Source organism: Bubalus bubalis, chromosome 2 (genome assembly GCF_019923935.1).
Source record: "Bubalus bubalis isolate 160015118507 breed Murrah chromosome 2, NDDB_SH_1, whole genome shotgun sequence".
Lineage (NCBI taxonomy): Eukaryota > Metazoa > Chordata > Mammalia > Artiodactyla > Bovidae > Bubalus > Bubalus bubalis.
Window position 1 is genome coordinate 48,813,413 of NC_059158.1, and position 576,716 is coordinate 49,390,128.

At 40.8% G+C, this 576,716-nt stretch overlaps 1 protein-coding gene, 1 long non-coding RNA gene, 1 other non-coding gene and 2 pseudogenes across 4 annotated transcripts; 4 read left to right on the top strand and 1 right to left on the bottom strand.

The window, feature by feature from the left end:
- The first annotated feature begins 1,033 nt into the window (after window positions 1–1,033).
- On the top strand, window positions 1,034–332,421 carry PRIM2 (DNA primase subunit 2). 2 transcript variants are annotated; one of them, XM_025272503.2, is made up of 14 exons: window positions 1,034–1,144; window positions 2,788–2,950; window positions 4,718–4,821; window positions 7,322–7,401; window positions 8,900–9,020; window positions 69,428–69,523; window positions 72,332–72,469; window positions 205,253–205,320; window positions 224,660–224,732; window positions 226,968–227,153; window positions 282,843–282,969; window positions 296,625–296,707; window positions 324,896–324,964; window positions 331,805–332,421. In XM_025272503.2, exons 2-14 carry the CDS (start codon window positions 2,797–2,799, stop codon window positions 332,024–332,026), a joined length of 1,521 nt encoding a protein of 506 aa, XP_025128288.1. In that variant the 5' UTR covers window positions 1,034–1,144; window positions 2,788–2,796; the 3' UTR covers window positions 332,027–332,421. The 2 variants fall into 2 exon arrangements, with proteins under 2 accessions (XP_025128288.1, XP_006072945.1); XM_006072883.3 differs by lacking the exon at window positions 1,034–1,144 and adding an exon at window positions 1,996–2,125.
- LOC102395493 lies at window positions 211,497–217,797 on the top strand (annotated as a pseudogene).
- LOC112582999 lies at window positions 299,556–299,662 on the bottom strand. The gene has a single exon (XR_003107365.1). It is a non-coding gene; the product is annotated as a U6 spliceosomal RNA (small nuclear RNA).
- A 20,944-nt stretch (window positions 332,422–353,365) lies between the features above and the next one.
- On the top strand, window positions 353,366–354,976 carry LOC102396133 (annotated as a pseudogene).
- A 42,631-nt stretch (window positions 354,977–397,607) lies between these two features.
- LOC123330423 lies at window positions 397,608–429,284 on the top strand. Its single transcript, XR_006546348.1, has 3 exons — window positions 397,608–397,922; window positions 428,792–428,856; window positions 428,954–429,284. It is a non-coding gene; the product is annotated as an uncharacterized LOC123330423 (long non-coding RNA).
- Window positions 429,285–576,716: the final 147,432 nt, after the last annotated feature.

Consider the following 576,716-nt stretch of genomic DNA (forward strand, 5'->3'; position numbering starts at 1 on the left):
ACTTTTTCAACAAAGGTCTATATAGTCAAAGCTATGGTTTTTCCAGTAGTCATGTGCAGATGTGTGAGTTGGACTATAAAGATGGCTGGGCATTGAAGAACTGATGCTTTTGACTTGTGGTGCTGAAGACGGCTTGAGAGTCCCTTGGACTACAAGGAGATCAACCCTGAATATTCATTGGAAGGACTGATGCTGAATATGGAATACTCCAATACTTTAACCACCTAATGGGAACAGTCAACTCATTGGAAAAGACCCTGATGCTGGGAAAGATTGAAAGCAGAAGGGACGACATAGGTTGAGATGGTTGGATGGCATCATTGACTCACTGGATATTAGCTTGAGCAAACTCTGGCAGATGGTGAAGAACAATGAAGCCTGGTGTGCTGCAGTCCACGGGGTCACAAAGATTCAGAAGCGACTTAGCAACTGAACAGAACAGAACCTTAAATGGGTTCAGTTCGGTCACCTAGTCGTATCCGACTCTTTGTGACCTCATGGACTGCAGCATACCAGGCCTCCCTGTCCATCACCAGCTCCCGGAGCTTGCTCAAACTCATGTCCATCAAATCGGTGATGCCACCCAACCTCTGTCCTCCCCTTCTCCTCCCGCCTTCAATCTTTCCCAGCATCAGGGTCTTTTCACATGAGCCTTTTAAATGGGTTATGGCAATACAGGGAGCTGACATATAAGTCCCCCAGAACACGTTGTGGTACAAGGTCAGGGTCAACCTGTTTGGCCCAGGCTGGGCAGATGCTCTGAAGCTTGACACTGTTTCAGCTCAGTCTGCATTTCCGAAACCTTGAACGTCTTGAAGGCTCGTCCCCTCCTACCTTGACTGGAACTCCTCGAGGCCTCTTTTGTGAGCGAGACCCGCCACCTGGCGGCCTCAGTTCTGAAACGCTGCCGCGCACAGTGGGGGCCGTCGCCTCCCGCGCCCGCCGCTTGTCACCGCCCCGCGTCCCGCGGTCTCCTTCCGCAGACGCCGAGCGTTCCCGGATGCGCATGCGCAAGGCGTGCTTCCCGGCTCGACTCCGGTCCCCCGCGGGCGCTCGCCAGGCACAGAGTGTGCGGAAGGGGCGCGCTGGACGCATACCGGTACCCGCGGGCCCGCCGACCAGTAGAAAAGCGGGCTGACCCGCGGTACGCAGGCCGCCTAGCCGCCGCCTCTGTGAGCGGTGAGCCGGTCCTCCCGCTCGCCGGGCTCTCTGAGATTATCACCCAGGGTCCCAGTCTGGAGCCGGTGCTGACCCGGCGCCGACCGCTCAGACCCACGCACACGTAGTACAGCAGTGAGAGTGAAAGTCGCTTCGTCGTGTGCGACTCTTTGCGAACCCATGGACTACACAGTCCATGGGATTCTCCAGGCCAGAACACTGGAGTGAGAAGCTTATCCCTTCTGCAGTGGACCTTCCCGACCCAGGGATCGAACCCAGGTCTCCTGCATTGCAGGCGGTTTCTTTACCAGCTGAGCCACAAGGGAAGCCCAAAATCATCTGGCAGCGGTGGGATTCGAACCCCAGACCCCTAGAATTGCTGCTGCTAAGTCGCTTCAGTAGTGTCCGACTCTGTGCGACCCCATAGGCGGCACCCCACCAGGCTCCCCCGTCCCTGGGATTCTCCAGGCAAGAACACTGGAGTGGGTTGCCATTTCCTTCTCCAATGCATGAAAGTGAAAAGTGAAAGTGAAGTCGCCCAATCGTGTCCTACTCTTAACGACCCCATGGACTGAAGCCTACCAGGCTCCTCTGTCCATGGGATTCCCCAGGCAAGAGTACTGGAGTGGGGTGCCACTGCCTTCTCCAGACCCCTAGAGACTGGAGCTTTAATCCAGCGCTTTATCACGGCCACGGTGCTGCTGCTAAGTCGCTTCAGTCATGTCCGACTCTCTGCGACCCCATAGACGGCCACGCTACGTAGTGCAATACCTGGGACCGAAATCCAGAGGCCGCCCCCCCGCCCCCAGAGCACCCCACTGAGCATGCGCGAGCCTGGGCTGGGCGGCTTGGGGGAGAGGGCGGGCTCCGTGGTGCAGCTATTTCCGCTTCCGGTCCCGTACGAACTCTCCCGCCACCGGAGAAAAACTGTTGTCGCTGTGTGTGTCTGTGTTTGGTGTAGTTGCAGGTAAGAGCAGCCGCCGGGGTTTGCGAAGAACAGTAACCCTGGCGTTCAGGCGTGCGAGCCTAGAGAAGGGGGAGAGCGGCTGGCGCGGGGGACGCGAGTCCGTCCTGGTGGCTTGTCTGGGCGGAGGCAGGTGCCGGGGCTGACAGACCGCGTTGCCTGAGGGACCGCGGAGGCGGCGTGTCACTCGGCGCCGCTGGACGCTCCGGAGACGAGCTCGACGCGCGGCGCCTGAGAGACTGCCGTCAGTTTTCAGGGGTTGTCAGGGAAGAAGCCCACCGAGTCGCGTTCCTAGCCTGAAGCTCCCGCGCTTTCCTCCGTGTTCGGGGTCGCGGCTCTCGGGCAATCTCAGCCTGACCCTGGAGAGTTCAGAGCTTTCAGTGCGGAGCGCGCAGACGCCTGGAGAGCAGCCCGCGTCTCCTGCTGTGGACATTGCGGGAAGTCAGGACCGCTGCCCGCGTCTCCGCCGCGCTCACCTCTCCCCACCGCCTGTGCACCGCGGTTCCACCGGTGTTGTCGAAGGTCTGGAAGACAGGGACACGACTCTTGACATGTTGTGCGTGCTCTTCAGCATCAGTTGCCACCTTTTGGTGGCAGAATGATTTCCTTTGTGTGTGGAGTTATTTTTTGTTTTTAACTCCACCATTTTTTGTGCTTGCTTCCAGGGTAACAAGATGGAGTTTTCTGGAGGAAAACGGAAGAAATTGAGGTTGGCAGATGACCAGAGGAATGCTTGCTACCCACATAGCCTTCAGTTTTACTTGCAGCCACCTTCTGGAAACGTATCTTTGACAGAGTTTGAAACGTTGGCTATCGATAGAGTTAAATGTGAGTGATTTGAATTTGAATTTTTGTATTCCTGAGAACCTCACTTATACCTTGTAGAGATAAATTAATTTATTTCCTTCTTTAAACTAATATTTGCTGAGGTTTTTCGTTGAGATTTTGCTGTTCATTCATTTTTTCCATGTACTGTGCATATTTATTGAGTGCCACTTTATTCTAGGCGGTAGGCATTTTGAGCTGAGTAATGAAATTGTCATCTTTGTTGAAGCTGTAGTCTAATACCTGGAGACAGATGTCCAAAGCAGTAATTATAGTTTAGTATTTTAAGTGCTCTAGTAGAGGTGTTATTGAAACAGAGATGGGAATGATTGACCTAGTCTGATTAAGTAAAACTTCTAAAGAAAAGTTGAAATGTGACCTGGATCTTGAAGCAGGAGTAGCAGTTTCTCAATAGAGAGGAAGGGAGGGGTTTTTGCAAGCTGAGCTAATGTTCTGAAGGAAGAGTTGGAAGCACCAGAGAGAGTGTCACACTGGAGGGAAAGGTGGCAAGTTCAGGGTGGATGGAGAGCTTTGGGTAACCAAGGGTGTTTTGTACCACGCTAATGCTGTGATACTGGGGTGTAAGAAGGATGTAGCGATTTTCTTGAGCCTGCTTGTCTTCTCTGTGTTGGTGGAAGAAAGAAATAAGTTCGGTGTCAACTGCAACAATAGCACTGCCTGCAGAGTTTATATTCCGAAGTGTATCGTGATGGGGAGATCAGAAGTAGAGGTGAGATACTGTTAGTCATTCTTAGAGGAGCTGGGTGAGAATTGCTAGTACAGAGTACCTGTATTATCTGTTTGCTGAATAAAAGAGTAAAGGACAGGGACAATGGGTTCTGGGAAGCTTAGCATGGGTTCTGGGATGCCTCATAGAGGTTAAGACAGTGGTTGAAAAGGGTCCTTTTGGTTTGGCCCTGGAGGTGAGATGGTAAGGCAGGGACAGGAAGGGAGAGATGGAAGGGATACCAAGGAGGTGTAAGTGACAGGGTTTGATGACTACTTGGCTGTGAGGAACAGGGGATCGGGTGGGGAGGGCTGAAGTTCCAGGATGGCTGATCTGGTGGGTAGAAATGCTGCTGTTAGAGGTGGGTGGCAGGAAGAGGAGCAGGATTGAGGGGCAGAGAATGAGTTTGGTTTGGGAGACCATAATATGGAGGTCCCTGCTGGACATGGCTTTATGTTCAGGATTCGCTTCAGAAGTTTTTCATTCTCTAATTAATCTCTCTTTTCCTGTCAATGGAAGAAGAATTCATCTGAGGAAGAGTTGACAGGGGCTTCAGAAGCCTTTGGACAGAGCGAAGCATCTAGTCAGAGTGGCTTGTTTGCTTCTTTACTGCTGTGTCTTCTTCTCTGCTTCATCAGGAAGGGGCGGGCTGTCTTCTGAAGAGTCTGTGCTGAGTTGGTGAAGCACCCGCCTCACAACCGGCTCCGCATGAGGGGTGGATGCGCACGCTGACACACTTGTGCACCCCTCAGCAGTGATGCTCAGTACATCATGATTGTCCTCATCCCTTGCTCCTTTCTGATTGAGAATCCCTGGTATGAGGTTATGCTGTGGGATGTGGTTATTTTCTGCTTATGGTTGGAGGTTATTCTCTTATAAACACATATAACTTATATAATGTGCTTGCAGAAAATGAAGCTTAAGTATTGTCATAAAAAGTAATTATGGAATTGCTATCCATAGATTTGCCTTGGATTTCATTTTTTAAGATTACCTTGCATTTATACATGTTTCCCCCCTTCTGTTTTTCAAATTTTTTCTAGTGCTAAAATCAGTTGAGAATCTTGGTCTGAGCTACATGAAGGGAACTGAACAGTATCAGAGTAAGCTGGAGGCTGAGCTTCGGAAGCTCAAATTTTCCTACAGAGTAAGTAAAAGAGGGACAGAGATGTTCCTTCAGTTTGTTTATGTACTGGTAGTAACCGTGGAAAAGGTCTTGTATTATGCACAGGGCTTTAAAAAAGACTCTTCCTGAAGGAACCTACCAACCACGAGGGATGATTGACATACAGTCAAACTCCAGTGCGGCAGGGTGTCTCCACCTTAGGAATGTGAACATTCGGGACCTGATGATTCCATGGTGCATTTAGGGGGCTCACTGGCATCTCTGGCTTCTGGGCTGTGTTTCCAGATATTGCCAGATGTGTTCTGTGCAGTCAAGGTGACAAATGCTGTTGTTTGATGTGTGCTCCAAGAACTCTGTTTTGCTCTCCTGGTGGCTCAGTGGTAAAAAATCTGCCTGCCAACGCAGGAGTTGTGGATTCTCTCCCTGAGTCGGGAAGATCCCCTGGAGATGGAAGTGGCAACCCACTCTAGTATTCTTGCCTGGGAAATCCCATGGACAGAGGAGCCTGGTGGGCTACAGTCCATGAGGTTGCAAAAGAGTGGGACATGACTTAACAACTAAATAACAACCAGCAACTCCAAAAGCACAGAGAATTAGCTCAGGTTGGGGAGGGCTTCCCAGATGCGATAGTGCTGGAACCGAATCTCAATGGATGTGATCTCATTTTTATTTTGAGAAGATGAATATCAACGGCAGATGGAAGGGGTCATTATCTTTTGGGGAACACCAATCAGGAGCTTGGAGATGACAAGTAAATTGAATGGCGTGAAGGGGACTGATTGAAGAGATAGTGAGAAGATGGAATCATGAGATTGAGTACAAGGAGGAGGGACAAAAGAGTTCTGAATGATGCTTGGGTTTCTGGTGATGACAGCTGGGTGGATGGTGGGATATACAGGAGAGGAGGCAAGTCTTACTAGAAAGAAGACTGAGTTTAGTTCTCGTTGTAACTCTGAGGTGCTTGTGGAGCTATCTCGAGGGCTGCAGGGTGTACAGCAGATCTGGGCTTGTAGACAGAGGCGGAAGGTGAAACAGTGGTGGTGTTTGGAGGAGAGAGGTGGGAGATGAGTGTGGAATGTTTCCGCTTCTAACATGTTTAGCTGAGAAGACCGGGGAGGTAGGTCTGAGTATAGGAAAATTTGAGGGGAAAAGATGCACACATACACATGACAGCATATATTTGAACATATTTATAAGCTGAGCAGAAAGATCTGGAAGAGAAGAGAGGGCGATTGTAGATACTTTGGGAGAACTTTGGATTAGTCACGGTCCTTAGGAGGCAGGAGCAGGTGGGCTGTGGAGTTTCCATGTGGGATCAGCTGTGTGTAGGAGGAGAGGGAGATCTGTCAGTAGGGATAGTGGGGAAGGCAGTACCACGCGCGGTGGCAGGAGTTTGGGCTGAGGAGTCAGCCTGAGGCCTTTGCTTTCTGTAAAGTAGGTGAGGTCCTGTGATGAGAGGAGGGGACGGTGGTGTATTGGGGAGTGCTGGCCATCTAGTGAAGATCAAAACAGCTGTCCTGAGATGGGGGAAGGAATGGTTATGGGGCCAGATCCCAGCTCTGCTGCTTACAGGCTTGTGACCTGGAACAAAGTCAGTTTCCTCATCTTTAAAATAGGGATATAGTGGTGCCCTCCTCAATAGGGGCTTTCAAAGGATTATGTGGATTAATAGATTAAAAATGCTTATAACAGTGCCTGGTACATTGGGAGTGCTCAGGACATGTTTGCTCTGACTGTGTTGAACTTGAGGAAAGATTCCTTGGTGTTACTTGTTTGACTTAGTACGACTAGAATGCTAGATTCTAGTAGATAGGCAACAAGCAACAAAGGTTTACTGTATAGCATAGGAAACTATAGTTAATATCTTATAATAACATATGATGGAAAATAATTTCAAAAATAATATGTGTATTTGTGTAATTAAATCACCTTGCTGTGCACTTGAAATGTAAATCAACTATCTTGAATAAGATATATATATTAAAAAAAAAAGATTTCTGGGTGTTGTACAGTTTACAAAGGTCCAGTTGAGGTTTGTTGTTGTTCAGTCGCTCAGTCATGTCCAACTCTTTGCGACCAGTTGACGGTAGAGGCTGTGAATTTTTAATGTTCCAAATTCCTATAATTGTATATTTTTTTCCCAGAAGTTCTCAGCATTTTGGGAACAGGACTGCAGAGTATAGCTATGGATTTGTTTAGAATCTAGGTTTTGCCAAATGGTTGAAATGAAAATAGTTGAGGGTTTATCTGGGAAGTGGTGGAAGAGGTGAGTGGCTGGGTGTAGGCTGGACGAGAAGGAAAGTTAGAGGAGGAAGAAAACAGTGGGATCCAAACCCAGGAGGTGGTGGTGTTCAGTTGTGTTTCACCCAGTTGTCCACCTAAGTAAAGTGATACTTATCCTGGGGAGCATATTATGAAATCTGTGTTATTGAACTTCTGCTTCACCATTGGCTTATGCTGACTCAGTAATTCTTTATACCTTTCAACGTTTTGCATTTATTTTCTTGCCATTGTTTTTCAGGAAAGCTTGGAAGATGAATATGAACCTCGAAGAAAAGATCACATTTCTCACTTTATTTTGCGCCTTGCTTACTGCCAGTCGTGAGTATACCTTTGTCTTCCACAGTCAAATCTGACATCTTGGGCTATAAACTGGTGCAGGAGGGCCGACAGGTATTGTACCCATCGTAGGAAACCCCAGGATAACATCAGAAACCAGTGGTTGATGGGCTGAAAGCTGTTGTAGCGAATTGTTTGAAACGAGTTCTTGCCTAAAAAAATAAAAAATTTTTGCAGATTTTGCCTATTAAAACACTTTTTACTTATGGGAGGGATTCTTCATTTAGGATTTAAAATTAGAGGTGATTTCATTAGGAAGAAAGATTTTGGAATCAAACACATACTTGAATCTGCACAGATTTTAGCAGTTGACTTGCATGGGCTGGTGTCCATTAGATTAAGATCGTTTCCTTTGGTAGTTTCTTAGAAGTCAATAGTGCCACCCAGAGGAAGGAGTTGGTTGCCTTTTTTTTTTTTTTTTTTCCTGTGTTTTTTCTTATATTTATTTTGGCTAAATTGCATACTTACTATGTTTCTTTTCTGGCAATAGGCCTATCAAATGGGAATCTTGAATTATTTACTATCCCAAGATAATGACTGAGAAATTATTGACCAGCTTTGGTCCTAGAGCTTTTCTTTTGTTAAAAAAGCATATGCAGGTTATGCAATTTATGCAATAAATGAATTGCTGACAATGTGAAAGTAATTTGAGGAAAGAAATCGTATTTTACATGGAGTAGCTTAATTATTTTATAACAACAATAATGCCCATCTGTCTTATAAATTAATGTTCTGTATCGACTTTTAGGGCTTCTCTGGTGGCTCAGTGGTAAAGAATCCTCCTGCCAGTGTAGGAGATGTGGATTTGACCCCTGGGTGGGGAAGATCCCCTGGAGAAGGAAATGGTAACCCACTCCAGTATTCTTGGCTGGAAAATCCCATGGAGAGAGGAACCTGGCGGGCCGCAGTCCATGGGGTTGCAAAAGAGTGGGACATGACTTAGTGACTAAACAGTAACAAATTTTGACTTTTAAAAAGTTGAGGTATCTTAATGCTTATTAAATTTTGTGAAGTTATAAACCCTAAAGCTGTAAGCAAAGTTTACTTTGCAGAGTTTATCTGATCATAATCTGTTCAGAGGTGAAATTACCTTTAAAAACTTGTGATGTTTATTTGGCATTAACAGGAGGGATACTCCATTTTCTGATGTAAACAAATACTTTGCAGTTAGATTAAACGAAGTGTGCTATTTTATGTTATTTGATGATAATGTAGCTAGACTCTGTATTTAATTCTTTTAATTATGTTCAAAACATCTTTCTTCCCCATGTTCTACTCAGTCCTGGGAGATTGTGGCATGTCACTTGTATTCACACTCTTACCATAGTAGAGAGCTTGATGCTGTTAATGAACTTCAGTCTGTTGGCCTGTTGCTCACATTTGAGTGTTGTTTCATAGAAATGTCTTGGATTTAATAATCAATGGGCTTTTAAAATTGTCTTTAAACTTTTCACTTACAGTTTTCTTGTCTCTGTTTTAGTGAAGATCTTAGGCGCTGGTTTATTCAGCAAGAAATGGATCTCCTTCGATTTCGATTCAGTATTTTACCCAAGGACAAAATTCAGAGTTTCTTAAAGGATAGCCATTTACAGTTTGAGGCTGTAAGTATATTTTTATAGTCTTTCCAATTGTGTCACCTCCCTTGACCTTTAGTGCTGGTGTTAATATGTGGAGTTTGTTCTCTTTACATTTTCTTCCTGAGGACTTGCCTGAAAGAATGAGACACTTTGGCTTCACACAAAGTGAACCTTTCTCTTCCATGACTAGAAGAAAAGGGGCTCCTTAGCATCAGAGCATCACATTTATTTAGTTACTGTTTTAAGTATGTGATTTATGAAAGCACAAAAAGGTTTAATTTATAAAAGTTCATCTTTAACCAGAATCTTCTAGGCCAAAAATTTAAAGCTCGTAATAATCCAAAGAAAACAGAGAAGTGGTAGTACTTATTTCCAGCAATGAGGTTTAGGGTGGGTAATACTTTATTTTAGAAGTCATTTGTCAGCAAAATCTCTGAATAGTTCTAAGGTGTAATTTTGTAGACAGATCTGAATGAGTTACATGTAGGAATTATATAAGAAAGAAGAAATATTGGGTATATTTTTAGCAAGGATAATTATTGTGGATAGAAACAGAATTTATGTCTTTTAGGTGGGCCTGTGCTGCAGTGGGAAGAAAGAAAAATTCTGTTTTGTGAAACTTAAAGCTGTCAGATGGCGGTAGGATGGTCAGGACTGTATTTGGGCATTAGAATGGGTGACTCCAGGCCAAATAAAGTAAAAAAGTAGAAATTGGGGTAGGTGAAGGAATTGTCCTGCTGAGACATGGATGTGCTCACTTGCAGCAAGAACCAGTGTGGCTTCCTGCTTTGAGGGGAAGGAGATGTGTGAAGAGAAATATATAAACCTTTGGTGGACATTTAGTGTGTCACCTGTGAGCAAGGCACTTTCCAAAGTTTGACTCACTTGGGAGAATCCTGTGAGGTTTCTTAAAACATCTGCTCAGACAGAGAAAAGTGTTGGTCCCAGTGCCGTCTCACTTTCCAAACCCCATGCGCTCTCCACTTGGCTTAGAACTCTGATCTTTAGTGAAGTCTGTTACTGCTAATATCAGTTATAGTTCATCGATCCTCTCATATTAAAAATAGTTTCTTTTTTTTTTGCTGTTGAAATTATGGTTTTAGTAGGTCATAGAGAAGTATTTTTTGAGATTGTGTTTATTCTAGATTGTTTCAATAGGTCGGGTAGAATTTTTTCTTTTTTTAAAAAACTTTTTTACTGAAGTATAACATACACAGAAAACTGCACAGCTCATAACTGTCTAGCTCCATGAAGTATCATGAAGGTTAAGGAAGAGAACCTTGCGGTCAACTGGTGTTGCCTTGTGTCTCCTTTCTTTACCACCCCATCTGTCTCTGATAATCACTGTCCTGACTTTTAATATCATGAATGATTCTGCCTGTCTTTGAACTTTGTGTAAATAGTATTACGTGGTGTGTATTTGGGCGTTACAATGGGTGATTCCAGGCCAAATAAAGTAAAAAAGAAATAGGAGTACGTGAAGGAATTATCCTACTGAGAAGTGGATGTGTCCACTGCAACAAGAATCAGTGTGGCTTCCTGCCTTATGTAAATAGTATTAATGGTGTGTCTTTTTTTCCCCAGCTTTATTGAGATATGATGATATATTAATATGTCAGTTTAAGGTACACAGTCTGATGATCTGATACATGTATATGTTGTGAAATGTTTACTGCTATAAAGATAGTTAACAGATCCTTACATAGCATGTTATGTGAGGTCAGTTCAGTTCAGTCACTCAGTTGTGTCTGACTTTGCAACCCCATGGACTGTGGCACACGAGGCTTCTCTGTCCCTCACCAGCTCCTGGAGCTTGCTCAGACTCTTGTCCATCAAGTCGGTGGTGCCATCCAACCATCTCATCCTCTGCCATCCCCTTCTCCTCCTGCTGTCAGTCTTTCCCAGCATCAGGGTCTTTTCCAGTGAGTCAGCTCTTTGCATCAGGTGGCCAAAGTATTGGAGTTTCAGCTTCAGCATCAGTCCTTCCAATGAACACCCAGGACTGATCTCCTTTAGGATGGACTGATTGGGTCTCCTTGCAGTCCAAAGGGATTCTCAGGAGTCTTCTCCAGCACCATGGTCCTCAAACGTCAGTTCTTCGGTGCTCGGCAGTCTCACACAATCACCATTCTGTTGCGGTGGTGGTGAGGCCTTTGAGGGCCGCTCACAGCCGCTCTCAGGGGCACAGTGCAGGGCCCTCAGCTGCAGCCCCAGGCTGTTATGCGATCTCTGGAGCCCACTTCTCCTGTAGCTGGATGTTTGTGCCCTTCCACCAGGGTCTCCTCTTCTCCTCTGCTGCCCAGCCCCTGGCAGCCTCGGTCCTATTCTGTTTCTGAGTTTGACTCTTAGATCCCACAGATGAGTGAGATCACAAGTATACTTTTTTATAATTGCTTTAGTGAGATAGAGTTTACATACCTTGAACTTCACTCTAAAAGTGTGCAATTTTTTGGCTTTTTAGTATGATCATAGAGTTGCACAACAATCACCATCTAATTTTAGAACATTTTCATTACCCTAAAAAAGAAACCTATGCCCACTAGTCATCATTCTCATTTTGTCACTCTGTCATCTCTTGGCAACAACTAATCTGCTATCTTTGTGAATTTGTGTATTCTGGGCATTTTGTATAAATGGACATTTCATATAGTTTATGGTCTTTTGTTACTGGCTTCTTTCACTTAGCATAATGTTTCCAGGTTTCATCTACGTTGTATATGTAGCATGTATCAGTACTTCATTCATTGTACAGTCATTTCTTTTTTCAGTAGTTGATGGACATTGGATTATTTCAGCATTTTAGCTATGATGAATAATGCTGCAGTGAATATTTGCATACACATTTTTGTGTGGATATCTTTTTATTTGTTTCAGATATACACCTAGGAGTGGGATTGTTAGGTCATAGAGTAATTCTATATTTAAACTTTCGAAGGACTCCCAGACTTTTCTGGAGGGGCTGCATCATTGTACATCTCACTAGTTTGTTAGGGTTCTAGTTTCTTTACATTCTATAGCAGTTGCTTCTGTCTTTTTTTTTGATTATAGTCATCCTGGTGGGTGTGAAATGATACGTCATTGTGGTTTTGATTTTCATTTGTGACTGATTTCATAGTGACTGATGAGGTTGCTGGGAGGGATTAGGGGCAGGAGGAGAAGGGGACGACAGAGGATGAGATGGCTGGATGGCATCACTGACTTGATGGACGTGAGTCTGAGTGAACTCCGGGAGTTGGTGATGGACAGGGAGGCTTGGCGTGCTGCAATTCATGGGGTTGCAAAGAGTTGGACACGACTGAGCGACTGAACTGAACTGAACTGAACTGATGAGGTTGAGCATCTTTTCATGTACTTATTGGTTATTTGTATATTTTGTTTGGAGAAATGTCTATTTGTATCCTTGGTCCATTTTTTATTTGAGTTGTCTTTCTATGGTTTACTGTTACATATTCTTAGCATGTTCTGAATACACAGCCACTGTAAGGTCTAATTCTATGAATTAGAAATCTTTTTCTTTCACTCTGAGGATTGTCATTTTTAAAAAAAATTATTTATTTATGGTTGCACTGGGTCTTCATGGCTGTATGTGGGCTTTCTCTAGTTGCAGCGAGCAGGGGCTGCTCTTCATTATTGCAGGGTGTGGGTTTCTTGTTACAGTGGCTTCTCTTGGTGCAGAGCAGAAGCTCCAGGCATGTGGATTTCAGTACTTGTGGCACACAGGCTCAGTAGTTGCTCGCAGACGCAGCTTGTGGACTCTCAAGTGCGGGTTTCAGTAGTTGTAGCACACGGGCTTAGCTGCTCCTTGCCGTGTAGAATCTTCTGGGATCAGGGATTGGACCCATGTCCCTGCATTGCCAGGAAAATTCTTTATCACTGAGTCACCACAGAAGTCCTTGTCATTTCATTTTCTTGTTAGGATCATTTGCAACATGAAAATTTTTAATGCAGATGAAGTGTAAGTTGTCTTTTTTCTTTTGTTATTTATGTTTTTGTTGTTGGCTTTAAGAAGGACTTGCCTAACAGATGGTCGTGAAGATTTACGCCTATTGTTTTCTCTAAGAGTTTTATAGTTTTTGTCCTTTTTAGGTCTGTTTAGTCTATTTACATTTTAAGTTGATTTCTGTGTATGGTGTAAAGTAGGGGCCCAGCTTCATTGTTTTGCATGTGGATATACAGTTGACCTAGCATCATTTGTTGAAATTGCTATTCTTTCCTCTTTAAATTGTCTTTTCACTCTTGTCAAAAGTCATTTGGCCATAAATTAGTTTATTTCTGGACTCAGTTTTATTAGTGCTGTGTGACAGGAGCCTGGCAGTCCGTGGAGTTGCAGAGTTGAACATGACTGAGTGACTTAGCACTCACGTGTTTCTCCTTATGTCAGTACTACACGACTGAGCGACTGATCTGATCTGATCTGATGTGGTCTTAAATATTGATTCCTCTAGTTTTGTAATATGATTTCAAATTCAGTAGTGTGCATTTTCTCACTTTGTTCTTCTTTTTCAAAGTTATTTTCACTATTTTGGGTTCTTTATATTTTATGAATTTTAGGATCAACTTGTTAGTTTCTACCAACCAGCTGGGGTTCAGGTTGGGATTATGAGGTCTATGAAGATCCATTTGGGCAGTATTGCCCAATACTTAATCCCCTCGTCTTAATCCCTTAGGATAGGAAATGGCAACCCATTCCAATATTCTTGCCTGGAAAATCTCATGGACAGAGGAGCCTGGTGGGGTCCATGGGGATTGCAAAGAGTCGGACACGACTGAGTGAATAAGCGTGCGTGCATGCTGTCTTAAATATTAAGTCTTCTGATCAATGAACATGGGAATTTTTTTTTTTTGTTTCTTGAGAGCTTTAATTTTTTTTAACAAAGTTATGTACTTATTTATACCTCAGTATTTTATTCTTTACTGTCATTATAGATATAGTTTCTTCATTTTTGAAATGTTCATTGCTAGCATATGGAAATCCAATTGATTTTTGTATATTGATCTGGTATCCTGTACCCTTACAAAATCATTTATTCTGACAGTTTTTAGTGGACTCCTTAGGAGATTAACTCTTATAAAGAAATAATCCTTTTTCAATCTGGATGCTTTTTATTTACTTTTGCCTTATATCGTTAGCTAGCATCTCCAGTACAGTGTTGAATAGAAGTGACAGTAGTGGAAGTACTTGTCTTGTGCCTGATTTTAGGGTGAAAGCGTTCAGTCTGTTGCCAAGATATATGATGTTGGCTCTGGGGTTTTTGTAGATAGCCTTTACAGACTGAGAAGATTTATAATTTTCATTGAGCATTTTCATTGTGAAAGGGATTTTGTTCTTTTTCTACACCTGTTGAAATGATCATAGGGCTGTGTCCTTTATTATATTAATATTGTGATAACCACAATGGTGTCATCACTCACCTTGAGCCAGACATCCTGGAGTGCGAAATCAGGTGGGCCTTTGTTCATCACTTTGAACTTTGTTCATCACTATGAACAAAGCTAGTGGAGGTGATGGAATTCCAGTTGAGATATTTCAAAGCCTAAAAGATGATGCTGTTAAAGTGTTGCACTCAATATGTCAGCAAATTTGGAAAACTCAGCAGTGGCCACAGGACTGGAAAAGGTCAGTTTTCATTCCAATCCCAAAGAAAGGCAATGCCAAAGAATGTTCAAACTACCCCACAATTGTACTCATCTCACATGCTAGTAAAGTAATGCTCAAAACTCTTCAGGCTAGGCTTCCACAGTATGTGAATTGAGAACTTCAGATATTCAAGCTGGTTTTAGAAGAGGCAGAGGAACCAGAGATCAAATTGCCAACATCTGTTGGATCATAGGAAAAGCAAGGGAGTTTCAGAAAAACATTTACTTCTGCTTTATTGACTGTGCCAAAGCCTTTGACTGTGTGGATCACAGCAAACTGAAAAATTCTTCAAGAGATGGGAATATCAGACCACCTTAGCTGCCTCCTGAGAAATTCTATGCATGTCAAGAAGTAGCAGCTAGAACTGGACATGGAACAATGGACTGGTTTCAAATTGGGAAAGGAGTATATCAAGCTGTACACCTTGCTTATTTAACTTATATGCAGAATACAGCATGTGAAATGCCAGGCTGGATGAAGCACAAGCCAGAATCAAGATTGCCGGGAGAAATACCAATAACCTCAGATACGCAGATGACACCACTCTTATGGCAGAAAGCGAAGAAGAACTTAAGAGCCGCTTGATGAAAGTGAAAGAGGAGAGTGTAAAAGTTAGGGTAATATTGGTCTCATATAGTGAATTGAGAAGTGTTTCTTCCTCTTCTATTTTTGGGAATAAGTTGTGAAAGATTGGTCTTAAATTTTAAACATTTGGTAGAATTTACCAGTGATCTTTCTAGATCTAGGCTTCTCTTTGTGGGGTGTTTTAAAATTGCTGATTCATTTTCTTACTTGCGGATTTTTTCAGATTTTCTACTTTGTGAGTCAGTTGTGGTAATTCCTGTTTTCTGGAGATTTGTCCATTGCATCTATTATGTAACTGGTGCTTATAGTTGTTCATGTGCTAAGTCCCTTCATTCGTGTCTGACTCTTTGCAACACTGTTGACCTTAGCCCACCAGAGTCCAGGCACCTCTGTCCATGGGATTCTCCGGGCAAGAATACTGGAGTGGGTTGCCATGCCCTCCTCCATGGGATCTTCCCGTTCCATGGATCAAACCTGTGTCTGTTACATCTCCTGCATTGGCAGGCAGGTTCTTTACCACTAGTGCCAACTGGGAAGCCCATTTTATTGTTACTCAGTTGCTCAGTCGTGTCCGACTGTTTGTGACCCCATGGACTGTAGCCTGCCAGGCTCCTCTATCCATAGGATTCTCTAGGCAAGAATACTGGAGAGGGTTGCCATTTCTTTCTCCAGAGGATCTTTCCAACCCAGGGATCGAACCTGCAGTGGCAGATGGATTCTTTAACCACTGAACCACCAAGGAAACCCAATGTAAAGCTACTACTGTTCAAAAGCTGTAGCCAGAAGTCCACACAAGGCCAGGTCTGATCCTACAAGCATCTTTCTGAGCTTGGGAGCTTATTGGGAGCCCAGATTTCACCAAAGTCACTGATCAAAACTTATAACACAGGACTTCCCTGGTGGTCCAATGGTTAAGAATCTGCCTGCTGATGCAGAGGACATGGGTTTGACCCCTGGTGCAGGAACTAGAATCCCACATGCTGCAGGGCAACTGTTGATGCCCATGTGCCATAACTACTGAGCCTGCATGCCCTAGCCTGTGCTCCACAACATGAGAAGCCACTGTAGTAAGCCTGTGCAGTGCAACTAGAAATAGCCCTCACATAGCAATGAAGGCCCAGTGCAGTGAAAAAACAAAACAAACTTAGAATACAGCTGTCAGACACACGCAATTCCATCAAAAGTGAGATATTCTTATTAAATTCTCATTAAACCTCTTGCAAACAATTTTATGAAATCTGGCACTTACCCATAACATGATTTCCTGTAGGAAAAAAACCCCACAAGATATATGATTAATCTATTTTTCTCTTCCAGTGTAGGGGTAGGTAGAAAGTAGGACCTTTTTCAATACCAAAGAACTCTGGAGTTACTGTTCCTTTATAATCCTTTTCATTTCTAAAGATTGGTTATGATATCTTCTCTTTCATTCCTGATTTTAGTAATTAAAAATTTTTTTTTGATCATTTAAGTACAGTTGTCAGTTTTATTGATCTTTTCAGATAACTTTTGGTTTTCTTGATTTTTCTCTTGTTTTTCTCTTCCTTATACTCTGTATTATTATCAGTTAACAATTTTTATTACTGTTTTCCTTTTGTTTCTTTAGGGTTTGGTTTGTTCTCCCCATGTAGTTTCTTAAGGCTGAAGTTTAAGTTATTGATTCAAGGTGTGTGTTCTTTTTTTTTCTTTTGAATTGTAGTATAGTTGATGTATAGTGTTAGGTTAGTTTCAGGAGTCCTACATAATGATTTGACATTTGCATGCATAATGAAATGATCACCACAATGTTAAATAACCATTTGTTACCATACAAAGTTATTACAACATTATTGACTATATTCCTTAATCATATCCCTGTGACTTATTCTTTTAAACTGGAGATTTGTACTTCTTACTCTCTTTACCTATTTCACCTACCTTCTGCTCCCTGCCTTTTGGCAAACGTATGCTTGTTCTCTGTATCTAGCTATAGGTCTGTTTTCATTTTGTTTTGTTTGTTTTGTTTTTTAGATTTCACATGTAAATAAGGTCACACCGTATTTGTTTTTCTGTTTGACTTATCTCACTTGGTATAATACCCTTTAGGTCCATCATATTGTTGCAAATGATGAGATTTCATTATTTTAATGGCTGAGTAATAATTCTATTGTGTGTGTGTGAGTACACACACATATACAAACATACCATATCTTCTTTATTCATTCCTTTATCAGTGGATACTCAGGTTGTTTTCATGTCTTGATTAAGGTAAATAACACTTCAGTAAGCATTGGAATGCATGTATCATTTTGAACTAGTGTTTTTGTTTTCTTCAGGCTAATACCCACAAGTGAAATTGCTGGATGATGGACGTTCTTGTGTTAGTTTATTGAGGAACCTCCATATTGTTTTCCATCAAGAGTGCACAAGGGCTCCCTTTTCTGCACCTCCTCACCAGCACTTGTTATTTGTTGTCTTTTTAATGGTAGTCATCCTGATAAGTGTGAGGTGACATCTCCTTTTGCTTTTGATATGCATTTCCCTGATGAGTGGTGATGCTGAGCATCTTTTCATGTGCTTATTGGCCATTTATGTCTTTAAGTCCATCTTGAGTTTATTTTTGTGTCTGCTGTGAGAGAGTAGTTCAATTTGATTCTTTTTGTACCTATCCAGTTTTCTCAACACCACTTATTGAGTAGGCTGCCTTTTCCCTATTGTATATTCTTGACACCTTTGTTTTAGATTAATTGACCACATAAGTATGGGTTTATTTCTGGGCTCTCTATTCTGTCCCATTGATATAATATATCTCCTTTTGTACCAGTATCATACTGTTTTGATTACTGTAGCCTTGTAGTATAGTTTGAAGTCAGGGAGTATGATTCCTCCGGTTTTTTCTTTCTTAAGATTGTTTTGGCTATTTGGGATCTTCAGTGTTTCCACAAGGATTTTAGAATTATTTGTTTTAGTGCTGTGAAAAATGCCATTTGTATTTTGATAGAAATTGCACTGACCTTGTAAATTGCCTTGGGTTCAGTTCAGTTCACTTGCTCAGTTGTGTCTGACTCTTTGCGACCCCATGAATCGCAGCACGCCAGGCCTCCCTGTCCATCACCAACTCCCGGAGTTCACTCAGACTCACGTCCATTGAGTCAGTGATGCCATCCAGCCATCTCATCCTCTGTCGTCCCCTTTTCCTCCTGCCCCCAATCCCTCCCAGCATCAGAGTCTTTTCCAATGAGTCAACTCTTCACATGAGGTGGCCAAAGTACTGGAGTTTCAGCTTTAGCATCATTCCTTCCAAAGCAATCCCAGGGCTGATCTCCTTCAGAATGGACTGGTTGGATCTCCTTGCAGTCCAAGGGACTCTCAAGAGTCTTCTCCAACACCACAGTTCAAAAGCATCAATTCTTCGGCGCTCAGCCTTCTACACAGTCCAACTCTCACATCCATACATGACCACAGGAAAAACTGTAGCCTTGACTAGTCGGACCTTTGTTGGCAAAGTAACGTCTCTGCTTTTGAATATGCTATCTAGGTTGGTCATAACTTTCCTTCCAAGGAGTAAGCGTCTTTTAATTTCATGGCTGCAGTCACCATCTCCAGTGATTTTGGAGACCAGAAAAATAAAGTCTGACACTGTTTCCACTGTTTCCCCATCTATTTCCCATGAAGTGATGGAACCAGATGCTATGATCTTTGTTTTCTGAATGTTGAGCTTTAAGCCAACTTTTTCTTGGGTAGTATGGTCTTGTACTACCCAAGACTGCCTTGGGTAGTACTTCGCAAGACTGCCTTGGGTCCCAAGACTGGTCTTTTACTACCCAAGACTACCTTGGGTAGTATGGTCATTTTAAAAAATATATTTATTTGGCTGCACTGGGTCTTTATTGCTGTGTGCAGGTTTTCTCTAGTTACATCAAGCAGGGGCTACTTTTTGCTGTGGTGTGCAGGCTTCTTGTGATGGCTTCTCTTGTGGAGCATGGGCTCTAGGGCACACGAGATTCAGTGGTTGCAGCACATGGGCTAAGTAGTTGCAACTCCTGGGCTCTAGAATGCTGGCTTAGTAGTTGCAGTACATGGGCTCAGCTACCCTATGCCATGTGGAGTCTTCCTGGACAAAGGAATCTGTGTCCCCTGAACCAGCAGGTGAAATCTTAATCATGGGGCCATCAAGGCAGCCCAGTGTGATCATTTTAACAATATTATTTCTTCCAATCCATCAGCATGCTTTATCTTCCCATTTGCTTATGTTGTCTTTAGTTTTTTTCATCAGTGTCTTAAAGTTTTCTGAGTAAGTCTTTTACTTCCTCGGTTAGATTTTCTCTCTTAGATATTTTGTTCTTGTGCGTGCAGTTGTAAATGAGATTGTTTTCTTAATTTCTCTTTCTGATAGTTCATAGTGTATGGAAATGCAACAGATTTCTGTATGTTAATCTTGTATCCTGCAGTTTTACAAGATTCGTTTATTAGTTTTAATAGTTTTATAGTGGCGCCTCTTCAAGATTTTCTGTGTATAGTATTATGTCATCTGTCAACAGTAACAGTTTTACTTCTTTCTTTCCAATTTGAATTCCTTTTATTTCTTTTCTTTGTCTGATTATTTTAACTAAGACTTTCAGTACTATGTTAAATGAGAGTCGAGAGTGGCACTCTTGTCTTGTTCCTGATCTTAAAGGAAATGCTTTCAGTTTTTCACTGTTGAGTTTGATGTTGGCTGTAGATTTGTCATATCTGGCCTTTATGTTGAGGGATACCCCTGTTCCCTGTTTGTTGAATGTTTTTCCCATAAGTGGTTTTTGAATTTTGTCAAAAGCTTTTTCAGCATCTAAGATGATCATATGATTTTTAGTCTCTGTTAGTTGCACATCACACCTAATAGATTTGCAGATATTGAAGCATCCTTACATGTCTGGGTAAATCCTGTATGTTCATAGTATATTTTCCTTTTAATGTATTATTGAATTTGTTTTGCTTGTGTTTTGTTGAGGATGTTTGTACCTGTTTTTATCAGTGATTTTTTTTGTGTGTGTGATGTGTTTGTCTGGTTTTGCTATCATAGTACTGTGGACTTCATAGAATGAGTTTGGAAGTGTTTCTTCTTCTTCAGTTTTTGGAGTAATTTGAGAAGGATAGATTTTAGGTCTTCTTTAAATCTTTGGTATGCTCCACCAGTGTTTCCATCAGGTCCTGGACATTTGTTTGCTGGGAGATTTTTGATTACTGTTTCAGTTTCAATGCAGATAATTGGTCTATTCACATTTTTCTATTTCTTCCTGGTTCAGTCTTGGGAGAGTGTACATTTTTAGAAATATATGCATTCTTTCTACATTGACCATTTTATTGGTATGTAATTGTAGTAATCACCTATGATCCTTTGTGTTTCTGTGACATTGTAACTTTTCCTTTTTCACTTAATATTTTATTTGAGTTCTCTCTTTCTATCTTGATGATAAAGGTTTGTCCATTTTTGTTTATCTTTTCAAAGAACCAGTTCTTAGTTTCATTGATCTTCTCTGATTTTAAGTTAGTCTCTATTTTATTTATTTTTGCTTTGATTTTTTATTTTGTGTTTCTTTCTACTAGTTGAGTTTTTTGGTTTTTTTTTTTCCTACTTCCATTAGGTATAAGATTAAATTGCTTGAGATTTTTCTTCTTTTTTTGTTCTTAATTTTTATTTATGTATTTGGCTGTGTTTGCTGTTAGTTGCAGCACGTGGGTTCTTTGTGTGCAGGCTCCTGTCTCAGTGTGGCACGTGGGCTCCAGAGTGCACAGGCTTCCTGGTGTGGTGTGTGCCTCGAGAATGTGTGCTCAGTAGTTGCAGTGCATGGGCTTCATTGTCCCACAGCGTGTGGGATCTTAGTTCCCCAGTCAGGGATCAAACCCATATCCCCTGCATTGGAAGGCAGATTCTTAACCACTGGACCACCAAGGAAGTCCCTTTTCTTATTTCTTGAGGCTTATATTATGGTAAACTTCCCTCTTAGAGCTGCTTTTGCTGCATCTCATAGATTTTTGATTGATTATTGTCTTTCCCTTTCATCTGTTGCCATGTAATTTGACGTCCTCTTGATTTCTTCAGGGGCCCATTGGTTGTTTAGTAGCATATATTTTTAATTAATTTAAAAATATTTGTTATGTATGTGTGTATTTGTTTATGGCTGCACTGGGTCTCATAGCTGTTGGTGGGTTTTTTCTAGTTGGGGTGGGTGGGGGCTGCTGTTCAGTTGCGAGCCTGGGCTCTCAGGCACGTGTGCTTCAGTGTGGGCTCAGTGGTTGTGGTGCTTGGGTTTAGTTGGCCCATGGCATGTGGAATGCTCCCAGACAGGGATCAAATCCATGTCCCCTACACTGGCAGGTGTATTCTTAACCACTGGAACCCCAGGAAAGTCCAGTAGCATGTTGTTTAGACTCCATGTATTTTTCTTTTGGTAGTTTTTTTCTTGTAGTTGATTTCTAGTCTCATAGTATTGTGGTCAGAAAAGATGCTTGATATGAGTTCAGTCTTCTTAATGTTTTTGGAACTCTTTTGTGGCTCAGCATGTGATCTGTCCTAGAGAGTGTTTTCTGTGCACTTGGAGAAGGAGATGGCAGCCTACTCCAGTGTTCTTGCTGGAGAATCCCAGGGACGGGGGAGCCTGGTGGGATGCCGTCTGTGGGGTCGCACAGAGTCGGACGCGCCTGAGCGACTTAGCAGCAGCAAAAAAGAATATATTCTGTTGCTTTTGGATTGATTGCTTTCTATATATTTGTTAAGTTCATCTGTTTATACGTGTTATTGAAGGCCAGTGTTTTCTTAATGAGTTTCTGTCTGGATGATTTGTGGAAGTGTTAGTCGCTCAGTCGTGTCCATCCTTTAATGTTAAGTGAGTGTTAAAGTTATTGTTATTAAACTTATTATTATTTTGTTAAAATTATTATTAAACTTATTTTGTTATTGTTTCTTTGTTTTCGTTTATGACTGAGATATGAAAAAGTGTATTTATGTTCAGTTTGTCACTTTTAACCAGAAGCCTCAGCAATCTCAATTATTACAGTTTTAAATTTAGGGAACAAAGTTAAACTTTTGGAATGTATTTTATTAATAGTGCCTAACAGTCCAGCATGCATCAGTGTTAGGCAAAAGCCTCCCTCCACGAATCTCTTCTGCTCCTACACACCTTGCTGGGTATGTTGGGAATGCAGGGTCCTGATCCTGGGCCATTTCTCACAGCTATGTTTTTAGCAGGCAGCCTCCAGGGATGAGGTAATGTCTTTCTGTTACATACAGTTGGGGCTTCTCAGCTGCAGTGCAAGCTTACTGTACTGAAGCATCCATCTGGGCTGTGTCATGATGCTGTTGAGGAATTTGGGGGAGGAGAACCACAGAAACATGCTGGTTCTTTTGCTGCTTCCTGTGATGTGAGTAATAAAAGTTCCGTGTCCCTAATGCAGGAGCCTGTACCTTCTGTTGGGGCTTCCCTGATGGCTCAGTTGGTAAAGAGTCCCCCTGCAATGCAAGAGACCCTGGTTCGATTCCTGGGTCAGGAATATCCCCTGGAGAAGGAATCAGCTACCCACTCCAGTATTCTTGGGCTTCCCTGGTGGTTCAGCTGGTAAAGAATCTGCCTGCAATGCGGGAAACCTGGGTTCGATCTCTGGGTTGGGAGGATCCCCTGAAGAAGGGAAAGGCTACCCACTCCAGTATTCTGGCCTGGAGAATTCCAGGCCAGACTGTATAGACAATGGGGTAGCAAAGGGTCTTCTGTCAGCCTGCATTAAGCAGTAATGGGTGAACTTGCTGGTTTATAAGTAGCATAAAGTCAGTCTAGACTTGATAGTTAGCTATGTGATTTTTGATTGTGTACTTCAGTCTCCTCATCTTCACAGTGGGAATAATCACAGTTCCCACTTCACTGATTTATGAGGTTTAAATGAGATAGAGTATATGGCGTGTTTAGTATTGTGGCTGACATGTATGTTCACTAGTGATATTAAGGAGGATTCACAGGCAGCAAATGCATATATGTTGGAGAATTTGAGGTTATTAGATTGGTGTGTTTTGCTACAATTAAATCTATTTTGGGTCTTTATTTTAGGAAACAGTAATTTATAGGAAATATATACATACTTTTAACAAGTCTGTTGCCAGTTATGATTGGTTTTTAATACTACTCTGGTTGCTTCTAGTCTCTTTGCTGTAACTATTTATTTCCTGTCATTCTCCATGCCATTTGAGGGACATCTTAATAAACATATATATTAAAGTAAGATGTAGAAATATGGATAAAAATGGAAGATTGGCTAAAGGGAGCATTATTATTTACATTTGTTCATCATGGTGAACAGGGGTCCCATACAGTTTCTAAAAAGAATAGTAGCTTTGGCTTGGGTGACTGGCTTTTCTAGTTCAGTGATTCTAGGTGGGTAGATAGGCTAGAGCTAGTCCTCTGAGGGGCAGAGGGGTAGAGCACGGTTTATCAGAACTGTGAATGGAGGTGTGCAGAAAACATGTAACACGTTTTCTTTTTGAAATAAACACTGTGGGTAAAACTTGATCAAGTATTTGTAGCTGGTGGGGATGCATGGCATGTGGAGTGAGAGTGTTTTAGGGGGCCTGGAGAAAAGTCACTCGTGGGACGGATTGTCTTCACTCTCCTTGTGAGACCTGTTCCCCCCTCCCCTGGGCCCCTCCCCGGCACCTCCTCCTGGCAGGTAAGGCACTTGAACTCCGGTGCTGTTGATGAGCTTGCCCCTCGATCCCTGTAGTCCTAATTTCCAACATTTTCCTCACTTCGATTAGCATTTTGGCTTGCTCTTTGTTAAAACAGGTGTCAGTGATGCTTTTAGGCTCAGGATCCATGTTTTTAGACTCAGGATAAAGCAAGGGGTAGGGAAAAGTTATTAGAATTCGTCACATAAATTGGTCTTGGTATATAACAGACTCTTGCCTAAGTTGAGGCAGAAGGAAACAGCAGAGGATGGAGAACACAGGCCCTCTTGGTTTTCGTGTCACAGGAGCTGGATAGCCGCTTGTGCCGCATCTTAGTATCTGCCTGGACTGCGGGTGCTTGTGTGGTGTGTTTGTGTGCATTTCTTCATCTTCTGTTTCATTAATGCTGCAGTGCCATTTTTATATTAAGAGGAGATGCAGTGTTAATTAAATTGCATTATTTTTGCTTTTGTGGAGAAATATGTATGCAAAAAATAATTTTGTTGCATCGTTTTTTATTTTAAATTTTGTTTTTGTTCATTTTGCTATGGCTGATGTAGTTTTATTGGCTAAAAATGGGAGGAGGTGAGGATGGAGCAGTTACCAGATGTGGGACTCTTGGTTCTGTTTCTGGCTCCAGCAGTCCTTTGTTATCTGACTCTTTTCTAATGTCTAGAAGATTTTGAATCTTCATGACACACAACAGAAAACTTTAATATGAAGTATTCAAAAGGAAAAGCTGATATTTTTCATTCTTACACTTAGATGTAGCTAACTTGGATTTTCAACCTGAAATTTCTAGGAAGGATAAGAAATGAATAGACATTGCTGTCTGTTGGGACTGTTTTGGGCCTCTCATTGGGGAGTTGATTGACTCAACCCCATGTCACACTGAAGGTGAATGGGGAGGCACAGCAGGTTCTCTTGGTGCTTCTTCAGCTGATCAGTTAGGCAAAGGTCAGGCTTTGACAGCTGACAGCCTCCCCAACAAAGGGTCCCTGTGCTGCTGCAGTTCAGAGTCTAATAGCAGCTTATAATTTACCTTGATGTTTTTAAAAACCTTCTCAGGACAATTACATATTTTTCATTTGATTTAAAATGCCACTGGCTAATGGCAGGATGCTTTTCATGAGAATAGTACTGAATGGCAGGGAAAGGGAGGCTGAGTATCCAAATTGGAGAGGATTTTGTGTGTCACAGATGAAAACTCCACTTCATGTTAAATAGAACATGTGTTGGTCAGTTGCCAAATATGTTCAGGGAGTGAGGGTTTTGAGAGAAAGCAAGTGTGATTGTTATCCTTACTGCCTGACTCACTGAAAACAAATATGTATATAAAACTTTGAATTACTTATTTTTACTTATTTTAAAATAGCTTTCCTTATCCTGAATCTGACTAATTTGTTTCTTATCCCCTGTAGTTTGAAATCTGAATTTTTTCTGTCATAGACGTTATTTTATTTCATTTTTGACTGATAACTTCTTTTCAATGAACATGAATTGAAATTTAATTTGTCATTTGTTACTGAAAATCTCAGTTATGCAAATTTATTAGGACTTTTGAATGCTTTTTTCCAGTTAGCATTGGAACATTGATTTTATATTGATTTAATAGTTTTATGTGTGCAGAATTTTAAGATAGTTTTTGGTGTTCCCTTCCGTATGCTTATTTCTTAGATTTTTGCAAGTTGGCCTTGAGATGGACATGGTTTTCTGATCATTTTGGCCCTTATTGTATTGTTAGTTGATCTCATTCAGGTTGCTTAAGCTCTTGTGGAATGTGCATCCATCATGTGGTCAACTATTTTTTTTTCTCTTACTTAAAATATGAAAAAGCCATTTGTGTGATGTACATGACTCTCTTCATGCCTTACCCTCTGTGACATACTTACAAGTTATTATAAACCTACCAATAAGACAAAATGACTTTAATGTGTTATCTGCAAAATGGAGAAATACGTGTACCTTTGATCTTTCCTTTTGCCACAGAATAAATTTTAGCCAATAGGGAGTGTGATGATACAGCTGAGACAGAACACACAGATGTAAGAACACAAGTGTGAAAAGCGTGGACGCCTTCCCCAGAACTTCTGATGGGGCATTGCCTGTGATGGGGGTGGAGAGGGGTCTGGAGGAGGGGGCAGCAGTGGTTAGACTCAGTACTTGGTGGGCTTTCAAACCTAATGGGGACGAGTGGGAGAAGATTAATAACCTGATGAAAGGGCACGTTGTCTTCAGGTGTGAAAGTAAGTTGTATGTTCCAAGATTGTGAAGCAGGCATGTTGGAGTTGAATTGCCTATAGGGTTACAAGCAGTCTTGAATAACTTGGGAAAGTCTTTTCTTTTTTTGTAATTTTATTTATTTATTTACTGTGCTGGGTCTTAATTGCTGCTGAGGCTTTTCTCTGGTTGTGGCCAGCGGGGGCTACTCTTTGTTGTGCTGTGTGGGTCTCTCATTGTGGTCACTTCTCTTGTCGCTGAACACGTGTTGTCTGGAACACGTGGGCTCAGTAGTTGCGGTTGCTGGGCTCCAGAGCTCTGGCTCAGCAGTTGTGGCACACGGGCTTAGTTGCTCCGCGGCATGTGGGATCTTCTTAGACAAGGGATCGAACTGCGTTCCCTGCACTGGCAGGTGGATTCTTTACCACTGGACTACCAGCGAAGTCCTGGGAAAGTCATCTTTTAAAAAAAATTTCCTGTGACTATTACAAGGAATCTAGGGTTCCTTGTACTCTCATTGTTGATGAGTCCATGCCTGTGACTTTGCCCTTGGAAAAAATGTACGACTGTAAATTAACTAGTTTCCCATATATAGAGCTTTGTCCTAATTGTCTTATAATGTTATATATATGTTAATATTAAGCTCCTAAAATAATTAAATTAATTTTACTAAATATCATTTTTAGTGTTCTAACATTTTCTGTAGTTAAACATTTACATTGTAAAGTGTTACTCATGTTTTCTGAAGGTGTTTCAAAAGAGGTAGTTTTTTAATGTTCACGTTATTTTTTTCATTCCATAATCTCTCCAGCCTTTTCCTGTTGCCCCCAAGCTCCCTGAAAGTTTAATCCTTTTCAGTTGAAGTCATGTCATGGACTAGTTTAGAGCCTAGGTCAGGTCACCTTATCTTGGTCTGTGAACGAGAACAGGAACTGGAGTGTGGAGGGCTAATGAAAGTGCAGAAAGAACCATTGTGCTCCCAGTTACCAAGTAGCTAGATCTGAGTACAGAGGCAGGAGGTGGTTGCAGTGATGACGGTTACCCCGGCAGCCCAGGCTGTGTCCGTGTGGCCCTTCTCCTGCACTCTCTCCGCTGCCCCTTGAGGCATCACTGACACATGTCACGGGTCTTAACATTCTGGGCTTCTCCCCATCTGCTCTCTGCCTGCCCCGATTGCTAATCTCCTGGCTCTCACATTCCTCCTGCCATACTTCAGCCCTGATACCCAGCAGCTGGGTGGCTTTTCCCCTGTTCCTCTCTGGTTAGAACATACTGTCCAGGTCTGAGACCCATGCAGCCTGTGGGCATGAGACTCTCTCTGTCATCTATTTGGAGCCCAGTGACCGGATGTATCCCAGCTCCCTTAGTTGACCCAAGGAGTGAGGCCTCTGCACGCATGCTGGAAAACCCGGAGGGGTGTGGACAGCTTGCACAGGTCCTTGCTCCCTGGGGAAGGGCTGCTTGTGGATGACTGGATGGACAGATACTTACTGAGGTTTGTTCTGCCCAGTGGTACAAGGAAACAGAGGGAAAGAGTCAGTCACTAAGAGCTAAGGTTTGTTATGTGTTTACTGAGTGGCAGGCACTGAGCTATACACTTCCCATGCTTTATATAATTTAATCCTCACAACAGCTCCTTGAGGAAACCAAAACTCAGAGAGGTTAGGTAACCTCCCAGAGTTGAGTGATAGAATTGGAATCCAAAAGTCAGACCTCTAGGTTTTTTGAAATGTATAAATCATGAAGCTTGTTACTAAATATGTGAGCAGATTTCTTTCCAGTTAGTCCTTCACTGGCAGTGAAATGGAATAGATGCTGACATGACCCATCAAAGACATATACAAACACAGATATGAGCTGGAGATTTATACCAAAGTGAAAATTAAAGCAGTAACATTAGTTTACTGAGATGTTTATTTTAGCTGCCAGTTTTGAGCAGAAATGGAAACCAATGTGTTATTAATAAATATACCATAAGTGGTTTTCCCTGTATAATATGTGTGCTGCCTCTTGGGAAGCATCGCTGGGGAGGGGCTCTTTATCCAGCACATGACTTTTCCATACTCTTTTTGCTTTTCTTCTCTGAAATGTTTTAAAAAACATTTCTTTTTTCACGTTGCATGTTTTAGTTCATGTTCAACAGTAGACTCATGTAATACTCAAAGATTAGTGTAAACCAAAATCCACGAGCAGATTTTACACTGGGATGGGAGTAACTGAATTGCACCAGTCAGGATAAGTTATGGAGGCCACTGGTTGTTCAGATTTTTAGGAGGATAGATTCTTTGTCCAGCCTTGGGGTTCTGGACTACAGGGGCTGTGTTCCCATCTGGATGTTCTGGACACCTCTATGGGGCTGTGGGCAGCTGTGACCGTGAGGGGTGGGTTGGGAGAAGAGTGGGCAGTCTTGACGGTGAGTGGTGTGTTGGGAGAAGTGTGAGTAGTCGTGATAGTGAGGGGTTTGTTGGGAGAAGTGTGAGTAGCTGTGACGGTGAGGGGTGTGTTGGGAGAAGTGTGGGCAGTCGTGACCATGAGGGGTGGGTTGGGAGAAGTGTGGGCAGTCGTGACTGTGAGCAGTGTGTTGGGAGAAATGTGGGCAGTCGTGACCGTGAGGGGTGTGTTGGGTTGCCTGCAGTGCTCTGGGCAGCTCTGCACAGGGACTTGTCCGTATCTTCTTGACTGTTTCGTGTTTCTTTTTTATATTCTCGTGGAGCGTGAAGACCTGTTTCTGATGACCTGAATCTAGAACCAAACATGTTTGTAGATACACACCGCATGTTGTCTCCCCATGGTGTCTGCACTCACTATTCTGAATCCCAGGCAGGAGGAGGAGGAAGCCCCTCCGTGCGGTGTCCGAGGCCCCCCACTTGCTGCTGAGGGGCTGCTGCATGGCGCTCCTGGCGGGGGACAGCCTCTGACTCCTGAGCGGGTCAGCAGCGCGCGAGGCCGCATCGGGTATCTGTGTCACAGTTATTTTCTTTTAAATTACTTTGCTTTCCTTTTTTAAAAAATCCTAGTTCCAATATTGTTGTTTAGTCGCTCAGTCATGTCTGACTCTTTTGCCCCCCATGGACCGTAGCCACCAACGCTGCTCTGTCCACAGGATTTCCCAGGCAAGAACACTGGAGCGGGTTGCCGTTCCTTCTCCAGGGGATCTTCCCGACCCAGGGATTGAACCTAGGTCTGCAGCATTGGCAGGGAGATTCTTTACCACTGTCCCACCTGCTGAACTGGTTATGGTATTACCCCACTTGAAAAAAAATACATTTTCTACCTCACTAATGCCAAAGTAGCTGTCATCCCAGGTATGTTGTTCCCATAACTAAAGTTATATCTGGATGTCTTCCTATTTTTTTTTTTTTTTTAATAATCTTAAATTAAGCCCTCAGTGTTGCCTATTTTTAGGACACGCATGACTTGTGAGCTTAGCAGGTGAAGGAAGCAGCCAAGAGCAGCACCTCAGTCTTGCTTCTCCGGAGCACCCCCCGCAGCAGTGCAGGGCTCTGCCTGTCGGGCTGTCCAGTCCCCAGGGAGGACTCAGGCTGCTCTCAGGTCCTCGGGGAGGCCCTGGGGCAGGACATTCAGTCAGGTCTGTCTGTCCCCTGGAGGCTGGTTTCATAGAACAGACAGGGAAGGTGTCTTTTCCCTGGGATTGTGCTATCCATATAGGGATTTCTGGTCTTTAGTGTAGAAATAATTCCTAGAAATTATAAACTTATGATTATGACCTAAAGTAGCCCATCTTGAGGGGCTTCCCTGGTGGCTCACACAATACAGAATTTGCCTTCCAGTGTGGGAGACTCGGGTTCAGTCCCTGGATCAGGAAGATGCCCTGAAGGAGGAAGTGGCAACCCACTCCGGTATTCTTGCCTGGGAAATCCCATGGACAGAGGAGCCTGGCGGCTGCAGTCCATGGGTTGCAAAGAGTCGGACATGACTTAGTGACTAAACAACAAAATAGTCTTGGGGAATGTTAATCATAAGAAGAATTGTATGTTTTCAAAATTTATTTATATTTTAATTCATGATGATAATGGTGGTGGGTGTAAACAGCATCAGAGAGGAATTTGAAGCATCATAAACCATTGAGAGAACGTTGCCTTTGGACCTTGGAGCTGTGAAATTCATTCAGCTTGTCAGTCTGCAGGTCCTGAAGATAGACTGGGGTGATGCTTTGGAAGGGGATGGGGGTTAGGGTGGTCTCTTCTCTCTGCTCCTGTGGAGGCTCAGTGGCTGCTGGAGTTGTGTTCTGAGCACCGGGTGGTGCAGGTCCTGGTCCCCCCTCTCTGGCGCCAGGAGCAGTTCCTCCTTCTTGTGGGGGTTGGGGGCTTCTTCCTCCTCTTTCCAGCTGGGGCACAAATATGGCTCCGTTGTTGCACTTTCCTAACCATGGCATAAACCCCGCCCCTTTGGAGGTCTAAGGGGGGACCTCCTCTCACACACTGTCTTCACTGAATGTCATTTAGATCGCCACATAATTCTGACGTGTGTCTTACAGTGAAGCTGCCTGTTAGCCACACATGAGAATTAGTATATTAAAGGCTTAGTAGGATTGATTGATTAATTAGCACTGAGACCCTTGGTGTAAAAGTGATTCCCGTCAGTGGCGGTTGTCCTGCAGATCTACAGGTGTGGCGCCGTGGTGGAGCGGTGCGCTTGGTTTGCGGAAGTCACCTGTCCTGCCTGAGGTGCCGCCTGCAGCTGACAAGATGGGTCACTGTGGGCTCCAGGCAGCAGCCTGCGGGGCCTCTCTGCTCTGCCTTTGCAATGTCTTGTGAGTCTGTAATTATTTTAAAATTAAAAGTTAAGAAGAAAAGGGATTGCCAAGTAATAGCCCATTGAGACTTCTGCTGGGGTTCTGTTAGGATATTGCCAGTTTCTTTGTTAATAAAGAGAAGAGTTTGTTGAGTGAATGACTGGCCCACCGAAGGCCTGCTGAGTGTCTGACCTGCAGCCAGGCTATGGCAATGGAGAGCAGCGGGCAGGGCTGGCAGTTACGGGAGCTGCCTGGGGGTATGAGGACTGATGGCCTCTGAGGGGAGGACGGGACCAGGCTCTGTGGGGTGGAGTGCAGGGACAGTGTCAGGTCAGTGGTGGTCGGGAGTATGGAAATAGGAGGACGTTTTGGGGAAGGATAGTATTAGTATCTCTTGATGAAAGTGAAAGAGGAGAGTGAAAAGGTTGGATTAAAGCTCAACATTCAGAAAACGAAGATCATGGCATCCGGTCCCATCACTTCATGGCAAATAGATGGGGAAACAGTGGCTGACTTTATTTTTCTGGGCTCCAAAATCACTGTGGATGGTGATTGCAGCCATGAAATTAAAAGATGCTGGCTCCTTGGAAGGAAAGTTATAACCAACCTAGACAGCATATTAAAAAGCAGAGACATTACTTTGTCAACAAAGATCTGTCTAGTCAAGGCTATGGTTTTTCCAGTGGTCATGTATGGATGTGAGTTGGACTATAAAGAACGCTGAGCGCTGAAGTATTGATGCTTTTGAACCGTGGTGTTGGAAAAGACTCTTGAGAGTCCCTTGGACTGCAAGGAGATCCAGCCAGTCCATCCTAAAGGAGATCAGTCCTGGGTGTTCATTGAAGGGACTGATGCTGAAGCTAAAACTCCAATACTTTGGCCACCTCATGTGAAGAACTGACTCATTGGAAAAGACCCTGATGCTGGGAGGGATTGAGAGCAGGAGGAGAAGGGGACGACAGAGGATGAGATGGTTGGATGGCATCACTGACACAGTGGACATGGGTTTGGGTGAACTCCGGGAGTTGGTGATGGACAGGGAGGCCTGGCGTGCTGCGGTTCATGGGGTCGCAAAGAGTCAGACATGATTGAGTGACTGAACTGAACTGAAGTATTAGTACTTTCAGTCCCGAAAATATTTCTGTGAGAGCTGGTGCACTAAGATTGGCTGTGGACAGTTAAAATGTGTTCAAGAGGTCATGGGAATCCATAATCAGAATACCATGCAACAGTAATATTGGAAATGGTGGAAAAGGAGATTGCTGAGGGAGAGAGTATGAGTGAGAAGACCTAGGAAGAGTAATCTCACTGTGGATCCATGTCCCTGGGTAAGTTGCCTAACCTTTCAGTGCCTCATTAAAACATCATAGCCCTTGGACGATTGTTGTGAAACCAAATGAAATTATCTGTGTAAGCGGCATAATTCTTGGTACATAGTAAATATTTACTAAAGGTTAGCTATCTTATCATTTATTAAGTACTTTGGTTATACATATAAAATCAAAACTAAATAATACTTCTAACTTTAGAAGTTGTATTGAATGTTTAAAACTAAGCAAGTGATCTAATTAGCTGTTACATTTGGTTTCTGAAGGTCTTCTTCTTCCTTTTTTTTTTTTTTTTAAATTTTATTTTATTTTTAAACTTTACGGTCTTCTTCTTCTAAGTCGCTCCAGTCGTGTCTGACTCTGCGCGACCCCATAGACGGCAGCCCACCAGGCTTCCCCGTCCCTGGGATTCTCCAGGCAAGAATACTGGAGTGGGTTGCCATTTCCTTCTCCAGTGCATGAAAGTGAAAAGTGAAAGTGAAGTCACTCAGTCGTGTCCGACTCAGCGACCCCATACTGCAGCCTACCAGGCTCCTCTGTCCATGGGATTTTCCAGGCAAGAGTACTGGAGTGGGGTGCCATTGCCTTCTCTGTCTGAAGGTCTAGTTGTTTATAATTGTGGAACTAATTTTTGTGATAATTATAGTTGACCCTTGAACAACATGGGGGTCAGGGGCGATGACATCTCTCCCCTTTCTTTGCACTGTTAAAATCCACGTGTAACTTTATAGTCAGCTGTAGCTCCCCATCCTCGGATTTAACAAACAGTAGATTGTGTGGAACGTAGTACACATTTATTGGGAAAAAACCCCCATGTAAGTGGAATCACATAGTTCAAACCCTGTTGTTCAAGGGTCACCTGTATATAATTCACTTTATAGGTGTGTGCTTTGTGCTTGGTTCTGTTCAACTCTTTGCGACCCACAGAGTGCAGCCCGCCAGGCTCCTTTGACCATGGGATTTTCCTGGCAAGAATACTGGAGTGGTTTGTCATTTTCTCCTCAAAGGGATCTTCTCGAGCCGGGGATTGGACCTGTGTGTCCTGCTTCTCCTGCATTGGCAGATTCTTAACCACTGAGCCACCAGGGAATCACAGATCACTTTAAGGTGTTTTTATAAAAAGCTCCCATTTTTCTTGAACATTAATACCTCTGTGACACAAACTTCAGTACAGTAGTTTCACCTTCAGTTTTCTTCTTGATATAATTCCTTCACCTTTTGAGACTTAGAGATAAAGTCTTGGTTGAATATATTTTTCTTTGATTAGGTTGATAGTGGGGTAGATGAGAGATGACAGTTCCAAAATTGAATCGAGTGCTTCATAGGTTTCTCCTAGTGCAGATGCACTGCAGGAACCCACTTTGATGTGGCATTGCTTTCTTTTCTCTGGGGCAGGAGTATTGTGCTCTGGAAGTGTCGTTTGGGGGAGCCAAAGCACTGTGCTTTAACTTCCAACAGTCCGTTTAGTGTAAAGGGGAAGCAAATAGGGAAATGAAGTCCATGCTTTGTGGTGTTTGTATGTTTCTTCTTTCTGTCTTAATTGTAAGTGGTTAGAGAGGTTTGTTAAATATTAAATGCATAAGAGTCAGGCACATATCTAGAGTTTTAACTTTTTACATTTGGATTTTAGTTGTCCTGTTGATATTTTAGAGGTTAAGAGAAATTCGTCTTTTTCAACCAGATGTGTGTCATGCCACGTCAGAGCTCTAGTTGCTCTGAATTAGGCTGTTGATTCCATGTCTAATTGAGTTGTTTAGTCATTAAGTCGTGTCTGACTCTTTGTGACCCCACGGGCTGTAGCCTGCTGGTCTCCTCTGTCTATGGCATTCTCCAAGCAAGAATACTGGAGTGGGTTGCTATTTCCTTCTCCAGCAGATCTTCCTGTTCCAGGGATCGAACTTGCATTTCCTGCATTGGCAGGTGGATTCTTTACCACCAAGCCACCAGGGAGGGAAGCCTGTCTAATTGAGATTACCATAAAATGCCTAAAAAAGCAGCCCTTGAAGTAGAGACTTGGTTTTTCCAATCAGTGAACCAACTAATATTTTCTGAGGGCCTCTAGATGCAGAGCACTGTAAATCATATTAAAAATATTGCCACTTGAATAAGTCTGTAAAGAAACAATTTTTGGTACTGTCTGGTTGATTATTGTATATCAGAGCTATTGTTTGAGTTGCGTGTTCAGAGATGCAAAGCATCTGTGTACAGATGGATTGGAATTTGGATTTGGAAAGGATAACCTCTTGTTTGTTTTATACCATGTCTTCGTTTTTTGTGTAGTTTGCTGTGTACTCTTTAATATGGATTAGAACTCATTTTAGTATCTCTTTTTAATATAACCTTGGCATGGTTTTTTTCCTCCTCTTTTTATTTACCACTGTCTCCGACACACAGGCATGTGTATACACACACATGAAAGAAGAGCTGCGGTTTGGGTAGAATTTATGGCAGGATAAAGATATGATCTATTTGAAGTTTTTAGTATGTTGTTATCTATAGTCATGAGAAAAGTCTACTTTGGAATTTCCCTGCCCCTTTTTTGTTGCGAGAGGATTAATTCTAGCACACAGGGCTGTCTCCAAGACCACATTTTCCTCCAAAGCTGGAGTTGGTGTGTCAGACATGACACATGCTTCCTCCACATCCTGTTCATGCTTGCGATTTATTACATGACTATTGTTGATCAAATTCAAGTGGCTTATTTTTGTTAGCTACTGCGGTGTTTTGGGTCAGTTAAAAGAGGAAATAATTTTTTTTAAAAGCTCACATCACTCTTTGTGTTAGAGAACATAGATGCTGTAGGTAAAAGCAATGGGCTAGTTGGGTGTGTTGTGATGGCAGCTTTGCTACTGTATTGTCCGCTAGCTTTCTTCATCTAACAAAGAAAACTGACTTTGAGTGCTTTTCTTTAAAAAACTGTGATTGACTAGTGAAATTGACTTTGGCTTCTCTAGTACTGAATGGCTAAAGTGAAAGGAAGGAAACCCCCTCCTTCCCTCTCTCCTCCTTCCTTTTTCTTAAAATAATGCTATTTGAACCTAGTTCAAGTAAAGTTGACCTCTGAGGGTGTTGACAGAGAAAACTGAAATAAAATACTTATTTTTTCTTCTTTTCTGAGCCTTGTGTTAAATTCTCCCCAAATGATAGAATTAGCCCAGATGTGAAGTGCTAGATTTAGCAAACTAAGTTGAACTTAATTTATATTTCTTTTTGAAAAAGATTCTTAAAAATTTTTTTTTAAATTTAAAATTTTTATTTATTTACTTTTTGGTTGCACTGGGTATTCGTTGGTTCATGCAGGCTCTCTCTAGTTGTGGCAGGTGGAGGCTCGTCTCTAGTCGTGGTGCATGGGCTTCTCATCGTGGTGACGTCTCCTGTTGTGGAGCAGAGACTGCAGGGTGTGTGGGCTTTAGGGATTGTGGCATACAGGCTTAGTTGCTCCACTGTGTGGGAATCCTCCTGGATCAGGCATGGAGCCTGTGTCCCTTACATTGGCAAGAAGATTCCTATCCACTGTACCACTAGGGAAGTTTTGATCTGTGTTTCTTTATTTTTACTGTTTATATGGTAAAATTAGATAATTAATAAAGATTTAAAGGAATATCTAACTAATAAACTCACCCTGTTTCACCTTCTTAAACCTAAGAAGCATAGTTTGCCTGAATTATGCAAAATACTAATTAGAGTTTAATTTGCTAATCATCTCTGTTTGATTTGAAGCAGATGCGGATTATCTGCAAAAATCTAAATGGACCTTTCAAAGATGGCTTTCATTATTTAAAATCAACTTGTCAAACTAATGCAGACATAAACTTAAGGGATAACAAATACCAGTGGTCATCTGTAAATTTCCAGTGTAGCACAGGGCAGCATAACCCAGGGCTGAAGACTTGGTGTATAATGTCATTATCAATTTCATTTTTCCCAAGGTTTAAGACTTGAACTTTGGTTTATCTTACGGAGCTCATTAGAGTCTCTAGTCATAACTTTGTTGGTCTCTTGGGTCTCTAATTTTTTTCCTGGCTCTTTTTCCTCCCACTGTGAGTCAGCACAAGGGAGCCAGTAACAATCCTTGCACATGCCTTCAAACCAAGCATGGGAACAGGCAGGTGTGTCACAGACAGGGCTGCCAGGCTCTCCTCACAGCTGACTAGATCTTCCCCAGGACAAATCTGAGAGATGTGGCCGGAGACAGTCAAAAGATATGGGCCAGCATTAATGCCAGGAGGCATGGGAGCATCTTGGTTCAGTACCTGAGCAAGAATTTGGATCCCTGCCTTTGCGTTCTTCCTAGCTTTTTTTTTTTTTTTTTTAAATCAGGAAGAACAAAGACAAGACTCTTTGTAGACTGATCAATTGTCTGTCGCTGATTTAGGGGTAAGACTAGGGAAACTAAGATAAAGAATGCATTACTCCTAGTCTGAGTAACAGTGAATGTTTGGGGTTTTTTAGTGGAGACCTAGGGTGTTGGGAAGGGGACCTGAGGTGTAGATACAGAAATCCTGCTTTGATCTGCGCCAGGGTTGAGGGTGGTATGCCGGTTCATTGGGGTCGTCTGAGGTCGCTTGGCCTGGGCCTCGGTGCTGCGCCTCCTGGGGTTGACTGTGGTGCCACCACGTTACTGGTCCTCCTCCTTCCCTGTGGGCTCCTTGCCCGCAGAACAGAAACTGTAGCAGCACTACCTCATCCGTTGGGAAGCTTCAATAAGTTACTTGTGGCAATTTCTTAGAACAGTGCCTGGCAGGTAGCAAGCACATGATAAATGTTATCCCTTCCTATTATTATTTTTAGTTGCCATGCTAGCTTTTGCATAAGGTCTCCAAAAGATGGTGAATACAGAGGATATTGGATAGTTTCCCGCAGTAGCACTTTGAACCATTTAAAAATCATGGCTACATTCGTAGTGATGTGAATGCAACTTCAAATTGTCATACTAAGTGAAGTAAATCAGAAAGAGAAAAACAAATACCATATGATATCACTTATAAGAAGAGTATAAAATACGACACAAATGAACTTATCTATGAAACAGAAACAGACACAGACATAGAGGACAGACGTGTGTTGCCAGCAGGAGGGATGGAGTGGAAGGTTGGGGTTAGCAGATGTAAGCTTTTATAAATAAACAACAAAGGTCCTACTGTATAGCATAAAGAACTATATTCAATATACTATGATAAACCATAATGGAAAAGAATATTAAAAAATAGGTGTATAATTGAGTCACTGCTGTAGAGTGGAAGTTAACACAACATTGTAAGTCAACTATGCTTCAATTAAAAAGTGATGGCTACAAGTACATGTAAAATAACAAAAATTATAAGAACTTAAGTTAGATAAGTGGAGAGAATTTGAAACATGAGTGTTTCATTAAAATAAATGGGCTTCTCTGGTGGCTCAGACCGTAAAGAATCTACTTGCAATGCAGGAGACCTGGGTTTGATCCTGGGTAGGGAAGATCTCCTGAAGAAGGGAATGGGTGCCAGCTCTTAATATTTCTGCCTGGAGAATTCAATGGATGGAGCACAGATTTTAGTCCAAACCTTGCTTTTCTGTGTGTAGTGTGAGGGGTTAGGGATACATGCAAGTATGCATTGGATAATTAGACGAACACTTTTTACATTTTAATTCAGAGGGTAAAAGGAGAGCTTACTTTAAAATTCAGTTATATTCTAGCTCCCAGAAGATTAAAAACAAGCTATTATCTAATCGGATGAAAGGGTTTGTTACCACAGGGACTTTGACCATAGAATATGGGGGTGGTGGTGCCCTGCCAGTGTCCAGGGAAGGCCCTCAAACTGGCAGCTGCTGCCTCCTGCATTCTGAGATGCCATGTAAGACGTCCAGCTAGACTTGCTGAGACCAGCTTGTGGGACAGATCTATCCTGAAACCAGCATAAAGTAGCAGCTGCCATGCTGGTTTCAGGACAGATCTCTCCCACAAGCTGGTTTGACCTTGCAGTACACAATGAAGCAGGGAAAAGGCTAACAGAGTTTTGTCAAGAGAACACCAAGACATAGCAAACACCACTTTCCAACAACCCAAGAAACAACACATGGACATCACCAGATGGTCAATACTGAAATTAGGGTGATTATGTTCTTTGCAGTGAAAGATAGAGAAGCTGTATACAGTCAGCAAAAACAGGACTTGGAGCTGACTGTGGCTCAAATCATGAGCTCTTTATTCTAAAATTCAGGCTTAAATTGAAGAAAGTAGAAAGCTCTAGGCTATTCAGGTATGACCTAAATCAAATCCCTTATCATTATACAGTGGAGGTGATGAATAGATTCAAGGGATTAGATCTGGTAGACAAAGTGCCTGAAGAACTGTAGATGAAGGTTTGTAACATTGTACAGGAGGCAGTGACCAAATCCACCCCAAAGGAAAAGAAGTACAAGTAGGCAAAGTGGTTGTCATGGGAGGCTTTACAAATAGCTGAGGAAAGAAGAGAAGTGAAAGGCAAGGGAGAAAGGGAAACATACCCAACTGAATACAGACTTCCAGAGAATAGCAAGGAGAAATAAGAAGGCCTTCTTAAAGGAACAGTGCAAATAAATAGAGTAAAACAATAGAATGGGTAGGACTAGAGATCTCTACAAGAAAATTGGAGCTATCAAGGGAACATTTTGTGCAAGGATGGGTTCAATAAAGGACAGAAACAGCAAGGACCTAACAGAAGCAGTAGAAATGAAAAGAGGTGGCAAGAATACACAGAAGTGTACAAAAAAGATCTTAATGACTTGCATAACCGTGATGGTGTGGTGACTCACACAGAACTGGGCATCCTGAAGTGCTAAGTCAAGTGGGCCTTAGGAAGCATTACTATGAATAAAGCTATTGGAGGTGATGGAATTCCAGCTGAGCTATTTCAAATCCTAAAAGATGATGCTGTTAAAGTGATGCACTCAATATGTCAGCAAACTTGGAAGACTTAGCAATGGCCACAGGACTGCAAAAGGTCAATTATCATTCCCATCTCAAAGAAAGGCAATGCCAAAGAATGTTCAAAACTACAATTGTGCTCATTTCACATGCTACCAAGGTTATGCTCAAAATCCTTTAAGCTAGGCTTCAGGAGTACATGACCTGAGAATTTCCAGATGTGCAAGCTGTATTTAGAAAAGACAGAGGAACCAGAGATCAAATTGCTGACATTTTTAATATGGAGAAAGCAAGGAGATTTCAGAAAAAACATCTACTAGTGCCTCATTGACCACACTAAAGCCTTTGACTGTGGGGGATCACAGCACTCTTGAAAATTCTTAAAGAGATGGGAGTACCAGACCGTCTTATCTGACTCCTAAGAAACTTGTATGTGGGTCAAGCTGCTGCTGCTCCTGCTAAGTCGCTTCAGTCGTGTCCGACTCTCTGCGACCCCAGAGACGGCAGCCCACCAGGCTCTGCCGTCCCTTGGATTCTCCAGGCAAGAACACTGGAGTGGGTTGCCATTTCCTTCTCCAGTGCATGGAAGTGAAAAGTGAAAGGGAATTCACTCAGTCGTGCCCGACTCTTAGCGACCCCATGGACTGCAGCCTACCAGACTTCTCCATCCCTGGGATTTTCCAGGCAAGAGTACTGGAATGGGGTGCCATTGCCTTCTCCGATGTGGGTCAAGAGGCAACAGTTAACCAGACATGAAACAACTGATGGGTTCCAAATAGGGAAAGAAGTATGAGAAGGCTGTATATTATCACCCTGCTTATTTAACTTATGTAACAAGTACATCATAGGAAAGGTGGGACTAGATCAGCACAAGCCAGAATCAAGATTACAGGGAGAAATATCAGCAACCTCAGATATGCAGGTGACACCATGCTAATGGCAGAAAGTGAAAAAGCACTAAAGAGCCTCTTGATGAGGGTGAAAGAGGAGAGTGAGAAATCTGGCTTAAAATTCAGCATTTGAAGAACAATATCAGGGCATCAGGTCCCATCATTTTATGACATATAAAAGTAGAAACAGTGGAATCAGTGACAGATTTTATTTTCTTGGGCTCCAAAATAACCGCAGATGGTGACTACAGCCATGAAATTAAAAGATACTTGCTCCTTGGAAGTCTAGACAGCATATTAAAAAACAGACACAATCACTTTGTTGAAAAAGGTCCATATAGTCAAATCTGTGGGTTTTCCCGTGGTCATGTATGGATATGAGAGTTGAACTATAAAGAAGGCAATGCCGAAGAATTGAAGCTTTCAAATTGTGGTGTTGGGAAAGACTTTTGAGAGTACCTTGGATAGCAAGGAGATCAAACCAATCAAGGCTAAAGGAAATGAGCCTGAATATTTATTGGAAGGCCTGATGGTGAAGCTATAATACTTTGGCCATCTGATGTGAAGAGCTGATTCATTGGAAATGACCCTGATTTTGAGAAAGATTCAAGTCAAAGGGGAAGTGGTTAGCAGAGGATGAGATGGTTAGATAGCATTACTGACTCATTGAACATGAATTTGAGCAAACTTTCAGAGATTGTGGAGGTCGGATACAACTTAGATACTAACAACAGCAAGAGGTAGTAAACAAGGAGATATATTTGGGGTACTGTTCAGTTTGGCCTTGGAGTACAAAATGAAATAGGGCAAAGGCTAACAGTTTTGACAAGAAAGGGTACTGGTCAGAGCAAACACTCTCTTCCAACCTATACAAGAGACAACTCTACACATGAACATCATCAGATGGTCAATACCGAAATCATATTGATTTTATTCTTTACAACCAAAGATGGAGAAGCTTGTATACAGTCAGAGAAAACAAGACTGGGAGCTGACTGTGGCTCAGATCATGAACTCCTTATTACCAAATTCAGACTTAAATTGAAGGAAGTACGGAAAATCACTAGACCATTCAGATCAGATCAGTCACTCAGTAGTGTCTGACTCTTTGCGACCCCATGAATCGCAGCACGCCAGGCCTTCCTGTCCATCACCAACTCCCGGAGTTCACTCAGACTCACGTCCATCGAGTCAGTGATGCCATCCAGCCATCTCATCCTCTGTCGTCCCCTTCTCCTCCTGCCCCCAATCCCTCCCAGCATCAGAGTCTTTTCCAATGAGTCAACTCTTCGCATGAGGTGGCCAAAGTACTGGAGTTTCAGCTTTAGCATCATTCCTTCCAAAGCAATCCCAGGGCTGATCTCCTTCAGAATGGACTGGTTGGATCTCCTTGCAGTCCAAGGGACTCTCAAGAGTCTTTTCCAACACCACAGTTCAAAAGCATCAATTCTTCGGAGCTCAGCCTTCTTCACGGTCCAACTCTCACATCCATACATGACCACTGGAAAAACCATAGCCTTGACTAGACAGACCTTTGTTGGCAAAGTAATGTCTCTGCTTTTGAATATGCTATCTAGGTTGGTCATAACTTTCCTTCCAAGGAGTAAGCGTCTTTTAATTTCATGGCTGCAGTCACCATCTGTAGTGATTTTGGAGCCCAGAAAAATAAAGTCTGACACTGTTTCTACTGTTTCCCCATCTATTTCCCATGAATAGGTGGGACCGGATGCCATGATCTTTGTTTTCTGAATGTTGAGCTTTAAGCCAACTTTTTCACTCTCCACTTTCACTTTCATCAAGAGGCTTTTGAGTTCCTCTTCACTTTTTGCCATAAGGGTGGTGTCCTCTGCATATCTGAGGTTATTGATATTTCTCCAGGCAATCTTGATTCCAGCTTGTGTTTCTTCCAGTCCAGCGTTTCTCATGATGTACTCTGCATAGAAGTTAAATAAACAGGGTGACAATATACAGCCTTGACGAACTCCTTTTCCTATTTGGAACCAGTCTGTTGTTCCATGTCCAGTTCTAACTGTTGCTTCCTGACCTGCATATAGGTTTCTCAAGAGGCAGGTCAGGTGGTCTGGTATTCCCATCTCTTGAAGAATTTTCCAGAATTTATTGTGATCCACACAGTCAAAGGCCTTGGCATAGTCAATAAAGCAGAAATTGATGTTTTTCTGAAACTCGCTTGCTTTTTCTATGATCCAGTGGATGTTGGCGATTTGATCTCTGGTTCCTCTGCCTTTTCTAAAACCAGCTTGAACATCAGGAAGTTCACGGTTCACATATTGCTGAAGCTGGCTTGGAGAATTTTGAGCATTACTTTACTAGCGTGTGAGATGAGTGCAATTGTGCGGTAGTTTAAGCATTCTTTGGCATTGCCTTTCTTTGGGATTGAAATGAAAACTGACCTTTTCCAGTCCTGTGGCCACTGCTGAGTTTTCCAAATTTGCTGGCATATTGAGTGCAGCACTTTCCCAGCATCATCTTTCAGGATTTGGAATAGCTCAAATGGAATTCCATCACCTCATCTAGCTTTGTTCGTAGTGATGCTTTCTGAGGCCCACTTGACTTCACATTCCAGGATGTCTGGCTCTAGGTCAGTGATCACACCATCGTGATTATCTGGATCGTGAAGACCATTCAGGTATGATCTAAATCAAATCCCTTATGATGATACAATGGAAGTGACAAATAGATTCAAGGGATTAGATCTGAAGGACAGAGTGCCCGAAGAACTCTGGATGGAGTTTCATAACATTGTACAGGAGGTGGTGATCAAAACCATCCCCAAGAAAAAGAAATATAAAAAGGCAGAACGGTTGTCCGAGGAGGCCTTACAAAGAGCTGAGAAAAGAGGAGAAGTGAAAAGCAAAGGAGAAAAGGAAAGATATACCCATTTGAATCCAGAGTTCCAAAGAATAGCAAGGAGAGATAAGAAAGCCTTCTGCAGTGATCAGTGCAAAGATATAGAGGAAAACAGTAGAATGGGAAAGACTAGAGATCTCTTCAAGAAAATCAGAGATATCAAGGGAACACTTCATGCAAAGATGGGCACAATAAAAGACAGAAACGATATGGACCAAACAGAAGCAGAAGATATTAAGAAGAGGTGGCAAGAATACACAGAAGAACTATACAAAAAAGATCTTCATGACCCAGATATCTATGATGGTGTCTTCACCTAGAGCCAGACATCCTAGAGTGCAAAGTCACGTGGGCTTTAGGAAGCATCACTGCAAACAAAGCTAGTGGAGGGGATGGAATTCCCATTGAGCTATATCAATTCCTAAAAGATGATGCTGGGAAAGTGCTGCACTCAACATGCCAGCAAATTTGGAAAACTCAGCAGTGGCCACAGGACTTGAAAAGGTCAGTTTTCATTCCAATCCCAAAGCAAGGCAGTGCCAAAGAATGTGCGAACTATCACAGCAGTTGCACTCATTTCTATGCTAGCAAAGTAATGCTCAAAATTCTCTGTTCAACAGTACGTGAATTGAGAACTTCCAGATGTTCAAGCTGGATTTATAAAATGCAGAGGAACCAGAGATCAAATTGCCAACATCAGTTAGATCATAGAGAAAGCAAGATAATTACAGAAAGCATGTACTTCTGCTTCATTGACTATATTAAAGCTTTTGACTATGTGGATCACAACAAACTGGAAAATTCTTCAAGAGATGGAAATACCAGAACCCTTACCTGCTTCCTGAGAAATCTTTATGCAGGACTTTAAACAATGGACTGGTTCCAAATCTGGAAAGGAGAATATCAAGGCTGTATATTGTCCCCCTACTTACTTATATGTAGAGTACATTACTTTGCCAACAAAGGTCCGTCTTGTCAAGGCTATGGTTTTTCCAGTGGTCATGTATGGATGTGAGAGTTGGACTGTGAAGAAAGCTGAGCGCCGAAGAATTGATGCTTTTGAACTGTGGTGTTGGAGAAGACTCTTGAGAGTCCCTTGGACTACAAGGAGATCCAACCAGTCCATTCTAAAGGAGATCAGCCCTGGGATTTCTTTGGAAGGACTGATGCTAAAGCTGAAACTCCAGTACTTTGGCCACCTCATGCAAAGAGTTCACTCATTGGAAAAGACTCTGATGCTGGGAGGGATTGGGGGCAGGAGGAGAAGGGGACACCAGAGGATGAGATGGCTGGATGGCATCACTGACTCGATGGACGTGAGTCTGAGTGAACTCACGGAGTTGGTGATGGACAGGAAGGCCTGGCGTGCTGCGATTCATGGGGTTGCAAAGAGTTGGACATGACTGAGCAACTGAACTGAACTGAACTGAACTTAGAGTACATCATGTGAAATGCCTGACTCAATGAAGCATAAAATGGAATCAAGATTGCCGGGAGAAATATCAAAAACTTCAGATATGCAGATGACAGCACTGTTAAGGCAGAAAGTGAAGAACTAAAGAGCCTCTTGATGAAAGTGAAAGAGGAGAGTGAAAAAAGTTGGCTTACAACTCAACATTCAAAAAACTAAAATCATGGCATCTGGTTCCATCACTTAATGGCAAATAGATGCGGAAAAAATGGAAACAATGACAGACTTTATTTTCTTGGGCTCCTAAATCACTGCAGATGGTGACTGCAGCCATGAAATTAAAAGACACTTGCTCCTTGGAAGAAAAACCATTACAAACCAAGACAGAGTATTTAAAAGCAGAGACATTACTTTGCTGACAAACATCCATCTAGTCACAGCTATGTGTTTTTCGGTAATCATGTATGTATGTGAGAGTTGTATCATTAAGAATCCTAAGTGCTGAAGAATTGATGCTTTTGAACTGTGTTGTTGGAGAAGACTCTTGAAAGTCCCTTGGACTGCAAGCAGTTCAAATCAGTCCATCCTAAAAGAGATCAACCCTGAATATTCATTGGAAGGACTGATGCTGAAGCTGAAGCTCCAGTACTTTGGCTACCTGATGTGAAGAGCTGACTCACTGGAAAAGATTCTGATGCTGGAGAAGATGAAGGCAGGAGGAGAAGGGGATGACAGAGGGTGAGATGGTTGGAAGGCATCACGGACCCCCTGGACATGAATTTGAGTAAGCTTCTGGAGTTGGTGATGGACAGGGAAGCCTGGCGTGCTGCAGTCCGTGGTGTTGCAGAGTCAGACACGACTGAGCGACTGAACTGAACTGTTCAGGTGCTGTGGGGGATTTAAAAGCACTTTGTTAAATAGAAAGGGGCATTCATAAATTATTGAAAGTTACTGTAGACAGCATACTATAACAGCTCCTTGATTTTTGTGTACCCTGTTTTGAAATGGTTGTAGATTTTTACTTTCCTGTTTCCTTGAGAATTCCTTGGATTGTAAGGAGATCAAATCAGTCAATCCTAAAGGAAATCGATCCCGAATATTCACTGGAAGGACTGATGCTGAAGCTGAAGCTCCAATACTTTGGCCACCTTATGTGAAGATCTGACTCATTAGAAAAGATCTTGATGCTGGGAAAGATTGGAGATAGGTGGAAAAGGGGATGACAGAGGATGAGATGGTTGGATGGCATCACCGACTCAATGGACATTAATTTGAGCAAACTCTGGGAGATGGTGAAGGACAGGGAAGCTTGGCAGACTGCAGCTGCAGCCATGGGATCGTAAAGAGTTGAAATAAGTGAGCGACTGAACAGCAACAACAACAACTGTTTTCCTGTTTTCTTTCAGCCTTTAATGCCTTGTCTGGCTCTTCATATTATGTAATTTGGATTACAGTATTTAAGAGAGAGCCTTTAATTTGTGTGGAAAATGTATTGAAATTATTTCGTACTGAAAAACTGAAAGTATGTTTAAAAACTATTCCATAATTCCAGGGAAGTAGGACAGTTGAGATCTAATAAAACCTCTTTCTGTATGTTGACAGACACATTTGCTGCCATTATAACACTTTGCTTAAGGAACCAGAGAATTGTAGATGAATACAAACACAAACAACTATTTAAATTTGCTGCTTAGTTCTCTGGATCCCTTAAGCTGTACCACTTTGGGGTTGTAATACTCTTACTCAATGTGAGAAAGAAAGTGAATGAAATATAGCATAAAATTCTCTTGTAAGTTTCAAAGACTGTCTTCTTTATTTCTATAAAGTTGAGTTAATAGTTAATAATTTTGCCTTTTTTGGGGGTAATTTTAAACTAACAGTAGCAAGGAAAATGCAGTTAAGGAGCCAAGGGACTGATGTTTTGAATAAAATATCAGTGTCAGGTTTATTACAGATAGCAATATAAGGTATGAATTCAGTGTGTTCTGTCTCTTCTTGCAATTTTGAGGACATATAGAATGAAAATGGCTCCATTTAGTTGAGCGAGTTCAGGCTTTGGAGGGAGACTGTTGATCAGATATGTACTTACAGTATTGCAAGAATAATGTCTGTAACACGGAGGATTATGTTAGTATCACAGGCTCCTCAGGGCTGACATGAGGTCTTTCCTCGTATTTCTGACGTGGAGGAGCAGGAGGGCTGTGAACTAACAGAGCCCAGACGAGGTCCCCGGGTGGTGTGGGCAGGGTGCTTCCTGTGTGCTGCAGCGTCGCAGCCTGGAGAACTGGAGACGGGATATTCCTGAAGATACACATGCTCTCTTAGTTGTGTCACGGCTTTTCCTGTGTTTGAATCCGTATTGCATGTACTTGAGTCCAGATGGAGTGCTTGTAGGACTGTAATGAGGAATGAACTGTGAGTTGGGAAGAGAGATACCCGGGGACGACTTGGAAGTACGATCATGGTGAGCAGCGTCTGTCTGCAGGCACGTGTGTGGAGATGCTGGGGAACACGTGTCTGTGTCTCTTTCAGCTGGTGACCTGAGAGTACTTGACTGCACAGCTCCTTTCCTACCAGGGTCCTCAGATTCACACACAGTTTATAAGAAATGTGCTTGCAAGGCAAACTTGTTTGTAAGATAATTCCCTTAGCTGCCAGAATTCACTGCTGAGTCTATCCTACCTAGAAATCCTTTATATTAGTTTGTAACCAGTATTTAATAAAGGCTTTATATATATCCAGCAGTGTGTGATGGAAGATTTGCATTAATATGTTTATAGTGGGGAGAGGAAGAAGGGACTTTTAAGGAGATAGAACAAGGTGAAATGTCTGATGCTGTCAGTAAAAGTTATGAAAAAGTAAAGAAGGTGGTGTTGTGGGCTGGATTAATCTAGGAGGGCATCACTGAGCTAATGGTATTTCATCTGAATCTTAAAAGATAAGAAGGCAGAAAGGAGATGGCAGAGAAGCTCTGATGGGGGTTTTCCATGCCCGCTGCAGCCTCAAATATCTGGTAATTTTCTGAGGAATGAAAGTTGTTGAATTGGGTCACCAATTAGAACCCCTTTTTCAAAGCCATTAAAGCTGATTTCTAAAAATTTCAGTTACAAACGTATGTATCTGAGCATCTCTTGGAATAGACACCTCCTTTTCCTTCACCCAGGCACTAAAAGTACCTACTGTTCTACACTCTGGGCTTCCCTGGTAGCTCAGCTGCTAAAGAATCCGCCTGCAATGCAAGAGACCCCAGTTTGATTCCTGGGTCGGGAAGATCCTCTGGAGAAGGGACAGGCTACCCACTCCAGTATTTTTGGTCTTCTCTGATGGCTCAGATGGTAAAAGAATCCTCCTGCAATGTGGGAGACCTGGGTTTGACTCCTGGGTTAGGAAGAACCCCTGGAGGAGGGCATGGCAACCCACTCCAGTATTCTTGCCTGGAGAATCCCTGTGGACAGAGGAGCCTTGCAGTCTACAGACCATGGGGTTGCAAAGAGTTGAACATGACCGAGCCGCTAAGCGCAGCACAGCACATTCTACTGTCTGCTTGAATTTAGAATACATGATAAACATATAAAGGTAATAACCCCTAACTTACAAAAGGGAAGCTCTAGTGGCTCAAGAGGTAAGGAATCTTCCTGAAGTGCAGGAGACTCAGGAGACATGTGTTCGATCCCTGGGTTGGGAAGATCCCTTGGAGAAGGAAATGGCAACATACTCCAGTATTCTTACCTGAGAAAACCCATGGACAGGGGAGCCTGGTGTACATGGGGTCACAAAGAGTTGGACACGACTGAGCATGCACAACTTAGTTTTTACTGAATTTCCGAGATTTGATATCCCATTGCTTATAACAACTCATTTTCTTTTTCTGACCTTATTTTCTCCTCCTTTTATTCATTCTTCATTTGCTTGAATGAACATGACTTTATTGCTAGTCTGTATGGACTGTAAGCAAGCTTCATCATTTCCTCCCCAGACAAAAGTAAAGCCTTATTTTTATAATATCTGACTGTTAGCTGGTTACATTGGAAAGCTTCCATCTTATCCTATCTTTTGTGAATGAGTTTGGCTGCCTCTCTTCCAGTGACCTTGAAAATGTCCAAAATGTTGCAGAGTTTAAAAAAAAAAAACTTAGAACTAAGTAGAGTTGAACAATTTTCTACTGGGCTACATTGTAAAAGTGGGAAGGAAAATTACTTTCCTTTGTTTTTTTTGGGAGACATTTGCCAGTTGGAGCCTCAACAAAAAGATTGAGTTTAGAGGCCTTTAATTGAGCACCAAAAGGTTATTGCAGAAAATAACATAAGGAGATGTCATAAAGTGACAAATTTGAAGCTCAGTAATAGAAAGCCATGTGAAGGTATAGGCATTCTCCCAGTTTACTGGGTTCTTGAAATAAATAGTTTGGAATTAAAGAAGCAGTTACAGATTTCATATACTTGATTAACTTAGTTCACAGGAAAACTGGAGAAGGGGAACACACTTCAGATTGCTTTAGTTGTGAAGTCTTCTTGGCATTTATTAAAATTTTGCTTTAAAATATTTATTGATTATAAAGTATAATAATGTAAAATCAGAGCAATTTTTAATCTAATATCCTGTGTCAAACCATTGAAATAAAATTCCACATATATTTGGGTGAAAATAAATTGTGATGGTAGGCATTCAGTCCTGAACTATTGACTAAGTCAGCAGCCAGTAAATATTTCTCAAACTAGGCACAGTGATTGTAAGTATGTAGGAGAGCCACCCACTGAAGCCTGTGTAAGTGGTTCCTGACCCTTGGGTCTTCTGATCTGTTGAAGAACCATGACACAATTATATAAGTAACCAGTTAATAATAATAGAAAATGTGTGATTGTATATATAAGATATATACAGGAAAGCATTAAATATTAATCTTACCATAAATGTTAAGCTGTTCTCATGTTGTACTAGTTTGAGGTAAAGTACAATTTCTTAGGTTTTATTATTATTATTCTTTTGTTTGAATGACTATGCCTATCATCCAAACAAAAACAAGAAAGGAGATTGCATTGTTTTCTGTTGAAGGATATTTTTGCTGGATGAAGAATTCTTTGTTGGCAGATACTTTTAGCACATTGAAAATATATGACTCTGCTGTCTTCTGGCTTCTTCTTTGGCCGCTGAGAAGTCAGCTGGTGGACTAACTGTTGCTCCTTTGAGGGTCAGATCACCAGCCTGCTTATTGTATGCTTTTAAAACACTGTTTGATTAACTTCTGTTTAATTTAAACTTTTTCAGTTCGACTAGGAGTGAAATTCTTTAATTTATCCTGTTAGAGTTTCTCTAGGTTTCTTGGATCTATAGATTGGGGTCTAACACTAATTCTGGACATTCTCGGCTATACTAATTTAAAATTTCCCTCCATTCATTCTTTCTCCTTTCTGTCTGGGATTCCAGTTAATGTATTGGAGACCTTCTTAGCCAGTCCTTCACATCTCATTCTCATCTCTGCCTTTTCCTTTTTTAAATCCTTACCTCTGCTGAATTACAGATTTCCCCTGAACAACTTCCCAGTTTGTTATCTCTCGGTCCTGCTTTGTCTGTTTTGCTGTCATGTGTTTGGTTTTTAATGTTTGTTTATTTGACTGCATCAGGTTTTAGTTGCAGCACGTGGGTCTGTGTGGGTCTGTTACTGCGGCAGTGACTTCCTCTGCGGCGTGTGGGCTCAGTGGTTTCAGCCCGCAGGCTTAGTTGCCCCTCAGCACGTAGGGTCTTAGCTCTGTGACTGAGGATCGAATCCTGTCCCTTGCCTTGGCAGACGGATTCCCAACCGCTGGACCATCAGGGGAGTCCCTCCGTTGTGTTTTAAATTTTGGCTATTGTAGTTTCTTGAAGTTCTTCTAAAGAAATGTTGTTAGTTTTTATAGATTCTTGTTCCTTGCTGATATTTGAAAATTTGTTGTTCTCTTTTCTAAATGTTACAGGTTGTGCTTATCTCTAACTTGTGCTGCCTTGCTTTCCATGAGCCTGGTTTTCTATGCCTGGTTGTTGCCTGTACACGATGCTGGTGTTCTGAGGGTGAGTGTGCTTTCTGAGAGGCAGTGTGTGGCCTCTGATAGTCCTGGGGTGTCACCAGTTGGCGACTCTTGTTGAGTCATCTTAGCACCATTCCTCCTGGGCCTGTGTGCGCTCTGGTTGTGTGCGTGGCATGTTGCCTGGCCTGGAGTGGCCACAGCTTCTCAAGACTGTGTTCCTGCCTTTTTCTTCTCTTCTTCGTCTGATGCCTTGAGAGCCTGCTCTTTATTCTCGAGTCGTTGGGGGAGGGATGGTTAGTCATGCTAGTTCATTCTTCCCCTGGGGTTTCGTCCTTTGGGAGGGTCAGGGTTTCCTTCAGGAGGCCATAGTCCTTGGGCGTTAATCTTGACTTTTGCTGCCTTGGTCCTTGAGGCTGTGGTTCTGAGCAGAAGCAGATGGCTAATGCCCTCAGGGCAAAAGTTGCATTGGTTCTCCTGGGTTTCAGGTGTCCTCAAATTTGGCTTGGCAGTTTCCCTTGTTCTGTCAATTTTTTAGTGCTCTTATGGCTCAGATGGTAAAGTGTCTGCCTGCAATGCGGGAGACCCGGGTTCGACCCCTGGTTGGGAGGATCCCCTGGAGAAGGAAATGGCAACCCACTCCAGTACTCTTGCCTGGAAAAGTCCATGGACAGAAGAGTCTGGTAGGCTACAGTCCATGGGGTCTCTAGGAGTTGGACACTACTGAGTGACTTCACTTTCACTTTCTTTAATTATTTTTTAATGGTTTATCCAGTATTTTTCATTGTTTTCAGTGGGAAGTAGATCTGAGTAACTTAAGAAATCAGAAACTGACTAAGGGCCCAGGGCTGGAGCCAGGAGCCTCTGTTAGCTCCCTGGCTGTTGGGAATGTACACACTGCCTCCCCCGACGGGGGCTGAGCAGCCTTTGTGCAGGCTGGGTGCAGAGAGGACCGCTCTTAAGGGTGCTGTTGCTTTAATTTGCTGAACTGTCCATGTGCTCATATGGAGCAACTGTGTCAGGAAAACCATGACTCTTGTAAGTGCCTTATTAAAAGCACTGCTCATGCTTTCACCTGGCATGATCCTGTGTCTTTCATTTCTGGGGGTTTCCTTTCCATCTTTCTTACTGCTTATCTTTTTCTTCCATTTCTATCACAATGTCCTAATTCTTAGATTACCTTACTGTTGCTCATTGGTCTACTGTAGTAACCTCTTGAGTAGTCTTTGATTACTATGAAAATTGAACATCTTTTTTGTGAATTCTTAGGACCTCTTTTGTGAGTTATCTGTTTTTATCATGTGATGAATTATTTTATTATATGCTGTCAAAAATTTTTAGTCATTTGAAATTTTACTATACAGAATATTTATTCTCTTTTTCTGTATTTCTTCATTTTGAACATCATCACCTCTTGTAGTTTGTATATTCTAGTCGGTAAACGTTTTACCAGGTTATTATGACAGAAGCTGGGAATATAAAAATAAATATAACACATTTATCTCCGCTTGTGTCGTGTCCAACTCTTTGTGACCCCATGGACCGTAGCCCAGTAGGCGCCTCTGTCCATGGGATTTTCCCAGCAAGAATACTGGAGTGCATTGCCATGCCCTCCTCCAGGGGATCTTCCCCACCCAGGGATTGAACACGCATCTCCCGCGTCTTCTGCCTTGCGGACGAATTCTTTACTGCTGAGCCACAGGGGAAGCCCCTATATCTTTGCTTGGGTTCGTGTTATGGTGAGGAAGATACACACATGCCTGTGGGACAGTGTGTAAACGCTGTAACACTGCATGTTCAAGCACAGAAAAGAGAGTAACTTGTTGATGAAATTGGGGGAAACTCTGTGTAGATAATGTTACCTGCATAGCCATTTTACTGTAGAAAAGCAGGGTATGGAAGGACATTTCAGATCTAGAAAATATGTGCAAAATCAAAGTGATGAAAGTCATGGTGCCACGGAATTGTATAGGCTGGTATCATTGGAGAACAGAGTACCTGGGGGATGAAAATGGAAACCAGGATGAGCTTCAAGACCTGGGATAAAGCAGGCTTTGATGGGCCCATGGACTGTGTGGAGTGGGCACGATGGGCCGTGAGTGGTGGGTGAAGCGTCTGGCTGGGGAGAGTGTGTGGGCTGTGGGCTGCTGAAGTGGAGGGGTGGTAGGCAGTGGGCTGGGACCATGAACCTGGAATGTTCTGGTCTTCACGTGGATATGAGAGGCACTTTGGACAGTGGCAAGAAGGGAGCTGATCCTGGGTCAACAAAGTTTGGATTTGGATTCTGTCTCTCCTGGTTTTAGCCGTGAAAATCCCACATCCTGAAAAACCCTAAGTCCTATGAGAACTGGGACGGGGTCTTCATGGGGAGGGCTGATGCTTCTGGGGCCTCGAGTGATGTGTGGAAGTGCTGGCTAGAGTCGGGGGAGAGGGGTAAGTCTGTGTTGACTTAGGTGGAGCAGGAACCCTGGGAAGGGAGTAGGCAGCTGGTTAGGATGGCACAGTGGGAGATGTTTTGGCGTGAGCTCAGACTGGATATGCCAAAAGTGGGGGGCTTGTAGAGGGCCGGGTGAAAGAGATGAGAGGGACTGGGAGAATGGTGGGGTCTCTGGAGGGCCTGAATTTGGGTACTAAGGGCAAGGACAAGGGACATATGTGAAGATAATCGTGCAAGAGATTCATTGAGAACTTTGGTCAAAGCTGTTTCAATTCTGGCTCTAGGTTTCTGACTCAGGCTTTTTTAGCCCGTTGGTTGGGGATGGCAAATAGATGGGGAAACAGTGGAAACAGTGACAGACTTTATTTTCTCAGGCTCAAAAATCACTGCAGATTGTGACTGCAGCCATGAAATTAAAAGACGTTTGCTCCTTGGAAGGAAAGCTATGATCAACCCAGACAGCATATTAAAAAGCAGAGACATTTCTTTGTCAACAAAGGTCCATCTAGTCAAGGCTATGGTTTTTCCAGTAGTCATGTATGGATGTGAGAATTGGATTATATAGAAAGCTGAGCGCTGAAGAATTGATGCTTTTGAACTGTGGTGTTGGAGAAGACTCTTGAGAGTCCCTTGGACTGCAAGGAGATAGGAAATCAGTCCTGAATATTCATTGGAAGGACTGATGCTGAAGCTGAAACTCCGATACTTTGGCTGCCTGATGCAAAGAACTGACTCATTGGAAAAGACCCCAGTGCTGGGAAAGATTGAAGGCAGGAGGAGAAGGGGACGACAGAGGATGAGATGGTTGGATGGCATCACTGACTCAATGGACATGAGTTTGAGAAAACTTCGGGAGTTGGTGATGGACAGGGAGGCCTGGCGTGCTGCAGTCTATGGGGTTGCAAAGAGTCGGACACGACTGAGTGACTGAACTGAACTGAACTGGGGTGGAATAATATAATCTGATTTTTCTCTGCCACTTATTTCACTAAGGTTCAGTACTTTTATATTTAACCCATTGTCTTTTGTAATATATTTTTACATTTGGTCTCAGGATTAGAGATGAATTTTTAAATAAATTTTCTTAGCATTGCTTTCTGTGTACTCAGCGTTATTTATTACACAATATGTTGTTTACTCATTGTTACTCTACTTTATATTTTTCTATATTTACTGGCATTTTCCTAGACCGCACCAGCCTAGGAGTGACTCAGCCCATAAAGTGGCCACTGTTGAGTCCTGCTCTTCAATTCAGATCTGGGGTGGAGTGTGTGTGTGAGAGAGAGAGCAAGCGAGATTGATCGATTAATTGAGTTTGATTAACTGGGAGTGACTTTCTTCCATCTTCTGTGCTCCATGTGACTTCCTGGGTTTCTGGCCTTTCAGTGGCATCAAGCTGTTCATAATAAACCTCATTGTTTGATGGTGAGAGCTGCCTGCCTGCCCTGTTAGTGATGATCTGTAAACCTCCGCCAAAGCCACTGCCCAATGGTGCCATTGGTGCCTTTTGGGTGTATCTGCGGCTGTTGGAGTGAGCGGTCGCTGTGCTGGTCTCTGAAGGCTGGTGCCTGGAGTTGCCTGGAGTGGACCCCCTGTCACCTGTCTTCCACGGTGGCACGTGCTTCCTTCCGTCTGCACACCTCTCGCTCCTGTGAGAGGCTGAGCCCGGGCCTTGGGCATCCTGCCCCCTGGCCATTGGGAGGTTGTTCCGCCCCTCACCGGCAGCCCTCGGGTGTGTGTCCCACGCCCGCTCCCCAGGCTAGGGGATGCGCTGGGCTTCCAGGAGCGTCTGCCCTCCTGCTGCAGTGGCGGGAGGGCACCTCACCTTCTCCTCTGAGTCACTGCTGCTTTCCAGTGTTACTGTTGGTGGAGTCAACTTGTCTTTTGTAAGCTTTTGCTGTGGTTGAGTAACACTGCTTACAAGCAGCACCTTACTTTTCTTCATGTCACCTGTTGGCACTGTCCCCTCCTGGAAGGTGCTGCAGGAGCGTTGCTGGGTGGGGTGGGGTGGGTGGAATACTTTCCTGATACTTCCTCTCAGACTGAGCTGCTTGCGTGTGTGTCTAGGCTTGTTATGCCCAACTCAGGACTGAGTGCTCTTTTATTTAGGATACTTAAAGAAGTCTTGTATAAATTACCCAGCTTTTTTTTTTTTTAAGAGGCTTGTTTTCTAGGAGAGAAGAAATGTGCTTAAGTGTAAGTGATTAATCTTTCCTTTTTGGTATAAATTTTAGTGTATTCCAAATGTACCTATGCTATTAAAAGGGCATTAATGAAATAACCAGATGATTGGTTTTTACATGGATCATGTTGGCAAAGTTACTGAGACATCAACATACTAATTAGAATGACAGGATATTAAATTATTATTCATTTTTCTAACTTTATATGTTTTGGGCAACTATAAATGAATGACAGATAATTTGTAAGTGGAGATTTCCCCTAGAGATTTACCAGTTATTAACAGTTTAATTTTTTCATACTTCCCTTTATTTGATTCTCTTCTGGATGTTTAAATGAAGGAAGTATTTTATAAGAATTAGATTGTAAGTTAAAAAAAATGTTTTAAATCAACTTTTATTTTAGGTAGATAAGTGTTCTGGTTAGTAGCTCAGTCATGTCCGACTCTTTGCGACCCCACGGACTGTAGTAGCCATGCCCCTCTGTTCGTGGGCTTTTCCAGGCGAGAATACAGGAGTGGGTAGCCATTTCCTTCTCCAAGGGATCTTCCCAACCCAGAGATCGAACCAGGGTTTCCAGCATTGCTGGCAGATTCTTTACCATCTGAGCCACCAGGGGAGCCCGGTTATTTATTACTACGTAACATTTGTCAACAAGCTTAAAACAACAATTCTGAAAACTAACATTAAAACTTAAAACCACAGCCTAACCCTACTGTTTTAATACAATTCCATTTTATTATATCTCACAATTTTGAGGGTCAGGGGTTCAGACTGAACTCAACAAGCAGATTTCTTCTGCTTCACATGGTGTCATATGGGGCTCCATGACAGTCTGGTCTAGGGTGTCCAGGACAGCTTCACATATGCCTTGTGCTGGGTGAGGACTTCTAGAAGGCTGGGCAGTGCTGGGATCCTCTCCATGGCATCCTGCAGGTGAAGAGGTGGACTTCTTTCCTGGTGGCCCAGGACTCTAGGAGATGGAAGCTATCAGTCCCTCAGAGGTGCAGCCTGGAGGGGCATGGCACCCCGTTCCATGCTCTGGTGGGCAGGCAGGCCCAGGCCAGCCCAGTCACGGGGAGGCCAATAGATTTCAGCTCTCAGTGGGAGAGTCAAGGCGTTTGCCACCATCCTCAGTCCCTACAGTAGGGGTAGTGATTAGGTCACAAGGCGTTTGGGAAATGCATGCCCTCCACAGATCACAATGTTTACTATCCGTGTAGAACCAATATTTATTAAAAACAGTGATAACTATTAACATCATGATAATTGCTTTTCCCACAAATTGTTAACTTCATTATAAATGATTCCTAATTGTTTTATTATATACTGGATACTTTAAGCAGTCTTCCCATTGTTTCAATTAGGTTTTTACTATCAATATTTTAAATTAATTTTGTAGTAAATAATACCTAAATATTAATATTTAATATTAATAAAACTAGAAGTTTTAATATTGGTGGATTATTACTTTTTACCTGCTATATAGATATGTTCCATTTTAAGAAAAATGGGTACTTGAAATCATTGACTTGTATTTATTGGTGATTGCAGCCATGAAATTAAAAAATGCTTACTCCTTGGAAGGAAAGTTATGACCAACCTAGATAGCATATTCAAAAGCAGAGACATTACTTTGCCAACAAAGGTCCGTCTAGTCAAGGCTATGGCTTTTCCAGTGGTCATGTATGGGTGTGAGAGTTGGACTGTGAGGAAAGCTGAGCGCCGAAGAATTGATGCTTTTGAATTGGTGTTGGAGAAGACTCTTGCGAGTCCCTTGGACTACAAGGAGATCCAACCAGTCCATTCTAAAGGAGATCAGCCCTGGGATTTCTTTGGAAGGAATGATGCTAAAGCTGAAACTGCAGTACTTTGGCCACCTCATGCGAAGAGTTGACTCATTGGAGAAGACTTTGATGCTGGGAGGGATTGGGGGCAGGAGAAGGGGACGACAGAGGATGAGATGGCTGGATGGCATCACCGACTCGATGGACATGAGTTTGGGTGAACTCCGGGAGTTGGTGATGGACAGGGAGGCCTGGCGTGCTGCGATTCATGGGGTCGCAAAGAGTCGGACACGATTGAGCGACTGAACTGAACTGACTGATGCCATGCCCCTTCCCTCAAAGGATTTGAGGTGACTTGCAATAAGGCACATGTGATAAGTATGTGTAGAGACAAAATATAAATGGTAGTGGAGGATGCGGATCAAGAAAAAGATGAGTCAGTAAGTGGTGTCCCCATCTGTCCCGTGGCTGAAGCCCACACCCGGGAGTCTGTCTCTCCACCCCTCTATCTGCAGCCTGTCAGCCCTGCTGCCTCCCAAACACGCCTCAGCTCTGCCCACTTGTGTTTTTCCTCTTTGAGGCCTGTGTCTTTTCCCTATTGCCGACTGCCGGTAGAGCTCTTTCTCCCTCATACAGTTCCTTACAACACAATCCCTTCTCCATTCAGCACCAGAGCAAGCTTAAAATCTCGGGGTAAATCAGATCTGAGCTTTCCTCTGCCTCAAATTTCAGCGCAGTGCACTGTTGTTAGCACAAAGGCCTGTCCTGGCCTCGGGCCCTGTCTGCCCCACTCCGGCCCCTGCTTCATGGTCTCCCGTTCCTCTCGCCCACAAGGCTTCTTTCTCTCCATCACTTCAGCACGAGCTGTTACCTCTGCTTTGGATGCTCTTGTCATTCAGGTTTCCAATTAAGTGTCACTTCTCCTGAGAGGATTTAATTGACTACACAGCTGAAGTATAAATCCATCCCATCTGGAGCACATCCCTTTGCTTTATTTTCACCATTGATCACAACCTGATAGTTTATTATTTTCTGAGTCACCCCATTAAAATATAAGCTGCATGAAAGCAGTGTTTTTTGTTTTTTTTTTTTTTGCTTATTTAATAGCTGGATTCCATCTGCTGGAAATTGTGTTTGGTACATAGTAGGTCCTCAGTGTTTCAGAATGAGTGAATTCTACACACAAAAAAATCAAGTGCTAGAATTGATGGCAGTATTTCTAGAACATGATAAATTTATTTTAGAAAAGAAGATTCCTTCCCTGGTATTTACTGTTTTAGAGGAGTGGTATGTTTCAGAGTCATTAAAGGACCTTTTAAAGAAATACACACCTCTGTGCTTCTATCTGTAGGTCTAAGTGATACGAAGGATCTGTAATTTTGAAAAGCTCCACTGTGAATCTGAGGTATAGCCATGTTTAAGGACCAGGGCTTGAGAGAGCTATGTGGATTCAAGGAGAAAACTGGCCAAACTGTTTATTAACATGAATGAATATTGATGATTGAAAGTTTATAGAATAAATCTCTGGGAAGCATTTGTTTATCTCTTTGCTTTAGCAGCCAGGATAATAGCCTAGTGGTTTCAAAGTGGCGTGCCCAAGACAGTCATTTGAGAGTGTGGGAAGGATGTAAGTAATACAACTTATACATTTTTAATATCATTTCTTTTACATTTTAGGGGGGTGGACGGACATGTTTTCAGTACCTAATGTACAGTGATATGTATATGTAATTTATAAACATACTGGAATTAAAGAAAAGAGTGTGGGTGGGATCGGATTTTAAAGGCTGTTTGTGGTTTACAGTTAAAACAGATTATTAGTCTTATTGAGACCCCTCGCCTTCTCTAAACCTGCAGTGCGAAAACACCCCTTTGAACAGGACAGAAAATAAACAGTTGTGGGAGCACAGCCATCAGGGTAGGCTCTGGTGATAACTTTCAAACTCCTCTTAGCATCCACTAAAAGATACTTTAAATGCACTCACATGCTTCTGAGTAAGAGCTGTGGGAGTTAGAGGATTTTAGCAGTTCCTCCTCTCTCAGTCAGCAAGAATTGTCTGCTAAAGATCTCCAACGTGCTCAAGATAATTTATTGATGAAAATGTGTGATTCAGAGAGGAGGGAGATGACTGGTCAGTCAAGATAGGTGGTGCTGTGTTAGCCAATGACCCCAGGCCTCAGAGACTGCTAAAAGATTTGTTTCTTGTTCCTGCTCTGTGTCTCCTGTGGGCCATTGGTGGCCCTTCCCTGTGTCATTTGCGTGCCGTGACTCAGGTGGATTAAGCAGTCTTTGGAACTTCACCAGTTGCTGTGATGGAGGGAGGAGAGAACCCTGTTAATCACATGTTTGTAAAGCATTGGCTTGGGAGTGACATGTGTCACCTCTGCTCATATTTCACTGGCAAGTCATGTGACTGCTTGTGAGTGCAGCAGGTAGCGGTTGTGTAACCCCCTCAGAGAGGGACTCTGCATGGGCGAGCAGAGGGCAGTCTACACAGCCAGCCTCCACCACCTGCTTGTTCAGTGTAGGGGCGTTTGTAGCTCCAGCAGCAAAACTCCTGAGCCTTTCAGGAGCGCTGGCAGAGGGAGCCTGGTCTCCCTATTCTGTGGTTTGATGAAGAATACCAAAAAGAAAAAGATACCACGGCCCAAATCCTTAATTCTGTTACTAAGGAGCATGTAAAACAACATGATTATAAAATAGGGAAATATAACTTTATCAAAACTATTAGAGCCCTGTGTAATTTTTTGCCTGAAAAAAGATTATACCACTACCCTGTATACCATTTGAAACATTCAAGTACTTAGTATTTGGTGGGTAGTTGTGGAAAATAGAGGTTAAGGTGGGGGATTGTGAGTAGTGGTGGAAAGAAAACTTTAGGGCTCAAATGTTCAGGGTCTTTGCTGATTGACAGTTAACCAGACTGAAAGTGGAGCACCCCTGGAATAAAAAAGTAAGTCATTCTGGAAATGCAGTTTTATTTACAGCAATTTGTTACATACTTCTTTTCAGGAAGATGTTAATTTGGGAGGCATAATACACCTTGATTGTAAGGTGCTGTAGTGATAGCCTAGCTAACTTTATTACTTATTTTGTACACTCCCCTAAAGACCAGTCCTGTGTTAGTTTAATAAAACGACAAGTTCTTAGAAACCAGTTTATTTTCAGGAAGCATTTCACTTTATTTATTTATTTACTTGAAATATAGTTGACTTACAGTGTCATGTTAGTGTCAGTTACACAACATAATGATTCATTGTTTGTGTACATTACAAAGTGATCACCCCTATGCGTCTACTTACCATCTGTCACCATACGAAGTCATTACAGTAGTATTGACTATATTCCCTGTGCGGTACATGGTATCGTCATGACTTAAGTAGAAGTTTGTTCCTTTTAATTACCTTCACCTATTTGCCCTTTGCCCTATCCTGCACCCCTCTGGCAAAAACTAGTTCATTCTCTGTATTGATGAGTCTGTTTCTGTTCTGTTTGTTCTTTTGTTTTGGTTTTTAGATTCCACATATAGGTTAGATCATATGGTATTTGTTTTTCTCTGACTTATTTCACTTAGCATAATACACTCTAGATCCATCCATGTTGTCACAGTAGAAAGATGTTGTTCATGGCTGAGTAATATTCCATTGTGTATATATGCACCACATCTTCTTTATCCTTTTGTCTGTCAGTAGGCACTTGGATTGCTTCCATATCTTGGCTGTTGTAAATAATGCTGCATTGAACATGGGGGTACATATATCTTTTGAGTTAGTGTTTTTGTTTTCTTTGGATAAATAAATACCCATGGGTAGAATTTATGTATTTTACAGAAGGTTTATTTTCAGTTTTTAAAGGAATCTCTATACTGTTTTCCATAGTGGCTGCACCAGTTTGCGTCTCCACCAACAGTGTATTATTTGTCATGTTTTTGATAATAACCTTTCTGACAGGTGTAAAGTAATATCTCTGGTTTCGATTTGCCTTTCCCTGGTGAGTAATGATGTTCAGCATCTTTTCATGTGCCTGTTGGACATCTGTTTGTCTTCTTTGGAAGAAGTATCTGTTTGGTTCGTCTGCCCATTTTTGTTTTGTTTTTCTTTTTATAAATCCGTTTATTTATTTGGCTGCTCTCAGTCTTAGTTGTGGAATGCAAACTCATAGTTATGGCGTGTGGAATCTAGTTCCCTGATGAGGGATTGAACACCAGCCCCCTGTATTGGGAGCACAGAGTCTTAGCCACTGGACCACCAGGGAAGTCCCCCCAGTTTTTAATCAAATTGTTTTTTGACATTGTTATATGAATTGTTCATATATTTTGGATATTAACCACTTATCAGTTATAATTTACAAATATCTTCTCCCATTTAATAAGCAGCCTTTTTGTTTTGTTGATAGTTTTTCTTGTTCTGTAAAAGCTTTTTGGTTTGATGTAGTCCCACGTGTTCATGTTTAACTTTTGTCTTTTTTGCCTGGGATGACAGATCCAAAAAAAATTGCCAAGACTGTCAGAGAGCATACTGCCTGTGTTCTCTTCTGGGAGGTTTTTTTTTTTAAAATTAATTTTTAAAATTGGAGGCTAATTACTTTACAATATTGTGGGTTTTGCCATACATTGACATGAATTAGCCATGGGTGTACATGTACTGAACCCTTCTCCACCTCCCTCCCCACCCCATCCCTCTGGGTTGTCCCAGTGCACCAGCTTTGAGTGCCCTGCTTCATGCATTGAACTTGCACTGATCATCTATTTCACGTATGGTAATATACATGTTTCAATGATATTCTCTCAAATCATTCCACCCTCGCCTTCTCCCACAGAGTCCAAAAGTCTGTTCTTTACTTCTGTGTCTCTTTTGCTGTCTTGCATATAGGGTCTTTCTAAATTCCAAATATATATGTTAATATACTATATTGATGTTTTTCTTTCTAACTTACTTCAGTCTATGTAATAGGCTCCAGTTTTATCCATCTCATTAGAACTGACTCAAATGTGTTCTTTTTTTTATAGCTGAGTAATATTCCATTGTGTATATGTACCACAACTTCCTTATCCATTCATCTGCTGATGGACATCTAGGTTGCTTCCATGTCCTAGCCAGTGTAAACAGTGTTGCAGTGGACATTGGGGCACACGTGTCTCTCTCAGTTCTGGTCTCCTTGGTGTGTTTGACCATCAGTGGGATTGCTGGCTCATACGGCAGTTCTGTTGTCAGTTTTTTAAGGAACCTCCACGCTCGTCTTCATAGTGGCTGTACTAGTTTGCATTCCCACCAACAATGTAAGAGGGTTCCCTTTTCTCCACACCCTCTCCAGCATTTATTGTTTGTAGACTTGATGGCAGCCATTCTGACCTGCATGAGATAGTATCTCATTGTGATTTTGATTTGAATTTCTCTTATAATGAGTGATGCTGAGCATCTTTTCATGTGTTTGTTAGCCATCTGTATGTCTTCTTTGGAGAAATACCTGTTTAGTTCTTTGGCCCACTTTTTGATTGGTTGTTTATTTTTCTGGTATTGAGCTGCATGAGCTGCTTGTGTATTTTGGAGATTAATTCTTTGTCAGTTGTTTTGTTTGCTATTTTTTTCTTCCTTGTTTATAGTTTTCTTTGTTATGCAAAAGATTTTAGGTTTAATTAGGTCCCATATGTTTATTTTTGTTTTTATTTCCATTACTCTGGGGGGTGGGTCATAGAGTATCTTGCAGTGATTTATGTCAGCTAGTGTTCTGCCTGTGTTTTCCTCTTAAGAGTTTTATAGTTTCTGGTCTTACATTTAGATCTTTAATCCACTTTGAGTTTATTTTTGTGTATGGTGTTAGAAAGTCTTTTACAGGTGATTGACCAGTTTTCCCAGCACCACTTGTTAAAGAGATTGTCTTTTCTCCATTGTATATTTTTGCCTCCTTTGTCAAAGATAAGGTGTCCATAGGTGTGTGAATTTATCTCTGGGCTTTTTATTTTGTTCCATTGATCTATATTTTGTCTTTGTGCCAGTATCATACTGTCTTGTTGATTGTAGCTTTGTAGTATAGTCTGAAGTCAGGATGGTTAATTCCTCCAGTTCTGTTCTTCTTTCTCAAGATTGTTTCGGCTATTTGAGGTTTTTTTGTATTTCCATACAAATTTTGAAATTATTTGTTCTAGTTCTGTGAAAAATACCATTGGTATCTTGACAGGGATTGCATTGAATGTATAGATTGCTTTGGGTAGTATACTCATTTTCAGTATATTGAGTCTTCCAATCCATGAACATAGTTTATTTCTCCATCTATTTGTGTAATCTTTGATTTCTTTCATCAGTGTTTTATAGTTTTCTATATATAGGTCTTTTGTTTGTTCAGGTAAATTTATTCCTAAGTATTTTATTCTTTTTCTTGCAATGGTGAATGGGGTTGTTTCCTTAATTTCTCTTTCTGTTTTTTTCATTGTCAGTGTATAGGAATGTAAGGGGTTTTATGCTTTCAGGTCTTACATTAAAGTCTTTAACCCATTTTCAGTTTATTTTTTTAATGTGGTGTTAGAAAATGGCCATTTCATTCTTTTGTATGTAGTTGTCCAGTTTTCCCAACACCATTTATTGAAGAGACTGTCTTTCCCCTGTTGTAAATTTTTGGCTCCTTTGTAGTAAATTAATTGATCAGAAAAGTGTGGGCTTATTTCTGACTCTGCATTCTGTTCCGGTTATCTGTTTGCTTTTGTGGCAGTACCATATTATTTTGATTACTGTAGCTTTGTAGTACAGTTGGAAATCAGGAGCGTGATATTTATTCCAGTTTATTTTTTTCTTTCTCAAGATTGCTTTGGCTATTTGGGGTCTTTTGTGACTCCACACAAATTTTAGGGCTTATTCTAGTTAGGACTGTTTAGGACTGCTCTAGTTCTGTGAAAAATGCTATTCTTGGCATTTTGGTATTTTTTGGTATTTTGATAGGGATTGCATTGACTGTAGATTTTTGGGAGTGTTGTGGACATTTTAATAATATTTATTCTTTCATTCCATGATCATCTAATGTATTTCCAATTGCTTATATTGTCTTCCTTTTCTTTCATCACTGTCTTACTGTTTTCAAAGTACAGGTCTTTAGCCTCCTGGGTTAAATTTATTTCCAGATATTATCTTTATTTTGATGCAAAATGGGATTTGCCTAATTTCTCTTTCTGATAGTTATTAGTGTACAGAAATGCATTAGACTCCTGTGACTCCAGTCTCAATTCAAATTATATGCCAGAGTTAAACCAAAACATCTTTGTTATTCAATCGCTAAGTCATGTCCAACTCTTTGTAACTCCACGGACTATAGCATGCAAGGCCCTTCTGTCCTTCACTACCTCCCAGAGTTTGGTCAAACTCATCTCCATGGAGTCGGTGATGCCGTCCAGCCATCTAATCCTCTTCCTTCTCCTCCTGCCTTCAGTCTTTCCCAGCAGCAGGGTCTTTTCCAATGAGTCAGCTCTTCACTTCAGGTGACCAAAGTTTTGGAGCGTCAGCATCAGTCCTTCCAGTGAATATTCAGGGTTGATTTCCTTTAGGATTGACTGGGTTGATCTCCTTTCAGTCCAAGGGACTCTCAAGAGTCTTCTCCAGCACCACAGTTCGAGAATATCAGCTCTTCGGTGCTCAGCCTTCTTTATGGTTCAACTCTCACATCTGTACATAACTACAGTAAAAACCATAGCTTTACTGTACGGACCTTTGTCAGCAAAGTGATGTCTCTGCTTTTGTTAGTACAGTGGTGAGTATCCTTGCCTGTCACTCAGGAGACTGGGGTTTGATTCCCCAACGGGGAGGCAACATGCCTTTTGTCAGACAGTAGAGAATCCGCCTGCAATGTAGGAGACCCAGGTTTGATCCCTGGATTAGGAAGATCCCCTGGAGAAGGGAATGGCAACCCATTCCAGTATTCTTGCCCAGAGAATTTCGTGGACAGAGAGAGGAGTCTTGTGGACTGCTGTCCATGGAGGTTGCAAAGAGTTGGACACGACTGAGCGACTAACACTAACTAGGTTTGTCATAGCCTTTTCTTCCAAGGAGCAAGTGTCTTAATATCATGGCTGCAGTCACCGTCCACAGTAATTTTGGACCCAAGAAAACAGAGTCTGTCACAGTTTCCATTGTTTCCCTATCTATTTGCCTTGAAGTGATGGGACCAAATGGGACTGGATGCCATGATCTTGGTTTTTTGAATGTTGAGTTTTAAGCCAGCCTTTTCACTCTCCTCTCTCACCCTCCTCTCTCACCTCCATCAAGACTCTTTAGTTCCTCTTCACTTTCTGCCATTAGGGTCGTGTCATTTGCATATCTGAGGTTATTGATGTTTTTCCTGGCAATCTTGATTTCAGCCTGGCATTTTGCATGACATACTCTGCAAATAAGTTAAATAAGAGGGTGACAATATATAGTTTTGACATACTCTTTTCCCAGTTTTGGATTAGTGGTGGTGAAGTATTGGTGCTTATATTGCTGTGGAATTTGTTCAGTTAAAATCCCAGATATTATTATGACCAACATCTATATGTTCAGAGTTCCCTAACTCTTTGCTGCTGTAATAAGTGATTGTAAAAGGGACATGATTGATTAACACATTTGGTGTCAACTTCAGTATTACCAGATCCTGTGAAAACCATTTGGCAAAAAAAAAAATCCATAGAGTCACTTATGATTATCCCCATTAATGGTGGGAAGAACAGGCATGTATATTAAATTTTTATATAATTTCAAATTAGTAAGTATTCATTGCACATATTTGATGTATTTTTATATTTAAACTGGAAATCACTTAATAAAGAAAGATTATCATGAGGATGTACAAATTTCTTGTTCCCTTTTGCCGTGTCTCCTCTGTCAGTTTCTTACTTTGTTATTTTTCTGTTTTGGCTTTCCTTGGCACTGTCTGTCCCTGTATATTCTAGAAGCAACACAGACACATAAGCTATTGTGATTTTGCTTGAGAGCATATTGAATCTTCAGGTTAATTTGAGGAGAATTGGTACAGTATTATTTCTTCTGGTGCATGTTTATATGTCTCTGTTATTTAGGTTTTCTCCAGTTAGGTTTTATAGTTTTTTTCTGGAGTCTTACATATCCTTTGTTAAATTTATTTTGTTACTAGTTTTAATCCTGTTATGAATGGTTCAGTTCAGTTCAGTTGCTTAATCATGTCCGACTCTTTGCAGTGCCATGGATGGCAGCATGCCAGGCCTCCCTGTCCATCACCAACTCCCGGAACGTACTCAAACTCATGTCCTTTGAGTTGGTGATGCCATCCAACCGTCTCATCTTCTGTCATCCCCTTCTCCTCCCAACTTCAGTCTTTCCCAGCATCAGGGTCTTTTCTAGTGAGATAGTTCTTCGCATCAGGTGGCCAAAGTATTGGAGTTTCAGCCTTAGCATCAGTCCTTCCAATGAATATTCAGGTCTGATTTTCTTTAGGATGGACTGGTTGGATCTTCTTGCAGTCCAAGGGACTCTCAAGAGTCTTCTCCAACACCACAGTTCAAAAGCATCAATTCTTTGGTGCTCTGCTTTCTTTAGTCCCAACTCTCACATCCATACGTGACTACTGGAAAAACCATACCTTTGACTAGATGGACCTTTGTTGGCAAAGTAATGTCTCTGCTTTTTAAAATGCTATGTGGGTTGATCATAGCTTTTGTTCCAAGGAGGAAGTGTCTTTTAATTTCATGGCTGCAGTCACCATCTGCAGTGATTTTGGAGCCCCCCAAAATAAAGTCATGTTTCCATTGTTTCCATCTATTTGCCATGAAGTGATGGGACCGGATGCCATGATTTTAGTTTTCTGATTGTGAGTTTTAAGCCAACGTTTTCACGCTCCTCTTTCACTTTCATCAAGAGACTCTTTAGTTCTTCTCTTTCAGCCGTAAAGGTGGTGTCATATGCTTATCTGAGGTTATTGCTATTTCTCCCGGTAATCTTGATTCCAGCTTGTTCTTCATTCAGCCCAGCATTTCACATGATGTACTCTCCATGTAAGTTAAATAAGCAGGGTGACAATATACAACCTTTTCATACTCCTTTCCCGATTTGGAACCAGTCTGTTGTTCCATATCTAGTTTTAACTGTTGCTTCTTGAGCTGCATACAGATTTCTCAGGAGGCAGGTTAGGTGATCTGGTATTCCCATCTCCTGAAGAATTTTCCAGTTTGTTGTGATCCACATAGTCAAGGGCTTTGGTGTAATCAATAAAGCAGAAGTAGATTTTTTTCTTAATCTCTCTTGCTTTTTCAGTGATCCAACGGATGTTATAAATGATAGTTTTTTTTAAAAAATCCATTTTTAAACTTAGCTGTTGGCAGATAGAAATATAATTAGTTTTTCTGTATATGACATTGTATCTAGAAACCTTGCTTAATTAGGTAAATAGGTCTAATTATTTGTGGATTCTTCTGAATTTTCTAAGGATTCTACTCATATAATCTATAAATAAAGCCAGTTTTGTTTTTTGTTTTCCAGTTCTTACACTTTTCTTTTGGTTTTACCAGTCTGGTTTCCATTCATGGAGCCTTGTTTCCTTGTGTGTTTGTTTTCTCTGTGTGCTAGAGATTGATTTGGAGGAGTGTATTGAGCCTTAGGAGAATTGTGTCTTTGTTGGGAAAGGTTTTTATTTACTCCTTTCATTAGTCTGTGGGTGCAGCTGGTCAGGATACTGTTTATTTCCATCCAGAATCTGAGATCCCTGGATGCTGGGCTGCAGATCCCTACTGAGACTGATTAGCTTCCGGTGCCCCCTCCTCACTCCTCCTGGGTTCAAGAGAGGAGAGACAGTCTACCTGTTGTGCAGAGTTGCTTTGAAGTTGCTTCACCAGAATTAGCCAAAATAAAAGCCTCTCTTTTCTCATACCTTTTTTTTTGGCCTTGCTGTGAGGTTTGTGGGATCTCAGTTCCCTGACCAGGGGTTGAACACGAGGCCATGGCAGGGAAAGCGCTGCGTCTTTACCACTAGGCCACCCGTCTGATAGTCTCTTTTTGTCTCTGCCACTTTGTCAAGTCATTTTTTACACTTTCTCATTCATGCAGATATCATTATCCTTGTCTTTTATAATCTTCACACAGTTATTATCTATGTACTTTATGAATCTTTTTGTTTTTGCTCATGAAGTGATGTTTTACTGTTTGCCTTGTTATAAAATACAGTGTGCTTGGTACAGTATTTGCAGATGTGTTAGCAGAAATCCTTTGAGGTATGCTGCGGATGTACTTTGCTCAGAGAGGATTTGAGTTTGCTTCTGTCAGATGTCTGGAGCCTTTGAATCAGGGATGACCTTTAAACAAGTTCAACGCTTGGGATTTCTCTAATGACCTGCAGCGTTAGAGCAGGAGCATCTCTTATTAATGATATCCCACTTAAAGAGGGCCCAACTCTATGTACTAATCTTCTGTGCCTTAAAGAAGATGCTTTAAAATTTTCTGTCAGTGTATTTTCTTTGATTTCTGTGAGAAGCTGATCTGAATATGATGGTTTGCTTTACTTAAACATCACATTTTACTGTACTTTAACCAAACACCTGTTCTGGACATTAGGCTTTTAAGAATTATTATAAATAGCATTGTGATGAAAGAAAATTTCCCAATTTGTGTATTTGTTCTCTTATTAAGATTAATTCTAGAAGTGAAATTGTTAGCGTCAATGTACTTTAATGCTTATTTATGTGTATTGTCAAAGTTCTATATGCAAGGATTGTTCCAACCCTGTGGATTTTAACGTTTTCCATTTTAATAGGTATAAAATAATATCACATTATTATTTTAATTTACTTTCATTATTTTCAGTTATACGAATCTTGGCTTTGTTTTACTTTTGCATTATTAGTATTTATGCCCTACTACCTTGGGGTTTATTGAGAGTAACTCAGATGTCACATGATACAAAGATTTCCCACAGTTTATCATTTATAATTCGTCTTCATCTGTAGATCTTTTCTTTTTCTGTAAAGAAGTTTATGATTTTTATCTCATCATATCTATCAGTATTTTTTTTCAAAGCCATAATTAGAGATAATAGACTGTAGTTGTTCTTACAAATACTAGTGTTTTATTTAAATTTGAAATTGTTTTCTGTGGCTAGAAAATTCCACTCTTAGTTCAAATAGGTATTTTATTTTATTTTTTTATTTTTTTTAATTTATTTATTTTTTAATTTTATTTTATTTTTAAACTTTACATAACTGTATTAGTTTTGCCAAATATCAAAATGAATCCGCCACAGGTATACATGTGTTCCCCATCCTGAACCCTCCTCCCTCCTCCCTCCTCCCTCCCCATTCCATCCCTCTGGGTCGTCCCAGTGCACCAGCCCCAAGCATCCAGTATCGTGCATTGAACCTGGACTGGCAACTCGTTTCATACATGATATTTTACATGTTTCAATGCCATTCTCCAAATAGGTATTTTAATAAATTAACATAACTCCACATTGAGGTAATGTTCATTTTTTTGTCTGTATTACCTTAATTTTTATTATAATTTCTTTTGTTTCATATTATAATACTTTCTGTTTCTCTGCTACTATTCTTTTGGTATGTGTCCTCAGAAATTGACAGAGTAGAAATTTGAAAGTAAATTGAATTTAAATTTTCTTCCATATTTTGGCTTCATTGATGATTATAAAATCACCTAGTAATTGTATTAGGAATGATTTGAGATATCAGGGTTTCGAGAGTTTTAAAACAGTATAGAATCTTCGCTAGAACAGGAAGTACTTTATTGAAACTGAATGCAGAGTTTTAATTTTTAAATGACATATGTTTCCTTCTAGATAAGTGATGAAGAAAAGACTGTCCGAGAACAGGATATTATTGCTTCATCATCCAGTTTTGGTGGGGCTCAGTTGGATCTGGAGTCAGTCTATAAGGTAGGTGCACTTTTAAAGCACTTCCGAGGTTCCATGGTGCTTAACTGATGCATTTGTGCAGCCTCTGGGGCGCAGCCTCACCCCTCCTACTTGGAGGTTGGTTTTACCTGCTGATCTGCTCAAAGCTGAGCTGCAGCAACTCCGGGCCCTGCCTGGGTACTGAACTGCTTGCAGCCAAGCTCTCCTCCCTGTGTGCAGTCTTGCCTCTCACATGCAGGGTGGTGGCGGGGGATGCATTTGTCATGGGGCAGTAGCTCTAAAGAGCCCCCAGGGTCCCCACCCCTCAGCGGTGTTCTGGACCTGGTAAGCGTCATGACATGTACTGAAGGCTCAGTCTCACGAGAAAAGAGCCTGAGCTGGAGCCACCTGTTCAGACTTCCTGTTCCGGTCCTTCTTGGGATTATGGAAATAAACCCTCTTCCCGCCTCCTTGTGTCCTGTGTCACCCACATGGAGCTGGGTCACTGCTGGTTTCTGTGGCTGCGGGACTGCCACGTGGGTCTGCCTTGTAGCCTCAACCAAGCGGTGAATGGTTTCAGGGCAGGAACTGTATGCTAGATGTAGAAATGTGTAAACTAACCAGAAACTTTCTGCAAAAACACATGATCTGATTATGATGTGGTGTCATTGAATACACTGAAGAATTATGGCCATATAATTTAACTCTTCCATAAAACTTGAGCCAATAGGTTATATGGGGATTCTTTTCTTCCTTTCTTTCTTTTTTTTTAACCTAATTTTTTACCTCATTTTTAAGAAGTAGAAAAACTATTGAAGAGTAAGGATGACTTTTTTCAACTTATTAATACTGTTATCATAATCTGCTCATCTCTTAAAATTTTATGGTAGTTTATAAGACTTTAAAGAAATGTAAGTAGAATAGGAAAACAATAGAATGGGAAAGACTAGAGATCTCTTCAAGAAAATTAAAGATACCAAGGGAACATTTCATGCAAAGATGAGCTCAATAAAGGACAGAAATGATATGGACCTGACAGAAGCAGAAGATATTAAGAAGAGGTGGCAAGAATACACAGAAGAATTGTACAAAAAAGATCTTCAAGCTGGTTTTAGAAAAGGTAGAGGAACCAGAGATTAAATTGCCAACATCTGCTAGATCATCAAAAAAGCAAGAGAGTTCCAGAAAAACATCTATTTCTGCTTTATTGACTATGCCAAAGCCTTTGACTGTGTGGATCACAATAAACTGTTGAAAATTCTTAAAGAGATGGGAATACCACACCGCCTGACCTGCCTCTTGAGAAACCTGCATGCAGGTCAAGAAGCAACAGTTAGAACTGGACATGGAACAACAGACTGGTTCCAAATAGGAAAAGGAGTACGTCAAGGCTGTATATTGTCACCCTGCTTATTTAACTCATATACAGAGTACATCATGAGAAATGCTGGGCTGGAGGAAGCACAGGCTGGAATCAAGATTGCCAGGAGAAATATCAGTAACCTCAGATATGCAGATGACACCACCCTTATGGCAGAAAGTGCAGAGGAACTAAAGAGCCTCTTGATGAAGGTGAAAGAGGAGAGTGAAAAAGTTGGCTTAAAGCTCAACATTCAGAAAACTAAGATCATGGCATCTGGTCACATCACTTCATGGCAAATAGATGGGGAAACAGTGAGAGACTTTATTTTTTGGGCTCCAAAATCACTGCAGATGGTGACTGCAGCCATGAAATTAAAAGACGCTTACTCCTTGGAAGAAAAGTAATGACCCACCTAGATAGCATATTGAAAAGCAGAGACATTACTTTGCCAACAAAGGTCATGTATGGACGTGAGAGTTGGACTGTGAAGAAAGCTGAGCGCCGAAAAATTGATGCTTTTGAACTGTGGTTTTGGAGAAGACTCTTGAGAGTCCCTTGGACTGCAAGGAGGTCCAACCAGTCCATCCTAAAGGAGATCAGCCCTGGGTGTTCGTTGGAAGGTCTGATGCTGAAGCTGAAACTCCAATAATTTGGCCACCTGGTGCGAAGTGCTGACTCACTGGAAAAGACCCTGATGCTGGGAAAGATTAAGGGCAGGAGGAGAAGGGGATGACAGAGGATGTGATGGTTGGATGGTATCACCGATTCAGTGGACATGAGTTTGGGTGGGCTCTGGGAGTTGGTGATGGACAGGGAGGCCTGGTGTGCTGTGATTCATGGGGTTGCAAAGAGTCGGATACGACTGAGCGACCGAACTGAACTGAACTGAAGTAGAATAGTATTCAGTTTTAAAAAAATGTTTACTGGCAAATATTTATTTTAAAGGCAAAGCTGGACATTTATTATTATTTCCATTTCTTAGTATTGAGATTAACTTTTCTAATATATTCCTGTGGAGAAAGCGTGGAAACATAGATGAAGAAATTTGGAACCATTTTACTTACTAGCAATTTCTAGTGCTGAGCATACTGTATATACATTGGGTTCTACTTGATGCAGAAAATATGTTGTATGAGGGCAGTGCGATGTACCTAGAGGGCTTGAGCTTAGAGTTTGAAATTCTAGTGATTATAATTTATAAATTGATAAGAATAGAAATAATCCAGTCTAACTTGGCTTATTCATTTTTGAAAGATCTACTCTGAAGCAAAACCTTTTTTGGCTTGCCACTCCTTCCTAATGCTGTTGTTTACTTATAAGGAGTGCAAATTGATCTTGCTTTTCTGTTGTTTGTTTGTTTTTGATCTGCTGGCACTGATGACTTTTTCAAAGGAGGCATTTTGTTTAGATTCCCTAGTGATGAAGTTTTAGGAGAATTTTGTAATGACAGGTACTGACTTATTTTCCATGTTTCACTCTGAATTCAGATCCCTTTTGCTGAAGCTTTGGATTTATTCCGAGGGAGGAAAGTCTATTTGGAAAATGGCTTTGCTTATGTACCACACAAGGATATTGTCGCGATCATCCTGAATGAGTTTAGAACCAAACTCTCCAAGGCTTTGGCTGTAAGTATTTAGTTTCTATATTCACTTCATTTCCATATGTTCATGTTTGCAATTACATACTCTTGATAGATTTGTTCTGTACTTCTTAAGAAGTAATATAATTATTATAATGATACTGAGATTGCTTCTGTTATTTATAGAACTCTTAGGTTTTAATTTTTTTAAGAATTTGTTTTATTGAAGTTGATTTACAGTGTTCTGTTAATTTTGCTCTTCAGCAAAGTGACTCAGTTATGCATATATATATTCTTTGTTATGTTCTTTTCCATTGTCGTTGATCACAGGATATTGACTGTAGTTCCCTGTGGTATACAGTAAGACCTTGATATTTGTCTATTCTATATGTAATAGTGTGTGTCTGATAATCCCAAGCTCCCGATCCATCCCTCCTCCTTGGCGATCACAAGTCTGTTCTCTATATCTTGTCAGTCTGTTTGTTTGGTTTGTTGTTGTTCTTCAGTTGCTCAGTAGTGTCCAACGCTTTGCAACCCTGTGGACTGCAGCATGCCAGGCTTCCCTGTCCTTTACTATCTCCCGAACTTTGCTCAAATTAATTTCCATTGAGTTGGTGATGCCATTCAACCATCTCGTCCTCCGTTGTCCCCTTCTCCTCCTGCCCTCAGTCTTTCCCAGCATCAGGGTCTTTTCCAGTGAGTCAGCTCTTTGCATCAGGTGACAAAAATTTTGGAGCTTCAGCATCAGTCCTTCCAGTGAATACTCAGGGTTGATTTCCTTTAGGATTGACTGATTTGATCTCCTTTCAGTCCAAGGGACTCTCAAGAGTCTCCTTCAGCATCACAGTTCAAAAGCATCAGTTCTTCAGTGCTCAGCCTTCTTTATGGTTCAACTCTCACATCCATACATCCCTACTGGAAAAATCATAGCTATGACTCTACAGACCTTTGTTGGCAAAGTGATGTCTCTGCTTTTTAATATGTTGTCTAAGTTTGTCATAGCTTTTCTTCCAAGGAGCAAGCGTCTTTTAATTTCATGGCTGCAGTCACTGTCTGCAGTGATTTTGGAGCCCAAGAAAATAATGTTTGTCACTGTTTCCATTGTTTCCCCATCTATTTACCATGAAATGGTAGGACTGGATGCCATGATCTTCGTTTTTTGAATGTTGAGTTTTAAGGCAGCTTTTTCACTCTCCTCTTTCTCTTTAATCAAGATGTTCTATGGATCCTCTTCACTTTCTGCCATAAGGGTGGTGTCATCTGCATATCTGAGGTTATTCATATTTCTCCTGGCAATCTTGATTCCAGTTTGTGATTCATCCAACCCAGCATTTCACTTGATATACTCTGCATAAAGGTTAAATATGCAGAGTGACAATATACAGTCTTGGTGTACTTCTTTCCCAGTTTTGAAACAGTCAGTTTTTCCATGTCTGGTTCTACCTGTTGCTTCTGCATACAGACTTTTCAGGAGGCAGGTGAGGTCACCTAGTAGTCCTATCTCTTTAAGAATTTTTCACACTTTGTTGTGATCCATACACTCAAAGGCTTTAGCATAGTCAATGAGGCAGAAGTAGATGTTTTTCTGGAATTCTCTTGCTTTTTCTGTGATTTAACAGAGGTTGGCAATTTGATCTCTTGTTCCTCTGCCTTTTCTAAATCCAGCTTGAACGTCTGGAAGTGCTCGGTTCACATACTGTTGAAGCCTAGCTTGAAGGATTTTGAGCATTACTTTACTACCATGTGAAATGAATGCAATTGTGTGGTAGTTTGAACATTCTTTGGCTTTGATCTAGATAAGTTCATTTGTGTTATATTTTATTTTATGTATTTATTTTTTTAAGTTTTATAGTTTATATTTATTTATTTTTAATTTAATTTTATTTTTCAACTTTACAATACCGTATTGGTTTTGCCACATATCGAAATGAATCCGCCACAGGTATACATGTGTTCCCCATCCCGAACCCTCCTCCCTCCTCCCTCCCCATACCATCCCTCTGGGTTGTCTCAGTGCACCAGCCCCAAGCATCCAGTATCGTGCATCGAGCCTGGACTGGCGACTCGTTTCATACATGATAGTATACATGTTTCAATGCCATTCTCCCAAATCTTCCCACCCTCTCCCTTTCCCGCAGAGTCCATAAGATGGTTCTATACATCAGTGTCTCTTTTGCTGTCTCATACACAGGGTTATTGTTACCATCTTTCTAAATTCCATATATATGCATTAGTATACTGTATTGGTGTTTTTCTTTCTGGCTTACTTCACTCTGTATAATAGGCTCCAGTTTCATCCACCTCATTAGAACTGATTCAAATGTATTCTTTTTAATGGCTGAGTAATACTCCATTGTGTATATGTACCACAGCTTTCTTATCCATTCATCTGCTGATGGACATCTAGGTTGCTTCCATGTCCTGGCTATTATAAACAGTGCTGCGATGAACATTGGGGTACACGTGTCTCTTTCTCTTCTGGTTTCCTCAGTGTGTATGCCCAGCAGTGGGATTGCTGGATCATAAGGCAGGTCTATTTCCAGTTTTTTAAGGAATCTCCACACTGTTCTCCATAGTGGCTGTACTAGTTTGCATTCCCACCAACAGTGTAAGAGGGTTCCCTTTTCTCCACACCCTCTCCAGCATTTATTGCTTGTAGACTTTTGGATCGCAGCAATTCTGACTGGCGTGAAATGGTACCTCATAGTGGTTTTGATTTGCATTTCTCTGATAATGAGTGATGTTGAGCATCTTTTCATGTGTTTGTTAGCCATCTGTATGTCTTCTTTGGAAAAATGTCTATTTAGTTCTTTGGCCCATTTTTTGATTGGGTCATTTATTTTTCTGGAGTTGAGCTGTAGGAGTTGCTTGTATATTTTTGAGATTAGTTGTTTGTCAGTTGCTTCATTTGCTATTATTTTCTCCCATTCTGAAGGCTGTCTTTTCACCTTGCTAATAGTTTCCTTTGTTGTGCAGAAGCTTTTAAGTTTAATTAGGCCCCATTTGTTTATTTTTGCTTTTATTTCCAATATTCTGGGAGGTGGGTCATAGAGGATCCTGCTGTGATGTATGTCGGAGAGTGTTTTGCCTATGTTCTCCTCTAGGAGTTTTATAGTTTCTGGTCTTACGTTTAGATCTTTAATCCATTTTGAGTTTATTTTTGTGTATGGTGTTAGAAAGTGTTCTCGTTTCATTCTTTTACAAGTAGTTGACCAGTTTTCCCAGCACCACTTGTTAAAGAGATTGTCTTTAATCCATTGTATATTCTTGCCTCCTTTGTCAAAGATAAGGTGTCCATATGTGCATGGATTAACCTCTGGGCTTTCTGTTTTGTTCCATTGATCAATATTTCTGTCTTTGTGCCAGTACCATACTGTCTTGATGACTGTGGCTTTGTAGTAGAGCCTGAAGTCAGGCAGGTTGATTCCTCCAGTTCCATTCTTCTTTCTCAAGATAGCCTTGGCTAATTGAGGTTTTTTGTGTTTCCATACAAATTGTGAAATTATTTGTTCTAGCTCTGTGAAGAATACCGTTGGTAGCTTGATAGGGATTGCATTGAATCTATAAATTGCTTTGGGTAGTATACTCATTTTCACTATATTGATTCTTCCAATCCATGAACATGGTATATTTCTCCATCTGTTAATGTCCTCTTTGATTTCTTTCACCAGTGTTTTATAGCTTTCTATATATAGGTCTTTAGTTTCTTTAGGTAGATATATTCCTAAGTATTTTATTCTTTCCGTTGCAATGGTGAATGGAATTGTTTCCTTAATTTCTCTGTTTTCTCATTATTAGTGTATAGGAGTGCAAGGGATTTCTGTGTGTTGATTTTATATCCTGCAACTTTACTATATTCATTGATTAGTTCTAGTAATTTTCTGGTGGAGTCTTTAGGGTTTTCTATGCAGAGTATCATGTCATCTGCAAATAGTGCGAGTTTTACTTCTTCTTTTCCAATTTGGATTTATTTCTTTTTCTGCTCTGATTGCTGTGGCCAAAACTTCCAAAACTATGTTGAATAGTAATGGTGAAAGTGGGCACCCTTGTCTTGTTCCTGACTTGAGAGGAAATGCTTTCAATTTTTCACCATTGAGGATACTGTTTGCTGTGGGTTTGTCATATATAGCTTTGATTATGTTGAGGTATGTTCCTTCTATTCCTGCTTTCTGGAGAGTTTTGATCATAAATGGATGTTGAATTTTGTCAAAGGCTTTCTCTGCATCTATTGAGATAATCATATGGTTTTTATTTTTCAATTTGTTAATGTGGTGTATTACATTGATTGATTTGTGGATATTGAAGAATCCTTGCATCCCTGGGATAAAGCCCACTTGGTCATGGTGTATGATCTTTTTAATGTGTTGTTGGATTCTGATTGCTAGAATTTTGTTAAGGATTTTTGCATCTGTGTTCATCAGTGATATTGGCCTGTAGTTTTCTTTTTTTGTGGCATCTTTGTCAGGTTTTGGTATTAGGGTGATGGTGGCCTCATAGAATGAGTTTGGAAGTTTACCATCCTCTGCAATTTTCTGGAAGAGTTTGAGCAGGATAGGTGTTAGCTCTTCTCTAAATTTTTGGTAGAATTCAGCTGTGAAGCCGTTTGCTGGAAGATTTTTGATTACAGTTACAATTTCCGTGCTTGTGATGGGTCTGTTAAAATTTTATATTTCTTCCTGGTCCAGTTTTGGAAAGTTGTACTTTTCTAAGAATTTGTCCATTTCTTCCACGTTGTCCATTTTATTGGCATATAATTGTTGATACTAGTCTCTTATGATCCTTTGTATTTCTGTGTTACCTGTTGTGATCTCTCCATTTTCATTTCTAATTTTATTGATTTGATTTTTCTCCCTTTGTTTCTTGATGAGTCTGGCTAATGGTTTGTCAATTTTATTTATCCTTTCAAAGAACCAGCTTTTGGCTTTGTTGATTTTTGCTATGGTCTCTTTTGTTTCTTTTGCATTTATTTCTGCCCTAATTTTTAAGATTTCTTTCCTTCTACTAACCCTGGGGTTCTTCATTTCTTCCTTTTCTAATTGCTTTAGGTGTAGAGTTAGGTTATTTATTTGACTTTTTTCTTGTTTCTTGAGGTATGCCTGTATTGCTATGAACTTTCCCCTTAGGACTGCTTTTACAGTGTCCCACAGGTTTTGGGTTGTTGTGTTTTCATTTTCATTCGTTTCTATGCAAATTTTGATTTCTTTTTTGATTTCTTCTGTGATTTGTTGGTTATTCAGCAGCGTGTTTTTCAGCCTCCATATGTTGGAATTTTTAATAGTTTTTCTCCTGTAATTGAGATCTCATCTTACTGCATTGTGGTCAGAAAAGATGCTTGGAATGATTTCTAGTTTTTTGAATTTACCAAGGCTAGATTTATGGCCCAGGATGTGATCTTTCCTGGAGAAGGTTCCATGTGCGCTTGAGAAAAAGGTGAAATTCATTGTTTTGGGATGAAATGTCCTATAGATATCAGTTAGGTCTAATTGGTCTATTGTATCGTTTAAAGTTTGTGTTTCCTTGTTAATTTTCTGTTTAGTTGATTTATCCATAGATGTGAGTGGGGTATTAAAGTCTCCCACTATTATTGTGTTATTGTTAATTTCTCCTTTCATACTTGTTAGCATTTTTCTTACATATTGTGGTGCTCCCATGTTGGATGCATATATATTTATAATTGTTATATCTTCTTCTTGGATTGATCCTTTGATCATTATGTAGTGACCATCTTTGTCTCTATTCACAGCCTTTGTTTTAAAGTATATTTTATCTGATATGAGTATTGCTACTCCTGCTTTCTTTTGGTCCCTATTTGCATGGAAAATCTTTTTCCAGCCCTTCACTTTCAGTCTGTATGTGTCCTCTATTTTGAGGTGGGTCTCTTGTAGATAACATATGTAGGGGTCTTGTTTTTGTATCCATTCAGCCAGTCTTTGTCTTTTGGTTGGGGCATTCAACCCATTTGCGTTTAAGGTAATTACTGATAAGTATGATCCCGTTGCCATTTACTTTATTGTTCTGGGTTTGAATTTATACACCGTTTTTGTGTTTCCTCTCTAGAGAATATCCTTTAGTATTTGTTGGAGAGCTGGTTTGGTGGTGCTGAATTCTCTCAGCTTTTGCTTGTCTGTAAAGCTTTTGATTTCTCCTTCATATTTGAATGAGATCCTTGCTGGGTACAATAATCTGGGTTGTAGGTTATTTTCTTGCATCATTTTAAGTATGTCTTGCCATTCCTTCCTGGCTTGAAGAGTTTCTATTGAAAGATCAGCTGTTATCCTTATGGGAATTCCCTTGTGTGTTATTTGTTTTTTCCCTTGCTGCTTTTAATATTTGTTCTTTGTGTTTGATCTTTGTTAATTTGATTAATATGTGTCTTGGGGTGTTTCGCCTTGGGTTTATCCTGTTTGGGACTCTCTGGGTTTCTTGGACTTGAGTGATTATTTCCTTCCCCATTTTAGGGAAGTTTTCAACTATTTCCTCCTCAAGTATTTTCTCATGGTCTTTCTTTTTGTCTTCTTCTTCTGGGACCCCTATGATTCGATTGTTGTAGCGTTTAATATTGTCCTGGAGGTCTCTGAGATTGTCCTCATTTCTTTTAATTCGTTTTTCTTTGTCCCTCTCTGATTCATTTATTTCTACCATTCTATCTTCTAATTCACTAATCCTATCTTCTGTCTCTGTTATTCTACTATTTGTTGCCTCCAGAGTGTTTTTAATTTCATTTATTGCATTATTCATTATATATTGACTCTTTTTTATTTCTTCTAGGTCCTTGTTAAACCTTTCTTGCATCTTCTCAATCCTTGTCTCCAGGCTATTTATCTGTGATTCCATTTTGATTTCAAGATTTTGGATCAGTTTCACTGTCATTAGTTGGAATTCTTTATCAGGTAGATTCCCTATCTCTTCCTCTTTTGTTTGGTTTGGTGGGCATTTATCATGTTCCTTTATCTGCTGGCTATTCCTCTGTCTCTTCATCTTGTTTAAATTGCTGAGTTTGGGGTGTCCTTTCTGTATTCTGGCAGTTTGTGGAGTTCTCTTTATTGTGGCGTTTCCTCACTGTGTGTGGGTTTGTACAGGTGGCTTGTCAAGGTTTCTTGGTTAGGGAAGCTTGTGTCGGTGTTCTAGTGGGTGGAGCTGGATTTCTTCTCTCTGGAGTGCAGTGAAGTGTCCAGTACTGAGTTATGAGATGTCTAAGGTTTTGGGGTGACTTTGGGCAGCCTGTATCTTGGAGTTCAGGGCTGTGTTCCTTTGTTGCTGGAAAATTTGTTTGGTATGTCTTACCCTGGAACTTGTTGGCCCTTGTGTGGTGCTTGGTTTCAGTGTAGGTATGGAGGTGTTTGATGAGCTCCTGTCAATTAATGTTCCCTGGAGTCAGGAGTTCCCTGGAGTCAGGGTTTGGACTTAAGCATCCTGCTTCCAGTTATCGGTCTTTTTTTACAGTAGTTTCAAAACTTCTCCTTCTATACAGCACCATTGATAAAATATCTACGTTAAAGATGAAAAGTTTCTCTGCTGTGAGGGTCACCCAGAGAGGTTCACAGCATTACATGGAGAAGAGAAGAGGGAGGAGGGAGTTAGAGGTGACCCGGATGAGATGAGGTGGAATCAATAAAGGAGAGAGTGGGCTAGCCAGTAATCACTCCCTTATGTGCACTCCACAGCTGGACCACTCATAGATGTTCACGGAGTTATACAGAGAAGAGAAGAAGGAGGAAGGAGGCAGAGGTGGCCAGGAGGATAAAAGGGGGGAATGAAAAGGAGGAAGACAGATCCAGCCAGTAATCAGTTCCCTAAGTGTTCTCCACCGTGTGGAACACACAAATATTCACAGAGTTGGGTAGAGTAGAGAGGGGTTAGGGAGGAGACACAGGCGACCTGGTGGAGAAAAAGAAGAGTCCAAAGGGAGAGAGAGCAGTCAAGCCAGTAATTTCGCTCCCTAGTGAAAAATGGGTCCTGAAGATTGGGTTCTTAAAGGTACAAAATTGGTAACAAATACATAAAAGCAAAAATTAAAAATCTAGAGTAGAGTTTGGAATTTCAAAAATACAATGTTAAAGAAAAGAAGAAGGAAAAGAAAGAGAGAAAAAACAAACAAACAAATAAAAACAAAGTCGCAAAACTTATAAAGAAAATATAGGTATAAAATTGATAACAAATACCAAAAACCAAAAGTTAGAAATCTAGAGTAGAGTTTGGAATTTCAAAAATACAATGTTAAAAAAAAAAGAAGAAGAAAAAGAGAGAGAGGAAAAAAACAGACAAAAACAAACAAAGTCGCAAAAATTATAAAGAAAATATAGGTACAAAATTGATAGCAAATACCAAAAAGCATAAATTAAAAATCTAGAGTTGAGTTTGGAATTTCAGGTATACAATGTTATATAAAAGAAAAGAAAGAAAGAAAAAAAAAGTCAACAAAAATTATAAAAAAATATATATATATACATAGGTACAAAATTGATAACAAATACCAAAAAGCTAAAATTAAAAATCTAGAGTAGAGTTTGGAATTTCAAAAATACAATGTTGAAGAAAGGAAAAAAAAAAAAAAAAAAACAAGGTCAAAAAATTATAAAAAAATATATATATGAAGTTTGCTTTAAAAAAATAGGGTCTTTTTTTTTTTGCAAAGTAATAGGTTATAAAAGTGAAAATTAAAGGAATAATAGAGGACTTAAAATTTTTTTAAAAAATTAAAAAAAAAGAAAGAAAGAATGATCGTAAAAATAGTAAAAATATATCTAGGACTTTCTCTGGTTTTGTTGTCGGTATTGTGGGTTCAGTTCATTTTTGGCTAGTTCCTTGGTCCGACTTCTATTTCTCATGGTCTATTGTGTCTTCCTATGTAGACGGTACTAACCACAGGGTTTTAATCTATTGCCTGTAGCTTCCAAGGCAGTTCCCTCTGTTATAGCTTCTTCTGTTTGCTGGTCTCTTCAGAGTCTGGTTTCCACCCTGACAAAAAGGGGACGGTGGAGGACACATTTTTTTTTTTTTTAGGCTCACTTGTTCAGTCACGCTGCGGGGAGGGAGGGATGCTGCAAACAGATAACACTGGCATAGGCTCGCAGTGCCTCAGCCACACTGGGTCTGCCCTGCTCACTGTGCGTGTAGCCTCCCTGCCCACACTGCTCAGGCTCTAGGTTGCTCCGCAGGGAACCATCCGTGGCTGGCCCTGGGCTGCTTGCACCTGCCAGGTCCAAGCCACTCAGGATCAGGCACTCCGGTAGTCCTCAGAGGCGCAGACTCGGTTGGGCCTGTTTTGTGCCCTTCCCAGGTCCGAGCAGCTCAGGTGATGAGGCGTTCGGCGAGCGCGATTGCTGCGACTTATCGCCTCCCCACCGCTCAGTTATCTAGGTGTACAACCGTTGCACCTTCTCAGGCGGATGTTGATCATTCAGACCCCCAAGAAGTCTTAGTTAGCAAAGAAGCCTGCTTACAGTTTTATAGATAATGTCTCTCTGGGGCTGCGATTGCCCCCTTCCGGCTCTGGCTGCCTGTTACCAGAGGGTGATGGTCTGCAGCTGGCTATCTCTGTTCAGTCCTTTTGTTCCGTGCGCGGGCCTGGTGGTGTCTTAGGTTAGGGCTGGCTTTTCGTGTGGTAGATATCCCACAGTCTGGTTTGCTAGCCCAGATTATTTCGCTTAGATAGCGCTTGGGGTATTCAGGCCAGATTCTTACTCTAAGCGATGCAGCCCGTGCTGCGCCTCCCTGCCCAGCCCCCGCTTGCTAATGGCGTGTGCAGGCGTCTGCGCTGCTTCTCCCCTGGGGGAGTTACTGTAGGGCTCGTAATCTGCCGGTTTTAATTGTTTATTTATTTTTCCTCCCTGTTATGTTGCCCTCTGTGCTTCCAAGGCTCGGCACAGATTCCGCAGTGAGAAGGTTTCCTGGTGTTTGGAAACTTCTTTCTTTTTAAGACTCCCTTCCCAGGACGGAACTCCGTCCCTCCCTCTTTTGTCTCTTTTTTTGTCTTTTATATTGTTTCCTACCTCCTTTCGAAGACTTGGGTTGCTTTTCTGGGTGCCTGATGTCCTCTGCCTGCGTTTAGAAGTTGTTTGGTGGAACTTACTCAGCGTTTAAATGTTCTTTTGATGAATTTGTGGGGGAGAAAGTGTTCTCCCCATCCTACTCCTCCGCCATCTTAGCTCCTCCCCCTGTGTTATATTGTAGATTTCACATATAAATGATGTCACATGGTATTTGTCTTTTTCTTTCTTGTTTACCTCACTTAGTATGATAATCTGTAGTAGCCATCCATGTTGTTGCAAGTGGCATTATTTCATATATATATATTTTTAATGGCTGAGTGGTATTTCATTGTATATGCATAGCACATTTTCTTTATCCATTCATCTGTCAGTAAACATTGAGGTTGTTTGTATCTCTAAGCTACTATAAATAAGTGATGCTGTGAATATAGGGGTGCATAGATCTTTTTGAATTGTGGTTTTTCTGGATATATACCTAGGAGGGGGTTTGCTGGATCATAAGGCAATGCTATTTTTAATTTTCTGAGGAAACTCCATACTGTTTTTCATAGTGGCTGTACCAACTTATATTCCCATGAACGATTCCCTTTTCTCCATACCCTCTTCAGCATTTGTTGTTTTTGTAGACTTTTAATGATGGCTATTCTGACTGATTTGAGGTAATACCTCACTTTAGTTTTGATTCACATTTCTCTAGTAATTAGTGATGCTGAGCATCTTTTCATGTGCCTCTTGGCCATCTGTATGTATTCTTTGGAGAAATGTCTGTTTGGATAGTCTGCCCACTTTTTGATTGGGTTATTTGTTTTTTGTTGTTGTTATTGAGTGGTATGAGCTGTTTATATTTTGGAAATTAAGCCCTTCTTCATTGCATCATTTGCAAATATTTTCTCCCAGCCAGTCCATTGGTTGCCTTTCTGTTTTGTTTATGGTTTCTTTTACTGTGCTAAAGCTTATAAGGGTGATTAGGTACCATTTGTTTATTTTTAGTTTTATTTCTATGGCATTGGGAGACTAACCTAAAAACTGAAAACATTGGTAAAGTTTATGTCAACGAATGTTTTGCCTCTGTTCCTTTCTAGGAGTTTCTTGTTGTCATGTCTTATATTTAAATCTTTGAGTAGATTTTCATTTGTTTCTCAGTTCAGTTCAGTTCAGTCACTCAGTCGTGTCTGACTCTCTGTGACCCCATGAATCGCAGCATGTCAGGCCTCCCTGTCCATCACCAACTCCCGGAGTTTACTTAAACTCATGTCCATCGAGTCAGTGATACCATCCAGCCATCTCATCCTCTGTCGTCCCCTTCTTCTCCTGCCCCCAATCCCTTCCAGCATCAGGGTCTTTTCCAATGAGTAAACTCTTTGCATGAGGTGGTCAAAGTATTGGAGTCTCAGCTTTAGCATCAGTCCTTCGAATGAACACCCAGGACTGACCTCCTTCAGAATGGACTGGTTGGATCTCCTTGCAGTCTAAGGGACTCGCAAGAGTCTTCTCCAACACCACAGTTCAAAAGCATCAATTCTTTGGCACTCAGCTTTTTTCACAGTCTAACTCATAGTTAATTTTGTCATTTTTTCTTTCTTTTGATAATGCTGATGGTGAGATGACTAATTTTGTGAACAACCTCTGTTTCTTCAAGGTTGTGCCTTTTTTCCCTTGGAGATGGATGTCGTGTATGACCATTAACAATTAGTGGTGCCTGTGGTAAATAAAACCCATAGATTTCTGCTCTAAAGTGGAATTTTGTGTCAGTAGAGGGCAATGTAGAAGAAAGTCTTTATATTTAAGTACTAAAAGCAGTGCTAGGTTAACACTGCTGGGTGAAATTGGAGATGGTGAGTTAAATAAGTACCATAATCAGTGCTTTTTAAGAGACTTGTTAAAAACAGACACTTAAGCGATAATATCTTAAAAATACACACATTTTTCAGTGGTATTGTCTGTTAATCTGAGTCTGGTTTCCTTTTGTACTTTTTTGGGGCACTTTTTGAGTGCTTAATGTCTAGTACATAACTTCAAATTTAAATGCTGTCACTCTTATCTCACACGCTAGCAAAGTAATGCTCAAAATTCTCCAAGCCAGACTTCAACAGTACGTGAACTGTCAAATTCCAGATGTTGAAGCTGGATTTAGAAAAGGCAGAGGAACCAGAGATCAAATTGCCAACATCCATTGGATCATTGAAAAAGCAAGAGAGTTCCAGCAAAATATACTTCTGCCTCATTGACTACGCAAAAGCCTTTGACTGTGTGGATCACAACCAACTGTGGAACATTCTTCAAGAGATGGGAATACCAGACTACCTTCCCTGTCTCTTGAGAAATTGATATGCAGGTCAAGAAGCAACAGAACTGGATTTGGAACAACCCACTGGTTCCAGATTGGGAAAGGGATATGTCAAGGCTGTATATTGTGACTTACTTATTTAACTTATATGCAGAGTACATCATGAGAAACTCTGGGCTGGATGAATCACAAGCTGGAATGAGGATTGCCAGGAGAAATAACAATAAGCTCATATATGCAGATGACACCACCCTTATGGAAGAAATCAAAGAAGAACTAAAGAGCCTCTTGATGAAAGTGAAAGAAGAGAGTGAAAAATCTGCCTTAAAACTCAACATTCAAAAACCAAAGATCATGACATCTGGTCCCATCACCTCATGGCAAATAAATGGGGAAACAATGGAAACTGTGACGAGCTTTGTTTTCTTGGGCTCCAAAATCACTGCAGGTGATAACTGCAGCCATGAAATTAAAAGATGCTTGCTTCTTGGAAGAAAAACTGTGACCAACCTAGACCAACATAGTAAAAAGCAGAGACATTACTTTACTGACAAAAGTCCGTGTAGTCAAAGCTATGGTTTTTCCAGTGGTCATGTATGGATGTGAGAGTGAGAGTTGGACTATAAAGAAAGCTGAGCACCGAGGAATTGATGCTTTTGAACTGTTGTGTTGGAAAAGACTCTTGAGAGTCCCTTGGACTGCAAGGAAATCCAACCAGTCCATCCTCAAGGAAATCAGTCCTGAATGTTCATCAGAAGGACTGATATTGAAGCTGAAACTCCAATACTTTAGTCACCTGATGTGGAGAACTGACTCACTGGAAAAGATCCTGATGCTGGGAAAGACTGAAGGCAGGAGGAGAAGGGGACGACAGGATGAGAAGGTTGGGTTGCACCACCAACTCTATGGATGTGAGTTTGAACAAGCTCCGGGAGTTGGTGATGGAGAGGGCAGCCTGGTGTGCTGCAGTCCATGGGGTGTCAAAGAGTCAGACACGAGTGAGTGACTGAACTGAACTGAATGTCTAGTACATAACTTCAAAGTTATAAGCTTTACTGATTACAATATAAGCAAATGCCAACCTTTCCTTTTGAGTTAAAACTTACATTGTTTTCTGGTATAAGTAATTTTGTTTCCTGACTCTGGGGTTACCTGCACATATACAGTTTAGCTGTATCAGCATTTGGAAACACTAAAATACTAACTTTTTATTAAATGAGGCCATTTATGAAATCACATAGCATATTGGGTGCTCTTTCTCTCTCCTTACTCCTATGTGTATCTGTGTGTGTGTTTTGTCCTCAGTAAAGTCAGTGTTCTGAAATAGTTTCTGTTTTATAAAATAATTTTATTCATTTGTTTTTGTCTGTGCTGGGTCTTCACTGCTGTGTGGACTTTTCTTTTGTTGTGGTGCCTGGGCTTCTCATTGCAGCGGCTGTCTTGTTGTGGAGCACAGGTTCTGGGTGTGCAGGCTTCAGCTCTTGGTGCGTGGGCTCAGTGGTTACGGCTCCTGACCGCTCAGGCATCAGCTCAGCAGTTGTGGTGCACCGGCTTAGTTGCTCCGGGGCATGTGAGATCTTCCTGGGTCAGGGATTGAACTGTGCCTCCTGCATTGGCAGGCAGATTCTTTACCACTAGAAGTCACCAAGGAAGCTTCTTAAGTAGTTTCTTGACAGTTTACTAGCAATTTCTACTGTGACTGACCCTGCATCATAATGTACTTACAGATAAGGGCTGTGCCTTCCACAGCTGAAAGTCTCTCTGGAGACACTGATGTCTGCCTATTGACTGGCTGCCCCCCTTCTTTTATTATGATTGGTTTTGTTCTTTCTCTCTCTCTCGCAACATTTTGGGCAGCACTTCTTTGTGTGAGGCAGGCGTATAATTTCTAGCACATTGGGCATCTCTAGCTGTCATCCACTAAATGCCAATACTGGCCTTCTAGCCCTATGACAGCCAGAAATACCACCATGAATTTCAGGAAGTTTGTGGTGCCACCTTGAACTGATCACGGCTATTTCCTTCTCCTTTCCAAATTTTGCATGTGAGATGGTGTAATTCTGACTGAAAATATGAGAAATTGTTGAGGGGAGCTTTTGAAAAATGTTTTCCTTGCTGATAAAAATGGGCTAAAAGACCATGTATATTTGCTATTCAGTTTATCTTCCTAAAATCTAAAGTACACAGAAGGGTATGTGGCAATTATTTGCAAATTTTATAAATTTTTTCTTTCTGGGTAGAATATGGAGATCTAAATGTACTGAGATTAAAGATAAAACAATGAGTTCTTAAGTTAGTAATTTTTTCAACAAATTTCACTTAAGCTTTGTATTTTCTTGGTAAGAAATATAGCATGTGAACTTTGAATTTGTTTCTCCTGCTGTCCTTCCTGCTCATTCATTCTTCTTCCAACATACTTTTTAAAAAGGTTAATAAATTTTTGGAATTTTGAAACAATGAGAAACTTACAGAAAAGATACAGGTAAAGAAACAGTAACTTTTCCCCTAAACATTTGAGAGTAAGTTCCCAGTGTAAGATCTCATTATCCCCAGTACTTTAGTATGTAATTTCTACAAATAAGGATGTCTTCACATCCTTATTTGTAGCTTAGTGTCAATACATGGCTGTCATCTCAGACCTCGTTCAGTTTTCACTACTTGTCCCAGTCATGTCCTTTATTTCAAAAAGATCTAATGTAAATCACAAGCGCTGTTTGCTGTGGTCACATTAGTTTCCTTTGGTCTGGAAGGGGTTCTTAATTTCTCCTTTACTTTTGTGACTTCGCTATTTTTGAGCATTACAGGCTAGGTATTTGTAGAATCTTTGTTGATTCAGATTTGTTGTTTCTGCATGTTTAGAGTATAGTTATAAATCTTGAGCAGGAATATTATAGAAGTGATACTGTGTTCTTTTCACTGAATCCTAGCAGGTGACACATGATTTTGATTCATCCCACTTCTGATTGTCTTTATCACAATTTATCCCAGCTGTTGATAGGCATTTGGGTTTTGTTTTCTTTCTTGTGGTTATTACTAGTACTGGTACTATGAACATCCTATGACATCTTTGACAGACACATTTCTGTTAGTTATATGCCTAGGAGTGGAACTGTAGGGTATGAGGTATGTCTGTGTTTTACGTTAGTGAATTCAGGTGTATTTTAATGAATGTGTCCTGATCACCAGTGGGTTGTGGAGAGTTCTGGCCTCAGTCTGGGTTGATCTGAGTGGAACAGTGACTAGTTCCTGCAGGCAGTGCTTGGCTTTCTCCTGGTAGGTCAAGGCTGAGTCTGGTTGCGAGGCTGTCCAGCGTCTGCCCTTTGTCTCGCTGTGCAGGGGAGTGGGTGGGGAGTTGTCCAGGAAGCTGTCCTGACAGTCTGGGGGCTGAAGGTGCTGGCAGGTGGCGAAGTTGCTGCTGTTAGGACTGTGCTGAAGGGGAAATTAAACCTATTGCGGTTACTGCCCTTTCCAGTGAGGAAGGTTTTGACCATGGAGTATGTAATTGCAAGAAATTGAAAATGTTCTTGCTGCTGCTAAGTCGCTTCAGTCGTGTCCGACTCTGTGAGACCCATAGACGGCAGCCCACCAGGCTTCCCTGTCCCTGGGATTCTCCAGGCAAGAACACTGGAGTGGGTTGCCATTTCCTTCTCCCATGCATGAAAGTAAAAAGTGAAAGTGAAGTCGCTCAGTCATGTCCGACTCTTAGCGACCCCATGGACTGCAGCCTACCAGGCTCCTCCATCCATGGGATTTTCCAGGCAAGAGTACTGGAGTGGGGTGCCGTTGCCTTCTTGAGGATGTGAAAAATTGCCCTAAAGATTTAGAAAAAGTTATTCTAAGTAGTGGAAGAGGATGAAATAAATGGTGCTGTGTTGAAGTCCTTTAATGGACCGGAACCTGGTGGTCCAAGGTCGACAATAAGAAAGTGAAAGAGAAAAAGAAGCTAGTATTCCCTGGTTTATGCAGAGAACCAATAAAACCCTAGAACAGGGCTTGCACTGCTCATGAAGGCACAGGGCGTCCTCTAGATGAGGTCTTGAAAGCCTGGGCAGGAGAGTGAGCTTGGCGGGTTTTCATGCTCCAGAGAATTAGCCGGAGGGAGGGAGTGGGGGCAGGGTGGGGAGAGAGAGAAAGACATGGGGACCCAAGTCTCTGGTGGAGCAAAGGTGCTTTAATGATCTTTCTGTGAGTATATATAGGCTGTTATACAAGGAATTTCTTTTGACAGTGATAAAGATCAGAAAAACCAAACGTACAGCAACCATTATCAAGGAAACAAGGAATTAGCAATGGTTATAAGGTCAGAAGACAATCCATATCTCAAGAAAGAGGGTCCTGACTAAGCGGTTTTGTCGTAAGGAGAATGTTTACTGAAAGAAATCCACGCATGCGTTTTCATCCCATGACCTCAGTCCTGGGAGCAGTGTGCTGCTCCACTGGTTTCCATTATCAGGAACTGATAAGGAACAGAGGATTTATGAGAGACAGAAAACAGCACACAGGAATCCTCCTGTTAAATGTTCCCTGACAGTGCTGGGGGAAGTCAAAATTGATGGGAGAGTGTTATCCCAGCTGACATCTCAAGGTGTTTAACAGCAGCTTTGACCATGTGGGCTATAATGAATCTGCCTTTTGAACGTGCTTTAAGACTGGTAGAATATGGACGTTATCTTCTTGGTAAGAACTCTTTTCTCACCCTGCTGATCCTGGGAGACTCAGTTGTGGCACTATTTCCTGCTGGAAGCCTCCCTTGAGTCCTGGAATTAAGTTGAATTGTCTCCTTTGTGTCCCCACTGCACTCTGCACCCATTGAAATTATTCTAGTTAGTGTTTTTCTTTTCAACTACAGTGTAAGCTTTTTGAAGGTGAGGTCTTGGTCTTAATTAGACTTTTCTCTCAACATAACTCGGAGAAGGCAATTGCACCCCACTCCAGTACTCTTGCCTGGAAAATCCCATGGATGGAGGAGCCTGGTGGGCTGCAGTCCATGGTGTCGCTAAGAGTCAGACATGACTGAGCGACTTCACTATCACTTTTCACTTTCATGCATTGGAGAAGGAAATGGCAGCCCACTCCAGTGTTCTTGCCTGGAGAATCCCAGGGACGGGGGAGCCTGGTGGGCTGCTGTGCATTGGGCCGCACAGAGTCGGACACGACTGAAGTGACTTAGCAGCAGCAGCAGCAGCAGCTCAACATAACTTAGGGTCCGTGCTCAATAACATTTTGTTGGAGTGACTGATGCTGAATAATGAAGATGAAGCTCACTGCCACTGGATCCTCACCACAAGCCTCTGAGGTAGATGAAGATGACAGTCTGCTCATACAGCCAGGCAGGTGCCGCTCAGAGAGGCCAAGTGGTTTGTCCAGTGTCATGTCGGCCAGTAACTGCTAGAGCCATATCTGAACCTCATATTTTCTAATTGTGATTCTTAGGATCTTTTGATGAAAACTGTGCCTTTGTGAGAAGTTGTAGTATCAGGGGAGTTAGATTTTCAAACTCTGAAGAAATATTGAAAGGCAAGTGTATTAGGGTCCAGGATTCCCTGGTGGCTCAGCCTGGTAAAGAATCCTCCTGCAATGTGGGAGACCTGGGTTAGATCCCTTGGTTGGAAAGTTCCCCTGGAGGAGGGCATGGCAACCCACTCCAGGATTCTTGCTTGGAGAATCCCCATGGACAGAGGAGCCTGGTGGGCTGCAGCCCATGGGGTTGCAAAGAGTTGGACACGACTGAGCGACTAAGCACAGCACAGAGCAGGGAAAAAAGGATGAATTGGAGCTGAGATGCAATAAATTGATGGCCAGTTAGGGAAGAGAATGAAGGAAAGATACATTTCTGTGCTTCACACAAGTTTAGAACCTTTAACCAGTTCTCTCAGCTAATGTTTGTTTGTTTGTTTTTAATAACTTTTTATTTGTTTACCGGCATGTTAGTTTAAGTACTAGGGATACAGTACTTAACAGGATATATGAAATTTCTCCTGTTATAAAACTTACATTCTAGTGGGATATAGACAGTTACCACAGAAGTAAACAGTAATACATTACATATAACATGAAGAGGAGTAGCCGGTAGAGCAGATGTAAAGATGTCCATTCCAAGCCCTAGAGGTCACTGATGCCAGGGCCCCAAGGAGAGAAAGGGGACCTTTCTGCAGAATGCTGGAGTGTAGTGAGCTGGCAGAGAGTGGTGCAGACATAGGACTCTGAACAAAGGGCCTAATGTGCTGGAAAACCATTGGATGGTTAAGAAAAGGGAGTGATGTAGTTTGATTTATATTTAAAGTAGGTTACTGTGGCTGAAAACCATTTTGGAGGGTAGAGAAAGAATGGTAGAAGGAAGACTGTGCAGAAGTTTATCTCTTGAATCTAGATGGTGCCTGGAAAGAGGCTGGTTGTAATGGTGATGACAGAGAAGTTGCTGGATTTCATTTTTTGAAGTGCTGTTGACATGACAGACTGGGCATGAGAGAAAAAGGAAATCAGGATAAAAATGGTAATGATAGCTTACACGTTATGAGCACTTAATATTTGCCAGGTACTGTTCTAAATACCTCACATGAGCTCACATTTCGTCTTCATGGAGTGCTGTTAGGCGGGTACCGTTTTCCCCGTCTGAGGCCTACAGCAGCCTCAGGTAGTGGGGAGCAGGGCAGGGTTTGCATCCGTGTAGCCTGGCTTCAGTCTGTACTCCTGACCATGGTACTGCAAAACCCAGACTCTTGGCCAGAGTAACTGATTAGAGGCTGACACCTTTTACCATGACGTGGAAGACTGTGAGAAGTCCACAGAATAAAACTGTTCTGTTCTGATCATGTTAAGTGGGAGGTGCTTGTCATCCAGCTGGAGATGAAAGTGTGAAGCTGGGTTTAAGCCTGGATTTCCGGGGAGGATAAAGTGAAGCCCTGAGGCGTGAGGGCCACGCTGGGAGGTGTGGAGAAGGCGGAGCCCACCCCCCAGTTGGGGTTCTCACCACTTCCACTCTATGTCACTGGTGGAGCATGCTAACTTGGTTTTTAGAAAATGGGCAGCTTCTTAAGTTCTAGTTGGATGTCTTTAAGGCAGATTCTCTTTTTTCTCACATACTGTTGACTAATTTCACTCTCTAAAGGTGAGATTCATTATTAGAAGGTGTTGGTAAAACTTAGAAGATTGACTTTCAGAAAATATATATTTTTGTATCTTAGAGAGAGAAAGAAGGACTTCGAGATGTGCCCTAGGAAATAACTGACAGTGATTAAGCAGCATTTTTTTTTTTTAGAGTTGAGAGGAAAGTAAAGATTTTCTTTCTCTGAAAAAGATTTTCTTTTTCATATTTTTAGAATAGTAGTTCAACTGTGACTTACCAAGTATTTGTTGCTTTGGAAAAATGTTCTTTTTGTAGCACTTGATCAAGTAATTTTTATTTCTACAGAGTTTAGAATCCTCTTAAATCTTTTATAAGCAGTGTTCAGTTTGATTTCTTAAGCTATGCTTAAATAGAGTTAATTTCCTTGAATGGTTACTTATTTTGTAATCAGATAAGAATTTTCATTGTCTCATTTGCATCCGGCTAATTGATTTACTTGGGTTTGGGGTTGATTAATAGGTCTTTTCTAGTATTACTTCCTGGTTATTTCATGTTATTTTAAAGCGATAGCAGTGGACCTGTCAGTGCAGCTGCTAATCCTTTACCTCTGCCTTTCCTCTCTGGCAGTGGCCTCTTCATTCCCCCCTGGTCCTGAGCTCTGGGAGACAAAGCAGTGCAGTTGAAAGCCATGAAACTAACAGAAAGAAATCATTCAATTTGGGGGAAAAAAATAAACATCTTTTTACTTTGAGATGCACTTGTTGACTAGGGATGCTAAGTTGAATACCATTCTGTTTGCGAGATGTTGGTTTGTTAAGCCCTTGATAATGTCCCACTTACAGTTTATTGTCTATGCAGCATTTCTTTAGCATATCAGGTTTATTGCGTGGGGCCTGGGTGACGTAGAGTTGGAAGTGGGAAGTTCATAAGACAGGATCCTGACCCTCAAGGTCCCTCGGATCCACTGGTGGGACTAGAGGGGAAAGAGAGAGGCTAAAATGAACATGAAGTACTCAGTGGCTAGGCTGAAAATGGGAAGTGTCCCGAGAGTTGTATCACCTAAGCTCAGGACATTTTGAGAAAGGATAGAGTAATGATTTGGCTCTAGGGAGTTGGAGAGTTTGCAGAGAGCAGTAGAGCTCAGTGGTTAAAATGCTAAAAAGCCTGGGTTCTGTTTGGGAATGGTCAGTGGTTTGTTTGCTTGGATTTAATGCTTATGAAGAATAGTGGAATATCAGATTGGAAAAGTTTGAGTTTGAATATAATAGTGGTTTGCAAACTTTTTGACTGTGTTACCTACATATCTCTAATGTACAGATGTGCACATTAGAATTGGGGGTTTTAAAGAAGTTTTAGGAAAAAATAGGAATAGATGTTTAGTTATTTCTTTCCCCACTTCAGTAGATCATCTTGTGTATATTCATTTTGGAAACACTTTTATTCATTTCTGGTGTTATCACTGGAGATGTGTTTTAGTGATAGGAACGTGAAACAGAGTTATTCGGGAGAGAAAGTGATTTTGTTATTTATGCGTGTTAACTGAATTAATGGAGAAGGCAATGGCACCCCACTCCAGTACTCTTGCCTGGAAAATCCCATGGATGGAGGAGCCTGGTAGGCTGCAGTCCATGGGGTTGCTAAGAGTCGGGCAGGACTGAGCGACTTCATTTTCACTTTTTGCTTTCATGCATTGGAGAAAGAAATGGCAACCCACTCCAGTGTTCTTGCCTGGAGAATCCCAGGGACGGGGGAGCCTGGTGGGCTTCCGTCTATGGGGTCGCACAGAGTTGGACACGACTGAAGTGACTTAGCAGCAGCAGTAGCAGCAGCACCTGAATTAATAGGACAGTCTGGTAAATTTGAGTTGGAACTTACAAGAGTGCTTAGAGATTTGGACACAGATTTGGGAGTCACCTATGTGATTGTGAAATTTACAGCCAAGTCAGTTGATGCCATTTCTAAGGAGTAAAGCGTAAAGGTTGAAGAAGACCTATTAACTAAACTGAGTATTTCAAGGATGAGTGTGGGATCAGGCAGGCACACTGGATCCCACAAACGAGCAAGTCCTTACGAGTGATATGTACATATCTTTTTCCATATGTATTACATTTTAGAGAATCAGGCTTTTAGCACCATCCAAAATAGGATTGAGTTGAAGTTGTTTTAGTGAAATATTCTAGGTTTTTGAGAGGATAGGTTAGATTCATTGAAAAAAGTCATATATACATATGAAAGTGCTTTAAAAATTCCAAAATGTAAATTTTTCAGGTGTTCATTTGAATGGGCTTGTTCATGTGTAGAATAGAGTTTTAAGGGATTTTGACCTTCTCTTTTATTTCTTGCATTTTGTGTTTATGGAAATTATTGGTGGCAAAGATTTTAATGATTCATTTATTTCAAGTTTTCTTTGCTTTCTGGTTGCTAGCAGATATTAGCAGCACATAGACATAGGGTTTATAGAGCAGGACAGGGTTTATAGAGCCGGACAGGGTTTTAGAGGTGTGTGGAAATCATCTGTGTGTTATCTTGTCCTTATTCCTGACAATTAGAATCCAAACTTGAGTGGACATGTCCTGTTGTGAATGGTGGTTCTTTAGCTGTCTTTTATGAGAATCTTTCAATAAAACGTACAGGCCTCTTCACTTTGCCCATGAAAGTTTAGCCCTGTAGAGGCTGAGTGGCTTACCAAAATTCCTGCAGTGGGTGGGTGAAGGACTTGGATTCTTGGCTGTGGGTGTCCCGTAACTCCTGAAAGGCACTGCCTTTCCCCTGTAGATTGTTACCTCTCCCTGGGCCCCTCTGTTGCTCTCTGATTCACCCTCAGTTAGTGTTCATGACATGTCTGACATGTAGGCTTCTCCAGGGTAGGGACTGAGCCCTATTCGACTTCATCCTCTCTGATGCCAAGCACAGTACCTTAGGAAGAGCAGGTGCTCAGGATCTGGTGAACCCTCTGAGAGCTGCATGTTTGTGTTTTCTCCAGATTTACTGAGAACAGTGAGTTAAACGAGGTGGCATTTCAGTGTTCTGTTTATAACAGGAAAGAGTGGAGCACCTCACTATGTGGGAAGGGCTGTGTGTGCAGGAATATTTCTGCAGTCTCTGTTGGGAATGTCTGTGGCCACAGTGGCCTGCTTCCCAAGAACCACTGCAGTTGGCTGCAGGAATTACAGTTGTTACTCTTTTGATAGTTTTTCTCTGGAGTATGTAAAATGTGAGGTTATATTTTGTCTAGAAATTAACGATGCAGCATCAGCCAGGGTTAAACTCTCTTCCTTGAGAACAGCAGCTTCTCTTCTCACATTGAATTCACCCTCCAGAGGCGTTCTTGGGTTACTATTTCTGTGGTCATTTTGTATTCCCTGAGCACCCTTCCCCCTGAACTTGTTTATAAATACGCCTGTCCTTTAGATCATTTATCATATTTAGCAGTTATAATTACCCCTGTTAACACTATAGCCCAGATTGGTAGAAAATAGTATTTTTATACACTGTCTGTAGTATCTTTTTCCACTGAGCTGCATTGCTTTCATTGACACCTGAGTGCATTGAAACACTGATTTTTTTTAATCCCTGTTACTCTCTTTTGATGAGGAAATACCTGAAGGTTCAGTTGCTAGGAAACAGCTGAATACAGAAATTTTTTCTTTTTTGGAGGGGGGGGTTAGTCCTTATAAATTCAATTCTTTGACAGCTCTACTCTTGCAGACCAAAAATTTATTCAGTCTCTACAAAGAAAGATACATACCTGTTAGTTTTCTAGTTTAGAAGTTTTGTACTGAGGTTGCTAAGAAGGTAAATACATTTTGTTCCAGGATTGATTAAATATTGAAATGTAATTAAGTGACTGGACATTGAGAAGTAATGATTATGTGTGTATCTTTGAGTTTCAATCTTTTTTACGTTTTCTGATTCTTCATTAATGAGAAAGAATGAGGATGAGAGAGAGAGACATACATGACACAGAAGAATTTAAACCAAAGTAAAATATTATATTAATTAAAACAACTGTCTCATAGAAATAGGATTGACTATATCCTGTATTCAATCCAGATCAGCTTTTTTATCTATGACATTTAATAGTGGTATTAAAAAGAAAAGTGGCCAGAAAAAGAATAAATATTAAAAAGAAGCATTTGGTTGTATACATTTGGCTTTATTTTATGAGTGATTAACATTTTTGTCATAATTATATTGTGTTTAGAAAAAGATTTTTATTCCGATTCAACATAGTAACTCTGCGAGTATTCACTGTATGCCAGTCAAATGCACAGGGGCACAGGTTTGATTAAGCTTTCAGGGTGCTCAGATGGTGAGGGGGCAGCAGTGGGCAGAGACGTAAACAGTCCTCCTGCGCTGTGGTCAGGAGCAGAGCAGTGTGTCCTGTAGCACAGAAAAGAGGTGATGGGCTATGAGGGGACTGCAGAGAGGGCTTCAAGGGAGAGGTCAGTTCTGAGCTGAGTTTTGCAGGACCCTTTCAATGGCACCCCACTCCAGTACTTTTGCCTAGAAGATCCCATGGACGGAGGAGCCTGGTAGGCTGCAGTCCATGGGGTCGCTAGAGTTGGACACGATTGAGCGACTTCACTTTCACTTTTCACTTTCATGCATTGGAGAAGGAAATGGCAACCCACTCCAGTGTTCTTGCCTGGAGAATGCCAGGGACGGGGAAGCCTGGTGGGCTGCCGCAGTCTATGGGGTCGCACAGAGTCGGACACGACTGAAGTGACTTAGCAGCAGCAGCAGCCTCTAGTTTAAATCTATCTAGTAATAGGGACCATGTCACTTCATGCATTTGCCTAAGTTCTTGAATGTGAACAGTCCCCTGGCTTGTCTTTTTTTTGGGATAGGAGGCATTGGGGATGAGGAATAAGACTGGCGTCTGTTGTCTTTGTTTGTAGATTTGCTCTCTGTTTCTTCTTTGTCCACACCTTTGGTTAGTTTGTCTTCCCTGCCTCTCTGTTCAGGCATACTCATTCTGAATCTTCCAAGTTTCACTGCTTGCCTATTTAATTGCACACATATATCTGAGGACTTTGGCAGGACGTGCAGAATCCATCTTCTTATTTACGTGCATTGAGAATCTTGTGCCTCAGAAATAAAAATCTTATTAAGGCTTTATGTCTTAATCCAACTGACACAGAAAGAGCTCTGTGATATCAAGTAGACAGCATATGTACTAAAATTAGAATGGTGTGGAGAATGTTGTCCGAAATATACGAGGAGAGTAATGTGTGAATTCAAAATAGAAATAAAAGCAGCAAATGAAAATTGTCCCAGACTTGTTGATACTAGGAATAATTAAGGAAAGAGGGAATTGAGAATCATTAAATGTATAGGTTTGGTTTCACCTAAATTTTTAAAAAGGCACTAAGAGTAGAAGTAAATGCTTTATGAGACTTGCTGTTTGTATAAAATCCATTTTATTTTTACTAACTCTGTACTTTTAGGATACATCTTAGAACATATTAGGTGAGTTTCAGTGTTTTCAGGCCTACATTTAAAATTACTAACCTATCATAGACTTTAGTAGTATTAATATTGAAGGCACTTAAGCGCTAGTGTAGAAAAAATTATGGATGTCCTTTGAGCACCTGTGATTTTGTCCATATATAAGACTGTATTTGTTGAGTTGCAGAGCAGTTTGGGAAACAGTGTCAGTGAGCAGCTAAATTGAGGTGTGATATTCAGAGTGATAATCTGGAAAATACAGACCTGAAAATGGAAATAGATTTCTTTCTCACAAACTTGGAAATAGAAGAATAACAAAGTTGGTAACAGGGATGTTATCTTCCATACCCAGTTTTCACATTGACTATTACAGGCTGCAATAATGGAGAGAAGATGAAATAACATGCAGTCTTTAAGAAAGAAACGAACTAATACAATTTTGGATTTTGGCAGAGTAGCTATAATCCCAAAGAAAGGGAGTAGCAATTTGCATTTATAGTCTTTTCTAACAGTTTTGTAATAAGTACATTATTGTTAATCTTTTGGGCTCCTTTTGAGCTTTGTTTAAAATATTAGGAAGGAAGTCATCTCTGCAAGGATGCTTGAAAAAAATTATGTACTGAAAGTCATAGAAATTATGGCTTTCCTTGATGGATTCAGTGTTTTGTGTATTTCTAACTCTCATTTTTTTAAACACATTGACCAAGGAATTTATCCTTTGGCAATATTTATCAGTTGCGCAGACTTGGATTACTGTGGTGTTGAATGGTTTGCCTTGAAATCAAACAGAGATCATTCTGTTGTTCTTGAGATTGCTCCCAAGTACTACATTTTGAATTCTTCTATTGACTGTGAGGGCTACTCCATTTCTTCTACTGGATTCTTGCCCACAGTAGTAGATATAATGGTCATCTGAATTAAATTCATCAATTCATCACTGATTCCTAAAATGTCAGTGTACTCTTGCCAATCTCCTGCATGACCATGTCCAATTTACTTTGATTCATGGACCTGACATTCCAGGTTCCTGTGCAGTATTGTTCTTTACAGCATCGGACTTTGTTTTCATCACCAGACACATCCACCACAGGCTGTTGTATCTGCTTTTGCCCAGCCCCTTCATTCTTTCTGGAACTATTCCTCTGTTCTTCCTCAGTAGTGTATTGGATACCTGAGGGGCCCATCTTCCAGTGTCATATCTTTTTGTCTTTTCATACTGTTCATGGGGTTCTCAAGGCAAGAATGCTGAAGTGATTTTCCAAGACAAACCATTCAATATCACAGTAATCCAAGTCTATGTCTCAACCACTAATGTTGAAGAAGTCGAGCAGTGCTATGAAGACCACCAAGACCTTCTAGAACTCATACCAAAAAAGACGTCCTTTTCATCATAGGGGATTGGAATGCAAACCTAGAAAGTCAAGAGACAACTGGGGTAACAGGCAAGTTTGGCCTTGGAGTACAAAATGAAGTAGGCAAAGGCTAACAGAGTTTTGCCAAGAGAACACACTGGTCATAGCAAACACCCTCTTCCAACAAAAGAGACAACTCTACTCATGGATATCACCAGATGGTCAGTACTGAAATCAGATTGATTGTATTCGTTGCAGCTGAAGATGGAGAAGCTGTATACAGTCAGCAAAAACAAGACCAGGAGCTGATTGTGGCTCAAATCATGAGCTACTTATTGCAAAATTCAGACTTAAATTGAAGAAAGTAGGGAGAACCACTAGACCACTCAGGTATGACCTGAATCAGATACCTTACTATGATACAGTGGAAGTGACAAAAAGATTCAAGGGATTAGATCTGATAGAGTGCCTGAAGAACTATGGACAGAGGTTCGTAACGTTGTACAGGAGGCGGTGATCAAAACCATCCCCAAGGAAAAAATGCAAGAAGGCAAAATGGTTGTCTGAGGAGGACTTACAAATAGCTGAGAAGAGAAGCAAAAGGCAAAGAAGAAAGGGAAAGATACACCCAGCTGAATGCAGAGTTCCAGATAATAGCAAGGAGAGATAAGAAAGCCTTCCTAAGTGAACAGTGCAAATAGAGGAAAACAATAGAATGGGAAAGACTAGAGATCTCTTCAAGAAAATTGGAGATGCCAAGGGAACATTTCATGCAAAGATGGGTACAATGAAGGACAGAAACTGTAAGGACCTAATAGAAACAGAAGACATTAAGAAAAGGTGGCAAGAATGCACAGAAGAACTGTGCAGAAAGGTCTTAAGTGACCCCGATACCATGATGTCTAGATCATTCACCTAGACCGAGATATCCTGGAGTGTGAAGTCAAGTGGACTTAGGAGCCATTACTACAAACAAAGGTGATGGAATTCCAGGTGAGCTCTTTCAGTTCCTAAAAAATGATGCTGTTAAAGGGCTGTACTGAATATGCCAGCAAATTTGGAAAACTCAGCAGTGGCCACAGGACTGGAAAAGCTCAGTTTTCATTCCCACCCCAAAGAAGGACAATGCCAAACTACCACACAGTTGTGCTCATTTCACACGCTAGCAAGGTAATGCTCAAAATCCGTCAAGCTAGGCTTCAGCAGTATGTGAACTGAGAACTTCCAGATGTACAAGCTGGATGTACAAGATGTACAAGAAAAGGTAGAGGAACCAGAAATCAAATTGCCAACATCCATTGGATCATAGAAAAAGCAAGGCAAACATCTACTTCACTGACTTTGGTAAAGCCTTTGAGTGTATGGATCACAGCAAACTATGGAGAATTTTTAAAGAGATGGGAATTAGACCGCCTTAGCTGCCTGCCGAGAAACTTGAATGCAGTTCAAGAAGCAACAGATACAACCGAACATGGAACAACAGTCTGGTTCACAATTGGGAAAGGAGTACGTCAGTGTTGTATATTGTCACTCTGCTTATTTAACTTATAAGTAGAGTGTGTCCTGTGAAATGCTGGGCTGGATGAAATACCAACAACCTCAGATATGCAGATGATACCACCCTAATGGCAGAAAGTAAGGAGGAACTAAAGAGCTTCTTGATGAAGGTGAGAGAAGAGAGTGATAAAGCTGACTTAAAACTCAACATTCAAATAACTAAGATCATGGCATCTGGTCCCATCACTTCATGGCAAATAGATGGGGAAAAAAAATGGAAACAGTGACAGGCTTTATTTTCTTGGGCTCCAAAATCACTGCAGATGGTGATTGCAGCCATGAAATTAAAAGCTGCTTGTTCCTTGGAAGAAAAGCTATGACCAAACTAGACAGCATATTAAAAAGCAGAGATATTACTTTACTGACACAAGTCTATATAGTCAAAGCTATGGTTTTTCCAGTGGTCATGTGACCACTGGATGTGAGAGTTGGACCATAAAGAAAGCTGAGTGCCAAAGAGTTGATGCTTTTGAAGTGTGGTGCTGGAGAAGACACTTGAGAGTCCCTTGGCCAATAAGGAGATCAAACCAGTCAATCCTAAAGGAAATGAACCCTGAATATTCATTGGAAGGACTTTTGCTGAAGTTGAAGCTCCAATACTGTGGCCATCTGGTGTGAAGAGCCAACTCACTGCTAAGAACCTGATGTTGGGAAAGATTGAGGGCAGGAGCAGAAGGGGGTGACAGAATGAGATGGTTGGATGGTATCACCAACTCAATGGACATGAGTTTGAGCAAATTCCGGGAGAGAATGAGGGGGAAACCTGGCGTGCTGCAGTCCATGGGGTTGCAAAGAGTCTGACACTGAGTGATTGAACAGCAACAATCGGTTGCATACCATGGGTTCAGCCTGAGGCGGTAAGTTATATGTGCAGGTATACACCCACCTGTGTCTTATATTTTGTGTACTCATCACTTACATATTGTATGAGCTTTCAGTAGCAGGTCTCTCATCCATACTTCTTCGCAGCGTTTTTTTTTTGTGTGTGTGTGTGTGGTAAAATACATGTAACATGACCTTTACCGTCTTGTTATGTCATGTTTGTGTGGGGCAGTTGTATGTGGTTCTGAGTGTCCTGTGAGGAGAGCTCCACGCACTGCTCTTGCTGCTGTCAAACCAGACGTTTCTCTTTCTGTTTCTGGTGATGAACTACAGTTATAGCTCTTAGTGCTTGATTGCAACCTTGTTTCTGGGGCCAAACATAGTTATGATTCTCTGTCTCACCTTGTAATTTCTACATGTGCCATTGCTGAAAGTACAAAGGACATGAATGGTTTTTAAAAAAGTCTGTGAATGTTACTTGTTATTGAACTAGCCATCAATTTGATATTTATTTTGCCTTCAATAATGTCTCAGCTTCTAAGAATATCATATATTTGAACCCATTCTTTTAATTATAAAGAAAAAAATCTGTATTAAATAGAGTTGTAAGTATTTGTTTAAAAATATGGTATGGGGCTTTAAAATTTTCATATTATAGTGTCAAACGATTCATCTATACTTTTGGTTCATTGTTTATTATGTTACTTAGAATACTTCAACACATTTCAGACTCAATTCATAATTCATTGTGGCTTGGACATGGTTCAGTGTACACACACACATACCCACACTTACATACACTCTCCAGTTTTATTTTTTAAACTTTTCCCTTCATGACTCTGCTGGTTTATCACAGTGTTATGTTAAGAAAGATTAACATTTGAATCAGTTCTAATGAGGTGGATGAAACTGGAGCCTATTATACAGAGTGAAGTAAGCCAGAAAGAAAAACACCAATACAGTATACTAATGCATATATATGGAATTTAGAAAGATGGTAACAATAACCCTGTGTACGAGACAGCAAAAGAGACACTGATGTATAGAACAGTCTTTTGGACTCTGTGGGAGAGGGAGAGGGTGGGATGATTTGGGAGAATGGCATTGAAATACGTGTAATATCATATATGGAACGAGTCGCCAGTCCAGGTTCGATGCACGATACTGGATGCTTGGGGCTGGTGCACTGGGACGACCCAGAGGGAGGGTATGGGGAGGGAGGAGGGAGGAGGGTTCAGGATGGGGAACACATGTATACCTGTGACGGATTCATGTTGATATATGGCAAAACCAATACAATATTGTAAAGTTTAAAAATAAAATAAAATTTAAAAAAAAAAAAGAAAGATTAACAGTTTTCAGGAAGATGCAACCAGGCAATAATAGGTGGTTTAATTTAGAGTAGCTTAAACCTAATGGACAAGCCCTGCCTTCCACTGAGATGATGTCTGTTGTGTTAATATGTAGTTCTTCACTAAAGAAACATCCAAATGTTGATTATATTTTACTTTTGATAGCAAACATTGTTTGAAAATTAGGAGAAATGTGAATGCTGCAGTTCAGCACAGTACAAAACTGTTCTGGCCTTTATATTCACTGAAGGCTGTTTTCTCTTTCTAGGTCATTCTCTGGAAATTGTTAGAACTGCTCTGTGTGTGTGTATACGTGTATGCACGCCTGTGTCCCTAAATGAACAGTGTTAGTGATCTTCTTTGTTCTGTATTTGCTTTAACTGTGCCCAGTGTTGCTCTTTAAGGCCATCCTTGGCATCAGAGGCATTGAAACTGACATTTTGTTAAGAAATGCCTCACAGTGGGGCCTCCTTTTCAGCAGGGGCCCAATTTACTCAAGAATCCCTTATTCCTTGTTTCACAGTCTTGTTCTTTAAAGATCAGATATACTTCTCCCATGACTATCCAACAGAAGCCATCAAACAGAATAGAAGCTATTTTAAATGAGTGTATTTTTTTTTTTCACTTGTTAAAGATTTACAGCATATTCTTGGAGAGTAAGTGTAGTGATGATTAGAATTACATATGCCTGTAGTATACCTTAGGTTAAAAATGTATGCAGGGTATATTTTAATGTTTATGAGCTCTATTTTTTTTAATAATTGTTCCTCTTTTCTATGATTGGGACTATGGTTTTTATAAGTATTATATTTAAAAATTTAAACTAGCTTTATTGAGGTATAAGTTAAATGCATAAAATTCAAGAGTTTTAAGTGTGCAGTTGGATGAGTTTTGACATGTGTGTGTGAATCATCACCACAATCAAGGCATGTAATATTTCCATCTCCCCACCCCCTCCAAATTCCTTGTCCCTTAAACATTTAATCTTCTTCTATGTGTAGCCTTGGGCAAATACCCATCTGCTTTCTGTCATGATAATTTTGTTGGTTTTAGAATTTTATAAGAGAAAAACTAACAAAATTATCTTATAATTATATATAATTATAGAGTTTTATATAATATATATTTATATATATATATAATTTTATATGAATTAAACCAAATATGTATTCTGTGTTTGGCTTGTTTTGATCTGTATTATGTTTTCAGTATTCATTTTTGTCAATTCATATTTTGGTAGTTTATTCTTTTTTTATTATTGTGTAGTATTTCCTTTATGAATGTATTACAGTTTTTTTATCCCATCCTGATTTGATGAATATTTAGATTATTTCTAGTTTTTGCCTACTATGAATGAAATTGCTGAGAACCTTTGGATAAATACCTTTGAATGGGATTGCTGGGGTGTATGGTTAGTATGTATAGATATGTTGAACTTTATGAGAAACCAGGCTGGAGTCTTTTGCGTTCCCTCCAGTAGTGTATGAGTTCCAATTATTTTGCAACCTTGGGGAAAGTTAGTATCATCAGAATTTTACATTTCAACGCTTCTAGTGGGTATGGCTTCCCTGGTAGCTCAGCTGGTACAGAATCTACCTGTAATGCAGGAGGCCCCGGTTTGATTCCTGGGTCAGGAAGATCTGCTGGAGAAGGGATAGGCTACCCACTCCAGTATTCTTGGGCATCTCTTGTGGCTCAGCTGGTGAAGAATCTGCCTGCAATGCTGGAGACCTGGGTTCAATCCCTGGGTTGGGAAGATCCCCTGGAGAAGGGAAAGGCTACTCACCCCATTATTCTGGCCTGGAGTCCATGGGCTCACAAAAAGTTGGACATAACTGAGCGACTTTTATTTTCACTCCCAGTGGGTATGTGATGATATCTCCTTTTGTTTTTAATTTTCCTAATGACTAATGATATTGACCATCTTTTCAATTCTTAACTTGTGATTTCTGTACCCCCATTGATAAAGTGTTTGTTTATATCCTTTTCTGATCATAATAATTGAGTTGTTTTCTTATTGAGTTTTATGAGTTTTATATATAGCAATATATATATATAGCAATAGAATTATATCTGTATATACACATCCATATATAAATATGTGTGTGTATGTTTGTGTATTTTATGACTATTTTAACCCAACCTACACATACCTACACATTTCTTGTTTGTTTGAACAATATCTTTTGAAGAGCAAAAGTGTTAAGATTTGATGAAGTCCATCTTATTAGTTTTTTCTTTTATGATTCATTTTCTAAGAAATATCACCACTACATCAGTTAAAAAAAAAATTATCTAACCCAAAGACACAAAATAATTTTTCTTGCATTATCTTTTAGAAATTTTATGATGTTAGTTTTTATTTAACTCTGTGATTCATTTTAGATTGATTTTAAGATATGTAGTAATGTAAAGGTCAGCATTCATTCTTTTGCATGTTCATTTCCAGTTGTATGAGCACCACTAATAGTCTTTTCTAGATTAGGCTACCTATTCTAGGTAGATTAGCTTGGCACCCTGTTGAGAATCATTTGATCATGTGAACATGGGGGTGTTTCTGTGCTTTATTTTTGTTCCACTGATGCACATGTCTGTCCTTAGAATAATAGCACCCTGTCTTGATTACCTTAGCTTTGTAATAGATTGTGAAATCATGTGGTGCAAGTGTTTCAACTTTGGTCTTTTTCAAAATTATTTTGACTCATCTAGATCTTTCTACTTCCAAATGCATTTTAGAATCAGCTTGTCAGTTTCTACAAAGAAATCTGCCAGAATTTTGATTGGGATTATATTGAATCTATAGATCAGTTGGTAGAGGATTGATACTTTAATGACATGGAGTCTTTTAATCCATGAACATTGTATATATCCAGTTATCAGTATTTTTTATTTTTAGATTTTAGTTGCATTGGGTCTTTGTTGCTGCCTGTGGGCTTCCTCTAGCTGTGGCGAGTGGGGGCTGCTCCTTGTGGGGGTGTGCGGCTGCTCATAGCAGCGTCTTCCTGGTGCAGGGCACAGGCTCTAGAGTGTGTGGGCTTCAGTAGCTGTGTCACAGAAGCTTGGTAGTTGTGGCTCATAGGCCCCAGAGCACACGGGCTTGGTAGTTGCAACTCATAGGCTCTACAGCATGGGCTCGGTTGCTCTGCAGCATGTGAAATCCTCCTGGAGCAGGGATCAAACCCTTGTCCCCTGCTTTGGCAGGCAAATTCCCATTCACTGTCCCATTCATTTCTCAGCAGTGTCTTCTAGTTTTCAGTGTAGAGATTTTTCACGTATTTTATTTCTTAAGTATTTTATGTTTCTGATGCTTTAATAAACAGCAGTATAGTTTATTTCATTATCAATTTTTTTGTTGCTAGTGTGTAGAAATAGAATTGATTTTTAAATATTTGTATCTTGTGATTTTGCTAAACTCAACTATTAATTTTGTAGCATCTTGGTAGGTTCTGTAGTATTTTCTACATAGATGCCCATGTAGTCTGTAAATAAAGACAGTTTTACTTCTTTGCTTCCAGTCTCTATGCCTTTTATTTATTTGTCTTGACTGTTAACAGTGGCTAGGACTTATAGTCGGAGAAGGAAATGGCACCCCACTCCAGTACTCTTGCCTGGAAAATCCCATGGATGGAGGACCTTGGTAGGCTGCAGTCCATGGGGTCGCTAAGAGTCGGACATGACTGAACGACTTCACTTTCACTTTTCACTTTCATGCATTGGAGAAGGAAATGGCAACCCACTCCAGTATTCTTGCCTGGAGAATCCCAGGGACGGTGGAGCCTGTTGGGCTGCCGGTCTATGGGGTTGCACAGAGTCAGACACGACTGAAGTGACTTAGCAGCAGCAGCAGCAGCAGCAGGACTTATAGTGTCAAGTAGAAGTGATGAGTTCCTTGTTCTTGATCTTAGGAGGACACATTTGGTACTATTAAGTAGGATATTAACTGCAGATTTTACATGGATGTCATTTTATCAGGTAAAGGAAGCTTCTTTCTGTTCCCAGTTTGCTAATTTTTTTGGTGGGGGGTGGTGCTGGTGGTTTTGAATGGGTGTTGAATTTTATTTAATCCTTTGAGCATCAGTTAATTTGAGATATTTTATTATTAATTTGTTTATTGAGATGTGACTTTAAAATATTTGTTTAGTATTATTGCTTGAGTATTATTTTATAAATATTAAATCCTCTTATATTCCTGGAATAAACCTACTGTGTCAAGGTATATTATACTTTTTATATATTGCTGAAATTTTGCTTAATTGCTTATAAGGGATACTGGTCTAGAGTTTTCTTGTTATATATTAATATTATATGTCTGATTTTAGTATCAGATTAACCCTGACCTTGTAAAATGAGTTGGGAAATATTTCCTCCTTTTATGTAGTTTATATAGCAGTATAATATTAAACGTACAACTTAATTATTTTATATGTTGTTGTTGTTGTTACTCAGTCATTCAATCATGTCCGACTCTTTACAACCCCATGGACTGCAGCACTCCAGGCTTCCCTGTCCTTTACCGTCTCCTGGAGTTTGCTCAGACTCATGGCCATCAAGTTGGTGATGCCATCCACTCGTCTCATCCTCTGCCATCCCCTTCTGCCTTCAGTCTTTCCCAGCATCAGGGTCTTTTCCAATGAGTTGACTCTTCGCATCAGGTGGCCAAAGTATTGGAGCTTCATCTTCATCATGAGTCCTTCCAATAAATATTCAGGGTTGATTTCCTTTAGGATTGATTGGTTTGATCTACTTGTTTTCCCAGGGACCCTCAAGAGTCTTCTCTAGTACCAGTTTGAATGCATCATTTTTTTGGTGCTCAGCCTTTTTATTGTCCACCTCTCCCATCCATACATGATTACTGGAAAAACCATAGCTTTGACTATACGAGCCTTTGTTGGCAAAGTATTGTCTCTGCAGCATATTAAAATATGCTGTCTAGGTTGGTCATAGCTTTTCTTCCAAGGAAGAAGCATCTTTTAATTTCATGGCTGCAGTGACCATCCACAGTGATTTTGGAGCCCAAGAAAATAAAGTCTGTCACTGTTTCCATTGTTTCCCCATCTATTTGCCATGAAGTGATAAGACTGGATGCCGTGATCTTCTTGAATGTTTTTTGAATGTTGAGTTTTAAGTCAGCTTTTCACTCTCTTCTTTCACCTTCATCAACAATAAAGACATCTCAGTTCAGTTCAAAAAAAAAAAAAGAGGCTCTTTAATTCCTCTTTTTTAAATAATTCCTCTTTTTTTTAATGTGGAATTATATAAATTATCCTCAACCTTTGTCCTCTTTTCCCTTAAAGACTGGAAAAAGGTCAGTTTTCATTCCAATCCCAAAGAAAGGCAATGCCAAAGAATGCTCAAACTACTGCACAATTGGACTCATTTCACACGCTAGTAAAGGAATGCTCAAAATTCTCCAAGCCAGGCTTCAGCAATACGTGAACCGTGAACTTCCTGATGTTCAAGCTGGTTTTCGAAAAGGCAGAGGAACCAGAGATCAAATTGCCAACATCCGCTGGATCATGGAAAAAGCAAGAGAGTTCCAAAAAAGCATCTATTTCTGCTTTATTGACTATGCTAAAGCCTTTGACTGTGTGGATCACAATAAACTGTGGAAATTTTGAAAGAGATGGGAATACCAGACCACCTGACCTGCCTCTTGAGAAACCTATATGCAAGTCAGGAAGCAACAGTTAGAACTGGACATGGAACAACAGACTGGTTCCAAATAGGAAAAGGAGTACGTCAAGGCTGTATATTGTCACCCTGCTTATTTAACTTCTATGCAGAGTACATCATGAGAAACACTGGGCTGGAGGAAGCACAAGCTGGAGTCAAGATTGCCGGGAGAAATATCAATAACCTCAGACATGCAGATGACACCACCCTTATGGCAGAAAGGGAAGAGGAACTAAAAAGCCTCTTGATGAAAGTGAAAGAGGAGAGTGAAAGGGTTGTCTTAAAGCTCAAAATTCAGAAAACGAAGATCGTGGCATTCAGTCTCATCACTTCATGGCAAATAGATGGGGAAACAGTGGAAACAATGTCAGACTTTTTTTTTGGGGCCCCAAAATCACTTCAGATGGTGACTGCAGCCATGAAATTAAAAGATGCTTCCTCCTTGGAAGGAAAGTTATGACCAACCTAGATAGCATATTGAAAAGCAGAGACATTACTTTGCCAACAAAGGACCGTCTAGTCAAAGCTATGGTTTTTCCAGTGGTCATGTATGGATGTGAGAGTTGGACTGTGAAGAAAGCTGAGTGCCGAAGAATTGATGCTTTTAAACTGTGGTGTTGGAGAAGACTCTTAAGAGTCCCTTGGATTGCAAGGAGATCCAACCAGTCCATTCTAAAGGAGATCAGTCCTGGGTGTTCTTTGGAAGGACTGATGCTAAAGCTGAAACTCCAGTACTTTGGCCACCTCATGCGAAGAGTTGACCCATTGGAAAAGACTCTGATGCTGGGAGGGATTGGGGGCAGGAGGAGAAGGGGACAACAGAGGATGAGATGGCTGGATGGCATCACCAACTTGATGGACGTGAGTTTGAGTGAACTCCCAGAGTTGGTGATGGACAGGGAAGCCTGGCATGCTGCAATTCATGGGGTTGCAAAGAGTCAGACATAACTGAGTGACTGAACTGAAACTTTAAGTAAGTTTGTGTTACAAGGTGTTTTAATATTTTATAATTAAAAATTAATATTTTTAGCATTAGGATTTTTTTAGAAGCAGAAGAAAAAACCTCTGTGATTTAAAAAATAGGTTTCCAAGGGCTTTGCTGGTGGTTCAGCGGTTAAGATTTTGTGCTTCCACTGCAGGGCCTGGTGTGGCATCAGTCCCTGGTCGGAGAACTGACATCCTGTATGATGCGTGTCAGAATCAAAACAACAACAAAAGCAAAGATTTCACCCACACACACATAGGTGTCCAATAATTTTAGGAGAGAAGGGCTTTTCATAAAAAATTTGGAAAGTGTAGGAATGTGTGAAGACAAAATATTTATATAGTTTTGTTCTTGATAGTATGGTACTTAGCATTTAGAATCCATTGTCTTCTAACATTATTTCACAGGCATTTTCTTAAAATATTATAATTTTTATGAACAGCATTTTCTAATGATTATATTATCTGTCATGATGTTGATAATTACCTATACCAGTGATATTAGAATTTTATTGTTTCTGATTTTTTAATGTAATTTAGATTTTTATGTGAACCTTTATTTTCTGGTATCTTTTTATTAAAAACTTTTGATATATTTTATTGGAACTGCTTTTTCATATACTACCACAGTTTGTATTTCCCCATGTAGTCAGACTTGGCTGCTCTAATAGGTAAAAGTAGTATCTTTTCTGCTTTTAATTCCATTTGTATAATTATTTGGCAAATATTTAAAAAAGTCTCTTGAAGACTTTTGAAGTAGTCACTCAGAAGAGTTATACAACAGTAGTATTAAGGGGACATATATGGAAAATGAGTTCTTGAAGTAAACATAAATAGTGTTAGTGAATTAAATAGTGTATTAAATAGTGAAGTAAACAAACACAGATAGTGTCTTGAAGTAAACCCAAAGGCATAAGGCCATTGAATTTGTATAACATAAGAAAAAGGAAAGGGGTTTTATTTTGTATTAAATGGTCTTATTAGTTTAGTAGAAAATGGATACAGTGAATAAAAGCCATGAGTCTCATATTCTCATTTCTTCAAAATACACCAACACCTCATAAACTTAGTGAAAGAATCTCAGTACTTATAAGCTCACTTTTTATGGCTTATGTCATTGCTTAAAGTTTTTCTGGGGGGGAATTAGCTACCTGTTATCTAAAAATAGGTGTCTGGAACACAGAGCGAGACCACTCAAAAGTAGCAATTTGCAAGAAATGAAAGAAAATAGCAGTGAAACTCAAAACTGTGTGAAGGGGAGGGTGGAAAATTTGTCCTTTATAAGTAAATTTGATAGACAATATAATTTAAGAATAGGGTGACTGACAGACACTGACAGAAAAATGGAGGAGAATGAATTGATGTGTGTTTTGGTCGGCAAAACAAAATATAAACTTTTAAATAGAACCTTGGTGTATATCATTTTTATAGTAGGTAGATTCATTTATAACCTCTTTGTTTCCACCAGATGTCTGAGGCAGCTTACACAAAGCATATTAATTAAAACAGTTTATACAGAGTGAAGTAAGCCAGAAAGAAAAACACCAATACAGTATACTAACGCATATATATGGAATTTAGAAAGATGGTAACAATAACCCTGTGTACGAGACAGCAAAAGAGACACTGATGTATAGAACAGTCTTATGAACTCTGAGAGAGAGGGAGAGGGTGGGAAGATTTGGGAGAATGGCATTGAAACATGTAAAATATCATGTATGAAACGAGTCGCCAGTCCAGGTTCGATGCACGATACTGGATGCTTGGGGCTGGTGCACTGGGACGACCCAGAGGGATGGAATGGGGAGGGAGGAGGGAGGAGGGTTCAGGATGGGGAACACATGTATACCTGTGGCGGATTCATTTTGATATTTGGCAAAACTAATACAATTATGTAAAGTTTAAAAATAAAATTAAAAAAAAAAACAGTTTAAAAAAGAAAAAGGAAAGAAAATTAGGATAAATGAATAAATCATAACTCGTAAGTGTCAGTATGGATGCTATGATTGGGTTTTGTATTTCAGTGTAAGCTTAGTGGGACTAAAGGCAAAAAGGAAACCAGTTGTTTTCCTAGAATGGAGGTGACTGTGCCAGTTTCTGAAATCCAAGACATGAGAACTGTGCTCTTCCAGATGAGTAAAAATTTTTTACTGATGGAGGATATATGAATTAATATAAAAAGCATAAATCACCAAAATGGTAAACCTTTCAATATTTGAGACTCTTGTCAAACACTATAGTGGACATAAATGGTTTGAAATATTTTGTTTTTAGTTTTTATTCATTTAGTTTATTAAAATATAGCTGGCTTATTATTAGTTTTAAGTACACAACAGTGATTTGATATTTTGACAGATTATACATCATCCAGAATTATTATAAAATATTCATTATATCCCCTGGGCTGTTACTTCCCACGATTATTTATTTTATAACTGGTAGTTTGTATCTCTTAATCTCTTTCACCTAGTTTGCTTCTTCTGCCACCTCTCTTTCTTCTGGTTTGTTCTCAATATCTGTGAGTCTGTTTCTGTTTTGTACATGTGTTTGTTTTGTTTTTTAGATTCTGCATATAATTGACCATATGTGGTATTTATCTTTCTCTTTCTGACTTATTTCACTGCGCATAATATGCTTCAGGTCCATCCATGTTGTTGCAAGTGGTAGAGTTTCATTATTTTTAATAGGTGAGTAACATATCACCTATATTTCACCGTATATCATTGTATATACAGTATATTCTACATTTTCTTTAACCATTCATTTGTCAGTGAGCACTTAAGTTGCTTCCAATCTTGTCTATTGTAAATAATACTTCTGTGAACATAGGGATACATATATCTTTTCTAATTACTGTTTTTGTCTTCATTGGAAAAATATCCAGAAGTGGAGTTGCTGGATCACATGGTAGTTTTATCTTTTTATTTTTTGAGGAACCTCTATACTGTTTTCCACAGTGGTTGTATCAATTTACCAATCCAACACTAGTACACGAGAGTACCCTTTTCTCTTGCCATAAATATATTGATGTGGACTATGCAATATAATTGATCCAAGTTTAGAGGTATTTGACTAAGTGGTAAATAAGGTGTGGGGTTGATTCGAGTTCTGCTGCTACAATGGTGAGGTACACCTGGACTTCATCCTTTGAGTTCAGTTCAGAGCCCAAACAACATCAGAATAGACAATCAGAGGCTACTTTCATACCTTCTCTAAAGGATGATCACAAACGATACCCATTTGAAGAGCATGATTATTTTTATTACAGTTAAGAAACATAGATTGAAAAGAATAGATGCTTCTTTTTCATCTTTGAATTCTCAGTGCTTACCATATTACTTTGCATATTGTTGTTGTTGTTCAGTCACTGTCATGTCCAACTCTCTGTGACCCCATAGACTGGCAGCTTCCCTGTCCTTAGCTATCTCCTGGAATTTGCTCAAACTCATGTCCATTGAATCGGTGATGCCATCCAACCATCTCATTCTCTGTCACCACCTTCTCCTCCTGCCTTCAGTCTTTGTTAGCATCAGGGTCTTTCCATTGAGTTGGCTCTTCACATCAGGTGGCCACAGTATTGGAGCTTCATCTTTAGCATGGGACCTTCCAATGAATATTCAGGGTTGATTTCCTTTAGGATTCACTAGTTTGATCTCCTTGTTGTCCAAGGGAATCTCAAGAGTCTTATCCCAATACCACACTTTGAAAGCATCAATTCTTTGGCGCTCAGCTTTCTTTATGGTCCAACTATCACATCTGTACATGACTACTGGAAAAACTATGTCTTTGACTATACGGACCTTTTTTGACAAAGTAATGTCTCTGCTTTTTAATATGCTGTCTAGGTTAGTCATAGTTTTTCTTCTAAGGAGTAAGTGTCTTTTAATTTTGTGACTGCAGTCACCATCTGCAGTGATTTTGGAGGCCAAGAAAATAAAGTCTGTCACTGTTTCCATCGTTTCCCCATCTATTTGTCATGAAGTGATGGGATCGGATGCCACGATCTTAGTTTTTGAATGTTGAGTTTCAAGCCACCTTTTTGACTCTCCTCTTTCATCCTCATCAAGAGGCTCTTGAGTTCCTCTTCACTTCCTGCCATTAGAGTGGTATCATCTGCCTATCTGAGGTTGTTGATATTTCTCCCAGCAGTCTTGATGCCAGCTTGTGATTCATCTAGCACAGCATTTCTCATGATGACTATATACAACCTTGATGTACTCCTTTCCCAGTTTGAAACCAGACTGTTCCATGTCTGGTTCTGTTTCTTCTTGACCTGCTTGCAGGTTTCTCAGGAGGCAGGTAAGGTGGCCTGATATTCCCATCTCTTTAAGAATTTTCCACAGTTTGTTGTGATTCACACAGTCAAAGGCTTTAGCATAGTCAATGAAGCACAAGTAAATGTTTTTCTGGATTTCCCTTGCTTTTTCTATGGTCCAGTGGAGGTTGACAATTTGATCTCTGCTTCCTCTGCCTTTTCTAAATACAGCTTGTACATCTAGAAGTTCTCAGTTCATGTACTGCTGAAACCTAGCTTGACGGATTTTGAGTATTACCTTGCTTATGTGTGAAATGCATGCAGTTGTATGGTAGTTTGAACATTCCTTGGCAGTGGTCATTTTGGGGGTTGGAATGAAAACTGACCTTTTCCATTCCTGTGACCACTGCTGAGTTTTCCAAATTTTCTGGCATATTGAATGTAGCACTTTTAACAGCATTGTCTTTTAGAATTTTTAGATAGCTTAGCTCGAATTCCATTACCTGTACTACCTTTGTTCGTAGTAATGCTTTCTAAGGCCCACCTGACTTCGCACTCTGGGATGTCTGGCTCTAGGTGAGTCTCCACACCATTGTGGTTTTCTGGGTATTAAGGCATTTTTTGTATAGTTCTGTGTATTCTTGCCACCTCTTCTTAATATCTTCTGCTTCTGTTAGGTCCATATCGTTTCTGTCCTTTATTGTGCCCATCTTTGCATGAAATCTCCAGCTTTCTTGAAGACATCTCTATAGTCTTTCCCATTCTCTTGTTTTCCTCTATTTCTTTGCATTGTTCATTTAAGAAGACTTTCTTATCTCTCCTTACTGTTATCTGGAGCTCTGAATTCAGACGGGTGTCTTTCACTTCCCCTTCACCCTTCAATTCTCTTCGTTTCTCATCTATGTGAAGTTGTTTGTAACTTTGCATATTATAAAGATCCAATAAATGTTTATTGAATGAATGACTAAAAAGAAAAATTGGAGAGATTTGTAAGATTTGTAAGAGAAATAAAATATTTAAAAAACCTTTCTAAAAATTTTTAAAGTTAGTATTAGGTGATGAGAGCTGTTAATTATTCTGATATAGTTATGGGGACAACTTGCCAGTAATGTCTTTGTTAGAATCTAGTTTCTCTTCAGAATTGAACTGAAACAGTACTAATTTATAGGATGTTGTATATACTTACAAAATAATCCCAATGTTAAGTCACTTCTCACTCACCTGGCAGAGAAACCTCAAATTTCAAATAGCTGAATGTAGTAGCAGGTGTAATAGTGCTTCTTAATTATCAAAGGTCTTTGAATACATTCTTTATTATCAGACAACTTGCTGGACTTTGATATGTTTGATATTTCTGGCATCTTATGCAGTGCCCAGCATTATATATGCAATGTGTGAACAAGTTTCATAAGTACTTTCTACATGTGGAGTAGAAGTGGTTTAAGACAGAATTCTTTTCTTTTTAATGTATTTAAGATTTTTTTATTTTTCTGAAGTGTAGTTGATTTAGTATGCTGTATTAATTTCTGCTGTACAGCAAAGTGACTCATATATATACATTATATGTACATTCTTACATATACATCCTATACATTCATATACACACATATATGTATAAATACATTATTTTTCATATTCTTTTCCAGTTTGGTTTATCACAGGATATTGAATATAGTTCCCTGTGCTATAACAGCAATAGAACCTTGTTGTGAATAGTTTCCATCTGCTCATTCCGAACTCCCAGATCATCCCTCCCTCCCCACCTTGGCAACCACAAGTCTATTCACTGTGTAAAATAGAATTCTTGATATGAGTACCTTGTTTTCTCTTCTAGTTCACATGATAACAATCAATATAGCATAATAAAAACATCATTTAATGGCTGTGTGGGTTTGGAGAAGGAAAGGGATCTCTAACTGTTAAGGAATATGAAGGCAACACTGATTAATCTTTAACACAAAGATTAATTGTGTGAAATTTACACAATGAATGAATTTACACAATGAATGTGAAATTCATTAATTTATTTAGTCGCCTCTTACTGGTTAAAGAAAGAAAAGGAACTATGCATCTTTTTGTACTTCTTTTGACAAGTATGTGTGCAGACATCTAGAGCCTTGCTAATCTGTTTGAACACAAAAATTGTAAATCATTATTTTAACAGGAATTTAGCCTTTTGCAAATAGGTGAATATTTATAGCCAGAAGGTTGCTACAAGGCAGCTCTGAGGGAAATTGTAGTGCAAAACAAATGCTAAAAAATCCTTCACCTAAGAATCAGAGGTATTTATAATTAAGAATACTTAAAAATGGACATATACAGATGCCATAGTCATAAGATTGGAGAAAAATAACTGGGCAGAAGACCACATTTACATTAGAAAAAATGTAGGGGAAATTTTAGGGGGGAAACTCAAGTAGGGAAAGTTTCTATTCGTCAAAAGGGGGTTTTAGATAAGAAGTCTAGGTCTAAATTGAAAAGGTATGAATTTAGAGGGAGGATAAGGGATAAACTTAGGAATAGTAATGGGATAAAATTGTGTTTCCTATACTTTTATGTTCTTGTTCACTGATTAATATTTCATGATTGCCTTCTCTGTCCACAGTCTGTAAAGAGAAGCTTAGGAAGTATTTTCTGTAGTTTAGTTTTGCCTTGTCAGTTAGAGTAGAGATTAGTTATTTGCTTGCCAGACTTGGTTTCTTTTTTCCCTACACACCTACTCACACCCACATGAGAAAGTGATGAGGATGGCAGGGGCGCAGTGTAGGCTCCTTGCATCTGAGGGCACCGAGAGGAATGGTCCTGGAGCACGCTTTCCACAGTTCTTTCTGTGTTTGTACACACATTTTACTTCTCTGAGGTGTCCAGTTTTCCAAAGAGTTAAGTGTTTGACATGAATTTACCTGCATGTGTGATAGTAGAGGTGGCACAAGGTGGGCTTCGCTGTGGGGGGATTTGTTAGGACACAGGTGCAGTATTCAGGTAAGAAGCTCTGAGAACTCAGAGTGGATAGGAGGAGGCGTGAGGGTGTGAGCTACGTGCCCTTGAGCTCGGCCAGTCGATGACAAAGGGCTGACCCAGGAGGATGGGCAGGGAGAGTGTGGGGAGTTGCCATCAAAGACAAATGTCCAGAGGGTGTGTAGCTCTCAGACTTCCTGCAGACTGATGTTGGCGTCCAGGTGCACGGGGCAGAGCAGCACGGCTGTCCTGTTACTGCCAGCGCTGCTGGTCTGCTGAAATTGATGTGGTTTTGGGTGGTCTCTTTGTATGGAAGGGAAGTAGCCGTGGCTGGGGCTTGGGAGTTGGTCCAGAGCAAAGGGTGGTCTCTCCGGGCCCGGTGACTGGCAGGACCCAGCCAAGGTATTTGGGCTCCAGCCAAGTGGTCTGGATTGCAGTGTGGGTCCCCTTCCAGCAGCACATTGGAGTGAGCTCACCAGCAGTCTAATGGGATCTTGGACAGACCCATAGCAGGCGTGGAGGCAGGGGCAGGAAGGATAGGCGGGGTGCAGTACAACTTGTGTTTATATTTAAGCCCAACCTTTGAATAGCCTTTTTATGTTTGGGCAAGTTTTACCAACATAAATATAGTCTTGTTAGTGTAGGAGTCAGTTTTGCCAGTATAGAGAGTTGTACTCACATTTTCATTCTCTTTTCTAGCCAGATCATAAGACTATGACTTAGACTTAACCCATTAGACCCACCTTCCATGAGACCTCGGTTAGAACCAAGGGAGCAGAGTCTGCAGAGAGCTTCCGCTTGTGTCGGTGGAGGGTGTGGGTTGCAGCCAGGGCTTCCCAGTGTCACCAGGTCAATTGCTGTGACGGCCGTTTTCTAATTACTCCTGTTTTGTAGCATGGTTGGGACCTTGTCCCTGGAAGGTTACTTTTGACCATATTTATCTTCCCAGCAGTCCTGTGAGATGCCCAGTAACCTCTTAAACTCCTTTTCTACTGATCAGCCAGGGTCAGCTTCTTCTATGTTCTGCTGAGGGCCGTAGTGTCCCCCCAGTGTACCTGGCTGCAGCTGAGCACGAGGGGTCAGCCATCAGTGCTGCTGTCGAGTAGGAGTGAGGGTGGCTGGAGACTGACCCCTGAGCCTACAGGACTCGTTTTAGATCGTTCTTTGAGGATGAGTTAGAAGAGAAATGGCAAACAGCTGTGGTGATAATTGGTCTGACTGTTGAGTGTATGAAATAGTGATTTTAGTTTTGTACATGTTTAAGGTTCCAGTAGAATTATTCATTTTTGGAGCTATATGGCATGTAATTGGAAATGCAGTTCTAACATTTGGGGAATAGAAGTGATTTATTCAACTGACAGTTATTTTAAGATTCTGTTGAAGGTGGATGAGAGCAACAGGGAATGAGGAGAAAAGGGTGGAGGGCAGGCCTCGGTGGGCGTTCATACTTGTGGGGGAGCAAGCGCCGGTGGAAGGGAGAGGCTGAGGAGGGCAGAGTGTTCCCGGGAGCAGGTGGCAGCGCCACATCCTGCAGAGGGCATAGAGACTGAGAGAGGCCGTTGGTGTTTTTGTGACTTTGGAGAACATCATGGAAAATAGAACAAAACCTACAGTAGCAGAGTGAAAGGCTGAAATCGCATCTGGAACAGTAGAGGTTAAGTGAAGATTCTGGTCAGATTTTGTTAGATTTGGAATCTAAATCATAAAATAAATTCTGAAACTAGGAAACAACCCATATCCTTAGTAGTTTTTATCAGGCTTGTTGTTAAGTTCGTCTCAATACTTGCACCGGGGTATCAAATCCTTTTGTTTTCATGAGGCAACAGCACTCTAGTGTGGAAAACTTGGGAAAATATTTTGTGTTTCAGTTTTAGTGTTCATTGAACACTATTATGTAAGCTGTAAACAAATGTTAGAGAGCTTAAATGTTTGTGAAGTTTGTGTTTTTATTGTGAGTGTGAGATATTATTTTGTATTACAATGATTATCGTTAACAATTTGACCTCATTGTATATTTCTGCCAGAGTATTCAGTGATAGCTATTTGATTTATATCTTTTCTCCCTTTTATCCTAGTTTCCCCCCATCCTCATAAACAATGATTTCAGTATTACTGAATGAGAGGCTTGACTACTGTGTTTGGTTAGAGCCTCTGTGACTCAAGGTTTTCATTTTTCTCTGCATTTTGAAGTGCTGTCTTTTTATATTTTCATTTTCTCTATTTTAAAGAGCTATCTGTTTATGTTTGATATTCTGATAGAATTATCTGCTGAAAATGAAAGTGTGTGCTCCTTGAATTCTGACTTGAAAATAATCATTTAAAATAGATACGAGATACTAGAGCAAGATGAAAGGTGCCAAGATGTCAACCTTCATTTACAAAGGTTTATTATCAATGAGACTGGATCTTGACTTGTCCCAGTGTTAAACGTATGTCTTGCATTGTGATTTGAGCTATGGGTATCTCATCAGACATGCAGTTTAAATTTATAGGGTCCTATTTTTTGATTCAAGTTGTGAGAAGACATTGAATTCAAAACGTTTCTTAAGATAAAGATTTGTTTCTATGTTCTGTCATTTTCATGCAGTGTGTTTTAAAATGAATTGCAGTCCAGTCTTGGTTTGTGGAAGATGATCTGAATATTACTACATATCATAGAACTTTAAGGGTTCTTCAGTGGTTGTCTAGTTCAGAATCTAAACCCTCCTATAAATTATTCCTTTATGTAAATGAAAGTTTCAAGTGTCTTTTTAGTTTTTGGTTTTGCTTAGGACCTGATTCCTGGCAGCACACACGGTGCTGGAGTTCCTCCTGCCCCGTCCCTGAGACGAGGCCCCCAGAGGCTGCCTTGCACCGGGGTGGCATCTGCTGCAGAATGGAAGTCTGTCAGGGAGTTTGAATTCCTAGCCCGATATTCGTCATTTGTTTTAATAAACTATGTCAACAGGTTTATAATTCATATAGTCTAAAAATTAAATATTTAAAAAATGTTTTTTGTCATTATCTGTATTGAGCAGGCTAACTACTGAAGCTTAGAATTTCACTTCGAGACCAAGTGGCTGTACCAAAAACTCCACCAAATTTTATTAGAAGTCACATGTCAGAATTTGATGGCAATAATACTATTTACATGTCTTCTTGATGGAATTTCCCCATAGTGTATTGCTGGTCTACAAATGAGAGCATCTTATGCTAAACAGGTCTTTCCCTAGGTGCAGCAGAGCTCTGTTTACAGTGTGACCTTTCAGAGTAAATTGGCAAGCATGTCATGCTCAGCGCTAAAAAGGGCTGGAAAAACAGTTTCTTGCTGATGAATCTTTGGGATGCTTCATTTACTTGAAATTTTAAAACAATGAGTTAAAGGACCATGTTGAAACATGGAATGTTTCAAAATGACGATTAATGAGGAACTTGTCACTTGGGATTCACTTCAGGTCCTGTTTAGAGTGTCAACCCAGAGTCACTGCTTGTAACACAAATGGATGATTTTTATAATGTGTACATACAAGGTTAGTGTAGGAAGATAGTAATTTAGCAACGCAGTAAAAGCCTTGTGTCCTTTGCCTTTGTTCATTTTGAAGTTGACTTGTTAGCCTATCAGAAAGCTTATTTTCATTTCTTCCTTAGCATTGTACCAAGGTATTGAGGGATTCTTCTGAAAATTTATTTTATATATGTGTGTGTGTGCTGTATACACACACATATATAAACATATAAACATATATATATATATATATATTTTTTTGTCTGAGAAGTTCTAGGTTTAGGAGCATATTTTAATAGATTTTTATGTACTTTCACCTAGTTCATCATTATTCAAATAAGCATGTGGGTAAACTTCATTTTGGCCAGAAATGTTGCAGTTGATAGTATGTAAAATTAACCAGGATCAGTATGTTGACGGTTAATGTGGAAGAGATTTAAAAGAACCCAAGGCCATGTGTGAGACAACACAAACGTTACGTTAATGTTGAGGTCCTTTAATGGACTGGAACCTGGTGGTCCAGAGTCGACCGATAAGAAAGTAAAGGAGAGAAGGAGACTGACATTCCTTGGTTTACGCAGAAAGCCAATAAGGCCCCTGGCACAGGGCGTGCTCTGTTTACGGAGGCCTCAGGTGCCCTCTCGATGGGGTGAAGGCGTAGAGCGCCTTCTCGAGAGGGTCTGAGAAGCCCAGGCAGGAAAGTGAACTCAGAGGCCCTCTGCGCTCCAAAGAAATAGCCTGAGAGAGAGAGAGAAGGAAAGAGAAAGAAAGACACGGGGACCAGAGCTCTGATGAAGCAAAGGTGTTTTATTCAACATTGTATGAGTATTTATACTGTCTTACAAGGCAGCTATTTTCAGCAGAGATAAAATCAAAACTTACATGAGGTCACCCATATGAAAGAGAGAGGGTTTTAAATAATCACTTTTACCACATGGTTCACAAGAAGGAAGAGGGTACTTATCACTGTATTGAAAAACTAAGGAAGGAATTGCCTGGATCCCTCAGCCCCGGGAGAGGCTTGCCTCTCCTCTTAATTCCTGAATATTCAGGAATTAATAAGGAACGGAGGATTCCTGACAGATCCAAAACAGCACACAGGAAGCCTCCTGTTAAATGCTTCCTGACGGTTAAACCCTGTTGCCCTGAGTGGGGTTGAGGGTAGGAACCTTGGAATTTGGAATAACATGAACGTGGTGGGTGAGGTTGTGGCACAGTTGGGAAGCCTGAGGGCCACAGAGTTGGGTCTGGTAAGAGGTCCACAGTCACTGCACCATAGGGCTTAAGGTGAAGATGCAGGGCCTAAGGTGGTCTCTGTCAAATCCTTTTGAGGTGATGAAGAAGCAAACTGAACTGGGTCAATGCACAGCCATCAGAGGCTCTGCATTGCTGGAATGAGTAGCTTAGTGCTGAAGGTCCAGGGCTGTCGTGGAGGAGCTCCTAGAGCTCTGCTGACGGTGGTAGATTAGTGGCTGGTCATCCCAGCGGTGCAGGAGCTTGGTGAGTCTGTCTGAGGGTGCACCTAGACCTTTTGGCTCTGTTGGGAGGTCCTCCTTGTGTGTGCCTGGGTCTCTGTGTGCTGCAGGTGTGCCTGTGGGTGCACATGGGGGCGCTTGTATCCCACAAGGTTTTGGCTTGACTGAAGCCCCATCAGGATATTATCATTCTATGTTCTGAGTATTTTCTTTTTAATACCTTATTTCTTAGGAGTGGCATTCTTGCATTTTGACTTTGGACTGACCAGGAATCTTTGTATATGAGGCCAGCTGTGAGTGGATGGGTATAGAAGTAGAGATGGGTGTGTTTTAGCCAGCATGGATTATAAAAAAGTGAATTTACTTCAGTGAATTATGAGAAAAACAAAAAAACAAAATGTGGATTTAATTTAAACATCAGATACTCCCAGAAATTAAGAGATTCTTTTGCTGCCTATTTAGTCAGGTTAGCTCTCTGGGGTTTAATTAAAAGACCAAGACAAATTTTTAATAAATACTTGTTTGTCACAACCACATCTTATAGTGCTTGAAGTAATGTACTTTATTAATGTAAGGGTAGTAAAAGATTTTTTAAGTTGGCATCAAAGGAGAGATTAAACCTAATTGAAAGTCTGGCCAAAGAAAAACAACCAGATTTTAAATATTCAGTTAGATGAGAACAGATGCAAAATATAGGAGCAGTTACCAGACTCCAGAAGATAACCTGAGAAAGTGCTAAAATAAAGGTATTTGAAATTGTAAAGTAATTGATAAACAGCAGATCAAGGATAGAGATCTTTGCAGTAGCTTCATTAAAAGACTATCACATTTGGGAAACTTTTATAATAAGGAGATTAAATTGCCACTAAATCAAAGAACTGCTTACACAGTAATTCTGGCCAGTAATTTAAGGGGATCTTACTTATGCAGAACAGTACATTCAAAAGACTGTCACATTGGATACTTCAAGTTGGAAGAGATTGGAAAGTGCATTTCTCACATAAGTTATTGCACCTGATGCTAAAATACCATTTCATCAGCAGTCCTTATGAAGAAATTATTATTAATCTTGATGCAGATAGTGTATAATTTGAGACAACTAGAATACATTATTAATTATTAAAGAGTCTCTTTAGATATTTTATGCATATGCAAATAAATGCTATTCAGATAACTTAAAAAACTCTTGAGTTGTGTTCCCTCAAGTGTAAGGTAGAAGAATAATGAATGAATGAACGAACAGACATACATATAAAACTTTTTTTTTCTTGGTTAGGTGGGTAACTATCTTATACTTAAGAATAGCTTTGACTTCTCAAACTTTTCTCACATAAAGTAAGTACTGTGTTTAGTATTTTTGGTCTGATTGTGTATTTTTTAAAAATATAGCTGCACTGGATCTTATTTGTGAAACGCTGGGTTTTTAGTTGTAGCATGTGGAATCTAGTTCCTCCACCAAGTATCAAACCCAGGACTCCAGAGTTGGGAACATGGACCACCAGGGAAGTCCCTGGTTGTACAGTTAAATTATATTGTTATTTCCTTTGCTTTTTGAACAAATAATATTTGTACATTTGATTTGGATTCTAAACACAATATTTTATGGGATTATTTTAATTGTTCATAGTGTGGTCTAATTTATAATAACATTAGGCATTTGACTCAAACACTGGAAATCTCTTTCATACATGTGAACCATTTGGTCAACATAAGTTTAATGGTTTCTTTAAAGACTAGATAATTCTCAGAAGCTAGACGTTGTTAATAGTCTGGGTAATGATGAGTTCATCTGGGTTCATCATTTATTGTATTTTATTCCTCTTTATTGCAGAGTATTATTCCATTATGTGAATATCTTGAAATGGGGAAGAATTCGAACAGGCATTTTACAGAGTTGTATATGTATTAATGGCCTATAAGTATGTGAAAAAGATCCTCAGTATCATGTGTCATCCAAGGAAATGGAAATTAAAGTCAAACTGGGATATAACTACATACCCTCTAGAATGGCTAAAATTAAACAACCATTCACAACAAGTGTTGGTGACCAAATTGTATTCTCATGCTTTTCTCCTGGGGGTGTAGAATGGTGCCACTACTTTGCAAAGTAACTTGGCAGTTTCTTATAAAATTAAGCATATATTTACCATAGGATGCTGCAGTCTCACTCCAAGATATTTACCCCAAAGAAAGCAAACCATATCTATACATAGTCTTGTTCATTAATATTCATAGCAGTTTTATACATAATATCTCCAAACTAGAAACAACCCAAATGCCCACCAGTAAGTGAATGGATTAATGCATTCTAATATAGATTTGATTTTGTTCTTGTACCCAAGGTTTGTCCTTGGCTAACTTAGAAATGTGTAAAATTTTTAGAAATGTGGTACTGAAAGATTCTTGAAATAAATTGCCAGATCTTTGTTAAGCTAAAGACTGTAGTAGAATTCTGTGTCATTTCATTCCTAAAATATTAAAAAACAGTGGCTCTCTGCATTGTGTATGTGACCTAGAATAAGCTGGAAAACCTGAAATTGTGGCCCAGCCATGCTCTGTCTATCTGAAAATAGTTCTCTTCTCCTGGGTTAGAACTGAATTGTCTAGAAAATGAGATGGACTTCTGTACTTCTGTATCCCCTGGCATAGATTGGCTTAAACAATGCAGTAGTTTGTCTTGTTCCTCTCAGATTCTTTCAGTCTTAGTTTTGTTACATGTTTTCTTATTTTACACATTTCATAACTATTCAAAATGATTTCGGGAATGGATGTGTCAGATTGTTTTAAACCAAAAACTTTTCTGCAGTTGTAATTTAACTATGTCATTCAATTTTCAGCGTTACTGAATTTTTATCAGTGTTGTCTGTCTATGTTGCAGTCATCTTTTTTGGGTTTATGGTTTATTTATAAATGAAATTAAGCTGTATTATATGAATTCATTAGGGATGATGCATTACGAGTTGTGAGGATTACTTACTCAGATAGTAGAAAATTGTAAGATCAGAAATCAGAATTCCTGAATCTTTTACATATGGTTTGCATGTTATAATGCTGCTTTTTCTTAAAGTAAGAATACTGTAAATTGGAGCCTTGTTCTTATAAATGAAACTTTGCACATTAACTGCAAATTTCAAGCTGTTTCAATTAATTTAAATTTGTATAGAAAACTCAGTGATTGTTTCCTAAGGGGACTCTAGGAATCCTGTGGCTACATCTAGACAGTAGAGAAGCTAAACTACAAACTGACTTTACAAAAAAGCCACTTATTAACTATGTGGCTTAATTTTAGACAATTGGAGTTGATATATATTTTTTGAATCAAAGATTATTTATACTCTGGTTTTCTTAAAAAATTATACATACAATAGATGTGTTAAACCTGTCATCATATTGCTGAAATATAATCAGTTACTCTCTGGTAACGGAATATGAATCAGTACCAATATGTTAAGTTGTTTACTTTTCCTCTTTACCTTGCTTCATTGTTTCTAAAATTAAATCTAGGGAGGATAACATTAACAAATAGAAATTGATGTGAAATTGCTCTTGAAATCCTGGACAGTGTATTTCAAGGTATATTAATCAAATCCCTATGTAAAGGTATTTTGAAGAAAGAAAGAATGACATCACTGTTGATTTTTGCCTGAAACCTTGGTTCTCGTTACTTCTGCTCAAGGTCCATGTCTGGGTTTTCTTGGCTCTGGCAGCACACCCGCACGACTGTGGGGGGACATGCATGTTTTGGGTGGGGGCGGCCTGATGCCCCAGCTGTTTCTTTGGCACATGTGGAGAGTGGGCGTGAGCTGGGCAGCACAGCCGCTCAGCATGCTTCTTCAGGCTTCCCTGGAGCTTCCAGGAGCTATGAATGTATATTATTATAAACATTTTTTAAAGAAATGATTTTAATTTTTAAAATTACTTATTTTTGGCCCTGCTGGGTCTTGGTTGCTACTTGGGCTTTTCTCTAGTTGTGGCAAGTAGGGGCAACTTTGTAGTTTCTGTGTGAGGGCTTCTCACTGCAGTGGCCCCCCCTTGTTGCAGAGCACAGACTCTAGGCCGCTAGTGGTTCGGTAGTTGTGGCCCATAGACTCAGTTTTGTCACTCCGAGGTTCTAGAGCACGGGCTTAATCGTTGCGGAGCACGGGCTTGGCTGCTGTGCGGCATGTTGATCCTCTGGGATCAGGAATTGAAACCATGTCTCCTCCTGTTGGCAGGTGGATTCTTTACCCAATGTTGAGCTACCAGAGAAGCCCTAGAGATGATTTTAGACTCACATAAAAGTTGAAAAAATAGTTCAGAGAGTTTCTACTCTACTCCTCGCTTAACTTTCCCCAAAGATAACACCTGACCTAACCACAACACTACCTTGTTATTAACTAAACTCCAGACCTTTTTTTCAGATTCCACTGCTTTTTACATGTACTCTTTGTGTGTGTTTTCTGTGAAGTTTTATCACATGCATTGAGACTTGTAACCACCACACTTGAGATACAGAACTTTTCCATCACCATGCTCTTCTTCATAGTAATGCCTTCTCTCCACCCCTGGCAGCCACTAATCTGTTCTCCATCACTATAGTTTGTCATATTGGGAATGATATATAAATGGAGCCATACCATTATAGGCTTTATTGTGTCTCCCCAAAATTCATGTGTTGAAATCCTAGCACTCAGTACCTTGGGGTGTGACTGTATTTGGGGACGAAGTCAAAGTGAAGTCACTCAGTTGTGTCCGACTCTTTGTGACCCCAGGGACTGTAGCCCACCAGGCTTCTCTGTCCATGGAATTCTCCAGGCAAGATACTGGAGTGGATTGGCATTCCCTTCTCTGGAGGATCTTCCCGACCCAGGGATTGAACCTGGGGCTCCTGCATTGCAAGCAGATTCCTAACTGTTTGAGCTACAAGGCTGTTAAAAGAGTTGATTGAATTACAATGAGAAACTGTTTGGGTGGGCCCTAATCCAGTCTGACTGGTGTCCCTATAAGCAGAGGAAATTTGGGCACACAGAGACACACCAGCGGTGTATCCACAGAGAACAGACTCTGTGAAGACATAGAGGGAAGGCGGCCAGGAGAGGCCTCGGAAGAGCACCTTGATCTTGAACTTTTAGTCTCCAGAACTGGACAGAGACTGTTTCCTGTTGTTTAAGTCACTCAGTCTGCGGTGTTTTGTTATGGCAGCCCTGGCAAACTAATACACGCATAGTCTGTAACCTTTAAAGATTTAAAAAAATTCAGTCTAATTCTGCATCCACCAGTGTATCAACAGTTCTTTCCTTTAATTGCTGAATGGAATTCCTTTGTGTGGATGTCCCGCAGCTTGTTTATCCATTCTTTCGTTCAAGGACATTTGGGGTGTTTCTACGTTTTGGCCTTTCTGAATAGAGCTGCTGTGAATACTCATGTACAGGTTTTTGTGCAAATGTACGTGTTTATTTCTCTAGGGTAAACTCGTAGGAGTAAGGTTCTTGGGTCATGTAGTAAGTATATTGTTTAATGTTGAACCATTTTGCAATTCTGCTGGTGATGTGCAACAGTATAGCCGCTCTGCATTCTTAGCAGCACTTGGTATTGGCAGTATTCTTATCATTCCCATTCTGCTAGGTGTGTGCTGGTATCTCATCATGGCTTTAATCTGCCTTTCCCTAATGGCTAATGACATTCAGCATCTTTTTAGTTGCTTGCATCCCTCTGTCCTCTTTGATGAAGTGTGTATGTGTGTGTGTTAGTCTCTCAGTCGTGTCTGACTCTTGGTGACTCCATGAACTGTAGCCCACTAGGCTCCTCTGTCCATGGAATTCTCCAGGCAAGAATTCTCCACTTTGATGAAGTAGTTGTTTCTGATTTTAGTTCAGATGTAGAGCATTGCAGTCCTGGAGTCAGGGCCAGGAAGTTGACCTTGAGGATGGGTATGGGGTCAGTTGGCATCAGGGGGTGTGGGGTGCTCTAGAGGTGGAGAGTTGTTAGTCCAGCCTCAGTGAAGTAGTCCTCTGAACTGAGCTCTGCACCTGGGGTCTGTCCTTGGTGCTGTGCTGTGTGTTGTGGTAGGACAAGGCAGTGCTTGAAGGAGAAATCCATCTCATTGGAGACTCTTAAAGTCTATTGTTCATGAAGGGTTCTGTCCCTTTCCTCATTTGCTCATGTATTCTGTGGGTTAGTTGGTAAGTAGCTGAGAAACACTGGAGTCCTAAAGACACTGGATTGAAGTCTGAATCTGTAAATAAGTAGTAGAAAAAAGAAAGCAACTTTATGTGAACTGTCAGCTTCTCACATGAGTTTCTGGTATCTTGAAAACCTCATATTGAGATAAACAAGTTAGACTAAAGGTGTAATACATGTAATTAAATCCCATAATGTAGGTTTTGAAGATTATTTGCGTAGTAAGTAATTTTAAAACGTACCCTCTATTAACTTCAGGCATTTTCTTCAAATAAGCATATCCTTGCTTTAGTGAGACTGGTTGCAGAACCAAAACAGAAAAGCTTTTGCATGTTTTGAAGATAAACTGTTTCAAATCAGACTACTTTCTCACAAAGTATTCACACTGTTGTGGATTTTGTGGACGGAAGTGTTAGGGCCAGGTTTCAGAGTGAGTGCTTCTGGGCGCACACATGCATCACCACATGCAAACACTTGCACATGTAGACGTGGACACACGTGGCTTTCCTCCTTCGGCCCCTTCCCCTGCCTGTCCTCTGGGTTGGGTGCCTCTCCTCCTTGCCCCAGCCCCCTTCTCTAACGTGTCCATGTGGAAACCGGCCAGTGACTGTGCTCAGGTCTTCATGATCTGCAGCGCCAGGCCGCGCTCAGAGACGTGTCCGTGGGGCCAGACCATCCTTCACTACATGATGCAGCGCCTGTGAGCACTCAGGTAAATTGCTCTGCCAGTTTCAGTCGTGAGTGACTCGACTGGTGACGTTCTGGAAAAGACAACTTCAGCTGCTATGAGAGTGAAGCCTGGTATTTGATCCCCGGCACCTAGTGACATTTTCATGTAAAAGCTGCTGAGTGTCTGCTGCTCCTGTGGCCCAGCATGGCTGTGATGAATGCGTGTGCTCCTCTCAGCTCTCCTTCCAAGCATAACATGGGCACGTTCTTCTAAGTCAGGATTTTAAAATATATGCACATGTCTGTAGGTTTTTATTTCTGTGTCTATTTTGGATCTGAAATAGAGAATTGAATGAGTAGTTGTGGCTGTAATGCAGCAAGACTGAAGCGTCTTTGTAGACATGGTTTACCGTAGCGTCTGGTTTTACTGTAGGAACTGTAAGATATTAAAACATTATTTTCTCCCTTAATATGGATGTGGTCTATTCCAAGTACTATGTTATCACCAACTTAGCCTTTGTAAAGTAAAAAAGATGAATGGAATACTGGCATTTGGGATTTCTTTTTTGTCTGTTCATCCACTCTTGGAGTAAGTGAACTTGGAAATATGAGAAATGAGAAAAGCTTATTACATTATGGGCAACAGATTATGCAGTTGCTTTCATGAATGAAATTTGCTTACATTCTAGAAAAACTATAGCTTTTCCTAAGTTTTTCTACCATTAAACACCTGTTGAATCAGGAGTTGGCACACTGTGGGACTATATAGAGCAAATAATATTTTTGTAAATAAAGTTTTACTGGGACAGAACTTTCTGGTGGCAGAGTTTGAATACTGAGATCATGTGGGCTTCAAAACCTAAAATATTTGCTATCAGACTGTAGACCCCCAGTGCTACATGGTAGCACAAAAAATGTTTATAAATCTTTGTTTCATTTTAAGTTGTGTTGAAAGACTGGGACTCTTTTCTAGTTAAAAAGTTAAGCTATCATTTTACACTGAAGGGAACAGGGCACTTAATGTTGGCAACCTTGGGGATCCTTTCTTTACCTCAACTAGTGATTATGTATGTAACCTTAAATAGAAACAGCCAGAAGTTTTTCATCATTGAATAAATGTGACAGACCAGTGTCTTTTTAAGAAGCTAACAGTTAAATTATACAAGACATTCAAAGCAGGTGGTTGGAACCATTTATTTTCACATTTTATTTTGTTTGCAGTTTATAGCAAATTACTTTATGTTTTATGATATGGAAATAAATGTTTAATTTTTCCCTAATGCCTGAGTGGGCTTGTTTTGTGGCATGTCTATAGAGACGTGGGTTTGAATCCTGCTTTTTCCCCTTACTAGTTATGCGGGCAGGTAACTTCACTTCTCTGTGCTGTGCTTAGTCGCTTAGTCGAGTCCAACTCTTTGTGACCCCATGGACTATAAGCCCACCAGGCTCCTCTGTCCATGGGGATTTTCCAGGCAGGAATACTGGATTGGGTTGCCATGCCCTCCTCCAGGGGATCTTTCTGAGCCAGAGATGGAACCCAGGTCTCCTGCATTGCAGACAGATTCTTTACCAGCTGAGCCCCTAGGGAAGCTCCCATGGTAAAATGGGGATGTCAGACTTGCCTTGTAGGGTTGTTGGTTTAATACATGTAGAGCACGTAATGTAAAGCATGTAGTACAGTGCCTTCATATTGTAAATGCTTACTGTATGTTGTCATCTGTATGGTTTGCTTTTATAGCACTTCATTAAAATATCTCCAGAGAAGGAAATGGCAGCCCACTCCGGTGTTCTTGCCTGGAGAATCTCAGGGACGAGGGAGCCTGGTGGGCTGCCGTCTGTGGGGTCGCACAGAGTCGGACATGACTGGAGAGACTTAGCAGTAGCAAAATATCTCCAGCCACAAGGGGGCAGCCTCTATCATTGAAAGCAGTGTGCTTGAATGAAGGTAAACGAAGTTTGTAAGAATTTGCCCTGAACCCTTAGCTCTTTCTGTAACAGCAGTAACTGTCAAGTTATGCTGTTCCTATGAGTTATCAGAGTTGAATACCAAGCAAACATCTGCGTTTCTGGAGTAACCTGAAGGTTGTCCATCAATACAGTACAATCAAATTTTATTTATTAACAGATTAATTGAAGCAAATGCTTCTTTTAAACCCTTGATTTAACTTTTCTGTTGCCTGCTTTGTGCCATTTAGATATTTTTCTCTACAGCTCGAGCTTCTGAGACTGTGGTGTGCCCTTTAATATGTCAGATTCCTGGGTCTCTGCTCTGACTTACTGAGTTGAACTCTCTTGGACCGATCCCGTGGTGATTCTCATGCACACCGAAGCCTGCAAACCAGACCAGGGGACAGAGTGATTTAAGATGCAAATGACTGCATTCTCTTTTCCAGTATTTTTGGTGAGAGGCCCCCACTGGGAGGAGAATGGATTTCTCTTCGGCCCCAGGATTTGCTGAGGTTCACACAGGGCTCGTGGAGGAAGGCCGTTCAGGAGACTGTGGGCTCTGCCTGTCCTTCCTCCTCCTTGCTGTCCTGGCTGGGTCACCTTTCTGTCCCTTGGGTTACCGCTTCCCTTTGACCGCCAGCTGAGCCGCATTTACTTGAGCTAACCCTCTTAGGGCAGCCTGATAATGCCTAGGGAACGTTGGAGACTGAGGAGAAAACATATGCTTAAAGGAAGAGACAAACGTCGTGAAGTGTGGACTTCTGTCTGCTTCTGAAGACCCATTGGATCCTGGGCTCCCTCTCTCCCAGCAGTTGCGATGATGTGCGCAGCTGGCTCTGCTTCCAGGCCCCCCAGTGTGCACCGCCTCCTCTGAGGCCACATAGAGGCCAGCTGCCTGCTCGTGTGGCTTCTCTTAAGACAGTGCCTACTGCTGGTTTACTTTAAAATGCCAGATTCCATAGATCTTCCCAATTTAGCCTCAAGAGTGTCACCAAATTCAGTATCTCTTTGTTGGTCACGGGTGGTTACTACTTAAACAATCTTCATAAATTTGCTACTCCTTTACTTTTCTGGGTCCTTCCCTGCTGGCTCAGACCGTGAAGTGTCTGCCTACAATGTGGGAAACCTGGGTTCGATTCCTGGGTTGGGAAGATCCCCTGGAGAAGGAAATGGCAACCCACTCCCATACTCTTGCCTGGAAAATCCCTGGCAATGCCTGGATGGAGGAGTGTGGTAGGTTACAGTCCATGGGGTCGAAAAGAGTTGGACAAGACTGAGCGACTTCACTTTCACTTTCTTTTTCACTTTTTACTTTTCTGGAGCCTACCATTAACTTAACTCCTGTAAAATGAATTTTCCTTTTCCTTCCCTTCATTAGGAGGGATAGTAGAGGAAGGGTGAGGTGGTTCTTCTGACATGGGACTCCCATCCCCATGATTGCAGGTATTTGAGTTATTCAGTGACGAGTGCTGTAGGATTCCCCCGGTGGGGAAGGTTATTTGCATGCTTGGAGGGGCCCTTTCCATGTCCCCTGACTCAGGAGAGGCCCACATCTAAACTGTTCTATGCTTTTTTCTTTTTCTGCCGCACTGCATGGCTTGTGGGATCTTTCTTCCCTTACCAGGGATTGAACCCTGACCCTCTCCAGTGAGGGCACTGAGTCCTCATCACTGGACTGCCAGGGAATTTCTTATATCCTGTTTTAAAGTCTCTAACAAAGACAGTTCACAGCCTGTCGTGATAATCTGTTCCAGTATTTAATCAGCATTACAGATTATAGTACAGTTCTTCTGTAACACCATCAAGCTGTTGCTTTGAAACCCATGAAGTTTCTTTTAGTTTATTAATACTGATTGATTAAACTCATGGTCTATTATGACTTTGAGATCTTTCACTGCTCCCATGTTTATGTGACTAGACATTACCCATATCATTTTTGGGGCCTTTAGTCTTTTAATCCATCAGTGGGCTTTATTATATTTCATGAGTATGGTGACTGATCATTTTTAATTTACAATTCTCTGGAGCTGCTGATTGATTCTTCTTGTCAGTAGTTGGCAAATTATATTCAGATTCTAACAAAATTATGTCATCCTCTTTTCATTAATAAAATTGGGTCTAATTTTAGCTTATAAGTCTTAAGTACTTCTTCATTTCCTCCTTTTGTTCTGTTCCCATCTTCTCTTTCCATGTTTTGTCTCTCCCTGCATTTGCCCTCTGCTTTCTCTTGTGTTAGAGTGAGGGGGCTAATATTTGATTTCAGAGCTTTTGCTGAGTTTGCCAACAGTGGTATTGACTAGGTTGTAATTTTTAAGAGCTGTAGGGACAGCTTTATTTTGGATGAAGAGGATTTGAATGAATAAAGCTGTGGAAAAACCACATCATATCTTATAAATCCTTATAAGGCCCCCAAGTCTCTTCCAGAGCATAATGTGATTTGTCAGTTGTCACCTTTGTGAGCTGCAGACGTCGTCAATCATGAGAGAGAAAAATTTCTACTTAAATGTGTGATCATTTGTCTTTAGAAAATGTGATTTTCAACTTTTCTTAGAGTCACAAAACTTATAAGCAGTAATGAGTTGGAGTCCCATCAACAGGACTGATTGCTGGGCAGTGTTCAGGGGCAAAATAGAGACTGACTTGCCTTAGATTGGATGCTGTTCCCCCAGCCCTTAGGGCCTTCGACTTGTGCCCTGGGCTTGAGTGTTGAAGGGCAGAGGACCTGTGATGGAATATATTTCGTGTAAAGTTGTAACCCTTTTTTGTTGTTGTGATAAACAGATTTGTCTTACTGTTGAGCAAGAATTTGCGTGGAAGAATGAAAATAGGACTTTTTTTTTTTTGTAGATTCTTTATTTAAGTAAGCTGTGTGAGCTCTGGGACTCTTGTTGGTGTGTACATGTTTAACAGAAATTGTGTGCCCTGGTTTTGAAACTGGAAGAAAGTGGAAGAAACTAGAAGCCACCTTAGGCTTCTCTATTTCTTGTGTTTTGAAGTTTTTATAGAAAATAGTTATGTAGACTAGGCCTTGTATTTTGGGTCTTAGGAGTGAGGTTTTGGGATGCTGTTATTTTATTCATTTATTTCATATTTATTCATATTTTATTCTTTGTCTTCTTCAGTTACCCTGTTTTCATCTGGTTGACTCCTATGTGTTCTTGTTCAGACTTCCCTGAGCAGAGGTGGAGTAACAGAGATGTGCCGGAGTCCAACTCCAGCAACCAGAGATTCAACCTGAAGAGATGGACGGTGTCAGCCAATGAGACAGCCTCTCAGTTTTCTATGGACTGCCTGTTTATTTCAAGTTTAAGATTCTCTTTTATAATTTTACAAAAAACATTAGGCCAGAGGTTTGACATTTTCAGTTCCTCCTCTCCCAGATTTATTATCTCCATAAATCATTGTTGCTCTTCAAACAGAGTTCCTGCCTCAGTGATTCTCTCAAAATCAGCCGTATCATCTATTATCTACCTCTTCTAATGTGTCCCATAGTTAACTTGTGATTACATTGTAACTCATGCTACATTCCTCAGTTTACTACTTATCTTCCTAAATCCAGTTTGCCTCTAACATCCTGAGCTCACTATCTCTTAAGAAGGCTTCTAGCTATAGTGTCTCTAAAAATTCCTAACTTTCATCAGTCAGTCAGTCAGTTCAGTTCAGTCGCTCAGTTGTGTCCAACTCTTTGCGACCCCATGAATCGCAGCACACCAGGCCTCCCTGTCCATCACCAACTCCTGGAGTTCACTCAGACTCATGTCCATCAAGTCAGTGATGCCATCCAGCCATCTCATCCTCTGTTGTCCCCTTCTCCTCCTGCCCCCAATCCCTCCCAGCATCAGAGTCTTTTCCAATGAGTCAACTCTTTGCATGAGGTGGCCAGAGTACTGGAGTTTCAGCTTTAGCATCATTCCTTCCAAAGCAATCCCAGGGCTGATCTCCTTCAGAATGGACTGGTTGGATCTCCTTGCAGTCCCAGGGACTCGCAAGAGTCTTCTCCAACACCACAGTTCAAAAGCATCAATTCTTCGGCACTCAGCCTTCTTCACAGTCCAACTCTCACATCCATACATGACCACAGGAAAAACCATAGCCTTGACTAGACAAAGCTTTGCTGGCAAAGTAATGTTTCTGCTTTTGAACATGCTATCTCATGGTCATAACTTTCCCTCCAAGGAGGAAGCGTCTTTTAATTTCATGGCTGCAGTCACCATCTGCAGTGATTTTGGAGCCCAGAAAAATAAAGTCTGACACCGTCTCCACTGTTTCCCCATCTATTTCCCATGAAGTGATGGGACCGGATGCCATGATCTTCGTTTTCTGAATGTGGAGCTTTAAGCCAACTTTTTCACTCTCCACTTTCACTTTCCTCAAGAGGCTTTTTAGTTCCTCTTCACTTTCTGCCATAAGGCTGGTGTCATCTGCATATCTGAGGTTATTGATATTTCTCCTGGCAATCCTGATTCCAGCCTGTGCTTCTTCCAGCCCAGCGTTTCTCATGATGTACTCTGCATAGAAGTTAAATAAGCAGGGTGACAATATACAGCCTTGACGTACTCCTTTTCCTATTTGGAACCAGTCTGTTGTTCCATGTCCAGTTCTAACTGTTGCTTCCTGACCTGCATACAGGTTTCTCAAGAGGCAGGTCAGGTGGTCTGGTATTTCCATCTCTTTCAGAATTTTCACAGTTTATTGTGATCCACACAGTCAAAGGCTTTGGCATAATCAATACAGCAGAAATGGATGTTTTTCTGGAACTCTCTTGCTTTTTCCATGATCCAGCAGATGTTGGCCATTTGATCTCTGGTTCCTCTGCCTTTTCTAAAACCAGCTTGAACATCAGGAAGTTCACGGTTCACGTATTGCTGAAGCCTGGCTTGGAGAATTTTGAGCATTACTTTACTAGCATGTGAAATGAGTGCAACTGTGCAGTAGTTTGAGCATTCTTTGGCATTGCCTTTCTTTGGGATTGGAATGAAAATTGACCTTTTCCAGTCCTGTGGCCACTGCTGAGTTTTCCAAACTTGCTGACATACTGAGGGCAGCACTTTCACAGCATCATCTTTCAGGATTTGAAATAGCTCAACTGGAATTCCATCACCTCCACTAGCTTTGTTCTTAGTGATGCTTTCTAAGGCCCACTTGACTTCACATTCCAGGATGTCTGGCTCTAGGTGAGTGATCGTACCATCGTGATTATCTGGGTCATGAAGATCTTTTTTGTAGTTCTTCTGTGTATTCCTGCCACCTCTTCTTAATATCTACTGCTTCTGTTAGGTCCATACCATTTCTGTCCTTTATTGAGTCCATCTTTGCATGAAATGTTCCCTTGGTATCTCTGATTTTCTTGAAGAGATCTCTAGTCTTTCCCATTCTGTTGTTTTCCTCTATGTCTTTGCATTGGTTGCTAAGGAAGGCTTTCTTATCTCTTCTTGCTATTCTTTGGAACTCTGCATTCAGATGCTTATATCTTTCTTTTTCTCCTTTGCTTTTCGCTTCTCTTCTTTTCACAGCTATTTGTAAGTCTGAGAGACAGCCATTGTGCTTTTTTGCATTTCTTTTCCATGGGGATGGTCTTGATCCCTGTCTCCTGTACAATGTCATGAACCTCCATCCATAGTTCATCAGGCACTCTATCTATCAGATCTAGTCCCTTAAATCTATTTCTCACTTCCACTGTATAATCATAAGGGATTTGATTTAGGTCATACCTTAATGGTCTAGTGGTTTTCCCTACTTTCTTCAATTTCAGTCTGAATTTGTTAATAAGGAGTTCATGATCTGAGCCACAGTCAGTTCCTGGTCTTGTTTTTGTTGACTGTATAGAGCTTCTCCATCTTTGGCTGCAAAGAATATAATCAGTCTGATTTTGGTGTTGACCATCTGATGATGTCCATGTGTAGAGTCTTCTCTTGTGTTGTTGGAAGAGGGTGTTTGCTATGACCAGTGCAATTTCTTTGCAAAACTCTATTAGTCTTTGTCCTGCTTCATTCCGTATTCCAAGGCCAAATTTGCCTGTTACTCCAGGTGTTTCTTCACTTCCTACTTTTGCATTCCAGTCCCCTATAATGAAAAGGACATCTTTTTTGGGTGTTAGTTCTAAAAGGTCTTGTAGGTCTTCATAGAACCGTTCAACTTCAGCTTCTTCAGCGTTACTGGTCGGGGCATAGACTTGCATTACTGTGATATTGAATGGTTTGCCTTGGAAATGAACAGAGATCATTCTGTCGTTTTTGAGATTGCATCCAAGTACTGCATTTCGGACTCTTTTGTTGACCATGATGACTACTCCTTTTCTTCTGTGGGATTCCTGCCTGCAGTAGTAGATATAATGGTCATCTGAGTTAAATTCACCCATTCCTAGTCCATTTTAGTTCACTGATTCCTAGAATGTCGACATTCACTCTTGCCATCTCTTGTTTGACCACTTCCAATTTGCCTTGATTCATGGACCTGACATTCCAGGTTCCTATGCAATATTGCTCTTTACAGCATCGGACCTTGCTTCTATCACCAGTCACATCCACAGCTGGGTATTGTTTTTGCTTGGCTCCATCCCTTCATTCTTTCTGGAGTTATTTCTCCACTGATCTCCAGTAGCATATGGGGCACCTACTGACCTGGGGAGTTCCTCTTTCAGTATCCTATCATTTTGCCTTTTCATACTGTTCATGGGGTTCTCAAGGCAAGAATACTGAAGTGGTTTGCCATTCCCTTCTCCAGTGGACCAACCACATTCTGTCAGACCTCTCCACCATGACCCGCCTGTTTTGGGTGGCCCCACGGGCATGGCTTAGTTTCATTGAGTTAGACAAGGCTGTGGTCCTAGTGTGATTAGATTGACTAGTTTTCTGTGAGTATGGTTTCAGTGTGTCTGCCCTCTGATGCCCTCTTGCAACACCTACCGTCTTACTTGGGTTTCTCTTACCTTGGGTGTGGGGTCTCTCTTCACGGTTGCTCCAGCAAAGCGCAGCCGCTGCTCCTTACCTTGTATGAGCGGCATCTCCTCACTGCTGCCCTTCCTGACCTTCAACGTGGGATAAGCCCTCTAGGCCCTCCTGCGCCCGTGCAGCCACTGCTCCTTAGATGTGGGGTTGGTCCTCCTGGCTGCTGCCCCTGGCCTCAGGTGTGGGGTAGCTCCTCTGGTATGCTGCCCCTGACCTTGGACACGGGTATCTCCTCTTGGCCGCTGCCCCTGGCCTCGGACTTGGGTAGCTCTTCTCGGCCGTTCCTGCACCATTGCAGCCTGGCACTCTTGGCCGCTGCCCCTGACCTTGGACGTGGGGTAACTCCTCTTGGCCGCTGCCCTTCGGGCATGGGGTCCTCCCAGCTTCTGTCCCTGACCTCGGACATGGGGTAGCTCCTCTCGGTCCCGCTTAATGTGCCGGTGGAAATCTGTGACTTCTAACTATTTTAATTATTTCTAAGCCCTAAATTCAGTAAACTCCTTTGCCGTAAACATTCTCTTCACAAATAGGCTTCAGATATCAATCCCTCCCATGGCCTCAAGCTACGACCTATGTGCTCGTCCTGGAACACTCTTTTGTAAAAGTCCTTGAACAAATGTCAGTAATTAACTTTATGAATTATTTTCTGAGCACAACTGCAGAAGTCTTTGTGCCTTCTCATGCTCTTCTCAAGAACAATAAGCACCTTAATATACCTTTTCAGTCAATTCAGCCGAGGAGAGGAAGAGACAAGTCAGAATTACAAAGCCTAACTCCTTCATCCTGGGATCCGTGCCTGTGGAATGAGGAGAGGGGGCTGGGGACCGTGCCTCCATTTTGTCAGTAATGCCTAACGCGGCTCCCGACAGAGATGCACAGTTTTTCGGAGGGAAGAGTTGAAACCTGGAATTCATTTTCAGTGTAGACTTTTGAGATAAAGTGATTGAAAGAGAGATGATTTGTACATTAGCAACTAACAAAGATCCTTGGGAAGGATTTTTAAATACAGTTGACCTCTGAACTACATGAGATTAAACTTTGTGAGTCCATTTATATGTGGATTTTTTTTCAGTAAATATGGACTATAGTAGTATGCGATCAGTGGCTGATCAAATCCTTGAATGTGAAACCCCTGATTTGGAGGGCTGACTAAAAAGTTTCAAGCGGATTTTTGAGTAGGGGTGGGTGGTTGGTGCCCCCATGTTGTTCAGGGGTCAACTCTAAACTCTTCTCCAATTCAACTCCCTTTTTAAATGGTATTCATTACTTAAAGAAGTTAAATGTTTTCCTAATAGCATTGTAAAATTGGTTTAAGAAAGTCTCTTTTTTCAGTTTTGAAATATTTTAAATGTAGTCTTTTGCTTAATAAATTAAAATCTGCTAGTTATTTTTTTCCCATGATTTGCTCTTTAAGGTTTTTTCCAAAACCCTAAAGAACTTTCTTCTTGGTAGTGTATCAGTGACCAAAGTCTTTTCCTGTAGAAACATTCAGTTTTTCAAGCTTTGTTGCTTTAACATGGAAAGTCCATCCAGGAAGGATTATTTCTGGGGCGAGGTTCACAGACTTGCATCCCAGGAACTGTGTAGAGGAAAATGAAGAGAAGGAAAATTGTTGTGGAAATTGACGTGGGCGGTCTGTTCCTGGCTCTTCCAACTCCAGTAAAGAGGTGCTGGCCGCTGGAACCACCTCCCCCACCTGGCCTGCAGCTGTGGCGCTCCTTGAGCTTGATGGATATGAGCGTGTTTTAAAATTATTTCAGAAATCATCCTAATTCTGGTTGAATATTGGTGCATCAAAGTCATATTGCTTCAAGCATGAAGGAAATAGATTTAAATGCTCCTTGAGAGATTTAGTTTAAAATGACTGGGTTCTGAAACTTGGGAGGATTTTATGAAGTCTGTCTAATAGTGTTTGTTTATAGGAGCAGAAACCTATACTGTCTCTGGGAGTTGGGGGTGGTGGTCTCTCCCTCTCTAGGTTGATTCTTTCAAGTTAATGAACCTTGCATCTTGCTTTTGAACTTTTTAAGGAAATGCTACATCTTAGGATAGGAGTCAGTCACTGTTGGTTTTTAAAAGAGAGTTCCATGGCCATATCTTGGACCTATTATGTTGTTTAGATCAGATGCTTCATTGTGGTTTTTTTTTTTTAATTTTAATTATGGTCACTTTGACTTTGAATTTGAGTTGAAGGCTTTTTGTCTTTTGAGTGGAGTTGACAGTGTTATATGGAAAAGACTTATGTGTTTAACTTTTTCTTTTAATTGAATCTAAATGAGGCAAACTCTTCTCTTAGAGAAGTCAGTCCTGGTCAGTAGTCTATGAATTTTTTTTTCGCCTTTATCTCATGTTGAGAGGATTAGATTGCCATGAACTTTGAGGACAGATACTTTTTTTTCCTTGTGAAATTTATGTAAATTCTGTTACATTGTATGCTCAGTTCAAGATTATGTAAAATATGTTTAAAGCAGATGCTAGAATTTTAGTTTTCATACATCAAACATTATAGTTGGATTTTTTTGAAGCTAATAACTAGATTATCAATTTAAAATTCAGGCTTATTTAATGTGGAAACTTGAATGGTCAGTGCTTATTTTTAAAAAATATTTTAAATTGCATATATATGCATATGTATATAAATGTATCTAGCTATAAATCTAGATCTTTCTATCTGTTTTCTGATGACTAAACTAGAATAATATATGTTCCCTTGGAAATTTCAGAAAAGAACAGCAAAATGCCAGTAGGTAAATGAAAATTACTTGCAATCCAATCACATAGAAATAACGTCAGTTTACATTCTGGTAAATATAATTTTTCTAGTTCAAATTGTATTTTATCATTAGGAGAAACTTCTCAGTCAGATTTTCAACCAAGGCTTCTGTAGATAGTATTGATTATTAGTTGACACCAAGAGAGAAATGTAAGAAAAGGAGTTAGGGATGGTACTTGGTTTCCCCTTTAGTTTTCTCTTTTGAAAAAGCAGTTGTTTTCAGACAGCTAATTTATTTTGAGGCACAGACATCCATTCCTCCATGCCCTGGATTCAAGAGCTTTCTCTAGACTGCAGGATATCCAGTCCACTGACTAATCTGTCTTGGTGAACTTTCTTGTCATTTAGGTAATACCTTTGATTTTGACTTTTGACTGACTGCGCTTTGAATGATTCCATCAACTAATAAGACCATACAGTAACTATATTTGTTGATCAAATTAAATTACTTCCCAGTAGCCATATTTATTCATTCTCTGTGAAGCTCACTGTGTCTAAATCTTTTCCCTATAGCCTTCTTGCCATTTAACAGCAAAATTTGAATAGTACTTTGGTTCAGGATAATCATCTCAGAACAGAAATGACGCTGGTTTGGCACAAGTGGCATTAGAACCCCTCTGACATCAAAAGGCATCTGCATCTCTGATGTGGCATCTCCGTGAATGTGAAGGAATTAACAGGGGCTGGTTATTTTTTGCTGAAATCAAGTGCATCTTTGACATTTACTGTGTCAATGATGTGGTACTGAATGTAGCTTGCAGAGGTCCCATTGTTCATCAGCTCACGTGTCTGTGTGGGCTTTCACGTGAAGGAGCTGTGTGCTCTTTCATTCTCAGGTGTAACTTAAGGAAAAGCTCCATCAAAGAGAACCCCCTTCCCACTGCCAGAGCAGTAGCAGTCTTGGTTATGAGTTGTTCATTCTGCCAGGCTTAATAATCAATACCTCTTTCTTTCTTTTCTGAGCTTACCAGAACAATTGCAGTTTTAACCCAATGGGAGAAAATAAACCAGTACATTAAAAAAATTGTTTTTTATTTGTTTTTGCTTTTGCACAGTGATAATAATGATTCCTATAAGGAAACTAATAACATATGTGTGTGTGTTATTTGCTCAGTTGTGTCTGAGTCTTTGCAGTCCTATGGACTGTAGCCCCACCAGGCTTTTCTGTCCATGGAATTCTCCAGGCAAGAATACTGGAGTGGGTTGCCATGCCCTTCTGCAGGGTGTCTTCCCGACTCAGGGATTGAACCCGGGTCTCCTGCATTGTAGGCAGATTCTTTACCATCTGAGCCACCAGGGAAGCCCAATAACATATGATAGTATGTAAATAGTTTTGATTTTCATCAGTGTTTTGTTTAAACAATCTAAGAAACGGTGGTTATGTAAACAGACCTATCATACTTCCCTACAGAATTATGATAGTTTTCTGGTTTTACTAGTGTTAATGGATAATTTTCAAAAAAGTAAAATCCACTCTCAGGTAAATATAAAGTGAATGTATGTCAGAGATTTTATTTAACTCATGAGATTAATGAGGGAATCAGGAAAATGTTATGGCTGGTTCAAAGAGCATTTGAGACTTTAGGTATATATAGGCAATTTAACAAAGAAATGTTTCTATCTAATGATAGAAAATTGGTTAATACCCATGGAAGACATCACCCTTTGTGGTTATCTGGTCCACAAGACACACAATTTTTGCATCTCATTTGGATAAATATTTGCAAATTCACAAACTCCTTCTCTCATCCTGGGAGCTTAATCCAAAGTAAACAGTGAGTTGCATTAGGTCCACGTGCTTGCTGTGTCTTTTCCTCTACATTTGAAGCTGAAAACATGTGCCCAGATGTTTCCCAGGTTTGGATACCTTTTTTTCTTGATATAAAGAAAAGGGAAAAAAATGGAAAAGAAGTTCTTGCCTGGAGAACTCCATGAACAGTATGAAAAGTCAAAAGAATATGACACTGGAAGATGAGCCCCACAGGTCAGAACATGTCCATTATGCTACTGGTGAAGAGTAGAGAGCAATTACAAATAGCTCCAACAAGATTGAAGTGACTGGGCCAAAGTGGAAATGACACTCTGTTGTGGATGTGTCTGATGTGAGAGTATAAAGTCCAATGCTCTGAAGAACAGTTTTTCATAGATCTGTGATCAAGGTCATACCTGAATGGTCTAGTGGTTTTCCACACTTTTTTCAATTTAAGTCTGAATTTGGCAATAAGGAGTTCATGATCTGAGCCACAGTCAGCTCCTGGTCTTGTTTTTGTTGACTGTACAGAGCTTCTCCGTCTTTGGCTGCAAAGAATATAATCAATCTGATTTCAGAATACAGTCAATCAAATCCCTTATGATCATACAGTGGAAGTGAGAAATAGATTTAAGGGACTAGATCTGATAGATAGAGTGCCTGATGAACTATGGATGGAGGTTCATGACATTGTACAGGAGACAGGGATCAAGACCATCCCCATGGAAAAGAAATGCAAAAAAGCACAATGGCTGTCTCTCAGACTTACAAATAGCTGTGAAAAGAAGAGAAGCGAAAAGCAAAGGAGAAAAAGAAAGATATAAGCATCTGAATGCAGAGTTCCAAAGAATAGCAAGAAGAGATAAGAAAGCCTTCCTTAGCAACCAATGCAAAGACATAGAGGAAAACAACAGAATGGGAAAGACTAGAGATCTCTTCAAGAAAATCAGAGATACCAAGGGAACATTTCATGCAAAGATGGACTCAATAAAGGACAGAAATGGTATGGACCTAACAGAAGCAGTAGATATTAAGAAGAGGTGGCAGGAATACACAGAAGAACTACAAAAAAGATCTTCATGACCCAGATAATCACGATGGTACGATCACTCACCTAGAGCCAGACATCCTGGAATGTGAAGTCAAGTGGGCCTTAGAAAGCATCACTAAGAACAAAGCTAGTGGAGGTGATGGAATTCCAGTTGAGCTATTTCAAATCCTGAAAGATGATGCTGTGAAAGTGCTGCCCTCAGTATGTCAGCAAGTTTGGAAAACTCAGCAGTGGCCACAGGACTGGAAAAGGTCAATTTTCATTCCAATCCCAAAGAAAGGCAATGCCAAAGAATGCTCAAACTACTGCACAGTTGCACTCATTTCACATGCTAGTAAAGTAATGCTCAAAATTCTCCAAGCCAGGCTTCAGCAATACGTGAACCGTGAACTTCCTGATGTTCAAGCTGGTTTTAGAAAAGGCAGAGGAACCAGAGATCAAATGGCCAACATCTGCTGGATCATGGAAAAAGCAAGAGAGTTCCAGAAAAACATCCATTTCTGCTGTATTGATTATGCCAAAGCCTTTGACTGTGTGGATCACAATAAACTGTGAAAATTCTGAAAGAGATGGAAATACCAGACCACCTGACCTGCCTCTTGAGAAACCTGTATGCAGGTCAGGAAGCAACAGTTAGAACTGGACATGGAACAACAGACTGGTTCCAAATAGGAAAAGGAGTACGTCAAGGCTGTATATTGTCACCCTGCTTATTTAACTTCTATGCAGAGTACATCATGAGAAACGCTGGGCTGGAAGAAGCACAGGCTGGAATCAGGATTGCCAGGAGAAATATCAATAACCTCAGATATGCAGATGACACCAGCCTTATGGCAGAAAGTGAAGAGGAACTAAAAAGCCTCTTGAGGAAAGTGAAAGTGGAGAGTGAAAAAGTTGGCTTAAAGCTCCACATTCAGAAAACGAAGATCATGGCATCCGGTCCCATCACTTCATGGGAAATAGATGGGGAAACAGTGGAGACGGTGTCAGACTTTATTTTTCTGGGCTCCAAAATCACTGCAGATGGTGACTGCAGCCATGAAATTAAAAGACGCTTCCTCCTTGGAGGGAAAGTTATGACCAACCTAGATAGCATATTGAAAAGGAGAGACATTACTTTGTCAACAGAGCTTCGTCTAGTCAAGGCTATGGTTTTTCCTGTGGTCATGTGTGGATGTGAGAGTTGGACTGTGAAGAAGGTTGAGTGCCGAAGAATTGATGCATTTGAACTGTGGTGTTGGAGAAGACTCTTGCGAGTCCCTGGGACTGCAAGGAGATCCAACCAGTCCATTCTGAAGGAGATCAGCCCTGGGATTGCTTTGGAAGGAATGATGCTAAAGCTGAAACTCCAGTACTCTGGCCACCTCATGCGAAGAGTTGACTCATTGGAAAAGACTCTGATGCTGGGAGTGATTGGGGGCAAGAGGAGAAGGGGACGACAGAGGATGAGATGGCTGGATGGCATCACTGACTTGATGGACATGAGTCTGAGTGAACTCCGGGAGTTGGTGATAGACAGGGAGGCCTGGCGTGCTGTAATTCCTGGGGTCGCAAAGAGTCGGACACGACTGAGCTACTGATTTGATCTGATCTGATCTGATCTGATGCCCCAAACACTAATGTTGAAGAAGCTGAAGTTGATTCATTCTGTGAAGACCTACAACACCTTCTAGGTGTTGTTCAGTTGGTAACTCATGTATAGCTCTTTGTGACGCCATGACTGTACCATGCCAGGCTTGCTTGTCCTTTTAATGCTGAAGAAGCTGAAATTGACCAGTTCTCTGAAGGCCTGCAAGACTTTCTAGAGCTAAAACCAAAAAACAAAAAAAAAATGTCCTTTTCAACATGGGGGGTTGGAGTACAAAAGTAGGACATCAAGAGACACCTGGAGAGGCAAGTTTGACCTTGAGGTACAAAATGGAGCAGGGCAAAGGCTAACAGAGTTTTGTCTAAAGAACACACTGGTCATCGCAAACACCCTCTTCCAACAACAAAGTAGGCAACTTTGCCCATGGACATCATCATATGGTCAATACCAGAATCTGATTGATAATGTTTGCAGCTGAAAATCCAGAAGTTCTATCCAGGCAGTAAAAATAAGACCTGGAGCTGACTGTAGCTCAAATCATGAGCGCCTTATTGCAAAATTCAGAGCAAAATTGAAGAAAGTAGGGAAAACCGCTAGGCCATTCAGATATGACCTAAATCAAATCCCTTGTGACTATACAGTGAAGATGATGAATAGATTCAAGGGATTAGATCTTGTAGACAGAGTGCCTGAAGAACTATGGATGGAGGTTTGTAACATTGTACAAGAGGCAGTGACCAAAACCATCCCAAGAAAAAGAAATGCAAGAATGCAAAGTGGTTGTCTCAGGAAGTTTTACAAATAGCTGAGGAAAGAGAAGTGAAAGGCAAGGAAGAAAGGAAAAGATATACCCAACTGAATGCAGAGTTCCAGAGAATAGCAATGAGAGATAAGAAGGCCATCTTAAATAAACAATGCAAAGATATAGAGGAAAACAATAGCATGGTAAAGACTAGAGATCTCTTCAAGAAAATCAGAGATACCAAGGGAACATACCATGGGCACAATAAAGGACAGAAACTGTAAGGAGCTAGCAGAAGCAGAAGAGATTAAGAAGAGGTGGTAGGACTACACAGAAGAACTATACCAAAAAAAGTCTTTAGGACCCACATAACCATGATGGTGTGGTGACTCACCTAGAGCTGGACATCATGGAGTGTGAAGTCAAGTGGGTCTTAGGTAACATTACTATAAGCAAAGCTAGAGGAGGTGACAGAATTCCATCCGAGCTCTTTAAAATTCTAAGAGGTAGTGCTGTTAAAGTGCTGGATTCAATATGTCAGCAAATTTGGAAAACTTTGCAGTGGCCACAGGACTGGAAAAGGTCAGTTCTCATTCCAATCCCAAAGATGGGCAAGGCCAAAAAATGTTCCAGCTACTGGACAATTGCATTCATTTCACATGCTAGCAGAGTTATACTCAAAAATCCTTCAAGCTAAGCTTCAGCAGTACATGAACCAAGAACTTCCAGATGTACTAGCTGGGTTTAGAAAAGGCAAAGGAACCAGAGGTCAAATTGACAATATTCGTTGGATCATAGAGAAAACAAGGGAATTCCAGCTACTTTGGCATCATTGACTATGCTAAAGCCTTTGGATCACACCAAACTATGGAAAATTCTGAAAGAGTTGGGAGTACCAGACCACCTTACCTGTATGCTGAGAAACCAGTATGTTACAACCGGACATGGAACAATGGACTGGTTCAAAATTGGGAAAGGAGTCCACAAGGCTATATATTGTCACCCTGCTTATTTAACTTAACATGAAAAATACGTTATGCAGAATGCCAGGCTGGATGAATCACAAGCTGGAATCAAGATTCCCAGAAGAAATAACAACAACCTCAGATATGCAGATGATAACCACTCTAATGGTAGAAAGTAAAGAGGAACTAAAGAGCCTCTTGATAAGGGTGGAAGAGAAGAGTGAAAAAGCTGGCTTGAAACTCAACACTCAAAAAACTAAGATCATGGCTTCTGGTCTCATCACTTCATGGCAAACAGAAGGGTAAAAAGTGGAAGCAGTAACAGATTTTATTTTCTTGGGCTCCATAATCACTGCAGTGATTGCAGCCATGAAATTAAAAGATGCTTGCTCCTTGGAAGGAAAGCTATGACAAATCTAGACAGTGTACTAAAAACCAGAGACATTACTTTGCCTACAAAGGTCCATATAGTCAAAGCTATGGTTTTTCCAGTAGTCATGTATGGATGTGAGAGTTGGACTGTAAAGAAGGCTGATTGCCGAAGAATTGAGGCTTTTGAACTGTGGTGTTGGAGAAGACTCTTGAGAGTCCCTTGGACTGCGGTTAGATTAACCAGTCAATCTTAAAGGAAATCAACTGACTCATTTGAAAAGACCGTGATCCTGGGAAAGATTGAAGGTGGGAGGAGAAGGGGTCGACAGAGGATGAGATGGTTGGATGGCATCACTGACTCGATGGACATGAGTTTAAGTAAACTCCGGGAGTTGGTGATGGACAGGGAGGCCTGGTGTGCTGCAGTCCATGGGGTCACAAAGAGTGGGACACGCCTGAGTGGCTGAATTGAATTGAACTGATGCTGAAGCTCCAATACTTTGGCCACCTGGTACGAAAAGCGGCCTCATTGGAAAGACCCTGATGCTGGGAAGGATTGAGAGGAGGAGGTGAAGGGGGTGACAGTAAATGAGGTGGTTGGATGGCATCACTGACTCTGTAGACAGGAGTTTGAGCAAAGTCTGGGAAACAGTGAAGGACAGGGAAGCCTGACGTCCAAGGGGTCGCAAAGAGTGGAACATGACTTAGGGATTCAACAACAACAATGGTTGATTTATAATTTTATGTTAGTTTCAAGTATACAGCACAGCAAGTCAGTTACGTGTGTGTGTGTGTGTGTGTGTGTGTGTATTCTTTTTCAAATTCTTTTCCCTTGTAGATTATTATAAAATATTGATTGTATTTCCCTGTGCTGTACAACAGGGCCTTGTTAGCTATATGTTTTATATATAGTAGTGTGTATATGTTACTCTGAACTCTTATCTTTTTTTGTTGCTCAGAATGATAAATAACATTTCTTTTTAGTGCAGATAATAGAATAGCTTGAAGAAGAAAGAAAGTGTATGTGACCATGCAGCTGATGAAATTCAGAGCTGAGTGGGCTTCAGGCCTGGTAAGCACTGGCTCTGTTTCTTTGTGATTCTCTTGGTTGTATTCTCTCTGGATCAGCTTTGACCTTCGGCCGCTTCCCTTATGGAAACTGAATGGCCCTAATGGTCCCAGGCTTCACATCAACATACCAAAAGGTCCAGGGAGAAAGAGAATAGTAGTTTGGTTTTATACTGATTGGACCAGCTCTGGTAATATGTTTATCTGTGAATCATGGATTGTAGCAAGGGGGATGATGGATTATATGCATCTTAAGCTCTTTTTTTTTTTTAAAGCAGTATTCTTCATTTTCAGTTTCAGGATTGTTTTTCTTTCATAGAGTAGTTGTGAATCATGTGAAATGGACACTAATTGTTTATGCTGGAGGATAGTTGAAATCGAGACTAACATCAGATGAAATTCTGCTCTTTCATGTAAAATATTAATACTTTCATGAAAATATGTTTAAAAGTGCAGTGTGTGAAAGGTAAGTAGTATAATATGTTAACTGTGTGGTGGATTTGGTTAGTTTCTAGGGAGATAGGAAATAGAATACAGTCTCTTATATGGGCTTATAAGGAGACTGCTTTGCTGAACACAGACAATGAGGTGGGTAGATAAGAACCATCAGAAATAACCAGTCAGTTATTAATGGAGACTCAGTCCAAGGCTGTCAGTTAAACAGCCCTTAAAGTTCACAGTTCTGCACAGGAGTTTGCTGTTTTCCTGGAGTAGGTATTTGGGAGTAGAACCTACACTCTTCCCTCAAAATGAATGCGGGCTGAACTGGCCGCCTCCACTTCTCGTGTGTTTTCCTGGCACCCACCAGACTGCTGTGCATGCTTGTTCACTGCTCTGAACCCGCGCTCTTTGGTGGAAGGCAGGCAGTCATGGTTGGTCCAGATGTGGTTCCTCCAGGGAGCAGTGAGGTCTTGGCCCTTGAACCTCACCACCGTGAACTCTTGGGAGGCCTGATCTGACCAGAGTCTCATAGCCACTATACCGTTGCAAATAACTTTTCCACCAAATTCTGTGATGTATACAAGTGTATGATATGTGACAGTTGAGAATGACTTTAGTGAGTTTTTGTAGTGGATCTGGGCCTCTCTACCTTTAGTGAGCTCTGTCGTGAAATCTGGGAATACTCAGGTGAGTCCGTGCAGATTTACAGAGGTAGTGGCTCTGCATGTGGTGTGTGGGGCTGACCCTGGTTGCAGTTGCTCTTCAAGTAGCTGATCACAGAACTGACACACGTGACAGAATTGAACAAAGTGACAGTTGATGTGACAGTGAGTTTCTCGAGAGTCAAAGGAAAGTCAGGCTCTTACGGTCCCAAACTGAGAGATGTGTTGAGCTGTGTGCTGAAGGTGGGCAGGGTCTGGGGAGCTGGAGAGGAGGAGTACAGGCTTTTCAGAGAGAATGGGTGAGGGGGAATGTGGGCGTGGGGAGAGAGTGCGATGAATAAAATCAGCACTGCAGACAGTGATCATAGCGATGTAACTGAGGGAGCACAGGCGGAAATAAAGTTGACTAGGATGAGACAGGATGAGACATTCTAATATGGGGCCAAAGAAGCAGCACAGGGAGAAGTTGCAGGTTGAAAATATGGTATTTTAGGAGACTATTAAATTAAGCTTCTCAGCAGTAGCTTCTTTACGTAGAGAAAGAATTTGTTTCAAATGATTTGTTCCAAATTGAAGAAGTGTTAGGGAATTAGGAGAACCTTCTAACTTCTCATTAAAATGGCCCATAACTCAAAAAAATGTATGTATGTTTTGATAAAATAGTTTCATATTTTCATCATTGAAGAAAAATAGTTAATGCATAACCTTTTGTTTTTTTTGGTGTTATTCGAATAGATAGCAAAACTATTCCCAGACTTCCAGGGTTACTTTTGGGAGTAGTTAAATTTTGAGGTGTTTGTATTATTTGTTTCTTTTTCTTTTGGAAAGTGAAATAAGCAAATTGTCATTCACTTTTCTGAAGTGAATTTGAAAGAATTAAAAAATATTCCTTTCAAATGTATAGCAAACATTTTGAAAGTGCAGTCCTCTAAGGCTATTTATTGGGACAATGCATTATGGAAATTTCTAAGGAAAAATCTAACACAAAATGTATTCCTGGCAAGAAATTTTAATCAAAATAGATTACTTTTAAAATCCAGTAACTTATAAGATACCTAAAATTTCAAATCAACAGGAGTCTCACAATTTCATGTAATGAAAATAGAATGTCTGCTTAATACTTATGGTTTCTTTCAGACATTAACCTTGATACTGAGAGTAAATTCTGAAATAGGGTGGGGTTTGGATGGGAAGAGGGATGCCCGTCTAACAGCAGACTGTTTTGGGGATCTGTTATAAGCCTGGGATAATGTGGAAAAAAATTTTAAACCATCTTTAAATCAAATTGAGGTTTATGTTTTCATTTTGATCAATAGGGATTAATTTGGAAAAGTAAACACTAATGAGCCAATATATATGTTAATTTCTCGGGGTTGACAGTTTAGCCTTAGGTGCTAAATTTGTATCAAAGAATTATGATCAAATAATTTCTCATTAAATTGGCAAACATTTGCTTTAAACAGTTCTCTCGAACAATTAAAATTATTCTTCTTATGTTGGACTCTAAATTTGAGAAACTAAGTCTTCTAATTGCAGGGAGAATAAAATGACAAAATGTGTCAGGACTATTCAATTATTTTATGTAAATATAAACCCATTTACTTTAAGGAGAACCATCACACCTTTTAAAATGACATCAATCAACACCTTTGTTAGGATTGCTTTCATTGAGCTGACAAGTAGATATTTTTGTTATGGAAATACTGCATTTTTAGTCTCCTTGTCTCCTTACTAATGTTTGTTCCCTCCTCCTACCCGCCACCGCTGCCCCCCCCCCCCCCCCCCCCCCCCAGCAGGCAGAGGAATAAGTCAATCGTCTGGCTGCTAGTAGCTCTAAGTGCTTTTCAAAGAGCGTTTAAATGCTTGTAATCACTAAACAAAGGGGTACTATAGATTAAATGTGTTATGAACCACACACGGAAGCAGTGTCTTTTTATTATCTGTAACTTTAATGGAAAGAAAATGTTAATTTAGGGTAATGAAATAGACCTCCAAGTATGATCAGTGAATAGACCATTAGGTTAATTAAAATGAGGATATGTATCACGGCTGTGCTAGAACTGTCACAGTGGAAGAGACAGATTCATTTAGTGTTTGAACAGTAAAATTCAGAATATGTCACTCCCAAACCAGATTTACTACACAACGGAACAAGATTGATATCAAGGGTAATTCAGTTTTGTTTCATTTTCTTTTACCTGTCACATTGCTTGTCATTCTGAAGAGCTTGTCACTAAAAGTTGAAAATTTATCCAATCTATTAAAAATCAATTAAGTGTCAGTTTTGTTACTTTTCTATCACCTAGCTGAATTAAACACAAAAACAAGACTTAAGTAATAGGCAATGTACAGATTGTGATATTTCAAAAAGTTCATTTCAGTTCAGTCACACAGTCCTGTCAGATTCTTTGCGAGCCCATGCAGCAGCACGCCAGGCTTCCCTGTCCATCACAGGGAATTGCTCAAACTCATGTCCATTGAGTCGGTGATGCCATCCAACCATCTCATCCTGTGCTGTCCCCTGCTTCTCCTGCCTTTAATCTTTCCCAGCATCAGGGTCTTTTCCACTGAATTAGTTCTTCCCATCAAATGGCCAAAGTATTGGAGCTTCAGCATCAGTCCTTCCAATGAACATGCAGGACTGAGATGGACTGGTTGGATCTCCTAGCGGTCCAACGGACTCTCAAGAGTCTTTTCCAACACCACAGTTCAAAAGCATCAATTCTTCGCTCTCACATTCATATGACTACTGGAAAAACTGTAGCTTTGACTAGACGGACTTTTGTCGGCAAAGTGATGTCTCTGCTTTTTAATATGCTGTCTAGGTTGGTCCTAGCTTTTCTTCCAAGGAGGAAGTGTCTTTTAATTTCATGGCTGCAGTCACCACCTGCAGTGATTTTGGAGCCCAAGAAAATAAAATCTGTCACTGTTTCCATTGTTTCCCCATCTATTTGCCTTGAAGTGATGGGACCGGATGCCATGATCTTAGTTTTCTGAATGTTGAGTTTTAAGCCAGCCTTTTCACTCTTCTTTTTCACTTTCATCAAGAGGCTCTTCAGTTCCTCTTCACTTTCTGCCATAAGGGTGGTGTCATCTGCTTATCTGAGGTTATTGATATTTCTCCTGGCAGTCTTGATTCCAGCTTGTGCTTCATCCAGCCTGGCATTTTCCATGATGTACTCTGCATATAAGTTAAATAAACAGGGTGACAGTATGCAGCCTTGATGTACTCCTTCCCCAATTTGGAACCAGTCCGTTTTTCCATATCTGGTTCTCTTGCTTCTTGACCTGCATACAGATTTCTGAGGAGGCAGATCAGGTGGTCTGGTATTCCCATCTCTTGAAGAATTTTCCGCAGTTTGCTGTGATCCACACAGTCAAAGGATTTGGCCTGATCAATAAAGCAGAAGTAGGTGTTTTTCTGGAACTCTCTTGCTTTTTTTTTTTTCATGTTTTAAATATATATATTTATTTCCACATCTATTTAAAAATATTGCATCCCTATTAGGTGTAGCACACCCTGAGTTTTATTTATTTATTTATTTTTAATTTTATTTTATTTTTAAACTTTACATAATTGTATTAGTTTTGCCAAATATCAAAATGAATCCGCCACTCTCTTGCTTTTTTGATGGTCCAACGGATGTTGGCAATTTGATCTCTAGTTCCTCTACCTTTTCTAAATCCAGCTTCAACATCTGGAAGTTCTAGGTTCATGTACTGTTGAATTCTGGCTTGGAGAATTTTGAGTATTACTTTGCTAGCGTATGAGATGAGCGCAATTTTGTGGTAGTTTGAGCATTCTTTGGCATTGCCTTTCTTTGGGATTGGAATGAAAACTGACCTTTTCCAGTCCTGTGGCCACTGCTGAGTTCTCCAAATTTACTGACATATTGAATGCAACACTTTCATGGAATCGTCTTTTAGGATTTGAAATAGCTCAACTGGAATTCCGTCACTTCCACTAGCTTTGTTTGTAGTGATGCTTTCTAAGGCCCACTTGACTTCTCATCCCATGTCTGGCTGTAGGTGAGTGATCATACCATCGTGATTATCTGGATCATGAAGATCTTTTTTGTATAGTTTTTCTGTGTATTCTTGCCACCTCTTCTTAATATCTTCTACTTCTGTTAGGCCCATACCATTTCTGTCCTTTATTGTGCCCATATTTCCATGAAGTGTTCCTTTGGTATCTCTAATTTTCTTGAAGAGATCTCTAGTCTTTCCCATTCTATTGTTTTCCTCTATTGTTTGCATTGATCACTGAGGAAAACTTTCTTGTCTCTCCTTGCTATTCTTTGAACTCTGCATTCAGATGCGTATATCTTTCCTTTTCTCCTTTGCCTTTAGCTTCACTTCTTTTCTTAGCTATTTGTAAGGCCTCCTCAGACAACCATTTTGTCTTTTTGCATTTCTTTTTCTTGGGGATGGTCTTGATCCCTGCCTTTTGTACAATGTCACGAACCTCCATCCATAGTTCTTCAGGCACTCTATCAGATCTAGTCCCTTGAATCTCCCTTCCGAAAGTTAGCAACTGTGAATTCATTAAATTGTAAAAAAAAAGTGTAGTTGAAACAACCGCTGCAGCTTTTTGGTTATTAGTTCTTTTGGTTGTTTGTTGTCTGAATCTGTTGGAAACATATTTTTTTTTATAGTTATCCACTTGGTCAGTTTACTATTTGAATTTACTGAAAAGACTTTTTGATGTTTTTTGTTTCTTCCTTATGGAAAGTCTTAGCATTGTGTCAACCATTGATAGGTTTTCAGTAAGTGCTTCCTGTTTTGATATAAAAGGCTTGGCTTGTGTTTAGAGCCCCATCAGATGTCTCATGTAACAGATTGATTTCTATTCAGATCTTAGATGTAGAATCACAGCATGTGGCCTAAAAGTCAACCAACATAATCACAGCGAGTAGCTTTTTGTGTGGGGCCTGAAGTATGAATGCAGGTACTAAATGTTTTATAGAGTAAATGCTTTCCCCGGAGGTTTGTATTACCAGTCAACCTAGTGTTAATTGAATTCTGCTGCTAAGTCTAGTATTGCAGTGGGTACTTTCATGTGCTTAAGGCTTTCTCCAGGCGGTGGTCCATGATCAGCATGTGCTTAGGAAGCAGTCAGCTTCCCTCCTCACCTTTAGGAAGGTGCATTCTCTTTCTCTTTTGTTTTACCATCTTGATTCTAGGAAAATCTTCTCTTATTTTAGCCTTACTTCTCTGTTTTCCTGCAAAGTACCTAGATGATATTGAGTAGAAGATATTTAATGAGTTTATGTAAGTGTATGTATATATTATTTTTGATTATTTTTGAACATTACTTTAAATAAGCTTAATATAGGGAAATTTTTTAATGATTATATTAGGAAGTGCATATTCTGTGATTAGCTTCACTATATAATTTTTCTGAATAATTTCCTTAGAACGTCTAACAGGTTTCATTTTGTCCTACTTTTTTTTTTTGAAGACTTACTTGGGCTTTTTAAGAAGAATAGGGACTTGTAATTCTTCAGTCGTCCTGAATGGGACCCAAAGGCTGTGTGGAAAGGGCAGCATTGGGGTTTGGAGACCCTTGCCAGGACATCCATGAGCCCCGTGGTCTCTCCTGGTGTGTATGTTGCTTTGTGTTGACTCCATTTTTAAAATTCTATCACTGTGTGCTATCTTCATCATCTCCTACTTTGTCTTTCCTCTTTGTCTCTCATAGCTTTTGCTTACTTACAACTCAATTTGACTTGTCCTGAAGTATCGTGGGTCCAGCTGTAGCGTTTGTCATGCGTTGCTCAGTGCCCCAGTTCTTTCTCTCTCTCGCTCTCCATTCCTCAGGGAAGGAATCTAATTGACAGGATCAGTCAAGATAGGCATGTGGTGCTAACAGAGGTTATCTACCTACTGCCATGTGGTCATTGTGGATTGATTGGGAACTCTGTCCCATATTTTCCTCATTCAGGGATCCAAAGTATGCTCATTTTTTGAGGCATTGTCAGAAATGAAGTCCCCGTGGGTGCACCAGCTTATCCAGCTTTTACCCAGAAGTAGCATCACTCTGGCTCATATTTCACTGACTGAAGCAAGTTGCCTACTCCCCATGGCATTGGTAGAGTGAAAATGCGTGGTCCCTCTCCTGTGCCCTGGAGGAGAGCTCCAGGTATCTGGGGGACAAGCACTAACGACGACTGCAGTTGGCCCCTCTAGCTGTCAGCCACTCACTTCACGTTTCTTGCCACATGGGTTCCTTTTTTCCTGGGAGATAGTCCATGTCCTCGGCCAGGTGACTTCCGCAAACTCCTCGGAGGCAAAGTGTGCTCTCTTCCCAGTGGCAGGGCTTCCATGTGACATGGAGCATGTGCAGACATGATATATGCCAGCTCCGGGCAGAAGCTGTAGATGTTGTTCGTGTGATTTGACTTGAATTCTTTCCAGATGGGAAGTTCAGGCTCCTTATGCTTTGATTCCAGAGTGAGAAGAGGTGTAATGTAGACCTGCAGCCTGGAACAGGCTTTGACTCAGCCCTTACTTTCTACTTACCGTGAACTCTGTGTGCAGTTGGTCATTGACATTTGGCTATGTTACTACCAGCAAGAGCTTACTTTACACCATGAAATTTAGAGTTAAGGAAACCTGGGCTTGAGTGTTAACTCCACTAGTTGTGTGATTTGGGGTGGAGATTTGGGGATTCCTTAGAAGGGTTTCTTAATCTATAAAATGAAGGTAATAATGCCTACCTTACAGTTTTGATGTGAGGGTTAAACTGAGTGACTTATCAAGTAATTAGTGTAGCACTCAGCCCTCAGGAAGAGTCAGTGAATGTCACTCCCTTCCCTTTACATTCTGCCCCATTAGTGGAGATGTTTCAGTGCAGGATTACTTCAAAGGAATTAGATAATTAATTGAAAAGAATCAGTTGTGAGATTAAGGATTGGATAAAATGCTGTTTTTAAGTGGGCCTTGTTAGCCCCAGTTCAAAAATTTCCTTCTGAAGAGAATCCAAAATGCTCTCATACCTGATCTTTTTCACAAATGATGGGTTCTTATTGCAGTGATAAGTCAGCTAGGTTTGTGACTAAGCTGAATGGTCCTGCTGCAGTAGGCCTGCCAGCCCCACAGACTGTCTGAGAGATCCCCTTCTGCCTGTTGAACAGTCCGTCAGGGACATTAAGAGCTCCATGGTCTCCTCCAGTGCCTCCTCCACAGAGAGGGACCCACTGCACTAGGAACAGGGCAGTTAGCCCAGTGTCTTGCCAGTGGCCTCAGGTTTGCCTGAGCTTGAGAAGGTGAGATGCTTGTGTGAGATCATGGACCGAGTGAACCCGTGCCTGCAGGAGAAGACAGAAAACAACATAGAAAGCCCATGGTGTGTGGCTTGGCTGGTTACACGAGATGAAGTGTCCCGTTCACAAACTGGCATAAAGAAACGTCTGTAGAGAGTCTACACGTTTTGAACTTTGTAAGATAGAAAGAGACAAACTAATTCTCAGTCCCAACAGTAAGGGTAAAGCTGAGAAAGAGAGGCAAAGACCAGTGAAAGCTAGACTGGCAAGGATCACAGCAAGAGTAGTTTCTTGCCTCATGATGTTCCCGAAGCTTTTTGATACTGTTTCCTTCCGAAGGTGACGTGTGCCCTGCAGATAGCAGGGGGGTGGGGGCGCTGGCATGTGGCTGCCAGTACACACTCGTGCCTGCGTGGTGCCAGATTCCTTGTTATCAGCCCCCATTGCTCATGTTGCGAGAAGCCAGCCGCCGCGTCGTGAAAACACCCACACAGTCTCTGGAAAGGTCCATGTGTGGAAGTGTGGTGCCACAAGCCAGTGTGAGAGATCTGTCTTCACACAGGTTTCCAGCCCCAGGTGGGTCCTCTGGTGACCGGGACACTCACCCCCAGCCTGACTGCAGCTAATGATGGGCCGTGAGCCTGAACCTCCCGCCGAGGCCCTCAGGAGCTGTGAGGTCACTGCACAGCAGATGAGATCTCTGGATGGATGCAGGTATCTTTTTAGTGACACCCAGTGTAACCTTTCAGTATACACTGTGTTCTTTCAACTGGACAAAATGACTCAGAAAAACAGTTATTACACTATACTTAAGTTTCATTTGTTCTGGTTTAAAATGATGATTTTAATAAAACACTGAAAGGAGGACAGGGGTTTAAAGTGTAGCCTATGTTGGGGGAAAAACTATAAGACTTTTTATTGTTGATATTTTCTTTTGTTTGATTTTCTACTTAACTGATTTTCCAAATTTTAGTATTTCCTGAGCCTAAAACTTAAAACAGGTTGTATCAGGCTGAATTTTCCAGACAAACAGGCCTGATAGAAGATAAAAGTTTAAGGCATTGGTTCACAGACTGGGAGGCTGTTTGGTCTGAAATCTGTGGGTGGATCAGTCAGCTGGCTGGCTGGAATCTCTGGTGAGAATTGAAGTTGTCATTTTGAATCTGAACTACGTAGGGCAGGCTGTCATACTGGACATTGGCAGGAGTTCTAGATTACAGTCTTGAGGCAATATACTCTGTTATCAGGAACCTTGGTTTTTGCTCTTAAGGCCTTCAACTGACTGACTGAACGAGGCCCATCCCCATTAGCAGGGGGTAACCTCTGTCAAGTGCACTGGTTGTAAACGTTGATCACATCTACAAAATACTAGCACAGCCACATCTAGATCAGTGTTTGCCCAAACAACTGGGCATCTAGCCCAACCAAGTTGACACAAAGTTAATGATCTTGCAGGTGAACAAGGCGGAGGAGGGAGAGTGGGGCATTGGAGACTTCCTCTCCCTCATGCATTTGTGTGAAGGCTGTTGCTGCCTGTTCTCTCTTCTCCTTTAGTGCATTTGATGCCATGTGGTGGTGATGGTAACATATGTCAGCAAACGGCTTTGGTGGTGGTCTTTAACCTGTCTAGGGGGCTCTGTTTCTCAAATTTATGTTTAAAGAAAAAGTAAATTTTGTTCCTGTTTAGGGGCAGTGCAGGAGGTGCAAAAGACAGGGTTTGATCCTTGGTTGGGAAGATCCCCTGGAGAAGGAAATGGCAACCCACTCCAGTATTCTTGCCTGGAGAATCCCATGGACAAAGGAGCCTGGTGGGCTACAGTCCTTGGGGTTGCAAAGAGTTGGACATGACTGAAAATGACTTAGCACGCATGCACACGCAGATAAAAGTAGCTTGTTAGATATCAGAGGGAGGATGAGTCTAGAAAAATTTTCTACTGCTGGTCACTTGCTGCCAGTAGAAAAGTTAGGAACATATTAAATTTGTTGGTGTGTTTAATTTAGTGATGGTTATGGCAGACCTTTGCAGAGCCTTCTCAGGTATTTTGGAATATACCCAAGTCTCAGTAAACTTCTCCTTTGAGAATCAAACAGTCTCTGTGATTTCACAGGCCACAATGCTTGTGGAAACCACCACAGTTTTATTCTGTAATGCTTCTTAAGTTTGTCTTCTTTAGGAGGTTAAATATTATATCTATTGGATTTTACACCTCTTGTCATTTTAAAAGGTGTCTTTTAAGAGTTAACTGATTTAGGTCTTTGATTAGGCCTGGCTTATGGCTGTCAGTTTGATTTTACTTTTTCTTTTCTTTTTTTTAAGTGCCTTTAAATTGAACTTTAAGGTTGACTTCTAGATACAATTTCTGAAATCTCTCTGTGGGTTTGATTTATTGCAAAAGTAATATTATTAATTTATGAGACTGCTTATAAGCTGTGCTTTCCTTGTTCTTGGATTTTCTCTATGAAAAATGCAGAAGGACTCCTTAGCTAAGTTTTATTGGGGTAAAATCAGTTTTATGAAGCCTAACGGCTTCCTGTTCTGAGTTTTACCTGAGCGATGCTCCAGCTCAGCTGAGGGGCTCATAATGGTGAGTGACTTCTCATCAGCGCCTTTATTGATTAATGACACAGATAAGAAAAATGTACGTCGCTGCAGCAGGATTTCATTCAAGAAAGCCTGGACTCCCTCATCTCAGGAAAGTTGAAAATCAGTGTTTAAGGATAATATGATCTGTGAAAGAGAGGGGAAAGTCAGGGCTAGCACAGCAGCATGGAGTAGTGGGAAGAGCAGAGAAGGCTCAGCTTGGGCATGGTTTTGAAGATAGCTTCTGGGAAGTAAAGCCAGTGGAACGTTACATGAAACCTGAAACCCCTGTGGGTGAGCTCTGCTGGCCTGATGGGAAGATGAGCCCTGATCCTGACGGTCTCCTTGTTCTGCTGTCAGAGGAGCTGGTGCTCTTCCTCTTTTGACTGCTTGCTCCTTCCCTGCTGGTCTCACTGAGTTGGGTAGACCCTGATCAAGGGCGCTCAGTTAGTGCCAAACTATCCTAAACCATTCTCACTTTGATAGGTTCTGACCACAGAAGCTTCTGGTAGCTATGCAGGTGCGGCTTCATTGTTTCTGAGGGCCTGAGTGGTGTCACAGAGCACCTAGCATGCCCCATAGCTGGAACCCACAGTAAGTTCAGGGGAAATCAGCCTGCAAGAGAGGAGAAATACTGGAAATCAGGATGTGCTCATGTGGTTCTCTTGCTGCTGCTGCCGTTTGGTTGCTAGTTTATGTCCAGCTCTTTGCAACCTGATGGACTGTAGGCTGCCAGGCTCCTCTGTCCTGGGATTTTCCAGGGAAGAATCCTGGAGTGGGTTGCCATTTCCTCCTCCAGGGGACCTTCCTGATCCAGGGATCAAACCCGCTTCTCCTGCTTAGCAGGCAGAATCTCTACCAGTGAGCCACAAGGGAAGCTATCTTTAGCTACCTTTGGTGAATTTTGATGGTACAGGCCTTTAAGAAGATAATAAGGAATTCATGCAAAAAGAGCTTGTGTATATAAATGCTGGTCTATGTCAAACACAGTAAATGCCCACTCTTTTCTCTTCATAGAATTGGATCACCCAGTTCTGGAGTACCCTTTTGTACATAAAAGTAATAGTATTAAAACAAATTTACATAGACTAGTACCTGAAATCAGTGATTAATGCAAAGGAATAGAGGGAAACAATAGAATGGGAAAGACCAGAGATCTCGTCAAGAAAATTAGAGATACCAAGGGAACATTTCATGCAAAGATAGGCACAATAAAGGACAGAAATGGTATGGGCATAACAGAAGCAGAAGATACTAAGAAGAAGTGGCAGGATTACACAGAAGAACTATACTAAAAAGATCTTCAGAACCCAGATAACCAAGAAGGTGTGATCACTCACATTCAGCCAGACATCCTGGAGTGCAAAGTCAAGTGGGTCTTAGGAAGCATCACTACGAACAAAGCTAGTAGAGGTAATGGAATTCCAGTTGAGCTATTTCAAATCCTAAAACATGATTCTGTGAAAGTGCTGCCCTCAGTATGTCAGCAAGTTTGGAAAACTCAGCAGTGGCCACAGGACTGGAAAAGGTCAGTTTTCATTCCAATCCCAAAGAAAGGCAATGCCGAAGAATGCTCAAACTACTGCACAATTGCACTCATCTCACATGCTAGCAAAGTAATGCTCAAAATTCTCCAAGCCAGACTTCAACAGTACGTGAACCATCACTTCATGGCAAATAGATGGGGAAACAATGAAAACAGTGACAGACATTATTTTCTTCGGCTCCAAAATCACAGCAGATGGTGACTGCAGCCATGAAATTAAAAGACACTTGCTCCTTGGAAGAAAAGCTAGGACAAACCTGGACAGCATATTAAAAAGCAGAGACATTACTTTGCAGACAAAGGTCAGTCTAGTCAAATCTATGGTTTTTCCTGTAGTCATGTATGGACATGAGAGTTGGACCATAAAGAAAGCTGAGCGCTGAAGAATTGGCTCTTTTGAACTGTGGTGTTGGAGAAGACTCTTGAGAGTCCCTTGAACTGCAAGGAGATCCAACCAGTCAATCCTGGAAATCAGTCCTGAATATTCATTGGAAGGATCGTTCCTGAAGCTGAAACCAATACTTTGGCTATCTGATGCGAAGAGCTTACTCATTTGAAAAGACCCTGAGGCTGGGAAAGATTGAAGGCTGGAGGAGAAGGGGATGACAGAGGATGAGATGGTTGGATGGCATCACTGACTCAATGGACATGAGTTTGAGTTAGCTCCGGGAGTTGGTGATGGACAGGGAGGCCTGGCGTGCTACAGTTCATGGGGTCACAAAGAGTCCGACACGACTGAGCGACTGAACTGAGTACCTGGAAAATAAGAAAAGTTACCTGAGGAATTAAAACATTAGACAGTAAAGCACCTTGACATGAAAGAGAAGCTATAGCGTAGTGTTTAAAAACTTGGGCTCTGGGTTCAAAATGGGTGGCCTCAGATCCCTCTCTTCTACTTCAAGGACTCTTTACTGTTTCTTTTTCCTCAGTGTAAGAATAGTAACAGCAAAAGAGTTTAAATGAGATATTTGTGAAAATCTGACTGACACACCTACCCATCTGCATGTTAGTGGTCTTGATGGTGGTGAAGATGATGATTCCATTGTCTGTCCCCCTAGTGAGTCAGTGGCGGAACCTCGATGTCTTGCTAGGCTTTGGCTGCCATGACAACACACCTTAGATGAGGCAACTTAAAAAACAAAGGTTAATGCTCACAGACCTGGAGGCTAGGAAGTCCAAGATCCAAGTGTTGGCCAGTTAGCTTCCTAACAAGGGCCCCCTTTCCTGGCTAGGGGTCGGGTCGGGTAGGGAGATGGACAGTCTCTCTTCTTGTACCGTCTGTCGGTCCTGTTGGGTTAGGGCTCTTTCCATAGGACTTCGCTTTAAGTACCTCTGAATATCCTGTTTCCAGATGCATTAGGTTGGGCATTACAGCTACAAAGCATGAATTTGGGGAGATAGTTCACTCTGTAGCAGTGGATAAACTTAGATTGTTTATGACCATTTGGTGAAAATAAGTGAAAATGTGGCAAAAAATGAAACTAAAGCTTCTGGAAGTATGAAAAGATGAATGTTGTAGAAATGTCTCTTTATCAAAATCAATGAAGGAAAAAGAGTTGTGGTCTTTCAGAACAACTCATTTGTTAGCATTCTTAGTTCTGTCCATTTGAAGATGATGTTGGATTCACCAAACTTTTGTTCTAAAGTCTTTGAATTAATGTTATGATTTTGCACCAATGTTTTATCCTATTTGACAGAAAATGAAAGGCCTTAATTGGTATTAGAAGCATGAAACTAGTTAGCCTCTTTGTTAGCAGTTGTCCAAACTGTAAGCGACCCTTTCGTGTGTCGGGCCCAGCCTGATGCAGAGTCATGTCAGGGGTTCACTGTCCTAGTTTTCTTTGTGACCCAGTCTTGGGCCCTCAGTGTTGGGGGGGTGTTTCCTTTGCACTTAAAAGACCCTTGCTTTCCAGTGCGACCGTCTTGCCCAGGACTTCGCCCTGTAATGGAGTTAGTGTACGAGGGTCAGCTGGCATGTGGTGCAGGTTTTTATTTCTTCTAATCATTATTTCTAACAAAAAAATCTCTGATACCCATTCTTTTCTTATAATCTGATTTCTCTTGAAAGCAGAATCCTTAACAAATCGGGGGAAATTTCAGTTAATCAAAATTAATTATTTGGGAGGACAGTGGACAGGTGTTAAACAAAGGTCGTCCAACATTGCCTGCTCTTTCGTTTCTGGTTTGTCATGTTGCACGTTAGTGTTATTTATGTCGAGGTGAGAAAGGAGCTGGCTTTCTCAGCGAGTTAATACAGTTTTGGTTCTTGGGCAGGTTAAGGACACGGTGTTTTCTGAGGTGTAGAGGAGCTGTGGGAAGAGCCGTGGATTGGAAATCTGGGCCTGGACTTTGGCCTGCTTTTGTCACTAAGGATAGCATGATTTCCTCAACCAGAAATGAGGGAGGTTATCCTGGATCCTGTCTCTTGGTCTTTTCTGTCTTTGATATATCCTTTTTAGTTTTGTGGTTCAGAACTCATTCTGGGTCGGTGGAGGACAGGACTGAAGTAGGTGGGGAGCCAGCAAGTGCCTGTACAGAATCTTGAGTCCAGACGTTCAGGCCTTTGCAGTCAGGGGTGTGACATTTTGAGTCTGAATCACCTCTTCCTCCTTGGGGTCCCCCCTTCCTCCTTGGGGTCCCCTCTTCAGTGCCGGTGGCGTCCAGCAGCGCCTGGTGTCTGAGCTGGCTCCTGAGGAGGGGTGTGGTGCTGTCGCCTCCTGCCTGCCTTGGGGTTAAATGGGCGCCCTTGACGTGGTTGGGAGCCTCTCTGCATCTGAGCCCTGCCGCTTCCCCTGGTCACACCGTCTTCTCCTCATGTGTCCCCAGCATGGCACTCTGTCAGGCTACCTCCTTGCCCGGTCACATTTCCTTACACAGTCCCAGTGCTGCGTGCTCTGCTTTGTCATGATGTCCTGGATTTGCATGATCGTTTGATGACTCAGCTGCTTCCCTGTAGACTGTAAGCCCCACGAGTATGCAGGCTACGTCTCTATTTCTGGAGCCTGGCTCAGTATGTATTTGTTGTGAATTCAGGCACCAGAGCTCCCGAGCGTCTTGACATGGGATGAGTGATGATGACAGCAGTCACCGTGGTCACAGAGGCTGTGCTGCTTCTCCAGCGCTCCACGTGCCTCTGTCCTGCTTGGGAACCTGTCCCCACATCATTAGTATTTTCACGGTCATCATCATCACCACTATTCTTGAGTCTTTTAATACAGGCATAGCCCCTGGAATCTGCATCCTCCACAGCTGTGCTCTGCACCCGCTCCAAAAGCTTCCTGTGGTGCTTTTACTCAGACCAAGTCCTGTCCTCTGCCCTGCAGTCTTTCTCTTTGCTCTGTGCACCAGCACCGTGAGAGGGTCGTCGCAGTGCTTCTCTTGGCACCGATTCTGGCCCCACATCTTGTTTCCTAGGGCTTCCCTCAAAGCTCAGTTGGTAAAGGATCGGCCTGCAATGCAGAAGACCCCGGTTCAACTCCTGTGTCGGGAAAATCCCCTGGAGAAGGGATAGGCTACCCTCTCCAGTATTCTTGGGCTTCCCTGGTGGCTTAGCTGGTAAAGAATCCGCCTGCAATGTGAGAGACCTGGGTTTGATCCCTGGGTTGGGAGGATTCCCCCTGGAGAAGGGAAAGGCTACCCACTCCAGTGTTCTGGCCTGGAGAATTCCATGGACTGTATAGCCCGTGGGGTCTTAAAGAGTCAGACACGACTGAGCGACTTCACTCTCACTCTCTGTATACAGTTTCCTAGGGAATGTCTGCACATGGAGACCCTCTCTTTCTCCTGTGAGGACAGAGCCTTCCTCTTCCTACATAAGTGGAGAATGTCAGACACCCACCTTCCCAGCTCTTCCTGAAGCTCAGGTGTGGGCATTTGATGCGTTTGTCCCCGTTGCCAAGTAGGCACCAAGGAGAGCCCGCCTGCTGAGGGTCAGGCAGGAGCAGCAGCTGGGTGCTCAGAGGATCACCAGCAGCCCCTCCAGAGCCGGGGGTGGGGAAGGTGGTCCAGGGCACACTGTGAGTCTGTGCCTGGAAACAGAGCCGTGGCTTCTCCCGGGAGCCAGTGTTGGATGTAACTGGGCCTTATTCATCATCCACGGCCAGGCTGGCTGCATTCAGAGCCTAGATCTTTTTAGCAAATTACTATTTCTACTTGAACTTGCGGTTGCAGTCTTGCTGATAACTAGTACCCTGGATGATGCTGCAGCACACACTTGTTGAATGACTACTGTGAGTCCAGTAGAACAAACCATTTCTTTTTTAACTGGGCATCTGTTGAACCATTTCCCTATGCCTGTCTAGGACCACAGTGCACTTTTTTTTTTTTTTTTTTAATTGATATGCTGAACTCACCTGCCCTCTGGTTTCTTTCCCCCAACTCGCTTTGCTCAGTCCTCAGGCTTGGACCCCAGACTTACGGCTGCATTTGTTCATAAATTGCTGCAGAGCCACCCCGATGGTGAGGCAGCTGTGGTGAGGAGGCTCTGGGGCGACATCCGGGGTGTGGGTGGGAAACTCGTTGCCGCTGCCCTCGCAGGCCTCTCTGCGCAGTCACAGGCATCACTGGACCAGTACCTGCTCCTGCCCCCCACCCCCGCAGCCCCCACTTCCCAGTAGACGCTCCTCTGGGACCCGTCGCTCTGGGCCCCTCAAGTGGACTCTCCAGAGGGAAGCTGTGGTGCCGCTGCACTGTTGGTGTTTTCACAGCAGGCAGAGTCTCTGCACCCTTCGTGTAAAAACACTCCTGAATCACATTTCTGGTTTTGTCAGCATTACAATCAGAACTGAGAGTGACATTTAAACCTGGGAACATTCAACCCCGATATTGACTATTGATGTGAAAAACTTGAAAAATCAGGTAGAACACTGTGACCTGAGCGATACTAATTCTCTAATCAGAGCTCACAGAGCAGTCGAACATTTGACTTATTGATTTTTGGTGAATTAAGCTGTTTTGTATGCAAGACATGAAAACAGATTGAGTTTTTGTCCTTGATTCAGAATGAGCACTGAGAGCCAGGGTCTGAAGCTGGAGATTTGAATTCATGTTGAATATTTTAACAAATATTAGCAGAAGAGATACTCAGTTTTCCATGTGTTTATAGCTATATGTTTAAAACATCGTACTTTGTATTTATATATGAATTTGTTTTAAAATGGTACTAATTTATTAATAAATATATTCTTTTACTAGGAACCTAGCAAAGTATCTAAATCTTAAAAAGGCTCTAGCTGCATATTGTTGTAAACTTCCTCTGCCTACATTTGGACATACTTTTTTCTGCATTCTCATCCTTTAAAATTTTGCTGTTTAGTAAAATTGCCCATTGAGAGCTTTATCTGTCAATTTCTGGTGCATTAAAAGCTAAAAATACAGTAGGTTGAGTTACCCTGACCTTCCATTTTAACTGAAGTTCACCTTTAGAAACACAGATTATCTTCTGGGCAAATAGTGTTCAGTAAGTTCTGCTTCCTAAAACAGTAATGTGGGTGGATTTTAATTTGAGCCTTGTGGCATTTTATCAGAAGTGCTTTCCATTTTCCCCTCATTGTTTCAGCCACATCTTGCAACTATTTGGAAACACTTCTGTTTCTTCACTCCATATAACCCTCTCGTCCTTGCTGTCTTCTTTTTTCTCTGGTGCTGTATTCTGAGAGCTGGGTGCCTCTTCACTTAAATTCCATCACAAGTTAGTTGGCTTAAGTTTTTAGTGGGCTAATTGCTGTAAGTAGAATATGGGGGAAGAATTATATTCTGATTGTTCAGGTAATTTTTAGCAAAGCTTAAGACTAGAGAGTTGCTGCTTTGGTAGAATAATGTGTAGAGAGTAAATATGTCAGCGTATTTCAGGATGACTTTGGGAACCTGAAATCCTAGGATTCTGCTTTACCGTTTAAATGACATTGAGAATTTATACTGGAAAATGTACTTATTAAATAAATTGTATGTAGCCCCCGGGAGCTGAGCTGAATGCTGAAGAATTGATGCTTTTGAACTGTGGTGTTGGAGAAGACCCTTGAGAGTCCCTTGGACTGCAAGGAGATCCAACCAGGCAATCCTAAAGGAGATCAGTCCTGAGTGTTCACTGGAAGGACTGATGTTGAAGCTGAAATTCCAATACATTGGCCACCTGATGCAAAGAGCTGACTCGTTTGAAAAGACCCTGATACTGGAAAAGATTGAGGGTGGGAGGAGAAGGGGACGACAGAGGATGAGATGGTTGGATGGCATCACCAACTCAATGGACATGGGTTTGGGTGGACTCGGGAGTTGGTGAATAGACAGGGAGGCCTGACGTGCTGCGGCTCATGGAGTCGCAGAGAGTTGAACACGACTGAGCGACTGAACTGAACTGAGCCTTCTTGTTAGCAGGTATTAATTCTAGTTCGGTGGAATTAATGTCTGTTGTCTTTTAAAAATCTTACTAGATTTTAGTTACAGTTAGCTTTACTTAACAGCCTGTTATCTTGTGCATTTGCTTTTATGGTCAAATAGTGCCTGGCTTCTAGGGTTTCACTGAAACCAAGCCTTCTCCTTGGTGTTGGCACTTCATGTATTCCTCCCCACTGACTCTCCCTCCTCATAGCAACTTCCCAGAACAAGTCCTGGCCATAGCTTCCAGGGTGCAGATATAGAGATGAATATACCACCTACTTCCCTGGTGGCTCAGATGGTAAAGCTTCTGCCTACAATGCAGGAGACCTGGGTTCAGTCCCTGGGTTGGGAAGATTCCCTGGAGAAGGAAATGGGAACCCACTCCAGTACTCTTGCCTGAAAAATCCCATGGACGGAGGAGCCTGGTCTAGCAGGCTCCTCCATCCATGGGATTGCAAAGAGTTGGACACAACTGAGTGACTTCACTTTCACTTTCACTTTTCATACCACATATTTAATTCTGTAAGATTGGACCTAATTCTCTCTACTCAATTTTTGTAAAAGTATCAGTGGAAATTATAGTACTGATCGAGTTGGTTCACTGTGACAGTTTTATTATTGTTGTTGTTGTTCAGTCCCTAAGTCGTGACCGACTCTGCCACCTCATGGACTGCAGCACACTAGGCTTCTCTGTCCTTCACCATCTCCTGGAGCTTGCTCAAACTCATGTCTGTTGAGTTGGTGATGTCAATCCAACCATCTCATCCTCTGTCGTCCCCTTCTCCTGCCTTCAGTCTTTCGCAGGATCAGGGTCTTTTCCAATAAGTTGGCTCCTTGCATCAGGTGGCCAAAGTATTGGAGCTTCAACTTCAGCATCAGTCCTTTCAATGAATATTTAGGGTTGATTTCCTTTAGGATGGACTTGTTTGATTTCCTTGCTCTTCAGGGGATTCTCAAGAGTCTTTCTCTAGCACCACAGTTTGAAAGTATCGATTCTTCGGTGCTCAGCTTCTTTTTGGTCCAACTCTTACAACCGTACATGACTACTGGAAAAACTGTTGGTTTGAGTATATGGATCTTTGTTGGCAAAGTAATGTCTGTTTTTTAATATGCTGTTTAGGTTTGACATAGCTTTTCTTTCAAGGAGCAAACGTCTTTTAATTTCATGGCTGCAGTCACTGTCCACAGTGATTTTGGAGCCCAAGAAAATAAAGTCACTGTTTCCATTGTTTTCCCCTCTATTTGTCATGAAGTGAAGGGACTGGATGCCATGATCTTAGTTTTTTGAATGTTGAATTTTAAGCCAGCTTTTCACTCTCCTCTTTTACCTTCATGAATCGGCTCTTTAGTTCTTCACTTTCTATCATTATGGTGGTATCATCTGCACGTCTGAGGTTGTTGTTAGTTTTATAGTTTGATATATTTGACTTTTTAAAAACAAAAGCAAAAATAAAACACAACCCGGAGCCTAGTTTTTCTAGTTCCTTGGAATTTTAGACCTTACCTTTCTCCAGGGAGTCCCTGGTTCAGGAAAGGTACTTGGATGGTCACATGAGATGTGAGCTCCTGGGAGTGACACCAGGGCAGGCCCGGAGGGGACAGTGGAGAGGATGCTGAGGCGGCGGAGGGCAAGGGAGGGGGCAGTGGGGGTGCAGGGCTGGAAGGCAGACGGGCTGGGGGGCAGGAGAGGCGCCCTGAGGACAGGGGAGAGGATGTTATCAGAGAGAAGCTAGAGGAAAGTCAGTAGTGAGAGAAAGAATGGGGGCAGACTGGTTCACAGTCAGGCAGAAACATTGCTCATAATAGCAGAGTTAGAGGAGAGGAGGAAGCACAGAGTAGGGGAGGTGAGAAAATGAAGGGTTAGCAGAGAAGGGAGGCGGGCGGGGTGGAGGGGTCGGCCCGTCTGGTGTCTGCCTGTCTGCCTGCAGGCGCAGCCCTGCCTGTGCCGCTCCATCCGCCCCTTCAGGGGGCTCCGTGGCAGGCACTGCTGGGGCCGCGCAGCTCCTGAGGAGGCTACAGAAACGGTGGTGCACATCTTCCCGTGTTATAAAGGTACACAAATCAGGTGAATCTTCAAAGTACCTTCTTTTTCTTGAAACAGATTAAGCGTAACACTTCAGTAAGAGAGCTTTGTGTATACATGAAAAGTTGAATTTTATCTGTTTTGTTCAAGATACGAGAGGAAGTAAAACTTAAGCTAAACATTTGAAAAGATGCAAATTATTATAAAGCAGACTTTGGTAATGTTTATTCAGAACACTTGTTCTGTGATATGCAGTTTTTCTGGAGAGCTGTCGCTGTTGGCCAGGTAATACTTCAAACTTATAAAAAAGGCCTACCTGTAACTGGAGTTAATTCTAGAGTCAGCCATCAGTTAGGTGACTCTGATGGATGGAGAGGACAAATAGCTGAGTAGGATGGAGGCAGAGACTTGAAGGATATACCTGGAGCTGTAAGCGTGACTTTTGCCTGAGAAGGCAGACAGTGGCCTTGACAGAAATCAAGTTCTGCCCGGAGCTGGCCTTCCCTGCCAAGTGGGAGTCAAGTGTGGAGTGGAGATCACCAACTCGCTGGCCTTTAGTCAGTTCCTACATGGGTGCTCTGCTTGTCACATCCTTAAATTGATGCCTTTCAAATCCTTAATTTGAATTTTTTTGTTGGGGCAATTTATCATTCTATTGGGGGGGAATAGAGGGATTTAATCAGTATGAAATCTTATAATGTTCAAGTCTGAGGATAACTAGTTAAATTTAATCATAGGCAAATGTGAAATTTTGACCTTACTATTAGATTAAAAAGGAAAAATTATTTTGCTTAAAATAAAAGCATACTTTTAAAAGTTTGCTTTGGAGAGCAGGAAACAACTGTAAGTGTGTGTAATTATCTGTATTCCATTCTAACCTTTTTCAGATCAAATTGGTTTTCTCTAGGAAAGGCAGTTACACGCAGAAAGCCACTCTTCGTTGAATTCCTGTGTGTGGCAGGCAGTGCAGCCCACAAACCTGAAATCATAATTACAGTTTCATATTAAAGGCTTTTGCTTTTCTGCTTCAGTGAGCCTAAATTCTCCTTTTGAAGAATTCCTTACATTATTAGGTCTTATGCTAAGTAGTGAATCCTGTCTTTCAGAATCTCATCAGGGGTGCTTGGCACAGTAAGGACTTCTCAGTTGGCTTTAAATGTACAGCTCGGAAGCCAGTCAGCTTTGTAGGGGGATGAGGTACCTGGAGGAGGGCCTGGTCTGGAGATGAGGGGCAGCCCGCACCTCAGGGAGGATGGGCAACTGCCGCACGTTAGTCACGTGTGCTTGCCCACCAGCGGCTGCCGCCCTCCGAGCACATGCAGGCTGTAGCTGTAGGGCGTCAGGCCGAGCTCGGTGGTCCTCAGCCAGCTGATCATTAGGTTCACCTGGGGCTTTAACAAAAATCTGCCATCCCCACCCAGAGCTATAGATGCCAGGCTGGGATTTTTTTTTAGAACAATTTTTATTGGAATATAATTGTTTTCCACTATTGTGTTAGTTTGTACTGTACAGCAAAGGGAATCAGCAATATGTATACACATATCCCCTCTTTTTTGGAATTCTTTCCAACTCAGGTCACCACAGAGCATTGATAGAATTCCCTGTGCTCTACAGTAGGTTCTCATTGATTATGGATATCTGTTTTATACACAGTATCAATAGTATATATATGTCAGTCACAATTTCCCAATTTATAGTACCTCCCCCATACCCGCTTGGTATTCATATGTTTGTTTTCTACATCTCCTTGTCTGTTTCTGCTTTGCAAATAGGCTCATCTGTACCATTTTTACATTCCATATAAATATCTTAATATACAATATTTGTTTTTCTCTTTCTCACTTACTTCACTATGTATGACAGTCTCTAGGTCTTTCCACATATCTGCAGATGGCACAGTTCTGTACTTTTTTCTGCCTGAGTAATATTCTGCTGTATATATGTACCACATCTTCTTTTTCTGTTCCTCTGTTGATCATTTTTTAAAAGGCTCCTTGTTGAATCTAATGTGTAGCCAAAAATGAAAACACATATCTGTTCAGACCTATTTGGTGACTTTTCTCTTGAAAAGTTAGTTTTTCTCTTTCCTTTGTTTTGGCTTCATAAAGTATAATCAAGCAGAACAAATGAACAGAATCTGGCTGCGTTCTTTCCTCTTGGGCTTCTGTGATGGTCTGATTCTTTTCAGACACAGGCATTTCCCTGGCCACTCCCTTAATTTTTTGTAACTTCACCCTTTTTTCCCCATATGAAGAATGTCTAATCCAAGATTTCTTTGCTAAATTCACCTGATTTCTAACTCTGTGAAGGACCTTTTTCTTTCTCAGTGAGGCTTTGCTGGTTTTTTCCCCTGTGAATATTTAACATTACATTTTGATCTAGAAATGTTTTAAAATAAGGGTGTGCAGTGTTTTTCTGTACATCTTTTTTTTTTTTTTTTTTTTTTTTTTGCAAATTACTAATTAAACTTCATTTTGTTTAGATTTCACATACCTGAGGAATTTATAAGTATTTTCCACCGTTTTTATAAGAGAAAGATGTAGTAAGTACAGATTCATCTTGAATTTGAAAATGGGGTTAGTGTTTGTGACCGCTGTGCCGTCTCTTGTTTGGCTGTGTGTGGTGATAACTCAGTAGTGTCCAGCGGTCCACAGTGATGCCGCAGGCAGGTCTGAGGGGAGGACACTACCAGTGTCAGGCAGCGGCGGTGGCAGCTGGTCAGAAGCCCGCTTCGCCCTCGGCGCACCCGCTGCTGAACCTCACACTGACTTCAGGGGAGCATGCTGTTCCCCTCCTTGGTTTGTAGGTGGGAGGAAGGCAGGGGGCAGGGGGGAGCCACGCCTCTGCTTCTCGCCCTGCACCTCCCAGCGTGCCCCGAGCCACAGGTGCCTTCTGCTCTGGCTTCTCTCTTCCCGTCTGCTGGACGAGGCTCTGGGGATGCAGGCTGGCTCTGGACTCGCAGAGAGGGGGAAGGGCCTCCAGGAAGGCCATGGAGGGCGGCTGTGACGGTTCCCTTATCGGCCTGAGTGCTGTGTGGTTACTGTGTTCTGCTTTTTTTCTAACACTCATTCTGAGATATACTTCACATACTACATGGTTCACCCATATGCAGTGTAAAAATCATTGATTTTTGGTAGATTCATAAAGCTGTGCGATCGTCACCTTGATCATTTCCGTTGCTCCGTCCCCGTCTCCTTTCTTCTCACCACACCAGCTCTGGGTGCTTGTGTAAACAGTCATGCCGCATGTGGGATCTGTGCTGGGCTCTCTTGTGCAGCAGTGCTCACGCTAGGTCCATTCTCGTTGCCCAGTGACATCCAAGAACACGTCTGAGTGGTTTCTGAGTGACTGTGGGGACGCAGCAGTCTGGGGCCAGGGTTCTCCGCCCCCGCCCCATCCCTGGTCCCAGCCTTGTCCAGACGTTGCAGCTGGGCTGGGCCTCTGGTTGCTCCCATGACGATGCCCACCTACGAGCTCACCCGGCTGAAACGGAGCGAGGTGTTTGCCCAGCGTTTACTGAGTGCCCAGGACTGGGCTGGGGTTTTACCTCATACACATGGAGACACATGGAAGGCATAATGTGGTGACCTGTGCAGTAAGTCACCTTCAGAGGAAGGGAGCACGGTATCCCTGTGTGGGTTGTTGGCTGCGAGTTCTGGCCTCCCGGCCTTGCCTGTCCCTACCCAGTGCTTTGGGTCCTGGGTGGGAGCTCTCTTCAACTTTATCCGCACTGCCTACCACCCCCGCCGTGAATTTAAATATTAGAATATGAGTCTGAGTTGGTTTGCAGTTTTTTTCAGTTTAAAACTAAAAATATTAAAATATTAGAATCTTGAAGGTCATGGGTCATAATGGATCTAAAAGTATCATGTTACTCAGAAATGGTACACTCTGTCATTAAAATTGCACAGTGATAATGTCCTATTTAATTCAGCTGGAATTCAGGCTAAAGGCAGGTTTAATGGATGAGAGATCTCATAGCTTCTGCGTGTTCTGATAAGCATTGCATAAATACCAGTCGTAGCACTTGAATGAACTACAGTCCACAAGAGAAAATCTCTTTAGGATGCTTTGAAGTGCATTCATTTGCTTCGGTTAGATGTCCTAGCTGCATGTCATCCTTTCTTGTTTGTTACTGTTATGTAATAGTATGTGATATAAAATATTCACCACACTACTGTCATTGTGTTTGTACTGTGGTGTCATCAGCTGTGGAAGATGAATGCACAGCTGTGTACATACACTGCTCTTTACTAAAAATTCTGTATGCCATCTTCATTCATTGATTTAAATATCGTATAGTTTAAATAGTATATGATGTAAAACTTTAAATTTATAAGAAACTGGGAAAAGATCATATTAATAATTTTGTGAATGAGTCGCATTTTAAGAATTTCGTGAAATGTAATTCCTGGTTTTTGAAGATGATAATGTTAGCTATTACGAGTAGTACTACTTATAGTTTGGATCCTATATGTTCGTTTAAAAGTAGTATAAAGACAGCTACAGAATTAACAGCATCAGATATCAAAAATGTTCTTTAGAACTTGACATCCATAGAAAATAGCTTTTCTTCCACTTTTGAAAGGAAACTAAAATGCTTTCTATTTGTATAGCATTTGTTTAAAAAACTTCAAAGTTTTTTTTATACTACAGTCTACTAACGGTAACAATAATAGTCATAGATATTTAGTTAAGCAGCAAATATCTATATCTGTCAGCTTTTAAGGGTAGAATAATAGACAGGAAGGTGTCATAGTGCAAGTAAGTGGCGACAGGGGATTGCAAGCTCAATTGAAGATAGATGTATTTGTTTAAAGACAGATAATAGCTTCTGTGGAATAAATCAGCATAAAACAATAGTTAGTGTGTATATGCATTATAAGCAATATATTTTTTTTTTTCCCAGGGAGTTAAGTAATTTTTATTTTATTTTTTTTTAATTTTATTTTATTTTTAAACTTTACATAACTGTATTAGTTTTGCCAAATATCAAAATGAATCCGCCACAGGTATACATGTGTTCCCCATCCTGAACCCTCCTCCCTCCCCATTCCATCCCTCTGGGTCGTCCCAGTGCACCAGCCCCAAGCATCCAGTATCGTGCTTCGAACCTGGACTGGCAACTCGTTTCATACATGATATTTTACATGTTTCATTGCCATTCTCCCAAATCTTCCCACCCTCTCCCTCTCTCTCAGAGTCCATAAGACTGTTCTATACATCAGTGTCTCTTTTGCTGTCTCGTACACAGGGTTATTGTTACCATCTTTCTAAATTCCATATATATGCGTTAGTATACTGTATTGGTGTTTTTCTTTCTGGCTCACTTCACTCTGTATAATAGGCTCCAGTTTCATCCACCTCATTAGAACTGATTCAAATGTATTCTTTTTAATGGCTGAGTAATACTCCATTGTGTATATGTACCACAGCTTTCTTATCCATTCATCTGCTGATGGACATCTAGGTTGCTTCCATGTCCTGGCTATTATAAACAGTGCTGCGATGAACATTGGGGTACACGTGTCTCTTTCCCTTCTGGTTTCCTCAGTGTGTATGCCCAGCAGTGGGATTGCTGGATCATAAGGCAGGTCTATTTCCAGTTTTTTAAGGAATCTCCACACTGTTCTCCATAGTGGCTGTACTAGTTTGCATTCCCACCAACAGTGTAAGAGGGTTCCCTTTTCTCCACACCCTCTCCAGCATTTATTACTTGTAGACTTTTGGATCGCAGCCATTCTGACTGGCATGAAATGGTACCTCGTAGTGGTTTTGATTTGCATTTCTCTGATAATGAGTGATGTTGAGCATCTTTTCATGTGTTTGTTAGCCATCTGTATGTCTTCTTTGGAGAAATGTCTATTTAGTTCTTTGGCCCATTTTTTGATTGGGTCATTTATTTTTCTGGAGTTGAGCTGTAGGAGTTGCTTGTATATTCTCGAGATTAGTTGTTTGTCAGTTGCTTCATTTGCTATTATCTTCTCCCATTCTGAAGGCTGTCTTTTCACCTTGCTAATAGTTTCCTTTGATGTGCAGAAGATAAGCAATATTTTTATAGTAAGTATCATACACCCCACTGAAGCTGGAAGCTATTTACATTTTACAATAGATAGCATAGTATTTGTCGCCCATGGCCATAATAAATAGATAGTGTGTGAGTTGATTATATAAAAATAACCAACAGTAAAATGACAATAATGGTTGGTGCTGGCTGTTTACTGTAAGCTAGATAATGTGCATATTTTAACATAACCACAGTCTATGAGGTATAGGGGTTTCTTACTTTACAGATTAAGAACTGAGACTCAGAGGGGAGAGAGAGATACACACACACACACACACACACACAGGTATATATGTATGTATAAAATTATGACTGATTCATATTGTTGTATGGCAGAAGACAGCACAACAGTATAAAGCAGTTATCCTGCAATTAAAAAGGAAACAGCAACAAAAAAAGAATTGAGGCGCAGAGAGGCTAAGCAACTTGCCAGAGGTCACGGCTACTTATCTGTGTTCCCCACCACCATCATACTGCTTTGTCTTGTAACTTTCCTGTTAAATTCTTTTTCTTAAATTCTGAAATACTATGTTTGTTGTTGTAACAGATTGAGCAAATAAGGGGTATATATTTGTATATTTCTTGATACACACAAAAACAGAGATTAAAATGACTCTGCTGCTGCGAAGGCGCTTCAGTTGTGTCCGACTCTGTGCGACCCCAGAGACGGCAGCCCACCAGGCTCCGCCCTCCCTGGGATTCTCCAGGCAAGAACACTGGAGTGGGTTGCCATTTCCTTCTCCAATGCTTGAAAAGTAAAAAGTGAAAGTGAAGTCGCTCAGTCATGTCCGACTCTATATGACCCCATAGACAGCAGCCTACCAGGCTCCTCTGTCCATGGGATTTTCCAGGTAAGAGTACTGGAGTGGGTTGCCATTGCTTTCTCCGAAAATGACTCTACTAATATTTAATTTTCCCATTGTGAGAATGTGTCTTTTCTTTTTTTATTTTATTTTTAAACTTTACATAATTGTATTAGTTTTGCCGAATATCAAAATGAATCCGCCACAGGTATACATGTGTTCCCTATCCTGAACCCTCCTCCCTCCTCCCTCCCCATACCATCCCTCTGGGTCGTCCCAGTGCACCAGCCCCAAGCATCCAGTATCGTGCATCGAACCTGGACTGGCAACTCGTTTCATACATGATATTTTACATGTTTCATTGCCATTCTCCCAAATCTTCCCACCCTCTCCCTCTCCCACAGAGTCCATAAGACTGTTCTATACATCAGTGTCTCTTTTGCTGTCTCGTACACAGGGTTATTGTTACCATCTTTCTAAATTCTATATACATGCGTTAGTATACTGTATTGGTGTTTTTCTTTCTGGCTTACTTCACTCTGTATAATAGGCTCCAGTTTCATCCACCTCATTAGAACTGATTCAAATGTATTCTTTTTAATGGCTGAGTAATACTCCATTGTGTATATGTACCACAGCTTTCTTATCCATTCATCTGCTGATGGACATCTAGGTTGCTTCCATGTCCTGGCTGTTATAAACAGTGCTGTGAGAATGTGTCTTTTCTTAACTGTGAATTTGTAAGTGAACTTTGGTGTGTGTGGGGGTAGGGGGGTGGGGGGGGGATGTTGGAATTGGTATTTGCCCCGAGGTTGGACAGACCTGAGTCTGAAGGTTAGTTAGCAGTGCTGTCTGACCATTCCCTTGGGTGGGCTCTCAGCTGTGATATGGTGTCACTGTTCTGTGGCTCTCTTACTGACTCTCCTGGAGAGTGAAGAGATTCAGTAAAACTGCATTCTAGGTTAAACATGTTATCTAAATTTTAGCAGCTAGGCTGAAAATAGGAAGAACGTGTATACATTAAGAACAGAGCACCCATTTTTATAATATATAGATATATACCTGTAACTATATTGTGTAACAGGAACTAGTGTTGTAGGCCAATTATACTTCAAATAAACAAACAAACTCATAGAAAAAGAAGATGAGATTTGTGGTTACCAGATGCAGGAGGTAGGGAGAAGGGGGCATTAAATAATGTGGTTAAAAGGTATGAACTGCCAGCTGTAAGATAAATAAGAACTAGGAAAATAATGTACCACATGATAAATATAAGTAACACTGCTATACCTTATATATGAAAGTTGTTAAGAGAGTAAATCTTGAGTTCCCACAGTAAGAAAAACATGTTTTTTCTTTTATTTTTGTTTCTATGTGAGATGGATGTTCACTAAACTTACTGCGGTCATCATTTCATGATGTCTGTAAGTCAGATCATTATACTGCACACTCTAAAGTTGTACTGTGCTGTATGTCAACTATGTCTCAATAAAACTGGAAGGAATGGGAAATAATAGATCATCTGATTTATTTGAGGGTTAGTTGCTAATTCTGAGCATTAAATGGTCATCTGTATAATACATATATGCGTGTGTATATATACACAGATAAATATATATATATATATATATATCAGTTCAGTTCAGTCGCTCAGTTGTGTCCGACTCTTTGCAGCCCATGGACTGAAGCACGCCAGGCCTCCCTGTCCATCACCAGCTCCCAGAGTTTACTCAAACTCATGTCCATTGAGTCAGTGATGCCATCCAACTGTCTCATCCTCTGTTGTCCCCTTCTCTTCCTGACTTCAATCTTTCCCATCATCAGGGTCTTTTCAAATGAGTCAGTTCTTTCAATCAGGTGGCCAAAGTACTGGAGTTTCGGCTTCAACATCAGTCTTTCCAATGAACACTCAGGACTGATCTCCTTTAGGATGGACTGGTTGGATCTCCTTGCAGTTTCAAGCTTGGGACTCGCAAGAGTCTTTTCCAACACCACAGTTCAAAAGCATCAGTTCTTTGGCACTCACCTTTCTTTAGGGTCCAACTCTCACATCCATACATGACTATTGGAAAAGCCATAGCTTTGACTAGAAAGACCTTTGTTGGCAAAGTAATGTCTCTGCTTTTGAATATGCTGTCTACGTTGGTTATAACTTTCCTTCCAAGGAGTAAGCGTCTTTTAATTTCATGGCTGCAGTCACCATCTGCAATGATTTTGGAGCCCCAAAAATAAAGTCTATAGCCACTATTTCCCCATCTATTTGCCATGAAGTGATGGGACCAGATGCCATGATCTTCATTTTCTGAATGTTGAGCTTTAAGCCAACTTTTTCACTCTCCTCTTTCACTTTTATCAAGAGGCTCTTTAGTTCTTCTTTGCTTTCTGCCGTAAGGCTGATGTCATCTGAGTATCCAAGGTTATTGATATTTCTCCCGGCAATCTTGATTCCAATTTGTGCTTCTTCCAGCCCAGTGTTTCTCATGATGTACTCTGCATAGAAGTTAAATAAGCAGAGTGACAATATACAGCCTTGACGTACTCCTTTCCCGATTTGGAACCAGTCTGTTGTTCCATGTCCAGTTCTAACTGTTGCTTCCTGACCTGCATACAGGTTTCTCAAGAGGCAGGTCAGGTGGTCTGGTATTCCCATCTCTTTCAGAATTTTCCACAGTTTATTGTGATCCACACAGTCAAAGGCTTTGGTATAGTCAGTAAAGCAGAAATAGATGTTTTTCTGGAACTCTCTTGCTTTTTCTGTGATCCAATGGATGTTGGCAATTTGACCTCTGGTTCCTCTGTCTTTTTTAAATCCAGCTTGAACATCTGGAAGTTCTTGGTTCATGTACCTGTTGAAGCCTGGCTTGGAGAATTTTGAGCATTTTTTATTGCTAGCGTGTGAGATGAATACAGTTGTGCAGTAGTTTGGACATTCTTCGACATTGCCTTTCTTTGAGATTGGAACGAAAACCGACCGTTTCCAGTCCTGTGGCCACTGCTGAGTTTTCCAAATTTGCTGGCATATTGAGTGCAGCACTTTCACAGCATCATCTTTCAGGATTTGAAACAGCTCAATTGGAATTCCATTACCTCTACTAGCTTTGTTTGTAGTGATGTTTCCTAAGGCTCACTTGACTTTGCATTCCATGATGTCCGGCTCTAGGTGGGTGTTCATACCATCGTGATTATCTGGGTCATGAAGATCTTTTTTATATAGTTCTTCTGTGTATTTTTGCCACCTCTTCTTAATATCTTCAGCTTCTGTTAGGTCCATACCATTTCTGTCTTTTATTGTGCCCATGTTGCATGAAATGTTCCCTTTGTAGGTCTTAATTTTCTTGAATAAATAAATAAATAAATATAATATATATATAAGAAGGAAAATGGCAGCCATCTCCAATATTCTTGCCTGGAGAATTCCATGGACAGAGGAGCCTGGTAGGCTACAGTCCTTGGGGTTGCAGAGTTGGACATTACTGAGTGACTGAGTGACTGTTACTTACTCACATGTGTGTGTGTGTGTGTATAAAACACATTTGAAATTGCTTGATTGACCATAGTTACTTGATTAATGTATTTGTGAACTGCTAAAAAAAATCAATACTTAAAATAATTATTTCAAGAAGAACAGGAATTGGAAAAGTTATACATTAACTGCTCTTATTCATACCCTTTTCATAATTCATCTTGTTTCTCAGGTCTTAACTTGAGTAAGAGAAAACTAATGATTTTGCCTGTCTGAGTAGGAGATAATTTGCAGCTCTTCTTTGGAGATTTCTAAAAGATAGACATCTTAAGCGTTAGATTAAGCATAATTTAAAATGTTTTTATTACTGTCTTGCAGGGAGAGGAACTTTTTTTTTAAAAATTATTTTGTCTGTCACAGCTAGATGTAATATTCCATATACATGTGACATTTAATGTGACATTTGGGGGCACCACAGTCCTCGTAATGGTGCTTAGATGACTACAGGAGTTGTAGGTAGAGACCTGCCAGCATATTTAAGGGTACATGTGTTTAAGATTTGCAGGACACTTTATCTATTGGAAATCTAGCCAATATGTATTGTCAACCATCTGCAAGGTCAGCAGCGAGATGCTAGGCAAGATAAAATGATGAGTAATGTAGCCATGAATATGGAGGCCATGTAGTGTGACAAGAAGCAGAACAAATGACTGTACTATCGGCTAAGAGTGGATTTCCATTCTAGAAATAGTCATTGGTGGCATTCAGCGGAAGGGGAGTTGATACCTGGTTGAGGGAGGCAGAACAGGTGTTACGCAAGAAGAGACCTTCTTAAATGCGCCTTGAGGCATGAGAAGGGTTTCCTTAGGTGCTGATAGGGTGGAAGGGGTGAGTCAGGCAGGTGATCCACGTGAAGAGAACTTGTGGGCTGAGAGTTGTCATCATAGATTCAGTCTAGCAGAGAGGGATGGTGGGAATATCTGTGTGGACATGGACCATAAAGACCATGGAGAGAAAAAGTGTAATGAAAAATTGGGTATTGGTGTTAGGTGATGAAAGTTTGGGGTACTTTTGACAAAAGTAAATTCAGAATTTTGTTTTGAGACAGTGACTAATTTGGTTTCAAATTTTAAGTGCATTTGGAGCCTTTGGGTGGAGGTGTCCAGAAGGAAGTTATAAATCTGAGTCTGCAGCTTAGAGAAAGGTTTGGGCTAGAATTGTTTGAAGATGGAATATAGAGAGATGAGACTTCACCTTTTGCTTGGAGATGGGCAGTAGCAAGCAAAAGAAACCTTGGAGGGACCAGTTTGGTAGATATTGGTGGCCAGCAGGGTCCTGTTTCACAGAAGATGGAGGAAGATGCAGCTGGAAGAAAGGTGTAGGAGCCCCTGCAGTCCACTGGGATGTGGACTTACGTGTACGTGTCAGCAGGAAGTCTGGGGATTATTTTTTTTTTAACACTGAGCTTAGCATGCATATATGAAGAGAAAAGAGGAGCCAGTAGAACCATGAATGATATAAGATCGCAGGTGAGAGCAGATCATCTCAAGGCTGCAAAGCAAAGGTGCTGGAGAGGAAGAAGCCAGGCGAGAGCACAGCCGAGGGAGAGTGGCAGGGACAGAGGAGGTGTCGTCTGCACTCAGGAGACTGAATCCCTCATTCCTGGACCCAGGAGGAAGGAACAGGACGTGAGCAGGGAGACTGAGCACCAGTGTCAGAGGCCTCCACGATCCTGTTAGGAAAGTAGGTTTTCGTTTATAAGATATTTTGGATGATTCCAAATTACTACTTTTGTAAACCGTGGCTTTGATTAAAGCTTTAGGATATGAGCACAACACAGTCTTTCATTAGAAAGTTTAAACAGCAGCAGCAGCAAAGAGAAATGTCAACAGCATAAACAGTATATCTTATAATCCTCTCTCTGGGCTGGCTTTAAAAGGGACACATGCATGTCTACCTCTGTCTTATGAAATAACTTAGAAATTATATTTAGCAAAACTATTATGGCAAACATGAAAACACACTTATCACATATGATCCAAATCTTAAAAAACCCCCACCCGAACCAAAGTTTATGATTGTTAGATAAACCAGAAGCTAGAATATCCTGGTGATGCTGAGTCGAGGACAGGATTGCTGGGGAAAGGCAGTGTTGCGAATGACAGTGAAATCAGTGCAGATGATGACATTCTGTGGGCCTGGAAAGCAAGAGAAGGAACAGACTGCAAGAAGAAATGGGAACAGTGAAGATGTTCCATTTGTGGTGTTGCATGCAGGGCTTTTGATTGGGGAGGCTCTCTGTTGCTGGTGATAACGGCATCACCTATCAGTGAGGCTTGGGGTTTCATCCAGCAGAAGTACCTTTGCTGTGAAGTGGAATATTTATTCTCTTTGAAATGGTACATAGCATGCAATGCAGTGTGAGCCAGTATTGGTCTACGTTGAGCAAAGGTACAAGAAGAAAATTTAATTGTGATGTAGAAGTAGTTTAAAAAAAAGGTAAATAAATGAAGTGGCCTGAGTTTGATGCTTAAGTGGCAAAGTAGTTCTGAATAGTACTAGGCTTTGTATTGTTTTATTTACTGATTTAACAGTACCCCATGCTATTTCAAATACTCAATCCTGTGATTGTTGATTGCTATAATAGTTAAATTTATTTACTTCATTCTACTTGGTCACAAACAATATTTTGACTTTGAGTTTTATAGGTTTAAAAGCTTTAGAATATGGAAAATTAAAATCATGTTTCTCCCTTGGATGACTGTACAAACTCTTTTTATAGCAGGTTCAAAAATCTGATGCATTATAGTATTTACACAGATGTTCAGGAAGTAAATAATGGAGGCAGGGATTGCTATAGGGATTACGGAGTGATTAACTGTTGTGGTTGTTTTGCTGTTCTTGTTATTCTAGAGTAGAAGGTGTAGGTACAAGTCTTAAGTGAAGCAGTTGGTTTGGGATGAGGACAATCATATGGCTTCTTACCACCATCAGGGTAAAGAATCCAACTCTTAACCCTGATCCAAAAGTGTGATATGGTACCTGTCTGCTGAGGGTCATTTGTGAGACCCCTGTCTCGTGCCTGCTCCTTTGCCAGTCCATACTGTCCTTGTTTCAGGGCCATCCTTTCTCTTCTTTCCTGGGACCACCCTTGTCCAGCATTCTGTTCTCATTTGACTTCAGGCATTGTTTTTCCCTCATCCTGGAGTCTCTTCCCCCAGATGCTGAGATGGTCTGGGCTTTCACTGTGTTTATGTCTCATTCTGCAGGTGTTATATTCTCAGAGAAGCTTTCCTGCCTTCAGTGGCTGGGCCCTCCTGACCTGTCCTCATCAGCCTCTTTGGCATCGTCATTACCACACTCAGTCATCTTGACCTTAAACTTGATGTTGACTGTCTCCACCACCGGGGGCAGGGGCCTTGCCTGGTTCAGTGTTCTGTCCTTAGCACCCAGAACAGTGACCGAATAGTGATGAGGGGATGGGTCCTTGCCAGTGAAGTTGTAAAGACAGTTACTATAGAGCCGGTGTTTGGAAATGTTTAACCAGTGGTGTAACTGTGTGGGGTGATGCATAGAGGGATAAAAACCCACAAATGGAGGCCCAGGTTCTATGACCCTGTCACATAGGCCAGGAAATCATAGCTTCACATTCATTTGGCCATGGTGGTTAATCCAGCAGGGTGTCTTTCCCCAGATGGAGCGGATGGGCAGAGCTGGCCTGTGTTTGTGAGGCCTGCTGTGGCCCTGTTGGCTGTAGCTCTTCCTGAGCGTCTCTGAGTTGCTCCAACCTGGACTCCTTTAACAGTTGCTGTTTTCCTCCTTGGGTGGTTAGAATTTGGCGTCTGTCCGTTGTCTCTGAGAGTTCTGCTCATGTAGGTGGTCAGAGACAGGTCCTGTGAATTAGTTCAGTGTTTGATGACCTTTAACATTAGATCTGAGTGGATATTGCTTGACAGAAAGGGCTAGTACGTATATTATTTTCTTGTTCTTTGAGTTTTAGGTCTCCAAGGCAGAGTAGAAGATAGGAAAAAATTAATCTGTATTTTGAGAACTCTTAAGTTATAGGAAGTGAGAATGTCCATAGTGCTCCACAGATGACTAGTAGCTAGAGAATTATCTACTTATTCATTTATTTGGTAGGTGTTTAATGAATGCTGACCACAGGTAGGGCATCTTCCTTACATGTCAAGGCTAGTTCATTCATTTGACAAGAGTTTTTATTGAGTGTAAACTCTCTGCTGTGAGATGAACATGCCCTGGTCTGTATCAAGTAGCCTGGACTCCAGGAGAGGGAGAGCAACAGGAAACCATACGAGTGCTGTGTGCGGGAGGTTTTGACTGGGGCGGATTGGAGATGTTTCCTGGAGGCTCACGAGAATGGGCGGGCTGAGGTATGGAATCCAGAGGGCAGAGGTGCGGAGCTCCAGGACCCCAACTACTGCTGAGAGCTGGGCTTCAGAGAGGGTGAGGGATGTGGCCGAAGAGGAGGCTAGAGAGGTGGACCAGGCTCAAGGGTGAGGATGGTATCTTGAAAACAGGGAGGGGTCACTCGAGAGTTATTTAAGGAAAAAGCAGAACAGACCTGTATTTAGCTGATTCCTGGCATGGCAGAGGGGGGCATAGGCTGGAGGTGTGTGAGATGGGGGTGGGGTAGCGGTGGGCAGGGAGCAGGAGGGCAGGTTCCTGAAGCCTCCTGTTCCTGGACTTTTCCTTCGAGGAGAAGAGAGTTTCAAGACCTGGCCTGAGCAGAGCCTTGATTCAGCTTCCAAAGGGCACTGGGCAGCGGGGACACGTTCCTGATGTTGTTGAGTGTCTGTGATGTGGCCACCTTGCCCAGGACTGGCATCATCTTCATGACTCAGCCAGTCTTAGTTCACACTGAGGGACAAGCCTGCATGTTAGAAACGAGATCTTGGAAAACACCAGAACACCAGTATCGTTTCACCAAGTGAGGTGAAGGTCATGGGAAAATACCTCAAAATTGAGAGACACTTAACAGATATTTCTGTGGTTGGTTATTCATATAACAGTTGCTGGAGCCATAATCTCCTCTCCCCTCACACAGAAGATAATTTCTTCTAGTTAGAAGCATAAGGGTTTTACTCATATTCTTAAAGCATTTCAGAAAAACTTGTTTCAGTTCAGTTCAGTCGCTCAGTAGTGTTTGATTCTCTGCGACCCCATGGACCGGAGCATGCCAGGCTTCCCTGTCCATCACCAACTCCCGGAGCTTACTCAAACTCGTCCATTGAGTCAGTGATGCCATCCAACCATCTCACTGTCTGTCATCCCTTTCTCCTCCTGCCTTCAGTCTTTCCCAGCATCAGGGTCTTTTCCAATGACTCATTGAGTGGCAAAAACGTTTAATGTTTGTTTTGTGACATTTATTTAGCTGTTGAATGTTTATTCACTGTTGCATCAGAAAAACAAAAGATCCCTAGTGAAGTTCTAACAATTCTGCTAGGAAGTGATGACAAAAAAATGTTTTCCAATCAGCTTAATGTTCAATTTTAACTGGAACAAGCATGCAATTTGGTTTTGAATCAGTGTATTCAAGTTTGTTTGCCCTCTTCTCTGAAATGTTCATATAGTAAAGATGGACAAGAAGGTGGAAACTACTATGAAAGAGACATAATCTAACATGGTTCAAGGTGTGTGTACTTGTATTAATGTATATATATTTATTTTTAAAGAATTGTCTACTTTTGGGATAATATTGTAGTAGAAATATGTATCATGCTTGGGGCTGAGTTTATTTGATCAATGAAATTTGGAACCTAAAGTAATTAATTTCATGGTACTGTAAGCACTGTATTTAGAAGTAACGAGAAGCAAATATTTTGTGGCGGTGGCATTTTACTGAAATCATATAATAATAGATTTTGGGTTTTTTTTAAGAAATAGATTGGATCCATTGGAAATTGAGATAATTTGAGAAATCCGTAAATGTATTCTTAGGATAATTGCCTCAAGAGTAAGCATATTAATTCTGAAGGAAGCTCGGACAGTATGACTGAAATAATGGAAGTAATAGTAACGGTGAGGTGGTAGTTGTAGCAGTGGTTAGCACCAGCGGCAGCTAGCGCTAGCTCTCAGCATGGACCCTGTTGCTTTGCACAGTGTGTGTTTCTGAATGTATTGTATATAGCATACTATATTATATTATAAATATATACTATGTTATAAATCTGTAAGTTTCCTTCATTTATTATTTTTAGTTCTTACAGTAGCCATGTGAAATAGGAACTAGTCCCGTCACTTTACAGATGACAAAGTTGAAGCCTTAAGGAATTAAATACCTACTCCAAGGTTGTAAGCTAGTGAGGGCTGGATGTGAATCCAGACTTGTGTAACTTGAAGCTCAGGTGGACACTGTTCACAACTGTGTTTCTCCTGCCTGATTGCCCCTTCAGCCTCCCACACGTTAAAGTCCTAGCATGTGACCCCAAGGTTGGGATGGCTAGGACAGAGGCCAGTGACATTGTGGTGCTGCTGGTGGTGATGTGTGGAATCTGGTGGCTCAGCGTTTCTGGGATTACTGTCTCAGCAGCCTTTCCTGTCTCTCTCCTCCTCCAGGGCTCGATCTCCATCATCTTCAGTGTAGTGTGAGCAGGGCCACTGGTTCCAAGTAAATGCTAGGATTTCTGCAGTAGGTTTCAGGACTGCCTTTTAAAGCAGAAACTGTGATTAACTTAAAAGTAACATGTAGGTTCAAGTCATGTGGACTTTAATGGAAAAATCTGTGATTTTGAAAATATGTTTTTACTTGAAGCAAGTGCCACTTGTCAGCATCACAGAGGAGGAGCCCCACCTTGGGAGGGGAGCACACGCGTGACCTAGGAGTGCAGCCCACTGGCCTGTAGGTGCTGAGGTCACCACAGAAGGCGCAGCTCTCACACCGGGGTGAATGGCACTCGTTCCTGGGGAGAAGAGGCAGGCCAGGGTCAGCTTCAGCAGTAGATGGGCCCCATTAGGGGGTTGCAGGGGGTGGTTGTTGACGTTCCTCTGTGCTGCGGGCTGAGGACCCATCCTCTCCCTGCCCGTGGCAGCTGTGGCAGCAAGCTTGGCCAGGTGCCACCCACAGAGCTTTATGCAGAATGAAAAAGTACATGCCAGACTTCCAGCAGGGAGAAATCCCAAGAGAAGAGTGAGCGTTCCAGGCCGGGAGAGCGTGTCTCCTCGTAAGGAGACGCTCTGGCCTGAGACTTGCTCTCCCACAGGTGCGCCAAGGGCATGGGCATCCCTGTGATGCTTGTGTTGTGCCAGAGACATCTCGGGGTGGCGTTGAGTCAGAGAGTCTGGCTCTGTTTTAAGAATTACTCTTAATTGTTGGCATTAGTCTGACAGTTGGATTAGAGGTTTGTTTGTATTTTTAAGTGAGCATGTCCTGCTTTATTTATACTCAGTGTCATCAGTTATTCTTACAGATAACCCTGTTTTCTAGTATTTTACCATTTTCCTCAACTGTAGCACAGGGATCCCATTCCTTTGCTAAGTTACTTGATACTCTGTCAGGATGGAGAGGTGATGAGGGCTGTTGGCTCCTTTTCTCAAACTAACCATGGAGACGCTGCAGACATAAGAGGAAAGCCAAATAGTTATGGAAACTCCAGGGGTGGTAAGGCTGTTGTGGGTTGGTGTGTGTGTAGGTGGTTCAGTCTTGGATATAGGCCTGAAGACTCAGGAGAAGGCACATTGTTTTAAGATTTTTCCTTTTAAGTTGTGTTTTTAACCTTTCTCCTTTGGCTTGAGATAATGATCGCCTGCCTGACTGCTCCAGAGATTGACGCAGGCAGGCCCTGTCAGGGCAGCACGGGAGTCCTGCTGGGGTGGAGAGTGGAGAAGACAGGACACTCCCTCCTCCCAGGGCCTGAGGGTTGTGTGGAGATTGCCTTCTCCCAGTGCTGCTGCTTTCAGAGCTCAAAGGCCAGGCCCATCTAGTCAACAGAAGTAAGTGCTCAAGAGTGGTTATTCGGTGCCTGTGGCTCATCCCACCACCCCCCTCCTTTTCAAATTCACAGGGAAGGCTAGGACTTGAATTTTGGCCGTTTTCCACAGGTTTCCAGATCTGTTAGCTCATATTCTTTGTGAATATGACTGCATAGGCTAAAATAATTAGACACATGAAGAGTACAACTACTAGTGAAAACATAAAAGATAAACTGAATGATATATGCCTCATGAAGTAGGGTCATTAGAAGAGAAAAATTAATAACGTATAATAAACATAACACACATACTCAGTGATAAAGGAGGACACTTAGTAGTATTAAGAAGAAATAATAAGTTGAAAAGAAAAAGATGGAAATAATAGACATGACAGATAGAATAGTTGGAGTTACAGAACTTAGTAAATCAGATAAACAAGATGGATACAAGTGAAAAGCAAATTATTGAACTTGAAGGTCATGTTAAGGAATTCTGGAGGCAGAGGAAAAACAGGGATAGAAAATAGCAAATAAGCTAAGAAATATGGAGGAGAGAGAGTGGTGCCAGCATTCAGAGAATAGGACTTCAGAGGGGAGAAGAGAAATTGGCAGAGAGAAGAATATTTGAAGAACTAATGATGGTTAGTTATTCAGAATTAAGAAAACAAAGACTTCAGATTGAAAGAACTAATAAAATACCAAGGAGGAAAAATAAGAAAAACCTACATCTTGATGGTGGTGGTGGTTGTTCAGTCCTTCAGTTGTGTCTGACTCTTTGTGACCCCATGGACTGCAGTACGCCAGGCCTCCCTGTTCCTCACCAACTCCTAGAGCTTGCTCAAACTCATGTCCATTGAGTTGGTAGCGACATCCAACCATCTCATCCTCTCTTGCCCCTTCTCCTCCTGCCTTCAGTCTTTCCCAGCATCAGGATCTTTTCCGATAAGTCGACTCTTCACTTCAGGTGGCCAGAGTATTGGAACTTTGTCTTTAGCATCAGTTTTTCCAGTGAATATTCAGGGTTGATTTCCTTTAGGATTGTCTAGTTTGATCTCCTTGCCGTCCAAGAGACTGTCAAGAGTCTTCTCCAGCACCACAGTTCGAAGGCATCAATTTTTCAGTGTTCAGCTTTCTTTATAGTCCAACTCTCACATCCATACATGACTACTGGAAAAACCATACCTTTGACTACGCAGACTTGTCAGCAAAATGTTGTCTCTGCTTTTTAATATGCTGTCTAGGTTGATCATAGCTTTTTTTCCAAGGAGCAAGTGTCTTTTAATTTCATGGCTGCAGTCATCATCTGCAGTGATTTTGGAGCCTAAGAAAATAAAGTCTGTCACTGTTCCCATTTTTTTCCCATCTATTTGCCATGATGTGATGGGACCAGATACTATGATCTTAGTTTTTTGAATGTTGAGTTTTAAGCTAGTTTTTTCTCTCTCCTCTTTCACCTTCATCAAGAGGCTCGAGGCTCTTTACTTTCTCTTTGCTTTCTGCCATAAGGGTTGTTTCATCTGCATGTATTGGTAGATGAGTGAAATTTAAGACTGTCATAGCCAAAGAAACCTAAAACCTTTGGAGCTAAAGAATAGATTATCCACAAATTAAAATGAATTAGATTAAGTTTTCTTTTCATCCCTGAGGTTCTTGGTTATTGTGAGTATTTGAGGTGAGGGAGGGAAATCATCTATATAATATATGTCAAGGCTATGGTTTTTCCAGTGGTCATGTATGGATGTGAGAGTTGGACTGTGAAGAAAGCTGAGCGCCAAAGAATTGATGCATTTGAACTGTGGTGTTGGAGAAGACCCTTGAGAGTTCCTTGGACTGCAAGGAGTTCCAACCAGTCCATTGTAAAGATCAGTCCTGGGTGTTCTTTGGAAGAACTGATGCTGAAGCTGAAACTCCAATACTTTGGCCACCTGATGCGAAGAGCTGACTTATTTGAAAAGACCCTGATGCTGGGAAAGATTGAAGGCAGGAAGAGAAGGGTACGATGGAGGATGAGATGATTCGATGGCATCACGGACTCAAAGGACATGGGTTTGGGTGGACTCTGGGAGTTGGTGATGGACAGGGAGGCCTGGCGTGCTGCGGTTCATGGGGTTGCAAAGAGTCATACATGACTGAGTGACTGAACTGAACTGAATATATAATTGAAAACTTGGAAAATAAATTTATCAATTCTTACTGCATTTGATAAAATATTTCTCAGTGTAATAAGGGACCTATTTTCTCTATAATCTTCCTACTTGAGAAAAGATGTTCTGTATATAATTTTATGAATATATAAATATTTGGGAAAGTTGCTGCTGTTTTCATTAAAAAGATGCATTTCTTCTTACCTTTTTGGGGGAGTGGGTGTAGTTCTACTTTATCTCCTGTTGGGCATAGCACTTTTTAGAAGCATGCTTTGGCAGCCACAGATATAAGATGGATGATTTTCTATTTCTGATGTTTGCATGTGACTCTAGTGATTTGCAGCTTCTCGTCTTCATGCTCCTAGATTTAAATTATTTAAATAGCATATGATTACTGCTTGTGTTGGTACCAGAAGGAAGTCATATTCACCTTTGGTTCAGAAATCCTCTGTCCAGAGGAAATAAAATGTGATTTATGTAATTTTAAAATTTCTGAAATCTATACTAAAAAAGTTTTAAAAGATTGCAATGAATTTTACTATGTTTTATTGAACCTATATATATAAAATATTCAACATGTTATCAATATACAGAATTTTTAATGAGATATTTTACATTCTTTTAATTTTTAAAAATTTGGTGGAGAGTTTGTAGTACATCTTAATTTTAACTGGCCACATTTCATGAACTTAATACTACATGTGGCTGGTAGCTGCCATCCTGTCTGTGCATTCCTAAAGAAATGATGGTTCAGTATCCTAAGAATTGTTGGGTAACTTCAGAGCTTCTTGCAAGGCTTCAGTTGTATTAAGGGATCTTAGGCCTTGGTGGTCCTATAGCAAGTGACGCTTCATCTATTAATTGTAGCTGATGATAAAAAGGAGCACTAAGTTCACAAGAAATTGATTGCTGTGGTCTTCCAGGTAGAAATTATGTTAAAACACACAATGCCTAACAGGCAGTTCAGACTTATCACGGACAAAGCTGAACTCTGACTTTCCTTCCAGATTGGCTCCTGCTGTATTAGTAACTAGCTTCTTGGTTCTCTCCTGGCACAGAGGCCAACAGCTCTTTGACTTCCATCTGGAAAGTTGGTGAAAAACCATAGTCTTCTGTCGCAAAGGTCCAAAAACCATAGTCTCCTGTCGCCTTAAGTCCTTCATTGCCCATGCTTTTACGATGATGTATCTTTAGTGAAAAAAAGGAGTTTTACATAATGTTAATGTCACGTAAATAATTAACCTCAGTGAAGATTTAAGACAAATATTTGTGGTTTTCAGTTGTTGACTTTTAAGTTTGTCAGCTCTTTGGTAGTTCACATGCCAACACTGTGGAAGCATCTTGGTAGGACCGATGTTAGCTCATACTGGTATTCATTTATGTTTGATTGAAATGATCAAACTGAGGGGAAAATGTAAGCCTGGCATAAATAGCAGAACAGAACAAAATCAAGCTTTGCATTTGGTGAACTGTGCTTTGTCTGGAGGATCTTGTGACTGTTTGTTCAGAATATTTTATTGGAAAAAGTAAACTTTAACTTAGAAATGTAAGATGCAAAACTGTCCCTCACACCAGTTTTGTTAACTGGTTTTGACTCTCTAACTGCAACAAAAATGCGTTTTTACTTAAGAATAGATTGCTTCAGGAGAATACTGCTTTGGGCCTTTCTGTGTGTAGTACGATTTTTGGGAACATTGCCTGTAGGTTTTTGTTCCTTTTCCTAAGGTATGTAATAAAGCGTGAAGATGTCAGATAAAAGGATAGCTATTGCTCAGACTTGTCCTTTGCTTGTCTGCTTATCCATCAAACACTATCAACCCGATGGTTCCAGAAAGTATGAAATAATGTCATTGTAAAGCTGTTGGTCACATGTATGTCAAAGTCTTTTAAAGTCTCAACTAGCTGTTCTGATGTCAAAGGATGTTTTACAAATACGCTCTGTGAAAATGATTGCTTTTAGGAGATGGATCTTTATACACGTTCACTTTATCGTTGTTGCCTGCTTGCTCAGTTGTGTTTGACTCTTTTGTGACCTCATGGACTATAGCCTGCCAGGCTCCTCTTGTCCATGGTATTTCCCAGGGAAGAATACTGGAGTGGGTTGCCGTTTTCTTCTCCAGTGGATCTTCCGTACCCAGGGATCAAACCCATGTCTCCTGGTTGGCAGGCTGATTCTTTACCACTGAGCCACCTGAGAAGCCCCATGCTTACTTTACCTCTTCCTGATTTCAGTCCTTGGTGCTTTGGGCTAGATTAAGGTGCAGGTTATCACAATATGTATGTCAGGGTGGTCTGGCATCCACATCCTAGACAACTTGCAGGGGGGCGTCTGTCACTTAAACGCAGCTCATAGTTTTGGGCCCTCAGAACAATAGGCACTTGTTATAATAGCCACGTTATTCTTTAAAAACCTTCTCCAGCTAAGCAAGCAGGGAAGGATTCTTTACATTTTCAGACCAGCATCTCTTCTTTACTACAGAATCTAGTTTCTGTCTCTAACTTTAAAATCATAGAAAAGATCATAGCCTGGAAGGAAATAAGGAGTAAGAAAAAATTTGACCTTTCTTAGGAAAATGGAATTTTGCTTGAAATTTCTGTTTGCTGGTGATCTAAATTAACTATGAATGACTTTATGGTTGTATTAATAAATTAAATTCATGGGTTTAGGTTGGTGTTCTTAAGGGGGTTGTATATTATTGTAAACTTCTTTGAATTTAGAAATGAGACCAGGCATCCAGTTCACTACTTGTGATAATTCTTAACTTTGGAAAAAACAGAAAAATAAAAGGAAGAAAGAAAAGAGGGTTTGGGGAACTCGGCTGTGTTGGTTGAAACACTTCAAAATACATTTATTTCATTTTCCTTCATACTTCTTCAGTTGTACTGAGTTTTGTCTCTAAATGTATAGTGAATTATTTTGAAAATCATCTTATCTGATGGTGGAGTGCTGAGGTGGAAAGTTTAGTTGGTGTTGTTTAAATGTCCTTATCACAAGTTATAGTTCTCTATTGCCTTCTCATGGGTGGTGGTTATTGGTTTTTATGTCCTAGTAAGGGAAATTTTTTTTCCTGTTCTGATTTGTTTTAAATATAGTCATCAGAAATTTTATGATCACAAGGGGAGGCAAAACATGCTTGTCTGTGCATTATTGAAAGCTGGTCAAATATTTTAAGACACTCCTTTTAGAAGGGCTTAAGTGTAGAAATTTTTAAGTAGAGTAACAAAATTCTATATAATAGTTGTACTTATTTTTAAAGGAAAACTGTAGGACTACTAAATGGATAGAGAAAATCGTTTACATCTCAGCTGAATTGAATGAAACCAACAGTAGTGCAAAGCTCTGTTCTGTCAGAATAGACTGAGGGAGATGTGGAGGCACCGACTGAGAGCACAGGCTGCGGCTGGAGGAGTGGGGGAGTTGAGGTGCAGGAGCGGGTCACAGAGGCAGGCGAGGCCGCTCAGCTGCTCGGTGCTGAGCGCCTCCTGCGTTGCGTGTCATTGCTCCTGGTCGAGGGATGCCTTCCCCGAATCAGTCATGCGCTGAAGTTCAGCCGTGGCTGGGGAGGAGTTGTTTTTACGTGACTTCGAGTGTGCGCCCAGGAACTGTGTTTTGTCATACAGCCGTACCTGTCACTGAGGCTGTGATGGCAGTCCCTGTCCACTCCTGTCGCTGCACTCCTCCGGGCCCCGTCTCCACGGCCAAGTGCTCGTGAAAGACCAAAGTAAGGGAAAATGAGTTGTAGAAAAACGAAAATACTGACACATACATATCTTTTGTGTGTCGCTACACTTGGTTAAGTGAGTGCAAGTCACTCAGTCGTGTCCGATTCTTTGCGATCCCGTGGACTACACAGTCCATGGAATTCTCCAGGCCAGAATACTGGAGTGGGTAGCCTTTCCCTTCTCCAGGGGATCTTTCCAACCCAGAGATTGAACCCAGGTCTCCCGCATTGCAGGCAGATTCTTTTACCAGCTGAGCCACAAAGGAAGCCCAAGAATACTGGAGTGGGTAGCCTATTCCTTCTCCAGTGGATCTCCCCGACCCAGGATTTGAACCGGGGTCTCCTTCACTGCAGGTGGATTCTTTACCAATTGAGCTATGAGGGAAGCCCTGTCTCTACACTTGGTAGTTAAATATAGCTGTGGATACTTTGACATTAAATTCAGTTTAATTTATTTAATAAATTTATGTAAGTGTAGGGTAGAGTAGGTTGTTTAATTTGAAGTTTTCAACATTAGAAATGGTACATTGCTTAGTAATATTTACAAAAGAGCTAAGATTGCCAGTTTAACAGGCAGCTGGAGTCTGACATTTCTAACAGGAAATAGGTTCAGCAGGAAGTTAAAGAATTTTGGACTTAAGCTAAAAACATGCACTGTGAAGGCCACTCTTCTCTCTGGACAGTCCTTCAAACCTTTACTAGAAGCCTATAGAAATGTTTGGCAACTCCAGTGCATATAGTGGAATTTGTGTGGATATTTAGGAAGCTTTATGAGAAACTTCAACATAATAAGATTCTGCTCAAGATTCATGCTTACAACAAACAGAAAAGGAATACTTTCCTTCCAGAAAACCCATATAAGTATACTTCTTACATTAAATAAGAAGTTGACAAATGTAAATTTAGGTAAATATGGTAGAAAGATTTTGGAATACAAAAATGATGCATGAAATTGTGATAATAATGAAAAAGGACCATTAGAACTTCAGTTATTGCCTCAAAAATTTATTAAGTGAATGAACAAATCTAGGTATTTCAATGATGTTTAGAGTCTTTGCATATAAAAATATATGGTGGAAACAAGTGTCTGGTCTGTCCCTCTGTAGTTGTGATATTACATGAAGTGACACTGGACCTGGCCAGTGAAATGTAGCAGGAGCCAGAATCACCGCAGCCAAACCCCCCACCTCAAATGTACCAGCGGAGACTGCTCTCAGGGGCTGTAGGAGTGAAAGTGTGGTCGTATGTTTTCTGAAGCTCTCAGATGGCCACGTCTATGGGATTGTATGTCCTATGGCATGTATAGAGAATGTATAGCACAGTGGTACTGTTTACTCGATGGTAAGTAAAATAAACATCTTTAATAGTAAATCAAGTGCAAATTCGGGATACATTTTAAAAATAAATACAGGAGACTAAAAGATTAAGGCATAAAGGTCACTGGTTCCCTGGTGCTTTTGGCTGAATAGTTCTTAAATCCTTTTGGTGCCTTGGAGGAATAACCCTTTTAGAGAACGTTGTAGGATTGGAAGCTGGGTAGGGCTCCTAGCAGAATGATCTGAGTATGAAAGACACGAGGAATGCAGCTGTGTTGCTGCTGCTCATTCCCACCCGCAAGACCAGTCAGTCCTTTACAAGGACAAACAAAAAGTCGATAGTTCAGTCTCTTAGGTGCCAATGTGAAAAACAGAATGTGTTGAATCCACTTGTCAGGTTTTCGTTTTGCTTGTGAGAAGTCCTGCTGTGAAACTGCTTGCTATAGGAGCTTAAGAACTTGGTACTCAAATTATGAGAGTATTCTAGAAGTAAAATGATTTTATGGTTGTTTTACTCTGAGGGAGAAAGTTCAGCGATCCATGTACATTTAGCACCACATGACCTGGGTTCAAACCCTGGGTTGGGAAGATGCCCTGGAGAAGGGAAAGGCTACCCACTCTAGGATTCTGGCCTGGAGAATTCCATGGGCTGTATAGTCCATGGGGTTGCAAAGAGTCGGACACGACTGAGTGACTTTCACATTCACATCTCTTTTTCACTCCTTTTTTCCTTGCTCAGGCAATTGTTTTACATTTTTAAATGATGTAGAACCTCAGTAACGTGCTTAGCTTAAGCTTTGAATGACAAGCTTCTTTTCACACCATAGGCTTCATGACCAGAAATCAGCCCTGGGATTTGCTTGTACTGGTCCTGGGTTTGCTTTCTCAGTTCTTCACATCATCCAGACTCCTGAGCTGGAAATACCTTGTTAACTCAGGAAATACCTTGTTAACTCTGCACCGTTTAATATTCTTTAGAAACTAAACTGCTTGTCATACTTAGAGCTCAAGTGGAATCTGTGCACTTTGTTTGACAAGGTTGTTGGCTGGTGTTTAGAGGCCATGTATTGGAAATCATGTTTGTGGGCAGCAGAGAGGGGAGGGTCCCTGTGTGGAAGCATTGCACAGATGAGACCAGCTCTGCTGTGCAGATCGCGTGAGGTGATGTGTCCAAGCTTGAGGAAAACCAGAAAGTGCTACAGGCGTCTGAACATGAAAGCAAGGAGCAGATTGGGTTGCAGGAGTGACAGAATGTGAATTCTCACTGTCTGGGACTTGTAGTTGGGATCTGTTGCTATTATAAGAAAATACAGTTCAGAAAGATGCAGATTTTTCCATTGTTAAAATCAATGAAGTTAAAAGAGCAGCTGCTTGTAAAAGTTAGTTTTACTTGACGACTACCTCCATCCCAGTAATGAAAGGGCGCGATCTGTGGAACATCCTGTTCTCTCTGGAGCTGGATCTCAGTTACTCTGAGGTCTCGGTTTACATAAATCGTTGCCCTTTGGTTTCAAAGATTGTTTTCTTGACTATGAATTGTGTGTCTCTCAGAATATATATGCATGACTGTAGTCTGTGTCTTCAGTTTATTGTAGAGAAGGGTTGGCATGTTTGATACTGACCTGATGCTCCCGGGAAGTTAGGAAGTGCAGGAGGAGACACCCCAGCTCCTGTGTAAAGTGGGAAGGACAAAAAGACATTTTGGAAAGTGTTCCCTGTTTGTTTTTCATTAAAAAACAAAACAAAAACAAAAACCACCTATTAGAAACCTGGCATCCACACAAAAACCTGCATCTTTATTGATAATTACCAAAGCTTGGAGCAACCAAGATGTCTTTCAGGTGGGGAATGGAAAAGTAAAGTAAGCTAGTACATGAGCTCTTAAGCTGTGAAAAACATGGAGCCAGTCTGAAAAGGCTGCGTCCTATACGTTTCCAACTATATAACATTCTAGCAAAGGCAGAACTATGGAGAGGGAAAAGATGAGTGCTTGCCCGGGATGAGGAGGGAGGAGAGGATGCGTGCGTGGAGTACAGAGTTTAGGGCCATGAGACTGTTTTGTGTGACGCTGCAGTGGTGGGTGACTGTCATCATGTGATTGTCCAAACCCATCGAACGTACAGCAGCAGAAGTGAGCCTCTGTAAGCCTCGGTGAACTCTTGGATGATGGTGATGTGTCAGTGTAGGTTCACCAGTTGTAATAAATACACCACTTTTGTGGTGGTGGTGGGGAGGCTGTGTGCGTGGGGGCAGAGAGTGTATGGGAAGTTTTGTACTTCCTCTCAATTTTGCTGTAAACCTAAAACTGCTCCAAAAAAAGTCTATTAAAAATAAAAAGTAAAAAAAAAAAAAATCTAACTTTGGTCTCGTTGTTATGTGTGAACGTGTATGAATCCTGAGTGCTAAGCAGCACTGTCAGTGATGTCCCTGCCTTGTGCACACTCCCTGGGGAACCCTGCCTGTAACCCTGCCCGTCCAAGTCGTGCCCCTGCTTGAGCCTAAATCGACGTCCTCAGCTCCACACCTTCTCATGGGTATGTGTTCACTTGCCTCTTGGATATTCAAAAGCACCTCAAATTCAGCATGCCTCTGCGTGTTCTCCTCTCCCGGGGCCCCTGTGTTGCAGTTTACAAAACTGTCCATCCCCCGACCCTGCTCTCTGACTCTCATGCTCTGGCTGTGAACTTGTGTGGAGGATCCTCCTTCTCGTTTTCTCTGTTACTGCTGCTGTGTTCTGCACCTCGGCTTCCAGATGGTCCTCCTCCAAGACATTCCTCTCTCGGAGAAGTTCCCTCAGCCTGCCCTCCCTGCCTGAACTGCTTCACACACAAATGGATGCAAAATGGTGTAACGGACGCCCTTGTTCTCACCTCCAGGATCCTTATTCCAAAGGTTACCTTTTCCATGCTGGCCTAATTTCAGTGAGACATCTCGACATTGTTTTCTCTGTTTGCCTTACTCTTGAAGAGATCTGAGAACCCAGCAGGTTCTATAGCCAGACTTTTCCATTCTTAAGTGGATTAATCTAATCGCTAATTGTGTCAGTGTTTTCAAAATGTTATGTCCCTTTGGGATGGATGTGTTTCAAGACAAATATTTTGGACTCCTTTTCAAAATTACTTATCCACCAGAAACTGCAACTTGTAATAGCTAGCATTGATTAATATCTCAAAAAGTGTTTACCCTAGCACTGTAATTCCAGCACTGTTCCATAAGTGACACGGGCTATTTCTTCACCAGACCCTGGCTTTCCGTCCTGGCCTCACGTGGGTACCGTCTGCAGGTCCTGAGGGGATTTCTTCCTCAGGAGGAGATGACAAGGTGGACCTGAGTCCTCCCGACTTGCTTTTACCCTTTGAACCTTTGAATCTGTGTGGTATTTAATGTCATTAAAAGGAGAATTATTAGTTGGCAAAACGCATTATTTCTCATACCCAAATGTATGGCAAAATGGAAGCTTTACTAAATGATAATCATCTTTGTAATGAGGTTTATGTAAGAGTTAGTAGTATATACTTGCCAAAAAACAGCATAAACCTTGTATCTTTAATGTATCTTTAATGTATCTTTAATGAGATGATGTATCTTTAATGAGAAGACATCTTAAGAGCTCACCTTTGACCTCTCAACAATAATAAGAAATAAGATATATGTTATTGCCAAATTTTATTATGATTCCCATGAAATAGCCCTGATACAGACCCTGCATTTAGGCTTTGCAGATGTAAACTCTTGATAGATCTTTGTCTTTCATCATTGGTGATTCGTGTGTCAAGGACGCCATTGTATTTTCTGTCAAAATAAAGTGCTAAGACATACATAGAAACCGAAGACTATTTAAACTAGACAAATACTCATTTCAGGTTGTAGAGGAAAGTCCTTAATGCTGAAAATCTTGTTATGATTGTGTATCGCTTTCTTGGAAGGCTGACAGTTGTGATTTATTAGTTTTTGATTTAGATTTAGTTTTGCTCAAAGTAGGAATTTGAAAAGCTTTAGCATGAAAAGTATACAGATAAAACTTTTTCTGGTTATCAATTTTTAATTAAAGTATAGTGTATTTGCAGTGTTGTATTAAATTCTGCTGTATAGCAAAATGATTCAGTTATATACATATATACATACATGCTTTTTAAAAAAAATCTTTTCCATTATGGTTTATCATAGGATATAGAATATAGTTATATGTGGAATCTAAAATATGACATAGATGAACCTAGATATTCTTTTATTTTCATCAATTAATGGGATTACACAGTTGCAAGTTTCTGACCCCTCATAGCCCAGCGGATATAGCAGTGGCTACTTGGGCTTGGAGAGGACTGTCAGAAGAAACAATGGAAACAGCAGTCTTGAAAATGAAGTTTACATTTTGTCATCAAAAGGTCAGCAGATGGCTTTCACTCTAAAGAGCTTTGGAATAGCATTATTACCTCATGTCACTAACATGCAGAGATGTGTGCTCTTTTTGTTAGTATTTACCTTATATATTGAGGTGCTCCTATGTTGGTACATATATGTTTATAACTGTTATATCTTCTTCTTGGATTGAGCCCTCGATCATTATGTAGTGTCCTTCTCTGTCTCTTGTAACAGTCTTTGTTTTAAAGTCTGTTTTGTCTGATATGAGTATTGTTACTCTAGCTTTCTAATGAATTCCGTTTGCATGGAATACCTTCTCCTAGCCCCATACTTTCAGTCTGTAAGTATCCTTAGGTCTGAGGTGGGTCTCTTGTAGACATCATGTATATAGGTCTGGTTTTTGTATCGATCCAGCTGGTCTATGTCTTTTGGCTGGTGCATTTAATCTATTTACATTTAAAGGTAATTATCGATATGAACAATGCTATTGCCATTTTCTTAATTGTTTTGGCTTTATTGTTTGTAGGTCTTTTCCTTCTCTTGTGTTTTCTGCTTAGAGTAGTTCCTTTAACATTTGTTGTAAAACTGGTTTCAGTTCAGTTCAGTTCAGTTCAGTCGCTCAGTCGTGTCTGACTCTTTGCGACCCCATGAATCTCAGCACGCCAGGCCTCCCTGTCTATCACCAACTCCCAGAGTTCACTGAGACTCATGTCCATCGAGTCAGTGATGCCATCCAGCCATCTCATCCTCTGTCGTCCCCTTCTCCTCCTGCCCCCAATCCCTCCCAGCATCAGAGTTTTTTCCAATGAGTCAGCTCTTCGCATGAGGTGGCCAAAGTACTGGAGTTTCAGCTTTAGCATCATTCCTTCCAAAGCAATCCCAGGGCTGATCTCCTTCAGAATGGACTGGTTGGATCTCCTTGCAGTCCCAGGGACTCTCAAGAGTCTTCTCCAACACCACAGTTCAAAAGCATCAGTTCTTCAGCGCTCAGCCTTCTTCACCGTCCAACTCTCACATCCATACATGACCACAGGAAAAACCATAGCCTTGACTAGACGAACCTTTTTTGGCAAAGTAATGTCTCTGTTTTTGAACATGCTATCTAGGTTGGTCATAACTTTCCTTCCAAGGAGTAAGCGTCTTTTAATTTCATGGCTGCAGTCACCATCTGCAGTGATTTTGGAGCCCCCCAAATAAAGTCTGACATTGTTTCCACTGTTTCCCCATCTATTTCCCATGAAGTGATGGGACTGGATGCCATGATCTTTGTTTTCTGAATGTTGAGCTTTAAGCCAACTTTTTCACTCTCCACTTTCACTTTCATCAAGAGGCTTTTTAGTTCCTCTTCACTTACTGAATTCTCTTAACTCTTGTTTGTCTGTAAGACTTTTGATTTCTCCATTAAATCTGATAGAGAGGTTTGCTGGGTAGAGTGTTCTAGGTTGTAGGTTCTTCCCTTTCATCAAGTGAAATATATCGTGCCATTCCTTTTGGGCTTGTAGGGTTTCTGTTGAGAAGTCAGCTGATACTCTCATGGGATTTCTCTTGTATGTTATTTGTCTTTTTGCCCTTACTGCTTTTAATATTTTATCTTTGTCTTTAATTTTTGTCAGTTTGAGTACTATGTGTCTTGGTGTGTTCCTCCTTGCGTTTATCCTGCCTGGAACTCTCTGTGCTCCCTGGACTTGCTTGACTATTTCCTTTTCCTATGGTAGGGAAGTTTTCAGCTATAGTCTTCAAATGTTTTCTCAGGTCCTTTCTTTCTTTCTTCTCCTTCTTCTTCTCCTTTCTTTCTTCTCCTATAATGTGAATATTGGTGTGTTTAATGTTGTCCCAGAGGTCTCTCAGGCTGTCTTCCTTTATTTCATACTTTTTTCCATATTATTCTGTTTTGCAGCAGTGATTTCCACCGTTCTGTCTTCTAGGTCACTTACCTGTTCTTTTGCCTCAGTTATTCTGCTATTGATTCCTTCTAGTGTGTTGGTCATCTCTGTTTGTTTGTTCTTTAGTTTTTCTAGGTCTTCGGTAAACATTTCTTGCATCTTCTCAATCCTTGCCTTCATTCTTTTTCTGAGATCCTGGGTCATCTTCACTGTCATCATTCTGAATTCTTTTTCTGGAAGGTTGCCCATCTCCAGTTCATTCACTTCTTTTTCTGGGAATTTATCTTGTCCCTTCATCTGGGACATAGTCCAATTTCTTTTCATTTTGGTTAGCTTTCTGTGATTGTGGTTTTTGAGGCTGTGGGATTATAGTTCTTGCTTCTTCTGTCTGCCCTCTGGTGGATGAGTGTAAGAGGCTAGTGCAAGCTTCCTGATGGGAAGGAAGGACTGGCTGTGGGGAAAACTGGGACTTGCCCTGGTGGGCAGGGCCATGCTCAGTAAAGAATCCAGTTGTCTGCTGATGGGTGGGACTGTGCTCCTTCCCTGTTCGTTGTTTGGCCTGAGGCGACTCAGTCATGGAGTCTGTAGGCTTTGTGTGGGTGTTAAGTTGCTTCCTGGTGGGTGTTAAGGGGCTTCCCTGGTGGCTCAGAGGGTAAAGTGTCTGGCCGGGATTCGATCCCTGGATTGGGAAGATGCCCTGGAGAAGGAAATGGCAGTCCACTCCAGTACTCTTGCCTGGAAAATTCCATGGATGGAGGAGCCTGGTAGGCTACAGTTCATGGGGTCGCAAAGAGTCGGACATGACTGAGCGACTTCACTTGCACTTTAAGTTGCTTCAGTCACGTCTGACTCTGTGACTGTATGGACTGTAGCCTGTCAGGCTCCTCTGTCCATGTGATTCTCCAGGCGAGAATACTGGAGTGGATTGCCATGCCCTCTTCGAGGGAATCTTCCCAACCCAGGGATCGAACCTGTGTCTCTTACCTCTCCTGCATTGGCAGTTGGGTTTCTACCACCGGTGCCAGCCAGCAAGCACTGTGGTGGGGCTGATGGCGACCTCCAAGAGGATTTGCCTCAATGTGTGGCCGACATGTGCCTCCCAGGACTGGTGCTGCTGGTGCCTGTCCCTGTGGCAGGCCACTGACCACCCATCCTCTGCAGGAGACCCTCAGACACTTGCAGGAAAGTCTGGCTGAGCCTCCTGTAGGGCCACTGCTCCTTTCCCCTGGGTCCTGGTGCACAGCAGGTCTGTTTGTGCCCTCCTAGAGTGGAGTTTCTGTTTCCTCCAGTCCTGTGGAGGTCCTGTAATCAAATCACATTGGCCTTCACAGTCAGGCTCACTGGGGATTCCCGGTCTTTTGCCGGATGCCTGGGCTGGGAAGCCTGATGTGGGGCCTAAAGCCTTCACAGCAGTGACAGATCTCCAGTGGGGGCGCCCACCTGGCGGGTGTGAGCTTTGCTTTTGTTGTGATTGCACCCCTCCTGCTGTCTCGTTGTGGCTTCTCCTTTGTCCTGGGAAATGGCGTGTCTTTTTTTTGGTGGGTTCCAGTGTCCTCCTGTTGATGGTTGTTGAACAGCTAATTGAGATTTTGGTGTTCTTGCAGGAGAAGATGAGCTCACATCCTTTTACTCTGCTTGAACCATTTTTGTAAGATGTATTTTTAATTCTAAAATAAATGAATAATCTTTGCTAGTTCATTTTATCATTTTGAAAACAAGACTAGGTTTATTCTTGAAGGCAGGAATTTTATTCTTATCTCTGACATTATTCCCATTCACTGTGGTTTCAGTTTCACTGACAAAACCCTTATCTGAGATGTATGCTCTTTTTGAAAATGCTATTTGTTTCACAAGTTGAAAGCAGAACCTTTGGAAAACTCAGAAATCTTCCTCGACATGATTTTACCCAGAACATTGATCCTTGTTTTAGGAATTACTGTTTGTAAGTGATTCAAACTTGGAGATAAGTTTTGGGGGTTGGGAAGAGGTGGGCAGAGGACTGTATCGTTGAGGCTGCTTTTCGGAAACTGGAGCTGGGGCCCGTCTCTGCCTGCTCTGCCCTGCTGCGTCTGGTGGAGACGCTGAGCAGTCGTCCGCTTTGTCTTAACAGTTCAGCACAAGCGGAGGTTTCTAGGAAGCTATCTGATGAGAGAGTAGGTGTGATGATGTTAGCCTGAGGGAATTTTAAGTGATTTTTAACTCAGGGAGTGGGTGACTTTCATTTTGAAAATTTCACTCTAGCCTTGGTGTAAAAGGAAAGAATTGGAGGCAGAAACATGGTGAGTGGAGATGCTGTCTCCATAGTCCAGGACAAAGGAAACTGAGGCTCAGGTGGAGATGGGAGTATGATTTAGAAATATTTCCTTACAGGGATTGAAGAGCTGTTTATAAATATTTTGCTGGTGTTTCTGTCTGCTTGCTTTCATTTAGCAAACATGGGTTGATTAGTAATCATGCTACATGGATTGACAGGAGCAACTGAAAAAGCCTAGACTGTCTGGTTCATCTGTTTTCAGAAAATTGATTTTGAAATATCTAAATAAATTATTTTAACCATTTTAGAGCATAGCTTTAGTTCTGAACCATGAAACCTCTTGAACAATGAAAATGACATTTTGTAAAGAGATTTGACATTAGCAGATATAGGGTGTAGTAAAGTGTTTTATTTATAAAACCTTGATAAAATTTTCTTGTCATGAACTAGTAGACTTATCATTTTTTGGGGGTACTAAGAGTCTTTTGGTTGCACTGAAATTGCAGCAGACTGTCTCACTTTATTAACTGTTCATATGTTTTGACTCACAGAATTAGGATTTTTCATTATTATTAGATACAATATATAAAAATGACTCCATATTTTGCATTTTGGTCAACATTTTTTCACAATATAGTATTTATTAGATGTTTTTAAAGCAATAGTTTTATTTATAAAATGTTGAAAATTAGGTTTGATGAATTAAATTAATTGATGAATTACTTTTAATTAACAAAATTATTAAAGAGACAGGTTACCCTATATATATGCTGAAGCTGAAACTCCAATACTTTGGCCACCTGATGCAAAGAGCTGACTCATTTGAAAAGACCCTGATGCTGGGAAAGATTGAAGGCGGGAGGAGAAGGGGACGACAGAGGATGAGATGGTTGGATGGCATCACCGACTCTACGGACTTGGGTTTGGGTGAACTCCGGGAGTTGGTGATGGACACAGAAGCCTGGCGTGCTGCAGTCCATGGGGTCACAGAGAGTCAGACACAACTGAGCAACTGAACTGAACTGATACCCTGTATAAAACCAGAGGATATCCTTCAGTTTCTTCTTTTGTCTTAAGAAGTTTCTCTTTTGTGAATTATCAAATGATTTATTAGTAGAATACAAGAGCTATATATTTGATACAGTTGAATCCAAAAGAAATCTTTTACTTTTGGTGTTTTATTTAGGTGACTTAAGTATCTTAATACTTTGAATGTTTTAAATTTCTTTAGTTCAAATTCTTATAGAATAAGAGGACTTCCTCAAGAAAAGAGAGAAACATAGATACAGGGACATATAATGTTAATATTATTGCACTAAAATATATCAAAGGCTCACATTTCCATGATACACTTTCAACCTGACACAATATTTAGGAATAAGGCTTTGGCTCTTAAGTTTTGTTTATAGATCAATTGGGGGTCATATTTCAGTGCTGAATACTTTGAATTGCCTTCAGATCAGTTCAGTTCAATCACTCAGTCATATCCGACTCTTTTCGAAACCATGGACTGTGGCATGCAGGCTTGCGTGTCCATCACCAACTCCCGGAGTTTACTCAAACTCATGTCCATAGAGTCGGTGATGCCATCCAGCCATCTCCTCCTCTGTCGTCTCCTTCTCTTCCTGCCTTCTATCTTTCCCAGCATCAGGATCTTTTCCAATGAGTCAGTTCTTCACATCAGGTGGCCAAAGTATTGGAGTTTCAGCTTCAGCATCAGTCCTTCCAATGAATATTCAGGACTGATTTCCTTTAGGATGGACTGGTTGGATCTCCTTGCAGTCAAAGGGACTCTCAAGAGTCTTCTCCAACACCATAGTACAAAAGCATCAGTTCTTCGGCGCTCAGCTTTCTTTATAGTCCAACTCTCATATCCATACATGACTACTGGAAAAACCATAGTTTGACTCGATGGATATTTGTTGGCAAAGTAATGTCTTTGCTTTTTAATAAGCTGTCTAGTTTGGTCATAACTATTCTTCCAAGGAGCAAGTGTCTTTTAATTTCATGGCTGCAGTCACCATCTACAGTGATTTTGGAGCCCCCCAAAATAAAGTCTTCCGCTGTTTCCATTATTTCCCCATCTATTTGCCATGAAGTGATGGGGCCGGATGCCTTGATCTTCATTTTCTGAATGTTTAGTTTTAAGCCATTGTTTTCACTCTCTTCTTTCACTTTTACCAAGAAGCTCTTTAGTTCTTGTTCACTTTCTGCCATAAAGGTGGTGTCATCTGCATATCTGAGGTTATTTCTATTTCTCCCTGTAATCTTGATTCCAACTTGTGCTTCATCCAGCCCAGCGTTTCTCATGATGTACTCTGCATATAAGTTAAATAAGCAGGATGACAATATACAGACTTGATGTACGCCTTTCCCGATTTGGAATCATGTCCAGTTCTAACTGTTGCTTCCTGACCTGCATACAGATTTCTTAGGAGGCAGGTCAGGTGGTCTGGTAGTCCCATCTCTTGAAGTATTTCCCACAGTTTGCTGTGATCAACACAGTCAAAGGCTTTGGCATAGTCAATAAAGCAGAAATAGATGTTTTTCTGGAATTCTCTTTCTTTTTTGATGATCCAGCGGATGTTGGCAATTTGATCTCTGGTTCCTCTGCCATTTTAAAATCCATCTTGAACATCTGGAAGTTCACGGTTCATGTATTGTTGAAGCCTGGCTTGGAGAATTTTGAGCATTACTTTGCAAGAGTGTGAGATATGTGAATTGCCTTAATATGGTTTCTTATAGTAACATTGTTGTCAAAATGAAGGAATCAGTGTTTGTTTGTGTGTGTATGTATGTGTATGCATACACTTCTGCATGTAACCAGTTTCACAGTGACTGAGCTATAAATGAAAGTCTCTCTCCCTAATTTCTTCATCATCCTAGGATTCAGTGCTACATGATTGGTTGTTATAGATTTAGAAGTTTTTCCATTTTTATTTTCAAAGATAATATTTTTGTGACCAGAGGCTTTTTCATGAACTCTTACTCTCTGTTTTGCCCCCTTTTTGTTTACTTCCAGACTCAGGGACATATGTAAGATTGACTCTGTAAAGCTCAGGTCATATGGTTAGCTTTAATGAAAGAATGGATCAGCTTTCTTTAGAATTCTTTGATTTAAAAATTGGAACAGTGTCCTTAAGTTTTAGGAACACCCTCTCCTTCCATTCTATTGTCCCCATTTTGCATTTATTATTCAAATAAGTTCAGTCTGAGGCCTTTGGTGTGGTTATTCACCCACTTCTCTGCTTTCAGTTAACAGCCAGGTCCTTGCCTGCCGTGCAGTCTGACGAGAGACTCCAGCCTCTGCTCAACCACCTCAGGTAACAACACAAAGGCACCCTGTCGTGTGTGTAAGTGCCCCTCCAGCACAGTGGGTAAAGCACCGCTGTGGGTGAAGCGCCTTGCAGGGCTAGAAACTTAACAAAGGTTTTCTTTTCCTCTTCTTTCTTCCCCGCTTTAATTCTGTGATTTAAGTTCTTAGTGCCATGTGCTTGTTACCCTTGACTTCAGTGTACTACAGAAAGTTCTTTTAATTGAATAAAAGTGTGTAGAACTGGTTGTTAAGTTAAAATGAGTAGCAATGACTGAGTTGAGAAAGGTTTCAAAGGGAATGAGCCAATTTCTTAACTGTGAGACTAAGGCAGACTTGAGGAACCTGCATATATTTTATTGGGAGTAGTTCAGATAAGTTTTATTTGTTTTCTAAATTGAAAAAAAAATTATCCTCATTATTTAAAAAGCAAACTTAGAAAATACAGAAAAGGAGGAAGAAAAGCATGTCATCACTATACTATTATATAATTAGCTATTTTTTTCATTTTTTCTGTTACTAAAATCTCTCGAAAAGCTTAATTTTATTTTCTTGTATGGTTATCCTCTAGTGTATTTATTGTTCATTATGGAGTATTTAGACCACTTTTCATTCTTTTCACTAGTACAAAAAATATTGTATGTAAACTTTTATCTGTATTTTTGATCGTTTCCTTAGCATAGGTTTTCAAAAGTGGAATTTGTCAAAGTTTATGAATCATTTTAAAGATTTAAGTATATTTATTTCCTTTTCAAAAACCTTATTCTACTTATGCTCTCATATTGTACAAGATTCTCCATGTTGCTGTACCATGAACAGATGGGACAGTGAAAACAGTTGCTAATTTAATAGGTTTACCATAGAGATACTATTGGTATCATGTACCTTGCATTGACTATATTAAGAGTGATTTTAAAACATTTTAATTATCCATTTTATTTTAAAGTAATTTTAATTCTCTGTATCTTTGCCTATATTGATAGCATTTCTTGGTTTTATTTGATCTTATGTACTTTAGATATAAATACCAGCTTCCCTGGTGGCTCAGCGGGTAAATAATCCCTCTGTAATGCAGGAAACACAGGAGACATGGATGGGTTTGATCCCTGGGTTGGGAAGATACCCTGGAGGAGGAAATGGCAACCTACTCCAGTATTCTTGCTTGGAGAATCCCCATGAACAGAGAAGTCTGGCGGACTACAGTACGTAGGGTCACAAAGAGTCAGACAGGACTGAGCAAATGAGCACAGATTTTAGATATAAAGGGTAGTAACTCTTCATTGTTTTTGTTACAAAGATTTTTTTCTGAAAGTTTTTTTTTATTATGCTGCATTATCTAGCATACCTAAATTTTCAGGTTTTATGTAGCTAAGCACCTTTAGTGTTTTCCTTTATGGTTTCTTTTTATTCTTCTGAAACCCAGAGTGCCACTGCTTGGTCAGAAATTGGCCTGGAGTTTATTTCCAGTATCTTTCAGTCCTCCCCTCTGCCTCCCCAGTCGGTCCCTCTTTTCCTCCTCTCCTGCCGTCTCTGCAGTGGGGAGGGTGGGGTCCAGGCGAACACCTCTTGAGGGACTGGGAGCAGCCTGAATACTGCACAGTTGTTAACCTTCCCGAGAGCTCTGTGTCCTGGAGGTATCCTCCTCCCATCCCAGCCCAACTCCAGTGTCTCCCTCTGGTGCCAGCTTTGCCCTCTCTGTACTGTTCACGTCATCGCTGCAGGGATTCTGTTACTTCTCAGTTTAAAAGGATTTTGTCTCCCCATTTTCCCATGGGATGAGGTGAGAACACCTCAGCCTGGCATACGAGGTCCTTCTGGAAGGAGCCGGCCTGACTCTGGACCTTGTCTCAGTGCTGACACCCTGACTTCTTCTGCCAGTGGGGCCCCTGGGGCTCCTCCCGAGTGCCAGGCTTGTGCTCGCCTCCTGCGGGGATTGCTCTTCCCTCTTCCTCTACTTCTGTGACCCGACTAAAGACCACTTGTCTTCGTTTGCCTCCTCTGATGCACCTGGTTCTCACCCTACTCCTGCCCAGTGTCCATTCGTGTTTTCACGTGCGTTCCCGTAATAACCAGTGGCTCCTCTGTCACAGGACTTGCACTGTCGTCATCGCTTGCTTCTTCATCTGATTTCTCCAGTAAAGTATGAGAGCTGCAAAGTGCCTTTCATGATTGGTCTTCCATATGTTTTGTTGAATAAATGAATATATATTATACCAGTGATATTTTTAAAAATAATTTTTTCATTTATTTATAACTGTGCTAGTTCTTTGTTGCTTTGTGTGGGCTTTGTCTTGGTTGAGGTGAGTAGGGTCTGCTCTTTGTTGAAGTGTGAGGGCTTCTCATTGCCGTGGCTTCTCTTGTTGCTGCGCACAGGCTCGAGGGTGCATGGGCTTCGGAAGTTGCAGCTCTCAGGCTCTCGAGTGCGGGCTCAGTAGTTGTGGTGCAGGGGCTTAGTAGCCCTGTGGCATGCAGGATCTTTCCGGACCAGTGAATGAACCCACGTCCCTGCATTGGTAGGTGGATTCTTACCCACTGTGCCACCAAAGAAGTGCTGTTTTGTTGCTTTTTTCCTGTATAAAATTCTTATAATTTATATAATTTATAAATTATATTATTACAGTTCTTTGTTCTGTAAAACCACTAATTCAGGAGACATAGACCTAAAGGATTGGATCTTACCTCCAGTCAGTGCTCAGTCTGTGCAATAATGATGGATTCCTATTCCTCTACCCCAGTCTGGTCATTGTCAACAAGAATTTAGATTAACTACTGACACTTCTTGAGTCCTTGAAACATGCAGAAACTGTACATTCATTTAGGGCTTTCAGTCTCTGTGGAATTCACTCATGGCTGGTTGCCAGGCAACCAGGGCTGGATGCTACATGTAATATGCACCAACCGATGTTGCTGTTTTTATTATTATTAAATCAAATGGTTTCTTGTTTTATTACCATGTCAGAGTCATCTGTATGTAGCTGATGTGCATAGTTTGTGGCCTCCTATTATACAAAGTAACCTTGTGAAAGTCTTTCAAGCATACTGAATTGTCTCTTTAGGCTGTTTAAATATAATGTTTTTCTCTTACCTTATTTTTGCTTAGGTCAAAATAGGAAAGAGTACTGTTTAGTTTGAAAGATGATAATGATAATCTTGTTAGAAAAAATAATCATCATTCATTTGTATGAACTGTATAGTTTAAATATAACCTAGAGGGGAAGAACATTAGGAGGTTGAAATTGAAATCATTATTAGGTCTAATTTTGTTTAGTGCCTTTAATGATCAAAGAGGAATGATGAGTAGCATTTTCATTAAGTTTGTCAATAAAACTAATATGGTGGATGACACCAATACCTGTAAAAATGAAAGTAGCTATAGGGGAATTGTCAAGTCATTTTACAGGATTTAGACATTGAAAGAGAATTATTATAACATTTTGCCAACCTAGTAATTTGGGATATTGCTTAACAATATACATAATTCTGAGAATGTAGAGGCATTGTGCCCAGATTTTCTTAGCTGAACTTATTTCTATAGTTAAAAGTTAAATTAACCACAGGAAAGCATTTTGCTTCAATCTCTTATGGAAATGCAAGCTCTTCATTAGTGGCATCCATCAGGAACTGAGTGCCTATATTGTGCTTGGAATAAAAACATGACACAATTTCTGTTCTCAAGAAATTTACATTTTGATTTCATTTAAGTGTGTTTAATTTCATTCAAGAGGTTTATGAATGTAATATGTAAGTGCCTGTGGCAGAAGGTAGTAGAACAAAATGGTGAATATGTTTTTCAATTAAATTCTTGGTGAAAATGAAAAATGTGTTTTATTTTTACTTAGAAAAACTGAAGGAAATTTTTGGCTAACCCAATAAAATTTGGAAAAATAGAAACAAATTCTGCCTCACTAATATAGTTGCTGCTAGGTTTTTGTTATAATTGTTGTGATCTCTGTGCATATTTTTATGTAATAATAATTTAAATGGTTAAACTTTAAAAACATTCATTTTCACTTAATATATCTTACCTATTATGATAAAGGAGATTACTTTTCATGGCTCTAATTTTAAGTGATTTGTAATATTTAGTTGAGGATGTATATATCTATCTTTACATCACCATTCTCATTTCACTGGGTATTTAGGCTTTCTTTGTTGCCTAAACCTGTGAAGAAAAACTGCAGACTCTGAGCAGTGCCTGTGGCCAGGTGAGGGCCTGGTGGAGAAGGGGCGCTGCGCTGATCTGTGAGGAAGAGGCGTCGCCCAGCAGCAGGCAGGGCAGGGAGCGGGGCGCCTTCCTGGGGCAGGAGAGGCGAGAGAGTGGCCATGCGCCTAGCAAGGGAAGCAGTCACTTGACGAAGACAGATTTCAGAATAATGAATTTTAAACCTTGTAGTGCATCTGGATTAGAATTTTATTGTAGCCCTAACAAATTATCAGAAATTGAATGGATCAAAACAGCACTTACTTTTTTCATACAGGTCAGAAGTGTGACTTGGGCCTCCCCAGGCTAAAATCGAGGTGTCAGCAGGGCTGTGGTTCCTGTTGGAGGCTCGGGGGCAGAATCTGCTGCTGCGCTTATGTGCGTTGTTGGCTGGGTTTGGTTCCTTGTGGAGGTGGGCCTGAGGTCCTCTGCCCTTTGCAGGCTGTCGCCAGGGCCACATTCCTGCCTCTGCCACCCTTGCCCCCGTGGCCGCTCTGTGGTCCTCACGTGTGGTCCCCTGCCTCAGCCAGCAGCGGTGCACCAGTCCTTCTCATTTGTCAAGGGTGACTTATTTGGCTGCATATCTGCCTCCTCCCAGAGAAAGCTTTCTGCTTTATAGGCTCATGTGGTTGGATAGTCCACATGGAGACCCAGGAGAATCACCCTACCTCAAGGTCCCTCATCTTAACTACATCTTCAGTGGCCTTTTTGCTATGTAACCTGTCGTGTTCATGGGTGAACGTCTTTGGAAGCCATTGATCTGCCTATTACAGTGAGGGTTTTCTCTTGGATTGAAGACAGCTTTTAATATCATTCACTTTCAGCAGTTTTACAAGTAAACCACTTCATTTATGTACAATACTGAATTACCCTGGGGTTTTATAGTTAGGTCAGTTTGTTAGCTTAACATGTTGGAAAGTTGAAAAAATGGTTAACAGTGACTTTTATAAGAATATAAAGTACTGATTTTCTTTTCAGTGATATAGAAAGAAGATAGGAAAATCTTTCCTTGCTTGTTCGACTGGCCATCCAGCCAAGGCAAATAGATACCTTTGTAAATAGTAGACCTTGTAGTGAGATCGTATGTATTGGCTGTGACTTGGGAGTAGATGCAGGGTCACAAATCTTTTAGCATCTGAAGAGTTAGTTTTGTTTATCATTGATTTAACACACATTACGGGGACTACTTGGTGCCAGATATGATGTTAGGTTCTCGGAATACGTGTTCACTTCTGATCTTACAGAACTGATTGTTGGTCAGAAAAGGGAGAATCTTGACTAAAGTAATTACAGTAAATTATGGTGGCTGTTAGCGTAGGGGTGGCCCCTGACTCTGGGCTCACGGCCCCCATGGCACTGTGTCCATGCAGCTTGTTCCCAACCAGAGGGTCAAGTGTCCATTCATCGCGAGTCCAGGGTTTCTTAGGCATTTATGCGTTGTGGATGCTGTCAGTCTTCCTGGAAAGCAAAGTTTATGATTATTTATGTTTTTCAAGTAGTTTCATTCCTGTAGTTATTAAATTTCCCATTCTTTACTCTTTGATTTTCTTTACAATATTGATTGTCCTGTAGTTGAGTAACAAAGAAAATTATTTTACACTGTGTTAGGCATAAAGCCCTAACAAAGTACAAAATGGTGATGATACTATGGGAAACAGTTTTCCTTAAAAGCTTGGGAAAACGTTGTGGTAGTTACTGTGAAATATTAGCAGCTAAAGAGCTTTGCAGTGGAACTTTTGTGATGATGGAAGTGTTCTGTACCCGCACCACTCTACCCAGTAGCCAGCAGCTGCTTAGGCTGTTGAGTGCTTGAAGTATAGCTCCTGTGTTTTCATTTAAATTCATTTTTAAATGGTCATAACTGATGCTTGTTGGATTGGACAGCATGTTTCTCTGTCATACTTGAAATGTGTTTAGATAATCATGTATTTTAAAAAGTACAATAACGGTTTTTAGATTAATGGATTTGGATTTCTCAGTCTGTGATGGCCGTGCCCGTGGTCCTGGGGCTTGGGGCTGTCTCGGGGTGTGGGGTGCTGAGCTGCCGGAGCCCTGTCCCCAGGATAGGTGGGCCCATCACCCGGAGCCGCCCCCCGTGCTGGCCTTGCTGGAGGAGCGCGGTCGGGGGTGTTCAGGCTGCCCAGGCGGTGAGCTGCCTGGTGCCACATGTGACCTGTGGGAATTTTGCAAGTCTACATGTTTGTGTCCTGGTAACTGGACACAATTCACGGTAAAAACGAAACTAAATTTGATAGATTGGGCTGAGGTAAGCCAGACGGCCCGGACTCACCAAAGGTGAATGGTGCCCTCTCAGCTGTTTGTAGCTACTGTGTAGAAAGCAGCTCTAAAAAGATAATACAAAGGGAATAAGAAGCCCATTTGTAGTTGAGCCCCTGTGGTCCTCCGTGGGCAGCAGACACACTATCCACAGGAGGCCCCTGGGGACCTGGGTCATAGGGCGCACCGGGTCCTCAGCCTCACGGGGGCTCCTCCTGGTCGCCAGCCCGCATTCCTGGGCCTCTGTGACGCTCTCAGCTCTGTTTGCTGCGCAGCAGTGTTGCTGGCCGAAATGGTTAGTTTTACGTGTTCATTTGATTTTGGTGTTTGTCTGGGGTGTATGTTCCATGAGAGCAAGGTGTCTGTCTGTCCTCTGTTTTCCTCTCTCCCTGTTATTGCAACATGGCCGCACCTCAGGGAAACTCCTGGATGAGCCGGTGCTGGGAGAAGACCCCTTCAGGTTTTAAAATTTACCTCTCACTTAGGTTTCTTACAGAGAAGGCAATGGCACCCCACTCCAGTACTCTTGCCTGGAAAATCCCATGGACGGAGGAGCCTGGTAGGCTGCAGTCCATGGGGTTGCTACGAGTCGGACACGACTGAGCGACTTCACTTTCACTTTTCACTTTCATGCATTGGAGAAGGCAATGGCACCCCACTCCAGTACTCTTGCCTGGAAAATCCCAGGGACAGAGGAGCCTGATGGGCTGCCGTCTATGGGGTCGCACAGAGTCGGACACGACTGAAGCGACTCAGCAGCAGCAGCAGTAGGTTTCTTAAGCTACTGAATGTTGAGACTGGATGAGATGGTAGTTTAGATGAAACGTTGGTGAATTTTGTCAATTCCAAGGGAAAGCTCTTGGAAACACTAAGTAAAGAAACACTCTATACTTTGTAGAAATTCAGTGCTGGTTTTGCCTTTTGTTCTGGGACTCGGGACTCTTTCTCAGAGTTGGTAGCTAACTGGGGAGAGTCCTTTCTTTCTTTTTGTCTGTGTGATTTTAGAAAGACCCCATTTTTTTCCTCCAGTGACATATACAATTGTTGAAGACTGTATTTAAAAACAGAATAAAACCAAACCTGTTATGAACCTTGCTGTTTTGATCTGTGGAATGAAAGCCTTAACATGATGAGCCATTGGTAATGCTGTGCAAGAGCAAAGGAGTGTGCAAAAAGTGTGTGATGGGGTCTCTGGATGTGACTTGTCATAATCATCCTCATTAGCTGTCCCCTTCATCTCCTCTCCTTCCGAAACCCCACCAAACCCCAATCTCATGTTCCTGGTTTTCTGTTATTAGGGAACAGCTGTGAGGGGGCATTGTAGCATGCCTCAGCCTGTGACAGCCCATCTCAGAAGCGTCCCATCTTCTGTGAATTGTAGGGAAAAGAGACAGTGACCGTCAGTTCAGTGTCTTAGTTCTTCTGGGTATTAGAGCTTTATTTCACTCCCACCCATCCTCAGCTTTTCATAACCAGTCTCTCAGGCAACCTTTTCTTTATTGTAATCATTTGACCATCCTGGGTCAAAGTCCAGTCAAAACAGCCTCTACTTAGGGAGTCATGTACTTGGCAGAATATGCTGAGAATGTAAAGGAATATAAAAAAATGTAGTCATGAAAGTAGAGATCTTTTGGAGGGGCTTTAAGTGTATATGGTGAAAACACCTATGTAGTGTTGTAGAGCTACTATCTTATAGGGATGTTATGTGTATTCTTTGTTATAAATCAATTTTATTGAAGTATAATTTACATACAATGAAATGTACTCATTTTAAGGGTGCAGTTCCATGACTTTTGACAATGTGAGGTACAGATATTTTTGATAGAAAAATGAAATGCATCTCAGCGCTTTTGCAGTTCATTGGACTGTTGCAGCTTAGAAATTGGAATAAATAGGAAAATATGGACCACATGGGAAAATACGAGGCCAGCCTGAAACAAGGAAGAGTAGTGATTGTGCTGTTTGTAGTCCTCACCTGTGTGGAAACCCATGTCAGCCTGGGTTTTTATTGGGTTTGTGTGCCTCTTGTCTCTTAGTTGTAAGGAAATATACATCATTATCCTTCTTATTGTCTGACGGTAGGTTTATGGAGAGAATTTTTTTTTTTTTTTACGCAAAATGGAGTAAACTTCATGCTTATGGAAAAATAATTTACATGCAATTTATAATAGAAGTTTATTGATTTTGTTCTCATTGGAGTAACTGCAGGCAAAATCACCTGGGCTAACATAAGTTGGATACCATTTTCAAGGGGTTTAGATGTAGCAAGAAACTCATTCAATTTCAGTGGTGACAGCTGTGGAGTGCCTTTCTCTGTGACACCCTCACAGCAGGAGATGCTACACTGCAACTGCGGCTCCCTGGTTTCCTGCCCGCTGCTGAAATGGAGCCTGACAGGACTGTGCTTTCTGAATGTCTGAACAGCCTAGCTTAAGCAGTCAGAGTATTTTTTTTAATGTCCAAAGTAGATAGAATTGTGACTGCAAAAGTGGATATATGGGTGACATACAAAACCTTTGTTTGCTCTTTCAAAATTGTTTTTCAATTTGTACTGTGATTACACCTGAGTTTCTGTGAAAAGGCTGTATTGGAACTTGGTATACTTTTATAGAATGATATAGGAAATTACAGTTCATTTTGAAAGATATATTAGCTTACTTTTTAATTTAAACAGAAATATGTTTCCTTAATGCAGAGGTCAGTTTTGATTACTTGTGATGCTTTCTTCACTGCTTTTTTATTTGATATCAGTTTTTAAATTATGATAACCTATAGCTGCCAGATAGAAAGGAGTAAACAGGAGTAAACCTCTTTCAAGACTACTGGTAGATAGTTGACACGGAAAGGATGTGTGTTTTATGTGTCACTGTTCTATGAACCTCAGAGTTTGTCTTTCGGTGAGGAGGGAGGGCATGGAGATACTTTCTGAGGTTGGAAGGTAGGTTCTGTCCAGCCTGGGCCCCGGTCCTGTGGTCATACCTACCCCAGCATAGCTTCTTACAGATGAGAGGAGAATGGAGAGTTGTGATTAAGTGTCTTTTGAGGCAGTCTGAGTGCAGGTTGGAAAAGAATTTCCAGACACAGAGAACTGCAGGAAAGAGTGAGTTTATTAAGAACAAAGAGCAGAGATCAAGTGGACACTTTGAGCGCACAACTCCTGACAGGCCAGGGAGGGTTGACAGTTTTTGTGAGTTAGTAGCCAATTTTTATAGCCACAAGACAAAGAAAATTCCTGCTGGAAGGTTGGCTTTAGGTGATTGTTTGGGATGCTATAGGGTGTGGTGATCAGGGGCTTTTGGCAATGGTAACAAAGAGGCCAAGTTAACTTCAGAGTGACCTTGGTTATGGGCTCTATTTTTGTGGACCTTAGTACAAGGCCTTGCACCTGTGGCCTCGGGCAGGACTCAGCAGTGTTGAGGTGGACCATGAAACCCAAAGACTCCCAGACAGAAATGTGCTACCCTCGACCCCTGAAGATTCAGGTTCATTCAGTTCAGTTCAGTCGCTCAATCGTGGTCGACTCTTTATGACCCCATGAATTGCAGCATGCCAGGCCTCCCTGTCCATCACCAACTCCCAGAGTCTACCCAAACCCATGTCCATTGAATTGGTGATGCTATCCAAACATCTCATCCTCTACTGTCCCCTTCTCCTCCTGCCCTCAGTCTTTCCCAGCATCAGGCTCTTTTCAAATGAGTCAGCTGTTTGCATCAGGTGGCCAAAGTATTGGAGTTTCAGCTTCAGCATCAGTCCTTCCAGTGAATATTCAGGACTGATTTCCTTTAGGATAGACTGGTTGAATCTCCTTGCCATCCAAGGGACTCTCAAGAGTCTTCTCCAACACCACAGTTCAAAAGCATCAATTCTTCAGCACTCAGCTTTCTTTATAGTCCAACTCTCCCATCCATACATGACCACTGGAAAAATCATAGCCTTGACTAGACAGACCTTTGTTGACAAAGGAATGTCTCTGCTTTTTAATATGCTATCTAGGTTGGTCATAACTTTTCTTCCAAGGAGTAAGTGTCTTTTAATTTCATGGCTGCAATCACCACCTGCAGTGATTTTGGAGCCCAGAAAAATAAAGTCAGCCACTATTTCCATTGTTTCTCCATCTATTTGCCATGAAGTGATGGTACCAAATGCCATCATCTTCGTTTTCTGAATGTTGAACTTTAAGCCAACGTTTTCGCTCTCCTCTTTGACTTTTATCAAGAGGCTCTTTAGTTCTTCTTCACTTTCTGCCCTAAGGGTGGTGTCATCTGCATATCTGAGGTTATTCATATTTTTTCTGGCAATCTTGATTCCAGCCTGTGCTTCCTCCAGCCCAGCGTTTCTCATGATGTACTCTGCATAGAAGTTAAATAAGCAGGGTGACAATATACAGCCTTGACGTACTCCTTTTCCGATTTGGAACTAGTCTGTTGTTCCATGTCCAGTTCTAACTGTTGCTTCCCGACCTGCATACAGGTTTCTCAAGATTCAAGTTACCTCCAGGCTAATCAGAATTCATGATGTTTCCCTAACGTAGAAATGGCGAACTGTGGCTCAAGTTTGGAACCTTGATTCTCAAGCACAGTGCTGGGAAAACAGGTATATTAAGAGTCAGCTGGAGTTGCAGCTTGTATTCCGAATATGACCAGCAGAGTCTGACCTAACTTGGCAGACAAGAGTCTGGACAGGTCAGCTGGTGTTTCTCCAGGTGAACCTAGTCCTCACAGGAGGACCTTGGCAGCCTTGGTCACTGTCTGCTCTCTGCGACCATGCTGCTCAGGAGAAGCAGTGAGCACCACAGACATGAGCCAGATGTGTAATTTTAAATTACTTCAGTCTCATTGATTTTAGTAATAATCTTATTTAACTCACTTCAACATGTAATTGGTATGCAAATTTATTAATGAAATGTTTTACATTATTTTTTCATAGTAAGTCTTGGAAATCCAGTGCAAACTTTACACCCATAGAATGTCTTAATTCTGACTAAGCTGCATTTCAAGTACCCAGTTGCTACAGTTGGCTGGTGGCTACCATGTTGGACATGCAGCTTGGCACAGCTGGGTCCCACTGAAACCTGCAGTGTTTGCAGTTGGAGTTTGGCACCATGAAAACTTCCTAAGAGTGTAGATATAGGTATAAGCTTCCAAATCATCAGGTTATTCAAAGACATCTAAATTCTACTTCAAGATTAAATATTATATGTGATAGTTTAAGGAAGATAGGAAAGGAGTTTGCTTTCTTCCTGATAATCAAGGGAAGAAACTGGTGAATGTTAACAGTAGAGAAAAGCAGTAGCCAAAATGTCTAGAGGCCTGGGTGATGATGAGTATTACAGTCTGACTGAGGTGTTGGCTACACCGGCAGGGCCCAGGCCGTGTCCAGGCCCAGCAGGATCGTGAAGCCCAGTGGTGAGAAGCCCCCTGAGTTTGAGTTGGGCATCTCCCGGGCCCTCCTGGAGCTGGAGATGAACTTGGACCTCAGGGCCCAGCTGCAGAAGCTGAACATCATGGCCGCCAAGGAAATTGAAGTTGGTGGTGGTCAGAAAGGTATCATAATCTTTGTTCCCGTTCCTCAACTGAAATCTCTCCAGAAAATCCAGGTCCTGCTGGTATGTGAGCTGGAGAAGTTCAGTGGGAAGCGCGTTGTCTTTATTGCTCAGATGAGAATTCTGCTTAAGCACACTCAAAAAAGCTGTACAAAAAACAAGCAAACACTTCCCAGGAGCTGCACACTGGTGGCTGTGCATGACACCATCCTGGAGGACTTGGTTTTCCCAAGTGAGATTGTGGGCACGAAAATCTGCATGAAGCCAGATGGCAGGCAGCTCGTAAAGCACAGCAGAACAGTGTGGAACCCAAGGTTTAACGTTTTCTGGTGTCTATAAGAAGCTCATGGGCAAGGATATAAATTTTGAATTGCCAGAGCTTCAATTGTAAACAAATATGACTAAGTAAAATATTATTCACAATTAAAAAAAACAACTTGAGTGAAGAATCATGCAACAAAAACATCTCCTTTGATCCTCACTGCAGCCCATGGAGGGGATACTTTCGTGACCCCTTTTATGATCCCTGTTTCCCTGTAAGGAAATTGGAAGCAGAGTCAGCAGGCAGTAAGTGTAACAGCCAGAACTTGTGGGTCTGACCCCTGAGCTCCTCACCATCCTGCTTGGCTCTCCCTTACTCTGCTGTGCTCCCTGATTGCTTTGGGCAGATTGGACTTGGGAAAATTATGAAAGTACGGAAGAATTGTGGCTGATTCTTAAGCTGTTGCAGCTGTTCCACTACTCCTGCTCCCTCCTTCAAGTTTCTTCCCAGGGCCGAGCAAGGGAAGTGATTAGAGAGCAATCACCTGTGTTGCCAGCTTGCGCCCTGGGGCCCCGTGTCTTGGGGCTTGGGGGTGGGGGCTCCCACAGACCACTGAGCAGAGGTGTGATGGCCGTCTCTGCTGAGTTCAGTGACACAGCAGAAAAGGTTTTTTTCTTTAGCCAGCTGATTTATCGTGAGACCCACAACCCACTTTCGTATAATTTTTTCCTTTTGTTTCCGGCTCTTATTTTCAGCACCCAAACCTGGCTCCCTATTGAGACCTAAAGTGCTTGTTATTGTCCTTAGTGGTTTGTTGAACCGGGCTTAGTTTTCTGTTGTTTCTACAAAGACCAGGCATGGGTCTGCCTTTCACAATCAGATGTGTGCAGTTGCGTATGTTTCAGAACTCTTTGTATAGCCACTTCATTTTTATTGTGTAAGTTCAGTGTTTGTGTGGTGGTGTTTGGAGCATTGGTTCCCTGTGGCTGTGACCGACTGTGCCTTCCTGTCTCGTGATCCTCAGCCCCCCTCCTCCCTTGATTTAATGGGACTGAAAATGGTATCATGTCAAATATGGTTACGTAAATATGTGTTATGAATATTTGAAAGTCTTTCTCCTTTCAGCTTTAATTTGTTGAAACTGTTCTTAGGTTTACAATTTTCTGTTTATTGTGATTTTTAACTCTATTGGAAACCTAACTCTATTTACATGTTACTGTTTAATGAGCAAGATAATGTGGGAGGAAAAAGTTTCTCAGATGTGACTGAGTTTTAATTAAGTTGTATGTAGGCCTGTTGAACATATAGGAAGATGCTTTTGTATATTTTGCGTACAATTAGTTTTCTTATAGTAGATGAATAACTTAGGACCATCACCTCAAAACAAAACAGAAAAAATAATCAAGGACAAACACTGAATTTCTTCCTTGTAAGCTAAGGGTTTGTTACACACAATTGCAAAATTTAGTTTTCTCAGAAAGTATTATAATGCACAAGTTTAGGGTTTTAAAGGTTTTAAACTTGACAAGACCTTCATTGTCACTTGACAAGACAAAATCATTGAAGTCATGATTTAGCCCTATGTTATTGCAAAAGGAGATAGGATTTGCCTTTTATCTTGATGGTTTTTGCTTGGAGACCTGTGTTTCATGGCCCGCCCGCTCAGTTTCAGCTCTTTTTTTCTCTCTTGCCTCTGCTTGTCTTTTTTGTGGCCTAACCCTACCTCTTCATCTATAAACTGTGAAATTTTCTTGGTTTCACTGATCTCTTTCTACTTGTCCACCTGATATGTCTAACCCTCTACTTGCTGAGAAAACAGACTCTTTTATTATCCCTAAATGTCACCTCTTTATCACGTGCTTACTTTTAAATGGTCCAGCAATGCTAATAAACTCACAATATGTACTTTTCTGAACCAGGTCAAAATTTAAGAGTGTTTTTAATGCAAATAAAATTGTTCAACTACAAATGGTAAAAACACTAAAACAACCAGGCCCGTGACTTTTCTGTTATTCCCTGACTGTGGTCTCCTGCCCGTCCCCTCTGCTGTCCAGGCCCACCCAGGTCACCTTCTTCTCTGGCCTTGAGCTGGCATGGCAGGTGCCTCTGATCAGCCTGGACACTGTGGTCAGTTGTCTCAACAGCATTCTCCGGACACTCAGAATTCTGGATGCTGCCCCTGAGCACCCCCTCTGTGGTGCCATTTTGGGGCTGCACATGATGGGCCCTCCCCCTGCTTTGAGAAGGGCCTGTTCTCTGCATCCTCGTCGGGGTTCTCAACACCTCATCCTGTTGCACTATTTGCATCATCTCTGGGCCCATCACGACTTTGTGACTCTTCCTTGGTCAAAAAAGTACTTGATGAAGGACTGAAGAACTGTGCAGAGACTCTTGAAAGTTTATTTTTAAAAAAAGGGTAATTGGGAAAGGACAACTACTGTGATAGAGAAAGTCTATTATGGAGAGTCTGACATTCTAATGGCCTTTAAAAAAATAAGGTTCGTTCTGGGTTTCTGCATTTCTCTAGCTCTGTTTGGTGAGTGCAGGGGTTCGTGTTGTTTGCACAGTGCAGTGTAACTGTACAATTATAGTGGACCCACATCTTTATTCTCTGACTTTCTGGTAACTTGAGAAAAACGATACCGTTTTACCTTCAGTGCCTTTCGCCAGGTACTCTAGCAAATAGAAGATAAATTAGCATACAGGATGGAAATAAGTTATTCTCCACATTTATGGATGAACAACTTGGTGGCTCAGATGGTGAAGAATCTGCCTGCAATGCAGGAGACCCAGGTTTGATCCCTGGGTTGGGAAAATTCCCTGGGGGAGGGCGTGGCAACCCACACCAGTGTTCTTGCCTGGAGAATTCCATGGACAGGAGCAGAGGTTCATGGGGTTGCAAAGAGTCAGACACAACTGAACGACTAATGCACACAATTAATGCATAGTTGGACTTATCCTTTTTCTTTTTTACTTGTGCCAACTTAGTGGCTAAACTGAGAATTGAATCAAATTTTGACTTTTTAAGATTCTCTGATTAGTCATAAATTCCTCTTTATATTTGCCAGGATAATGATTAGTGAAATAATTTGAATTTTGTGACCCATTAAAATATTTTTTTGTCCACTGTGTTGAAAACGTGACATTTGTGTTGTGTCTCAATTTATTTTTCTATGGAAGGTTAGAACTAAGAAAGCTTTTATGCTGACTAAATCCCCCTTGTTAAAACTGTATATTAGTGACAGCGAGTATTTCTTAAAACTGTGGTTATTTGCAATGGGCTGAAAACAGTGTTTTTTGGTGTGTGTGTGTGTGTGTGTGTGTGTGTATCAAACCAATTAGAAATTGTTTTTACTTTTAAAAATTACAATAAAAAAGTAGCAAAACGTTTGTATTAATTTTTCTCTATTACCCTAGTACAGTGATTAAGAAATATTTGTTCATAAAATTGATGAAGTTTTTAAAGTCATGAAACCGAGACTATATTTTGACAGTTCATGACACATGTTTTCACTCGTTAGTGTAGTAGCTGCATTATTTGGAAGCTCTGTGACATGAAGCTGCCCCAGGCTTTGAGGGTGGCAGGAGGTGCCTCACTTGTCCTGGGCCTGTTGGGAGTCTCATCTCATAGCTCCCTCTGCTCTTCCAAGTAAAAGCCAAGGGTCCCGTCTCATGAGCTAATGTGAGTTGTTCTTAAGGATTTTTATTCTTTTATGGCAGCACTATTTGTTCCTTTTTCTTTTGCCTTAATTGCCTACCTTTCTCTGTCTGTTGCTGCTATTTTACAGTTTTTACAAAGACTTCTCTTGTCTGGAATATGATTATATTCTTCCAACTGATTTTCTATTGCCCAATCCTTCCAATTTCTGCTTTCTTTCTCGAGTATACACTGCTCATGTGAATTCTTGCCCTAGATAGTTTTATGGTTCTTTACTGTTTACAGACCATTGGATACACTGCTTCTCATGATTTCTCTTTCTTGTATCTGAAAATCCTTCCCACCTTGGCTTCACCTATCCCTAACTAGTTCAAGTATGTATTAAATAGCTGTGGTGTACTGACTCCTTTAACAAGATACAAGATAGCCTTTCTGATCCTGAATGAATGGAGGAGAAGTCTTATTCCCAATACTTATGCTTCAGTTCTAATAATGTTTTTAGAAATGTGATGTCTAACAGTTTCCTTATATTCTCTCTGTAATTATTTATACCCAGCAAATTCATTGTGTTTATCATTGCTACCATTCTCTTTTTAACTTTTTTCCTTGAAATTTGGCCCTTTTGCATATCCTATCAAAGCACTGAGGAAGCATTTTATACTGCCTTTCAGGTCCTCTTTATACATCTTCTCTTTGTACTTTGTATACTGCATTAATCTGGGCTGAGAAAACTGTTTACTCATAACTATAATCATGTTTGTACATCATTTATATAAGGCTTTTATATTTGTTCATGTATTTGAGCTGAAAAGTTCTGTTAGATGATTGTAATCAATTTATAGCCTAAGAAATGCAAGGGTCAAGGAGTGACCCAGCATCTCCCAACTGGGGGACGAATTCTCTCCAGGATCAGCTGCCTCCCTTCCCATCCTGTTTTGTTGTCCTCTGTACTTACTGGTCAAGACTGCCATAAGGCAGTTTTGTGTGTGTACTGGAATATGTACATTCCAGTCTGTGTACTGGAATATGTACATTCCAGTCTGTGTACTGGAATATGTACATTCCAGTCTGTGTACTGGAATATGTACATTCCAGTCTGTGTACTGGAATATGCTTTTGTGACTTTAGTTAGCACTTTGAATTTATTATTTCATTTTATTTCCCCAGCATTTCTGTCAGTTAGGCAGGCCTGGCATTATTAATACTGTTTTACATTATTAACACTATTTTACTAATGATAATGCTGATTGCCAATTTGCCAAACCATTGATTTAAAGAACAGAAACAACAGCAGTTCATCAGACTCTTAGCCTGTGCTGTTTTCATTGCCCTATGTATAAGATACATTGGAAAGTGAAATGTGTTTTTACTTTGTGGGGATTGACCTGGGTCAGAAAGATCCCCTGGAGAAGATAATGGCAACCCACTGCAGTATTCTTGCCTGGAGAATTCCATGGACAGAGGAGCCTGGTGGGCTACAGTCCATAGAGTCGCAAAGAGTCAGACACGATGGAGTGACTAACACTTCACTTCACTGAAACAATTCTCTGGTTGTGTTCTGTATTAAAATGTGAAATATTAAAATTAAATGGCAGCTGTTGTTTTAACTTAGCCTGAGTTTTGTGTGCCATGGCACTACTAGTCCAAGGCTAAAGAGAGTGAATCCCTTTATGGTATACTGTCAGAAATTTGTTACTGGAGGGAGAAATAAAACCAAAGGCCAGAAGATGTGTTTTAGGCACAGCATCATTCTGTGTCACTCTCCACCATTTACGTGTCCTGCTCTCAGAGCGATTCTGACCATTCTTGGCCCATCGAGGGGGGATTTTGGGGAGGAGACGTCTGCACTTGTGACACTTTCCCCGCCAGTGGCTACAGTGTCTTGAGATAGCCTGTAGTTTTGCTTCATAATCCGTACCCATTGTTTAATCAGTGACTTGATTGATTGTAGAACAGCTTTTCTACAGAGAGTCTTGAAAGAAAGTGAAAGTGAAGCTGCCCAGTTGTGTCTGACTCTTTGCGACCCCTTGGACTATAGCCTACTAGGCTCCTCTATCCATGGGATTTTCCAGGCAAGAGTACTGGAGTGGGCTGCCATTTCCTTCTTCAGGGGATCTTCCCAACCCAGGGATTGAACCCGGGTCTCCCACATTGCAGGCAGATGCTTTACCATCTGAGCCGCCAGGGAAGCCCTTGAGGGCAGCACTTGAGAGCATCTTGAGGTCATATGTTAACCAGCAGCAAGAAGCTCTAGGGCCGAGCAGTAGAGAGTAGAGCATCTGGAATCCCTTGTGATTGTAATGATACTTTAGTCCAGAACTTCCTTTAGTTGTTAGGTCTGCATGAACCCGTTTGACTGTGGTTTTCTGTGTAACCATGTGGTTCCTGGATATCTGCCTCTGAGTCCCTGTTGATGGAGCTGTGGGTGTGGAGTTGTATCAAGGAGATGATAAAGTGTACAGGTGGAGACTTTAGGTAGAATGAACCATGTTGCATTTCCTCATTTCTAAATATACAAGACGACAGTGTATCACAGGGAAGAGAGTAGTAGAGTAGTGTAGTGTAGTGAACAACAGGAAGTTGGGAGTCAAAAGTTTGAATTCCTGCTGCACTGCTACCTTGCTCTCTGACGCCAGAAGTTCCCCTCTTCTCAAATATACAGTAAACTCACTTGCTTGGGGCTGTTGTAAGGATATGGATGAGGACTCTGCACATGTAGGTGCTGTTCACATGTTACTTATTTTAATGAATAGTGATTACGATACGTTGGGTCCTTTAATGAAAAATATTTCAACTCCAACCTGCCGTCAACACTGCGGGCAGGCAGTGCCGTCTGCATTTGACAGACAGGCATCCAGAGTGTGGAGAGTCTTGGTGACTCACTCTAGGGCCTGCTGAGCAATGACTTCAGACGTAAGCTCTGTTTATCCCTAGCTTTGTGCTGTGCTGTTGGAGAAGGAAGTGGTAACCCACTCCAGTATTCCTGCTTGGAGAATCCCTTGGACAGAGGAGCCTGGTGGGCTACAGTGCACGGGGTCGCAAGAGTTGGACACGACTCAGTGACTAAACCACCGCCACCACTGCGCTGCGCTGTTACAAGCGGTCAGTGGTGCAGGAGTGTGAACTTTAACAGCAGTTTGCATATTGCTCTTAAGGAAGCAGTACTCTAGATTAGGAATCAGGAGACACAGATGAGCACTATATTTCTGTATTATTTATGGGGAAAGTTACTTAAACATATTCTATGAAATACCTTTAAAACACTTGGCTATGTTTCTCCTAAGGTTTACGTATGAAATGTTTTCTCGTGACTTTTTGTCAGAATTTTGAAAATTTCCTTTGAGGTGATCAAAGTATGTTTTATAAATTTGATTTTAATATTTTATTCCTTTTTTTTTTTTTTTTTTAGTCATTCCTACACTGGTCAAGACTACAGTACACAGGGCAATGCTGGCAAGATTTCTTTAGATCAGATCGATTCGGTAAGCATCTCATCCTGTTAAACCTTTGTCAACAGAGAAAAAAGATTTTCTTCAACCAAAGATTATTTTTAGGGTGGGGTGATGGAAGAGAATGTTATTTCATTGCTTGCCAATGATTTTAAAAATAAATGCCATGCGCTGTGCATATGACTTTTTGTCATTATAGGAAAACCAAACAATCAGTATTTGTAGTCTGATAAAAACAATTTAACCAGTTTTCCAAAAGGAGGTTTCTTTTAAGTGATGACACTTAAATAGTATTTGTGTGTTTATATTTAAACACCATATAATTTAGGAAAGGAGAAATGGAGAGTACTAAGTATAGCTGTCTCCTAGGGCTGCTGTAACAGCAAACCACAGGCTGGGTACCCTGAACAACAGGATCTTATCTTCTCACACTTCTGGAGGCGAGAGTTCATGATCAAGCTGTCAGCTATCAGTTTCTTCTGAGGGCCTCTCTCCTTGGCTTCTGGGTGTCTGCCCCATCCCTCTGTCTCTTCCTCTGCTTAGAAGGCTGCTAATCACCTTGGACCATGGCCCCACCCCCATGATCTCATTTAACCTTGATTGCCTTCTTACAGGTCCCAGTTCTAGATACAGCCACATTCTGAGATTGTGGGGTTAGGGCTTAGCATATAAATTTGGGAAGGATGCAGATTATTCCATGACACTAAGTATAGGTCTCGTGTTGCCTCCAAAGTGGGCAGTTTATTTCAGCTTCACTTTGTGGCTCTATAGGAGAATCATTGCGTGTACACTCAACTACACTTTTACTGTATAGAATTTCACTTTAATGCACTTTAGGATTTCTGCATTACCCAAAAAAGGGAAAGTAAGTCAACCATAAATAATCTTTGTTTAGCTAATTACCAAATTATTTACAATAAATTAAAAGTACACTGAGATTTTAATGCTTGGAAACAAGAGTTATAACGGTGAGTACGGGGAGAATCTGAGCTTTTGGAGGCCAAAATGAATAGATCATCTTCCTATTCAAGAAATTATAATCAAGTAGAAGTTGTTACAATGAAAGACAAAGAGGCTGCCTGGTCAGTCAGGGGAGCAAAGTGCGACCCATCCCTGCTCACAAGCAAAGTGGAACCTGCCAAGGAGCCCATGAGAGGTGGGAGTTAAGTCTCAGGAGGAGGATACTTGAGAAGGTGAGGGAGATACAGCTGAGACCATAAATGAAAAAAGTTTTCTTTAATTGTTAATTTCTTTAACACCTTTATTTGAATTTGCCTTTTGAGAGCCTTTTCTCTTATTTTTGTGTTTGCTTTTGGGTTATTTTAAAATTTCATCTGTGATTCACCAGTTGTACTTTTGAACATATTTCTCAGTAAAATGAAATGTTAGATATACATGAAAACTCATACACTCATTTATTTGAAATAACCCTAAACTGGATTTGACCCAAATGTCCTTCAATGAGTGAATGAGTGAATGGTTAGACAAATGGTATTACATCCACACACTGAGGAGATATTACTCAGCAATAAAAAGGAACGAGCTATTGATAGCTGCAATAATTTAGAAGAATTTTTTAGGGATTATGCTGAGTAAAAAGCCACTCTCAAAACTTTATATGATTCCATTTATGTAACACTCTTGAAATGACAAAGTTACAGAGGTGGAGAATAGCTTAGTGGTTGCCAAGGGTTTGGGAATGGTGGGGGCAGGCTGCAGAAGATGGAGGTTATAAAAAGGGAGACAGAAGGAGCCTGGTTGGGTGGGGGGGAATTCTTGAACCTACACGGGAAAAAGTTCCATAGAGTTAAGTACACAGATATGAGCACGTGAGTGTCAAAGAAAATCTAAATTGTGTTAGTGTCAGTATCTTGGTGGTGATAATTCACTACAGGTTTACAAGATATTACCTTTAGAGGAAACCAGATACATGACATCTCTTTGCATTATTTCTTACAACTTCATGGGGATCTATAGTTATCTCAAAAGAGAAAGTTTAATTTAAAAAAAAAAAGAAATAGGTGAAATAAATGTTAATAATTAACCTAATATATCTAAAATATTATTATTTTGACATGTAATCAGTATAAGAATATTAATAAGAAAAACAATTCATCTGTAGTCACAGTGAGACAATAATAACTTCTTTATATTTATAGTTTTTGTTTTTATTCCAGTTAAACTGAATTTGCAATTTGCAAATTAGATTGATTTTGTAACAGATATTGTGGAGATTGATAAATAACAAAATATTCTTTTTTTCTGTAGCTTTCTACCAAGTCCTTCCCACCCTGCATGCGTCAGTTACATAAAGCCCTGCGGGAAAATCACCATCTCCGTCATGGGGGCCGCATGCAGTATGGCCTCTTTCTTAAGGGCATTGGCCTAACCTTGGAACAGGCGTTGCAGTTCTGGAAGCAAGAATTTATCAGAGGGAACATGGATCCAGACAAGGTAATTTTGGAAAATCTGAGCAGTAACTGAAATTTTAATTTGGTCTGAAGACTAAAAAATTTTTCAATATGCCCCTATAATGTAGTTGAAATTCTATAATTTACCTACGTAAAAAGAAACTCATTAATTAATCTAATATTTGCTAAACAGAAGGTTGGGAAAGGTTGATTCAGTTCAAAGGGTAAGATTGAAACAGCCAATGTAAGATGTAAAGTAATGCTTGGATGAGCATGCTGTACTTCTCCTTGGTAGGTAGACTGCCAGTATCGCTGTACCTGAAATTGTGTTCTGAGTTGTGTTTCTGTAGGAATGCGTGTGTATATGTAATACATATAGGCATATATACATACATGCACAGAACTAGGAAATGCTGAGAAAGAATAAAGTGAAAACAGTTCTGAATGCATTTTATTGTGCTATGCAGAATATTTCACAGGGAATTTATTTTTTCCCTCAAACTTTAAAATTTGTTTTGTATTTGGGTATAGCTGATTAACAATGTTGTGGTAGTTTCACATGAATAGCAGTGGGACTTTGTCATACACGTACATGTATCCATTTTCCTCCAGCCCCCCTCCCATCCAGGCTGGCACGTAATGCTGAGTAGACTTTTGCGTGCTATACAATAGATCTTTGTTGGTTATCCATTTTGAATATAGCAGTGTGTACATGACCTTCCCAAACTCCTTAATTATCCTTTCCCCCTGGCAGCTATAAGTTCGTTTTCTAAATCTTTCACAGGAAATTTTTAGATCGATGTTTATCACTGTAAACTTGAGATATCATTGTTTTTTCTCATTTTAAAAACTGACACTATATTATGATCATTTTCTTAGGTGGTTGAATCATTTTTGAAAATATCATTTGTATTAGTTGCATGAAATCACGTCCTTTGAAAGTGATATAATTTGCTTAATCATTTGCATGTTATTGAACACTTGGTTGTATCCATTTGACAGTGTCATAAATGTTATTGCAAACAATATCCTGAGCACATAAATCTCTGATTATAATTCTGATTGTGTCCTCTGTATGTATTCATCAGGGGATCAGTTTACTTGGAGAAAGACTGTAGACAGTTTTGAAGTTTTGTTGAATTCTATCATACTACTAAATGACTGGAAAGTCTGTAAATTAGCCGTTGTGAGAACTTTGCTCTGTCATTGACATCACTGTATGTTATTGAAAATGTTTTTTGATCTTTTTATTAGGAAGTTGATGTATTAAGTAGATAGGTGTTTAGGGTTCTCCAGAGAAACAGAACCAATTGTGTGTGTGTGTGTGTGTGTGTGTGTGTGTACACAGAAAGACAGGTATTTAACAGCCCATGTGATTATGGAGGCTGAGTCCCCCAAATCTGCAGGTAGCAGGCTGGAGAACCAAGAAGAAAGAGTTGGTGTTTCAGTTTGAGTCTGAAGGCAGGAAAAAAAATCCATGAGTGAACTCACAGCCCTCAGACAGGAGGTGTGTGTGTGTTAGTAACTCAGTTCAGTCGCTCAGTTGTGTCCTACTCTTTGTGACCCCATGGACCGCAGCACGCCTGGCTTCCTTGTCCATCACCAGCTCCAGGAGCTTACTCAAACTCATGTCCATCAAGTAGGTGATGCCATCCAACCATTTCATCCTCTGTCGTCCCCTTCTCCTCCTGCCTTCAGTCTTTCCCAGCATCAGGGTCTTTTCTAGTGAGTCAGTTCTTCGCATCAGGTGGCCAAAGTGTTGGAGTTGCAGCTTCCGCATCAGTCCTTCCAATGAATATTCAGGACTGATTTCCTTTAGGATGGACTGGTTTGATCTTCTTGCAGTCCAAGGGACTCTCGAGTCTTCTCCAACACCACAATTCAAGAGCATCAATTCTTTGGAACTCAGCTTTCTTTATAGTCCAACTCTCCCATCCATACATGACTACTGGAAAAACCATAGCTTTAACTAGATGGACCTTTGTTGACAAAGTAATGTCTCTGCTTTTTAATATGCTGTCTAGGTTGGTCATAGCTTTTCTTCCAAGGAGCAAGCGTGTTTTAATTTCATGGCTGCAGTCACCACCTTCAGTGATTTTAGACCCCAAGAAAATAAAGTCTGTCACTGTTTCCATTTTTTCCCCATCTATTTGCCATGAAGTAATGGTACCAGATTATCTTAGTTTTCTGAATGTTGAGTTTTAAGCCAACGTTTTCACTCTCCTCTTCACTTTCATCAAGGGGCTCTTTAGTTCTTCACTTTCTGCCATAGGGATGGTATCATCTGCATATCTGAAATTATTGATATTTCTCCTGGCAATCTTGATTCCAGTTTGTGCTTCATCCAGCCCAGCATTTCTCATGATGTACTCTGCATATAAGTTAAATAAGCAGGGTGACAATATACAGCCTTGACATACTCCTTTCCTAATTTGTAACTAGTCTGTTGTTCCATGTCTGGTTCTAACTGTTGCTTCTTGACCTGCATACAGATTTCTCAGGAGGCAGGCCAGGTGGTCTGGTATTCCCATCTCTTTTAGAACTTTCCCCAGTTTGTTGTGATCCACACAGTTTGTTAGTCACTCAGCCGTGTACAACTCTTTGTGACCCCATGGACTGTAGCCCACCCGGCTTCTCTATCTGTGGAATTCTCAGGCAGGATTACCAGAGAAGGTTGCCATTTGCTTCTCCTGGAGATCTTATTGACCCAGGGATTGAAGTCGTGTCTCCTGCATTGCAGGCAGATTCATTACCATCTGAGCCACTGGGGAAGCAGGAGGAGATAACCTCTTAGTCACAGGAGAGTTGGCCTTTTTGTTCTGTCCAGGCCTGGGGAGGATTGCATGAGGCCCCCCACGCTGGGGAGGCATCCGCTCTGCTCAGTCCACCAATTCAGATGTTAATCTCCTCTAGAAACACCCTCACTGACATATCCAGAATAATATGGCCAGAGGTATGGGGCCCGTGATGGTCAAAAAATTAACCATCACAGTAAGGAAGGATGTATGAGGTGGGGTTTTCAGTGAAGTTAGTGAAGTTGAGGTAGCTCTTTAGCCTGGTTTGTGCTCTAACTACGTGAGGGGAAGAGGAACTAAATGAAGGTAGAGGCAGATCTGGGCCCCAGGCCTTGGGCTTGTGTGTCTGTCCTGTACCCCCCTCCTCCCCGCTGGCTTATGTGTATATCTGGGACGGTCTCATATCAGGGCCATCAGTATTTACTTTTAAACCTATGTGTTTGAAAAAATTTTTCAAATGATTTTTATTTTAAAATATAAAAGTTTTCTTCAAAAATTATTGGAAAAGAAAAATCAATAATTTTTATCTTTCTTGATAATATGTAGCAGTCTGTATTTTCATTAGCTTATTACTGATTACAGCAAATATATTATTTTGATGAAAATATTTTAAGGTACATGTATGATTTACTGTTTCTCTCTAGTGTTCTGTTGTTACCATCTGTTGTTGTAAATAAAAGTTCATGTTTTTCTCATTTATATCTTACATATATTTGCAATGAAATTAATTTAGCATCTCTTTACAAAAATACTGTTAAATGGTACATACAATTAAAAATACTTTTTAGAGGTATAGAAAATTAATTCCTTAAAATACTGCTTATAGAGCACGATTATGGAGGATATATTGGACATTTTTTGTAGTGCTCTAATGAAAGGACCTGACGTTGAGCCCAGAAATGACTTGGAACATTGCTTCTGTTGGATAGCTTGTTTCCTTACAGTGGGGGATGCTTCTGAGGTGATTCAGTCATTCTCACCTGGACTGCTCCTTTCTGTGGTTTCCCAGGTGACCATACTTCTGATGGCTTTTTCTTCTGTTCATGCCCTCATTGTAACTTATTTGACATACCTTGCTTTGTGCATCTGAGCAGAAATTATGGATACCTTACTGTTGCTTTTGGGGGAGCAGGAAGCGGTCATCTTGTAGGTAGTAGGAATTGAACTGTGAAAGTATACTTGTGGCAGAGGTGATTCTGCAAATGCAGGCTTTCTCCCCCACCCTCCAACACAGTTACTAAGAATCGAAGGATTAGTAGCCAGTAGGACCTGGTCTTGCTAGATAAATGACTACCAACTGGGACCAGCTGTGTAGGGTCATGATAGTGTAATTTAAAGATACATAATTTCATAGCTTTGAACATTCACTAACATCGTATAATCAATTTGAGATGTTATAAAAGTTTACACAAAAAATAGTATGAACAAGGTTTCCACTTAGATTCCCTCTTGGTTGAAATGAATTTCACGTCTTTAAATATGGATTTTAGATTGTATTGGCCAACACTGATTTTTTAAAAGACTTTTGCTTTATAAAATTTCAATCTAATTGGTAATAGAGTGACCTGAGAAAAGTAACCAGAACACAATTACACAACACGGTGGTGAGGCGCATGTTGTTGAGGTGGCATGGAGGCAAGAAGTTACTAGAGAGGGTTGTGCTAGAGAAGATTTGGGGAGTTCAGTCTCACATCAAGCTTTGAAGGAGGTGATGGTGCTGATCAGTTGAAAGAGAAGAAAGGACAGCAGTACACGGGCAGTGGGAACCATGGGAAAGCAGGGCAGGCTCTTCCACTGTTTTCTGCCATTATTTTATAATTCTCCCATTATTTGTTGCTGCTACTCATTCCCCAGGTTTTATTATTGTCAGCTGGTTTGGGGTTGTGATTTTTGAATGTCTGCTTTCAGACTTCTGTATGGATTTGACCTGTCGGTATATTCAAATATCATTTTTATTTGGATGCATATTATACTAGAGGGTAAGGAATTCTAGTATTAAAACATCACCCACTTCCAGGGAACATTCTGTTGTTATGAATCATCTTGTAGCAGACTAATTGCTTTAGGGTATAACTTACTCCCAAAGTATTAGTTTTATTATGTAGGATTTTTATATTAGATTAATTATATTGAGTGTGAATGTTTATGATATATTAAAAATTTGACAGTAAAACTTTTTCAGTTACTCTTGTCAGTGGGGATCAGGGACATGTGAAAATTGCACTTAGGTTTCAAATAAGATTCTTTGGATTTATGAATGATTCTATAAGAGGTACTCAGAGCTTTGAATGCTTTATTTCTGAGATTCCTGAAATAAATGCACTTATGCTTTATGCAAATAAAATATATTTATGAACCATAGTACAGTTTTATGCAAGTTTTTCTTGTTGTAATTATAATTTACATGGCAGTCTACCTGAGAAAAAGCCTCATCCTGTACGCAAGAGATAAAATTAATCAAACCTCTATTGAAGAACTTGGCACTAAATATTCTTTCACTTGGAATTTGGATATTAAATCCCTTCAGCCAATGGCTTTGTTAAGGATTAAATTGAACTAGATAATTCTTCTCATAAATTCAAAGCAATGTGTCCGCTTAATCAGATTGCTTGTAGAGCTGTTATCTGAATTGCTTTGACCCGACTCTGTTGGACATTAAGTGCACTGTAGATCACAAACGTGTTATGTGGGTGAGTTCTCCTCCCTGGTGAGGCTGTACCTGAGGTCTACTCCATGTTGTCATAATTGGGTTAGGCAGTGTTTAGCACTGTCAAAATGCTTATCTTTTGTCCCAGATCCAGCTCACATCATGACTTATTGCAGACCTATGTCATTAAAAATGGACCACTCAAGGATTAAGTCTTTGGCTGGTGGGGTGTGCATATATAAAGCATATTTACCACTGGGTTTTTCTTTTTAACACCAGTGGTTCTCCCATGACCCCAGTCAGCAGCATCAGCTTTAGCAGTATCTGGGAATTTGTCACAAATGATGACTCTGAGAATCAGACTATGGAGGCGGGTCCATAGCTGATGGTTTCCAAGACCACATGGAAGTAATGCACACTGCAGACTGAGAACCGTCTTTTAGATGTTGCCTCATAGAAATCTAAGTGATCATAGTTTATCAGATAGAAGTGTGAAAATCTCCAGCTGTTTGTTCTCTTGTCTATTTCTGTTGCAATTTGAGGGTAATGTTGTCCTTTGTTAGTAACCCATGTGTATATATTTGAGGTCTGGCTGCATGTCAGGTCTGGTCAATACTAAATGAACACACACAGTGGAGTTCCTCAGCTGGAGCCCCTCCAGCACACTCGATGGTACCCCCTGAGCCCTTGAGGGAGTCAGGCTGGGCCTGGGGTGCTCAGGGTTAGTTGCCTTCAACTGTGAGTAGCTCCTTCCACTTGCTTTACAAAACAGTGTTTTACATGTGCTCATATGAAAAAGGTTGGAGAAAACTAATATTAAGTACTGACTTGGAGTCAGACTGAATTGACATTTGACTCCACTGTATGCACACTTGGGCAGATTACCTGGTATGTGTCCTCATCTAAAGAATATGGACAGTAACAGTGTATCCATCTGGATATATAGCTCTGTCCCTGTTTACACTTGATTGATGTGTTGAGGATTTGGTAAAGGATTAGTCCAGATTCTGGCATGTAGTAAATGCTAGCTCTTCTCATTTAGGACTTCATAGGAAGGTGGGGTTAGCTTGACGCAGAGTAATCAGTAAAGTTTGCACAAGTAGAATAGAATCTGATGGCTTGTTAAGATTCCATGTCACCTAAAATAGAGAGGAGGGTTAACGGGAAAGACTGAATTCCAGCAGAAATGATTTGTTTTAGGAAATGTTTAAGTGATTTAGACTAAGGGAATGCATTTCAGGCTGTGTTCTTAGAAACTCCTGGGTTCCAGAGGAAAGAGGACTGAAGTTTACAGGGGAGATTGAGATGTCTGATTTCTGTCCACACTTTAACAAGTGTAACAAAACAATACCTTCATCTATTTTTATGTGTTGGGGTTCTATGTAAGATTTCACTTAAAAGAGGGTTTTCCTACTTAAAAGTGTTTACAAAATACTATTGTTTATTTGTGGTGTAGTATTTAGGAAAGTAGGAGATGAGACAGGAGGAGAGAGAGATTAGCGTGAGAATAGAGTTGCTTGAAATGAACCTCATTTTTAGTCAAGAGAAAGCCACTAGCGAGTGTTAAACAGGGAGAATTGTTTTTCAGCAGAGAATCTGGAAGTGGAACGCAGCCTTTAGACTGGGAGAGCCAGGTCTTCCATGGCAGTGCTAGGACAAGTGTAAATGGAGGGCTCAGGGAAAAGGTTGCCGGAGAGTGGAGCTTGGACGGTCCACAGGTAACGGGAAGGTGGGAACTCCAGGAGCAGAGGTTGTGCATGCACCTGATGGGTCTGGGATCAGAGTAGAGAGAAATGGGTCATGAGTTGAGTTTTTGGTGTAAATTTAAATCCATGTCCAGGTAGAAATTCTTCTTGGTTGATTGGTTGGTTTATCTGTTCCTTCCTTCCTCTGTGGTTCTTATGGGGCCCTTAGAGTGTGAGAGGTGCTGTTCTGTGAGGAGAAACGCAGGGATGTGGATTTGAGAGCCGTTCAGGGAGAGTGGAGGGAAAAGCCTCATGCAGGTAAGTGAATGGGCAGATGGAGAATATAGAGCAGTGCAGAGAGCAGAGGCTCAGCTTCAAGGGATAACCCCATTGTAGTGGTGATGGAGGAGCCTGGAGTGAGACCTGAATTACTAGAAATATTGGAGAGAAAGAGCGAGAATAGTCTGGGGTCCAGGCACTAAGAAGGAGAAGGCTTTCTGAAGTAAGCTGTTCCTGATACCCAGCATGGGTAGTATATGTTGGAAGTTACTTCTAAGAGAAGTACAGAGCAGGAGACAGATTTCCTGGTCTTAATCATAGATGACAAAATAGAGGCAACAGCAGTAATGTCTAGAAGTCTGAGAAATCAGGAAGACGAGAAATAGAACTATTTTCTGTAGGAGATACCTGTGTGGACAGAGGTTGTCCTCACGTGGGATGGGCGGAAGCACTGGGGCTCCTGGAGATGCAGGAGGCGCCGGAAGTGAGTGAGGACTCGAGGCCTGGGGTGACGGGAAGATCGTTTATGATCCTGTATCTGTTTATAGTATGGTCATTATGCAGTGTGACCACTCCGCTCCCCCCACGCTCCTGAGAACAGGAACTTTTCTGTTCTGGCTCCCTGCCCCCAGCAGCCAGCGTTCGGTTGAGTGCCTGAAAGGCCGTAGATGGTCAGTAAAATGTGTTGAATTGAGGGAATGAGATGAGTTAGGAGTTAAGTGAGGATATTTGTCTGAGACTTGACGGTGGTTTTCTGAGAGATTTGAAGCTGGTAAATAAGTGTTGGGAGGAAGAAAGCGGAGCTGGGTAAACTCATGCCCACCTCCTGTCTTTCCAGTAACGGAGGCAGGAGATCACTTACCAGAAGGCTGGGTGCCGACAGGGCTTAAGGAATGTTGCAAGGAGTGTAGACTAACACCTTCTGGACCTGCATAAGCAGAGGCGGTCACCTGTGATAATTACTGAGATTGAAAGGCTGCAGCAGAATGAGTCCAGTGTAACCACTTACTGAGTGCCTTGCCTGTGCCAGACACCAAAAGTAATACTTACACACATCCTCTTATGGACGCATTAAAACAGTCCTAGGAGATGGATAATATTTATTATTTAGGTCTGTTTACTAATGAGGAAACCATACCAGACCATAAATTTGTAATTGCCTATGTCTGCAATGGCACCCCACTACAGTACTCTTGCCTGGAAATCCCATGGGCCGAGGAGCCTGGTGGGCTGCAGTCCATGGGGTCACGAAGAGTCGGACACGACTGAGCGATTTCACTTTGACTTTTCACTTTGATGCATTGGAGAAGGAAATGGCAACCCACTCCAGTACTCTTGCCTGGAAAATCCCATGGATGGAGGAGCCTGGTGGGCTGCCATCTATGGGGTCGCACAGAGTCGGACACGACTGAAGCAACTTAGCAGCAGCAGCTGCACTGTTTCATTGCTTTCTCTGGTGGTCCTTGTGGCCAGAGAGCAGAAGCAGAGAGGGCAGAAGGGAATGCTTGTGCCGGTTTAGGACCTGGCAACACAGCCATGCTGTCACTAAGTCCTTTCCATGTTCTTTGTGTCATTTAATCTCACAACAGCACTGCAAAATACATATCGTCTGCCTATGAAGAGTTTGGGCTTCCCTGGTGGCTCCGTGGTAAAGAATCGCCTGCTAATGCAGGAGACACCATTTTGATCCCTGGGTCAGCAAGATCCCATGGAGAAGGAAATGGCAACCCACTCCAGTATGCTTGCCTGGAAGTCCCATGGACAGTGGTGGCCTACAGTCCATGGGGTCAGGTAGCAATGAGTCGGACACAGCTGATCCACTAAACAACAACAGCATGGAGAGTTTAATGGTTTTTGTCCAGGCGCCAGAGGTGGTGCATGAGCGGACCTGAGTTAGGACCTGTGCGTGTGTGCTAAGTCGCTTCAGTCGTGCCCGACTCTCTGTAACCCAATGGACTGACCCCTGCCAGACTTCTCTTTCCGTGGGATTCTCCAGGCAAGAATGCTGGCGTAGGTTGCTATGCCCTCCTCGAGGGATCAGACCTGCCTCTCTTACATCTCTTGCATTGGCAGGTGGATTCTTTACCACTAGCACCACCTGGGAGTTAGAACCCCGGTCTGTCTTATTCCACTTCATGTGTTTTCCCCAGTGCTTTCAGGAGGAACAGGCGTGTTGTGTAGAATATAGGCATGTCTGACCCGCCATGTAAATCTAAGAGGGCTCAGCTTAGAACAGAGGTTTTCAGCTCTGTGTCAAATCACCAGAGCTGCGATTACATCATCATTAGAAAGGGGACAATGTAACTTACTAAAACATTGCAAAGAAATGAGAGTATGCATGAAATACTGTGTAATTTATAAAGTACTAAACCAGTGTCAGTTAATTTAAAAAATTGATAAATGGATTAGTCTATAATCATTCACATGTTTTCTCCATTTATTTATAAATCTATTTAACTTTATAAAACTTTATAATAAAGTTTGGACACAAACTTTAGTTTAATTGGTTATGTTTTTGGCTTTTCTTTCAAAGAAAAGTTTGTTTTGTTAGAACTTTCCCATTAGTTATATCCTAGGAAAGTATTTGAAATGTAATAAAAAGTAGTTTCTAGTGAAAGTAGTCTAATCTTTGTCACTTTGCTCTTGAGTGGCAATTTAAAGGTACCCTTAGCAGCTACCAGGTCTCTAGAATGTGTTTTTTAAAGTTTTGCTATATGAAGCTTCTGTTATATTTGCTGTTCTAAGTATTTTATTGTATAATAAAGATGTGTGCATGTTAAGGTTTTAACTCTTACCTCCGTGCCTTCCATTGCATTTGGAATACAAATTCTAGATAGCACAGTATAAGAACTAATATTTAAACATTGACATGAGCAGGTTGGACTTGCCTTCATGAGTTGTCAGGAGGCTAGCTAGTCTGCTGTTCAATTAAATTATGTGTTGTGTTAAATCTATCATTAGAATAAAATAGGTGTTATCATCCCTCCCTCCAAACACTATTTTGGTGAAAAACTGCTTCAGTAATAACTCCTTTTGCTGTTCTACTCCAAATGCTTGCCATACTTACATTAGGAAAATGAGATTAAAAAGTAGAACACTTCAACTTTAATCTTTCATGTGTAGCTGTTGTCTTATCAGTGATACCTTATGGATTGAGTTGTATTAAAATGACATATTACCCACCATTTTAAAATGTAGTCTAAATTTTTGTGGTTAATATTCGCAGTGCCCTTAGGAGAAAATGATAACAAGAAGATACTAGTTTCAGGTTTTACTGAGTAGTAAATTGACTCCAGGTAACTGGGTAAGTGTAAACTCCAAAATGGGCCAGACTCCTGATGCTAGGGAGAAGGCAGGGAATGTAGTTATGAATAGAGTAGTCAGTGAAGGCTTAAACCAAAGGTGACATTTTACTCACCACTTGAGCTCTACATAAGAGCCTTAGTTACTTATACCATGATAGAATCTGAATGAGCAAACGTCAGTCCTCACCATTTTATAATGAAGAAACCTGAGTCAAGGAGAACTACCCACATTCACTCAGAAATCCAGATCCTGGATCTCAGAGCCTTGGCTGTGGTGCTGTGGATCTCTGTGAGCTGAGCTGCAGGTAGCCAGAGCCGGCTGGAAAGTCAGGGTTTGAGGACAGGCCAGGAGGAGACAGTGGGCACCGCCATGGACAGCCTGGGAGAGGACGTGCACACACCAGCTGGCACTAAGCTCAGTGCACCTCTGGTTTCAGCCAGGGAGGGAGAAAGCTGGTTTCCTACTAGGATCTCAGAAGAATTGCTGACTCTGTTTATCCCCACTGGAGAGATACCCCAGAGAGATGATTGATGTCTGCAACATAGTGTGTAGATCTTGAGCTAAATTAATCCTCTTAGCTACTTTATCTTTGGTTTTTCTTTACATCTTTTCACCTAAAAAAGTCTTATTGTAACCTTTTATTTCTTTTTTTCCTTTGCATTGAATAAGACTGACTGTCTCTTACACTTTCTCAGCTCTGCAGATGGATTCCTAAATGCCACCCTCATTTCTGAATTTTCCCATTGACCTCAAAAAAATACATAGTAGTCCTTATGCACTGAAGTCCTAGCGCTGCCCCTAGCGGGTCTGTGCTGTCATCACCATGTAAAGAATCCAGCAGTCTCTCCACCCTCCTGATTTTTTTGTTCCTTCCTTGGACAGTTTTTTTGCCTTTTCATACTGTTCATGGCGTTCTCAAGGCATTCCTTTCTCCATTGGACCACGTTTTGTCAGAACTCTCCACCATAACCCATCCATCTTGGGTGGCCCTTTATGGCATGGCTCATAGTTTCATTGAGTTAGACAAGACTGTGATCCATGTGATCACAGCTATGGTTTGATCTAGTCAAAGCTATGGTTTTTCCAGTAGTCATGTATGGATGTGAGAGTTGGACGTAAAGAAAGCTGAGCACTCAAGAATTGATCCTTTTGAACTATGGTATTGGGGAAGACTCTTGAGAGTCCCTTGGACTGCAAGGAGATCCAACCAGTCCATCCTAAAGGAAATCAGTCCTGAATATTCATTGGAAGGACTGATGCTGAAGCTGAAACTCCAATGCTTTGGCCACCTGACGTGAAGAACTGACTCATTTGAAAAGACCCTGATGCTGGGAAAGATTGAAGGAGGGAAGAGAAGGGGACGACAGAGGATGAGATGGTTGGATGGCATCACTGACTTGATGGACATGAGTTTGAGCAAGCTCCAGGAGTTGGTGATGGACAGGGAAACCTGTCCATGGGGTAGGAAAGAGTCAGACATGACAACTGAACTGAACTGGACAGTTTTTAGTTAGACATTTTTTCTGTAAATAAACCCTGTTTCCCATTGTCTTTCAAAATAAACTCCATAATGAAAATTCATCTCAGATATTCTCCTTGTAACATTAAAAACCCTGCAAAGAAGTTGTATTTTATCCTATTTGTTTTATTGATACTTCAGTTCAGTTCAGTTAAGTCACTCAGTCATGTCCGATTCAGTGGAAAACAAAGCACTGGTCAGAAAGGGTACACCATCATCATGAGCTGGTAGTGGTGAGTAGTGTTGTTCAGTTAATGCTTGTGTAGTGGTAAAGTCAATTTAGTAAAACTGACATTTCACTGGTAATGTATGGATTAAAGACCTTTTTATCTGTATAAATATGGTGATTATATATATATTATATATAAATATAATGACAGTACTTTCAAATCTCCCTTAAAGATTAGTTGCGCATTCCACTTTGATGTTTTCAGATTTTATCATAGATGTGGTATTTCTTTACCAACAGAGGGGGAAAATGTATGTTGACTAATTTTCTTAGGTATGACTTTTTATCACAATCATGCTTTTATTTCTACCTTCAGGTTGAAACCACTTAAAAATTCCCCTTGAAAATATGTATTTAGAAAAACATAAATCTAGGACATGTATTTGCTCAGTCGCTCAGTCGTGTCCGACTCTTTGCAACCCCACGGACTGTAGCCCACAAGGCTCCTCTGTCCCTGGGATTTCCCAGGCAAGAGTACTGGAGTGGGTTGACATTTCCTTCTCCAAGGACATGTATACTTGAATATAATATCACCAACAAAAGCGGCTTCTTTCAAGATAATTCACGAAGAGATCATAGAATATGTCTCCTTCTCCTAGGAGGCGTCCCGCCCCTTGTCTTTCCTGGTGGGCGTGGCTTCTCACCTCTCCTGTGTCACTTCCGCTCTCATGGCCCCTCCTCTGCCACCAGGTGGGCCTGGATTAGTGAGCAGATCACCATGAGCGTTCCTCCGTCCTCCTGGCCGGCCGTGAGGTCTGGGTGGCCTTCAGGAATGATAATATGACCACAGAAACACTAGCTGAATCTTGGAATTTCAGGGATGTAATAACACAGCTGCTTCCTGTCCCCTCTTCCTGCTTCTTTACCCTTTTCCAAGTGCTGCCTTGGCCACATGTAAATTCAAGCAGATGTTTCTGCAGTTTCTAAATTCTTACCAAAAAAATCCAAGTAATGAGCTTTTTCTGATAAGTCACTGTTAAACATTATTTTAACATAATTTTATGATGATTGTTATCTCCTGCAGTTTTATGTATTTTAATTATTAACTTATTGATTGCACCTTGAGGCCCTTTTACATAACGTATGCAGGTTGAATAATGCTGTGGTCATGTCATTTAAACTCTCTTTACAACTGTATTATGTTTCATTTTAGCCAGTAATGAGAACTCCTTCTAGTGGAGTCCATGGTATGCGTGATTTACATGTAAATATTGTTTTAAAAGCTATGCTTTTGTTAAATTTAGAAATTTACATTCAAGGTCATTCATAAAACCTTATGTGATTTTTTTTTTTAAAGATAATTTAAATCTGCCTGTAGGATGGGTAAGTTTACTGCCTAGAGAAAAGAGAGAGATTGTACTTTCGGGTCAGGGAGAAAATTCTGAATAATCAATGACAACTGAATGGAATTAATTTCAGGACTACTGGAGATGAATTAGATTTCATTTAAGCCACTGTTGGTTGGAGCCAAAAAATCTTTCCTATTGATCCTCTAAGGCCTGACTCTTGTGTTAGCCTTTTCCTAAATATCTGAGCCAGCAGTGATTACCCCCTCAGTACTTCTTTTAATGTCAACTAGATTTTAAGTGCCTTTGTAGCAGAAAAACTTTCTTAAGGTTTTCATTTTCTAGCCACCCACATGGCAGGGATGGAAAGCTATCTACATAGTCTTTCCTCACTATGTAGTCATTGGTTGAAAACTGTCCTTCTAGGTCAAGCGTTAGTTTTTCTCATTATAAGTTACCAGATGTGCTACTTTTGTTTTTTCCCCTCTTCTTTCATTTTTAGATTTAGCTGTAGTAATAAAGACCTGGTTTTCCCTGGTGGCTTAGGTGTTAAAGAATCTGTCTGCAATGCAGGACACCCAGGTTTGATCCCTGGGATCCGCTGGAGAAGAGAATGGCTACCCACTCCAGTGCTCTTGCTGGAGAATCCCATGGACAGGGGAACCTGGCAGACCACAGTCCCTGGGGTCACAAAGAGTCGGACATGACTGAGAGAATAACACTTCTTTTTCACAATAAAGACCTACTTTTCATTTAAAAGGTATAATTGGTCAGGAACAAGTTATTATTGTTTCAGGGAAACCCTCCAGCTGAGTGACTTAACTCTTCTGACTGTTGCTTACTCGGTAGCTTCTCCTCAGACAAGTGGACCCTGAGTGCTAGAGTGACTGGTTTGTGATGTTTCCTCTTAATGAAGAGATACAAAACTCTGAAAGAGAACATTTTGTATACTGAAGCAAACTGTACTGAAGCTCAGTGAGTTTCCTAGTAAGTGGAAGGTCCAGGGTCACAGGATCTTCCTGTCTGCTGGAGAGGCCACTCTACAAACGCTCCGTCTGCTTTGATGGAATTGTCCTCCTCTTTTAAAAAGATGAAGAAAGGCAGAATATTGAAGGAAACAGAGGGCTAGGCATTTCTGAACACCTGATAGTTTAATTACTCTCCTGAACCCTAAGTGTAGTGGAGGTAGGGAGAAAATCCCAAGATCCTCATTTTTGGAAAGAGTTCTGATTTTATTAGACTATAAAAGCTTACATATTCATAGCATTTAAAATCTACATATACCAATGCTTTAAGGACTATGAGGGGGAAAAACATGCATAAGACATGACTCATAGCCTCAAGGAATACAGTCTGTATCAGACTGAGAGAACTTTTATTATAATACAACTATTGAAGGGTGGAGACAGTAGTGTTTTTTTGTGGGAGGGGCATTAAATTCAAGTAACATTTATTGGATACTTGGAAATCTTTCACATACCTTAGTAAATATAACACTAGCCTCTCAAGCAGAGTAGCTGAGCTTGTTTCAAAGACAGAGTGATTTGATAGGGAGAGCGTGTGTGCTTGTGTATGTGCGTGCTCTAGTTACATCCGACTCATGCCACCCTATGGACTGTAGCCAGCCAGGCTCCTCTTTCCACGGCATTTTCCCAGCCCACTAGAGTGGGCTGCCATGCCCTCCTCCAGGGGATCTCCCTGACCCAAGGACTGAACCTATGTCTCCTGCTTTGCAAGTGGATTTTTTACTGCTGAGCCCCCTGGGAAGCCCAGGGAGAGTGTAGACTTACATGATAGTATTCTTGGTATCAGTGTCTGATATATAGAAGATAATAAAATGTACCCCTTTAGTGCTCATTTCAGGTAAGTTAGAAAGTAGTAAGTACAGCATGGAGTGAAATATTGCACCCCTTGCCACGGACCTCCGAGAGGGCTTCATGGGGAAACTGATATTTGTATTGAACTTTGAAAGGTGATAGGATTTGGACACATGAGTAGTTCATAACCCATGAAGTATTTATATAAAGGCTGTTGGTATCATAATGGAGGTCTCTTTACTACCATGGTTTGGTTAAAGACACAGATCCACTCCTCCAGGGAATGCATCTTACACTGAACCTCATAAAAAGCCGAGCACCTGTTGTTAGGTCTTGGTGACAGTATTCTTGCTGGATGGGGAGAAGTTCCAGGATGGTGTCTGGGGGTCTTAGTACAGGGAGAGAGATTAGTAAATCTGAGTGGTTGCTTGTTAGGTGCATTTGGATTTTCCACCAGAATGTCACATATCCAAAGAAAGTTAGCAGTGAGTACAGAGATGAGATCTGTGCTGAGTTCACTTTTCTAATGAATGCTGAAAGCTAATTTCCAGGTAGTCACTCAGGATACCTTTCAGGCCTCAGATGATTTTGCTCAGTGCCCTCAGATTTTTCATATTTGTCTCATGTTTGGCTGCTTGAATTTGGGCAGCACGCATCAAGGATGTGGTTGACCCTTCCTTGGCCTTGCCCATACCTCCTGCTTGCAGCAGGTTGTTCCTTCCTCAGGATTGTACCTGAGGACCTGCTCGGCTCAGGGTCTTATCTGCCTGATGTCACAGTAACCATCTTTCTTCAGTTGCAGCAAAGACAGATTTACCCTTTGATCATAGTTTAAAGAACTGGTTCAGAAGAGTTCATAGGATACTTGATGGGCTCAGTCCTGTGTCCACCAATGACATTCAGCAGCTCTAAGGCAGTATTACTCATTTTCAGTAATCCAGTGCCCCAGGAACAAAGCCCAGTTTTTTGTTTTTAATCTATACTGAATCCCTAGATGAATTCATCCTGTCTTAAGGCTTCTGATGTGTCTCTTCAGCCTATCCTTCTGCCTGAGTTTTAGACCGTGATAGCCAAGGGCCTACTTAGGATCTAGATTCTAGATCATGCAAACTCAGTAATACTGAAGCATCTCATAGTCTCCAAAAGTGAGGCTCTTGTCCATGAGCTTGCCCAAACCAGCTCCTCCTGCAGCCTTTTCCATCTCAGATAATGGCAGTTCCATTCTTTATGTTGCTCAGATCCAAAACCCTGCTGCAGAGTCTTTGACTCTTTCTCTTGTACCTGCCCTCTCAGCAGATCCTCTTGGCTCAGCCTTGAAGGCGCATCCTTCTTACTACCCCTGCTGCCGAGCGCTGGTCCCTGCCGTCACCATCTCTCACCTGAATTATTGCAGCAGTTTCTTAACTGCATTTCCAGCTCTGTTTCAGAAGATTTGATAAGTATCAGCAGAGCAGGGAAAGAAGGGCCACTGGTTAGGCAGTACTTTTTTAAAAAGTAGTTTAAAATTCCTTTGAGCCCTTAGAAAAATTTCTCTGAGTACTCTGTGGGGTTAAAAATTTCTCTGAATACCCTGTAGAGTTTCATGCCCCAGATTTCAAGAGGAGTGCTCTCCCCCCTTGTGTATTGTTGACCATATTGCTCAGTATGGCCCCTGTGAATGTCTGACTTGGAGTTGACCAGTCTCTTGATTGACTCTTGCCCTATGTGAAGTGAAGTGAAGTGAAGTCACTCAGTCATGTCCGACTCTTTGCAACCCCATGGACTGTAGCCCACCAGGCTCCCTGGCCCATGGGATTTTCCAGGCATGAATACTGGAGTGAGTTGCCATTTCCCTTCTCCAGGGGAATCTTCCCGACCCAGGGATCAAACCCAGGTCTCCTGTATTGTAAGCAGACGCTGTACTGTCTGAGCTACCAGGGAAGCCCCATACCTTAGATATATTACTGATCTTAATGTAATGTGAATATTATGAACTACACTCACTGCCGAAAGTGTGCTGAACATAATCTCATCTTCTGTTTAATGATTTAGAATGATCTTCAGGGTTTGGACCTGCCGCAGGCTGGTGATAGTAACATCAGTTATCATTGTGTAGTAAAGGAAGTGCTGGTTAGGAGAGATTTCCAGTAGAGTTAGTGTAGGCAAAAGCAGCTCTCTCTCTATTAAAAATAGTTTGTTAAATCTTTCTGGTTATTTTTTTCCTCTGAAATTTGAGGCATAAGGGTCATCTTTGGTACAGTGGTAGCGTATTTTGCTGGGGACTCACCAATACTGAAGGTTGGCTGGTGGGTTTTATATTTCACTCAAAAAAGAAAAGTTCAGTAATTGATTTGTGCAGGTATTTTATTTGACTTGTATGTACCTTACTTACTTTATATTTATTTTCCAGCCATGTAGACCCGAGGCTGTCTCTAGTTTAGTAGCAAAGTAAAAGCTACTAATGAGAATGTCTTTGGGACATAATTATGTAGATTTAAAGGAGCAGTGTCGTTTTAATTATACCCTTTAGCTAGTGTGCTTGCATATTAAACCATTCGGGTCTCAGTGTATTTCCCTCTGAAACTTTGCTTCTGTCCGGCGTTAAATGACTAATCAGCTCGTGGGTGTACCCAAAGGTTATGTAAGCTGAGTTGAAGACTGCCAAAGAATGTGTTTAAACTATTAATCCAAAATATACAGAAGTTCATAGAAAAAATGGCCCATGGGTGTATAGTGTTCTTTGCTGGGTTATTGAGGAGAAATTCCAACATTGTGTCTGTGAGCTTCCTCCTTCCTTCCCTCCCTAAGTAATAACACCCTTTGATTGTAGTGTGTGCAAACACATAATGAATTGTTTCCCTTGGGTGATTCTATAAAACCCAGTGAACTTGAAGTAACATTAACAATAATTAATAATGATTTTTCTTTAAGTTAAACATTTTTTTACATCTTTGCCTTTTTGGCTTGTTTACTTTCATTGTAAGTTTCTTGATTTAGCAGAAAAGTAACTACCTTGAAGCTATGAAATAATTTATTCATTTGTGGGACAAAAATATGAAGCTACCTAAACCCTACTTTGTGGTAGTTTTGTTTTTATTTGTGAGAAACTAAAAATAGAGAAAGTCCTTTGTAAATTTTAAGGAGAAAAATTCTAAAAACCTTTTGAGGTTGAATTTCCTCTTAAAGAGACAATGAAATGATAGAATTCAGAACAGGAGTAAATAAAGTTTGTTTCCAGGGAGAGACAGAAAATATTTTTGGCTTTGTGGACCATGTTTCTTTTGCACTTACTCTGATATATGGAGCCTACAAGCTCCTGCAGACAGTATCTAAACAGATGGATAAGATGATTTCATCATGACAAAAACAGGCAGTTGTCTGGGTCTGTCCTGTGGGCCGGACATAGTTTGCAGACTCCTGATTTAGAACCTGGATTCTTTAACTTTTTTCTTTATTCAGTTTTCAAACTGTCATTCATCAAATACTTGATATGTGTCTTAGCTACTTTTTAATCAGTGATCATCACAGTAAACTTATGAAACAGGTGGAGAAAATACTTGTGAATATTTTTATATCATGAAACATTTCAAACAAGTACAAATACAAATCTACATATGACAGTTTGCAACCAGTGGCTCTGGGACCAAGAGGAGGCTGTAGCCACAACCAGAGGGTGTCTGGCCTGGTTTAAACTCTGCTCCAGCCTGACAGGGAAACCCAGCAGGCTTGGAGTCTTAATGGGACATCCCCTTCCCCAGGGCTAATATTAAAGAGAAATTTTAAAAATAATCTCTTGATGTGTCTTGAAAAAGTATGTCAAACTTTTATTAGTTTTTCTGTGCTACATGTGTGCTGTGTCACTTCAGTTGCGTCCAACTCTTTGCGACCCTGTGGACTGTAGCCTGCCAGGCTCCTCTGTCCATGGGATTCTCCAGGCAAGAATACTGGAGTGGGTTGCCACTTCCTCCTCTAGGGGATCTTCCTGACCTAGGGATCAAACCTGCGTCTCTTGTCTCTTATATCTCCTGCATTGGCAGGTGTGTTCTTTACCACTAGTGCCACCTGGGAATAAGCCCAGTTTTTTCACATTTCATTTATTTATTACTTTATATTCTTTATAGTTTCTCTGAAGTATCTTAAGGCAAGATCTTGACCATGTCATATGATGGCTACATACTTTAATATGTCTTTCTAGCAAAAATTTCCTTACATAATTGTAATAGGATTATCTTACACTTGACAAAAGTAACAATAACTTTTTGACAACATCTAATATCTAGGTCTTGTTGAAATTTCTCCAATTGCCTAAATATATATATATGTATATGTATTTAACACCTGATGTCTTTGAACTGGAATCTACATATTGTTACATTTGGCTTTTGTCTCACAGTATCTTTTAGAGATCCATTATTTTTCTCTTTGTGCTGTTTTGTCAGTCTATAACTTACTGAAGAAATGAGCAAGTTGTTCTGTGGAATTTCACACTCTGGATTTAATTGTTTGCTTCCTATGGTATAATTTAATTTTTTACCATTTCTCCTGTAAATGGAATTAACTGTAAAGACATTTCTAAATTCAAATTCAGCCTTTTTGGCAGGAATCGTTCCTAAATGGTACTTTCTTTTTCATATTGTGTCCCATTCAGTTCAGTTCAGTCGCTCAGTAGTGTCCGACTCTTTGCGACCCCATGAATCGCAGCACACCAGGCCTCCCTGTCCATCACCAACTCCCGGAGTTCACTCAGACTCACGTCCATCGAGTCCGTGATGCCATCCAGCCATCTCATCCTCTGTCGTCCCCTTCTCCTCCTGCCCCCAATCCCTCCCAGCATCAGAGTCTTTTCCAATGAGTCAACTCTTCGCATGAGGTGGCCAAAGTACTGGAGTTTCAGCTTTAGCATCATTCCTTCCAAAGCAATCCCAGGGCTGATCTCCTTCAGAATGGACTGGTTGGATCTCCTTGCAGTCCAAGGGACTCTCAAGAGTCTTCTCCAGCACCACAGTTCGAAAGCATCAATTCTTTGGCGCTCAGCTTTCTTCACAGTCCAACTCTCACATCCATACATGACCACTGGAAAAACCACAGCCTTGACTAGATGGACCTTTGTTGGCAAAGTAATGTCTCTGCTTTTGAATATGCTATCTAGGTTGGTCATAACTTTCCTTCCAAGGAGTAAGCGTCTTTTAATTTCATGGCTGCAGTCACCATCTGCAGTGATTTCGGAGCCCAGAAAAATAAAGTTTGACACTGTTTCCACTGTTTCCCCATCTATTTCCCATGAAGTGATGGGACCAGATGCCATGATCTTCGTTTTCTGAATGTTGAGTTTTAAGCCAACTTTTTCACTCTCCTCTTTCACCTTCATCAAGAGGCTTTTTAGTTCCTCTTCACTTTCTGCCATAAGGGTGGTGTCATCTGCATATCTGAGGTTATTGATATTTCTCCTGGCAATCTTGATTCCAGCTTGTGCTTCTTCCAGCCCAGCATTTCTCATGATGTACTCTGCATATAAGTTAAATAAGCAGGGTGACAATATACAGCCTTGACGTACTCCTTTTCCTATTTGGAACCAGTCTGTTGTTCCATGTCCAGTTCTAACTGTTGCTTCCTGACCTGCATACAGGTTTCTCAAGAGGCAGGTCAGGTGGTCTGGTATTCTCATCTCTTTCAGAATTTTCCACAGTTTATTGTGATCCACACAGTCAAAGGCTTTGGCGTAGTCAATAAAGCAGAAATAGATGTTTTTCTGGAACTCGCTTGCTTTTTCGATGATCCAGTGGATATTGGCAATTTGGTCTCTGGTTCCTCTGCCTTTTCTAAAACCAGCTTGAACATCTGGAAGTTCATGGTTCACGTATTGCTGAAGCCTGGCTTGGAGAATTTTGAGCATTACTTTACTAGCATGTGAGATTAGTGCAATTGTGCAGTAGTTTGAACATTCTTTGGCATTGCCTTTCTTTGGGATTGGAATGAAAACTGACCTTTTCCAGTCCTATGGCCACTGCTGAGTTTTCCAAATTTGTTGGCATATTGAGTGTAGCACTTTCACAGCCTCATCTTTCAGGATTTGGAATAGCTCAACTGGAATTACATCACCTCCACTAGCTTTGTTCATAGTCATGCTTTCTAAGGCCCACTTGACTTCACATTCCAGGATATCTGACTCTAGGTGAGTGATCACACCATCATGATTGTGAAGATCTTGTGTGTATTCTTGCCACCTCTTCTTAATATCTTCTGCTTCTGTTAGGTCCATACCATTTCTGTCCCATTAGGAGGCATATAGGTAGCTGAAACCTTCCATTGTAAAATTCCCTTTAGCTTTTCATGTAATGGTTTTATAAATTGAGTATCTGTTGATTTTCCAAATCAATTATCTTATTGAATGTGGTAACATTCTTTATAGAATTCTTCTATAAAGAATGTTACCACACTGTCTTGGATATTTGTTTTGTAAGGAAGGCAGTATTTTTGAATTTCAGTGTATAGTTTGGCATTGAGTCCTAAAAAGGTTAAATGAATTGTCTCAGGTCACTAACCCACTAACCTAAGTAGCTCAGAATGAAACCAAAGTTTTTGATACCTGTTCTGATCAACCTGCTGTCTTCAATTTAAGTCTGAATTTTGCAATAAGGAATTAATAACTCAGACTTAAATTGAAGAAGGTAGGGAAAACCTAGACCTTTCAGGTATAACCTAAATCAGATCCCTTACGATTAAACAGTGTAAGTGACAAATCGATTTAAGAGACTAGATCTGATCGAGTGCCTAAAGAAGAACTATGGACGGAGGTTCGTGACATTGTACAGGAGGCAGTGATCAAGACCATCCCTAAGAAAAAGAAATGCAAAAAGGAAGAATGGTTGCCTGAGGAGGCCTTACAAATAGCTGAGAAAAGAAGAGAAGCTAAAGGCAAAGGAGAAAAGGAAAGATATACTCATTTGAATGCAGAGTTCCAAAGAATAGTGTGGAGAGATAATGCCTTCCTCAGTGATCAATGCAAAGAAATAGAGGAAAGCAATAGAATAGGAAAGACTAGAGATCTCTTCAAGAAAATTAGAGATTCCAAGGGAACATTTCATGCAAAGATGGGCACAATAAAGGACAGAAACAATATGGACCTAACAGAAGGAAAAGATATTAAGAAGAGGTGGCAAGAATACACAGAAGAACTATACAAAAAAGATCTTCATGACCCAGATAGCCACGATGGTGTGGTCACTCACCTAGAGCCAGATATCCTGGAATGTGAAGTCAAGTGGGCCTAGGAAACATCGCTACGAACAAAGCTAGTGGAGGTGATGGAATTCCAGTTGAGCTATCTCATATTCTGAAAGATGATGCTGTTAAAGTGTTGCACTCAATATGCCAGCAAATTTAGAAAACTCAGCAGTGGCCACAGGACTGGAAAAGTTCAGTTTTCATTCCGATCCCATAGAAAGGCAATGACAAAGAATGTTCAAACTACTGCACGGTTGTACTCATCTCACATGCTAACAAAGTAATTCTCAAAATTCTCCAAGCCAGGCTTTAATAGTATGTAAACTTTTAGCTTCCAGATGTTCAAGCTAGATTTAGAAAAGGCTGCGGAACCAGAGATCAAATTGCCAACATCTGTTGGATCATCAATAAAGCAAAAGAGTTCCAGAAAAGCATCTACTTTTGCTTTATATACTATGTCAAAGGCTTTGACTGCATGGATCACAAACAACAAACTGTGGAAAATTCTTCAAGAGATGAGAATACCAGACCACCTTACCTGCCTCCTGAGAAATCTGTATGCAGGTTAAGGAGCAACAGTTAGAATCGGACATGGCTCAACAGATTGATTCTAATTTGGGAAAGGAGTACATCAAGGCTGTATATTGTCACCCTGCTTATTTAACTTCTATGCAGAGTACATCATGAGAAATGCTGGCTGGATGACGCACAAGCTGGAATCAAGATTGCCAGGAGAACTATCAATAACCTCAGATACGCAGATGACACCAATCTTATGGCAGAAAGTGAAGAAGAACTAAAGAGACTCTTGATGAAAGTGAAAGAAGAGAGTGAAAAAGTTGGATTAAAACTCAACATAAGATCATGGCATCTGGTCCATGATCTTATTTTCTTGGGGTCCAAAATCACTGTATATGGTGATTGCAGCCATGAAATTAAAAGATGCTTGCTCCTTAGAAGAAAAGTTATGACCAACCTAGATAGCATATTAGAAAGCAGAGACATTACTTTACCAACAAAGGTCCATCTAGTCAAAGCTATGGTTTTTCCAGTAGTCATGTATGGATGTGAGAGTTGAACCGTAAAGAAAGCTGAGCGCTGAAGAATTGATTCTTTTGAACTGTGATGTTGGTGAAGACGCTTGAGAGTCCTTTGCAGTACAAGGAGATGCAACCAGTCTATCCTAAAGGAGATCAGTCCTGAGTTTTCATTGGAAGGACTGATGTTGAAGCTTAAACTCCAATATTTTGGCCACCAGATGTGAAGAGCTGACTCATTGGAAAAGACCCTGATGCTGGGAAAGATTGAAGGGAGAGAAGGGGATGATGGAGGATGAGATTGATGGCATCACCAACTTGATAGACATGAGTTTGAGCAAGCTCTGAGAGTTGTTGATGGACAGAGAAGCCCAGCTTGCTGCAGTCTGTGGGTTTGCAAAGAGTTGAATACAACTGAGGTACTGAACTGGTTAACCGGTTCTGGTTACCTCGGATGCATACCATTGGGAACCGGTGGATCAACATCGTAAAAGTTCTTCTTGGTTCAGAAGGTAAAAAGTGAGAAATTGAGATAGTGATTTTGTATAATTTCTCTTAGCTCTCTTTGTCACTCCCCTCCTCCCCAAATAAGTCAGAAAAGAGCAGGTAGTTTTATCTGATTAACTATGGAGATATTTCCATTGCTTGTGTTCTTGTTCCCGCTCTACCTCTTAGCAGCTATCATCTGACTTTGGGTTGGTTACTTACAGGCTCTGGTTTTCTTGTCTGTAAATGAGTGTCCTAATAGTATCTGCCTTAAAGGGTAGTTGTAAGGGTTAAGTGAACTTGATCCATGATAAAGGCTAGAACAGTACCTTGCAGATAATCAGTACTCAGTACCATTCAGCTTTTCAGAAGTAAAACTCACCTGTAATTACATTTTTAATTCTGCTGGACATCCAAATCAAAACATTTGAAAAATATAGTAATTGTTAGGAAAGCAGTGTCATGTTGCGCTGTTGATGCTTAAAAGTGATGGTAGGTAAGGATCAAGGTGGTCTCCTTGTGTAGACCTAAGAATTGTGTGAACCTGAGGGGCAGAGACATGCTGTGTCTCCTGTGATGGCTGTTAGATGTGGAGAAAGACGATTTTTATAGTTTGAGTTGGCATCCATGGGACTATTTAGAGAACTTGTGGACAGTGATTGTAGACAATATGTTATCTGAATGTTCTTCATTTTAGATGTTTTATGGTTGAATTTCTTAATGTGAAAAATATTTCTTTTTGCCACCTTAAAGCTTTCCTCTGAGAACAGTAGGAAAAGCTGTCACTTGTCATGTTTTCAATAGGATGTAAAATACTTTATTGTGCAGAGTGTGAAAAAAGCAAAATACACTCTGTACCCCTTCTTCCATTACCTACATTTCTACGTACTAGAGTTACAGATGGTATCACTATATTTAAGTTGTGTTTAGAATTATGTCTTAGTTGCATTGGGGGGATCTTTAAAGATCAGTTTTAAAAGATTCTTTTAGCAGAGTATTTTAAATCATTTTATAAAGGAATGGAAATCGTCATTCTGTTTTTCAAGATGTACTGCAGTGCTTATAAGTTTATCATTTTGCATTATTTTCTCATGGTTGATATTTTAAGGCTGGACTGAAGGTATGTGTATGCATTTGGTTTAATCATAGACTACTCTTGTTTGTTCACAGCCACTTCTTCTCTGATTTGTACAGTATTATGAAAGGTTTTAATTTCTTGAGTTGTCAAGTACCTGTTGAGTCATATTCAAAAGGTCAGGTTATACTATAGATATGTACTATCAGTTCATTTCAGTTCAGTCGCTCAGTCGTGTCCGACTCTTTGCTACCCCATGAATCGCAGCACGCCAGGCCTCCCTGTCCATCACCAACTCCCGGAGTTCACTCAGACTCACGTCCATCGAGTCAGTGATGCCATCCAGCCATCTCATCCTCTGTCGTCCCCTTCTCCTCCTGCCCCCAATCCTTCCCAGCATCAGAGTCTTTTCCAATGAGTCAACTCTTCGCATGAGGTGGCCAAAGTACTGGAGTTTCAGCTTTAGCATCATTCCTTCCAAAGCAATCCCAGGGCTGATCTCCTTCAGAATGGACTTGTTGGATCTCCTTGCAGTCCAAGGGCCTCTCAAGAGTCTTCTCCAACACCACAGTTCAAAAGCATCAATTCTTTGGCGCTCAGCTTTCTTCACAGTCCAACTCTCACATCCATACATGACCACAGGAAAGACCATAGCCTTGACTAGACGGACCTTTGTTGGCAAAGTAATGTCTCTGCTTTTCAATATGCTATCTAGGTTGGTCATAACTTTCCTTCCAAGGAGTAAGCATCTTTTAATTTCATGGCTGCAGTCACCATCTGCAGTGATTTTGGAGCCCCCAAAAATAAAGTCTGACACTGTTTCTACTGTTTCCCCATCTATTTCCCATGAAGGGATGGAACCAGATGCCATGTTCTTTGTTTTCTGAATGTTGAGTTTTAAGCCAACTTTTTCACTCTCCTCTTTCACTTTCATCAAGAGGCTTTTTAGTTCCTCTTTACTTTCTGCCGTAAGGGTGGTGTCATCTGCATATCTGAGGTTATTGATATTTCTCCCAGCAATCTTGATTCCAGCTTGTGCTTCTTCCAGCCCAGCGTTTCTCATGATGTACTCTGCATAGAAGTTAAATAAGCAGGGTGACAATATACAGCCTTGACGTACTCCTTTTCCTATTTGGAACCAGTCTGTTGTTCCATGTCCAGTTCTAACTGTTGCTTCCTGACCTGCATATAGGTTTCTCAAGAGGCAGGTCAGGTGGTCTGGTATTCCCATCTCTTTCAGAATTTTCCACAGTTTATTGTGATCCATACAGTCAAAGGCTTTGGCATAGTCAATAAAGCAGAAATAGATGTTTTTCTCAACTCTTGCTTTTTTGATGATCCAGCGGATGCTGGCAATTTGGTCTCTGGTTCCTCTGGTGCCTTTTCTAAAACCAGCTTGAACATCTGGAAGTTCATGGTTCACGTATTGCTGAAGCCTGGCTTGGAGAATTTTGAGCATTACTTTACTAGCATGTGAGATGAGTGCAACTGTGCAGTAGTTTGACCTCACTTAAAATTTTTCCGCGTGTTTAAAAGTGTTTAACCATGTGAATCAGATGGATATAGGGATCCAATTTCCTAGATGGATAGTAAGCAGATATCCATGACTGATAATGTGATTTGTTAGGATGTGGCCCAAATGCAGTGAGTGCTTTCTTTGGTTTTTAGCAGTCTCCCTCATTATTTATGTGAGATTGTATCACCCAGCCTGAAGTAGGGAGAGACAACACATGCAGAGCTGCAGGTTTCAGGCCTATGTTAACAATCCTTGAAAGAAAACACTATTTATTCTCTAAGCCAGTTTTCTAGTATTATTTGCTTACTACATGCCCCAGAATTTCTGTTTTTGTGAATGAAATGTCATTATATTAAGTTCTGATTGAATGAAATTTCATTAGGAACAGTAATCATAGTTCTTAATTAACTCTGATTTTCAAATAAACGAAATGTATATAAATTTCTATTCTTACACAGCTGTTAAGGGAATGAGCTAGTGTGTGACTAAATGTGCAGATCAGAGAGGTCTCAGTCTCCAAGGGGCCATGCCAGCCCGGGGCCTCTGGTGCATACACAGCTCTTTCTAGCTTTTGGTGGGACCTGAGTATCTAATGGAGCTCTGGGTGAAGGCTACGGCACAGAACAGCCCCTGGTCTCGGCCTCGGGAGTTCCACGCCTCTGCTTTCTCTTCTACAAAAATAGGAAAGAATATCTGTTTTTATGGGTGAGTATTAAAGGTTAAGTTTCTTGAAATGAGGATTTTAAGCTGCAAATTGCTAGAGCATCAGAGATGGGCTGGATGGGCTGTACCCGTTGTGAAGGAGGGTTGTGATCATTGTTAAGGTCTGTTAAGGTTTGGCTTGGTTCATTTTGTGATCTCGGTCAAAAGAGCTGCCTTCCTCAAGGCCTGCCCTGTGCCCTCGTCTGTGTGTGGAAACAGGAGGCCCTAGTTTGTCTTGTCTCCTGTGTGGTGCAGAGATCATGTCCTCCAGGTGCCCCGCACGTGGCCAGGCAAGCACAGATGCTCTGTGTTGGTCACTCCTGCTGGTGTTTGCTCTAAAAGATTTTCATTTCATGCCTGTTACTGTGAAAGGAACTGAGCCCTTTTGGTAGAAGGAGGAAGCTGTTGTATTAACTGACAGCGTGTGGCATGTGGGGAAAGTGTCTGTTTGTAGTAATTTTATTTTTTTTTAAGTTAATCATATTAATTAAAAAGCAGCTTTGCAAAATTAAGTGAGCAATGTTGAAAACAAAACATTGATGATGAAAATAGTTAAGGAATTTTGAAGCTTAGATTTCATTTACACTAGATCTTTTTCTTCCCTGAATGATGTCATCTACTTTGTTCATTACTCAAGCTTTTTAAAAATTAGAATTTGAACATAAAGCCGTGGAAGTAAAGTATAATTAAATGAGAAAAACTTTTTTGTTAAAGTTCAGCTTCTGCTTGTGAATTCTAAAATGAATTCATAACCTCGCACCTTGCGTTTGTTCTCACACGTGGTGTTGGTTAGCTCAGTGAGTGGCCCTTTCCTGTCTTTTTCTCGTGGACATGGACATGAGTGATGTGTGCATGAGAAACCTCCTTTTTAGTTCATTGATTCCATCATTGTAGCCGCCCACCCACCCTGCCGTGGCATCATCTGCAAGAAAGGTAGTATTGATAGAAACACTTGTATAGGAAAATGTGAGGAATTGAAGGTAACTGATATGAAGGAGCCTTTTAAAATTCTGGTTTATGTAGGTTTATAGTACAAGCCAAATGTTTTTCTTTCAGCTGTTTGGTTTGATCCCTTATCAATATTGTGGAGTGGAAAATGATTTCTTACCATCTCTCTCTCTTTTTTTTTTTTGGTGATCATTTAACAGATGTCTTCAATTTCCTTCTAGAATCCATGAACTTGATCGTGTTTCCTCACTCTGTCAGTAATCTTGTCTATCACAATTCTCTATATTCTGAGTGCTTTCTCTTGATACCTATAAACAGCATTGTTTTCTAACATTCAGATCATTTCCTGATTGTTGTAAAAATACTTTGATACTTAACATTGAAAAGATTGATTCCTTTTTGAGAATTCTAATGAAAAGGTGTTACATGGCTTTCCAGGATGTCCTAGATAAACTGTAAAGATTCTTGTCAACTTTTTGCCTATAAAAACACAGTTTATTAGGAGGAAAACAAACCATGCCATTCAACATATTTTTAATAGTTGCTATAATTGTATGATTGTCAGTAAAGCATTGAGACTTTTGTTCAGAAACTAAAATATCTTGTGCTACATGATAATTAAGAGGTGGGTGTGCCACTATGACCATTTCATATTCTGTGACTCATCGCAGCCGCTTGTTATACTATCAGAATGTCAAATATCATGACAATTTTTGAAGTTTGTAAAAATGTTGTTTGTGTTTCTGTTAGCAAATTGATTAAAGTACACCTAATCTTTTAAATAAACAGATAACTCTTGGTATAGTTATTCATGCTGTATATAATGCATGAACAGTATGATCTAGAAAAAATAATTGACTATGATGTCTACTGTTCAATCTAGGAAAATTGGAGGAATAATCATACTTTGAAAATATTGTTACATGCTGGTTAGTTGTTTTTAAGTTGAACTTTAGTTGATGTACAGTATTATTTAAGTTACAGGTATATAACATGGTGATTTACAATAATTTGTACCTCTTAATCCCCTGGGCCTGTCTTGCCTTCTCTCTTTCCCTCTCTGCTGGTAACCACTAGCTTACTCTCTGTCTGTGTGAGTCTCTTTCTTTTTTATTATATTCACTAGTTTGTTTTATTTTTTTAGATTCCATATATATAAGTGATATCATATGTGCTGGTTAAATTTTGTATTTCAGATTTGAAACACATGAATTTGATTAAAAAACAAAACAAAAAATATGTTTAGAGTAAGTGCTTTAGAGTTAGACCTGATATCAGATTTGAGTTCCACTTCTGACCAGCTATACAGGCTTTGTGAAGCATGTTGCTTTATTTCTCTAAACCTCAGTCCCCTTATCTATAAAATGGGACTGAAGCCTTTTTCTGAGTGGTGTTAGGGCTTAAGCAAAGTAATATGTAAAAAAGTACTTGGAATGGAGCAGGAAAATAACTTTTCTCTATCAGAAAGTAAAGCACAAATGTTGGAATATGAATTCAAGGTTATTGTTTAATTTGAATTTTGGAGTCACTGTTTCACAAGTTGTGAGAAGATATAGTTCACAATGGTTGATATTACTGAGACGCTTTAAGGAAGTCTGTAAAGTTTCTTAGTCTTCAGGTTGTAAAGCTGAAGAGCATTTTTTATTCAAACTACCATCAAAATGGCATCATTCCTATAATTTTTTTGCCCTCAAGAGACTCGCATTGGCAATTTATGCATAGAATTTTATTGGAAAAAATCCATTTGGTTTATATAATGATAAAACAGTAGAGGATGCGAGAGTTCCTCTAGTTCTCTTGTATTGAGGTATCAGAACCCCAGATCAAAAATATATGAAAAGCATTTTTTTTTAAACGTTTTAATCACTCCCTTTAGAGAACACCTATCATTTCTATCAGACTTTGTACAAACTTAGAATTTTATGGCATTATTGAGTTTTAAGATGCCAAAAGTGGAAATGACATATTCTCTTTAAATTGTCATTCAAGTAAGAGTTCCTGCATACCAAATTTGTTCAGTTGCTAAGTTGTGTCTGACTCTTGGCAACCCCATGGACTGCAGCGTGTCCTTCACTATCTCCTGGAGTTTGCTCAAACTCATGTCTGTTGAATCAGTGATTCCATTCAACCATCTCATCCTCTGTTGCCCCCGTCTCCTCCTGCCCTTAACCTTTGCCAGCATCAGGGTCTTTCCCAATATCTTCTCTTTGCATCAGGTGAGCCAAAGTATTAGAGCTTCAGCATCAGTCCTTCCAGTGAATATTCAGGGTTGATTTCCTTTAGGATTGACTGGTTTGATCTCTTTGTTGTCCAAGGGACTCTTGGGTGTCTTCTCCAGTACCACAATTTGAAAGCATCAATTCTTTGGTGCTCAGCCTTCTTTATGGTCCAACTGTCACATCCCTGCATGGCTACTGGGAAAATCACAGCTTTGACTATGTTTGTCACCTTTGTCACCGAAGTGACATCTCTGCTTTTTCATACACTAAGTTTGTCACAGCTTTTCTTCCAAGGAGCAAGTTCTTTTAATTTCATGGCTGCAGTCACAGTCTGCAGTGATTTTGGAGCCCAAGAAGATAAAATCAGTCACTGTTTCCACTTTTCCCCCATCTGTTTGCCACGAAGTGATGGAACTGGATGCCATGCTCTTAGTTTTCTGAATGTTGAGTGTTTAGCCAGCTTTTTCACTCTCCTCTTTCACCCTCGGCAAGAGGTTCTTGAGTTCCTTTTCACTTTTTGTCGTTAGAGTGGTATCATCTGCATATCTGAGGTTGTTGGTATTTCTCCTGACAGTCTTGATTCCAGCTTGTGATTCATCCAGCCCAGAATTTATCATGGTGTACTTTGCATATAAGTTAAATAAGCAGAGGGACAATACACAGCCTTGATGTACTCCCTTCCCAGTCTTGAACCAGTCCATTGTTCCATTCCGGTTGTAATTGTTGCTTCTTGACCTGCATACAGGTTTCTCAGGAGACAAGTAAGGTGGTCTGATACTCTCATCTCTTTAAGAATTTTCCACTTCCCTAGTGGCTCAGACGGTAAAGAATCTGTCTGTAATGTGGGAGAGTTCAGTCCCAGGCTTGAGAAGATCCCCTGGAGAAGGGAATGCAACCCACTCCAGTATTCTTGCCTGAAGAATTCCATGGACAGAGGAGCCTGGCGGGTTGCAGTCCATGGGGTTGCAAAGAATCGTATATGAATGAGTGACCAACGTATCAACGAGATGATGAATAAGAGTTACGGGTTTTCCCCTCCAGGATGTTTCTACCCTGATTGTTATTAGAACAAACATGAGTGAATACAAGTAAGAAATACAGTGAGAGTCAGGCTCATAAAACCAAAACTTATTTGTGAGTTATCCAGCAAGTTTGGCTAATTATAATTGTTACAAACTGGGTTCATGGTTTCCACTTATAATCATAACCCACCTTCTTACTGGATGAGTGTAAATGGCAATGCAGGTCCCCCCTTCTGATCACCAGAATGGAGGCCTCTTAATTTCCTTCGTTGTTTGAGTGCCTGACTTCCAACCACCCCTAGTCCTGCTGTGTTAAATTCTTAAATTCTGTCTCACTCTATATTTGTTGAAATATTTCTCTATGTTTGTATTATCATGTATGAATATTTTGCATCTCTACCTAGAATTTTAAAACCCTCAATTTTCTTTCAAACTATGCCTTTTATTTCCTGCCTTTTCTACGGTTGTCTAAAATAGCATTCTCCAGTACGTTTCTTTAAGGAAAAAAGTTTAATTAATGAACAAGATGCTGTCAGTGTATTGTAGCAAAAAGAGAAGAAAAGACAGATTAAAGTTTCTTTCTGTTTTTCTTTGTTCAATCCCCAGTTGAATGGGATGGTTTTGCTGCTGCTGGTAAGTCACTTCAGTCGTGTCCGACTCTGTGCATGGTGTTGAGCAGCAGCCAAAACCATGGAGTTTGAGATACTTGTTTCAATGGTGAATGAAGGCTCAGCTGAGAAAGATGGGTTTTAGTGCATTTTTTCCCCTTAGTGAAACTAAGGTGACTTTCCTTTGTACATGGTGTCACCTCAGTTTAGGCACTAAACAGCTTTTGCTCGTTGGTCACGTGGCTTAATTCTGTGGCTTTTTGGCTACAACGTTTTCATAATAGAAAGGAAGAGTAGATAGCCATCCTTTGAGCCTTTAGGAAATTCATATATTTATTACAAATAAAATTTATTACATTTTTGCATGCAATTTTATGTGCACACCTATTGAATTTAATTTGTAATTGTTGAAGACCCTCACTATCAAGAGTAGTGAGCATCTGTAGAGAGATTTAAAGAAGCAGAAGCCCCTGCCATCACAGTTCAGTCTGAACTAGATATGATACAGCTGAGGAAAAGAAACCCAAACCACATGATGGTACATTCATTGCCTAAGACAGGGGGCGAGTGTTTTGAAATTTGGACTCTCTAGTATCAGAAGACAAAAATATATTCTTCACTGTTCTTGGAAATCACCTAATGTTGCAGCTGCTTGGTGAAAGGGTTATCATGATCTACTATTTAAATTTCAAAAGTGATTGTTGTTTAGTCACTAAGTCCTGTCCAGCTCTTACATGACTCCTTGGACTATAGCCTTCCAGGCCCCTCTGTCCATGGGATTTCCCAGGTGAGAATAGTGGAGTGAGCTACCATTTCCTTCTCTAGGGAATCTTGCTGACCCAGGGATTGAACCCATGTCTCTTGCATCTCCTGCATTGGCAGGCTGATTCTTTACCACTCAGCCAACAGGAAAGCCCTCAAAAGTGATGCTGTGCTTTTATTAATATTTCTTTAGAAGCAAATTAAGTGTACCTGCTTGATTTGGGGATTATCAGTTCAGTTCAGTCGCTCAGTTGTGTCCGACTCTTTGCAACTCCATGGACCGCAGCACGCCAGGCCTCCCTGTCCATCATCAACTCCTGGAGTTTACTCAAACTCATGTCCATTGAGTTAGTGATGCCATCCAACCATCTCATCCTCTGTCGTCCCTTTCTCCTCCTGCCTTCAATCTTTCCCAGCATCAGGGTCTTTTCCAGTGAATCAGTGGCCTATCAGGTGGCCAAAGTATTGAAGTTTCAGCTTCAGCATCAGTCCTTCCAATGAATATTCAGGGCTGATTTCCTTTAGGATGGACTGATTGGATCTCCTTGCAGTCCAAGGGACTCTCAAGAGTCTTCTCCAACACCACAGTTCAAAAGCGCTCAGCTTTCTTTAGAGTCCAACTCTCACATCCTAGCATGACTACTGGAAAAACCATATCTTTGACTACACATACCTTTGTTGGCAAAGTAATGTCCCTGCTTTTCAATAAGCTGTCTAGGTTGGTCTTAACTTTTCTCCCAAGGAGCAACTGTCTTTTAATTTCATAGCTGCAGTCACCATCTGCAGTGATTTTGGAGCCCAAGAAAATTAAGTCTGGCACTGTTTCCATTGTTTCCCCATCTATTTGTCATGAAGTGATGGGACCAGATACCATGATCTTAGTTTTCTGAATGTTGAGTTTTAAGTCAACTTTTTCACTTTCCTCATTCACTTTCATCAAGAGGCTCTTTAGTTCTCCTTCGCTTTCTGCCATAAATACGGTGTCATCTGCATATCTTATTATTGATATTTATGTCAATATTGATATATTGATTAGTTATTGATAGTTCTCCTGGCAGTCTTGATTCCAGCTTGTGCTTCATCAAGTCCAGCATTTCTCATGATGTACTCTGCATAGAAGTTAAATAAGTATTAAACAATACTATAACCATGAAATAAATAAGCATTAAATAATACTATTATTGGGGATTATAGTGTTTAACAAATTACTCCTTAGCTACATGTCAAAATATTATTATTCCTGTAATTTTACATGTATTATGCTTCTCATTACTGTTCTTATTTGTGTGCTGCATAGAACACCAGAGGCAGCTTTCAGATTTTAAAGAAATTAATCTAGATAGTAAGTGGCTAGTAGACTTGTGATCCTAAAAGTTGTCATTTGGAGCACCATGCAGAAATTTTCACAGCTATGCAGAGCTTTATTTTTTGTTACTACCTTGTCATACAGATCAAGTTTGAATTAATGTTTCCTAAGAGTTCTTATTTCAGAAATAACTTTTCTTTGTAAAACAGAAATTGATAATTTCTAGTAAATGTTGAATTTATGACATGAGAAATTGAAGAAGATAGCTACTCAGAACATTTTTTGTAGCAGTATGATAATTTAAGGCATTATTCATATGTATATTTTAAGGGTCAGATTTGGGGGGGCGTTTGTGTGTAAGAAAGGTGTTTCACATGATTACTCTGTTGTTGTTCAGTTGCTTAGTTGTGTCTGACTCTTTATGAGGCCATGGATTGCAGCACAACAGGCTGCCGTGTCCTTCACTATCTCCTGGAGTTTGATCAGATTCATGTCCATTGAGTCGGTGATGCCATCCACCCATCTTATCCTCTGTTGCCCTCTTCTTTTGCCTTCAATCTTTCCCAGCATCAGGGTCTTTTCTAATGGGTCGTCTCTTCACATCAGGTGGCCAGAGTGTTGGAGCTTCATCTTCAGCACCAGTCCTTCCAATGAATATTCAAGGTTGATTTCCTTTAAGATTTAGTGATTTGATCTTGCAGTCCAAAGGATTCTAAAGAGTATTCCCCAGCACTACAATTTGAAAGCATCAGTTCTTTGGTGCTCAGCCTTCTTAGTGGTCCAACTCTCACATCTGTATGTGACTACTGGAGAAGCCATAGCTTTCACTCTATGGACCTTTGTTGACAAATGATGTCTTTTTAATATGCTAAGTTTGTCATAGCTTTCCTTCCAGGGAGCAAGCATCTTTAATTTCATGGCTGCAGCCACTGTTTGCAGTGATTTTGGAGCCCAAGAAAATAAATCTGTCACAGCTTCCACTTTTCCCCCATTTGCCATGAAGTGATGGGACTAGATGCCATGCTCTTAGTGGTTTGAATGTTGAATTTTAAGCCAGCTTTTTCATGCTCCTCTTTAGTGTTCTTCGTTCTCTGCCATTAGAGTGGTATCATCTACATATCTGAGGTTGATGATATTTCTCCAGACAATCTCGATTCCAGCTTGTGGTTTAGCAAGCCCACCATTTCGCATGGTAACTATCTGGGCGAAATCAATAGCAATGGGGTTTTTTCCCCTCCAAATTTCTAAATGTGACATAGCATAGGAAAAAGTTAAAGTGGGAAAACCCCTTAATGTCATGAAATACCTTAGGAGCATGACTATACATATATTTCTTTATCATTGGTGTTAGAGGCAGATGGTAATGAATTGAGCATAGAAGTGAATTTGGGAAGCTTGACTTTCTCTGCTCTTTCACTATGGTTTTAGAAAATAATCCTCCTCTTGCTCAAGTTATTTGACTATAAAATGGTTATTATAGTACTGAAAAAGGTGTTACAAATAAATTCAAAGTCAAGTGCCTGTGTAATTTATAATTGCTATCTTTAACTTTCTAGTAATTACCTACAGGAAATACCAGGAAAAGGTAATTACTGGCATTATCACCGCTAACAGTCAGTATTTCTTCAGTGCCCCTAATGCACTAGATGTGAACAGGGGGCTGAGGACCCCAGAGGTCTGTGGGGAGCAGGGTCCACCCTCAGCTCCTCCTTTCTGCAGCTGCCACTGTCTTTGTAGCCCATGGCCAGAAGAAAGATGGACATGAAAAATTAGAGTTTTTCATCAATTCATTTAGTATTAGATGGAACCATGTGAATCTGCCATTTACATAGAACCTATACGTGTAATGTCAAAGCAGTTGTATTTGGATCCACATAATATTTACAAGGCCTCTGACATGTGCCTGGCATTTTTGTGGGAGCTGAAAGCATAGAAGTTAACAAAGTGGACACCATTCCTGCCTTCACGGAGTTGACATTCTCATGGGTTCTGCAGCCAGACCTCTCTTACTGTAGGACATCTATTTGCCTACTGTACGGTCCACTCGCATGCCAAATAGATGAATCAGCAGTACATCTAGATGTGATGTCATCTGCGCTATAGATAGAAATCAGGGCCAGGAGGACCATGGATGTGTGACTAAGCCCAGAAAACACCCCCGACCTGTGTGTGTGACAAAGTAGTAGAGGCAGTAAACAAGGCAGTAATTTTTATGGCATCAAATGGTGATTTTTATCTGTTGAATTTTAAAATATATCTACTCATGAGGGTTAAACACAACTGTGATGTATCTGCTTTAATTTGTTGGGCCAGGCTGTTCTTTGTCCTTCACTCTGTGGGGTAAGTGGCTGAGATGTGTTAGATTTCAGTGAAAGTGCTCAGGGATGGGGCTCAACAGAGCTAGGTTGTGGTTTCAGGTTTGCTGTTGGGAAGCTCAGGTATCTATCAGGAAATGCAATACGTTACCTCTGCTAACTTACTTCAGTGACGTGGTAAAATAAATGAGATAATAATAACAAGTGGTTTGAAAATTCACCCTTTATAAAAGGTGACAATTGCATATAAAACACGGATGGTAGCCATTTTCATATTCATAGTGCCTTCTGATTAAGGTACTACAGACTTCAAAATCTCATTTTGAACAAAACCCAAACACTGTTTTGAACTGTATCAAACTGCCTGATTTCATCTTAGCTCAACAGACAGGTTGTCCTTTAAGCTGTTTTGTTGACTGTGTCCATTGTAATATATCATTCATAGATTAGTTTTCAAATTAAATCCCTATGAATAAATAGAGGAGATTTGTTGGGCTGTTTAAAGCATCTTCTAATGTTGAAAAATACATGCTTTAAATTTTTTAAGTTGATAAAATTGAAAAAAATGTATTTTCCTGGTTTGTCTTGTTTTTTCCTGTTGTCATGTCCCAACGGGCAAAATAAATTCTGTCTCTTAATGAGATGCCTCATCAAAGTTAGAGGCGAACAGATGATCTAGAACCATGTAGCAGGTTTCCGTAGACTTCCCTTGGTTGAGCCATCTTCCTGCGTTGCAGGACACCATCCTCAGTAATTCAGTTTAGTTAAATTGGGTTATGAGAAAGCAGCCACTCTGTTTTGAAACTTCAATTCTGATTCTTTATCATAGTTCACAAGGTAACTTACCATTACTGTGGTGCCTGTAACATATCAAGAGGAGAAAGAGGGAAGTTTCTCCTCCATCATGAATATTTTATTATTTCTCTGATATTTCCCTAGAGTTTGATATGCTTCTTTTTTTTATTAAATAATATTTTTATGGTTATATAAGCAGGTGGTATAATGTGCAAAAAAACTCCACTGAAATAAATGTAGAAATTCACTTGAGTTTTCCTTGCTAGACACCTGTGAACTAGTTAAGAGAACACCTTAACGTAGTTTTAGTGCCTCTTAAACTTGAAGGACGCTTACAGCCAACCAGCCTTTCTTATACTTGATGTCAGGAGGCATAGCAGTGTGGTGGAGTTTGTAGAGTTCTGTGAGACTTGCTGGGTGTTACAGGAGATTAAAGTGGCTTTATTTAAGTATGTATTTGCCTTTTAGTATTATGATAGAAAAGCTTTTTTGTTTCCCTGTAGTGTTAGTCGCTTGGTCCTGTCCGACTCTTTGTGACCCCATGGACTGTGGCCCACCAGGCTTCTCTGCCCATGGGATTCTCCAGACAAGAATACTGGAGTGGGTTGCCATTCCTGTCTCCAGGGGATCTTCCTGACCCGGGAATCGAACCCAGGCAGATAGATTCTTTACCATCTCAGCTACAGGGAAGTCCTAATACCACATATTTTAAGCAAATTGAAAATTTACACTGAGTTCTAAAATTAATTTCTGCTGTTGTTGACACTTTAAATTTTTAATCTAGTTTCAGAAGAGATGACCTGTGTTTCCTGGGTGGATAAGTGCATTTCCATTTGTTTATCATAACATGATGGAAAGAACACAGATACTGAGCAACTCCTAAAGTAGTTTCAGTTCTGACATTTTGCTGTGTGCATCTGAACATATTTTTAATTGTTCCAAATCTCAATTTTCCAGACTATAAAATAGAGATAATAACACTAATTTTGCACAGTTGTTAGGAGAATCAAATGAGATAACCTGTTATGCCTAGTCCATTGCCTGGTATATAAACCTCTATTTTGAAAAAATTTTAGACGTACAGAAAAATTACAGAAATGGTACCAAGAGGTCCATGTGGCACCCAGCAAGTTAACCTTGGTGTAATGTCATTAGCTGGAGATTTTGTTTAGATGACAGCGGTATTTTCACTAATGTCTGTTTGCTGTTCAAGGTTCCACCCAGCATTGCATCTGGGACAGTTTCTGTCTTTTTTCTTTTGCGACATTGATGTTTTTGGCGGGAACTGGATAGTTCTCTCTCACTTTGGGTTTATGTATGTTTAGATCGAGTTTATCCATTTTTGGCAAGAATCTCACAGGAGCGATGCTTCCTCCTGATTGCATCGTATCAGAGGCATGTGATATCATCATAGTTTATTAATCTTGATCATTTGGGTCAGGGGCTCTCTGCTGGGCTTCTCCACTGTAGAGTTGCTGTGTTCTCATCAAAATGTTTTGGGGGCGACATTTTAGACCATGCAAATATCCTGTCTCCCCACTCAGTTTTGCATCCCTTGGTGGATCTGTTAGCAGCTATTATTAGTATGACACTCTAAGGGTTATTTTCTTTTTCCTTGTCCTGCGTTTATCAATTTGGATTCTTTTGCAGGGGGAAGAACTCAGTTGTTTATGTCAGAGCATGCCCGTGGATCTCTGTGAGTTGTATGCTTCACTCTGCGGGCTGTAATTCAGGGCTGTTGGGGTTCACTTTGTTGCTCGCATTGTCCCCGCTGTTCCTCCGGCTCCCCCAGACTAGTCCTGGTGCCCTTTCTACAGGCCCCCTCCTCCCTGAGTACATCCTCTCAGTACTGCAAGATGCTCTGGGCTCATGTTGTTTTTCCTGCCTCAGTCTTAGAATTAACCAATTCTTCAAAATGCCTTGTAATTCCCTTGAAAAATAAAGTACCCATCTGTCACTCAAGATACCTTTGTCTCACTCTTGATAGAATATTTTGTGTATTTCTCTTTTGATCTTCAGATGCAGCCTTAGGGAATTCAGTCTTGCCCAGTGGGAATTACTGGTTCCTAACCTTTAGAAGACAAAGAAAACACTTGCCTACAATAGGAGGCAACAGATCCATATTCATCTTCTTTTTGTCCCTGAAATTGTAAAGGAACAATGTGACTTCCCACTGTAAATTAAATCTTTATCTCATGCTCTTTGTCATTTCAGGGCATGATATATTCCATCTATATTTATTTCCTGTAAAAATGCAATGTCGTTTTTTCCTTTGGTCATCTGCTATGTAGCCAAGCTTAGATGATTAGAAGATGAAGTGAAATCTAAATGTATTATTGTGACTCTGGGAAAATCATTTGATCCTCAGTTATCCTGAATCTAATTTTATGATTATTATGGAAGTAAAAGTGTGCTAAAGATCTTGTCTTTTTTGTAGAGAATCTGATTTATTTTTGACATCAATAGAAAAATGTGTATTTTCACGAGCTCTGAGTAACCACTAGAGGGAGGTCATGGGTAGCTAGTTTCCCATTTGCTATTTATTTGAGACTTTATGATGCAGAAAGAGTGACAGTAAAGGTGGAAAGAGGAGTACCAGTGAGTGGACTCAACAAGGAAAGCTGGAGTGAAGATATTGATTTGTACAAAACGGTGTACCAGAGAAAAGTATTAAACAGGAAAATACTTATATTTCTATATGTTGATAAAAGGTGTATTCCACCAGAAATATATGACAGTTCTGAAACTTTATGCACCCAGAAAGATATCATGGAAATATATCAATATATACATAAATATTTAAGTATTTATTCTAAAAATTTTTAGATATTTCTTAACATTTGTAAGATTGGGGAGTTATATTTTTGCAGTCATCCCGGTAGCTCTTCAAAACCTTAGATTTATTGCACTTAATGTGTACTGCTACTGCTAAGTCACTTCAGTCATGTCCGACTCTGTGCAACCCCATAGACGGCAGCCCACCAGGATCCCCCGTCCCTGGGATTCTCCAGGCAAGAAAACTGGAGTGGGTTGCCATTTCCTTCTCCAGTGCATGAAAGTGAAGTCGCTCAGTTGTGTCCGACTCTTAGCGACCCTATGGACTGCAGCCTACCAGGCTCCTCTGTCCATGGGATCTTCCAGGCAAGAGTACTGGAGTGGGGTGCCATGTGTACAATAAATAGGCTATAAAGCAATATCTTGAGACACCTTTTTAATGATAAAGCTAGATCTTTAAAATTCTGTCATAATAGAAATTTAGTTCTAGAAAATACAAACACTGTGGATTAAAGTATACCCCAGATAAGGTAATCTAGCAAAACAAAGTATTAAAAAAATGATAATTTGACAAAAACAAAATCTGGGGAAATCAGTGAATAGGATGAACCTAATCTACATTTATTTTGACCTCAAAATGTTGGTAAAAAGCAATACTGTATCTGTGAAGAGGGCGCCTTTCCCTGGCCAGTGAGACATTCTAGTCAGCTCACTTCTGCATACTCTAGGGTTGCATTGTTTTCAGTTTGCTTCTCCTGTTTCCAGTGAGTGTAAAGACCAGTTTATGCAGGCTGAGCCAGCTGGTCTTAGACCCAGAGCATCAGGCAGCCTGCTCCTCTGCTTCTCTGTGGTATATGTTTGTTGTTGGCTCTTAGGGTGCCAATAAGATAGAGAAATTGGCCACCTTTTTAAGGGCTACTGAATTTAGTCTTTTATACTCTCTGTGTGTGAGTCAGTAAATGATTTTACTTTAGTGAATGAAGGTTTGTCTGTGGTTTCTGTCTTCAAATTTTTAGAATCTTATAAGTTTTCATTCACCATTATGTCAGTGGCATCCATACCAGTGAATAAAGCAGACTTTCTAAAACAAGTATTCTACGTAGGATGATGAAAATTCCACCATTGACCTGTGTCTTCTTAGTATCAGGCAAACTGGATGAACAATTGGTGATTCTTTATTCTATTAAAAATTTTTTAAAAACGTTGAAATACAATTGTATTAGTTTCAGGTGTACAGCAAAGTGAGTTGGTGCAAAAGTAATTGTAGTTTTGCATTGTTGAAATTTGCCATTTGATATAAGAATACATTCTAAGTAAACATGCTTATGTCATACATCATTTTAATGCACATTTCTCACTTTATGTTCTTTTGCTAATGACTTATTACTTGCTATTTATTTTATATTTATTTTATACTATGGAAATGATGTTAGACAAAAAGCAAATTCAAACGATTTTCTTAATTGAGTTCAAAATGGGTTGTAAAGTAGCAGAGACAACTTGCAACATCAACAATGCATTTGGCCCAGGAACTGCTAACGAATGTACAGTGCAGTGGTGGTTCAGGAAGTTTTGTGAAAGAGACGAGTCTTGAAGATGAGGAGTGTAGTGGCCAGCCACCAGAAGTTGACAAGGACCAGTTGAGAGCCATCGTCAAAACTGATCCTCTTATGATTACACGAGAAGTTGTCGAAGAACTCAGTGTTGACCATTCTACAGTTGTTTGGCTTTTGAAACAGATTGGAAAGATGAAAAAGCTCAATAAAGTGGGTACCTCATGAACTGACTGAAAATCAAAAATATTGTCACTTTCAAGTGTCATCTTCTCTAATTGTACGCAACAACAACAAACCATTTCTCAATGGGATTGTGACGTGTGATGAAAAGTGGATTGTGTATGAGAACTGGGAATGACCAGCTCAGTGGCTGGACTGAGAAGAAGCTCCAGAGCACTTCCCAGAGCCAGACTTACACCAAAAAAGGTCATGGTCACTGTTTGGTGGTCTGCTGCCGGTCTCATCCAGTACAGCTTTTTGAATCCCAGTGAAACCATTACATCTGAGAAGTATGCTCAGCAAATCGATGAGATGCACTGAAAACTGCAGCACCTGCCTCTGGCATTGGTGAACAGAAAGGGGCCAGTTCTTCTCTACGGCAATGCCTAACTGCATATCATACAACCAGCACTTCAAAAGTTGAACGAATTGGGCTATGAAGTTTTGCCTTATCTACCGTATTTACCTGCCATCTTGCCAACCGACTACCACTTCTTCAAGCATCTCGACAACTTTTTGCAGAGAAAACGCTTCCACAACCGGCAGGAGGCAGAAAATGCTTTCCAGGAGTTCATTGAATCCTGAAGGATAGATTTTTTTATGTTACAGAAATAAGCAAACTCATTTCTGGTTGGCAAAAATGTGTTGATTGTAATGGCTCCTATTTTGATTATTAAAGATGTGTTAGAGCCTAGTTATAATGATTTAAAATTCACAGTCCAAAACCAAAATTATGTTTGCACCAAGCTAATATTCTTTTTCAGATTATTTTCCTTTATGGTTTATTACAAGATGCTGAATGTAGTTCCCTGTTTTCTACAGTTGGGCCTTGTTTAAGGTGATTAAAAGTCGAATTGTTGAGACCTCTCTTTAAATCATGTTAAGTATTTGGCAGTGGGAAGTTGTTAACTCTCCTTTGTCACTGAGAGCTAATGGAGTGATCAGTGTAAGGCTCGCTTTCAGTTCCCTGGTGGGGGATGGATCCAGTGAGCATACATACAAGGAAGATGCTCAGCGGTTCAGCCTTGTGAACGTGGAGCGAACAGCTGCAGTTTGCTAGGCTTTGTGCTGGCCTGGGCTTCAGCCTGGACCACAAGGGGCACCGAGTAGGCACTGCAGAGACCAGGGTTCTTTCCCTGTCACCCTGTGGTTGAGAACTAGACCCCTTGCTCCGTGCTTTCGTACATGGGCAGGGCTGCACTAGACGCTGGCTGCCATCTGCTCCGGTCTTTAAATTCCAGCTGATGAGGGAGCTGCATTCACTGAAGTTCAGGTCCAGACACCGGGGAGGAGAGGGGTAGGTACTGTGTCCTGCATCCTCGCTCTCTTCTTTCACACCCCCTTTCTCCTGACTTTGTACCGAGTTCCTTGTCACATCTCACCTCAAATGGTAGAGTGCCTGGTACCGGTAATTTGAAAGCAGGAGGAAACACTTTCTCAGATTTTATTTTATTTTTTCATTTTAGATGGATAACTTCAAATTTCCCATTTTTAATGATTCTAAAATCATGATAAATTAGAAACTAATGCTATGTAAGTGACTTGTTAGTTACCATTTCTTTGAGAGTAGACACTTTTCCCTGGTATTCAGTAGAATCAGAAGCATTGTGTTTAGCTGTGGTTCAGTGTGACTTTCAGATGTCCGTGAAGCGACTGAGTTGCAGCAGGGAAGCAGCCTACAGTTGCATGTTTGCCATGGATAACTAACAGTTTTCTGTATTTATTAACTTTGGAGTAGTTTCTAGAAAGTGAGAGTAACAGGGAGGCCTGACGTGCTGCGATTCATGGGGTTGCAAAGAGTCGGACACAACTGAGCGAATGAACTGAACTGAACTGAAAGTTATGGGGAAGTGGACCCTAAGGTGTCTATAGAAGTTGGTTTCCACAGGAAAATGAAGTTGACATGCAAAGAGAAGAGAAGACAATGTTGTGAGACAAACAAGAGAAATGATCTGCCTGAAGGTGTTAGAGTTCTCATAAGCCACCAGTTGTATCATTAGATTCATAGGATTTCCTCAGACTCTTACAATAAATTCCTCTTTATTTAAAAAAAAAAATTTTTTTTTTAAATTCCATTTCTTCTCTACTAAATAATTGAAATAGCTATTCACTTGACCTCTTGAAAGTTGGCTCATTTATAAGATAGGGATTCCTGACTTCCATACATTACAAGTAGTAAGGGGTCTGAGAAGAATCATTTTGTCACCACTAAAGATCTGTGGAAATACAAACTGTTAATTACTGAAGTATCACTAAGCATGACTTTGATTTGATTGCTGGTAGATAACAGTAGTTATCTAATTGTACTAAATCCTCCATTAGGAATTTAGAAATGATGCTCTTTAATATCTGAGTGAATAGATACAGTTAAAGTGATGGAGACCACACAGCCCCAGGTCACAGAAGACTCTCAAATCTAATTTTTCGAGTCTATATCAATACAGACCTTGTAGCAGAGTATGAAAGACAAACCAACCCACTAACACCACACCCTGCATTCCTGAACACATAGCAAAGTGGGGAATCAAAATTTTTAAATTGTAGCTTGATCTTTGAAAATTGGTAAATTTGAAGGAAAGAAAATCCACACATTTGGGGATCTAGAACTGAAAATGTTCTTCATGAAAAGGGATTAGGATGTGAACATGAAAAACATATATCCTGCTTTTCTGATGAAACCTTCAGGGAGAAATAAACCTTGTCCTGTACTCATCCCAAGTTCCCCAGCGTGGACCCTGTAGATTAGCCTGGCAAAGGACAGGTTTCCAAGGAAAAAACAGAGAAGTATACTAATTTATATACATGCAGTACATACAAGAACACACAGTGATGAGTAACTCATCGGGTATTTTCAATTTGCACTCATATTCAGTTTTAGCCTAAATAAAAGAAAAGGGGTTTGAAGCTTCTGGGCCAGGGAGGCAAGTTTGGGAAGTCAGTTCAGTCACTCAGTCGTGTCTGACTCCTTGCGACTCCATGGGCTGCGGCACGCCAGGCTTCCCTGTCCATCACCAACTCCTGGAGCTTACTCAAACTCATGTCCATCAAGTCAGTGATGCCATCCAACCATCTCATCCTCTGTCCTCCCCTTCTCCTCCTGCCTTCAGTCTTTCCCAGCATCAGGGTCTTTTCAAATGAGTCGGCTCTTTGCATCAGGTGCCCAAACCATTGGAGTTTCAGCTTCAGTTTCAGTCCTTCCAAAGAATATCCAGGACTGATTTCCTTTAGGATTGACTGGTTGAATCTCCTTGCAGTCCAAGGGACTTTCAAGAGTCTTCTCCAACACCACAGTTCAAAAGAATCAATTCTTCTGCACTCAGCTTTCTTTATGGGCCAACTCTCACATCTATACATGACTAATGGAAAAACCATAGCTTTGACTAGATGGACCTTTGTTGGCAAAGTGATGTCTCTGCTTTTTAATATGCTGTCTAGGTTGGTCATAGCTTTTCTTCCAAGAAGCAAGCATCTTTTAATTTCCTGGCTGCAGTCACCATCTGCAGTGATTTTGGAGCCCAAGATAATAAAGTCTGTCACTGTTTCCATTTTTTCCCCATCTATTTGCATGAAGTGAAGGGACTGGATGCCATAATCTTAGTTTTCTGAATGTTGAGTTTTAAGCCAGCCTTTTCACTCTCTTTCATGTTCATCAACAGGCTCTTTAGTTCTTCTTTGCTTTCTAACATAAGGGTAATGTCATCCATGTATCTGAGGTTATTCATATTTCTCCTGGAAATCGGATTCCAGTTTGTGCTTCGTCCATCCTGGCATTTTTCATGATGTACTCTGCATATAAGTTAAATAAGCAGGGTGACAATATACAGCCTTGACGTACTCCTTTTCCTATTTGGAACCAGTCCATTGTTCCATGTCCAGTTCTAACTGTTGCTTTGTGACCTGCATACAGATTTCTCAGGAGGCAGATAAAGCACTTCCCAAAGCCAGACTTGCACCAAAAAAAGTCATGGGCACTGTTTGGTGGTCTGATGCCAGTCTGATCCACTACAGCTTTTTGAATCCTGGCAAAACCAGTACATCTGAGAAGTACACTCAGCAAATAGGTGAGATGCACCAAAAACTGCAATGCCAGCAGCTGGCTTGGTCAATAGAAAGAACCCAGTTCTTCTCCATGACAATGCCTGCCATACATACAAAACCAGTGCTTCAAAAGTTGAATGAATTGGGCTACAAAGTATCACCTCATCCGCCATATTTAGTTGACCTCTTGCCAACTGATTACCACTTTTTGAATCATCTTGATGACTTTTTGCAGGGAAAATGCTTCTGCAGTCAGCAGGTTACTGAAAATGCTTGCCAAGGGTTCATCGCAATCCTGAAGCACAGATTTTTACATTTCAGGAATAAGCAAACTTATTTCTGGTTGGCAAAAATGTGTTGATTATAATGGTTCCTATTTTGATTAACAAAGGTGTGTCTGAGCCTACTTATAATGACTTAAAATTCACAGCCTGAAACTGCAATTACTTTTGCACCAACCTAATACTTGACCATTAAGTAAAATCTCTTTTTAAAATTTCACCTTTCAGACAGACACAAACTGGTTTTGTGCAAGTTTTGTGCAAATTATTGTAGCAAATAATTATAGTGTATACTTAGTAGCTTACAGTTTACAAAGTGTTTTTGCGCAGAGTAAAGGACAGGTCTCATTGTTTCAATATTAAAGATGAAAAAAAGAGACTGAGATAATTCCCTAACATTCAGCTTGTAGGTGTCAGAGGTAGAACCCAAATCTGTGTTCTCTCTCTGACTTCTGCTTCCTCTCCACCTGGTGAAAATTTCTCACCAGGGAGAAATGAATTAACTCCTACAGAGCAGAAGAAATATTCAGTATCCATATGAGAAAATTGACTGAATTAAAGTAATAGCAGCAGTGCCTTCCAGCTGAGTTACAGACCTCAAATTGCTCACCTGACTGAAGGTCTGATGAAAATTAGAATAATGAGATTTCAGGTTTTCTGATGAGGAAGCTGGAAGCAAAACATACAAGTAATTTAAGTAATATTAAACACCACACCACATCTGACTCACTACTCAATAACGCCAGCTAAGAACTGTCACTAGTCATCTGCTTCTACAAGGAGGAAGTCCCTGACCACTGCAGTCACTGACCTTCAACACCCCCTGAAAGGAGTTTAGGGCTGAGAGCAGGAGAGACCCTCTGTGCTCTGGGAAGCCTGGCAGAACAGGCTTCAGATAGTTAGATACTTTCAGGTAAAGATTTTATGAACCCAAATTCTTGCACCTTCTCATACCTAGAAAACCACTAAAATCATTAATGGAAGCATCTACTCTTGACTAGCAGCTACCTTCTGCCTAAGTGTGTGTTTGATTGCCTGTGTGCCTTGTTACTAAAATGACATGTATACCGACCTCCCCTCTGAGTCTTTGGAGCAGTTCCTCAGAGCTTTCTGAGAGGCTGTCTCCTGGGCTGTAGTTCTCATTTCAGATAAAACTTAACACAACTCTCACATTGTACATTTTTTTTTCACTTGAAAATAATAAATAGGTAATGATTACCCTACAGTTCTGTGGGGTTTTTTTGGAAAATTGGAGTATAGTTGATTTACAATATTGTGTTAGTTTTGGGTGTACAGCAAAGTGATTCAGTTTTTTATATATATATATACACGCACACACACACACACACACACACACACGTGTATGCACACACACACATACATATATCTATTCTTTTTCACATTATTTTCCATTACAGGTTATCACAAGGTGTTGACTATAATTCCCTCTACTATAAGTATGTCCTTGTTGTTTATCTATTTTATATAAAGTAATGTGTATATGTTGGGTTTCCCACGTGGATCAGTGGTAAAGAATTCACCTATGAAGCAGAAGATTCAAGTTCGATCTCTGAGTCAGCAAGATCCCCTGAAGAAGAAAATGGCAACCCACTCTAGTATTCTTGCCTGGGAAATCCCATGGACAGAGGAGCCTGGTGGGCTGCAGTCCAGTCCATGGGGTTACAAAGAGTTGGATATGAATTAGCCAGTACATGGCAGCAGCAGTGTATATGTTAATACCAAAATCCTAATTTGTCCCTTCCTCACTTTCCCCTTTGGTAACTATAAAATTGTTTTCTCTGTCTGTGAATTGGTTTTTGATTTGTAAATAAGTTCATTTGTATTATTTTTTAAGATTCCATGTATAAGGGATAACGTGATATTTGTCTTTCTCTGTCTGATTTACTTCACTAGGTATGATAATGTCTAGGTCCATTTGTATTGCTGCAAATGGCATTATTTCATTCTTTTTTATGGCTGAATAGTAGGCCATGTGTGCGTGTACCACATCTTCTATGTCCATTCATCTGCAGGTGGACATTTAGGTTGTCTCCATGTCTTGTCTATTGTGCATAGTGCTGCTTTGGACTTTGGGGTGCATGCATCAGTTTGAATTAGTTTTCATCTCTTGCAGATATGCCCAGGAATGGGATTGCATGATCTTATGGTAGCTCTGTTTTTAGTTTTTAAGGAACCTCCATACTACTTTCCATAGTGGTTGCACCAGCTTACATTCCTCCCAGCAGTGTAGGGGGGTTCCCTTTTCTCCATATCCTCCCCAGCGTTTGTTATTTGTAGACTTTTAATGATGGTCATTCTGACCAGTGTGCAGGGATACCTTGCTGTAGTTTTGATTTGTATTTCTCTGGTGATTAGTAATGTTGAGCATCTTTCCTGTCAGCCATCTTTATGTCTTCTTTGGAGAAATGTCTAGTTATGTATTCTGCCCATTTTTTGATTGGATTGGTTTTTTTAAAAATATTGATTGAGAATATATTCAATACAGAGCTAATTCTGTGCTTGATGTTATGCCAAGTGCTTTATTCAGACGAGCTATTAGCTAGTTGTCATACCAACCCTGTGAGTGAAATGTTACTCCTTTGTTTTTATATACTATGTAAGGGAATTGCTACAAAGAAGTTGAGTCACTTGTCCAAGGTCACACAGTTAACACATAGTAGAGGCGGATTTCAATTCAAGTATTTGATTTAAAGCACTTGTCTTAACTATTAATCTTCAGTCTTCAAGCCTCCTTCATTGTGTTGTTGGGTTAGAATGTGTGATGTTTCAGTGATCTCTCAAAGAGTTAAACTGTGGCTAAAGTTAAGAGTTAAAGAGAAGTACTTGGAATCTGTAGGTGAATGGTAACAAGATTAGTTTTACAGATAATTCAGTAATTTAGTAAGTAAGCATTTAATGGGTGCGCTGTGTATTAAATGCTTATGGCATGCGTTCTGGTCATGAACACTGCAAGCAAAGCTTTAGAGAAGTGGGAGGAGGAGCGAGAATCAACAGGTCACCAGCTGCAGGAGAGCTGGCGAGAATGGTTGTCACGGCGAGCCCAAGGTGGCTTCATGCCCTTCCCCAGGGCAGCTCTGTTTCTGCACGTGGCTCTGCTGCTGAGCTGTGCCTTCCTGGTAGCTTCCGGGGGCCTTCTGGTGAATTGTGGAATGCTGGATCTGGGCACTGAAGGACCGGCCTCTGTAGTTGGTAGACCCACCCTCTGTGTGTTCCTCAATATGTAAACCAGAGTTCCAGATTCTTGTGAGTAGGAAACAACCCAGAAAAAGGGATCGACTATGTCTTTGTTAGAATTGCCATATCTTTACCTTCTTCTCTGCTCATATATTTATGGTTGTTTTGCCTCCCTTAGGTCAAGAAGATTTTCCTTTTTGAATATAAATCTCTCTCTGAAGAATACTTGGTTTTGAACTGTTGTCACTTAACTGTGCAAGGCAGCCTTGACTTATGAAAAGCAGGTGTTGATGTCCTGCCAGTAGGAATAATACTTGGTCTGGGGGCTTTTCTTGGCAGGAAATACTTTCTTCTAAGGAAGACCATGCATGACTCTTGGCACTTAGAGGTTTATATATACTTACGGCTTCTGAGTAGATTTGGGTGTAAATACTATAAAAAATATAATAAAATGGAGTCTCTGTGCTGTGGGTGAAGCTGGGGTGGGAGGCAGACTTGTGAGGGACTCTGAAATAGACCAGCATGAGAGGATTAAGATGCACCTGCTTTATCGCATATCTTGAATTCCATTGGTGACATAGTGGCTCCGAAAATAACTTGTTGCTGACTTGGGCACAAATGCAGATTGCAGTGCCACAGCTGGAATGTTAGGGCTAATTTGGAAGGGTGCCAACTTCTGCTTGACCACCTTCAGGCTGTTGATTTTCTGGTGTTTCCTGTTGCTGGCTGGGGTGAGTTGGAGGAGGCAAGACAGAAAAGAGTGCTTCCACCTGGTTCTCACGCTCCTTCCCATATAAGTACTTAGAGACGTTCCTTTGAGTTGTGGATGTGGACACCTGAAAAGTATTCCCTAAAACATCACCCAATAAATGTACCTTCTGCACAATATTTCAAGAGTTTGCCACTTTGAAAACTAAAGAAGACAATTTTTATGATAAATATGTGAATAGCCTGAAAACTTAGTAAGGTCCAAATTTAAATATACATACACATAAATGCTAAATAAATTGGAAGGAAAAGGGAGAGGGAAGATACTAACGTTAGCTTTTTTTCCTTAGAGAGAGTAGCTTTTCATTAAACAGAATGGCTGACTGAAAAGTCCTTTCAGTGTTTTCTGATGAACGTAGAGAAATCTTATGTCTAATTAAATTTACTTCATACCTAAAAGTTTGCACAAAGAGATTGATTATAGTTAAATGCTTATGACTAACAAAACAAACAGAAGTTGTCCATAAAAGATGTTTGCTGGAACTTTTAACATTCTTATTTTCACCAGTGAAATGTAATGATAATTTGAAAGGTTTTTTTATTTCTTGAAAGTTTTCTTTCAGTTGAAATGCCATTTGTTTTCCTGGCTGTAGATTGCTTGTGGGCACATCAGTAGTTATGAAACCATAAGCTACTGGTTGTTGAAAATTTCAACAGTCTTTTTCTTTTTTTTAAAGTAGAAATTGATAAACTGATTATAAAGTTTATAAGGAAAAGCAAGGACATAGAATAGCCAAAATAATATTGAAAAAGAACGAAACAAGAGGACTTACATTACCTGAAACTGAGACATGCTTTAAATACGTAACAAGGATGATATGGCATTAGCAAAAGAATGGACCTATAGAGCAATGGACTATAGAATGAAGCAGGACAAAGGCTAATAAAGTTTTGCCAAGAGAACACACTGGTCGTAGCAAACATCCTCTTCCTACAACACGAGAGAAGACTCTACACATGGACATCACCAGATGGTCAACACCAAAATCAGATTGATTATATTCTTTGCAGCCAAAGATGGAAAAGCTCTATACAGTCAGCAAAAACAAGACCAGGAGCTGACTGTGGCTCAGATCATGAACTCCTTATTGCCAAATTCAGACTGAAATTGAAGAAAGTAGGGAAAACCACTAGACCATTCAGGTATGACCTAAATCAGATACCTTATGATTATACAGTGGAAGTGAGAAATAGATTTAATGGACTAGATCTGAAGAGTGCCTGATGAACTATGGACAGAGGTTCTTGACAATGTACAGGAGACAGGGATCAAGACCATCCCCAAGAAAAAGAAATGAAAAAAGCAAAATGGCTATCTGAGGAGGCTTTACAAACAGCTGTGAAAAGAAGAGAAGCGAAAAGCAAAGGAGAGGAACAATATACCCATTTGAATGCAGAGTTCAAAGAATAGCAAGGAGAGATAAGAAAGCCTTCCTCAGCGATCAATGCAAAGAAATAGAGGAAAATAATAGAATGGGAAAGACTAGAGATGTCTTCAAGAAAATTAGAGATACCAAGGAAACATTTCATGCAAAGATGGGCTCGATAGAGGAGAGAAATGGTATGGATCTAACAGAAGCAGAAATTAAGAAGAGGTAGCAAGAATACACAGAAGAACTGTACAAAAAACATCTTCACGATCCAGATAATCACGATGGTGTGATCACTCACTTAGAGCCAGACCTCCTGGAATGTGAAGTCAAGTGGGCCTTAGGAAGCATCACTACGAACAAAGCTAGTGGAGGTGATGGCATTCCAGTTGAGCTATTTCAAATCCTGAAAGATGATGCTGTGAAAGTGCTGCACTCAATATGCCAGCAAATTTGGAAAACTCAGCAGTGGCCACAGGACTGGAAAAAGTCAGTTTTCATTCCAATCCCAAAGAAAGGCAATGCCAAAGAATGCTCAAACTACCGCACAATTGTACTCATCTCACATGCTAGTAGTTCAGTTCAGTTCAGTCACTCAGTTGTGTCCGACTCTTTGCGACCCCATGAATTGCAGCACGCCAGGCCTCCCTGTCCATCACCAACTCCTGGAGTTCACTCAAACTCATGTCCATCGAGTCGGTGATCCCATCCAGCCATCTCATCCTCTGTTGTCCCCTTCTCCTCCTGCCCCCAATCCCTCCCAGCATCAGAGTCTTTTCCAGTGAGTCAACTCTTTGCATGAGGTGGCCAATGTATTGGAGTTTCAGCTTTAGCATCAGTCCTTCCAAAGAACACACTAGTAGAGTATTGCTCAAAATTCTCCAAGCCAGGCTTCAGCAATACATTAACCGTGAACTTCCAGATGTTCAAACTGGTTTTAGAAAAGACAGAGGAACCAGAGATCAAATTGCCAACATCTAATGGATCATGGAAAAAGCAAGAGAGTTCCAGAAAAACATCTATTTCTGCTTTATTGACTACACCAGAGCCTTTGACTGTGTGGATCAAAATAAACTGTGGAAAATTCTGAAAGAGATGGGAATATCAGACCACCTCACCTGCCTCTTGAGAAACCTGTATGCAGGTCAGGAAGCAACAGTTAGAACTGGACATGGAACAACAGACTGGTTCCAAATAGGAAAAGGAGTACGCCAAGACTGTATATTGTCACTCTGCTTATTTAACTTATATACAGAGTATGTCCTGAGAAACACTGGGCTGGATGCAGCACAAGCTGGAATCAAGATTGCCGGGAGAAATATCAGTAACCTCAGATATGCAGATGACACCACCCTTATGGCAGAAACTGAACAAGAACTAAAGAGTCTCTTGATGAAAGTGAATGAGGAGAGTGAAAAAGTTGGCTTAAAGCTCAGCATTCAGAAAACGAAGATCATGGCATCCAGTCCCATCACTTCATGGCAAATAGATGGGGAAACAGTGGAAACAGTGGCTGACTTTATTTTTCTGGGCTCCAAAATCACAGCAGATGGTGACTGCAGCCATGAAATTAAAACACTCTTACTCCTTGAAAGATATGACCAACCTAGACAGCATATTAAAAAGCAGAGACATTAGTTTGTCAACAAAGGTCCGTCTAGTCAAGGCTATGGTTTTTCCAGTGGTCATGTATAGATGTGAGAGTTGGATTATAAAGAAAGCTGAGTGCCGAAGAATTGATGCATTTGAACTGTGCTGTTGGAGAAGACTCTTGAGAGTTCCTTGGACTGCAAGGAGATCCAAGCAGTCCATTTAAAGGAGATCAGTCCTGAGTGTTCATTGGGAGGACTGATGTTGAAGCTGAATCTCCAATATTTTGGCCATCTAATGCGAAGAGCTGACTCAATTTAAAAGACCCTGATGCTGGGAGGGATTAGGGGCAGGATGAGATGGCTGGATGGCATCACTGACTTGATGGACATGAGTTTGAGTGAACTCCGGGAGTTGGGTGGTGGACAGGGAGGCCTGGCGTTCTGCGATTCATGGGGTTGCAAAGAGTTGGACACGACTGAGCGACTGAACTGAATGAACTGATGTTGGAAAAGATTGAGGGCAGGAGGAGAAGGGGATGACAGAGGATGAGATGCTTGGATGGCATCAATGACTCAATGAACATGAGTTTGGATAAACTCTGGAATTTCGTGATGGATAGGGAGGCCTGGCGTGCTGTAGATCATGGGGTCACAAAGAGTCGGACACGACTGAGCAACTGAATTGAACTTATAGAGCAATGGAATAAATTATCTTCAATAAATGGTTTTGGAAAATGTGTTTTCCAGTTCACATGGGGGTACCAGATATACTATCCCATAATACGCTACTTTTGCATGTTGACCAAAAAAAAAAAAAGCACAATGTGAGAGTTGTGAGTTAAGTTTTATTTGGGGCCAAATGAGGACTATAGCCCAGGAGACAGCATCTCAGATACCTCTCAGAAAGTGCCCTGAAGAGGTAGCAGGGAGGTCAGTATATTTGTGATTTTGGGGAAGGGGGAGTAACCAAAATCAATCACATATTTATTGCACAAGGTTTCTGCTAGTCTTGTGAGGCTTACTGCTTATTACAAGGAACAGATATCACCATGAAGGATTTTAGTGCTTTCATAGATACAAGGAGATGCAAGAATTAGGCTCATAAAATCTTATCCTGAAAATATCTAATTCTCTGAGGACCTCTTCTGCCATTTTTTCTCAGAACATAGAGTGCCTCATTCCTAATGTCCAAACTGAACTCCTTTCAGGGGGGTTTGAAGTTCAACAGCTGAAGCAGCTCATAATTTGATCCTTGTAGAGGTAGAAGGCAAGTGCCAAGTTGTAGGTGATATCATTTAGTGAAGTTGTAGAACGTCTAAAGCCATGGTGACAGAAGTGAAACCAGTGGGTGCTTCTGGGTGTGTGGGTTGGGGAAGATGCTGTGAAGGGGCTTGAGGGAGCTCTGTGAATGATGGAAATGTGCCGTTTCTTGATGGTGGTGTGTGTTACGTCAAACTGGAGACTTTATATTTACGCATGTCACTCAATGTAGATTATAGCCTCAAAATTAAAAATCTCACTTCTAAATAGCAAGGTCCTACTGTATAGCACAGGGAACTATATTCAATGTCTTATAATAACCTACACTGGAAAATAATCTGAAAAAGAATATATGTATGTATATGCGTAGTTGAATCACTTTGCCATACAACAGAAACTAACACAAAGTTGTACATCAGCTGTATACCTCAATAAGAAGAAATCTCATCCATAGAAACCCACAGTATTTTCTGATCTCGTGATTCTTTTTCCTATGCTCTTTAAAGTATTGGACAGCTTAGACCCACTATACTGAGCCTTTCAATAAATATGAGTTCCTTTTTATCCCACCCATGCAAAGTCCTTCCTGTGTAGTTATCTTGCTTGTTCAACATGAGTCGGGAATTCCTAGCCGGAGGCAGTCACAGTATTCTTTCATTCTTGAAGCATTTGCTGATGGCTTGCTTTTGTGTAGTGAAAATGCAGGGGAGGCATTAATTATATCAGGAGGCCCTTCAGAAGTAGAGTAGGCAAGATGTGGGAATTCAGGGAAGACTAGCATAAGGTGGATACAGAAGATGATTGACATTTCGCATGATCTTTGGAATCAAGCCAAGAAAAGGCAAATCAATTATTCTTCTCAGAAAAGAATTATTTTCATCTTTAAACATATAAATATAAACATTAACTGTCTCTAACCTGATAAATTTATTTCCTTTAAGTTTTGCACCTTTAAAAACCTATAAAGGACCCAATGTTGTGTCTGATATAGATGTACATCTGCCGTGAATGCTAGATTTATTTTAGAAAGTGTTACTTTGTATGCTTTGATTCCAGCTGGCACTGCTGGCACCATCAGTTCAATGCTGAATTTGTCTCTTCTCTCTTTTTCCTCCAATCAGTTTGATAAAGGCTACTCTTACAACATCCGTCACAGCTACGGAAAGGAAGGCAAGAGGACAGACTACACACCTTACAGCTGCATGAAGATCATCCTCACCAATACACCAGGCCAAGGGGATTATCACGGTAAGTGCTTTCTCTGACATGTGTGTAATGCACAGACACCCAGGAGCTCTGCAGGGAACAGCGCAGCAGACTTTGCATTACTAAAGGGAGCGGGCTTGTGGCTTCCTGTCAATCATCAGGACAAGCCAGAGGTCCACTGGCTGTTATAGTTTGTTTTATTACTGAGCCGGGCCAGTAAGAGAACGTGGTCCTGCTGTGTTCCACTTTGTGCTGAGCCAGGCTCTTCAGGCATACAGCTTCTTCACCTGCTGTTCTCTTTCTTCTGCATGTGGCTTAGACAGCTGATCAAAGCTTTTTAAAGTTGAGTGCCTCAAATTTTAGAAGGGTAGATTCATTAATTTTCTATCTGATTAACAAAAAAAGGCTAAGCGAGGGATTTAACAAGTCATGATTTCACATATCTATCAATTTGCCTAAGTTGTAGGTTAAAAAAAAGTTAATACCAACCTAGATAGCATATTCAAAAGCAGAGACATTACTTTGCCAACAAAGGTATGTCTAGTCAAGGCTATGGTTTTTCCTCTGGTCATGTATGGATGTGAGAGTTGGACTGTGAAGAAAGCTGAGTGCCAAACAATTGATGCTTTTGAACTGTGGTGTTGGAGAAGACTCTTGAGAGTCCCTTGGACTGCAAGGAGATCCAACCAGTCCATTCTAAAGATCAGTCCTGGGTGTTCTTTGGAAGGAATGATGCTAAAGCTGAAACTCCAGTACTTTGGCCACCTCATGCGAAGAGTTGACTCATTGGAAAAGACTCTGATACTGGAAGGGATTGGGGGCAGGAAGAAAAAGGGACGACAGAGGATGAGATGGCTGGATGGCATCACCGACTGGATGGACGTGAGTCTGAGTGAACTCCGGGAGTTGGTGATGGACAGGGAGGCCTGGCGTGCTGCAATTCATGGGGTTGCAAAGAGTCAGACACGACTGAGCAACTGAACTGAACTGAACTGAATTTACTTGGCCAAGTGTAGGTCTCGAAGAGAGGGTTCTGTCTGTTTCCAGGTCCTCAGCACATTGCTTATTTACTTCAGTTTCAGCTCAGTCACTCAGTTGTGTCTGAATCTTTGTGACCCTATGGACTGCAGCACGTCAGGCTTCCCTGTCCTTCACCAACTTCTAGAGCTTACTCAAACTCACGTCCATTGAGTTGGTGATGCCATCCCACCATCTCATCCTCTGTCATCCCATTTGCCTCCTGCCTTCCATCTTTTCCAGCTACAGGGTCTTTTCAAATGAGTCAGTTCTTCGCATCAGGAGGCCAAAGTATTGGAGTTTCAGCTTTAGCATCAGTCCTTCCAATGAATATTCAGGACTGATCTCCTTTAGGATGGACTGGTTGGATTTCCTTGTGGTCGAAGGGTCTCTCAAGAGTCTTCTCCAATACCACAGTTCAAAAGCATCAGTTCTTCAGTGCTTCAGTTCAGTTCAGTTCAGTTGCTCAGTCATGTCCGACTCCTTGTGACCCCATGAATCGCAGCATTCCAGGCCTCCCTGTCTATCACCAACTGCCGGAGTTTACCCAAATTCATGTCCATCGAGTAGGTGATGCCATCCAACCATCTCATCCTCTGTTGTCCCCTTCTCCTCCTGCCCCCAATCCCTCCCAGCATCAGAGTCTTTTCCAATGAGTCAACTCTTCACATGAGGTGGCCAAAGTATTGGAGTTTCAGCTTCAACATCAGTCCTTCCAATGAACACTCAGGGCTGATCTCCTTTAGGATGGACTGTTTGGATCTCCTTGCAGTCCAAGGGACTCTCAAGAGTCTTCTCCAACACCACAGTTCAAAAGCATCAATTCTTCGGCGCTCAGCTTTCTTCACAGTCCAACTTTCACATCCATACATGACCACTGGAAAAAACCACAGCCTTGACTAGATGGACTTTTGTTGGCAAAGTAATGTCTCTCCTTTTTAATATGCTATCTATTTTGGATATAACTTTCCTTCCAAGGAGTAAGAGTCTTTTAATGTCATGGCTGTAATCACCATCTGCAGTGATCTTGGAGCCCCCCAAAATAAAGTCTGACACTAGCTTTCTTTATAGTCCAACTCTCACATCGATACATGACTGCTGGAAAAACCATAGCTTTGACTAGATGGACCTTTCTTGGCAAAGTAATGTCTCTGCTTTTTTAACATGCTCTCTAGGTCATTGCTTTTCTTCCAGGGAACAAGAGTCTTTTAGCTTCATGGCTGCAACACCATCTGCAGTGACCCTGGAGCCCCTAAAAATAAAGTCTCTCACTGTTTCCATTGTTTCCCCATCTATGTGCCATGACATGGTGGGACCGCATGCCATGATCTTAGTTTCCTGAATGTTGAGTTTTAAGCCAACTTTTTTTTCACTCTTCTCTTTGACTTTCATCAAGAAGCTCTTTAGTTTTTCTTCACTTTCTGCCATAAGGGTGGTGTCATTTGCGTATCTGAGGTTATTGATATTTCTCCCGGCAATCTTAATTCCAGCTTGTGCTTCATTCAGCCCAGTGTTTCTTATGATGTACTCTGCATAGAAGTTAAATAAGCAGGGTGACAATACACAGTACTCCTTTCCCTACTGCTTGATGTTCTCCATTCCCAATTTGGAACCAGTCTGTTGTTCCATGTCCAGTTCTAAGTGTTGCTTCTTGACCTGCATGCAGATTTCTCAGGAGGCAGATAAGGTGGTCTGGTATTCCCATCCCTTTAAGAATTTTCCACAGTTTATTGTGATCCACACAGTCAAAGGCTCTGGTGTAGTCAATAAAGCAGGAAGAGATATTTTTCTGGAACTCTCTTGCTTTTTCAGTGATCCAGCAGATGTTGGCAATTTGATCTCTGGTTCCTCAGCCTTTTCCAAATCCAGATTGAACATCTGGAAATTCTTAGTTCACATACTGTTGAAGCCTGGCTTGGAGAATTTTGAGCATTACTTTACTAGCGTGTGAGACAAATGCAATTGTGAGGTAGTTTGAGCATTCTTTGGGATTGCCTTTCTTTGGGATTGGAATGAAAACTGACCTTTTCCAGTCCTGTGGCCACTGCTGAGTTTTCCAAATTTGCTGGCATATTGAGTGCAGCACTTTCACAGCATCATCTTTCAGGATTTGAACGAGCTCAACTGGTGTTCCATCACCTCCACTAGCTTTGTTTGTAGAGATGCTGCCTAAGGCCCACTCGACTTCGCACTCCAGGATGCCTGGGTCTAGGTGATTGACCACACCATCATGGTTATCTGGGTCATGAAGATCTTTTCTGTATAGTTTTTCTGTGTTTTCTTGCCACCTCTTCTTAATATCTTCTGCTTCTGTTAGGTTGATATTGTTTCTGTCCTTTATTGTGCCCATCTTTGCATGAAATGTTCCCTTGGTATCTCTAATTTTCTTGAAGAGATCTTTAGTCTTTCCCATTCTATTGTTTTCCTCTATTTCTTTGCACTGATTACTGAGAAAGGCTTTCTTATGTCTCCTTGCTATTCTTTGGAACTCTGCATCAAATGGGAATATCTTTCCTTCTGTCCTTTGCCCTGTTTTTCTCTTCTTTCCACAGATATTTGTAAGGCCTCCTCAGACAACCATTTTCCTTTTTTAATTTCTTTTTCTTGGGGATAATCTTGATCACTGCCTCCTGTACAATGACACAAACCCCCGTTCATAGTTCTTCAGGCAGTCTGTCTATTAGATGTAATCCCTTGAATCTATTTGTCACTTCTCCTGTATAATTGTAACAGATTTGATTTAGGTCATATCTGAATGGTCTAGTGCTTTTCCCTACTTTATTCAATTTAAGTCTGAATTTTGCCATATTCATTCAGTTCATTATCTGAGCCACAATCAGCTCCCAGTCATGTTTTTGCTGACTGTATAGAACTTTTCCATCTTTGGTTGCAAAGAATATAGTCAATCTGATTTTGGTGTCGACCATCTGGTGATGTCTATGTGTAGAGTCTTCTCTTGTGCTGTTGGAAGAGGGTGTTTGCTATGACCAATGCGTTCTCTTGGGAAAACTCTATTAACCTTTGCCCTACTTCATTCTGTATTCCAAGGCCAAATTTGTCTGTTACTCCAGGTATCTCTTGACTTCATACTTCTGGTTTCTAGTCCCCTGTAATGAAAAGGACATCTTTTTTGGGTGTTAGTTCTAGAAGATCTTGAAGGTCGTCATGGAACCATTCAGCTTCGGCTTCTTCAGCATTACTGGTTGGGGCATAGGCTTGAATTACTGTAATAGTGATTTTGGACATTTGTTACCTTAAAAGCAGTATTTTGTATTTCTTCTTTCTGTTATTTTATCTAATTTATTCCTGTCCATTCTTTTTTAAATTTTATTTTTAGTTTAAACTTGATCAGCTAGAAAATAATACATAGCTGACTCTTAAACAGCAAGTGTATGAGCTCCAAGGGTCATCTTGCATGTGGATTTTTTTCCAACAAATACATACAGTAGTACAAGATCCGAGGTTGGTTGAGTATGAGGATGTGGAATCTTGGGTATGGAAGCCCAGCCAATGGACTTGGGTACCTGCAGACTTTAGTATCCTGGGCAGGTCCTAGAACCAGTCCCCACAGATGCTGAGGGCTCGCTGTACTTAGCAAACATTCAGGAAGCTCATATTGTTTATTAGATACACTGATCTACTCTCTCTCTTTTTTTTTTTTTTTTTTTTTAATGAATAATCTTTGGGTTTTTTGAGCAGTTTTTGGTCCACAGCAATACTGAGCAAGAGAGAGAGTTCCTAGGTGAACTCTGCCCTCCATGTGCTTAGCTGTCCCCATGTTGACATGGCCTGTGGCAGAGCTTGTCCCTGTGAGCTGAAGATGTGCTGTCTGCAGCTGTTGGGTGTAGCTGGTTGTGGGTATCATTTCTGTCTCTGGTGAGTGCTATGGTGCTCTCCTGTGTTGTTGCCTCTCCTGCAGAACCCATCCAGTTTGATAGAGGTGTGGAGGTTGCCAGCAGTGGGGCCAGGACCTTTCTTTGTGGTTCTGTTGGGTGTTTCCTTATGTGTTTTGCTACTCTTTTGTTAAGTGCATGCCCATTACAGATGATGATGTCTTCTTGCAGTGTTCACCCCTTGTTGTTATGTAAAGACCCTTTTTATCCTACATAAACCCTGTGTTCTGAGGTCTACTCTGTCTGAAATTAATATATACTCCCACTTGCTTTGGTTTGTGTTAGCATGATGTATCTTTTTCTTCTGTTCCTTTCAATCCATGTGTGTCTTTAAAGTGGGTTCTTGTATACAACGTACAGTTGGGTCTTGATTTTGATCCACTCTGACAGTCTGCTTTTAATGGGTGACCATGGAGAAGGAAATGGCAGCCCACTCCAGTATTCTTGCCAGGAGAATCCCGTGGACAGAGGAGCCTGGTGGGCTGCTGTTCATAGGGTTGCACAAAGTTGGACATGACTGATGTGACTTAGCATGCATGCATGCATTGGAGAAGAAAATGGCAGCCCACTCCAGTGTTCTTGCCTGGAGAATCCCAGGGACAGGGGAGCCTGGTGGGCTGCCATGTATGGGGTTGCACAGAGCTGGACATGACTGAAGTGACTTAGCAGCAGCAGCAGCATCACGTTTAAAGTAAGGATTGATATGGTTGGGTTAATGCAGCTGTGTTTGTTACTGTTTTTTATTTGTTGTCCTTTTTCTTTGTGGTTTTGTCTTCCATACTTTTTCTGCCTTTTGTGGTTTTAACTGAGCATTTTATATGATTCCATTTTTTTTTTCTTTTTAACATATCTATTATACTTATTTTATTACTTTCTAAATTGGTTTCACTTTTAAGGAGTTTTCATATATATGTACAACTAATCTGTCTCATTTTGGGTCACCATGTCAGGCACAAGTAATGCAAGTGCCTTATAAGAATGAGTATTTCTACTTCCCTTGTATCCTTCTGTCATTCATTTCATTTATAATAAGAATATATAAACACATGCAGATAGGTACATAAATCTACATAATAGAATACATTGTTCCCATTGCTTTGAACAAACTTTTATCGTAGATTAGTTATGAATAAGAAAAGCAAAGGTTTTGCTTTGCTTTCATGTTGTTTGATGTTCAGATTTTCTTTGGTTAGATCTGAATTTCTGGTTTATATTATTTTACTTGTCTTTGAAGAACTTCTTTTAACATTTCTTGCCCTGGAGATCTGGAAACATATTACTTCAATTTTTATTTGTCAGAGAAACTCCTTATTTCTCTCTTTTGAAGGAGAATTTTGTAGGGTACACAATTCTGAGTTTGAGGGAGTTTTTTCTCTACCCAGTTTAACTGTTTCACTCCACTCCCTTCTTGCATAGTTTCTGAGGATAAGTTCAATAAAAGTTTTTTCTTTGTGGGTAAGATGTTTCTCCTTTAGCTTCTTTTAAGATTTTCCTTTGTCACTGATTTTCTAAACTATTAATATACTATACTATACTATAATAATATAATGTAATATAATATGCCTCACTGTCTTCTATTGGCATTTATCCTGCTTGGGCTTGGTGTTCTCTGAGCCTTCTTTGTCTGTGGTTTGGTATCTAACATTAATTTGGAGGAAATTCTCTGTCATTATTGCTTCTGTTCCTTTTTCTCTCCTCCTCCTGGGATTCCAATTGTCATATGTGACACCTTTGTTCTTCACAGTTCTTGGCTATTTTGTTCTTGTTTTTTTTTCCCCAGTCTCTTTTCCTTTTCCTGCTTTTGGAAATTTCTATTGACCTATCCTGAAGCATAGAGTTTGTTTCCTCAGCTGTGTCTGCTAATAAGTCCAACAAAGGCATTCTTCATTTCTGTTAGTGTTTTAATTCCTGATATCTTTTTTTGATTCTTCTTTAGAATTTCCATCTGTCTGCTTATGTTACACATTTGTGCTTGCATGTTGTCTACTTTTACCAGTAGAGCCCTTAGCATGTTGATCATAGTTAATATAAATTTCCAATCTGATAATGCCAACACACTGCCATATCTGGCTTTGGTTCTGACATGTGTTTGGTCTCTTCATATTGTAATTTTTTGTTGAAAGGTAGATGTGACATACAGGGTGTACAGAAATCTAGTACACTCACCTGTAGTGGTGTGCTGGTGAGCAGGAGGGGGATGACCATAGACAGTGTTCAGTGTGCCTGTGGCTGTGAACTTCATGAATGATTCTCAGTTTCCCTGCTTCCAAGGGGACAGAGTGGTCAGAGGAGGCTGGAGCTGGGGATTTCCATTCCCCCACACAGGTGAGACTCAGGTAAGATAGTTTCTCCTGAGGGCAGCCTTGCTAAACAGAACAGAGTGCTCCAGAGTATTTAAGGATGGTGCCTCTGCCCCATGCCAGAACATGAGTGGGTTTCTCTGTTACATGCTGTGAGCACATAGTGGGGCCCCTGACATTCAGCTGCACAGTGTGGCCTCCTCTGGCCGGTTGCCCTGGAGTTTCTGTCTCTCAGAGTCATCCGCACAGAGACCATAAATCTGTCAGTTCCAGGGTAGGAGTTCCTATTGCCACTGCTGGTTCCTGCAGAGATTTCTGTTCTGGTGTGTTGTGGTTCTCTGTGTCTGCCTCTCTCTTTAATTTTGGTGGGCAGTGCTTTGCCCTGGGACCTCATTTCTCTGATGGGTCTGAGTGAAGTTGTTGATTTCCAGTCTGTTCAACTTTTTACTTGTTGGGATGAAGTGAAAACTTCTTTGCTGTTTCTGTGCCAAGCTGGAAACCTGAAGTCTCTATCCTTTCAGGTTTGTGTAATTTGCACAGCTCTGTAGTCCCCTAGGTTGACAGAATTTCATTAACCAATGCTGCCAGGAATGGTTGTTCAGCCAGTCTTGAGTTGATATAGGTAGAACTGTATTCCAGACTGTTTATCCATTCCGTCCACAAATGTGTGCTGGGCAGTTTTGTTCAACACTTGTCTGGAACACCATGAGTTGTATCTACACTCCCTTTACCTTCAGTTACCTTGTGAATTCAGCCCTTTCCAGTTTAGAAGGTTGTTAGACGATAGAAGCAAAGTTCGGAGTTGCTGAATTCTGTTTTCTTTCTGTCATTTGTCAAAAACACCAGCTTCCCTACTCCCAATGTGGATTGTTTTTTCTGTTTTCTTTTTGTCAGCAAAGCTTTGAAAGGCTTTTTGTCATCTGTGGCTTTTTGTCAGTCTTTGGTTTCTTCTTGGCTTTGCCCTTTCTGACCTTTTCATATAGGCATGGGCAGTATTTCAAGTGCAGTTTGGACAATTCAGTTAATCTGTCTCTTGTTGCTGTCTTTTAATAATTCTAGTGGCTCAGACAGCAAAGAATCTGCCTGCAGTGCGGGAGACCTGGGTTGGGAAGATCCCCTGGAGAAGGGAACGGCTGCACACTCCAGTATTCTGGCCTGGAGAATTCCATGGACTGTATAGTCCATGGGGTCGCAAAGAGTCGGACACGACTGAGCGGCTTTCACTTTTAATAATTCTGGACTTAACTAAGCCTCATTTCCTTCTCATTGGGATCCTTTGCAATTTCATTATAAGACTTAAGACTTTTTTTTAGAATAATAATGTTGGCTAACCCATGTTGAGGTGTGCTTCCTCTATGCTGGGAGTGTGGAATGGCTTTATATACCATTCTCACAGGAGCTCCTCTACATATTTCCCATGCTGACAGAGAGTGGAGCTGAGTCAACAACAAGATGCAGACATGCACACAGACCCCCAATCCTTAGCTGGTAAACTGAGATTCAGATGCAGGCAGGGCAGCTCCAGACTCTTAACCACATGCTGTGCACCTGCTCATCACACTTCCTAGTACTAAACAGTGTTACAGTGTTGATCTTAATAAAATATATGCTACCATGAGTTTTGTGGCTTTCATAATTTATAGGAATCCAGTGTTATCATCGGAGAAGGCAATGGCACCCCACTCCAGTACTCTTGCCTGGAAAATCCATGGACCAGAGGAGCCTGGTAGGCTGCAGTCCATGGGGTCGCTAAGAGTCGGAAACGACTGAGTGACTTCATTTTCACTTTTCACTTTCATGCATTGGAGAAGGAAATGGCAACCCACTCCAGTGTTCTTGTCTGGAGAATCCCAGGGACGGAGAAGCATGGTGGGCTGCCGTCTCTGGGGTTGCACAGAGTCGGACACGACTGAAGCGACTTAGCAGCAGCAGCAGTGTTATCATGTGTGCTTTTATTCGTAGTTAAGGCTTTTGGTAACCACATTTGTTTAGCTTCTGGGACAGCCAAATTCCCATTGATTTCATTAATAATGCACACTTGTTTCTAATTAACTTACAGGTCCATCAGCTATGACTGAAAAAAATTGCCCTTGCTTCCTGTGTCAACTTTTAAATAAAATATGTTGAGTTATCATTGCAGTTTCTTATTAAAATACCTAAAATTTCCTGGATTTTGGTGTATACAGCTTTTAGATATTTTCTGTGTTCTTGATTATGCCAATCAGCTTTTAGATATTTTCTGTGTTCTTGTTTATGCCAATGTTTTTAGCAGTCCATCTTTATTTTTCTTATGAAATAATAGAGAGACTCTGTATACCTCGTATAAGTCATTTTTCTGTGAAGTATTTTCCTATTTGTTCATCTCATTTCCATCTGGGATTCCTCTAAATTTGTATGGATTCTGCACTTTGGGTTCAGTTCAGTTCAGTCTCTCAGTCATGTCCGACTCTTTGCGACCCTATGAACCACAGCATGCCAGGCTTCCCTGTCCATCACCAACTCCCAGAGTTCACCCAAACCCATGTCCATTGAATCGATCATCCAGCCATCTCATCCTCTGTCATCCCCTTCTCCTCCTGCCCTCAATCTTTCGCAGCATCAGGCTCTTTTCAAATGAGTCAGCTCTACGCATCAGGTGGCCAAAGTATTGGAGTTTCAGCTTCAGCATCAGCCCTTCCAATGAATATTGAGGACTGATTTCCTTTAGGATGGACTGGTTGGATCTCTTTGCAGTTCAAGGGACTCTCAAGAGTCTTCTTCAACACCACAGTTCAAAAGCATCAATTCTTCGGTGCTCAGCTTTCTTTATAGTCCAACTCTCACATCCATGCATGACCTCTGGAAAAACCATAGCCTTGACTAGACGGACCTTTGTTGACAAAGTAATGTCTCCGCTTTTCAATATGCTGTCTAGGCTGGTCACAACTTTCCTTCCAAGGAGTAAGAGTCTTTTAATTTTATGGCTGCAGTCACCATCTGCAGTGATTTTGGAGCCCAGAAAAATAAAGTCAGCCACTGTTTCCACTATTTCCCCATCTATTTGCCATGAAGTGATGAGACTGGACACCATGATGTTAGTTTTCTGAATGTTGAGCTTTAAGCCAACTTTTTCACTCTTCTCTTTCAACATCAAGAGGCTCTTTAGTTCTTGTTCAATTTTTGCCATAAGGGTGATGTCATCTGCATATCTGAGGTTATTGATATTTCTCCCGGCAATCTTGATTCCAGCTTGTGTTCCAGAGCAGTGTTTCTCATGATGTACTCTGCATAGAAGTTAAATAAGCAAGGTGACAATATACAGCCTTGACATACTCCTTTTCCTATTTGGAACCAGTCTGTTGTTCCATGTCCAGTTCTAACTGTTGCTTCCTGACCTGCATACAGGTTTCTCAAGAGGCAGGTGAGGCTTTCTGGTATTCCCATCTCTTTCAGAATTTTCCACAGTTTATTGTGATCCACACAGTCAAAGGCTTTGGAATATCAATAAAGCAGAAATAGATGTTTTTCTGGAACTCTCTTGCTTTTTTCAGTGATCCATTGGATGTTGACAATTTGATCTCTGGTTCCTCTGTCTTTTCTAAAACCATCTTGAACATCTGGAAGTTCACGGTTCATGTATTGCTGAAGCCTGGCTTAGAGAATTTTAAGCATTACTTTACTAACATGTAAGGTGAGTGCAATTGTGTAGTAGTTTGAGCATTCTTAAAAACAGACTTCCCTGGTAGTTCAGACGGTAAAGCGTCTGCCTACAATGCGGGAGACCCATGTTCGATCCCTGGGTTGGGAAGATCCCCTGGTCCAGTATTCTTGCCTGGAGAATCCCATGGATGGAGGAGCCTGGTGGGCTACCGTCCAAGGGGTCCCAAAGAGTTGGACACGATTGAGCAACTTCACGTTCACTTTCACTTTTGAGCATTCTTTGGCACTGCCTTTCTTTGGGATTGGAATAAAAACTGACCTTTTCCAGTCCTGTGGCCACTGCTGAGTTTTCAAATTTGCTGGCATATTGAGTGCAGCACTTTCACAGCATCATCTTTCAGGATTTGAAAGAGCTCAACTGGAATTCCATCACCTCCACTAGCTTTGTTTGTAGTGATGCTTTCTAAGGCCCATTTGACTTCACATTCCAGGATATCTGGCTCTAGGTGAGTGATCACACCATTGTGATTATCTGGGTCGTGAAGATCTTTTTTGTACGGTTCTCCTGTGTATTCTTGCCACCTCTTCTTAATATCTTTTGCTTCTGTTAGGTCCATACCATTTCTGTCCTTATTGAGCCCATCTTTGCATGAAATGTTCCCTTGGTATCTCTGGTTTTCTTGAAGAGATCTCTAGTCTTTCCCATTCTATTGTTTTCCTCTATTTCTTTGCATTGATCGCTGAGGAAGGCTTTCTTATCTCTCCTTGCTATTCTTTGGAACTCGGCATTCAAATAGGTATTTCTTCCCTTTTCTCTTTTGCTTTTCACTTTCCTTCTTTTCACAGCTATTTGTAAGGCCTCCTCAGATAGCCATTTTGCCTTTTTGCATTTCTTTTTCTTGGGGATGGTCTTGATCCCTGTCTCCTGTACATTGTCACGAACCTCCGTCCATAGTTCATCAGGCACTCTGTCTATCAGATCTAGTCCCTTAAATCTATTTCTCACTTCCACTGTATAATCATAAGGGATTTGATTTAGGTCATACCTGAATGGTCTAGTGGTTTTCTCCACCTTCTTTAATTTCAGTCTGTATTTGGTAATAAGGAGTTCATGATCCGAGTCACTATCAGCTCCCGGTCTTGTTTTTGCTGACTGTATAGAGCTTCTCCATCTTTGGCTGCAAAGAATATAATCAATCTGTTTTCGGTGTCGACCACCTGGTGCTGTCCATGTGTAGAGTCTTCTCATGTGTTGTTGGAAGAGGGTGTTTGCTATGACCAGTGCGTTGTCTTGGCAAAACTCTGTTAGCCTTTGCCCTGCTTCATTCTGTACTCCAAGGCCAAATTTGCCTGTTACTCCAGGTGTTTCTTGACTTGCTACTTTTTCATTCCAGTCCCCTATAATGAAAAGGACATCTTTTTGGCATATTATTTCTAGAAGGTCTTGTAGGGCTTCATAGAACTGTTCAACTTCAGCTTCTTCAGTGTTACTGGTTGGGGCATAGACTTGGATTACCGTGATATTGACTGGTTTGCCTTGGAAACAAACAGAGATTGTTCTGTCATTTTTGAGATTGCATCCAAGTACTGCATTTCAGACTCTTTTGTGACCATGATGGCTATTCCATTTCTTCTAAGGGATTCCTGCCCACAGTAGTAGATATAATGGTCATCTGAGTTAAATTCACCCGTTCCAGTCCATTTTAGTTCGCTGATTTCTAGGATGTTGACATTCACTCTTGCCATCTCCTGTTTGACTACTTCCAATTTGCCTTGATTCATGGACCTGACATTCGAGGTTCCTATGCAATATTGCTCTTTACAGCATCGGACCTTGCTTCTATCACCAGTCACACCCACAACCGTGTATTGTTTTTGCTTTGGCTCCATCCATTCATTCTTTTGGAGTTATTTCTCCACTGATCTCCAGTAGCATATCAGGTACCTACCGACCTGGGGAGTTCCTCTTTCAGTATCCTCTCATTTTGTGTTTTCATACTGTTCATGGGGTTCTCAAGGCAAGAATACTGAAGTGGTTTGCCATTCCCTTCTCCAGTGGACCACATTCTGTCAGACCTCTCCACCATGACCCTCCTGTCTGGGGTGTCCCCCATGGCGTGGCCTAGTTTCATTGAGTTAGACAAACTGTGGTCCGTGTGATCATATTGGCTTGTTGTCTGTGGTTGTGGTTTCTGTCTGTCCGCCCTCCGGTGGTCTCTCTCAGTGCCTACTATCTGACTTGGGTTTCTCTTACCTTTGGCATGGGGTGTCTCTTCACGGCTGCTCCAGCAATGCGCAGCCGCTGCTCCTTACCTTGGATGTGGGGTAGCTCCTCTCGGCCGCTGCCCCTGACCTTAGATGTGGGGAAGTAGGCATAAAATTAACATCCGTAAATAATGTGAGATTTTTATATTTCCTAGAGTTTTCACATTTTTTCTTTTTGTTTATGCCGTCTATCTTCCTTTATGCTTTTATGTATTTTTGTAAACTAGAAAAAAAATGTGTGATTGAAAGATTGAATGAAATTTTTAGGTAAAATGCTTCATAGCTACTTGGTGATTATGTCAGGTTGTTAGCAAGTAGCATGATTAAAGCTGTTCCCCTTCCTCGTGAGTGGGCGGCCTCTCCTGAGAACGCTGAAAGCTTTGTGTCACTCTCAAGCCTGTAGTGATAACGCACAGCTCAGCTGTCACTTAGATGAAGAGAGGAAAGCAGCTGCACCCGTGGGCAGTTAACCCTTTTATTAATAGGCTGTTGGACAGTTGAGGGGTGCTCAGGAGTCTCTTGAGCGTGGTGTTGTGTTGAGTCTGGGTGGATAACCTGCTGTTGTGCTGCTTGTCATTTCCAGGGTGCCCGTTCCGACACAGCGACCCCGAGCTGCTGAGGCAGAAACTGCAGGCCTACAAGATCCCTCCCACAGGGATCAGCCAGGTAGGTCGGACCCTCCCCGCAGTCTCAACAACTAGACAGTGGACAGGCCCTCGGTTTCATGTCATGTTCTAGCAGGGACGCTGTGTGCTGCCTGCTTGGCCTCACATCGGACAGCCCCTCTTCTAAGTGAATGAAGCCAAAGCTTTGGCTTCGCTGGTTTAGACTCCTTGGACATTCTAGTTCTTTTCTCTGCTAGGCAACACTTTTGTGTAATAAAGCTGAAACCCCCCTTTTTTTCCCCTCTCTCTCTATTTGCTTTACTATCTCAATGGGGGGCATTTTAGAAAATAAGATTTTAGAGGAATGCATTGAAGCTTATTAATGAAGCTGAAAATCAATGACATTGTGTTGCGTTTTGGAGACTGTGCTGTGGGAGGTTGAAGCAGAAGGTAGAGCAGTGCATGCAGCCTGCGTGTTCTGATTTACTAATCAGATCCACACTTAGGAGGATAGTTCATCAGGTCCAATGGTTCATCAGATGCTTTGTCTTGGAAACCACTTAGGTAAAAAAAGAAATGCTCGAAGGTAACTGCAAATGTTTAAGAGTGTGTCTTTTAATAAATAAGCTTTAAAAATACCTGTGAGCTTGCAGAGATACGCTCTCTCTGTGAAGTTGGCTTGGGATTTGAAGGCATTTAAAAGGAGTTTCTGCTTTCTTAGCTAAAGAAGAACACTATTTTAGAGCCAGAACATCTAATTCATTATATATCAGTTTTTCTTGAAAAAAATAATTATTTTAGAAAATTCTGTTTCTACTGTGTCCAGAGTTTATATTGAGTTTAATCAATTGAATTCGTATCTTTGTTTTTCCATCCTCTGGAAAAGGCAGTGTCCAAGGTGCCCAGCTATTTGCAGATGCTAAGAAGAATTGGATAAACCCATGTTCCTATGAAACCTAAGTCTTATGAGAGAGGCACACATAGAGTGTCTTGGTTCTTCTGCATACAGGAGTCGGTAATCAGATTGGGAGGCTGAGGATCACTTCTTGGAAGGGATGCTCTGTGAATTAGACCATGAGTGTATGGGAGGTGGCTAGGAAGAGAGAAAGTGTGAATAAAAGGCAATAAGTGTATAGGATTGCTAGCATTTCAAGCTTAAGGTATTGGTAGCACCAGTATATCAACATTAATAGGTCACTTGAAAGGAGTTTTTGTTGGTTTGAGAGATTAGGTTAGGAGCTGGGACAGTTAAATGACAGATTTGTAGTGTGTTAGAGAAGTTCCAGCTGGAAATCTGGTGTTCTTTTGGGTTAGAATTGTAGATCTAACAATAAATTTGATGGGAATGAACATTAGAGGAGAGTGCTTCTTTTGTGGAGTTGGGGTGGGGAGTGTAATATGGGCACATAGCTCCGGAGTCATTGGTACCAGAGATGGAAGCCAGGCCTCTGACTCCATGATGTTTTCTCAACCCCATTCTGCTTTAGAGCTGATTGTCATGAGTTTTCTCTGGGAGAGGGGAGCAGATAATGAGAGAGGGGGAGGGAGACAAAGCCAGGACTCAGGATGCAATCTTGGCTCACACTTCCCTTTGTCAGATAGTAGAAGGAAGTGGAATCAGAGAGGACAGAGCAGAAATGGGGGGAGAGGGAAGAAATGCATTAGGAAGTGCGGGCTACAAAAGTCAGCAGAGAACTGTGAGAGGAGGGTATAGTCCTTTGTAGTGGAGAGACAGAGTCCTCTAGTGGAGAGACTGTCTGGGATTAGGCCTGAGGAGAGGCAGCTGGATTCGGTGAGAGGCGTCAACATTTCAGGGAAAGCAGAGCAAGACCACAGACACACTGAGGAGTGAGTGAGGCAGCGGCTTGGACCCGCAGGCAGCGAGCACACCTCACAGAAAGTGTTGGTTCTGTCAGCATGAGCCTCTTGGGTGGTTTGCCTGCATGTTTGGGGTTACTGGGGACCTGAGCCTGTTTGTAGGAAAAGAACCCGTCAGAGAGGCTGGGCTTGATAAAGACAGAAGCAAAGACAGCCCCTCTCTAACCAAGCAGTATTAGCTTCTCTCCGTTACATCATGACCACGCTGTACATGCCTGTGGTCTTTTTTTCGTCTAGTGTTCTTGAGACAAGAGTGATGTACAGCACTGTGTAAGGCGCAGCACAGTGTTCTGATTTATAGATGCTGTGAAGTGATGACCACCGTAAAATTAGCAAACGTATGTCATTATATACATACAAAGTAAAGAAATAGAAAAAAATGTTGTTTCCTTGTTATGAAAACTCTTAGAGCTTACTCTCTTTACTTTCATATATAATGTATATTTATCATGTTGTACATTACATCCTTAGTAATTATTTTTCTTACAACTGGAAGTTCCTGCCTTTTGATTGCCTTCATCCAGTTCCCCTTCCCACAACCCCGCCTCTGAAAATCACAAATCTGATCCTTTTTCCCTTGGTTGGTTAGTTGGTTTTCGAAGTGACCTTCACACCATGTTAGTCCCTGGTATACAACATAGTGATTCGCTATTCTGTTTCAATATTTCACCTCCTCCATTTTAGTAAACATCTGTTTTTCTTTGTATCTTTGACTCTATTTATATTTGTTCATTTTGTTTTTTAGATTCCACATACAGGTGAAATCATACAGTATTTGTCTTTCTCTGTCTGATTTATTAGGTATGATAATCTCTAGGTCTATCCATATTAATGACAATATTTCATTCTTTTTATGGCTGAATAACATTCCATTGTATATATGTACTGCATTTTCATTATCCATTTGTCTGCTGATGGGTACTTCATGAACAATCACTTTTAAAAAAATATAGGCTATTAAGATGTTTATTGAAAAGAGTGATGCTTTTATTTAACAGTAGTGACTATGTTTGTACATTCTTTTTTTTGAAAAAGATATGTAGTGCTTCATGAATTTGTGTGTCATTCTTATGCAGGGGCCGTGCTAATATTCTCTGTATCGTTCCCATTTTAGTATATGTGCTGTCAAAGCGAGCACATGTTTGTACATTCTTGGCTCTGACTCCATTGCATTCCTCCATTTAGTTTGCAAGTAGATCCCTTAGTTAGTTGAAGCATGATCCTTTGGACCCACTTTGTTACCTTTTTCAAGATGCACAGGGCATGTGGGTGGGCTGTAGATAATGTTGTGCTGTTATTTAATAGCTTTATTGAGTGGTTCTCAATAGAGTAAAGCAGCTTAGGGCTGTGTTCTAAAAGGAATAAAGTTGATGGATGAAAAATCATGTAAAACATTTGGATAGATACTTAGTTGCAGCTTGGCATAAGAGGAAATTAGATCTTAAAAACTCCAAGTGTATGTTAAAATATTAAAACAAAGTCAAGAAAAATATCATTTAAATGCATTTAAGGTAAAACTCAGAGCTATTTTTATTTCAAAGAATAACTATTTGAAAAAGATACCATCAACATTAAGAAGTACTTGTATCTTCTTCTAAGTTTTATAATATTATTATTAAAATAATCAGAATTTTATTGGTCAGAGGAGAGATCATTGTGATTTAACTGGCATCACCTACTTGCATAAAAGCATATTTATAGGATCACATTTTATCATCCTTTTTGAATGATCTTGGTATCCAGCTTAGGAAGACCAGAATTGAACAACACAATAAAGCCAAAGATGATAGGTAGTCCTGCATTTGTTCTTCAGCCCTCCCCCAGAAGAGAAAAGCATGGAAGTCAGGTCACCAACAAGACACCAGAATCCTAAGTGTTCATACCACAGCAGCATAGCTTAAAAACACACAAAGTAAGAAGAGAGAGACCTGAGTAGAGAACTGGACAGATGCATAAGTGACATCTGGAGACTTGAGCACTGCTCTTTCAGGAATGACTGACATGGGCAGACAGAGAATGAGTAGGGGTGTAGATGCCTTGAGCCACACTGACATCTGTAGACGTGCCATCCCGCAGCAGGTGAGAAGACTCACCCGGTTAGGTCACATTCTGGGTCTTAAAAGCTCATTACAAATTTAAATGAATTGAAATCAGACAGTGTTCTCTGACTGTAACCATTATAATAAGACAAGAAAAAGAAATCAAAGGCAGATTAGAAGGGGAGAAAGAAAACCTTTCTCTATTCTGAATGTGATTATCAATGAAAAAAAATCTCAAAGAACCCACCAGAATGTAAAAAGTTTTATCATATGCAGTCATATCAAAAAGATATAAATGTTTTAGAATGAATTTATTTATAAAATACGTGCAAGATCTTTATGCTGAGACACTGATGAAAGCAGTCAAAGAACAGAGTTGGAGGCACACACTGCCTGGTTTCAGGGCTTAATGTTGAGCTGCTGTAGCTCTAACCACACCAAAACAGTGTGGTTCTAGGGAAATGACAATAGGAAAAGGTAATTTTTTCAACAGGTAGTTCTAGAACAACTGTACTAGCTCTAGTCCATATCCCCCACCACCTCTGCCGTTGCCCCAGAAGAACCCAGATACTTACCCCACACTTTTGAAAAACTTAATTAAAAGCGGATCATAGATCTAAATGTCAACTTTCCAGGAGAAAACAAGAAAATCTGAATAACCTTGCACTTGGTATGTTCAATGAAAGAAAATGTTGGTAAATTAGACTTTATGAAAATTAAAACTTTTGTCCTGCACAAATATTGTTAAGAGAATGATAAAATAGCCAAGACTGGAAAAAAAATATTTGCAAATCACATCTGTCATAAAGTCCATGTCTTCAGAATTAAAAGATGTAAAGACCTCTCAAAGCTCAATAATAGGAAAATAGTTTTTTAAGTAAGTAAAAAGTTTGAGCAGACATTTCACCAAATACTTGAATAATAAGTAAATGCTTGAAAAAATGTTTATCATTTGATATTAGGGAAATGTGATTTTAAAACTATATGTCAATTTGAATTGGTCTAATTATTTAAAAAAAAAAAACCCTGACAATACCAAGTGTTGGTCAGAATGCAGAATGACTGGAAGTCTGATACCTGTAGACTGGGGTTTTGCATGGTAAAGCCATTGTGAAGGCAGCTGGCAGTTTCTTATAAAGTTTGTGCGTACTGTTTGACTTAGTTATAGCACTTCTAGATAATTATACCATTGAAAGAGAAGCCTAAGTCCACCCAGAAAGCTGTGCATAAGTGTTTAGAGAGGTTTATTCTAATTCCCCAAAACTAGAAACAGCCCAGTGTTCTTCATATGTGATTGGTTAAACAAATGTGTTTTACCTCATTTTATTGTGCTTTACTTTTTTGTGCTTCACAGATAGTGTGTTTTCTATCAAAATGAAGGTTTGCGGCAAGCAAGTCTGTCAGCACTATTTTTCCAATAGCATTTGCTCAGTTCATATCTCTGTGTCAGCTTTTGGTAGTTCTTGCAATATTTCAGACGTTTTCATTATTTGTTATGGCGACCTATGAGCTGTGGCCTTTGATGTTACTGTTGTAATGTTGAGGGGCAGCACCGTAGACTGCACCCATATAAGGTGACAGCCAGTGGATGTTGGGTGTGTTCTGACTGTGCCAATAACACGCCAGTCCCTTATCTTTCTCCCTTTCCTTGGGCCTCCCTTCTCTCTGAAACACAATAATATTGCAGTTGAGCCAATTAATAACTCTACAGTGGCCTCCAAGTGTTCAAGTAAAAGGAAGAGTCATATATCTCTCACTTGAAATCAAAAGATCAAGCTCAGTGAGGAAAGCATGTCAAAAACCAAGACAGGCTGAAAGCTAGGCCTCTTGTACCAAACAGTTAGCCAGGCTATGAAAGCAAAGGAAAAGTTCTTAAAGGAAATTGAAGTGCTCCTCCAATGAACACCTGAATAATAAGAAAGACCTTATTGCTGGTATGGTGAGACTTTCAGTCTCTGGATAGAAGATCAAACCAACCATAGCATTCCCTTAGTGAAGTGAGAGTGAAAGTTGTTCAGTCGTGTCCAACTCTTTGTGACCCCATGGACTATATAGTCCCTGGGATTCTCCAGGCCAGAATACTGGAGTGGGTAGCCTTTACCTTCTCCAGGGGATTTTCCCAACCCAGGGATTGAACCCAGCTCTCCTGCATTGCAGGCAGATTATTTACCAGCTGAGCCACAAGGGAAACATTCCCTTAAGCCAAAGCTTAATATAGAGCAAGGACCTAACTCCCTTCAATTCTGTGAAGGCTGAGAGAGGTAAGGAAGCTGCAGAAGAAAAGTCTGAAGCCAGCAGAGGTTCGTTCATACGGTTTAAGGAAAGAAGCCGTCTCCATAACTTAAAAGTGTGAGGTGAAGCAGCAAATGCTGATGTAGGAGCTGCAGCAAGTTCTCCAGAAGATCTAGCTAAAATAATTCATGAAGGTGGCTTTACTAGACCACAGTGTAGCCACCAGGCAGAAGATGCCATCTAGGATTTTCATAGCTGGGAGGGAGAAGTCTGACATGCCTGGCTTCCAAGATTCAAAGGACAGGCTGACTCTCTTCTTAGCGGCTGACGCAGCTGGTCTTTAAGTTGAAGCTTGTGCGTGCATGCATGCGTGCTCAGTCATGTCCGGCTCTTTGCAACCCCATCGACTATACCCCGCCAGGCTCCTTTATCTATGGGATTTTCCTGGCAAGAATACTGGAATGGTTACCATTTCTTCCTCTAGGGTATCTTTCTGACCAAGAGACCGAACCCAAGTCTCCTGTGTCTCCTGCATTGACAGGCAGATTCTTTACCACCAAGGGCTTCCCAGGTAGCTCAGTAGTAAAGAATTCACTTGCCAAGCAGGAGATGCAAATTTGATCACTGGGTTGGGAAGATCCCCTGGAGAAGGAAATGGCAACCCACTCCTGTATTCTTGCCTGGGAGATCCCATGGATGGGAGCCTGGTGGGTTACAATCCATGGGGTTGCCAAGAGTTGGACACGACTTAGTGACTGGACAGCAACAACTCTGCCTGTGCTCTGTAAATGGAACAGAACAGTCTAGATGACAGAACATCTGTTTGCAGCATGGTTTACTGAATATTTTAAGCCCACTGTTGAGACCTACTGCTCAGAAAAAAAGATAACCTTTCAAATTATTACTGCTCATTGAACATCCACTTGGACACTCAAGAATTCCGATGGAGACATACAACATTTATGTTGTTTTCCTGCCTGCTAACACAGTGCCTGCTCTGCAACCCATTGGTCAAGGAATAATTTCAACTTCCAAGTCTTATTATTTAAGAAATGTTTTGTAAGGTTATAACTGTATAGGATCTGGGCAAAGTCAACTGAAAACCTTCTGGAAAGAATTCACCATCCTAGATACCATTAAGAATGTTTATGATTCATGGGAAGAGGTCAAAATATTAACATTAACAGGAGTTTGGAAGATGTTGATTGCAACTTTCATGGATGACTGAGGGGTTCAAGACATCACTGGAGGAAGTAATTGCAGATGTGGTGAATGTAGCAAGAACTGGAATTAGAAGTAGAGCCCAGAGGTGTGACTGAACTGCTATAATCTTAGTGTAAATCTTGAATGAATGAGTTGTTTCTTATGAATCAACAAAGTGTTTTTTTGAGATTAAATGTAATCCTGGTAAAGATTCTATGAAGACTACTGAAATGACAACAAAGGACTTAGAACATTCTGTAATCTTATTTTATAAAGCAGCAGCAGGATTGGAGGAGACTGACTCCAATTTTGAAAGAAGCTCTCCTGTGGGTACAATACCATCATACAGCTTTGTGTCCTGCAGAGAAATCATTTGCAAAAGGAAGAATCAGTTAACATTGCAAGTTTCATTGTCTTATTTTTAGAAATTGCCCCCAGCTTTCAGCAACCACCACCTTGATCAGTCATCAGCCATTAACACTGAGGCAAGACCCTCCTGCAGCAAAAAGATTATGACAGGCTGAAAGCTCAGATGATGGTTAGTGTTATTTTGTAGTAAAGGATTTTTAAATTGAGATATGAACATTGGGAGCTCCCTGGTAGTTCAGTGGTTAGAAGTCTACCTGCCCATGAGGGGACAGGTTTGATCCATGGTCCTAGAAGATTCCACATGCCACGGGGTGACTGAGCCCATGCACAACCACTAATCCCGTGCTGCAGAGCTTATGCTCTGCAACAAGAAGAAGCCAGTGCAGTGAGAAGCCTTCATGCCACAACTTCAGAAAGCCCAGGTACTGCAAGGAAGACGCAGCACAGCCAAAAAAAAGAAACAATTAAAATATTTTTTAAAATATACATAACGTTTCCTTAAGACATATTGCTGTTACACACTAGGAAACCAAAAAATTTGTGGCTCACTCTGTTTCAGTACTTGCTTTAATGTAGTGGTCTGGAACCGAACCCACAATGTCTCTAATAGTCCATTGCCTGTAGTCACGCAATGCAATATTACTCAGCAATAAAAAAGTGACAGACTTCTGGTATGTCCAGCAGGTGGCACCATGCTAGTTGAGAGATCAGATATGATTCCTTCTATGTACAGAAAGCAGAGTGATTGTTGGGAATGGAGGAGGTATTGGTTACAAAGGGTTGGGGGTTGACTGAATGATGGAGATGTTCTGTCTGACTGTGGACATGATGTCATGACTGAGTTTGTCCAAATTAAACTATACACTAAAGGGGGGTATATTTTACTGCATGAAAATGTATACCTTAATTTTTTTAATGTTACGAGAGAATGGGTGGATAGTAGCATGAAAGAAAAGTGAAGTCGCTCAGTTGTGTCCAACTCTTTGCAACCCCATGGACTGTAGCCCACCAGGTTCCTCCGTCTATGGGATTTTCCAGGCAAGAATACTGGAGTGGGTTGCCATTACCTTCTCCAGGAGATCTTCCCGACCCAGGGATTGAACCTGGGTCTCCTGCATTGTAGGCAGACACTTGATCGTCTGAGCCACCAGGGAAGTCCAAGTAACATAAAGAGCCAAATAACCATCTTTCATGGCAGGATTTCTATAGATTAAGTTAATAAATAAAGAACCCAAAGTATCAGCATGTAACTTAGAATTATATAGGCAACAATCTGTATGGCCCCAAAGTGGAAATGATTAAAGGAACTGCATCTTGAGAATAGACCAGTCAGGGAAGAAGCGTGTGGTGGGAGCTTTTGATATTAATAATTAGCCACACTGTATACTTAAAACATTTCTTTTCACTCTCATAAGCAGTCGCCACTTAGAGGTTAAACAGAACAGTCTAGTGTTATGTATGAAGTTTAAATTAAGTGGTCGTGTGCCTGACAGGAAGGTGCTAATAGCAGTAGTGAGATCTGACCTGTTGTCTTTGGCTGTGAGGGTTTCAGCCTTTACCCCCTATCCTCCCAGCACTGTAGTGTCTGGCCCCTGTTAAAAGCTGTGAATGGTCTGAAGTTTTGTTCTCTTTGCTAACGAAGAAACTAGCTGCTGCAGTTTCGTAGATGATGGGAGAAAGGTGACAGGAGCATCTGCAGTTCATCGCCCTTCTCTTGTGTCCGCCCTCTGAGCCCCAGTTCCACGGAGCGGGCTGAGAAAGGCAGGCGCTGCTGCCTGTGCAGGGGGTGCCATCAGAGTGGGGCTCTGGGGCCTCCCCCCAGGCAGTGAGCATGGCTCCAGGAACGTTTTGTGTCTTCTAAGCTGCCGGTTACAGGAACACCCTTGAAACACCTGAGGCCAAGGCCATTGTTTTCTCTGCTTGTAAAACGTTCAGGGGTTTGGAACCCTGGAAAATTCTCTCTGAGCTGTCCACGCTGGTGACCAAATGAATACGTATGTTTATAAGCTATATTGGCCAATTTTTTGCCCACACCGTCCATTCTTCTCCTTGAAATACTGGTGTGCATTTTAAGCTCAGTTTCTTTTAAGAATTTCCAGTGAGGTAATAATCCTGCCAGTGCTTTGCTGGTTTGTTCAGTTAACCATCCCTATCAGTAGTTCCTGCCAAATTTAGATGTCTTGAGTTTTGGTTTTTAGTTTTCATTTTGCCTTCACCTCTTATATAAAAAATTGTAGTTTTATAATGAAATGGTAATATTTTATAGTATGATACAGAAATTTAAGAAGAATCTGCATTCAAAATATTGAGAATAAAATCTTTAATTGATCTTAAATAGTTTCATTTCTCTGAAGAGTTTTTTTTCTATTGTGAAAAGATACACATGAAATTTTCACATTGTAATTTTTTCACTGGCACTTGGAACAGTGTGCTGTATCCTTTGCAAGTTGTCAAGTTTTCTTTTTACTATGCTGAGTCATGCATGCATATCATTAATTCTCATAGAATTTAATAAAGAACAGTAATTGCTGCCTACACGATAACTTAAAGGTGGTAGTTCTTTGTAATATATGTCTAGGTAGAGTTAATACCTTTTATTGCAATCTGTGAATGCTTGTACTCTTTAGTGTTTTTTTTCTCTTATTATGTAGAAACAAGTGATGTGCTTGGTCTGTCACTGGACACAGGATCTCTTCTCTGGTTTTATATTTTGGCCTGCTCTGCACGACTTGTCTTGTTTTTCTTTTTACTTTAAATTCAGTTGAAATTCTTTTTGGTTTCTTTCAGGGAAAGCCTTTATTGTGAGGTGAATAATGATTTTTATGTACCTAAATTTAGGAATGTGTTTAATAAATTATTTAAACCCTGGCAAATAATATTAAATAAAGATGAGAATAATTCCACTTACAGGTGGAAACAGGGTTTCAAAAGTCCTAGTTACTTTTCTTCTTATTGAGATAAAATTCACATGATATGAAATAAACCATTTAAAGGCGTATGATTCAGTACATTTTGCACATTCGTAGTGTTGTGCAGCCAGCACCAGCCAGCTTGTCACCCGGTGAAGCCCGGTCCCTGGGGGCAGCCCTCCCCGCCTGGCAGCCAGCCAGCTCCACGGGTGTGTCTGTGCCGGGGCCGCCTGTGAATGGAGTCACACAGCAGGGGCCTTCTGTGTTTGCCTTCTTTCGCAGAGCATATTTTCAAAGTTTCTCCTTGTAGCGTCTGCCAGTACTTCATCCCTCTTCATGGCAGAATAATATTCCAGTGTGTGTTTATCCATTCACCCCTCAATGGACAGTAGGTTGTTTCCCCTTTTGGCTATATAGTCTGATAGCATCACTGTGGGTGTTCACATACAAGAAGTATTTGAGTGCCTGCTTTCAGTTCTTCGGGTGTACACCTAAAAGTGGCATTGCTGGGTTATAGGATAACTCTGTGTTTAACCTCTTGAGGAACTACCAGGCCATTTTCCACTGCAGCAATACAGTTTCACATCCCACCAGCTGTGCTGTGCGGGGTTCTGAGTTCTCCACTTCCTTGCCAACACCTGTCACCCTGCCCCCTTTTGTCAGTTATAACCATCTGAGCCTGACATCTCTGGTTCTGTAGATGCATCACCCTAGTCTCTTCCTTTTCATGGGACGTTCTCCCTGTGTGTCTTCACATCACATCTTCCCTCTGTGTATTCTTTGTTTCCTTTTTTTATAAGGACACCAATCGTGTTGGATTCAGACTGACCCTGATGACCTATTTTAGTTTCATTTCCTCTGTAAACCTTTTCTTCAAATAGGGTCCTGTTCTGAGGCAGGAGGGATTAGTTTTTTGAAGGAAGACAGTTCAGCCCCTAATACCTTGTGAAGTGGTACCTTGTTGGGGATTTGACCTACATTTACTCTGATGACTAGTGATGCTGAGCATCTCTTGTGCTTGATGGCTTCTCTGTCTTCTTTGGAGAAATGTCTGTACAAATCTTTTGCCCATTTTGAATTGGGATGTCTTTTTGTTATTGAGTTTAAGTGTTCCTTATATATTTTGGATACTAGGCTCTTATCAGATATTTGATTTCTAGGTCTGTGTGAGCTGCTATAACAAGTTATCATAGGGTGGATGACTTCTAACTGCAGAAATTTACCCTCATGGTTCTGGAGGCTGAGAAGTCCAAGGTCAAGGCCCTGGTAGATTCAGTGCCTGGCGAGGCCCCACCTCCTGACTCATGGATGGCTGTCTTCGTCTTCTCACTGTGTTCTCATGAGGCAGAAGGTGGCAAGAGCTCTCTGGGGTCTCTCTTACAAAGCACTGATCACCTCCCAAAGGCCCTACCTCCTCATTCCATTGCACTGGGGCTTAGGATTTCAGCATACAAACTTTGGTGAGGGGCGAGGGGCACAAACATTCAGTCTATAACAGTAGTTTTTTTCTCCCATTCTGTAGGTTGTCTTATCAGTACTTTTTTGATGGTGTCCTTTGGGTTTCCCTTGTGGCCCAGCTGTTAAGGAATCCGCCTGCAATGCAAATTCAATCCCTGGGTTGGGACGATCCCCTGGAGATACCCACTCCAGTATTCTGGCCTGGAGAATTCCATGGACTTATAGTCCATGGGTTTGCAAAGAGTCGGACACAACTGAGTGACTTTCATTTCACTTGAGGGACAAAAGTTTTTAATTTTGATGAAATCCAGTATATTTTTGTTGTTGTTATTACTTATAGTTTACTGTCATATTTGAAAGTCCATTGCCAAATTCAAGGTTATTGAAAATGGACACATGTATTGTAGGAGTCTTAAAGTTTTAACTCTTATATTTAAGTCATCAGTCCACTTTAAGTTAATTTTTGTATATGATGTGATATACAAGAGTCCATCTTCATTCTTTTCCATGTAGATGGCCAGTTGTCCCAGCATCATTTACTGAAAAGACCATTTTTCCCATCGTAATCATCTTAAGAACCTTGTTAAAATTTCATTGGATGTAATTATATGGCTTTATTTCAATACTCTGTACAATCAAGTTTCCCAAAGATTCTATAGTGTTGGTCAGTATGTTTGTCTTTTTGCCATATAACACTTTTTTTGATTACTAAAATTGTAGTAGATTTTGAAATCAGGAGGTTTGAATTTTCCAACTTCATCTTTTTCAATATTGTTTTGACTATTTGCAGTCCATTGCAATTCCATGTGAATTTAAGGACTGGCTTTTTCATTTCTGCAGAAAAGGCCATTAGAACTTTCATAGGGATTGCACTGAATCTGTAGTTTGCTTTGGGTAGTATCGATATCCTCTCAATATTATGTTTGTATCTGTGGACAAGGGATTTTTTTTTTTCCCTGTTTGTTTAGGTCTTTAATTTCTTTCAGCAGTGTTTTGCAGTTTTCAGCATACCTGTCTTTCATCTCCTGGTCTTAGTCATTTTATTCTTTGCATGCTGTTGTAAATGGAACTTTTACTTAGTGTCCTTTTCTGATAGTTGATTGCTAGTGTTAGAACTACAAGTGGTTTCTACAAAGAAATGTTCTTGTATCCAGCCATTTTGCTTAGTTTATTGCTATAATAGTTTTTTTAACGGATTTTTTAGGATTCTTCTGTATATGAGATCATGTCATCTGTGGATATATATTATAGTTTTGCCTTTTTCATCTGCATTTGAATGCCTTTTATTTCTTGCCTATTTGCTCGGACTCGGACTTCAGTGTGTTTTTGAATAGCAGCGGTGAAAGCAGGCAGCCTTGTCTTGCTTATTCTTGATCTCAGGGCTAAGACTTCGTCTTTCACAGTGAATATGATACTAGCCATAGGTTTTTCATAAATGCCCTTCATTATGTTAAGGAAGTTCCTTTCTATTCTGTGTGTGTGTGTTTAGACATGAAAGTGTGTTGGATATTTTCAGAAGCCTTTTCAGCATCTGAAGTGACGGTGTGGTTTTTGTCTGTGGTTTATACATTGATCAGTTTTCATCTGTGAGCCACCCTGGCATCAGGGGGATAAATCCTGCTTGGACATGGTTTATAATACTTTTAATGTGCTGCTAGATTTGGTTTGCTAGATATTTTGTATCTTGGATTCATAAGATTTATTGGTCTGTAATTTTCTTAATGATATCTTTCTTTGGTTTTGCTGTCAGGGTAATAGCTGGCCTCTTGAGTTGAGTTAGAAAGTGTTGACTCCTTTTTGGAGAAGGACTTGAGACAATTGGGCTTTCCTGGTGGCTCAGACAGTAAAGAATTTACTTGAGGTGCGCAAGACCTGGATTCAGTCCCTGGGTTGGGAAGATCCCTGGAGAAGGAAATGGCAACCCACTCTAGTATCCCTGCCTGGAGCATCGCCATGGGCAGAGGAGCCCGGTGGGCTACAGTCCATGGGATCGCAGAGAGTCGGACATGACTGAGCAGCTTTCATTCACTCACTTGCGAAGCATTCAGTTCAGTTAAGTCGCTCAGTCATGTCCGACTCTTTGCAACCCCATGAATTGCAGCACGCCAGGCCTCCCTGTCCATCACCAACTCCTGGAGTTCACTCAAACTCACATCCATCGAGTTGGTGATGCCATCCATTGGTACTCTTTAAATGTTTGATAGCCATCTGCTGCTGCTGCTAAGTCACTTCAGTTGTGTCCAACTCTGTGCAACCCCATAGACGGCAGCCCACCAGGCTCCCCCATCCCTGGGATTCTCCAGGCAAGAACACTGGAGTGGGTTGCCATTTCCTTCTCCAATGCATAAAAGTGAAAAATGAAAGTGAAGTCGCTAGTCTTGGGCTTTCTTTGTTGGGAACTTTTTAAACATTCAATCTCTTTGACTATTATAGGTTTGTTCAGATTTTCTGTCTTCTTAGGTCAGGTTTGGTAATTTGTGTGTTTCTAGCAATTTGTCCATTTTATCGAGGCTACCTAATTTATTGGTATGAAGTTGTTTGTAGTATTCCCTTATGATCTCTTTCAATTTGGTGAGGTCATTAGTAATGTCCCCTCTTTTCATTGCTGATTTTAGTCTTGGTGTCTTATCTCATTTTTTTTTTTTTCCTTATTCAGTCTTTGTCAAATTTTTTTGATCCTTTCAAAGTAACAAGTTGTTTTTTAATTTTCTCTATTGTATTTCTCTTCTTTATTTTGTTTAACTCTAATTTTTATTTCCTTCTTTTTGTTGGTTTTGGGTTTAGTTTGCTCTTTTTCTGGTATTAAAGTTAGGTTATTGATTTGAGCTTTTTCTTCTTTTTTATTGTAGTGTGTACAGCTGGAGATTTCCCCATGAGCATTGCTTTCTCTACATTCTGTATAAGGCTTGGATGTTGTATTTTTGTTTTCATGTGTTTCAAAGTATTTTCCAATTACCCTTATGATTTTCTTCATTCCTTGACCCATTGGTTATGAATGTGTTTAATTTTTACATATTTTTAATTTTCCAGTTTTCTTTGTGTAATTAATTTCACCCCACTTTGATCACAGAAGATGTTTTCTATAATTTCAGTATTTTTAAAATTATTAAGTCTTGTTTGGCCACCTAACAGATGGTCTATCCTGGAGAATGGTCCCTGTGCACTTGAGAAGAATGTGTATTTTTTTTGGTGGTTGACCAAAAGAAGTAAATGGTAACCCACTCCAGTACTCTTGCCTAGAAAACTCCATGGATGGAGGATCCTGGTGGGCTATAGTCCACAGGGTCGCAAAGAGTCGGACACGACTGAGCGACTTCACCCCCAAGACAGCTGATGTCAAGTCTTTGTCAGATGAGTTCAATGCCTGTGCTTCCAGGGGGACAGTTTGTATTCATTTCTCCTGTGAATGGACCCTGCCTACTTGTTTCTTTCCAAACTTTACAATAAGTTCTAGAAAACTGGACATTTGAAATATTCCAGGTTGCTAACTCGGAAAGCCTGTCTGTCTGTGCATGCTTGATCTGGGCTCTCCAGTTGCAGGCACAGCTGCATGCAGTGACGGTTCAGCGCTTGACGTGTGGATGATCCACACTGAGAGGTGCTGAGGGCGGTGGTGAGTTCAGGGACCAGCTCTCCTGGAAAAGAGAAAGACATTGACTTGTGTCACTTGCTGATTTTTGTTGTGTAAATACTCCTACTGGACACATTATCAACATGATGTTCAAACCCTTACTTGGAAAGAGATGTGCACAGCTCCCACACACAAGGCAGTGTTGTCCACTCCAGCACACTGCCTGCCATAAGGGGAGAATGCATGCCAGGTTGCAAAGAATTAATATGAAAAGCAAGTGTAAAATATCTTAGTAATTATATTTTTATATTGATTACATATTGAAATGATCATAAACAATACTTATTTAAATAAGATGTATTATTTAAATTGATTTCACGTTTCTTTTTACCTTTTTACTTGTAATTTTAGAAAATTTAAAATTGCAGATATTACTCATTGTGTTCCCATTGCTGAGTATTTCTCTAAATGGTTAGTTGAGACTGTTAAGTATTACAGTGATTTGGTCCTATTTCTATATTCATATTTTAATATTTGCTTCTAATATACAGTCATGCTTAACCTATTAGAGCCAATATTTACTTTTACGTGTTGACCTATAAATGAGTGAAAATAAGGCTACTCATTTTTCAAGTTTTGATGAATGATTCATCATTTACATTTCTGTACTAGTATAGTCCATGGGGTTGCAAAGAGTCAAACACAACTGAACGACTTTCACTTTCCTTTCTGTACTAGTGTTGTTTAAACTGTCTTTTTATTTTTCACTTTGTTTTTTTTTTTTTTTTTTTTTAAGAGAAGGAGAAAATGTGACTTAGGAATTTTACTCAACATAACCATTAATAATTATTTTAAAGGCAAATCTAATTGGTGCTGCTGGGGAAATTAATAATGATATTAAAACCTTGAAATATGTAAAAATGTATGTTGTTTATAGTTTTTGAAAGGTTGATTAACCTCTCTTTTTCACAGTCCAAAAATTCTCAAGAAGTTAGTGACCATATTAAATCTAAAACTGTTAAATGCCTTTCAATGAAGAAATCTTTCAATATAGTTTAAAAGACTTAAAAGTAACACTATGTCAAGATTTTATGGCAAATATAAATCTCAGTGACTCCTTATTCAGTGTTCATATGCTGCTGCTGCTGCTAAGTTGCTTCAGTTGTGTCCGACTCTATGCGACCCCATAGATGGCAGCCCACCAGGCTCCCCCGTCCCTGGGATTCTCCAGGCAAGAACACTGGAGTGGGTTGCCATTTCCTTCTCCAATGCATGAAAGGGAGAAGTGAAAGTGAAGTCGCTTAGTTGTGTCTGACTCTTTGAGACCCCATGGACTGCAGTCTACCAGGCTCCTCTGTCCATGGGATTTTCCAGGCAAGAGTACTGGAGTGGGGTGCCATTGCCTTCTCCTTCGGTGTTCATATAAATCTGACCTAAAACTCCTGTGGTCTCCTTAGGTGAGGAGCACAGTGGAATGTGGTATCCATCTGTTCATTGCTTTATGAACGGCAACTGCTCTCAAGAACAGCTTCCCTGTCTGTTCCATCTCCATGAGCATCTCTTCTGATTTATAAAAATTGCTACACTTGCTTTTGCTTTTCTTGCTGATATAGTTGAAAATGTGTACATTGTTCTTGATAAATCTTAGAATAGCATTAAGAAAAGATGGGAAGTTGAACTTTAGAATTTGTGTCAGGAGGATATGGTTCCGTTTTTGGCTTTATAATAAAAACCTCTGAACATCTAACTTAATATTTGTGTATATCTTTCCTTTTCATTAGGCTGAAGAAGAATGGTCATTTGAAGATTATTTGATATTGTTCAAGGTGATTCAAAGAAAAATCACTTTGAAAGTCAAATAACATACGCCATTTGTTAACCAAGGCTATTAAAGTTTGCTTTCAGAAAAATTGAACTAAAATGGAAAACATAGTCTTTATTAAAAACACATTTAATTCTGTTTACTGTTATGTATCTTTCTGTCATTATTATTTATTCATGTGGAATTTCTGGTATCTGTAGAGGAATTTTATTCAGTCACGTATGGTCACTGTCTCTTATGATACTTATAATAAAATCCACCTGCCTTCCTGTGTACAAAATACTGTTCTCCCAACTTAGTTCTGTTTCATGATCCATTTTATAGACTATTCTCCCAGAGGATTCCTCCTGCCCTCCCTTTTTTTTTTGAAAAGCAAACTTAAACTATACAGAAATTAAGTAATTTTTTTTTCATAAGAAGTGTTTCAGATTCTTAGTCTGCTTGCTGTTTAGCCATTTCAGACTTCCTGGTAGTGCTGACCATCAGTTTGCAATGTAAGTTTCAGACGAAGTTTCTGTTTCTAAATGTATATGTGCATGTATGTGTACGTATGTGTATAAAATATGTATGCACACACTCAGTCATGTCTGACTCTTTGAGACCCCAAGATCTGCAGCCTGCCAGGCTCCTCTATCCATAGGATTTTCCAGGCAAGGATACTGGAGCAGGTTGCCATTTCCTTCTCCAGACTGTCTTCCTGACCCAGGGACCAAATTCTTGCCTCTTGAACCTCCTGAACTGGCAGGCAGATTCTGTACCAGCTGGGCCATTGAGGAAGCCCATATTATATACAGATATAAAGTATATATATATTTATTTATTTTTCTTTTAATCCTCCAGTCCTTGGAAAAACTTTATTTAAATGACAGATGTTTGGTTTCTTCTAATTTGGTTTGTTTTCAGTAGAGTATCTGATACATCTCTTTTTATAAAATCTTTGAAAATAACTTTTGTCAGGGATAAATCCTTTGCATCATTTCCATAAAGATCACGTAGGACACAGTGATTCTGAAGTGGCTTGCTTTTATACTAGGCAAAAAAAACAAACCAGGATAGCCACAAGGCAGGTGTAACTAGAGAGTAAAGTGTGGGATTGCGATTTTCCATGCTTCTCTGCCCCTCTCCGCAGACCTGACGGGAGTCTTGCCTGCCCTTCCCTCCTGTCCTCTCCTCAGTCTTCTCTTTCTCTCCCTCCCCGATTCCAAGTTCACTTGGTTGTTTATGTTTCCCTAAAGCTTAAATCCTTTAACCCAAATGTTAGACATATCTTTAATAATTCAAAACCTTTATCCAAATACAGTAAAAGACAGTGGGACATTTTCTTTTTTTGGGGGGAGGGGGCATTTTCAATATTTGGGTTTTCATATTGTGGATGAAAGTATAATAAGGAAATGATGTAATATGATTATTAAACAGCATAATCCATCTTTCAGAAAACCTCTTATATTTAGAATTTAGCTGACTTGCAGGACATTTCAGGATTTATGAGGGATGGCATAGTACAATTCTCTAGCTGGAGAGGGTCACCGTTTTGGATTGGATTCTACCAGGCATTACAAGGCCTAAATTGCTGTAAGCATTCTTTTTTTAACATGTTTGCATATATATGGGAAGAGCAGATTTAGAAAGCTGGTAATTAAGTAAAATAACCAGAACAGTGTCTGATATGGATGGAGCAGGAGTGTAAGATGCTCTTATTGTCCCTATTACTCCTCACCTTGAGCCCATCCCCTGTCCCTGAAAAGGCAAGCAAGCAAGCAGAACAGCTTGCAGTGCATCCAAGTCTGGTTCACTGCGGTGGGGTCTGCGTGCAGGATGTTCGCTGGGGGTGTTCTCAGGGTCAGCACCTGATAGGGAGGGAGCAGAAGGGGAGTGGTCTCTCTCCTCTGAGGGGGATGGCCCTGTGACTGGTCCCTGATGGGGCATGACCTTCATGTGCCGCGTTGCCGGTCAGAGTCGGGCTGCTCTCAGCTCTCCTGAGCTGCTGGGACAGCGTGGCCTTCAGTCTCAGCAGCCTCTAAGCCTGAAGACCTGCATGCCTGTCCGGAGGGGATGGTGCTGCCTTAGTTATCTGCCTCCAGGGAGAGCTAGTAGGACACCAGATCTTCAAGCTAAAAATTGGGGCGACATCCACGACTGGTCCCAGGGCTCTCAAGGATGTCCCCTGTTCTTGTTATATGTCTCCCCATTGTCCACAGTCCATGTCCCCCCAGAAGTCCTTCATATTGAGGTCAGATCATCTTTCTAGTATGTTTGAGAGTATGCCCATCCCCAAGAGCCTTGCTTGGAGCTTCTGTGCCTCCTTTGCATGTTGTCCTGTGTCTGGGTTGCTCTGATGCTTTATACTTTATCTTCGACACTGTGGTTCAATGTTACCACCTGGTTCCATCCTTTGCAAACGCTCATAATGAGCCGCCCCCGCCTTGTAGCATCCTCTGTGCTCCTGTCAGGTCAGTGCCTGTTCTGGACTGCTTGTTCCCTTGTTTGTCCTTCTCTCCAAATTGACTCTGTGCCCTTACTCTCCCCAGGGGCATAAGTGGTATCTTTCATCTCTATAAACTCGACGCTGGACTCCCTTCCAGGGGCCGAGTGAATGTAGACCACATGGGTGGAGACAGTGACTGACTTGGTTCACAGTCTGAAAGCTTGTCTGAGAGGTGTGGGCTGAGGCTGCTGTGTGCACAGACCAGGATAACTATACACAGCAATGGCAGATTTCTGCATTTGGATTTCAGTTAATTTGATGGTGTGTTGTCACTCTCTTCTCCAGAGTGTCCTCAGATATGACTGGAGAAACCTCTCAAGCCCTTTTAAAGCCTGTGGAAGAACTGAATTAAGTTAGCAATTTTTTTCTGTGGTGCTATACCAAAAAATAAAGAGAGAATTGGAAATCAAGTGTCTAATTGCAGAGGTTCTGGTAAAAGTACTCTAAGACAGATTCAAACAGAAGGAAGTTTCTTTGGGGAGGAAAGACATTTATTTTATGGCTCAATAAACATTTTCTGAGCACCATCCATGTTGCTTAGTTTTCCATATGTTCAAATCTGGAAACAGAAAGATGATTAAGAAACTGTGTTAGAGCTTTTAGTCTGGTGGCATTAAGGGGCATAATTAACTATAATGAAGTTTGAGAAGTTCTTTTAAAAATTATCCTAAATGCTAGTTGAAGAGCCAGAGGGAGAAGACCTGCTGAGGAGGGAGGGGGTAACACCAAGGAGTGCTTCCCGCAGGAAGTGATGTTTGCATTGGGTGAAGAGGTAGGGGTAGGAGTACCCTGGAGGGAGGTCAGGCTGGTCAGGCCACAGGGGCAGCGTCCATCCAGCATCAGCAAGTATGATCGGATGTGTCTGCATTCCAGTCACCTTCCAGATCCTGGGAATATAGCAGTGAGCTAGTAACATGTCCTCTACCTTCTCGGAGGAGACGCTCCAGTGGAAACAGGTGGTAGAGAAATCCGGTGTGGTGAGACAAGGCTCGGCTGGGGGGCGGTGAGCATGGTCAGATAAAGTCCTGGTGTGTTCTGGGCAGCCTGGTCCTGTGAGAGCTGTGAACACAAGTTCTAGGAACAGACTAGTTGAGAAGCACTACCCTGGTAAGCCTTGCCCTGAAGAAACTACGGAATTCTGAACTAGACCAAATCAAACAATGCATTAGAGCAAAAACACCCTCAGAGAAATCACTGGAATTTTGTGAGCTGAAATTGCAAAGCACGTCCCATGGGAGAAGCTGGGGTGGACCGAGGCCTCAGTTCGGGCGGGCAGGAGGGCCCTGGGGGAGGCTGTGTCCTGACGGTCACTGCCATGCAGGACCCAGCAACGCCAGGGTCAGGCCTGGACTGCAGGGAAGCTTCTCTGGGGTTGGATCAGCAGCAGTCTTGAGTGAGAATGGAGGAACCAAGAAGTTTTGCCATAAAAAGGAGATGACGAGGGCCTGAACAATGGGGAGGAAAAGATGGGTCTTAAGGACTTTTGGAGGTAGAAATAATTCAATTGGCTAACTATTATAGACAATGAAGAGTGAGTTAGAAGGATTCATGGCACATGGTGTTTTAAACACATTGCAGCACATTTTCAGGAGTGGGAAGCTTGCTCCTGACCTGCCGGCAGGTGAAGGTCATGGCAGGGTCATCATGTGTCTGGGAGAAACAGGAACCAGATAAATGAGCTCAAAAGTGTTCCAGACTCTGCATCATGACTGTTTCTCTTATCTTCAAAATAAAGTTAGAAAGGGAGGGGGAAAATATCAGCAAATATCTCCTTGAAAGGTTGACTTTTTAAGAAAGAAACACACTTGTTACCACTTTTAAATAAAACAGAACATGACCTTGAGTTAGAGATAGTTGAGTTGCGTGTCTCTCCCCGCCCTGCCCCCTTGCAGCCCAGGACGGGCAGGTCGCTGCATCCTGCCATCAGAGAAGCCTCTGGAACTTGTGGCAGGTGCCAAAATGAAGGTGTAGAGGACGTGTCAGCTCCCTGAAGTTATAAAATGTCATTGAAATTCCTCCTTCACGTATGTGTACGCGTGTGTGCAAGTGCAAATACAGCATTCCTTCCTAGTACTTCGTGTCACATGTCTGTCAGTGGGCTGTGGAGGAACACAAGCCAGATGAGAAAACTGCCACCTTACTTCTCTCTGCCCTTCTCTGCAAGGTTATATTGGTTATCAGCCATTTTATTGGCATTCAAGACCAAACAGTAATTTGCCTTGATGATAAAATAGTTGATAAAGTGTAATTAATACTGTTACCAAACTCAGTAAGTACAAACATGGTGAATGTCTTATAAAAATGGCAAACTGCATTGTTTAAAAAAAAAAAAAAGGAAAAATCATCTAATATTCTTCTTGATGGACTTTAGTCAGCTGATAAGTAGTTTAAGATACATAGAGAAAAAAGTTAAAGAACATAAGTTACCAAAATATAGTAGTAAGATATTGCTTTTCCTTTTAATTTTTCTTAACCTTCTGACTGCTGATGAAGTAGACTAGAATGATTGTTGTGCTTTACGTTTTGTACTCTAGCCTGGAAATACTGACATTAAAAACCAAACTCAAATTGGCATTTGAGCAATATTTTTAGACCTTCATTGGAATTTTTCTTTAACAAGCTTTTGTTTTCAAATAAGCCTTTATTTAATATGATTCTTCAGATTGTATTTTTCTAAAGCAGAATTAAGAAACTTCTAGCATAGGCATCAGAATTGGCACTTGATTTGGTTTCCTTCTTAAAGGACTGTTTGGTACTGATGCTGATTCATGAGGAAGCTGTGGTGTGTTGTCTCTTCCTGAAGGACCAGGGAGTGGGGAGACTCACGCCCCTGCTGGGTGAGCGCGGTTGCAGGCAGGCCATGCAGAGCAGCTGTGGGCTCTGTCCCCTGGACCCATTGCTTGGGCCTTTCACACTCTGCTCCCACCTGCCTCTCTCACCTTCCTGTTTATGTTTTCTTGTCTCCTTACATCTCCTCTTTCCTCCGGTAGAGCTTCTCACCCTGTGAGTGTGTCTCTCTCTCTCTGGTTCTTTCAAACCCCCCTCTGGCCAGCCCTGCCTCTGAGCCCAGCCTTGGCGAGCTGGCCCTTCAGAAGCTCAACGAGACAAACACTGTCCAGAAAGTGCTACTGCCTGACTACATCCTCATTCTGGCTTTTCTACAAAAATGTTTTTTCTTAAAAAAATTTTAATATCATATTGAAAGGTTGTTGTTGAATCACGCAAAGACGCCGGGATTCTCAGCCTCTGGAGGAGACGAATTCAATCCAGGGCCAGAGACGAGGCTTGATCGCTCGGAGCTTTTGTGTAATAAAGTTTTATTAAAGTATAAAGGAGGGAAAGCTTCTGACATAGGCATCAGAAGGGGGCAGAAAGAGTACCCTCCTGCTGGTCTTCATCTGGATGGTATATAGTCACTAGCAGTCTGTTAATAAAAGAAAGGAATGTCTTAAAACTCAGAATGGCACCAGGCCCCTCACCCGTAAGATGCATTTTGGGATAATCTCGGCACCAAATGGTTCATCCTGGGCCATAAAATGATTAACTTGAATCTTGAAGAAGGGCAGATCACCATACAAATAGTTTCATTTACATAGATTAGGGGAACAATATCTGAATATAACATACTGGTTTGTCAAGTAGGTTCTGAGCCAAGAGGCAGAACTGACTTGAAAACAGAGTTTGGGGTAAATGCATAGTACATTAGCATAGCGTAAGATAAACATTTCCATAAGAGAAATGCATGGGTTATCTCTAGGTTGGAGAAGAATTAACTTCGGGTGAAACCAGGTGTCATTATGGCAACACAGTATTTGAAGAGAAACCTCCTTTTAAATTTGTATAGAGAAGGAAAAAATATCTCTAGTTTGTTTCCTCCTGCCTCTTAAGAGAGAGAAATATGTCTGACCACTTGCAGGCTATTTCCTCTGTTGGAGACCCCTGGCCTTCTTGCCTGTTACCCTCTCAATATGCAACACATAACACAAAAAATATGTAATCAAGCACATTATGAACTAACTTGCTGTGTACCCCTCTCTCCCACCAAGTATATTTTAAAAAAACATGGTTAGGTACGTTCAACATTGACACTATAAAATATTACCATATCCAGTATTTCTTCTTTCTTGAGAAATATAAAAGAAAATTTCAGCTTCAAGGAAAAGAACAGCACTTCTGGTTGAAGTTAACATCTCTTCGAGCTCATGGTGGCCTGGCTGTAAGTCAGGCACATCTGTCCAGAGCCCAGGGGCACAGACTCTTCTGTTAAAACTTAGCACTTTAGAAAAGGTCACTTGAATTATGACTACAGGAAACATTTAAACTCTGAATGAGACCAGCTCTTCCTAAAGACCCTGTATTTCAGGAATGAAGTATATAAAACCGTATAGTGCTGTGGTTGAGCATTTTCACATGGAGCAGCTGTCCCCCCACCCCCCACCAACAATGGTCAGCATCTGTTGCAGAGCCCCCCTCCCTCCCACCCCCATCTGTCCCCTGGACTCGCGCCGTGAGCTCACCCTCTCTACCTGCCCCCGGCACAGCAGGCAGGCTGTCCTGGGAAAAGTGCATGTTTGTGTCACACCTGTGCTCAGAGCGACGCTCCCGTTCCCCGCGGGAGAACCAAACTTCACTCAGTGCCCAGTTCAGTTCACTTCACTCCTCCCGGAGCTTGCTTAAACTCATGTCCATCGAGTCGGTGATGCCATCCAACCATCTCATCCTCTGTCTTCCCTTTCTCCTGCCTTCAGTCCTTCCCCATCAGTGCCAGGACCTTTGCATTTCTTTTCATGTATCTCTTTAATGTAGATCATAATGGGAAACTAAAGTATATGTTTTTATTTGTTTTGTTTTGTTTTTTGAATAGTAATGATCCAGCCTGACCTTTACTGTGCTGTGTCAAGTCCATTCTCTACATCTGCATCTCTATTCCTGCCCTGCAGCTAGGTTCATCAGTACCATTTTTCTGGATCCTACATATGTGTTAATATACAGTATTTGTTTTTCTGACTTACTTGAAGGAGAGGGTGGGATGAATTGAGAGAGTAGCATTGACATATATACACTATTGTGTGTAAAATAGTTTAGTGGAAATTTGCTGTATCATGCAGGAAGCTCAGAGTGTGTTCCATGATGACCTAGAGGGGTGGGATTGGAGGTTCAAGAGGTAGGGGATACATGTATACATGGAACTGATAAATTAGAGCTGATTTCATGATTCATGAATAATTTATGTGTATGGCAGAATTATCAGCACATTATTATAAACCGATTATGCTCCGACTAAAATCTTTTTTAAATAAAAAATAAATTGCCAAAAAATAGAATAATAATGTTTCACATTTTCTATCTTAATTTAAAACACATAAGTTTTTTAAGGAAAAACTGTCTCAATGAAAATACGATCATTCAGCTGTAAGATTTTTCAAATTTTAATTCTTTCCACAGTTAAATGGCCTTGAGTAGATAGGCACCCCTAGGGCTTCCCAGGGTGCTAGTGGTAAAGAACCCACCTGCTAATGCAGGTTCAATCCCTGGGCTGGGCAGATCCCCTGGAGCAGGAAATGGCAACCTGCTCCAGTATTTCTTGCCTGGGAAATTCCATGGACAGAGGAGCTTGGCAGGCTACAGTCCACGGGACCCACAAACAGCCAGACATGACTGAGCACAGACAGGCTCCCCTATTCTGGGAAGGTCTATTTCTTCATAATCCCTACCAGTAACCCCCAGTCACCTCAGGGCACCTTTCTCTCAGCTTTCCCTGCTGGCTCACTGACTGTCTCCCAGGCTAACAACAGACAGGTCAGTTGTTACCTGTCTCCTTCCCTCACTCTTCTTCTTGGGACACAGTTCATCCAGTGAAAAGCACTATGACCTCTTCCCCTACTGCACCTTTACAGATGTGCAGAAACCTTATTCACTCAAATGTGCTGCTGCATAGTCAGCGAAGTTGTTTAAGGATAGATGGGCAAATGATTTATTTATGAATTTGCAAGAAAACTTTCAATAAAAATTCTTCATAGGAAGATGAAATAAAAGAGGAAAAGTAAATGGTTTTCATTAAGGAAGAGCCTAGTCTCTGTAGTGGAGTAGGAATTGGGGTAGAAAGAGGATTGTTGTATGATTTTTTTTTTTAATCTAAATTCAATTTTTTAATGGAACCTAAAATTTAAAGATACATTGTCTTTCCTTGCATTCTATGGTTTCTATGTCAATTTCTCATAATAACTTTTTATATGTGTACCTTACCCAACTACGTAATTTTACTATTATGTTTCTTGCTGCTGCTGCTGCTAAGTCACTTCAGTCATGTCTGACTCTGTGCGACCCCATAGACGGCAGCCCACCAAGCTCCCCCGTCCCTGGGATTCTCCAGGCAAGAACACTGGAGTGGGTTGCCATTTCCTTCTTCAATGCATGAAAGGGAGAAGTGAAAGTGAAGTCGCTCAGTCCTGTCGAACTCTTTGCGACCCCATGGTCTGCAGCCTACCAGGTTCCTCTGTCCATGGGATTTTCCAGGCAAGAGTACTGGAGTGGGGTGCCATTGCCTTCTCCAATTATGTTTCTTACATATTATAAAAGTATTGTTTTATAGTATGTTTCCCAAACATATAGATTCTATTATTATATATAATGTTACATATTTATTTTGCAAGATATTTAAATATACCATATTTTTATATATATATATATATATATATATAAAAACAAGAAGTGTGTATACATAGAATAGGATGTTAGATTCACTGTTTTGTTTTTACATAAAGGGAATTTATTCCATACCACACAGTTGAGGTTTTTATCTGTTTCTGTGAATTTATTTTCTCCCAGGTAATTTATGGCATCATTTAAACTTAAGTTTATATTTAAAGTCCTTCTCCAAGATTGTAATTTGCAGACATTCACACCTTGGTATCACTGATGTTTGCCAGTTCTCAACTGCAAGTTCATCTCTGCACAGTTGACTTATCTATGTGTAAAAAAATTGGCAAATATGAGCTCAGAATGTTTGAATTACTTTAAAAACTTTGTGACTTTCTTCACTTTAAAGATTTACAGTCATTCATTTTAAATTGACGTGTTTTTCATTTTGCTCTAATAATTCAAGAAAAGCGGACAGGTCACATGGGTAGACAGGCAGGATCCTGGGTGCTGTGATTGGTTGGCATTTACACAGTTTTTTCATGTAGGATTTAGTAAAAGGTGACCTGAAATTTAGAAATGTAATCTGTAAGACAGTCAGAGAAAACGTTCTTTTAATTACACCCCTGTCAGTATAATGTGCTGCTTATTCTGTACTGTAATTTTTTTTGTATCTGTTAAAAGATGTAAGCTATATTCAGTAAGGAGGACAGCAAGAATTTGAGACTTCACTTACATTTCTTTTTCTGATAGGAAGTTCATGCTTTTGAAAAAGGATAGAAATTAACATTTCTCCAGAATTATTTTTTTCCTTCATTCGAGGCTATTTCTTACTTCCAGCATTGTACTGTGTTTTATGAACAGGCCACATATATATTTTATTTGTCAGGGGAAGTGATGAAAATTTACAAATTTCAGCTGGCATTGCACTCTGCTGATAAGGATGGGAGTTTATGTGGCTCTGAAGAGGTTACATGAAGTGGAATTGGGAAGCAAATTGTATTTGGGATGATGTTCCTAATAGGTGTTCAGAATAGACTATTTACTCTCACATTTTGCTGAGCTTTACTAGAAATAACTTCATTTCAAAAAGGACAAATCTGATTGAAGGCAAAAACATTCCCTCTCCACAGATACTCATCCAAAGACTTTACATTAGATTTTCCTGATGGGCACACAGCTGTATTTTATAATATTTTTGTACAAAGTGGTAATGTGGAAAATAAAAATCTAAATAGTAAACTTGATTGCTTCATGCACCAACCATTTAAGTTACTAGATTTATATTTACAATTTTGGAAGATGTGTTGCAATATGATATTCTGAGAATAACTGTCAAAATCATAATGCTGGGATTTCTTTTCATCTTGTTGTCAAGGTAAAGTTATTGAAATTCACAGTCAGTAGGTCAGAAAGATCACTTCTTATCTCTTATCATCAGTGGTTTAATGCCAACCTAAACAGCTACTGTATAATTTCAAAAGTATCACAGTGCCCAGGCTGCAGGGATACAACGTGCCACATGATTTAATGTATTTCCTGTCTGGAATGAAGATTATGAAAAGGCCAGCAAGCAGGAGCTACAGTGGTTTAGAAGAAAATTAATTTCTAATTTTTCTTTCTCTTTTTTCCCTTCATTTTTAGATTTTGGATTTAGTAAAAGGGACACATTACCAGGTAGCCTGTCAGAAGTTCTTTGAGATGACACATAATGTAAGTAAATTTTTAAACTTTATAACCTTATCCTTTGTCTTCTGTTAGTGTTTGATTCAGGATTCTTTGCTGCAGCAGTAGAAACCACTCCAGATGTTTTCAGGGGAAAGGGATTTATTACACAACATGAGGTTGCTTATAAAATTTATAGAAGGGGCAGGGAATTAAGCTTGGATGCTGGAGAACCAGCAATAGTGTAACTAAGAAAAACTATATTCTGAGAAAATCTTACTTTGCTATGGCTACCACCTACCACTCCACTTCTATGGATGAGACCAAGGGTTGGCAGATTTTCTGTAAAGGGCCAGGTCATGACAGGTCCACGTGCCCTTTGTCACAGCTGCTCCTCTCTGCTGTTGTCATGCAGGAGCAGCCTAGACATTGTGGGAAGGAGCAGGCTTGTGTCTGTCCCGGGAGAACTTTCTTTATAGGAGTACAGGGTGGGCTGGACTGGGCCCTCAGGCCTTAGGTACCCAATCCTTAGAGTAGGTGTGGAATGCTGACTGCTGTTGTCCAGAAGAACCAAAGGCTTTTGCCATCTTCCTTGTAGAAAATTGAACACTTTTACTTGTGGCTGCTCCCTCATGTTACTCTAGTCTGTTTCTTAGTCTCATGTTTATCTGCATGGCAGATCCTAGGTTATGCAGTGGACCCCCAAGCTGCAAGGGAGTCAGGGAACTGTGTTTGGTTGTTTTCTTGCCAGACTCCTGTACAAAAGGCCTGCTAGTAGGTTCTGAGAGGTGTAATGCTTAGGTCACAAACTCAGAGGTCTGCAGGGGTCAGGCAGACAACCCAGACAAGTGAAATTGCCTGAGATGATCACCACTGAATTAGTCATACTGCTAGAGTTGTGAACATTGACAAGTTTTGCGGCTGTGTGCAGGCTGACAGCGTGTCTGCAGGTCAACTTAGCTCACAGACCCCCGTTTGCAGTCACTGGTCCTGATCATGGCTTTCTAACATGGGACAGAAAGCTGAGAATGGACCTGGGCCATGCACCCTTGAAACATTTTTTCTCTAAGTACATATTGCGCATTTTTGGAGCCTAGTGTTTTATCAGGTTTCAGAAGGATCCATGATCCTCCCAAAAAAGATGCTACATGTATGGAATTCATCATCAGCTACCATGGTACTTTAAGTTTTATAATCAGTTTTATGTTTTCTGGTTTTCATGAAATCATTTTTCTTTTGTGGTTATCTAATTGCAGAATTTCTTACATTAAATTTTATAGGACAAATATATCTTATAACATCACTGATAATAATGAAAATAATAATAATATTGAATAATATCAGCCAGCACCTACAAAACCCTTCACGTATGCTAGGTCCAGGATGCTCTGGGCATATTGGTCCTTTGGTTCACACCGCAGACTAGAGTAAGCCCGATCCGCATCCCCATCATGTCAGAGCTTAGAGAGTCTGAGGGCTTAAGGCCCTAAGGGGTGAAGCTTGGATTTGAACAGGCTGTCAAAGCCCTCACCTGGAGCTCTTGAACCAATCCTGACTACTGTTCTGGAGCACCTGAAACTGTGTTTGTAATAACAACTGTGGAGGCCATTAGTATTTTCCTGTCTAGATTCACAATCCAGCCTTCACAGTTTACTTTAAAAAATAAGCGGGCCTAGTAATTCAACACGATTCGCCTGCAGGACCACCGCTGGTTAATAGGAGGTCTGGAAACAGAATTCTGGAGACAGAATCCTGGTCTGCTCTGGGCCGTGGGTCCAGTCCTCTTACTCTTACACCTAACCGTTGAAAATAGTGATTTTATTGGAAAACATAAAAATTTTATTTTTACAAAGTTGAAAGGACTAAATGTCAATATAGTAGTGAACAACAAATTGTCATCAGTTTTATTAAAATAGGAATCTCAACAGATGAGCCACATGTTTGGTATTTTCAGCATCAGCCTGGCACAACTCTTTCCCCTATAGACTATATTCTTTAATTTGCTTGCTCAACTTGAAAATTTTAATTTAATTTAATTCTTAATTATTTGTGGACCTTTTTAAGTAAGAGGCCTTATAACTTTGACAAATTAAGGTCAACGTATGTAACCTCTTTTTTTTAAGAAGATACGAAAATTATATTTAACACTGAGTCTGTGACATTGCTAAAAAGTAAGATGTGTTTATTTCTCAGATCGGCTTTTGTAGCATCTCTCCTATTGATTATTCCTATAAGAGTATTACTACTATTGTCAGTGTTTAAAACTTGCCTTAGATTAATGAAGAGACTAAAAAGACACATGTCTAAATCCTCCCACATATAGAAAATCTACTTTAAACCACATATAAATCAATGGAATAAAAAGGCTGTTTGTATTCACTAAATGTCTCCCTATAGATTTTTTGTTCTGAATCTCTCTCTTCACTTACTATTTTTTCTAATTTAATTTAAAAACAAAATCGATTTTTATTGTCATGTTGCTATCATTCTGCCTGTTCTCCCCAAAAAAACCTGTGATTATTTTTTTGAGCCCTGTGTGATCCAGCTCACTTTAATGAAAGTTTTGAAAATGAACCAGTTAGCTGATAACATGTACAGCAGTGCTGTGATGGTTCCATATGGCTTTTTTTGGTAAGACCAGCTGCCTCATTATAAGCTGTCATTGAAAACCTCTTGATTAAAACCCAAACATCCCATAGGTAAAACAGTATTGCTTTCATTCCTTCAGAATCCACATTTGCTACAGCAGATACCTTTGTTGCTGTGAAGGTCATCGTGTGCAAAACGTGCTGATTCAAAGCAGATGTTAGAGAGAGATTCACTTAGTAGATATCAAAGGCGGGCCTGCTTGAAATCTGTTTTCTTCAATATTTTTAGAGAGCAATATTTTATATTGTAGTGATTTTTTTAAAATTTTGTCATACTCTGTTTGTAAATGAAAACACTAGGCCTTCGTGTAGATTAAACTCTGGATTTTAATTGAAAATTGTTTATTTAGAAATAGGTCTCTTTAGGTACTGAGTCATTTTGGATACTTATTTCCAAACAGCTTAGCATAATTCCTTTTCACTGTAAGAGATCTCTACACAAATCTTATTAAAATCTATCACACATTTTCCTACAGTCTTAAATAGGGTATACCAAGTACACTTAAGCTTTTAATCCTCACTCAAGATCACTTTGGGGATCAGTCAGAACCCTGGGCCAGGAGCACCACTGTCTCTTGTGTGGGTCACTCATTGCAGCAGCTTCCTGACTCCTTCCCCAGCAGCTGCACACTTATCTGCCCAGTTTCTTCTCCTCCACATGGCTGCCAGGTCGCTTGTAAAACAGAGAAATCTGACCATTTCAGTAACGTGCTTTTTAAAAACATTGAAAAAGCCTTCCCCATCCCTCTTAAGAGGAAACTCAAAATTTATGATGTAGCCTATAAAGGTCTCCATCCCACCTTTTTTTTCTGCTCCATCTTTTGTTAGATCTTTGCTTTGGGACTTCCGAGATCATAGGACAGAGTGAAGATGCATCACAGGATTTCCCTCTCTCAATACTTAACAGAAAGTAGAAAACATAATAATAATAAAAAAATTATTAACCACAAAGAAAACTATCACCAGTAGCAACCAAACAAGAAAAAAGGCAAGGAGAGAAACATTCACAGCAAACCAAATTGTGAAAATTCTCACTTAGTATTTCCAAATATAGAATGAAGCAAACTGAATCTCACCCCCCTTTTGTTTTTTAGTGAGGAGTAAAGGTAATAATAGGTCTTTGCAGGAGGCACAGGTTCTATTCCTGGGTTGGGAAGATTCCCTGCAGTAGGAAATAGCAACCTGCTTCAGTATTCTTGCCTGGAGAATTCCATGGACAGAGGAGCCTGGCGGGCTATAGTTTATGGGGCTGCAGAGTCAGACATGACTTGAGTGCCACCACCACACAAAGGAAGTAACTGCTAACTTCTAAGCATTAAGTGAAGTGGGAGATTTTGATGTGGATAAATCTCTTACTCTATTCTTTTTACTAATTGGATTTAAAGTAAAATCTGTTTTCATTCTATTTGGTTTATGCTTCTCCCCTTCCTCCCTAAAACTTCCTAGTTTTATGTTCCTGAACAGGATGAAAGATAACTTCCTTCAGCCAAAAATAAAAGGGAAAGAAAGAAAAATTTCAAAAGAAATACCACATCTTAGAAGAAATATAGTCCAGTAAACAGAAGGAAACTCTTCATAAGTTCATCATGCTATCAGGCATCTTAAAAGATGTTTGGTAAAATTAGCTTATTTAACAAAATGAGTTAAGAAAGGGCGATTGCAGACCTAAGAGAGAAAGTTGGGAAACATGACATCACACAGAACCTAGGTTACAGCCCTCATTTCAATACCCTTGGCATTATTTAGTTGGTTAATAAAAATATTAATTAAAACGGATTACATTTCAAATGTAACCTAACATTACATTTTGGGCTTCCTTGGTGGCTCAAATGGTAAAGAATCTGCCTGCATGCAAGTGACCTGGGTTCGATCCCTGGGTCAGGAATATCCCCTGGAGAAGGGAATGGCTACCCACTAGTATTCTTGCCTGAAGAATTCCACGGACAGAGGAGCCTGGCGGGCTACAGTCCATGGAGTCTCAAAGTGTTGGACACAGCTAAGCAACTAACACAAACAAAATATTACATTTTAAACTTAAAACATTTGAGTGTCATTTATTTGCTAATTTTCTGATATAAAGGCAAAGTCTTTTGTTTGAGTATAGTTTAGGGATGGGAATTTGATTTCATTTTTTTCCGAAAACCATACACACAATACACCACCACTGATTTCCAATTTATGTTTCTTTAAAGTGGAAAAAGAACTTAATGATAATACAAAGCAGTATGTCTTTTTGAGAATTCAGGTTGTTTTATTTTTAACTAACTTGCCTTTCTTGAATCTTTCCAAAGCATTTAATGTAGATTTCATAGACCCAACAACTCTTTTTATCCTCATATTTCCTTGGTTTTCCTCGTAGCAGCCCTGTGACATAACTATTATTACCCCCATTTCAGGGGAGAAGAAACTGATGCTTAATATAAAGTGAAAAGTGAAAGTGAAGTCATTCAGTCGTGTCAGACTCTATGCGACTCCATAGACTGTAGCCTACCAGGCTCCTCTGTCCTTGGGATTTTCCAGGCAAGGGTACTGGAGTGGGTTGCCATTTCCTTCTCCAGGACATCTTCCCAACCCAGGGATTGAACCTCGGTCTCCCACATTGCAGGCAGATGCTTTACCATCTGAGCCTTCATCTAGTGACTGAGCCACTAGAGAAGCCTGGTGTATAAAATATAAAGATGACCACATTTCATTTTGTCCATGTTGAAATCTAATCATTCAGTTTACTCCACAGATATCTGTGATAGATATTTTGACAGTTTTAACAACTTGAAACAAGGTGTAGAAAATATGTAATTAATGATCACAAAAGGTACTAGCTTGTTTTTGCATAAAGTGACCCAGCTGTGCTTTTTATAATTCTTATAGACAGTTTTATCTCTAAAATAATATTTATAATGCTGTGATTGTAAGTTTGACTTTGCATAAAACCCCTTAAAACAGGTTTCAGAGTAACTAAGTGACCTAAAGGCCTGAATTCTAATTCAGGCACAACTGGTTATTAGAGCTGTGACTGTGTCATTTGGGTCTCACTTTCTTAGTCTGTACTTGGAGGAGATTCAATTTAAAGGATTCCTTACATCTTTCCAATCTCTAGAATTCTTTATTTATAAAAGCAAAGCCTACTGGTTGAAAATCTGCTGGGAAATGAACTTACTTTTCATGAAACACTTTGTAAAATGCAAACTTTATATTGAATCTCCCAGTTTTTAATGAATTGAGTGAAAAACAATATAATAAAGAAGTTCACAAAATGACTCCATTGTTAAAAAAAATTATAGATAAAACATTCAGTAAATATTTTGAAACTAAGCAGGAAAGGAGCAGATAAAAAATTATTCTTAGTGATCTGGGTAATAACTCGTAAGTCAGTGTGTCCACTATCAATCTGCTATACACTGAATTATTATAAAATTATTGGTCCGACATGTATCAACAATGACTACAGAGAATCAGAGAACCCTGGGATTCTCAAGTAAGTTTTACCAGGAAAGATGTTCTTTCTGTTTATTGGTCTACTTTTTAAGGTTCATCCTGAACTGTAATGGTAACTTAACCCCCTGCTAATCCATTTTAATCCACCATAAGATTGCACATATCTTTAATCACATCACTTCCCTTCTTATGAAATGTTAGTGACCACTAAAAATTTTGACCCTATGCAGCTGGGTCTGGGTTGCTGACACGGCTGTCGGATGTCTCTGCGCCCTGGCCGCAGCCTCACCCAGCCTCGTGTCCTGTCGCCCCTTTCTGTGCCTTGCACACCAGCCCACCCGTACCTCCTGCTTTTCCAGGCAGCCCTCTGTCCCCTGCTCCTGGGGACCCACTGCTTGTAGGCCCTCACCCTCATTGTCCCAGCTGTTACTTTCTCATCCTTCTAGACTCAGCTCATTAGGAAGATCCTCCTCCTTTCTTTTCTTGTTTTTTAAACAAATATTGACTGACAAGATGCCAAGCATTTTGCTCTGACGTGCCTTTGAGCATCTGAGGTGTCAGGTAGGAGGTGGGTGGGGAAGCAGGGGTCTGGGCTGGAAGTACCCCTCACTGCTCGTTACTGTTGGGGGTGGCTGGAGCTCCCTGTGAGTGAGATCGTGTGAGTGGTGGTTGAGATTTTGAAGGAGAATCTGTGTTTCAGATGTTGAGTAGGTTCTGAATGAGGTCCGGATGGTTCTTCACACCCCCTTTATTTGTACTTTTGTTATGTATGTATTATTGTGACACACATCTGCTTCTTGTGCAGGTGGATGATTGTGGCTTTTCTTTGAGTCATCCAAACCAGTTCTTTTTTGAGAGCCAGCGGATCCTCAGTGGAGGTAAAGACATCAAGAAGGATTCTGTCCAACCTGAAACGCCCCAACCCAGACAGAGTGTCCAGAGAAGCAAGGATTTGTCCTCCACTTTGGACTCACTCAGCTCCGCTCTGGACATGGATCTGGAGGAACTGGAGGAGTTGCTTCAGTGAATGGTTCCTGGGCAGTTGGTAGCCCAACTTCTTCACTGGCTTTTATTTCCAACTTTGCTATTTTGCCTTTTTCTTTTTCGTCACCTTCTCCCTCTGCCCTACCTCCTTCATCCATCCACATGTGCATGCTTCTCAGGAAGGCAGGCTTGCAGGTAAAAACAAAGACCTCCAGTGTATTTTGCTTTGTCAAAAGAGAAGAGGAAGTATTTCTTTTGAAATATAACACTTGAATGATGTGACCTAAGTCCTATTTTAGGAGAGAAAGCAGCATTCTGGACTGGTTACTGTCGCCTAGAAACAATACAACTGAGAACAGCTTTTAGTTTAACACTTATCACTGTAATGTTGACCCAGACCTTTTCTGGACCATCTTTGTTAATAAATATCAAAATGTATATAATTGTATGTCTGCATATAATTGTGAGACTCATATTATGCCTTTGCCTCAGGTTTTAATGTGGTATTCTGGAATATTCAACATATTGCCAAATTTTAAACTTTTTCTGCTTCCTTTTTCTCTTGAGTTGGCCATTTGAAGTTATTCTGCATTAGCTAGAGAATTTTTGCCCCTTTGAATGGGAGCAAACTCAGTTGAAGTGAGTTGTGACTCAGGAATTAAGAGAAACTGAATGTGTACAGTCACTCATACTGTTATAAGGAATAGAAGGGTTTTATTATATAAAACCATAGTATTCCTTTTCCGCTGCCACTTCCACTCTCTTGGGGGGACAGCCATCACTAAGGTGAGAAGGTTCTAAGTAAAGACTGAGGTGTTTCTTCATCCCCCCTCCAGGTTCCACAACTCACTGGTTGCTGTGAACTGCCAGGTAGGTTTGGTAAATTCATTGACTTCGGTGGTGACTAAGCTCGTATTTTTAGTAATGCCTGTTTCGGAGCCAGCAGGAGAGTTGGTTGTGAAAGGTCATGGGTGTGCCCCGAACTAGTGCCTTGCTCCCTGCCTGTCTTTGGTGATGCACCGTGTGCCTGCGGGTGGTGCCCTGATCTGAGGTATTTCCTCCCTGTGGGCACTGCTCACTTGCTAGAGCATTTACACTCAGAGAAATGTGACCCTCACTCACCGACTCCCTTGGATGCCATTCTACACAAGTCTCTTTTCCTGGGGAAGAGAGCCCTTGCCCTTTATCCCTTTTTTAAAAGTTATTATTATTGTAGTATAGTTGATTTTCTGTGTTGTGTTAGTTTCACATGTACAGCAAAGTGAGTCAGTTACACACATACATATATGCACTCTTTTTGTCCTTTATCCTCTTTAATCACATGAGACACTGCACTGTCTGTCTTAAACAGGATCAGAGCATCAGAACCTAAAAATGTCAGCTGATCAGGTTTTTATCTTAGGCTGCTGAGCAAAAATTTCTTGGAATATTTAGTGACATATAAAGGAAGTCAGTCCTGAATACTCATTAGAAGGACTGATGTTGAAGCTGAAACTCCAATACTTTGGCCACCTGATGTGAAGAACTGACTCATTGGAAATGACCCTGGTGCTGGGAAAGATTGAAGGCGGGAGGAGAAGGGGACAACAGAGGATGAGATGGTTGGATGGCATCGCTGACTCAATGGACATGAGTTTGAGTAAGCACCAGGATTTTGTGATGGACAGGGAGGCCTGGCATGCTGCAGTCCATGGGGTCGCCAAGAGACGGACATGACTGAGCGACTGAACTGAATTAAACTGATAACTAAAGAAGATACATCTGAATCTTTGCTTGTCTTTGTGACTTATTATTACCTAGTTCAGAAAATAGTGTTATTCCACTACAAATTACCTTTATAAATCTCTCCCTTCTGAAACCATCTGCTATTCTTTGTATTATGTATAGTTCTCAGCAGAAATCTGATGACTGCCAACCACTTCATCCCTAAACTGCAAAACTTTTTTTTTTTTTTTTTTAATGTTAAGGACGAGTACTGTTTTAACCCCAAAGTCAAGTTAGTGATGGAAAGCCAAGCACAGAAAAGCAGGTCTCTATTGTATTACAAGAAGGGAAATCGAGCCGCAGCCTCGTGCTGTAGCTCAGCGAGAGCCTCAGGACAGGGCATTTCGTACTTGGCACGATTTGCAAGGCTTTCTTTCCTGCCATGTGTTCTGTTCTCCTGAAGCCTGAGCGCCCAGCATGGAGCCCTTGACAGCAAGCACCTGTGTCTGAGGGCACTGTCTTACCCAGCAGCCTCAGGAGTTTGACTGTTTTATGTGTGTCTAGTCAAACTCCAAAATAACACTTGTTTAAATATTAGTTGTTTTCCCAGTTTCATTTATTTGTAATAAGGCTTGGTCTCCTGTTATGTATTATACAGAAGAATATATAAATATTTTGTGAATCGTGTAGATTAGAGGATGGGGTTAGAGGTTTATATAAGAAGATAGACTTTAATGCCTTTCTGGTGCTTTATGGAGTTGGGAAAAGCAATTTATTTTTCATGCTTCACAGGTCTTGACAATTTTGATTTGTTTTCTTTGAAAGACCTGTGTGAATCAGATGATGTAGGAAGAACTCAAAAGAAAAATCAAAAGCCAGCAACCTCTTTTCAAAACAGCAGCCAATGAAGAAGAACATGAGCCTTCCAGGTCTTTTAACATCCGTCTTTTATTACCTCTTCAAGAAGGAAAGGCTGTACAGTGATCAGAGACAAAAGAAGAGACAGGAGAAGCCGAGCCCAGGTTGGAAATTTGCAGCTGGTGGGAGCACCAATGTTGTTTGTGGAGATACTGTCCCATTTCTTTCATTTTATTTCTCACTCCATCCAGATAGTCTAAAACCCTTGATTGCAATGTGCGTAAAAGAATACTAGGAAGGTTTAAGTAAACTTTTCATATATAGTCGCTTATAATATTATAGTCGTGAAAGTAAACAGTTACAGATTTTGAAAGGGAGGGAGCAGAACAGAGCAATGAAAAGGAAGGATCTTTAAATCATATGGCCTTGTAAGCTGAGGGATTTCTCTCTGTAAAAGCACGGCAGTGTCCTGCTTGTTACACTTTGCTCCCTGACTGATACTCAGGGTCTTTGCAAACAAACTCTTGCAATTCTTTGCACAGAAAAAAAGAAAACTTCTGGGATTTAAGCTTGAAAGGCAAAATGAGACAACTCTAAAATTCTGGTTTAGTTAGAGTCTACTGTTTGCAGATTTAATCAAGGTCTTCCACAGACATCAGCTTGACATTAAATTTAAGTGCCCATTAAAGTGAGAGCTGACAGCCATTCTGAATGTGAGGCTCAGTCTGAGGATATCTTTACAGCTTGAAGGGAAGAAATTTGAGAATCTCAAACCACTGTGGTAATTAGTTAGATCCATTTGGCAGAGGAGGATGGGAGAAGGCTGGAGGAGGGGCTGTGGAAATGGGCAGGCAGAGCCCTGCTACAGGGGAGACGCGGCTTCCACCTGACGGGGGTGGATGGGGGGGCCTGATGTGTCTCATCTCCCTTTTATACACAGGCAGGATCACTGCGTGTGAGCCATGTGTTTTGAACAAGTGCACAGGTTTGACTGTCAGGCTCTCGAATGCATGGCACTGCCTAGGAGTGGGCTTCCGAAGACAATCTTGGCCCAGAGTTAGTGTTTCTTGTGAGAAACAAGGGTACCTAACTCACATTCAAGTATCACTTATTTACCTAGAGCATCTGCCTCCTTTTCAATATTGAGCTCCTTTTTGACAGGTGGCTGTTGTCCTGGTCTGAGGCTTTTCACTGTAATCGGCATTACAAGAAATGAGTGCTGTGAGTCTATGGAATCTTGTCACCTGCAGGAAATTACCTTCCCACTTCATTTGACCTTCCTGCCAAAAGTGATGCAGTTTCCTGTTACTGGATTTGCTTCTATCCCATAAGCTCCTTTTGTCCATTGCCTCGTGGCATTTTATTTTCTCCAAGAATTATCACTGTAGAACCTTATCAAAAGTTAAAGAATATGTCTGTACAGAGAGCTTCTGTATTTCCCCTGAGTCTTCCGCTGCAGGTCTGTTTTTAAACATTGATGACAAGGTAGTGAAACAACATTGCTAATAAACGTAGGATGGAGTTTTCAGTTTAGCCCTGTAGTTTCTAGGTATTCATTCCCTGTAATGGAACTATGAGGATTTTTGAGGGGTTTTGGTTTTTTGGATTTTTTTTTCTTAGTTAATAGTTAATTTACAATACTGCATTAGTTTCAAGTGTTACAGCTCAGTGATTCAGTTTTATATTTATGTGTGTATATATATTTTTTTATTTCAGATTCTTTTCCATTATAGATTATTACAAGAAACAGTATGTTAATAGTTCCCACCATTGTACGGTAGTAGGTACTTGTTGTTTACCTATTTTATGTATAGTGGTGTTGAATTTTTGTGCTGAAGCATAGAGAGAAAATTAAGTCAGCAAATAATGCATTTAAGAATCTGTGGGGACTCCAATCAGGATAGTGGAGTAGAAGGATATGGAACTCACTCCCTCCCGCAAATACATCCGAAATACATCTACAGGGGTTCTCTGCTGGCTCTTTGTTAAGGAATCCGCGTGCCAGTGCAGGAGATGAGGGCTTCCCTGGTAGCTCAGTTGGTAAAGAATATGCCTGCAATGTGGGAGACCTGGGTTCCATCCCTGGGTTGGGAAGCTCCCCTGGAGGAGGGCAGGGCAACCCGCTCCAGTATTCTTGCCTGGAGAATCCCCATGGACAGAGGAGCCTGGTGGGCTACAGTCCATGAGATTGCAGAGAGTCAGACATGACTGAGTGACTAAGCATGTACATATGGTGCACGAGATGCAGGTTTGATCCCTGGTCTGGGAAGATCCCACATGCTGATGTTAAGCCTGTGTGCCACAACTATTGAACCTGTGCTCTAGAGCCAGAGAACACAGCTACTGAGCCCACATGCTACAACTGCTAAAGTCCACACACCTAGAGTCTCTGCTCTGCAAGAAGAGAAGTCACGTCAGTGAGAAGCCCATGCACTATAACTAGAGTAGTACCCACTCACTGCAACTAGAGAAAAGCCCGCACAGCATTGAAGACCCAGCACAACCAAATACATCTGCAAATGGAACAACTCTCATAGAACACCTAAACACCAGCAGAAGATCTCAAACACTTGAAAGAACAAGAAAGATCATGCAACTAGGTAGGCCAAAAGGACATAAAAACAGGAGGAAGCAGGATGGGATCTGTGCCCCTGGGAGGGAACTGAGAAAGGAAATGTATCTGGGGAAACACCTTTGCCAGTGAGGTCAGCCAGGACAGAAAAGGGAGCTCCAGAGGCTCAGAGGAGAAGGCAGCAGCCAGTTTGTGGTAAGCAGACAACAGAGACCTGCATAGACAGTCCCTGCCACTGCCTTGCACACCCACCCCAACCTGAGGGGTGCATCTGCTGCTATGGGCCAGGGCTGGGTGCTGGAATTGGAGTTTAGAGGACAATCCCAGGGAAAGAACTGCAGTTAGCTGTGTGGGGACCGCCTGAAGTGGCTGCAATGTGTGGCTGCAACCAGGGGTGTAGGTGGAAGAAGCCTGGGCCACCGTAGAAACAAAGCCCCATCCTCCATTGTCCAGTGGTGTGAGGGGAGGGGAGAGGCGGGCTGCCATAATGGCCTCTTCCACACGCCAGCGCTCACCGCCATAGGCTCTGGGAGTGCACACCCAGCTGCGGTCTCGGTGGGCTCCTGCACAAGCCACCACCTCAGGGGGCTCTAGGAACAGGTGCCAGCAGAGTGCCCCCACATGGAGGTGGGGCTGAAATCACAGAGAAGCCCCAGGGGCTGCACAACTTAGGAAACAGGACTGAAATCCCCCCAAGGCAGTGCACGTCATGGATTCACAGCTCCACCAGCTTTGTAAATTCAGCACCTGGAGGAGGTCCAAACAATGGATGCTACTGCTGCTGGGACGGGTCTGGTTTAGCAGTGTGGGCTTTATGGGCACGTGCAAGTGGGGCTTGGGTTGGGCTAGGGTCCAAGCTGCTGGTAGCTCCCACAGTGGATCGTGTGCATGAGTCCTGCAGTCCTGGAACCTGACTCCGGTGGGTCTGTGCTGATGGCCCTGTGAAACAATGCCTGAGGGACACCAGGGCTGATTGCCAACGTTCCCACAGTAGAGGCAGGACCAAGGGCAGAGCCAACAACAGTGTACTTTGTGAGCTCACACAACAGGTGACACAACAGAGCACACTCAGTGCTGAACAACTCCAGGGGAGGATTACTCAGTGGCTACTCTCCCAAGGGGAACATTCCAGTCCCACCTATTTCACACCACAGCTCAAAAATAGATCTGGGAGCATCTCCTCCCACACTGGGGGAGCGGATTCTGTCCTTGATAGGGCTGTGGAAGCCAGAGAGCACAGAGGAGGCCTCAGTGAAGATCCACTGGAGGCTCTGGCCATCACACCACCAGTCACACCTCCTGTCGTGGGGATAGTGGCCAGCACGCTCTGAGGATGGGGGTGGCAGACATTCGTACTAAAAACAACCCTCACACTATAAGTATTAAACCCTCACAAGTTACACAGGGACGCTCCTACATATAAATAGTCCTCTAAGACTACAGTAGGTAATTGTTTCTCCTAAACTCATAGAGTAACAGAAATATAAGTATAGTTAAGAAGCAGAAGAACCACTCCCAATGTAAAGACCAAGAGAATTCCTCGGAAAGAACAATGAAACAGATCAGTTCAGTTCAGTTGCTCAGTCATGCCCGACTCTTTGCGACCCCATGAACCGTGGCACGCCAGGCCTCCCTGTACATCACTAGCTCCTGGAGTCCACCCAAACCCATCCACCTATCTTGTCCTCTGTCGTCCCCTTCTCCTGCCTTCAATCTTTCCCAGCATCAGCGTCTTTTCAAATGAGTCAGCTCTTCGCACGAGGTGGACAAAGTGTTGGAGTTACAGTTTCAACATCAGTCCTTCCATGAACACCCAGGACTGATCTCCTTTAGGATGGACTGGTTGGATCTCCTTGCAGTTCAAGGGACTCTCAAGAGTTTTCTCCCACACCAAAGTTCAAAAGCATCAATTCTTTGGAGCTCAGCTTTCTTTATAGTCCAACACTCACATCCATACATGACCACTGGAAAAACCGTAGCCTTGACTAGACAGACCTTTGTTGACAAAGTAATGTCTCTTGTTTTTATTATGCTGTCTAGGTTGGTCATAACTTTCCTTCCAAGAAGTAAGCATCTTTTAATTTCATGGCTGCAGTCACCATCTGCAGTGATTTTGGAGCCCAGAAAAATCAAGTCAACCACTGTTTCCACTGTTTCCCCATCTATTTGCCATGAAGTGATGGATGCCATGATCTTCATTTTCTGAATGTTGAGCTTTAAGCCAACTTTTTGACTCTTCTCTTTCACTTTCATCAAGAGGCTCTTTAGTTCTTCTTCACTTTCTGCCATAGGGTGGTGTCATCTGCATATCTGAGGTTATTGATATTTCTCCTGGCAATCTTGATTCCAGCTTGTGCTTCCTCCAGCCCAGCATTTCTCATGATGTACTCTGCATATAAGTTAAATAAGCAGGGTGACAATATACAGCCTTGACATATGCCTTTTCCTATTTGGAACCAGTCTGTTGTTCCATGTCCAGTTCTAACTGTTGCTTCATGACCTGTATACAGATTTCTCAGGAGGCAGGTCAAGTGGTCTGGTATTCCCATCTCTTTCAGAATTTTCCACAGTTTATTGTGATCTACACAGTCAAAGGCTTTGGCATAGTCAATAAAGCAGAAAGAGATGTTTTTTGGAACTCTCTTTCTTTTTCGATGATCCAGCAGATGTTGGCAGTTTGATCTCTGGTTCCTCTGCCTTTTCCAAAACCATCTTGAATATCTGGAAGTTCATGGTTCACATACTGGTGAAGCCTGGCTTGGAGAATTTTAAGTATTACTAGCCTGTGAGATGGGAGAAGGCAATGGCACTCCACTCCAGTACTGTTGCCTGGAAAATCCCATGGATGGAGGAGCCTGGTAGGCTGCAGTCCATGGGGTCGCTAAGAGTCAGACACGACTGAGCGACTTCACTTTCACTTTCCACTTTCATGCACTGGAGAAGGAAATGGCAACCCACTCCAGTGTTCTAGCCTGGAGAATCCCATGGAGAGAGAAGCCTGGTAGGCTGCAGTCCATGGGGTCGCACAGAGTCGGACACGACTGAAGCGACTTAGCAGCAGCAGCAGCGTGTGAGATGAGTGCAATTGTGCAGTAGTTTGAGCATTCTTTGGCATTGCCTTTGGGATTGGAATGAAAACTCACCTTCTCCAGGCCTGTGGCCGCTGCTAAGTTTTCCAAATTTGTTGGCATATAAAATTGAAGAAAGTGGAGAAAACCACTAGACCATTCAGGTATGACTTAAATCCCTTATGACTATACAGTGAAAGTGAGAAATAGATTTAAGGGACTAGATCTGATAGACAGATTGCCTGATGAACTATGGATGGAGGTTTGTGACATTGTATGGGAGACAGCAATCAAGACCATCCCCAAGAAAAAGAAATGCAAAAAAGCAAAATGGCTATCTGAGAAGGCCTTACAAATAGCTGTGAAAAGAAGGGAAGCAAAAAGCAAAGGAGAAAAGGAAAAATACACTCATTTGAATGCAGAGTTCCAAAGAATAGCAAGGAGAGATAAGAAAGCCTTTCTCAGTGATCAATGCAAAAAAATAGAGGAAAACAACAGAATGGGAAAGACTAGAGATCTCTTCAAGAAAATTAGAGATATCAAGGGAACATGTCATGCAAAGATGGGGTCAATAAAGGACAGAAATGGTATGGACCTAACAGAAGCAGAAGATATTAAGAAGAGGTGGCAAGAATACACAGAATTGTACAGAAAAGATCTTCATGACCCAGATAATCACAATGGTGTGATCATTCACCTAGAGCCAGACATCCTGGAATGTGAAGTCAAGTGGTCCTTAGAAAGCATCACTACGAACAAAGCTAGTGGAGGTGATGGAATTCCAGTTGAGCTATTTCAAATCCTGAAAGATGATGCTGTGAAAGTGCTGCACTCAATATGCCAGCAAATTTGAAAACTCAGCAGTGGCCATAGGACTGGAAAAGGTCAGTTTCTCTTCAGTCTAATAGACACCAAGTTCAAGGGAGATAATGAAAATACTGAAGGAATTTTGCAATCCCTATCAAGCTACCAATGGTATTCTTCACAGAGCTAGAACAAATAATTTCACAATTTGTATGGAAATACAAAAAACCTCGAATAGCCAAAGTGATCTTGAGAAAGAAGAATGGAACTGGAGGAATCAACCTACCAGACTTCAGGCTCTACTACAAAGCCACAGTTATCAAGACAGTATGGTACTGGCACAAAGACAGAAATATAGATCAATGGAACAAAATAGAAAGCCCAGAGATAAATCCACGCACATATGGACACCTTATCTTTGACAAAGGAGGCAAGAATATACAATGGATTAAAGACAATCTCTTTAACAAGTGGTGCTGGGAAATCTGGTCAACCACTTGTAAAAGAATGAAACTAGAACACTTTCTAACACCATACACAAAAATAAACTCAAAATGGATTAAAGATCTCAACGTAAGACCAGAAACTATAAAACTCCTAGAGGAGAACATAGGCAAAACACTCTCTGACATACATCACAGCAGGATCCTCTATGACCCACCTCCCAGAATATTGGAAATAAAAGCAAAAATAAACAAATGGGACCTAATTAACCTTAAAAGCTTCTGCACATCAGAAGAAACTATTAGCAAGGTGGAAAGGCAGCCTTCAGAATGGGAGAGAATAATAGCAAATGAAGCAACTGACAAACAACTAATCTCAAAAATATACAAGCAACTCCTACAGCTCAACTCCAGAAAAATAAATGACCCAATCAAAAAATGGGCCAAAGAACTAAATAGACATTTCTCCAAAGAAGACATCCAGATGGCTAACAAACACATGAAAAGATGCTCAACATCACTCATTATCAGAGAAATGCAAATCAAAACCACTATGAGGTACCATTTCACACCAGTCAGAATGGCTGCGATCCAAAAGTCTACAAGTAATAAATGCTGGAGAGGGTGTGGAGAAAAGGGAACCCTCTTACACTGTTGGTGGGAATGCAAACTAGTACAGCCACCATGGAGAACAGTGTGGAGATTCCTTAAAAAACTGGAAATAGACCTGCCTTATGATCCAGCAATCCCACTGCTGGGCATACACACTGAGGAAACCAGAAGGGAAAGAGACACCTGTACCCCAATGTTCATCACAGCACTGTTTATAATAGCCAGGACATGGAAGCAACCTAGATGTCCATCAGCAGATGAATGGATAAGCAAGCTGTGGTACATATACACAATGGAGTATTATTCAGCCATTAAAAAGAATACATTTGAATCAGTTCTAATGAGGTGGATGAAACTGGAGCCTATTATACAGAGTGACGTAAGCCAGAAAGAAAAACACCAATACAGTATACTAACGCATATATATGGAATTTAGAAAGATGGTAACAATAACCCTGTGTACGAGACAGCAAAAGAGACACTGATGTATAGAACAGTCTTTTGGACTCTGTGGGAGAGGGAGAGGGTGGGAAGATTTGGGAGAATGGCATTGAAACATGTAAAATATCATGTATGAAACGAGTTGCCAGTCCAGGTTCGATGCACGATACTGGATGCTTGGGGCTGGTGCACTGGGACGACCCAGAGGGATGGAATGGGGAGGGAGGAGGGAGGAGGGTTCAGGATGGGGAACACATGTATACCTGTGGCGGATTCATTTTGATATTTGGCAAAACTAATACAATTTTGTTAAGTTTAAAAATAAAATAAAATTTAAAAAAAAGAAAGAAAGTGAGGGGATGGAAAAAGATTTCATACAAACAGAACAAGGAAATGGCGGTCACAATAATTATATCAGAAAAAACAGATTTTAAAGCAAAGGCTATAAAGAAAAAGAAGAGCACTGTATAATGATACAAGGATCAATAAAAGGAGAGGATATTACACTCTTCAGACTATATGCACCCAATAGAGGGGCACCCAAATACACAAAACAAATACTAACAGACATAAAGGGAGAAACTGATGGGAATACAATAATAGTAGGAGACTTTAACACCCCACTCACATCAGTGGACAGATATTTGAGAACAAAAATACTGCAACAGAGATCCTAAAGTGTAGAACTCAATTGATATTTTTCAGTATATTAATTACATCCAGAAAATGAGTACACATAGTTCTCAAGTGCACACGAAACATTCTCTAGGATTAGCCATGCTGCTGCTGCTGCTGCTAAGTCGCTTCAGTCATGTCCGACTCTGTGCGACCCCATGGACTGCAGCCCTCCAGGCTCCTCCGTGCATGGGATTTTCCAGGCAAAAGTACTGGAGTGGGATGCCATTGCCTTCTGCTGCTGCTAAATCGCTTCAGTCATGTCCGACTCTGTGCGACCCCATAGATAGCAGCCCACCAGGCTCCCCCATCCCTGGGATTCTCCAGGCAAGAACACTGGAGTGGGTTGCCATTTCCTTCGCCAATGCATGAAAGGGAAAAGTGAAAGTGAAGTTGTTCAGTCATGCCTGACTCCTGGTAACCACATAGACTGCAGCCCACCAGGCTCCTCTGTCCATGGGACTCTCCAGGCAAGAGTACTGCTATCAGATCAGATCAGATCAGTCACTCAGTCGTGTCCGACTCTTTGTGACCCCATGAATCGCAGCACGCCAGGCCTCCCTGTCCATCACCAACTCCCGGAGTTCACTCAGACTCACGTCCATCGAGTCAGTGATGCCATCCAGCCATCTCATCCTCTGTCATCCCCTTCTCCTCCTGCCCCCAATCCCTCCCAGCATCAGAGTCTTTTCCAATGAGTCAACTCTTCGCATGAGGTGGCCAAAGTACTGGAGTTTCAGCTTTGGCATCATTCCTTCCAAAGAAATCCCATGGCTGATCTCCTTCAGAATGGACTGGTTGGATCTCCTTGGAGTCCAAGGGACTCTCAAGAGTCTTCTCCAACACCACGGATCAAAAGAATCAATTCTTCGACGCTCAGCCTTCTTCACAGTCCAACTCTCATGTCCATACATGAGCACAGGGAAAACCATAGCCTTGAGTAGATGAACCTTTGTTGACAAAGTAATGTCTCTGCTTTTGAATATGCTATCTAGGTTGGTCATAACTTTCCTTCCAAGGAGTAAGCGCCTTTTAATTTCATGGCTGCAGTCACCATATACAGTGATTTTGGAGCCCAGAAAAATAAAGTCTGACACTGTTTCCACTGTTTCCCCATCTATTTCCCATGAAGTGGTGGGACCGGATGCCATGATCTTCATTTTCTGAATATTGAGCTTTAAGCCAACTTTTTCACTCTCCACTTTCACTTTCATCAAGAGGCTTTTTAGTTCCTCTTCACTTTCTGCCTTAAGGGTGGTGTCATCTGCATATCTGAGGTTATTGATATTTCTCCTGGCAATCTTGATTCCAGCTTGTGTTTCTTCCAGTCCAGCGTTTCTCATGTTGTACTCTGCATATAAGTTAAATAAACAGGGTGACAATACACAGCCTCGACGAACTCTTTTTCCTATTTGGAACCAGTCTGTTGTTCCATGTCCAGTTCCAACTGTTGCTTCCTGAGCTGCATATAGGTTTCTCAAGAGGCAGATCAGGTAGTCTGGTATTCTCATCTTTTTCAGAATTTTCCACAGTTTATTGTGATCCCCACAGTCAAAGGCTTTGGCATAGTCAATAAAGCAGAAATAGAGTACTGCTATACCAGGGCACAAAAAAAGCCTCAACAAATTTGAGAGTATAGAAGTATTCAAGCATCTTTTCTTATCACAATGATATGCAACTAGAAGCCAACCACAGAAAAAGAAACAAGCAAACAAGAAACAATTACATGCAGACTAAACTACATGCTACTTAAAAACCAATTAGTCAATGATGAAGTCAAAGAAAAATTAAAAAACACCTCAAGACAAATGACAAAACAGAACCATACAAAATCTATGGGCTGCATGAAAAGCAGTCTTGGAAATTCATAGCAATTCAGGCCCTTTTCAAGAAGTAAGAAAATGTTCAAATACACAACCTAACATACTACCTAAAAGAATTAGAAAAAGAAAAAACCAAAGTCAGCAGAAGGAAGGAAATAATAAAGATCAGAGGGAAAATAAAGTAGAGATTTAAAAAAAATAGAAAAAGTCAATAATACCAAGAGCTGTTTCTTTGAAAAGGTAAACAAAATTGACAAACCTCTGGCCAGGCTCAACAGGAAGAAAAGAGAGAAAACCCAAATAAACTAAGAAATGAAAGAGGAGAAATCACAACTGATACTGTAGAAATACAAAAACCATAAGAGAATACTATGAACAATTATACATCAACAGATTCAACTGCTTAGAAGTAGTGGACAATTTCTAGAAACACAGAGCCCACCAATACTGCATGGAGGACTTGAACAGACCAATCAGTAGAAGTGAAATAGATTTGGTAATAAAACAAAAAACTTGCTACAAACAAAAGTCCAGGTTGAGATGGCTTCACAGGTATATTCAACCAAATATACATTAAAAAAAAAAAAAAAAAGGACTTATACCAATTCTTCTGAAACTCTTCCAAAAGATTGAAGAGGTGGGAACAAGACATTCTATGAAGAAACTGATCACCCTGATAGCAAAACCAAACACACTACCAAAAAAATTACAGGCAAGGATCTTTGGTGAATATAGATGCAAACATTCTCAACAAACAAACAGAAACCCAAATCCAGCAATAAATAAAATTTAAAGTTCATACACCATGACCAAGTTGAGTTCTTCCCAGGGTCAAAAGGATGGTTCAATATATGAAAATCAATCAATGTGATACACCACATCAATAAAAATAAAGACACAAACCACTTGATCATCTCAATAGATGCAGAAAAAGCTGTGGTAAAATTTAACATCCATCATTCATTCATGATAAAAAAAAAAAAAAACCTTTACAAAAGTCAGTACAGAGGAAACATATCTCAACTAATAAAAGCTATTCATGACAAACCCACAGCCATTATAATACTCAGCCACAAAAAGCTGAAAGCCTTCTTGCTAAAACATGGAACAAGGGAAGGATACCCACTCTCACCACTTCTCTTCAGAATAGTATTAGAAATCCTGGCCATAACAATCCAACAGGAAGAAGAAAGAAAAGGTATTCAAGTTGGTAGGGAAGAGATTTAACACTGTCATATGTGCAGATGACATGATACTATGTGTATAGAAAACCCTAAAGACTCCACTCAGAAACTTCTAGAACTGATACACTCAGCAAGGTAGCAGGATACAAGATTAACATAGAGAAATCAATTGCATTTCTGTAGACCAACAATGAAATAGAGAATGTAAACAAACAATCCATTTTAAAAACATCAAAAAATAAAATACTTAGGAATAAATCTCACCAAGGAGTTGAAAAACTTACATACTGAGAATTACATAATAAAGGAAACTGAAGATGATTTAAAGAAATGGAAAGCCATCCCATGCCCTTGGATTGGCAGAATTAATATTGTTAAAATGGCCATACTAACCAAGGCAATCTGCAGATTTAATGCAATCTCTAAGGAAATGGCAACCCACTCCAGTGTTCTTGCCTGAAAAATCCCATGGACGTAGGAGCCTGGCAGGCTACAGGCCATGGGGTCGCAAAGAGTCGGACATGACTGAGCAACTTCACTTCACAAATTACCCATGACATTTTTCACAGAATTAGAGCAAATAATCATAAAATTTATACAGAACCATCAGTTCAGTTCAGTTCAGTTCAGTCGCTCAGTCGTGTCCAACTCTTTGTGACCCCATGAATTGCAGCACACCAGGCCTCCCTGTCCATCACCAACTCCCGGAGTTCACTCAGACTTACATCCATTGAGTCAGTGATACCATCCAGCCATCTCATCCTCTGTCGTCCCCTTTTCCTCCTGCCCCCAATCCCTCCCAGCATCAGAGTCTTTTCCAATGAGTCAACTCTTCGCATGAGGTGGCCAAAGTACTGGAGTTTCAGCTTTAGCATCATTCCTTCCAAAGAAATCCCATGGCTGATCTCCTTCAGAATGGACTGGTTGGATCTCCTTGGAGTCCAAGGGACTCTCAAGAGTCTTCTCCAACACCACAGTTCAAAAGCATCAATTCTTCGGTGCTCAGCTTTCTTCACAGTCCAACTCTTACATCCATACATGACCACTGGAAAAACCATAGCCTTGACTAGATGGACCTTTGTTGGCAAAGTAATGTCTCTTCTATTCAATATGCTATCTAGGTTGGTCATAACTTTCCTTCCAAGGAGTCTTTTAATTTCATGGCTGCAGTCACCATCTGCAGAACCATAAAAGACCCCAAATTGCCAAAGCAATCCTGAGGCTAAAGAACAAAGCAGGAGGCATAACCCTCCCAGACTTCAGACAATGCTACAAAGCTGCAGTAATCCAAACAACACGGTACTGGCACAAAACAGATCAATGGGACAGAATAGAGAACCCAGAAATAAACCGGCACACCTATGAAAATTAACCTTCAACAAAGGAGGCAAAAATGCCAAAGAAGAGAAGAGATGAGAAGATGGTCTCTTCAGCAAGCAATGTGGAAAAGTTGTACAGCTGCATGTAAATCAGTGAAGTTAGAACACCCTGTCACACCATGCCTGCACAGTCTCTAAGTCATGTCCAACTTTTTGCAGCCCCATAGATTGTGACCTACCAAGCCTCCTCTGTCCATGGGATTTCACAGGCAAGAATAACAGAGCGGGTGGCCATTTGCTCCTCCAGAGTATTTTCCTAACCCAGGGATTGAACCCACGTTTCTTTTGTCTCCGGAGTTGTCAGACAGATTTTTACCACTGAGCCACCTGGGAAGCCCACCATACACATAAATAAAATGGCTTAAAGGCTTAAACATAAGACATAACACCATAAAACTCCCTGAAGAAAACACAAGCAAAACATTCTTGAAGATAAATCATTCTAATGTTTTCTTAGGTCAGTCTCCAAAGGCAATAGACATAAAAGCAAAAATAAGTAAATGGGACCTAATCAAACTTATAAGCTTTTCACAGCAAAGGAAATCACAAACAAAGTGAAAAGACAGCACGATACTGGATGCTTGGGGCTGGTGCACTGGGACGATCCAGAGGGATGGAATGGGGAGGGAGGAGGGAAGAGGGTTCAGGATGGGGAACACATGTATACCTGTGGCGGATTCATTTTGATATTTGGCAAAACTAATACAATTATGTAAAGTTTAAAAATAAAATAAAATTAAAAAAAAAAAAAGAAAAGACAACCTATGGACTGGGAGAAAATACTTGCAAATGATGCAACCAACAAGGACTTAATTTCCAAAATATACAAACAGGTCATACAATTCAAAACAAAAAAACAACCTAGTTGAAAAATGGGCAAAAGACCTAAGTAGACATTTCTCCAAAAAAGAAATACAAATAGCCAAAATATACATGACTGGTCATCATCGCTAATAGAGAAATACAAATCAAAACTATGGTGAGATATCACCTCACATCAGTCAGAATGGCTGTCATTAAGAAATCTACAAATAGTACATGCTGGAGAGGATGTAAAGAAAAGGCAACCCTCCTACACTGTTGGGGGAAATGTAAATTGTTGCAGCCACTGTGGAAAATAGTATGAAGGTTCCTCAGAGAATCAAAAAGAGAGTTGCCTTATGATCCAGCAATGCCACTCCTGGGCATATATCCAGACAAAACTTTAAATCGAAAAGATAACATGCATGCTCAATATTTACAGTGGCACTATTTAAAAAAACCAAAATGTGGAAATAACCTATATGTCCATTGACAGATGAGTGAATAGAGAAAACATAGTACATACATACGGTGTAATAGTTCAGTTCAGTGGCTGGGTCATGTTCGACTCTGCAACCACATGCTGCAGCACACCAGGCTTCCCTGTCCATCACCAATTCCCAGGGCTTACTCAAACTCATGTCCATGGAGTTGGTGATGCCATCCAACGATCTCATCCTCTCTTGTCCCTTTCTCCTTCTGCCTTCAATCATTCCCAGTATCAGAGTCTTTCCCAATGAGTCACTTCTTCACATCACATGGCCAAAGTATTGGAATTTCAGCTTCAGCATCAGTCCTTCAGGACTGATTTTCTTTAGGATGGACTGGTTGGATCTCCTTGCAGTCCAAGGAGCTCTCAAGAGTCTTCTTCAACACCACAGTGCAAAAGCATCAATTCTTCGGTGCTCAGCTTTCTTTATAGTCCAACTCTGACATCCATACATGGCTACTGGAAAACCCACAGCTTTGACTAGATGGACCGTTGTTAGCAAAGTAATGTCTCTGCTTTTTAACATGATGTCTAGGTTGGTCATGGCTTTGCTTTCAAGGAGTCTTTTAATTTCATGGCTGCAGTCACCAACTGCAATGATTTTGGAACCCAGAAAAATAAAATCTCACCATTTCCATTGTTTCCCAATCTACTTGCCATGAAGTGATGGGACCGGATGCCATGATCTTAGTTTTCTGGATGCTGAGTTTTAAGCCGTTTTTATTCTCCTCTTTAACTTTCATCAAGAGGCTCTTTAGTTCTTCACTTTCTGCTCTATGGGTGGTGTCATCTGCATATCTGAGGTTATTGATATTTCTCCCAGCAATCTCAATTCCATCCTGTGATTCATCCAGCCCAGTGTTTCTCATGATGTACTCTGCATATAAGTTAAATAAGTAGGATGACAATATACAGCCTTGACATACTCCTTTTCCTATTTGGAAGAGGCAGGTAAGGTGGTCTGGTAATCCCATCTCTTTCAGAATTTTCCACAGCTTGTTGTGATCCACACAGTCAAAGGCTTGGGCATAGTCAATAAAGCAGAAATAGATGTTTTTTTTTTTGAACTCTTGCTTTTCTGATGATCCAGTGGATGTTGGGAATTTGATCTCTGGTTCCTCTGCCTTTTCTAGAACCAGCTTGAATGTCTGGAAGTTCACGATTCATATATTGTTGAAGCCTGGCTTGGAGAATTTTGAGCATTACTTTACTAGCATGTGAGATGAGTGCAATTGTGCAGTAGTTTGAGCATTCTTGGGCATTGGCTTTCTTTGGGATTGGAATGAAAACTCAGCTTTTCCAGTCCTGTGGCCACTGCTGAGTTTTCCAGATTTGCTGGCATATGGAGTGCAGCACTTTCACAGCATCATCTTTTAGGATTTGAAATAGCACAGCTGGAATTTCATCACCTCCACTAGCTTTGTTCGTAGTGATGCTTCCTAAGGCCCAGTCGACTTCACACTCCAGGATGTCTGGCTGAAGGTGAGTGATCACATCATCGTGATTATCTGGGTCATGAAGATCTTTTTGTACAGTTCTTCTGTGTATTCTTACCACCTCTTCTTAATATCTTCTGCTTCTGTTAGGTCCATACCATTTCTGTCCTTTATTGAGCCCATTTTTGCATGAAATATTTCCTTGATATCTCTAATTTTCTTGAAGAGAGCTCTAGTCTTTCCCATTGTATTGTTTTCTTCTGTTTCTTTGCACTGGTTGTGGAGGAAGTCTTTCTTATCTTTCCTTGCTATACTTTGGAACTCTGCATTCAAAAGGGTATATTTTTCCTTTTTTCCTTTGCTTTTTGCTTCCCTTCTTTTCACAGCTATTTGTAAGGCCTCCTCAAACAGCCATTTTGCTTTTTTGCATTTCTTGGGGATGGTCTTTCTCCCTGTCTCCTGTACAGTGTCACAAACCTCCATCCATAGTTCATCAGGCACTCTGTCTATCAGAACTAGTCTCTTAAATCTATTTCTCACTTCCACTGTATAATTATAAGGGATTCAGATCAGATCAGATCAGATCAGTCGCTCAGTCGTGTCCGACTCTTTGCGACCCCATGAATCGCAGCACGCCAGGCCTCCCTGTCCATCACCAGCTCCCGGAGTTCACTGAGACTCACGTCCATCGAGTCAGTGATGCCATCCAGCCATCTCATCCTCTGTCGTCCCCTTCTCCTCCTGCCCCCAATCCCTCCCAGCATCAGAGTCTTTTCCAATGAGTCAACTTTTCGCATGAGGTGGCCAAAGTACTGGAGTTTCAGCTTTAGCATCATTCCTTCCAAAGCAATCCCAGGGCTGATCTCCTTCAGAATGGACTGGTTGGATCTCCTTGCAGTCCAAGGGACTCTCAAGAGTCTTCTCCAACACCACAGTTCAAAAGCAGCAATTCTTTGGCGCTCAGCCTTCTTCACAGTCCAACTCTCATATCCATACATGACCACAGGAAAAACCATAGCCTTGACTAGACGAACCTTTGTTGGCAAAGTAATGTCTCTGCTTTTGAATATGCTATCTAGGTTGGTCATAACTTTCCTTCCAAGGAGTAAGCGTCTTTTAATTTCATGGCTGCAGTCACCATCTGTAGTGATTTTGGAGCCTAGAAAAATAAAGTCGGACACCATTTCCACTGTTTCCCCATCTATTTCCCATGAAGTGGTGGGACCGGATGCCATGATCTTCATTTTCTGAATGTTGAGCTTTAAGCCAACTTTTTCACTCTCCACTTTCACTTTCATCAAGAGGCTTTTTAGTTCCTCTTCACTTTCTGCCATTATTAGATTATGTCATACCCGAATGGTCTATTGGTTTTCCCTACTTTCTTCAATTTCAGTCTGAATTTGGTAATACAATACTTTGTCCACCTCATGCGAAGAGTTGACTCATTGGAAAAGCCTCTGATGCTGGGAGGGATTGAGGTCAGGAGGAGAAGCGGACAACGGAGGATGAGATAGGTGGATGGCATCACCGACTTGATGGACATGAGTTTGAGTGAACTCCGGGAGTTGGTGAAGGACAGGGAGGCCTGGCGTGCTATGATTCATGGGGTCGCAAAGAATCAGACAGGACTGAATGACTGGACTGAAATGAACTGAATCATTATCTTCATTACCTCCACCATAGTTTGGCCCCAGGGAAATAGCAGGGAACACAGTTCCACCCATCAACATAAAATTGGATTAAAGATTTATTGAGCATGGCCCCGCCCATCAGAACAAGACCCAGTTTCCCCCTTAGTCAGTCTCTCCCATCAAGAAGCTTACATAAGCCTCTTGTCCTTGTCCATCAGAGGGCAAACAGACTGAAATCCACAATCACATGCTCTTATCACATGCTCACAACCCTGAGCTTATGAGGCAGACGATGGAGCTGGCTGGAAACCCAGCCATGATGTGAGATGATGCTGAAGCAGCACTAGGCTCTAAGCAGTCTGGAGAGCATCACTGGAGGGTGTAATGCCTTCTGCCACATGTGCATGGACATCAAGGAGCCCATGTTTACAGCTGCCCAGAAACAGTTTGGCAACAATCCCTTTTCTTTACTGGCTGGGAACTCTGACAGCTCTTCCTTCCAGCCTCTGTGGACTGAGAAACAAGAGCCCCTCCATAACTCCTGGAGCACCTTGACCCCCCAACCCCCCGGCCTCTGGGTCTGGTGGGGAGGTCACTGGATGATTGGGGACCATCCAAGTGCACCCAGCAGTCTCCAACCCCTTTGGGATCAATGCAGCTAGCCTGGCAGAAAGTGAAGAAGAGCTAAAGAGCCTCTTAATGAAAGTGAAAGAGGAGAGTGAAAAAATTGGCTTAACAGTCAACATTCAGAAAACTAAGATAATGGCATCTGGTTCCATCACTAAATGGCAAATAGATAAGAAACAATGGAAACAGTGACAGATTATATTTTGGGGGGGCTCCAAAATCACTTCAGATGGTGACTGCAGCCATGAAATTAAAAGACGCTTACTCCTTGGGAGAAAAGTTATGACCAACCTAGACAGCATATTAAAAATCAGGGGCATTACTTTGCCAACAAAGGTCTGTCTAGTCAAAGGTATAGTTTTTCCAGTAGTCATGTATGCATGTGAGAGTTGGACTATAAAGAAAGCTGAGTGCCAAAGAATTGATGCTTTTGAACTGTGATGTTGGAGAAGAGTCCCTTGGGAGTCCCTTGGACTGCAAGGAGATCCAACCAGTCCTTCCTAAAGGAGATAGATCAGTCCTGAATATTCACTGGAAGGACTGATGCTGAAGCTGAAACTCCAATACTTTGGCCACCTGATGCAAAGAACTGACTCATTTGAAAAGACCCTGATGCTGGTAAAGATTGAAGGCAGGAGGAGAAGGGGATGACAGAGGATGAGATGGTTGGATGGCATCACTGACTCAATGGACATGAGTTTGCATAAGCTCCAGGAGTTGGTGATGGACTGGGAAGCCTAGTGTGCTCTAGTCCATGAAGTCACAAAGATTTGGACACGACTGAGCAATTGACCTGAACTGAGCCTGGAGTCAGAGATGTTCAACAGCCCAGAAATGTAGGCCCTTTGTCAGCAGATCTCTGAGAACCCCCAAATGATGCAGAACATGATCTCAGCCCCCTAAATGCATAGCATGATGCAAATGCTTGCTCAGAACCCTGACTTTGGTGAATGTGCCACTCTTCACAGGGAACCCCTAGGTTCAGGAGCGGCTCTGCCTGCAGCTCCCAGTCTTCCTGCAGCAGCTGCAGAATCCAGAGTTGCTCTCCATTTTCACCAATCCCCGAGCTTTGCAGGGACTGCTGCACATCCAGCAGGGACTTCAGACCTTGCAGACTGAAGCCCCCAGGCTGGTATCCAGCCTTGGCTCTTCTGGGATGGCCTGAACCCCAATATCCTTGGCAGGCAGCAACATGGAATCTGCACCCAAGGCGCCCACCTCCTCTCCAGCCCTGCCAGTCACATCCTCTCCAACAGATGCCTCCAGTGTTCAGTAGCAACTCATGCAGCAGATGATCCAGCTTTTGGCTGGAAGTGGAAGTTCACAGGTGCAAACTCCAGAAGTGAGATTTTAGCAGCAGCTGGAGCAGCTCAACTCCATGGGCTTCATGAAAGGCCAGACTGCAGGCCCTGATCACCACAGGACAGGACATCAAAGCAGATATCAAGAGACTCCTGGGCTCTTAGTTCTCCTAACCTCTCAGCCCTGGTCCTCCTGCATCTCCCTTCCCTTGATGCCAGCATTTGGTTCCTCTGTCAACCAGACCCTCTGTGGGTCATCCCTTCTGTTCTGTTTTTACCCCTTGTCCTCTCCAGAGAGCAGGGTGACGTTAGAGTTGTGGGCCCCAGCCCCATAACTCTGAGAATTCTAGTTTTACTTCTCCACCTCTTATAGAACCTTCTCTCCTGGCCCTGCTTGCAACAGAGCTATTTAAACAGTTTGTGTGGTTTTTATTGATTGGCGCCACCTCCTTGCCCCACAACCATCTTTTTGCAACCTTCAAACTTCTCAGTAGCAGTGCAGAGTTAAAGGAGAAACCATTCTCTGGTTTATTGGAACAGGGTCTTCCATCTCTAGCACTGAAGTTTTTCTTGTCTCATGTTTAGTTTTGGTAAGTCTTCCTTATTTTTCTTCCCCATCCCCTCCCATGTCTAGCCTACCCAATGCTACACTTCCACACTCTGAAGGTGGGGCAGGTGAAGCAGACTGTGATTTTTGTCCTCACTCCCTGTTTTGGTCACTTTCCCAGGGTTTATTGGGACTTGCAGAGGAAGGAAGATACCTGTTCTTTCTGTCCAAAGGGAGAGGTGAGACAGCAGTCTGGAGCAGAAGTTAACAAATCCTGGACCAGCCCAACGAGGGGAGGAGGGGATGAGACTTTCTGGAAGAAGGCAATGGGGGAAACAGCCTGAGTTGAGGACTTGGAATTGACAGGGAATAGAAACACTAATAGTTCTTTTAGGCCAGAGAGTGCAGGCTCTGGCCTGGCAAAGGAGACTTAGAGATGTTAATGGAATTTGAGTTGAAGAAAAGGGTTCAGTGGAGCTAAACAGTATGGCTCACAGGGGATTATATTGGTTCTGTTTCCTCAAACATACATGCTTCAGTACATACACACATTTCCATGAACCCAGGACCTGCCCACATCTCCACGTACCACTGGTTTAATCCCCACTGAAAAGATATGAAGAGGATTGGAGTCTGTCTCAGCAGTGTGTGTGTGTATGTTGGGGGGGGGGGGGGGCTGCCATGCACACACACATGTGCACGTGAGTTGAGTGGGCGGGGGGATACCTTGTTGATTTCTAGTTTAGAGTTTTCTCCCACCAGACAGAAGTATTCAGAGGGGCCAGTCTAGGTCAGGAATACATACAGCCTAGGGAGCTAGGTCTCTGGGCCTCTGGGTGCTGGGTAACCCAAGGATAGTGTGGGTACCCCTTCTGAAGCCATCAGAGCTATGACTGGCACCCTTTTAACCCCTCCCCTCATTCATTGCTTTTTGGGAATAGTGGGGGAGGAGTCTTTCTGTCTAGAACCCCTGGCCTTTGGCATCTTGGCTTCTGCACTTGAGCTTTTGCTGTTTCCCTCTAGGCCAGAAAGTTCTATTTGAGGAAGGAAAGGAGAGTGCAGCAATGATGCCTTTGATCTGGAATTGGATTTTACTCTAGTGGAACACAGAGAAGGCTCAGATCACCTCCTCTCTCTGCCTCTTAGTCTGGCTGCTTGGAGGACCCATTACTGAGAATATGGAGGCAATATTGAATTTTCTCCAAGTGGGAAAAGGTCCCAAGCAATCCAGAGGGATGTCTGTGTGGTTTTCCCTCCCTACCTCCCCCAACTCCCACACTAAATAAATAGTGTGATCTTTGTTATGAAAAAAGAAAAGAAAAGAAGGAAACAATAGCAAAGATCAATGAAAATAAGACCTGGTTCTTTGAGAAGATAAAAAAAAAATTGAAAAATCATTAGCCAGACTCATCAAGAAAAGGGAGAAGATTCAAATCAATAAAATTAGAAATGAAAAAGGAGAAATTGCAACAAGCAACACAGAAATACAAAGGCTCATAAGAGACTACTACAAACAATTATATGCCAATAAAATGGACAACCTGAAATAAATGGACAAATTCTTAGAAAATTATAACCTTCCAAGACTGAACCAGGATGAAGGAGAAAATATTAAGAGATCAATCACAAGCACGGAAATCAAAACTTTAATAAAAAATCTTCCTAAAACAACAAAAAAACCCCACAGGGACACGGATGAATTCTACCAAAGTTTAAGAAGAGCTGGCACCTATCTGTAAGACTCTGGAAGTGTCTTACAGACTAAGGAAAACTCCCAAACTCATACCACAACCAGAAAAAGACACCACAAACAGAAAAAGAAAATTACAGGTCAATATCACTGATGTACATAGATGCAAAAATCCTCAACAAAATTCTAGCAAACAGAATCCGAAAACACATCAAAAGGATCATACATCATGATCAAATGGGCTTTATTCCAAGCATGCAAGGGTTTCTCAATATATGCAAATCAATCAACGTGATTACACCATATTAACAAATTGAAAACTAAAACCCATATGATCATCTCAATAGATGCAGAGAAAGATTTTGACAAAATTCAACATCCATTTATACTAAAAACTCTGCAGAAAGTATACATGAAAGGAAGCTACCTCAACATAATAAAGGGCATCTATGACAAACCCACAGCAAACATTATTCTCAATGGTGAAAAACTGAAAGCATTTTCTCTGAGGTCAAGAACAAGACAAGGGTGCCCACTGTCTCCACTATTATTCAATATAATTTTGGAAGTCCTGGCCACATCAATCAGAGAAGAAAAAGAAAAGAAATCCAGATTGGAAAAGAAGATGTAAAACTCTCACTGTTTACAGGTAACATGACACTATACATAGAAAACCCTAAAGATACCACCAGAAAATTACTAGAGCTAATCAAAGAATATAGTAAAGTCAATATAAGATTAATACACATAAATCCCTTGCTTTCCTATACACTAACAGTGAAAATCAGAAAGAGAAATTAAGGAAACAATCCTGTTGACCCCTGCAACAAAAAGAATAAAATACCCAGGAAGAAACCCACCTAAAGGGACAAAAGACCTGTATGCAGAAAACTATAAGACACTGATGAAAGAATCAAAGATGACCCAGCTGGAGAGATGTATCATATGCTGGTATTGGAAGAATCAATATTGTGAAAATGACTATATTACCCAAAGCAATCTACAGAGTCAATGCAATCCTTATTAAACTATCAATGGTATTTTTCACAGAACTTGAACAAAAAATTTCACAAGTTGTATGGAAACACAAGAGACTCTGAATAGCCAAAGCAATCTTGAGAGAAAAATGGAGCTGGAGGAATCAACCTTCTTAACTTTAGACTATACTACAAAGCTACAGTCATCAAGATTGTGTGGAACTAGCACAAAAACAGAAATATAGACCAATGGAACAAGATAGGAGCCCCAGAGATAAACCCATGCACTTAGGAGCAGCTTATCTTTGACTAAGGAGCTGAGAATATACAATGGAGAAAAGTCAGTCTCTTCAATAAGTAGCACTTGGAAAACCAGACAGCTTTGTGTAAAAGAATGAAATTAGAACACTTCTTATCACTATACACAAAAATAAACTCAAAATTGATTAAACACTTCAGTGTAAGGCCAGAAACTATAAAGCTCTTAGAGGAAAACATAAGCAGTATATTCTTTGACATAAATCACAGCAAGATCCTCCTTGACCCACTTCCTAAAGTAATGGAAATAAAAGCAAAAATAAACAAATGTGACCTAATTAACTTAAAAGCTTTTGCATAGCAAAGGAAACAATAAACAAGATGAAAAGACAACTCTGAGAATGGGAGAAATAACTTCAAATGAAAAAACGGACAAAGCATTAACCTCCAAAATACATAAGCAGCTCATACAGCTCAATATCAGAAAGAAAAAAGAAAACTTCCCAATCAAAAAATGAGCAGAGGACCTAAACAGACATTTCTCCAAAGAAGACATACAGATGGCCAATAAACACTTGAAGAGATGCTCAACATCACTAATTATTAGAGAAATGCAAATCAAAATTGCAGTGAGGTATCATCTCACACCAGTCAGAATGGCCATCATCAAAAAACCTACAACAAATAAATGCTGGAGAGGATGTGGAGAAAAGGGAATTTTTCTACACTGTTGATAGGAATGTAAACTGTTACAGCCATAAGGAGAACAGTATGGAAATTCCTTAAGAAAACTAGCAATAAATCTACTATATGACCTAGCAATCCCACAACTGGGCATGTACCCAGAGAAAGCTGCAATTCTAAAAGAAATTCAATGAACCCAATGTTCATTGCAGGACTACTTACAATAGCCAGGATATGAAAGCAACCTAGATGTCCATCTATAGATGAATGGATAAAGCAAATGTAGTACATATATACAATGGACTATTATTACTCAGCCATAAAAAAGAATGAATTTGAATCAGTTGTACTGAGAGGATGAAACTAGAGCCTGTTATAGAGTGTGAAGTAAGTACAAAAGAGAAAAATATCATATATTAACACATATATGAGGGCTTCCCAGGTGGTGCTAGTGGCAAAGAACCCACTTTTGGCAAAGAACCCAACATGCCAATACAGGAAACAGGAGACGTAGGTTCAATCCCTGGGTCAGGAAGATCCCCTGAAGGAGGGCATGGAAACCCACTCCAGTATTCTTGCCTGGGAAATCCCATGGACAGAGGAACCTGGCAGTCCATGGGATCACAGAGTCAGGCACAACTGAAGCGATTTAGCTTGTGAGCATGAACACATATATATGGAATCTGGAAAAATGGTATTGATGAACCTATTTGCAGGGAAGGAATGAAGACACAGATGTAGAGAATGAACTTGTGGATACAGTGGGGGAAGGAGTGTATGGGACAAATGGAGAAAACAGCATCAACATATATACACTATTATGTGTAAAATAGATAGCTGGTGAGAAGTTGCTATATAACACAAGGAGCCAAGCCCGATGCTCTCTGATGATGGAGAGGGGTGGGGTAACAGGAGGCTCAAGAGGCTCAAGAGGGAAAGGATATGTGTTTAGTTATGGCTGATTCACATTGTTGTATAGAAGAAGCGAACACAGCTCTGTAAAGCAATTTTCCCCAGTTAAAATTAAAAAATTACTAGAACTAATCAATGAATATAGTAAAGTTGCAGGATATAAAATCAACACACAGAAATCCCTTGCATTCCTATACACTAATAATGAGAAAATAGAGAAATTAAGGAAACAATTCCATTCACCATTGCAACGAAAAGAATAAAATACTTAGGAATATATCTACCTAAAGAAACTTAAGACCTATATATAGAAAACTATAAAACACTGGTGAAAGAAATCAAAGAGGACGCTAATAGATGGAGAAATATACCATGTTCATGGATTGGAAGAATCAATATAGTGAAAATGAGTATACTACCCAAAGCAATTTATAGATTCAATGCAATCCCTATCAAGCTACCAATGGTATTCTTCACAGAGCTAGAACAAATAATTTCACAATTTGTATGGAAATACAAAAAACCTTGAATAGCCAAAGCTATCTTGAGAAAGAAGAATGGAACTGGAGGAATCAACCTGCCTGACTTCAGGCTCTACTACAAAGCCACAGTCATCAAGACAGTATGGTACTGGCACAAAGACAGAAATATAGATCAATGGAACAAAATAGAAAGCCCAGAGATAAATCCATGCACATATGGACACCTTATCTTTGACAAAGGAGGCAAGAATATACAATGGATTAAAGACAGTCTCTTTAACAAGTGGTGCTGGGTAAACTGGTCAACACTTGTAAAAGAATGAAATTAGAGCACTTTCTAACACCATACACAAAAACAAACTCAAAATGAATTAAAGATCTAAACATAAGACCAGAAACTATAAAACTCCTAGAGGAGAACATAGGAAAAACACTCTCCGACATACATCACAACAGGATCCTCTATGACCCACCTCCCAGAATATTGGAAATAAAAGCAAAAATAAACAAATGGGACCTAATTAAACTTAAAAGCTTCTGCACAACAAAGGAAACTATAAGCAAGGTGAAAAGATAGTCTTCAGAATGGGAGAAAATCATAGCAAATGAAGCAACTGACAAACAACTAATCTCAAAAATATACAAGCAACTCCTGCAGCTCAATTCCAGAAAAATGAATGACCCAATCAAAAAACGGGCCAAAGACCTAAACAGACATTTCTCCAAAGAAGACATACAGATGGCTAACAAACACATGAAAAATGCTCAACATCACTCATTATCAGAGAAATGCAAATCAAAACCACTATGAGGTACCATTTCACGCCAGTCAGAATGGCTGTGATCCAAAAGTCTACAAGCAATAAATGCTGGAGAGGGTGTGGAGAAAAGGGAACCCTCTTACACTGTTGGTGGGAATGCAAACTAGTACAGCCACCATGGAGAACAGTGTGGAGATTCCTTAAAAAACTGGAAATAGACCTGCCTTATGATCCAGCAATCCCACTGCTGGGCATACACACTGAGGAAACCAGAAGGGAAAGAGACACGTGTACCCCAATGTTCATCACAGCACTGTTTCTAATAGCCAGGACACGGAAGCAACCTAGATGTCCATCAGCAGATGAATGGATAAGAAAGCTGTGGTACATATACACAATGGAGTATTACTCAGCCATTAAAAAGAATACATTTGAATCAGTTCTAATGAGGTGGATGAAACTGGAGCCTATTATACAGAGTGAAGTAAGCCAGAAAGAAAAACACCAATACAGTATACTAACGCATATATATGGAATTTAGAAAGATGGTAACAATAACCCTGTGTACGAGACAGCAAAAGAGACACTGATGTATAGAACAGTCTTATGGACTCTGTGGGAGAGGGAGAGGGTGGGAAGATTTGGGAGAATGGCATTGAAATATGTATAATATCATATATGAAACGAGTCACCAGTCCAGGTTCGATGCACGATACTGGATGCTTGGGGCTGGTGCACTGGGACGACCCAGAGGGATGGTATGGGGAGGGAGGAGGGAGGAGGGTTCAGGATGGGGAACACATGTATACCTGTGGCAGATTCATTTTGATATATGGCAAAACCAATACAATATTGTAAAGTTAAATAAAATTAAAAAAAAAGAAAACAAAACAAAAAAAAGAATAATAATTTTAAAAAATATACACTACTAAAAAAGAGAGAGAAACAGTATGTATTCCATGAAGAGTATGAAAAGGCAAAAAGATATGACCCTGGAAGATGAGCCGTCCAGGTCAAAATGTGTTCAATACGCCACTGGGGAATAGCAGAGCGCAATTACTCGGAGCTCCACAAAGAATGAAACAGCTGGGCCAAAGTGGAAGTGATGCTCAGTTGTGGATGTGTTGGGTGGTGAAGGTAAAGTCTGATGCTGTAAAGAACAACATTGCATAGGAATATTGCATATTAGGTCCATGAATCAAGGTAAATTGGACACGGTCAAGCCACCCAAATCTGTTTGTTTCGTCCTCTTAAGCCTATCCAACAGAAGACACTTTGGAGGTGTCCTAATTTAAATCTCTAACTCAATACCATCAAATTGCCAACATCCACTGGATCATGGAAAAAGCAAGAGAGTTCCAGAAAAACATCTATTTCTGCTTTATTGACTATGCCAAAGCCTTTGACTGTGTGGATCACAAAAAATTGTGGAAAATTCTGAAAGAGATGGGAATACCAGACCACCTGACCTGTCTCTTGAGAAACCTGTATGCAGGTCAGGAAGGAACAGTTGGAACTGGACATGGAACAACAGACTGGTTCCAAATAGGAAAAGGAGTACACCAAGGCTGTATATTGTCACCCTGCTTATTTAACTTATATGCAGAGTATATCATGAGAAACGCTGGGCTGGAAGAAGCACAAGCTGGAATCAAGATTGCTGGGAGAAATATCAATAACCTCAGATATGCAGATGACACCACCCTTATTGCAGAAAGTGAAGAGGAACTAAAAAGCCTCTTGATGAAAGTGAAAGAGGAGAGTGAAAAAGTTGGCTTAAAACTCAACATTCAGAAAACGAAGATCATGGCATCTGGTCCCATCACTTCATGGGAAACAGATGGAGAAACAGTGGAAACAGTGTCAGACTTTATTTTTCTGGGCTCCAAAATCACTGTAGATGGTGACTGCAGCCATGGAATTAAAAGACACTTACTCCTTGGAAGGAAAGTTATGACCAACCTAGATAGCATATTGAAAAGCAGAGACATTACTTTGCCAACAAAGGTCCGTCTAGTCAATGCTATGATTTTTCCAGTGATCATGTATGGATGTGAGAGTTGGACTGTGAAGAAAGCTGAGTGCCGAAGAATTGATGCTTTTGAACTGTGGTGTTGGAGAAGACTCTTGAGAGTCCCTTGGACTCCAAGGAGATCCAACCAGTCCATTCTGAAGGAGATCAGCCCTGGGTGTTCTTTGGAAGGAATGATGCTAAGGCTGAAACTCCAATACTTTGGCCACCTCATGCGAAGAGTTGACTCATTGGAAAAGACTCTGATGCTGGGAGGGATTGGGGGCAGGAGGAAAAGGGGACGACAGAGGATGAGATGGCTGGATGGCATCACTGACTCGATGGAAGTGAGTCTGAGTGAACTCCGGGAGTTGGTGATGGACAGGGTTGCCTGGCGTGCTGTGATTCACGGGGTTGCAAGGAGTCGGACACGACTGAGTGACTGAACTGAACTGAACTTGATACCATAAATATTTTTATCTTGTGGGCCCTACAGTCTCTGTTGCAATTACTCAACTCTTATTTTCATGCAAAAGCAACCACAGACCACATATGAACAAATAGGTGTTGCTAGCTTTGGTTCGAAATGGGCCAAATATGACCTGAGAACCCCAGGCCTGTGTCAAACCCAACGCCTGCTTCAGGCTGGAGCTGCAGGACCAGCAGGCAGGCCAGAGTCACAGCAGATGAGAATGTGTTTCTGTATGCTGTCTGCACTGTGCCTGGGGGTGGTAGGTCATTCTGATTGTTATAGTCCCACAAGACCAAAGACATGAACGGGGCATCCCTGGATTGCAGCCACAAACACCAGCACCAAAGGTAACAACCAGGTCAGTGGACACATGTGTGGTTCTCTTCCAGATGCTGGCCCTCTGGAGCATGGAGTGGTAGCATGAAGTTAACCTGGCCTCCTCCAAGATCTCTGGATACAATGAGAGTCAGAACTGAGAAATGTGTTTAGATAGAAGTCTGTCTTGAGACAACAACTGTGAAGATGAGCCAGTGGACTTCTTTCAGACCGACAGCCTCAATTTGCTGCCTCCTGCAGGACTACCAGGGTGGTAGCCAGTTAAGAACTCTTCTCCATTTGTTAGAGTTCCTTGAGAGCAAGGGAACATTTCATGCAAAGATGGGCTCAATAACGGACAGAAATGGTATGGACCTAACAGAAGCAGAAGATATTAAGAAGAGGTGGTAAGAATACACAGAAGAACTGTACAAAAAGATCTTCATGACCCAGATAATCACGATGGTATGATCACTCACCTTCAGCCAGACATCCTGGAATGTGAAGTCAAGTGGGCCTTAGGAAGCATCACTATGAACAAAACTAGTGGAGGTGATGGAATTCCAGTTGAGCTATTTCAAATCCTGAAAGATGATGCTGTAAGTGCTGCACTCCATATGCCAGCAAACTTGAAAAACAGCAGTGGCCACAGGACTGGAAATGGTCAGTCTTCATTCCAGTCCCTAAGAAAGGCAATGCCAAAGACTGTTCAAACTACCACACAGTTGCACTCATCTCACACGCAAGCAAAGTAATGCTCAAAATTCTCCAAGCCAGGCTTCAGCAATAAATGAAGCATGAACTTCCAGATGTTCAAGCTGGATTTAGAAAAGGCAGAGGAACCAAAGATCAAATTCCCAACATCCACTGGCTCATCAAAAAAGAAAGAGAGTTCCAGAAAAACATCTCTTTCTGCTTTATTGACTATGCCAAAGCCTTTGACTGTGTGGATCACAACAGGCTGTGGAAAATTCTGAAAGAGATGAGAATACCAGACCACCTGACCTGCCTCTTGAGAAACCTATATGCAGGTCAGGAAGCAACAGTTGGAACTGGACATGGAACAACAGACTGGTTCCAAATAGGAAAAGGAGTACGTCAAGGCTGTATATTGTCACCCTGCTTATTTAACTTATATGTAGAGTACATCATGAGAAATGCTGGGCTGGAGGAAGCACAAGCTGGAATCAAGATTGCCGGGAGAAGTATCAATAACCTCAGATATGCAGATGACACCACCCTTATGGCAGAAAGTAAAGAACTAAAGAGCCTCTTGAAGAAAGTGAAAGAAGAGAGTGAAAAGTTGGCTTAAAACTCAGTATTCAGGAAACTAAGATGATGGCATCTGGTCCCATCACTCATGTCAAATAGATGGGGAAAATGTGGAAAGAGCACCAGACTTTATTTTTTGGGGCTCCAGAATGATTGCAGATGGTGACCTCAAGCATGAAATTAAAAGACTCTTACTCTTTGGCAGGAAAGTTATGACTAACCTAGACAGCATATTAAAGAGCAGAGATAGTACTTTACCAACAAAGGTCCGTCCAGTCAAGGCTATGTTTTTTCCAGTAGCCATGTATGGATGTGAGAGTTGGACTATAAGGAAAGTTGAGCACCGAAGAATTGATGCTTTTGAACTGTGGTGTTGGAGAAGACTCTTGAGAGTCCCTTGGACTGCAAGGAGATCTAACCAGTCCATCCTAAAGGAGATCAGTCCTGGGTGTTCATTGTTAGGACTGATTTTGAAACTGCAACCCCAATACATCAGGCCACCTGATGCAAAGAGCTAACTCATTTGAAAAGACCCTGATTCTGGGAAAGATTGAGGGCAGGCATAGAAGGGGACGACAGAGGATGTGATGGTTGGATGATATCACTGACTCAATGGACATGAGTTTGAGTAACCTCTGGCAGTTGGTGATGGACAGGGAGGCCTGGCGTGCTGCAGTTCATGGGGTCGCAAAGAGTCGGACATGACTGAGCCACTGAACTGAACTGAGACCTGCAACCCCACTGCCCATGAGAGCCAAGCTATCTAGAGGTGCCTCCTGGGCAGCAGCCTCCGAGATCTGGGTGCTAGATGAGGATACCAACTTCTACGTGGTAGACGCTAGACTTTGGAGTGAGGCGAGGGGAATGTGTAAAGATGGCATCTGCCAGCCTCGTTCCCTGGATCGGCTCCTTGATGTGTTTTAAATTAGATGCCTGCTCCTCAGGCTGATGCTCTGAGGTAAGCAAATAAACACTTTCAGAAAGTCTGGGTATTTTTTTGTGGTTGCCTCTGCACCTGGGCGCTTGTGGAATTTTCTCAGCTCACTATAGCTTTCTGGCTCTGTGGACACAAGCCTCATTGGCTTTCAAAGCTTGATGCTTTGGGGGCTTTTCTCTCAGGTGCAAGTCTTAAGAGCTGTGGTGCCCAATGTGGGGTTCACGTGTCAGACAGAAGCTTGGGGTTTTGAGTTCCCTCCCAGTTGTGGATTGCCACACTAGGAGGAGGGTTTATGGTAACAGCATGTCTCAGCCTCTTTTACCTGCTTCAGTTTGGGTTTTATCTCATTTGCCCAATGTGTAGGAAGTACTCAGCTAGTTTTTTTTTTTTTTTTTTTTTCAGCAGAAATTGTTCTATATGTAGCTGTAGATTTGGAGTGCCCATGGCAGATGGTGGGTTCATCATCTTCCTACATTACCATCTTGAACTGGAAACACTAAATTTTAATTTCTAATTATTTGTTGCTAGCATATAAATAATTTTTGTATATTGGCTTTGTATCCTCTTGCTAAATTCTCTTATTTATTCCAGCACAACATTTCTGGAGAGCCCAGAGAATTTTGTATATATACAACAATTTCATCAACAGAAAGAAATTAATATATGATGGCAATGGTAAGTCTTTTATGTATCAGTAATTACTCTAAATGTAAATGAATTTAATCCAGAAGTCAAAAGGCACAGACTTTCAGGATGGCTTAAGAAAATAAGACTCAAATTATATGCTGCCTCTGAGAAATTCACTTTAGCATTAAGGACACATGAAATTTGAGACCCTGGAGGAGGGCATGGCAACCACTCCAGTATTCTTGCCTGGAGAATCCCATGGACAGAGGAGCCTGGTGGGACATAGGGTCACACAGTCAGACACAACTGAAGTGACTTAGCATTCATGCGCACATGTAATTTCAGAGCAAAGGGGTGGACTAAGGTATTCCATGAAAAGTGGAAACAAAAAGAAAGTTTGAGTACTTAGTTACTTATATAAAATAGGATTTAAGCTAAAAATGAGATAAAGAAGGTTATTATATAATGATAAATCAGTTTATCAAGAAAATGAACAATTGAAATATATATGCACTCCCCACTAGAGCACCTAAATATATTAAACAAATACTAGCATGTCTTAAGGAGAAAGCAATGGCACCCCACTCCAGTACTCTTGCCTGGAAAATCCCAGGGACGGAGGAGCCTGGTGGGTTGCAGTCCATGGGATCATGAAGAGTCAGACATGACTGAGCGACTTCACTTGCACTTTTCACTTTCATACATTGGAGAAGGAAATGGCAACCCACTCCAGTGTTCTTGCCTGGAGAATCCCAGGAACGGGGGAGCCTGATGGGCTGCTGTCTCTGGGGTCGCACAGAGTTGGACACGAGTGAAGTGACTTAGCAGCAGCAGCAGCATGTCTTAAGGGAGGAGTAGACAAAATAAAATAATAGTAGGGCTTAAATACCCCACTTTCAGCAATGGATATATCATTCAGACAGAAAATCAACAAGGAAATGTTTGCCTTGAGCTGTGTATTAGACTGAATAGACCTAACATATTTATAAAACATTATATCCAGCAGCAGCAAAATACACACTCTTCTCAAGGACACACAGACTGCTCTCTAGGTTAGATCATGTAACAGGCCATAAAACAAGTATTAGGAAATTCAAGAAGATTGAATTCATATGAAGTTTCTTTTCTGACCACATGGTATGAAACTAGAAATCAACAACACGAGGAAGGCTGGAAAACTTATGGAAACTAAACAACACACTCCTGAAAATCAGTGGGTTAAATAATAAAACAAAAGGGAAATAATATCTTGAAACATGAAAATGGAAAGATAACACACCAAATTTATGGGATGCTGAAAAAGTAGTTGTTAGAGTGAAGTTTATGGCAATAAATACGTATTAAGAAAATAGAAAAATATCAAATAAAAAGTCTAACATTATCCATCAAGGAATTAGAAAAAGAACAAAGCCTGAAGTTAGCAGAATTGAGAAAATTGTAAAATTCAGAGCAGAAATAAAGGAAATAAACACTGTAAGAGGATAGAAAAAAATCAATAAAACTAAGAGCTGGTTTTATAGACCAGATAAATGAAATTGACAAACCTTTAGCTAGACTAACTTAAAAAAATAATACTCAAATAAGTGAAACAAGGAATTAAAGAGGAAACATTACAAATGTTATACAAATGATAATTACAAATGACATTACAAATGACATATACTACAGATATAGAAAAGCTCATAAGAGATTACCAAGAATAATTATATGCCAACAAATGGCCCACCAAGAAGAAAAAGATGCATTCCTAGAAATATACAACCTACTAAGACTCAATTATGAATAGAAAATAAAAACAGACCAATAACTAGTAAGGAGATTGAATCAGTAATCAGAAACCTTCCGACACAGAAAAACCCAGACAACTTCACTGGTGAATTTTACCAAACATTTAAAGAAGAACTAATGCTAATCCTTAAACTTTTCCAAGAGAATAGAAGATGAGGGAACACTCAAACCCATTTTATGAGATCAGCATCATTCTGATACAAAAGTGAGGATAAAGACACTAGAAGAGAAGGAAACTATAGACCACCATCCCTGATGAATATATATGAAAAACTTATCAACAAAAATATTAGGAACCTGAATTCAACACCATGACCAAGTGGGATTTCTTCCCGGGTTACAAGAATGGTTCAGCATACACAAATCAATCAATAGGATACACCACATTAATAGAATAAAAGCAAAAATCATATGAGTATCTCAATAGATTCATAAAAAGCATTTGACAAAATGCAGCATCTTTTTATGTTTTTTTTTTTTTTTTATAATAAGCCCTCAACAAATTGTTTGTAGAGGGAACATATCTCAACCAATAAAGGCCATATGACCACCTTTGACCAGCCTACAGCCAACATCGTACTCAAAGGCGAAACACTGAAAATTTACAGGCATAAGACAAGGCTGCCCTCTCTCACTACTCTTTTTTTTTTCCCTTAATATCTATTCTCCAGGCAAGAATATTGGAATGGATTGCCATTTCCTTCTCCAGGGGAGCTTCCTGACCCAGGGATCAAACCCAGGTCTCCCACATTGCGGGCAGACTCTTTACTGATTGAGCCATCAGGGAACTTAATATCTATATCTATATATTCTTTATTGAAGTATCATTGACTCACAATGATTCAGGTGCACAGCAAACATGGTTCAGTGATAAATATACACGTGTATTATTTTTCAGATTATTTTCCATTATAGGTTATTATAAGATACTGACTACAGGTTCCTGTGCTATTCAGTAAACTTTTGTTGTTTGTTGCATATCTATTTTTTAAAATAAGCTATCTATCATTCTATTAATACTAAGTACAAAAAGTGAAGTAAAAATGTCTAATTTTTTAATTAGGCAAAAATTCTCAAGTTTTCTAAAATATATATATTATACATATAATTTATATATATGTATAAAAGAGCTTTTCTACTATGCTGATTAAAGGCTTGAGAAAGAACATAAAAAAAGAAGAAGAGTTGGAGAAATTGGAAAAAATAAACTAAATGAAATGGGAGCACTGAATATGAAATGAAAAAGTGAAACAAACTAGATACAAGTAAAAGATAATCATATAGTCCAGTTGTTTTTAAAAATGGTTGCTCATTAAAAACTTATCTGGACCTTTGGAGAAAAAAAAGCAATACCTGGGTATTTGCATTTTTCAAAAAATTCCAGGATAATTCTGATATGCATCAGGATTTTAAAAAGTAATTACAGTTTTTAAGTGGTAATTTGGTGATATAGAATTCTATTATTTTTCTGTTGAGCAATCATTAAGTGAGTAATAGTTACATAATCACAATAGTAAAAAATGTTTATCAGTTTTCACAATCAATAGCCAGACAAAAAATAAGAGATATTACAACTGCAAGTCATAATGGGAACATGACTAGCCTAACAATATAAAATAATTACACATGATCTGGCCGGTCAAGCAGAGTCGTGTGGTAAGTGGAAGTGCATACATGCACATGGTTTCATCTACCCAGCCATTGTCTTTGGTTGGTGCATTTAATCCATTTACATTTAAGATACTTATTAATATGTATGACCCTATTACCATTTCTTAATTGTTTTGAGTTTATTTTCTGTAGGTCTTTTCCTTCTCTTGTGTTTCCTCCCTAGAGAAGTTCCTCTAGCATTCGTTGTAAAGCTGGTTTGGTAGTGCTGAATTTTCTTAAGCTTTGGTTGTCTGGAAACCTTTTGATTTCTTCATCAAATCTGGAGGAAGAGTCTTGCTGGGTAGAGTATTGTTGGGTGTAAGTTCTTCCCTTTCATCACTTTAAATATATCATGCCATTCCCTTCTGGCTTGTGGAGTTTCTGTTGGGAAATTAGCTGATAGCCTGATGGGAATCCCATGTAGTTATTTGTTGTTTTTCCCTTGTTGCCTTTAATATTTTGTCTATGTCTTTAATTTTTGTCAGTTTCATTTTTATGAGTCTCATTGTCTTCATCTTGGGTTTATCCTGCCTGGGACTCTCTGTGCTTCCTGGACTTGGTTGACTATTTCTTTCCCACGTTAGGGAAATTTTCTCAGGTCCTTTCTCTTTCTTCTCCTTCTGGGACCCCTATAATGTGCATGTTGGTGCATTTAATTTTGCCCAGAGGAAAGCCTTTGACTGTGTGGAACTGTGGAAAATTCTTCAAGAGAAGGGAATACCAGACCACCTGATCTACCTCCTGAGAAATCTGTATTCAGGTCAAGAAGCAACAATTAGAACTGGACATGGAACAGACTGGTTCCAAATTGGAAAAGGCTGTATATTGTCACCCTGCTTATTTAACTTATATGCAGAGTACATCATGCGAAATGCCAGGCTGGATGAAACACAAGCTGGAATCAAGATTGTCAGGAGAAATATCAATAACTTCAGATATGCAGATGACATCACCCTTATGGCAGAAAACGAAGAGGAACTAAAGAGCCTCTTAACGAAAGTGAAAGAGACTGAAAAAGCTGACTTAAAACTCAACATCCAAAAAATGAAGATCATGGCATCCAGTCACATCACTTCATGGCAAATAGATGGGAAACAATGGAAACAGTGAGAGACTTTATTTTGGGGGGCTCCAAAATCACCACAGATGGTGACTGCAGCCATGAAATTAAGAGATGCTTGCTCCTTGGAAGAAAAGCTATGACCAACCTAGACAGTATATTAAAAAGCAGAGACATTACCTTGCTGACAAAGCTCTGTCTAGTCAAAGCTATGGTTTTTCCAGTAGTCATGTATGGATGTGAGAGTTGGACCATAAAGAAGACTGAGCACTGAAGAATTGATTCTTTTGAACTGTGGTGCTGGAGAAGACTCTTGAGAGTCCCTTGGCTTGCAAGGAGATCAAATCAGTCAATCCTAAAGGAAATCAACCCTGAATATTCATTGGCAGGAGTAAGCTGAAGCTCCAATACTTTGGCTACATGATGCAAAGAGCTGACTCATTTGAAAAAATCCTGATTCTGGGAAAGATTGAAGGCAGGAGGAGGGGACGACAGAGGATGAGATCATTGGATGGCATCACCAACTCAATGGACATGAGTTTGAGCAAGCTCCGGGAGTTGGTGATGGACAGGGAAGCCTAGTGTGCTGCAGTCCATGCAGCCACAAAGTGTCAGACACAATTGAGCAACTGAACAACAAGAAGAAGAGGTCTCATGGGCATCTTCAGTTTTTTTTCATTCTTTTTTCTATATTCTGTTCTGCAGCAATGATTTTCACCATTTCGTCCTCCAGGTTATTTAGCCATTTTTCTGCCTCAATTATTCATTGATTCCTTGTAGTGTATTGTTCAACTCTGTTTGTTTGTTCTTTCATTCTTCGAGGCCTTGGTAAAAATTTCTTGGATCTTCTCCATTGTTTTCCTGAGATCCAGGATCATCTTCCCTATTGTTATTCTGATTTCTTTTTCTGGAAGATTGCCCATTTCCACTTCATTTAGTTGTTTTCTGGGGTTTTATCTTGCCCATTCATCTGAGACACAACTTGCTGCTTCTTCATCCTGATTAACTTTCTGTAATGCGGTTTTTGTTCTAGCCATTGTGGGATTGTGGTTCTTCTTGCTTCTTCTTTCTGTCCTCTGATGGAGGAGGCTAAGAGATTTGTGTAAGCTTTCTGATGGAGGGACTGGTGGTAGGAAAAACTGGGTCTTGCTCTGGTAGGCAAGGCCTTGCTCAGTCAGTTCAGTTCAGTTCAGTCACTCAGTCGTGTCCGACTCTTTGCGACCCCATGAATCGCAGCACGCCAGGCCTCCCTGTCCATCACCAGCTCCCGGAGTTCACTCAGACTCACGTCCATTGAGTCAGTGATGCCATCCAGCCATCTCATCCTCTGTCGTCCCCTTCTCCTCCTGCCCCCAATCCCTCCCAGCATCAGAGTCTTTTCCAATGAGTCAACTCTTCGCATGAGGTGGCCAAAGTACTGGAGTTTCAGCTTTAGCATCATTCCTTCCAAAGCAATCCCAGGGCTGATCTCCTTCAGAATGGACTGGTTGGATCTCCTTGCAGTCCAAGGGACTCCCAAGAGTCTTCTCCAACACCACAGTTCAACAGCATCAATTCTTCAGTGCTCAACTTTCTTCACAGTCCAACTCTCACATCCATACATGACCACTGGAAAAACCATAGCCTTGACTAGACGGACCTTTGTTGGCAAAGTTATGTCTCTGCTTTCAATATGCTATCTAGATTGGTCATAACTTTTCTTCCAAGGAGTAAGCGTCTTTTAATTTCATGGCTGCAGTCACCATCTGCAGTGATTTTAGAGCCCCCCAAAAATAAAGTCTGCCACTGTTTCCACTGTTTCCCCATCTATTTCCTATGATGTGATGGGACCAGATGCCATAATCTTCGCCCCATGCCCGAGGGGCGGCGGCAGGGAGGAGCTACCCCATGCCCAATGCCAGGCCTTGCTCAGTAAAGCTTTAATCCAATTATGTGCTAATGGGTGGAGTTAGACTCCCTCTGTTAGTTGCTTGGACTGAGGTGACTCAGCCCTGTGGTCTGTGGGCTGTATGGTAGTGTTAATGGTGACCTCCAAGAGGGCTTACACCAAGGGAGACCTTCCAGGACTGCTGCTGCCAGTGCCCGTCCCTGTGGTGAGCCCCTGCCAACCCACGCCTCCACAGGAGACCCTCCAGCACTAGCTGGTGGTTTTGGTTCAGTCTCCTCTGGGGTCTCTGCTCCTTTCATCTAGCACTTTGTGTGCACAAGATATTGTTTGTGCCCTCCAAGACTGGAGTCTTTGTTTCCCCCAGTCCTGTGGAAATTCTATAATCAAATCCCACTGGCCTTCAAGGTCAGATTCCCTGGGGATTCCCACTCCCTTTGTCAGATTCCTGGCTGGGAAGCCTGATAATGGGATTCAGAATCTTCATAACACTGGGAAAACTTCTTTGGCATTATTGTTCTCCAGTTTGTGGGTCACCCACCTGGCAGGTATAGAATTTGATTTTGTCATGATTGCACCCCTCCTACCATCTTGCTGCAGCTTCTTCTTTGTCTTTGGACATGGGGTATCTTTTCTTGGTGGGTTTCAGCATTCTCCTATAGATAACTGTTCAATTGCTAGCTGTTGTTTTGGTGCTCTCGCTGGAGGAGATGAGCACACATCCTACTCCACCATCTTGAACTGGATTCTCTCACTGCTCTATTCAACATATTATTGAAAACCCTAGCTAAGAAATCTGACAAGATAAAGCAATAAAAGACATCCAAATTGGAAACGAAGAGGTAAAAATTGTCATTATTGACAGATGATATAATCTTATGTATCAAAAATTCTATTGACTCATCCAAAAAACTGCTGAAACTTAAAAAAAAAGTTATGTAAAACTGCTGCTGCTACTGCTGCTAAGTCGCTTCAGTTGTGTCTGACTCTGTGCAACCACATACACGGCAGCCCACCAAGCTCTCCCGTCCCTGGGATTCTCCAGGCAAGAACACTGGAGTGGGTTGCCATTTCCTTCTCCATATGTAAAGCTACCAGATATAAAATCAATATACAGGGCTTCCCTTGTGGCTCAGTGGTAAAGAATCTGCCTGCCAATGCAGGAGAAGAAGGTTCAATTCCTGATCCAAGAAGATCCCATATGCTTCTGGGCAACTAAGCCTATGGGCCACAACTATTAAGCCTGTGCTCTAGAGTCCAGGAGCTGCAACTATTGAAGCCCACATGACCAAGACCTTGTGCTCTGAAAAACGAAATGCCATCAAGAGAAGCCACCACAATGAGAAGCCCACCAACTGCAACTAGAGAGTAGTCCCCATTCTCTGCAACTAGAGAAAAACCCATACATCAACAAAGACCCATCACAGCCAAATAAATAAATAAAATTTTTAAAAAGAGAAAGAGAAAAGAAAAAGTTAAAAAGATAAAATCAACATACATACAAGAAGTATGGTATTTCATAAAAATAGATACATAGCCCAATGGACTGCTATAAAGAGCCCAGAAATATATGGTCAACCCCATGTATATGGTCAAGTATTATTTCTTAGAGCCAAGAACAATCAATGGGGAAAGTTTAGTATCTTCAGCAAATTGTGATGAAAAAACTAGATAATCACAGACAGAAAGATGAAATTGAACCTGTATTTTATACCACTTACAAAATTAACTTGAAATGGGTTAACAACTTAAACAGAAGAACTGATACTGTAAGACTCTTAGAAGAAAACACAGGTGGTAGTCTTCTTCACTTTGGTCCTGGCAGTGATTGAAATCAAGCTGGAAACAAGATTGCTGGGAGAAATGTCAACAACCTCATACATGCAGATGATATCACTCTAATGGCAGAAAGTGAAGAGGAACTAAAGAACCTCTTGATGAGGTTGAAAAAGGAGAGTGAAAAACTGGCTTTAAGCTCAACATTCAAAAAACTAAGATCATGGCATCCAGTCCCATCACGTCATGGCAAATAGATGGGGAAAAAGTGGAAACAGATTTTATTTTATTTATTTAAAAATGACAGATTTTATTTTCTTGGCCTCCAAAATCACTGCAGATGGTGACTGCAGCCATGAAATTAAGACGATTGCTCCTTGGAAGAAAAGCTATGACAAACCTATATAGCATATTAAAAAGCAGAGAATTGACTTTGCTGATAAAAGTCCATATTGTAAAGCAATGGTTTTTCCAGTAGTCATATATGAATGTGAAATTTGGACCATAAAGAAGATTGAGCACCTTTGATGCTTTTGAATTGTGGTGTTGGAGAAGACTCCCAAGAGTCCCTTGGACAGCAGAGATCAAACCAGTCAATCCTAATGAAAATCAACCCTGAATATTCAGTGGAAGGACTGATGCTGAACCTGAAGCTCCAGTAATTTGACCATCTGATGGGAAGAGCCAACACACTGGAAAAGACCCTGATGCTGGGAAAGATTGAGAGCAGGAAGAGAAGGAGGAGACAGAGAATGAGATGGTTGGATGGTGTCACAGACTCAATGGACATGAGTTTGAGCAAACTCTGGGAGACAGTGAAGGACAGGGAAGCATGGACAGTGAAGTCCATGGGTTCACAAAAAGTTGGACATGACTTAGCAACTGAACCACAACTAGAATGATTGTTTTGTATAGGACACCACACATGCAACAAAAACAACAAGAAACAAGTTAGACTACATCAAACTAGAAAACTTCTGCATAGCAAAAGAAACAATCAGCAAATCAAACAGCAGTCCACGGCATGGGAGTAACCATGATAAGGGTTTTACATGTATATGTAAAATACATATAAAGGTATACAACTTAGTAGGAAATAAACAACCCAACTAAAAAGTGAGCAGAGGAACTGAAGAGTCATTTTTCCAAAGAAGGCCTCCAAATTGTCAATAGGTACATGAAAAGGCTCTCAATGTCACTAATCATCAGATAAATGTAATTCAAAACAATAATGAGATAATGCCTCATACCTGTTAGAATGGCTGTTACAAAAAAAGATGAGATAGCAAGAGTTGGCAAGGCTGTGAGAAAAGGGGATGCTTGTGCACTGTTGAGGGGAATGGAAACTGGTGGAGCCACCAGGGAAAACAGTCTGTATACTGCCTATTTAAAAATCAAATCACAAGCCCTGGAACCCTCATTGCTGGTAGACGGGGACCATGGCACAGCTCATTTTGTGCCGAGATCGTACCAAAGGGGACGAGAGTGCTGGGCACAGTGCCCAGATACTCACCCAGTGGGAGACTGTCAGGGGATCTGAGAGCTCACACAGAAAGCTGTTTGGAGTGGTCATCACACCAGAAGGTCATCCTTTCTCCCAGCTCCCAGAGACAAAGCTCCATTGGGAGGCACAGGCTTATGCCCTTTGTCTTACACCACCTATGAGCACCAATCAGATGAACAGGAGGAAGGAAAAGGAGTGTACATAGGTGGGGTCTGCAGTTAGGGTTTCTGGAGTTGAAGGTAGTTGCTGGATGTCTGTGCACTTCCAGTCATGTGTGTATCTGCAAGCATATGTTCATCCATATATTTTTTCACTTAAAAAAAAAAAATGTAAGGGACTTCCCTGGTGGTCCAGTGGCTAAGACTCTGAGCTCCTAATGCAGCAGGATCAAGTTTGAGCCCTATTTGGGGAACTAGATCCCACATGCCACAGCTAAAAAGATCCTGCATTAGGAGAGGGTGAGATGAATGGAAAGAGTAACATGGAAACATACATTACCATATGTAAAATAGACAGCCAGGGGGAATTTGCTGTATGGCTCTGGAAACTCAAACAGGGGCTCTGTATCAACTTAAAGGAGTGAGGTGGGGAGGGAAATGGAAGGGAGGTTCAAAAGGGAGAGGATGTATGTATACCTATGGCTGACTCATGTTGAGGTTTGACAGAAAACAACAAAATTCTGTAAAGCAATTATCCTTCAATAAAAAAAAAAAAAAGATCCTGCCTGCCACAATGAAGATTGAAGATCCCGTGTACTGCAACTAAGACCAGGCACACCATATATGTATATATATGTGGATTTTAAAAATGTGAGATACTGAAAGAAATAAAATATAAAACTACCATACTACACAGCAATCCCACGTTTGTATATAAATAAAAGGGACTAAAAACAGGATATTGAAGAGATCCCTGCACTCTGAAGAGATTACTGTGTCACCAACCATGTTTCTCTGACTCCTTGTGCTACGTTGCTTCAGCCATGTAACTCTGTGTGACTCTATGGACTGGAGCCCCCGAGGCTCCTCTGTCCATGGGATTCTCCAGGCAAGAACACTGGAGTGAGTTGCCATGCTCTCCCCAGGGAATCTTCCCAATCCAGGGATCGAACCTGCATCTCTCCTGCCTTGGCAGGCAGGTTCTTTACCACCAGTGGCACCAGGGAATGCACTCCCATGATTATCCCAGGAAACTCCCAGGTTTCTTGGACTCTTTAATCAACAGGAATTTACAAGAAGCCTGACAAGAAGTTTACACTAGTGTTTACTGGGCCTCCCGCTGCAGCGGGGGGCAGTGAGAACGAGTGGCCGGTGCCCTCGCTCATGCCCATGTTTGTCCAGGTGCAGGACTGCAGCAAAGGGTGCCTGTCTCATTCCCCTCTGAGCGACTCCACATTCTTATTCCTAAGGGGTAAGGGGCCATGGGTCTATTCTTCTGAAACTTCTTCCTGCTGGACGGGGGCTACAGACCCTCGCCTATCCTATAGGTGTAGAAGCCCTTCACTGACTGCCAAGAACCGGTAGGGACCTGAGCCACCCTCTGCTGGAATGGGCTGAATTCCTTGAGCCATCATGAAGCTTTCTTGCAACTGTTGGAGCCTAGAAGACACAAGCCTAACCAAAAGGTTAAACAGACAAGGGCCAGAAGGAGCAACAATTAAGGGGCTTAGGAAGGGAAGGAACCAGGTTAACTTTGGAGGACTTTCTGTAGACCAGAGACTGGAGGTGATGTCGCCCCTGCCAAAACTGTGAAACCAGTCTGCCTGGGCATGTTTTTCCTTGATATTAATGTCTATCTGTCCCATCACATTGGTCCAGGTGCAGCAGGAAGTATTAATTACCATGCAAAGTCTGCCTTCTTCTGCCAGAAGGTTGTCAAGAGCCAGATTGTTGTCAAGAACTACCTTAGCAAAAGAAACACTAGAGGTCTAAGTTCTGTTAAGGCTTGCGCTGTGTGTTCTATCACAGAAGCAAGCTGTGTGGTGAGATTACTCAGTGTTGCCTCACAATAGGGAAAGACTCCCCGTGGAGCTGCCGGTTCCTATGGCCAGTTCTGCCCCGCCAACGTCATCCCCAGTGCTGTCTGGTTTTGGCGGTGAGCCGGGGTGTTTCTGTTCTAGATAAAAGCCCCTCTTATCCCTCCAACTCCTAGAGTGCACTCTCTTATGTAGTGGGCATTATTTATGCATTTATAGGCTATAGCTTGGTTAGAAAATGACAGGGCTTGGCCATAATTCTACAACATATGATGGTTTGGATATCCACAGAAGAAAACAAACCCTACAGGGGTGCAGACCTGAATTTCTGTCTCACAGCTATTAAGACTGGACAGTTCCTGAAGTACATAACTATTTTTAGTACTTGAACAATTAGCGGACAGCAGAACATTATATCAATAATTAAGCATGTAAAACTCTACAGTGTTTTTAACAAGATGCTTGTGTATGATCCTGCCAGCTCCATAGGCCAGATTGCTGTTTGCCTGGAATCCTGCAGATGGGCAGAATTGGATTGACCAGGTGATGGGTGTTTAAGGAGATGAGGCCATAGTTTAAAACAGGGCACCAGTTCATAAGGTTATGGGTACAGTTTATCCCTATAAAACAGGCAGGATCTCTGGTGAAATTCTGTTTCAGGGGGTTCTGGGGGCGTGTGGAACAAATGCCATTGGTGCAGTTCCACAAGTGCCTTGGGCCGGCTGTATGGGTGAGTCAAGTTAAAGCACTGGAATAGTCCCCCAGAAGGTGCAGATGTGACTAGCAGAGGTCGAGGGGGTGGCAGTTGTCCCCCGTGTAGGTTGTTAGTCACCACTGGACCCGGCAGGCTCAGGGGAAATGCAGGAAAAAGGCCAGTAGCCAGTTAGGGGTGTTGTATCCAGTATTCTTTTCAACACTCCCCTTCAGATATGATTCTAGAAATGGGGACAGGTGAGATTTCTTGTCACTATCCTCTAGTTACAGGGACTAGTAAGGGGGGCAGGGTTGATAGAGGAGCATGTCTGTGTGGGGTGCTTCCCTTACACCCAGCATGGACAAAGGAGCTGCTTCCCTGGTGTGGGTGGCTGAGCAAAGTGGTAGAATGCAGGCAAGAGTTACTACAGAGCGAATGTCAAAGAGGAGTCCAACCCAGCACATCATTTTACTTATCTGTCGATGTTGTTGTTCAGTTGCTCAGTTGTATCTGACTCTTTGTGACCCCATGGACTGCAGAGTCCCTCTGTGGTTTTGCCTATAAAAGAGGGTCTGTTATCACTCTGCAGGGACTTTGGAAATCCAAATTGAGAACTTACTTCTTTTACAAGGAGTTACAGGCTTCATTCCCTGGAGAAGGAAATGCCAACCCACTCCAGTATTCTTGCCTGGAGAATCCCACGGACAGAGGAGCCTGGCAGGCTACAGTCCATGGGGTCGCAAAAGTTGGACATAGCATCTAAACCACCACCACAGGCTTCATCAGACTTTTCAGATGAGGTGGGAACGGCTTCAACTCATCCTGTAAAAGTATCAATGAACACAAGAAGATATTTATATCCTGATTGTGGGGGCATTTGGGTGAAATCTAACTGGCAGTCTTCCCCTGGGTATGTCCCGTGATTTTGAACTGGCTTGAGTAAAGAAGTGCGGAATTGGGTAAGTCTCTGGGTTATTATGGACACATAAATAACAGGCAAGCATTACTTGTTTTTACTGATCTTTTAAGCTCCTTCAATGAAAAAGCTTTTTGCACCAAGTCCTATAGTACATCCCTCCCATAGTGGGTGGCATCATGTAAGCTCTTAGTGAGCTTCCATTGTTGGGCCTCAGGGATTAGAAACTTCAGTTCAGTCCCTCAGTCGTGTCTGTCTCTTGGTGCCCCCATGGACTGCAGTACGCCAGGCTTCCCTGTCCATCACCAACTCCTAGAGCTTGCTCAAACTCATATCCATTGAGTTGGTGATGCCATCCAACCATCTCATCCTCTGTTATCCCCTTCTCCTGCCTTAAATCATTCCCAGCATCAGGGTCTTTTCGAATGAGTCAGTTCTCTGCATCAGGTGGCCAAACCATTGGAGTTTCAGCTTCATCACCAGTCCTTCAAATGAATATTCAGGACTGAGTTCCTTTAGTATGAACTGGTTAGATTTCCTTGCAGTCCAAGGGACCCTCAAAAGTCTTCTCCAACACCACAATTCAAAGCATCAATTCTTCGACACTCAGCTTTGTTTATAGTCCAACTCTCACCTACATATATGACCACTGGAAAAACCAAAGCTTTGGCAAAGTAACATCTCTGATTTTTAATATGCTGTCTAGGTTGGTCATAACTTTTCTTCCAAGGAGCAAGTGTCTTTTAATTTCATGGCAGTCACCATCTGTAGTGATTTTGGAGCTCAGAAACATAAAGTCAACCACTGTTTCCACTGTTTCCCCATCTATTTGCCATGAAGTGATGGAACCGGATGCCATGATCTTAGTTTTCTGAATGTTGAGTTTTAAGTCAACTTTTTCACTCCCCTCTTTCACTTTCATCAGAGGCTCTTTGGTTCTTCTTTGCTTTCTGCCATAAAGATAGTGCTATCTGCATGTCTGAGGTTATTGATATTTCTCCTGGCAGTCTTGATTCCAGCTTGTGTTTCATCCAGTCCAGCATTTCTCATGATGTACTCTGCATATAAGTTAAATAAGCAGGGTGACAATATACATCCTTGATATATTCCTTTTCCAATTTGGAACCAGTCTGTTGTTCCATGTCTAGTTCTAACTGTTGCTTCTTGACCTACATGCAGGTTTCTGAGGAGGCAGATCAGGTGGTCTGGTATTCCCTTCTCTTCAAGAATATTCCACAGTTTGTTGGAATTTTCCACAGTTTGTTTTGTGTGGATCCGCACAATCAAAGGCTTTGGCATAGTCAATAAAGCAGAAATAGATGTTTTTCTTGAACTCTCTTGCTTTTTCGATGATCAAGCAGATGTTGACAATTTCATCTCTGGTTCCTCTGCCTTTTCTAAAACCAGCTGAACATGTGGAAGTTAATGGTTCACGTATTGCTGAAGCCTGGCTTGAAGAATTTTAAGCATCACTTTACTAGTGTGTGAGATGAGTGCAATTGTGTGGTAGTTTGAGCATTCTTTGGCATTGCCTTTCTTTGGGATTGGAATGAAACCTGACCTTTTCCAGTCCTGTGGCCACTGCTGAGTTTTCCAAATTTGCTGGCATATTGAGTGCAGCACTTTCACATCATCATCTTTCAGGATTTGAAATAGCTCAACTGGAATTTCATCACCCCCCCAGCTTTGTTTGTAGTGATGCTTCCTATGGCCTACTTGACTTCATATTCCAGGATGCCTGGCTCTAGGTGAGTGATCACACCATCGTGATTATCTGGGTCATGAAAATTTTTCTATACAGTTCTTCCATGTATTCTTGCCACCTCTTTTTAATATCTTCTGCTTCTGTTAGGTCCATACCATTTCTGTCCTTTATTGAGCCCATCTTTGCATGAAATGTTCCCTTAGTATCTCTGATTTTCTTGAAGAGATCTCTAGTCTTTCCCATTCTATTGTTTTCCTCTATTTCTTTGCATTGATTACTGAGGAAGGTTTCTTATCTCTCCTTGCTATTCTTTGGAACTCGGCATCCAAATGGGTAAATCTTTCCTTTTCTCCTTTGCTTTTTGCTTCCCTTCTTTTCACAGCTATTTGTAAGGCCTCCTCAGACAACCATTTTGTTTTTTTGCATTTCTTTTTCTTCAGGATGGTCTTGATTCCTGTCTCCTGTACAATGTCATGAACTTCCATCCATAGTTCATCAGGCACTCTGTCTATCAGACCTAGTCCCTTAAATCTATTTCTCACTTCCACTGTATAGTCATAAGGGATTTGATTTAGGTCATACCTGAATGGTCTAGTGGTTTTATCCAATTTCTTAAATTTCAGTCTGAATTTGGCAATAAGGAGTTCGTGATCTGAGTCACAGTCAGCTCCCGGTCTTGTTTTTGCTGACTGTATAGAGCTTCTCCATCTTTGGCTGCAAAGAATATAATCGATCTGATTTAAATATTGACCATCTGGTGATGTCCATGTGTAGAGTCTTTTCTTGTGTTGTTGGAAGACAGTGTTTGCTATGACCAGTGTGTTCTCTTGGCAGAACTCCATTAGCTGTTGCCCTGCTTCATTCTGTATTCCAAGGCCAAATTTGCCTGTTACTCCAGGTGTTTCTTGACTTCCTACTCTTGCATTCCAGTCCCCCATAATGAAAAGGACATCTTTTTTGGGTGTTAGTTCTAGAAGGTCTTGTAGGACTTCATAGAACTGTTCAACTTCAGCTTCTTCAGCATTACTGGTCGGGGCATAGACTTGGATTACCGTGATATTGAATGGTTTGTTTGCCTTGGAAACGAACAGGGATCATTCTGTTGTTTTTGAGATTGCATCCAAGTACTGCATTTCGGACTCTTTTGTTGACTATGATGGCTACTCCGTTTCTTCTAAGGGATTCCTGCCTGTAGTAGTAGATATAATGGTCATCTGAGTTAAATTCAGATGACCCTGTTATTTGACCTGAAGCCAAACTATGGTGGAGGTAATGAAGATAATGGTGACCTACTTCAAAAGGCTATGAAGTCTGCTATGATTTCACTAGAAACTTACCCTCCTTTTTAGGCTAGCCTGTACTTCCCTTTTCATAGCCCCATTTCTCAGCATGTTCTTATTGCTGTGGGGAATACTTTGGGAGGCTAGGGAGTTCAGGGGGCCAATCACCTGAGCCGTAAGTTGTTCAGGTTCCTGCAGTCAAGCTTTCTGTTTTGCAGTTTGATTAGCTTTGCTGTTGTCTTGGCCCACAAAGGATCCATCCCTCTGATGATCCCTACTGTGGACTACTGCTACCTTGGTTGGGAGCTCCACTCCGTCTGAAAGAACCAGAATCAAATCTTTTCATTTTGGGGGAAACTTCTAGTGGTTAACATTTTACTTTCTTTCCAAATGGCAGCATGAGCTTGTAGCATGTGGAACCTACATTTAGAGTCAGTAAAACTATGCAGTTTCCTATCCTTCCCTAATTGCAAAGCTCTCCTTTGTGCAATTAATTCAGCCTTCTGGGCTAGTGTCTGGGGTGGTGGGGCCTAAGCTGCTATGATTTCATCTCGACTAACCTTTGCATACTCTGCCTTTTAGGTTCCCATTTCTATAAAACTGCTCCCATTAGTAAACCATTCGATTCCTGTCTGTCAAGAGGTTCATCTAGAAGATCATAGTAAACTGCTATAGTAAGTTTGGTCTATGGTCTCTATACACTGATGAAATTAGTCTCTACTTTTGACTGCTGGAAACAGAGTTGCTGAGTTCAGTGTTTCGCACACCTTTAAGGTACTGTCAGAGATGTCCATTAGGCTGGCCTAATATCTTTTTAACTTTTCTCCTGTCAACCAATGATGTCCTTTGACCTCCAGCCCAGACTGTACCCGATGAGAGGTTAACACAACTAAGTATCATCCCAGGGTGAACTTGGAGGCCTTATTAACCAACAGGTCTGTGGCTGCTACTGCCCACGGGCAGCTTGGCCATCCCAAGGCCACTGAGTCCAGTTGTTCTGAAATTAAGTCACTGGCCTCTGATTGGTCCCAGTTTTTTGGTCAGGTTTCCAAGCGCTGTCCCTGACTTCTTATGAACATATAGGGTAAAGAGTTTTCCAAATTTGGAAGCCCCAGTGCTGGGGCCCTACTCAACTCAGGCTCTAGAGTTTCAAATGTCCACTGGTGGTCCTTATTCCACTGAAGGAGTTCCCTTTCTCCTCCCTTTAAAACCTCATAGGCCGTAAGATCATAATTTGGAATCCAGATATGACAGAGTCCAGCCATTTTGAGAAAGCCTTGGGGTTGCCTCTTCGTGCTTGAAGATAGTAATGCACTACTTGCTGTTTTTTGATCTATGGCCAGGGCTTGTGCTTATGGGGGTCAAAACAAATCTTAAATACTGAACCTTTTGCTGTGTGATCTGAGCCTTGATTTGGAGAGATTTTATGTACCATTCTTGTCAAAAAATTTAGGACCTTAACAATATGTTGATCTGAATCTTGCATCGTCTCACTGCTTATCAATAAATCATAAAAATATTGTAGATGAGTCTCTTCTCAAGGCTCAGCTCCCTTGATGATGCTTTTCCAACAAGATGGGGGCTGTCTTCAAAGCCCTGTAGAATCACTGTTCAGGTATATTGGGTAGCCTCCAGGGTGCCAGGGTCCCTCCATTCAAAGGCAAAGAAATTTGCACAATCCATTATCAAAATCAGCTTTCCAGGAAAACAAAGTTTTCTTAGGAGAGAGAGAAACCAAGTCTAGTCTTGCACCAATCTACACTTAAAATCCATTTACCTAAATAAGTTTAATCTAGTCTTAGAAAGTTCTGACCACATACAAAACTTTTCCCAACGTTCCTTTTTCATAAACCTCCTACAGCTTTCTGCATCCATATTATCCTGTCCTTCACTTTCTTTTTTATCCAGAAACAACCAGCTCTAGGATACCCCCCTCTTTTCCCCTCATACCTTCCCATTCCCCATACCTTCTTCTATCAAAAACATACTTTCAATTTCCCTTGTATACTGAAATATTTCCCTTATAATTGTTAACCTTAAAGCCCTAATCTCTAGCAAAAACTAAGAAACAAGTAAATGTTTGTCATATTAGCATTTCTGACAGGAATATCCCATAACCTCCAGAAACATGCATTTTCCCAAGAACAATTTCTTTCCTCAATGTTTATATATATATATAAACATTTCCTTTATATATATATATAAATATAATATATATATTTCCTTTATATATATATAAACATATATATATATAGACATTTCCTCAATGTTTATATAATGTAATATAGGACATATGTTTAATAAACCAAGTATCTTTAGTTTCTCTCTTGTAAGGAGACAAAGCAAATAAATTTCCACCTGTTTAGCAATTAATGTTCCAATATTTTATCTTACTTGAAATGGCTTGGATATTCAGTGAGTTCCCATCTTTAACTTTAATTTCAAATTTCCAAAATCTGGAGGGACTGTTTTAGGTGGGCATTTCCAAAATCAAATTATTCCTATAGAGTTTACCAAAAGTCCCTATCTCTGTTACATTTCCTTAAAAGTTTCATCATATCAGGTGATTTTCCTTGTTGACAAATTTTATGGCAGAAACAATATGCACTTATTGGTTTCAAGTAACTCAGTACAATAAAAAAATGTTATATTTAATACTGATGACTCTAAAGACAAGTCTGTGTTAATTAAATCCATAAGCTTAAGCTAGCTCTAATGCCAGATATTAATTTATTACTGAGTATTTCCCAGATCACATTAATCTGAAATGTACCCTGGTGAGTTTATTTTATATTTCTGGAAATGTATACACATGCTTAATGTCCTTTGAGCCAATTAAATACAGCCCATTTATAAGTTAAATTTCACATAAAACCAGAACCAGAGATAACATAGTTTTCCTGATTGAATTTTAAAAGTCTGAGAGACTACAGATGGATAAAATAGTTCCTGAGAGCCCAAGCAAGACACTTACATTGTAAAGGTGGGGAGAGAAATGCAAGCTCCTCTTCTAGGTCGTGCTTTCGTTTCAAGATTTACATGCTGCACTGTGCCCACAATGTGCAGAGACTTGCAAGGGTATTTGGACTGACATAAATACCTATAAATAAATAAACTATAAGTAAAACAAAGATTCTTTTGAATTCACTGATTGAGACTCAACATGTGACCAATGACAGAATCTTAAAGACACAAGCAAGAGATAAAGAGATGGTCTCACTATGAGGTAGCCTCTAGAGGACTTTGTCCAGTTCATCGTCTCTCAGCCATCTGCAAGCTGGAGCTGGGAACAAGGCAGAAAAGATTGGGTGGGGGGAAGTTGTGAAAAGGGTGACCCAACAGTCTCCAGGATGAAAAGGGACAAGAGTGTAGGTGTGAGGACTGAGGGGATGAAGTAGGGAGAAGGGACAAAAAGACTAAAAAAAGAGAGAGTTTGCTGTTTCAACCCAACCCCCTTGGGTGTCTATTCACCAAGGGACCAAGGAATTCCTGCATTTGCGACAACATGGATGGACATGAAGACATTACGCTAAGTGAAATAAGCCAGACAGAGAAAGATAAAGCCTGCATGGTATCACTTTCAGGGGCTGGATTAAAGAAAATAGGGAGGGGTGGGTAAAAGGGTTTTGTTGTTGTCCAGTCACTCAGTCATGTCTTAATTCTGTGAGCCCATGAACTACAGACATTCAGTTATAAGATGAAGGAGGTCTGAGGATGTGATGCAAAGCATGCTGACTATATTTGATAATATTGTTATATAAATAAATTTATTAAAAGTATACAACAAATATTTTTATCAAAAAAGCCTATATGTATGTGTAGTGATGGATGTTAACAAATTAATTAGAAGGGGGAATACTTTAAAAACGTAAATGGATATCAGATCACCACAATGTACACTTTAAATATCTTACAATTTTGTTTATAAATTATACCTCAATAAAGTTGAAAAGTAGTAAAATATGAGAGAAACTGTAGCAGGGGCAAAGCTAGGTCTTTGTGAGGACTGGCCTTTTTCTGGCTTATTTTATTCAAAGGCATAGCTTTTGAGGAGTCTAAAATTCGAGTACTGGGTAATTAAGAGGACTCTTTACCTTGCTGGGCTTTGAAAAGTTGACTAATTTCTTCAAGTTTGTGTGCGACTTTCCCAGTTTTTGCACCAAATATCCTGTATCCTTAGAAACCCCTCAGTCCCAGGAGAAATTGGGCAGTGGGTTCAAGCCTTAAACTCAAACTTCTACTCATGAGATGGCTGAAAAATCTTGTCGCTCTGTCTTAACTGGTCATCATGAGTCAGTAAATGCCAGCACCACTAAAGGGATACCTAGTGTCCCCAAAGACACCCAGATCATTTCCATGGTCAGATTTTAAAATTTGCTTTTACTTTGCCTGCCATAGTCTTTTACTAAATCTTTCAGAAACTATCATTGTTCAGGGCTCAGCTCAAATATCTTTTCCAAAAGTGACCTATGTAAAGTGGCCATGTTCTCAGGGCTCATTCTCTAAGAGGTCTATGACATGGTCTTTATGGCTGTCATTTGTATCTCAAATTATTCCTTTGGAATAATTTGCTTTCTGTCTGACTGACCCTAATCTAAGTGTATGTTCAGTGGTACGAATTCTTAAGAGCACAAACTTTGTCCACCTTGTTTGCTTCCACACAAAGAGGGCTTCCCTGGTGGCTCAGACGGTGAAGGATCCACCCACAATGCGGGGCACCTGGGTTCGATCCCTGGGTTGGGATGATCCCCTGGAGGAGGGCATGGCAACCCACTCCAGTATTCTTGCCTGGACAATCCCCATGGACAGAGAAGCCTGGCAGGCCCCGGCCCATGGCGTCACAGAGTCGGACATGACTGAGTGACTAAGCACACACACACAGACTATCTAGAACATCTCCTGCAATTCCTAGGTCCTAAATGTGTAAATAAATGGATGGATATTTCCCACTGCCTTGTGTTTTCAAAGTTTCTCAAGACCTTAAGACTGCCTCATTGAAAGTTCAGTTCAGTTCAGTCGCTCAGTCCTGTCCAACTCTTTGTGACCCCATGGACTGCAGCACGCCAGGCTTCCCTGTCCATCACCAACTCCTGGAGCATGCTCAAACTCATGTCCATCGAGTCACTGATGCCATCCAACCATCTCATTCTCTGTCATCCCCTTTTCCTCCTGCCTTCAATCTTTCCCAGCATCAGGGTCTTTTCAAATGAGTCAGTTCTTCACATCAGGTGGCCAAACCATTGGAGTTTCAGCTTTAGCATCAGTCCTTCCAATGAATATTCAGGACTGATTTCCTGTAGGATTGACTGGTTTGATCTTGCAGAGCAAGGCACTTTGTAGAGTCTTCTCCAACACCACAGCTCAAAAGTATCAATTCTTTGGTGCTCAGCTTTCTTTATAGTCCAGCTCTCACATCCATACATGACTACTGGAAAAAACATAGCTTTGACTAGACTAACCTTTGTTGGCAAAGTAATGTCTCTGCTTATTAATATGCTGTCTAGGTTGGTCATAGCTTTTCTTCCAAGGAACAAGCATCTTTTAATTTCATGGCTGCAGTCACCATTTGCAGTGATTTTGGAGCCCCCCAAAAATAAATTCTGTCACTGTTTAAATTTTTTCTATTTGCCATGTAGTGATGGGACCAGATGCCATGATCTTAGTTTTCTGAATGTTGAGCTTTAAGCCAACTTTTTCACTCTCCTCTTTCACTTTCATCAAGAGGCTCTTTAGTTCCTCTTCACTTTCTGCCATATGGGTGGTGTCATCTGCATATCTGAGGTTATTGATATTTCTCCCAGCAATCTTGATTCCAGCTTGTGCTTCTTGCAACCTGGCATTTCTCATGATGTACTATGCATATAACTTAAATAAGCAGGGTGACAATATACAGCCTTGATGTACTCCTTTTCCTATTTGGAACCAGTCTCTTGTTCCATGTCCAGTTCTAAATAATGGTTGCTTCCTGACTTGCATACAGATTTCTTAGGAGGCAGGTCAGGTGGTCTGGTATTCCCATCGCTTGAAGAATTTTCCACAGTTGATTGTGATCCACACAGTCAAAGGCTTTGGCATAGCCAATAAAGCAAAAGTAGATGTTTTCTGGAACTCTCTTGCTTTTTCAATGATCCAATGGATGTTGGCAATTTGATCTCTGGTTCCTCTGCCTTTTCTAAATCCAGCCTGAACATCTGGAAGTTCATGGTTCGTGTACTGTTGAAGCCTGGCTTGGAGGATTTTGAGGATTACTTTGCTAGTGTGTGAGATAAGTGCAATTATGCAGTAATTTGAACCTTCTTAGGCATTGCCTTTCTTTGGGATTGGAATGAAAACCTCACCTTTTCCAGTCCTGTGACCACTGATGAGTTTTCCAAATTTGCTGGCATATTGAGTACAACACTTTCACAGCATCATCTTTTAGGATTTGAAATAGCTCAACTAGAATTCCGTCACCTCCACCAGCTTTGCTCATAGTGATGCTTCCTAAGACCCACTTGACTTTACATTCCAGGATGTCTGGCTCTAGGTGAGTGATCACAGCATTGTGATTATCTGGGTCATGAAGATCTTTTCTGCACAGTTCTTCTGTGTATTCTTGCCACCTCTTAATATCTTCTGCTTCTGTTAGGTCCATACCATTTCTGTCCTTTATTGAGCCCATCTTTGCATGAAATGTTCCCTTGGTATGTCTAATTTTCTTGAAGAGGTCTCTAATCTTTCCTATTGTTTTCCTCTATTTTTTAAAATTGATCACTGAGGAAGGCCTTCTTATCTCTCCTTGCTATTCTTTGGAACTCTGCATTCAAATGGGTATATTTTTCCTTTTCTCTTTTGCCTTTAGCTTCTTTTATTTTCTCAGCTACATTGGAAGTTATGCCTTAGTAAATAACTCCCACCTTCAATTTGGGTTTCCTTCTCCAGTGGACTGAAACTGAGTCATTTAATGAGACTACTTGTCCAACTGGTTTTTCACAGGTAAACGAGGGAGCACAAGATAAGACCCTGAAGTTTATCTTAGAATAATTTAAATTCACTATGAAACCCACAGCTCAACTGCCCATGAACATCTTCATATGTCCTTCAGAAAGTCATGCAGGAGTGGCTTTATGTTAATGATCAGTCTGTCAAAGCAAAATGCAAATGATTATTCATCCCTCTGGTGAGTGTGTGAGCTAGTGCTGTGGACTGTTGATGAGCTCAGAGGAAGAGGTCAAGTACCAGGGAATCACACTGGGGCAGACTCTCATCAGCGCATTATCCCTGAGCGCTCTCAGCAGTCAAGGAGGCGCTAAAGGAAAAATAAAACCACAACTGGAGGTCGGTTTAAGGAGAATGATTATGCTGTGATTGTGATGTTTCTTATGAAGAACACCCTTGACAATCAATATTAAGATGTGATTCATAAAATACAATTTAGTGATACTTTTTTCTGCAAGTTGGAGAGTATTTTACTCATAGATCTGTGGTACAGGGAACTGAAAGAGGGCAAAACATTTTTTTGAGTGCTTATATAAGTCAGGTTAATAAAATAAAATATATTGATATACACATAATTATATGAAGACAACAATAATAGCTGTCATTAACTGGGTAAACCAGAATTCTTGGATCCATCTTCAACTCTGTTCTTCCTCTCACACCATATACTCAATCATTCTGCAAGTCCTCTTGCCTCTGTCATCAAAATACATCCATAATGTGATCATTTCCTATAATCTCTACTGTTCCCATCCTGTTCCAAGGTCTCATCCACTCTTGCCTGAATTATTGCAATGAACTTTAACTGATACTATATAACTCATTCCTAAATTTGTTGAATATTAAATGACAACTTCATCAAAGGCAATGTATCTTTGTTTATGAACAAGTTGAATAAAATCAAACAGCTGCTTCTCTAAGCTTTTGCATGGTGAGGGGTAAAGCTCTTGTGGGTAGTGATGGGAAGAGGCAGACAATGGCCAGCCAGTCAAATCCTTGCTGCATGTTTTCGTAAATAAAGGTTTATTGGAACACAACAATGCCCACTTATTTGCATATGATATATAGCTGCCCAAGTTACAATGGCAGGGTTGAATAGTCCAGACAGAGACCAAGTAATGTGCAAAGCTTAAAATATTTACCATTAAAAAAAAACCCAACAAATTCATAGAAAAAAAAAAAAAAAAGATATGTGGTTGCAAGAGGCAGGGGGTACAGGGAAGGGGAATTGGAGGAAGGTGATCAAAAGGTAAAAACATCCAATTGTAAGATAAACAGGTTCCAAGAATGTAACATGTGACATGACTGTGGTTAACATTGCTACCTATGTGATGCTCAGTAAAGTCATTAAAGAGTAGAACCTAAGTGATCTAACCACAAGGAGATGTTTTTTCTTGTCTTTTTATTGTATCCATATGAAATTTTGATACCAACTGAACCTACTATGGTCATCATTTCATAATATATGTAAATCAAGCCATCATACTTGATGCCTTAAACTTAATACAGTGATGTGAATCAATTATTTCTCAATAAAACTAGAAAAAACTTACTATTTGGCCTTTATGAAAAAGCTTGCCAATTCCTGAGCTATAGGACATATCTAGTATTCTATTAAAACCACTGTAAGAGGGTTTACTATGTTTAATTTCCTTAAGTCTAGCCAGTAAATTTCTAGATTCACTATTCTTGAATTTCTAGAATACAAGTGTAAAGAAATGTTGTCAGAAGTCAGATCGAGATAATGTTGCCTTCCCTAACATAGCCCTAGTTGTGTTTTCAAGAAGCATAAAGCTCAGTTTCAGTGATCTGAAAATAATATCAGAAGTAATTAAATTCTCAGGCCATCACAAATTAAAATTAGTTCTCTGGCCAAATTGCAACAAATGTTCTGTGTGGCTCCATTTCTGTTACATTTACAAGTTGGATTAGATTCTTCTTCTTCTTTTTTTTTTTTTAACTACATTAGACCAATTTTTGGAAGAAATCATTCCATTCTGGAAGCTTCCATGAGGCACATGTTCATTTATTGCTTGATGTGAGATGATCTTATTGATGAACTATTTACATTACTCCCATGTTGGATCATCCGGTCCCAAGACTTTAGATAGCATATATAAACTCTATATTCTTATAGATCTCAACTTACTTTCTTGGCTCCCCTGACATTTCCCTGAATCTTATTTTTGTCCAAAACTACACTCTCAATCTTCCCCAGCCTCATCTACTTTGCTTCAGACTCCAGCTAGTTGTGGACACCCATCCTTCTAACATCTCAGGCTAAACAGCTTGGACTCAGCCTGACTTCTCTCTCATATTCTGTATCAGAACTAAAAGACAATCTTATCAGTCCAAAATATCGCCAGAATCTGGTTCCTTCTCAGTATCTCCCTGCTTACCACCTCAGCCCTATCTCCTTTTCCTCTGGTAATTCACCAGCTTCCCAGTTGATCTCCCAATGCAGCAGCCAGAATGATCCTGTCAGAGCTTACATCTGACGTTTCCTCTGCTCAAAGCCCTCCAACAGTTACCAAGTTCAAGCCTGTATTACTTGCTGCACGACTGGCTGATAAATTGAGAGACGAGTTTTTAAGGCAAGGAATAGCAACTTTATTCAGAAAGCCAGCAGACAGAGGATGGTGGGCTTGTGTCCCAAAGAACCATCTTATCTGAGTTAGAATCCAGGCTTCTTTTATAACTATTTAAGAGAGGAGGCAGTAAAGTCAAACATTTTCTGGTTTTGGCCAGCCTCTGGAGGGGATGTATGAATTTCTTCTTCCCACATTCATTCATAGGTGGGCCTGGTCAGGCTGTTTCCTGTGGGTTAAACAGAAGTATTTTAGCTTAATGCTCATTACCTGGGAGGCAGGGTTCCCAGAGATGGGCCACTATGTATAATTTAAGCTTATAGGCAACATCCCTTAAGATTAACAGCTGATCACTCACAAAAACTCTACAGTTCAGAAGGGAGTAGCAGGAGATATTTAAAGCAATGAAAGGGGAAAACCTATAACCAAAATTACTCTACCTAGTAAGGGTCTCATTCAAAATCAATGGAGAAATCAAAAGTTAAGACAAGCCAAAATTAAGAGAATTCAGTACCACTAAACTGGCTTTCCCTGGTGGTGCAGATAGTAAGGAATCCACCAGCAATGCAGGAACCCAGGTTCAATCCCTGGGTTGGGAAGATCTCCTAGAGAAGGGAATGGCTGGGGCCCACTCTAGTATTCTTGCCTGGAGAATTCTATGGACAGAGGAGCCTGGTGGGCTACAGTCCTTGGGGTTGCAAAGAGTTGGACGTGACTGAGAGACTAACACTTTCACTTTCAAATTGGCTTTACAACAAATGTTAAAGGGATTCTTTGGGAAGGAAACACAAGAGAAGGAAAAGACCTATGAAAATAAACTCAGAGCAATTAAGAAAGTGGCAATAGGAACATATATATCAAAAATGACTTTAAATGTAAATGGATTAAATGCCCCAACCAAATGACACAGACTGGCTGAATGGATACAAAAACAAGATCCCTATATATGCTGTCTCCTAGAGACCCACTTCAGAGCTAGAGACATATACAGATGAAAGAGACGGGGTGGAAAAAGATATTCCATGCAAATGGAAATCAAAAGAAATCTGGAATAGCAATTCTTGTATTAGGTAAAATAGACTTTATTTTTTTTTCTTTTATCTCTTTATTTATTTATTTTACTTTACAATATGGTACATATACACAATGGAGTATTACTCAGCCATTAAAGAGAATACATTTGAATCAGTTCTAATGAGGTGGATGAAACTGGAGCCTATTATACAGAGTGAAGTAAGCCAGAAAGAAAAACACCAATACAGTATACTAATGCATATATTGGAGAAGGCGATGGCACCCCACTCCAGTATTCTTGCCTGGAGAATCCCAGGGACGGGAGAGCCTGGTGGGCTGCCATCTACGGGGTCGCAAAGAGTCGGACACGACTGAAGTGACTTAGAAGCAACGCATATATATGGCATTTAGAAAGATGGTAATGACAACTCTGTATGCAAGACAGCAAAAGAGACACAGATGTATAAAACAGACTTTAAAATAAAGACCATTACAAGAGACAAGGAAGGACACTACATAATGATCAAAGAAGACATAACAATTGCAAATAGTAATATACCTGACATAGTAGCACCTCAATACATAAGGCAAATGCTAACAGACATAAAAGAGGAAATCGACATTAATGGCACCCCACCCCAGTACTCTTGCCTGGAAAATCCCATGGGCAGAGGAGCCTGGTAGGCTGCAGTCCATGGGGTTGCGAAGAGTCGGACACGACTGAGTGACTTCACTTTCACTTTTCACTTTCCTGCATTGGAGAAGGAAATAGCAACCCACTCCAGTGTTCTTGCCTGGAGAATCCCAGGGCGAGGGGAGCCTGGTGGGCTGCCATCTATGGAGTCGCACAGAGTCAGACATGACTAAAGTGACTTAGCAGCAGTAGCAGCAGCAGTAGTAGATTTTAACACCCCACTTATACCAATAACCAGGTCATCCAGACAGAAAATTAGTAAGGAAACACAAGCTTGAAATGATACATTAGACCAGATAGACCTAACTGATATCTATAGGATATTACATTCAAACACAGAAGAATGCATTTTTTTTCTCAAGTGCAAACAGAACATTCTCCAGGATAGATCACATCTTGGGTCACAAATCAAGCCTCAGTAAATTTAAGAAAATTGAAATTGTGTCAAGCATCTTTTCTGACTACAACACTATGAGATTAGATATCATTACAGGAAGAAAACTGAAAAGGACAAACACCTGGAGGCTAAACAACACTTCTAAATATCCAAGAGGTCACTGAAGAAATCAAAGAGGAAAAAAAGAAAACAACCCTAGAAACAAATGACAATGAAAACATGATGACTCCAAACGCATGGGATGCAACAAAAGCAGTTCTAAGAGGGAAGTTTATAGGAATACAATCCTACCCCAAGAAACAAGATAAACATTAAAATAAACAACCTAACCTTACACCTAAAACAATTAGCAAAAGAAAAACAAACAAACAAAAAAGCTCCCAAAGTTAGTGATTAACTTAGAATGCAAAATGTTCTGCTGTGTCACATGGTGAGAGTCAGAGTGAAAGTCCCTGCGGCAGCCTGTGTGGTCCAGGCCCTGAGGCCTGCCCAGCGCATCTCCTCACTCCCCTCCTTCCATTGTGTGGCAGATGCGCAGGCCACTCCATATTCCTGGACCCTGGTGGCCACATCCTCCCTTGCATCCGGTCTTCTCTGTGCCTGGACAATCTGTGGAGCTTCCTTGCTCACTTACTCCATGTCTCTGCTCCAATATCACTTTATCAAAAAGGCTGTACTGACTGCCTTTGCCTCACCATCGCTCTCTTTCTAGAACATCCATAACTTTTATTATATCACCTACCACCACCTGGTATATGCTTTTTTACTTTTAGGATCTCAGAATAAGGACTTTGTTCACTGCTGTGAACCCAAGTACCTAGAAGAGTGCCTGATACGTGGGAGATTTTTAATATGTATTTTTGATTGAATGAATAGTCACTTACCTGTGTTCCTGGTTCCATGTTAAATCCTTTGCATATGTTATCCTATTGGATTCTCATGGCAGAAAATGACTCTATGTGGTGACAGCCTTTTATGTTGGTGAGTGATTTTCCCTAAGTCCCACAGACAGTAAGTACATCAAGATGTGTAGGTTTCAAATCACTAAGCTTTATTATTGCCTCTTCTACTGCTTCTTATAAGAAGCTTACAAGAAATTTACAAAAAGATCACTAACATTATTAGATGTTACAATTGAACCATGGGTACTTCTTGGACTCAGAACAAATTTGTGTTAGCAGTGAGAGGAGTTATATTCCACTTCAGTTGTGCCTGAGGACTTAAGACAATAGATACAAAACATCCATATTCCAAACCCTGCAGCACCTGCGAATCTGATGTACACAAACTGGTCTTCTGGTGATTAGCCATTCTTTCTCAGTGAGAGTAAAAGGGTTGGGGTTCAACTGGCCAAGGAATTGAAGATAGAGGAGAGTTTTCTTTAGACCGAATACCTGCCATAGTGGGGGTGGAGAGATTTTCCCTAACTAGTGTGAAGATTTAATGGAAGTACCCTTACCCAATGCATGGGATTATACAGAAACCACAAAGCTTGCTGCAGTATTTTGGCAATTGAATGATGGAGCCCAAGAATTAGAAGGGCAGTGGGGGACAGAGCTGGAAGGTGAATGGGAAAATCCAGCCCAGCAGAGGACAAACCTTGGGTTTTCCAAATATTCAGGAAGATTCAAATTGCAGTGTGATTTAAGACCTAGCGGCAGACACTCTGACCCTCTCTGGCCTCAGGAGGAAGTTTGAACACTCACAGAAGAGGGTAAGAGCGCCAACAGAACAACCCCACCCCCTAGCTGCCCTGAACCAGGGCAGCCATGAGCTGGTGAAGCCACCCCAGCCCCCTTAGTCCTGGTGGGACTGTCCTTCTGTCCCTGGAAGGTGGAGCGCAGTGGCCTCCAGCAGTGATGGACTCATCAACTCATCCTCTTGTGGCATTGCTCCCTCCCGTGCCCCATCCCTCACTCTCCCAATATGTTTCTTGGGATCATCTCCCAAAAAAACATCCAGCCCTCAAATCCTAGCCTCAAGATCTACTTCCTGGAATCTAAACCTAAAGGAGACCTGGACGAACATCTACGATCTGTGAGGCTGGAGTTCAGAAATAGTCGACGTTGGTGCACAAGCAGGTTAGGCCGCTGGCATTATTCTGACACATACGAGAACATAAGTTTTCCTGATGATGGGCTCCCCGTCTCTGCACCGTATAGGAATGGGCACCAGAGGAGAGCCTTGCAGCTGTGCCCCTGGAGACCTGGGGTGGTGTGGGGGTGCGGATGTGGGGGGGGGGCAGTTCCCGAGCCTGTTCACCAGGTTCTGTGGGAGGTGGGCAGCTTGCCCTACTGACATCTGTGGGGCGACAGGACAGTCAGACTGCCCTCTGTGCTTTCACTTGGGGAGTGGGGGCCAGGACGTGAAAGGCAAGGAGCTCCCCCTAAGTTGAGGCAGGGGTCCTCCCCGACCCCACCCAGTGAACTGCTGACTGACCGTGAGATGCCAGACGAATGATGACGCTGATGTGAGCTGCACTCCCCAGCATGCCTCAGACACAAACTCAGGAGAACTCGGTTCAAATATGACAGGACTAGAAAATGACCCCGGGCAACCACTGACTTTCTAGGACCCTTCTGCAAGACACAATTAAAAACTACTTTAGACTCTAAAGCAGTGGTTCCCAACCTTTTTGGCACAGGCAGCCAGTTTTAAGGAAGAAAATTTTCCGTGAAACAGGGTAAGGGGGAATGGTATGGAGATGATTCGAGCACATTACTTTCATTATGCCGCCGCTGATCTGACTGGAGGCAGAGCTCAGGCAGTAATAAGCCATGGAGGGTGGCTGTAAATTCAGATGGAGCTTTGCTCCCTTGCCCGCTGCTCACCTCCAGCCCTGTGTGTGGCCCGGTTGCTGATAGTCTAGGTACCAGTTCATGGTCCAGGGGTTAGAGACCCCTCATCTAAGGCCATTCTATGCACTGTAGATGAGTGAGGGAAGTGTTTTATTATTACTTAGAGATGGTATAAATGTATACTGTATTTAAGAAGTTTAATTTTCTCTTAGTTCATATTAGTTTGTTAAGCTATTTTGTAAAGACCAGAAAGAAATGTATAGCTACACATGATACTTAGACTTGTCATATGCCTATTGCTCTCTGTTAGTTACGTGTTCATTTTCCTACATTAGCTTCTGGTTAACACCACACACAAAGAGGCATCAGCTCAATTCTTAAAATTCAAAGCCATCTTTCTTTCCTATCCATAGCATACATGGTTCAATAATATTGTATTTCACCTACTCTAGTACATAAAATTTATGTACAGACTGTTTCTTCCTAAACAGTTTTACCATCTCTTCTTAGATTTCCACTTGTGAGGAGAAGTTGGCCTCATTTGAAGAAACTAGTTGTCTTCTTCAAAACACAGTTCCCTATTACCTGACCAACCAAACTCTCATTTTTCAACATGATAGTTCTCTTATTTTAGAAATACATTTTAAAGTGCAGATCTCATAATTATAGAGTTAAAATAATCCTTAAAAACATTCACATATTTCCTTTCTCATAGGAAGTCCAGTATTGTGGCATTAAGTCTTTTGTATGTTAAATATCAGGATGTATATTATTGAATTTCATGCTAGATTTTCAATGGACTTACTGATACATGGGCATTCTGTGTCTTAAATTTCATTGTTTTATAAGTATGTAACAGGCATAAGATATATTTACACAAATATATAGTATATTTATATAAACATATATAACACTCATACGTCATATATAGTATACAATATATAAAATATGTAAATGTATGATGTGTATGTTATTTATAAACATGAGTATGATGATAACATATGTAATATTATATATATTTTATACACAAATATATTTCATACAGCATATATGAGATATCCTTATCTTATGTATCACATATATAATTATAGACACATTTGTTACCCATAGCATATATCATACCTATTTGTGTCTTGTATATCATATATATGTTTTTTACTCAAGTCGTTGACTTCACTTGCAGCTGTTTCACTTTCTCTCTCGTGTTCATTAAAAGTCCTCTCCATCCTCGCCTCCCCTCTGTGGCAGGAGCAGGTGTGCTTTATTTACAGACTAGGCTCCTTCAGTAACATTTGAAGGCTGATGTGGCCTGGAATGTGTTTACCGTCCTGTTTAGATAATAATCAGACCAAATCCTTGGGCCAGGAAGGTCGACTGGTGCTTGGGGAAGAAGCAGCTCACATTCTCATTTCTGTTCTGAAATGCCATTTACTCTGGTTTTGGGTAAGTTAATCCTGCTTTACTTGAATGTACAGAACTTGATAGTTGTTGAGGGCGTATCGCTGAGCTGTGTTTCTGGTTTTGTCACTAGAATTGACCTTGGACAAGAAACTGCAAACATTTCTCTGCTTTGCTTTGTCAGTGTGAGAAATGAGAATAATAATGTGCCCACTTTACAAAAAGGAGCCTTAATGAGTTTTGCTTTCATGAAGCGTTATGAGATCCCAAGGCAAGGGGTGCTGGAGGGGCTGACTTGCTGCAGAAATCTGAAAGTGCTGTTTCATCTGGTATTTTAGAGATTTCTCCCAGGGTTGCAGTGATCTCAGACTATCAGGTTTTTTGAGTTGTTGTTAAGAAAAGGATTTGGAACCTAGTAGGAAGACATGGGAATTTGAGTTAAATTTTCCTATTTGCTCCGGATCCAAGTTTTCTATACACTTATGTGATTCTGTGAAATTAATCAGCTTGGATAGTCCTCATAAAAACAAAAATGAAGCCTGAAAATTATATCTGTCACTTTTCTAACAAAGTTGCCCAGTGCCCAGATGGCCAGTGTTCAGGCAAGGCCGGCAGTAGAGGGAAGAGCATAGTGATGGTGAAATAAACTGCTATCCTGGGAGCCTTCCCTGTGGGTGTGGGTTACAACAGGGACAGGAGCTGGTTATGAGTTTCTGCAGGAAATTGTACAGTAAAAATCATGATGGTCTTACTTCTGTAATAAAACAGTCACCATTCGTCTAGAAATTTGGCTGAGTCTCATGATGACTTCAGGAAAATCACTCTGCACCTCTGTATCTACCGCTGACAAGAGCAGATGAATGTGTAAATGTAATCCAGGCTTTGTCTTGCAAGTGGCCAGTGGTGTGAGCTGGATGAACTGGTTATCTGCTCGCTGGAGCCCCTGCTCCAGGCCCCCCTCCAGCCTTTGCCCATTCCCCTCTATCCTCCGTGCTGCTGCCATCTCCTTCCTAGAAACAAGCCCAAGCCTCTCCTGCCTGAAGCCCTCTCCATGCTGGCTGTTGTCGACAGCTGTCACCCTACACCCTACATTCCAGCTGGAGTACATTTCCCAGGGTTTCCTTAAACAGCAATGCCCTTCAGTCTCCCTTTATCAAACCAGTCCCTTTGCCTGCAAATGCTCTTTGCTCACCACCATCTTACAGACGCTGAAGCTCCTGCCTCTGCTCCGAGGCTGTGAGCCTTCCTGGGAAGCTCCAAATTCTGGCAGACAGGTCCTCACTCTGCCTACCCCCACCCCACCCCCAGCGCTCCCTCCCATATCCTTTCTGCCTCTCACACGGCACAAGCTGTCTCTACCCAGCTGCTTTTCATCTTCCTACCCCAGCTTCCACCTGAACCAGGCATTTGTATCTACTGAATGAATGAATTGTATCTCAGGTATGCAGTATACAGACATGCTCTTAAACCTTATCAGAGGTACAGCTTCCGACGAACCTCATTTTAGGTGACAGCTTTAGAGGAGACATTGGACTCCCCTGAGGTCCTTGTGCTACACTCAGGCAGGGACCCACGGGACTCAAGTTTCAGTGATCCCATTTTGGTAACATGATAATGCAAGGCTATAGTCAGGAGACGCTGACATGTGTAATCACAGGGTGTTCAAGCTGGAAGGGGTCTTACTGAGGTCACTTGTCTAATCTTAGGTAACCAAGTAAGGAAACTGAGGCCAGGAGGGTTGGGTCTTTCTCTAGGTAACACCAGAAGGTTGAATCAGAACTGAAATCAGCACCTGAAATCCCCTAACCACTGTCAGGCTACTCTTGACCTCCAGCCATGGCTCTGCCGGACACCTTCCCTGCTGCTCAGCAAGGACAGCGGTGGTGGGAGAAAGGGCATGACGTTCAATGCTCTTCCATCAAATGATAGCAATAGGATCAGAAGAAAGTTGACCATGATATTAAAAAAAAATTATTTATTTTTAATTGGAGGATAATTGCTTTACAATATTGTCTTGGTTTCTGCCATATATCAACATGAATCAGTCATAGATATACATGTGTGCCTTACCTCTTCAACCTCCCTACCAGTTCCCACCCATCCCACCCCAGTAGAGAGCAAGTGGGAATTTGCTCTATGATGCAGGGAACTCAAACCCGTGCTCTGTGACACAATATTTATTTTTTAAAAGACTGAGGGTCTGTTGTAGCAGCCAGCTCCTCTCCTGCTTCTCCATGTGATGAGCCCTCTGCCCATCTTCTGAGATCCACTGAGGGATGGGAGGACACGAGTCTGTCCTCTGCTCCTGCACCTCCTTCAGCCCTTGGATTCATGCACAGGCCGATTAGTTTTGCCTTTTCTCCACCCCACAACACACCATGCTCCCTTAGCATTGAGGTCGCTCAGAATCAAATATTTAATGTGCTTTTTGCCTTGGAACTTTAAGGAGGAAAGACACAAATGGATCACATAATATATGATGAGAACATCCTGTGTAACTTTCAGATTGGATATTCCCACACCAGTGTTTATATGTTTGGAAAATTTTAAATGGAGGGATCTGTCCATGCTGGTAAATGGGTAAACAAAGTGTGAAATAAAACTAGAAAGGAGGTGGTGTTGATCTAGCTGATCTCTAAAGATATCTTCAGGGAAAAATTCTGTGATTCTTTTCAGTGATGGAATCCAGTGAGAAAAAAACCCTCAAAGTTTCTGTTGGTGCTGTTTGCATATTCTCATCAGTAAGTAGGAAATAAAAACTAAACCAACCCATTTAACTAGTCTTTGGTGCCCATCAGTTGTGCCCTTCAGGCTTTCTCACATCTCTTGTAAGTACACTTCATGGTTATTTGTCAGCATGTTACAAATGCCTTTAGTGAGAAGCTTTGCAGTGATCACTGAGGAAGGCTTTCTTATCTCTCCTTGCTATTCTTTGGAACTCTCAATTCAAGTGGGTATATCTTTCCTTTTCTCCTTTGCCTTTTGCTTCACGTCTTTTCTCAGCTATTTGTAAGGCCTCCTCAGACAACCATTTTGCCTTTTTGCATTTCTTTTTCTTGGAGATGGTCTTGGTCACCACCTCCTGTACAATGTCATGAACCTCCGTCCATAGATCTTCAGGCCCTCTGTCTATCAACCCTTGAATTGATTTGTCACTTCCACTGTATAATTGTAAGGGATTTGATTTAGGTTATACCTGAATGATCTAGTGGTTTTCCCTACTTTCTTAAATTTAAGTCTGAATTTGGCAATAAGGAGTTCATGATCTGACCCACAGTCAGCTCCCACTCTTGTTTTTGCTGATTATATGGAGCTTCTTCATCTCCTGCTGCAAAGAATATAATCAGTCTGATTTCAGTAACAAACGTCTGGTGATGTCCATGTGTAGAGTCGTCTCATGTTGGAAAGGGTGTTTGCTATGACCGGTGCATTCTCTTGGCAAAACTTGGTTAGCCTTTGCCCTGCTTCATTTTGTATTCCAAGGCCAAACTTACCTGTTACTCCATGTATCTCTTGACTTCCTACTTTTGCATTCTAGTTCCCTAGGATGAAAAGGACATCTGTTTTGGGTATTAGTTCTAGAAGGTCTTATAGGTCATCACAGAACCATTCAACTTCAGCTTCTTCAGCATTAGTGGTTGGGGCATAGACTTCTATTACTGTGATATTGAATGGTTTGCCTTGGAAATGAACAGAGATCATTCTGTCGTTTTTGAGACTGCATCCAAGTACTGCATTTTGGACTCTTTTGTTGACTATGATGGCTACTCCATTTCTTCTAAGGGATTCTTGCCCACTGTAGTAGATATAACGGTCATCTGAATTAAATTCATCCATTTCGGTCCATTTTAGTTCACTGATTCCTAAAATGTTGATGTTCATCCTTGCCATATCCTGTTTGACCACTTGCAATTTACCTTGATTCATGGATCTAACATTCCAGGTTCCTATGCAATATTGTTCTTTACAGCATTGGACTTTACATTCATCACCAGTCATATCTACAACTGGGTGTTGTTTTCACTTTGGCTCCCTCTCTTCATTCTTTCTGGAGTTATTTCTCTACTCTTCTCCAGTAGCATACTGGACACCTACCGACATGGGGAGTTCATCTTTCACTGTCACATCTTTTTGCCTTTTCATCCTGGCGATCTTCCTAAGCCTTCCTAAGTGATCAATGCCAAGAAATAGAGGACAACAATAGAATGGGGAAGATTAGATACCTCTTCAAGAAACTTAGAGATACCAAGGGAACATTTCATGCAAAGATGGGCACGGTAAAGAACAGAAACAGTATAGACTTAACAGAAGCAGAAGATACTGAGAAGAGGTGGCAAGAATATACAGAAGAACTATAAAAAAAAAATCTTAAGGACCCAGATAATTTAAATGGTGTGATCACTCACCTAGAGCCAGGCATCCTGGAATGTGAAGTCAAGGGGGTCTTAGGAAGCATAACTACAAAGCTAGTGGAGGTGATGGAATTCCAGTTGAGCTATTCCAAATCCTAAAAGATGATGCTGTGAAAGTGCTGCACTCAATATGCCAGCAAATTTGGAAAACTCAGCAGTGGCCACAGGACTGGAAAAGATCAGTTTTCATTCCAATCCCAAAGAAAGGCAATGCCAAAGATTGCTCAAACTACCGCACAATTGCACTCATCTCACACGCAAGCAAAGTAATGCTCAGAATTCTCCAAGATAGGCTTCAACAGTACATGAAACGTTCAAGCTGGTTTTAGAAAAGGCAGAGGAACCAGAGATCAAATTGCCAACATCCCTTGGATCACCAAAAAAGCAAGAGAGTTCCAGAAAAATATCTATTTCTGCTTTATTGACTATGCCAAAGCGTTTGATTGTGTGGATCACAACAAACTGTGGAAAATTCTTCAAGAGATGGGAATACCAGACCACCTGACCTGCCTACTGAGAAATCTGTATGTAGGTCAAAAAGCAGCAGTTAGAACCAGACATGGAACAGTGGACTGGAAAGGAACATGTCAAGGCTGTATATTGTCACCCTGCTTATTTAACTTATATGCAGAGTACATCATATGAAATGCTGGGCTGGATGAAGCACAAACTCAGCAGTGGCCGGGGGAAATATCAGTAACCTCAAATATGCCACCCTTATGGTAAAAAGTGAAGAGGAACTAAAGAGCCTCTTGATGAAAGTGAAAGAAGTGAGAGAAAAAACTGGCTTAAAACTCAACATTCAAAAAACTAAGATTAAGGAATCAAGTCCCATCACTTCATGGCAGATAGATGGGGAAACAATGGAAACAGTGACAGGCTATTTTCTTGGGCTCCAAAATCACTGAATGTGGTGACTGCAGCCATGAAATTAAAAGACACTTATTCCTCAGAAGAAAAGCTATGACTAACCTAGACAGAATATTAAAAAGCAGAGACATTACTTTGCCAACAAAGATTGTATAGTCAAATTTATGGTTTTCTAGTAGTCATGTATGGATTTGAGAGTTGGACCATAAAGAAATCTGAGAGCTGAAGAACTGATGCTTTTGAACTGTGGTGTTGGAGAAGACTCTTTAGAGTGCCTTGCACTGCAGGGAGATCAAACCAGTCAGCCCTAAAGGAAATCAGTCCTGAATATTCATTAGAAGGATTGATGCTGAAGCTCCAATGATTTGGCTACCTGATGCAAAGAACTGACTCACTGGAAATGACCCTGATGCTGGAAAAGATTGAAGGCAGGAGGAGAAGGGGATGACAGAGGATGAGATGGTTGGATGGCATCACTGACTTGATGGACATAAGTTTGAGTGAAATCTGGGAGTTGGTGATGGACAGAGAAGGCTGGTGTGCTGCAATCCATGGGGTCACAAAGAGTCGGACACGACTGAGCAAATGAACTGAACTGAGAAGCTTGCCTTTGGTCTCTGCCACAGAGAAATCCCTACAGTGTTTCTCACAGTGGGGACTATGTGTAATTACCTCTGTGATCCTAGCTTTGTGGCCTTGGATCATCAGGACCTACATTATGGGCAAATGAGCACATTTCCAGAGTATAGATTCCAGTGTTCAAAAGCAGAGTCATACTGAATTTACTTTAATGATAAGATCAAATGGTACAGTATATATAATAACTGATTATAATTAAATACGGCTGATATGCCCCAATTGGCTAATAAAGATTTAAAGTGTTCAAAAAGAAAATAGAAATAAAATCAATTATATCAAATAGTCATATAATTTACATAAGATTACAAACTTGATAAACACATAAATTGGAAATGGCCTTTGAATACTGAAGTGTTCTTTAAAGATTTAACGTTAACTCTAGAAAATAACTTACATGGGAATGTTTAAATTTTTTCTTAAAATTCCAGAGATTGGGAGAGTTCAGTTCAAGAAGGTCACATGGGAGGTTCCTGGAGTCATCTCCTGCCAGAGACACACTGAATCTACAGCAGCATATTAAGCAGTTCTCGCAGAAGGAAATCCAGAAGTGAGTTGCATGACTCCTTCACAGCAAGCAAATGAGAAAACCAACATGGAAACAGTAGGAAGGGCTGAGACACAATGTCACCATAAGCCTGCCCCTGTGATGGTAGCACACAGCTGGGAGGGAACTCAGGCTCCCAGCTCTCCCTTGGGGAACGAAGGGTTCGGATCCCACATCTGGGGCCCCAACTTAAAGGACTTTCACATGAGACATGGTCTCCCAAAACATCCAGCTCTGAGAGCCGATGGTGTTTGTGACCCAAGATGCACAGGCCGTGTGAAACTAAGACACAGTTCTTAACAGCCTCATGAGGACTCACAGTGACTCTCACCCCAGGGCTCAGCAGAGAGGCTGCAGGGTGACACATCCAGTTTCTTCAGGAAAGAGGCCTATTTGCACATCTTAAAACCTATGGCCTGAGGGGCAGGCTTCTCTTAACTCACATCCAGGGGATGACTGCATCCTTTTCATAGACTGGAATGACTGGTGGGCACCACTTTTGTTCTTTCCCTCTGCTTTGCTCCAGGACTCTGGGATCACTTGGCAAGGGGCCTGTATACGTGTCTGGCACCCTGGCTATTTTGGCTACTACATAGGGGATGCACCCTTGGTAGCCTGGCTCTGGTGGCCAGAGGACTTCCTCATAGGACTCTAACAGTGATACAATCCTTAAACACCAGGACATAGCACAGAGGCAGCAGCCTGAAATGTCAAGTCTTTCCATGAAAGAAACCTAATTTTAGACCACAAAATCCATGGCCTGAAGGGCAGGCTTCTAATTTAGCACACATCTAGGGTATGACCATAGTCTTCCTCAGAGACTGGGGTCCAGCATGCACATTTTTCATGCTGACCCCCCGCCCCACCCCAGGTCCCGGGTGTCTCTGTGAAAGGAGCTCGTGCACCTAGCTGAAGCCCCTACATTTATGGGGCTGCTGCAGAGAGGACACATCCCTGAATCTGATAACTGGTGCATCTGGTGTCCACAGGTTCAACTGGATGGTAGCAAATACAGAAACAGTTCTTAACTGTCCATAATCTTAGGGATATATACAGAGGTAGCAGACAAAAATAGCATCTTCCAGTCATGTTCTGAAAGAGGCATATTATATATATATTAAATCTGCTGCCTGAGAGTCTGGGTTCCAGTCAGTCTGAATTTAGGTACTGAATGAGAACCTCCCCTTTGAGACACTGAAAGATCTTTGTACACTCTCAAATACTAGGAACCACTAAGAACAAAGAAGGAAGTTTGGACATTCACAAAGGTTTGAGAGCCAACAAGGAGCTAGGACAGAGTTGAATGGCATGGTTTATCTCCTATCCCAGGTTACTCTATCAAGATGGGAAGAGGCAGCTGCTTTATCTAATGCACAGAAATCACCACAGAGAATCAAGAAATTGAAGAAAGAGAAATGTATTTCCATACCTAAGATAAAACCTCAGAAATAGACCTTAATGAAATGGAGATAGTGATTTATTTAATAAAGAGTTCAAAGTAACTGTTATAAAGATACCCACTAAGATCTGAAGAACAATGAATAAACAAAGTGAGAATTTCAGCAGAGACAGGAAATAAAAGAAACTACCAAACAGAAATCAAGCACTGAAAAACATAATAACTGAACTAGAAAGTTCAATAGAAGTTATCAAAAATAGACTAGGTCAAGCGGAATAAAGGTTTATCCAACATGAAAAAAGATTTCATTCAATCAGAAGAGAAAAAGAAAAAAAAAGAAAAGAGTGAAGATAGCTTTAAGATCTTATGGGGAAAAATCATGTGGACAAATTTTTACATTGTAGGGGTCCCAGAAGAGTAGAGAGAAAAAGGAGGATAAAACTGGAAGAAATAATGGCTGAAAACTTTCCTAACTTGGAAAAAAAAAAAAAAACAAACAGACATCCAGATTTAGGAAGCCCAGAAGATGTTCCAAATAAGATGAATCCAAAGAGAACCACATAGGCTTCTGGTTCAAGATGGTGGAGTAGAAGGATGCACACTCATCTACTCCTGCGAGAACACCAAAACTGCAACTAGCTATTGACCAGCCATCGAAAGGAGGATGCTAGAACCCACCAAAAAAAGATAACCCACATCCAAAGACAAAGAAGCCACAGCGAGACTGTAGGAGAAGTGCAATCATGATAAAATCAAATCCCATACCCCCTGGTTGGGTGACCCATAAACTGGAGAATAATAATACCAAAGAAATTCTCCCACTGTTGTGAACACCGAGTCAGGCATCCCAGTTTGCAGATCCAACAAAGGAACTGGGAATCCTGAGGGACTATGACCTTGAAGGCCAGCAGGATTTGATTATAGGACTTCTACAGGACTGGGGGAAACAGACTCCACTGTAAACAAAATCTCACACACACCAAGACCTGAAAGAAAGGAGCAATGACCCCACAGGAGACTGAACCAAAACTACCTGCTAGTGTTGGAGGGCCTCCTGTAGAGGTGTGGGTCAGCAAGGGCTCAGCACAGGAATGGGGGCACTGGAAGCAACAGGCTGGGAAAGTACCCCTTGGAGTAAACCCTCTTGGAGTTTGCCATTAACCTTACCCTAGAACCCAGGGCTGAGTCGCCTCAGGCCAAACAACTAATGGGGAGGGAGCACAACTCCACTCATCAGCAGATAATTGGATTAAAGCTTTACTGATCAAGGATCTGAGAGCAGAGCAAGACCTGGTCTTTCCCATCCAGCCCCTCCCATCGTTTTTTGTCTTTTCATATTGTTCATGGGGTTCTCAAGGGAAGAATACTGAAGTAGTTTGCCATTCCCTTCTCCAGTAAGAAGCAACAGTTAGAACTGGACATGGAACTACAGACTTGTTCCAAATTGGTAAAGGAGGACATCAAGGCTGCATATTGTCACCCTGCTTATTTAACTTACATGCAGAGTACTCACTGAAATGCCAGGCAGTATGAAGCACAAGCTGTAATCAAGATTGCTAGGAGAAATATCAATAACCTCAGATATGCAGATGACACCACCCTTATGGCAGAAAGTGAAGAGGAACTAAAGAGCCTGTTGATGAAAGTCATAGAGGAGAGTGAAAAAGCTGGCTTAAAACTCAACATTCAAAAAATTAAGATCATGGCCAGAGGGGAGGAGAGGGTGAGATATATGGAAAGAGTAACACAGAAACTTACATTGTCATATGTAAAATAGACAGATAGTCAATGGGAATTTGCTGTATGGCTCAGGAAACTCAAACAGGAGTTCTGTATAAACCTAGATGGGTGGGATGGGGAGGAAGTATACCTATGGCTGATTCATGTTGAGGTTTGACAAAAAATGAAATTCTGTAAAGCAATTATCCTTCAATTGAAAAAAAAAAAAAAAACCAACAACTAAGATCATGGCATCAAGTCCCATCACTTCCTGGTAAATAGATGGGGAAACAATGGAAACAGTGACAGACTATTTTCTTGGGCTCCAAAATCACTGCATATGATGACTGCAACCATGAAATTAAAGACACTTGTTCCTCGTAAGAAAAGCTATGACCAAACTAGACAGCATATTAAAAAGCAGAGATATTACTTTGCTGACAAAGATTGTATAGTCAAATTTATGGGTTTTCCAATAGTCATGTATGGATTTGAGAGTTGGACCATAAAGAAATCTGAGAGCTGAAGAATTGATGCTTTTGAACTGTGGTGTTGGAGAAGACTCTTGAGACTGCCTTGCACTGCAAGGAGATTAAACCAGTCAGTCCTAAAGGAAATCAACCCTGAATATTCATTGGAAGGAGTGAGTTGAAGCTGATGCTCCAATACTTTGGTCATCTGATGGAAAGAGCCAACTGATTAGACAACACTGGGAAAAGATTGAAAGCAGATGGAGAAGGGGATGATAGAGGATGAGATGGTTGGATGGCATCACCAACTCAATGGACATGAGTTTGAGCAAACTTTGGGAGTTGGTGAAGGACAGCAAAGCCTGGTGTTCTGCAGTCCATGAGGTCACAAATAGTCGGACATGACTGAGTGACAGAACAAAACCAGTCCCTCCCATCAGGAAGCTTACACAAACCTCTTAACCTCATCCATAGGAGGACAGACAGAAAAAGCAAGAAGAAGTACAGTCTCACAGCAGCTAAAATGAAAACCATATTATAGAAAGTTAATTACATGCACCCACTCCAGTATTCTTGCCTGGAGAACCCCATGGACAGAGGAGCCTGGCGGGCTGCAGTTCATGGAGTTGCAAAGAGTCAGACATGACTGAAGCAACTTAGCATGCATGCAATCACAATGAAAAAGCAGAAAATTATGTCCAGATGAACAGACAGGGTAAAACCTCAGAAAAACAGTTAAATGAAGTGGAGATAGGCAATCTTCTAGAAAAAGAATTCAGAATAACGATAGTCAAGATGATACAGGATCTTGGGAAAACAATGGACAAGATGTAAGAAATGCTTACCAAAGACCTACAAGAACTAAAGAACAAACAGAGATGAATAATACAGTGGAAGGAATCAATAGCAGAATAACTGAGGCAGAAGAGTGGATGAATGACCTGGAAGACAGAATGGTGGAAATCACTGCTGCCGAACAGAATATAGAAAAAAGAATGAAAAGGCCTAAGAGGCCTCTGGAACAACATCAAGTGCACCAACATTCACATTATAGGCGTCTCAGGAGGAGAAGAGAGAGAGAAAGGACCTGAGAAAATATATGAAGAGATAATAGCTGAAAACTTCCCTAACATGGGAAAGGAAATAGTCAACCAAGTCCAGGAAGCACAGGCAGGATAAACCCAAGGAGGAACACACCAAGACAAGGGAAAAAATGATAAATAATATACAAGGGAACTCCCATCAGGCGAGAAACTCTACAAGCCAGAAGAAAATAGCTCAATATATTTAAAGTGATGAAAGGGAAGAACCTACAACCAAGAATACTCTACTTAGGAAGACTCTCATTCAAATTTGATGGAGAAATCAAAAGCTTTCCAGACAAGCCAAAATTAAGAGAATTCAGAACCACCAAACCAGCTTTACAACAAATGCTAAAGGAACTTCTCTAGGCAGGAAGCACAAGAGAAGGAAAAGACCCGCAGAAAATAAACCCTGAACAATTAAGTTTGGTCAATCATATATATTGATAATTACTTAAATGTAAGTGGATTAAATGAACCAACAAAAGACATAGAGTGGCTGGGCAGATAAAAATATGTCCATGTATGCACTTCCACTTACCACATCACTCTACTTGAACCCCCAAATTGTATGTAATTATTTTATATTGTTAAGTTAATCATGTTCCCCTTATGGCTTGCAATTGTAATTATCTTTTATTTTTTGCCTATCTATCGATTGTGAATACTGACATTTTTTACTCTTGTGATTATGTAAATGTTACTCACTTAATATCATTGTATCATGATTGGTCAATAGAAAAATAATAGAACTCTGTATCACCAAAACAATTTAATAGAAAAACCTGTAATCATTTTTTAAATCCAGATGGATATCAGAATTATACAGGAAGTTTTTGAAAAATATAAATGCTGAGGTATTGCTATTTTTTTCTCCGTAGCTCTGGACTTGCTTCTAATGAGCAGTCATGTTTAAAAACAACTGAACTATATGATGATCTTTTACTTTTATCTAGTTTGTTTCATTTTTTCTTGTTTCATTGTTTCATATTCAGTGATCTTGTTTCATTTAGTTTATGTTTTTCAATTTCTCCATCTCTTTTAATTTTTGTTTTTTGATGTTCTTTCTGAAGCCTTTTTCAAGTGTAGTAGAAAAAGCTTTTATATACATATATAAATAATATGTTTTATGCTGATGCTAAGTTGCTTCAGTCATGTCTGACTCTGTGTGACCCCATAGACGGCAGCCCACCAGGCTCCCCTGTCCCTGGGATTCTCCAGGCAAGAACACTGGAGTGGGTTGCCATTTCCTTCTCCAATACATGAAAGTGAAAAGTGAAAGTGAAGTCGCTCAGTTGTGTCCGACTCCTAGCGACCCCATGGACTGCAGCCCGCCAGGCCCCTCCATCCATGGGATTTTCCAGGCAAGAGTACTGGAGTGGGTTGCCATTGCCTTCTCCGAATAATATGTCTTCTCTGGGTTGGGAAGATCCCCTGGAGAAGGAAATGGCAATCCTCTTCAGTAATCTTGCCTAGAAAATCCCATGGACAGAGGAGTCTGGTAGGCTACAGTCCATGGGGTCGCAAAGAGTCAGACACAACTGAGTGATTTCACTTTCACTTTCTTTCTTTCACATAAATAATATGTATGATATATATATTTTAGAAAACTTGAATTTTTGCCTAACTAAAAAATGTGTGACATTTTGATTCCACTTGTTTGACTTAGTATGAATAGAGTACTAGATTTCTAATTATAAAATAGATATGCAACAAGTAACAAAGGTTTACTGCATAGCCAAGAGAACTATAGTCAATATCTTGTAATAACCTATGATGGAAAATAATTTTAAAAATAATATAATATATGTCTATATATATATATATATATGAATCATCTTGCTGTACACCTGAAACATTGTAAGTCAACTATACTTAAAAAATACATATATATATATATATATGTATATATAAAGAGAAAAAAAGCAACCCATATAGAAACACACTGTAATTAAATTGTCAAATGTTAAAAACAAGGAGAGACTCTTGTAAGCAACAAGAGAAATACAATTTGTTATGTACAAGGGAATTCTCATTAAGACTCAAATTTTTAGCAGATATTTTGCAGGACAGAAGGGAGTGGCACAATATAGTCAAAGTGCTGAAAGACAAAAACTGCCAACCACAAATATTCTAACCAGCAAAATGTTCTTCAGAATAAGGAGAAATAGAGAGTTTTTCAGACAAGTGAAAAAATGGAGTTCATTACCATTAAACAGCCTTACAAATAATGTTTAAAAATTTCTTTAAGCTAAGAGAAAGGGTACTAATTAGTGACAGAAAAACATATAAAAGTATAACTCTCACTGCTAATATTATAATCCAATATTGTAATAGTGGCAGGTTAATCACCAATGTTAATAAATCTGGTACGAGCATTAAAAAATATTTAAAAACATATGGATGCTGATGTAAAGTGTATGAGTTAAAAAAAAAAGGTAGCAGTCGTAACTTTGACTACAACAATCTATTAGGGTATACACAAAAATAAAAAGATATGAAAGTGAAACTGAAAGTGTTAGTCACATAGTCATGCCTGACTCTTTGCGACCCCATGGTCTGTCCATGGACTTCTCCAGGCAAGAATAATGGAATGGTTTGCCATACCCTTCTCCAGGGGGTCTTCCCCACCCAGGGAGCAAACCTGGATCTCCTTTCTTGATATAAAAAACAGAAAACTTGAGGGTGGCTAGAGCTTAAGAATGTGTTCAAACATAAGTTATCATTAACTAAAAATAGAGTGCTATAACTCTAAGGTGTTTTATGGAAGTCTCTTGGTTACCACAAAGCAAAAACCTATGGTAGATATAAAAAAGATAGATCGAAAGAAATCTAAGCATGCAACTACAGAAAATCATCCAATCACAAAGAAACAGAGCAACCAAGAAGAAAGGGACAGAACAATTACAAAACAGCCAAAACACCAGAACAAAATGGAATATTAAATCCATACTTGCCAAAATTTTTTTCATTTTTTGAATATTTGTGGTATTTCTGCAATCATGCTATTACAGTTAATGCATCCGTAAATATCCTTATGCACACTTTTGTGTAAGTATATAGATATCTTGAAATTAAGCTAATAAATTATATTTATTTCTTTAAAAAGTGTTCATAATGGTGTAAATCCAAAGAATTTTGACCTTGAAATATATTCTTTATTTATTGAAGCTTCTTGAAATTCATAACAAATATAGTATAAAAGGAAAAAAAATGTCAAATTCAGAGAAATAGCATCAAATGGTGAGTGAAGGGGCTGGATATGTGGAGGGATTGGGGAGATAGTGGTCAAAGGGTATGAGTTTTCAGTTATAAGATGAAAAAGCTATGGAAAATCTAATGTACAGCATAGTGACCATAGTTAGCAATACTGCAATATATACTTGAAATTTGCTAAGAGAGTAGATTAGAGTAGTGTTCTCACCATACACACCAAAAGACTTGATAACTATATGAGGTGATGGATGTGTTAATTAACACAAGAGTGGTTAATTTCACAAATTATCTGTATGTCTGATCCTTATACTGTACTGTTTTCATTGTTATTGTTTGAACCTTTGCTTATTTATTTGAATTTTTGTTGATTTACAGTATTAGTTTTATATGTAAAATGTAAAGTTACAATATTTTATAGATTATATTCCATTTAAAGTTATTAGAAAACAGTGGCTATATTCCCTTGTGCTGTATACTATATTATTTATATTTATTTTATTTATTTTTACACACAGTAAACATGTGTAAATAATAAATGCTTGTTTATTTTACACATAGTAGTTGGTCTCTTTTAATCCCAATCTGCTGATTTGCTCCCTCTTGCTTTTCACCACTGTAACCGCTAGTTTGTTTTCTATACCTGTGACTCTGCTTCTCTTTTGTTATGTACTTTTTTTTGGTTTTGTTTTAGATTCCACATGTCAGTGATAACACAGAGTATTTGACTTAGTGAAATAAGTTATTTGACTTCCACATCTTTTATTAAAATTAATTTATTTTTTAATTGAAGGATAATTGCTTTACAGATTTTTGTTGTTTTCTGTAAAACCTCAACATGAATTAGCCATAGGTATACATCTATCCCTTGCCTGGAGAATCCTGGGGACGGGGGAGCCTGGTGTGCTGCCATCTCTGGGGTCACACAGAGTTGGACACGACTGAAGTGACTTAGCATAGCATAGCATACATATATCCACTCCCTCTTGAAACTCCCTCCCATCCCCCACTTCATCCCACACCTATAGGCTGATACAGAGGTGATATCTCTTTGCAGTTTTGATTTGGATTTCTCTAATAATGAGCAATGTTGAGCATCTTTTCATGTGTCTGTTAGCCATCTGTACGTCTTCTTTGGAGAAATGTCTGTTTAGGTCTTTTCCCCACTTTTTGATTGCGTTGTTTGCTTTTCTGGCATTTAGTTGTATGAGCTGCTTGTATGTTTCAGAAATTAATCCTTTGTCAGTTGTTTCATCTGCTATTATTTTCTCCCATTCTGAGGGTTGTCGTTTCAGCTTGCTTAAAGTTTCCTTTGCTGCGCAAAATGTTTTACGTTGAATCAGGTCCCACTTGTTTACTTTTGTTTTTATTTCCATTACTGTAGGAGGTGGGTCATAGAGGATCTTGCTTTGATTTATGTCATTGAGTATTCTGCCTATGTTTTCCTCTAAGAGTTTTCTAGTTTCTGGTCTTACATTTAGGGCTTTAATCCATTTAGAGTTTATCTTTGTGTATGGTGTTAGGAGGTGTTCTAATTTCATTCTTTTACATGTAGCTGTCCAGTTTTCCCAGCAGCACTTATTGAAGAGGCTGTCTTTGCCCCATCGTATATTCTTGCATCCTTTGTGAAAAATAAGGTACCCATAGGTGCTTGAGTTTATTTCTGGGCTTTCTATCTTGTCCTGTTGGTCTATATTTCTGTTTTTCTGCCAGTACCATACTGTCTTGATGACTGTAGCTTTGTAGTATAATCTGAAGTCAGGAAAGTTGATTCCTCCAGCTTCATTCATTCTCAAGACCACTTTGGCTATTCAGGGTCTTTTGTGTTTCCATATGAATTGTGAAATTTTTTGTCCTAGTTCTGTGAAAAATGCCATTGGTAATTTGATAGGGATCACATTGAATCTGTATATGACATTTGGTAGTTTAGTCATTTCACAATATTGATTCTTCCTACCCAGGAACACAGAATATCTCTCCATCTGTTTATTTCATTTTTGATTTTTTTCATCAGTGTCTTATAAGTTTCTGTGTACAGTTCTTTTGTCTCTTTAGGTAAGTTTATTCATAGATATTTTATTCTTTTTGTTGTAATGGTGAATAGGAGTGATTCCTTAATTTCCGTTTCTGATTTTTCATTGTTAGTGTATGGGAATGCAAGTGATTTCTGTGTATTGGTTTTGTATTCTGTGACTAAATTCTCTGAATAGCTCTAGTAATTTTCTGATAGTATCTTTAGGGTTTTCTATGTATAGTATCATATCATCTGCAAACAGTGAGAGCTTTACTTCTTTTCTGATCTGGATTCCTTTTATTTCTTTTTCTTCTCTGACTGCTGTAGCTAGGACTTTCAGAACTATGTTAAATAATAGTGCCAAATTGGACACCCTTGTCTTGTTCCTGATCTTAGGGGGAATGCTTTCAGTTTTTCACCATTGAGAATAATGTTTGCTGTAGGCTTATCATATATGGCCTTTACTATGTTGAGGTAGGTTCCTTCTATGCCCATTTATTGAAGAGTTTTAATCATGAATGGGTGCTGAATTTTGTCAAAGGCTTTTTCTGCATCTATTGAGATTATCATATAATTGTTATCTTTCAGCTTGTTAATATGGTGTATCACATTGATTGATTTGTGTATGTTGAAGAATCCTTGCATCCCTGGAATAAACTCAACTTGATCATGGTGTGTGAGCTTTTTGATGTGTTGCTGAATTCACTTTGCTAAAATTTTATTGAGGAGTTTTGCATCTATATTCATTCATGATATTGGCCTGTAGTTTTCTTTTTTTGTGTGCTGTCTTTGTCTGGTTTTGGTATCAGGGTGATAGTGGCCTCATAGAATGAGTTTGGAGGTGTTCCTTCCTCTGCAATTTTTTGAAAGAGTTTTAGAAGGATAGGCATTAGCTCTTCTCTAAGTATTTGATAGAGTTCTCCTGTGAACCCATCTGATCCCGGGTTTTTGTTTTTTGGGAGATTTTTGATCACAGCTTCAATTTTAGTGCTTGTAATTGGGTTGTTCATAATTTCTATTTCTTCCTGGTTCAGTCTTGGAAGGTTGAACTTTTCTAAGAATCTGTCCATTTCTTCCAGGTTATCTATTTTATTGCCATATAGTTGTTCATAATAGTCTCTTATAATCCTTTGTATTTCTGTATTGTCTGTTTTAACCTCTCCTTTTTCATTTCTAATTTTGTTGATTGGATTATTCTCTCTTTTTTTCTTGAGTCTGGCTAATGGTTTGTCAATTTTGTTTATCTTCTCAAAGAACTAGCTTTTAGTTTTATTAATCTTTACTATTGTTTCTTTCATTTCTTTTTCATTTATTTCTGCTTAGATCTTTATGATTTCTTTCCTTCTACTAATTTTTTTTTGTTGTTGTTCTTCTTTTTCCAGTTGTTTTAGGTATAAAGTTAGGTTGTCTATTCAATGTTTTTCTTGTTTATTGAAGTACGTTTGTATTGCTATAAAAATCGCTCTAAGAAGTGCTTTTGCTTCATGCCATAGGTTTTAAGTTGTCTTGTTGTCATTGTTATTTATTTCTAGAAATTTTTTGATTTCCCTTTTGATTTCTTCAGTAACCTGTTGGTTATTTAGAAACGTGTTGTTTAATGTCCATGTGTTTGGGTTTCTTACAGTTTTTTTTCTTGTGACTGATATCCAGTCTCATTGCATTGTGGTTGGAGAAGATGCTTGATGTGATTTCAATTTTCTTAAATTTACCGAGGTTTGATTTGTGACCCAAAATGTGGTCTATCCTGGAGAATGTTCCATGTGCACCTGGGAAGAAGGTGTATTCTTCTGCATTTGGATGGAATGTCCTGAAGATATCAGTGAGATCCATCTCATCTAATATATCATTTAAGACTTGTATTTCTTTTTTAATTTTATGTTTTGATGATCTGTCCATAGGTGTGAGTGGGGAGTCTCCTACTATTATTCTGTTACTGTCAATTTCTCTTTTTACGTCTGCTAGTGTTTGTCTTGGAGAAGGCAACAGCCACTCCAGTACTCTTGCCTGGAAAATCCCATGGATGGAGGAGCCTGGTGGGCTGCAGTCCATGGGGTTGCTAAGAGTCGGACACGACTGAGCGACTTCACTTTCACTTTTCACTTTCATGCATTGGAGAAGGAAATGGCAACCCACTCCAGTACTCTTGCCTGGAGAATCCCAGGGACGGGGGAGCCTGTTGGGCTGCCATCTATGGGGTCGCACAGAGTCGGACACGACTGAAGCGACTTAGCAGCAGCAGCAGCAGCAGTGTTTGTCTTATGTATTGAGGTGCTCCTATGTTGGGTGCATAGGTATTTACAGTTGTTATGTCTTCCTCTTGGATTGATCCCTGGATCATTATGTAGTGTCCTTCCTTATCTCTTGTAATCTTCTTTATTTTAAGGTCTACTTTGTCTGATATGAGGATGCTCATCCAGCTTTATTTTGCTTTCCATTTGCGTGGAATATACTTTTCCATCCTCTCACTTTCAGTCTATATCTGTCTTTTAGGTCTGAAGTGGGTTTCTTGTAGACAGCACATATATGGGTCTTGTTTTTGTATCCGTTCAGCCAGTCTGTGTCTTTTCATTGGAGCATTTAAACCATTTACATTTAAAGTAATTATTGATATATATGTTCCTATTACTATTTTCTTAATTGTTTGGGGTTGATTTTGTAGATCTTTGTTCTTCTCATGTATTTCTTGACTTTATAAATCCCTTTAGCATTTGTTGTAAAGCTAGTTTGGTGGTACTGAATTCTCTTAACTTTTGCTTGTCTGAAAAGCTTTTGATTTCTCCATCAATTTTGAATGAGATCCTTGTTTGGTACAGTAATCTTGGTTGTAGATTTTTTCCTTTCAGTACTTTAAATATATCCTACCATTCCCTTCTAGCCTGCAGAGTTTCTGCTGAAAGATCTCCTGTTAAGCATATGGGGTTTCCCTTGTATGTTACTTGTTGGTTCTCCCTTGCTGCTTTTAATATTCTTTCTTTGTGTTTAATCTTTGTTAGTTTGATTAGTATGTGTCTTGCCATGTTTCTCCTTGGGTTTATCCTGTATGGGATACAGGATATCCTGTATATCCTTTTTGCCTCTTGGACCTGATTGTTTCCTTTTCCATGGTGGAAAAATTTTCAACTATGATCTCTTCAAACATTTTCTCACACCGTTTCTTTTTCTCTTCCTCTTCTGGGGCCCGTATAATTCAATATTGGTGCATTTGATATTGTCTCATAGGTCTGGTGGGCTGCCGTCTATGGGGTCACACAGAGTCGGACATGACTGAAGCGACTTAGCAGCAGCAGTAGCAGCATAGGTCTCTGAGACTATCCTAAATTCTTTTCATTCTTTTTACTTTATTCTGCTCTTCAGAAGTTATTTCCACCATTTTATCTTCCATTTTACTGGATAAAATATCTGCTTCAGATATTCTGCTATTGATTCTTTCTAGAGTATTTTTAATTTCAGTAATTGTGTTGTTTGTCTCTGTATGTTTATTCTTTAATTCTTCTAGGTCTTTTTAAATTAATTCTTGCATTGTCTCCATTTTATTTTCAAGGTTTTTAAAATCATCTTTACTATCATTATTCTGAATTCTTTTTCAGGTAGTTTTCCTCTTCATTTATTTGGACTTCTGTGTTTCTAGTTTATTCCTTCATTTGTGTAGTATTTCTCTGCCTTTCATTTTTTTTTTTTTTTTTAACTTATGGTGTTTGGGGTCTCTCGTTTTTCCAGGTTTCAAGGAAAGTTTAATTCTTTCCTTGAAGAAGGTTGAATTCTTTCTTCTTTTTGGTTTCTGCCCTCCTAAAGTTGATCCAGTAGTTTGTGTAAAGCCTTGTATAGGGTGAGAATTATGCTAAGGTTTTTGTGGTTGTTGTTTGTTTGTTTGATTTTTCTCTGATGGGCAAGGCTGAGTGAGGTGGTAATCCTGTCTGCTGATGATTGGGTTTGTATTTGTTGTTGTTGTTGTTTAGATGGGGTGTCGTGCACAGGGTGCTACTGGTTGAGTGATGCCGGGTCTTGTATTCAAGTGGTTTCCTTTCTGTGAGTTCTCACTATTTGATACTCCCTAGGGGTTAGTTCTCTGGTAATCTAGGGTCTTGGAGTCAATGCTCCCACAATAAAGGCTCAAGGCTTGATCTCTAGTCAGGAATGAAGATTCCACAAGTGGCTTGTTATGGCATTAAGTGAGAGTAAAACAAATATCCAAAATCGAGAAATCAGAGATGACCCCCAGACAAATGGCAGTTACAAAATCAGGCAAATAATAATTAAAATAGTGGAATATACACATATACATATACAGCCATAAGCAATGTCAAAACAACCCAACAAAAATAGTTTAGTAGATTGATCTGGTGAACAAAGGAATATAAAATTATATTTACAAGTTATGAACAAAACTAACATACAATCTGGAAATCAAAACTATAGCAAGGTGCCAAGTGGAGAATAAAGCAATGAAAACAAAACTAATAAATATGTTGAGAGGAAAGAAAAGAAAGAATAGATATGCAAAGTTAAATAGATGTAGATGAAGATTTATATACATTAAAGATTAACTGCAATGGGAAAAGAATAGTAGGAAAATCAAACAAAGGAACAAATGTAGGGAAAATATTATAGGTTTTAAAAAATTAAAATTATAAAAAAGAAAAGAAAAAAAATAAAATGGAAGAAGAAAGAAAAAAAGAAGGAAAAAAAAAAAAAAAAAAGGAAAACTCCACCAAGCTGCAAAAGCCCAATGTAGAGGCAGAGGTTTATAACAACAATAAAAGTGTGACTGAATATATACATATACATATACTCCCATGAATGAGTGAAGTCGCTCAGTCGTGTCCGACTCTTTGAGACCCCATGGATTGTAGCCTAACCAGGTTCCTCTGTCCATGGGATTTTCCAGGCAAGAATACTGGAGTGGGTTGCCATTCCCTTCTCCAGGAGATCTTCCCAACCCAGGGATTGAACCCAGGTCTCCTGCATTGTAGGCAGATGCTTTACCATCTGAGCCACCAGGGAAGATACCCATAAGCAATATCAAAACAGTCCAACAAAAATTAAGTACAATAGATTAACCCAGCGAACAGAGGGAAATTAAAATTATATCTGCCAGAACAAAGCTAACTAAAGCACAAACTGGAAAACAAAACTAAAGCAAGGTACCAATTGGGGAATAAAGCAATGAAAATAAAATTAACAAATATGTTTAGAGGAAAGGAGAGAAAGAAAAGAAAGAAAGAATAGATATGCAGAGTTAAATAGAGGTAGATAAAGAAGATGTATATACATTAAAGATTAACTGCAAGGGGAAAAGAACAGTAGGAAAAGCAAACAAAGGAGTACATGTAGAAAAAAATAATAGGTTTAAAAAATTAAAAAAAGAGAAAAGAAAAAAAAATAGCAAAACTCCACAGAACAGCAAAAGCCCAATGTAGAGGCAGAGGTTTATAACAACAATCAAAATGTGACTGAGAAAAAAAAAAACCAAAACCTCAAAAGCTTAATTAGATTTCATAGTGCCAATAAAATCAACAACTACAACAGTGGGGGAGGGGGGAAGAAAAATCAAAAAGAATCTACAAAACAAGTCAAAACATAAGAATAATAAATGTCTTTCTTGAGTCATTGCTGTCAGTGTCCTTTCCCTCACTGGGAGCCGCAGTCTGCCTCACCTCCCTAGGATGCCCTCCAACACTGGGCTGGTCTCTGGACCTGCTGTGGGGGCAGCTCAGATTCTAATCTGGTCCTACTCCTGTGTGTTCTTGCCTCTAATGTCCACAGAACTAGTGTGTTTTCTTTTGTGGCAACTCTCAATGTTCTTTTATCTATTCCATAGACACACAGTCTGCCTAGTTGGTTGTGTGCATTTAATCTGCTGTTTGTACACCTGGTGGGAGGATTCTGGGTCTTCTTCCTTAGCTACACTGCCCCTGGGTTTCAACTGTGGTTTTCTTTCCACCTCTGCATGTGGGTCATCCACTGGGGTTTAGCTCCTGAGGCTGCCCTGGAGGACTTGGGTTTGCCCCTCTGAGGGCCAAGTGTGTAGGTGGTGCAGCTGCTTGGGTCACAGGGGTTCTGGCAGCACCAGGTACTCAGGGGAGTTGGCGGCTATGGCAGCAGGAAATATAGTGCTCTAGAAGGGTATGGTAACCAGTATTGGCCAATACACTCCAATATCCTTCCCTGAAGAAACCCCCCTGACAGAGAAGCCTGGCAGGCCACAGTCTACTGGGTCACAAAGAGTTGGACAGAACTGAGGTGACCCTGCACCCATAGATGCAAGACTTTTTTTTGCCTGTGGCAGTTCTGCCCCAGTGAGGATTGAGCATGAAGGTGGTGCAGCTGCTTGGCTTGCAGGGACCCTGGCGGTGCCAAGTGTGCAGGGACACAGACTACCTCTGCCGCAAGAGTTATGGCCCTATTTGAGTCTTTTTTTTGAGTCTCCTGTAGCTGGTGATCAGAAGGCCTCTTTGGCCAGTCTTTCTCCATAGTGCTGCCTATTCAGGTCATGGTCTTAGTTTTTTGAATACTGAGTTTCAAGCCAGCTTTCTCACTTTATTCTTTCACCCTCATCAAGAGGCTCTTTAGTTCCTTTTCACTTTCTGCCGTTAGAGTGGTATCATCTTCATATTTGAGTTTGTTGATATTTCTCCCAGCAATCTTGATTCCAGCTTGTGATTCATCCAGCTAGCATTTTGCATGATGTTGTTCAGTTGCTAAGTTGTGTCTGACTCTTTGTGACCCCCCATGGACTGCAGCATGGCAGGTTTCCCCGTCCTTCACCAACTTCCAGAGATTGCTCAAACTCTTGTTCATTGAGTCGGTGATGCCATCCAACCATCTCATCCGCTGTTGTCCCCTTCTCCTTCTGCCTTCAATCTTTTCCAGCATCAGGATCTTTTCCAAAGAGTCAGCTGTTTGCATCAGGTGGCCAAAGTTTTGGAGCTTCAGCTTCAGCATCAGTCCTTCCAATTCAGGATTGATTTCCTTTAGGATTGAGTAATTTGATATCCTTGCAGTCCAAGGCACTCTCAAGAGTCTTCTTCAACATGGCAGTTTGAAACCATGAATTCTTCAGTGCTCAGCCTTCTTTACAGTTCAACTCTCACGTCTGTACATAACTAATGGAAAAACCATAGCTTTGACTATATGGACCTTTGTCAGCAAAGTGATGTCTCTGCTTTTTAATATGCTGTCTAGGTTGGTCATAGCTTTTCTTCCAAGGAGCTAGTGTCTTTTAATTTCATGGCCGAAGTCACCATCTGCAGTGATTTTGGAGTCCGAGAAAATAGTCTCTCACTGTTTCCATGGTTTCCCCATCTATTTGCTATGAAGTGATGGGACTGGATGCCATGATCTTCATTTTTTTGATTATTGAGTTTTAAGCCAGATTTTTCAGTCTCCTCTTTCACCTTCATCAAGAGGCTCTTTAGTTCCTCTTTGCTTTCTGTCATAAGGGTGATGTCATCTGTATATCTAAGGTTATTGATATTTCTCCCATAATCTTCATCCAGCCCAGCATTTTTCATGATGTACTCTGCATACAAGTTAAATAAGCATTTTGACAATATACAGCCTTGACTTTCCCAATTTGGAACCAGTTTTATGTTCAGTTGTAACTCTTGCTTCTTGACCTGCATACAAGTTTCTCATGAGGCAGGTTAAGTCCAATATTCCCATCCGTTTAAGAATTTTCTACAGTTTCTTGTGATCCACACAGCCAAAGGCTTTAGTGTAATCAATGAAGCAGAAGTATATGTTTTCCTGGAATTCTCTTGCTTTTTCTATGATCCAATGAATGGTGGCAACTTGATCTCTAGTTCCTCTGCCTTTTCTAAATCCAGCTTGTACATTTGGAATTTCTCAGTTCAGGTAATACTGAAGCCTTGCTTGGAGGATTTTGAGCATTACCTTGTGAACATGTGAAATGAGTGCAATTGTGTGGTAGTCTGAACATTCTATGGCATTGCTTTTCTTTGGGATTGGAATGAAAACTGACCTTTAGTAGGTCAAGATGGACTGGGGAAACAGAGACTCTTGGAAGGCACCAAAAAACCTTGTGTACCCCAGGACCCAGGTGACAGGAGTAGTGACCCCACAAGAGACTGAGCCAGACTTGCTTGTGAGTCTTCAGGAGTCTCCGGTTGAGGTGTTGGTTGAGAGTGGCCTCCTGTGAGGTCAGGGACACTGACTCAGCAGTCCTGGGAGTTGTGGCATGCTGGCACAAGTCCTTTTGGAGGAGGTCACCCTAACCCCCCTCAGGCCAAACTATGGTGGGGGAACACAGCCCCATCCATCAGCAGAAAATTGGATTAAAGATTTACTGAGCATGGCCTTGCCCACCAGAGCAAGACCCAGTTTTCCAACAGCCAGTCTCTTCCATCAAGAAACTTCCATAAAACTCTTATCCTCATCCATTGAAGGGCCAACAGGATGAAAACCACAATCGTAGAAATGTAAGTAAACAGATTACATGGGTCACAGCCTTGTCTAACTCAGTGAAACTATGAGCCATGCGTAGGACCACCCATGATGGATGGGTCATGGTGAAGACAAAATGTGGTCCACTGGAGAAGGGAATGGAAAATCACTTTAGTATTCTTGCCTTGAGAACCCCATGAACAGTATGAAAAGGCAAAAAGATACGATACTGGAAAGATGAATACTCTAGGTCAGTGGGTGCCCAATATGCTAATGAAGATCAGTGGAGAAATAACTCCAGAAAGAATGAAGAGACAGAGCTAAAGCAACAACACCCAGTTGTGGATGTGACTGGTGATGGAAGTTAAAGTCTGATGCTGTAAAGAGCAATATTGCATATGAACCTGGACTATTAGGTCCATGAATCAGCAAATTGGAAGTGGTCAAACAGTAAATGGCAAGAGTGAACGTTGACATTTTAGGAATCAGTGAACTAAAATGGACGGGAATGGGTGAATTTAATTCAAATCTACTACTGTAAGCAAGAATCCCTTAGAAGGAATAGAGTAGCACTCATACCCCACTCCAGTACTTTTGCCTGGAAAATCCCAAGGATGGAGGAGCCTGGTAGGCTGCAATCCATGGGGTCGCTAAGAGTCGGACACAATTGAGCGACTTCACTTTCACTTTTCACTTTCATGCATTGGAGAAGGAAATGGCAACCCACTCTAGTGTTCTTGCCTGGAGAATCCCAGGGATGGGGGAGCCTGGTGGCTGCCATCTATGGGGTCACACAGAGTTGGACACGACTGAAATGACTTAGCATAGCATAGCATAGCATAGCATAGTCAATGAGAGTTCAAAATGCAGTACTTGGGTGCAATCTGAAAAATGACAGAACGATCTCTGTTCGTTTCTAAGGCAAACCATTCAACATCACAGTAATCCAGTCTATGCCCCAACCACTGATACCGAAGAAGCTAAAGATGAATGGTTCACATGATGTACTCAGCATATTAGTTAAATAATCAGGATGACAATATACTGTCTTGTCATACTTCTTTCCTGATGTTGAACGAGTCACTTTTTCCATATCTGGGTTCTTTCTAACTTGCAGGGTAATTGCTTTAGAATTTTGTGCTGGTTTCTGCCATATATCAATGTGAATCAGCTGTAAGTATACATACATTCCTTCCTTCTTGAAATCTCCTCCCACCTTCCATCCTATCCCACCTGTCTAGATTGTCACAGAACACCAGTTTGAGCTCCCTGTGTTATGAAGCAATTTTAACTGTTGCTTCTTGACCCGCATACAGGTTTCTCAGGAGACAGGTATGGTCTGGTATTCCCATCTCTAAGAATTTTCCAGTTTGTTGTGACCCACATAGTCAAAGGTTTTAGTTTAGTCAATGAAGCACAAGTAGATGTTTTTCTGGAATTCCCTTGCTTTCCGCATGATCCAGTGAATGTTGGCAATTTGATCTCTGGTTCCAGTGCCTTTTTCTAAAGCCAGTTTGTACATCTACAAGTTCTCAGTTCATGTACTGCTGAGACATAGCTGAAGGATTTTGAGCATAACCTTGCTAGCATGTGAAATGAGTGCAATTGTACAGTAGTTGCAATAATTTCTGCCATTGCCCTTCTTTGAGATGAGAGTGAAAATTGACATTGTCTAGTCCTGTGACCACTGCTGAGCTTTCCAAATTTGCTGACATACTGAGTGAAGTACTTTAACAGCATCATCTTTTAGGATTTGAAATAACTTGGCTCGAATTCCATCAGTGCCCCTAGCTTTGTTCATAGTAGTGCTTCCTAAGGCTCACTTGACTTCACACTCCAGGATGTCTTGCTGTAGGTGAGTGACCACACTATCGTGGTTATCTGGGTCATTAAGAAATTGTTTGCATAGTTATTCTGTGTATTCTTCCCACCTTTCCTTACTCTCTTCTGCTTCTGTTAGGTCCTTGCCATTTTTGTCCTTTATTGTGCTTATGTTTGCAGGAAATATTCCCTTTGTATCTCTAATTTTCTTGAAGAGATATCAAGCGTTTCCCATTCTATTTATTTCCTCTATTTCTTTGCCTTGTTTGCTTAAGAAGGCTTTTTTATTTCTCCTTGATATTCTCTGGAACTCTGCATTCAGACGTGTATATCTTTCCCTTTCTCCTTTGCCTTTCACTTCCATTCTTTTCTCGGGTATTTTTAAGCCTCCTCAGACAACCACTTTTCCCTCTTGCGTTTCTTTTTCTTGGGGATGGTTTTGGTCACCACCTCATGTATAATGTTACAAACCTCTGTCCATAGTCCGTCAGGCACTCTGTCTATCAGATCTAGTCCCTTGAATCTACTTGTCGCTTCCTCTGTATAATCCTAAGGGATTTGATTTAGGTCACCTGAATGGTCTAGTGGCTTTTTCAACTTTCTTCAATCAGAGCCTGAATTTTGCAATAAGGAGGTCACAATCTGAGCTACAGTCAGCTCCAGGTCTCATTTTTGCTGACTGTATAGAGCTTCTCCATCTTTGACTGCAAAGAATATAATCAAATCGGCTTTCAGTACTGACCATCTGGTGATGTCCATGTGTAGAGTCATCTCTTGTGTTGTTGGAAGTTAGTGTTTGCTATGACCAGTGCTTTCTTTTAGCAAAACTTCGTTGGCTTTTGCCCTGCTTCATTTTGTACTCTAAGGTCAAACTTGCCTGTTGTTGCAGGTATCTCTTGACTTCCTCCTTTTACATTCCAGTCCCCTATAAGAAAAGAACATCTTTTTCTGGTGTTAGTTCTACGAGGTCTTGTTGGTCCTCATAGAATTGTTTAACTTCAGCTTCTTTGGCATTAGTGATTAGGGCATAGACTTGGATTACTGTGATGTTGAATGGTTTGCCTTGGAAATGAACCAAGATCATTCTGTCATTTTTGAAATTGCACCCAAGTCTGATTTCAGACTCTTTTGTTGACTATGACTAACACTTCATTCCTTTTAAGGGATTCTTGCCCACAGTAGTAGTTATCTGAACTAAATTTGCCCATTCTTACCCATTTTTTTAAAAAAAATTTATTTTATTTTTAAACTTTACAATATTGTATTAGTTTTGCCAAATATCGAAATGAATCTGCCACAGGTATACATGTGTTCCCCATCCTAAACTCTCCTCCTTCCTCCCTCCTCCCTCCCCATACCATCCTTCTGGGTCGTCCCAGTGCACCAGCCCCAAGCATCCAGTATCGTGCATCGAACCTGGACTGGCAACTCATTTCATACATGATATTTGGAAGAATGGCATTGAAACATTCTTATCCATTTTAATTCACTGATTCCTAAAATGTTGACGTTCATTCTTGCCATCTCCTGTTTGACCAATTCTAATTTACCTTGATTCCTGGACTTAACATTACAGATTCCTATGCAATATTGCTCTTTACAGCATCAGACTTTATTTTCACCACCAGAAACATCTACAACTGGGCATTGTTTCTGCTTTGGCTCAGTCTCTTCATTTCTTCTGGAGCTATTTCTCCACTGTTCTTCAGTAGTATACTGGACACCTACCAACCTGGGGGACTCATCTTTCAGTGTCCTATCTTTTTGTTTTTTTTCATGCTGTTCATGGGGTTCTCAAGGCAAGAATGCTGAAGAGGTTTGCCATTCCCTTCTCCAGTGGACCACATTTTGTCAAGCCCTAACTAGCAGAGACATGACTTTCAGCCACTCAGTGTAGCTGGCTGACATGCCCAGTGTCCTGGTTGTTCCATTGCTGGTCCTCACTGAGCATTTAAATCTTCTCTGGCCATTGGGTGTCAGTCAACCTGGGGTCAGGGGTTGAGGCAAAGGTCCTGCTGGAGTGGCTTAGAATGGGGTCTGGGAAGGCTGAAGCAGGTATTGGAGGATGCTGAGGAGTGGAGGACACTCAGGCCTCACCACTGTTGATGGCCACCTTGGAGCTGATCAACAACCCAGGAGTCACTGTCTGGTTAAAGATCATGATGATTAGTAAATCTAGAAAATAAAATTTTATGGTTACTGCATTGTTTAATGAGGTGAACATTTTCTTTTCTCTAATGATGTCATGTGTCCATAGATAAAATATGACTTATGCTTGAATGAGACAGGATTCAGCATCCACTCTATTTCTGTTTTTATATATGTTAGACGACAGATATTATTTACATAGTAAACAGAGTAAAATGGAATAATATTTCATTGTTGTTGATAAGTTGTGTCTGACTATTTGCAACCCCAAGGACTGCAGCACGACAGGCTTCACTATCTCCTGGAGTTTGCTCAAATTCATGTCCATTGAGTCAGTGATGCTATCTAACCTTCTCATCTTCTGCCAACCTTTTTTCTTCGCCTTCAGTTTTTCCCAGCATCACAGTCTTTTTCAATGAGTCAGTTCTTCACATCAGTTGGCCACAGTATTGGAGCTTCAACCTCAGCATCAGCCCTTCCAATGAATATTCAGGGTTGATTTCCTTTAGGATTAACTGGTTTTATCTCCTTGCAGTCCAAGGGACTCTCAAGAGTCTTCTCCAACACCACAGTTCAAAAGCATCAATTCTTTGGTGCTTAGCCTTCCTTATGGTCCAACTCTCACATCTGTACATGACTACTGGAAAAACCATAGCTTTGACTAACCAGACCTTTGTCAGCAAAGTGATCTGCTTTTTAATATGCTGTTTAGGTTTATCATACCTTTCCTTCCAAGAAGCAAACGTCTTTTAATTTCATGGCTGCAGTCCCTGCCCACAGTGATTTTGGAATCCAGGAAAATAAAATCTGTCAATGATTCCACTTTTCCCCCTTCTATTTGTCCTAAAGTGATGGGACTGTGTGGATCACAATAAACTGGAAAATTCTGAAAGAGATGGGAATACCAGACCACCTGACCTGCCTCTTGAGAAACCTATTTGCAGGTCAGGAAGCAACAGTTAGAACTGGACATGGAACAACAGACTGGTTCCAAATAGGAAAAGGAGTATGTCAAGGCTGTATATTGTCACCCTGCTTATTTAACTTATATGCAGAGTACATCATGAGAAATGCTGGGATGGAGGAAGCACAAGCTGGAATCAAGATTGCCAGGAGAAATATCAATAACCTCAGATATGCAGATGACACCACCCTTATGGCAGAAAGTGAAGAGGAACTAAAGAGCCTCTTGATGAAACTGAAAGTGGAGAGTGAAAAAGTTAGCTTAAAGCTCAACATTCAGAAAACAAAGATCATGGCATCTGGTCCCATCACTTCATGGCAAATAGATGGGGAAACAGTGGAAACAGTGTCAGACTTTATTTTTTTGGGCTCCAAAATCACTGCAGATGGTGATTGCAGCCGAAATTAAAAGACACTTACTCCTTGGAAGAAAAGTTATGACCAACCTAGATAGCATATTGAAAAGCAGAGACATTACTTTGCCAACAAAGGTCCGTCTAGTCAACGCTATGGTTTTTCCAGTGGTCATGTATGGATGTGAGAGTTGTACTGTGAAGAAAGCTGAGCACTGAAGAATTGATGCTTTTGAACTATGGTATTGGAGAACACTCCTGAGAGTCCCTTGGACTGCAAGGAGATCCAACCAGTCCATTCTAAAGGAGATCAGCCCTGGGTGTTCTTTGGAGGGAATGATGCTAAAGCTGAAACTCCAATACTTTGGCCACCTCATGCGAAGAGTTGACTCATTGGAAAAGACTCTGATGCTTGGAGGGATTGGGGGCAGGAGGAAAAGCGGATGCCAGAGGATGAGATGGCTGGATGGCATCACTGACTCGATGGACATGAGTTTGAGTGAACTCCGGAAGTTGGTGATGGACAGGGAGGCCTGGCGTGCTGTGATTCATGGGGTCGCAAAGAATCGGACACGACTGAGTGACTGAACTGAACTGAACTGATGGGACCAGATGCCATGATCTTAGTTTGATCATAATTTTTGATATATCAAAAATTTTATTTTATAATTTAGCTATTGACCACTGTTATGCCTACTTTTAATTTTATTTAAGGCAAAATATAGAAATGTGCTGACTTGTCAAAGCAGTTTTTAGTTAGTTTTTAGAATTATTAACATTCTCATTTCCTGGGAAATTCACCAGGAAATCTTTATCAAGGCTTCAAATACCTCTTAATCTTATCTGTTTTTCTTTCATTTACAGACTCCTGTGTATAGAGATAAGACTAGATGGCAACTCAGTAAAACCCAACCCTGCAAAACTGTAAAGTATGCATTTTAGTCTTTTTCACATTGGCTGTGAATGGAACATATCTGTTCTGAGAAGAATAAATTAATATTATTTGGAATAATTTTTCTATTTTAGAGTAGTACATCAATTGATTTGCAAACATCCTGTTTCCATTCATAAAGAAATGTACTGCTTTAAACTTGCGAATTAATGTGTTCTGTGGAAATTCACAGCTAGAAGAAAAGGTCTTGGGCCAGCGGTAAGTTTGGAAGAGGTGGTAAGTAAGTGGATACTAAGTATACTAAGTAAGTGGATACTTAGCAGTAAGTATCCACTTGTAAGAGGTGGATAAAGGATTTTTAACATTATTTACAGTGAAGTTAAAATTGATTTTTTTTATTTACAGTGAAATTAAAAGATGCTTATTCCTTGGAAGGAAAGTTATAATCAACCTAGACAGCATATTAAAAAGCAGAGACATTACTTCACCAACAAAGGTCCATCTAGTCAAGGCTATGGTTTTTCCAGTTGTCTCGTATGGATGTGAGAGTTGGACTATAAAGAAAGCTGAGTGCCAAAGAATTGATGTTTTTGAATTGTGGTGTTGGAGAAGACTCTTGCGAGTCCCTTGGACTGCAAGGAGATCCAGCCAGTCAATCCTAAAGGAAATCAGTCCTGAGTGTTCATTGGAAGGACTGATATTGAAGCTGAAACTCCCAATACTTTGGCCACCTGATGTGAAGAGTTGACTCATTTGAAAAGACCCTGATGCTGGGAAAGATTGAAGGCGGGAGGAGAAGGGGACAACAGAGGATAAGATGTTTGGATGGCATCACCGACTCAATGGATATGAGTTTGAGTAAACTCCAGGAGTTGGTGATGGACAGAGAGGCCTGGCGTGTTGCGGTCCATGGGGTCGCAAAGAGTCGGACACAACTGAGCAACTGAACTGAACTGAACTGACAGTGAAATCAAGAACATATTTCTATCAAGTTAATCTAAATGTAACATATGCATAAGATGAATGAATAAAGAAGCAGAGAAATGATTAAAAACAAACAGGAGGCTTTACTAAGACAAAAGTGAATATGGATTCAGTACCATTTCGGTACAAGTTAGTTATTTCTTCTATGCATCTGAATAAATGTTCGAGATATTATGAGATGCTACCTCACCTTCACATGTGTTCCTTTACCTGAGGCTGTAACACGGACTGGTTAGGGAAGTTTTTCACTTCCTTCCTAAAGTGTTGTGCCTTTTGGCAGTTGTCTAGGAATGAGAAAAGGGAAGTTGTTAGAGGAAATTTTTCTCACTGCTTTTGCTCCCTCTGAAAAAATATCTGAATTCAGAATACCCCAACTCTCTTAGCTTAGGTTCCCCTAAAGTGGAGCCTGAGACAGAGGCTTGCCTACAGGAGCAGTGAGGCAGGAGAAGGGGAGTTGGCCACTGCTACGGAAGCCTGGCTGTTGGCGCAGTGTTAGGACCACCTCTGTGAACAAGCGCGGGGGCAGCCTTTTTTTGCCTGTGTTGTGGCTCTAGGATCTTCCCACAGAGTCACCATCCTTACCTGTGGAATGTCGCCTGTGTGAGCTCCCACCCTGTCACAGTACCAGAGAAGCGGAGGCCAGGACCTTCCAGGCTGTGCCTGCAGGAACTGAACAAGGGAACAAGGGGTGAGGCCTGCATGAGGCCACAGAGGTGGCTTCTAGAGCCACACTGAGCCCCTTACAGAAACCCATAGGCTCAAAGAACGCATGAGGCCCCGTCAGTTCAGGAAGGCTTTGCTTAGACAAGAGGCTTGAGTTGTTTCTCTGGACCCTTAGAGGCTTCCATACCCTATAAGAAAGTATCTAAGCACAATTAGGAACATGTGGGGAGAATACCTTTCTTCTGTGAAGAGAAAAGAAAGTGATTGTTGAAGGGGAGGTGAGAAAGACTTTAATACCGGGACTTGTAGTATAATCCCAGGAAGGTCAGTTTTAAGGGTTGTACGAACTTGATCCCTTAAGAGTTTTCTTGACAACATATCCAGTGTTCTTCATGGGTTTGCACATCCACTTTGAAGTCACCAAAAACCCATGTAGAGAAATTCACCTTCAGAAAGAGGAACCCACCGTCCATTATCCCAGTGCGCAGGGCTTGTGCTGCCTGGTTCCAGCTCTCAGGCTTCTTGGCATGGAAGCATGAGATCTGAATTCTTTCTCCACATTTCCACCCACTTCTGCTCAGTCCTCTTCGCGGTATCTGCTTTGGCGTCTCCCATCCAATGTGTGACCTGAGTTCCTTCCTTTGTTCTCTCCTTAATCTCTGGTCTTTGTACTCTCCAGAGAGATCTCATTCACTTCCATGGATGTGGAATACTTATTTACCAAATATGTATCTTTAGCTCTGAATCCTCTCCCACAGCTGCAGAGCTGGTGATACACCTGCTTCCTGGGTATCCTCCCTGGTAATGTCTGAGGATGGCTGGAACTGGCAGGCATTACTTCTGAATCTATGCTTCCCCCTAATTCCCTATTCAAGTGCATCATTATTCACTTTTTTGGATAAGTTGGAAAATTGAAAGACACCCTGGACATCCTCCTGCACTTTCCAATCAGAGTCTTTTATTTCTCAGATACTTTTGCATAGATCTGCTTTTCACCATCCCCATGCCACGAGGTGAGTCCAGGACTGCATTGCCTTTTGCCTGGATCAGACTAGCCTCCAAACTGGTCTGACTACCCCTATTCACTTCAGTCTTCCATTCTATTCCCCAAATTGCTCCCTAAGAGTGATCACACTAAAATGTAAACCAAATCATGTTACTCCCTTGCTTAAAATTCAATGAACTTACATTGCCGACAGAATAAAATTCCAGCTGTTTAGCATGACTTATAAAGTCCTTTATGATTTAATTCTAACTACTAGTGTTACCAAAACAAGCCATTATGCAAATACTGTTTTCACCACCTGGAATGCCCTTGTAAATATAATTGAGCTTATTAATATTGCACTGCGTTAAGGGGGCTCTTTATCTGGCTTTCCTTACTTTGGGAAACAGAATTCTTTCTGCTTCAGAATTCTTTCTAAAATATTTCAAGCACATAGGAAAGCAGAGAGACATAATGAGAAACACTGCCGAGCTTTGGCATAACTTAAAATCTTGACATGTTTGTTTCAGAAGTATTTTCTTTGTTAAGAAAGAGAGAAAAACAAATAACCACAAGATATCACTTATATATAGAAGGCAAATTTGTGTATCTATGAAGCAGATAGGAGAAGGCAGTGGCACCCCACTCCAGTACTTTTGCCTAGAAAATCCCATGGACAGAGGAGCCTGGTAGGCTGCAGTCCATGGGGTCGCTAGAGTTGGACACGACTGAGCGACTTCACTTTCACTTTTCATTTTCATGCACTGGAGAAGGAAATGGCAACCCACTCCAGTGTTCTTGCCTGGAGAATCCCAGGGACGGAGAAGCCTGGTGGGCTACCGTCTATGGGGTCGCACAGAGTCGGACACAACTTAAGCGACTTAACAGCAGCAGCAGCAGCATGAAGCAGACAGACTCACAGACATAGAGGACAGACCTGTGGTTGCCAAGACAGGGGCAGTGTGATATAAATTTGTATTATATACATTTGTATAACTGGTTCACTGTGCTCTACAGAAGAAATCACAACATTGCTTGACACTACTTCAATAAGATTTTTAAAAAGTCGTCACAGATACAGTTCAGACCTCCACCCTTCCCTTCCAATACTCCCTATCCAGAGGTAGCCACCTTACTAAATTTGGTATTTATCATTTTGTACTTTTACTCTGCTGCTTTTGTCACCAGAAATCCTATATAGTATCTTGTCACACACTTTCGAGCTTTATGCAAGTGGTGTTACATGGTAGGCATCCTGCAACTTGCTTGTTGGCTCAACAATGCTTTGAGGTTTATCCAAGTTGATAAATGAGACTCTAATTCTGGAGGCTATTAGTATTCTACCGTATGAACAGACCGTAGTTTATACATTCATTCTCTTTTACTGGATGTTTAGGTTGTTTCCAATTTTCCCCTGTTACAAATAATGCTGCAGTGAACATTTCCCATTCATCTCTCCCTGTGTACACATGGATCACTAGGTTGTACGGCTAGTATAGGTTAACCAGGTTATATACTTCGAATAGCATTCCTAGTAGAAGGATATGTACATCGTAAACTTTACTATCTAGTTTTCTCCCAAAATTCTTCAAGAAATGTTAGTATAAATTTTTCTTCAAAGGCAGTAGAACCTTGACTTTAATACTCAGATAGGATCCAAGTATGAACCTAGTCCAAGTATAAAACAGAACAACACAACGTGAGGTAATGAAGCTAGCATAAAGTTATCAGAGAACTTTGGAAATGATCACAGCTGTATTGAATTATGAGCATTTCAGTACCTACTCTGTGTGTACGAGTGTGTATGTTTTGTTTGGAGTTCTATGGTTCTGGTATGTCTCCAGGTTCTTTGGGTGAACTGGCATTGATGGCGTTCTAAAGAATTAGCTTTCTTTTGAGAGCTCAGGTTCTAGGAACTGTTTCTGTTCATTCATGCAGTCAGTCAGTAAGTTTTTATTGTGTGTCCGCTCCACAGCTGGCACCATTCTGAGAGCTGGCGGTATATGAGTGAAGACAGGAGACAGAACCTTGACCCTCACAGAGCTTACATTCTGGTAGAGGTGGGCAAACAAACACATACACACAAAAACACGTAATATGTCAGCTGGTAGTATGAGCAATTTAGGAAAAGCAGGAAAAGAGGATGAGGGAATGCTGGAGTAAGGTAATGGAGTTGCTTTTTCATAAAAAGAGGTCATGGAAGACTTTGACACAAAGGTGATATTTAAACAGGTCCTAAAGAAAGTGAGAGAGCAAGCCATGCATTTCCAGGATGGAAGAGCTTTGGAAGTAGAGGGGAGAGTATGCCCAAAAATTCTGACATGGGGACTGCTTTGCAAGGGTGAGGATCAGCAGGGAGGCTGGAGTGGCCGAGACTGAGTGAGCAGGGAGAAGGGGGTGAGGTTGGGGTAACAGAGTTGGGAAGAAGCTGTTGATTTTGCTCTGACTTGGGCGGGAAGCCATTGGAGGGATTGGAGCCCAGGACTGCCATGATCATATCTGAGTTTTTGAACAATCACTCTGGTCCTAAGAACAGAAGCGGGGAGATCAATTGAGGAGGCTGTTAGAATAGTCTCAGTGAGGCGTGATTGTGGCTTGGACCATGATTTGGGCAGTGGAAGTGCTGAGAGAAGGTCAAATGATGGGTGTATTTTGAAAGAGATTTTGGGTTGAGTTGGATGTGGGATGTCAGAGAAAGAAAAGAGTCATGGGTGATGCTGGGGTTTCTTCTGTGAACGAAGGAAAAGTGGAGAAACTAGTAACCGAGACGGGGAAGATCAGAGCAGTAACAGGTTGGGAGGAGTAAGCAGTTTCTTCTGGGTTATGGTAAAGCTAAGATTCCTACAAGACTCCCAGAAATGTTTAGTGAGCAGTGAGATATTCATGGTTGAGGTCTAGGCTAGAAGTATACATGTGGGAGTCATCGACACTCAGATGTTTTTGAAAGTGTGAGACTGAATGAGCTATGCTAGGAAGTTAGTTTGAGTAGAGCTGAGCTGTGGAGGGCTGAATCCCAGGCTCCCCAACACTTAGAATGACAGGAAATGAGGAGGAGACACAAGGTGATGGAAGGCAAGTCTTAGAGGTAGGAGGAGAGTCTGGTGTCCCAGAAGCCGCAGGAACAATGTGTTTCAAGAAAAAGGATGTGGTAATTCTATTAAATGTTGCTGGAAGATCACATTTTTAAGGATTGAAATTCATTATAAATTCTACAACATAAGGATTATTGGTGACCTTGACAGAAGCTATCTCAATGGAGTGGAGGAATCAAATGCCTGTTTGAAGCAGGTTCAAGGGAAAATGTGAAGAAAGGGATTGGAGAAAAAGAAAATAGGCTACTCTTTCAGGGAAGAGTTTATTGGGAAGCCTCTGTTAATGCTTAGGGTCTAAATTTAAGACCCCCAGACAGCTGAATGGCAACCTGACTCTTGCTATATTAACACACTCAGTGACCTTGGCAATAGCAGTCTGGTTGTTTCCTCCATTTATTTCCTTCTCATTGTTGGCCTTATCTGCAGGGCTCTACATAAGTGTGAATTCTTGGATGAAAAAATTATTCTTGACTTCCTGAATGTTTTTAGTATAACCATATCACGTTATAATCACATTGCTTCCCTGGCGGCTCGATGGTAAAGAATCTGCCTGCCCGTGTAGAACCCGCAGTTTCAAGCCCTGGGTTAGGAGATCCCCTGAAGAAGAAAATGGCAACCCACTCCAGTATTCTTCCCTGGGGAATACCATGGACAGAGAAGCTTGGTGGGCTACAGTCCACACGATCACAAAGAGACACGACTTAGCAACTAAACAACAGGCGTGGTGACTTTAGGAAAATAAGTGTCGTGACTTGCAGGGCCCTCAGTGCTACTTACAGAATGTGCCTAGTACTTAGTAATGTTCAGGTAATACTGGTTGAATAAAACAGAATGATTTTTTAAAAATGTAGGGCTCAGGCCTTCTGTTGCATTTAAACCTGTGCCCTTTTATTTCTGTAGGGAAGGGAGAAATAGTCTTCACCCTCAGAGAAGCCAGAAAGTGGATGATTGTGGAGGGTTTGGCCAAGCCTGGTTTTTATTTATTTATTAAAAAAATTTTAAATTTTATATTGGAGTATAGATGATTTAAAATGTTGTGTTAGTTTCACATGTATACAAAGTGATTTAGTTATACACGTTCATATTTCTATCCTTTTCCAGATTATTTTCCCATATAGGTTAGTACAGAGGGATAAATTAGGAGGCTGTGATCAACACATACACACTATATTTTGTTCTTATCCCAGGTTCTCCTAGCTGAAGTTAGAGGGGGCCTCGCTGATGTCCACCCTGAGGGCCCTGCCTGGTCTAGCGTCTCCCACGTGCTCCATCGTGGTGATGGTGCTGTGGCAGGTGACCCTGGAAGGTGCCTTCCTCACGCACCATTAGCTCAGACTGAGGGCTCCATTAGTGTTTCACTCAAGCAGCTGTATTTTCCTAATGTGCCTTCACCAAGCACCGATGCCATTTCATTCCCAGAGTCGTTTCAATTAGATTCCAAGTGGCCTTTTATTGCACTTTGCAAGTTTTGAAATGACAAATTATTTCTACATTCAATCTGCTGTTCTTTCATTTTCTCTGATTCTTCATGGCTGAAAGCCCCTGGGCGATTTTTTATGTGTTATTTGGCCAACTGGAAGTTGTCTGAAATATAGTTGGACATCATTCCTAAAGAATATTCTCCTTTTGTCTGTACTCTCTATGCTTATTCTTTGGTTTCTACTATTAATTAGCAAATTCATTTCCTGATATCCACAATAAGGTTAGAATAAATGTGCCGAGTTAGGTATCCAGCAAAGCCAATGTATTCAGAGTGGTAACAAGAGACCAATTCTAGGCTGATAAACACCATTAAAAGGAAAAGATAAATCAAATCTTACTGCTTTAGTCAGCAGGTTTTATTCTACAGAAAGAATCCAAGCTGAAACACAGCTGTAATTTGGCACCTTAGCTCAAGGTGACTCTTTGTGTTTTTCTCAAGGAGCAGAGCATCGAATCTGCATGCTGCTGTTCAGACACACCGTAAGGACTGCCACCTTCACCTGGGTTGTTCCGAAGGCCCATAAGTCTTGGTAACGTGGTGGATTTCAATGCACAGCCATGAGTTCCACAGGGCATTAATTCTGCTCCATTGCTTGTCCATTTGAAATAAAAAGTGTCTGTGAATACATTATACTTGGGCACCTCTAAACCCCTCCTTAGTTTGCTGGCATTCTCAAGGTCACTCATCTCCTTTGCTATCATTATTTGAGCATCCAGAGCACCTTTGAAGTTTGCTGCTATTATGTCCTTTTTTCTTTTATCTTTGACAGCTGCATCAGCTCCTACTCTTGAGGGAATTAACATTGCCTTTTGTTCACAAAGCAAGATTATTTGGAAAGGTCAATGGATATAGCACATCAGTCTGGTGTATTTCTAGAGAGACATGCCTGCCACATTTCAGTGATTCCCTGGGTTAAAGGTACAGCTTGTTTATGATGAATATCCACATAGAAATGATCATTGTAAATTTGAAAGAAACCAATTTCATTTAGAAGATTTTATGAGTGGCTCTGTTAGAGGAAAGAAAGAGAATCACCCCATTGCTACAGAGCTGGCTGTATGGGGACTGTATGCTTGGGTAGGGTATGCTTGTTTTCATCTAGCTTCCCTCACCAGGTTTTTCTATTTCTTTTCTTTAAAGATTTTTTTTGATGTGGACCATTTTTAAAGTCTTTATTGAATTTGCTACAATATTGCTTCTGTTTTGTTTTGATTTTTGGCCATGAGTCATGTGATATCTTAGCTTCCCACCCAGGGATCTAACCCACATCCCCTGCATTGAAAGGGGAAATTTTAATCATTGGACCACCAGGTAAGTCCCTGAACAAGTTTTTCTTGACTGGGAAAGTCACTGTTGCTTTCCCAGTCATGTTTTCAATGCACATAGGGAGTTAACTAAATATTATTTTCACTTTTATTAGGCATTTCCATTTCAGTGATTTGGATTAAACCATGGTGAATCTAATATTATATTTCCTCTTACTTTTTGTATTAGTGGATATTGTCTTATGATATTGATTCTACCAGTGGTTAGATCAGAATACAAATTGTAAAAGATGAAATTTTGAACCAGGAAAAGTAAAAAACATATGTAACTCCTGAGGGTAAATAGAGGTAGATGGACATGAAGCTGGAGGCTGTAAGAAATCATATTTTCAGCAAGAAGCATCTGAATCATGCCAGTAGGACACCACTTGATCAGAAATTCCTTTGTGTTAGAGGCAGATGCATATTTTACCAAGAGCAATGGTAGCTCACCCAGGCTTAGAAAGTGAAGAATAGATAGAGACCAAGTATCGGCATTTTTAACATTTACTCCTCCTTTCATTTTGTCAGCAAACCTCCATAGTACCATAGATGTATGACAGGACTTTAGGAAAATAAATGTAACAGCTCAGGCTTATAACCTTAATTGCACTTGCCCTTTGTTGTAATGCTGGAGCTGTTAACAGTTTGACCTTTTCGTAGGTTGTGGTACATGGAGTAGGGAGGATGGTTAGGCTGTGTGAATTGGCTTGTTCAGGGTGCTAGCAATGTCAGAAAGTTCCTTCTGTGACACTGATGAAAACTGGTCTTTATTTGTTCTACAAACAAGGTAAGCACATAATTTACCATCCAAAGTAGGAGAATTTTGAAAGTAAGCAGGGGTGCTATTAATAATTAAATTAGGACACAGCCAACTTCATATTGTCAGAGATTTTAATTAGAAATGAAATGACTTTAAAATATTCCCGTTCTTGTGAAACACTTTTTTGTCTATGTTGTAACAGAGAACTGCTGCTGCTAAGTCGCTTCAGTGGTGTCCGACTCTTTGTGACCCCATAGATAGCAGCCTACCAGGCTCTGCCGTCCCTGGGATTCTCCAGGCAAGAACACTGGAGTGGGTTGCCATTGCCTTCTCCAATGCATGAAAGTGAAAAGTGAAAGTGAATTCACCTAACATGGACTTGGTAAAAAAAAAAAAAGTACTTTTCATTACTCTAGGAGGTGGGTCAAAAAGGATCTTGCTAATTTTATCAAGGAGTATTCTGCCTATGTTTTTCCTATGTTTAAGTTTTAATTAGGTCCCACTTGTTTAATTTCATTTTTATTTCCATTACTCTAGGAGGTGGGTCATGAGGATCTTGCTTTGATTTATGTCATTGAGTGTTCTGCCTATGTTTTCCTCTAAGAGTTTTCTAGTTTCTGGGCTTACATTTAGGTCTGTGATCCATTTTGGGTTTATTTTTGTGAATAATGTTAGGAAGTGTTCTAATTTCATTCTTTTGCATGTGGCTGTCCAGTTTTCCCCGGGCCACTTACACACGAGGCTGTCTTTTCTTCACTGTGTACTCTTGCCTCCTGTGCTATAGATACTGTGGCCACAGGCTCAGGGCTGATCCCTGGGCTTCCTGTCCTGTTCCAATGGACTATGTTTCTGTTTTTGTGTCAGTACCATGTCTTGATGACTATAGCTTTGTAGTATAGTCTGAAGTCAGAGAATTTGATTCTTCCGGCTCCATTTTTATTTCTCAGGATTGCTTTGATTATCTGGGGCCTTGTGCTCCCATGTTGTTGTTCACTTACTGAGTCATGTAAGTGACCCATGGACTGTAGCCCACCAGGCTCCTCTGTTCATCGCATTTTCCAGGCAAGAACACTGGAGTTGGTTGCCATTTCCTTCTCCAGGGGATCTTCCCAGATTAGGGGTCAAACCCATGTCTCCTACATTGGCAGGCAGGTTATTTACCACTGAGCCGCCAGGGAAGCCCTTTGTGTTTCACAAATTGTAAAATCTTTTGTTCTAGTTCTGTGAAAAAAATGCCCCTGGTACTTTGATAGAGACTGCAGAAAAAGTACTTTTTGTGGAAAATGCTGAAAATTTTTTATCTAGGGACAATAAATATTGGGCTATGAAAAGAAACATTTACTTTGGGTTTATCTTAAGACTTAGGTCTAAGCCTATTAAGTCAAGTTGGAAGACACAGACCTGTTCTTCCCAGCTAAAGGACAGTGACTCAGAATGTGTTACTGAGTTTTTGGGGAAGAGAAGGTCCTGAAGGACTGGTGATGGAGAATCAGGCATCTGTCAGTTCAGCAAAGGAAGAACGTACAGGAGAAAAGCAAACTTGAGGACAGGAAGAGCAGTCAGAATGGCAGCAGAGACAAAGGAGCTGCCATCCTTCCCCTTTGCTTTCTCGTGAAGACGGAACCATCACAAGACTGGCTTGCTTGGGGGTTCTGGAGGATCTGGAAATGCTGCCCTTGGAAGAGGCCAAGGAATTTCTTCAGCCCAGTGGATGAAGCAAACAACCTCTAATTGGATTTTGATGGCAGATGAAGTGTGAAATTGTATGCTGGCTATTCCTTATGTGGCTTTTCCTCTTTATTATATATTTTTTTATTTAACTGGTAGAAAACATGCCTGACCTGTTTGTCAGCTGTTTTCAGCAGGGCAGGTTGGACACTGGAAATGGACTGGGATGTAAGAGCTGAAGTTATGAAACTGGTTTGATCCTTACTGAATATTATAATCACCTGAGGAGCCCGGGCCCCTCTTACTGTCTTACTTCACTGCTCTGAGCTAGGACATGGGTAACTACAGTTTAAGAAAGATTCTCAGGTAGTTCTACTATGTAGCCAAGCTTGTGAACCACTAAGTCAGAGTGTCTTATGCAGCAACAATCCACAAAATTAATTTACTGAATGAAATTAATTGACTAATGAGATTAATTAATGTTAAGCTTTCGTAGCTTAACCTGCATGTCTGTAGTTCATTACCCTGGTTGCTCAGGCGCAGGTGGCTGGTGAGATTCTCTCAGCTTTTATTGATCTGAACAAGGTTTCATTTTGGTTCCACTTTTGGAGGATAGTTTCACTGAGTATAGCATTGTATGTTAACAAGCTCTTTCTTTCATTACTTTAAAGATATCATTCTATTGTTTTCTGGCCAGCAGGATTTTATATCTGGAAGTCAGCTGTAATAATTATCTTTTTAAAATAAATATGTGTAATTTCCTCCTCTCTAGCCTTAGCATTACCTCTTTGTCATTTATTTTAAGCAATTTGATTATGATGTACCTTTTTAATGTTACTTCTTGGAGTTTATTGAGCATCTTAGATCTGCTGCTTTATGAAAAAAGTGAAAGTATTAGTCACTCAGTCGTGTCTGACTCTTTGTGACCCCATGGACTGTAGCCTGGCAGGCTCCTCTGTCCATGGAATTTTCCAGGCAAGAACACTGGAATGAGTAGCCATTCATTTCTCCAGGGGTTCTTCCCAACCCAGGGATCAAGCCTGGGTATCTTGCATTTGCAGGCAGATTCTTTACTGTGTGAGCTGCCGTGGAAGACCCTGCTACTTTACAGTTTTCATCAAATTTCAACCACTGTTTCCTTAAATATTTTTTCCTGCCTTTGCTCCTTTTATGGGACTCCAATTGCATATATTTTAGACTAATTAATTTTACTTACTAATTTATTAATTTATTTTTAGTAGACTATTTTTTAGGGTAGTTTTAGATACACATAAAAGTGCAGGGAAAGTACATAGAATTCCCATACAACCTTGTGACCACATGTACGCACCCTCCAGAGTGGACACTTGTTTCATTGGATAGTCATTAATAGTTTATTACCACCCAAAGTCTATAGTTGGCATTAGGACTCCCTCTTGGTATTGCACATTCTTTGTATATATTTGACAAATGTATACCCTATAACGTAACATATATCCAATATTGTACTATTATACAAAATAGTTTCAAGGGATTCCCTGGTGGCTCAGTGGTAAAGAATCTGCCTGCCAATGCAGGGCACGTGGATTTTACCCCTGGGCCAGAAAGATGCCCTGGAGAAAGAAATGGCAACCTGCTCCAGGATTCTTATCTTGGAAATCCCAAGGACACAGGAGGCTGGCAGGCTATAGTTCATTGGATCACAAAAGAGTTGGATATGACTTGGTGACTAAACTGAAATGCAAAAGTAGGAAGTCAAGAGATACCTGGAGTAACAGACGAATTTGTCCTTGGAGTACAAAATGAGCAAAGGCTAACTGAGTTTTGCAAAGAGAAATGCACTGGTCATAGCAAACACCCTCTTCCAACAACGCAAGGGAAGACTCTACACTTGGACATCACAGGTGGTCAATCCAGAAATCAGACTGATTATATTCTTTGAGCCAAAGATGGAGAATCTCTCTACAGTTAGCAAAAACAATACCGGGAGCTGACCGTGGCTCAGATCATGAAGTGCTTATTACCAAATTCAGACTTAATTGAAGAAGGTAAGGAAAACCACTAGATCATTCAGGTATGACCTATATCAAATCCCTTACAATTATACAGTGGAAGTGACAAATCAATTCAAGGGATTAGATCTGATAGACACAGTGCCTGAAGAACCACGGATGGATGTTTGTGACACTGTACAGGAAGCAATGATCAAGACCATTCCCAAGAAAAAGAAATGCAAAAGGCAAACTGGTTGTTTGAAGAGGCCTTACAAATAGCTGTGAAAAGAAGAGAAGCGAAAAGCAAAGGAGAAAAGGAAAGATATAAGCATCTGAATGCAGAGTTCCAAAGTATAGCAAGGAGAGATAGGAAAGCCTTCCTCAATCATCAATGCTAAGAAATAGAGGAAACAATGGAATGGAAAAGACTAGAGATCTCTTCAAGAAAATCAGAGATACCAGGGGAATATTTCATGCAAAGATGGGCTCCATAAAGGACAGAAATGTCATGGACCTAACAGAAGCAGAAGATATTAAGAAGAGGTGGCAAGAATACGCATAAGAAATATACAAAAAAGATCTTCATGACCTAGAAAACCATGATGGTGTGATCACCCACCTAGAGCCAGACATCCTGGAATGTGAAGTCAAATGGGCTTTAGGACACATCACTACGAACAAAGCTAGTGGATGTGATGGAATTCCAGTTGAGCTATTTCAAATCCTGAAAGATGGTGCTGCGGAAGTGCTACACTCCATATGCCAGCAAATTTGGAAAACTCAGCAGTGACCACAGGATTGGAAAAAGTCAGTTTTCATTCCAATCCCAAGAAAGGGCAATGCCAAAGAATGCTCAAACTACCACACAATTGCACTCTCTCATATGCTATCAAAGTAATGCTCAAAATTCTCCAAGCCATGCTTTAACAGTATGTGAACCGTGAAGGATTTAGAAAAGGCAGAGGAACCAGAGATCAAATTGCCAACATCCCTTGGATCATCAAAAGAGCAAGAGAGTTCCAGAAAGACATTTATTTCTGTTCTATTGACTATGCCAAAGCCTTTTACTGTTTGGATCACAACAAACTGTGGGAAATTCTTCAAGAGATGGGAATACCAGAACACTTGACCTGCCTCCTGAGAAATCTGTATGCAGGTCAGGAAGCAACAGTTAGAACCAGACATGGAACAATGGACTGGTTCCAAATTGGGAAAGGAGTACGTCAAGGCTGTATATTGTCACCCCGCTTATTTAACTTATATGCAGAGTACATTATAAGAAATGCTGGCCTGGATGAAGCACAAGCTGGAATCAAGATTGCTGGGAGAAATATCAATAACCTCAGATACGCAGAATGACACCACCCTTATGGCAGAAAGTGAAGAGGAACTAAAAAGCCTCTTGATGAAAGTGAAAGAGGAGAGTGAAAAAGTTGACTTAAAACACAACATTCAGAAAACTAAGATCCTGGCATGCAGTCCCATCACTTCATGGCATATAGATGGAGAAGCAATGGAAACAGTGAGAGGCTTTATTTTCTTGAGCTCCAAAATCACTGCAGATGGTGTCTGCAGCCTTGAAATTAAAAGAGACTTACTCCTTGGAAGAAAAGCTGTGACCAACCTAGACAGCATATTAAACAGCAGAGACATTACTTTGCCAGCAAAGGTTTGTCTAGTCAAAGCCATGGTTTTTCCAGTAGTCATGTATGGATGTGAGAGTTGGACTATAAAGAAAGTTGCATGCTGAAGAATTGATGCTTTTGAACTGTGGTATTGGAGAAGACTGTTGAGAGTCCCTTGGACTGCAAGGAGATCCAACCAGTCTATCCTACAGGAAATCAGTCCTGAGTATTCATTGGAAGGACTGAAGCTGAAGCTGAAGCTCCAGTACTTTGGCCACCTGATGCTAAGAACTGACTCATTGGAAAAAACCCTGATGCTGGGAAAGACTGAAGGCAGGAGGAGAAGGGAACAACAGAGGATGAGATGGTTGGATGGCTCACTGGTTCGATGGACATGAGTTTGAGTAAGCTCCAGAAGTTGGTGATGGATGGGGAAGCCTGGTGTGCTGCAGTCTATGGGGTCAGAAAGTCTGACACCATTGAGTGATAGGACTAAACGGAGCTGAACTAGTGACTAAGCAACCACAAAATGGTTTCACTGCCCTAAAAATCCTCTGTGCTTGTCTGTACACCCCTCCCTCCCTACAGCCTCTGGCAACCCCTGGTCTTTTGACTTTTTCCATAGTTTTGCCTTCTCTAGAATGCTATAGAGTTAGAATCATACAGTATATAGATTTTTCAAATGAGCCTCTGTTACTTGGTAAAATGCACTCAAGTTTCCTTCATATCTTTTTGTGACTTGACAGCTCAGTGCCTTTTAGCACTAAATAATATTCCATAGTCTGGCTGTATGACAGATTGTTTATCCATTCACCTCCTGAGAGACGTCTTGATTACTTCCAACTTTTGACAATTATGAATAAAACTGCTGTATACATCCATGTGCCATTTGCAGGTTTTTGTGTAGACATAAGTTTTAAACTCATTTGGGTAAATACCATGGAGTGCAATTGTTGGGTTATAGGCTAAGACTGATTCATTAGTCACTCAGTCACGTCTGACTCTTTTCCACCCCGTGGACTGTAGCCCAACAGGCTCCTCTGTCCATCGAATTCTCCAGGCAAGAATACTGAAATGGGTAGCCATTCCCTTCTCCAGGGGATCTTCCCAACCCAAGAACTGAACCTGGGTTTCCTGCACTGTAGGCAGATTCTCTACCATCTGAGCCACCAGGAAGCCCTGTTTAGTTTTATAAAAAAACTGCCCAACAATCTCCCCCCATGGATGTGCCATTTTGCATCCTTATCAGCACTGAATGAGAGCCCCTCTTGCTCCGTATCCTCACTAGCATTTGGTATTTTCAGTGTTTGGGATTTTGGCCATTCCTATAGGTATCTTGTGTACTATTTTTCAACTACTTTATTTTTCTTCTGACTTTTTAAACTGTTTATATATTAGGGGTATCAGCTGCGCTCTGATGTAAATTGCAAATATTTTTTTCCTGGTTTATCATTGTAATTTCTCTTTGGAGTTTGCTTATAGCATTTTTTTTGCCTTACAGTCTTTATTTTTAATTTTTCAAAATTATCCTTTTTAATTTTATTACTTCTGGACATTGAGTCATGGTTAGGAACTTCTTCCCCTTTTCCAGGTAATAGAGGAATTTACTCACATCTTATTATAGTAGTTCTGTCAATTTGCCCCCCTTCCTTTCTTCCTTCTTTTCTTCCTCCCTTCCCTCCCTCCCTCCCGCCTTCCTTCCACCTTCTTCTCTCCTTCTCTCCCTTTTGCCTTCCTTCCCATCCATCTACATCTAGATATCTAATTCATTTGGAGTTTTTCTTGGTGTATATTGTGACATACAGATCCAATGATACAGTCTTCCAAATGACTATTCAGTTTCTCAATACCATTATTAATATTTCCATTTTGCCCTCCCCCGCTGATTTGAGATACTATCTTTATTACATAATAAATTCACATACACACATAGGCCTATTTCTACATACTTTTGACCCATTGTTTTTCAAAGACTATCCATTGATTTTTCTGGATAGCACAGAATTTTAAATATAGATGCTTTATAATAGTATTTTAATATCTATTTGAGTTAACCTCTCTCATTTTTTTCCTTTTTTTCCCCAGGTTTTCTTGGCACTTTTTCTTTTTCACTTTTTTTTTTTTGAAACATATATAGATTTGCTGATAACAGCACATTTACAGGGAAAGTAGGAAGTTACCTATAATTTACATTTATTGATCTCACTCCATGCCAAGCACTGAACTAAGCACAATTGTATTGAAAATGAAAAAGTGAAAGTGTTTGTCACTCAGTCCTGTCTGACTCTTTGCGATCCCATGGCTCCTCTGTCCATGGAATGCTCCAGGCAAGAGCATTGGAGTGGATAGCCATTTCCTTCTCCAGAGGATCTTCCTGACCCAGGGATTGAACCTGGATCTCCTGTATTGGAGGCAGATTCTTTACCATCTGAGGCTCCAGGAAAGAGGAAATAAAGTTCAGTGTGATCAGTATTTCTAGTTCATAGATAAAGACTCCTTAAGAATAGAGGGCCTCATGTGTAATGCTTGGTGAGAATGCTTAAGAGGTGATCACTGTGAAGGAGTGTTTATCCTGTTTTCATTTTTTTAAATTGTGGTAAAAAACATAAAATTTATTAATACTTCCTAACCATTTTAAAGTATGCATTACATGGTGTTAAGTATATTTGCATTATGGTGAAATAGATTTTCAGAACCTTCCTTTTCATAAAGGAAGGTTAAATAAATCTTTAAATAAATCTTGCTTTATTTTTGCTTGTTTATTTTAAAATATTAACTTTAAAATCGACTTATGTGTATCTGGGGAAAAACTTACTGGCATTTTTAGGGGATTGAAGTAAATTTGCAAATTAACTTAGGGAGAATTGATATATTTATGAGGTTTAGTCTTCCTATTAACAAACATTGTTTGTCTTTTCATTTGCTCAAGTCTACTGTTTTATATTTCACATGTAATAGGAAAATTTCATCAAATAAATTTACATATCTCTTGTTGTAATCAAGTAATTTTCTTTGCTGTTGTTTCTGTAAGTTGAGTCTTTGCATTCATCATATGTTCTACCTAGTTATTGCTTGTACATTTGAAAGCTATTGCTATCTCTATAATGAAGTTAGAATTTCATTGCTAAACTCTCTTAATGTTTTTACTGCTTTTTATATTGATTCTCTTGAATTTTCTGGATATGTCATCTGCAAATAGAGACAGTTTTATTTCTGTCTTTGAAAGTTTTCTGCCTTTACTTGCTTCCTCTTGCCTGCTGCTGCTGCTAAGTCGCTTCAGTCGTGTCCGACTCTGTGCGACCCCAGAGACGGCAGCCCACCAGGCTCCCCCATCCCTGGGGTTCTCCAGGCAAGAACACTGGAGTGGGTTGCCATTTCCTTCTCCAATGCATGAAAGTGAAAAGTGAAAGTGAAGTCTCTCAGTCGTGTCCGACTCCTAGCGATCCCATGGACTGCAGCCTACCAGGCTCCTCCGTCCATGGGATTTTCCAGGCAAGAGTACTGGTCCTCTTGCCGATTGTATCTTATATCTAATTATTGTCCAATATTTTAAGACTATCTTATTTTTAACCTCCACAAATTAGATATTATTGTTATTTTATACCATCCCTTTAAAACATTAATTATAATTTATTATTTTATTTTTAAATAGGTATTTAGGATGAATTCTTAAGTGTGTTTTAAATATTCTTTAAAAAACATAAGTATTTAAATTTAGAAATTCTTCTCTAAGAGCTATTTGAACAACATTTTTCAAGTTTGGATATATAATATTTTCCTTATTATTTAGTTTTACTATTTTCTAACTCCATTATTATATCTTATTTGATTAATAAATTATATATAATTTATAAAAATTTAAATGACCAAATACATGAGTTTGAAATTTTTTTTTTTTTAATTTTATTTTATTTTTAAACTTAACATAACTGTATTAGATTTGCCAAATATCAAAATGAATCTGCCACAGGTATACATGTGTTCCCCATCCTGAACCCTCCTCCCTCCTCCCTCCCCATTCCATCCCTCTGGGTCGTCCCAGTGCACCAGCCCCAAGCATCCAGTATCGTGCATCGAACCTGGACTGGCAACTCGTTTCATACATGATATTTTACATGTTTAAATGCCATTCTCCCAAATCTTCCCACCCTCTCCCTCTCCCACAGAGTCCATAAGACTGTTCTATACATCAGTGTCTCTTTTGCTGTCTCGTACACAGGGTTATTGTTACCATCTTTCTAAATTCCATATATATGCGTTAGTATACTGTATTGGTGTTTTTCTTTCTGGCTTACTTCACTCTGTATAATAGGCTCCAGTTTCATCCACCTCATTAGAACTGATTCAAATGTATTCTTTTTAATGGCTGAATAATACTCCATTGTGTATATGTACCACAGCTTGCTTATCCATTCATCTGCTGATGGACATCTAGGTTGCTTCCATGTCCTGGCTATTATAAACAGTGCTGCGATGAACATTGGGGTACTCGTGTCTCTTTCGCTTCTGGTTTTCTCAGTGTGTATGCCCAGCAGTGGGATTGCTGGATCATAAGGCATGTCTATTTCCAGTTTTTTAAGGAATCTCCACACTGTTCTCCATAGTGGCTGTACTAGTTTGCATTCCCACCAACAGTGGAAGAGGGTTCCCTTTTCTCCACACCCTCTCCAGCATTTATTACTTGTAGACTTTTGGATCGCAGCCATTCTGACTGGTGTGAAATGGTACCTCATAGTGGTTTTGATTTGCATTTCTCTGATAATGAGTGATGTTGAGCATCTTTTCATGTGTTTGTTAGCCATCTGGATGTCTTCTTTGGAGAAATGTCTATTTAGTTCTTTGGCCCATTTTTTGATTGGGTCATTTATTTTTCTGGAGTTGAGCTGTAGGAGTTGCTTGTATATCCTCGAGATTAGTTGTTTGTCAGTTGCTTCATTTGCTATTATCTTCTCCCATTCTGAAGGCTGTCTTTTCACCTTGCTAATAGTTTCCTTTGATGTGCAGAAGCTTTTAAGGTTAATTAGGTCCCATTTGTTTATTTTTGCTTTTATTTCCAATATTCTGGGAGGTGGGTCATAGAGGATCCTGCTGTGATGTATGTCAGAGAGTGTTTTGCCTATGTTCTCCTCTAGGAGATTTATAGTTTCTGGTCTTACGTTTAGATCTTTAATCCATTTTGAGTTTATTTTTGTGTATGGTGTTAGAAAGTGTTCTAGTTTCATTCTTTTACAAGTGGTTGACCAGATTTCCCAGCACCACTTGTTAAAGAGATTGTCTTTAATCCATTGTATATTCTTGCCTCCTTTGTCGAAGATAAGGTGTCCATATGTGCGTGGATTTATCTCTGGGCTTTCTATTTTGTTCCATTGATCTATATTTCTGTCTTTGTGCCAGTACCATACTGTCTTGATAACTGTGGCTTTGTAGTAGAGCCTGAAGTCAGGTAGGTTGATTCCTCCAGTTCCATTCTTCTTTCTCAAGATTGCTTTGGCTATTCGAGGTTTTTTGTTTTTCCATACAAATTGTGAAATTATTTGTTCTAGCTCTGTGAAGAATGCTGTTGGTAGCTTGATAGGGATTGCATTGAATCTATAGATTGCTTTGGGTAGTATACTCATTTTCACTACATTGATTCTTCCAATCCATGAACATGGTATATTTCTCCATCTGTTAGTGTCCTCTTTGATTTCTTTCACCAGTGTTTTATAGTTTTCTATATATAGGTCTTTAGATTCTTTAGGTAGATATATTCCTAAGTATTTTATTCTTTCCATTGCAATGGTGAATGGAATTGTTTCCTTAATTTCTCTTTCTGTTTTCTCATTATTAGTGTATAGGAATGCAAGTGATTTCTGTGTGTTGATTTTATATCCTGCAACTTTACTATAGTCATTGATTAGTTCTAGTAATTTTCTGGTGGAGTCTTTAGGGTTTTCTATGTAGAGGATCATGTCATCTGCAAATAGTGAGAGCTTTACTTCTTCTTTTCCAATTTGGATTCCTTTTATTTCTTTTTCTGTTCTGATTGCTGTGGCCAAAACTTCCAAAACTATGTTGAATAGTAATGGTGAAAGTGGGCACCCTTGTCTTGTTCCTGACTTTAGAGGAAATGCTTTCAATTTTTCACCATTGAGGATAATGTTTGCTGTGGGTTTGTCATATATAGCTTTGATTATGTTGAGGTATGTTCCTTCTATTCCTGCTTTCTGGAGAGTTTTGATCATAAATGGATGTTGAATTTTGTCAAAGGCTTTCTCTGCATCTATTGAGATAATCATATGGTTTTTATTTTTCAATTTGTTAATGTGGTGTATTACATTGATTGATTTGCGGATATTGAAGAATCCTTGCATCCCTGGGATAAAGCCCACTTGGTCATGGTGTATGATCTTTTTAATGTGTTGTTGGATTCTGATTGCTAGAATTTTGTTAAGGATTTTTGCGTCTATGTTCATCAGTGATATTGGCCTGTAGTTTTCTTTTTTTGTGGGATCTTTGTCAGGTTTTGGGATTAGGGTGATGGTGGCCTCATAGAATGAGTTTGGAAGTTTACCATCCTCTGCAATTTTCTGGAAGAGTTTGAGCAGGATAGGTGTTAGCTCTTCTCTAAATTTTTGGTAGAATTCAGCTGTGAAGCCGTCTGGACCTGGGCTTTTGTTTGCTGGAAGATTTTTTTATTACAGTTTCAATTTCCGTGCTTGTGATGGGTCTGTTAAGATTTTCTATTTCTTCTTGATCGAGTTTTGGAAAGTTGTACTTTTCTAAGAATTTGTCCATTTCTTCCTCGTTGTCCATTTTATTGGCATATAATTGTTGATAGTAGTCTCTTATGATCCTTTGTATTTCTGTGTTGTCTGTTGTGATCTCTCCATTTTCATTTCTAATTTTATTGATTTGATTTTTCTCCCTTTGTTTCTTGATGAGTCTGGCTAATGGTTTGTCAATTTTATTTATCCTTTCAAAGAACCAGCTTTTGGTTTTGTTGATTTTTGCTATGGTCTCTTTTGTTTCTTTTGCATTTATTTCTGCTCTAATTTTTAAGATTAGATCTCAATTACAGGAGAAAAACTATTAAAAAATCCAACATATGGAGGCTGAACAACACGCTGCTGAATAACCAACAAATCACAGAAGAAATCAAAAAAGAAATCAAAATTTGCATAGAAACGAATGAAAATGAAAACACAACAACCCAAAACCTGTGGGACACGGTAAAAGCAGTCCTAAGGGGAAAGTTCATAGCAATACAGGCACACCTCAAGAAACAAGAAAAAAGTCAAATAAATAACCTAACTCTACACCTAAAGCAACTAGAAAAGGAAGAAATGAAGAACCCCAGGGTTAGTAGAATGAAATATTTTTTATTTCCAACTTTATTTTGATAAGAGGATATAATTTATATGGTGGTACAATTTTATTGTGTTTTATTGAGACACAAAACACTTGGTTTAAGGTCAAGTATATAATAATTTTTGTAAATATTCCATGTGCTTTCTTTGGTAATTACTTTGGTAATTATCTAGGTATATCAGTAGTTCAAATTTCCCAAGTATGTTACTTATCCCTCTAGCTTTTCTCTACTTGAGCTCTCTTTTATTAAGATTAGTGTTTAAAATCTTAAAAATATTCTTCCAAATCTGTCAGTATTGCTTTATCCATATATTGAAGTTGTGTCATTATTTATATACTGACTTAAGATTTTAATTTCTTCCTGGTTATATATTTTTATTACCATATGTTCATTAACATATGGTGAATCTCTTCATCCCCTAAAGATGTTTTTTGCCTTAATGTATAAGTTTTAATGCTGATTTGGCATCATTATCACCTAGAGGACTTGTAGAAACATCCATGCTGAGGTCTAAACTTTAGAAATTCTGAGTTAATTGATGTGAGACATTGGTAACTTAAAAATTTCCCTCAATTATTCCAATATACAATTAAGTTTCAGAGCCAGTAGTCTCACCCCCCACCCACACACACCTTTTAGATATTAATAGAGTTATACTGGTTTTAGTTTGGCTAAATTTACTGGGATAGTTTTTCCATGCCTTAACTTTCTAACTTTCTCTGTCCTTTCTATTTTAACATTTGTCTTTTGTAAGTTGCATAGAGCTGGATTTTTTTTTTTTAATTACCAACTTTAAAATGTCTGTCTTTTCACTAATGTCCATTTACTTTTATTGTTATTCCTACTGTTTTTGTTTATTTCTATGATCTTATTTAGTACTTTGACTTTTTCTGTGTTTCCTTTTCCTTCTTTTTTTTTTTTTTTAAATTTTATTTTATTTTTAGACTTTACATAACTGTATTAGTTTTGCCAAATATCAAAATGAATCCGCCACAGGTATTTTCTGTCTTTGGATTATATTGCAGTTAAAATTTAAATTAATTTTTAATTTTCCTTTATTAAGTGTAATTGATAAATAAAAATTGTATATTTTTACAGTGTTTAATGTGTTTTGATATATACATCAAATGTAATCACAATGTAATTATGTGAAGACATATAATAAGCTAATTAACATATCTGTTATCTCATATACATATATATATATATAGTGTGGTGGTGGTGGTCGTTTAGTCATTAAATCCTGTCCAACAACTCTTGTGACCCCATGGACTGTAGCCTGTTAGGCTCCTCCGTCCATGGGATTCTCCAGGCAAGAATACTGAAGTGGGTTGCCATTTCCTTCTCCAGGGGATCTTCCCAACCCAGGAAATGAACCCAGCTCTCCTGCATTGAAGGCAGATTCTTTACTGATTGAGCTATGAGGGAAGCCCTATATAGTAGTGGGGACATTTCAAATCTAGTCTCTTGACAAATTTAAAATATGTAATACAATATTATGAACTGTAGTCACCACACTGTACATTAGGTCTTCAGAACTCATTCATGTTGCATAATTGAAACTTTGTACCCTTTGACCGCATATCTCCTTTCCTCTCTCCTGCCAGCCCCTGGCACCCACCATGCTGCCCTCTGCTTCTATGAGTTAGACTTTTTTAGATTTCATATATAAATGAAATCATACAATATTCGTCTTTCTCTGTCTGACATTTCAATCAGCATCAGTTCAGTTCAGTTCAGCTCAGTTGCTCAGTCGTGTCCGACTCTTTGTGACCCCATGAATTGCAGCACGCCAGGCCTCCCTGTCCATCACCAACTCCTGGAGTTCACTCAGACTCACGTCCATCGAGTCAGTGATGCCATCCAGCCATCTCATCCTCTGTTGTCTCCTTCTCCTCCTGCCCCCAATCCCTCCCAGCATCAGGGTCTTTTCCAATGAGTCAACTCTTCTCATGAGGTGGCCAAAGTACTGGAGTTTCAGCTTTAGCATCATTCCTTCCAAAGAAATTCCAGGGCTGATCTCCTTCAGAATGGACTGGTTGGATCTCCTTGCAGTCCAAGGGACTCTCAAGATTCTTCTCCAACACCACAGTTCAAAAGCATCAATTCTTTGGCACTCAGCTTTCTTCACAGTCCAACTCTCACATCCATACATGACCACTGGAAAAACCATAGCCTTGATTAGACGTTATGTCCTCCAGTTTTATCCATGTTGTAAATGACAGTAATTATTTCTCTAAAAACTGAATAACATTCCATTACAGATACCACGTTTTCTTTATTCATTCATTCATCTGTTGATGGACATTTAGGTTGATTCCATATTTTGGCTATTAGGGAACTCTGTGCTTCCTGGACCTGGATGTCTGTTTCCCTTTCCAGGTTAGAGAGGTTTTCAGCTATTATGTCTTTGAATGTGTTCTCTGTCTCCTCTCTCCATCCTCTCCTTCTAGGACACTATAATGTGAATGTTAGTACCCTTGATGTTGTTGTGGAAGCCTCCTAAATTGTTCTCATTTCTTTTTATTCTTTATTCTTCTGTTCAGTTTCAGTGATTTCCACTACTCTACCTTCCAGCTCACTTTGAGCCATAGCTGTAATTTAAATTTTTCTCATAAACACATTTAAAAGGTAAAAATAACTGTGGTTAAGTCATGTGTCCACCAACTGTTTTGTGACCCCATGGACTGTAATATGCCAGGCTCCTCTGTCCAAGGGATTTCCCAGGCAAGAATACTGGAGTGGGTTGCCATTGCCTTCTCCAGGGCATCTTCCTGACTCAGAGTTCAAACACACTTCTCCTGCTTGGCAGGTGAATTCTTTACCACTAAGCCACCTGGGAAGCCCTAAAAACAAATAGGTAAAACTAATTACAATAATATATTTATATTGAGCCTAAGATATCCAAAATATAATTTCAGCATGTAGCCAATATAAAAATTATCAGTATTATACATTCTTTTTTTTCCATACTAGGTCTTCAGAATCTGACCTCTATTTTACAGTTACAGCACATATCAACTTGGATGCTAATTTTCATCAGAAATTCTTGATCTGTAGATTTCATAAAATTTATAGTTAAAAATAATTAAGTATTGGTCTTTAAACTTAAATGAAATTAAATCAAAGAGTTTCTTAGTTGCATTAGTCAAATTCCAAATGCCCAGGTCACTCATGCTACTGGATATCATAGTCCTAGAATGTGATTTTTCATCACCTGCCTGCATCTACCACTTGCTGGTTATCTGGGCTTGTTACTAGCCTGTACAAGTCTTGGTTTCCTTGCTTGCAAGGCAGACTAATAATATAACCTAGTTTGTAGACTATTTTGAACCTTATATCAGATAATCTGTGTAACATAGTGCAATGCCTTGCACATGCTAGGTGCTCACTGATGGCTGCTACTTTGGCAGTTAGGATTCTAGGAATGAGAGACAGACTGGTGTTGGGAAAATGGCAGAATCTGTTTTGAACACTCTAACTATGAGGTGAATGAAGAGGGGAGATCCCATGGATTAGAAGAATCAGATTCAGAACCAGGTGAAAGACCTGGGCCCAGACAGATCATCGGAGAACAGAAGCTTGGGGACGCTCTCATGACCAGTATGGCTTGATCACCCACTTTTCTCTCTTTCCTGAAAGACTGTAAACTACCTCATTTTTCTTGGATGCAACTGAAAAACTGAATTTTTAATTTAATTTTAACTACTAGAAATTTTGCCTGCACATAGTAGGAATTTAAGAAATGTCTATTAAATTGAGTGAAAAAGTTGAACTCAACAAGAGACTAAAGGCAATAAGAAAATAGATAATTGAATACCTGATCGTATGTTTTAGGGCAATGACATAGTTCAAATTAATATTTTGGCATACTCTCAGATATACTTTTTAAATAGATAAAAAGCATCAATTTTGTGCTAAAACTTTTGTGTATAGAAAACATCATTCTCAAAAAGGCATTGTGCTTTAATTCAAAATCATACAGTCTTTTAAAAACATTTATTCTCATTATTTGCAATTTTAAAGCACTCTCTATGCTTTTGAGAGTTTGAAGACTGTGAAAGTCATATAAAAGGTACAAAAGAAATTACCCAGCCCACCTTCCTTCTGGCAAATCTTTCTCTCAAGAGGCACACATCAGAGAATGCTATTAGTGAACGACAAGGAAACAGTTTGGTTATGTGACGTTGCTTCTCCATTTGTGGCACGTGCAGCATTCTTGAGGCTATCTCGGTTGGCAGGTTGAAATAGCTGTCAGGTCCTTCCCTGTTCTCTGTAAATACGGCTGTCACTCACAGGGCATCCCCTTACTTCAGGTAGGGAACAGAGGTTAATGACTTCAAAATGGAAAGGTCAACAACCATCAAAAGGACTTTTGTTTTGTTTGTTTTTATTTTTTAATTCAAGGATAATTGCTTTACAGAATTTTGTTGTTTTCTATCAAACCTCAACATGAATCAACCATAGGCATACATATATCCCCTCCCTTTTGAACCTCCCTCCCATCTCCCTCCCCATCGCACACCTCTAGGTTGATACACAGCCCCTGTTTGAGTTTCCTGAGCCATACAGCAAATTTCCATTGGCTATCTATTTTACACATGGTAATGTAAGTTTCCATGTATTTTCCACACATCTCACACTCTCCTCCCCTCTCCCCATGTCCATAAGTCTATTCTCTATGTCTGTTTCTCCATTGCTGCCCTGTAAATAAATACTTGGGTACCGTTTTTCTAGATTCCATATATATATGTGTTAGAATACAATATTTATCTTTCCCTTTCTGACTTACTTCACTCTGTAACTCTGTATAACAGGGTGAACAGAGTGTAGAACCTGTATAACAGGTTCTATATTCATCTACCTCATGAGAACTGACTTAAATGCATTCCCTTTTATGGCTGAGTAATATTTAATTGTGTATGTGTATCACACCTTTATCCATTCATCTGTCTATGGACATCCAGGTTGCTTCCATGTTCTGGCTATTGTAAATATTGCTGCAATGAAAAATGGGATACATGTGTCTTTTTCAATTTTGGTTTCCTCAGGAGATATACCTAGCAGTGGGATTTCTGGGTCATATGGTGGTTTTATTCCTACTTTTTAAAGGAATCTCCATACCATCTTCCATAGTGGCTGTATCAATTTATATTCCCACCAACAGTGCAAGAAGGTTCCCTTTTCTCCACACCCTCTCCAGCATTTATTGTTTGTAGACATTTTGATGATGGCCATTCCGACTGGTGTGAGATGATACATCATTGTGGTTTTGATTTGCATTTCTCTAATAGTGATGTTGAGCATATTTCATGTTTTTATTAACCACCTGTATGTCTTCTTTGGAGAAATGTCTGTTTAAGTCTTTTGCCAACTTTTTGATTGGGTTGTTTGTTTTTCTGGTATTGAGTTGTATGAGCTGCTTGTATATTTTGGAAATTAATCCTTTGTCAATTGTTTCATCTGCTATTATTTTCTCCCATTCTGAGAGTTGTCTTTCACCTTGCTTAGAGTTTCCTCGGAGAAGGCAATGGCACCCCACTCCAGTACTCTTGCTTGGAAAATCCCATGGATGCAGGAGCCTGGTAGGTTGCAGTCCATGGGGTTGCTAAGAGTCAGACATGACTGAGCGAATTCACTTTCACTCTTCACTTTCATGCATTGGAGAAGGAAATGGCAACCCACTCCAGGGATGGGGGAGCCTGGTGGGCTGCTGTCTATGGGGTTGTGCAGAGTCGGACATGACTGAAGCGACTTAGCAGTAGCTTAGCAGCAGCAGAGTTTCCTTTGCTGTGCAAAAGCTTTTAAGTTTAATCAGGCCCCACTTCTTTACTTTTTTTTTTTATTCCCATTACTGTAGAAGGTGGGTCATAGAGGATCTTGCTTTGATTTATGTCATTGAGTATTCTGCCTATGTTTTCCTCTAAGAGTTTTCTAGTTTCTGATCTTAAATTTAGGTCTTTAATCCATTTAGAGTTTATCTTTGTGTATGGTGTTAGAAAGTATTATAATTTCAATCTTTTACATGTAGCTGTTCAGGTTTTTCCAGCACCATTTATTGAACAGGCTGTCTTAGCCCAGTTGTATATTCTTGCCTCCTTTATCAAAAATAAGGTTATCCATAGATGCATGAGCTTATTTCTGGGCTTTCTATCTTCTTCCATTGGCCTATATTTCTGTTTTTGTGCCAGGACCATACTGTCTTGATGACTGTAGCTTTGTAGTATAATCTGAAGTCAGGAAGGTTGATTCCTCCAGCTCCATCCTTCTTTCTCAAGACTGCTTTGACTATTCAGGGTCATTGGTTTTTCCACAAGAAGTGTGAAATATTTTGTTCTAGTTCTGTGAAAAATGCCATTGGTAATTTAATAGGGATCACATTGAATCTGTAGATTGCATTTGGTAGTATAGTCATTTTCACAAGATTGCTTTTTCCTACCCAGGAACATGGAATATCTCTCCATCTGTTTATGTCATCTATGATTTCTTTCATTGGTGTCTTATAATTTTCTGTGTACAGTTCTTTTATCTCCTTCAGTTCAGTTCAGTTCAGTCGCTCAGTCCTGTCCAACTCTTTGCGACCCCATGAATCACAGCATGCCAGGCCTCCCTGTCCATCACCAAATGCCGGAGTTCACTCAGACTCACGTCCATCGAGTCAGTAATGCCATCCAGCCATCTCATCCTCTGTTTTCCCCTTCTCTTCCTGCCCCCAATCCCTCCCAGCATCAGAGTCTTTTCCAATGAGTCAACTCTTCGTATGAGGTGGCCAAAGTACTGGAGCTTCAGCTTTAGCATCATTCCTTCCAAAGAAATCCCAGGGGTGATCTCCTTCAGAATGGACTGGTTGGATCTCCTTGCAGTCCAAGGGACTCTCAAGAGTCTTCTCCAACACCACAGTTCAAAAGCATCAATTCTTCAGCGCTCAACTTTCTTCACAGTCCAACTCTCACATCCATACATGACCACAGGAAAAACCATAGCCTTGACTAGACGGACCTTTGTTGGCAAAGTAATGTCTCTGCTTTTCAATATGCTATCTAGGTTGGTCATAACTTTCCTTCCAAGGAGTAAACATCTTTTAATTTCATGGCTGCAGTCACCATCTGCAGTGATTTTGGAGCCCTCCAAAATAAAGTCTGACACTGTTCCCACTGTTTCCCCATCTATTTCCCATGAAGTGATGGGACTGGATGCCATGATCTTTGTTTTCTGAATGTTGAGTTTTAAGCCAACTTTTTCACTCTCCTCTATGACTTTCATCAAGAGGCTTTTTAGTTCCTCTTCACTTTCTGCCATAAGGGTGGTGTCATCTGCATATCTGCGGTTATTGATATTTCTCCCGGTAATCTTGATTCCAGCTTTGTCTCCTTAGGTGAGTTTATTCCTAGGTATTTTATTCTTTTTGTTGGAATGGTGAATGGGATTGATTCCTTAATTTCTCTTTCTGATTTTTAATTGTTAGTATAAATAAATGCAAGTTACTTCTGTGTTTTAGTATTGTATCTTGTGACTTTGATAGCTCTAGGAATTTTCTGATAGTATCTTTCGAATTTTCTATGTACACTGTTATGTCATCTGCAAACAGTGAGAGCTTTACTTCTTCTTTTACACCCATGGGTCTTTTTATCATCTCATATGGGCCACCTCTTCTTCCATTCTTGCCAGGATTCAGACCAGCCTACTTTTCTAAGTATCTGTCCATTTCTTCTAGGCTATCCATTTTATTGCCATATAGTTGTTCATTGTAGTATCTAATAATCCTTTGTATTTCCACATTAGCTTTTGTAACCTCTCCTTTTTCATTTCTAATTTTGTTGATTTGATTCTTCTTTCTTTTTTTGTTGATGAGTCTGGCTCAAAAGTTGTCAATTTTATTTATCTTCTCAAAAAACCAGCTTTTAGTTTTATTAATCTTCACTATTGCTTCTTTCATTTCTTTTTCATTTATTTCTGCTCTGATCTTTATGATTTCTTTGCTTCTATTAATTTAGGGGATTTTTGTTCTTCTTTTTCCAGTTGTTTTAAGTGTAAGTTAGGTTGTGTATTCAATGTTTTTCTTGTTTCTTGAGGTAGGATTGTAAGGCTATAAAATTTCCTCTTAGAACTGCTTTTGCTACATCCTATAGGTTTTGAGTTCGTCAAGGCTGTATATTGTCACCCTGTTTATTTAACTTATATGCAGAGTACATCATGAGAAACCCTGGGCTGGAAGAAACACAAGCTGGAATCAAGATTGCCGGGAGAAATATCAATAACCTCAGATATGCAGATGACACCACCCTTATGGCAGAAAGTGAAGAGGAACTAAAAAGCCTCTTGATGAAAGGGAAAGTGGAGAGTGAAAAAGTTGGCTTAAAACTCAACATTCAGAAGATGAAGATCATGGCATCTGGTCCCATCACTTCATGGGAAATAGATGGGGAAACAGTGGAAACAGTGTCAGACTTTATTTTTCTGAGCTCCAAAATCACTACCAAATTACTGCAGATGGTGACTGCAGCCATGAAATTAAAAGACGCTTACTCCTTGGAAGGAAAGTTAGACCAACCTAGATAGCATATTGAAAAGCAGAGACATTACTTTGCCAACAAAGGTCCGTCTAGTCAAGGCTATGGTTTTTCCTGTGGTCATGTATGGATGTGAGAGTTGGACTGTGAAGAAGGCTGAGCGCCGAAGAATTGATGCTTTTGAACTGTGGTGTTGGAGAAGACTCTTGAGAGTCCCTTGGACTGCAAGGAGATCCAACCAGTCCATTCTGAAGGAGATCAGCCCTGGGATTTCTTTGGAAGGAATGATGCTAAAGCTGAGGCTCTAATTCTTTGGCCACCTCATGCAAAGAGTTTACTCATTGGAAAGGACTCTGATGCTGGGAGGGATTGGGGGCAGGAGGAGAAAGGGACGACAGAAGATGAGATGGATGGATGGCGTCACTGACTCAATGGACGTGAGTCTGAGTGACCTCTGGGAGTTGGTGATGGACAGGGAGGCCTGGCGTGCTGCGATTCATGGGGTAGCAAAGAGTCGGACACGACTGAGTGACTGATCTGATCTGATCTGATAGGTTTTGAGTTGTCGTGTATTCATGGTTATTTGTTTCTAGAAATTTTTTTGATTTCCCTTTTGATTTCTTCAGTAGCCTGTTTGTTATTTGGTAACATATTGTTTAATCCCCATGTGCTTGTGTTTTTTACAGTTTTTTTTTTTTCTTGTAATTGATACTTAGTCTCATAACGTTGTGGTCAGAGGAGAAGTGATTTCAATTTTCTTAAATTTACTGAGGTTTGATTTGTGACCCAAGATGTGGTCTATCCTTTAGAATGTTCCATGTGCCCTTGAGAAGAAAGTGTAATCTGCACTTGGATGGAATATCCTGAAGATATCAATGAGACCCATCTCATCTAATGTGTCATTTAAGACATGTGTTTCCTTATTAATTTTCTGTTTTGATGATCTATCCATTGGTGTAAGTGGGGTCCTACTATTATTGTGTTACTGTCAATTTCTCCCTTAATGTCTGTAAGTGTTTGTCTTATGTATTGAAGTGCTCCTATGTTGGGTCCATAGATATTTACAGTTGTTATGTCTTCCTCTTGAATTGATCCCTGGATCATTATGTAGTGTCCTTCCCTATCTCTTGTAATCTTTACTTTAAGATCTATTTTGTCTGATAGGAGGATTGCTACTCCAGTTTTCTTTTGCTTCCCATTTGCATGGCATATATTTTTGCATCCTCTCGCTTTCAGTCTATGTGTGTCTTTAGGTCTGAAGTGGGTTTCTTGTAGACAGCATATATATGGGTCTTGTTTTTGTATCCATTCAGCCAGTCTGTGTCTTTTGGTTGGAGCATTTAATCCATTTACATTTAAAGTAATTATTGATACATGTTCCTATTGTCATTTTCTTAACTGTTTGGGGTTGATTTTGTGCATTTTTCCCTTCTCTTGTATTTCTTGACTATAACCCTTTAACATTTGTCGTAAAGGTGATTTGGTGGTACTGAATTCTCTTAACTTAGGCTTGTCTGAAAAGCTTTTGATTTCTCTATCAATTTTGACTAAGATCCTTGCCAGGTACAGTAATCTTGGTTGTAGATTTTCCCCTTGCAGTCCTTTAAATATATCCTGCTATTTCCTTCTGACCTGCAGAGTTTATCTTTGTGTGTCATGTTAGGAAGTGTTCTAATTTCATTTTGTTTTAACATGTAGACATCCAGTTTTCCCAGCACCACTTATTGAAGAGGCTATCTGTGCTCCATTGTATATTCTTGTCTCCTTTGTCAAAAATAAGTTATCCGTAAGTCCTGGGTTTATCTCTGGGCTCTCTCTCTTGCTCCATTGGTCTATATTTCTCTTTTTGTGCCAGTACTATACTGTCTTGATGACTGTAGCTTTGTAGTATAGTTTGAAGTCAGGAAGGTTGATTCCTCCAGCTCCATTCTTCTTTCTCAAGTCTGCGTTGGCTATTCAGGGTCTTTGGTTTTTCCATAAGAACTGTGACATTTTTTTCTTCTAGTTCTGTTAAAAATGCCATTGGTGATTTGATAGGGATTACATTGAATCCATAGATTGCATTTGCTAGTGTAGGCATTCTCACAATATCGATTCTTCCAACCCAGGAGCATGGAATATCTCTTCTTCTGTTTATGTCTTTGATTTCTTTCTACAATGTGTTATAGTTTTCTGTATACAGTTCTTTTGTCATCTTAGATAGGTTTATTCCTAAATATTTTATTCTTTTTGTTGTAATGGTGAATGGGATTGATTCCTTAATTTCTCTTTCTGACTTTTCATTTTTAGCATATAGGAATGCATGTGATTTCTGTGTATTGATTTTGTATTCCATGACTTTGCTAAATTCACTGATTAGCTCTAGTAATTTTCTGATAGTATCTTTAGGGTTTTCCATGTATAGCATCATATCATCTGCAAACAGTGAGTGTTTTACTTCTTTTCTTTTTTTGTTGTTGTTGTTGTTTATTTATTTATTTATTTTATTTTATTTTTAAACTTTACATAACTGTATTAGTTTTGCCAAATATCAAAATGAATCCGCCACAGGTATACATGTGTTCCCCATCCTGAACCCTCCTCCCTCCTCCCTCCCCATTCCATCCCTCTGGGTCGTCCCAGTGCACCAGCCCCAAGCATCCAGTATCGTGCATCGAACCTGGACTGGCAACTCGTTTCATACATGATATTTTACATGTTTCAATGCCATTCTCCCAAATCTTCCCACCCTCTACTTCTTTTCAATCTGGATTCCTTTTATTTCTTTTTTTTCTTTTGTTGCCATAGCTACGACTTCCAAAACTTTGTTAAATAATAGTGGTGATAGAGGATACCCTTGTCTTGTTCCTGATCTTAGAGGGAATGCATTCAGTTTTTCACCATTGAGAATAATGTTTGCTATGGGCTTATCATATATGGCCTTTACTATGTCGAGGTAGGTTCTTTCTATGCCCAATTTTTGAAGAGATTTTATAATTTTGTCAAAGGCTTTTTCTCTACCTATTGGGGTTATCATATGGTTTTTATCCTTCAATTTGTTAATATGGTGTAATCATAGTGATTGATTTGCATATATTGAAAAATCCTTGTGTGTGTTAGTCACTCAGTTGTGACTGTTTGTGACCCCATAGAATATACCCATCCCAGGCTCCTCTGTCCATGGGGATTCTCCAGGCAAGAATACTGGAGTGGGTTGCAATGCCCTTCTCCAGGGGATCTTTCCAACCCAAGGATTGAACCCAGATCTCCTGTATTACAGCTGCATTTTTGCCTGAAGAATCCTTGCATCCTTGGAATAAACCCAACTTGATCATGGTGTGTGAGCTTTTTAATGTGTCATTTAATTCTGTTTGCTAGAATTGCAATTATAGTGATTGATTTGCATATATTGAAGAACCATTGAGTGTGTTAGTCACTCAGTAATGCCCAACTGTTTGTGACCCCATGGAGTATACCCACCCCAGGCGCCTCTGTCCATGGGGATTCTCCAGACAAGAATACTGGATGGGTTGCTATGCCCTTCTCCAGGGGATCTTCTCAACCCAAGGATCGAACCTGGATCTCCTGCATTACAGCTGGATTTTTGCCTGAAGAATCCTTGCATCCCTGGAATAAACCAAGTTTTATCATTGTGTGTGAGCTCTAATTAATGTGTTGTTTGATTCTGTTTGCTAGAATTTTGTTGAGGATTTTTTCATCTAAGTTCATCAGTGATGTTGGCCTGTAATTTTCTTTTTGTGTGTTGTCTTTGCCTGGTTTTGGTATCAGGGTGATGGTGGACCCATAGAATGACTATGGAAATGTTTCTTCCTCTGCAAATTTTTGAAAGAGTTTTAGAAGTGTAAGATTTACCTCTTCTCTAAATGTTTGATAGAATTCACCTGTAAAGCCATCTGGCCCTGGACTCCTGTTTTTGGGGGGATATTTTTATCACAGTTTTGATTTCAGTGCTTGTAATTGGGTTGTTCATAATTTCTATTTCTTCCTGGCTCAGTCTTGGCAGATTGAGCTTTTCTAAGCTGTCCCTTTCTTCAAGGTTGTCCATTTTATTGCTCATAATAGTATCTTATAATCCTTTGTATTTCTGCATTGTCTGTTGTAACCTCTCCTTTTTCACTTCTAGTTTTGTTGATTTGATTCTTCTCTCTTTCTTCTTGATTAATCTGGCTCAAAGTTTGTTGGTTTTGTTGATCTTCTCAAAGAACCAGCTTTTAGTTTTATTAATCTTTACTATTGTTTCTTTCATTTCTTTTTCATTTATTTCTGTTCTTATCTTTTTGATCTTTTCCCTTCTTCTAACTCTGGGGATTTTTTGTTTGTCTTGTCCCATTTTTTTAGTTATTATGGTAGATTATCTCTTTGATGTTTTTCTTGTTTCTTGAGGCAGGATTGCATTGCTATAAACTTCCCTCTTAGAACTGCTTTTGCTGCATCACATAGGTTTTGAGTTGTGTTTTTATTGTCATTTATTTCTAGGAATATTTTTATTTCCCTTTTGATTTCTTCAGTAACCTGCTCATTATTTACAAATATATTGTTTAATCTTCATGTGGTTTTTATTTTTTTTAGTGAATTTATTTTAATAGATATCTAGTCTCATAGTGTTGTGGTCAGAAATGATGCTTACTAAAAAAAAATTCAATTTTCTTAAATTTGCTGAGGTTTGATTTGTGACCCAAGATGTGGTCTATCCTGGAGAATGTTCCATGTACACTTGAGAAGAAAGTATATTTTTCTGCATTTAGATGGAATGTCCTGAAGATATCAATGAGATCCATCTGGTCTAATGTATCATTTAAAGCTTGCCTTTCCTTATTAATTTTTTATTTTGATGATCTGTTCATTGGTGTAAGTGGGGCATTAAAGTCTCCTAACTCATTGTTACTGTCAATTTTTCCTTTTATGTCTGTTAGTGTTTCTCTTATGTATTGAGGTGCTCCTATTGTTATGTCTTCCTCTGGGATTGATCCCTTGATCATTAAGTAATGTTCTTCCTTATCTCTTGTAATATTCTTTATTTTAAAGTCTATTATGTCTGATATGAGGATTGCTACTCCAGCTTTCTTTTGCTTTCCATTTGATGAGATATATTTTTCCATTCATTCACTTTCAGCCTGTAAGTTTCTTTAAGACTGAAGTGGGTTTCTTGTAGACAATATATATATGGGTCTTTTTTTGTATCCATTCAGCCAGTCTGTGTCTTTTGGTTGGATATTTAATCAATTTACATTTAAGGTAATTATTGATACAAGAGAGTCCCTTGGACTGCAAGGAGATCCAACCAGTCCATCTTAAAGGAAATCAGTCCTGAATATTCATTGGAAGGATTGATGCTGAAGCTGAAACTCCAATACTTTGGCCACCTGATGTGAAGAGCTGACTCCTTTGAAAAGACCCTGATGCTGGAAAAGATTGAGGCCAGGGGGAGAAGGGGAAGACAGAGGATAAGATGGTTGGATGGCATCACCAACTCAATGGACATGGGTTTGGGTGAACTCGGGAGTTAGTGATGGACAGGGAGGCCTGGTGTGCTGTGGTTCATGGTGTCACAAAGAGCTGGACACGACTGAGTGACTGAACTGATGTTCCTATTGCCATTTTCTTAATTGTTTGCAGGTTGTTTTTGTAGATCTTTTTCTTCTCTTGTATTTCTTGACTATATCAGTCCCTTTAACATTTTTGTAAAGCTGGTTTGGTACTAAATTCTTTTAACTTTTACTTGTCTGAAAATCCTTTTGATTTCTCTATCAATTTTGAATGAGATCCTTTCTGGGAAGAGTAATCCTGGTTGTAGATTTTTCCCTTTCAGTACTTTAAATATATCCTGCCATTCCCTTTTGGCCTACAAAGTTTCTTTTGAAAGATCAGCTGTTAAATGTATGGGGTTTTCCTTGTATGATACTTGTTGCTTTTCTCTTGCTGCTTTTAATATTCTTTCTTTGTGTTTAATCTTTGTTGGTTTGATTAGTTTGTGTCTTGTTTTGCTTCTCCTCAGGTTTATCCTGCATGGGATTCTTTGTGCTTCTTGGACTTGACTATTTCCTTTCTCATATTGGGGAATTTTTCAAGTATAATCTCTTCAAAAATTTTCTCATACCCTTTCTTTTTCTCTTCTTCTTCTGGGACCCCTATATTTCAAATGTTGGTGCTTTTGATATTGTCCCAGAAGTCTCTGAGACTATCCTCAGTTCTTTTCATTCTTTTTACTTTATTCTGCTCTTCAGCAGTTATTTCCACCACTCCATCTTCTAACTCACTTATCCATTCTTCTGCCTCAGATATTCTGCTATTGATTCCTTCTAGAGTATTTTTAATTTCAATAATTGTGTTGTTTGTCTCTGTATGTTTATTCTTTATTTCTTCTAGGTCTTTGTTAATTGATTCTTGCATTTTCTCCACTATGTTTTCAAGGTTTTAGATCATCTTTACTGTCATTATTCTGAATTCTCAGGTAATTTGCCTCTTCATTTATTTGGACTTGTGTGTTTCTAGGTTGTTCCTTTATTTGTGCGGTATTTCTCTGCCTTTTCATTTTTTAAAAAAACTTATTGTGTTGAGGTCTCCTTTTCCCAGGCTTTGAGGTTGAATTCTTTCTTCCTTTTGGTTTTTGTTCTCATAAGGTTGGTCCAGTGGTTTGTGTAAGCTTCATGTAGGGTGCAAGTTGTGCTTCTGGTGAGAGGAGGTGAGTTTTCTTTGTTTTTCCTTTGATGGGCAAGGCTGAGTGAGGTGTTAATTCTGTCTGATAATGATTGGGTTTGTATTTTTGTCTTATTTTTGTTTGGATGAGGCATCCTGCACAGGGTGCTACTGGCAATTGGGTGATGTTGGGCCTTATATACAAGTTGTTGCCTTTGTGGAAGTTCTCACTATTTGATACTCCCGAGGGTTAGGAGTTCTCTGGTAGTCTAGGGTCCTGGAGTCAGGACTCCTTCTCCAAAGACTCAGAACTTGATCTCTGGCCAGGAATGGAGATTCCACAGGTGGTTTCTTATGGCATTACATGGGAATAAAACAAATACACAAAAACAAGAAACAAAAGATTCACCCCCTGACAAATGACAATTACAAAATCAGGCAAATAATAATGAAAATAATGGAATATACACATATACATGTACACCCAGAAGAAAAACCAAAACAGTCCAAAAAAAAAAAAAAAAAAAAAAAAGAACAATAAATTGATCCAGTGAACAAAGGAAACAAAAAATGATGTCCACCAGTTAACAATAAAATTAACTAAAGAACAAATTGGAAAACAAAAATAAAGCAAGGTGCCAACTGGGGAGTAAAGCAACAAAAACAAAACCAGCTAACAAATATGGTGAGAAAAAGAAAAGAAAGAATAGAAATGCAAACTTAGAGGTAGATAAAGAAGATATAAAGATTATATTAAATATTATATATTAAATATTAACTGAAACAGGAAAACAACAGTAGGAAAAGCAAACAAAGGAATAAATGTATAAAAAATTTAAAAATTAAAAAAAATTTTTAAAAAGTAAAATAAAAAATAGAGGGAAAAAAGAGAAAGAAAAAAGGAAAACCCTATAGAACCACAAAAGGCCAACATAGAGGAAGAAGTATGTAACAGGAAAAAAAAAGTGTGATTAAAAAAATTCTCAAAACCTTAAATAGATTTAATAGTACTAATAAAATTGATAACAGCAACAGAGAGGAAAAAGAGAGAAAAAAAGAAAAAAACTAGAAGCAACTATAGAACAAGTCAAAAGGTAAGAATATTAAATGTTCTTCTTGAGTCTCTGCTGTCAGCATCCTTTGCCTTGCCTCTCTAGGATGCCCTCCAACACTGGGCTGATCTCTGGACTTGCTGTGGGGGCAGCTCAGGCTCTAATCTGGTCCTGCTTCTGTGTGTTCTTGCCTCCAATGTCCACAGCTGTCAGAACAAGTGTGCTTTCTTTTGTGAGAACTCTCATTGTCCTTTTATCTATTCCATAGACACAGAGTCTGCCTAGTTGATTGTGTGGATTTAATCTGCTGCTTGTACAGCTGGTGGGAAGGTTTTGGGTCCTCTTCCTTAGCCACACTGCCCCTGGGTTTCAACTGTGGTTTTATCTCCACCACTGCATGTGGGTCATCCACTGGGGTTTGCTCCTGAGGTTGCCCTGGAGGATTTGTGTCTGCCCCTGTGAGGGCCAGGTGTGGAGGTGGTGCAGCTGCTTGGGTCGCAGGGGCCCTGGCAGCACCAGAAACTCAGGGAAGCCAGTGGTTAGGGCAGTAGGAAATATAGTGCTCTAGAAGGGTATGGCAACCCACTCCAGTATTCTTGCCTGGAGAACCCCATTGACAGAAGAGTGTGGCAGGCCTCAGTCCCAGGTTTGCAGAGTTGGACATGACTGGAGTGGCCCAGTGTGCACAGACGCAGGGCTTTCTTAGACTCTGTCAGCTCTGTCCCAGTGGGTTCATGCATGGAGGTGGCACGGGTTTTACAATCATGGGGACCCTGGCAATACTGGCTGCGCAGGGGCTCCGGCAGCTATTGTCATAGGAGATACGATTCTGATTAGGTTTTTTCTAGCCTGCGGTAGCTCTATCCCAGTAAGGATTGAGTGTGAAGGTGGTAAAGCTGCTTGGGTTGTGGGGACCTTGGCAGTGCCAAGTGTGCAGGGACACAAATTGCCTCAGCCGTAGGAGCTATGGCCTTGTCAGAGCCTTTTTCTAAGTCTCTGGCAGCTGGCGATCAGAGGGCCTCTTTGGCTAGTCCTTCTCCTTTGCTCCACCCATTCAGGAACTTAGAGCCCTCCCTTGGCTGGGGTCCTTCTCTGCTTGGCATGTCAGGCACTTAAAGTCCTCCCACTCACCCACCCGCCGGCTGGTGTCCTACTCTGTTGTTCAGTTAGTCAGGTGCCTGAAGGGCCGACCTCTGGCTAGTGGGAAGAGAGAGGCTACGGTGATGGCTGCAGCCCCTATGCATGACTCAGTAATACTGCCTTGCTTCCATGGCTGCCTGGCTTTCCTCCACAAGTATTTCTCACCACAATCTCCCCCCTCCCATCCACTCGGTCTGTCTCTCTACAATCAATGGCAGCCCTCACCCTGGGATTGCTCCACAATCCCTATGCTCCAGCTCCCAGCCGCTGCACCTTCTAGGGGACCCGCGTCCCTGTCTGGGGTTTGTATGGCTATGGCAAGGCTTGTCTGTATGATTCTCATTCCATTTACACTGTCACAGATTAGCGGCGTCACTCTCAGCCTCAAATGTTTCTTCTCTGTCTCAAATAATTGCCTCGATGAGGGGATTGGACCCCTGCTTCAGTTCCCCCACCCGCCAAGGGCAGGTCCAGTCCTGCTAACTCTCCTCTTTTACCCCCTACTTCCTTCATCCTACCATGTTTTGCGTGGTTCTATACATTCTTTTCTGGTTGGTCAGGTCCTCCTGTCTGCTCTCAGCTGGTGTTCAAGCTCTTCTGTGTCTGAAGGTGTATTCCTGATGTATCTGTGGAGAGAGATGTACTCCACGTCCACCTACTCCTCTGCCATCTTGTTCTCTACAACACATTTTATTTATCCATTCAACAGCTGATAGATTTGTGGATTGTTTCAATTTTTGGGTTGTTATGAATAATGCTGCTATTTACAGTCACCAGTATGAAAACAATGTAAATGTGCACTGACAAGTGAATGGATAAAGAAAATGTAGCACATGTGTACAATGGAATATACTCAGCCATGAAAAGAAGAAGATACTCCTATTTGCTGCAACATGGATGGAACTAGAGATTATCATACTAAGCGAAGTAAGTCACAAAGAGAAAGACACATACCATATGACATCACATATGTGGCATCTAAAAAATGAACATATCTATAAAACATATGAACAGACTTATATAAAATAGAAACAGACTCACAGACATAGAGAACAGACTTGTGGTAGCCAAAGAGGAGGGGTTTGGGGAGGGAAGTGTTGGGAGTTTGGGATTAGCAGATGCAAACTATTATACATAAAATGGATAGACAACAAGTTCCTACTGTATAGCACAGGAAACCACATACCATATCCCAGTATTCTGGGATAAACCATATTGGAAAGGAAGTGAAAAAGAATGTCAATGTAGAATTGAGTCATTTTGCAAAACAGAACATTGTAAATCAACTATGCTTCAATAAAACTAAAAAGTAATGCTACTGTGAACTTTCATGTACAAATTTTTGTGTGGACATATGTTTTCATTTCTGTCTAATATATACTTAGGAGTGAAATTGCTGTTTCACATGGTAACTCTATGTTTAACATTTTGAGGCACTGCCAAACTGTTTTCCAAAGCAGCTATATCATTTTGAATTTCCCCAATAAGGTATGGACTTTAGTTTATTTATTTTCCTGCCAACTGTTTTTGTCTGATTTTTAATATCCTAGTCAGCCTATCTTTTCATGTGCTTATTGGCCACGTGAAATGTCTTCTTTGGAGAAATGTCTATTGGAATCCTTTACCCATTTTAGAACTGGGTTATTTGTAGTTTTTACTGTTCTTTTTATATCCTAGATACAAGTTCCTTAAGACTTGATATCTTCTGAAGGTGTAAAATGTAAAGTTAAAGTTCAATATCATGCTCTGTCTTGATACCTGGAAAAACTAGAGGGGCCTGAGTATCCTGGCTCCCCATTCTACTCCATATGTGAGAACCCTGGGCCAAACAACTCTCCTTGTCAAATGGACCAAATGTAGTTCCTGCTTATTCTTGAGTAGTGGGTTTCAATTTCCTGCCAACCCATGGAATAATTCAGATAAACCAATCACATGCTTTCCAGGAAGCCAGAAGGCATCCATCCTCTTGATGACACAAAGTTAGACTCCACAGCTCATGGTGGTTCCGTCCGCTGCCCATGCAACCCAGTGTGGCCCTGCAGGGCAGGTGCCCTCCCTGGGCTGAGTGTTCGTGGCTCATCAGCTGCTGCTGATCCCACCTGCTCTGTGTCAGGTGTCGTGTGTTCTGGCATTCTTGTAACTCTGGGGGGGCGGGGATCTTTCCCTCACTAGCCAGGAAAGAGGAGGGGATAAAGACATATATTTGATTTGCAGTTTTTCCTTTTTCTGTGTGGCATCTTCACTTTCTTTTTCTAAAAAATTAATTTTGTCCAAGTATAGTTGATTTACAATTTTGTGTTCATTTCTGCTATATAGCAAAGTAATTCAATTATACATATATATATATATATAGTATTTTTCGTGTTCTTTTTGATTATGATTTATCATAAGATATTGAATATATTATACTTCCCCATGTTATACAGTAGGCTGCTACTGCTAAGTCACTTCAGTCGTGTCCAACTCTGTGTGACCCCATAGATGGTAGCCCACCAGGCTCCCCTGTCCCTGGAATTCTCCAGGCAAGAACACTGGAGTGGGTTGCCATTTCCTTCTCCAATGCATGAAAGTGAAAAGTGAAAGTGAAGTCATTCAGTCGTGTCCGACTCCAGCGACCCCGTGGACTGCAGCCCACCAGGCTCCTCTATCCATGGGATTCTCCAGGCAAGAGTACTGGGACCTTGTTGTTTATCCATTCTATACATCATAGTTGGCATCTGCTAATCCAAAACTGCCACTCTCTCCCTCCCTGACCCTTCCTTCCCCTTGGCAACCACAAATCTGTTTTCTATATCTGTAAGTCTGTTTCTGCTCACAGGTATGTTTGTTTGTGTTGTATTTTAGATTCCATATATCTGTGGAATTTTGGGCACCAAAATCACTGCATATGGTGACTGCAGCCATGAAATTAAAAAACACTTGCTCCTTGGAAGAAAAGCTATGACCAAACTAGACAGCATATTAAAAAGCAGAGACATTACTTTGCCGACAAAGGTCCATTTGGTCAAAGCTATGGTTTTTCCAATAGTCATGTATGGATGTGAGAGTTGGACCATAAAGCAAGCTGAGTGCAGAAGAATTGATGCTTTTGAACTGTGATATTGGAAAAGACTCTTGAGAGTCCCTTGGACTGCAAGGAGATCCAACTGGTCACTCCTAAAAGAAATCAGTCCTGAATATTCATTGGAAGGACTGAAGCTGAAGTTGAAGCTCCAATACTTTGGCCACCTGATGCAAAGAATTGACTCACTGGAAAAGATTCTGATGGTGGGAATGACTGAAGGTAGGAGGAGAAGGGGAAGACAGAGGATAAGATGTTTGGATGGCATCACTGACTTGGTGGGCATGAATTTGAGCAAACTCTGGGAGTTGGTAATGGACAGGGAAGCCTGGTATGCTGCAGTCCATGGTGTCACAAAGAGTCGGACGTGACTGAGCAACTGAGCTGAACTTAGATTCCACATATAAGTGATACGATATGGTATTTCTCTGGCTTACTTTACTTAGTATGATAATCTCTAGGTTCATCTGCATTGCTTCAAATGGCATTTTTTCATTCTTTTTTTTAATTATGGCCAAGTAGTATTCCATTTTATGTATATATAATACACATATATACCACATCTTATTTATCTATTCATCTGTTGATGGACATTTAGGTTTTTTCCTTGTTTTGGCTATGGTGAATGGTGCAGCTGTACATGTATCTTTTTGAATTATATTTTGTCTGGATATATGCCCAGGAGTGGCATTACTGGATCATATGGCGGCTCTATTTTTAGTTTTCTGAGGAACTTCCATATTGTTTTCCCTAGTGGCGGCACCAATTTACATTCCCTCCTATAGAAGGAGGGTTCCCTTTTCTCCATATCCTCTTCTGTATTTATTATTTGTAGAGCTTTAAATGATGACCATTCTGACTCATGTGAGGTGGCAGGCACCTCATTGTAGTTTTGATTTGCATTTATCCAGTAATTAGTAATGTTGAGGATCTTTTAATTTTCGCTTTCTTGATGGTATGATTTGAAGGACAAAATTTTTAATTTGATGAAATCCTATTTATCATTTTGTTTTGTTTTGGTACTTATGTTTTTGATGCCATATCTAAGAAGGCTTTGCTTAACCCACATTCACAAAGATTTGCTCCTATTTCTCCTCCTAAGAGTTTTGTGGTTTTAGCTCTTACATTTAGACCTACACTCCATTTGGGGTAAATGTTTGCCTGTGGGGTAAAGAATGATTCCAACTTCATTCTTCTGTATGTGGATGTTATTTGTTCAGCATCATTTGCTGAAAAGAGTATTTTTCCCCACTGAGTTATTTTGGCACCCCTGTCAAAATTGCCCATTTCTTTTGACTGTCATTCTGTATTTGGAGAAGTTTCTATTTTTTTGTGTCCCACATCCTTAGTGTAGAGTCAAACTTCAAGTCTGTAGCCCTTTCTGCAGTAAAGTGTAGCATGTGTCCTGGGATGCAGCTGCCAGATATGCCTGTGTGAGACACTGATCCAGAGAGAGCAGTGTGGACTCACAGGCCAGGTGTAGATGCCCCCTGGCTAGTGCAGTGGTAGCAGCGGCCACAGCAGGAGGTCCTAGTTGGCCCATAGCAGTGGGGCTGCTCTTTAACAGACCAACTGCACCATGGTTTTAGACATTATACCCAAGCTCCTCCTTGGGTCCCCAGGTCTCCCAACCAACACTTCTGTGAATTATCACATCCTTTTTTGCTTAGCAGCCAGTGTTAACCAAGAGCGTGACTGATACACATGCAAAAGGAAGATAATGTAGAATTCTGGGAGTGAATTGCACTTTAGTTTTGCATTCAACATGGATCTGACAATTCCTACTGGGTTTTGAGATAGGGATGTAGAGGATATTCTTGCAAATAGTGGCATCTGTTTTAAGCCCATCAGGTACAGCCCTGAGTATTCCATTCACTGATAAAGTAAAGACAAGCAGTGGACTCCCTGATCCAAAGTTGCACATACACTTTACACGCTCATTTCTCACCAGCTGTGCTCCATACTCCCCCTGTCCTGTTTATTAGCTCTATCCCACTCTTAGCTCTCTCCCTCCTGCTCCTGTTTCTTAGCTCTGTAGGATGTTCTTGGACCTGGCTACATGTTGAAATTGAACCCCCTTCTTGGAGAGTGGGACCTGATGACTGTCTCTAACTGAGCACATCTGAACTGGCCTGCTGCCTTGCCCCGTAAGACCTAATCCCTGGATCCAGGTAGCCTGGCAGGCGGGAGGTTACACATGCCCAGCCTAACTCAACCCATTTAACTCCAGCTCTCTGGATTCAGGGGCAGTCCATTTGCCACATGAAGTAGAAATAAATTCTATCTCATGGGCCCTATGATCTGGAGAAGGTGGACACTGTGCCTGAGGGGCAATGGGAACTCTAACAGGGGTGACAGAGAAGCTGCAAATCACTTTCAGAAGCTTTCCCTACATTCTCCTTGAGGCGGACCCAGTTCTATTCCAAATCCTTTCTTCTGGAAGAATTATTAGGTAAACCAGACTAATGGCTTTACTTCTGTGCTGTGCTCAGTTGTGTCCAACTCTTTGAGACCCCATGGTCCTCTGTCCATGGAATTTTTCAGGCAAGAATACTGGATTGGTTTGGCATTTCCTTCTCCAGGATATCTTCCAGACCCAAGGATCAAACCTGTGTCTCTTGCATTTCCTGCATTGGCAGGCAGCTTCTTTACCACTGTGCCACCTGGGGAGCTCTTTACTTCTCCATGGAGACACAAATCCTTAAGAAACAAAGCCCACTACTTATTAATGAAGTCAAAGGTTTGTCCTTTTTAATGTCCTCTGTGAGGGGATTAGATGAAGTATATATCACCAGAATCCTCTGTCCTCTAGAAATTCCATATTTCTTATTTTTCTTCACCACAAAATTCACATTTTGGGGCTCTGGAGCCCCTTATAATGACCTTGAGAGCTACAAACAATGGTACGGGGCTGAGTTGGGGTGGGGTGTTGGGGATAGAGGACGCTCTCATCAGTTGCTGGCATTAGCTGCCCGGTGGTTGCTGGGTATGCAGTCCTGCTGGTCCCTATTATAGAGAAGTATCGCATATTCTCTATCCATCCCTGAGAACTGAATTCTACTGTCCTTTTCCTTTTGCCTCATAGACGATCAGCTTAACTCCTTGCCTATGTTGTTAAAAACTAGAATCAGTGTGAACAGTGTCACTGGGGAAAGTTAGACATTTTTGAGAGCATGAACCAAGAAAAATAGATTGATCAAAGTAATGTGAAATGGTCTCTATCAAAGTCATTATGTTTGATCAGTTTTTCTAAGGCATTAACCTCAGAGGTGTCTTGGAGAGATGCTTTCAAGATACAGCGCTCTTATGAAAGATGACAGCAGAGTCATTGGGCTAAAAAATAAACTGCAACCCAGAGGACCCCATCTGAAATTCCACCTTCCTACTGAATCTCTGAGGTACAATGCAAAGTCACTTAGGCCATCACTGCTCCAATTTTGCTACCTGTAAAGGGGAATAGTAGCTTCTTATATAGTTTGAAATCTCAAAAATTTCTTCATATTACAGAAGCATTACACATTTATTCAGGGAAAAATGCAGATGGGTAAGAAGAATGCAAAATACGTCTGCAAGCCTCCTTTCCTAGCCCAGAAGAAATCATTAAAAAATCATTACTTCTCTCTAGTGCATATCCTTTGAGATCTCCGGGTTATCTTCACATTCTAAGTTTTGGGAGTTACTTTTTTTTCAAAGATGCTTACTTAAATTAATTTTATTTATTTTTTGGCCATGCTGTGTGGCACGTGGGATATTAGTTCCCCAACCAGGGATGGAACCCATGCCTCCTGCAGTGGAAACACTGATTCTGAACCACTGGCCCACCAGGGAAGTCCTTTGGAGGCCATTCTTTAACAATGATTGATGAACATGAAATATTCAGTAAAATTTCAGCCCATTTCAATATGTCACCCTTCGTTTTCTTGTTGAAGTAAGGTAAGGTCAATCATACCAAAAGATATATTAAAATGGTGTAAAAGATAGACTTCATGTTACATCACAAAATTGGGAATTTGTACCACAGGAAGTAGGTAAAAATTCACACATGGATACATATGCCCAGGGCAACCACATTAGCAAACACTGATATTGTGGAACCTTGTGGACTGTATATAACAGGTCCTTAGTCAACAGTGGAGGGGAGAATAATTCTTGTTAATGGGACAACACAGGGATAAACACAGCAAGCTCCTTTGCTGATGGAAAAATGCTGCTAAGTTGGGTTCAAGGATTGAGAGAGATCCTGACCTCTATGTGATGCTGCATAATCCAGGCCATAGTGACCGCGGTGACCCAGTGACCACACTGAGTTGCCCAGTTCATTCTAGACTTTGTTGTTGTCATGAAATTGTGCATCTCCCAACATGCCCAGGGACCTTGAGGGCCTCTCTGGGTAAGTTTATTTGTAAGGGTCTTTATGGAGAGGCAAGTGGAGCCCTCCAATATTATTATCTCAGAGTGGGGAGGGGATGGCTGAGGTCTGGATTTCTGAGATGGCTTCCATTACATGGATAGTTCATGGACTGGGAACCAATTGCTTAGGAAGAGACATGGGAGAGATATTTTACATGGAACACCTTGTGCATTTCAGTTTTATACCATGCATGTACAAATATTATCTATTACAAAAACAAATAAAATTTAACATTTAGAAAAATCTAAACAGACAAATAGCAGTGAAAAAATCCAGGATTTCAGGTGGAGTTTGGATGGCTATACAGCATTTAAAAATCCTGAATGCAATTTAATTCTCTTGGAAGGATCAAAGGAATATGATAAAATATTCACTTGTAGAATATTCTACTTCCTACAATATCCTGCTGCTGCTGCTAAATCGCTTCAGTCGTGTCCGACTCTGTGTGACCCCAAAGACGGCAGCCCACCAGGCACCCCCGTCCCTGGGATTCTCCGGGCAAGAACACTGGAGTAGGTTGCCATTTCCTTCTCCAATGCATGAAATTGAAAAGTGAAAGTGAAGTCGCTCAGTCGCGTCCGACTCTTAGCGACCCCATGGACTGCAGCCTACCAGGCTTCGCCATCCATGGGATTTTCCAGGCAAGAGAACTAGAGTGGGGTGCCATTGCCATATCCTGGATTAATGAAAAAAATCTAGAGATGTTCCTTTTAGAGCAGACTGTACTCCAATTTGGTGCTATGGCCACAGGACTCAAACCACCCTAACTAAACCCACTGAGGAATATTGAAAGATAGCGCCCAACTCAGCTGTGAATTAAGCCTTCCTCCACTGAGTGAAACACACTCTGTGTTATCTTCTCCACAACAGAGAAACTTGAATAATTCTGACCATGTTTCCTTACTTTTAAACTTATATAGTGAATTATTTTTAGGCCAGTGGACCATTTTTGAGACTCTCTGAGAGATGGTGTTTGTCTTTTGGTTCATTAAGTTATGCACAATAGCATTTGGAACTTCACTTACTACACCGCTGCTGCTGCTAAGTCGCTTCAGTCGTGTCCGACTCTGCGCGACCCCAGAGACGGCAGCCCACCAGGCCCCGCAGTCCCTGGGGTTCTCCAGGCAAGAACACTGGAGTGGGTTGCCATTTCCTCCTCAAATGCATGAAAGTGAAAAGTGAAAGTGAAGTCGCTCAGTCGTGTCCGACTCTTAGCGACCCCATGGACTGCAGCCCACCAGGCTCCTGCATCCATAGGATTTTCCAGGCAAGAGTACTGGAGTGGGGTGCCATTGCCTTCTCTGACTTACTACACTAGTAGGTCATTTATGTAATATCTCCACATGATTTGAATACGTGCTGCTAATGGTACTAGATTAGAGCCTATAGTTCTTTTGCACGGTATATTACACCATGACTTAAGACATTAACGTGACTGCACTGAAATAGCCTGTATTCATCCTGTGACCTATATTTATTTTCCAAATATATTGCATTTTACTTTTAATTTGGGCAAGGAATGAGCTTACCTGTAGAAAACACACTTAAAATAGATTGTACTCTGATAACTTTCCTTTGTTTAGAAATTTCATTTATAGTCCTGGACAAGCACATGTTTTGAATTTTCTACCTACCTATCAATTATTCACCTATCATGAGGGTTATCCAGAAGATAATAACTGAAAGAAAATGCCAAGTGAAATTATTTCCATGTTAGTAACTCCAGGCCAGATGTAAACATACATTTGCTGTGCACCCTTCTTCACCCACATGCCTTTGCAATACCGAATTTGGCTTTGAGTGTTTCTGAAATCTTCTAGATCCCCTCTCCTGGTCACGGTCTCCTCCTCTTCAAGCTTTGCATCTCTTTCTCTGTGTTCTTGCCTTCCATCTGTTCTCCTCTGGGCCAACAAGATCATCTGCAGGCTTGTAAACTGATATTCCTGGTTCAATCTCAGTATAGAGGGACAGTTTTCAACAGTCTGGATTTCTGCTTTTCTCTCCAAACTGTGAGGTTGATTAAATTATGCACCTGACATCTATGTTCTTAAAGCAGAAGTTCATCTAATGGACTGCAGCAATCAAATAAAAATTTCCCCTTGTTTTGTTTTCCTCTGAGCTGTTTTAATTTTGAACAATGGCAAGGACACTGCAACAATATATAAAGTGTAAATACAGCTTAATAAATTTTTATAAAGCAAAGACTACTTAATCGTCAGCCAGGTAAACAAATAGGACATGGCCAGCACCCCAGGATGCCCTTGTGTGTTCTTCCTCCCTGACCACAGGTTTCCATGCTCTTGACTTTCCTGCCAATTTATTCCTTCCTTTTCTCTATAATTTTACCACCTATATGTGTGCATGCCCTTCAGAGGTAATTCAGTTTTGTCTCCTCTTTTTATATCAATGTATTTTGTAAATGTTTGGGTCTGGCTTTGTATGGGTCAGGTTTCTGGCAGGAAACAAGTAACATAATCAAAATAAGAATTTAAGAGAGTTTGCTAAAGAGACTGTGTACAAGTTGTGTGCAAAATGAAAGCAGCACTAATACTAGAAGTGGGGAAGTGGGGAGCCTTCCTGACCCGAGGTCTGTGAGGCAGGCAGCTGCAGGGATCCCGTGCTGCCGCTGTACAGAGCCATCTGGACACGCTCCATTTGCCCCCAGGTCCAGCTTTCAGCCCTCTCGGCCCATGTCCGTGCTGGGAGCCTGACCAGCACAGATTTCTCCAAATGGGCCGCCTGCCCTCTGGCTTTTGGTCAGATCCCACTGACAAGAAGCAGGTGAGAGGGCGAGGGGACAGAGAGGAGGGCATCCATTCCTGGGCTCCTTCTGCCTGGGCGTGGTGGTTGACCAAAAGAAGGAAATGGCAGCCCACTCCAGTACTCTTCCCTGGAAAACCCCATGGACGGAGGAGCCTGGTGGGCTGCAGTCCATGGGGTCGCAAAGAGTAGGACATGACTGAGCGACTTCACTTGCCTTTGGCCATCATAACTGATATCTATTGAGGCACACATGCATGTTTTCTATTGTTAGAATTAATAGAATATATCCAGTAGCAGAATTGCTGGGAAATGTGGCTTATGTACATTCAACTTCAGGAAATATTGGAAGTATTTTCTAAACTTGCCCTGATTTACGCTTGCCCTGAAATTATGTTTGCCCTTGAAATCACGCCCTGATTTATGTAGCAGTTTGTGAAATAGAGTCGCCAATCTTAGGTACTGCCAATCTTTTAAATTTTAGCCATACTAAAAGTAGTGTTATTTCATTTGGATTTCTTTCATCAGTAATGAGGTCACTCACTGTATACATTCATTGGCTTTTTGGATAACTTTCATGTTCTAGTTTCTGGTCCATTTTTTCCTTTTTTTTTTTTTTTCAAATAATATTTCTGTAATTCTCTTTCTCTTTGATGATTAATCAAAAACATTCCTTCCTGAAAGTTTTCTAATCTGCATATTTTTACCTACTAATAATGGGACTCCACTCAGCATAATTTCTATATATATGCTAAAAATTTTGTTTGGATATTCATTTTCCTCTGAGAATACTGCAGTCTGTTTTCCTTAAGCTTTAGTAGTCTAGGAGCCTATTTGCTTTTAAAATATTTTATGATATTTTTACTAGTACTTCTTGAAGTTTTCATCTTGTTCATTTCCTACAGCGTTGTGCATTGTCTGCCTTTTCCTTATTATATAAAGATATAATATTCCTTATTACAAATAGTTTGCTTTTTGCCTGTCTTATGGTCTTATGTATTTTTATGGTTATAAGCTTTAAAATTATTATACCTGAATATTAATATTTCCTTTGTATTACTGCTTATATGTTCTATGTAAAAAATAATTCCCTCCTTATTTAAATTTTTTTCCCAATTTCTCTTAATAGTCTTTTATAGTTTTATATGAAGAAGACTTGTATATCTTTCATTAATATTCCTAGGTATTTTATATTTTTGACACTATTGCAAATAGTTATCTTCTTTAAGCCCCACTTTCTAATTGTTTGTTTCTGTTACAGAGAAGCAATGCTAATTTTTGTATATTCATTTTGTATTACATAGCAGCTTATTTTCCACTCAGGAAAACAGGAATTATTCTAAGTAGTTTATACAAGAGAACTTAATATAAGAGATTTGTAACAGGTGATAGAGGAATTGAAAATTGAAAGGGGAGAGGTAATGGGGCAACTCAAATTATAAAAACCAGTGAGCTGTTTCCACCTCTAGACTGCAGGAATAAAAAAAGAAGGTAGCATTACTGAAGCCCAGAGACCAGCATCACTCAGCCTAAATGGAGCAGAGACAGCATGTGCAGCAGGAGCTAGAAAGAAATCAGTAGTTTCCTGAGATGCCACAGGGAGCAGAGAGAGAAAAACACCCTGGTTCCACTCTCACCCTCACTGTTATTCAGCCAGGCTCTTCCATTGTCTGAATGAGTGTAAATAGAAGCCACAGGCCAAAACAAATTGCAAAATTTTGTTCCTTTCAATACAGTACAGGACAGGGGAGAAATGGAATGGATGGGGGATGGATAGGTAACTGACCAGATTATGTGTTACTTTGATAATTTCTCTCTCTCCTTGAATACACACAATCATATCTTTCACAAATAATGGCAGTTTTATTACCTGCTTTTCAACCCTTTGAATATCTATCTATTTTCTTTGCCTTGTTGTACTGCCGATATAGGTGGATTTTTAGGCTCAGAGTCCATCAAGTCACTCTCCAGTCTTCTGGAGCTATCTGCAGGTTCTTCCTGGGCATCGCAAGCCCATCTGTGATAGGTAGAACTAACTGCCTACTTCATTTTTAGAATCAAAGGTTCATGCGATTTCAGAGCTGGAAGGGCTTTAAGAAGTTGCCTTGTACAGGCATTGGCAAGCTACTATTCTACAGCCCTTGGACCAAATTTCACCTGCTACTTATTCTGTGAATAAAGTGTTATAGCTACACTTCTTTGATCATGTGTATCTGTGGCTGCTTTGGTGCTGCAATGGCACAGTTGAGTAGTTGGACAAAGACTACATGGTCTTCTAAGCCCCAAATATTTATTATTTTGACTCTTTGCAAAATAAGTTTCCTACCCTTGATCTAGTCCACCCTTTTCATTTGACAGATGAGGAAACTGGTCACCATCCATGGCCACACAGCTATTAGTAGGGGATGTGGATTAGATCACAGACCTCCAGACTCCTAGACTTGTGTTGTTTTCACTGCATTACATAATTAGAAACTTCTCCAGATTCAATGTGGAGTCTGTGCTGTAAGATGGGGCAAGACGGAAGTCCTATTGTGGAGATGGCCCGGGACCGGGCCCTGGGGATGGGGGGCCCGCAGGGACTCAGGGGATGCAGCTCTCCTGTCTGTTGCCTTTCTCTCTATTATGGATGAGACCATGGCAGTAACAGTTCTCTTTTGCCCTACAGCAATAAAAAGAGAGAAAAAATGTGAAGAATGAGCCTCTTCTCCTCTTGTGCAAAGGCCTCTCCCCAACATGCAGTGCCAGGATGATGTTAGCTTAGCTTCCTCAAAGTACTGCACAATTTAGACTCATCAATTTCAACTTGACAGTGTTGTGAATGTTATTGTTTGCTTGAAAGTTAAGATTTCCAAAGGACCTTGAATTATTATTTACTGTCCTTGTTGCCATTATTCACAGCTCCCTAGACATAGAAAACATTCAATTAAATTTTCAAGCAGTCCTGTTTGGTGATGGATACAGGGAGGATTTCTACTGAAAAGGAATGACCTCACATTTACTTTTCTCAGTATCAAGGCCTCAGCTTTCTTCTGTTTGAAAAGGCATAATTATTTTAAAAAACATTAAATGATTTTACATTTTTTTCTTTCTTATGTCCTTAATATCTCACAGTCTCACTGTGGAGACTTCAAATGGAAAGACTGATTCTAGACTCCAAGTTTTTCTTTGTCTTCTGCTGTCTACCACTACATTGTTTGGGGGTTTAAGTGCCAGTTATCGTAAAAGAATATTTACTTCACTAGATATTCCCATAAGTGAGGGTCTTACAGTAAAAGAGATAAAGAGCTTTATTTTCTGTTAACCTAAGCTTATTCTTTCTCTCTTTTTACTACTATGTAGGAGAATTCTCTTTCTTAAAGTTTATTTCAAATCCTTCCTGCTTTGATATCTTTGCAAAGCTATGACTTCAGTCAGAATATTTTAGAACTCAAATGCTAGATTTAATTATTTTAAAACACTTATTTATAGAGTTAAGGGAATGGCTGTTTCTTTGTCTTCAGGAGCACATTCCTTTAGCTCTGATCTCATATCCTATCTTCCCCCATGGACAAACCCTGGAGAGGCGTCTGAGTAACATGGAGGTGGGTGCAGACTGGGTCACCCATCACTTCACAGGACTCCCATCACCTGATGTTATCATCCTCTGAACCATCTTCCTCAGTTATATCTGTTGAGGGAGATGAGAGTGGTTTGCTCTATTATTGTTTTCTAAGTCTGGAATATATAAAACTGCTTATGACACCATGGTTCCAGAAAGCAGGCTGGACGCTTTACCTCAAAACGGGGAGATGGGGAACAAGTGATGCTAAGTTGAGCACAAAATCTAGTGTTCTCTTCTCCCTCTTTGATGTGGGTCCCCATAGCCAACACCTGAGCATTTGATTCCCTATGAGGTGTGTAATAAAAAAGTCTAGGTTCTGCACATTTATTACTAAAATGAGGGCAGTTATAGTAATATACAAATTTCTGCCTCTTAAAGTTCCTACTCCTAGACCAAAGATAATTTAGTTGATTTTTTGCCCCCATCGTTCCTCCTTGTTGATTTTTGAGACTCCCCAGTGGCCTGTATGTCTCAGTTCTGTCTGTCGTTCACAGCTCCTCTTGACAGAAGAAAGGTGCCATAGTATCTCCCCTGCAGAACTCATGGGGTTCTGCTGGGGAGATAGCCCCACAGCCCAGTCTCACTCAGAGGCTGCCTTCTCTTTGCAACACGGGTTCTGCTGGTCAGATAATCACTGCTGAAGTCAGGCTGCAAAGAGCCCAGTGCCATATGCCACTCAGCTGCAGGACTGGGGGAACTGCAGTGCTCTAAGTGGACAGACGGCGAAAGGAAAAGGACAGGTTTCTCTTATGCTGCACACCTGTACCAGTGCCCCTCCCAGTATTACCATCCTCCCAACCTGCTTGACCCAACAGTTTGCTTTTAGGTGAACCCTAATTAAGATCTTTCTGGCTTTGTAGAAGATTTCAACCTGTTTGTCCACAAGATCATGACATTTTGAATTGAGAGAACATTCTTTCTCGCTGAATGATGTTTGGTTGGAGACTAGAAATAGTAGATTTCTTTTTTTTCTCACTTAAAAAGTTTTTTTTAAATTGAAGGATAATTGCTGTACAGAATTGTGTTAATTTCTGCCAAGCATCAACATGAGCCATAGGTATGCATATGTCCCCTTCCTCTTGAGCCTCCCTCCCACTTTCCTCCCTATCCCACCCCTCTAAGTTGTTACAGGGCCCTGGTTTGAGTTCCCTGAGTTATACAGCAAATTCCCATTGGTTATCTATTTTACATATTGTAATATAAGTTTCCATGTTAGTCTCTCCACACATCCCACCCTCTCCTTCCCCCTCACCCATGTCCGTAAGTCTGTTCTCTATGTCTGTTGCTGCCCTGCAAATAATTTAATCAGTACCATCTTTCTAGATTCCATAAATATATGCATTAATATACAATATTTGTTTTTCTCTTTCTGAGAAGTGTTAGATTTCTTAATGGTCTATCTTTTTCCATCCATGGGCTGACATTCCCCACTTTCGCATTCCCAGTGCTCCTCCCCATTCAGGGGATTCACACATATCCAGAGAAGCTGGGCAGAAGTAGGTAGAAAAGTTAGTTACATCAGATGTGTACCCAGGGGAAGCTTGGGGCTGGTATGTTCCAGGAACCAGGGCTAAGACCTCTGACTCAGAGGGAAGCAAATGCTTATAAAATTTTTTTTTTATTGAAGTATAGTTGATTTACAATGTAGTGTTAATTTCTTCTGTACAGCCAAGTTATACACACAAACATATTTTTTTTATCATGTTATTTGCCATTATTATTTGTCACAGGATATTGAGTATAGTTCCCTGTGCTATATATAGGAGGGCTTCTCAGGTGGTGCTAGCGGTAAAGAATCCAGCTGCCAATGCAGGAGATGCTAGAGACATAGGCTTGAACCCTGGGTTGGGAAGATTCTTTCGAGGAGGAAATGACAACCCACTCCAGTATTCCTGCCCAGAAAATTCAGAGGATCCTGGCAGCTGCAGTCCACGGGGCTGCAAAGAGTTGGACATGGCTGAGCAACTGAACACAACAGCACAATACAATAGGAGCTTGTTGTTTATCCATCCTGTATACAATAGTTTAGGGCTTCCTAGTTGGCTAAGTAGTAAAGAATCTGCCTTCCAAGAAGGAGATGTGGGTTCAATCCCTGGGTCCAGAAGATTCCCTGGAGGAGGAAATGGCAACCCAATCCAGTATTCTTGCCTGGGAAATCCCATGGGTAGAGGAGCCTAGCAGGCTACAGCCCATGGGGTCTCAAAGAGTCAGATATGACTTAGTAACTATACAATAACAACAATATAATAGTTTGCCTTTGCTAACCCCAAACTGGACAGATGAATGGATAAAGATGTGGTACATATATTCAATGGAATATTACTCAGCCGTCAAAAGAATGAAATAATCCCATTTACAGTAACATGGATAGACCTAGAGATTATCATACTAAGCGAAGTACACCAGAAAGAGAAAGGCAAACATTGTATGGTGTCACTTGTATGTGGAATCTCAAATACAGTACAAATCAGCAGGAAATAAATATCTAGGAAACAGAATCACAGACACAGAGAGCAGCCTTGGGACTGCCAAGGAGGTAGGGGTGGAGGAGGGAAGGGCTCTGTGTTTAAGATGCTCACTTTTCCTTCTCTTGGTATCTCAAGATCCTGTGTTTCTATTGATTCCTTCATCACAGTCTTAGAAAGAATTACATCATGTTACCTTGAAAAACAGTGTTGCTCTTGGAGAAAATGCTTAGAAGAAAACTGTTGCCCTTTCTTACCCAAGGCCCACATGCCCATTACCTTCTGGACTACTTCACTGTATTCAGAACAGTATCCCTTCTATTTATCAGATTTGATACTCTGAGTCTGATTTTTTGAACCAAATTGTTTACTCCTTTTATGGCCAATGGTTCTGAATTTTTAGTGCCATCGACCTCTTGGGAAGCCTGAGGGCCTTTCTTATGGATTACCATATTAAATGCATAACATGAAATACATAAGAGTATGAAAGAGCCTAAATGTAATGAAATACAGTTAACAAAGTATTTTTAAAAATTCCGTGCTTCTTTTTTTAAAACAATAACAGGATCCAGTAATGAGTCTAATAAACAATTTTGAAATGGTGATAAAATGATATTTTGAATTAGCAATAATTTTAATATGATGTGAAAATATCTGTGTTTTCTCTTGGTGACAAAGTCATGGGTACTGTTAACATTGCTCTGTTTGGGGCTTTCCAGGTGATGCTAGTGGTAAAGAACCCACCTGCCAAGGCAGGAGCTATAACGTTGCTCTGGTTTGTAGTAGAAGGAAATGCTTTGTTGCAGTTAGATTAGTGAAAATAAATATGAATTATTTTTCTATCCAAGTTCACAGATCTGGGGTTCATGGATCCCTGGTTAATGTGTGAGCTCTGAGCAGGGTTCCCCTGGCCATTTCTGTGGTTTGGTCTTGGTCAAGGTCCCTGTGGTCCATTTAACATGCTGTGGTATCTTTGGCCCTTGCAGGGATCAGTGTTTCTGGCCCCCTGGTTCAAGCAGAACTTTTAGCCTCTTAGGCAACTAGAAGATACTAATTAGTACCTAGAAAGGGGTGCTACTTGGCTGACCAGGTAAGAAGAACCCAACCCTCAAGGACAGATGGGCTTATAATGAATAGGGGAGAAGGGCTGTACAGCTTCTTCTCTCTTGGGTAGCTTCTTAACCCAGCCTTGCCCCCTCGGAGGATTCCTGGGCCTCCTGGTCCTTAACTCAGGGCAGGGTGGACAGAGGCCATTCCATCCTCCCTTTGCAATCCCTGTATCCCAGCAAATCTGGCTGTATGGACATTTCCATGTGCCTTCCCACTTCTGTGCCTTGCTGTATCCCTGCCTTTAAAGGAGATCCCTCCCATCATGCTCTGTCAGAGTGAGCCATTTGCTTTATTCTTTCACTTGATTAAAATATCTGCCCCCCCACCCCAAGAATGGCTACTGTTTATGTTGTGAGTGTACACTAAACTTATGGGAATATATGTAATATTTACTTTAGACTATTACCAATCTTTCCAAGCCACGTTCAGATCCAACTACCTCCTTGGTGCCTCCCCTGGTATTTAAGATGCAGGGACTCCCAACCTGGCTTCTTGGCCTCCACCGTTGTCACCACATTCTGTGGCAAATAGATGGCTTCTCTTGTCTCTTCTTCCAGATCATAAGGCCTTTGAAGAGAGTGTTTAGGTGTGTATTTATTGATGTATTCTCCCCAGTACCCAGCCTGGTATCTTGCACATAGCATCCTATTTTATCATATTCTCATTAGTTAATCATTTAATATGCCACATGGTAAGCACATAAGAAAAAACATTTGTGGCAACATTTTGGCTAAAAATAATGATTGATAACATTTTGGTTGAATCAATATAAAATTTTCTTGAAAAATCCACTCTTCACTGTAATAAGCTATTTCTAGGGAGGGGGCATTTCTACCCACTTTTCTGCATCAGATTGGCCTAAGCATAGACCTCCTGACTTGATACAACCAAAGAATTCTTTGTTAATTAAATTGGTCAGGCTATTTGCTAGGGTACATGTTAAGAAGGAAGGCATCTCCTCCCTGTATACAGGTGAGGCTGTCATCCATCCCTACTCTGGGGACACCAACCATCCTAGTCTGTGGTGGGGATGTACTGGGGATAGAGAAGAAAGTAGGAGCCCTCTTGGCTCTTTGAGCCTAAACTGTGCTTCCTATCTAACTTCTACCAAAAAAGTCATTGTTATGGGGGCTATTGGATGTCTTCCCAACTATTATTAGGTTTTACTTTGATTTCCTGTAGTCTATTTTTGCAAAAAAAAAACCTCCCTTAGGCCAGATTTTCTCAAGGAGGTCGGGTGAACAAGGCAGTTCAGTTCAGTTCAGTTGCTCAGTCGTGTCCAACTTTTTGCGACCCCATGAATCGCAGCATGCCAGGCCTCCCTGTCCATCACCAGCTCCTGGAGTTCACCCAAACTCATGTGCATTGAGTCAGTGATGCCATTCAGCCATCTCATCCTCTGTAGTCTCTCCTCCTGCCCTCAATCCCTCCCAGAATCAGGGTCTTTTCCAATGACTCAACTCTTTGCATGAGGTGGCCAAAGTACTGGAGTTTCAGCCTCAGCATCAGTCCTTCCAATGAACACCCAGGACTGATCTCCTTTAGAATGGACTGGTTGGATCTCCTTGCAGTCCAAGGGATTTGCAAGAGTCTTCCCCAGCACCACAGTTCAAAAGCATCAATTCTTCGGTGCTCAGCTTTCTTCACAGTTCAACTCTCGCATCCATACATGACCACTGGAAAAGCCATAGCAATGACTAGATGGACCTTTGTTGGCAAAGTAATATCTCTGCTTTTTAATATCCTATCTAGGTTGGTCATAACTTTCTTTCCAAGGAGTAAGCGTCTTTTAATTTCATGGCTGCAGTCATCATCTGCAGTGATTTTGGAGCCCCAAAAAATAAAGTCTGACACTGTTTCCACTGTTTCCCCATCTATTTCCCATGAAGTGATGGGATCAGATGCCATGATCTTCGTTTTCTGAATGTTGAGCTCTAAGCCAACATTTTCACTCTCCTCTTTCACTTTCATCAAGAGGCTTTTTAGTTCCTTTTCACTTTCTGCCATAAGGGTGATGTCATCTGCATATCTGAGCTTATTGATATTTCTCCTGGCAATCTTGATTCCAGCTTGTGCTTCTTCCAGCCCAGCATTTCTCATGATGTACTCTGCATATAAGTTAAATAAGCAGGGTGATAATATACAGCCTTGATGGACTCCTTTTCCTATTTGGAACCAGTCTGTTGCTCCATGTACAGTTCTAACTGTTGCTTCCTGACCTGCATATGGGCTTCTCAAGAGGCAGGTCAGGTGGTCTGGTATTTCCATCTCTTTCAGAACTTTCCACAGTTTATTGTGATCCACACAGTCAAAGGCTTTGGCATAGACAATAAAGCAGAAATAGATGTTTTTCTGGAACTCTCTTGCTTTTTCGATGATCCAGCAGATGTTGGCAATTTGATCTCTGGTTCCTCTGCCTTTTCTAAAACCAGCTTGAACATCTGGAAGTTCACGGTTCATGTATTGCTGAAGCCTGGCTTGGAGAATTTTGAGCATTACTTTACTAGCTTGTGAGATGAGTGCAATTGTGCAGTAGTTTGAGCATTCTCTGGCATTGCATTTCTTTGGGATTGGAATGAAAACTGACCTTTTCCAGTCCTATGGCCACTGCTGAGTTTTCCAAATTTGCTGGGATATTGAGTGCAGCACTTTCACAGCATCATCTTCCAGGATTTGAAATAGCTCAACTGGAATTCCATCACCTCCACTAGCTTTGTTCGTAGTGATGCTTTCTAAGGCCCACTTGACTTCACATTCCAGGATGTCTGGCTCTAGGAGAGTGATCACACCATCGTGATTATCTTGGTCGTGAAGATCTTTTTTGTACAGTTCTTCTGTGTATTCTTACCATCTCTTCTTAATATCTTCTGCTTCTGTTAGTTCCATACCATTTCTGTCCTTTATCGAGCCCATCTTTGCATGAAATGTTCCCTTGGTATCTCTAATTTTCTTGAAGAGATTTCTAGTCTTTCCCATTCTGTTGTTTTATAGAGTACTATTTCTTTGCATTGATCACTGAGGAAGGCTTTTTTATCTCTCCTTGCTATTCTTTGGAACTCTGCATTCAAATGGGAATATCTTTCTTTTTCTCCTTTTCTTTTTGCTACTCTTCTTTTCATAGCTATTCGTAAGGCCTCCTCTGACAACCATTTTGCTTTTTTGCATTTCTTTTCCATGGGGATGGTCTTGATCCCTGTCTCCTGTACAATGTCATGAACCTCCGTCCATGGTTCATCAGGCACTCTATCTATCAGATCTAGTCCCTTATCTATTTCTCTCTTCCACTGGATAATCATAAGGGATTTGATTTAGGTCATACCTGAATGGTCTCGTGGTTTTCCCCACTTTCTTCAATTTCAGTCTGAATTTGGCAATTAGGAGTTCATGATCTGAGCCACAGTCAGCTCCAGGTCTTGCTTTTGCTGACTGTATAGAGCCTTTCCATCTTTGGCTGCAAAGAATATAATCAATCTGATTTCAGTGTTGACCATCTGGTGATGCCCATGTGTAGAGTCTTCTCTTGTGTTGTTGGAAGAGGGTGTTTGCATTCTCTTGGCAAAACTCTATTAGCCTTTGTCTTGCTTCATTCCATATTCCAAGGCCAAATTTGCCTGTTACCCCAGGTGCTTCTTGACTTCCTACTTTTGCATTCCAGTCCCCTATAATAAAAAGAACATCTTTTTGGGTGTTAGTTCTAAAAGGTCTTGTAGGTCTTCACAGAATCATTCAACTTCAGCTTCTTCAGTGTTACTGGTTGGGGCATAGGCTTGTATCACTGTGATATTGAATGGTTTTCCTTGGAAATGAACAGAGATCATTCTGTCATTTTTGAGATTGCATCCAAGTACTGCATTTCGGTCAGGGGCTGCGGCTGAGAGGAGCAACTGCACATCCAAGGAGCGGTAGCTGCATGGTTGCAGGAGGGCCGAGAGGAGCTCCTCCACGTTCAAGGTCAAGAGGGGTGACCTCGTCCAAGGTAAGGAGCAGTGACTGTGCTTTGCTGGAGCAGCCGTGAAGAGATATGCCACCTCCAAGCTAAGAGAAACCCAAGTAAGATGGTAGGTGTTGTGAGAGGGCATCAGAGGGCAGACACACTGAAACCATAATCACAGAAAACTAGCCAATCTGGTCACATGGACCACAGCCTTGTCTAACTCAATGAAACTAAGCCATGACCTGTGGGGCCATCCAGGACGGGCAGGTCATGGTGGAGAGGTCTGACAGAATGTGGTCCATTGGAGAAGGGAATGGAAAACCACTTCAGTATTCTTGCCTTGAGGATCCCATGAACAGTATGAAAAAGTAAAATGATAGGATACTGAAAGAGGATCTCCCCAAGTTGGTAGGTGCCCAATATGCTACAGGAGATCAGTGGAGAAATAACTCCAGAAAAAATGAAGGGCTTGGGGCTGGTGCACTGGGATGACCCAGAGGGATGGTATGGGGAGGGAGGAGGGTTCAGGATGGGGAACACATGTATACCTGTGGTGGATTCATTTCGATATTTGGCAAAACCAATACAATATTGTAAAGTTTAAAAATAAAATAAAATTTAAAAAAAAATATATATATTAAAAAAAAAAAAAAGAATGAAGGGCTGGAGCCAAAGTAAGAACAATACCCAGTGTGGATGTGACTGGTGATAGAAGCAAGGTCCCATGCTGTAAAGAGCAATATTGCATAGGAACCTGGAATGTTAGGTCCATGTATCAAGGCACATTGGAAGTGGTCAAACAGGAGATGGCAAGGGTGAACATTGACATTCTAGGAATCAGAGAACTAAAATGGACTGGAATGGGTGAATTTAAGTCAGGTGACCATTATATCTACTACTGTGGGCAGGAATCCCTTAGAAGAAATGAAGTAGCCATCATGGTCAACAAAAGAACAAGGCAGGAGCTGGTTATTTCTGGGTCTCTGTCCATGACGCCATCAGAATTTTGTCAAAATCTCATCTCTAACCTAAACATCACAGAGGAGAACTACAACAGGAAGTTGACCACATTCTGTTGATTTCACAGGCAGCACTGTGTTCTGTTTATTTTGGATTTTAGAACATCATGAAAAAAAGCACCGTTTCATAATATGAATGGTATGAAGTTCTGTTTGCAAGCTCTGGACACTCATGGCAGGTTTGGGACAGATTTGTAGATTCGTACAGTGAAAGGAGATCCAGATGGTGTGGGCTTTTCATGGTGGCACTTTGTGTCATAATGAGGAGAGAAGATGGGTTTACCAGGGTGGGCTTGCTTTCCCAGATGAGGCAATAGGAAGAGTCCTAGAGCTGAACTACCGTGTCCAGTTTTGCAACTGGCAGCTGCAGGCTCACTGTGGCATTTCTAGATGACTTACTTTTATTTCCTTTTGCTAGAGCTGTGACCTGGTTTTATAACTTATCCTGCTGTGATATAAATGATATGGATGAAAATCCATTAATATCACAGAAAAAAATGCATGTACAGAATATTCATGGCATGGTTCTATAATATCTCAGATGTTTAAAACTTAAACATTTTTTACACAATAATCTATATTTTGGGTCCCTCCCCCTGCTTTGGAACACTATCCCTTCAGGAGTAGGTATTAGCCATGGAATCTGGGGACTAGATTTACCAGCTGGCAGTATCTAGGGATTAACTCAGCAGTTTTTTGAGTGAAAGTTTCTTAGAATTTCTTAAATATTTTATAAGCCACCATTTTTGTCCAGCAATGTATCATAGGAATCAAGTGAAACAGATTGTAGTTGATAGAAAATGAGACAATGATCTCCAAGGACATAATTTTCTTTGCCTGTAATAACTTGTTTTAAAGTCAGAGAGCTTTTAAATCAGTTCACTTTAACTACTCCTAGGAGAAAATATTTTGTTGAACTTCTATTCTTGTCTTTTTCTTCCAACATGAACTTGTAAGTGGTTTTCAGAATATTGGTGAAGCTAAAAGACCAAATAGAATTCTGGAAATAAACCATCTTTGTCCTGTAAGCTGTTTGTTCGTATGGAAATGGCTGAGAGGGAAAATGATGCACTTTTGCACTGAGCTCTGCAGAAAATTAACTAAAGAGCACAAGACTTGTACATTTAATTGTCTTTTCAGTGTCTCCTGTTGGATGTCTCAAAGGCAACCAGAAACCAGACTTGGGGTCTCCTGTCTCATCTTATTACATTCCTCACATGGTGAGTGGTGCAACCCTTCGCCCAGTGGCAAGTGGCAGAATAATGTATTGAATGGTTGAATTGTACCTTTTCTCCTCATGCTCCTCCTTTCCAGATCACTTAAAAAAGGTGAATTTGTCATATAGTGAGAGTGTCTCAGTGTGACTCCCAGCCTCAGGGATCCTGGCTGGGCTGAAGCAGTGTCTGAGGTCCAAGGCTGGCCTTTGGAAAGGCTTCAGCCAGTTGCAGAGAGAGGAGCTGAGGAGAGGAAAAGTTTTGAGGACCAGCAGAGAGGAAGGGAGGGGAGAATCCTGTGAGGATCTGTGCAGGGTACCTGAGTGGCACTTGCAGGCTGTGTCCCCAGGAGGTGGTATCCGTCAGGGGAAAGAGTTCTTGTCCCTGAGGAGCTGGATTTAGCCCCACCAGAGGTTTCTGTGAGCTGGGAGTAGTATGGCTCAGACGGTAAAGCGTCTGTCTACAATGCAGGAGACCCGGGTTCGAGCCCTGGGTTGGGAAGATCCCCTGGAGAAGGAAATGGCAATCCACTCCAGTACGATTGCCTGGAAAATCCCATGGACAGAGGAGCCTGGTAGGCTACAGTCTATGGGATCACAAAGTCGGACACGACTGAACGACTTCAGTTCAGAAGCCAATAGATGACGAAAACGAGCATCAGGTACAGAGCCGTGGTAACTGTGCAGATGGAGGCTGTTGAACCAGGAGGAAGATTGCTGGAAACAGCCCTGGAGAAGGGCCTCTGTGGTCAAGAGAGCATGGTGGAGGGTGAGGCAAAGTATGTGGACAGAGAACCTCTCGGTCCACAGGCCTGCCCGCCCTGCTGATCTGCTCAGCACACAGGCTTCTTGAAATAGATTGCTAGCTTGGTATCTATCACCCCTCAGAGAAATGCTCTCCTCCTGAAAGTGAATGCATGGGCCTCATCTGCTCCTATCCATCTCCTCCCAATTTCCCCTCTTGTCCTTTCCTTCTTCCCTTTAATGAAGTAAGCCCCAAACAGGTATGTGTTGAGGTCTGCCTGGGAAACAGGAGTCAGGCTCTGTCAACTAAACCTCATTAAGAAAGGGAATAAGAGCAGCTTTCCAAGAGGACTGTTGAGAGGAATGCTCTCTGTGAAGCAGTTATGACTCTGGCTCCGTGCACGATGGTCCCCAGGCTCGTCATGTCCTGACACTGGGACTCAGTGTCACTCATTTGTGGTAAACAAGCTGGGTTCCTGATCTCATCATGCCCTTGGCTTCCAGCTTGACCCCGAGTCCCTGGTCCCATGTGGCTGCCAGCTGGGCCCTCATCCACTCATTTCTCAGTGAACATATTCTTATACTCTTACCATAGCATCTCCCAAGAATGACAAGTAATTTTTAAAGGCTTAAGTAAGAACAAGTCTATCATAAGAACTTTTATTAAAAGTAGGAGGGAATTTTCAATTGAAAAAATATCAGTTAAAAAAATATTAGCTGTGCTTTTTGTTGTTCTTGAAGTTAATAACACATGGATGTAAACTTTAAATAGTTTATCATTTCAGTTCAGTTCAGTCCAGTCGCTCAGTTGTGTCCGACTCTTTGTGACCCCATGGACTACAGCTCACCCGGCCTCCCTGTCCATCACCAACTCCTGGAGTTTACTCAAACTCTTGTCCATTGAGTCAGTGATGCCATCCAACTGTCTCATCCTCTGTCGTCCCCTTCTCCTCCTGCCTTCAGTCTTTCCCAACATCAGGGTCTTTTCAAATGAGTCAGTTCTTTGCATCAGATGGCCAAAGTATTGGCGTTTCAGCTTCAACATCAGTCCTTCCTATGAACATTCATGACTGATTTCCTTTAGGATGGACTGTTTGGATCTCCTTGCAGTCCAAGGGACTCTCAAGAGTCTTCTCCAACACCACAGTTCAAAAGCATCAATTCTTTGGCGCTCAGCTTTCTTCACAGTCCAACTCTCACATCCATATATGATCACTGGAAAAACCATAGCCTTGACTAGATGGACCTTTGTTGGCAAAGTAATGTCTCTGCTTTTTAGTATGCTGTCTAGATGGGTCATAACTTTCATTCCAAGGAGTAAGCCTCTTTTAATTTCATGGCTGCAGTCACCATCTGCAGTGATTTTGGAGCCCGCCAAAATCGAGTCTGTCACTGTTTCTACTGTTTCCCCGTCTATTTGCCATGAAGTGATGGGACCTGATGCCATGATCTTAGTTTTCTAAATGTTGAGCTTTAAGTTTATGGTTTGAATACATATAAATAAATTTTTAGTTGTGTACATGCTCAGTTGTGTCCAACTCTTTGTGACTCCATGGACTATAGCCCACAGGCTAAAGCCCATAGGACAGGCTCCTCTGTCCATGGGATTTTCCAGGGGAGAATACTGAAGTGTGTGCCATTTCCTCCTCCAGGGGATCTTCCTGACCCAGGGATCAAACCTGCACTTCTTGAATCTCCTGCAAGAAACTGGCAGGTGATTCTTTACCACTATAAGTTAAAATATAGTTTCTGGAAGATGACAAAATACTCTGACAGATGACACTTGATTATTTATTGGTTCTCTCTCTCTGTCTTCTCCATCTGGGAATTCTTGCATTATTGCATCCAAAATCTCTGTGAGGTTAATTATGTTCCACATACCAATAAGTTTGCCATGAGGTTAATAAAATTTAAGCTCTAGGACTCCCACCTGTACTATCTCTTCTAAGATTCAGTTCTAATTTTGTTACTATACTTTGTATAATTTTTCTTAAAAAAGAATTACTTCAGTTCAGATGCCGCAAGGGCTGGACTTGTTCCTGGTTCCTCAGGAAAGGCTTTTTTTCCCTGGGTAGTAGGTGGGTCCACCGTTCCTACTGTTTTTTCTCCAAGGTGAGCTCAGGGCTCATGCCACTGCTGATTTCCTTCTGCAACTCATAGCTTTCAGTTCACTGATCCTTCCTCTGGGGCTCTCCCTGTGAGAACAAAGCTAGTCTTTACAAAACATATGCCAGCAATTCTGAAAATATTTTTGTTGTTTAAATAAAGTAGCAACAAGTCTCCCTCTCATCCTATTCTGTTCTCTAGAGGGAACCACTGTTCAGCATTTGTGTCCATCTTTCTGAATCTTCCTTAGCATTTGTTAACATGGATACTTTAAAATTTTTGCACTAAAATTGTATATTATGTTAGCAAACAATTATGCTATGTGTATTGCTCTGCAAATTTTTTATTTAGCAGTTTGTCTAGGATATCTGTCCAGTACGTATAGACCTAACATTCTTTAGAAACTATGTGATTCCTGGATCTGGATGTCTTTTTCCTTTCCTGGGTTAGGGAATTTTTCTGCTATTATTTCTTCAAATAAGTTTTGTGCCTCTTTCTGTCTCTCTTTTCCTCTGGGATCCCTGTAACACTTCATGTTGTCAGAAGTCTCAAACTATTTTCAGTGTTAAAAAAAATTCTTTTTTCTGTTTATCTTGGATAATTTCCTGGAATGAACCTGGAATTTCCTTGGATGAACCTGGAATGTTAGGTACATGAATCAAGGTAAATTGGAAGTGGCCAAACAGGAGATGGCAAGAGTGAACATTTTAGGAAGAGTCGACATTTTAGGAATCAGTGAACTAAAATGGATGGGAAAGGGCAAATTTAATTCAGATGACCATTATTTCTACTACTGTGGGCAAGAATCCCTTAGAAGAAATGGAGTAGCCTTAATAGTAAACAAAAGAGTCTGAAATGCAGTACTGGGATGCAATCTCAAAAAGGACAATGATTTCTGTCCATTTCCAAGGCAAACCATTCAATATCACAGTAATCCAAATCTATGCCCCAACCACTAATGCTGAAGAAGCTGAAGTTGAACATTGCTATGAAGATCTACAAGACTTTCTAGAACTAACACCCAAAAAAGATCTTCTTTTCATCATAGGGGACTGGAATGCCAAAGTAGGAAATAAAGAGATACTTGGAGTGACAGGCAAGTTTTGTCTTGGAGTGCAAAATGAAGCAGGGCAAAGGCTAACAGAGTTTTCCTAAGAGAACACATTGGTCATAGCAAACACCCTTTTCAAAAACACAAGAGACTCTACACATGAACATCACCAGACTGTTGATATCGAAATCAGATTGATTATATTCTTTGCCACCAAATATGGAGAAGCTCTATACAGTTAGCAAAAACAAGACTGGGAGCTGATTGTGACTCAGATCATGAATTCCTTATTGGAAAATTCAGACTTAAATTTAAGAAAGTGGGGAAAACCACTAGACCATTCAGGTATGACCTAAATCAAATCCCTTAGGATTAAATAGTGGAAGTGACAAATACATTTAAGAGATTAGATCTGATAGACAGAATGCCTGAAGAACTATGGACAGAGGTTCATTACATTGTACAGGAGGATGTGATCAAGACATCCCTAAGAAAAAGGAATACAAAAAGGCAAAATGGTTGTCTGAGAAGGCCTTGCAAATGACTGTGAAAAGAAGAGAAGCTAAAGGCAAAGGAGAAAAGGAAAGATATACCCATTGAATGCAGAGTTCTGAAGAATAGCAAGGAGAGATAAGAAAGCCTTCCTCAGTGATCAATGCAAAGAAATAGAGGAAACAATAAAATGGGACAGACTAGAGAGCTCTTCAAGAAAATTGGAGATACCAAGGGAATATTTCATGCAAAGATGGGCTCAATTAAGGACACAAATGGTATGGATCTAACAGAAGCAGAAGATATTAAGAGGTGTCAAGAATACACAGAAAGTGAAAGTGAAAGTGAAGTCGCTCAGTCGTGTCCGACCCTGCCCACCAGGCTCCTCCGTCCATGGAATTTTCCAGGCAAGAATACTAGAGTGGGTTGCCATTTCCTTCTCCAGGGGAATCTTCCTGACCCAGGGATTGAACCCGGGTCTCCCACATTGCAGGCAGACGCTTTACCGTCTGAGTCACAGGTTACTTTTTTTTTTTTTTTTTTTACACAGAAGAACTATACAAAAAAGATATTCATGACCCAGACAATCATGATGGTGTGATCACTTACCTAGAGCCAGACATCTTGGAATGCAAAGTCAAGTCCGCCTTAGGAAGCATCACTAGGAACAAAGGTAGTGGAGGTGATGGAATTCCAGTTGAGCTATTTCAAGTCCTAAAAAATGATGCTGTTAAAGTTCTGCACTCAATATGCCAGCAAATTTGGAAAACTCAGCTGTGACCACTTGACTGGAAAAGGTCAGTTTTCATTCCAATCCCAAAGAAAGGCAATGCCAAAGACTGTTCAAACTACCACGCAGTTGCACTCATCTCACATACTATCAAAGTAATGCTCAAAATTCTCCAAGCCAGGCTTCAATAGTATGTGAATTATGAACTTCTCAATGTTCAAGCTGGATTTAGAAAAGGCAGAGGAACCAGAGATCAATTTACTAACATCTGTTGGATTATCGAAAGAGCAAGAGAGTTCCAGAAAAACATTTATTTCTGCTTTATTGACTACACCAAAGCCTTTGACTATATAGATCACAACAAGCTGTGGAAAATTCTTCAAGAGATGGGAATACCAGACCACCTTACCTGCCTCCTGAGAAATCTGTATGTAGATCAAGAAGCCGGACATGGAACAATGACTGGTTCCAAATTGGGAAAGGAGTACATGAAGGCTGTATATTGTCACCTTGCTTATTTAATTTATATGTAGAGTACATCATGAGAAATGCTGAGTTGGATGAAGCACAAGTGGGAATCAATATTGCTGGGAGAAATATCAATAACCTCGGATATGCAGATGACATGACCCTTATGGCAGAAAGTGAGGAAGAACTAAAGAGCCTCTCGATAAAATTGAAAGAGTGAAGAAGTTGGCTCAAAACTCATTATTCTGAAAACTAAGATCATGGCATCCGGTCCCATCACTCCATAACAAAGAGAGGGGAACAATGGGACAGTGAGAGACTTTATTTTTTTGGCTCCAAAATCACTGCAGGTGGTGACTGCAGCCTCGAAATTAAAGATGGTTGCTCCTTGGAAGAAAAGTGATGACAAATCTAGACAGCATATTAAAAAACAGAGATATTTTTTTGCCAACAAAGGTCCGGCTAGTCAAGGCTATGGTTTTTCTAGTAGTCATGTATGGATGTGACAGTTGGACTGTAAAGAAAGCTGAGCGCCGAGAAATTGATTCTTTTGAACTGTGGTGTTGGAGAAGACTCTTGAGAGTACCTTGGACTGCAAGGAGATCAAACCAGGCAATCCTAAAGGAAATCAGTGCTCAATGTTCATTGGAAGGACTGATGCTGAAGCTCAAACTCCGACATTTTGGCCCCCTGATGTGAAGAACTGACTTATTGGAAAAACCCTGATGCTGGGAAAGATTGAAAGCAGGAGGAGAAGGGGATGACAGATGATGAGACGGTTGGATGGCATCACCAACTCGATGGACGTGAGTCTGAGGAAGCTCCAGGAGTTGGTGATGGACAGGGAAGCCTGGCGTGCTGCAGTCCATGGGGTCTCAAAGTGTTGAAAATGACTGAGCGACTGAACTGAACTGGGTAATTTCCACTGCTGTCTCTTCTGGATCAGTTATCCATTCCTCTGTAATCAAATTTACTGTTGATTCCTTCAAGTGTGTTTTTAATTTCAGATTTTGTGTTCTCTAGGTCTGTTTGGTTCTTTATATTTTCTAACTCTTTGTTAAACTCCCTGTTCTCATCTGTTTTTCTCTGGAGTTCATTAAGCATATTCATTGTCCTTACCTTGAGTTCTTTATTGGGTATTTACCTGTCTCTACTTTGCTAGCTTTTCTTCTGGAGTTTTGTCTTGTTTCTTCACTTGGAGTATATTTCTCTGTGTACCCATTTTCTTCATCATTTTGGTTTATTTATGTTTTGGATGTGTTGATTACGTTTCCTGATCTTGGAGAAGAAGCCTTCTGTAGGAGGTATCCAATGGGACCCTTCAGCACACTGCGGTCAGCAGAACTGAGTTTGTTAGGGGTACCCCCAGTGTGGGCTGCTTGTGCCCTTCTGTTATTGCCAGCCTGACTACTGTGGATGTGCTGTGATCAGGGCTGGCCCCCGCACAGTTGCCTTACAGGTCTGCCTCCTGTGGTAGCTGCCAGTCTGCTAGTGGGTAGGGCTGATTCATGACACAACTTCCTGTGTGGCTCTGGAGGCCCTAGAGCTGATGCTGGCCTGCTGGTATCTGGGTCTGGGTCCTGGGGCTCCTGCCTGTGGAATGTGGAGTATCCTCAGGCTGGTGTGGGCCTCCTGATGGGCTGGGCTGCATGCCCAGATGAGTGGGTGCACATCCTGGGGATGCCAGGCTGATGGTGGATGGGTAAGCCCCTGGCACGAATAGCTAGAGGGAGGACTCTGAAGTGGAGTTCCCCAGCACCAGAGGGTCTCAGGGCAGATTGAGCTCTCAGAAATGCCTTCTTTTCCAGGGAGAGTCTGAGCTGCCTCCTGACTCTTGGGAGGCTCTCCAAGAGCAGCAAATGTGTCTGACCCAGACTCTTTTTACATTACTGCTTCTGTGCTGGGACTTGGAAATTGTGAAATTCTGTGTGTGCCTTTGAGAGCAGAGCTTCTGTTTCCCAGCGCCTCTGGCTCTCTCATGCATAGATTTCACTGGCCTTCAAAGCCAGATATTCTGGGGACTCAGTTTCCTAGGCAAGAGCCCCAGCCTGGCAGTCCAAAGTGGGGCTTGGACTCCTTGCTCTTTGGGGAGAACCTCTGCAGTTGCCATTACCTTCCCACTGGTATTTTGGTTTTCTGTGAAGATGCTTATCCAATTCATCTATCTGGACACCAATGTCAGGCTCCCTTGATTACTGTGGACTTGAAAAAATTCTGAAATTATGTTAGTCTTCTGACTTTGTTCTTTCTCAAATTCATTTTGGCTATTCTTTTACATTCTCACATGGATTTTAGAATAAACTGGTGAATTTTCAGCAAAAAAAAAGCTTGTTGGAATTTTAATTGTGATTGCATTGAACCTAAAGATCAATTTTAGGAAGAACTGGCATCTGAAAAAATTGAAACTTTTGATTTATAAACATGGTTTATCTCCCCATTTATGTATCTTTTAATGTATTTTAGCAATATTTTTTTCATTTTCAGAGTACAAGTTTTATTTACCTTTTGACTGGTTTATCTCCAATTATTTCATATTTTGATATTACTCTAAATGGTTCAGTTCAGTTCAGTTCAGTTGCTCAGTCATGTCCAACTCTTTGCGACCCCATGGACTGCAGCACGCCAGGCCTCCCTGTCCATCACCAGCTCCCGGAGTTTACCCAAACTCACGTCTGTTGAGTTGGTGATGCTATCCAACCATCTCATCCTCTGCTGTCCCCTTCTCCTCTCACCTTCAATCTTTCCAGCATCAGGGTCTTTTCAAATGAGTCAGCTCTTCACATCAGGTGGCCAAAGTATTGGAGTTTCAGCTTCAATATCAGTCCTTCCATTGAACTCTAAATGGTATTTTTTGTTAATTACAATGTAAATTTGTTTGTCGCTAGTATAATATAAATATAATTGATTTTTTATTTGCTCTTTTTTTCCTATAACAGTGCTAAACTTTTATTAGTTTTTATTACTTTTCTATAGTTTCCTTGGAATTACCTACATAGATACTCATGTATGTAGTCTGCAAATACAAAGAGTTTTACTTCTTTTACAGTCTAGATGACTTTTCCTTGCTGTATTGCACTGGCTGGATTCTCTACTGCAGCTTTGACTAGAAGTAGTGAGAATGAAATATCCTTTCTTATTCACAGTGTTAGAAGAAACATATCTAGTCTTCACCATGAAGTATGATGTTATCAATAAGTATTTATAGATTCTCCTTTCTTCTTAATTTTCTGAGAATTTTTTTAAAGATCAGGAATGGATGTTGAATTTTGTCAAATGTTTTGCTGTGTCCATTGAAATAATCATATTCTTTTTTAGTGTGTTGATATGGTCAGTTACACTGATTGATTTTTGCCTGCTGGGATTTTTATTGGTATTTTATTAAATATTAAAAAGAAGGGTTGATATCTTTCCAATAATGAGTTAAGAAATTTATGAAACTTGACAACGTTTTGCAGTTTTCTGTGTAGAGGTCTGGCACATATTTCTTCCTCTCCCTCTTTCCTTCCCTCCCTCTTCTCTCTTTCTTTTTTTGTTTGAACTCTTTAAGAGTAGATTGCCTACATACTCGTTTTAAAATATGTCCACCTGTTTTTAGCACTTCTTCCATCAGAAATAGTTTCAAGCCCCCTTCTCTTGAATTTTGGTTGGTCTTAGTGACTTGGTTATGAGAATGGAATGCAGCAGCTGATGCTATGTGGCTTTTCAGGCTATTTCTGAGAAAGCCAGAACTCATTAAGGATATTCTCTTGCATTCATTATATTCTCTTACATTATATTATCTTTTGTGATTCAGCCTTTACCCTGGTGCCTGGAACCAGATTCTAAATATATTTAAAATAATTTTTAAAATAGTAACTTGTTCTACCTCTAGGGACTTGACAAAGCTGGAAGTTATGGGTTGGGGATGGAGTGGGTGGCAGATAGGGAGTGGAAGAAAACTTTGTGAAGGAAATATTTCTATTATGATTCAACACTGGGAAAACAAAGACCCAGAGAGGGTAAATTACTTGCTCGTGTAAAAGTAGACCCACAAATGAAGCCCCCAGGCCGTATCTGGCTCCAATGTTCTGGTCCTTCTTCACTATGCCAAAGAGAGTAGGATTAATATGTCATATCTTCCTGGAGGACATTTTATTTGAGTATTTTAAATATTAAACTATACATGATATATTATGGAGTATAACAAACAATTTACCATCTTTTAAAAAGACAAAACCAGAGATTTCAAAGAAATATCATCATTGCAGCTTCTTATTTTGGACTATAACTCCAAAATTATCAATTTACCTCTTCTGTTTTGGTAGGAGTTTTAAAGATGTTTCTGATCCAGGAGAAAAAGTGAAACGCACTGTGCCATGCATGCTTTGCAGGGCACCGATCACACAATTCTGAAATTACTAACACATTTTCGGTTGTCAGTACATGCCAAACACGATGCTTATCATTCTTCCTCACTTGTATTTAGTACCTTCCTACAAACTAGACAACATTATATCCTATTTTAGGTGAAGCCCCTGAGTCTCAGGCTAAGCAGTTTGCCTACATTTTCACAGACAGAGCAGGGATCCAACGTTAGGTCTGTTTGTTTCCAAGCACTCTGCTCCTAATCCCTAATATTGCTTAAGCAAAGAATTCTTGAACTGGAGCTCCTTGTAAGATGCATAGGGGTGGAAATGTTAGTTGTAGATGTGGGCAATACTTGATTAGCTCAGTGAAAGAATTAGTTGCTCAGTTGTGTCCTTCTCTTTGCGACCCCATGGACCTTGCCAGGCTCCTCTGTTCATGGAATTCTCCAAGCAAGAATACTGGAGTGAGCTGCCATTTTCTCCTCCAGGAGCTCTTCCCAACCCAGGGATGGAACTCAAGTCTCCTGCATTGCAGGCAGATTCATTACTGTCTGAGCTACCATAGTGTAATTCTGCATTCCAGCATGGTCTACAGGGGGCCCATTCTATGCAAGTTAGATCTCTAATCTCTCAGGATAGAACTCATTATGGCTTCAGAATGCAGCCCTCAGCTCCTCTTTGACTGGCCAGCCAGTTTGCAGTGGGGTCTCATACCTGGCTGTGCATCTGCTCAGCCATCTGTAATGTGAGATGTCAATCATTCTTACCTTAGGGACACCGTACAATTTCAGTTTAGGAAAATTACTGTCCTGCAGAAGGATAAAGCAGAATGTCAGTGGTAAAGATATTTAATAACATGTCTTACTTTCCTAGATATATGGATCGTAAACTTAGAATTTTAAAGTACGTGAATAATCTCCCAGCCTCTGAAAGCAGTTTATTTTATGCCTAATGGATCACTGGCTCGAATGTCCTCCTTCCTAGGACACTGTCTTATCAAGTCTGAGAGTCAAGGTTCGCAGGTCAAATAAAACCACAGTGTCTCTGGGATAAATAAATTGCTCAAATCAGCTCTTTGGTCACTCTGTGAGTGTCTGGCTTTGGTCATTGTGGTTGTGGCAGAGAGTGGGCAGTGGTGAACAGGGGTAGGATGAGCCATAACCTGGCTGGTCATCCAGTAGTTTCTTAGAAACGACACTAGTTTAGTGGGGTGGTGAATCTTCTAGTTGATGATTTATTTTCAGTTTCATTTGTGTCCTACGTCACAAATGTTGAGGGACAGTGTCCACGGTGAGGTTTTATTTTAATGTCTAGTGATGACTCTCAAAGCTGAGGGGACTCGACGGGTCAGGAGACCCAGGGCTACTTCTTGTTCCAGATTTGCAGTTTGTGCTCATTTGAATGAATTTCCATTATTTTCTGCTCCCGTTGCAGACAGAATTCACAGTCTGCAGTTATATAAATGGGAACTACTTCTGGTGACAGGATGTGACCTTCCTCCTCAGAGCCGGCCCTTCCCCCAATCTCAATGAATGGGGCTGTCATCTTCCTAGCCACTCATGCCAGAACCTAGGAGCCATGCTAGGCCTTCTGCCCCTTTGGCTGTACTCAACCCATCACCATGTCCTTTTCTTTAGTCCTAAAATAACCCTTCAGCAGCCTCCCTGGCACCCTCTTGGTGCTCCTTCTCATCAATATTCTCTACACCATAGCCAGAGTGATGTTCTCAAGTTATGAATGCATTGGCACAACTCATAAATATATGTTTAGTGCCTACTGTGTGTAAGGAATACAGTGGGGAGTAAAATAAAGATCTTCCCTCATTAAAATGCACAAGGAATTGTGTTAGATTCCCAACTGCTCCTCCCCTACCCCCATCACCACACCTTGAAACACTTCCATAGATTTCTAGGTGTTCTCAGGTGAAAACCCAATATCTTTCCAGGGGAATTCAAAATCGTGTCCCCATCCCTTCAGCCTCACTTTTGTCAACATTCACTTCATTCTAACCTCCCGGCCTGTTGCTGTTCCTTAATTATGCCAACCACCTGCCATTCTCGGGCCTTTGCACGTGTTGCCCTTCTTGTCCAGAATACATTCAGCCTTCAAAATGGAAGACTTTCTGGGTCCACCAGACTAGGCCGCATCCTTGAACTCTATGCTTTCAGAGTAACATAAGAACTGTTGTGGTAGTCAGCACAGTTATTCTTAGGATTAATTAGTGACTTGACTTCCACAAGTCTAAGCCCCATGAATTTTTAAAAAATTGAAGAAGAGCTGATTTACAATGTTGTATTAGTTTCAGGTGTATGGTAAAGTGACTCACTTTATACACACACACACACGTACATATGTGTATGTATATATATGTATTCTTTTTCAGATTCTTTCCCATAGAGGTCATTCCAGAAGTTTGAGTAGAGTTCCCTGTGCTATACAGTAGATCCTTGTTGGTTATCTATTTTGTACAGTGAAAGTGAAAGTGAAATCCCTCAGTCGTGTCCAACTCTTTTCGACCCTATGGACTGTAGCCCGCAAAGCTCCTCCATCCATGGGATTTTCCAGGCAAGAATACTGGAGTGGGTTGCCATTTCTTTCTCTAGGGGATATTCCTGACCCAACGTTTGAACTCAGGTCTCCCACAATGCAGGCAGACTCTTTACCATCTGAGCCACTGTAGAAGTAGATATATTTTACATTAATATATATATCATAATATATACATATAGTTGTTGTTCAGTCTCTAAGTTGTGTCTGACACTTTGTGACCCCATTAACTGCAGCATGCCAGGCCTCCCTGTCCTTCTCTGTCTCCCTGAGTTTGCTCAAACTCATGTTCATTGAGTCAGTGAGGCCATCCAACCATCTCATCCTCTGCTGCCCACTTCTCCTTTTGCCCTCAGTTTTCCCCATATCAGGTCTTTTCCAATGAGTCAACTCTTTGCATTGGGTGTTTGAAGTATTGGAGCTTCAGCTTCAGCACCAGTCCTTCCAATGAATTTTCAGGACTAAATTTCCTTTAGGATTGACTGGTTTGATCTTGCTATCCAAGGGACTGTCAAGAGTTCTCCAGCAACACAGTTCAAAAGCATTAATTCTTTGGTGCTCAGCCTTCTTTATGGTCCATCTCTCACATCCTTACCTGACTACTGGAAATACTGGAGAAACCATAGCTTTGACTATATGGACTTTTGTCGGCAACAAGTGATGTCTCTGTTTTTTAATATGCTGTGTAGGTTTGTCATAGCTTTTCATCATAGTAGATATACTTTATATATAATAGTGTGTATTTGTTACTACCAGACTGCTAATTTATCCCTCCCCTATCCTTCCCCCTTTGGTAACATAAGTTTGTTTTCTACATCTATGAGTTTGTTTCTGTTTTGTAAGGAAGATTTTTGCTCATCCTTTTTTAGCTGCAGAGGCCAGTATACATCATGGGTAACAAGAACGTAAAATGACATTTAAAAAATGCATCATTTGAACAAATGGCCTAGGTCTTATTGAGTGGGTCTGCACTTATTCAGTCTGGGTTGGCCACATCGCCTGATGGTGTCTGAGAGCTCAGGATCTTAAAATGCATGTACCTATGAAGCCAATCCATCTCCTCTAATTATTAGCAAATTATTCATCCTCTGAATTCTTCAGTTTTGGCACCAATATCAACAGGCTATTATAAGGAATAAATGGAACATTGACACAAACCACTCAGCATAGCGACTGGAATGTGGTAAACAGTAAGTGCTAGTCAAAATGATAGCAATACATCATGATCATTGAGCAGAGCTTCTGTCTACACACTTAAGTAGCAGCTCTGGTCTTTACTGCTGTCAGTGAGTCATATGTGAATGAAGTGTCCCTTGGGGGAGAAAGCCTTTAGAAAGCCCAAGTGTCCTATCTTAGTATTCTGTACTCCACTTCCATGCAGGAGGATTTTCCCTGGGAACAGAGACCACTGCTGTTCTCCAATATTCATCCTCTCCTCTATTGTAATAAAAAATTTTAAGGACCCACACGGCTCAGAATAAAGTCCGTGCTTACTAGTCTCTGTTGCATCTGATGTGTCTGTTTGACTAATTTCTGGCCAGTGGGGTAATGTCTGTCGCAGTTCTGAGGACATTCTTCAAGAGACAGCTGGTGTATACCCCCACCCTTTTTTATTATTTCCCTTTCTAGCTGGAATGCTGGCTGGACCCAGAGCTGCCCTCTGTAACTATGATGTGACTGGGCATGGAGATCCTGCGAGGCATCGCTACAGGGCAGAGCCTGGGTTCCCAAGGCCTTTGAAGTCAGAGACTTGCTCTGTAGAGCAGAGCCATCACGTGACTCTGATCTTTCTCCCTCCCAGTTTTTAAATCAGGGAGAAACAAACTTCTGCTTTGCTCAAGCCACCATCATAGGAGGCTTTATTTGCAGCCAAAACTGAATTGTAGGTGATACAGTTCTGTATGACATGGAAGGAACAAGAATGTCCTTATCTTCTTTCCAAGCCCTGGCAAATACGGGTTCTGACTCCTGTTTTCCTCTGAGACTTGACAGCCCAATGCAAGGACCAGACTTTAGCACTGTAGAGTCTGGAAGAGTCCTTCTATGCCTTTCCACACCCAGGTGCAGGTCAGAGTCCCAGCACCTTATCTGGCTTCTTCACTCATTTATTCAGACCACAGATATTTTTCTGTTATGCACTGTGGAGCAGGCACTGTCCAGGTACTTGGGGTTCATCAGCAGGTGAAGCAGCTGAAGTGGGACGTATTTGAAACGATTTCTCTTGTTTCAGAAAGGAGAGCAAAGAGGGACTGCTAGAACAGTCATGTTTCTGGTTGTTATTTGAATCTCAAGATCTTTTTGGTTTTAGGGTGAATTTAGTGGTGAGACTTACAGTTAACACAGATAATTTCTTTAGCTTTTAATGTTTGTGAAGACAAGTAAAAGTAGCTCTTTTTGATGTTTTATGGTCAGAAATTTTGTGATCATAGGTTAAGAGGAAGCTTGAATGATAGGCCATAGGTCTTTTTCATTTCATTTTAAATTTATTTATTTTTTAAATTGAAGGATTATTACTTTACAGAATGTTGTTGTTTACTGTAAAACCTCAACGTGAATCAGCCAGAGGTATACATATATACATATCCCCTCCCTTTTGAATCCCTCTCCCATCTCCCTCCCCATCCCACCCCTCTAGGTTGATACAGAGCCTCTGTTTGAGTTTCCTGAGCCATACAGCAAATTCCTGTTGCCTATCTCTTTTACATATGGTAATAAGTTTCCATGTTACTCTTTTCATACATCTCACCCTCTCTTCCTCTCTCCTTGTGTCTATAAGTCTGTTCTCTATGTCTGCTTCTCCTCTGCTGCCCTGCAGATAAATTCTTCAGTACCATTTTTCTAGATTCTGTGTATATGTGCTAGTATACGACATTTATTTTTCCCTTTCTGACTTATTTCACTCTGTATAATAGGCTCCAGGTTCATCCACCTCATTAGAACTGACTCAAATGCATTTGTTTTTATGGCTGAGTTATATTCCATTAAGTTTATGTACCATAGCTTCTTTATCCATTCATTTGTGGATGGACATCTAGGTTGCTTCCATGTTCTAGCTATTGTAAAGTGAAGTGAAGAAGTGAAAGTCGCTCAGTTGTGTCCGACTCTTTGCAACCCCATGGACTATACAGTCCATGTAATTCTCCAGGCCAGAATACTGGAGTGGGTAGCTGTTCCCTTCTCCAGGGGATCTTCCCAACCCAGGGATCGAACCCAGGTCTCCTGCATTGCAGGCAGATTCTTTACCAGGTGAGACATGAGGGAAGCCCAAGAATACTGGAGTGGGTAGCTTATCCCTTCTCCAGTGGATCTTCCTGACCCAGGAATCGAACTGGGGTCTCCTGCATTGGAGACAGATTCTTTAGCAACTGAGCTATGAAGGAAGCTACTGCAAACAGTGCTTCAATGAACAATGGGATACATGTGTCTTTTTCAATTTCGGTTTCCTCTGGGTATATGCCTAGGAGTAGAATTGCTTGGTCATATGATGCTTTTATTCCTACTTTTTAAAGCAATCTCCATACTGTCTTCCATAGTGGCTATATCAATTTACATTCCCACCAACAGTGCAAGAGTGTTCCTTTTTCTCCACACCCTCTCCAGCTTTTACTGTTTGTAGACTTTTTGATGTTGGCCAGTCTGACGGGTGTGAGGTGATATCTCATTGTAGTTCTGATTTGTATTTCTCTAATAATGAGCAATGTTGAGCATCTTTTCATGTGTTTGTTAGCCATCCATATGTCTTCTTTGGAGAAATGTATGTTTAGGTCTTTTACTCACTTTTTGATTAGATTGTTTATTTTTCTGGTATTGAGTTGTATGAGCTGCTTGTAAATTTTGGAAATTAATCCTTTGTCAGTTGTTTCATTTGCTATTATTTTCTCCCATTCTGAGGGTTGTCTTTTCACCTTGTTTATAGTTTCCTTTGCTGTGTAAAAGCTTTTAAGTTTAAACAGGTCCCATGTGTTTACTTTTGTTTTTATTTACATTACTCTAGGAGGTGGATCAGAGAGGATCTTGCTTTAATTTATGTCATCTAGTGTTCTGCCTATGTTTTTCTCTATGAGTTTTCTGGATCCTGGCCTACATTTAGGTCTTTAATCCATTTAGAGTTTATTTTTGTGTATGGTGTTCTTCAAGCCAGGATTCAACAATACGTAAACCGTGAACTTCCAGATGTTCAAGCTGGTTTTAGAAAAGCTGAGGAACCAGAGATCAAACTGTCAACATCCACTGGATCATCAAAAAAGCAAGAGAGTTCCAGAAAAACATCTATTTCTGCTTTATTGACTATGCCAAAGCCTTTGACTGCATGGATCACAATAAACTGTGGAAAATTCTGAAAGAGATGGGAATACCAGACCACCTGACCTACCTCTTGAGAAATCTGTATGCAGGTCAAGAAGCAACAGTTAGAACTGGACATGAAGCAACAGACTAGTTCCAAATAGGAAAAGGAGTACGTCAAGGCTGTATATTGTCAGCATGCTTAATTAACTTATATGCAAAGTACATCATGAGAAATCCTGGGCTGGATGAAGCACAAGATTCCATGAATTATATGAATCTTGTGAAGAATGTCCACAGAGAACCTTGCTTCCTCTTGCTTAGCCCTGACTGCTCCACATCAGCATTTTACTTTACTTCTTTTCCAGCCATGGGTCTTTTTATCATCTAATATGGACCAACTCTTCTTCCATCCTTGCCAGGGTGCATACCAGCCTACTCTGGAGCACAGGGATGGAGGTGGTGGGCTTACTGTCAAGGAGGCAGGGACTACTCTGAGATGGCTCACCAAGGACACATGGGCAGCATGGTTTTCCCTCCTTCAGGTTTAAGTCCTGGTCTGCTCCTGATGATCTTGGGCAGAATGTCCACAGAGAACCTTGCTTCCTCTTGCTTAGCCCTGACTGCTCCACATCAGCATGAAAGAGGCCAGGCTTGTCTCAGCATCTTGTTACCAGTGTCAGTCTAGCTAACCTGAATTTTTCTTTCTTTCTAATGGGACCAAACTTTCTCTCTTTTTGATGCCCTGAACTGTTATTTATTTAGTGACTTGGATTCAAGTGGGGCTGTACAATATTCTCAAATATTTCTTGACCTTTTCTTTCCTAATTCAAGCTGATAGATAGTACACTTTGTTTCAGAGGATTCTGGTTCTCTTTTTCAAAAGCATAAACTATTGTGTGGAACAGGACTGCCAGAGAGAGGAAGGCGAAGGAATACTTTCTGCTTTGATCAGACTCAAGATTCAGCAGGACTCAGGGAGTGTGCCTTGTGGGGCACCCCACAGGCTGTGTCCAAGCCCTCCCTGTCCTTAAGTGGCCTGGAAGCAGCAGAACAGGGAACCTGGTTGGACCACACAGGTAGGGCAGGGTAATTTAGAAATCACCCTGAGGAGGGATGTCCAGTGACAGGAGGCTTCCCCAGTGCCGGGAGTCCCTGTGGTCTCAGGACAAAGTGTCAGACACAACTTAGTGACTGAACAACAACAACAACAACAAGCATTCTATATGTTAGTTAAGATTGCCTGTTTATAGAGGCTATCCTTTTGTCTTTTGGTTATACTCCTTTTATAGGCTTTTCAGTAACTCTCAGAAGAAAGTACTTTGGAAAAGAAATGTAAAGCTACTGTATTAGGAGAACATTGTTCACTAAAAAGCAATAAGAACTGGAAGTAATAATTTTTGAGTGATTTAAAAAAAAAGCTTAAGAAATGACATGAGTGTGATCAAAGCAGAGAGTATCCTTACAGCCTTCCTCTCTCTGGTAATCCTGTCCTTCCAGATAGTTAATGCTTTTGAAAACAGAACCAGAATCCTCTGAAACTAACTTTTCTGAGGCAAGGGAAAAACATCATGTGCTATCTGCTTGAATTAGGAAAGAAAACATAAAGAAATATTTGAGACTATTGTACAGCCCCACTTGTTAAACAACAATTCAGGACATAAAAAATGAGTTCACAGAAACTTGACATTTTCTGAGAAACACTTTATTTGGTGTAGTAAGGAGTAACTGCAGTAAATAATTCTGTGTGTTCTAACATCCATTTTTATCTAATCTATGGTCCAGTATTGCAGAAGTTTCTTCTTCCTTCCACTGCAAACCAATTCAGGAAAACACACCCTCATGACCCATATTCCCTGGTCCTCTGATCTTGGGGACTTTCAGTCAGAGCCTGATGCTTATGCTTGAGTAACACAAAATAAACACCCACAAAACTTTGTGGCTTGATTATTTCTAAAATCTACATTAGCATAGTTGGCAGAACACGTCACTGAAGTTCTGCATTTTGGTCCGGTGCTTATGAAGTCCACTTCAAGGCATGTAAACCCTTGTTTCCTATTTAGACCCTTAGCCCAATGTGCTGGGGCAAAATGTCTCAAACTGTAACATACACTTGAACCACCTGGGGCTTCATTAAAATGCAAGTTCTGATGCAGCACAGTGGGGTAGCCTAGATTTCCGAGTTTCAGACAACCCCCCAGGTGGTTCCTGTGGTCAAGAACCACACTCTGAATAGCCAGGGCCTAAGTTCTGACTGGAGACTCACACCAGCAGCATGTTGTGATATATGGGAGCTGTTACCAAGGGAACTTCCTTCTGTTTTCCTGGAGAACTGACACATTGAATATGTAACAGTGTGATGGGAATTCTCTAGAGGCTGCACTCTGACAGTTACTGCCACCTCTCCAGCTTTATGATGAGATAACAGAGTCCTATTGTGGTGCAATATTCAATTCCCCTACTGTGTCCACAAGTCTGTTCTCTATGAATACATCTCTATTGCTGCCCTGCAAATAGGTTCACCAGTACCATTTTCCTATTTTTCATATACATGCCTTAAAATAGTATTTATGTCAAAGAGTAATCTATATTTTCCTCTAAGAGTTTTATAGTTTCTGGTCTTACATTTAGGTTTTTAATCCATTTTGAATTTATCTTTGTGTATGGTGTTAGGTAGAGTGCCTGATGAACTATGGATAGAGGTTCGTGACATTGTACAGGAGACAGGGATCAAGACCATCCCTATGGAAAAGAAATGCAAAAAAGGAAAATGGCTGTCTGGGGAGGCCTTACAAATAGCTGTGAAAAGAAGAGAAGCAAAAAGCAAAGGAGAAAAGGAAAGATATAAACATCTGAATGCAGAGTTCCAAAGAATAGCAAGAAGAGATAAGAAAGCCTTCTTCAGCGATCAATGCAAAGAAATAGAAGAAAACAACAGAATGGGAAAGACTAGAGATCTCTTCAAGAAAATTAGAGATACCAAGGGAACATTTCATGCAAAGATGGGCTCGATAAAGGACAGAAATGGTATGGACCTAACAGAAGCAGAAGATATTAAGAAGAGGTGGCAAGAATACACAGAAGAACTGTACAAAAAAGATCTTCATGACCTAGAAATCATGATGGTGTGCTCACTCATCTAGAGCCGGACATCCTGGAATGTGAAGTCAAGTGGGCCTTAGAAAGCATCACTACAAACAAAGCTAGTGGAGGTGATGGAATTCCAGTTGAGCTATTTCAAATCCTGAAAGATGATGCTGTGAAAGTGCTGCACTCCATATGCCAGCAAATTTGGAAAGCTCAGCAGTGGCCACAGGACTGGAAAAGGTCAGTTTTCATTCCAATCCCAAAGAAAGGCAATGCCAAAGAATGCTCAAACTCATCTCACACGCTAGTAAAGTAATGCTCAAAATTCTCCAAGCCAGGCTTCAGCAGTACGTGAACCATGAACTTCCAGATGTTCAAGCTGGTTTTAGAAAAGGCAGAGGAACCAGAGACCAAATTGCCAACATCCACTGGATCATGGAAAAAGCAAGAGAGTTCCAGAAAAAACATCTATTTCTGCTTTATTGACTATGCCAAAACTTTTGACTGTGTGGATCACAATAAACTGTGGAAAATTCTGAAAGAGATGGAAATACCAGACCACCTGATCTGCCTCTTGAGAAATCTGTATGCAGGTCAGGAAACAACAGTTAGAACTGGACATGGATCAACAGACTGGTTCCAAATAGGAAAAGGAGTCCATCAAGGCTGTATATTATCACCCTGCTTATTTAACTTCTATGCAGAATACATCATGAGAAATGCTGGACTGGAAGAAACACAAGCTGGGATCAAGATTGCTGGGAGAAATATCAATAACCTCAGATATGCAGATGACATCACCCTTATGGCAGAAAGTGAAGAGACACTAAAAAGCCTCTTAATGAAAGTGAAAGTGAAGAGTGAAAACGTTGGCTTAAAGCTCAACATTCAGAAAACGAAGATCATGGCATCCGGTCCCACCACTTCATGGGAAATAGATGGGGAAACAGTGGAAACAGTGTCAGACTTTGTTTTTCTGGGCTCCAAAATCACTACAGATGGTGATTTCAGCCATGAAATTAAAAGACGTTTACTCCTTGGAAGGAAAGTTATGACCAACCTAGATAGCATATTGAAAAGCAGAGATATTACTTTGCCAACAAAGGTCCGTCTAGTCAAGGCTATGGTTTTTCCTGTGGTCATGTATGGCTGTGAGAGTTGGACTGTGAAGAAGGCTGAGCACCGAAGAATTGATGCTTTTGAACTGTGGTGTTGGAGAAGACTCTTGAGAGTGCCTTGGACTGCAAGGAGATCCAAGCAGTCCATTCTGAAGGAGATCAGCCCTGGGATTTCTTTGGAAGGAATGATGCTGAAGCTGAAACTCCAGTACTTTGGCCACCTCATGCGAAGAGCTGACTCATTGGAAAAGACTCTGATCTGGGAGGGATTGGTGGCAGTAGGAGAAGGGGACTCCAGAGGATGAGATGGCTGGATGGCATCACTGACTTGATGGATGTGAGTCTGGGTGAACTCCGGGAGTTTGTGATGGACAGGGAGGCCTGGCGTGCTGCGATTCATGGGGTCGCAAAGAGTCGGACTTGACTGAGCGACTGAACTGAACTGCCTGAATGGTGTTAGGAAGTGGTCTAATTTCATTCTTTTACACTAAGCATGCACATGTGTGCACGCATGCTTAGTCACTTCAGTAGTGTCCAATTCTTAGAGTAGCTCCCAGGCTCCTCTGTGCATGGGATTCTTCAGGCAAGAACACTGGCATGGGTTGCCATACCCTGTTCCAGGGCAACTTCCCGACCCTGGAATTGAAATTGCATCACCTGTGTCTCCTGCACTGCAGGCAATTCTTTACCCACTGAGCCACCTGGGAGGCCCTCACTTAAACACAGCTGTCCCGTTTTCCCAACACCAGTTCCTGAAGAGAATATCTTTTCTCCGTTGTATATTCTTTCCTCCTTTGTCAAAGATAAAGTGCCTATAAGTGCTTGGGTATATCTTTGGGCTTCCTATCTTGATCCATTGATCTATATATCTATTTTTTCTTTTTGGTTTTTATTTTTTTAAATTAATTTATTTTAATTGAAGGCTATTTACTTTACAATATTGTGGTTTTTGCCATACATCGACATGTATCAGCCATGGATGCACACGTGTCCCACCATCCTGACCCCCCTTTCACCTCCCTCCTCACCCCATCCCTCTGGGTTGTCCCAGAGCACTAGTTTTTAGTGCCCTGCTTCTCGCATTGAACTTGCACTGGTCATCTATTTTGCGTATGGTAATATACATGTTTCAATGCTATTCCACTATATTTCTATTGTTGTGCCCATATACTGTCTTGATGGACATGGAACAACAGACTGGTTCCAAATCAGGAAAGAAGTACATCAAGGCTATATATTGTACTCTGCTTATTTAACTTGTATGCAGAGTACATCATGCGAAATGCTGGGCTGGATGAAGTATAAGCTGGAATCAAGATTGATGGGAGAACTATCAATAACCTCAGATATGCAGATGACACCACCCTTATGACCGAAAGCATAGAGGAACTAAAGAGCTTTCGTCGCTCTTGATGAAAGTGAAAGAGGAGAATGAAAACGTTGGCTTAAAACTCAACATTCAGAAAACTAAGATAATGGCATCCAGTCCCATTACTTCATGGCAAATAGATGTGGAAACAATGGAAACAGTGGCAGACTATTTTCTTGGGCTCCAAAATCTCTGCAGATGGTGACTGCAGCCATGAAATTAAATGACACTTGCTCCTTGGAAGAAAAGCTATGACCAACCTAGACAGCATATTAAACAGCAGAGACATTACTTTGCCAACAAAGGTCTGTCTAGTCAAAGCTATGGTTTTACCAGTAATCATGTATGGATGTGAGAATTTGACTATAAAGAAGGCTAAGTGCCAAAGAATTGATGCTTTCAAACTGTGGTGCTGGAGAAGACTCTTGAGAGTCCCTTGGACTGCAAGGAGATCAAACCAGTCAATCCTAAAAGAAATCAGTCCTGAGTATTCATTGGCAGGACTGATGCTGAAGCTGAAGCTCCAATACTTTGGCCACCTGATGCAAAGAACTGATTCATTGGAAAAGACCCTGATGCTGGGAAAGATTGAAGGCAGTAGGAGAAGGGGATGACAGAGGATGAGATGGTTGGACGGCATCACTGACTTGACGGACATGAGTTTGAGTAAGCTCTGGGAGTTGGTGATGGACAGGGAAGCCCGGTGTCCTGAAGTCCATGGGATCACAGAGTCAGACACGACTGAGCAACTGAACTGAACTGAACTGTCTTGATGACTATAGCTTTGTAGTATAGTCTGAAGTAAGGAAGATTGATTCCTACAGCTCCATTTTTCTTTCTCAAAATTGCTTTGGCTATTTGACTCCTGTTTTTCCATATGAATTGTGAATTTTTTTGTTCTAGCTCTGTGAAAAATGGCATTGGTAATTTGATAGAGATTGTATTGAACCTGTAAATTGCTTTGGGTCGTATAGTCATTTTCACAATATTGATTCTTCCATTCCAAGAATGTGGTATATCTTTCCATCTGTTTATGTCATCTTTGATTTCTTTCATTAGCATCTTATACATCTCTTTTGTCTCCTTAGGTAGTTTTATTCCTTAGTGTTTTACTCTTTTTATTGCCATGGCAAATGGGATTGATTCCTTAATTTCTCATTCTGAGTTTTCATTGTTAGTGTATAGGAATGCAAAGGGTTTTTGTGTACTGATTTTGTATCCTGTGATTTCACCAAGTTCACTGATTAGCTGTAGTATTTTCTGGTAGCATTTGTAAGGTTTTCTATGTATCAGTTCAGTTCAGTCGCTCAGTCATGTCCGACTCTTTGCGACCCCATGAATCGCAGCACGCCAGGCCTCCCTGTCCATCACAAACTCCCGGAGTTCACCCAGACTCACGTCCATCGAGTCAGTGATGCCATCCAGCCATCTCATCCTCTGGTGTCCCCTCCTCCTTCTGCCCCCAATCCCTCCCAGCATCAGAGTCTTTTCCAATGAGTCAGCTCTTCGCACGAGATGGCCAAAGTACTGGAGTTTCAGCTTCAGCATCATTCCTTCCAAAGAAATCCCAGGGCTGATCTCCTTCAGAATGGACTGGTTGGATCTCCTTGCAGTCCAAGGCACTCTCAAGAGTCTTCTCCAACACCACAGTTCAAAAGCATCAATTCTTCGGTGCTCAGCCTTCTTCACAGTCCAACTCTCACAGCCGTACATGACCACAGGAAAAACCATAGCCTTGACTAGATGGACCTTTGTTGGCAAAGTAATGTCTCTGCTTTTCAATATGCTATCTAGGTTGGTCATAACTTTCCTTCCAAGGAGTAAGCGTCTTTTAATTTCATGGCTGCATTCACCATCTGCAGTGATTTTGGAGCCCCCAAAAATAAAGTCTGACACTGTTTCCACTGTTTCCCGTCTATTTCTATGTATAGCATCATCTCAATTTATTTTATGTCTTTTTCTTCTCTGATTGCCATAGCTAGGAATTCTAGAACTATGCTGAATAATAGCAATGAGAGAGGACACCCTTGTCTTGTTCCTGATCTTAGAAGAAACGCTTTCAGTTTTTTTACCATTGAGAACAATGTTTGCTGTGGGTATGTCATATATGGCCTTTATTATGTTGAAATAGGTTCCTTCAATGCCCAATTTAGGACAGTTTTTTTTTTTTTATCATGAATGGGTGCTAAATATTGTTGAAAGCTTTTTCTGCGTCTATTGAGATGATCATATGATTTTTATCACCATTTTTGAGAGTCCCTTGGACAGCGAGGAGCTCAAATCTGTCAGTCCTAAAGGAAATCAGTCCTAAATATTCATTGGAAGAACTGATGCTGAACCTGAAGTGATTGGCCTCAGCTTGGCCTTAGGTATTGGTATTGGCCTCCTGAAACAAACAGCTGACTCATTGGAAAAGACTCTGATGTTGGGAAAGATTGAAGACAAAAGGAGATGAGGGTGGCAGAGGATGAGATGGTTGGATGACATCATTGACTCAATGGACAAGAGTTTGAGCAAGCTCTGGGAGATAGTGAGGGACAAGGAAGCCTGGAGTGCTGCAGTCCATGGGGTTACAAAGAGTTGGACATGATATAGCAACTGAACAATGCAACAAAATGATATATCACATTGATTGATTTGCATACATTGAAAAATTCTTGCATCCCTTGGATAAACCTGACTTGATCATGATGTATGTATGACTCTTTAATGTGTTGTTGGATCCTGTTTGTCAGAATTTTGTTGAGGATTTTTGCATCTATGTTCATCAGTGATATTGGCCTGTAAATTTTTAGTTTTGTGGTATCTTTGTCTGTTTTGGTATCAGGGTGGTGGTGGCCTCATATAATGAATTTGGAAGTTTTCTTCTGCAATTTTTGGGAAGATTTTGAGAAGGATAGGCGTTAGTTCTTCTCTAAATGTTTGATAGAATTCACTTGTGAAGCCATCTGGCCCTGGCTTTTGTTTGTTGGGATTTTTTTTTAATCACAGTTTTTATTTCAGTGCTTGTAATTGACTTGTTCGTAATTTCTATTTCTTCCTGGTTCAATCTTCGAAGACTGAAATTTTCTAAGAAGCTGTCCACTTCTTCAATGGATATACAAAAATGTGATATACCATTTTGTTGTGTTATTCAGTTCCTAAGTCATGTCTGACTGCAGCACGCCAGACTTCCCTGTCCCTCACTATCTCTGGGAGTTTCCTCAAGTTCATGTCCACCGAGTCAGTTATGCCATCCAACCATCTGATCCTCTGCTGTCCTTGTCTACTTTTGTCTTCAATCTTTCCAAATATTAGGGTCTTTTCTAATGAGTCAATTCCCTGTAATTGATATCTAGTTCATTTTATTGGCATGTATTTGCTCATAATAGTCTCTTAAAGCTTTGTATTTCTGTATTGTGTGTTGTATTTTTTTTCATTTCTAATTTTGCTGATTTGATCTTGATGAATCTAATCATTTGTCAATCTTGCTTATCTTCTCGAAGAACCAGCTTTTACTTTTATTGATTTTGCTATTGTTTCTTTCATTTCTTTTTCACTAATCTCTGCTCTAATCTTTATGATTTCTTTCTTTCTACTCACTTTGGGCCTTTGTTTCTTCTTCTAGTCCAGGCTCTAATCTGGTCATACTCCTATGTATTCTTGCCTTTAATGCCCACAACAGCCAGAGCTATGGCATTTTCTTCTGTGGAGTCATTCATTGTCCTTTTATATTTTCTTTTGGTAGTCAGTCATGTCCGATTCTTTGAGACCCCATGGACTGTAGCCTGCCAGGCTTCTCTGTCTATGGAATTCTCCAGGCAAGAATACTGGAGTGTGTTGCCATTTTATTTTCCAGGTTATATTCCTTAGACATAGAGTTTTCCTAGTTGATCATGTAAATTTAATCTGCAACTTGTACAGCTGGTGGAAAGATTTTCAATCTTTATCCTTAGCCATTTTGCCCCTGAAGCTCAACTGTGTTTTTATCCCCACCTCTGTATATTGGTTATCCACAGGAATTTGCTCCTGAGGCTTCCCTAGAGGACTTGGGTCTGCCCCATTGAGGACCCCAAATGGAAGTGGTGTGGCTGCTTGAATTGCATGGATCCTGGTGTCACCAGGTGTGCAGGGAGACTGGAGGCCTTGGGAGCAGGAGATATGGTGTCATTAGGACTCTTTTCTAGTCTCTGGCAGTGAGGAGTGAGTGTGGATATGGTGCAGGTGCTCGGATTGCAGGAACCCTGGTGATGCCAGGTACTCAGGGAAGCTGGCAGCTATGGGGACAGGAGATATGGACAGGAGATATGGCTCGCCTCTGTCACGCATTCTGGTGAAATTGTGTGCCTGTCTGGGATTTGTAGAATGTAGGGCTTGTCTGTGTAGTTTTCACTCCATGCAGACTGTCACAGATCAGCTGCTTCACTCCTGGACAGCCTCAAATGCCTCCTTTCTCAGTCCCAACCAATTGCTCTGATGTGGGGATCTCACCCCTGCTTCAGCTCCCCCACCCCCAGGTGCAGGTCTGGCCCTGCTCACTCTCTTCTTTTTCCTTTCCTTCCTTCACCCTACTCAGTTTTGTGTGGACCTATATATTCCTTTCTGCTGGTTAGAGGCTTCCTCCTGGGTGATGTGAGCCACTGAAATCTATGCAGAGGAATGGCGTGATCCCACTTACAAGTTAGAAGTGCTGCTGAGTTGTTTTGTGGCTAGAAAGAGGGGCCCAGGTGAAGATGCTAAAGATACTCTGTGGGCAAGAAAGGATGAAATCCTGTAGCAGAGCTATGAGTATGGAGATAAGCAGTCAGGAGATAAAAATTTGGCCATGCGTTGTAGCCAGAAATCAAACAGACCTGTATCAGAGCCTTTCTTTGTTAACGATTAGCTGTGTGGCCTTGGGCAAGTTACTGAAACCCTCTGAAGCTGTTTCCTCAGGATGAAAATGGCAGGGTGATCACCACTACATTCATAGGTGTAGGAAGTCATAGGACAATGTGAGTAAAAGACTAACACGGTGTCCAGAGTGAAGGGTGGTGTAGTTGGTGCTTATGGATGGGAATGGGGCATCCATAAATGAGACAGAAGTGGTTTCACCTCCTGCTTTTCTTCTTTGTGTGGTCTAAAAAGGGGTGGCTCCTGGCCCTTTGGTCAATCTCCATAGCCTCTGCTGAGCACTTGGCAGGTTTTCAAGTTTTTAGATTTAAGTCCCAAATTGACTTTCTAGACCTGATCTCTGATATGAGCTCCATTTTAAAGTTATTTATTGAACACTTACTAAGGGCTCTGTTTTATATGTAAATTTTTGCTTAATCTTAATTATCCAATATGTATCTCCTCATTTGATCCCATCATAAACTACTTACTTTTTCTAGCTGTTTAGTTTTTTTATCTGTCCAATAATTTGTAGAGAATCTTTTAGAGCTTTGAGAAAATTTCCCTCACCTGGAGCCTGTTTTTCTGGCCAAATACCTCCTGATCTTCTTATAGCTTAACCTGATTCTAAATCAGAGGAAATAAGAGAGATGAAGGAATAGAGATATGAAGTATATTAAGCTTCTATAAATGTGTCTCAGCTAAGTGCCTTATTTTATTATTTTAAAATACAGGTATTTGAGTAACTGTTCAAACAGTTCCTTTCTTTCTCCTCCCCCCTCCAAATTTCTCATACCAAAAATAAGGTATGTGCTTTGAGTATTTCATTCAAGTTTAAAGTTCTATTACATTAAAAAAATGTCCTCTGCTTTCCATTTACAAAAATCATAGCAGTTAAGTTTTAGATAATAAAATGAATTGCAGGGATTTCAGTGGATTGCAAAGTTGGGGAAAAAAAATGCATTAACATCTCCTTCATACAGTAAAAAGCATGTTTGTAGTCACTGGAGAATTTAAGGTTAAAGACAAAATTTTGAGGGAAAGCCTATTGATTTTTGGTTAATGATACAAGAAAAATAAGGGTAAAATGCCAAGTACAAGTTTCTTCTATTATTCTGAAGAGATTAAAAAATCACACCAGCAGAATATTGAAATATATCCAGTAGCTGTTATTGATTGCCCAATACAAACACAAATAAAAGCTATTAGAAAATATGATTATTCCCTAAAATAAAAATATGATTTATGATACCATAAAAATGTGATTATTTTTTTCATACATATTAAGCACCAAACAAACAGTATTTCACTTAGCTTGGAAAGGTTTATTTTAAAGCAGATGTTGGCTTTACTGTAGTAACTCTTGCTTTTCCCCCAATGTTCTAGCTGGATTATCACTTTTATAAAACTGAAAATTGCATTTGTACATTAGTCAGGTGTAGAAAGAAACATGTACAACCAGCTTTAGGGCCAAGTTTTTTTTTTTTTTTTTTTCCAACAAAAGTCAAAGAGATGATTGCTAAAGGCTTTATATTGTTTCCCAGTAAAATTGAGCTTTTATGAAGGATGTTATTTGATGGGATATGCAAGATTTTAGAGAGTTATGCAGTACAAAAAGAGAGATGAACATCCTGAACGAATTTAGAAAGTCGGTGGAGAATGTAAGCATAAGTCATATGTTCTGTATTCACTTAATATAAAGACAGATCAACATTTGGTCCACCTACAATGCTATCAATTACGGGTTTAGAGTTTCAAAGATGAAAAAAAAAGAGAGAGAGAAAACCTAAGCCATTCAATGCAAGCAATAAGTTAACTCAAGTCTTTGACAAACTCTTAAAAATAAGCTATCCAATTAAAATAATTAACTTGGTTGCATATGTTGACAGAACTGAAATAAATTCTTCATGTGTGTATAATAGAAAACCAGGTTAAATATGCCAGTTTTCTATTTTTTCTTTACCCACTTATCTCTCACTGATGGTGTTAACTGCTAAGTTGACTTCTGGTATCTATAAAAATTTGATGAAACTTTATATATTTGCTTCTTTTGATTACTCACTTATAGTTGATCAAATTTGGACTACTATTTAGTTTTTTCCTAATCCAAACTCTTTTATTTGGAATTTAGGCCTTTTATTACCTAATTAGACAAATAATGGAGATTTCCTTTTTTCTCACATGCCAATTTCATAATTATTTTCTTAATGGAATTTCCACATAGTCACTAAAGCATAGAGAAAAATATAACAAATTTCATGTGCTTTTCAAACAGTTTCAATAATGATTGAATTACTCCCAGTCTGTTTCATCTTTCTCTTTATTTCTCCATCCCTCCCACTTGTCACTGGACATTTTAAAGCAAGCTTCAGGCACAATTATCTTATTCAGTTCAGTTCAGTATCTTATTCAGTAGCTCAGTTGTGTCCGACTGTTCAGACCGACTCTTCGGTCTTGTGTGACCCCATGGACTGCAGCACGCCAGGCTTCCCTATTGGCATCACCAACTCCTGGAGCTTGCTCAAACTCATGTCCATTGAGTTGGTGATGCCATCCAACAATCTCATCCTCTGTCATCCCCTTCTCCTGCCTTCACTCTTTCCCAGCTTCAGAGTCTTCTCCAGTGAGTCAGTTCTTTGCACCAGGTAGCCAAACTATTGGAGCTTCAGCTTCAGCATCAGTCCTGCCAATGAATATTCAGGACTGATTTCTTTTAGGACTGACTGGTTTGATCTCCTTGCAGTCTAAGGCACTCTCAAGAGTCTTCTCCAACACCACAGTTCAAAAGCATCAGTTCTTCGGCACTCAGCATTCTTTATAGTCCAACTCTCACATCCATACATGACTACAGGAAAAACCATAGCTTTGACTTAGATGGACGTTTGTTGGCAAAGTAATGTCTCTGCTTTTTAATATGCTGTCTAGGTGGGTCATAGCTTTTCTTTCAAGGAGCAAGCCTCTTTTAGTTTCATGGCTGCAGTCACCATCTACAGAGATTTTGGAGCCCCCAAGAGAGTTCCAGAAAAACATCTATTTCTGCTTTATTGACTATGCCAAAGCCTTTGACTGTGTGGATCACAATAAACTGTGGAAAATTCTGAAAGTGATGGGAATACCAGACCACCTGATCTGCCTCTTGAGAAATCTGTATGCAGGTCAGGAAACAACAGTTATAACTGGACATGGAACAACAGACTGGTTCCAAATAGCAAAAGGAGCACGTCAAGGCTGTATATTGTCACCCTGCTTATTTAACTTCTATGCAGAGTACATCATGAGAAACGCTGGGGTGGAAGAAACACAAGCTGGAATGAAGATTGCCGGGAGAAATATCAATAACCTCAGATATGCAGATGACACCACCCTTATGGCAGAAAGTGAAGAGGAACTAAAAAGCCTCTTGATGAAAGTGAAAGTGGAGAGTGAAAAAGTTGGCTTAAAGCTCAACATTCAGAAAACGAACATCATGGCATCTGGTCCCATCACTTCATGGGAAATAGATGGGGAAAGAGTGGAAACAGTGTCAGACTTTATTTTTTTGGGCTCCAAAATCACTGCAGATGGTGACTGCAGCCATGAAATTAAAAGATGTTTACTCCTTGGAAGGAAAGTTATGACCAACCTAGATAGCATATTCAAAAGCAGAGATATTACTTTGCCAACAAAGGTCCGTCTAGTCAAGGCTATGGTTTTTCCTGTGGTCATGTATGGATGTGAGAGTTGGACTGTGAAGAAGGCTGAGAGCCGAAGAATTGATGCTTTTGAACTGTGGTGTTGGAGAAGACTCTTGAGAGTCCCTTGGACTGCAAGGAGATCCAACCAGTCCATTCTGAAGGAGATCAGCCCTGGGATTTCTTTGGAAGGAATGATGCTAAAGCTGAAACTCCAGTCCTTTGGCCACCTCATGCAAAGAGTTAATTCATTGGAAAAGACTCTGATCCTGGGAGGGATTGGGGGCAGGAGGAGGGGACTCCAGAGGATGAGATGGCTGGATGGCATCACTGACTCAATGGACGTGAGTCTGAGTGAACTCTGGGAGTTGGTGATGGACAGGCAGGCCTGGCGTGTTGCATTTCATGGGGTGGCAAAGAGTCGGACACGACTGAGCGACTGAACTGAACTGAACTGAAAATTAAATTTGTCACTATTTCCATTGTTTCCCCATCTATTTGCCTTAAGTGATGGGACTGGATGCCATGATCTTTATTTTTTGAATGTTGAGTTTTAAGCTAGCTTTTTCATTCTCCTCTTTACTTTCATCAAGAAGCTCTTTAGTTCCTCTTTGCTTTCTGCCATAAGGCTGTGTTCGTCTGCATATCTGAGGTTACTGATATCTTATTGGGGGGGTGGTGGTCAATAATTATATGTGTTCTCTTAAAGAGAAATGCTCCTCTATTTTAGTTCCATCTTATTTGCCTTCCCTCCAGTTAGTTATTTTTATTGTTGTTTTACAAAGGAATACATCCACCAATTTTATTGCTCCTCTCTGAATTTTGCATGCTGTTCATTCATTTTGGCTTTCATTTCCTTCTAGACCACATATTTTAAGTAATTCTTTCATCGAAAGAGAATGGTTGTGACTCTTTGTGAATTCTCTCAATTTTGCATGTGTGCTCCCTGTTGAATAATATTTATCTGGAAATAAAATACTTGGCTGGCAGTTATTTTTCATAGTATTTTGAAGTTATTTCCCCATTGCCTTCCAAATTTTACAGTTGTTTTGTAAATAAATACAAATAAATAAATACAAATCAACTATCAACCTAGTTGCCACTGTAACTTTCATCTTCTGTTGCTTCCCTTCAATGCATATGACCATGGATTTTTAGCTTGTTTATATCAGCTTCTTGAATCTAAATTCATAGATACAAGTTGGAAAAATTCTCAGCTTTTATCTCTTTAAATATTGCCTCTCTCCATTCTTTTAATTCTTTTCTTCTGGAAGCTCCTATTTTAAAAATTGGACTTTCTTAGTTGGTTTCCCATGATTTTTAACTTGTTTTTTTATAATTTGCATCTCTGGACTGCAGTAATATTTTAAGATCTACCTTTCAGCTCTCTCATTTTCTTTGGGGCTTCTGGGGTAGCTCAGTCAGTAAAGAAACTTCATGCAGTGCAGGAGACTTGAGTTCGATCCCTGAGTTGGGAAGATCCCCTGGAGAAAGGAATGGCAACCCATTCCAGTACTCTTGCCTGGAAAATCCTATGGACGGAGGACCCTGGCAGGCTACAGTCCATGGAGTTGAGAAGAGTCAGACATGAGTTAGAGATTAAACCACCACTGTATGATTTTATTTCTCAAAGCACCATTTGATTTTTACCAGGAGGTCACTGAATACCTATTTATTGTCCCAATTTTACCCTCCAGAACAGGGCAGTTAATTTCTTGTCTCTTAACCTTATATGTGCTATTTTCACATTTTCTCTCAGGTGGTTTTTTAGTGACTACATGGTCTTTCAGCTCTAACCTCTTGTATGTATCTGTTGACTCTTTCCCATGGGGGGCTTGTCCCCACATGGTCTTGAGTCAGTTTAGGGGATATTTTTGTTGCTTTTGTTTTGTGCTGGCCTCTCCTCTATAAGCCTGGAATGTGGGAGGGTTCCTCCAGAGCAGTTTTGTACTTCCCTTTACTATATGACCCAGGGGTAACATTGATTCAGGACAGACTTTTGTGAGAATTTCTCGGTTTAGAGACACCAGACCCCAGAGCATGAAATTAGAAGAAATTTGGATTACAAAATTGTGTGGCTTACAAATCTGGAGTTTAAATTTATTAGGAGATACTTTTCTTTCCTTTTTTTTTTCTTTGTCTTGAGTTCAGAGTTAGACAAGTTTTCCCATTGTCTTACAACACAGCTTTAAAATAAATAAATCTTTAGAATTCCAAGGCTGTCAGATATGCTACAAAAGAAATTGTTTGTTGTAGTGAATGTGGAAAATCTAGAAGGGAAAAAAAAACAAACAAACCAGAAAAAAACAAATAAAATGACCTGCTCTCATGTTGTCAGCTGACCACTTTAACGCTTTTGATGTTCTTAAAGTTCTATTTTTTGGCGGCTCAGGTGGTAAAGGATCTGCCTGCAATATGGGAGACTAGGGTTTGATCCCTGGGTCAGGAAGATCCCCTGGATTGGGAGAAAGGCATGGCTACTTACTTCAGGATTTCTGCCTGGAGAATTCCATGGACAGAGGAGCCTGGCAGGCTATAGTCCATGGGGTCACAAACAGTTGGACACAATTGAGTGACTAACACTTCATATATTTTTCTCAAAAAAAAAAAAAAAAAAACCCACAACTAGATCATATATTGCACTTTAGTTTATAACCATTTTCACTTAAAAATAATACACCATAAAATATCTGCACATCTCTAAATATTTTTCTATAGCAGGTTTTCAACTAGAGTGATTTTTCTCTCTCGGGGGACAGTTTTGATCATGAATAGGGAGTGCTGCTGGCCTCGAATGGGTGGAGGTCAGGGATGCTGCTAAACATTTTACTTCGTGCAGGACAGAGACTCTCCAACTCCCACCAAAGAACTATGTGACCCAAAATGTCATCAATGGTGTTGAGGTTAAGCAACTTTTGCTACATTGTTTTAATGTGTGCTAATGAGATTGTCTCTTTTTTAAATTTAATTTTTAATTGAATTATAGTTGATTTATAATATTGTATTAGTTTCTTGCGTATAGCAAAGTGATTCAGTCATACATAAAAATATATATGTTCTTTTTCAGATTCTTTTCCATTATGGTTATTATAAAATATTGAATATAATTTCTTGTATGTTTTTAATTTTTTTATTCTGATCTTGCAAATTCTTATTGATAAAAAAACTTTTGGAGTCATTATTTTTCTTGTTACTTAAGCATGCTGTCTTGAACTATCTTTTTATTTTATCTAACTTGTCTGCTTTCTCTCTAAGGAGCTACGTCTCTGTGCTGTGTTTGTTGATGACCAATGGGCCCTCAATTCCTGCCTACTGATAATGATGGAGACAATTAGCAGTATATAAATAGTGAGAATGCAAGACCTCCTTTGTAGATTAGCAGTAATGTGTTGGGCCATGCTAAGATGCCCTTTCTTAGCAATTGTGTGATTTGGACTTATATTTGTCTTCCTTTGATTTCAGTTGCAAACTGAGTATAATAATGTTAATACTTAGCTTGTAAGTTTTTGTTAGAATTTGAGAGCATGCGGGCAAAATGCCTGTAGGAAATTAATAGTTGTCATAAAAGTGATAGAACATGTATGTTTAGGGAGGACCCATATGGGAAATATCTTGCCTAAGGTTGAGCTTCCATTACTTTCTCATTTACATGTTTTCTTCTCTGCAGTCATTTTCTTTCTTTTCAGTCTTTTAACTTTATTGAGGCTTTCAAAGGCTAAGTCAAATGTATCTCTTGGTAAAGGTCACATTGCACTTGAAAATATGTGGTTTATTCTCAAATATCTCTGTGTACTGAGTTCTAAGATAATGATAAGAACACACTCTGTATGATTTCAATACTTTAAGACCATGAAGTTTTTGCACCTTGTTTTATGTCCCTGGATATATTCCAGTGTCTCCTGGTTTATAGCTTATGGGAACATGAATAGAATTTATATCCTTCTGTTTTATGTGAAAATTGTATAAATCTTAATTATGTTGAATTGGTTCCTAGTGCTTTTTAGGTCTACTATATCCTTCTACTTTTCCATCTATTCATTCTGCTATTTTTGAGAGTTTAATATTGAAACTCCAACTAAAAACCTTAATTTATCTACTTAAAATTGCAAAATATAGTGTAACTGCAACTTTGTTCTGTATTTTCTGAGTCTCCACGTTGTCATTTTGTTGTTGTTCAGTTACTCAGTCATGACCAACTCTTTGTGACCATATGGACAGAAGCAGGCCAGGCTTCCCTCTCCTTTACCATCTCCCAGAGGTTGTCAAACACATGTCCATTGAGTTGGTGATGCCATCCAACCATCTCCCCCTCTGTCATCCCTTCTCCTCCTGCCTTCAATCTTTCCCAGCATCAGGGTCCTTTTCAATGAGTCAACTCTTTGCATTAGGTGGCCACAGTATTGGAGTTTCAGCTTCAGCTTCAGCATTAGTCCTTTCAGTGAATAATCAGGGTTGATTTCCTTTAGGATTGACTGCTTTGATCTCCTTGCAGTTCAAGTGACTCTCAAGAGTCTTCTCCAACACCACAGTTTGAAAGCATCAATTTTTTGATGCTCAGCCATTTTTTATTGTCCAGATCTCATATCCACACATGACTACTGGAAAAATCACAGCTTTGACTATATGGACTTTGTTGGCAAAGTAATATCTCTGCTTTTTAATATGCTGTGAAAGTTTATCACCGCTTTTCTTCCAATAAGCAAGCATCTTTTAATTTCATGGCCGCAATCACAATCCAAAGTGATCTTGGAGCCCAAAAAATTAAAGTCTATCACTGTTTCCATTATTTCCCCACTTATTTGCCATGAAGTGATGAGACTGGATGCCATGATCTTCGTTTTTTGAATGTTGAGTTTTAAACCAGCTTTTTCACTCTCCATTTTCACCTTCATCAAGAGGCTCTTTAATTCTTCTTCACTTTCTCCCATAAGGTTGCTGGTCATCTACATGTCTGAGGGTATTGATGTTTCTCCGGGCAATCTTGATTCTATCTCGTGCTTCATCCAGCCCAGGATTTTGCATGATGTAACTCTGTATATACGTTAAATATGCAGGGTGACAATATACAGATTTGACGTACTCCTATCCCAATTGTGAACCAGTCCATTGTTCCATGTCTGGTTCTAATTGTTGCTTCTTGACCTGCATACAGGTTTCTCAGGAGGCAGGTAAGGTCGTCTGATATTCCCATTTCTTTAAGACTTTTCCACAGTTTGTTGTGATCCACACAGTTAAAGGCTTTGATGTAGTCAATGAAGCAGAAGCAGATGTATTTCTGGAATCTCTAGCCTTTTCTATGATCCAGTGGATGTTGGCAATTTGATCTCCATGTTATCATACTTTCATAATTAAAAAAAAAACACAAAAATAAAAACGGTTGAGCTTCCAGTGAACTGGTAAAAGACAGACATTACAGAGTCAGATTCTATGCAAGTGCAAAACAGTTTCTTTGGAGTGAACAATGCTCTTTATGTAGTCAGTAGAGAGAACTGTGGTCCCTCCTTCAGTCAACTGGGGCACCACTCAGGGCACTGAAGCGGTAGTTTACCAGCAGCCTGGAAGCAGTAGAGTGAGTGTTGCAGTGCAGCAGGTCGTGGGGTTTAACACTGTCAGGCAAGATATTATATGTTAAGATCACTTAACAGGGCTGGCCTTGGGCAATTTTGTGGAATAGGCAAGGTTGGTCTTTATTTCTCATTTCTCACCACTCGGGGCCAAGCCATACTGTCACCCCCGGCCAGAAGTCCTGCACTTGCTCCTGGAGAGTGTTATTCTTCTCTGCCTATCACAGCAGAAATGCTGACATGCATTCTCTCTATACATCAGCCAATGGAGCTGCCAGTGGCATGTGCATTTTAACAGGGGTTTTCTAAGGACCAAAAAGGCTTTGAACTCAAGGGAATGAATCCTTTGGGGAAATTAAAGGTCATGGGGGAGATAGTAAGATGTGGCCAACTTTTCCAACACCTCCAAAATAATATTTAATTAAACTGATGCTTTCTCATAAGGCTAATTTTTGAGATATATGTAGAAATTTTGAGGATCACTTGGAAGAAATGCAGTGTGCTTTCAGGTACTATATCTGTATTTTAATTTATTGAGCATCCCTCCTGTCTGAAATACTGTCCGTTTTGTACATTAGCACCTCAGCGAAGGCTCATATTCATCCTGTGATATAAATAATCTCACTTAGAGATGAGGTCAAAGAGGTTGAATGACTACACCTCAGGAGCTGTCAAGGAACACATTTTCATACCATTTGCAGGAGAAGAGTCACCAGAGTTCCCTGCTGGTCCTGAAAAATGCCAATGTTTTTTCTAGAGTAGATCTTTGTGATGAACTAGGAGCTTAGGACTTCTGTACCTCTGTGTTCAAGGGATTCTGCCAAGAAAAGTAGCCTGGGGCAGAGGATGGGAAGTTACTGTGGTTAATTTCATGTATTTCCTTCCATCTTTATTGCTGATTGTGGCTAGTCTAGCCCTGAAAAGGATGGGTTGTAAACACATGTGTGTGTGGGCACATTATGGGTTAATGTGTTTATGGGCATGTGTAGATACATACGTGAGTTCTGATTTGGTGTTTTGAAGTATCCTGGCCAATTGGTTAGATGGATTTTCAAATGTCACAAGTAGTTTTAGAAATCATTGGCATTATCTAAGCATACATGGCATCTGGTCCATTGTTTTATCAGCTGTATCTCTGCAATTGGTGTTCTTCAACTGCTTTCCCATCTACTGGGTGGGGTTCAGGACACACTACCCCCCTTAATATAGCATCTTGGGATATTGAATATTTAAAGCTACAGTTTGGGAAAACAGCAGATGCAGAAATGTTGCTCTGCCCTTCTCTCCTGAATCAGGTCATAAACCCTCATGTTAGGGTGCCCTCCCTACACCTGGAAGAAAGGACTATTCTTCTCTCAGAAGAGTCCTTAACAACCAGGCCTTGCTAAGTTTCCCCCATGTACTGCACTAACCTCACATTTCTTCACCTGCTTCATTCTTCCATGACTGCCCCCTCTTCATCAAAGTCCATGTATAAATATCGGATCTGTTTCTTCAGGTCTTCATTTCCTTAGGAAACCTCTTGCATCATGTAAAACTCATACTATGTAAATCCTTATGTTTTTCTCCCGTGAATCTGTCTTTGTTAGTTTAATTTTCTGAACCAGTGACCCCAAGAGAATAAAAAGAACTTTTCCTTCTTTGTACACTCTGTAAATTTTGTTATGTTTGCAGGAGTTCCTCTGATAAACAAGACTTCTAGATAGGTATCTCAGCTCTTATTTCTGCTCACCACACCCTTAGTGCTTATTGTTGTTGTTTTTCAGTCACTCAGTCATGTCTGACTCTTTGCGACCCCATGGACTGCAGCACACCAGGCTTCCCTGTCCTTCACCATCTCCAGAGGTTGCTCAAACTCATGTCCATTGAGTCTGTGATGCCATCCAACCATCTCGACCTCTGGCATCCCCTTCTCCTCCTGCCTTCAATCTTTCCCAGCATCAGGGGTTTTTCCAATGAATCAGCTCTTCACATCAGGTGGCTGAAGTATTGGAACTTCAGCATCAGTCCTTCCAATGAATATTCATGGTTGATTTCTTTTAGGATTGACTGTTGGATCTCCTTGCAGTCCAGGGAATCTTAAGAGTCTTCTCCAACACCACAGTTTGAAAACATGAGTTCTTCAGTGCTCAGCCTACTCTCACATCCATACATGACTACTGGAAAAACCATAACTTTAACTAGACAGACCTTTGTTGGCAAAGTAATATCTCTGCTTTTTAATATCTTTCTAGGTTTGTCATAGCTTTTTTCCCCCCCAAGGAGCAAGTGTCTTTTAATTTCATGGCTGCAGTCACTATCTGCAGTGATTTTGGAGCTCAAGAAAATAAAGTCTGTCACTGTTTCCACTGTTTCCCCATCTGTTTGCCACAAAGTGATGGAACTAGATGGGGGCATGATATTCATTTTTTGATTGTTGAGTTTTAAGCCAGCTTTTTCACACCTCTTTTACTTTTATCAAGAGGCTCTTTAGTTCCTCTTTGCTTTCTGCCATAAGGGTGGTATTATTAGCATAGCTGAGGTTATTGATATTTCTCCCATCAATATTGATTCCAGCTTGTGCTTCATCCAGCCTGGCTGTGGGGAGAGAGCAAATAAGCCAAGATGGTGTGTCCAGGCTCTCTTGCCCCATGTTTTGTAAATAATACTATGACAGCTGAGCTCATTTATAGTACTGCGCATGCACATCATGAGGTACTCACTTTGTCATGGGCTGTTTCTGATATATGAGCTCCAACCAAAAAAGCTGCAGCATTACTGCAGTGTCATGGCTGTGTCCATTGTGTTGGCCACAAGAGGAGAGAATACAGCATATCTACTGCTACGGCTGCTGCATCAGCCAGAAGAGAATAAATGTGTCTGCAGTTCCTATGGCTCCTCAAGTCCTCTTCCAGCCTCTTAGCTTATGCCTTGCCTACTCTGGGTTCAGTGAGCAGTATGAACAGCAAGACAACTGGTGTCACAAACAGGTTGATCAGGGATACATTTGGCATAGTTGGCAGGATACCCAGTAGATAGAAGAGCCTGATACTCCACTGGGTGGAGGAAGCCATTGGCCACTGTATAGTATGTGGCTGTGATTCTCTTGGTTTGGGCTCCACTGGAAGACTGGGAGGCAATGGGCAATTAACTGGATAGTACTGAAAAGGCGTTACAGGTGATGAGTTCCCATTTGCTGGACAAGGTGGCACAGACTTCTGCTGGCACTGTGAGTTGGATTTTCCTGACTACCTTGAAGGTGAATATGGATAGTGTCTTACGAGATGCTGTGCTGGTGCATGATGTGCAGGGATGCTTGGAAGAACTAGAGCAATGTGTATTGGCATTAGAGCAAGAACCCCGTGGCCCTGAAGAACCCAGCATCTCTGACAGCAAGGTGGTAAGTGATGGTGATGATGAACGTTATGAGACCATGGGTCCCCGCTCTGTAGCGAGGCCCCTTGTTCAGCAGAAGGTGAAGCATGAACAGCCTAGGGCCCAGGGGAACATCCTCATGGGGCCCCCAATATGACTGAGTTCATGACGTATCAGGTGGCGTTGGTCCACTTGGGTGCACAGTTTTGGCAAAGACAAGAAGAACACTTGGCAGCTGGCTTTTGTGACTCTGGGGATGAGGTATAACAGCTGGCATCCATAACCACTCACCCCTCACTGAGACAAAGGTTGCGGAAGACTCAGTGACTCATGCAAGGGGCACCTGACCAAACACGCACCCTCATGGAATGAGTTAGCACTGCCACCCAGACCATGTGGTCAAAAGTGGGAGAGCTCCCAGATTCTGGGAATAAATGACATGCCTATGCTGAGTTGACCCAAGTAGTGAGAGAACTGGGCATGAAGCAGTCAGTATTTAACCCAAACACCCGAGATCCAGATGATGAGCATTTTACTGGCAGCATTCAAGATGCCATTTTGAATGATGCCCTGTCTACCTCTTTGGGCTCCCTGGCTGCTATTCTTGTGCCCTGTGTGTGGTCACCTATGAGGTGATCTCGATGGTGGCTAACTTGGGAGAAATAGAGAGATGGTGGCAGGCAAAAGGGATTAGAAGTGTGAAGACCCTGAAGGGGGCCTGAGCTAGTAAAGGCCCCATCTGGGTGAGGTGAATGAAACTGTGGGCTGATTTGCTGGCACCAGGAGTTGACAGAAATAAAGTTGATAGACAGCCTAGTGTGCTGTGCCTAGAGCTATGGAGGCAACTGAGAGTGGAGCAGCAGTTTACCAAGTTTGGGAAGCACCCACAGCAAGAGATACGGGATTTTAGTTAAAAGATTACGATGACACCCAAGGATGTTACTTTAGAGGATGCCCTTTTCTGCTTTGAAGAGGGCTCAGATCAAGGTGTCTTCCTGAAGAGCCCAGACAAGGACCGGAGGCCCCCTGTAGAACTTGTATGTCAGAGTAATGGCCCAGGTTGACATGGTTGCTGAATGCAACTTTGTTTATGGAAACCCAGAGCAGTTTTCTGGTCCTGGTGGTTGATGACTGTGGTAGCCAAATAGTGTGTAAAGGCTGTGTCCTTACTTTTGGAAGGTACCTGTGATGAGGTAAAGGCTGTGTCTTATGCTGTAGACTTAGAACAGTGTTCTCTGTAAAGGCTGTGCCCTTAGATTCAGAAAGGCTGTGCCCTCAGATTCACAGCCCATATGTGAGGCTGTGAACACTGCAAAGATCCCCTCCTTGAAGGGGTGGGTCCAGGAACTGTAGGGGGTTTGCAGGGTGTTAACAAAATTCTGCAGGAGTGGAGTTGCCCCTGTGGAGGCTTTCCTGCAATTTCACAAGGACAGATGGTGGACTGGACTTGGCCATGTGAGATAAAGGCACTCCACATGCAGTGGGTGGCTCTTCTAGCCCCATGAGGGCAAGGCCTGCAGCATGCATTCCAGGTGAAACTTGGCCTTGGGTTTTGCTATGTACTGGAGACGTCTGTTTGTTGTAGCATCTACTGCTGTTGTAAGATGTAAATGCAAGGGTCAGTGTTACTCACCAAGGGAATATTGCAGAAGATGGACTACATGAGGATGGTGAGGTGAGAGACCTTGAAGGGGTGGAGTGTGGGAAGAGAGCAAATGAGCCAAGATGGTGTGTTCAGGCTCTCTTGCCCTATGTTTTGTAAATAATGACTATGTAACAGCTGAGATCATTTATAGGCCTGCACATGCAGTCATGAGGTACTCACTTGGTCATGGGCTACATTTGATATATGAGCTCCACCCAAAAAAGTGGTGGCATTACTGCTGCATCATGATCGTGTCCATTGGGTCAGCCTCCAGAGGAGAGAATGCAGTGTGTCTACTGCTACGGCTGCTGGGTAAGCCTGGAGAGAGGTTGTGTTGTGTTAGGTTACGCTATGGCTGCTGCATCATCAGGAGAGAGTAAAGTGTGCATTTCCTATGGCTCCTTCAGTCTTCTTCCAGCCTCTTAGCTCATGCCTTGCCTACCCTGGGTTCAGTGAACAGTGTGAACAGTGAGACAACTGGCATCATGAACAGGATGATCAGTGATACACTAGCATTTCCCATGATGTACTCTGCATATAAGTTAAATAAGCAGGGTGACAGTATACAGCCTTGATGAATTCCTTTCCCAATTATGAATCAGTCTGTTGCTCCATGTCCAGTTCTAACTGTTGCTTCTTGACCTGCATGCATATTTCTGAGGAGGCAGATAAGGTGGTCTGATATTCCCATCTCTTTACGACTTTCCCACAGTTTGCTGTGATCCACACAGTCAAAGGCTTAGCATAGTCAATAAAGCAGAAGTAGATGTTTTTCTGGAATTCTCTTTCTTTTTCTATGATCCAGCAGATGTTGGCAATTTGATCCCCGGTTCTTCTGCCTTTTCTAAATTCAGCTTGTACATCTGGAAGTTCTCGGTTCATGTGGATAAACAGCAAGAGCTTTGGGTCATAGAATGGAGTTTTACCTTGCTACAACATAGGCCTTTCAGAATTCCATTTGTTACCTGGGGACCATAATGTATACCTCTCAGTAATGCTGGAGAATTGCAAATCAGATGGCTAAGCATGTAAAACAGTACCTGGCACACAGTAAAATTTGGAGAAAGGCTTACACCTGTTTGCATGTTGATCTTAGGAGTGAACTCCTACATACTGAAGACATGGAGCACAGTATCCTGCATATAGTGCTCCAAAACTATTTTTATGGACAAGTAAAAAATTATGTTACTCATTTTCTGTGTATGGCATTCACCATTTCATGGCATACAACAGACAGCTATGGATAGTTGGCCTTAAATAAGAGAAATTCACAAGGATCCATCAAGAAAGGCTGCTACTCCTAGAACTTGTTCATGGTGAAAGGTCACAGAAGGTCTCTCAATTAAAAATCCCTTTGTGTATGTGCAGTTTTAGTGAGAAGAAAATGTTTGTTGTGGGTTTTCAAAATTTATATGCTTTAATATCTTGAAAATTGGAACCATATTTTAGAGAAGAGACTCTCAAATTTCACAAAAATTGCATGTAACAATTTCCTTAATGTCTCCTTTGGAACTTTGGAGTAATGTTTCTAAAGTTGGATGAAAGCTGACCTAATGTATTTTTCTTTGCAGACTTAGGATGGGCTGTTTCCACAGGTTAAGTAAAACAAGATCTTGACTGATGCAGTTGGTTTCTAAAAAGCAGGTCAAGGTTTTCTGACATTGCTCTGAGAAAAAGGAATCAAACTGTCTTGCAAAAAAATGAGATGTCAGTTTTCTCTCTTCTAACTGGGAAAAATACAGGAAGTTTCTATTTATTATCTCAAGATCTGAAGACTCACAGACAGTGCAGGAGAGAACTCTGCTTTAGATGTGTCTATGTCCCAGCTCTTTCAGGAGGAATGCAGAATCTGAACTGGTTTGTGAATCGGGTTACATGCATTGTTGATTTCACAGGGTCACTTTCATAGCTCAGTGCTCATAGGTGGAATATAAAATATGACCAGCATACCCTAGAACAGCTGTCCTTGAAACATTCTAATGTTCCAAGGAAAAACTCTGTTATAATGTAAATAAGAGCTCCAGCAAGGCTTACGGATAAAAGTAACTCAGATGACTCCAGGGAAAATTGATCTCACTATGGTCTCTGGTAAGCAGTGAGAACCAGATGCTGGGTGGTTAGGTGCTTTGGAAGCACAAAATGGCAGCTTTACTTCTTGCCACATTGTCAGTTCCTTCAGGGCAGGAGGGGGTCTATTTGTTCACCTTCAGGAGCTCTAGGATCACACTCTTCATGTGATTGGCACTCCAAAACCATCTGTTGATTGGATGAGTGAAAGACAGTGTTGACCACACTGACAAGGGACCAGCTTGAGGCCACTTTAGTTAGAGTGTGAAATATGCCATGTGGAACTCTGGACAGATCCAATGTCCCTGCATCTTGTCTTCTTAGGAATGCAGGAGGCTGCACCATTATCCAGGTAGCTCTATACTGAGTGAGTTCCTAAAACAAGCGTGACTACATATGATTTTCTTTTTTGGCAGAAAACAGTGTATTACATAATACATACATTAATAAAATATCTATATTGTTTCTATCCTGATGTAGCTTGACTATAACTCCCATGAGAATCATGCTTGTGTCTTACTCTATTATACTGAGACACAGTGTTGTATAAGGGATAAAAAATGGACTCTAGACTGACTGCCTACATTGGAGTTTCAGGTCTGCCAATCACTGTGTGACCTGGGCAAGTTATATAAGCTCACTGTGGTTAGATGTTCTTATTGGAAAAATGGGATTTGAGTGCTTTTAAGAAAATGAAATACAGTGAATGCACATAAAACATCTAAAACTGTAGTTGGAATATGGTAAATTCTCTGTAAAGGGAGCCATTTGACAGAACTTTCTTACACTTTTCCACAGATGTTAAGAACAAGGGCTTACACTTAACAGGCACCTGGTCTCTGCCTCTTGCTTTGTATATCTTACTTATCATGAGCCAGAATTTGATGTAAAGCTGGTCTCTCCTCCTCTATGAGTAGATCTAGTAACTGCAGGGGTGAAGCACCTGTGCTAGTTTTCGAAGCTGCTGTGGCGAATCACCCCAAATGTGGTGGCTTAAGACAACAGAAGTTCATTCCCTCATTCATCTGGAATCAGTTTCGCTGGCCAGAATCAAGGTGTGAGCTGAGCTGCGCTCCCTCTGGAGTTCTCAAGGAGGACTTCCTCCTTCCTGGTCTCGCCCAGCTCCTCGTGGCTGCCGACACTGCTGAACTTGGAGCTGCGTCAATTCCAGTTGCCCCTGGTCCCACTGCCTTCTCTTCTGTGTGTGACTCTCTCTAGTAAGGATGCTTGGGACCACATTCAGTGCCCATGCAGACAATCCAGGACCTGCAACGGCCAGTTTGGGGCCCTGTTAGATAACATTCATAGCTTGCAAAGATTAGAACGTGGATATCTTTGAGAAATGGGCCATTTCCCAGCTTATTACAGCCCCTATAAGGATTTCTCAAACTATAATTTCTAAGATTCTATAATGAGACTGAGTACACTTATTAAGCCATCCTCAAAATGGGCATTATATAGCCTAAATGGTATATCTCATTGAGTATCACTAAATTCAAATTAATCATTATTCTTTTTATTTTGAAACTGACTTTTAAAAACTTTAAAACATAAGTTAGATTAATCCTGGCATTCCAGCATTTCCTTACAATTTTTTTTTTGTTGACCTAATGGTATTATCTTTTAATTATAAAAAAGAAAATTGGCCTTTAAAAAGGTAGTCTGTTACCCAAATTGAAACTTTGAGCCAACCAAGGATAGCAGCCAAAGTCTTTCAACATCTAAGCAAGTATTCTTTATATTTCATCCTACTGACAAATTGCTTTCTTAGCAAGAGTGTTTGCATTTTCTTTTAAAAAACATATTTTAAAGAATCTTTTTAAAAGGCTTAAAAATCTTTTTCAAATCTTTAGAAAATGCTTTAATGATGTACTTTAGATAGCATAAATATTGCTCTGTGTGAAGTCGAAGTAAAGATTAAGGAGGATTTCTTTGCCTTATAGTTTAGTCCATAGTTTTAAGAAAACATAAATTTGCTATAGCATAATTGCTGTGGAGTTATCTAACTGCTATGGTGTTATCTCTGTAAAAATCAAATGAATGTTGGTTTTTTTAGCTTCCCATGTACAATACAAGCATTAAAACACTAACAAATGTTGTGTGGCCAGACTGATAGCCCAGAGTGAAATATTGGCAATTACAGAGGATGGATGGCAAGAAAGAGCTGACAAAGGAGACTGTTCGTTGTATAGCAGTTAGCAGCCTGGCTGGGAAGGCCAGGCCATCATCATCTTACTCAAATTTTTGTTTCCTTTGTTTCACTTGCTCTCCCATTGTCTTGTAATATTTGCATATCTGAGAACAAACACAGCCATAATTGGAATAATTTATTCCTAAACTATTTTGTAAAAATTCTTCTTAGTCACAAGAATGTGCTCTAACCATGAAAGTTCCCTGTAGATTATACCTTAGTAAGTCTTTCATCCAAAAGAGAGGCGGGGTGGTAGGATGGCATAATGATATCCTTATTCATGGATTTTAAGATTTGTAATGTAGCTTGAAGATACTGATGAATCTAGTGAATTGCAGAAAAAGTAAAAATAAACACACTGTGAGGACTGGTTTAATATCAGATTGGCAGAGAACAATAAAATGAGGCCAAAGAGGAAAATAATTGTGGCACATGTTCCCCACTGTCCCCGCATCCTGTATTGACTGGTAAGTGACTTTGTGTTGTTCAATCCATCTGAGGACCAAGAGGGAACTGAAATACCAACTGAGTTCTCTGATGTGAAGGGGTTCTATAAATGTGATAAATAACTTTCATTAGGTGTTGTAATTTTTAATATTTTTTTAAGATAGGGAGAGCTCTATGTCAATTAAGCATTTCTTCACAGAAATATTATAAATGTATTAGATGTCATCAAGTTCCTAAAATGGTTAAACAAATTGCATTATTCACAAAACAAGGCAGATGTTATTTGTATATATGCTGTAGCTTTTGTTAAAACCACACACACACATATCAGTTCATCTCTAACTTGATTATTGTGTATGTCTATCTATTTATCTAGAGGTTATCTAATAACCTCTGTGGTAAGGTAAGTATTTCAAGATAGAACCCAGATAGGCCCTTAGACTATCAACTTACAATGGAAAATCTGGTTTGGTAAAACAGCTGGAGTTAAAGGGATGCTTTTTGTGGGTAAATCTCAGTGAGATTGTTGGTCAAAAATAGTGAGTCTAAAAGTGAGTCAATCAGCTTTGGTTTCATAAAAACCACCCCACCTCTCAGAAGCCCAAAATAACATGGTTTAATCTTGATCCTGGCCACACATTAGGGGGTCCATATGTCTCTCCTCTCCTAGCTGGACCATATATCTTCTCTTCCAATTCTTTCTGGAAGCCAAAAAGAACAAACACCTTTGAAATCTAACTGTGTCGAGTTCACTAACATCCAATTTGCTAACAATGAAAATTGACCAAGATGAGTCACATGACCAAGCTGAAAATGAATTAAGCTGAACAGCTTCTCAACACCTCCTTCCCTGGAAGTAGGGGAAGAGACTGAATATTTCTGAACAATAATCCAAGCTACAGCAAGTACGAAGTCTCACTTTTGCCTTGGTCATGAACAGCCCAGAGATGGGCGGTGCTGCCCTAGGACCACCAGGCCCCTGAAGCTGCCCCCCAGCACTGCCTTGGTCTCCTGGGGGAGCCAAGGATGCAACACAGAGCAGCTGCCACTCCCCCGCATCTGCGGAGCCTCCGCCTCACCCGTCCGCTTTGACTGAGGAAGGGGAGGGTCAGCTGGGTCCTGTGTGGTGTAAAGGAAAGCAGTGTCCGGTGGTGGAAAGAACTGGAACTTTGCTGTCAGAGAACCACGGGCTGAATTTCAGTTCACCTGAACTGAAATTCAGCCCGCCACCTCACCTCAATGGCAGTGGAAAACAGGATCACTAGGTGAGTCTCTGTCCTAAATGCAACCTGAAAATAATATCCTTGTGAGAACAAAATTACCTTGTAAATGATGTGTCTGGCATGGTGTGGGGCCCAGGGGAGGTGCTCATGGACCTGAGTTCTCCCCCGACTCAGGGAGGAGGCCGTGTAAGGAGTGAGGAGAGTAAGTGATGCCAGAGACAACCATTTGTCTCTGGATTATTTCCTTGCCTGGCGCTCAATTCTGGAACTGTGGCTTTACTTTTAATGTGCTTTTGTCTCTTCAATTACATTAAATGGTTTTTGGAGGAAAGCGTCTTCTCCAACACTCTGGGTCTCACACAGTACCCAGCCGTGTCACCCTTGTGAGGAGGAGTAGGGAGAGGAGGAATGAAGAAGTCTCTGTCAGCTTCACCCTGCCACCCCGAGCTCCCACTTTCTTCTAGCTGTCTTCTGCTCATCTCTGAAGTGGAGATGGGGCTCTAGCCTCTTCAACTGTGCCTGACACATAGTACAAGTGCAATGAAAATGATTCAGGTAAAAGGATAATCCCTGTTCACTCCAAAAGCTTCAAAAATTCTATGATAAAGTTGGCTTAGGGCAGAGAAATAAGTGTTTGAACTGTTTAAACATAAAATGTATTAAACATTATTTCCAATGGTACATCATCAGATTTCATTTCCCTTCTTCCCAGAAAAATAGTAATTTGAAACAAATGAAATCCTATTTGCCACATGAAAAGATTCCTCTTGAGGTCACTTTTGATTTCTGTTTAGCCATGAAAACATAACTACTCAGGCAGACATCCTTCTAAATTCACCATGTTGACAAAACCCCCAAATGCAGTACAGTTTGGTTATTTAGTTTGCCCAATGATTTACAGCTTTTATATAATAACTCAGCAAACCTGTTGGAGGTTGAATAACTTTCATGGGTTCCCCATTGACTCTCAATGATGAAAATTCATGCATCAACCAAAAATACATTTACCACTGAAACACAGGAATATTCTTTGTTCGTTTCCCCTAAATTGCCTGTAAACCTAATTTTGTGATAGAAACTGAATATACCTAAACATCTCAAACTATTAGTCAGAGGGGTGAGACCAGATTTCTGTTGTGCTTTCTCATGGGATTCCCAGAGGATGTCTTATGAATTTGGTCAGTGTTGCTATTTTTATCATTTCTGGCATCAATTTATCCTGGGAAACATTTCTTTCACTCGCATAAGAAACTGCAAAGAGTTTTGAAGAGATGAGGGATGATGCATCTCTATTCTCTCTCTCCCTAATCTGTTGTCTTGAGAAAACATTTTATAGATTTCTTTTAGACCCACAGGACATCTCTAGTTGTCCTAAGCTGGATGTGGACCCTGGGATCTGGAGTCATGGCTCTACAACTTGGGCAACTTACTTAACCTTCTCGTGGCTCATTATCTTCATCTATAACATGAAAATGAGAATTACTCTGTGAAAATTAAATGAGTTGCTATACATTAAGGACTTACAATAGTGCCTAGTTCCAGTAAGCACTATGTAATTTCTTGCTACCATTATTATATCAATGGCATTTTTCCTGGTTTATTGTTTATACTCTGTTGTTTGGGTCTGAATACCACTGTGATTGGGGTTTCCCAGGTGGTGCTTGTGGTTAAGAACCCACCTGCCAATGCAGGAGACATGAGAGATGCAGGTTTGATCACTGGGTTGGGAAGATCTCTTGAGGGAGGAAATGGTAATCTGTTTCAGTATTCTTGCCTCGAGATTCCCATGGAAGGTCAAGCCTGACAGGCTATGGGCCCATAGAGTTGCAAAGAGTAGGCCATGACTGATGCAACTTAGCATGCACACACCACTGTGATTATAAGCTGATTGACTTCTTTCTTTTTGCCTTCTCACCTTTCATCTGTTTTTAGAAAAATCTATTCAAAAAATATATTAGGAAAACAAAATATTTATTTTTTTTTAATTTTATTTTATTTTTAAATTTTACATAATTGTATTAGTTTTGCCAAACATCAAAATGAATCCGCCACAGGTATACATGTGTGGAAAACAAAATATTTAATAAAAGCAGTTCATCAGGCAGGGAGGAATTTCTAAGCTGTCTAGAGAGGTTATTCTCTTTTTCCAGCTTTGTTGCCTTTTATGTTTTCCTTTGGGCAGCAGACTCATTTTGAAGTCATAGAGTTGTGAAGCTCTGGTCTTGCATCAAAATAATTTCTGATGCATCCAATTTGCATGTTGAAAGCCATCTTTCCAGAAACACAAAGCCATCATTTGGGGAAAATAATCACTTCTCCAATTTAATGTCAGTGAAGAATTTATTGCAGCAAGAATGAAAAGCAAGGTTAGAAAATGCATCAGATAAGAAACTAAAAATGATCAGATTTTATTTATAATGGAATTCACAATGTATTAGGCACCCTTGGGGCATCATCGTGTGTTCTTTTCATTAATAGCTCTTATGTGTTCTGTCGTCTTTCACTAAGATACCTCATTTCTCTCTTCCTGGAGAATCAAGGCAGGAATTTAAACTTCCAGGGCACAGCAATAAACCACCTGTTGTACAGATGCTTCATGTTATTGGGTGTGAAGGTAGATTGGGAATAAAAGAGATGCAATATTTTAAAAATTGAGGTGTTATAAATTGGGTCAAATGTTTGCCTTTAAAAGTTCTGTCTCAGGATGCAAATGACCTATTTGACAAATGTCCTAGGTGGCCTATTAGAATATAGTACAGATTGCCCAGACATTTTGTTAAAGAGAATGGTTTGTTTCTCTTGCCAAAATAAAACACCCTTTCTTGTTTAGTCACTAAGTCATGTCTGACTCTTTGCGATCCCATGGACTGTAGAATGTCAGGCTTCTCTGTCCTTCACTATCTCCTGGAGTTTGCTCATACTTATGTCCATTGAGCTGGTGATCCAATCCAGCTGTCTCATCCTCTGTTGCCCCCTTCTTTCTGCCCTCAATCTTTCGCAGCATTAAGGTCTTTTCCACTGAGTCATCTCTTCACATCAGGTGGCCAAAATAATGGAGCTTAAGCTTCAGCTTTAGCACCAGTACTTCCAATGAATATCCAGGATTGATTTCCTTTAGTATTGATTGGCTTGATCTCCTTGCAGTCCAAGTGACTCTCAAGAGTCTTCTCCAGCACCACAATTTGAAAGCTTGCACTCAGCCTTCTTTATGGTCTGACTCTTTGCAACTTCATGGACCATAGCCTGCCAGGCTCTTCTGTCCATTGAGTTCTCCAGGCAAGAATACTTGAGTGGGTAGCCATTCTCTTCTCCAAGGGATGTTTCCAACCCAGGTATCAAACCTGGGTCTCCTGTACTGCAGGCAAATTCTTTACCATCTGAATCACTAGGGAAGCCCCCAAAACACCTTGGAGGAAATTAATATGTCCCTAAAAGCTCTATTACAAGGCAGCCTGTGACCTTTGATATGTGGCAGAAATAATATCTGAGAAAAGCATTCTGTTAGGGAAACCACTGACCAAAACCCCCTGCTCTATGCAGGCCTGATAGTAACCATTTGCAAGAGTTACTCTTACAACCTCCTCTTACAACAGGAGGTCCTTGTAATGAACATGGAACTAACAAGCTACTACCAATGGGAAGAATCTGGAAAAGATCAAAAGGAAAGAGGAGACACCAGTCCATGTGTCCTACAAAACTCCCAGAATCCTTCTTGCTGGAATCCATCTTGGTTGAGGGATGTGTGTGCTAGTCACATCAGATTGGCTAGTCAGAATGATTGGCCAGAGGCTGATCTGGGATGACCTCAGACTGCAACAGCTGGGAGTGGGGCTTGGGTTCCCAGTCAGAGATTGAGGCCGGGATGCAGCATTGAAAGAATCAAATCCTAGCCACTATACTGGTGGTCATTGACAACGGCCTGGGCCCTTCAGCTTTGCAGAAAAGAATTTCCACAAAGATGGAAAGTAGTGAAGCAAGTAGAACATTTATTAAGAGAAAAAGGACATACGTGTGGACAGACAAACGGGCAGACTCAGAGGGAGAGTTGCTGAGTGGCACCCTTGTGGTCGTTTGAATCACCTTTATGGGGCATTTCTTCTATGGGGCCGGGATTCTTTTGGCCAGTCACTTTGACTTGTTTGGTTCACAGTCCATATTTGGTAAATCTCAGGATCCTCCCATGCATGAGCACCCATTTCTTAGCCAAGATGGATTTTACCAAAGAGGCATATGGATAGAGAACATCCCTTCACATAACTCCCCTTTTGACCTCCAAGGAGGCTTGTCTGCATGTGTGTGGTTGGGGAGGTCTCCTGACTTGGAGAATAAGAAATATGTGGTCTGGGCAGGGCAGGGCTCACCCTCCTCTCTTCACTGTCCTGCTGTTCACACCTTGGAGTTTTAGTCCATACGGAATTCTCTAATCACTTTACCCTGGGGAAGCCCATCTACTTCCTGCCTGAAGACAGCCCAGAAACTAACTCAATTACCATAAAATCTGAGACTGCAGGTATCAGTTCAGTTCAGTCGCTCAGTTGTGTCCGACTCTTTGCAACCCCATGAATCGCAGCATGCCAGGCCTCCCTGTCCATCACCAACTCCTGGAGTTCACCCAAACTCATGTGCATCGAGTCGGTGATGCCATCCAGCCATCTCATCCTCTGGCGTCCCCTTCTCCTCCTGCCCCCAATCCCTCCCAGCATCAGGGTCTTTTCCAATGACTCAACTCTTCGCATGAGGTGGCCAAAGTATTGGAGTTTCAACCTCAGCATCAGTCCTTCCAGTGAACACTCAGGACTGATTTCCTTTAGGATGGAGTGGTTGGATCTCCTTGCAGTCCAAGGGACTCTCAAGAGTCTTCTCCAACACCACAGTTCAAAAGTATCAATTCTTCGGTGCTCAGCCTTCTTCACAACCAACTCTCACATCCATACATGACCACTGGAAAAACCATAACCTTGACTAGATGGACCTTTGTTGGCAAAGTAATATCTCTGCTTTCTAATATGCTATCTAGGTTGGTCATAACTTTGCTTCCAAGGAGTAAGTGTCTTTCAATTTCATGGCTGCAGTCACCATCTGCAGTGATTTTGGAGCCCCCCAAAATAAAGTCTGACACTGTTTCCACTGTTTCCCCATCTATTTGCCATGAAGTGATGGGACCAGAAGCCATGATCTTAGTTTTCTGAATGTTGAGCTTTAAGCCAACATTTTCACTCTCCTCTTTCACTTCCATCAAGAGGCTTTTTAGTTCCTCTTCACTTTCTGCCATAAGGGTGGTGTCATCTGAATATCTGAGGTTATTGATATTTCTACCAGCAATCTTGATTCCAGCTTGTACTTCTTCCAGGCCAGCATTTCTCATGATGTACTCTGCATATAAGTTAAATAAGCAGGGTGACAACATACAGCCTTGACATACACCTTTTCCTATTTGGAACCAGTCTGTTGCTTCATGTCCAGTTCTAACTGTTGCTTCCTGACCTGCATACAGATTTCTCAAGAGGCAGGTCAGATAGTCTGGTAGAATTTTGAAGAATTTTCTACAGTTTATTGTGATCCACACAGTCAAAGGCTTCGGCATAGTCAATAAAGCAGAAATAGATGTTTTTCTGGAACTCTCTTGCTTTTTCGATGATCCAGCAGATGTCGGCAATTTGATCTCTGGTTCCTCTGCCTTTTCTAAAACCAGCTTGAACATCTGGAAGTTCATTGTTCACATATTGCTGAAGCTTGGCTTGGGGAATTTTGAGCATTATTTTATTAGCGTGTGAGATGAGTGCAATTGTGCAGTAGTTTGAGCATTCTTTGGCATTGCCTTTCTTTGGGATTGGAATGAAAACTGACCTTTTCCAGTCCTGTGGCCACTGCTGAGTTTTCCAAATTTGCTGGCATATTGAGGGCAGCACTTTCACAGCATCGTCTTTCAGGATTTGGAATAGCTCAACTGGAATTCCATCACCTCCACTAGCTTTGTTTGTAGTGATGCTTTCTAAGGCCCACTTGACTTTGCATTCCAGGTTGTCTGGCTTTAGGTCAGTGATCACACCATCGTGATTATCTGGGTCATGAAGATCTTTTTTGTATAGTTCTTCTGTGTTCTTGCCACCTTTCTTAATATCTTCTGCTTCTGTTAGGTCCGTACCATTTCTGTCCTTTATCGAGCCCATCTTTGCATGAAATGTTCCCTTGGTATCTCTAATTTTCTTGAAGAGATCTCTAGTCTTTCCCATTCTGTGTTTTCCTCTATTTCTTTGCATTGATCGCTGAGGAAGGCTTTCTTATCTCTCCTTGCTGTTCTTTGGAAGTCTGCATTCAGATGGGAATATCTTTCCTTTTCTCCTTTGCTTTTCACTTCTCTTCTTTTCACAGCTATTTGTAAGGCCTCTTCAGACAGCCATTTTGCTTTTTTGCATTTCCTTTCGGTGGGGGATGGTCTTGATCCCTGTTTCCTGTACAGTGTCACGAACCTCTGTCCATAGTTCATCAGGCACTCTATCAGATCTAGTCGCTTAAATCTATTTCTCACTTCCACTGTATAGTCATAAGGGATTTGATTTAGGTCATACCTGAATGGTCTAGTGGTTTTCCCTACTTTCTTCAATTTAAGTCTGAATTTGGCAATATGGCAGAACAATTTTGGATTCCTTTTCCCTGATGCTCTCCACCCAGGCTCCCTTTCCTAATAAAGCCTCTTGCATTGTCAGCACATGTGTCTCCTCAAACAATTGATTTCCAAGTGTTAGACAGAAGCCCAATCTTGGTCCCTGGAAGGGGTCCCCTTTCCTGTAACAAATGGCGACCTTTGTAGAAATCCTCTGCCTTGCAACTCACATCCTGATCACTTGTGGGTATTCAGGTGCCAGTTTGCCCATTGATGAACCATACCCAAAGGCTGAAACCAGGACTCTTTTGTCCCTTGTCTCCTCCTGACATGGACAACTGGCCAGAGTGCCCTGACCAGGTAAGGAACAAGAGACTTTATTAATCTGTCTCCTCTTAGAAAAGGCAGAGGAACCAGAGATCAAATTACCTATGGAGAAGGGGACGATAGAGGATGAGATGGCTGGATGGCATCACTGACTCAATGGACGTGAGTCTCAGTGAACTCCGGGAGTTGGTGATGGACAGGGAGGCCTGGCGTGCTGTGATTCATGGGGTCGCAAAGAGTAGGACACGACTGAGCGACTGATCTGATCTGATCAGATCATAGAAAAAGGAAGAGAATTCCAGGAAAATGTCAATTTCTGCTTCATTGACTATGATAAAGCCTTTGACTATGTGGATCACAACAAACTGGAAAATTCTTAAAGAGATGGGAATTCCACACCACCTTACCTGGTTCCTGAGAAATCTGTGTGAATGTCAAGAAACAACAGTTAGAACTGGGCATGGACTGGTTCAAAATAGGGAAAGGAGTATGTCAAGGCTGTATATTATCACCGTGCATTTAACTTACATGCAGAGTACAACATGAGAAATTCTGGGCTGGATGAAGCACAAGCTGGAATCAAGATTGCTGGGAGAAATATCAATAACCTCAGATATGCAGATGACACCACCCTAATGACAGAAAGGGAAGAGGAACTAAACAGCATCTTGATGAAGGTGAAGAGAGTGAAAAAAGCTGGCTTAAAACTCAACATTCAAAAAAACTAAGATCATGGCATCCAGTCCCATCTCTTCATGGCAAATTAATGGGGAAAAATGCGAACAGTGCCAGACTTTATTTTCTTGGGGTCCAAAATTACTGTGGATGGTGACTGCAGCCATGCAATTAAAACACGCTTGCTCCTTGGAAGAAAAGCTATGACAAACCTAAACAGCGTATTAAAAAGTAGAGATATCACTTTGCCGACAAAGGTCTATGTACTCAAAGCTATGGTTTTTTCAGTTTGAATGTGAGAGTTGGACCATAAGGAAGGCTGAACACCAAATAATTGATGCTTTTTGAACTGTGATGTTGAGAAGACTCTTGAGAATCTCTTATATAGCAAGAGATCAAAGCAGTCAATCCTAAAGGAAATCAACCCTGAATGTTCATTGGAAGAACTGACGCTGAAGCTGAAGTTCCAAATGTTTGGCCACCTGGTGTGAAGAGCTGACTCATTGGAAAAGACCCTGACACTGGGAAATATTGAGGGCAGCAGGAGAAGGGGGTGACAGAGGATGAGATGATTGGATGGCATCATTGATTCAGTGGACATGAGTTTGAGCAAACTCTGGAATATAGTGAAAGACAGGAAGCCTGGTATGCTGTAATCCATGAGGTTGCAAAGAGTTGGACATGACTTAATGACTGAACAATAACAACTCTTTTCAACCCCTCCTATCCTACCATTTTTCCTTTGTCCTAATCCTGGACACAGGATTCTGGTTAAAGGGCCTCAGCCTGATCTGAGGGTTGGAGCCTGGTCACCTCCAGTGGGCAGAGAACTCAAATTCTGGCCTGGTATTTGAATAAGGCTGAGTTCCTATTCTCCTTTCCTGGAAGCCCAGGAAAAAGTCTCATAGTGCCTGAGCTTCTGCAGCTGGCAGGAGAGGTCTATAAGTCCACCCCTTCCCCTCTTCTTTTAATCTAGTCTTTTCCCTCCCTTTGCAATCTTTGAAGACCCAAGATATTCCTGTCTGTTCAGTCAATACTAGGATCTGAAATTTTTTTTGTTTCTGAGGAGAATTTCTGAGAGACTGAATTCTTGTATTTAAGGGAGGGTCTGATTAGAACGACCTTGCCTATTTATGTTTTACACTTTGTGTTCTGTGTTGTGATTTGTGACAGTCATTTTGCCTTGTGAAGTGGGAAATTCTGATTCTGTTCCACTGGAAGCCCTCTTGGGCAAATTCTATCTAACTGGAAAGATTTGGCTATGGATCTATAACTAAGAAAAAGTTGATATTTTATTATAAGACTGTGTGGCCACTATCTTGTATAGACTCCAGAGAACTTTGGTAAAACTATTGGAAATTCCAAAACGGGTTCTTTCTGCATATAGAGTTAGTAAAAGAAAGCTTGATAAAATTTCTTCTCAGAATTCTGACCCTGAGGGAATATGTACTACTAGGAAAAGTTGGTTTTCTCTCCCTGTTCCTTGAGACCAGGGCTCACAGGATCACTTATCTAGACTATCTTTAATTCCTGAGACTGAGGGGGAAAACGGGTAAGGGACTTTTAAAATTTACCTATTCCAACTGTTATTTATAAGCTAGCAAGTTTTATATTATAATACCTGACTCATAACTAAGTTTATAAAAGAGGCCTGTAAGATCTCTGGTTGTATCTGTCTACATGTTTATGTGTACATTGTCTTTGTTTTTACCTTTGCATGGTTTTATCAAAATTAATTTGTAAGTGAACTCTACTTAATTGGATTCAAGAAAAATTAAGTGCTTATATAAATTCTTAAAAAAAAAGTAGAAGATAACTGGCCAGAATAATTTCAGGTTCATGTGAGCTGGAAAATATTCAATATTAAATTAATACCTGGTATTAATGTTTAAATTTGTTGTTTAATTAATAGAGATAGATCTGTAGTGTCACCAATATTAAATATAATACCTTTATTGTACCTAGGTTTAACAGAAGTCAAGTAAGACACTATTGTGTCAGTTGCAAATTTGTCAGCAAGAAAAATAACCTGGTATGATGATATTTTTGTAAGTATATTAAATGCAAGTGCAAAAAGCTTTTTGGATGAACTTTTTAAGAATAATTATGTTTTAGGAATCTCTACTTAAGGATGATCTCTACAGATATTTTGTAACGTGAAATTTTAGAGTTGTATTTAATTAAGCTAAATGATGGGAGCTCGTTGAATAGCTGGATCATTCCCAAATAAAATAAGACACTGAAACATCAGTTACTGCACAGAGAAACTAGAGCTATTTGGGACTGTCCATGAACATGTTTGGTACCACCCTGTGATGTCCTCTATAAGTAAACAAATGTTTGCTGGTATATAGGTTCACCAATCTACAGAATGCTAATGTAAAAGTCAATTAATAATTGCTTACTTCTTCAGTTCAGCTCAGTCCCTCAGGCATGTCTGACTCTTTTTGACCCCATGAACTGCAGCACGCCAGGCTTTCCTGTCCATCTCCAATTCCTGGAGCTTCCTCAAACTCAAGTCCATTGAGTTGGTGATGCCATCCAACCATCTCATCCTCTGTCCTCCCTTTCTCCTCCTGCCTTCAATCTTTCCCAGCATCAGGGTCTTTTCAAATGAATCAACTCTTTGCATCAGGTGGCTGAAGTATTGGAGCTTCAGCTTCAGCATCAGTCCTTCCATTGAATACTCAGGACTGATCTCCTTTAGGATGGACTGATTTGATCTCCTTGCAGTCCAAGGGACTCGCAAGAGTCATCTCCAACACCACAGTTCAGAAGCACCAATTCTTCCCCATTCAGCTATCTTTATGGTCCAACTCTCACATTCATACACGACTACTGGAAATCCATAGATTGACTAGATGGACCTTTGTCGGCAAACTAATGTCTCTGCTTTTTAATATGCTGTCTAGGTTGGTCATTGCTTTTCTTCCAAGGAGCAATTTCATGGCTGTAGTCACCATCTGCAGTGACTTTGGAGCCCCCCAAAAAATTTTTGTCACAGTTTCCATTGTTTCCCCATCTATTCACCATGAAGTGGTGGGACCGGATGCCATAATCTTAGTTTTCTGAATGTTGAGCTTTAAGCCAACTTTGCACTCTCCTCTTTCACTTTCATCAAGAGTTTCTTTAGTTCCTCCTTGCTTTCTGCCATAAGGGTAGTGTCATCTGCGTATCTGAGGTTATTGATATTTTTCCTGGCAAATCTTGATTTCAGCTTGCACTTCATCCAGCCCGATTTTCTCATGATGTACTCTGCATATAAGTTAAACAAGCAGGGTGACAATATACAGCCTTGAAATACTTCTTTCCCAAGTTGCTGCTACTGCTAAGTCACTTCAGTCGTGTCCGACTCTGTGCGACCCCATAGACGGCAGCCCACCAGACTCCCCTGTCCCTGAGATTCTCCAGGCAAGAACACTGGAGTGGGTTGCCATTTTCTTCTCCAATGCATGAAAGTGAAAAGTGAAAGTAAAGTCGCTCAGTCGTGTCTGACTCTTAGCGACCCCATGGACTGCAGCGTACCAGGCTCCTCCACCCATGGGATTTTCCAGGCAAGAGTACTGGAGTGGGGTGCCATTGCCTTCTCCTTCCCAATTTGGAACCAGTCAATTTTTCCATGTTAAGTCAGTGATTCTAATAGTGTAACTCTAGATATGGGAAGAAACAATAAGGGGGAATATTTTCTTAGACCATAAGAGACTAGTTAGATAGGTGGTCCAGAGACTTTTGACTACTGTTAAAAAGGGCTAGTCATCCAGTAGCAGCACATTGAGTGGCCTATCAGTGAAATCTTTACCAGACCTGGAAATGAGTGTTTCTAGCACCATGGAATGAAATTGTCATTAAATGCCCCCAAATCATGGTCAAATTTATGACTCTGAATGGGCCCTGCCAACTGAAAATTAGCACTTGCCATCTGCCTCTGCTAGGATTAAGTTAACAGCTAATGCCGCCACTGAAAGACGTTCAGGGTGGAAATCAAGAATGAGGCACTTTGTCCTCTGGGTAAAAAATGGCAGAACAAATCTTCAGATAGATACTTTCAGGAAAAGACTTTATGAGCCCAAATTCTTGCATCTTCTCATATCGAGAAAAGCATTAAATTATTACCAGTGACATCTGCTTTGGTTATTAAGGAGAAAAATTACAATTAAAAGTGAAATGGAGCAACTGTGGTTCAGATGTCCAAGGAAATAACTAAGTGACACCATGGGGGTGATTTCAGACAAGTTCTTATATTGCTAAGAACTTGAATTTTCTGAGCTGTGTCAGACTTAACTGCCACCAGCCATTCTCAAAACAATGCCTGCCAGCAGCTGGAACTTTACTTTTTAAAGGTCTCTTCTTGTAACTAGAACATTTTTAGACAATGACATTGCTTTAGATCATACATTAATGGAAAGAATAGACATAACCTGTTACCTTGGTGTTAATACCACATTAAAAGTTAAAACCGACTTAGATGAAAGTAAAGAACTGGCTGCCTGGCTACACGTCTCCCCAAGGTGCAAGATCCAGGCTGGATTTCAGGCTTATTTTGAATTTCTCAAGGAATGAGATTTATTTCATCTATTAAAATTCCAGTTGTCACTCTTCCAACTGCTTCTAATTAGGTCTGTTACACCAAAATGGCAGACCAAGGCATTGAGATTTTAATCATACATTACTCAGATCCAGGACTTGGGGCTTGGAAATATTTGCAATTCAGTGTCTTTTCTTCAAATTGAGGCAGAACTATGCCCATTTTATCAGGAAGAGCTGTTGTTGCCCAGTTCCTAAAATCAAAACAGAATGTCTCTATGGGGCTTTGTAGTACAAGTTATTTGTGTCCCCTGTTTCTTGTTTGTAGGATATAGGCCTCAATCAGCCTCCTTGACCTTCTCTGAGTTCCAAAGGGCAGATTCAAACAATTGCTAATCATAGAAGGGAAGAAATGAAAACAGGGGAGGAGCAGTCAAGTGGTGGTACAGCCTTGGAACAAGGTCCTGGTTCCTACTCAAGGAATATGCTTAACAGTATCTTTGAGTTCTTCTGCAGAACTGGGGTCCCCAGCCTAGTGGAGGATGGTAACTTCAGGCTGAGTGCAAGGTTCCTGGAGCACCACCTTGTTACCTCAGCACCAACCAATCAGAAGAAATTCAGTTATCTTGTGGCCCTCACTCCAAATTTGGCTTTCCTTTTCTGGACCCAGTGATGATCATCCTGTTAGGCCTCCTGTTTGGCCCTTGTCTGTTTCATGTCCAACAGAGTCCATCAGTTTCAGGCTAAATTGTTGTTACTATGAGGGTAAATGCTGTTTCAGCCACAGAATAAAACTCAGTTTAGATCAGGTGCAGAGAGACGTCTACTATGCCCACTCTCCAGGAAGTAGTGATAGAAGAAAGAGGCCTCCACCCCAATTCCCGAGAAGTACCTTGAGTATGAAGTCTCTCAGGGAAATTTATTAGGGAAACCATTGACTAAAACTGTCCACCCTGGCCAGGCCTGATAGTAACCACTTACCTGAGTTATCTTGCAACAGGAGGTCCTGGAAAGGAATGTGAAACTAACAAGCTACCACCAACCAGAATTCAGGAAAAATCAAAAGGAGAAAGAAGATGCCAGTACATATGTCCTACAAACCTCCCAGAATCATCCTCACTGGAATGCATCTTGGCTGAGTGATGCACAGGCCACAAGTAAGGACCCCGAGTCAGAGTAATTGGCTGGAGACAACATGGAATCTAATCCCACCACCACAAAATCCAGGATGGTGAGCCATGCGGCAGAGTATCTCTCCTAGATTCCTTACCCTGCTGCTCTCTGCCCAGGCATCCTTCCCAATAAAGTCTCTTGCTTTGTCAGTATGTGTGCCTCATCAGATAATTCATCTCGAAGTGTTATACAAGAGCCCGGTCACAGGTCTTGGAAGGCGTCTCCCCCTTTCTGTAACAATTCCAGTTTGGTGTCTATTTGGAAACAAAGGCTAAGTGGGGGTGGTGGTAGATCAAAGAGTGCCTACTTTTCAGGACACTCCAGTTTTTAAAGTGGAGGAGGCAATGGCGACCACTCCAGTATTCTTGGCTGGAAATTCCCATGGACAGAGGAGCCTGGCAGGCTATAGTCCATGGGGTCACAAGAAGTGTACATGACTTAGTGACTGAAACACCACCAACACCAGTGTTTAAAGACTGTTAAAGCAATTCAATTTGAAAAAGTCCCCAAACATAAATATTGTACCCATTAGTTTGATGGAATGCAGAAATGTTCCTGTTCTTCTAATCACTGATTCCGTGCCATAAACTGAGACTGGAAGCAGAAAAATGGAAATAGAGTCTTGCTGCTTTGGGTGCAGTTCTTATGATGAAATTCTTACTTATATCTCTATGAATGTAAATACAGAAGATGAGAAGAGCAGCATCTATTCTTAGGTAACATTTAGTACTACCTGCTTCTTTCCCCGGAGAAGGCAATGGCACCCCACTCCAGTACTCTTGCCTGGAAAATCCCATGGATGGAGGAGCCTGGTAGGCTGCAGTCCATGGGGTCGCTAAGAGTCGGACACAACTGAGCGACTTCACTTTCACTTTTCACTTTCATGCATTGGAGAAGGAAATGGCAACCCACTCCAGTGTTCTTGCCTGGAGAATCCCAGGGACGGGGGAGCCTGGTGGGCTTCCGTCTATGGGGTCGCACAGAGTCGGACACGACTGAAGCAACTTAGCAGTAGCAGCAGCAGCTTCTTTCCCTCCATTTTCAATTTTCACAGCCTGATCCTAATCACCTTTCCCCATGCCGTAGCAGAGCTCCTTGTCAGCTCTCCTACATGTTCTTTCTATCAGGGCAGAGAGATAGCTATTCTCTCCTAAGGGGCATGTCTTTCCTTTATATTTTTATTCAGATTTGCCTCTCAATTGTGTGTGTGTGTTTTCTGGTCAGGGGAAGAACTACCAGGCTTAGTTTTAAAAACTTAAAAAAAAATAGAATAAATCTTGAAACTTAAGAGTAAACTAAAAACTTAAATCCCCATACTCCTTAAACTATTTCTAATATTGGCATGTGTGTGTTCTCCCTATTGCTTTATGACAAAAACAGGAAAGCCCCCCCCCCATAAATTTGTGGCTTGAAAACAAGTGCCTTATCATCTCTCATGACTCTGTGGGTGGGAATTTGGGTAGATTTTGGCTGGGTGATTCTTCTCTGTAGTGTTGGTGAGGTCACTTGGTAGTGTAGAACCAGCTTTGTCTTTAGGGTCCAAGCCAGTTTCACGCATTAATTTTGTTTCACACATTCAATTCATTTCACACATTCCAGGAGTTTGGATCCTTCTCCCTCACTAGACAGCCTAGGGTCTCCCCTGGGCTCTGCAGTGGGTAACTAGAATGTTACTCCAAGAGCAAATTCCCAGAGGTAGGAGTGGAGGCACCAGTCTAGGGGGTGAGGAAATGCACCTCACTTCTGCTGTCAAAGCAGAGTCTGCCTGGAGCCTCAGCAGGACTTAGCAAAGATCTTGTGGCCATCTTTAGTCTGACTTAGTCTATCCTTGGGCCACATATTAATTACAGTCCTCTCATATGCGAAATATTCCCATCTAAGGTCACAAAATCTCATTCCTTTACATCACAGGTTGGCAAATTTTGGCCAGGTGCTATGCTCACAAATAGGGTTCTATTGGCACGTAGCCCCGTCTGTTAATCTGTGCATGGTCTGCTCTGGCAGCTTTCATGCTTCTGTGGCAGAGTGGAGCAGCTGTGCCTGAGCCCTCGTGGCCGGCAAGCCTGGAATATCTCTAACTACTTCCTGTCCGTAGAAGGCTGGGATCCAAAGATGTTTTTTCCTTTTGAGTGGTTTCTGTTCAAGTCCAAGAAGGTAACATTCCTTCATAAACTTTTAAATTTTCCTATGTATCAATTTATAATAAACTTATTTAGACAAAAACCATACCAACATTTTCTTTCCCGAGCCCTTCTCTAAGAACACTAGAGGACAATGCCCATAAGCTTTGAAAAAGCCCTGTTGCTTAACTGAGAAGGTCTATTTAGTGAACCATTAAGATTCTTAGAAGTTCCTCTAGGCACACTCTTAAATATTTCTGAGGTCTTAACAAGTGGTCTTGCAGCCATGCCTAGAAATCTTCAGCCTGAAGTCATGTTTTGCTGATGGCACCCTGGGTTTGATCTTCATCTTAAATCTATTTCCTTGGGAATATTTTGCTGGGAGAGACTAGGGATGTAAATTTTTATTTCCAAACCTAGCAAGTCCTGGATTTCTCATATTTCCTCTAAATTTTGCTTTAAAATGTAATAATTCTGTTAAAAGTTAATCTATCTTCTCTAATATGTTGACATAAGAAAATAGAAGCAAATTGGCAGCTTCCAAATTCTTCCTGCCAGATCTCAGATTTCTTTAGGTACACTTTCTATTTCCCACAGGAACACAGGTGTTAACCTTGCCAGACTTTTCCCCACTATACCTTAGCAGCACCTTCCTCTTCTTCAAACCATCACCAAGGGGCTCCCCAAAGTCAATGGCACATATTTTACATTTTTTAAGGGCAGCATCCCCTTTCTGGGTACTACATTCTCATGTATCTTCTATATTTACATGCAGAATCATGGACATCATTCCCATTTACCTTTTATCTTCTAGAATTTGATATACTCTCTACTGCACACACATAAAGCTTGAAAATTACCCTTTCTTCTTTCTCTGGGTGTTCTAATGAACATGTGTTCTGAATATCCTGACTGACTTGTGTTTTGTGTTAAAGAATTCTTAAGTCAAATAAGATTGTTTACATCAAAATGATTTCTTAGGTTTGCTTTCTTCTATCTTTTTAATGCTATAGCTTGACAGGAAAAATTGAAAGGAAAAAACAGAAAGCATTTAAATATAAGGACAAGAGAAAGGCCGCAGGTCACTGAAAAGTGTCTTTATCTTTGACTTAGTTCACATAATACTTTAAGAATTGGTTGGTAGTCATATAGATCAGTGGAACAGAATAGAAAGTCTAGAAGTAAACCCATGCATCTACAGCCAATTAATCTATGGCAAAGGAGGCAAGAATATACAATAGGGAAAAGACAGTCTCTTTAATAATTGGTTTTGGGGAAACTGGACAGATACATGTAAAAGAATGAAATTGGAACATTTGCTCACATGCTATACAAAAAAAAAAAAACACAATAAAAATGGACAAAACACTGAAAACCATAAAACTCCAAGAAGAAAACATAGGCAGTATACTCTTTGACATGTCAGCAGTATTCTTTGTATCTGTCTCCTCAAGCATGGGAAACAAAAGCAATAATAAAGAAATGTGATCTAATTAAACTTAAAAGATTTTTCACAGTTAAAGAAATCATCAACAAAACAAAAAGATAACCTACTGAATGAAAACAAATATTTGCAAGAGATACATCTGATAAGGGATTAATATCCAAAATACAACTCAATATTAAAAAAAAGCAAGCACCCCAAATAAAAAATGGGCAGTAGACAAGAATAGACACTTTTCTAAAGAAGATACAAATGACCAAGAAGCACATGAAAAGATGCTCATCACCACTAATTATTAAGGAAATGCAAATCAAAACCACAAGATGTAGCCTCACATCTGTCACAATGACTATTACCAAAAAGACCACAAGTAACAAGTATTGTTGAGGATGCAGAAATGTCTGCATTGTTGGTGGGAATGTAAATTGGTGGAGAACAGTGTGGAGGTTCCTCAAAAAAATTAAAAAGAGAGTTAACATATAATCCAGTAATCACACTCTTGGGTATATATCCAAAGAAATGAAAATACCTATTCAAAAAAACTGTGTGTACCTCAATAACATTTTCATAACAGCATTATTTACAAAAGCCAAGACATGGAAGCAACCTCAGTGTATATTGATAGACAAATGCTCAAAGATACGGCATATATATGTAAAATATGAAATATTAGCCCCCAAAATGAAATTTTGCCATTTTCAGCAACATGGATGGACCTGCTGGGTATCATGGTTAGTGAAATGTCAGACAGAAAAAGAAAACTACTATAAATTTTCACATTGTCTAAAAATTACAACAAATGAATGACTATAACAAAAGAGAAGTGGATTCACAGTTACAGGGAAGAGACTAGTGGTCCCATAGGGAAGAAGGTGGGTAGAGGGGCAAGATAGAGGGGAGTTAAGCAATACAAACTGCAAGATATAAAATAAGCAAGATAGAAGAATTCAATGTACAACACAGGGAATATAGCCAACATTTTGTAGTAACCTTAAATGGAGTATAATCCATAAAAATACTGAATCACCATGCTGCACACCTGAAGCTAATATAGCATTGTAAATCAACTATACTTTGATAAGAAATGAGGAAAAAAGCCTGATAGTTAAGTATATCATGACAAATAGCCACAGTATGGACTTTGACCTTGATTGTTCCTGTTCTTCATTCTCTGATCATCCTCCACCCTAATCAATGGGCAAGGCTGAGAGATTATCAGGTGAGTGGGCTCTGTGTCTAAACAAGTAGTTGTTTCTGGGAGGTGAACACTGTTTTATCTCAGCAACAGGTGTTTTTTTAACTGTCTTAATTTGCTGGTACCTTTTTTCTCAGCCTTGTTAGGGCGGGGCTTCTTGAGAAGGCTATGGGGAAGGGGAGGTATGCTGAGTCACTTCAGTCGTGTCAGACTCTGTGCGACCCCATAGAGGGCAGCTCACCAGGCTCCCCCGTCCCTGGGATTCTCCAGGCAAGAACACTGGAGTGGGTTGCCATTTCCTTCTCCAATGCCTGAAAGTGAAAAGTGAAAGTGAAGTCGCTCAGTCGTGTCCGACCCTCAGCGACCCCATGGACTGCAGCCTACCAGGCTCCTCTGTCCATGGGATTTTCCAGGCAAGAGTACTGGAGTGGATTGCCATTGCATATAGAGGTCAGCAGAAGACAGGGTGTACTTTGGAAACAGTATCATCTGGGAGCTTTTCCAAAACGCATGCACCTAAACATTCCAATAGGACTCTCTAGATCAGGGAGAGGCTTATTTTTCCAACTCTCCATGGTTTGGTAGATAGGTGATTTCACGTCAGAATTTTCTCAGCTTGTGGTTGGATGTTGGATTTGTGTCAGAGGAACTTTCCAGAACTTTGAAAAAGTTACTTCTTTGGGGGCCTCAATTAGTACCCATCCTTCCTACCTTAAAGAGGAATTTCAAATATCACAATGGTTGCAGATACCTGAAAACTCTAAAGAGACTCGACGGTCCTTTCACAGGGTGTTTCCCATGGAGAACAGATGATCGGAGTGGTCTGCTTTCCCAGTTTGAAATAAGCACAGATTGAAATAAAATCACCTCAGTGTGACTTTCAGCTGCAGCTCCAAGTGTCTCCACATCTGAGAGGGAGATACTCAACCACCATGACAGACTCCTGAGGAGGTCTCCACAACCTACCAGGCAACTGCTGGCTCCTCTCCCTTACCCGGGTGAGGACGGGAAGTTGGAGTCTTAAAGATGATGTTTGGTTGGGGCTGGAGCACTGGGATGATCCAGAGGGATGGTACGGGGAGGGAGGTGGGAGGGGGGTTCAGGATGGGGAACACTTGTACATCCGTGGCAGATTCATGTTGATGTGTGGCAGAACCAATACAATATTGTAAAGTAATTAGCCTCCAATTAAAATAGATAAATTTAAATTAAAAAAAGTAGAAAAAAAAATAAAAAAAATAAAATGAAAGTTTAAAAACTCCCCCCCCCCCCCCCAAAAACAAACAAACAAAAAAAAAACAACAAGAAAAAACAAAACACAAAACCCAAAAAACAAAAAACGATGATGTTTGCGGAGGGCTTTCATAGTTTGGTCTGCCTTCCCCTGGAGAAGCGGGGCAGGAGGCAGGTGTAGTGTGGTCAGTGGGCCCCGAGGGGGAGCAGATAGGCTTCTCTGGCAGATGATGTCTGCTTGGGCCTGAAAGGTATCCACTGGGCCATCTGGCAGTGACTGCAGAGAGGAGATGGAGATACAGTGACTGGGAGTGTAACTGACCAGCCCCCTGTACTACTCACTTATCCAGAGTTTGCCCAGCTAAGGATGAAGGAGTGATTGCCTTGGGCTAGATGAGGTCAATATGGAAGAGTCAGAAGTGGGATATCTTGGATTTTACCCAAGAGACTTACGAGTGCAGGAGGCTGAAGTGTGTCCCCTCAATTGCATAGAAGCTGAAGGGCCAGTGAGGAGCTGAAGGAACTTCAAGTGAGTGACTCAGGGATGGTGGGGTGCAAATGGCTTCAGAGAATCTATAAAATATGCTATGAGTGAAAACCCTAGATCTCAACATTTGCCCAGCCAGACAGCACCATGCTTATAGTACCGTGACCCAGAGGAGGCAGAGTGTAGTTGGGAGGAAGAGAAGTGACAAGAGTGGCCAGAGAAGATGGTGACACTATCTCCCTTCCCAATGCAGCTGCAAGCACCAAGCAGGACAAACAGCTGCCAGTGTCAGAGACACAGGAGGAGAAAAGCTTTAACTCTAAATGAAGTCATACAGAAATATAGATCAATGGAACAAAATAGAAAGCCCAGAGATAAACCCACGCACCTATGGACACCTTATCTTTGACAAAGGAAGCAAGACTATACAATGGATTAAAGACAATCTCTTTAACAAGTGATGCTGGGAAATCTGGTCAACCACTTGTAAAAGAATGAAACTAGAACACTTTCTAACACCATACACAAAAATAAACTCAAAATGGATTAAAAATCTAAACGTAAGATCAGAAACTATAAAACTCCTAGAGGAGAAATAGGCAAAACACTCTCTGACATACATCACAGCAGGATCCTCTATGACCCACCTCCAAGAATATTGGAAATAAAAGCAAAAATAAACAATGGGACCTAATTAAACTTAAAAGCTCCTGTACAACAAAGGAAACTATAAGCAAGGCAAAAAGACAGCCTTCAGAATGGGAGAAAATAATAGCAAATGAAGCAACTGACAAACAACTAATCTCAAAAATATACAAGCAACTCCTACAGCTCAATTCCAGAAAAATAAATGACCCAATCAAAAAATGGGCCAAAGAACTAAATAGACATTTCTCCAAAGAAGACATACAGATGGCTAACAAACACATGAAAAGATGCTCAACATCACTTATTATCAGAGAAATGCAAATCAAAACCACAATGAGGTACCATTTCCCACCAGTCAGAATGGCTGCGATCCAAAAGTCTACAAGCAATAAATGCTGGAGAGGCTGTGGAGGAAAGGGAACCCTCTTACACTGTTGGTGGGAATGCAAACTAGTACAGCCACTATGGAGAACAGTGTGGAGATTCCTTAAAAAACTGGAAATAGAACTGCGTTATGATCCAGAAATCCCACTGCTGGGCATGCACACTGAGGAAACCAGAATTGAAAGAGACACATGTACCCCAATGTTCATTGCAGCACTGTTTATAATAGCCAGGGCATGGAAGCAACCTAGATGTCCATCAGCAGACGAATGGATAAGCAAGCTGTGGTACATATACACAATGAAGTATTACTCAGCCATTAAAAAGAATGCCTTTGAGTCAGTTCTAATGAGGTGGATGAAACTAGAGCCTATTATACATAGTGAAGTAAGCCAGAAATAAAAACACCAATACAGTATATTTACGCATATATATGAAATTTAGAAAGATGGTAACAATAACGCTGTATGTGAGACAGCAAAAGAGACACTGATGTATAGAACAGTCTTTTGGACTCTGTGGGAGAGGGAGAGGGTGGGATGATTTGGCAGAATGGCATTGAAATATGTATAATATCATATATGAAACGAGTCACCAGTCCAGGTTCAATGCACGATACTGGATGCTTGGGGCTGGTGCACTGGGACGACCCAGAGGGATGGTATGGGGAGGGAGGAGGGAGAAGGGTTCAGGATAGGGAGCACGTGTATAGCTGTGGCAGATTCATGTTGATATATGGCAAAACCAATACAATATTGTAAAGTTAAAAAATAAAATAAAACAAAAAATAATAATAAAGAAAAAAATAAATGAAGTCATAAGTTTCTTCTTATTAGGGGGTACACATACATGCTTGCACAAAGCCTTTGACTATGTGGATCACAACAAACTGTGGGAAATTCTTAAAGGGATGGGAATACCAGACCACCTTACCTGCCTCCTGAGAAACGTGTATGCAGGTCAAGAAGCAACAGTTAGGACCAGACATGAAACAATGGACTGGTTACAAGTTGGGAGATGAGTGCTGTATATTGTCACCCTCCTTATTTAACTTCTATGCAGAGTACATCATGCTAAATATGGGGCTGGATGAATCATAAGCTGCAATCAAGATTGCCAGGAGATATATCAATAACCTCAGATATGCAGATGACAGCACCATTATGGCAGAAAGTGAAGAGGAACTAAAGAGTCTCTTGATGAAGGTGAAAGAGGACAGTGAAAAACTGGCTTAAAACTCAACATTCAGAAAACTAAGATCACGGCATCTGGTTCCATCACTTCATGGCAAATAGATGGGGAAGCAATGGAAACAGTGACTTGGGCTCCAAAATCACTGCAAATGGTGACTGCAGCCATGAAATTAAAAGATGCTTGCTCCTTGGAAGAAAAGCAATGACAAACCTAGATGGTGTATTAAAAAGCAGAGACATTACTTTTCCCAACAAAGGTTCATATAGTCAATGCTGTGGCTTTTCCAGTAGTCATGTATGGATGTGAGAGATGGACCATAAGGAAGTCTGAGCACCAAAGAATCGATGCTTTTGAACTGTGGAGTTGGAGAAGACTCTTGAGAATCCCTTGGATGGCAAGAGATCAAACCAGTCAATCTTAAAGGAAATCAACCCTGTATATTCATTGGAAAGAGTGATGCTGAAGCTGAAGCTCTAATACTTTGACCACATGATGCTAAGAGCTGACTTGTTGGAAAGACCCTGATGCTGGGAAAGATTGAATGCAGGAGGAGAAGGGGATGATAGAGGATGAGATGGTTGGGTGGCATCACTGACTCAATGGATAAGTTTGAGCAAACTCTGGGAGATGGTGAAGGACAGGGAGGTCTTGTGTGCTGCAGCCCATGGGGTCATAAAGAGTTAGACATGACCGAGTGACTGAACAACAACAACAACAAAATAATATTTGTATTATATCAAATTATATTGTTCATATATATATATATATATATATACACATGAATTTATAGAGTAGTTAAAAAAAAAAATCATGAGACTGTCTCAAGTGTTTACATGTTTATAGGGACAGGGAAAGAAAATAACCAGGCCCTTAGGACAGGCTTAAATGGGAAGTGGGGGAAAAGAATAGTTATTTTCTGTTGGACCTGAGTCATCTTACTTATTTAATATAATGCTTGTGCAGAGGACTGAGACATGTAAAGTGCCATATTATATTACATAATTTCCTGGTTCCACCTCCATGGATAACATATTGGTTTGACTACTAAAGTATTTCTCTACCTTTCACATATGTGGGTGAAAGTTGATAGATATATCTCATTTCAGAAACTCTACCAAATCCTTGAGGGAGTGAAATCACCTGTAGACACTGAGGGTAGAACCTTTCCTTTCCTGTGGACCACATTTGGATTCCCAGTGATGGGCTAATTGTCCTCAGCTAACACCTGAGGACAGGGGACCAAATGGTCTTTTCATTTGGCCCAATATCCCAGAATCAGTGTCAAGGTAACAGTCTAACATGCTTCTCAGAAGCTGATAACAAATTCTGTAGGAAACACCTTTCAGAGCCTGAGAAGCTCTTTCATTTTGGAAAGCTTCTCTCTATTGCCATTTCTAGACACAATATTGTTAGCTGAACTCAGCTGATTACTGTTAAAAATGTCAAAGATTAAAAAAAAAATGTCAAAGACTAGGAAAAGAGACAGAATTGTTTTTCCGTTTGCAGTTTATACTGAGCTTTCTGGAAATGGTCATCCTTTAATTACATGCCAACTTTCCTTAAATGAAAGTGAAATTGTGTGGATGTTAAAAATCAGTATGGACCCCACACTTAAAAAATTAAAAATCTCCGGTTCAAGATGGCAGAGTAGAAGGATGTGCTCTCATCTCCTCCTGTGAGAACACCAAAATTGCAACTAGCTGTTGAACAACCATTGACAGAAGGACACTGGAACCCACAAAAAGAAGATACCCCATGTTCAAACACAAGGAAGAACCCACAATGGGATGGTAGGAGATGCACAATCTCAATAAAATCAAAACTCAAAATCGCTGGGTGGGTGACCCACAAACCAGAGAACAATAGTACCAAAGGAGTTCTCCCACAGTCGTGAAGGTTCTGAGCCCCATGTCAGGCTGCTCAGCCTGGAAATCTGACAAAGTGACTGGGAATCCCCAGGGAATCCGACTTTGATGGCCAGTGGGATTTGATCACAGGACTTCCTCAGGATTGGGGGAAACAGACTCCACTGTTGGAAGGCACAAACAAAACCTTGCATGCACCAAGACCCAGGGGAAAGGAGCAGTGACACCACAGGAGACTGAACCAAACCTGCCTGCTAGTGTTGGAGGGTTTCCTATGGAGGTATTGATCAGCAGTGGCTTGCTGCGGGATGGGGGCACTAGCAGAAGCAGTCCTGGAAGGGGCACCTTGCTGTAAGACCTCCTGGAGGTCACCACTAACCCTACTGCAGAGTCCATAGACCTGAGAGCTTGTCTCCTCAGGCTAAATAACTAACAGGGAGGGACTACAGCCCCAACTATTAGCAGACAATTGGATTAAGGCTTTACTGAACACAGCCCTGCCCACCAGAGCAAGACCCACCAGAGCAAGATCCCTCCCATCAGGAAGCTTACACAAGCCTTTTATCCTCCTCCATCAGAGGGCAGACAGAAGAAGCAAGAAGAGCCACAGTCCCACAGCAGCAGGAACAAAAACTACATTACAGAAATTTAATTAGGATGACAAAGCAGAAAGTTATGTCCCAGATGAAGAGACAAGATGAAACCCCAGAAAAAGAACTAAATTAAGTGGAGATAGGCAATCTTCCAGAAAGAGAAATCAGAATAATGATAGTGAAGATAATCCACGATCTCAGGAAAACAATGAAGATGAAAGAAATGTTTACCAAAGACCTAGAGGAACTAAAGAACAAACAGGATGAATACTACATTAGAAGGATTGATAGCAGAATAACTGAGATAGAAGGATGGATAAATGACCTGGAGGACAGAATGGTGGAAATCATTGCCATGGAGCAAAATATAAAAAAAAGAATGAAAACAAACAAAAAAAACATGAAGACAGCCTAAGTAGACCTCTTGTTGTTCAGTTGCTAAGTCATGTTTGACTCTTTGTGACCTAATGAACTGCAGCATGCTAGGCTTCCCTGTCCTTCACCATCTCCTGGAGTTTGCTCAAACTCATGCCCATTAAGTCGGTGATGCTATCCAACCATCTCATCCTCTGTTGTCTTCTCCTCCTCCTGCCTTCAATCTGTCCCAGCATCAGGGTCTTTTCCAAAATGTTAGCTCTTTGCATTAGGTAACTAAAGTATTGGAGCTTCAACTTCAGCATCAGAGACCTCTGAGACAACATCATTTGCATTATAGTGGTCCCTGAAGAAGAGGAGAGAGAGAGAGAGGACCTGAGAAAATATTTGAAGAGATAATAGCTGAGAACTTCCCTCACATGGGAAAGGAAATAGTCAACCAAGTCCAGGAAGCACAGAGTTCTAGGTAGGGTAAACCCAAGGAGGAACACATTGAGACAGATAGTAATCAAACTGACAAAAATTAAAGACAAAGATAAAATATTAACAGAAACAAGGGAAAAATGACAAATAATATACAAAGGAACTCCCATCAGGTTATTAGCTGATTTCTCAATAGAAACTCTACAAGCCAGAAGGGAATGGCATGATAGATTTAAAGTGATGAAAGGGAAGAACCTATAACCAAGAATACTGTACCCAACAAGACTCTCATTCACATTTGACTGAGAAATCAAAAGCTTTCCAGACAAGCAAAAGTTAAGAGAATTGAGCACTACTAATCCAGCTTTGGGCTTCCCCAGTGGCTCAGTGGTAAAGAATCTGCCTGCAATGCAGGAGATGCAGGAGACATGGGTTCGATCCCTGAGTTGGGACGATCCCCTGGAGGAGGGCATGGCAACCCACTCCGGTATTCTTGCCAGGAAAATCCTATGAAGAGAGGAGGCTGGTGGGCTACAGTTCATGGGGTAGCAGAGTTGGACACGACTGAAGTGACTGAGCAAGCACACAAACCAGTTTTACAACAAATGCTAAAAGAACTTCTCTAAGCAGGAAACATAAAAGAAGGTAAAGACCTACAGAAAATAAACCCAAAACAATTAAGAAAATGGTAATAGGATCATACATATGGATAATTACCTTAAATGTAAATGGATTAAATGCACCAACCAAAAGACATGTATGCATACATTTCCACTTCTCTACTTAACCCCCCAAATTGTATGTTATAATTTTATATTGTTAGGTTAATCCTAACCATATGGCTTGCAATTGTAATGCTGTTCATTTTTTGTCTGGCTATTGATTGTGAAAATTGATAAACATCCTCTACTATTTTGAATTTTAGTTAATAAAATAATGGGATCATGATTGGTCAACAGAAAATAATAGAATTCTGTATCACTAAAACTACCATTTAGTAGAAAAACCTGTAATCACTTTTTAAAATAAAATGCATATCAGAATTATCTCAGAAGTTTTTGAAAAATATAAATGCTCAGATGTTGCTTTTTTTTTCTGCAAAGCTCCAGATGTGTTTCTAATGAACAGTCATGTTTAAAAACAACTGGACTGTATCTTTTACTTTTATCTAGTTTGTTTCACTTTTTCTATTTCATAGTCAGTGCTTCCATTTCATTTATTTTATATTTTCCAATTTCTCCATCTTTTTAAAAAATGTTCTTTCTCAAGCCTTTATCAAGTGTAGTAGAAACATTTTTGTATAGAAAACCTTCTGTATGTATAATATAGCATGTATATTTTAGAAAACTTATGAATTTTTACCTAGCTAAAACATTTATGAAATTTTGATTCCACTTGTTTGACTTAGTATGAATAGAATGCTAGACTCATAATTTATATTCAGTCAAAAATTTTGATATAGTTCCAAAACTTCAAATCCAATGCTGAGAATATAAAGAAAAATTATGTTGTAAAAAACAGGAAATTAACATGTGATACACTATTATTAACTGAAGTACAAATTTTGTTCAAATCTTATGTAATTTTTTGCTTGTGTCCATTATTTATATTCACGTCTTATTCAAGACTTCACATTGTATTTAATTGAATTGAGCAGCTCCAGCAACATGCAACAAATTCTGGTAAATTCTCTTTCCATTTTTGTTCAATTACAAATATTTTCTAATTTTACTTGTTATGGCCTCTTAGATTTACCTCTCACTTAAAAGTGCACATTTAATTTCTAAATGCATGGGATTTTTAAAAGTATCTTTGATATTAATTTCTTATTTAAATGCTTTCTTCTCTGCAATCACCATCTGTGTTTTATCAGTCTTCTAAATTTACTGAGGCTTTCAATGACTTAGTCAAAAATCTCTCTTGGTAAATGTTATGTTGCCCTTGAAAATATGTGGGTTATTTTCAAATATCTTTTTATACTGATCTCTAATGGAATTCCACAGTAATAAGAGAACAGACTCTATATGATTTCAATACATTTAGACCTTGAAATTTCTGCACCTGGTCTTGTCTCTTGATATGTTCCAGTGTCTCCTAGTTTATAATCTATGGTAACTTGAATAGAATTTGTATTCTACTGCTGTGTGATAATTGTATAAATTTCAATTATGTCTAATTGGTTCATAACACTTTTTTGGTCTACTATATTCTACATCTCTGTTCATTCTATTAATTTCCAAGAGCTTGATATTAAAACTCCAACTAAAAATCTTAATTTATCTACTTAAAACAATTGTAATATATAGTGGAACTATATGTAACTTTGTTCTGTATTTTTCAAGTCTCCTATAAATGTGTTATTGTATTTTCATAATTAGAAAAATAAGAAAAATTAAAAATAGAACTACCATATGGTCCAGTAATCCCATTTATAGGCATTTATCTCCTCAAATTGAAATCAGGATCCTGAAGATATTTGTGTTTAAAAGTTTGCTGTAGCAGTATTCACAATAGTCAAGAAGCGGAAAAAATGTAAATGTTTCTGGACAGATGAATGGATTTAAAAAACATGGTATATGCATACAGTGGAGTAATAGGCATGAAAAAGGAAGGAAATCTTATCTTATGTAGCAACATGAATGAACTTTGGGGACACTGTACTAAGTGAAATAAGCTAGTCACAGAAGGACAAATACTGCAAACTCCCATTATAGGAGGTATCTAAAATAGTTAAACTCATAGATCAAATAATAGGATTGTAGTTGCCGGGGGCTGAGGGTGGGGGAAACAGGGCATTACTAATCAAAGTATAAAATTCCAGTCATGCAAGATAAGTTCCTGAATCTGCTGTACAACATTGTACCTATAGATAACAATATAATATTGTTACACTTAATGTGTTAGGAGCGTAAACCTCATATGTTCTTACCACAGTTAAATTACAGGAAGAAAGTGTAAAGTAAAATGAAATAAAATGATAAAAAAGGAAAAATTAAAATAAATAAATAAATAAGATATTTTCATTTGTGAAAAAAATCAATATGGATTCCACACTTACCTCTATAGCTCTAGTGTTGCAGTTTATAATGTGATTTTTTTTTAAGGGAATTGAGGACAAGTTTTGTTTCTGAATTTTGAAAAAATTCTATCCTCATTAATTTCTTCATTAAAATGAATATGTTTGACTGACTCTCTGATTTTATAGTCTTTAAATACAAACTCCACCCTAGTGGAGGCATCTTAGGGTGTCTGCCCAGTCACAGCCTTCTCTCCTGAGAGCTGCACTATGGCTGCCCACCTACCGTGTCTGCACACAGCTCTTCCCTTTGGCAGCAGCAAACTGGACTAGGAGTTAACCTCAACTGAGCCAGGTCAGTTGAGTCTTTTTTTGAAAATTTGAAACCTGGCTGCAGAAACACTGTTAATTTCTTCAGTTGTCTTGCCTGAGGTGACACATATTTCTGAACAGAAGCTGCTACTGTGGGGTGGCCATTCTGAATCATACCGATTTTCAAAGAAAGAGAAAAGTTAAGTCAACAAGCTGAGAGATGAAGAGCTGAGACCACACGGGTAGACAGGGAGAGTGAGCATGAGGCCAGGACGGCGCTTTTCCTGGTCTCTGATGGCTCCTCCTCCTGGTCTCAGTCGTCTTGATGCCAACAGCAGAACTTCCATTCATGACACACCTTGAGGGCCTCATAAGACTTTCTCCTTTTGTTCATTGGGTTAAGTGGGCTTCCATTATTGGCAACCAAAACTTAAAATTTACTGAGATACTCATCCAATTATAAAAACTAATTTCAATGGTTTAACAAATTCATTGGCTTCCATTGTCAACAGCCTGTCACTTAGAAATGTGCTTCAGCAGACATCTGGGTAATTTCAAAGAACACGCTGCCTACATTCTCGAAATTTCCCTCGTTGTCTGTGTCTTTGTTTTGAAACCCTAGCAGAAAACCCTCACTTTTTGTAATTGCAGGAGAACTGACATTCTGAAGACTATGTTGCCAGCCTGCCCTGGTGCCCGGTGAGCACCAGGGCTCCTCTGCCCTGTCTTCTCCCCTCATCACTGCAGGGGTTAGGGGGGTGAAGGTTCAAACCCCACATCTCCTGCTTGCTGACTGTGTGTTGTATGGTAAATTACTTGACATCTCTAAGAGTCAATTTCCAGATATTCAAAATGGGAAGCAGATATTAACAACAATTCTAGATTAACCAAGTTTGAAAGAAAATCCCTAATCACAGTAAAGGCACCACAGGTTGTCTGGCATCATGCTACCTGCTCTGAAGGCTGAGACCGAGCCTGCTCCTGGAGCATCACCAAGCATCCTCCGCCAGGTCAGCCAGCTGAAGACCACTTTTCCCGCCTCCCTGCTAATAGCCACATTGCTTACATGTATATAATCTACTTGTGTATATAATTACAAAACCGATACAAGGTACTAACTAGGATATACTAAGAAACAAAAAGAAATATATATGTATATAAAGAGAGAGAGAGTAAGTTAGTAAGAATTTTAAGGTGTGAACTTATAAGTGTCCTAGAAGGTAAAACAAAGTTGTCAAATGTTTGCACTCAAACTTCCAACCTCCATGAATGGGACAGTTACACGTGCAGACTGACTCAGGAGTGAGCTGGGTGGTAACTCATTCTAGGAGTTGGGGTGCCATTGGCCACGTGATATCCCCACATGGGAAACCACTGTTGGTAAAATTCTGAACAAAAGAAAATATCATTTCCCTTGATTGACAGAACTTGTTTATATCAAAATCCTTCAAAATACTTTGTTTTCATAGATAAAAGCTCAGATAATAATAAATTTGAAAAAGATGGTTTTACTTATGTAATGCCTAGTGGAATATTCTAAAGTTGTGGGAAATGTAGGAAGCTTCTTTACTGTGTTAGCTCCACTCACTGGCTGTCAAAGGCAGGCTCCCGTCACTGTGCCAAACAAAGGTGCGCTCCCTGGGGTAGGTGCCCCCCATGAGAGGTGCTGAGTGGATCCTTGTGAGTAATGGAAGGAGGTGCCCAAAGAGACACCAGGTCTGGGGCATCCAGGGAGCCTCCTGCCCAGTGGGATTAAAGGGGTGCAGTTTCCTTCCTCTGGATCTGGCAGGTCTTTGCATTAACTTTTTAGTTTTTTTGTTTTATGACTATTTCTCAAAAATAGCATATTCTTTTAAAATCATTTGTACACCCAGTTTGAGAGACATTACTTACCAATTGTTCTCTTGATTGAAAAGTCCTACTGTAAACCCACAAACCAGAGCAATGCCAGCAGAGAGTGGATACACGCAAGATCTCTAATAAGTGAATAAAGTATTTACTTTAACCTTCTTCAATGCTTTAGAAGTTACATATATTGCTTTTTATCTTATATGTGGTTAAGTTTTTCGAAAGTATCATTGACATGTTCCATAATTGCCAAAATGATATTTTAGTGGTAAAAGCTTTTTATTTAAGAGGATTTCCACTTTTTCCTCATTACCTATTAGCTTTTGTTAATAAAATCTAGGAGTTTATATTATTTTAAAAACTTTTCCATTAGGAAACCTTCTGTGCTTGACATTTTTCTCTAGTTTTATAACCAGATTTACAATTATTTAGATGTCATATTTTAATTGGTTTCCATGTTCCCCTCCTATTCTTTTAAAAAATTATTTATTTTAATTAGAGGCTAATTACTTTACAATATTGTAGTGGGTTTTGCCATATGTTGACATGAATCCACTATGGGTGTACATGTGTTCCCCATCCTGAACCCCCCTCCCACCTCCCTCCCCATCCTATCCCTCTTCGTCATCCCAGTGCACCAGCCCTGAGCACCCTTTCTCATGCATCAAACCTGGACTGGCAATTCATTTCACATATGATAATATAGCATGTTTCAATGCTATTCTCTCAAATCACCCCACCCTCGCCCTCTCCCACAGAGTCCAAAAGACTGTTCTATACATTTGTGTCTCTTTTGTTGTCTTGCATACCATCGTTACCATTTTTCTAAATTCCATATATATGCGTTAGTATACTGTATTGGTGTTTTTCGTTGTGACTTCACTCTGTATAATAGGCTCCAGTTTCATCCACCTCCTATTCTTTTTGCCAGCTTTCCTGTTCTTGAGCTGTTAATTATACTTCTTTCTGCTTATCTTCAAACAATTTTTATCAAGGATACAAGAGTGGCATCTTTCTGGAGACCTTGTATTTGATCACATTCATTGAAAGACCCCTTGGACAAACATTGACTTAATAATGAGTTTCCGAATAACTGAGAGTTGGTTTGAGTGATACAGTATTTTAAAGAATGTTGTTTCCAAGACTGCTATTATTTACATTGTTCTAAAATATAAAATTAGGAAAAGAACAGATGAAATTCTCAGGTTTTAATGTAGAGTAACTTTTTATTGTTAGTCATGAGAAACCCTCCCTACCCTCCCTTTGAGGACCAGATACTCCAGGTATGTCAGAGGGATTGGCAGCCATTTTATACTTTCATTTATTCAAGCAAGAATAAAAAGGTGTGTGATTCATCAGCTTTTCTTGAGCAGTTTCAGTTTTACCTCATAAACAGGATTCAGAAGAAGAGGAAAGAGTGATTCTTGACATTTGAAGAACTTACTAACTTGTGCAAGAGACATGAAATCCTTAAAATAATTGGGAAGCCAATTACAAGGCAATGCAAGATCTAAAACTGCATATAAGTCATGTTTGTAAAGGGTAAGTCAGATGTTTCTGCCCCAGGTAAAAAACTTTATATTATCATGTATGCATATAGGTGTGTATGTTTATACACACACATTTTATATACATAAGAATTGTGAAGCTATTTGATTTTACATTTAGGGTATGCCAATCCATGGTGGCTGGTGGTAAAGAATCTGCTTGCCAATGCAGGACACAGGCTTGATCCCTGAGTCGGGAAGATCCCCTGACGTAGGAAATGGCAACCTACTCCAGTATTTTTGCCTGGAAAATCCCATGGACAGAGGAGACTGGCAGGCTGCAGTCCGTGGGGTTGCAAAAGAGTCAGACATGACTTAGCAACTAAACAGCAACAACAAATCTCTGTTTGGGGTATCAAAAATTTAAAGATGATTAAAACTGAATAAGGCACTTAAGAAACTTCTAGAAAGGTGAGGAAGAGAATCAGCAAGCAGTGAAGGTAAAGTAAAGACCCATTTGTTGTAAATGGATAACACAGTTTCCTGGGGAGAGGTGCTGCTGCTGCTGCTAAGTCGCTTCAGTCGTGTCTGACTCTGTGCGACCCCATAGGCGGCAGCCCACCAGGCTCCCCCGTCCCTGGGATTCTCCAGGCAAGAACACTGGAGTGGGTTGCCATTTCCTTCTCCAATGCATGAAAGTGAAAAGTGAAAGTGAAGTCACTCAGTTGTGTCCGACTCTTAGCGACCCCATGGACTGCAGCCTACCAGGCTCCTCCACCCATGAGATTTTCCAGGCAAGAGTACTGGAGTGGGATGCCATTGCCTTCTCCAGGGACAGGTGCATCCTGATGCTATTTCAGTGTTGATTAGATGTATAGTTGAACAGAGATTGTGTTAAATCTCAGGTTAAAGGGAAAATGCCACTGTATTAATTACAGTTATATAATTTTCTCAGCACAGAGGAAGTGTTGGCTTTTGCCACTGCATATTGCATATTTGGCATTCAGAATTATTGCTTGACCTGATTTTAATTCAACTTAAAACTTTTTTGGTAATATTAACTTTTGGGAGCTTTTTGCTCTGCTGGTCTTCAGAGAATAGAACACAGAGGTGGCAGAATTGGTAAGCTCTAAGACAACTTGGATTAGCCCATAAGTTTTGTGATAGCTAATCTATATGTCAGCTAGGCCCCAGTGTATGCAATTATCTGATTAAACATTATTCTAAGTGTGTTTGTAAGGGTATTTCTTGATAAGATTAACATTTGTGCTGATAGACTGAATCATGTAGATGACTTTCCCCAATGTGGTTGGGCCTTATTCAGTCCCTTGAAGGCCTAAAAAAGAGCAAAGTTGGAGTGAGAGAGAATTTGTTCCCTATGCCTGACTGTCTTGGACTAGCAGACTGGTCCACTGATGCCTTCAGACTCAGATGGGAACCACTGGCTCCCTGGGTTCTCAGGCCTTTGAACTTGGACTGGGGTTCCAGCTCCCTGACTGCAGGTCTTAGAACTTGTCAGCTTTCATAATCACATGATCCAATGCCTTATTATCTATCTATCTGTCAATCATCTATCTTTCTATGTATATATCTATCCATACATCTATGGATCTATATATCCATTTTGTTGTTCAGTCCCTAAGTTGTGTCTGACTCTTTGCGAACCCATGGACTGCAGCACACCAGGCTCCTCTGTCCTCCACTCTCTGCTGGAGTTTGCTCAAATTCATGACAATTGAGTTCAGTTCAGTATAGTTCAATCACTCAGTCATGTCTGACTCTTTGCGACCCCATGAACTGCAGCATGCCAGGCTTCCCTGTCCATCACCAACTTCTAGAGCTTACTCAAACCCATGTCCATTGAGTAGGTGAGACCATCCAACCATCTCATCCTCTGTCATCCCCTTTTGCCCCTTTTGAGTCCTATTACCTGCATATCTTTCCCAGCATCAGGATCTTGGTCAGCTCTTCACATCAGGTGGCCAAAGTATTGGAGTTTCAGCTTCAGCATCAGTCCTTCCAATGAATATTCAGGACTGATTTCCTTTAGGATGGACTGGCTGGATCTCCTTGCAGTCCAAGGGACTCTCAAGGGTCTTCTCCAACACCACAGTTCAAAAACATCAATTCTTCGGTGCTCAACTTTCTTTATAGTCCAACTCTCACATCAATACATGATCACTGGAAAAACCATACCCTCAATTGAGTGGGTAATGCTATATAACGATCTCATCCTCTGCCACCCTCTTTTTCTTTTTCCTTCAATCTTTCCCAGCATCAGAGTCTTTTCCAATGAGTAGACTCTTTGCATGGCCAAAGTATTGGAGCTTCAGCTTCGGCACCAGTCCTTACAATGAATATTCAGGGTTGATTTCTTTTAGGATTGACTGGTAGTCAATCTCCTTGATCTCCTTGTAGTCCAAGGAACTCTCAAGAGTCTTCTCCAGCAACACAATTTGAAAGCATTAATTCTTTGGTGCTCAGATTTCTTTATGGTTCAGCTCTCACATCCATACATGACTACTGGAAAAACCTCAGCTTTAATTATATGTATATTTGTTAGTAAAGTGATGTCTTTACTTTTTAATATGCTGTCGATGTTTATCATAGCTTTCCTTCTAAGGAGCAAGTGTCTTTCAATTTCATGGCTGCAGTCATTGTCTGCAGTGATTTTGGAGCCCAAGAAAATAAAACCTATCACTGCTTCCACTTTTCCCCCTTCTATTTGCTATGAAGTGATGAGACCAGATGCCATGCTCTTAGATTTTTGAATGTTGAGCTTTAAGCCAGCTTTTTCACTCTTTCACCCTCCTCAAGGGTCTCTTTAGTTCCTCTTCACATTTTGCCATTTTGAGTCCTATTACCTGCATACCTGGGGTTGTTGATATTTCTCCTGGAAATCTTGATTTCAGCTTGTGATTCATCCAGCTTGGCATTTCACATAATGTACTCTGCACATAAGTTAAATAAGCAGGGTGACAATATACAGCTTTATTCTCCCTTCCCAATTTGGAACCAGCCTGTTGTTCCTTGTGAGGTTCTAACTGTTACTTCTTGATTCACATACAGGTTTCTCAGGAGACAGGGAAGGTGATCTCGTCTGTATCTCTCCATGTATCTGCATATCTATCCATGTTTCTATGTTTTAACTGTGTATGTATGCATGTATGTATATATCTACCTAAGTATCTTGCTGTCTGACTATCTATTTATCTACCTATTATCTCCTATTGTTTCTCTTTCTCTGGAGTATCTTGACTAATAAAACTTTTGCTACCAAGAGTGTTTATAGGGAAACAATTTTAAGGTGAATTGGTTCTGAAAATTAGCTCTCTGCTGATTAATTTTAAAGACACTAATGACTCTTTCTTGTACTATAGAGATTACTGAGTCCCTGCCTTGATTTGGCAGTAGAGATATGAAAACCATCAACATTGGGTTTTCCTCACCAACCACTTCTACAAAAAAAGGATCTACATGATTGTGTATATGACACTTTTCAGCATTTTTGGCAAACTAATGAGTATATTGAGATTGACTGGTTGCTCCTGTTGTTGCTGGATGAAGAGAGGAAAGGAAAGGATGAGCTCAAGGATAAAAGTTTGACAAAGATCAGTGTCCCAGAAGCCCATAGCCTCGTGCCCAAAGTGGTGCTTGTACTGGGTTCTGTGAGCAGTTAGTAGGAATTGTTGCAATGATGGGAAAGCAAAAACATGGGAGTGTATTAGGGTCTTTAAGGGTAAGGACAAACTGTTTATCTTTTAAAATCTTGTAAGGCTCTGGGCATGGTGCATTTTTACTGGTGTCTACTCAATAAACGCTGGGTAAGTTGGGCCATGTCCTTGATGATGGGACATTTCTCTTCCTGTTAAGGTTTTTCAATAGCTATAGGATTGTCTGATAGCTGACGAATGAGTGCTAAGGTGTAGTGTTCTGTGAACTAATAAGGTGAGTTTATTTGCACTGATGTGCCTTTCCCCAGGTTAAACACTTCATTGGGTGGCAATGTTTTTTATTAATAATGGGCTTGATTACTAGTGAGAAAGTGACGTTAACTTTAGGGCCATACACATGTGGCATCATTTGCCTCAGTTTTTGGCCCAGTTCAGTTAAGTAGGATAATCATGTTAACTAAATCATCAGGCTGTTATGAAAAATATTTTAATAAAATATCCCCATACCAGTGAATCCCTTTGGTGATGAATCAAAACTTGGAATAATCTCCAGCTCAGGAAGAGGAAGAAAATTGCCAGAGAAAGTTCTGAGATTCCTCAACCCACCTGACAGCAATTACAATGATGATCATAAGAGCAAAACCCCCCAAGAGTGTTTACCATTATGTGGTACCAGACTTAGAAGTTCTTTGTAGGAGGAGGGTGGTGATCTAATTGGAAGGGGGTGAGGAGGCTGACAGGCTTGTCTTGTGGTTACATAGGGCTTTGCCTAAGACTGGGAAATGACATCTCTTAAAATCAAAGGTGGAAGAGGTTTGTGGGAGAGGAGTCTGGGAAAGGAGGAGAAGGAAATGGCAACCCACTCCAGTACTCTTGCCTGGAAAATCCCATGGATAGAGGAACCTGGTAGGCTGGAGTCCATGGGGTCACTAAGGGCCGGACACGACTGAGCAACTTCACTTTCACTTTCATGCATTGGAGAAGGAAATGGCAACCCACTCCAATGTTCTTGCCTGGAGAATCCCAGGGACAGAGGAGCCTGGTGGGCTATCGTCTATGGGGTCGCATAGAGTCGGACACGACTGAAGCGACTTGGCAGCAACAGCAGTCTGGGAAAGGCAGGTCCAGGGGACAGGAGGGGGGTGTTAAGCTGCCTCACTCCCTCTCTTTATTCTCTTCCTCAAGCTGCTGCTTTTCTTTTTTAAATTGAAGAATAGTTGATTTACAATGTTCTGTTAAGTCCTGCAGTACAGCAAAGTGATTCAGTTATACATACATACATATATTTTAAAAATATTCTTTTCCATTATGGTTTATCTCAGAATACTGAATATAGTTCCCTGTGACAAGGTACTTCCTGATGTGTGGCGCTTTGCCTTTTTAGAACTCAAAATAATTTATTCACATCAGTATGCCTATTGCAGACATGATTCCTGTGCAGTCTTTGTCCAAAGGAAGTGTTATTGATCTTATAATTTCTGTTCCATGCCTTTGTCTCACAGGATGATGTCCACCTGTGGAAGAGAGAAATTCTAAACAAAGACCCCAATGGTAGGCGATGAAACTCTTTTGTGAGGTGCCCTTCACATCGTATATGACCTTGTCTTTATCAAGCATCAAATGCTTGGGTGACAAAGGGTTAATATCCTTTCATCTATACCCACATTCAAAGTCTGAGTATTACACATTAGTAATCAGGGCAGGTTAAATGTGTTCTCTCTGCTGTGGTCATTATAACCATGAGGTCAGTGATGGTCTGAATCTAGAGCCTCCTAAACCAGTCTTGAACATTGTCAGTCATCATTCCTAAAAGTGAAATATTATCTACTGTGTACATGAGCTCTTGAGAGCTTTCATAGATGTAATTAAATATTCATAAAAGGCAATTAACGCTTTCAGCTCAAGTCGCATGCTGGTTTGTTTTACCAAGTGTTTGCAAAAGTTCTCCTGATTGATAATTAAAAGTGGATTAACAATTTGGGCTTATTCCTCCTGGGGTATCAGTCACATTTCTTTAGTAGTCTCTGAGCCTTGCCTTGGGGCACGTGCTCCAAGGTGCTAGGTCCAGTGTAAAATTCCAGATTGAACTTTTTATATTAAGTGTGAATATTTGGTTTTGGATTCTTGAGTTTTGC

Coding starts and splice junctions, on each gene's coding strand:
- PRIM2 (XM_025272503.2), top strand. CDS start 2,797: ATGGAGTTTTCTGGAGGAAAACGGAAGAAATTGAGGTTGGCAGATGAC. Junction 2,951..4,717: donor GGCTATCGATAGAGTTAAAT/GTGAGTGATTTG, acceptor AATTTTTTCTAG/TGCTAAAATCAGTTGAGAAT. Junction 69,524..72,331: donor ATCTGGAGTCAGTCTATAAG/GTAGGTGCACTT, acceptor CTCTGAATTCAG/ATCCCTTTTGCTGAAGCTTT.